Source organism: Dasypus novemcinctus, chromosome 8, assembly GCF_030445035.2.
Source record: "Dasypus novemcinctus isolate mDasNov1 chromosome 8, mDasNov1.1.hap2, whole genome shotgun sequence".
Taxonomy (NCBI): domain Eukaryota; kingdom Metazoa; phylum Chordata; class Mammalia; order Cingulata; family Dasypodidae; genus Dasypus; species Dasypus novemcinctus.
Window position 1 is genome coordinate 86,521,681 of NC_080680.1, and position 575,448 is coordinate 87,097,128.

General features: G+C 49.0%; 5 protein-coding genes, 1 long non-coding RNA gene and 1 pseudogene across 14 annotated transcripts in view; 1 reads left to right on the forward strand and 6 right to left on the reverse strand.

Moving 5' to 3' along the window:
• Window positions 1-25,057: 25,057 nt before the first annotated feature.
• Window positions 25,058-79,908, reverse strand: FUBP3 (far upstream element binding protein 3). 8 transcript variants are annotated; one of them, XM_071216927.1, is made up of 20 exons: window positions 79,740-79,892; window positions 78,039-78,881; window positions 67,384-67,489; window positions 53,519-53,552; window positions 50,466-50,515; window positions 49,973-50,044; window positions 48,641-48,698; window positions 46,455-46,617; window positions 44,944-45,042; window positions 42,320-42,424; window positions 41,785-41,887; window positions 40,927-41,027; window positions 38,294-38,435; window positions 34,007-34,167; window positions 33,167-33,240; window positions 32,758-32,838; window positions 32,432-32,508; window positions 29,391-29,462; window positions 27,424-27,551; window positions 25,058-26,409 (listed from the first exon to the last, which is right to left on the reverse strand). In XM_071216927.1, exons 5-20 carry the CDS (start codon window positions 50,476-50,478, stop codon window positions 26,401-26,403), a joined length of 1,458 nt encoding a protein of 485 aa, XP_071073028.1. In that variant the 5' UTR covers window positions 50,479-50,515; window positions 53,519-53,552; window positions 67,384-67,489; window positions 78,039-78,881; window positions 79,740-79,892; the 3' UTR covers window positions 25,058-26,400. The 8 variants fall into 8 exon arrangements, with proteins under 8 accessions (XP_071073028.1, XP_071073029.1, XP_058158198.1 ...); XM_071216928.1 differs by having other exon boundaries at window positions 53,519-53,549; window positions 79,740-79,882; XM_058302215.1 differs by lacking the exon at window positions 78,039-78,881 and having other exon boundaries at window positions 53,519-53,549; window positions 79,740-79,908.
• A 78,924-nt stretch (window positions 79,909-158,832) lies between these two features.
• Window positions 158,833-210,841, reverse strand: ASS1 (argininosuccinate synthase 1). The gene is made up of 16 exons (XM_058302218.2): window positions 210,719-210,841; window positions 205,650-205,711; window positions 203,685-203,794; window positions 201,676-201,744; window positions 198,672-198,860; window positions 192,964-193,020; window positions 190,692-190,766; window positions 187,312-187,382; window positions 186,644-186,674; window positions 180,765-180,855; window positions 177,876-177,960; window positions 177,189-177,253; window positions 169,414-169,545; window positions 164,747-164,903; window positions 160,780-160,845; window positions 158,833-159,124 (listed from the first exon to the last, which is right to left on the reverse strand). Exons 3-16 carry the CDS (start codon window positions 203,787-203,789, stop codon window positions 159,079-159,081), a joined length of 1,239 nt encoding a protein of 412 aa, XP_058158201.1. The 5' UTR covers window positions 203,790-203,794; window positions 205,650-205,711; window positions 210,719-210,841; the 3' UTR covers window positions 158,833-159,078.
• On the reverse strand, window positions 171,641-177,181 carry LOC139439511 (uncharacterized). Its single transcript, XR_011649445.1, has 3 exons — window positions 172,362-177,181; window positions 172,198-172,264; window positions 171,641-171,770 (listed from the first exon to the last, which is right to left on the reverse strand). It is a non-coding gene; the product is annotated as an uncharacterized lncRNA (long non-coding RNA).
• Window positions 210,842-217,236: 6,395 nt separating the features above from the next.
• On the reverse strand, window positions 217,237-368,628 carry HMCN2 (hemicentin 2). The gene is made up of 98 exons (XM_071216527.1): window positions 368,379-368,628; window positions 353,528-353,598; window positions 352,231-352,389; window positions 350,963-351,085; window positions 342,797-342,968; window positions 342,074-342,180; window positions 340,978-341,098; window positions 339,467-339,730; window positions 336,764-336,908; window positions 336,107-336,228; window positions 334,281-334,553; window positions 333,012-333,153; window positions 332,466-332,593; window positions 331,584-331,697; window positions 330,560-330,709; window positions 324,199-324,387; window positions 323,675-323,770; window positions 323,300-323,427; window positions 322,472-322,616; window positions 320,458-320,570; window positions 320,179-320,338; window positions 318,631-318,796; window positions 307,459-307,586; window positions 304,353-304,607; window positions 303,195-303,281; window positions 299,480-299,674; window positions 298,407-298,537; window positions 297,921-298,068; window positions 297,385-297,511; window positions 295,097-295,251; window positions 293,626-293,904; window positions 291,812-292,093; window positions 291,016-291,124; window positions 290,629-290,798; window positions 289,730-289,884; window positions 289,308-289,404; window positions 288,325-288,420; window positions 287,237-287,413; window positions 286,098-286,255; window positions 285,332-285,455; window positions 283,710-283,885; window positions 283,357-283,453; window positions 283,104-283,223; window positions 281,913-282,074; window positions 280,873-281,154; window positions 276,987-277,154; window positions 274,205-274,318; window positions 273,683-273,769; window positions 272,774-272,965; window positions 271,920-272,093; window positions 271,670-271,783; window positions 271,015-271,157; window positions 269,359-269,509; window positions 267,525-267,746; window positions 264,806-264,919; window positions 264,191-264,378; window positions 263,348-263,444; window positions 262,293-262,454; window positions 262,006-262,119; window positions 260,820-261,022; window positions 260,031-260,112; window positions 258,766-258,897; window positions 255,867-256,010; window positions 255,621-255,780; window positions 255,413-255,537; window positions 254,813-254,996; window positions 252,718-252,815; window positions 251,978-252,244; window positions 251,262-251,446; window positions 250,713-250,794; window positions 250,492-250,628; window positions 249,712-249,853; window positions 249,488-249,632; window positions 248,644-248,771; window positions 247,861-248,017; window positions 246,985-247,106; window positions 246,002-246,166; window positions 244,148-244,255; window positions 243,712-243,846; window positions 243,219-243,353; window positions 241,630-241,820; window positions 240,520-240,733; window positions 239,355-239,489; window positions 238,219-238,409; window positions 236,628-236,709; window positions 231,720-231,989; window positions 228,554-228,703; window positions 227,195-227,332; window positions 226,976-227,097; window positions 226,297-226,534; window positions 225,045-225,107; window positions 224,821-224,943; window positions 223,171-223,305; window positions 221,954-222,082; window positions 221,115-221,435; window positions 220,126-220,245; window positions 219,137-219,263; window positions 217,237-218,141 (listed from the first exon to the last, which is right to left on the reverse strand). Exons 1-98 carry the CDS (start codon window positions 368,626-368,628, stop codon window positions 217,796-217,798), a joined length of 15,219 nt encoding a protein of 5,072 aa, XP_071072628.1. The 3' UTR covers window positions 217,237-217,795.
• A 27,086-nt stretch (window positions 368,629-395,714) lies between these two features.
• Window positions 395,715-460,871, reverse strand: NCS1 (neuronal calcium sensor 1). Of its 2 annotated transcripts, none has more exons than XM_012526988.4 (8): window positions 460,702-460,871; window positions 433,271-433,295; window positions 420,426-420,564; window positions 418,986-419,064; window positions 417,336-417,424; window positions 416,949-417,026; window positions 415,099-415,216; window positions 395,715-400,182 (listed from the first exon to the last, which is right to left on the reverse strand). In XM_012526988.4, exons 1-7 carry the CDS (start codon window positions 460,703-460,705, stop codon window positions 415,118-415,120), a joined length of 513 nt encoding a protein of 170 aa, XP_012382442.1. In that variant the 5' UTR covers window positions 460,706-460,871; the 3' UTR covers window positions 395,715-400,182; window positions 415,099-415,117. The 2 variants fall into 2 exon arrangements, with proteins under 2 accessions (XP_012382442.1, XP_058158202.1); XM_058302219.2 differs by lacking the exon at window positions 460,702-460,871 and adding an exon at window positions 459,311-460,031.
• LOC111765287 (small nucleolar RNA SNORA73 family) lies at window positions 407,870-408,039 on the forward strand (annotated as a pseudogene).
• Window positions 460,872-487,506: 26,635 nt separating the features above from the next.
• GPR107 (G protein-coupled receptor 107) overlaps window positions 487,507-575,448 on the reverse strand; it is a 131,467-nt gene continuing 43,525 nt past the window's right edge. The window contains exons 2-18 of the mRNA XM_004463051.4: window positions 574,954-575,076; window positions 573,897-573,947; window positions 573,573-573,652; window positions 569,997-570,133; window positions 567,927-567,964; window positions 566,314-566,370; window positions 556,291-556,401; window positions 555,748-555,881; window positions 551,141-551,216; window positions 549,826-549,899; window positions 549,284-549,401; window positions 542,568-542,698; window positions 541,849-541,892; window positions 523,701-523,750; window positions 522,590-522,673; window positions 521,735-521,856; window positions 487,507-493,201 (exon numbers count right to left, since the gene is read on the reverse strand). Coding sequence (XP_004463108.1) covers window positions 493,105-493,201; window positions 521,735-521,856; window positions 522,590-522,673; window positions 523,701-523,750; window positions 541,849-541,892; window positions 542,568-542,698; window positions 549,284-549,401; window positions 549,826-549,899; window positions 551,141-551,216; window positions 555,748-555,881; window positions 556,291-556,401; window positions 566,314-566,370; window positions 567,927-567,964; window positions 569,997-570,133; window positions 573,573-573,652; window positions 573,897-573,947; window positions 574,954-575,076 — 1,527 coding nt within the window. The 3' untranslated portion in view covers window positions 487,507-493,104. The remainder of the gene's footprint in view (window positions 493,202-521,734; window positions 521,857-522,589; window positions 522,674-523,700; window positions 523,751-541,848; window positions 541,893-542,567; window positions 542,699-549,283; window positions 549,402-549,825; window positions 549,900-551,140; window positions 551,217-555,747; window positions 555,882-556,290; window positions 556,402-566,313; window positions 566,371-567,926; window positions 567,965-569,996; window positions 570,134-573,572; window positions 573,653-573,896; window positions 573,948-574,953; window positions 575,077-575,448) is intronic.

Below are 575,448 nucleotides of genomic sequence, written 5' to 3' on the forward strand. Positions count from 1 at the left end.
CATGATCCTATACACAGAAAGCCCTGAGAAGTCTACAACAAAGCTTCTAGAACTTATAAATGAGTTCAGTAAAGTCGCAGGGTATAAGATCAATGCACAAAAATGAGTAGCATTTCTATACACCAGGTGAAAAGGGAACCTACACAATGGGAGAAAATATTTGGTAACCATCTATCTGATAGGAGACTTATATCCTGCATATATAAAGAACTCCTGTATCTTGAAAGCAAAAAGACAAACAACCCATTTTAAAAATGGGAAAAAGATTTGAACAGATGCTTCTCCAAAGAAGAAATACAAATGGCCAAAAAGCACATGAAAAAATGCTCAAAATCACTAGTTATTAGGGAAATGCAAATCAAAACTACAATGAGATACCATCTTACTCCCATAAGACTGGCAGCTATCAAAAAAGCAGAAGACTACAAGTGCTGGAGAGGATGTGGAGGAATGGGAACACTCATTCACTTCTGGTGGGAATGCAGAAGGTTCCAGTCATTCTGGAGGACTGTTTGGAGGTTTCTCAAAAAGTTAGCTATAGATTTGCCATATGACCCAGCAATTCCACTGCTGGGTATACACCCATAAGATCTGAAAATAAGGACACAAACCAATATATGTACAGCAATGTTCATAGCAGCATTATACACTATTGCCAAAATTTGGAATCAACCTAAATGCCCATCAATGGGTGAATGGATAAATAAAATGTGGTACATACATACAATGGAATACTACTCAGCTATAAGAAGGAATACAGTACAAGCACATGTGATAACATGGATGAATCTTGAGGACCTTATGCTGAGTGAAGCAAGCCAGGCATTGAAGGACAAATACTACATGACCTCAATGATATGAAACAAGCAAACCGAGCTGTCTCAGAGAGCTAAAGACTGGAAGAGAGGCTTAAAGGAATCTGGGGGGGTGAGGAAGGTTGCGAGCTGACGCCAACATGGGTGAAGTCTATGACAAGGTGGAGATAAGTATTTGTACAGGGAAAGGATAAGATGGGGGCATAGGGATGCCTTTGGGTGGGGCTTTGTGGGCTTGAGGGGGGCTAGGGTTGGGAGGATGGGTCAGATGACCCAAGGAATTGGGGGGAGGGCTGGGGACAACCATTGAATATGGGAGAATGTCAGGTATATGTTTGAAACTATACTGTTGAGAAAACTTTTTAGAAATATAATAAGGAAGGCTCCCGTGTTTAAGGTGCTTAAGGGAGGGACATCTGGTACAGGGGCAAGCTTCTAGGGAGTATGTGAGTGCTCACTTTGTCATAGTGTGCTATATCATTGGGTGGAGACCCATATAATGAATGTGAAGGTGTACCCACATCCTGGGGAGACCCGATGTTCCCAAAGAGAGGGAATTGTATCGCTGGCACCCAATTAGTTAGGGCAGTCTAGTATGTCAAGCCTTCAGCAATTGTTGCAGTATCTGTAAATTTGGCTCCTCAAGTAGTGAAGATTGAGTGTCACGGTTGCCCTGAGAGGAGGGAGAGAGAGAAACTGCATGGATGGAAGCAGGGTACTGGGGGGCAATGGAAGTGCTCCACAAGATCATGCAATGATGGACATGTCAACTTACATCTAAAGTGTATAAAAGTCTATAAACTAAAATGTAAACTATAATGTAAAACATAAGGAAACTAAAAATTTAGAAATTTGTACAGTCTAAAATATAAACAATAATGTAAACCAAAATGGAACCATGTTTGATAGCTATGTTTCAAAATTTGTACATCACCTGCAACAAAAATAACATGAACATGTAAAGAGTTCATTGCTGGAGAAAGGGGAAAAGAGTTCGATGATGAATATCTGGGAGTCCCCTATATTGTGTATGTGGTTTACTATGATCCAAAACTTTTTTGAAGACAAAATTAAAAATTAGAAAAAAAAAAAGGACTTGGACACTGAGGAAGAAATGAAAGTGCCTTGCCAATGTATATACAGGGCAACACCTATTACAGTGATGAAAGGCAAAACATTAGAAACAAAGCTTTATAATATTTTTCATTTTATTAATACACTAATTTATTTTTACTTTATTTTAGTATTTCTAAATTACTATGCATTCTATTTCTAAACTTTAAGCGCATCCCTGTATTTCAATTTCCTATTAATGGAATTTGGCAATATGTTAGGAATCATTGTTGAAGAAGTTTTGGACCACAGAGAGATTAAACTATGGCAGGGGAGGAACTCTGGTGTGGGGTGTTTTTGATGGGGGGCACATGGCTGGGGGGGAGTTCTCCAGGGCATGTATATAGGGAACATAAATATGTTATGATATATGTTGGGTATTTTTATAGTAGTTACAGTTACAAACATCAACTGAGGGAGTGCTGAGTTCCCACCCAGGGGAGCTCTGTCACATTCCCCAATGGAACAACAATAATCCCCCAAGTGCAACAGCAAAGATCAACAAGGAAGGATGGTCCAATAATGAGCCCTTGATACTGATGACTATGCTTAGGAGCCTGTGTGCCTGAAATATGAAATAGATCTAGAGCTGCAGGGTGCCTAAGAGTTACCTCTTGAGAGCCTCCATATTGCTCAAATGTGGCCACTCTCTAAGCCAAACTCAGTATGTAAATGCATTACCTTCCCCCCCGCGTGGGACATGACTCCTGGGGATGAGCCTTCCTAGCGTTGAGGGATTACTACCAATCACTAACTGGAGAAGCAACTAGAAATAGACCTCAAGTAACAGGGCCAACTCAGACCAGCAGAACATCTCAGCCTACATGTTGGATCAAGTGTTAAAAACTGCTCTTTGACCTTGAATAAAAGGGGGAAGTGGCAAAGACAAATGAGTTGATATGGTTAAGACTCTTTCAGAAAGAGTTGGAAGGTCATCAGAGGGCTTGCGCTTACACACACCTCAGCAGGACCCCAGAAAAAGCCAAAGTCGATACAACGCTAGGTACAGGTTCTCCTGAAGGCTATGGAGATCCACAGGGTATATACTCATGGCAGATGGATTTGGAGCTCTGTGCCATGTCAGAGGGCCGTACTTTGGAATTTGTGCTCCTGAGTGTGATGGAGCTGGACTCAGATGTGACTTTTCTACACATGCCTCTTCTGTCATTTTTACTGAACCTGTGGTTGGCACTAGGGATAGTCCATACTCAGGAGACTTGAATCTCTGGACTGTGCATGTGCCAGCTGGGTGCTGAACCTCAACAGAGTGATGACTCCTACTCTCTGGTTCGTTGGTCTTACCCAGGTCAGTTAACAAGGAGGTGAAGATGGTCAACCACTACACCAGGGAATCAAGAGTTCCTACAACTGTAAGCAGAGGATTTGCATCCATCATCCATGTGGAATCTAAGCCCCCTATTGATCAAAAAGTGGAGGTGACATCGCCATCCCAGGGTCCACAGAACGGAGGAATAAAATATGGACTAGAGTGGACTTACTGATATTCTACTATAAAACTATTGTGACAAGTAATAGAAGAAATCTTAGCATCGAGTTGGAGAAAGTGGCCACAGTAGTTGCTGAGGGTAGGGAGCGGGTAGAAGAGATGTAATGTGGGGGAATTTTTGGGATTTTGAGTTGTCCTTAATGATATTGCAGGGTCAGATGCTAGGCCTTATATATCCTGCCATAACGTACTGAATGTACTGGGGGAGAGTGCAAACTAAAGGGTAAACTATTACCTGTGTAGTGCAGAAGTGCCCCAAAATGTGTTCACTGAGTGCAATGAGTGTGCCGCAATGATGAGGGAGGTTGTTGGTGTGGAAGGAGTGGGGTGGGAGAGTGGGGGCGTATACAGGAACCTCATATTTTTTTGTGTAGCATTTTTTTTGGTGATGTATATATCTTCAAAAAAATACAATTTACAAAAATGATGTGGTGGGGGATGGGGAGTGGGTTATATGGGAACCTCTTATGTTTTTTGTTTTTTTATGTTTTTTAATGTAACATTCCTTGTGATCTATTTAATTTTTTTAAAAAGTTAAAAAATATATATAGATATTTAAAAAAACAACAATAACAACAACAAAAGAAATAATGGCAGATATAGAATAAATAAATAAAGACCTCCAGTAAAGGTAACATGAAAAATTATACATGACACGAATATTGTAATGTACTTTTTGGCATGTAACTCCACTCTTTGCCTCTGTATTAGTCAGCCAAAGGGATGCTGATACAAAGTACCAGAAGTCTGTTGGATTTCATAAAGGATATTTATTTGGGGTAGAAGCTCACCATCACAAGGCCATAAAAGAGTAAGTTACTTCTCTCGCAAAGTTTGTTGCCACATGTTGGAGCAAGTTGGCTGGCAGTCTCTGTGAGGGTTCAGCCTTCCTTCTTCCTCCTAAGGCTCCATGGTCCCAGCTTCTTCCAGTCTCAGCTGGAGGCTGGTATAAGGCTCATTTCTTTCTGGGCTCAGCTGCTCAGCTCCCTTTACAAGGTCAGCTGAAAACTATCAATCTCATCTCTTTTCCTGGGGACTCTGCCATGTCTAATAAGCTGTCTTCCTCTGTGTTATTCTTCTCTGTGTATTTACTTCCCAGGGCTCCAGCATCAAAACTAAAACTCTCTCCTCTGTGGTGTCATTTTCTCTGTGAGTCCCCACCCACCAAGGGGGCAGGGATTCAGTGTCCTACTGATGTGGATGAATCAAAGCCCTAACCATAATTTAATCAAGTAAAAGTGAAACTCTCAATTTAATACAATCTAATATGCCCAAAGTAACAGACCAGTTTACAAAAACAACTCAATATCTATTTTTGGAGTTCATAAACAGTACCAAACTGCCACAACCTCTTATGGGTTCTAAAATGCAAATGAGAGAAGCGAATGTGGATCAAGTGATAGAGCTTCCACCTACCACACGGGAGGACCTGGGTTCGGTCCCTGGGGCCTCCTGGTGAAAAAGAATAAGAGAAAGTATGCCTGCATGGCAAGCCAGTGCCTGTGCGAGTGCCCATGTGGTGAGCGAGTGTCTACACAAGTGCCCGTGTGATGAGCCAGTGTCCCGTGCGAGTGAGTCATGCAGCAAGATGATGATGCATCAAAAGAGAGACAAGGGGAGAATCAAGGTGAAGCACAGCAGAAACCAGGAACTGAGGTTGTACAATTGACAAGGAATCTCTCTCCCATTAGAGGTCTCCAGGATTGAATCCCATGAATCCTAGAGGACAGAAAATGAGAAGAGAGGACAACACAGACAGCAAAAGCAGCAGAGTGGGAAGAGGGGATGGGGGGAGGGTGAAATAAATAAGTAAATATTTTTAAAAATGCAAATTTTAAACCTATGGTTTTGGAAATACAGTGTAAAAGATATAATTTGTATCAAGTACAACAAAAAGGTGGGGATGGAGGGATATAGGAACAATATTTGTTTATACTATTGAAATTAGGTTAGTATTGAATCAAATGTGATTGTTATAGTTTTAGGATGTTCAATTTAAGCCCCATAATAACCACAAAGAAAATATCTGAAATATGTATACAGGAAGAAATTGGAACAGACTCAATATGGTATACTACAAAAAAATAAAATAAATAAGAAAGTGGCATTAATGGAAGGACTGAGGGACAAAAAGTGTAGAAAACGTCAAAGACCAAATAGCAAAATATCAAAAGAAAGTCCTACAGTATTAGTAATTACTTTAAGGCAGCGGACTTGGCCCAGTGGTCTACCACATGGGAGATCCGCGGTTCAAACCCTGGGCCTCCTTGACCCGTGTGGAGCTGGCCCATGTGCAGTGCTGATGTGCCCTGCCACACAGTGGTGTCCCCCACGTAAGGGAGCCCCACGCGCAAGGAGTGCGCCCCATAAGGAGAGCTGCCCAGCGCGAAAGAAAGTGCAGCCTGTCCAGGAATGGCGCCACACACACGGAGAGCTGACACAACAAGATGACGTAATAAGAAGAAACACAGATTCCCATGCCGCTGACAACAGAAGCAGACAAAGAAAAATACGCAGCAAATAGACACAGAGAACAGACAACTGGGGTGGGGCAAGGGGAGAGAAATAAATAAATCTTTTTTTTAAAAAAAGTAATTACTTTAAATGTGAGTGAATTACATTCTTCCATCAAAAGGCAGAAATAAGTAGAATGGATAAAAAATATGGCCTAACTATATGCTGTTTATAAGAGATTCGCTTAAAATTCAAAGTCATAAGTAGGTTGAAAGTAAAAGGATGGAAAAATTTACTCCATGCAAATAGTAATTAAAAAAAAATGGGCACACAGACTCACAAGCATAGTCATTAGTATCAAGGGCTCATTGTTGGACCATCCTTCTTTATTGGTCTTAGCCATTGCACTTGGGGGATTGTTGCTGTTCCATTGGGGAATGTGATAGAGTTCCCCTGGCTCAGAGGTTGAAAGCAAAAGGATGGAAAAATTTAGTCCATGCAAATAGTAATAGTAAAAAAAACTGGGATAGCTATACTGATATTATTATAGATAAAATGAACTTTAAGTGAAGAACTGTTATGAGGGAAAAAGAAGGTCACTATATACTGATAAAGGAGTCAATTTAACAAGAAGACATAACAATTATAAGTATATATGCACCAAACATCAAAGTCCCAAAATACATGAAGCAAATATTGACAGAATTGAAAGGAGAAATAGATATTTCTTCATTAATAGTAGGAGACTTCAGTATACCACTTACAATAACAGGTAGAACATCTAGACAGATGATCAATAAGGAATGTTATTATAAACAAACTAAGCCTAACAGACAAATATAAAATATTTCACCAACAGCAGCAGAATACACATTCTTCTCTAGTGCACATGGATCATTCCCCAGGCTAGACCATATGTTAGGTCACAAAACAAGTCTCAATAAATTTAATAATATTGAAATCATACAATGTATCCTCTCCAACTACAATGGAATGAAGCTAGAAATCAATAACAAAGGAAGAACTGGAAAACTCACAAATATATGGAAATTAAACAATGCATTCTTAACCAATGGGTTAAGGAAGAAATCACCAGAGAAATTAGGAAATATCTTGAGGCAAATGAAAATAAAAGCACAACATACCAACACTTATGAGATGCAACAAAGGCAGTGCAGAGAGGGAAATGTATAGCTCTAAATTATTGAGAAACAAGAAAGATCTCAAATCAGAGACCTAACCTTCCAACAAGAGAATCTAGAAAAACAAGACCAAACTCAACTCAAAATGAGTAGAAAGAAGGAAATAACAAAGGTTAGAGTGGAGATAAATGAAATAGAGAACAACAAGATGATGCAACAAAAAGAAACAGATTCCCAGTGCCGCTGATAAGGATAGAAGCAGTCAGAGAAGAACACTCAGCGAATGGACAGAGAGAGCAGATAACTGGGGCGGGGAGGAGGGGAGAGAAATTAATAAAAAATAAATCTTAAAAAAAAATTGACAAACATTTAGTAAGAGTGACAAAAAAAAAGAAAGAGGATGCAAACAACTAAAATCAGAAATGAAAGGGGGGGCAGCACTATACACAGAAAAAAAGGATTTTAAGTGGTTGCTATGAACAATTGTATGCCAAGAAATTAGATAATTATGATAAAATAGATAAATTCCTAGAAGCACACAAACTACCACTCTTACTCAAGAAGAAATAGAATGTCTTCATAGACTAATAACAAGAGATTGAATCAGTAATCAGTAATCAAAAACCTCCTAACATAGTAAAGCCCAGGACCAGATGGCTTCACTGGTGAATTTTACCAAACATTCCAAGAAGAATTAATACCCATCCTGCTCAAAGTCTTCCAAAAACCTTTAGAGGAGGGGACACTCCCTAACTCATTCTATGAAGGCAGTATCACCCTAATAGCAAAGCCAGATAAAAATACCACAAGAAAAGAAAATTCCACATCAATATCCCTTGTGAATATAGATGCAAAAATCTTCAACAAAATCCTAGCAAACTGAACCCAGCAGCACATTAAAAGAATTATACACCATGATCAAGTGGGATTTATCCCAAGTATGCAAGGGTGGCTCCAACATAAGAAAATCAATGTAGTATACCTGATAGAACACAGGAAAAGAAACCTACCTGATCATCTCAATTGATGCAGAAAAGGCATTTGAAAAAAAATCCAGGCACCTCCTTGATAAAAACACTTGGAAAACTAGGAATAGAAAGAAACTTCCTCAACACAATAAAAAGCATACTTGAAAAATCCACAGCTAACATTGTATTCGAGGATGAAAGAGTGAAAGCTTTCCCTCTAAGATCGGGAGCAAGACAAGGATGGCCACTGTCATCACTGTTATTCTACATTGTACTGGCCATTCTAGCTGGAGCAACTATGCAAGAAAAAGAAATAAAAGGTATTCAAATTGGAAAGGAAGAGGTAAAACTTTTCCTATATGCAGATGATATCATCCTATACAGAGAAAAACCTGAAAAATCCACAACAAAGCTAATAGAGCTAATATACTCATTCAGTAAAGTGGCAGTGGACATGATCAACATGCAAAGATCAGTAGTATCTCTACACACTAGTAATGAACAATCTGAAGAGGAGATCAAGAAGAAAAAAATCCATTTACAATAGCAACTAAAAGAATCAAATATCTAGGAATAAATTTAACCAGTAATGAAAGGACCGGTACATGGAAAACTACAAAACATTGCTAAAAGATATCAAAGAAGACCTAAATAAATGGAAGAACATCCCATATTCATGGATTGGAAGACTAAATATTGTTAAGGTATCAGTTTTATCCAAAGTGATTTATAGATTCAATGCAATCCCAATCAAAATTTCAACAGCCTTCTTTGCTTAAATAGAAAAGGCAATCATCAAATTTATACAGAAGGGTAAGGGGCCCCAAATAGCCAAAACCACCATGAGAAAGAACAGATTTGAAGGACTTTCCTCCTCCGGCTTTGCCATGTTAAGGAGGGATCCTGGCTATTTGCTATCCCAATTGGTTGCCTTTCTACCTTCACCTGTCAGCTTTCAGGGAACCAATGGTGAGACCTTTCTGTTTGGAGTTATCCAGGGCTTCTTTTTTAAAAATTTATTTATTAATTAATTTTTTTGTCTTTATTTATTTTTAATGTTACATTAAAAAAATATGAGGTCCGCATATATCCCCCACCCCCCTCACCCCACTCCTGCCATAACAACAACCTCCTCCATCATCATGGGACATTCATTGCACTTGGTGAACACATCTCTGAGCACTGCTGCACCACAGGGTCAATGGTCCACATTATAGTTTACACTCTCCCCCAGTCCACCCAGTGGGCCATGGGAGGACATACAATGTCCAGTAACTGTCCCTGCAGTACCACCCAGGACACCTCCAAGTCCTGAAAATGCCTCCACATCACTTCTTTTGAGCCTGAGAGATTCAAATGGGACCTTGTGACACTTTGTTCTCCAGCAGCTGCCTCCTTTCAGGGGGCTTCCAGGCAGGGTCTCATGGTTATGTTCTGACCAGCAGGGTTCCTGCTGTTACAGCTTTATTCTGACCAGCTGCCTTCCCTCATTTCCTATACTAACCTGCCTCAACTATTCCCTCAGAGAGTTTACACCTTTATTTTTAAAAATAATTTTTATTTTATTTTATTTTATTCCCCCCCCGATACTCCCTCGTCTGTTTGCTTGTTGTTTTTGCTTGTTGTTTGTACTCATTCTCTGATTGTTGTTTTTTGCTCATTGTCTGTTTTTTTCTTGTTTTGTTTTGTTTTTCTTTAGAAGGCACTGGGAACCAAATCCAGGACCTCCCACGTGGGAGGCAGGCACCCAACTATTTGAGCCACATCTGCTCCCTGCTTGTTTTTTTGTTCATTTTTTGCTTGTTGTTTTTGCTCATGTTCTGATCATCTTCTTTAGAAGGCACTGGGTACCAAACCTGGACTTCTCATGTGGTAGGCAGGTGCCCGACTGCTTGAGCAATTCCCACTTCCCCACTCTGGTAATTATTGCTCCACTTGATATGTCCTTCACACAGTCAGAATGCTGCAGCACCATTGGTCCTGGAGGGAGGCTCTAAGGTTTCACTGGCCTGGTGCATAGCACCCTTCAACACTACAAAACAGAGCCAATCTGGAAGCAATGTTAAGGCCATTGATTTTTTTTTTTTTAAGGCCATTGATTTTTTACAAGGCTGCCAAGTCCACGGCAATGGGGAAAGAGTAGTCTCTTCAACAAATGGTCCTTGAAAAACTGGATATCCATATGCAAAAGAATGAAGGTGGAACCCTATCTCACACCATATACAAAAAATATCTCAAAATGGATCAAAGATCTAAATATAAGAACCAAAAAAATTTAAAACTCCTAGAAGAACACATGTGACTGCATCTTCAGGACCTTTTAAGTTAGGCGATGGTTTTTTAGACTTTTACACAAAAAACATGCGCAATAAAAAAAAAGGGGGAAGTGGATATGACTCAAGTGATTGGGCTTCTGCCTACCACATAGGAGGTCCTGGGTTTAGTTCCCCGAGCTGGCAGAACAGGCAGGCGTGTCGAATTGATGCAACAAGATGATGCAACAAAGAGACACAAAGAGGAAAGACAATGAGAGATACAACAAACCAGGGAGCTGAGGTGGCTCAAGTGATAGAGCACCTCTCCCCCACATGGGAGGTCCCAGTTTGGTTCCCTGTGCCTCCTAAAGAGAAGATGAGCACACACAGAAAGAAAACAGCGAATGGACGCAGAGAGCAGACAGCAACCTCAAACAACAAGGGGGTGGGGAGACTAAATAAATAAAATAAGTCTTTAAAAAAGAGAGAGAGAGAAAAATAAATGACTTAATCAAAACTGAAAAGTTTTGTACGTCAAAGGAGACTTCATCATGAAAGTAAAAGACAACTTGAAGAATGGGAGAAAATATTTGGAAACTACATATCTGATAAGGGTTTAATTTCTAGAATATATAAACAAATCCTACAACTCAACAACTGAAAGACAAACAGGCCAATTAAAAAATGGGCAAAAGCCTTGACTTCATATCTCCCCAAAGATGATGTACAAATGGCCAATAAGCACATGAAAAACTACTCAGCATCATTAGCTATTAGGGAAACTCAAATAAAACCCCAGTGAGATACCATTTTACATCCACTAGAATGGCTACTATTTTAAAAAAATGGAAAATAACAAATGTTGGAGAGGATGTAGAGAAATAGGAATACTTGTTCATTGTTGATTGGAATGTAAATTGGTATAGCCAATTTATAGCCTGGCAGTTCCTCAGAAAGTTAAGTGTAGAATTACCATATGACCTGGCAATCCCACTTCTAGATATACCAAAATAATCAAAGGGAGGGACTTGAACAGGTATTTGCCCACCATTGTTCATAGTCCCATTATTCACAAGAGCCAAAAAGTGGAATCAACACAAGTGTCCATCAGCAGATGAATGGGTAAACAAAATGTGGTTTATACATACAATGGAATATCATTCAGTCATAGAAAAGGAATGAAACTCTGGCACATGTGACAGCATAGATACCTTGAGGATAGCATGTTGTGTGCAATAAGTCAGACATAAAAGGACAATATGATAGGATCTCACCGATATGAAATAATTAGAATAAGCAAGCTTTTGGAGTCATAATCTAGAATACAGGTTACCAGGGGACAGGGCAGGAATAGGGAATGGGGAATTAATGCTTAATTAGTACAGAGACTCTGGGGTGGTGGAACAGTTTTGGTAATGGATGGTGATGATGGTAGCACAGCACTGTGGATGTGATCGGCTTCACTGAATCACATATCTGAATGTGGTCAAAAGGGGAAATTTTAGAGTGTATATATGTCACTAGAATAAAAAATTAAAAATAAAACAGAGCAGTGTACAACACAAGCAGTGACAACACAGAGTAGGGACAATAAATAATAGTAAAACTATAATAATATTTGTCATCCATTGTAACAAAGGTACCACTCTAAAGCAAGGCATTAATAGGGAAAACTGTGTGTGTGAAGGGGTATATGGGAATTTTGTATTTTCTGTATAATTTTTCTGTGAACCTACAACCTCTCTAATATAAATTTTTTTCTTTTTTTTGGTCTTTATTTTTTTAATATTACATTAAAAAAATATGAGGTCCCATATACCCCCCAACCCCCCTAATAAAAATTTTTAAAACAGTTTTTTAAGAAGGAAGAAGGGAGCATGAGGAAACTTTTGGGGGTAAAACATTTTCACTTTGTTAATTGTGGTGATGATGTCATGGACATACATCTATGTCAAAACTTATTAAATTTTACCTTTAAATATTGTTTTCTAATTATATGTCACTATAGCTGTTTAGGAAAAAAGTAACTCATGGCCATACTTAAAAATTTGGGAAATATAGAAAGTACAAAAGTGGGCACCAATTTTCACCTACAAAGGGACATTGACAAGCAGAATCATATGCCGAGAAAGTTGACCAGTAAGCCAAGAAGTGTGGAGTCTACGAAAGGGTGGCCGGAATGTTAATGTTGATAATGACAATGATGATAATAATAATAATAATAATAGTAGTGGTGGTGGTGGCAGTAAACGTTTGTCAAGCACTCACTAAATGCCAGGTGTTATTTTAAATACTACACATGGACCATCTTATTCCATTCTCACTCCAACACATTATAATATAGCTGCTATAATAATTCTCATTTCCCAGAAGGGGAAACTCAGCCCTAGATACGTTAAATCTCTCAGTTTGGAGCATCTGTGATCCCAAGAAATAAAGGACCCCACCTCAGGGGCTGCCAAAATGAGGGACTGATCTTCTTGAATAACAAAGGATGCAGAAGTGGATGGGCATTTGTAGGCCTTGGCACAGCAGCTCAAGGATGAGAAGCGGTGTTTCCAGTTCTCATAGTTGCAAGATGGCTGCTGTAACCCTGCCCTCAACTTTAAGAGAAGAAGGAGAAAGGGGCAGAGTTTCACTGACATGACTACAGTCACACACAGTGACCAAAGAGCAGAGTTGAGACTCAAACCCAGGCAGCCTGACTTCAGGTTAAGGCCTTGACCATTGCCTGGGACAGCCTCCTGGCTGGGGCTGCTGAGACCAGAACAGCTATGACTCAGGGAGACCCGTGCTCTGTCTGCCAACACCCAAGAAGCTGTTTCTGGGGACCAGGAAAGTTGCTTTCACTTCCTATGGAGGAACTAGGCATGAGGCATGCGGATGTGAGTTCTGAGGTCTCTTCCGACCCGTCTCGGTGGCCTAGTGATTAGACTGGGAGTGCCTCAAGGACAGGGACCTTGTTGGACTCTTCCTCAGTGTTCAGGGCCAGCCCTGGGGCACGGCAGCCCCTGCTTAGCCAGTGAATGACTGGGGCTTGGTGGCGGGGACAGACTCTGGAAGGGCAGTGAAGCCTCTGGCCTTGCCTACCGCCTCTGGGTGTCCTTAGGAAGTCTCCACCCCAGCAAGGTGTTGCCATGATTCTGGACAGTGCCACGCCTTTTGTTCGCTCTTGGGCTGGCGTAGCTAGCAGGCCAGGGCAGTCCAGCTCTTGCCAAACCCTGGGCTGAGTCAGGCTATGGGAAGAGATGCCATGGCCCAGGCCAAGTGCTCAGACCTGAGTAGATACAGACTGGGGAGCCAGAGACAAGTGCCCAGCTGCAGGGGGCTGGCTGTCCCAAGGCCCTTCCTTCCTCCTCACTGTCTCCCCCAGGGCCTCCGACTTGCCTAGGCCTCCCTCCCTTCTGCCTCTCTCTGGCCCATCCCTATTGCAAGAGGCCTGTCCCAGAAGCACCGTTTTTGTCATTGTTGCCCTAGGTGCACAACCATTGATGGCACCCAGGATAAGGTGACAATCGTTCCTTTTTGCCCCCCGGTACCAAGTGCTGACTCAAGCACATGCACATGTGACTTTATTGACAACTGTAAGTACTCCGCGAGACATGTCCCAATGCTCACCCCATCTTTCAGCCCAGGAAACGCAGCTCAGCGAGGGTAAGGGATGCCTTCTAAGCTCATGCCCTCTCTGCCGCCCTCTCTGCCTGCACAGGCTCTCTACACCCCAGAGAATAAAACCTCCATGTTTGTATCTTTATATCACTTTGCTCCCATGCCAAGCCCAACACTCAGAACTGTGCACGTGTCACAAATGTCTACTGAACTGGCCTGCAGGGAGATTTTGATTCTGGACTCACTTTCCCACTGCCACCTCTCCCTTAGCCTCTGTTTGGAGTCAGACCTCAGGAAATCGGGAAAGGCCTACTTACCTGAAGACGATGAGGTTAGTTGTAGTTGTAATAAATGGGAAATTTTCTACTCCGAATGTGGTCCAAGAAGTTACCAGGTATCTTTATTCTAGAGCCTTCTGGATGCTCCAGACTCTCAGGTCATCCATAACTCCTCTCCATCAGGGCCTGCAGGTGCCCCTGTTTGTCTCCTCTCTTGGCATAGGGTAAGAAGTCAACTACCATGACATCACCTTGACCATGAATGGAAAGGTCACATCCCTAGCTGGCTCCCTCAGAAATGAAGACCAGAAGGCCAGGAGGCTGCCAGCACTGTTCCCGGTGTAGAATAACTTTCTGGAGCTGGATGGCTGAACAAAGCATTTGAGCCTTTATCTCCCAGCCTGGGTCAGAGCCTGCAGCATGTAGAGAGCCTGGGATGTCACAGCTGGAGGAAACTGGGGTCATTTCAGAGAAATAGAATCTTCCTGGTCTCTCTCCTGTGGAGTTGTAACCCAGGGCTTTTGGTGTCCACAGAGATGACCCTGGAGGGCAGGTGGTAAAATAGGGAAAAAGATACACGTTTTTTCTGTGGAGTAAGACCCACCACCTCTGCTGCTCAAAAGTTCTGGTGTGATGAAAGTCTATGTGCAGCTCAAGAATTCTGAGAGTTGACTCAGGGTGAATGAGGGAGCCTCTGTATGTTGTAGGTCCCCTCTGCTCCCCGCCTTCTTCTAGCCATCGGAGTTCTTTTAGAACCCAGGGCAGGTGGAGCCAGCCCCACAGCTGTTTGCACAGATGATAAGAGGGTACCTGGAGGAGAAGAAAATGTGGCAAGGCCAAAACGGGATGCTTCTTCCATGCCTGAGGGCTCTGGAAGGGGCATAAATGAAGAGGACCACCTGAATTCAGATATCTTCTTCCACCCCATCCAACAAACACACCAGCTTTGATTTTTATTTTTGTGTTAATATCCTGGGGATCCATCCTAAGAAATGCATCCTAAATATGAAAAATAAAATGGTAGGTACAGAAAGATAGGCAAGAAAGGAATGTTAATGGGAATAGAAGAATCTGAGAGAGTCTGAATGTCCAACAATAGGAGACTGGCAAAACATTTTGATGGAAATAAATTCTCCCCTCTATTCAGCATGATAGCATTGTCTTGGTGAGATTTAGTGAGTCTTCAAAATGTGCAGAGCATGGGCCTGCTATATGTGTCATAAATATTCATCAACAGAAGTTCTTATAATTGTTTTTATCTTTTTATTTTTTTAAGATTTATTTTCTCTCCCCTTTCTCCACTCCCCCCGCCCCCCCCCCCCATTGTCTGCTCTCTTATGTCCATTCACTGTGTGTTCTTATGTGTCCACTTGCATTCTTGGCAGCACTGGGAATCTGTGTCTCTTTTTGTTGCCTCATTTTGCTGTGTCAGTTCTCCCTGTGCGTGGCACCACTCCTGGGTGGACTGTGCTTTTTCTCGCGTAGGGCAACTCTCCTTGTGGGGTGCACCCCTTGCGCTTGGAGCTCCCCTATGCGGGGACGCCCTTGCGTGGCATGGCACTCCTTGTGCACAGCAGCACTGCGCATGGGCCAGCTCACCGCGTGGGCCAGGAGGCCCTAGGTTTGAACCCTGGACCTCCTACATGGTAGGCAGACGCTTTATCAGTTGGGCCACATTCACTTCCCAATTGTCTTTATTTTAATTACATAAATATTTAATGCACACCTACAGTGTGCCAAGATATACTTGGAGCTTGGGGAAAGTGAGCAGAGAAGAGTCATGCCCCTGAAACATCAGCCCAGCTCTGGGAGCTTCCGGTCCTTGGAAACTATAGTTAGGTGAATTAATTCAGCTAGAACCTACTGAGACCTTACTCTGTGCCAGCACTCTCTGAGTATTGAGAAGCCAAAGAGGACCACCCTAGTCTCTGATCTGAAGATGCTGATGTTTCCTAAGTTGGCCATGTTCATAGGTGCCCAGGCCAAGGTGAAGGGTGTTTGCCAGTCTTGGAATCCTTCTGGGTGGGAATTTCAGGGAGAAAAGTCTTGCATCCTCATTCTCTAGCCTGCTGAATGCTCTCTTGTTTCCCACAGCTCTCTAGAAGGGGATGCTGTCAACCACCTACAAACCATGCCCAGTTTGTGTCTAATATACCCCACCATGAAAAGGGTAACTGCACTCTAACATCTTCAGATATGGAGTTTCAAATGAGTGTTGAGCTGTGAAACTCATTTTTTTTCCCCAAATGAAATCCTAGGAAGGAATCTAATTAAGAAAACAGATACAGTCTCAGTTCTAACATGTAAAGAACTTAGAAAAAGCTGGAGGAAAAAAAAAAGCTGAGGTTGCAAGGCAAACTGCTACTCCAAAATCTGGAGAGACAGGCACTTCCAGAAAGCCACATCAAGATCTGCTTACCTGGAGCAGAAGCCAAGCAGGAACCACAAACTGGTAGGAAAACTTAAATGGTACTTTTGATGAATTGCTGGAGGTTGAGTGTGGACTGGCATGAGCGTGAGAAACTCCTGGAGGCTGTGTTCTTAAGGGGGTGCTCGCACTTTCTGTTCTTTATGTTTTAGAAACCCCTCAAAGTTCTCAAGGAGAACACCTGAGGAAAACCCCCTTGTGTCTCTGCAGGGAGAGGGGAAGAGTAATCATTATGAAATATACTGGGAGCCTTCTCAGGAAAAGACTTTACCAGGGCTTTATCCCAGCAGGAGGAAGGGCATTCCTTCCGCTCCAGCCCCTCTAGCCTTCCAGTCACACCTAAGGAAGAAACAACAACAACAACAACAAAATGTAGTCAACAGGGCTCAGGGCTTCAAGGAATTGGATTGTGAACGCTGCTGCCAAGGAAGGGGCAGGGGAGAAAAAGCTGTACCACTAGTTCCACTAGGGAAGATCATAGGGCCAGGACATTTAAAGACTGACAGCTAATTAAAAGATTATAGGACGCGCGCTCCCCTCCCCACACCTTATCACCTGACCAACAGGGCTCCTGGGGTGATGACAGCAGATTATAGCTGAGAGAGCTGCAAGTCACAGCCGCTTTCTGAGGAGAAGTATTTAGGGAAGCCAAAAATGGAGGCTGGAGACAAAAACAAGGACACAAGAAGGATTTGAAGTCTCTGGTACATTTATTAGACCTCAAGGCAGGGTTTTTATGAATAACCAGAGGTGGCATGAAGAAAACTTCCATACAAGAGTTAGGCAAACACAGTTATTGTGTCTGCAGAGGTAAGGAGTCAAGGTCAGTCAAAGTGACTCAGACCCGACTCCCTGTCTGCAGTTTCACTCTTGCTTAAATATCCAAGTTGTTACTTAGCATTTGCTTTGATTATGCATTAGCTTTTATGCATATGATTGAACACACATAGCTGGTTATATAATTGTATGATTAGTATGTTCAGGAAATCACGCTTGCATATACATTGCATCATCAAAAAAGGGGTGGATAACTCCACCCCTGGGTGGGAATTTTACTATGTCGATTAAGCAAGTTGAAGTGAGGACAGGAAGGGGCTGCGTCTGCACAGGTCCAGCCAAGCAGTCAAGGCCAGTTTTCATACCTCATTGCTTCAATAGGATGTTCCTGAGCACCAAAAGTGGAATTTGGCACCAAGAGAGGGTTGCATCTCATTACCTTCTAATTTACATATAATTCTTTCCTTTGTATCCTAGCAACAGGGAAAGAAACAAGTTACACTCAGGTATTCTGTCATCCTACATCCATCACCTATAGCTATAAGCAAACAGTAAATACAGCTCAATGCCTCGCCAGATTAACACACATCTTCACAGTACTCAGTTCCTTTTACCTGATACAACATTTCTGACTTTCAACAAAAAATGAAAAGACATATCAAAAGGCTAGGAAAAACAAAATCTGAAGAGACAAACCGATTTTTAGAACCAGATCTAGATATGACACAGGTGTTAGAATGATCACACAGGGAATTTAACTACGATTAATATAAGAGCTCCAATAGAAAAAGTAGATGGATAAAAGAAAAAGAACAGATAGGTAATGTAAGCAGAGATGGGCACTCTAAGAAAGAATCCAAAGGAAATGCTAACAATTGAAAACCCAGTAACAGAAATCAAGAATGCCTTTAATGGACATATCAGCACACTGGACATGACAGAGAAAAGAATCAGTGAACTTAAAGATAGGTTAATAGGAACTTTCCAAATTGAAATACAAAAAGAAAAAAATGAATGGAAAAACAAACAAACAAAAACCCCAAAAACGGAATATCCAAGAACTATGGGACAATTTCAAAAGGTCTAACATAAGCATAATTGGACCATAAGCATAATTGGAATGGAGCAGAAGAAATATTTGAAGTAATACAGCTAAGAAAGTTCCAAAATTAGTGGCAGACATCAAGCAACAAATCCATGCAGTTCAGAGTACACCAAGCAGGATAAACACCAAAAAAGTTGAACAAACAACACTAACAACAAACCAATGCAAGAATAAGACACACCTAGGCATATTACACACAAACTATGGAAAACCAAAGAAAACAAATACAAGTGGCATGCAAATAGCAATAGATTTATAAGTTCACATTTACTTCTGTGTAATCAGACAATTGGTGGCAACAATGAGGCTTATTCAACAAGAATGGTTTTGGGGGAAGCAGATTTGGCTCAACTAGTGGAGTATCCACCTCCCATATGGGAGGTCCCGGGTGCAAACCCAGGGCCTCCTGGCCCGTGTAGTGAGCTGGCCCACACACAGTGCTCACAAGGAGTGCCGTGCCATGCAGGGGGTGTCCCCCATGTAGGGGAGCCCCACGCACAAGGAGTGCACCCCACAAGGACAGGTGCTCCGTGTGAAAAAAGTGCAGCCTGCCCAGGAGTGGTGCTGCACACAGGGAGAGCTGACGCAGCAAGATGACACAACAAAGACAGACACAGATTCCTGTGCTGCTGACAAGAATGCAAGTGGGCACAGAAGAACACACAGTGAATGGACACGGAGAGCAGACACCTGGGGATGGGGGGTGGGGAGAGAAATAAATAAGAAAAAAAAAGGGTTTTGGATAACAGTTTCATGTGAGCCTTAGCATTCAAGTTATTTTTTAAATTTGTTGCATATTATGGGTATGATCCTGATTCAGAAACATAAGTTGTCAATGACAACAGTTTTTGAAATGCTTACCTTTTTATCTTGGACTATTGGATACTTGGAAACAGATTCAGAAGATTCAAAGAGAAGGTGAAGGAGGAACTTTCTATCTCAAAGTTGAATTGTTAACTAACCACTACCAGACATAAACAAGCCCCTATCCTGGAAGGAAGCTCCCTGAGAGAGAAGTGCCTTTGCCTTCTCCCCCCAGGACTGAGCACAGTGCCTTGAATATAGTTGGTGCCCAAGTTGTGGGTTTTAACTGCACAATGACCACCAACTCAAGGTGAGACCATCTACTTGTTGGAGCCTCACTCAGTATCTAACAGCTTGGAAATCAGCTATACCGCTAGAATTACATTAGTCTCAGTAATGGACTTTGGGGTGCAGTTTTGCTGAAGCAGACATCCACAGGCCTCAACTCAAGAAAAGACGGGTGTAGAGTTAGGACACAGGGACACAGTTGCCTACAATGATGAGTTAAGCTAGTAGCACAAACTTATATGCTTCAGGTTTTCAATAGGCTAAAATATTGTACAGATAAATTACAGATCAGTTGTTCTCATGAATACAAATACAAAAATCTTAAACAAAAATATTAGCAAGCCAATCCTATGATATATATTTAACATTTGAAAATCAATCAATATAATTCACTATATTAAAGTTTAAAAGGAGAGAAATCATAAGATGTTCTCTAGAGACGCAGAAAAAGCATTTGAAAAAAATTCAACACCCATTCATAATGAAGACTTTTGGCAAACTAGAAATAGAAAGGTACTTATCTGATAAAAGTTACGTACAACAAACTTCCAGCAAGCATACTTAAGGGTGAATTATTGAAACACTCCCTTTGAGATTAGAAATAAGACAAGAATATCTACTCTAACCACTTCTATCAACATTGTACTGGAGGTCTTGACCAGTGCAATGAGGCAATAAAAAAGAAAGAAATGACATAAGGATTGAAAAGGAAAAAATAAAACTGTCATTATTCATAAATGCCAAGATTGTGAACATTGTAAATCCAAAAGAATATATAAACGATCTGAATTAACAAGTGAATTTAAACAAGATCACCGGAATCAAGGACAATATGAAAAATAAATTATATTTCTACAACCTGCAACAAAGAAAAAAAAATAAAACAAAACCCAGTAATATGTGGAAGGAAAAATATGCAAGACCCCATACTGAAAATTGCTATATAGAGAAAAATCAATGAACTAAACAAATCAAGGGATATACCACGTTCTTGAATTAGAAGGCTTAGTATTGTTATGTTGTCAATTTTTTTCAAATTGATATGGTAGATTCAGAGCAACTAAACATGCACATACACATACAAATCTCTGCAGTTAAAAAAAAGTTTTCATGTGTGGGGTGGAGGGTTGACAAGCTGATTCTAAAATCTGTATGAAAACGTGAGGGCTAAGACTAGCCAACGTAACCTTGAGGGATAAAAGTGAAGAACTTACACTCTCAATTCTCAAGACTTACTATAAAGGCACAGCACATAAGAGAGTGTTGTTTTTGCATAAGATTAATAACAAAATAAAAATGTAGCATATAACATACTTGAGTGCATGGTGTGTATTTTTAAAATTATAATTAAAATGTTTAAATATATTTAATGTTTTATTAAAATACAACATATTTTATTAAAATGTTTAATATGTCTTATTACAATATAATTAATATATTTTGTTGTGATTTGGAACCCTTGATTTCCAGCCTAATACAATTTGGAAACCACTGGTTAGGGCCAATCCCGAGGAAAGGAAACTGAGATCAAGAGAAGTGAGCCTTTCAGCCACATAACAAGTTAGCTGTCCAAATTGGGAATGAAAGCCAGGTCTCCAGACTCCCCAGTTGACTGTTCCTTCCCTTGGTTAAAGAGGACAGGGTTGGGGAAGAACCTTTCAAAACATATACTTTAAACCAGAGGTAGCTCTGGTCAGAGCAGCCTAGAGGTAGCTTACTGTATCCCAGTGAATGGTATGAACATGGATTTCTGGGGTTTGGTGTGAACTTGGCAGAGTGGCTGACAGTAAGTGACAGCTGGGACAACTGGAAGGCCCACATCTGTGCTCAGATGCTGAGGGAACTGCTGCTTCCCAGATAAGTCCAGATGAGAGAACCTGATACAAGAGGGAGGGACCCAGAGGATCAAAGACTCCTTTTCAATGTGTTTAAAACAGAATTTCTTTCAGTGCTGTCTTGTAGGACAGAATTGAGCAGATTTGACTCATAACAACTGCTGGCCAAAGCTGTCACCCACAGTGGTGTGTATATGGGGTCTTGGATTCCCCAAGTGGCCTCACCTGTCACTCACGACAATTCTTTCCCAACGGCTTAGGGGATGGACACACTAGGCCTGGGGTTATCGTATCCTGGAAAGCCCAAGAGAAGCCGAAGGGCATAATACTGAAGATTTTTTTTTCTTCTTCAGATTTTACAGTCTGTCCCTGGGGCTCAGAAAGAAGCAGAAAAGAAGCCACCAAAGCAGTCAGAAACCCTGGACACGATTATTACCATTAGCCACCATTTTCTCTTGAGTGCCCATTATGAGCCCTATATCAAGTGCTTACACACGCCACGGAATCCTACCTCAGCTCCCTGGTCAGGTAGGTAGTTGTTATCCCCGTATTGCAGACGAGGAAACCTAGGCAGACTGTTAAGTCAGTTGCCTCAGGACGTGTAGTTGTTGAGTAGTGGAGAGGATTCAGACTTAAGTTTGAGTCTGCACATTTACACCTTACACTGTTACCTCAGGTGGGCTGAACCCGTAGGCCCCTCTTGAACCAAGCTAGGTGCACCTTGCACAGGTGCCTGTTTCTGTCCACAGGAATGGGTAAGAGGGCGGGTTTTGTAGTCATACTGAGGTCTGAGCCCCAGCTCTGTTGACCAGATATCCAGGTATGATTCTGGTAAGAAACTATCCATACCTCAGTTTCTTCATTTCTAAAATGGGAGAATAGCATTTTGCTCAAAGGAAAAAGACAGGGCCTATCTCACATGGCGACTGCAGTGTGTCCCCCACTGGATTGTGAGCTCCCTGTGGGCAGCTGTCATGCTCTGCACCAAAGCCCCAGATGGAGGCACAGCGGAGAACTTGGCACATATCTCACCCCTATCTACCTGTGAATATGGGCAGGTCACTCTGTGTCTCCATCTGTAAAATGGGGAGGATAGTCCTGTATATCTCCCAGGGTATAGAGAAACCACAATCAAAAATGCTTGGAAATGCCTGACTCCCTTGATAGATGCTATGAAAAGGCCATCAAGACAAGGGACAACAAAATTACCATTGCTTCAAGTTTGATGAGGGCTTGTCCTCACTTCCCCTTCCACCTCATACAAGACATAGAACCGGGGCCAGGAGCCCCCTGCGGAAATGAGTGTCAAGTCACTTTCTGGCCATTAATCTCTAAGAGTCTATCAGGACCATTTGCATTAGCCCATTTAAAAGCCCTCCAGCTGGTCCCCAGTGGACTGGAGTGAGCCTTGGGAAACAGCACCATGATAGCCAGCTAGAAGCTGAGGTCCCATGTGTCCAAACACCCTCTTGGACGAGGCTCTGCAATGTGCCACTGTGCCCCAGCCAATCCTGCTGGGGCGGGTTATAGGACCTCATGAATAGTCACCACTTCAGAAGGACACTGGGAAGACAGCACAGAGACCTGATGAGGCCAGGGGTATTGATCTAGGCATGCTGGCTAGAGAACGCCCCACCCCCAGCCTAAACTCTTGGGTGGGCCTGGAAAGAGCCCAGCTGGGTCCTTGACGAATGCTTAACTTGGGTGGTTGGCAGAGAAGATGTATGCCAGGTGTGGAGGAGGGTGGGGGTGGGGAAGGAGTTCTGAAGACAGACTGGGCACCCACCCCACCCGCCCAAGCACACAGACTGTCCTTTCAGTGATGACCACGCAGCTTTCTTAATGGAACACAATCGCTGAACTTGGTACATTTCAAGCACTTTAGCCTTCCAGGACACCAGACTGCTGATGAAAAACCATCTTCTGTGGGCGCCATGTTAATGAGAGGCCAAATTTCATATGCTTGCAAACTTTCCCCCCAGCCTCCTGCTGTACTGCACCTCCCCGCCCCCCTTCCCCCCCCCCCCCCCCCAATAAAAGGTTGCATCAGAGCAAGGGAGAGAGATTTCCATAATTTATAGTATGGGCATTTCACTGGGGACAAGTGCTAATCTGTACTTACCGATACATTTAAGAAAATGCATCCTCCCACAAGCCTGCACCATTTATGACTCTTGGCACAAACCGCAATGCTCAGTCTTCAATTAAGGGACACCTTAGGGTTCATTATCACACAGTCGCTCCCTGTGAACCATGCCAAATGCTGTTTTGGCACAGAGCTTGGAAGATGAATTAGAAGGAAGTCTTCTCTGTAATGCCCTCTCCCTAATTCCCATTACCATCATCAGCGTTTATGCCCTCCTCTTGCTTGGCTCCCTCCCCTGCTTCATTCCAAGTGGCTTTTACTATTCAATTTCTCAACGTCAAATTCGATTCTCTAGAGGTGTAGTTAAAGATGCCACATCTCCTTTTTGTCTTCCGGCTCTCAACAGGCCTTGGAATGGCTGCAGATGGGCTGTTCTCCACACCCCTTTACAGCCTAGAGGAGCCACAGATGCTTTTTCTCCCCTCCTCTTATAGCTTGGGGTAGAGAAAAGGGGCCAGAATTGGGAAACACACACACACACACACACAAATGTGAGCCATAAGGAAGGTTCGAAACAGGCTCTAAAAAGAACTGTACATCTAAATTAAGATACAACTCCTACGTAAAGGCTAACAGCTAGGGCAGGGCATATTTAAATATTAAAGCAAGGAATGGTATTCAAGCCAGTTACTTCAGTTGATGGGAAAAGAAGAAAAAGGAGTCAAAAACGGGTATTTCTCAATATCCCTCCAGTACAGGGTCCATATTCTTTGTGGTAATGTGTTCTAAAACTACAGGACCCTCCATAATTTAAACCTATGGCTAAGGACACCCTCTCCCCGCTGTTGTTTCAAGGAAAACAACAAGAGTACCCTGGCTACTGCTTTCCAGCTCTCCCAGCAATCCAGTGCCCTACAGTGGGTATGAGGGCAAGAAAAACAAACGTACCCACACCCCACACCCCACCATGGTCACAGGTTGAAGTGCTGGGGGCAGGAAGGGAGTGGGGTGACAGGCAGTTGCAGCCAAAGAAACAAGTACCAGGCAACTCTGGAAGGAAGTGGCAGCCAAAAACGCAAGGCCAAGACCAGATGACGATGTTTAAGTCATAATTTCTTAGACAAGTGTGTGCCAGGGAGGGGTGGTGGGGAAGCATGTGGAGGGAAGGAGAGCAGTGCTGACTCAGTTACAGGCAAGTGTGCTCATCCTGCTATCGAGCTGATCACAGTCTCTTTATCATGACTCCCTTAAATGAATCTTCCAGTTCCACTTACAGTGACAGCACCTCTGTGTGAGGAAACTCTAGTTACTGACTTCTAGGTGTCATACCACTTCAAGAGATGCTTTGATGTGATAGGCAAGAGGGGTTATTGTAACCAATGCTCTCAAGTCGAACTGTCAAATTATACAAAGTCATTAAAATAAAATTAGCTTAACGAAGTAACTAGAAATCCAGGTTGTGCACCAACTAGGTCGGGCTAATGCAGTGTAAGACGATCAGCTAAGAGCTTTAAGAATCCTGTTTCTTTCCATTTCAGGTGGCAGTGGGCAGAGGCAGAGAGAAAAACAAGCAAATGGAAAGCAGACTAAAAATACTTCACCCACAAGATGTCTTGTGGAAATTTTATTATATAGAATGTAAAATGAATTGTCAGTCAAATAAAAAGAACACTTTTTTAAAACAACATGCATAACATTTTCCAATTGCCTTTTTTAATAGTTAGACATTTCAAGCATTATAAGGAAAATAAGGAGAAAAAAACAGAAACTGTAACTTCAGTACATTTCAAACGGAATGTCCCTCAGGTCAATTAAAAATGCAAGAAAAAATAGCTTCAATTCCGTTTTTTTTTTCCTTTAAAAATACATGTTATCTGTACAAGATACACTACAGTAAACATTGGAAATCATATTATCCCTTTTATTAAATCAAAATTATTTAATTCATACTGTGGTTAATACTAGATTTATTTATTCATCTAGTTAATTTGACAAATATTAAGAAAATATTTAAAAGAAAAAAAGCAAAAAACACCTTGGAATTAAAAAATAGTTACTGCATTTTATACGGTTTAATGTTCCACAGTGTTTGTTAAAAGTTATATCGAATTTCTTTTTAATATTAAAAATAAGAGTATTTATATTTCTGAGAGAATAGAGAAAGGTTTTTTGTTTTGTTTTTAAAACAAGCTTGGAGGTCTTAGACACACAATTGCAACTGGTAATGGAGACATGAAAAAAACATATGCTAAAAACATGAACACATTTTTATATTACCCCTTTAGAACTCTAAAAATTATACAAACCCTATAAAATGCCCCCTCCCAATCCCTGTTGGACAGCAATACAATTATGTCTCAATTTCAGAATTCACATAATTAATTACAATACATAATAGTTCAGTTTTTTAAAAAAATGCAATAAAACCAGACAGCCAAGATACAAGAAATTAGAAGTAAAACATTTAATGAATTTATACATTTAAGAATATTTAAATACTGTTTTAAATTTTTTAAAAAGGATGTTACATACCACCTAAGACTTCCAAGCCACTTTTCTGTTGCAACAGAAAAAACTGTAAATAAAAAGAAAGACAAGCAAACAAAAACAAAACAAAACAAAAAACACCACGTTGAAATGTCACTGCTCTGAGGTACATTCTGGTGCCTGAATTTGCAGGTATTGTTCCAAAAAGAATCCCAGAGCTCACACATTTGAAATAACAACAAAAATAATGAAACAAAAATTATCAGCAATTTTTTAGTAACTAATTTTTCCCGATTTTTAGAAAAATTCTGTTAATCTAAATATAGTGTTTCACAGAACAAAACAAAGGTTCTTCATCAAAAGGTCTGCAAATCTAAAAACCTCTGTTACAAATAGGTTTTCTTTCACAATGATTTCAAGGGGGAAAAAACAGCTGCAAGGACATTGTTCTACTGCTCCTGTGGAAAGAAGGGGGAAAGAAGTTAGTCTAGGATGGCAAATTCTCAAGTCCTTGTGTTGGTGGGGAGGTGACAGGTCACTGTCTCTCCCCTCTGGCTCCACAACAGGCGCCGACACACACAAACAAGCCAATGTCTAAGCATCTTCCCCCGGGTCTCACGTCATGGGATCTGTCCCAGACAAAACCTCTCTTGAACATGAAGTCCTGGGGCTTCTCTTTCCGCTGAGGATACTGGACGGGGGAGAGGGGAGTGAGCGAGTGTTACTTCTCCCCAGTTGCCCACCAACCCTGGGCTCCAGGCATAGCCAGCCAATTCTGCAGTGAGACGTCAACCAGTTTTGGAGCGAGGGCCTGAGAAAACCAGTATGCTGTTCATGAAAAATGGACCTTAAATATGCCCTTCAGGAGCATTTGGCCCTCCTCCCTACTTTAATAAGGAATCTGTTTTGGCCTCTAATTGGATACAGTGGTAGAGGGGGAAGCCCTCCAGGTTTATGTGGACTAAAAAGATCTAGTGTTTTGCTCCTCTGTCTAAACTTCCCAGGGTGTGGAATTGCCATCCCTCCTGCCTCTCACCACTGACTGAGGGCAAAGGTGACTGCTAGGCACTCCAGCCTCTTTAAAAAGTGCCATCCATAGCCCTACCCCCACCTAGCACTATGCAGTGACAGACTTGCCAGAGTCTAAACTTGGCACTTTTATTATCTGGAGAAACTGAGGCCCGGTGGGAGAAAAAGTGCCATTTAGGACTAAGGTATGTGTCCTGTTTTGAGAGAAGAAGGTACTTCCTTGTAGGAGGTGCCAAACCAATTCCCCTCCCTAGTCGGTTTTTCTCGGCGGCGAGAAGGAAAAACAGAATGGCTGCAGCTGGGTTCTCAGCAGCCCCAAAGCCCCTACTTTTCCTCCTTAGCCAAGTACTCTTCCCTTGATTGAACAAACACAGAACGTTTGGGAGAAGGGGTTTAGGGGTTGGTCTGGGAAGTGTCAGTAGTGTTGATGATTGGCTACAGACCTGGCTGTGGGCCTGAGCTTGCCCTAATGTCTGCCCGTAGAAAGCAACCTGCTGTCTGTAATATTCTGCCCAAGCCATTGTGTAATCCGGTGGGGAGCTGGCCTGAGGAGCAGCACTGGCAGCATGACCTGATTGACAAAGGAAGAAACATGGATTAATGCAAGTGGAGACACAACTGTGGGGGAGATGAGAACACTGCCAGCTTGGTGGGATCCCTTCCCAAAGGCTTTTCAGCATGGAGAACAAATGCTCGAAGCTCCTCCTCTGGACAACAGGAAGGTAATGATGCTGGTAAGGAGTGCTGTTGTAGCACTGTGCAGTTTGGCATGGTAGAAGTGATTGCTGCAAAAAGTGCTGTTATTTGTTGACTGGTCCCTGCTACATCATTATAAAAGTCTTCATTAGTCTTCTTCCTACAAAATCATATCCTCTATATCTGCCTGCCTTGCCCAAGTCAGCTCCCAACACCAGACGACAGACTGAGACAGATCAGGGAGTACCTAGGGGAGGGTGGGTGGGTGGGTGCGTGCGTGTGCGTGTGTGTGTAACTGTTTCCTCACATGAATGACATTTCTCAGCATCTTTCTGGCTCCCCAAAAGGATTACCTACCTGGTGATGATTCTGAATGCCCGAGTTCAAAGTTTTTTTGACAGCCTATGAACTTGGACTCTTCCAACTAGCAAGTAACAGCCTTTAGACTCAAAAGATGTGAAATAACTCTTCAAAGAATACCCGAATACCATGAGGTTCAGTAACTTTGGAAGTGAGAGGATTTAGTATTAATTTTAAATGAGTCACCAAATTTTTTGTTTTGTTATTCCTGTTTTTATTTCTGTTTTTTAAAGACTGGTTTATGGGAAACGGATGTGGCTCAGGAAACTGGGCTCCCGCCTACACATGAGAGGTCTCTAGTTTGGATCCTGGCATATCCTAAAGAAGACAGAGAGCTGTCATGACAGGCAGGCATGGCAAGCTGAGACAATAAGAGACACAAGAAGAAAAGAACATAATGGGAGATACAACAAAGCAGGGAGCAGAGAATTCTGGCGCCTCCTAAAAGAAGACAGCAAGCTGATGCGAGAGGCAGGCACAGCGAGCTGATGCAACAAGATGACGCAACAAGAGATGTGGGGAGAAAAAACAGAATGAGACACACAACAAAGCAGGGAGTGGAGGTGGCTCAAGCGATTAGACACCTCCCTCCCACATCAGAGGTCCGGGTTTGGCTCCCGGTGCCTCCTAAAGAAACAAAGATGATGAACAGACTTGGCAAGTGAAAAAATAACAAAGGGGTGGGGAGAAATAAGTAAATAAAAATCTAAAAAAAAGACCAGTTTGGCTTCTGGTACGTGAAGAAAAAAAGCAGGTTCACTGAAGAGGAATTAGAAGAGGAGGAAGAATAACCAGCACCTATTCCAATTTTAGGTTCCTTTCCCTGAGTTTTGTCATTTTGTTGTTCCTCTTCATTTGCCCTAAGTGCCCAAAAAGAGATGGCCCTGGCAGCTAGAAAAAGTCAGAGAACAAGACCCAGGTGACCTGAATCCTGACAAAGCAGTGTCCCACGGGCCTGGGGCTGAGTCCACAGGCCACCCAGGAATTGCTCAGTTCTAAAAGGAATTGCTCAGTTCTCAGCCAAGGCTGAGACACAAGACCATGTGTCTGGGGGTGTTACACCCACTTCTAGGCACTTTAGAACCCAGGAGTGGAGAGAGTAGAGAGGACTAGAGGGCAAGCTTCTGCCAGAGCAGAGACACAGTCCAGCCAGTGATCAGCAACTCCACTATGTCTCCTCTGACAGAGAGAGGGGGAGGAGAGGGGAACAATTAGGTATTGAGACCAAGTCACGCAGGTAAAAGGTTAAAGAAAAAAAAAGGATGACATCTAATCAATAACAATTAAAAATCTATGGGAACAAAGGAACTCCATTCCTGGGGACTTGCTTGTTAAGACGGCCCATTCCACTCACTCTGTTTTTTGTAATAGTCTTCCCAGGCCTTGCTGTAGTCAGGCTGGCTGCTCTGCGGCTGGCTCTGCTGGCCTGTGCGAAGAACACAAAAGCAGTCAGGCCTTCCTGGCCTCTTCACAGCCTTAGCCCCCAGCCCAGCCGACTTAAGGCCCTGCTCTCTACACTCACTCCATCTTGCCCCTGGGGCCACACAATGGTCCACAATCATGACCCAGGTCTTATGGTCTGGGATGTGGCAGTAGGCTGGCAGCAGAAGGGGTACACCTATGATCCAAGTGATGTGAATGGGAAAAGAGAGTTCCCTGTGAGGCTGACATTGGGCAGATTGGCTGCCCTTGACAGGGCAACCAGTGGCTCGAACCCAACCTTCTTCATATGGAGACTCAAACTGTGGGCCAGCAGGGAGCCCTGAGGGCCAGAGTGACTGCTGTTCCTAGGCCCCCTGGAGCTGGTCCTCAAGTGGGATGAAAAATCCAAAGGCATCTGGTCACTCTGTTCAAAGACTGATGGCTTTTCCGCTGGACAAGCAGAATAGTAAGAAACATGTAGGGAAACTCTCCAGAGATTGTCATAAAATGGTGAAAGAAAAACAACTTATACATAGTAGAAGGAACTGAAGAAGCAGGGTGTGTATCTGATTCTAATCTGATCCCATGTCTTTTTGGGGTAGGTGGAGAGAGAAAGTGGATATGTGTGTGGAGATTAGTCTAACCCTTCTCCTTCCATGCAGGATCATGAGTGCATTCTCTAGGCCTGGAAGCAGTAAAGAGTGGGATGGGGGGTGGAGGACAGATACACTCATGAGTGGTTGTACCCTGCCCAGGAATTATAAAAGTGGGAAGACCTGACCAAGTGACAAGTCAGGATCGTTCTTTCTGCAGGTCAGGGCTGGCTTGAGTGTCCACTTGCTAAGGCCCATGAAAGACCCCCTTCAATGTCTTTTCTTCTGTTACAGTTAGCAGCAGGTGGAAAGGATGTGCTACCAAATGCATTGCATAGAATAATGTTTTGCTCACTAGTTAATTTGCTGAAGACTGAGAAGAACATGAGGGAGAGGACTATCCATAAATTTAAATGCATGTGGGGATGGGGAAAGGAGCAAGATGGGAGCAAAGAAGGGCAGAAGACACCCTCCTCACATTCCCACTGTGTCAGGGACTCGGAAAAAGATGCCCAAACCAGAATGACCTGGTTTTTGGAGAATGCTAAGAGTGAGGGATCTGGGCAGAAAAAAGAGCAAAAACTTTTCCATCAGACATGGAGAATGTGGGCAAGCAGGACTTCCAAACAAGATTTCACTACCTAAAACCAATTCTCAATTCCCAAATCCCGTATAGCAAAGAAAGCCCAAATGCCTTTGCCAACTCCTCAGGGCCCGCCTGGAGCCTGAGACGGGCAGCGAGGGAGGGGCAGCACCTGTCCCCTTCCCAAGCCCCTTTCACCAAGGAACTTCTGCAGAACCATGTTCCTAAGGGTCCATTTTCACCTTAAGGAGAAGGACGTGTCCTCTCGGGCCTCAACATCAAGGCATGTATGTATTCCCCATAGTCTAAGACGTCTCAAGGGTCCTTCTCTGTCCTGGTACAATGGGGAAAATCTAAACTTGACCCTGGTCACATCACTTCCTGGAGGCTCTCACAAATCAGAACAGTATCTGACTACTCTGGGAATTGTAAGAATGTTGCCCATTCAGAAGTGAACAGACACTAGAGCAAAGTGAAGCAAAGTATGGAGGAAATAAAACATGATCATGCTATGACATAAAGCAAATACAGTAAAATATTAATGGTAGAATCTAGGTGGTATGTAAGGTTTGTAAAACTCTTTGAAATATTCTGTATGTTTTAAAAGTTACATGATAAAAAACAGAGGAAAAAAGGAAAAAACAAAAAACAAAACAACTGTGCAATTTCAGAGCTTGACACTACTTTAGAAATGAAACCAAACCCTTCATTTCATAGATGACAAATCTGGATTCCCAGGGAAGGGGAGAGGCAGGCCTAAGGCTGCAGAGCACTGGCCTCTAGACTCGGGCTCAGGGTGTTTATGTCCAGTTGTGAACTTCACTGGGAAATCCTGGAACTGGGATTTATAGCCAGCACTCTGCTTAGGAATTAAGCATTAGTGAGCAAAGGCAAAATGCTTCGTCCTACAGCCCGGCAAGATAGAAGCAGAATAATTTGCAGACACACTGAAGAATGTTTTCCAAACACAAACAAAAAATGAGTTGGAACTTCAGACAGGTGAAGACAACCTGAATTTTACTGACTAAAGTAAGGCTTTTTTTTTTTTTTTAAAAGCTTTGCAAGATGGGCCATACCAGCAATGACCCCTGAAGCTGTCAGGAGCAGGGGAGGTTGAGAGGGGGGGCGGTGTTTGATACCACACAAGGACTTGTGTTTTTATACTCAGCTTTCCTGGAGAGGCATCACTCAGCAGAGCTAATTCTCTAATTGTTTGCTTTCTGAAAAGTTCAGGAGATCAAGTCCCTTTCTAAATAGGTGCTGGAGAGAAAAGAGGGAGAGAATCACTGTAAGACCAAGGAAGGGGAGCAGGAAGGGTACCCAGCAAACAGGGAACCACTTGGGAGAATAGAGTGTGAAAGGACAGAACACTGGTCTGCAAGATGGCTTTTCCTCAGATGATGGAGAGAACAGGGGCAAGAGAGGCCCAGGTTAAACCACACTCATGGCATGGCCCATGGGTGGGAAACAAAAATGACAGAAGTTTGCAGTTCTGAGGAGGTGGGCCAGGAGAGAACCAGCCTCCTCTACCCATGCCTGTGCCAAAGGCTAGCACTGTTTCTTCTCTTGCCTTCCTCTACACACTTACAATACTCTAGTGCAGGGCTTGCTGGTGGTCCCCAACACACAGTGAGGCTCTCCTACAGCTCTGGGGAGAGGCATCCTGGACCTGGTGGCCAAGAGTTGCAACGAGTGCATTTCAGGTTTGCAAGTACCCTGGCATATTTGAGCCTCAGCCTCTGGCCACAACCTTTCTGTGGGGGTGTGCCTGTTCCCACCTCCACCCGAGTCACTTACCTGGGACCTGCTGTGTGGGCTGCTGCCACGCCTGGTAGGTGCTGCCCCAGCCTTGGGTCAGAAAGGCAGGAGGACCACTGTAAATGACAGAAGAGCCACTCATTCCAGCTGGGTCACCTCCCCTGCTCTTCATCACCCGGCTCACCTTCCCACCACTCCCACGGTCTCTCTAATCACTGTTCCCTTCTTCCATTCCATTCTGCCCACCCCCAGCCAACCACAATGGCTTCTTTGCCTGCTGACAGTTGCCATGACCAAGCGATGACCACAGTCTTGTCTGCCCAGTAATGAGAACAGAATGGATAGATTAACAGTAGGCCACCTACCTCACAGGGGTGTTGTGGGGGTTTCCATTCACTTTAGCAGCAATATTTGGGAAGCACCCTGAGCTCCTTGGAGGAAAAGTGCTATAAGAAGGTGAGAAATAAAAACAACTCAACAATGGAGAGGCATTTGCAAAAATTCACTCCCAGATTGAGAGGGACGTGCTCCCCTTGGGCATGCTGGAGGTAACTAGAAAACCCTGTGCCACCTGGGGAAGGTTCTCATCCTCTCTTCACTGGTCAGAGTGAGCTAAGGACAGGGCAGAGGGACAACTGGTGATAGATAAAGCCCATATCCAGAGATTTGGGCTTTTGGTTGGCTCCCTAGAATAGCCAGAAAGGGGGAAAAGAGGGGAAAGTAGGACCTCTTAGAAGTGAACTGTTCTAGTCGATACCAATGCAAAAGACTCACTTTTGATGAGGTGTCGCAGGTGGCTGGCTGAAGGGGCTCTGTCCAAAGGCTCCAGGTGCTCCCAGACTGGTACCCTGTCATGGATACAGAGGGAATTTTCACTTCCTGTTTGCTGTGCCTCTGCCCTTTGGCCAGGCCCACCCCAGGGCAAACCACAGCTTTTGGGGAGACAGCACCAAGTGAAATAAAGACACCCTACCACACTCATACTAGTCTGCCTTCCGCACAGTGAAATGTATTTGCAGAAATGGTTTCTGCCCAGTAAGTGACCAATACCACCACACAGTCAATACTGGTACCACCACAGTTGCCCTGGTGTGTCACCCTGGGGGTAGGGACCAACCTGCTTGACTCTCCGGTCAATTTAGGCTGGCCCAAGACTCTTTCTGCCATTCTACGTCCCCTTTGAGGTGAGCAGTGGCCAACATGTTCTCCATCAACACTCCCTTTCTTTATTTGCTTTGAGGTGCCTGAAACTAAAGCCAGAGTCAATGAAAACTGCCTGTAGGTCTGGCTGCCAGGGCAATGCCAGAAGGGGTCCAGGGGCAGTGCTGGGGGTAAGGCTGCTGGCCCAACTGCTCACCTAAGCCTGGCAGGGACATGGCTTTGGGGTCTGAGCCTTGTTCTGCCAGACCGCTTCCTTCAATGCTTCTGGGCCTGGCCCTGGTGGTCCCTGGGCCTCCGACCTTCCCCTCCGCAAAGTGGGAAGGACTGCTCTCATGATGTGAGGATATAAGGCACAAGAAGTACAAGGTTCTTGGGGAAAACAGGTACCTTGGGTATCCAAAAGAAAACTCAGCTACTATTAAGCCAGAGATGGGGAAAGGATCTTGTACGTACACCAACTTTCTCATCTATGAGATGTCTGGCCACCTCGATCTGTTGAGGAATTCCCCTGATGGTGAATATTCGCAGGTTGGGGTCAGTGTTCGGAGGGGGGTTACGCTGAAGTTCCACATGTGCTCCTGACTGCTGATTTATACTTTTGATATTCTCACCCCCTGCAGGCAGGGAAACACAAGACAGAAGAGTAAATGGTGACTGTGACAAACCCAAAGCCATGAGCCTATCCTTCTTTTGCAGTATTTTGTGCCAGCCAGGATGAAAGGGTTTGTTTTTGCATACCAACACATCAATTTACTTTAAAATAGTTCTAACAAAAACCGTGGCTTTCTCATTTGCAAAATATGCTGCCAGAGCAAAGCCCAGTCCTGCTTTGTAAACGAGGCTGAAGCCACAGACACCATGTATATTTGTGGCACCCGCACATTTCCAGCACGACTTTCTCTCCAGAGGCACCCAGTCACCCACTAACCAGGTTTGCACTGAGATCTGAGGACCAGAAGGCCACCTCCAGTGCCAGGCATGTCAATTTGCACACAATGGAGCCCACTGGAGCCAGCTTGCTGGTGTCTCTCATCCCAGTCAAGGGCCTCAGGCCAGGAAAGGCATTCCATTCTTCTCAGCACCAGAATGACTTCCTGATGGCCCTTCCAAGGCCATTCCCCACCCTCCACAGGTCAAATGGACAGACACAGGCCTGGGGTCAACATGGGTCTTTACTATCCCAAACTGTTACTTTTTAAGTCCCTGGCTTCTCTGGGGAGGGGACAGCTCTAGAGAGAGGCAGTCAGGATGGGAGGTCACAGAGGCCTGGGTAGAGCAGGGCTAATGAAAATTTAGTTGGGCCCTGAAAAACCTGTGAGAGTTCAGGCTCAATGAAATCTATAACAAAAGCTCCACCAGTGTAACAATGGTTTGATTCTTCTTTTGAAATTTCACAGAATTTAGGTATCAATTCTGCTAAATTGGGGTGGGGGTGGGGGTAGGGAAATGGGAGTACAAGGAAGACTTATAGCAGATTTTTGCAAAATTGGAAAAAGATAATCCGTGGCAAATCTGGTGTAGGGTAGCAGGGAGTCCCAAATGATCAAAAGCAAACACTGAAGGCCAGTCTCTCCATGCCACCCCTCCCCACCCAAAGTCAAAACAAACCAAATAATGGCACTTGCCATTTCACTGTTCATCCACAATCCTTCAAACACTCTGTCCCACTGCGGGGACAGGAAAGCCAAGTCTGAACAGTCGAGGAGGTAAGTGGGGGGGCACCAAGAGCATACACACATTGCTTCTTATATTCGCAATGCCTGTCCTGAAAAAACAACAGGATTTTTAACAGGGGTCACGAGGTAGAATTGGAGCCTTGGTTCAGAGGGCCTTCCTGAAGGCAGCATGAACAGCCATTACATTGTAGGAAGGAAACCAGGGCATTTGGACAAAGCTTTATCTCATATGGGCTTGGATTGCATGTCAGTTTAGTTTAGGCTGTTTTTAAATTTAATAGCTAAATAAACAAAACAGAACAAAATGAAACAAAACCTCAACAAAATAAAGTGTCTGCTTATGGTTTTCTTAAAGTACTGTCTGAGCTAAGAAAAGCATCTCTCTATTTTCTATCCCTGCCAAACATACTCTCCTGGAGGATACCACTGGCCAAATTTTCTGCATTTTCACTTGACCTCCAGGTAGACTACAGCTCCTTCCTATACTGTAACTACTGTGCTTGACTCAGAGATCAATGGATTTTAACTTTTTTGCACTATGAAAAGCAAGCTGTTTTGCTCCTAGGCAAAAGCGCTTGTGTGTGTGTACTTAAATTATTTCTATTTTAACAGGTACTGAAATAAGTACAAGTACAAATGAACAGCACTAGAAACCAGCTATAAAACCAAAACAAATTCTCAAAGAAAATACAAACACAATCACAAAACCAATAAAACTAAAATGAACAACATTAAACTAACATGACTAATGATATGTTCCTGAAACCATTAGGTTTTGAGGAGCAATGAAGAACAAAAGACTAAATGGAGACCATTTCTACACTCACCCAACACTTCCAGGAATCCTACCAGCCTCTGCCTAGATGCCACTTGGTTCCAAGGCAAAGATCTGGGGGCAGGAGCACAAAAGGGCGGTGTGTCTGTGACTGAGAACCCTGCAGGCCCAGACAGCCAAGGCCCTCACCCCTCCCCAGCAGGCACTTGCACTAGCAGCCCCAGAGCCCCTTCTTCTTGGAGGCCTTGGTAGCATGCTAATAAGGTGAAGCAGGCACCACAAAACTGCATGGGGCCGGAAGGAGTTTATTTAAGTTCATCTTCCTTCAAAATGAGGTCACTAGCTTGGCACATGGTGGCTGTCTATAGACTCATTCAGCAGCCTGTTTCATTCTTCCACCTGATGGGGGGCAGAAGCGACCCACCAGCGGTCCCTGGCTGGATGTGAAATCGTAAAGCAATTAATCAAACTTGCTAAAAGGCCTGCTGACAAGAGCAGGGCTGGCCACACTATCTGTCAATATTGCTGTGTTTATCATGGAAATCCAGCGGGGGCCCGGGGAGGCTGCAGTGTCTGTCCAAGGACTGGAGCTGGGATGGAGGAGGGGGGACGCCTGACTGCTTATGGCAACCCTCTCTTTCAACCTCACCCATGCGCCTTTCCCAAAAAGAAAAATAGCTTACACCTAAGTCCTGCAGGGAGGAGGGCACAGAAAGTGCCTCTCCCCTACCAACAAAATTATTACTGGGTTTTTCAAGCCTGCTCTTAGAGCACCGAACACACAATAAACAGTTACTTCTTCATTCTATTGTTACTTTCCTCTAAGGAATCACTTAGGACTATTCTGTGAGCACCAAGGTTTAACTATGGAACTCTTAACGGTGAAGGTAGCAAGGCTCTGTCAGTATCTAAAGGAGACACACACGCATCTCAAAAAAAAAAACCTCAATGACAAGATGGTTTTTAAAATGACAAAGAAACCTAGATCTGATTCTCAAACTATAGGCATTAACTGGATTTAATCTCATGGCAGTCAAGTGGATGGTCTGGGTAAAGAGTCTGAGTTATTGCAGCATTATGAGCAGTTAACAATATCCAGTGAATACTTATTGGTATGTATGCCCTGCTAGAAAATTAAAATAAACCCACATTGTTCCTACCACCCAAAGAGAGGTTAATAATCTAACAGACTGCAAAGATACAAGAGATAAACGTTTTGAAAGAGCATAAAACATGCACTGCACACAAGCAGAGATGACTGCAGAGTTTGGGTAGTGAATGAGAGGGAAGGTCAGGGGGAGTTTCTAACACTCCCCAGCTCGATAGTTTATGGTGCCACGTTTCTGTTGGTGAAGACACTCCCAACTCAAGTTCTGTGGAATACTAGCATCTTTCCAGCAGTTAAGACATTTCAGAAGGGGACAAGAATGTATACTTATGCCCTCCATATGTTGTCAAATACATAATGAAGGCAGACACAAAACCCAACACCAAATGTCAGTTTCCTGCTGGCAGTGAGGCTTGAGGCCTACTTGGGGCTCACAGAGAAACCAAGCCCAGGTGCCTCGGGAAGGGGCCCCCTAAGCCACAGCCCTACTCCCAGCAGCTTTTCCTATTCCCAAGGTCAGCTTAGATGAACCAGTAATGATGGCCTAGAAATTGGCCTGCTCTCTCGTTTCTCACTGAAAGATGGGAAAGACTAGCCATTAATGAGGGTTTTTACCGAATATTCTCTGAAATGCCTAAAAACTAACAAATCAATTTTTATTTTTCTCCACAGGGTGTCTGTTACTTGTGGCAAACGTGTTGAAAGGATAAGAACCATTTTCTCATGTTGTGTCAATAAAGACCAAATAGCCAAATCCAGTACAGGAAAGTAACACGTCATAAAACAATCTTCCCTTGGGGAAATTATCTTAACTGTTCTTCTAAGTTACCTAGAGGTAACTGGTAATGTTTGCCAATCAACAAACATTCAGAGGCACCAGGTGCAGGGTAGCTTTTCAACAACCTAACCTGGTTCAACAGGCAATGGGTTTTACTTAGTCTGTTCATATTCAACAATGAAAAACTCACTTTGCCTCTAATCATGACAGGCTGACTCAGGAACCTTAGAGAAAACCTGTGTAAGATATGGTTTCTGTAGAAGTCAGCTGATGCCACAGACATAATTATCTGATTCAACTGTAGCTAAGAGATTTAACTTTACGGTTTGGAAGTATACATGGCCTGTCATCTCTGGTAAAACAGCTGGAAAAGGAATGTAAAACCCCAGCAGCTGCCTCTTACCTTTGCCTATGACGAGGCCACACTTATCTGCTGGCACTGTGTATGTTATCTCCTGCATGCCACCAGGGGTTCCCATGCTCCAGTCACCTCGGCCACGACCTCTTCCTCTGGCTACTGCAAGGCCTCCAAAGCCATCTCTTTCCTGGGAAAGAAGCAAGGCTCTAGTGACTACTTCTGCCCCTACCACTAGCCCCACTTTTCATCTTTTCCTGGGAGGAGGTAAGTGACAGGATGTAATCAATGCCATACATTCGAATATGGGGAAACAGAGCACCTTTCCACAATTCAATTTCTGAAATGTTCTCTAAAATCAAAATTAACACAAATTACAGGTCCACTCAAAGAGGAAGTAAGCAGATAAATGCATATGGTTACATAAACAGCATAAATATACCCAACTAAAACAGGCAGTCATATATAAACTCAAAAGTCTGAAACCCAACTACCTTTCTCTTGAATTTTAATTACTGGGCCCTAATCCACAGGCATCAAGTCAGTTCATTTTTTTCCTTGAGGATGAAGCTGCTTGTTGTGGCTAACACATGCTGGGACTATCAGAAGCCAGATATTAGATGCTAAAGAGCTATGGGCAATTGAAAGCGACACGAGTGGCAATGTATTATTTTCGGATCCTCCCCCGACCAGGGTGCTATAAAGAACAATTGAGACACTACTATATAAGCCTGAATACCTTGCAATACAACCAGCAAAAATGATAAAACGATTTTTAAGGAAAGCTGGTTGTCCCAATCCCAGAAGGAAGCAGAAATATATATTCAAGTGACCACTCAAGGCTAGTTCAGAAAGGAGGGAGGAACATGCCAGGCTGTACTGCCCATGGTTTGAGGCTGAAGATGTTTTCTCTGAATCGTTCTCAAACCGGTCCATTAGTAGAGGGCAAAGCCCGAGTCTCACACCTAATTGAGGAAGATTACTTTTAGTCAAAAGGAACAAATCTCATTCCAGTCAAGAGACTCTAAGTCACTTTAGAGTTGTAGTATTTTAAAAAATTTTAAATGTTCAGGGCAAAACTGGTCAAGCTGAAGGTTCCTTTGCATATGGGAGGAGTTGAAGTTCAACACAGTGAAGAAATGTTTGGCAAAACCCACTAATGTCGATTAAGCATAAACTGAACATTTGCCCAGAATTTAAATTGGCAAAAGCTGAGATAATTGGAATGCTTTTTTCCTGTACTCTGTTTTTATGAGACAACTGACAAATAGAGAAGATAATTTTAGGAAGTTATGTTAAAACATACATACAAAGTCAACTTTCTGGGTATGTCACATATTCTCACCGACAAGACTCTTGCCCAAACATCTATTTCATATCCACCGCAGTTTCAGGGACCATAAAATCTTAATATTAAAAAGGATGTACGATCCAGTCATGTAGTGACTGTTTCTTAAACTTGTCTAACCCTAAGAACCATCTGGGACTCTCGATATTCTGAGTAGCAGATCTGGTTTGGGGTCTAAAAATATTTCATTTTATCAAGTACCCCAGACGATTCTTAGGAGATCAACTGGAGAACACTGCCCTGGTGCAAAGCCCCTGCTGATGAGAAAAGTAGACCCAGAGAGGTTCAAAGGCTCACCAAAGATCACATGGCTAATGGCAGAGTTAGGATTACAATTTGAGACTCCCAATTTCTAATCTACTGCTTTTTTTTTCCAGCTCCAATTGTTTTCAACCTTTTCCTCAGTCTTACATGCCTGAGGGACATGACAACCTACCCATCAGTTACAGTGGCTCTCTAGAGCAATTCTCAAGAGGTGGTAGAATTTTGGTGTTCAAAACAAAAGATGCAAACAATATCATAAAGTTCACAAAAACTTGCTCATATACAAAGACATGAATGAATTCAAGTGCATGAAGACAGCTTTAAGATTTGGGGGAATCTTAAGTGCTTACCAAGCAAAGATTAGAGTCATTTAGTATAGTTGTTTGAAATTTGGCAATCTGCATGGCTTTACCCTAAATAGTTTAGGTAGTCAGAAATTTATTGTGTAAAGAATATTCAGGTTCTAGGGTAATAAAGGCAGGACAGAAATAAACCACTAAAAACAAAACCAAAGGCAGGAAAGAGGCAGATGGAGAGCAGCTACTGGCTATAATCTGGAGGAAGATAACGGACAAGAGCATTGGTTTCTGGGAAGTGGACTTGGCCCAGTGGTTAGGGCGTCCATCTACCACATGGGAGGTCCGCAGTTCAAACCCTGGGCCTCCTTGACCGGTGTGGAGCTGGCCCACATGGAGTGCTGATGCATGCAAGGAGTGCATCCCGTAAGAAGAGTCGCCCAGCGTGAAAGAAAGTGCAGCCTGCCCAGGAATGGTGTCGCACACACAGGCTGCTGACACAACACGATGACGCAACAAAAAGAAACACAGATTTCCGTGCCACTGACAACAACAGAAGCGGACAAAGAAGAACACGCAGCAGATAGACACAGAACAGACAACTAGGGGTGGGGGGAGGAGGGGAAAGAGAGAGAGAGAAAAAAAGAGCACTGGTTTCTAATAAGTTGACTATAGTGGGGGGTGGCTGTTCTGTGACACTGTCCCCCAACAGCCCTGTGTGTCACTTTCCGCTTCTGCAGGTGAGACATTTGAATTCCAGAAAGTAGACTTACCTGGGCTGTAAGAATAAGCTCATTGATGACATGTGCTGCATGCTGACACCGATCTGGAGGACCCATAACCTGTGCAGCTCTTTCTGGGCTAATCCCATCGTCTGCAGAACAAGAGGATAGGTGGGATTTATGAAAGCCCTACTTTCAAAGGAAACAAAGAATCTGATTTGCAATGCCAAATCCTACCAATGCCAAAAGGACCAACAAGACTATTATAAGATTCAGGGAATATTTTGGAATAGTTTTGTTGATAGGGAAATATATATGATTATATCTTCGCACATCCCATGTCAATACTCATTTTTGATGCAATTACAGCCACTTTAAAAAGAAATCATTAAAGAAACAGAATACTCAAAAAAACAAACAAAAAACAAGAGTAACAGAGTTCAGCTATGGCAACAGCTTCCAAAAATTAGCCCATCAAGATGTTTTCCCATTTCAGAGAAATGAGGAAAATAAGGACAATGTAGAAAATTAGGTAAATTTACAGAATTTAAAAATTGTCCTTTATTCTAAGATTTTGCCCCTTTTACAGCTTTAAATTATCCTTAATTTTATGAAATCAAAATAATAAAAGATGGCATATTTTTAAAAGTGCTTACATGGCAAAATTAAAAGTTAGACATGCTGTTTTGGTTCTCCCAAATTATACTAGTCCAGGAAGAAACCCTTTAGTTAGAGAATTCTTGCAAGAAAAGGATGACCAAGTCAGTATATCCAAGGAAAGAAATGAGGGCCAGGTGAAGAAAATGAAATTGATAATTTTTGTGTGTGTATGAGAGAGAGAGAGACATGCGCGCACACACACAAAGATCTTGGTAATATTAAGGATTTTGTGAGACCATCAAAACTAACCTGGTTTAAACTGAATCCTCACACCAGCATCATTCTGGATCTTTTTGATCATTTCCCCATTTCTTCCTATTACAATCCCAACAGCAAACCTAGGCACAGACACCTAGGCACAGAGAAACAAAATCAGAGCTTTCTATAAATCTGTCTTTTCTTAAAGGATATATTTTGTTATCATTTCAACTTTACCAATAAAACAAGACTCCAAGTTTAATACAATCACAACACAGATCACCAGGAAAACCTGGACTTCAATTGGTCTTTACTGAATAGTCAGATAAGCTTTGAAGAAAACTTTAAACCCAGAAAGAACAGTTCCCATGCCCCGAGATGCTAAGGACTGACCCTAGGTACTAAATGATGCATGGACAGACACTGTACCAGCTTGTTCTCACACCCACTGTAGGAAGAGGCCATATTCTTATGGTTTTGTAGATAAGACAAAAGTCAAATAACTTGCTCAAATTTAAAAAGCTAACAGAAGTGTGACCTACTTCTTCAAACCTATTCTCATTTGCCTGTTATAATTTAAGCATACCTCTATACTGCCTCCTCCCATTCGGGAAATGAAATCACTGCGTACACCCCGAAAGTCAGCTTGGTCTTTTTCTCGGATGATCTCTAGTACCATTTCTCTTGCTTGCTGCATAAACACAAACAAAAGGCAGTATGAGGGAAAAATCCTTACAAAAGACGTAACACCAGGTAAAATTTCAAGATCAATCCCTTCCAAATTGGGACTTAAAGATTCAGAGGCACTCAGTTGTGCAATCTCATTATTTATGAGACAGGATAAACTAGTGATAAAAGGCGTCTGTATCTCTCAAATGAAATGTTCTTCACATTGCCTAAATTGTTTAGAGAGATAGAGTTTCATCCTCTTTAAAAAATTACAGTTGAGTTAAAATATCTGGGCATGGCCAGAATTTGAGATGTTACTTGTATGCCATTTCTTTGTAGTGTGGGGAGAGTTTTCTGAAAGCTCTGACTGTGTGGGCAGGGTCCACGAGAAAGACAACATTAGTAAGATATCATTAAGGAGCTCAGAAAGGTAAAAAGAAAAGCAAACCCAGAAAACCTGAAAAAATAACTTCTGGCATTCAGAATTCTTATTTCTTAAACTATTTCAAATGCTGCCTGGCAAAACTATCCCATCGCTTTGACTATATCAAAGAATGAGTCAACCATCTCCTCTCAAAAGAATGCACTTAGTAGGTATATCCTTTGCACATCTGCCTGCCAAAACCATTACTAGCCCCACAGTAATCTACACTAAGGATCTATTGTACAAAGCAACTCAAGATAATGTGGGAACCTAGATTGAGTCCTGGTTCTGGGAAAAAACAAAACAAAAAACAAAAAGAGCAATTAAACGAATAGTCCGAGGATCTTCAGAGAAATGTGAATATGGATTGGATATTAAATGATATTATGGAAATACTGTTAATTTCTTTGGCCTGGTTTTGTAGGAGAAAGACCTTATTCTTAGGAGAAGCATGCTCTTAGGATTTAGAGGTGAAGAGTCATAACAACTGCCACTTAGTTACAAATGCTAGCTATATGTGTGTGTGTATATATATATTAATAATGGAAAAATGTTAGGTGGAAGGAATACAGTGTTCACTGTATTATCTTTTCAACTTTTATGTACATCTGTATGTCCAAATTTTTCATTTTAAAAAGCTGTGGGAAAAAACAAAACAATTTATACCCTAAAGACAGGAAAAGTTTCTCCCAAATAAAAAGCTTGGAATACACTTAGTTTTAAAATAAAAATATACCCCAATCTTAAGTTATCATTATTTTCCTGTAGACTTGGCAAACAGCAACGAAATAAACTCTTTGCTTGGGTATTTTTCCTAAGAAAAGATAAAATCTAAGGTGGAAATATGGAAGGAAAGTAGGAACTACACTACACAGTGAACCCTATGTTAAACCATGGATTTTTACAATTATAAAAATGTGATCATAAATTTTAACTAATGTTCCACACCAGTGCAGGTGTTGGTGGCAGGGTGGTATATGGGAACCCGGTATTTTACACATGCTTGTCCTGTAAACCTACAACTTCTCTAATAAAGGGGGTGGGGGGTGGGGGAGAGACTAATTGTATTTGGATTTTTTAAAAAGCCCACCTGTTCAATTTGGAGGGATCTGGGGGAGGAAACCACTTGGGAGACAGGGCAGTTGTGACCTTGGTCTGCAGGAGGGAAGTTAAGGGCTGCATCAATGGAACTCCAAGGAAAGAAGCACTTTTAATCACTGGTCCTCAATCTATTTTAAAATCATCATTTTATGTATGTACCCTGACAAAACAAAACAAAACAAACCCTACCAATTCTATCAATTTGAGTTGAGCTGAATGATAGTGCTAATTGGGAGAAATATTTTGCCAGAGACAGGTAAACCTCACTGTATCAAAACCCCAATGCTCCTAAAAAGGAATAGCTACTGATGAATAGCCTGGCTTTCCAAGGTGCATCCCCTGGAACTGCTCTAAATGCAGCAAGGACAAGCAAGGCAGGCTACAGCTAGCAGAAAGCAAAAGCGAATTCATATTTCACTGGCAACAGGCACAATTCTATACCCATAGTCCACTTGTATTCTTGCTAATAACAGCAAAAACTGGAGGGATGGAGGCACTCCAGGTGGTTCTTAAGCCCCTTACTGCTTTCAGCAACTGAACTGGTGAGAGAGGAACACCAGCAAATAAAAGTCAAAAAGAGCCTTCATCTGAGCTCACCATAGGTCAGCAAATCAAAAACCGCATATGATCAGCGTTATCCAACAAAACCTGCTGCAATGATGGACATGTTCTGTATTTGCGCTAACATAGTAGCCACTATCTTCATATGGCTATTAAGCATTTGAAATGTGGCCAGTAAAGGAGGAACCGAATGTTCATTTTTTTAATTAGAGAAATTGTGAGTCTACAAACATTTAATTTTAATTAATTTAAAAAGGCACATGTGGCTAGTGGCTCCTGTATTGGGCAGCACAACTCTAGATTCTTTATATTGTCAAACTTGGTTTGGGAAATCAGTTTTCCTTAAATAAAGGAACAACTAGTTTTAGAATTACTTGATTGAGATAAAAGCTTTAGAGGTTACTACTGACACACCCACATCCAGAATCTAAATGAACGCAAATTTTCTTTCCTACCTGTACTTTAAATGGGTCTCCGGTGATGCGAAGAGGCTTGTCTGCCCCCGTAGGCAACGGGCCGTCTTGGATCATGACCATTTTCACACCTGTCCGTTCCTATGGGGAGAATACAAAGCAATATAGTCCTCACTGTCATGAATAAGAAAGCAGGATGGCACCAGAAGTTGGACTGGGACAGGTAACGTAAACCCTATGTCCTATCTCCCACAATGTACTATAACTCTGATTTGGACACTAAAGTTTGACCCATAAATGTGGACATACAGGGCATGCCAGAGAATGTCCAAGTTTGGTAAGTAAAGAAAAAAAACCTTCCAAAAATTCTTCTTTTTTTCCCGCTCTGGTTCCTAGAATATCTCAATATTAATGAGGTGTTTTTAAAAAAATTCAGGGTGGGTAGAATGGGGGGTATATGGAGACCTCATATTTTTTTAATTTAACATTTAAAAGAAAATAAAGAAGAGAAAAAAAAAATTCAATGCTAGGCACTGAGCTAAGGGCTTTCCTTAAGTTATCTGATTAGAACTCATCCACAACTATAAAACAGGTGCTACTATCTTCTCCATTTCATAGATAAAGAAGGCTCTGAGGGTAAGATGCTCAAGGTTACAGAGGTAGTGAGTGGTGGACCAAAATTTGGAATCTGGGATTCTAAATCCTATACTCTTAGAAATCTGAGGACTAGATTATGAGAGGGCATGCAAGGCAAGCCACATACCTTACCAGTAGTTTCAGAGCCCCCAAAGCTCTTAAGCTAAAAGTTTGGTCATAAACTAATATGGCAGCAAAACTAAACTGAACTCATGGAAGTATATTTCTAGTCTCTCTCATTGAGTATAACCATCATTATGTTTAGCTAAGGAATTTTTTATTTGATTACATGGTACTACCCCAGCTCTTGCTGGGGGGCTATTAAACTGACTCCCTAAGTATCTCAGATGAGGAATTTTGGAGCCTAATTGCAACTAATGTTTATGGAGTACTTATTTATTCAGTAAAAAGCTCTGTGTTAAGGGTCTTCCATTATTTCAGCCTCATTACAACACTGAGCCCAGTACTTCCCTCTTTTATAGACAAGGACCCAGGACCTTTGAAAGATAAATTAATACATTTAAGACCACATAATTAATGAGGGGGAGTGCTAAATCAGGGCATCTGACCCTGGACACCTCCTGAGAGGCTGGCACTTGATGGCAAATGCTCACATCATATCTAAGCAATCCTACAGAGCTTGCTGAAAGTTCACTGGTGCATCTGCCAAGGCACACTTACCCCAGTCCCTGGCATATCTGACCACAGTAAATGATAAGAAAAAAATCTGTAAAATGGAGGAAGGAAGGCTCTCACAGCCGACCACAGGACCACTGCAGGAAAGGTTTTGAAGGGAGCTTCTGCATCATGGTATACACAGGAAGCCCAGTCAGGGAAAGTCATGAAAAAAGCTCCAAACCAGGAAGATGAAGATGTGTTTAAGGGCAGCCACACTGCTCTGCTAAAGACTCACATACCTGCAGCTGCTTTATTGTTTCCCCTCCTTTGCCGATAACCAGGCCCACTTTAGATGCTGGGATAAGTATCTCCTGGATTGTGCTGTTGCCATCTATATCATTATGAAAGCCTGGTCCGTTTCGACAGCGGTCCACAATCTGTCCCAGTAGCCGTTTGGCTTGTCTTTGGGAGGGAAAAGAACCACAAGAGAACCAGCATTAAACTTATGCTCAAGGTATCCCAAGAAAGGGAATCAGCACTGGGGAAAAACATGAAGCAGTCAGGGAAGCCCTCCATTCAGCTTCAGCTTCTGCCCCACAACCCGGGAGGGTCTCTTTGCCATCCGCCACGCTACTAGGCTGGAACTTAAAAACAACACACACCACAATAGCAACATTCCAACAAAGAGCCTTGAAGAGTGGGTACTGCCAGACATTGCCCACTTTCAACAGTTTGCCCTCTGACCATGCTTAAGTCTTGTAGTCATTCCACAAACGTATGTCACCTTCTATTAGAATGTTAGCTCCTCAGGTGGCAGAGACCACCTTTTATTTCTTTGCATCTCTGTTCCCAAAATACAGCATAACCCTTCTCACAGAGTAAATACTCAATACACGTTTGTTAAATAAGGGCAAGAGATAGAGCAATGAGACAGATGGAAAGAAAGCAAGGGTTAGTAGTCATCATTAAACTCTAAAACTCCAAATTTCTTCTCTATAACCAACCAAATAGTTCTCTTTTAAACTAAGGCTAGGAACTACCAGTTTGGTTTAAAGAAGTGAGAAAAGGAGAAGGCAGTGCGCATATATACTGCTCTGTGCCTTCTGTATCAGCAAATTCAGGATGCTGCATTTCACATGTAAAACTTTTTCAAAAGCTTTTTTTGGTGTGTGTGTTGATTTATTTGGGGTAGAGGAGGAAAACTGCAATATTGAAACAGTACAACCCAGCCTACCAATATCATCTATTGGGCCAATTTCCTTTTCTGCACCAGAATCTCCCCTAGCTGTTATCTGCAGTTATTTTTTCCTTTAATTACCACACACAGTCAGTTTTTGTTATCCTCTAATAGGGAAGAATTTAGCCATTAAACAGGCTGGCTCTACTGCTCACTGAAAAAAATGGAACTGTTTCCTCCTAAAGTTATAATCCCATTGCCTCAACTCCCTGAGAGGAACATGAAACAGGAATGGTTAGTAGAAAGAAAGAAAAAGGCAGGTAACAAATGCTGCCTTTTGTAATCCTGAACCTTAGTGTACAGAATCAGCCTTGTGCGTCTCCTCAGTTACACCAGCTTTTTAATATTTCGCTTCTGTCCTAGATTAACCTGTGTTGGAAGAAAAATGCCTTGACTCCAGCAAAACCATCTAGCTTGCCCTATAATGCACACCTGCCAGCAATATCTCTTCTGGTTCACTGCTTTCAATGTTACAGCAGAACAAGAGAATTTAAACTCATCTAGACACACTGAGAAATGGAAACAATAAAACAGCCATACCTATTGAGCCAGACATAATCTTAGCACCCCTGTCTCCAAATGCAATGCTACTCAGTAGATTGAAAAAGGAAAGTGAGCAAACTCCAAGTTAGTATATCCCTTTTCCCCTTGGATTTACGAGGCCTGCATCTGGTACAAGACTAGGAAAGCAATGCTAGTCGTATGGCTGCTGCAAAGGCCCCAAAAGTAAAGACATCCTTCTGGCCAGTTCACATGGCCCTCTGGAGTGGAGCAACAGCCAGGCAGTCAAGTTCATCTGGTTCACAAATTATCAGAAGGGCAAATGGGATCAACCCCAGGCAGACCACCTGGTATTAAGATTCTCAAGGGTCTACAGAGTGATAGGCTTACTAATCCAGACCTGTTCAAGTAAAGGAGGTGTTAACAAGGAAGAAGGTAAGTTGATTAGAGGATTCAGGCAGGGTGAATGTGCACTCTTAAGAACCTGGTTTATGAAGTTGATGTTAGGACAGTGTGACAAAGTCTGTAGGACTTTAAAAAATGGTGATAAAAATGGTGATACCTTGTGTGTTTAATGTAACAGAAAAATTCCCCTCCCAGATCTTTTTATATATAAACATCTGCTTTTGTGGCCAGGACTGCAGCATAAATCAACAATGTTTAATAAACAGTTTTGCCCTTCCATTCTTCCCCATTTGGGGAAGGAGGAAAAAGAGTGAAAGGAAAAAGTAAATAAAATAAACTTACTCAATACTTTCTGGGGTTCCGGTAAGTACACAGGGCCTCTCTGGAATCCCAGAACTCTCTATAAGAAGAATCAAGAAGATGAGGTGTGTTGGTGGGCATCAGGCAACTGTGTACCTTTGCCTCTGGGTATAGACTCTCTGTGGCTGGTTCCTAAACCAGCCCCACAGTAGCCCAGTCTCCCAGAAAAAGACAGTTTGCTTCCATTTGTGGAGAGAATATTAGGCTGGTAGCTTTCCACCCTAGATTCTTAAAGAAGAAACAAGTCCACAGGGGAAATGGGGAGGACCCCACAGAGGTTTGTTAGTTGATCCTAATTACCAGTCTCACTTCATTTCTGACCCATTTTTTTCTGGTAAAAATTGCCTGAGTCACTTTATCATGCTATTCCTCTGTTTCTCCATTTGTAGAATAGTTAAGTGGTCACTTGTTTGCAAATATCTCTGATGCATACTAACAAAGAATTTAATATTATGCACATTAGGATTATCATCAGTTATTACATGAATACCCTAAGAGATCAGTGACATCCATATAGAACTGGTTCTGGGCCAGTTAAGAAGAGAGGGAAAAAAAATCTCACTTTCCAAAACCACACGATGTTTACATTTTTCTTAAAAACAAAACTGAAAAACAAAAAAAAAAACCCCACAAAACAATAATAAAACAAACCCTTCTTGAAATTCTTCCTCAAAAAAAATAAAAAATAAAAAAAAAAAGGGAAGAAATAGCCAATAGCCAGTAACAGTTATTGCCTTTAAGACACTGTAATAATGATCTCTTTAAATAACAAACATTCTTCTAGTCAAATATCCTCCAAATGCCTTCCTCCACTATGGAAAGAGGTCAAAACTTAAATTAGATAATAAAACTATATATCCTGAAACGTGCTTAGTATGTATGTGCTAATTCAGCCAGAACTCTCTTTTGTCCCTCTTCTAGGGAGGGTAGGGTTGGTCTCATCCAGGGTAGCCAGTGTGCAATCCCCAGAAGTACATAAAGGCCCCACTGTATCTGGCGTAATATTCTGGTGCAGAAAACAGAGGTCCTAGAGCGCAGGTGTTTGAGAAGGGGCCATGCCTGGCCTCAGAACTGTAGGAAGGTCTACCTGTGAAGCCAATTGGGAGGTCTTGTCCCTAGGCCTGCTTCTACTCTGGTTTTTCTGGTTCTCATCTGGGAGCCCAGCACCAGAAGTTCAAGAAAAACAGCAACTGCATATACTTACTTACCCACGTTCCTCAACTTTTATGCAATAAGCAAAGGTACTGAATCTGGAAAAACTTGCAAAATACAAATGTTCACCAAATTTCGATCTATGAAAAAAGAAGCCCTTACCTGAAGCAATTTGAATTTTGCAACCAGATTCTGCCTGAATCCTTGAAATCTGCTCACCTCCCCTGCCAATAACTGAAACAAATTGAACAGAGTCAGAATATGCTCCATATTTTACCATGTATGAATGAAGGAATGAATTCAACAAACATTTACACTTAAGTCACAACATTATAGTAAATCAAATTGGTCTTAATGACCCCATTGCAACTCTTGAGGCATAGCAGCAGACACATTACATGAAGCATAGCAGACAGATATATGGCACAATAGTTGAAGAGGGAAGGTGAAAGCATGGGTAGATCCTTAGCCCAATGTTCTGGTCTCTCCCTCAGGCTGGTGGCACTTCTGTAGCACTTCAGGGCTCTGGAGAACACAACTTGAAAGGAATTCTATCACAGGTGACACACACACACACACACACACACACACACAGAAGTTAAAACAAAAAGAACAGATAGGAATTAGGGGAAAAGGAGACAATGTGGATACTTACTAAATCCAACCATTTTATCAGGCACTTTGAATTCTTCTGTTATTACTGCCCTAAAAACAAAAAACATTTTTTGGGAAAAAATTAGAATAAAGAATTCTGCAGTCATTTTAGGTTCCCAAACATCCCACATTGGTAATGCTAGACAATAAACGCTTAAAATAAGTCATACCAATTTGGCTAACAAATACAAAACCATCTTAAAATGAGTGTCATATAATGAACTCTTTGGTCTATCATTCCTTGAAAAGATCCATGCTTTTCATATCCTTGTGGCAGAAGAAACCTCTGGTTTTTCATTAAACCATCAATTCTTTTAATAACTACCTTTTCTTCATATAGCTTATCTTAATATTCCTTAATTTATACCTTGTTAGCTCTTCTTTAACAAATGGGTATATAATCCCAGGATACTTAAAAGATTCTTTGAGGCTTTTCTTGCAGATGTTTATATTTTATTATGGTGTCCTCCCTAGATGAAGAAATGGTCAACTCTTCTTCAACATTCCTTGTTTCCTGCTTTTTGGCCTCCTTCTGGTTTATCTATATCTTTTAAAATTTTTCCTTCCCTCCCCCACACCCCTCCCTGCTGTTTTTTTCTGCCTGTGTCCATTTGCTGTATGATCTTCTGTGTCTTTCTTTTTTTTGCCTTCTCTTCTTGTGTTTTCCTTTAGGATTCACCAGGATTTGATCCTGGGGGCCTCTGAAGTGGAGAGGTTCCCCGTCACTTGCACTACCTCAGTTTTTGGTTTCTATTGCACCTCACCTTGACTTCCTTCCTCTCTCTTTTGTTGCATCATCATCTTGCCGCACGACTCACTTGTGCGGGTACTGGCTCGCACGTGGGCATGCTTTTTTTTTTTTTTTAACCAGGAGGTCCCAGGGTACCCAATGGAAGCCTAATCAGTGTCTGACCAGGACAGAGTAATTACCTCACCACTTCGCAAGGTATTTCTATTAAAATGTTATTTCACCCATTATGTGTGTGTTTTTAAAAACAACCATTGTGCTGGCTCTTTCAAACAAACCTTCAAATTTCCCACAGTGTATTGTGGACAATATCCAATTTGCCCAACACCCCAGAAAGCAATTAAATCTAAACATTTACCTTAGGAGGAAACTAAATGCAAGTAGTTAAAAAAAAAAAAAGACATTTTAAAACATCTTTCACACAGCTGGATTTTTACCCATCATGGAAGGGACTGAATAAAGTGCAGCACTTAGAAGAAAGGCAATAGAATAACTAGCATTTGCCACTATCATTTTGATGGGAACAGAGACTCTTCTCCTCAGGTTTACATATTTGTAGGGATTCTCTCTAACTCCTGGGCTATATACCTTTATCCTGAAGCCAGGCAATACCAGGTTTCCTAATTAGGAATACTGTGGACATAAATGCCAATGTCATTAAGGACATTAATGCCTAACACAGGGGAGCACATGTAGCTCAGTGGTTTGAGTGCTTACTTCCCATGTACAGAGTCCCAGGGTCAAATGCTGGTACTGCTGGGGGGGGGGCGGGTGGAGAATATATATATACAGACAGATAGAAGTACATGCCTAATATATCCTGAGACAGATGCTGGGTCCTTTTCAGGATGTCTCAGTACACTGTCGGGAAGGGTAATAGTGCTCCTGGGTAGCCATGAGGTTGCTGCTCACATCATATGTAGCCCAAACAGTCTACTCTCAGAAAATACTATGGGCAAATTTACTAGAAGGGGTTCAACAATTTTCAACAGCAAGAGAAAATGGCACGAAATTTGGGCAGTTTCGTAGCCCTCAGGAACAATTTTAATAGACTCTGGGGAAGAAATCTACCAAGATAAACTGCTTTGGGTTTCATGGAAGACCAGGCTCTATTCTAAATGCAAGGCAGAAACTTGCCTACTGCACAAAGTCTAAACCAGGTGTTCTTAACCTTTTTTGTTCCATGGACCCCTTTGCCAGTCAGGTGAAAACTACAGATTGCTTACTAAGTCCACACTATACTGTATATTATTTAATAGATATATCACACCTGCACCAACACACCCCACAAGAATAATGTTTCTCTTTGAATTTCAATTCAAGCTCATAGACACCTGGTGAAGAATCCCGGAACATTTTGGAAAGTAAAATTCTGAATAATTATGACTTTATAGACAGTTAACATTTTTTAATTTTAATAATCTCAAGGTGAAATTATTTTAATTCATTAAAAAAGGAAACGAAACAGAAAACATCAGGATCTTTATTTTGGTTAATTAATGTCTCATGATTTCTCAAAATCTCTAAACATTTATGTAGAATATAAGAGGACATAATTATATCATTGATGGTGAGGGTTAAGGATAATATGTTATAGTACAGAGATACATAGCACAGATTTCATTCATTACAGAATAGAAGCTGTGGCACAGAGGGTTTCTTGTATAGTTCATCCTTTTTGAAGGAAAACAATATGAGCAAAAATTTCATATCTTACAGACTGGCCTTTTTAAAGCTCAGAGTTATTTATATCACCCTAAATCCTCAATGTTTAATGGCAGGCTGGGAGGGGAAACAGACGGGAAACACTCAACTGGGCATTTACTCAAGGTTCTGGCATGTCCCTATCACTATAGTAAGGAGTGGAACAATGGCTTCTGGACTCTCAGGCCCATTCACTAGCCATCACAGGCATTCTCTGAATATCAAAAGTACTGTCTTGTAAAAGCCTAACTCAGACACTTCTTCAGGAAACCGTTTCTCAAGTAAAGAGGTTAAAGATTCATAAAACACAAGGAAATTCATAAAAATGATAAATTTGCATCAGTAGAAAGAGCAGTTCCAACATTCTAAAAGTTTTTTAAGATTACAAATAATAATGGCTGATTTTTAATACTCTGAATTAGTTTATCCCTTGAGCTAACACTGTCTTAGAAAGGGCTACCAAAAAAGTTGAGTTTTTAAGAAATCTAGCCCATGGTTTTTCACACTCTCAACCTTTGACTTTCTAACACTCTAGTACAGATGGTGGATCAATAAACAATTAGAAATGATCAATAAATAATAAAACATAACCCACTGCTTACCTTTGATGTACCAAGGCCCCTAACTGGTTACCTACTGTGGCAAAGAGAAAGAGAAAAGAAAAATCAAAGCATTAGCACGGATAAACTAACTTCATCCTTATACAAGTTCTTACAATTTCAGGGGGAAAGAAAAGAAAGAAAGCAAGCAAACAGTAATTTAGGCTCAGTGGCTGAAATGAATGAGTTATATGATATGAAACAGGAGGGGACGTCTTGATCAACACAGTCTCTAACCCAGTGTCCAGCTGAATGCAGGATAAGAAATTGATCTGTGTATCCACATGCTGAGAGGCCTGGGAGAAAATCCTGCTTGCCTAAATCCCTCAAACTTCCCACCTCCCTCCTGCTCTTGATCCAAACTCAATGTAAGGATAGAGAGGGTTCCTTCTTTCTCTTTTAAAAACAAATTAGAAGATTTAGCTTCCTTGGAAGCATTGTTAAGAGATACTCCACGGCAGCTGGAGTCACTAAAAACATGCACATATGTTCCTGCCAGACATAGGAAAAGGAACATCTCTCTGCCCTTCTACCCGCTCCCCTCCCCCACCTTCTCAAGACCATAAACCTTTCAAGGAGAGGATGTGGCCTCCTCCCTCCTTTGGGCCCCTCTGTTGATCCCACCATACCAGCCTGTATGCAATGGATATGAAGAATGAGCAACTGTCTTTCAAGCCTATTTCACAGAGAAAACTGCTCAACAGCTTCTTATTAAAACCAACTCTGTAATCACATTTCCACAAAGCCACTTTAGCTACACTTTTAGTTTCTCCTCTTGCAGCTATTGATGAGTGTCTCCTTCACCAGTCATCAGCAAAAAAGATTCTGTGGTGTTTCTCTTTTGGAAAATGCAACCCAGGAAATACAGTCAGCAGACAATGAAAAGGAATAAAACCTGAACATATTACACAGCAACTAAACAAACCTTACAATATGCTAAAAAGAGCATTAAAAAATGTGTCTTTGGAGAAAGCAGACAGATAAGAAGGACCAATTATTCAAACGTCAAGACAGAGTGAAATGATTGACACCTGAAATATAAGACCCCAGCTGCTAGTCATTCTGGCCAAACTTAACCCTGTCATTCTCTGACCAGACGGTAACTGGTCATGAAAGGACAAAGGAAAAGAAACCAGAACATGACACACACACCCTTTTTTTAAACTTTTTTTTTTTTTTATCTTGAAATACCTTCAAACTTATAGGACTATTACAAAAGTAATACAAGCCTCATACAGGCAACTTCAGATATGCCTATTCCCAAATACCCAGATCCACCAACAGTAACATTTTGCCACATTTGTCCTATCTCCCTCCTTCCTTCCTATCTGTCCATCTACTTGTTAATCCATTTTCTGAATGAGTGTACGTTGTATACATCATGTTCCTTGAACAATTAATATTGTCAGGTACATTTCCTAAGAACAAGGATAGTCACTTATATCACTTGTATCCACCTTAAGTGCAGTTATCAAGTTCAAGAAATTTAACACTGATATAAAGCATGCTGTCTAAATTCCATTTTCTTCCTATGTCCCAATAATGTTCTTCTTAAGCCTTTTTTCCTCCCTCATTAGATCCTGTCCGGGAGCATACATTGCATTTAATTGTCAGAACATGACATTTTAAAAGGAAAAGAAAAAGGACAGAGAAACAATGCTAGCAAAAAGTAAATGAAGCTACTGAGTCAATACCATATTTTTCCTTGATCAATGGCAAGATAATGGTTTGCTGCCAAAATATGGACACCATATACGATTAATCTGCTTATCTCAGTGAAAAGAGAACTGTTTTCTATTGACTCTTAAAATTTTTCTTTTACATCTCTAGTTTCAACATAACACTCTTGCTTGAGATAGGCAGTGATCATGATTCCCATTCCACATGAAAGCTGGACAATTAAGAGCTTAGGAAAGGAATCCTCATTACAGACTTAGCCCCTGAAAAATTAGAGAGAAATGTCTACTTCCTAAGGGATTAGGTATGAAAAAAACCTTACCAAAAGAGAATGCGAATGACACAGAGTATCCTCTAAGTTTGGTTAGATGTTCCTATTTAAGGGTCAGGCTTAGCTTTCCTGATTACTCTCAGAATCTTTCTTAGTGGGTAAAGAATCCACTTATGACAGAAAATAAAATATCTTGAAATGATGACACTACAAAGGAGAGGCACCTATTCCCCAAACAGGGCAATGTGGCTGGACCTTGGCTCCTGATCCACTGTGCTGTTTGGTAAGAGAAATCAAATGGCTGATGATCTTTGCATATTTCTGTCTCAGCCAAAAAAGTCACAGAAAGAGTCAATGGCAACTCCACCAAAAAGAATTTCATGAGAACATTTAGAAAGCTCCTGTCCAAAATCCATTAGAAAGTTTGTACTCATCACAAAAATGGAAATTCTTTTTGTTGACAAAGTGTATTCCACAAGTGTTGTGCATACAATATCATTTACAACAGCTAATGCTTTGCTGACAAGTGGAGGTACTTACAGGATTGAAAATAAAAGCATACACACACACCATCATCCCACAAACAGATGAACTACCGAGAGCCAAAGAATGAAATAAAATTCATATACAGATTCAACTCTTGAGTTGAATCTTATGAAGGACAAATTGTCTCCCTTCTCCATGCAAATGGATGTAGCTCAAGGCTGAAATGCATGTCTTTGGAAAAATTCTTATTTGGTGCTAAAAGAATGGAACCTAGCAGTTAGAAAAGGGGGCACTGGGAATTCATATAGTAAACTGCTAACAGGACTGCTCTTTAGTCTACAAGAAGGGTCAAACTAGGGAGGCATATAGGAACACCTATCAAGTTCAATTTAATGATAACTACAGTCATTTTACTGTAAAATAGGAAAAATGCTGAACACCACCAGTCCTATTTCCTGTTAATGGTACATGCTGGTCGACAATGCTTTGTATCTTGTTTCAAAAAGTTCACCGTAGCTGAATTCTAACACACATGCATGCACTTGCACACATGTGTAATTCTCATTTATCTTGAGCACTATATAATAAGTTACTTGGGCTATGGAAAAATGAACTTCCCATAGAAAACATCCACCCTACAATGTAAGAAATTCTTTCTGAACAGTTATATTCTGTCAATTTCAGTAAAGATCTTCTAAAAAATAACGAAGCCGGATATACTTTTTCCTATTAATGAGGAGAAAAAAACAGCCTTCAGTTTTCTTCCCCAAAAGAAATGCTAACAAAATATCACTGGAAAACATACCCAACTTTATAATATGCATCATTTTTAATAGTTAACCCTCTCAAAAGCCCAAGATACGAAAGTACTATTATTTCTCCTCACAATGGTGCATAAGCAGCATGTGCCAGCATTGCACTCACAACAGCAGACCTGAGACAGGTAAGTTAATCAGTCAGGTATGAAAATGCCAGCAGTTTTAATGACTGGCAAAAACAAACAAACCACAGCCTCTTCTTCAGATTTCCAACACAACCCCCCCCCCACCGCCTGCCCCCCGCCAAGCCCCTTCCTTGGATTCATGGTCTCTTCTGAATGACCTTTTTCAAACCCCAGTTAAGATTAGTAATACAGTTATCTGTAGGGATTTCTACAGTTTTCAAAGTTTTTAAAAAAGTGTTTTCCCAAGGACAATACAAAGGCTTGCTGTATTCTAAAGCAGCAATTTCACCCCAGGGCCACAAAACGCTGATACATAGAGTTCAGCTGAAAGGTCCCTTGGCAAGTACCATTAATAATTTTGCAAATGATTTTTTAAAAAGCGAGAGCAAATTTAAGTTTATCTCAATAACGTCATTCTCATTTGTAGTCTAATATTCTTTTGAGTGGAAAAGAGTAACAATACTAGTTAACACTAGGTGTTTTTCTAAGTGCCTTACCTATATTATCCTGCTTAGTCCCTAGGAGGAGGTGCTGTTATCAGCATGCCCATTTTCTGGATAAGCAGCAAAGGCATGTGAGCCCTAAGAATATCACACAGGCACCAGCCATGGAAGTGTCACGTGAACATGCACCCATTAAGTTTCCCTGCCCTTTATTTTAGGGGTTTTAGCACTATCATTAATTCTATGATATTCTTTTGGTTATTCATCCCACACGATCAGTGTTTTCTATATGCTGGGCACTATACCAAGTCCTAGGGACAAAATGGTAAGCAAAGTAGTCTTTGCCCTCAAGGATCCTGGAGTCTACCAGGGAATAGAGAAAGCTTCGTGATCAGGAGCCATCTAACATAGTCTCCAGGGATGAGGATGTGTTAAAGGGACCCTATCTCTACTCCCTTCCCAAGGCCTGAAGCAAGGAATACTGGAGTAACATTAAGAGTAAAAATAGGGGAAGAGGATGTGGCTCAAGTGATTGGGTTTCAGCCTACCATACGGGAGGACGCGGGTTTGATCTCTGGGGCTTCCTGCTAAAGGTGTGCCCACGTGGCAAGCCAGTGCCTCTGTGTCCAGCCAAGTCCCCATACAAGTGAGTCATGCAGCAAGATGATGATATAACAAAAGAGAGACAAAGGGGAGAGCCAAGGTGAAGCGCAACAGAAACCAGGAACTGAGGTGGCACAAGTGACAGGGAACCTCTCTCCACATCAGAGGTCCCCAGGATTGAATCTCAGTGAATCCTAGAGGATAAAAAGAGAAGACAAAAAGAGAAATAGACACAGAAGATATACAGCAAATGGACACAGACGGCAAGAAGAGTGGGGTGGAGGGGAGGGAGAGGGAGGGGAAAAAAAAGGAAAAATAATTTCATGATACTACACTTACCGCACTAAAGCACTTTACATGCATTACTTTCATTTAATTTAGTGGTCATGAAACCAATGTGGGGCTCATGACCAGAAATTAAAATGAAATAAAAAATATAATATATCATATATAGTAAAAGTATATATTTCATAAAACTTTTATTTCAGTTACATATATGCATACTAACTAGTTTCAATGGAAATATGAGTATTTCTCACAATATAAATGGTAGTTTTAAAAGTGTGAAAACATGATATAATCTTTACAATAATCTCATGCTATATATATATCATTATCTCTGTTTTACAAGCAAGAAAACTGTCAATGAGAGGGTAAGCAATCTACCCACAGTCTCATAGCTAAGAGCTAGTAGAACTGGGATTCAAACCCTAATCCCCTAGACTTTGAAGCCCACACATTTAACATATACACTATTTTGGTGAAAGAGACAGACACAGACTCCAGGCTTCCTTCTGCTACACTTACCAGGTACCTGGCCTTGGTGAAACCACTTCTTCAGACCTTAGTTTTCTTATCTATGATAAGAAATTTAGGCTGTAGGGTCCATTCTAGCTATGACATTCTTGTATTCTATAAGGGGTTCCCCAGTCTCCCATCCCATCTTGAACCCCTGGTAAACCATTCATCTGTTCTTCATTTCAAAGATTATTATATAAGTGGAATTATATAGTATGTAATCTTTTGGGACTAGCTTTTTCCATGCAACATAACTACTAAAGAGACTCATATAAGTTGCTGTGCGTAACCATAGTTTGTTCATTTTTATTGCTATGTTAGAGTAGTTCCTGATCAGAGGCTTTCTATTTTCTCTGCTAGTATTCCATGGTCTGGATTTAACAGTTTGTTTAACCAGTCACTTTTTGAAGGACATCTGGGCTCTTTCCGGTTTGGGCCTATTATGAATAAAGCTCTTATGAAGATTTGTGGACAGATTTTTGTGTGAACTTAAGTTTTCATTTCTCTGGTGGAATTTATCTCTGGGATAAATACCATACAACCCACAGTTATACGGTAAGTGTATGTTTAGTTTTATTACAAACTGCGCAACTGTTTTCTAGAGCGGAAGTACCATTAAGAGCCACTTTACTTCACGTATTCCCTAAAATAATTTTGGAAAACTATGACTACCCTTTTAACTTGACATCTAAAAATTTTTCATAGGTTTAACAGCTGCAAAAAAAATAAGATACAGTATATAAGCTTTAATTATATCTTTGTCAAAACATGCTGTAGATTTAGCATCCATTTTTGTGGAAAATGCCTACTATTTCAGCTATTTAGCTAAGCCAATTGTTAAACCAGTCAGTCAGATCATGCTTTACCAGGAAGAAATCTCACTTCCTTTTTTCAACTCACATGTACATGTTAATATATGTCCCATGACTACCATCTCATTTCTCAACTATAATTCCAAGATGGATGGATGGATGGATAGATGAAAGGGGATACTGAGCCTTTGCCATAAGCTATTAACTGGATAAAATTAAACCCTGCCCCCTTCAATATTTCTTACCAAAGCTCTCTAGGCTTTGCTACCTCGGAAATCTCTATTCAGAATTCTTGACTGGCCCCTTTGAGAATTTTACCATCCAGGTGATCCACCATTGTAAATCCAAGTAGGGATATGTGGAGAGCCGTGGAAAGGGGGAGGACTACATCTTCACCACAGACACAATTCTCAGAGATCTATTTTAGAGAAAAGGGTGTACAGAAGTTGAGCCGGACAATCTCTTTAAACCTATCTATGCCCACCTAGCTCATGGAAAATAATGTATCCCACTTTGAAGAAAACTGCCTGACAACATCTCTAATTCATTTTACATACTTTGTAAAAGGCACCCCACCCCTCATCCCACGCCACTGCCATATCTCAGCAACAGAGTTTTTGCCTTGGTTTTCCAAACCTGCAGCATCCTTCATTCAGGGAGAGTATTAACATCGCTGAGATTTATTTCCTTTTCTCTTTCCAAAATGGAGACTCTGGTGCTTGCAGGTTCCTGCCTGAGGTGGCGCAGGCCAAAGGCAGCAGTCCAGATACTTAGGCCACATGACAGCAAGACTCTTGGCACTCATCACTCTTGACTACTGGCACCTCTCATACCTTCTTAAATTTTTTCTCCTTGTAATTTTTAAAAAACGTTCTTCCTCACTCTTTTTATTCTCCTTCTCTTTGTACCATGCCTCAAGTGCTGAAACAAAACTTAGAAGGGACCATAAAATATTCTATTCCAATCTTTCCTGCAAATAATTCATTAGACAGTATATCCAACAAGAATATCAGCAAGATTTAGAATGTAAACTATAAAAAAAAGGTAATACATAAATAACAAATACTAGTCTTCACTAGAAAAGAAGAGGCAAGCGTATTGTTGAAGACTCTTTTGCTGTCAATCCCCTTGATTGATGTATTTACCCCAAGTTCTGATTTTGGTGCCATCCTTTACATAGGGAGAGCCTTCAAGAACAAGTGAGGCCTGTTTGGTTTAATTAAAAAAGCCCAAGGGGATAAGACTACCTAAAAATTTCCAGGGGCTAGGGATAGAAGACTGGAGAGGATACTCTCCTTACAGAGGGGGAAAACATAAATGACTTGTCAATTTGTCAACCAAGTCTAAGTTAAATACTAGAAGTTATGAAAAGCGAATGTGGCTCAAGCAATTGGGCTCCTATCTACCCTATGAGGGATCCTGGGTTTGGTTCCTGGAGCCTCCTGGTGAAGGTAAGCTGACCCACTTGGATAGGTCACACAACAAGATGATGCAACTAAAAAAGAGACACAGAGGAAAAAGACAATGAGAGAAACAACAAAAACACGGAGCTGAAGTGGTTCAAGCAATTGAGTGCCTCTCTCCTTGAGAGAAGGTCCCAGGATCGGTTCCTGCTGCCTCCTAAAGAGAAGGTGAGAAGAAAACAGAAGCAGGCACAGAACACGCAGCAAACTGACACAGAGGGCAGACAGTGAGCGCAAGTGGTGGTGGTGAATAAAAAAAAGTGTAGATACTTAAATAAAAAAGACATCACTTTTTTTTTTCAAACAGGCCAATTAAAGATGGGAACCTAAGATAGGGAGATATTTTAAAGGAAACTAGGAGTGTGGGGATATCCTCTGTATACCTCTCTAACTAAAGATTAAGAAAAGTGTTATAGTTAATCATTTGAAGAGAAAGATTTATATCAGGACTCCAGGCAAACTATACCCTGAGGACCATTCACCTATTTTTATAAATAAAGCCTTACTGGAGCACAGCCAAGCCTATACATTTATATATTGCCTATGGTTGCTCTTTTCCAAGCAGAGATGCATAGATGGGACAGAGATGATATGGCCTGCAAATCTAAAATATTTACTATCTCACCCTTTAAGAAAAAGCTTGCCAACCGGATTTAGATTAAATTTAAATTTCTAAATAACTTAAGATTCTCTTAAATTTGGAGCTTACTTTTCCCAAAATTTTCTAAATGCTAATTATAGGAGAAGCAAGCATCAAGAGTGTATTCAGGGAAGCGGATGTGGCTCAACTGATAGTGTCTGCCTACCATACAGGAGTTCCGGGTTCAATAATTGGGGCCTCCTGGCCCATGTGGTGAGATGGCCCAAGCGCAGTGCTGCCATGTGCAAGGAGTGCCATGCCACACAGGGGTGCCCCATGCGCAAGGAGTGTACCCCGCAAGGAGAGCCACCCTGTGCAAACAAAGCGCAGCCTACCCAGGAGTGGTGCCGCACACATGGAGAGCTGATGCAGCAAGATGATGCAACAAAAAGAGACAGATTCTGAGTGCTGCCTGACAAGAATAGAAGAGCAGACACAGAAGAACACACAGGAAATGGACACAGAGCAAACAATAGGGTGGAGGGGAAAGGGAAATAAATACAAATAAATCTTAAAAAAAAAAAAAGAGTGTATTCAATTGCTATATAAGGAATGAAGGGAAATAAAGAAACAGTCTCTATGATCACGACATGTAGACTCCTAGAGGATAGGTGTATGATGTATACTGTGAAGTGCAGAATAATGAAGATGTGATATGATGTGCCCTAAGAAGGGGTCAAATGACCCGTTTTAAAAGTTCAGAGGACAATGTTAATTTATTATTTGCTGGTGAGGTGAGTATGTGGGATGGAGAGAATGATGGGGATAAAAGGGAGGAAGAGAGAAGACAGAGAAGTTTTATGGCAGACTAGGCACTGAAGAAAGTCAAGAGATGAGGATGAGATGGGAAGCGGATTTGGCTCAACTGACAGAGCGTCGGCCTACCACATGGAGGGTCCAGGGTTCAAACCCAAGGAGCCCCATGTGCAAGGAGTGTGCCCTGTGAGGAGAGTCGCTTGCACAAAAAAACTGCAGCCTGCCCAGAAGTGATGTCGCACACTCAGAAAGTTGACGTAGCAAGATGACACAACAAAAAGAGACACAGATTCCCGGTGCTGCTAACAAGAATACAAGTGGACATAGAAGACCACACAGCGAATGGACAGAGAGAGCAGACAATGGGGGGAGGGAAGGGAAGAGAAATAAATAATAATAAATAATAATAATAAAAAAGATGAGGATGAGAATGAGAAAAGATTTGCAGAAGGAAGTCACATCAAATCTGAACCCTAAAGACTGAGTAGAAGTTAGCCAGGTAAAGAGCTGGAATGGGGGATGTATTTTGGGAAGACTGAAAAAAAGAAACAGATGACTAGGCTGCTGCATGAACTAGTAGGGTAGTAAGGTGACAACCCGGTTAGGAAGGTCCAGACCTCCTGGTTAGCAGGAAGGTGTCACAGATCTTATTCAGAAAGTACTGGATGGAAAAACTGCCAGGGGGATTCCTGAACTGATAGAGTGCCAAGGGTACACCTCAAAGTTGTTATATAGTGTATATATCAAGACTGAAGATGCTAACAGTTAAAATTTCCTGACTTAAACCTAGATGGCAGTGGAATGAACGCTCTTCCCAGATAAGGGCACCAATACAGGGTTTGAAAGCTGATCTCTAAATTCCTCTTGCTGTGTTCCAAATCAGGCTCATGAACTGAGAATCTAACATACAGCTCTTAAAACTGCCATTCCCTGGAACTACTAGCAAAATTCCCTTCTATACCAGAACACGTCTTTTTCCTTGTTTCACTGCTTGGCACACTTTTTAATCCTTCAGTTCATACACTGATTTGCAAATCCCAATGTCCGGAATAAACCTTATGTTAAGGTTCTTCTAATTGGCTTAAGGGTTGAAGTATTTTTTAATACATCCAAATAATGCCTCCAAAATGTTCTAATCAACTAAACTTTAACGTTCAAAAAGTTAAAGAACACTGATTTGCACTATAGTTATAAAGTTCATGTTGCTAAAGAAACAATCCAGTGAACTTCTGTAAAAAAACAAAAAACAAAACAAAACATACACACAAAACAAACACAAAACCCAAGACAAACTAAACAAATAAAAAAAACCCTCGTCTGACTGCAAAGCCTTTGTAAATCTTCACTGCTGAGAAAAACATGCTAGAACCTTGCTTGTTTTTCTGCCTCTGCTTTTCTAAGTTTTTATTACATAAAGAGCAAGACTGTGACTCTTAGAAAGCTGTCAGATAAACACAAACATCGATTTCCTTGACAGGACTATTTATTCACATACTTATTCAAGAGAACAGAACTAGCCCAGGGACCTTATCACCATCAGAAAACAACTGGCAGAAGGAGGTTGTGGCAGGCCTCAAACTCTTAGGCTTCTCAGTAAGTACAACTGAAAACCTCAAATACTAAATGTGGAGACCAATTTGAAGAAAAATAGACAATATGAATAATTCTGTTATTTCAACAGTCCTCAACAGAAGAGAGGATTAATTTTATCAAACTGAAATGCAGAATATAAAAAGTCTGAAGGAAATTTCTTGTTTTTCAAATACAATCTATTGTTATGTAAGACATCCTTGATGACAGGTGATCAGTTATGATACATAAAGGTTCTTTCTCAATTCTTTGCTACTATAAGCAGACTTAATATTTAGGAGAAATATGTTCATTTTCTGTTTCCAAGGACTTAGTCCCCCAAAGGCAGACATGCAAAATATTATGGTTTTCAAAAAAGAAGTAAAAGCGCCAACTAGTGATGCATTTCGAAAAAGACCTAGACCAAAACGGGGAAACATTCAATACAAATGAGTTTTATGGCTAAGAGATTTCAAAGTGAGTGGGGAAGTGATTCCAGAGGTAACCCTTATATATGTCTCAGGAGGATCTCACTGACTACCACAGTAAACAAAGCCTCAAGAAAGGGTGCTCCTGAGGGCTCTGGAGACATCTAAACACTATTAGCAGGGCAGGCAACCCCACTGGAGGGCCTTACCTCGTGATAACCCATCTGCTCAATGCATCAGAGTTAGACTAATTTATAATTTTCCTACACATGGTTCTTCTGCCCCATTTATTTGAACCTATAATTAGCACTATACCCATTAAATAAATGTCTCAGAGATAGAAATCTTCCAGCTGTTCATATGCTGGTTGAGCCCTGACTCTCAGCAGAGTTGCAACATCTACTCTACCATTCACCAGACTCAACCAGGCCAACTAACAAAAGGATGATGACAACAACGTCCATCCCAAAATAAGAGAGTATCTAAAACTGCAAGCAAGACAGTTTCATCCATCTGCCCCATAGAATCTAAACCCTCTCAAAGGGAAGCAGAGGGGGTATCACCACCCCCAAATCCTCAAGATTAAGGAATAAACAAATATAAAAGGGGGAGTGCAACTATGGGCTAAAGTAGACATTATTCTACTAATGGAAGAACTTGTAACATTGATTTAAAGACAGTGATCACCAGAGGTTCTGAGGGAAGGGAGAGGAAAGAATAGGTATAACACAGAGCATTTCTGGGACACTGGAATTGTTCTGTGTGATACTGCAATGATGGATACAAGCCTTTTATTTTGTCAAAACTATAAAATTGTGCAGTGCAGCATGTACCATCATAATCATAATATAAACTATAGACCATGCTTAGTAGGACTGCTTCAATATGTGGTTCCTCAATTGTAACAAACAAACCACACTAATGAAAGATGTTGTTAATGGAAGAAAATGTGGGAGGGGTAGGGGTGGGAAATAACGGAATCTTCTATATTTTCGGTGTAACTTTAATGTACGCTAAAGTTCCTTTAAAAATAATGAAAAAAAAAAAAAAAAGGTAAAAATACACACAGTATTATAATAAACTGGAGTTTCAGTTATTTCCGAGTGGGATTCTAGATTTATTGGCAACTATACTGTGTGATCCTAGCCAAGTCAGTTGTCTCCATCTGTTTCCCAGTTGTCTTTATCAATAAAGTCAAAGCCTTTTACTAATTTCCTTCAAATGGATATACAAAGGACTAATGGGAGAGAAGTCTGCAAAATGCCAGAGGGTTTCATTGCAAATATGCTGGGAGACCGTTATGCAAAGGACTACCCACTCAATGTATGCACAAGTTTTAACAATTCAACTATACAATGAATGAAATCAAAACCAAGAGTTGTGAAATGTATTCATCTGGATTTCTGGAAACAGAGGGCCAGAAATATATTTCCATTAACAAGATATATGCTCAAGAGACAGACAACTTATTTTTATTTTTATATTGATGCCCCATAAGAAGAAACAAAGCATGATTACCCTGAAAAGGTAAAAAGGTTACTTTACATTACAGCTTTTCACTAAGGCAAAAATGTAATCTGCATGTATTTGGCTGGTCAAATATAAGAAGATCAAAGGGTACCATTTTGGAGAGTAGTTTAAATTATCACCTTAGTTCCAATGGCCCTATGGTGGATTTTCTGTGTGTGATCTAGAAATGTTTTTTCAAATAGACAAGAAGTGCTGTTGCCTTAAAATCTACAAAGTGGGGGAGCAGATGTGGCTCAACAGTTGAATGCCCGCTTTCCACACAGGAGCTCCCAGATTCAGTTACCTGTGCCTCCTAAAAACAAAAACCAAAATGTAAACAAACAAAAAACACAACTCAGGGGAGCAGATGTGGCTCAGTAATTCAGCGCTGGCTCCCTAGTTATGAGGTCTGGGATTCAATCCCCACCCCCGATACCTCAAAAAAAAAAAACCATACCAAACTTCATAGTGAAAGTCTAGACATAATTATTCCAAGATGGGTCCCACACCTATAAACAACGGGGCTCTCCTCTTTTTGAATTCCCAAAGAGACCTGACTATCATAGACAAATCAAAATTATACTTTTCTATACGTATATGGGAAGATGTACTTTTTTTGGGAAAAGGAAATCATATTATACCTACTGTTCTGCACTTTATTTTCACGTAATCATGTATGGCATAAATATTTATATTCATACATACATACATACATAATACATGTTTGGGTGCATATGAAGAATGACAGAGAAGATATCTGCCCACTTGACTATGTGCATGTGCAAGTGTAATCTAGTATATTTCAGATTCCCTTTTATGTCACACTTTGCAGGAGACAAAGCATGATAAAAGAATTCTAAGCCCTCTTCGGATACACATCTAATATTCTTTGCCAAAGGAGGCTGGTAACAGGCACTTTCAAGAGGTCTCAATTCTATTTTGGGATGGGGTAGGTATATAAACCAACCAAAAAAAGAATGAATGAATGAAAGAAAATGGAAACTTCCAGGGAAACTGACATAAATGGGAATGATGAAAAAACCCAGCAGATGGACTATAGATAGTTCACTATCCCCCTTTCCTTTCTTTAAGGTCAGGATGTAGTCACAGCTTCCTCAGAGCTATGCTCCAAATCTCAGCTTTTCTTTGGAGTTTAATACATGCACTGAAAGAATAGAAGGTGAAATCAAACAAAACTATTGAATCTGTCAAATTACTTCAAAGCTAATACTGAGGGGCCAAATCTTTACGTTAGAGACCAAGTGAAAAGATTTCTGTTTTATCAAGGCAAATAGGAACTGGAATGCAGGAGAACTGCTGAGAAAAATCATCCTAAATACTTTCTCTCAACCATTTCTCTTATAAGTGTGAAGTTTGAGAAAGCCATTAAGGAAATGGCTGACACAGATTTAAACTTAACTGGCAAGTTCACTACTATCCAAAGGACAAAGATAATTTACAGCAACTTACCGCCATCATCCAAGGGACGTTTTTGCACTCCATATCCATACACTGAGGGGTCCACTAGAGGTGTGGAATTATTCAAGTGAGGAATTGAATCAATTTTAGCAGCAATCTACAGAGAGAATCAGATTTTAAAAATCAGGAACAAATCATGGCTCTATTCGAGGAAGAAAGAAAAGTCCTCTTTAAAAGGCCCTCATCCCATTTCTCCCCCTAACCTAGATTAAGGGGGGGTAATGTCATGATAGGAAACTTCATTTTCTTTTGGAGTTAATAATAATGTGTCTTTAGGAATAAAATACTTTAAAAAACTTGCCTTCTACAAGCAAATTAAGCCATTATTTAAAATATAGGAATGCTGCATATTAAGGAAAAAAGCAGGCCAACAGTGTGAAGAGAACTCTGATCAAAAGGTTTTATCATGGTGTTCTCTGAAGAAATTCCCTAAGAATATTTAAAAGGTTTTGTTTTGCTCAAATGTGATAACGCTTCAGTAATATATTAATTCTATTAACTTTAATATCTATAAACTAATGATACATTCTATACAAATATAAACAAAAAGCTGTTCTTCATTGGAAGTGTCCAAACAGCAGGGAGATGCCATCTGTCCCGACTATTTCAGGATTCCTGCACAGGAAAAAAGTTAGGTAACCTCTGAGAGCTTCTTCAACTTTTAATACTTATCAGTTAAAGAACAGGAAGAACATAGCTATTAAAAATTCTCCCAGAAACAAACGCTATGTATGTGAATTTAAAAGAACTTAATCTATTTTCTTCTCATTAGAAAATGAAATGTAGTTTTCATAATAAATGAACTCTTTCATTTAACCAAAGGAATATTTATAGCAACTCCTTTTTTTTTTAAAGATTTATTTTATTTATTTCTCTCCCCATCCCCCTCATTGTCTGCTCTCTCTGTCCATCCACTGTGTTCTTCTGTGTCCGCTTGCATTATCAGGCAGCACTGGGAATCTGCGTCTCTTTTTTGTTGCATTATCTCGCTGTGTCAGCTCTCCGTGTGTGCGGTGCCACTCCTGGGAGGGCTGTGCTTTTTTCACGCGGGCGCTCTCCTTGTGGTCCGCACACCTTGAGCGTGGGGCACCCCTAATTGGCATGGCACTCCTTGCACGGCAGCACTTTAATGGGCCAGCTTACCACATGGGTCAGGAGGCCCTGGGTTTGAACCCTGGACCTCCATATGGTAGACAGATGTTCTATCAGTTGAGCCATATCCGCTTCCCTATAGCAACTCTTCTTGATGTTAGTCCCTTAGATGAGTCTAACAAGCAGTGTTGGATTAAGGGGCAGCTAGTCCCATAAAGCAAAATCTTTAGTGGTAGTTCTGAGCTAGTCCAAATGTGCCCAGAAGTCTGAGACCTTTTGGGACCAAATAAAGGTAGGCTACTTTAAACAAATAAGAACAATTATGATACTGAAAAAGGAACATAAGATTTAAATGTCAGGCATCCTGGGGTCAAGTCTTATCCCTTCCACTTACTAGTTTTGTGATGTTGGACAAGTCTCTTTCTCCTTTGCAGAAGATCCCAGGGGGTATAATAACACTTGCTTTATAGTTTTTGAAAACATGATGCTCTGAATGAAAAAGACCTTTGTAGAAAGCACTACACATATATAAGAATTGTCAAACAAGGCAATTTGCCCAACAAATGTTGACTGCCTACTTATGTGCTAGGCACTGTTCTAGACCATGGGACAACTGCAGTAATCAAGAACAAGACCCTTACTCTCCTGGACCTTAACATTTGGTGAGGAGTCACAAAGCAAACAAGTTAATCAATAAATGTGTATTTCAGCTGGTGATAAGCACAATGACAATAAGACATGATGATGACATACAGACAGTCTTTAAATAGGGTAGTGAAGGAAAGTCTCTGAGGAGCTGACAAACGATCTAAGGTCTACATGGTGAGGAGTTGGCTATACAAAATTCTGAGAGAAGAGTGTTCCAGGCATAGGGAGACACAAAGACCTTGAGGCAGGGGCAGGAGTGGTAGGTTTGAGCTTGGAAAAAAGGAAGTTAACGTTGCTAGACTAGAAGGAATCAGATATGTCCCAAAAGGTGTGTAAGGGCCAGTTACAGGGCCTTATAAGTTCTGGGTAAGGGGCCTGGGTTTTATAGGCAGGGTGATAGGAAGTTGCTAGAAAGTTGTAATGAGGGAAATAACATGCTGATTTACATTTTTAAAAACATCCCCCTGGCTGCTATGAAGAAAACGGATTGTGAAAAGAAAAGAGTAGGAGAACGTTAGGAGATACTGATAGTGTAGGCCAGGGTTTAGGAAACTACAGTTGGAGAACCATTTGTTTTTGGAACACAGCCATGACCATTTGTTTGTACCTTCATGTTAAGAGGGCACAGTTATGGATTTGTGACTGAGACCTCTATATAACACTTACTGTCTGTCCCTTTTAAGAAAAAGTTTGCTGGTCCCAGTCTAAACTAGAGAAGATGGTAGCCTGGACAAAAAAGAGAAGGTAAATAATAATTAAAATATTAAGATACAAGGCTGATATAAATCCCATTTCCTATCTCTAAGTCTCAGGGCAAGCAGTCATTTGCTCTAAAACAAAATACTGTATAAATTTTGCCTAACAGCATTCTGCCACTGCCTGACAATCTTGTTCTCTAAGTTTGTTTTGGATAAGCACTGGCTAATACACTTAAGATGCAAACAACTACCTTTAAGGACTCAGAAGAAAAGGCAGGTAGATTTAAAGGGTGAGACCACTGAAGTGGCTTGTGCCTAATGGAGATTTTTTTCTTCCACAACAATAAACTGGGCAGTGAAAGACTCGTGTCAGGGTTTGCAAGATTATTGGTCCAGCTGTTTTCTAAAGACCGCTCAAAACGTTTCCAACAGGCAGTGAAGATGATCCTAAACCACAAAAGAAAGAGGTACAGGGGCTTCTGATGATCAGTGGGGTTTCTCAACAGGGTGTGTATCAAATCACCCTAGAGACAGGCTCCCCAACATAAGCTCTACACATTAGGGACTCTGCTTATTTCCTTCTGATGATGCCTCTTATCTTCCAGATCTTTTCCCTTTTTCCTATAGTGGGAAAAATGTTATTGCTGAGTCCTTGGTCTTTCCTATAATTTATATAGTATGTGTTTTATACTGCTGGAATATCTTTTTTTTCCAAAGCCCATATGTATGCTAGAAGTGTTATAATAGATTCCTGTTCCTAATTCTGATTAAATAAAGAAGCATCCTAAAATGTGACTGAAGTTTTCAGATTTGTTCATCCATGCTTATCTCAGTTGTCTATAATTTGGGAAATTTCCACTCAGAAAAAAGCAGTAGAGAATAACGGCTAAAAGTATAGCTCTGAAGTCAGATAGACTGCATTTGCATTCTGGCTCTGACACTTGCTGTGGGCAAATTATCCTGTAAGCTTCAGTCTCCCCGCTGTAAAATGGGTTGTTGGATGATTGAGATAATTCCTGAAAAGTGATCATCAGCACAGCACCAGCTTTATACTAAGCCAAACAAATATGAGACATGAATTTAAAATTACAATATACAAAGTAATTTACATTTATATATTTTAACTTCCAAATATTATATACTGTAAAGAAATAATATTCCTTTATTTATACAAATATCTTTTTCTAAGAAGTTATTTAAACATTAATAAAATGAGAGTTAAAATTTAGTGAATGTTTAGTATGTGCTAGGCATGCTAATGGTACTTTTCAACATGCTATTTATCTTCATGATGATTCTCTAGAAAGTAGGATTATTTCTGCTTTAAGACAAAGAAAACTGAAGCTGAGAGACGTGCCCAAAGTCACACATCTTCTAAGTGGCAGAAACAGTACTTAAACCTAGGTCAGCCTGACTCCAGAATCTGTGCTCTTAACCACCACACTAAGCTACCTCCCTTTCTTCTACCTAATACCTTCTTAAACATATTTCAATTCCCTAGGACTTAAAATCTAATGATTTCCAGTGCACAGAGCTCAAACAATTCCTCACATCATAAATGGTAATTCTAAACAGTAGCTGGCTTGAACGAAGTAAGCTAGGGTCCTCAGTTAATAATGGTGTAGGCCAGAGATGAGTCACTGTAGTCAGGATTTTCCAACAAAAGCAAGGTCACTCCAGTCCTTATCTGAATGCAAGACCTTGAGGGGACTCTGCTACTGATTTCTGCCATGAATAACTTTTTGCCCTTTTTTTTTGAACAGAGAAGGGGAGAAGAAGATGAATTACCATACTACCTGTGCTATTTTAAGCAATGATAAATGAAAAATAAATCAACGTCACAGACATTGATTTAGTGCCTTCACTGGCAATAATAAGTAGAAATGCAGGAAAGAGGAGCACTGAACTAGGAGTCATCAGTCAAGAGTTCTGGTTTTCCGGCCAGTTCTTCCACTGGGTGACCTTGTAACAAGACCTTCAACAGCCCTGCTCCCTGGTGTCCACACCAGCAAAATGTGGGGGCAAACTAAATTAGTGTTTTCCAAAGGAGTATATAAAGTGATTCTGGGAGGTGTATGGATGAACGTTTTTAAGTTCTAATTTTTGTTCTTATAGTTATCCTCTTTGTAACATTTTCCATTTACAACAGTGATTTAATTTCCTTTTTAGGAAAGTTTTAAATAAACCCAAATTCTAAAAATTGATTTTAAAATATTAAGTAAATCATATACTGAGGGTTCATTGATATGGCAAAACCATAAAGGTGGTATACAAATCACTGAAGTTGGAAAATGTTAATCCCAGTGCTGATTTTCAGGACTAGAATTCTTTGATGACAGGTTTCATAATCATAGTAGTGCACATTATTATTAAAATAGGAAGCTGTGAATATTTCTACAAGTTCATACTTACAGGAGCTTTACACTACATAGAAATAGGCAAAACCACTTGAATGCCAAGAAGTCATCCACAAACTATGTCTGAACTACTAAATTTAGCTATTGACATATCTCATGGATTCAGCTTTGCCAAGGTGAAAGTTCGTACCACCACCTAGGGAGAAGGAACCCAACTTGCTTCCTTGAAACTCTGTTTCACAGTCACCCAGATTGGCATGGCCTGGGTCCTTCAAAATAGATGGGTTGGACTGAAACAGTCTCTGGTCCCCACAGGAGAAAGTAATGTAAGGCCAGGGTAGATCCCAGTGGCTAAGAGCAAGTCCAAAGGGTCAGGCTCTGGAGTCACAGTACATGGGGAAAGTCCTAGTTTTACATCCTATGTTACAATAAAGATAGTAGTTTTATATACTTTTATATACTTATATACTTGTTGCAACAAGTTTTAAAACTTGTTGCACACTTACTAAGTATCTGATAGTGCCCTCATTTAGCATTCACAATGACTTCATGAAGGAGCTACAATTCTCATTCCTGTGGGATTTAGAGCCAATATGCTTGGAACGGTATCCATGGGAATAAATGAGGGAAAAATGTAAAATACCTAGACAATGCTGGGAACATAAAAAGGAGAGAGAAATGCATGCTACTTTTTAAACCTTTTACTGAAGTATAAGAGGACAGAAAAGTGCATGGATCATTAAGTTTATAGCTTGATAAATTTTCACATGCTAAACATACCTGTGTAACTAACACCCACATCAAGAAACAGATTACTAGCACCCAAAGAAGTCTGTCTGATGCTCCCTTCAGTCACTACCCCAACCTTAAGAGTAATTTTCTAACTTCTAATAGTAGCTATTATTTGAAAAACGATTGCTATCAACTATTTCCATTTTACAGATGAGGAAACTGAGGTTTAAAGAAGTCACTTACCCAAAGTCACCAACTTAGCAAGGAACAGACCCAGAACTTGAACTCATGCAGTCTGAATCCAAAGCTGGTAACCCCCTTAACCACTTTATTACCCTATCCCCTGGGGATTTTGTGACCATCAAAATGAGGGAACACATACGAGTGCTTGCCCAGCACTCAGAACAATATGGGCTCAATGAATGGTTACTATTGTTGTCATCAGCGATGGGGCCTGTCTGATCCTGCCCTATTTACTGGCATTTACCAAAACAAGGAATTCTTGTATGACACTCAAAGAAGATGTCAGCTCTTCTCAGTGGCCTTTCCTGATAACCGCATCCTACCCACACCTAGGCAGAACTAAATATGTCTATACCTATGTTTGCAAAGCACTTTATAAACTACTCTAAATAGCACTCACCTAAGGTAGTTTTTTGTTATATTATCTCCCTACTACAGGGATCTCTTTGAAAAGTAGTCCTGTATCAATCATCTTGGTACCTTCAGGACAAATATTCCTTAACTGGGAGATCTAGGGTTGAGCTTTAGAGAAATTCATGAATTTACTGGAATTACATACAAAATTACTGAAATATTTCTTGGGTGAAGTTCAGAGTTTTCAAGACTCTCAAAAGGTCCATGTCCCAAAAAGTTTAAAGAATTTCCCCAAAACATAGCAAAGTGCTTGGCACACAGAAGGTGCTCATTAAATATAAAGTGGCTGGGAAGCAGATGTTGCTCAAGTGATAAGGCCTCCACCTACCATATGGGAGGACCTGGTTCGATCCCTTTGGCCTCCTGGTGAAAAAGAAGAAGAGAAAGCATGCCTGAGCGGTGAGCCAGTGCCTGCATGATGAGCCCAGTGCCCACGCAGTGAGCCAAGTGTCCACACAGTCAGCCAGTGCCCAGGCAAGTGAGTCATGCAGCAAGATGATGACGCAACAAAAGAGAGATGAAGGGGAGAGTCAAGGTGAAGCACAGCAAAGACCAGGAACTGCGGTGGTACAATTGACAGGGAACCTCTTTCCACATCCGAGGTCCCCAGGATCGAATCCTGGTGAATCCTAGAGGAGAAAGATGAGAAGTGAAGACAAAAAGAGAAACAGATACAGAAGATCACAGAGTGAATGGATACAGACAGCAAAACAGCAGGAGGTAGGGGGAGAGGAAGAAAAAAAAAATAAAATGGAAATGGAACAGTCCATCTGTAGGAAAAACGTGAAGATGATCAGCTGTGGCTTGAAGCTGAAATACCGTTCTAGCTGAGATTCCCCACACCAGAGGCCCTACAGGTGACATGTCCATTAGTTTTCTTCCCTAGATTCCATCTAATTTCTATAGCACCCTGTCAATGATTGTTTCGAAGATTCTGTTGCAGTGAAGATAAGAGGCTGTCTCACTGAGATGGACCTCAAAACTACTAAACTAACTGCTTAGAAATCAAGAAGACTTGGGTCCCTAAACTACCCCACAGATTAACTCTTTGTGTGCCTCTGAAAAAATTGTTCTATCTCCCTTTGGCTCATATAAAACCAGCTGCAAACTTATCTTATTTGTCTTTGCACTGGGCCAAGCACCCAGCAAAAGGCCTTAGACTCAGCAGATCCTCAAATAATGTAGGTAAACGGAATCATAACATTATTTCCATTGCAAGTGATTTGTTACCATCTGGCATTAGAATAAAACTGTAGTTGATGCCTCCAAAAGAAATATTGGCTACTCTTTTCCAAGTGTCTTTATAACAAAACTCTGAATACAAAACTCTGAATGATGATTCTAAGATAAAGCTGTAGAGTAAAGGGACTGCACAGAAAAGCTGAGGGGTGGGAGTTTGAACAGACACACAATGTAACATATTAGAAAGCAAAAGAATCAAAAGAAAATGGTCAAAAAAAATTTTTTTTTCAGATCCAATTAGATGAACAATCTGAATGTTCACAGACTTGAAAGGACCATTGAAACTACACAGCTCAACATTTCCTGAAGTTCAAGCTACATAATACGATTTGGTTTCATGAAGAGGGTAAAGTGGCATAACTTCAGGATACTTATAATACACACCTTACACCCTTGTTGTAGTTGATGTACATAAGCATATTAAAGATTTTGAGAAGTCCTGAAGTAAGAAAGCCAATTCAACTTTAAGCCTGCATTCTCCAAACTTATTTGCTCATGATCCTTTTCCATGGAAGATTTACTAACAGCTTATGGATCAAATGTTGGGAAAGGCCAACATTTCCCAAGGTCGTGCAGCTATTTGCAAGAGACTTAGATTTCCTAACTCTCCATCCAGAGTTCTTTCCATTAAAAATCTTCAAACAAAAACTGGAGATGATAGGCTTACAGTATGGATAAAGATTTGGGAAAAAGCTATCAACTAGGCATGCCAACGGGCAAACAAATAGCCAGGTGGTGAGAATGAAGGCAAACCAGAATCAATGCTTTGTGCAAAGGGGCAGCTGCTGCTTACTTCTGGCTGCTTAATGCCAGGCAGAATATGAGAGCAGCATAGCCAGATTTTTACCTAGAGAAGCTGGAAATCTCAATGTTTATGTGAAATCACTCTCGTCTCCAAGTGTTAACTTGTATGGGTCGAACAAAGCATGCCTGCAGGCCCACTATGTACCTTCTCCAGCCCACAGGCCACCAGTTTAAGAACTCTTGTCTAGGCAAATTTGTATCTACAAAAGAAGACTTAAGAAACCAAAGTTTGATGATACATATCAGCCATCAGATTTAAAAACAAGGAAAGCAGTCTCAGTTGAAAATGAGAAAAGTCTTGCAGGCATACAGTAGAATGTATTGTTCATTTACTATATATTCCACAATATCAGGTATGAAACTCAGTACTTCCCCCTTAACATGTAGTTACCCAGATAGGCACACTGACATCACCAAAACCCTTTACTGAGACTCATTCTTTGTAGGAGACTCTACTGGGTCCCATCAAAGCAAAGCAAAGGGAAGCCCATGAACTTCCTGCAGACAATATTTTTCTTCAAGCAAAGGAGAAACTAAAATAATTGTGCATGTTGGCGCAATCCCTCATGAAATGCTATCTTGCGATTGTCAACCACTGGGCAAGTACAACATAGTCCTCGGTGAAGAGCAACTTAAAACTTGCACATTTTGCACACTTGCCCTTTTGCCATAAGTCAGAAACATCATATATTAAACTGGCAAAGGCATAATCTCTCAAAGAATATCCAATAACCAATGAATGAAGGCTTTTTCTTTTAATGGTAGATGTACAATGTTCTCTTAAAGGAAATTTAGTGCCTGGGTAAAAATGCACTGAAGTCACAAATCTGCCCAGAGTATATAGCACACACCCCAAAACATCTACTGCTCAGGTTCAAAATACGAAACAAAGGCATTAGGAGTCTGTAGGACAGTGGAACTCCTGAGGCCCACATCAATCAACAATTACAAAAAGATGCCAGTAAAGAATAGGTTCCAGGCCTAATAATCTCTCAAAAGGTTACTTTCTACTGATTATACAATAGCAAACAATCTCAGTCACAATCATCTAAGTGCAGGGCCACCATGATGCCCAATTCTACGACGTATCATTTACACTGCATTCTTTGTGATTAGAACTCTCTGGAGTTTTGCAATGCAGAAGGCTTGATTGCACCTGGATCAAAATAGGATCTTAAAGTCATAAAAGGCAGTAGTCGTTTGGCAAGAGAAGTTCTATTTAGGCAAAGACCAGCAGGCAGTTGGTCCAGCTCATGGAAGGTTGCTGGGAATCTATAATATACCATAGTCTTAGGCTATCCTGTTAACATGTGATTTGTTCGCCCTTGATAATGGATGCTACTAAACCACCAGCAGTGGATTCTTATGGCAACATTTAAAAAAAACTAAACAAAACAAATTTGCATCTCTACTCATTCATAATTTCCTTGTGGTCCCCTGGTAATCTAGACAGATGGTCAGGGTAGAGGTGCAGTATGTGGCCATGGAATAGATTGAGTGACTCTGGGTTTGAGTCCTTCAACAAGCTGAGTAACTAGTTGAAGAAATACTTTATTTTTGCTAACCAACCTATAACTTGGAAGAGCTGGACATAATGTTCTTTAATACCCAGCAGTTTTAAATCTTCACTAACAGGACTAATCAGTTCACAATTCTACACTTGTATACTTCTCTACAGAATATATGTAAATCACCTGCCTGGGTCAAACCTAAATAGTGCAATGGAATTTCACGTTGTTAGGGGAACTTTTACTTTATATGACATCTTCAGAGATTCCCTTTCAATCTAAGAATACCATGCTCAGAGTGAACTAACAGCAACAACTGGTTCACCTTGTTGGAAGAATGCAAAGGATAACATGAGTGGGCTTCAAGATGCCAGAAGGGAAGCTTAGTGGTCTGGGTGTTGGAATCTGCATACCAAACTTAAACTACAGATTCAAATCCCAGCAGGGTCAACTCAGACTCTTACTATGCTTTACTAGATAGGTGAGTATAAGACAGCTTACTGCTCTATGCCAAGTTTCTGAAGGCCTTGCAGATGAAGTCCCTAGTGTGTAATTAGGCACTTAGGGGAACAAGGCTTTGCAATCATTTTAAATAAAGAAATACACTTTTATTCCTACTTTTACAGTAGGCAAGGAGGGGATCACATCTACAAAACATACTATATACATACAACAGAGAAGTAGAACCATCACCATCCAGATGCCCAAATAATGAGATCCTTTGAGTTAAACTCTACTATAAGCATACAATATTATAGACTTGAACATTCCATTCTTGGCTGATGCAAATCTATAAAATAAACCTAAAATTACCCACAAAGTTGCTTTTTTATTAGTTTTAAAGGCCATCAAATTCTTGGAGACAATATTAACCTCCAGCTGTTAAAATTGAAAAGTAATACACTCACAGTACTGCCTCCATTGGGTTTATTATTGCTCCAGTCAGTGGTGCATTTCAGAGTTGGTTACATTTCCAATGAAGTTTTCACCGCTGGTAGTAAACACCACTGCTTCAAAATCCACATTATGTCAGCATTTAACAGAGGGTCTCCCTGCCTCTTGAGCAGGTTGTTCAAGAATACGAATTCAACCCCAGGCTCAAGAGAAACTGAAAGTCTTTGCAATGGTTCAAAATTCATTTTATGTTCAACTATAGGCTTTCTGCAAATTGAGGATCTGAGCTTTTTCTTTAGGGTAGTGACTATAATTCTTCCTGGACACAGAAGGCCAAAAAAGTGATTGTCACACACGAGCACAAAGCAAATGCCATTACCTATTAGTAGCCAGAGGAGAAACAAGGTTCAGGACCCTGTACTGTAGAGGAGAGCACTGCAATGCGCCGGCAAGCAGAGAGTGGTAGAAGGGGAGCTGGATGGCATGTTCATCCATTATAGCCACTGGTTGGCTCTGTAGACTAATTAAGATGGATACTCATTACTGTGCCGGACGGCACCTACGTAGTAAGTAACAAAGCACAAAGCATCAGATTAGATTTTAGGTGGAACCACAAGCTTGGAAAGTTCTGGGATCCAATATGATGTCTATAGGAGCATCAGTATTAAAATGAAAAGTCAATGTCTGGGAAACAGATAAGGTTCCTGCCCCTGGAATACTGGAAAGAGATGTAAAGACCATATCTTCAAGTGCCCGAGTGTAGACCTTCTTCTAATACAATGAGTCCTGCGGCCTTCCGTTGGGAGCCAAGCAGTAATTAGTTACAGCCCAACTTTTTAAAGTATCAGTTAGTGCACCTACAATTAAATAGGAAGAGGTAATGAATATGAGACTCAGCAGAGGACGTTTAAGTATTAAGACTAATTTGTAAGTAAGTTTTACACATGTAACATAAAGACAAGTTCTGTTTCAAGTACTATTCTAAACACTATGACAGAAGCCAAAGAGAATTTTTGGCAGGTCCCATTTTCATTCTCCAGAGAATCTTGCAACCTGTTAAAATCAGTTTAACTCTGACAAAATGCATGAAATTGTCAGATGGTAGAGTTACACGGTTGGAATGAGTCCAATCGCTTACATTTTCCTCATGTAGAGGGAAAACTATAGCAATACATCTTTCCTACCTCTTGGGGAGGGCCTACACCAATTTAATACTTTCTCCTCTCTCCCCCTCCAAGAAGGCCCCTCAAAAGTAAAATACCCTTAAATTCCTTCCACCCCACCCTCGAAACACTAAAAATCAAAGACGATGCTTTCCAAGTTTTAGGAAGCTCTTAGGCATGGGACCGCTACCTTTTGCTTACATTCAAGATCTCCGGAAGCTCCCTGGCCCCTTCCCCTCACGAACCTTAGAGCCCCAAGCTGGCTGTCCAGCCGGTGCAGCACAGGAGCAGGAATGCGAAGGGTGCGAGGAGCCCAGCGCAGACCTTGTCTCAGCTGCTTCAGGCACCTGGGAGATGAGCCCGACAACCTGGGCCTGGGCCTCGCCGTAGTGCCACATTCCCCGACTCCCACCGGCTGCAAGCGCCCCAGGAACTGCCCGGCCCAGCTGAGGCGTCGGCCCAGTCTGCCTCCCGCCCCCAGGCTCGACCCCCTCCTCCCCGCCCGGCCCCGCCTCGGCCTCTCGTGCTCCCGCCAGCCGGGAGCGCCCGTACCTGCCGGACCCGGTGCAAGGCATCCACGAAACCCTCGGCCTTCATTCCCACTGGAGCGTTTTGCCCCTGCACCAGCTCCGCCATTACCGACCCCGCCGCCTCCGCCGCCTCTCGGCTCCCCCGCCCGGCCTCCCGCTCCGTTTGGGGACCCGTAGCCGGAAAGGGAAAGTCGCCCTACTTCCGGCGGAAGGGAAGAAGGGACGCTCGACGCGAGAGGAGCCGTGTTTGAGGGGCGGGCCCAAGGCACGTGACCGCAATCTGGACGGAAGCTGGGGACCGGGCGTTGGACCTGAGAGGCAGGACTCCCGCGCGAAGCCGCAGTTGGATCCTCAGGGGCTGATCACGATCCGGCTCTTCACGGAAGCGATTTGATACCGGGGCAGCGATGATGTCCTGACAGACCCTTGAGACTCGCGTGTCGCCCTGAGGTGTCCGGCTGTGAGCCCTTTGGAATCTCAGGAATGACGTGGCTTTCTGCCCAAACAGCACGCCGAGCAGTCATGGCTCACTGCGAATCAGACTCCAACAAACCGTTCAGAAATGGCTATTGGCTTGGAATATTGGGATAGAACGCTTTGAAATGATACTGTGAGGCGTGGAGGGCAAGGGACAGCATCACAAAATGTTAGTGTGCTATGTCACAGGGAGTCCTGGACCGTGTCCTTGCACGAGTTCTTGCAACAGTTTGCACGAGGATGGGTTAACGCCATTTCTCCCTGTGGGTTCCTAGCGACACCGCTGCGGAAGGACGCTCCCACTGGAAAGCCAGCATGATTTCCTCTTACAAATTCCCATATGAACTCTGGGACTCTGGGGGAACAGGAAATACATAGGGCCCTCATCGCTTCTGTGCTTGCCGAATCAAAACCATATTGCAAGAGGATTTCTCGAAATGCTTAAGCAACTTTTTTTCCATGGTAGTAACTAGGTATTGATTTTTCAAAACAAAGGAAGAAATCTTAGTGCTGGAATACATTTGAATGTTTGAGGTGAATTTGCTTATTTATAAATAAGAAAACAAAAGCCCCTAGTAATGGGGCTTTAGGTTATGAGGTTTGGAGACTTCTACATATATGTTAGTGACAAGTCCAAATTGGGGTGCCCAGCTGTGGATTAACACAATAGCCCTCATGTTTAATATTTCTCAAGCCCTATGATGTCAAGGAACTGGAGCTTAATGGGGAGCCATTTAAGCCTTTTGTGTCTGTCTTGAAGTTTTGAAGAAAGATGGGCTCAAGGAGGGAAATAAATGATCCCCTGCCTCAGCAATCTAGGAGAGCTTTGGGTTTTGGAAAGAAATAGGAGAGTTAACTGGTCAATAATTAAAGAACTGTTGTTGATTTGTTAATAACTTCACTTCTAGTCTGTGGATATTTTTACAGCAGACGTTAGGTCTTTTTCCCTGGACCTCTAAAGCTTGGTAGCTTAGGAAACTCCTTTCGAAGGGAATGATGCCAAATTGGAATAATGCCTGAAGTACGGCAAAATCAAATTGACAAAATTCCAAAAGATTATTGCTTTCATCCAAAATGTTTCACCCTGTTTAGAAAGGAAAAACATAGTTGACTGTTGTTGTTGAAGTGCTGTTGTGAGACAGAACTATGTTAACACATCTACTTTATTATTATTTTTGCCCAGCTTTGGTGTCTTAAGTGTCTTAACTTTGCCAGGCTTATAAAAAATAAAAAATATTACATCAGCCTTCATGAACAGGAATAGTTCTACTGACCCAATATCAGTGATACTAGTGTTTTGAATATTTTTTCCATCTCTGAGGTATGTTGATTCATCCATATTCCCACTGGCTTTCCCCGTAAATATGAAGAGTGGAAACAAGATTTTTGGCCCAAATATAAGGCATATTCCAAGATCTGATCCAAAGACCATAAAATGCCTAGGCCAAAAGACAGGGTTGTGAAACCCTCCTCCTTTACTGGTTGAGTAGCTTTGGACAAGTTACTTATCTCTAGGGACTCAGAAGACGATGGAGACCCAGACTTAGTTGTGTCCACTGTTACATGTTCTGCCAATACCCTGGACATACCATCTTAGCACTAATAACAATTGCTTTTAATTAATTGTGTAATTGTTTATTGTCTATATTTTCCACTGGAATAAAACCTCTGTGAGACAAAGACAGTGTTTTGTTTTGTTCACTGCTCTCTCCACAACACCTAGAAAAATGCCTGGCTCTCAATACATGCGAAACAAATGAGAATGATTTTCAAAAAGGATAGGGAAAGATTCTAAGAGGTCAAAAATACACGTACTCTGGTTGTGAATAAATTTGTTTATGAGACTGTCACCTAAGTAAGCTGTCCAACACTGGGATTCAGGAGTAACATTACTGATGACATTGAAATGCCTCCTTCTTATACTACCAACTAAAATCCACACTAAAATTAAAGAATATTGGTAAGAAAAATATAGCTTATGCTGCAATAACAACCAACCTCAAAATCTCAGTGGCTACTTGGTTGCAAGATGGCAGTGTAATATGCTACAGGGTACCATTCCCCTACAGGATATTTGAACAACTAGAAAAAACTGATAAAGCCATCTTCCTCAAAATTCCAGAAAAAGGTTAGTGTTGAGAAACTGGGTGAATGCCAAATCAAGAAAACACAGCTTTAAAAACAGTAGGAGGGAAGCATATATGGCTTAAGCCATTGAATGCCTGCTTCCCATATGTGAGGCCCTGGGTTTGGTCCCAGTGCCTCCTAAAAACAAAATCAATTAGGAAACAATAAAAACAACTCAGGGGAGCCGGTGTGGCTCAGTGGTTGCTTCCCGCATACGAGTTCCTGGGTTCAATCTCTGGCCCCAGTACCTAGATTAAAAAAAAAAAGTGGAAGAAGTTCATGGCATCATTGGTGGCCCCTCCCCCACAGCCTCCTGGCACCTCCCATTTTGGGTCCCTGGCCCTGTTCCAGAGGTGCAGAGTAACCCCTATGTTCATATTGGAGTGCCTGCAGGTTGGTGCCAGTTTATCAAGTGAGAGCACGAAAGACTGAACCAGAAAACTCATCTCTGGCTCACCCTCCCAGAACTTGCCCAGAAGGAGCTTGTGGATAACTCAAGCAGTATAAGGAACAAATAATTTGAAGCTGCCTGGGGAAAGGGATTACCTACTTTTTTTCTTTTTTTAAGTCTTACAATAGAGCATCTGGGAGGAGAAGATGGTCTATTTAATAAGAATAGAGGGGTTTTTTGTATTCCTATAAATGGAGGAATTCCGAAGACCATGAGCAAGCAGAAGCCCAGGACAAGATTCAGGCTCAGAAAAGATGGTGAGAGCCCTACGCTTTACATTCATCTTGGGCTGATCTTGATAGGAGGGCTAAACTCTGAAGGAAATCCCTCTTCAGCCAATGCAGAGCAAATTTTCAGAGACAGTGAAAGATATTTTTCTCTGTGGGTGTGTTGGTTTGCTTTTGTTGGGTCCTGGTACTCAAGGAAATCTCCACCATATCACTAGCTTGATACAAATTTAAGAAATAACAGCTCAGAATTTAGGAGCTCTTTAGAGTTAGCATTAAAATATTAAAATGTACAGTGTGCAACAAAAGGTTACAACACAAAGAAACAGAAATGTGTGTTCCATCTAAAAGAACAAGATAAAAATCCAGAAACCATCAATGAAGAACAACAGACTTTGGATATACCAGACAAAGACTTAAAAAAGGAAAAAATCCTTAATATGCTCAAGGAGATAAAGGAAAACAGAGAAAGAACTAAAGGACATCAAGAAAACAATGAATTATGGGAAACAGACTTGGCCCAGTGGTTAGGGCATCTGTCTACCACATCGGAGGTCCGTGGTTCAAACCCTGGGCCTCCTTGACCCATGTGGAGCTGGCCCATGTGCAGTGCTGATGCATGCAAGGAGTGCCGCACCACACAGGAGTGTCCCCCACGTAGGGGAGCCCCACGCGCAAGGAGTGCACCCATAAGGAGAGCGGCCCAGTGCGAAAGAAAGTGTAGCCTGCCCAGGAATGGCGCCGCCCACACTTCCCGTGCCGCTGACAACAACAGAAGCGGACAAAGAAACAAGACGCAGCAAATAGACACAGAGAACAGACAACCGGGGGAGGGGTGTGTGTGAATTAAATAAATAAATCTTTAAAAAAAAAAAGAAAACAATGAATGAATATTGCAAGAATCTCAATAAAGAGATAGACATTTTTAAAAGGAACCAAACAGAAATCTGGGAGTTGAAGACAACAATAACTGAAATGAAAATTTCCCTGTAAGCTCAAAAGCTGATTGGTGCTTACGGGATAAAGAATCAGTGAACCTGAAGACAAGAAATTGAAATGATTCAGGTTGAGAAACAGAAAGAATGAAAGAAAGAAAAAATGAACAGAGCTTAAGAGACTCGTGAGACACCATCAAGCATATCAGTGTATGCATTATGGAAGTCCCAAAAGGAGAAGAAAGAGAGAAAGGGGCAGAAGGAATACTCAAAGAAATAATGGCAGAAAAATTCTCAAATTTAATGGGAGACTTGAATATACATATTCAAGAAGTACAATGAACCCCAAATAGAATTAACTTGTAAAGAACCACACCAAGACTCATAATAGTCAAACTGTGAAATACCCAGGATGAGAGGAGAATCCTGAAAGCTGCAAGATTTCTAATCATAACCATGGCAGTAGGAAGGCAGTGCAATGAAATAGCTATGGTACTGGAAGAAAAAAATTGCCAACCAAGAATTTTATATTCAGCAAGACTCTTTCAAAAAAGAGGGAGAGGAAGCATATGTGACTTGAGTGGCTGAGTTCCTGCCTCCCACATCAGAAGTCCTGGGTTTGATTCCTGGTGCTGCCTGAGAAAACAAAAGCAAACAACAAGCAAAAAAAAAAAAAAAAAAAAAAAAAAAAGAGGGCGAGATTAAGACATTCCCAGATAAACAAAATCTGAAGGAATTTGTCACCACTAGCTTGCCCTACAAGAAATGCTAAAGGTTGTTCTTCAGACTAAAAGGACTGAAGGTAGAGGACTGAGGTGGCATAAAGAAATAATGACCTCTGGTAAGGTTAACAAGATGGGTAATATAAATACCAGTACTATTGTCTATTTTTTTGTATGAAACTTCATTTTTTTATTTCTTAGAGGTTCTAAAGTGCAAATGCATAAAAGTAATGATAAATCTACGGTTTGGGGTATACAATGTATAAAGATATAATCTGTAACAAGTACAACAAAAAAGTGGGAAATGGAAGGGTATAGGAAAAGCATTTGTGTATGCTGTTGAAGTTAAGCTGATCTCAAATCAGATTTAGGATATTCAATTTAAGCCACATGTTAACCACAAAGAAAATATCTGAAAAATTTATACAGAAGGAAATGAGAAGGGGCTTAAAATAGTATACTCCAATGAAATAAGATATGTGAAAGTAGGCCTTAACAGAGGAATTGAGGGATAAAAGATTTATTATGTACAAAGACAAAATGGCAGAAGAAAGTCCTGTATTATCAATAGTTACTTTAATGTTAATGGATTAAACTCTCCAGTCAAAAGGCAGAGATTGGTGATATGGATGAAAGCATGACCTAGCTATATGCTGTTTACAAGTGACTCACCTTAAATTCAAAGGCTCAAGGAGATTGAAAGTGAAAGGATGGGGGGAAAGTCCATGCAAATAGTAACCAAAAGAGAACTGGGGTGGCCATACTAATATTAGATAAAATAGACTTAAAGTCAAACTGATACAAGGGCCAAAGAAGGATACTATATAATGTTAAAAGGGCTAATTCAACAAGAAGATATAACAACTATAAATAAATATGCACCTAACAGCAGAAACCCAAAGTGTATGAAGTAACTTAACAGATTTGAAGGGAGAAATAAATGGTTCTACAGTAGTAGTAGAACACTTCAATACACAGCTTTGAATAATGGATAGACATCTAGGCATAAGATTAATAAGGAATAGATGGCTTGAACAATATGGAATCAGAATAGCACCTATGTATGGCTAGGGAAGGATAGAGAGACTGAAAGGTGATTATTAAAGGACAGGGGTTTTTGGTATGTTTTTTCATTTGTGATTACTAGTAGTAGAATTATTGGTGGAGTAGAAAATGTTCTAATAATGAGTGAAGTGATGAATACACAACTTATGTGATTATACCAAATACACATTGTACACATTGGATGGATTGTATGCTTTATGAATATGTATCAATAAAATTGATTTTAAGAAGAAAAACCACACAATACTTTAAACCAACTAGACTTAGTTGATATGCATATTAGGCTTCATCCAACTACAGCAGGGTATACTTTTCTAGTGCACCATGGATATGTTCTAGGATAGACCATTCATTAGGTTACAAAAGAATTCTCTATAAATTAAAAAATAATGATCATACAATGTATCTTTACCAACAGCAATGAAATGAAGCTAGAAATGAATAACAGAGGGAGAACAGGAAAATCAACAAATATGTGGAAATTACACAATGGGTCAAAGAAGAAATCTCAATAGAAATTAGGATATGTCTTGAGGCAAATGAAACAGAAAACACAACATACCAACATTTGTAGGATGCAACATGGGCAGTGTTGAGAGGGAAATGTATAGCTCTAAATGCTTACATTAAAAAAGAAGAAAGATCTCAAAGTGGAGACCTAAGCTCCCAACAGGAAAATCCAGAAAAAGAAGAGCAAACTAAATCCAACGCAAGTTGAAGGAAGGAAATAACAAAGATTAGAGTGGAAATAGATGAAATTGAGAATAAGAAAAAATAGAGAGGGAAGCAGATGTGGCTCGAACAGTTGGGCACCCACCTACCACAATGGAAGGTCCTGGGTTCAGTTCCTGGTGCTTCCTAAAGAAGATGAGCAAGACAGAGAGCTGATATGATGGGCTAGTGCAGAGAGCTGATGCAACAAGATGACTCAATGAAGAGACACAATGAGGAAACACAATGAGAGACACAACAAGTGGGAGCAGAGATGGCTCAGATCCCAGGTTCAATCACCAGTGCCACCTAAAAAGAAGACAAGCACATAACAAACAGACACAGAACATACAGCAAGTGCAAATAATGAGGTGGGAGGAGAAATAAATAAATAAAAATTAATCAGATATGGCTCGAGCAATTGGGCTCCTGCCTACCACATAAGAGGTCTCTGGTTCAGTTCCTAGTACCTCCTAAGGAAGACAACAAGCTGGCATAATGAGCAGGTGTGGTGAGCTGATGCAACAAGATGATGCAACAAGAGGCACAAGAAGAAAAACATAATGAGAGGCACAACATAGCAGGGAACAGAAGTGTCTCAAGCAAATAGGCACCTCCCTCCCACATTGGAGGTCCTGGGTTTGATTCCCAATGCCTCCTAAAGAAACAAGGAAGAAGAACAGACACAGCAAGTGCAAACAATGAGGGGGTGGGGAGAAATAAATGAGTAAAGAAATCTTTCAAAAAATAAATCTTAAAAAAAATAGAGGAAATGATTGAAACAAAAAGTTGGTTCTTTGAGATCAATAAAATAAAACTTTTAGATAGACTGACAAAGAAAAAAAGAAAGAGGATGCAAATAACTAAAATCAGAAATGAGAGGGGAGACATTACTACCCACAGAACTAGGAGTATAAGAGGATGCTAGTAACAATTGTATGCAAGGAAATTAGATAACCTGGAGGAAATGGACAAATTCCTAAAAACACAAACTACCTACTGTGACTCAATAATAAATGGTGAAAAACTAGCTAGAGGACAGACTGAAACAGCCTTGAAAAAGATTTTCTGGGGTTTAGAACATCAGGCAAAGGCTGGCCACCATCTGGAGGAGAAAGACACAAAGGAGGGGAACCGCAGTGACAGAAATGTGAGTTGAAATCTACAACTGCTGCGGCCTGCACCTCCCCATGCTAAAGACACTTTAGGATTGTCGGGCGTCTGGGCCTGTGACTACAACAAAATGGGGCCCCGGGGATGTACCAACCCAGAAAAGGGGAGAGAGGGACAAAGACGAAGGCTGACTCAGTTTCTGACCCACAAATTTGGTCTGTTGTGTCCCACCAGCTCTTCAAGGCTGGGAACAGCACTGGACTGGAGAAATCCCATCCTTGCAATCTCCCTCTCTTCTAGACCGGAGGTGGAGGACCCACCTCCCTATGAAAGGAGAAAGAAAGGGATACAGCCTAAGGCGTGACTCAGCTTTTGACTCACAAATTTGGTCTGCTGTGTCCCAGGAGCCCTTCCAGGACAGGTGGCACACCACCATTGTTTGCCTTGGGAGCCTGCAAGGGGATAAAGATATATAACTCTCCCAATCTCCTTCTCTACTAACTGGGACTGATTGTTGAGGACTCAGTGAAGTGGAGGTGTTTCATTCCCGGGAAAGGGGAGGGGACTGCCAGAGAAGACTGGAGGACTGTCTCTGAGAAAGTTTGAATTACAAGGCTCTTAGCCTCCAGGTGGGAAGCTCTATCACATTGATCTGGTTTATTTTGCAACAAACACTAGGATTAGGCACTGAATTGAGAGCTGCCAAAGGAGCCATCTGCTGGCAGACCAAGGAAGTGCATTTGAGAAAATTAAAAATAAGTAAGAGGCTTTTTCTGGTCTCTATAGCCTCCCTCCCTAAAGCCCTAGGAAGTGGGTCTACAACCAATTATTGGGCCCAGAGCCCAGTTTTGGGCAACTAGCAGGGACAATCCTAACAATTCAGGTCAAGCCAAGAATCAATGAACAATGGTAACACACAGCCTCCTGCCACTAAATCCCTACAAAAGAGAAGAAAATTGAGCATCTGAGTAAACTACATCCTAATCATATGCTTAAACATCAGCAAAAAATTACAAGCCATACTAAGAAAATAGAAGACATGGTCCAAGAAAAGAAATATATCAGATCCCCAGAAGACACACAGGATTTGAGACATCTGATTAGTAAGATATGCACAAAATTTCAAAATCAAATTTAAGAGTTGAAAGACAATCTAGCTAAAGACATAAATGACATCATGAAGACATTGAGGGAAGTGGACTTGGCCCAATGGATAGGGTGTCCACCTATGACATGGAGGTCCATGGTTCAAACCTCGGGCCTCCTTGACCTGTGTGGAGCTGGCCCATGCACAGTGCTGATGCACACAAGGAGTGCTGTGCCATGCAGGGGTATCCCCCACGTAGGGGAGCCCCACGTGCAAGGAGTGTACCCCGTAAGGAGAGCCGCCCAGTGCAAAAGAAAGTGCAGCCAGCTCAAGAATGGCGCCGCACACATGGAGAGCTGACACAACAAGATGATGCAACAAAAAGAAACACAGACTCCTGGTGCCGCTGATGAGGATAGAAGCGGTCACAGAAGAACACACAGCAAATGGACACAGAGAGCAGACAACTAGGGTGGGGAGAAGGGGAGAGAAATAAAAAAAAAATGAAGACATTGAGTGAGCACAAAGAATTTGAAATACTGGACAGAAAAGTAACAGAGTTCATGGTAATGAAAGACACAATGGGTGAGGGGTGAGATAAAAAACACATTAGAGGCATACAACTGCAGACTTGAATTGATAAAAGAACAAGTGATACAGAAGACAGAACAGCTGAAATTGAAGAAAGAAAAGAACAGAGAGAGAAAAGAATTAAAAAAATTGAGCAGGGGCTCAGAGAGTTAAATGATAACATGAAACACAACAACATATGTGTCATGGGAGTTCCAGAAGAAGAGAAGAGAAAAAGGGCAGAAAGAGTATTTGAGGAAATAATAGCTGAAAATTTTCCAACTGTCATGAAAGAAATGAATTTACATGTCCAAAAAGTGCACTGTATCCCAATCGGAATAAATCTGAATAGACCTACTCCAAGACACATACTACTCAGAATGTCAAATGTCAAAGATAAAGAGAAAATTCTCAGAACAGCAAGGGAGAAGCAAACTATCACATACTAGGGATGCCCAGTAAGACTTAGTGTGAATTTCTCTTTAGAAACCATGGAGGCAAGAAGACAGTGGTATGATACAATTAGGATACTGGAAGAGAAAAACTGCCAGTTGAGAATTCTTTACCCAGCAAAACTGTCCTTCAAATATGAAGGTGAGTAAAATATATTCACAAACAAACAGAAACCAAGAGAGTTTGCAAAAAAGAATCCACCTTTGCGGGAAATATTAAAAGAAGCCTTAGAACCAGAAATAAAAAGACAGGAGAAAGAGGCCTGGGGGAGAGTATAGAAGAAAGAATAACAAAAAGGATAACCAAAAGAGTAAAAAGACGAAACTATGATATGACATATGAAAACCAAAGAATAAAATGTGGAAGTAAATAGTGCATTTACAGTAATATCATTGAATGTGAATGGATTGAACTCCTCAATCAAAAGATACAGGCTGACAGAATGGATAAAAAAGCATGAGCCATCCATATGCTGCTTAAAAGAGCCTCACTTTAGACCCAGGGATACAAACTGGCTAAAAGTGAAAGGTTAGAAAAAGATACTCAATGCAAATAGTAACCAAAAAAGAACAAGGGTAGCTTTACTAATATCAGATAAAACAGACTTTAAATGCAAAAAAGTTATAAGAGATACAGAAGGCCATTCATATTAATAAAAGGGACAATCAACCATGAAGATAGAACAATCATAAACATTTATGCACCTAACCAGGGTGCCCCAAAATACAAGAGAAAAACTCTGGTAAAACAGAATGGAGAAATAGACATCTGTACAATAATCATTGAAGACGTCAACACCCTACATACATCATTAGATAGAACAAATAGAAAATCAACAATGCAACAGAGAACTTGAACAATACGATAAATGATTTAGACCTAACAGACTTACACAGAATGCTGCATCCAAACTCAGTGGGTTATACATTCTTGTCAAGTGTCCATGGCTCTTTCTCCAGGATAGACCACATCTTAGGGCACAATGCAGCTCTCAATAAATATAAAAAGACTGAAATTATACAAAGCACCTTCTCAGATCATAATGGAATGAAACTAGAAATTAATAATAGACAGGAAAAAAGTAAATTCACAAATGTGTGGAGGCTAAACAACATACTTCCAAATAATCAGTGGGTCAAAGAAGAAATTGCAAGTGAAATCAGTAAGTCTTTTGAGACAAATGAAAATAAGAACACAACATATCTAAACTTATGGGATACAGTGAAGGCAGTCTTGAGATGGAAATTTATAGCCTTAAATGCCTATATTTAAAAAAGAAGAGCTAAAATCAGAGATTTAACTGAACAACTAGAGAAACCAGAAAAAGGACAGCAAACCAATCCCAAAGCAAGCAGAAGGAATGAAATAAAGATTAGAGCAGAAATAAGTGAAATTGAGAACAAAAAAAAAACCAATATAGAAAACCAAGTTGCTTCTTGGAGAAGATCAATAAAATTGACAACTCCCGAGATAGACTAACAAAGAAAAAAGAGAGAAAATGCTAATAAATACAATCAGAAATGAAAGGGAGGAAGTTACAACTGACCCCAATGAGATAAAAAGAATCATAAGAGGATATTATGAAAAACTGTACACCAACAAACTAGACAATCTAGATGAATGGACAAATTCCTAGAAATGCACAAACAACCTACACAGATGTCTCAAGAAATACAAGAACTTAACAAGCCAATCACAGTTAAAGAGATTGAATCCATCATCAAAAATCTCCCAGCAAAGTGAAATCCAGGATCAGATGGCTTCACAGGTGAGTTCTACCAAGCATTTTTGAAAATAATTAGCACCAATCCTGTTTAAACTCTTCTAAAAAATTAAAGAGGAGGGAAAATTATCCAACACATTTTATGAAGCCAACATAACCCTAATACCAAGACCAGATAAAGACGAAAATGAAGAATATCTCTCTAATGAACAATGATGCAAAAATTCTCAACAAAATACTTGCAAATCAAATCCAGCAGCATATCAAAAGACTTGTACATCACAACCAAGTGGGATTTATTCCTGGTATGCAAGGTTGGTTCAACATAAGAAAATCAATCAATGTAATACACCATGTTAAAAAATTGAAGGGAAAAAAACACACAATCATCTCAATCGATGCAGAAAAGACATTTGACAAAATCCAGCATTCTTTTTTGATAAAAACACTGCAAAAACAGGAACAGAAGGAAAATTCCTCAATATGATAAACTGCATTTATGAAAAACCCACAGCCAACATTGTACTCAATGGGGAGAGTTGAAAGCTTTCCCTCTAAGATCTAGAACAAGACAAAGATGCCCAATGTCACCATTGTTATTCAGTATTGTACTAGAAATTCTAGCTAGGGCAACTAGACAAGAAAAAAAAAAAAAAAAATTAAAGGCATCCTAACAGGAAAAAAGGAAGTAAACTCTCACTGTTTGTGGATGACAGGATCCTGTCATGTTAGCAATGAGTGATGCTTTATCCAATCAGTTAAATCTTATAAGAGGAAGTGATTTCAGCATTTGGAGAAAATTTCCCAGCTCATCTTTGGACAGCCAATAATGTCTCTCAGAAACTCATCAAGGACCTTTGTTAGACCTTGATCGAAGCCCCTGGTTTGCAGCCTCTCTGTGGAAACTGGATTTGTGCATCCCCAGAGACACGTGAGAGGATCTTATAGATCTCATACTATTTACATGTATCTCCTGTTGATTCTGTTTCCCAAAAGACCCCTGACTAATACAGGTATATATGAAAAACTTATAGCTAATATAATTCTCAAAGATGAAAGACTCAAAACTTTCTCTCTAGGATCAGTAACAAGGCAAGGATGTCCACTGTCATCTCTGTTATTCTACATTGTACTGGAATACAATGCAAGAAAAGGAAATGGGAAATGGATGTGGCTCAACCAGTTGGGCTCCCATCTACCATAAAGGAGGTCCAAGTTTTGATGTCCAGGGCATCCTGGTGAGGGCAAGCTGGCCCACTCAGAGTGCCAGCCCTCGTGGGAATCACGGCCCACACAGGGAGTGCTGCCCTGCATGGGAATGCTGCCCCACACAGGGAAACCACCCTGCGCAGGAGTGCCAGCTGACGTGGAGAGCTGGCACAGCAAGATGATGCAACAAGAGACACAGAGGAGATAAATTAGAAGAAGTAGCAAAACAGGGAGCTGAGGTGTCACAAGAGCATAATTGCCTCTCTCCCACTCTGGAAGGTCCTGGGATAGGTTACCAGAGCTGCCTAATGAGAATACAAGCAGACACAGAAGAACACACAGTGAATGGACACAGAGAGCAGACAATGGGGGAAGCTGGGGAGGGGAGAGGAGAAATTAAAAAAAAAAGAAAAAGAAATAAAAGGCATTCAAAATGACAAGGAAGAAGTAAAACTTCCCCTATTTGCAGATGAAATCATTCTATATATAGAAAATCCTGGAAAATCCACAACAAAACTAATAAACACATTCAGTAAAGAGGCAGGATATAAGATCAACATGCAAAACTTGGTAGTGTTTCTATGCATTAGCAATGAACAATCTAAGGAGGAAATAAAGAAGAAAAAATCCATTTACAATAGCAATTAAAATAATCAAGAATTTTAGGAATAAATATAACCAAGGATATAAAGGACTTATAAATGGAAAACTGTAAAATATTGATAAAAGAAGACCTAAATATGTGGAAGAACATTCTGTGTTCATGGATTGGAAGACTAAGCATTGTTAAGATGTCACTTTTACCTAAAGTGATTTACAAATTCAATGCAATCCCACTAAAAATTCACAGGTGTCTTTGGAGAAATGGAAAAGCCTATTATCAAATTTATATGCAATAGTTAATGGCACCAAATAGACAAAAACTGTCTTGAATAAGAACAACAAAGATGGAGGACTCACACTTGTTGATTTTAAAATGTTCATAAAGCTACAGTAATCAAAAATAGTATGGTATTGGCATAAGGACAGACATGTAGACCAATGGAAACAAATTAAGAATTCAGAAATAAACCCTCACATCTATGTACATTGATTTTTGACAAGGCTGCCAAATCCACCCACTGGGTAAAGAACAATCTCTTCAACAAATGATGCTGAGAAAGCTGTATATCCAAGTACAAAAGAATGAAGGTAAACCACTACCTCACACCTTATAGAAAAATTAACTCAAAATGAGTCAAAGATCTAAAGATAAGAACTAAAACTGTAATACTCCTAGAAGAAAACATAGGAAAGCATCCTCAGGACCTTGTGTTAGGCAACGGTTTCTTAGACTCTATACCAAAGGCATGAGCAACAATAGAATTCCTCCAAAGAAGATATACAAATGGCCAAAAAGTACATGAAAAGATGCTCAACACAATTAGCCTAACTTAGGTGTTAGAAAATGCAAATCAAAATCACAATGAGATATTTCACGCCCACTAGAATGTATACTATTAAAAAAAATCAGAAAATAACAAGTGTTGGAGAGGATATGGAGAACTAGGAACACTTGCTCGTCTGGTGGGAATGTAAAATGATGTAACTGCTGTGGAAAACAGTTTGGCACTTCCTCAGAAAGTTAAGTATAGAATTACCATGTGACTGGGCAATTCCATTTCTAGGTATACACCCAAAAGTATTGAAAGCAGGGACTTGAACAGATATTTGCACATGGGCGTTCATAGTGCCATTATTCACAATTGCCAAAACATGAAAGTATAGCAGTTTGATATTGTTTATGAATTCAAAAAATAGGTACTGGATTATGTTTGTAAACTGGTCTGTTTCTCTGGGTGTATTAGATTATATTAAGTTCAGAGGTTTCACTTTTACTTGATTAAATAATGATTAAGGCTTTGATTGAGCACTTCAGTGGGATATTGAGTCCCCATGGGGACTCACAAAGAAAACAACAGGATGGAGGAGTTAGAGTTTTTTGATGCTGGAACCCTGGGAAGTAAACACACAAGAGAAGAACACTGAGGAATTGAGATGGCTCCATAGAAACAGCAGAGGCCCTGGGGAGAGAGAGTGTGATAGTGTATAGCTGACCTTGTGGCAAAAACGGAGCAGCTGAGCCTGGAGAGAAACGAGCCCCAGGAAAGAGACAAGACTTATCCTAGCCTCCAACTGATATTGGAAGAAGCTGGGACCCCAGAACCTTGAGAGGAAAAAGGCAGGTTGAACCCTTGCAGACGTCAGCAGCCATCTTGCTCCAACACTTGGCAACAGACTTTAATGAGGAAAGTAACTTATACTTATGGCCTTGTGACTGTGAGCTTCTAGCCCAAATAAATAACTTTATAAATGCTAACAGATTTCTGATACTTTGCGTCAATACCCGTTTGGCTGACTAATACAGGAAGTAACCCCATGTTCATCAACAGATGAATGGATACACAAAATGTGGTATATACACACAATGGAATATTATTTAGCAGCAGAAAAGGAATGAAGTTCTGATACATGCAACAATTCGAATGACCCTTGAAGACATCATGTTGTGTGAAGGAAGCCAGACACATAAGGACAAATATTGTGGGATCTCACCAATATGAAATAATTAGAACATGTAAATTCACTGAGTCAGAAACTGCACTACAGTTTACTAGGGGCTTGGGTGGGGGTAGGGAATGGGGAGTTAATGTTGATACAGAGTTTCCATTTGGGGTGATGGAATAATTTTGATAATGAATAGTAGTGATGGTCACATAACATTATGAATGTAATGACACCACTGAATTATATATTTGAATATAGTTAAAAGGGATAATTTTAGGGTGTAAAAATTTATCATTTTTTTACCATAATTATTGTAAAAATATCAAATGAATGAAAAAATATCATAGTACTGTACAACACAAACTGACAATACAAAGTATCAACTATAGTTTAGATAATTTTAATAATATTGTTTTATCGGTTGCAACAAAGTACCACACTAAAGCAAAGTGTTAATAATAGGGAAAACCGCATGTGTAAGGGAGATATATGGGAACTTTATTTTTGGCATGATTTTTCTGTACATCTACAACTTCTCCAATAAAAAAAAATTTCAGTGGCCTCCGACAGTACACTCATGCTACATGAACATTGCTGGTAGGCTGTGGCTCTGCTCCTTGTCATCTTCACTCTTTAACCAAGGTAGATAAGCAGCCACTGTCTGGAATACTAGAGGTCATCAAGGCAAAAATGGCTTATAAAGCTTCTGCCTAAAAATGACACATGGCACTTTTACTATGTTTAACTGGCCAAAGTAGGCTAAGTAGCCAAGCATTGGTCAAAGGCTGAGAAATAAAAATCTCCAGGGAGAACAGCAAATGTTGTTTTTTTATTTTGTTTTTAACTTTTTAAAAAATTGAAATATATCACTCATACATAAACAATAAATGTATAATAGTTGTGAACTTAAAAAACAAACATATAACATCAAACATGTATAACATCTCACCCTACCACCAATAATTTGCATTGTTTTTAAAACTTTTTAACTGATTAAAGAACATTGTCAAAATATTACTACTAAACAATTTTTCCCCTAACTAATCCAATTATTATTATCTCTAAATCATTTATATATGAACATACACAAACAATTAAGTGTATAATAAAAGTTGTGAACTTACAAGGCAAACATGCATAACGTCATACAGGGGTCGCATATATCAACCCTCCACCAACACTTATATTGTAATGAGACATTTGTTGCAAACTATGAAAGAACACTGTCAAAATCTTACTACTAATCATAGTTCTTACATTTGGTGTGTTTTTTCCCCAACCCACCCTATTATTATTTTTTAAATATATATTTTTTATGACAGAAGTTGTAAACTTATAAAACAATCATGCACATGTGCAGAATTCTCAAACAAAACCCCTCCATCAACACACCACAAGTCATTTGCTACAGATAAAATAATATCATCTGATTATTGCCATGCCCATAGCGTACATTTGGCTCACTTTTTCCATACTGCCTCTGTATCAACATAGTACATCTTTTGCATAGCTGCAAGAATATTATATTATTACTACTAACCTCAGTCCATAGGTCACTCCAGCTATATTTTTCCAATGCTTCTCCACATTCCCAACACCCTGCAGTAGTGATATACATTTGTTGTAGTTCACAAAGGACACTCTTGCATACGTACCATCAACCACAATTCTCACCCACCTTTTAGTTTACTGTGCTATCCAGTTCCTAGATTATTCTCAACCATTCTGTCAATTGGCAGTTACATAACTAGACTACCATTTTCAGTCACATCCCCATTTATAAACTAGCTGTTACTCACTGTGTGTTACCATCCACTCTATACATTTCCCCAATTTTACAGTAAAGCTAATCAAAACTTCTACATACATTAAACATCAGTAGTCCACTCAGTCCTTCTCTTATCTCCTTTAAGAATCCACCACCTACCATCAGGTCTTGAAGATATTTTCAAATAACTTCTTCTAGAAGTTTTATGGCTCTTGCTTTTATTTTTAGTTTTTTGATACATTTTGAGTTAATTTTTGGATAAGGTGTGAGATAGGGGTCCTCTTTCCTTCTTTCAGCTATGGATGTCCAATCCTTTCAGCACCATTTGTTGAATGGATTGTTCTGTCTGAGCTGTGTGAGTTTGACAGGCTAGTCAAAAATCAATTGACCATACCTGTGAGGGTCTGTTTCTGAACCATAAATTTGGTTCCATTTGTCTATTGTGTCTATCTGTAGGCCAGTACCATGCTGTTTTTACCACTATAGGTAGGTATTATGATTTGAAGTCTGGATATGAGGGTTTATTTTTCCTTTTTATGACATTTCTGACTATTCAGGACTCCTTACGCTTCCAAATAAATTTAATGATTGTGTTTTCAATTTTTTCTTTAATGCTGGTGAAATTTTTATTGGGATTGCATTAAATCTGTATATCAATTTGAGTAGAACTGACATCTTAATGCTATTTAGTCTTCCTATCCATGAGCATGGAATGTTCTTCCAGTTATTTGGGGCTTTTTTGATTTGTTTTAACATTAAGTTGCAGTTTTCTGAATACTAGTTCTTTACATCATTGGTTAAGTTTATTCCTATTTGAGTTTTATCTGTCATATTTTATTTTCACCACTCTTTTGACACTTTTAATTACTTTTATTGATATAATCTTCATTTCTAGACTCTCTTTCAGGCCTCTCTCTTCTGTCTTTTCTTTTCAGGCTCTAGCACACCCTTTAGTATTCCCTGAAATTCTGGTCTCTTGCTTAGAAATTCTCTCAGTTTCTGTTTATCTGTGAATATTCTAATTTCGCCCTCATTTTTGAAAGACAGCCTTGCTGGATACAAGATTCTTGGCTGGAAGTTTTCTTCTTGTAGTATCTTAAATATATCAGACCACTGTCTTTTTGCCTCCATGGTTTCTGGTGAGAAATCAGTACGTAATCTTATTGGATATCTCTTATATGTTATGCATTGCTTTTCCCTTCCTGCTCTCAGAATTCTCTCTTTGTCTTTGGCCTTTGACATTCTGATGAGTATGTGTCTTGGAGTTGGTCTATTTGGATTTTTTCAGATGGGAGTATGTTGTGCTTCTTGGACAGGGATATCTATGTCCTCCAATAGGGTTGGGAAATTTTCTACCATTATTTCTTTAAATATTCCTTCTGCCCCTTTTCCCTTCTCTTCTCTTTCTGGAATACCCATGACATGTATGTTTGTATGCCTTTTGCTGTCATTTAGTTCCCTGAGACCTCGTTCAATTTTTTTCCATTCTTTTCTTCATCTCCTCTTTTGTATGTTCACTTTCAGAGGCCATTTCTTCAAGCTCACCAATCTTTTCTTCTGCCTCCTCAAATCTGCTATTATATGATTCCAATGTTTTTTAAATTTATTGACTGTACCTTTCATTCCCATAAGATCTGCTATTTTTCTATGTATGCTTTCAAATTCTTCTTTGTGCCCATCCAATGTCTTCTTAATATCCTTGATCTCTGTAGCCATCTCATTAAATTTATTAAGGAGATTTGTTTGAACATCTATAATTAGTTTTCTTAACTCCTTTATGTCATCTGGAGGTTTATCTTATTCCTTTAATTGGGCCATAGTTTCCTGTTTCTTGGTGTGGATTGTAATTTTTTGTTGGTGTCTTTGCATCTGGCTTACTAGAGTATTTATTCTGGGTGCAGTTTTTCTCTTTAGTTTAGGGCTTCCTATCCTTTCTCCCTTGCTGGTTGCACAGTAGGAGCCAACCATGTACTTGGTGCTGTAAGCTGTGGAGACTCAAGCTGCACTCATTGCATCAGGGACCAATGATGCTTCTTCCAACTACTCCTTTGCCAGGGGTAGGGAAAAAGTCACAGCTATGTGGAATAATCCACGTGCAGGCTTAGACTGTAGTTGCCCAGAGAGATTGATGAATCTTCACATCAGTTTCTTCCCTGCCTGGGGCAGGGATGGGGCTGCATGTGTGGGCAGCAATCTATGCAGTGTGGGTCCAAGATGACCGCAGTTGCCCTGGTAGACTTCTGATTTTCAGTCAATGCCAGCCAAAGTTCTCTGCAGTTATCTGTGCAGGCTGGTGCAGGGCTCCTCAGCCTCCTCCCTACCAGAGGCAGGGCTGAAGTTGGCTAGGGCTGCAGGTTGATCTGCATGAAAGAAACTGGTTCCTGCCGACACTGAGAGTTTCAGTCAACCGGATTTCCCCTCAGGCTGGGGGAAGAGTCAGAATGGCGGCTACTGGCCTCTTTCTGACTTGGGCTGGTTCTCACCCCAGGTGTTCCCAGGGTTATCTCTTAGCCAGCCAAGTCTCCCAATCTGTAGCGAAATCGGCAGCCAACCACCTCCTCCTCCCCAGAAACAGCAAATGTTTTTGAAGAATATTATGATTTTCCACAGAAATCAAGAGAAACTTATATGTACGGAAAAGTGGCACAGTAGGCCCTTACCCTAAAAATATAAAATATTTTTTTCTAATATTCACTATCTACCCTAAAAATCTTAGGCATCTGTTCACTTGTAATGTAGGGAAAGCTTGCATTCCCATACCAGGATCTGTTCTGTTTTTGTGTCTGAGGTTGCAATAGCCCATAGTGGTAAGTCTTTATGAGTGAGATGTTCTCCATTTAGAGATTTTCACAGGTAACATGACAAGTCCTTTTCCACTGTCCCATGTCCACTGGAATTTCAAGTGCAGACTAAAGAGCATGCAAATCTAAAAACAAAGGAGAATTATTAAGAGTTGCCAGCACTGATCAAGGGACATTGTCCTTGAAGCAATGTGAAGAGAGGTTTCTTTATCTTGCCATCAGAGTAACTATTAGAATCTACCTATAACAAGGGACATATTTATATCTGTGCTTCTACTCTTGCCTTCCTATCATCCTACTTTTTTATATATTATAGTATTACATCTTCAAGTAAATTCCTAAGAAAGAGTATATGGTAAGTAAACTTTCTGGGATCATACTTGCCCAAAAAGATCTATATTATGTCCTCAAACTTGATTAACTGTTTTGATAGTTTTGGAACTCTGGATTGTAAATGTCCTTTAGAATTTTTAGGCATTACACATCTTATGGCATCCATTAATTTTTTGGTAAATTTGATATACAATAAACTGCATATATTTCAGGTGTATGATTTTTTTTTAAATATATTTTTATTGAAGTATATCATTCATACATGAACATAGATAAATAATAATTGTATAGTAAAAGTTGTAAACTTACAAAATAAACATGTATTACATCATACAGGGGTCCCTTACATCATTCCTTCACCAGCAATGTTGTAAAATATTTGTTACATACTATGCAAGAGTATCATCAAAATATTACTAATAATTGTAATCCATATGTTAAATTTGGTGTATTTTCCCCCAATCCACCATGTATTTTTTTAATATATTTTTTGTTTATAAGGTATATAATTGGGTACCATTTTACATATGTGTTATATATACAGTAGGTAATAAGCATATCTGCCACCCCCAAAATTTCCTCATGCTTCCTTCTGTTCCCTCCATTCCAACCATCCCCAGATCCCAAACTTCCATACACCCCTCACTGTCTCCAGGTAACCACTGATCTGCTTTCTGTCACCATAGATTTGTTTGAGTTTTCTAGAATTTTATATAAATGGAAGCTTACGGTATGTACTCTTTTTGTCTGGGTTCTTTCGTACAGCATGATTATTTTGGGATTCATCCATGTTGTGGCATGTATTAATAGTTTGTTTCTTTTAGTTGCTGAGTGGCATACCATTGCACAGGTATACCACAATCCATTTGTTAATTTATGTGTTGATGGATTTAGGACAGTTCCAATCTTTGGCTATTACAAATAAAGCTGCTATGAATATTTGTGTACAATTCTTTGTATGGATGTGTGTTATTATTGCTCTTGAATAAATACCTAGGAGTGGAATGACTGCATCATATGATGATAAATATAAGAGTGTGTTTAACTTTTTAAGAAACTACAAACCTGCTCCCAAAGTGGTTGTACATTTTGCATTCCTACCAACAACGCATGAAAATTCCTGTTGTTCCACATACTTAACAACATTTGGTATGTTCAGTCTTTTTCGTTTAAGATATTCTAACAGTATCTCTGTGGTAGTTTGAGACTGTATGTACCCCAGAAAATCATGTTCTTAAAGCTGGCCCATTCCTATGGGGTAAACTTATTGTGGGTGGGACCTTTTGACTAGGTTATTTCAATTAAGGTGTGGCCCAGGGTGGGTCTTTCTTTTTAAATTTAAATTAAATTAAAAAATTTTTATATCAATGTTACAAGTTACCTCTTTAACAAAAGACAATAACTACAATAACAATCTGCTTTGGTCTTTGGTTATATCCCCCCCTTATTTTTTTAAGCAGTCAAATATGTTTATTTGAAATGGGGGCGCCAAGGTACTGAAAACAAGGGAAGCTGTGTAGTAAAGTGAGGGATGATGTGGTAGTGGTCAGAGAAATGGACACCTAAGCTAAAGTAATGTAAAATGGAACTTCTATTATTCAACTACACATAAGAAAAATGGCAAAACTGAACTTGAATGAAATTCTTCTAAGAATTTATTTTATGCTCCTGATACACAGATTTGTGGCACGCTTCTTGAAACAGTGACCTGGGATCCTTTCTTGAAACCATAGGCATGCAACTACTCTTTGCAGTCATTTTTAAAAATATGTATTTTATTATAGAAGTTGTGAACTTACAAAACAATCATGCAAGTGTGATCCCCCTTATTCATTCCTCAATCTTGAGGGATTGGGAATGATGTCTATTCTTCTTCAGGCTGAAAAGGGACATAGATTTTATAGGGCAGAGGAAAGGAAAGGTTTTGCTAACAGTTTAAGATACTCCTTGTTTTGGGAATGTGACTGGTCTGTCATCATGGTTTTATTCATTGTCCAGGGCAAGCCCAAAGAATTAGAGCATAGGAGTTGACCAAACTCTGCTGGGTTTGAGCACTCAATCGGCTTATGAACAATCCAAAGATTTAAGTCTCTGAGAAATGTACTTAGCAGGTACATTGAAAATTACAGGCTCAAATAAAATGAGTAGAAGAATCATGATTAGGGGAACTGTTAATGAGTATAACTATATTATATTGGGGAAATAGATTTTCATATATTTCCAGATAGGGCCTGCCAAAAAGATGTTGATTTCATGAGTCCATGTTTCTTGCCTATGGTATCTGGATGTCCCTAGAGCCCTTTGGAAAACTTTTGTTTGCGGCTTTGTTTACTGTGGCAGTTTGTAAACTGTCTGAGACCTGCATATAAGTATAGCCTCTGGAATGACCTCCTCATTCACTTTGAAATCCCTTGGCCATAAAAACTCTATTTTATTTGCTATTTCCCTCTTTTGGTCAAGGTCTTTTTCCAAACACATCACTAATTAATGCTTGGTAATAAGCCCTCAGTGCCAGGGAGGCTCATCCCTGGGAGTCATATCCCATGTCGGGAGGAAGATAATGAGCTTATTTGCAGAGTTTGGCTTAGAGAGAGTAACAAGGAGGTTTTCAGGACTTAGCTCTTGGGCATTAATTATAATTAGGCTTTGTTTCATTATTACAGGAATGAGGTGCATAAATGTAAGCATTATTTAAGGCTTGGCTTATTGGGCTGTTTTCTTTTATTAGGTGTAGCAGTTTGATATGGTTATGAATTCCAAAAATAGATATTGGATTATGTTTGTAATCTGGTCTGTAACTGGGCATGATTAAGTTATGATTAGGGCTTAGATTGGCCACATCATTAGCGTGTTGAGTCCCTACCCCTTGGTGGGGACTCACAGATAAAAGGCATGGAAAGGGACAGAGTTGGAGGGTTTTTGATGTTGGAGTTTGGTGTTGAAGCCTTAAGCTTGAGCCCCAGAAAGCAAGCTCACAGAGGAAAGAGAAGCAAGCCCCAGGAAGAGAGGAACCCTGAGCCCAGGAAGAAGTAAGCCCTGGGAAGAAAGGAACCTTGAACCCAGAAAGAAGCAAGACCCTAGAAGGGAGGAACCCAGGAAGCCTGAACTCTCATAGCCATCAGCAGCCCTCTTGCTTCAACATGTGAAAATAGACTTTGGTGAAGGAAGTAACTTATGCTTATGATCTGGTATCTGTAAGCTCCTATCCCAAATAAATACCCTTTATAAAAACCAACCAAGTTCTGGTATTTTGCATCAGCACCCCTTTGACTGACTAGTACATTCGGCAAGGCTTATATATTCCAGAATTTTTTGCCATCTTATTTGAGAAAGTAGTGGGACTTCCTTAGGAGGGAAGTTGAATATTTTGTTAGCTACTATGTGGGTCTCTATCCAATAAACATAACTTATGTTAATAAGGGTACATTTATATCCCATAGAAATAGGCTTTAGGTGCATTTTCCCCCATGTACCACCCTACTACCAACACTCTGTATTAGTGACATACCTTCGTTATAGATTCTGAAAGAACATTCTTACATTTGTATTAACCACAATCCTCAGCCACCTCAGAGTTCACTGTGTTACGAAGTCCCCTGTTTTATCCTCTTTCCCTTTCAAGCACATTCATATACACACTTCAGTGCTGTTAATTATACTCATATCTCTGTACCGCCATCATTAGTTTACTTCAGTTAAAGGCCCTTTGATTAGGTTACTTAAATTAACATGTGACCCAGGGTGGGTCTGAATCCTCTTATTGGACACTTTTATAAATGGATGAATACAGAGAGATAGAAAAGGCCACAGAATCAAGAAGCTGAAAGCAATGAAACCCAAGCCTGGAAGAGATAGGAGAGAACATCAGGCACTGTATGTGGCTTGCCATGTGACAGAGGAGTCCAGGATCACCTGCACCCTGCCTTCAGGATGAAGGTATCATCTTGATGGTACCTTGATTTGGACATTTTCATGGCCTCAGAATGTAAGCTTGTAAAGCAATAAATACCCATTGTTTTTACAAGCCAGCCTATTTCTGGTCTATTGCATTTCAGCAGTTTAGCTGAATAAAACAATCTCATTATAGTTTTTTTTAAAAAAGATTTATTTATTTATTTATTCTCTCCCCTTCCCTGCCGTCATTGTAGTTTTAATTTATATTTCTTTAATAACTACTGATGTTGAATAGCTTTTCATGTGCTTGTGTGATATTCACATATCTGCTTTTTTTTTTAAAGATTTATTTTTTATTTATTTTCTCTCCCCTTTCCCCCCCTCCCTTGTCTGCTCTTTGTGTCCATTTGCTGTGAGTTCATCTGTGTCCACTTGCATTTTTGTCAGCAGCACTGGGAATCCGTGTCTCTTTGTTGTGTCATCTTGCTATGTCAGGTCTCCCTGTGTGCGGCACCACTCCTGGGAAGGCTGCACTTTTTTTGACGTGGGGCAGCTCTCCTTATGGGATGTACTCCTTGCACGTGGGGTTCCCCTATGCGAGGGACACCCCTGTGTGGCAAGGCACTCCATAGCTCACCACAAGGGTCAGGAGGCCCTGGATTTGAACCCTGAACCTCCCATATGGTAGGTGGATGCTCTATCAGTTGAGCCAAATCCACTTCCCCACATATCTGCTTTTTGAAGTGACCAAAGTTTTGCTCAGGTTTTAAAATTGGGTTGTTTTACATGGGAGGTCCGCAGTTCAAGCCCCGGGCCTCCTTGACCCGTGTGGAGCTGGCCCATACGCAGTGCTGATGCGCGCAAGGAGTGCCCTGCCACACAGGGGTGTCCCCCGCGTAGGGGAGCCCCATGCGCAAGGAGTGCACCCATAAGGAGAGCCGCCCAGCTCGAAGGAGGGAGCAGCCTGCCGAGGAATGGCGCCGTCCACACTTCCCGTGCCACTGATGACAACAGAAGCGGACAAAGAAACAAGACGCAGCAAAAAGACACAGAAAACAGACAACCGGGGGAGGGGAATTAAATAAATAAATAAATAAATAAATCTTTTTTAAAAAATTGGGTTGTTTTCTTATTATTGAGTTTTGAAGATTCTTTGTATATTCTGGATATGAGCCTTTTATAAGATATGTGATTTGTGAATATTTTCTTTTGGTCTATGGCTTTAATTTTCATTCTTTTGCCTTTCAAAGAGCAGAAATTCTTAATTTTAAGGAAGACCAATTTATCAACTTTTTCTTTTATGGATTATACTTTTGATGTTATACCGAAGAAGCCCAAGCTCTGAAAGATTTTCTCCTATTTTCTTCTAGAATTATTTTTAATTTTAGGTTTTACATGTAGCTTATTGATTCATTTTGAGTAAACATTTACATATGGAGTGAGATATAGATTAAGTTTTTAAAAAAAATATGGATGTTCAATTGTTTCAGCAACATTTGTAGAAGAGATTATCCTTTTTCTATTGAATTGCTTTTGCATCTTTGTCAAAAACATTGTCTATTAAACATGTAGGTGTAGGTCTACTTCTGGACTCTGTACTATTCTACTGACAAGTGCTTATCATTTCACCAATACCGTATTTTTTGATAACTGTGACTTTATAAGTAAATCTTAAGATCAGATAGTGTGAACCCTCTGACTTTATTTTTATTTTTTCAAAATTATTTTGACTATTCTAGTTCCTTTGTCTTTCCATATAAATTTAAGAATTAGCTTGTTGGTATCTGCAAAAAACAATCCTGTTGGGAATTCGATTGGAAATGTGTTGAATCTTTAGTTCAGTTTGGGGAAAACTGACATCTTAGCAATATCAAGTCTTCCAATCCACTAGCAAGGTATATCTCTGTATTTATTTTTGTCTTTGATTTTCTCTCCAGTATCCTGTAGTATTCAGCAGGATATTTATGCATTGCTAGGTCTATACCAAAATATTTCATGTTTTAGGTGCTATAATAAATGGTACTGTTTTCAATTTTTAAAAAAGTTTAAATTGTTCATTACCATTAAATGGAATTATAATTGATTTCTTCACATTGAACTTTTATGTCTAAATCTTGCTAAACTCACTTATTAGTTCTAGTAGCCCTTTCCTTTGTAAATTCCTTGGGTTTTTCTATGTGGACAATCGTGTCATCTAAAGATAGTTCTATTTCTTACTTCCCAATATTTATGTCCTTTATTTATTTTTCTTGCTTTATTGCACTGGCTAGGATGTGTATTACAATGTTGTATAGGAGTGGTAAGGATAGACTCCTTGAAATGTTTCTGATCTTAGAAGGAAAATACTCATTATAGTACCACTATGTCTGATACTAGCCGTAGATTTTTAAAAAATAGATGTCCTTTATCCAGGTTGTATTAGTTAGCCAAAGGGGTGCTGATGCAAAATACCAGAAATTGGTTGGTTTTTAGAAAGGGTATTTATTTGGGGTAGGAGCTTACAGATACCAGGCCATAAAGAATAATTTACTCCCCTCATCAAAATCTATTTTCACATGTTGAGCAAGAAGGCTGCTGACATCTGCGTGGGTTCAGGCTTCCTGGGTTCCTCAGGGCTCAGCTACTCTGTTTTTCTCCACGAGGTCAGCTGTAGACTATGAGGCTCTCTAGGCTTTGCCTCTCTTCACAAGGTCAGCTCTAGACTATCGGGCGAATGGCTCTGTCTCTCTCCCTGGGGCTCCAGCTTTAGCATCAAACTCCAACTTCAAAACTCCAACATTAAAAGCCCTCCAACTCTGTCCTTTGCCATGCCTTTTATCTGTGAGTCCCCTCCCACCAAGGGTGGGGCCTCAATGTCCTACTAGTAACAAGAAGTTTACCTGACTACTTAATCAAGTAAATCGCTGAATCCAATATAATCTAATATGCCCAGAGGAAAAGATCAGTTTACAAATATAATCCAATATACCTTTTTGGAATTCATCAATAATATTAAACTGCTACACGGGTTAAGGACATTTCCTTCTATTGCTAGTTAGCTGAGGGTTTTTATCATAAATTAACGTTGAATTTATCAAAGGCTTTTTCTCATCTTTTGAAATGATGATATGTTCAAACTTTTTTTTTCAAGTTTGTTTATATGTTATTTTGTTGTTATTTTGTATTGTATTATTTTGTATTGAATTGTCTTCCCCAAAAGATATGCTTAAATCCTAACCCCCAGGACCTGAGAATGTGACCTTATTTAGACAGAAAGTCTTTGCAGATGTGATCAAGTTAAGATGAAGTCACACTCTATTATGGCAGGTCTCATACAATGACTGGTGTCCTTATACAAAGGAGGACACACAGATACACAGGGAGAGCGCCATATAAAGATGGAAGCACAGATTAGGGTAATGCATGCCAGAGACTGACAGCAGCCAACAGAAGCTGGGAGAAAGGCAGGGAACAGAGTCTGTCTTGGAACCTCCAGAAGGAAACAACCTTACCAACACATTGATTCCAGACTTCTAACCTCCAGAACTGAGAGAGAATAAATTTATGTTGTTTTAAGCCACCCAGTTTGTGGTACCTTGTTACGCCAGACCTAGAAATTAAAATGTGGTGAATTACAGTAATTGATCCTTGACCGATGAACCAGCCTTTCTTTCCCAGGATAAACCAACCCTACTTGGTCATGATGATTATCCTTTATATATATTTTTGGAGTCTAGTTGCTAACTGGTTGGACAATTTTGCATTTGTGTTCATGAGGGATATTGGCTTGTAGTTTTCTTGTAATGTCTATATCTGGTTGGTATGAGGGTAAGGCTGACCTTCATGAAATGAGTTTCTGGAAGAGTTTGTATGGAATTGATCTTATTTCTTCCTTAAATGTTAACCAGGGAAGTGACCTGGGCCTAGAGTTTAGTTTTAGTTTATAATTGCTATTGGAGGGTTTTAAACTATGATAAATATAGAACTATTCAGGTTTATCCATTTCTTCTTGTGTAAGTTTGGTTGTGTGTATCTTTCAAAGAATTGATCCTTTTTATCCAGGTTGTCAAATTAATGAACATAAAGTTTGGAGAGTTATTGCTAAATGGATGCAGAGTTTATGTTTGGCGTGATGGAAAAGATTTAGTAACGGATGGTGGTGATGGTAGCACAACATTGTGAATGTAATGAACCCCACTGAATTGTATACTTGGAAGTGGTTAAAATGGAAAATGTTATGTTGTATATGTGTTGCTACAATTTTTAAAAATTGAATGTATCAAGACTTGGTCATAAAATATCCTCATACCTTGCTCCATTGGAGACTGGCAGGTTGATCCCTGTCTGGTTTCCAAGACAGGATTGTTCACAGCAAGGAGGAATTTAATTCTCATAGTAACGCATTAGCTAGAATCCGTATCTATCTCCATTTCCAGGATGATAACACTAAAGCTTTGAGAGGTTTAGTGACTTACCCAGAACCACACAGTCAGCAAATGACCGATCTAGGATTTGAAAGCAAAGCCCATTCTTACATCCACAGTATTTGACTGCCTCCCTAAACGGTGCCTGGGGCCCCTGCCGGTGATCTGCCCAGCTGTGGACATGCATGCATGTGTGTTCAGGTGGGCTTGTGCATGGCCCCAGGTGTCTGTGTGGCAATGAACTGGGTTAAGGCTCAAAGTCTCTGCAATGGGTGAGAGGCAGGCAGGCTCTCCTCTCGCAGTCACAGAGGGTCCTGCGGCTGATCTAGTTTCCTCCCCCAAACACCAGTTCTCTGCTCTGCAGCTTGGCTGTTGTGTTTGGCTAAGCTCTGGGCCTGGAGACCAGGGAGAGAAACAATGACCAGTTCACTAGAACAAGGCTGTCGCAGAGCAGGAAAAATGTGAAGATTCCAAAGAAAATTCTACCCCCCCACCCCCACGTGGCAGCAGGAAGTAACCTGGCTATGCTGTCAACCAAATGCCTGCTCTGGGTAAGGGTATTTCATCTCTTGGACAAAGTCAGTGACTGGGATTGCCCCAAGGTTAAAATAAACAACCCCACAGTGGCTAGTCTGCAGCTTGTCCTCTATCACCCAGTGCCTAGGACAGTGTCTGCCTCCAGGGTGGACGTGCAGGCTACCTATGTTATGCTTGGGTGTGTAATCCACACCTCCCTGTAACGTCTGCTTTTGTTTTTGTTTTTTCTTGTTGATTATCAAAGCTTCCCAGGGACTTAGGACCCAAGAGGCCTTGGTAATGGGCCAAAACTGAAGACAGACCCTGGGCCCCACAACCCCTGAACTGTCTTTTCAAAATCTCTTGAAGAAGAAATAAATGCATCTTACAGAGATTCCTCCTTCCCCTCACTGGGGTTGATGGATGGTCTGTTACAGGTGAGTGGGAGAGAAGGATGTTTTCATATTTTAGAACCCGAGTCTTATTGGTGATTCAGACAAAGAACCAATTGTGGTTTGTTTGCAAAGGTAAAACATTTGAGCCAGAGGGAGAGCAAAGGCGAGTGGGCCCACGGGACAAGCGGATTAACAAGTAGTTCGTTAGTTGCTATTCTGACGTTTGTCCGCCAAGTGTCCAGACCCAAGGTCCCTTCCTCCTTCCACGTGCACTGACATTGGTAAATCTAAAGACACCTTATTGAGTAAAAAAAGCAAGTTGTAGATTAAGACAAGTATATCCCTTTATGTATAAACAAATCAAATGTGAGCACACACAAACCATACTGTATATTTTAGAGGATAAGTATGTATGTGTGCATAAGCATAGAAAAATGCCTGGATGCAGATGCAGCAAAAAGAGATTATCTCTGGAAAGTGGAAGAGATGGGGAGGTGAGGGAGAGTATAGGACAAGCAGTCAAAGAGACTTTAGCCTTCCCCATAACATTAACAAAGTTTTAAACAAGAAGAATGTGTTTTGCATTGCTTGCATGGTAAAAAATCTATTTTTAAAAAGAACTTATTCTTTAATCCATAGGGAAAACACCAGAGCTGGGTGAAATATATATTATAGGTCAGGTAAAGGAAGGGTACAAATGAACATTTGCTTTGTGTCCTCTAATTTGTCTCTCTTCGCTACAAATAATAATGGTGGTGGTGATGTTAGCTAATATTTATTGAACTATGGGTAGCATTGGGTTAGACCCTTTATCTCTATTATCTAATTTAAGCACCATGACTTTAAGAGCCAGGCATTAATTATTCCCATTTTACAGATGAGGAACCTGAGGCTCGGAGAGTTAAAGGGACTTGCCCAAGGCTAATAAATTGCAGAGCTGGATTTCAGGGTCATGCCTATCAAATTTCACAGCTTCAACTTTGAACTGTGATGTTATGCCATCTGGTAAAATTTTGCAGATCAGGGCAGAGAGGGTCCTGCTACCTGTAGATGCCTTTCTCTTCTGAGAATGTTAGGCAAGTGGCAGGAGTTGGGGAGAGTGGAAGGGAGGGAGAGGGGACTGTGGAGAAGAAGGGGAAGCAAAACAGAGGAAAGAGGTGCTGGGAGTGCTGTGGGGCGAGGCTTCAAGAACCCTGAGGGTCCCGATCTGGATGGGGAGACGGTGGCAGATGCCCCTGCCAGGCAGAGGCAGTCTTGCCCGGCTGGGAGCGCAGGCTCTGGAGCGAAGCACGGCCCCTTGGGCAAGTTCTTTTTTTTCTTCTTCTTATATAATGCCTATGTACAAGTCTTCTCTGTACAATGCCTATGTCCCAGGGATGCCCCTGGGAGCCCTTGAGGATGTACACAGAGCATGCAGGCAAATGGTACGGGATGCTCGCCTGCTTCCAGGATCGTCGCAACCAGGCTCCCGAGGGCTCGTTGACTGAGCTGCCAGGCTGTATTTTCCCAGTGTGGCAGAGATCAGGGTGAGGGCAGGCAACTTCTGCCCCCTCCCTTCTCCTCCCACAGGTTGCCCCAGTCAGTTCTGGCCGCCACCCCAGTGCCTGGGCACAGGGCCTGCCAGTGTGCAGCAGGAGGGTGCCCCCGTCTCGACCAGGCTGCCCTCTGCTGCCCGAGGGCTCTGAGAGTGTGTGGAGAAGCGCTGTGGGCAGATCAGTGTTGGCCGAGGCCCCGCTGACGGACAGCACCTTCCTTCACGAGAGACAAGGCGGATCCTGTGACTGCCCAGCTCCCCAGCGACTTGCGCATCCACCTCAGGGATGGCCAAGGGACAGAGGGGAGTTTGTCTGAAACGCTTGGTACAGGTTGCTGAGCCTGAAAGCCTGACTCCTACTGGGAAGTCACTGGGGTGTCAAATGAGCACAATTTAACCCTTTGAAGGCCATAAGGCCATGCTGCATGAGGTGCTAGGCTGGGTAAGGGTGGCATGTGAGGACTGGCCTCCCCCACGCTCCTACAGGCATGACTATCTCTGTGAGAGAGAGCAGCCAGCGAAGGGGGAAAAGATTTTAACGGGTTACCATGCGACACCATGGTTCCCCCATCTGTGCTCTGGGTACCCTTACACACTTCCGAACTAACAAATTGCTTAGCACCTAAAACCATTTTGTTTTGTTCACAATTTTGTGGGCCAGGGATGTGGGAAGGGCTCAGCTGGGCATTTCTGACTTGGGGGTCTCTCGTTCCCGTGGCTGCAGGCAAATGGTGGCTGGAGCCAGAACTGCAGGGATGGGAGATAAGCCTCTGTTGGGGGCTAACTGAGCCTCCCCCATTCTTCACGTGGTCTCAGGTCCTCTCCACGTGGTCTCCCCACGTGGTCTCTCCATGTGGGCTAGTTCTGGCTTCCTCACAACATGGTGAACCCAGGGTAGTTGGACTGCTCACCTGAAAAGCAGGTATGCCAGTGAGCAAGGTGTTCCAGTGAGATGCCGCCTCACCTTTTTTTTTTTGACTTTGCATGGGAAATCACATAGCACTACTTCTCTTCTCCTCTGTTGGTCCCAACAGTCACAAAATCCCACTCAGATTCAAGGGGAGGGGACAGAGAGGACAATTCTTGATGGGAGGACTCTTCAAGTCACACTGTTGTTGTTGCTCTTTTGAAAATGCAGCTGACCACACCCTGACATCTTCCTGAATGATGCCCCCTATGGAATGGCCACCTACTATTGTCCCAAGGAGATGCCCAGGACTGCTAATGGAGCATCACCAATTGCTTTTGGAGTGGTGATGGGCACTAAAAGGGCTGACTCTGGTCACAACTTTACAGAAATAGCTCATAAAAATAGTTCACTCCCAATGAGGTTCTCCATGTAATCCTCCACCGACTCTAAGAGGAGAGACCATTAGTATCCATATTTTACAGATGAGGAAAATGATGCTTGGAGAAGTGAGACACTTACACAGTTAGTCAGTAGCTGGGTTCCCCCAGAAACAGATCCTGAGACAAGGACCTGGGTACTTGCGTGGAGGGCAGCAGGGGTGAGACCAGGATGGGAGGACAGCCAATAGGGGATCCCTAACAAGCAGGTGGGTTGGGCGGTGTTGAAAATGACCATGGATCCCCATCAAGAGGTGAGGTCTCCGTCCTCTTCTCCGAACGTGGGTGAGCTTGTGACTGCTTCCATCAAGAGAGTACAGAGACGGTCCGTGACTTCTGAGGCTAGGGCACAAAAGGCCGCAGAAAAGGCAATGCGGCTGCACCCTGGTCCTCCAAGACACGGAGCCATGAGTGGCCACGTGGGAAGTTTGACCACCCCGAGGCCTCTGTGCAGTGAGGAAGTTTAGGCTACCTGGAGAGGAGACATGTAGGTGCTTCAGTCAATGGTCCCAGCTGAGCCATGCCTCCAAATCATCCCAGCTCAGTGCCATACACGTGAGTAAAGAAGCCTCCAGATGATTCCAATCCCTAGGCATCTGTTCCCCATTTGAGCATCTCCAGCTGGAATCCCAGACATCATGGGCAGAATCAAGCCTTCCCTTAAGTGTTCTGTCTGAATTTCTGATCTATAGAATCTACTGGTATAATGAGATGATTGTTTCACACCACTAAGTTTTGGGGTGGTTTGTTGTGCAACAACAGTAATTGGAATAGCGGGCAACCAGGCCCCAGTTTTTCTGGGGTTTCTCTGTAAGATTGCACTGGGCACACCTCAGAATTGCCCTACCTCCTGGCCCTCACTGGTTGAGGGGCACTTCTGGGGCATTAATTCCCTGGTAATTCAGGCCTGTTCCTTATGTGGGCCAAGGATGCTCCCCTGGCAGAGAGACGAAGGAAGTCCATGGGTAGCCATGGGCACAGTCTGCAGACAGCTTCTGGAAGAGGCCAAGGGGAAGGAGGGGCCCAGACAGTGGCTGCCCAGTAGTAGCGCCAGGCCCGGAACCCTGCCCTCCTGGCCTCCATGGAGTGCCCCGGAAACAGGTGGCAGAGAGCACTCCTGGGACTCAGACTGGGGTAGTTTTGTTATGTCTGTGCGCTGCATGTGTGGAGCCACGCATCAGGGTACAAGGAGCTGCAGTCCATTCCTGTCCCAGAACCTCTATTCCAATTTTGGATCTAGAGCAGGAAGGAGGCCGAGGTCATATATCCAGGATGTGGTTTTCTTATTCTCCTCAACCAAACCAGAGCCTCCCAGTGGGCCAGGAGTGGGGGCCTCAGTCCCTCAGGACCCTCCCGGTACCCAGCCCAGGGCCCTGCCTCCAGCACCCAGCTAGAAGCTCTGTCAGGGCAGGGACTCTGCCTGTCTCATTCTCTGCTGGAGCTGTGCACCTGGAGCCGTGCTTGGCTCACAGGAAGTGCTCTCAGTAATTCTTTTCAGCACATGAAGAAGAGTAAGTGCTCCATTATATGTCACATGTGAATAAATAACTGTATAAGTAAATAAATGAACTCTTCCCTGGGACAGTCTAGTTCATACAACCTCCCAGTTCTCTCTGAAGTTCTCACCATTTAATGCCTACAAAATAGCAAGTCTATTCTCTCCCTCATCTGGCAGTCTTGACTTTATTTTCTGACCAGTAAGGCACTTCAGTAGCATCAGGCTTGCCACCACACGAGATGAATTAGTAAAGAAACCTTACAGTTCTCATGTTTTTACCACTTTTATGCATTCTACCTCAAGGTCTTGTTTGACTTTTTAAAGATGAATTCCTGATTTACACCCCTGGCAAGTCATTAAGAAAAGTTAGAAGTGGCTGGTGACAAACCCTGACATTGAGAAAAAAATATGGATGTATTTAAATCGCCACAATTTAATTCGTGTGTCTTGTGTCTATATTCATAGGAGTGTAGCTAGTGCTTTTCTTTTTCTGAGCTATCTCTGTTGTGATTCGGCAGTAAGGTTATGCAAATTACATAAAATACAGTAGGGAGATTCCATTCTTTTCTCTGATTGGGAGAGTCTGAATATCTTGAGAATTGCCTGTTCCATGAATGTCTGAAATAACCTAGGCATAAAACTATCAGGCTTTCTTTGGAGAGGGAACTTGTGAAAATTTTCTATTTTTTCATAGTTAATGTTTTATTTGGTTTCCTACTTTTTAAAGTCAATTTTGGTAAATTTATCATTTCATCCAGATTTTCTTATTTTATTAGCCTAGATCTACCCATGGAATCATCTACTAATTTTTGAAATCTCCAGCATATTCCTGGTTCTATCCCCTTTCGCATTTCTTATGGGTCATAATTTTTGTTCTTCTGTTTTCTTTTTTATTAGGTTGTCTTTTTAGAAGTGGACTTTTGAAGCTGGCATTGTGGGCAGGTAACCAAGGCTCCTCCACTGGGGGCGTCAGGGTCGTGGGAGCCTTTGGTTGGCAAAGACCTCACCATCTTCTGCCCAGAGGAGGAAATGAGCCTCAGAGAGGACAAGCAAGACATCTGAAGTCACAGAGCCGGGGTGTGGAGGTGTCAGGGTTCAAAGCCAGACCTGCCCTCATGAGGCACTGCCTCCCGGCCGCTCAGCCACTCTGTCCCTCCATCTCTTCCTTTCAGGCCAGAAGGCAGAGGCCTCCAGGCCACACTGGTGACCGACCACTCAGTAACGGGCCTGTCCGGGGACCAGGGCAATCCTGGACAGGACTGCTCCTCAGAGCTGGGCAAGCTGGCTGTGGGAGTCTGAAACCCATTTTGTTCATTACAAGGGAAAAGCAGATGTGATTTTAAATGTTGTGCTTTGGCTGCCGGTGTTGGGCCAAGCAGGAGCCCTGAGAGCAGTCAGACCAAATAAAAGATATTATTTAGGAATGATTTGAAGGCAGACAAGCTGAAAACATTGTGCATAGAAGAGACATGAGCATCAAAACCACTTTCCCCAGTCTCGTGCGTGGATTCACATTTAGGGCAATTTCCCTCACGGTAGCACAGCTCCATGAGTGGGCTCGGGCTTGTGGACAAGCGATTTCCCAGACGAATGCCTGCCAGCCCTGGTGTCCTGGGCTCCCCTGAATGGGCTCCGATACAGCCGGTGGAGCCATTAGCCCGGCTTTGAGAAGATGGAGCAGACTGGAAGAAGGAGGAATAGGAGATCAGCTTGGACTCACGGCTTGATTGCCAATGAGAAAACGGATAGGAGCACAGGGAGGGGCAGGGTCTTAGCCAGGGCCACACAGTGAACCTGGGGCGAGGCCAGGACAAGGTCCTTGATAGGGCAGGCAGCCAGGTGCCCCAGACCCAGCCCTAGCACCAGCCTTTCTGCTAGGGCCAGGGAGGCATGGAAAGGCAGGGAGCTGCCACAGGGGTGAGCAGAGGGAGGAGGTTTGCCCTAACAGTGAGCACATAGGCTCCAGACCCGGGCCCCACAAGACCCAGCTCACGGCTCAGACGCCACGCCTCCGGTCAAGGAGGGTCTGGCTGAGGGATGGCCCCTCGAGGCAGGAGGTGGCCCTGCTCACAGTGGAACAAGCAAAGGGTAAACGCCTGGACTGGCAGCCTGGGTGGAGTGTCTCACATACTTTTCAAAAGCCCAGGAATGCTCTGGATCTCTCCCCAGAACCCACCCAGAGCAAGGCACGTGACTTAGGGGTTCTCTGACAGCAAGCCCTAGGAGGGCTCCTCGGACCCCTGGGGTATGAGCTCTGCCCCAGAGCCCTGAGGCATGGCCGCAGGCTGGGGGTCCCTGCAGCGGGTGCCAGCATACCTTTTTCACACCCTGCTCCAGGTCTGCTGTGCTGGGAGCAGGGAGGTACCAGAGGCCTGAGCTGCCAGACCAAGGCATCTCTTGGCCAGAGAACAACAGGGAGATGGGAACACTGACCCAAACGCCAGACACAGGAGCGCGAGGCGTCCAGCGTGGGTTCACTGAGCTCCCAGCATGTGCCATGCGGGGGGAGGCTCACACTCCCGCAGGAGACAGAACTGCATGACAATGACAATAAACCATTCCCTGAGGGCATCAAGCCTTGTACCGAGCACTTTGGAGATATGCCTTCTTTAATCCTCATGAGAGCCCAGTGGGTCATGCGTTCCTAAGAGAAGGCTAACCGCCTGAATGAACGGCCCCACAGTAGGAGCTCATTTCTGCTCAGAGCACAGTCTGATGAGAGGTAGAGGTGTGGGGTGGGGTGGGGGCGCTGCTCTGCACAGCCATTCATGGGCTCAGGCTCCATTCGTTGTGGGCTCTACTATTTCCTGGGCCTCCATTAGGTCCTCTGCAGAGGAGCAGAGAGCATGTGAAGGATGGGGCAGGAACTTTTAGGAGCCAGGATCAGAAGTGGTGACATCACTTCCTCCCACATCCCATTGGCCAGAACTCAGTCACGTGGCTCCACCGATTTGCAGAGGAAGCTGGGAAATGTCCAGTTGTGTGCCTGGGAGGAAGAGGGAATCTGTTGGGTGAACAACAGCCAGAATTTGCTGCTGATGGGAACTATTAGTATTCCTATATTGCAGGTGAGGAAACTGAGGCACAGAGTGGTCCAGTTGCCCAGCTGGGAGGGGTTGGAGCTGAGATTCAGCTGTAGAAAGTCTGACTCCAGAGAGTGTGTCCTTAAACACCAGGTTACACTCCCTCTCTGGAAGGGAGCGCTGAATTAAACGAGTAGGTATCGCGCATCTCCCTTGTGGACAGGATGTGGCCTGGGATCAGGAATCTGGTCCAAACTGCCTGGGTACAGTCCCTGATGCTGCCTCTTGCCAGCAATGTGGCTTTGGACAGATCATGTAACTACTCTATGCTGCTATAGAAGTTTCTCCTTCTGTAAAATGGGGATGATAATCGTATCCACTGTGCAAGGCTGTTGAGAGTTTCCAGTGAGTTAATCCATGCAGAGCACTGGGACAGGGCCTGGCAGAGGGCATGTCCTCGGGAAGAGCCGATCATTCTCATCTGTGTGACTCTATGCCAGGAACTGGGAGCACAATAGTGACCCAGCCTGACTCGAGCTCTGTCCTTGTGGGTGTACAGAAGGAAACTGGGGGAAACGGACTTTGGCCCAGTGGTTAGGGCGTCCGTCTACCACATGGGAGGTCCGCGGTTCAAGCCCCGGGCCTCCTTGATCCATGTGGAGCTGGCCCATGCGCAGTGCTGATGCGTGCAAGGAGTGCTGTGCTACACAGGAGTGTCCCCCGCGTAGGGGAGCCCCACGCGCAAGGAGTGCACCCATAAGGAGAGCCGCCCAGCGCGAAGGAGGGAGCAGCCTGCCGAGGAATGGCGCCGCCCACACTTCCCGTGCCGCTGACAACAACAGAAGCGGACAAAGAAACAAGACGCAGCAAAAAGACACAGAAAACAGACAACCGGGGGAGGGGAGGGGAATTAAATAAAAAAAAAAAAAAAGATTGAGTTTAAAAAAAAAAAAAAAGAAGGAAACTGGGTGACTTGAAACTCTGGTTCTCACACGAGCTGCCACTCCGGGGGATGTACTGCTCCGGTGCCCCCACTCATAGAGAGAATCCTGGTGTCCTCTAGGCCCCTTCCTGTTCTCTCCCAGTAACAGCAGGGGAGGAGGCGGGACCACGCAGGTGAAAATCAAGCAGCCCTCGCTGGGAGCCTGGGTGGGACCAAGGTGGAACCACCTTGTCCATGAGGGTCCTCCTCATTTGGTGACCCCGACCCCAAGTGCCCACTTCTCCTGCAGCCTCTGTCTCACCACCAATGTGCAGTAGGGGTGTCCCAGTTATTGACATACTGTCACTCACCTCCCTAACACAGTGTCACTCACCTCCTTCATTTAAGAAGTGCCTTTCGAGGGCCAGGCACTCATCGTCTCTGCCTCCTTTGGCCCACCCCCAGCTCTTCCTCTGGTCCTGATCTGGAGTTCTGTACTCCAGAGGGCTGGTTAACACAAGGGCATCAACGGGGGAAGGGGATGAGAACCCCAGAACTGGTGGGCCTGTTTATTCACTTAACAAACTCTGGTGGAGACCTGCGTGGGACAGACCCTGACCCAGACCCCAGACCCTACTGCTGAGTAAAGCAAGGCCCGGCCCTCTGGGCCCTCCCGGCCCTCCACTGGGGAGTGTGGAAGGAGAAGGGGAAGAAAGAGAATGAGAGGAGAGAAGCATCGCTCATCTTCCAGTGCTTTCCCCACCTGTAACTAGGATGGGCCTTTGACAAAGCAGCCTATTTCCTTCCTGCTTAAAATGCTCCCATTTCCCCTGGGTCCCGACTGCCCTCCAGACTAGGTCCCCAATTCCGCAGGATCTCGCCCTACTGTACCCCAGCCCCACCCCTCACCACTTGCAAGCTCCAGGGACCCACCTTGCTCAATTACATGCACTTCTCAGGACATGCTGTTTCATCTCCAGGTTTTTGCACATACTGTTCCCATCTGCCTGGAATTCCCTTCCCTGAGTCGCCCAGTAGGCAAGCACCCATTTGTTTGCAAAAGTCTGCTCAAGGGGAGCGGCTGTAGCTCAGTGGTTGAGTGCCTGCTTCCCATGAACGAGGTCCTGGGTTCAATCCCCAGTACCTGCAAAAAAAAAAAAAAAGTCTGCTCAAGCACCACTCCTTGGTGGAAGCTGCTGAGCAGCTCAGCTAGGAAGGACCCTCCCTCCCTTGTGCCCCACTGTCTTTGCACAGCCATTGGCCAGGCCATCAAACATTACTTTGCACCCACATGCCTGCCTTTTTGTCACCCTGACTCCACTAGGGGGTCATCTTCTTGAGGGAAAGCATTGTGCCCCCCGTGTCCTCCTTCCTGAGAACCCCAGGAGATGCATGTGGGTCCCTGCGGTTCTGATGGAAACTCAAAAATCGATCCTGTGTCTGAGCTCTGGATTTTCCCTGGTGGATGGTTGGGGTGCTGGGAGCTCAGGACTAAGAAGAGAGTGGTAGGAGTGTGGGAGCTCAAGTGGGGGCGGAGGTGTGCATGTGGGGGTGCAGTGGGGGGAGTGAGGCTAGAATGGCAGGGCCAGGCCCGTCCTTCCACACAAGCAAATCACAGCTCGAAGCACTCCCCACATTTACCATGTGAATCTGGTATTGAAATAATAGCAGGAATGATTAAAAGAGTGAGTGGATGCATAAGAGAGGGAAACGCGGCTCAGCAGACCCCTCCCTTGGTACATGAAGAGGGGAAAACCACATGGAAAAATTGAAATTAGTTGTGACAGCTGAAATTCTCTGCTCTACAGATGACATTTGACAGGGTACTTAAAAAAATAATAAGAAAAGGGAAAGTGGTTTGGGTCGCCCGTGGAAGGGGGAGGACGGGGGATTTCAAGTGACACAAGACGCATAATTCAAGCTTCTTAGATTGCAAAAGCTCTTCTTACCTAAGGGGCCTGCTGCCTTTATTTTTATCCAAATGGCTCAATTACCGCAAAGCCCCACAGAGAAAATTACGGATGTTTGCCTCTATTTTTCCCCTCTTGTCTCGACAACTGTAGATATTTTGTTTTCCTTCTTTCTCTCTCTCTCTCTTTTTTTTTTTTTATGGGGGGAGGCGTGAAGAGAGAAGGGGGGTGCCTGGATGGGCAGAGGGGCTGGAGGCTTTTGAATTGCTCCTCAAAGTCTACCCCTCTCTCTCTTTCTCTCTCTCTCTCTCACACACACACACCCTATCATACACTCTTATGCCACACACCCACAACCACTGATTTTGTGTGTGTGTCCAATTTGCTATTTTTCCTTTCCATCTTCCAAACCTGTCCTTGCTGTTTCTCCCCTCCCTTCCTCACCTCTCCCCTTCCCCTCCTCTCCCCTCCCCTCCCCTTCCCCTCCCCTGGGGTCTTCTCTCCTTCACCCTCCTGTCTCTCTCCTTCCCCACTTCCTGCTCCCTGCGCCAGAGGCTTCTCTGGGTCCAGCAGGCCCCCCCCCTCCTCGCTAGTCTCCTCTCATTTCAGCTATTTCCAAACCCTGCAATAGACACAGGGAGGCGCGGAGGTGCCCATTTTCCAACCTCCTGATTGGGTCTCTGTTGGTCATTTTCAGAATTGGCGCTCCGGGGAACTGGGCCTGGAAGCTGCTGTTCTCACACAAGGGACCCCTGCCTGGGAACTGCAGCAGCTTCCAGAAAGCTCTCCTCGGAGTCTCTGATGCCCCAGGGCAAGGGGTCTGAGCATATGTCTGGGACATGGAAGGGTGGGCACAGTGCACTTGCTCATGCCTAGGCACTGTCTCTCTCTCCATTCCCACTTCCTTGAACTTGGTCTGGATTATCCTCATGCGCTTCTGCCCTGGATGATGTCACAGATGCCCTCCCTGTGGTAGGTTGAACTGTGCCTCCCCAAAAAGCATGTCCTTAATTTTGGAGAGATGAAGGTGAGGGTAACTGCCCTGTGGGGTGTCCAGGCTCCAATGCTCCTTGTTGACACCTACAAGAAAGAGACAATTGCACCCACTCCCTAATGCCCCCAGATCCTCAGAGATCACCCTAAAATAGTCCCCACCCTCCCCAAGCCACTCTTGTCCCCAAGAGGGCCTTTCCTCAGATTTCCACAGGTCTAAGGCCTTCCTGTGTTCTTTTTGACCTCAGATGCCACCTTCTCCAGGAAGCCTTCCTGGGCTTCTCAGTCAGGAGCCATCTCTTTGTGCTGCTTTATGTGGCCCTCCTTGGGAATTGTGCTGTGGAAGTCAGTCTCCTGCATCAGGCTTTGAGACCTTGGAGGCAGAGATTAAGTTCCCCTCTTGAGATGAATAGGGATTTGGATGTAATTGGTGCTTTAACAATTCTATTCAATGAGAATTGCAGCTTCTTCTGCCTCTGGTGTTCAGGGTGGCTGCTCTTTGGGTCAGGGACCCTGCGTCTCCCTCTGATACGCTCTCCTCTTTTTCTCCGGTGCCCACACTGCCAATGACACCAGGCCTAACTTAGTGAACTGAGCATGATTGGTGGAAGAGAAGGGCAAGACAGGGCCTGCTCCCTGGATTAGCCCAGTTCCAATAAAGGGGCTTGGAGGGAACTGAGTACAGCAGATGAAACAGTTTCTAGGGGAGCAGATGTGACTCCTGTGGCTCAACTCAAGCAGTTGAGCACCTGCCTCCCACATGGGAGGTCCTGGGTTCAGTTTCTGGTACTCCTAAAAACAAAAGGACAAACAACAAGCAAATAAATGAAAAGAACCGGGAAACGGAGTTGGCCCAGTGGTTAGGGCGTCCGTCTACCACATGGGAGGTCCACGGTTCAAACCCCGGGCCTCCTTGACCTGTGTGAAGCTGGCCCATGCGCAGTGCTGATGCGCGCAAGGAGTGCCCTGCCACGCAGGGGTGTTCCCTGCGTAGGGGAGCCCCACGCGCAAGGAGTGCGCCCATAAGGAAAGCCGCCCAGCGCGAAAGAAAGTGCAGCCTGCCCAGGAATGGCGCCGCCCACACTTCCCGTGCCGCTGACGACAACAGAAGCGGACAGAGAAACAGGACGCAGCAAATAGACACAGAGAACAGACAACCGGGGGGAGGGGGGGGGGGGCGGAATTAAATAAATAAATAAATCTTAAAAAAAAAAAAGAAAAGAAAAGAACCAACTCAAGGCTCAGTGATTAAGCTCCAGCTTCTCACATACAAGATCCCAGGTTCAATCCCTGGTAGCTCAAAAAAAACCAAAAACCAAAAAAACAAAAAAACAACACACCAACCAACCAACCAACCAAACAAACAAACAAAAACAGCTTCTAAAGCTTCTCAGTGCTCCCATTTCACAGATGGTGCGGTCACCTGTTATGGTAGATTAAAGATGGCCACATTCTTTTCTGCTCTTCTCATCGAGGGAAGTGAATTGACCTCCTCTTGAATCCAGGCTGGGCTTGGTGATTTGCTTGACCAACAGAATATGGCAAAAGCAACATGTACTGGTCCCTCTGAGGCTTGGTCATAGGAAGCTTCACAGCAGCTTTGGCCCAGACCTCTTAGAACGCTTGCCCTGGGGGGGAGCCAGCTACCACGGAAGAAGTCTTACTACCCTGAGACCACCAAGCTGTGAGGAAGCCCAAGCTAATCACAAAGAAAGTCCATGGAAAAAGGAAAAGGAAGACGGACGGAAAGAGGGGAGGAGGAGGGTAGAAAGGGTGTGGGTTGGGGAGAGATGTGCAGCCAGCCCCTTCTGTCTCAGCCATCCAGTTGAGTTGTCCCAGCCAGCTCCAGCCATTTGATCCCATCTGTTTCAGGGGAGGTCCAGGTGTCATGGAGCAGAGATAAGACAATTCCCTTGTGCCCTGCCTGAATTCCTGACCCACGAAATCATGGGCACAATAAAATGGTTGTTTCATGCCACCAAGTTTTGGGGTTGTTTGTTATGTAGCCATAGATAAGTGGTGCACCACTCGGACATTTTATACACCCCTCCTGTAACCTGGAAGTCTTCCCAGCTCATCCCTCACATAGCCCCGTTGAGTCAATCTCCCTCAAATCTCTGGAATTGTCCACATCCTTCCATCCCTGCAGCTTGATCCCTGTTTGCCTCTCCAACCCACCATCCACTCACCAACCGAGTCTCTGTTATTTTCCAGGTGCTGGAGACACAGAAGTGAACAAGTCAGATGGAAAGCCTGCCCCTTCGTAGTCCCCATTTGTGGAGCGTTCACCTCTTGTGGGCACTTAGCTGATGGCGTCATGTAGTGTTTCACTGACTCCTCACATCCCTTTGTAGGAGATACTATGATTGTTCCCACTCATCTTTTTTATTTTAAGATTTATTTATTTATTTCTCTCCCCCTACCTTCCACCCCAGTTGTCTGTTTTCTGTGTCTATTTGCTGTGTCTTCTTTGTCCGCTTCTGTTGTCGTCAGCAGCATGCGAATCTGTGTTTCTTTTCGTTGCGTCATCTTGTTGTGTCAGCTCTCCATGTATGCAGCGCCATTCCTGGGCAGGCTGCACTTTTGCACTGGGCGGCTCTCCTTACGGGGCGCACTCCTTGTGCGTGGGGCTTCCCTATGTGGGAACACCCCTGCGTGGCAGGGCACTCCTTGTGCACATCAGCACTGCGCATGGGCCAGCTCCACACGGGTTAAGGAGGCCTGGGGTTTGAACCGCGGACCTCCCATGTGGTAGATGGACGCCCTAACCACTGGGCCAAGTCTGCTACCCCTCACTCATCTTATAGTTGGGGAAACTGAGGCTCAGAGAACTTGAGCAATTTGCCCAAGGTCAGTGGCAGAACCAGAACTTGAACTCAAGCCCTTTTAACACCAGATCCTGAACTTTCAACCACTAATCTATGCTTCTCCAGAGAGATTTTCTAGGTCTACATTGGACTGGGCCACTCCTCTGTACAATCATGTTCAGGGGCCTCCAAACTTGAACCCAGTCCATGGGGCCCTTCAAGGTCTGGCCCCTGCTGTATCTTCTGCCTCATCTCTCCTCTGTCCCCACTGAACGTCTTTCCCCTGCTTGGGTACCTCCCTCCAGTCACATGATCCTTGGTTCCCCAGCCCGGAATATCCTTCCCCTCCTCTTCTGTGACTAACATTCCTTCTCCTCCAGGACTCAGTCAGACTTACAAACTGTAGTGGTTTAAAGCTATATGTATTCCAGAAAAAACATTTTCTTAAATCTAATCCCTTCCTGTGGATATGGACCAATTGTAAGTAGGACCTTTTGATGAGGCTACTCAGTTAAGGTGTGGTCCACCTCAAGTAGGATGGGTCTTGAGCCTAATACTGGAGTCCTTTATAAGAGAATGAAATTCAGACACAGAGAGAAAGTCATGGAAGCAAGAAACTGAAATCAATGAAACCTGGAAGAGAAGGGAGAGGCCAGTCGATGCCGCCATGTGCCTTGCCATGTGCTAGAGGAGCCAAGGATCTCCAGCTGCTGGTCACCAGGAAGAAAGCATTGCCCTGAGGATGCCTTGATTTGGACATTTTCCCAGCCTCAAAACCATGAACGAATAAATTCCCACTGTTTAACCCGACTCATTTCATGGAATTTGTTTTGGGCAGCCTAGGAAATGGAAACATCCACTTTACCTCCTCAGGGACATTCTCCTTGTGTCCAGGAGGCTGTGAGGGCGCCCTCCCCCACCGCCCCGCCCGCTCTCCCTGTGCTGGACTCCCCCTGTCATGAAGCTCTTAGACTAACTGGGATTGACTAATCACACCTTGCTTCCCCACCAGCCTGCGCGTTCCCTGAGGCCCAGGCCCTCTGCCTCCTTTCCTAAAGTTCTCTCCTGAGCTCGCAGCACAAGGCCTGGCACGCAGCAGGAGCTCGCTCAGCAGACGTTTGTCGAGAACAAATTAGTGACAAATTGTAGAAGCCAGTCTCACTGGCACTCTCTTTTCAACCAAGCTGAGAAAGTGAGCTGTAGTCACAGAAACACAGTGGGTATTTTTCATGACAAAAATGGCAGCAAACAAATGTATTGACTTTATCTAAGCTTGCCATATCTGGGGGAAACTACTCAAAGCTAGTATTCCACTCTAAAAGGTTGTATTAGTCAGCCAAAGGGGTGCTGATGCAAAATACCAGAAATTGGTTGGTTTTTATGGAGGGTATTTATTTGGGGTAGGAGCTTACAGATACCAGGCCACAAAACATAAGTTCCGTTCCTCACCAAAGTCTATTTTCACGTGTTGGAGCAAGATGGCTGCCAAAGTCTGCCAGGGTTCAGGTTTCCTGGGTTCCTCTGAGCTCAGCTCCTCTGTTTCCTCCACAGGGTCAGCTGTAGACTATCAGGCGAATGGCTCTGTCTCTCTCCCTGGGGCTCCAGCTTCAGCATCAAACTCCAACATTAAAAGCCCTCAACTCTGTCCTTTGCCGTGCCTTTTAGCTGTGCCCTCCTGGCACAAGAGGCTTACCTGATTACTTAATCAAGCAAACCTCCGAATCCAATATAAATCTAATATGCCCCGAGGAAAAGATCAGTTTACAAACATAACCCAATATTTCTTTTTGGAATTCATCAATAATATCAAAGTGCTATAAAGGTGTTTGAAGAATTTGTTTACCCTTAAAAACAGAGATGTGAATGATTTGAGAAAGCTCAGTGAACTCCCAGTGCAGAGAGAATACTCCATAAAAGCACCAGATATCTCGAGCTTCCGAAGAAAAAGCAGAACCGTGAAGCGGCGGTACTCCTCGGGAGAGGACCGCGCTCCTGATCGTGGGGGCCCCGTGTGGGTTACTGCTCAGGTTAATTCAACGTCAGTGTTGTAGAATAACACAACCACTGTGTTAAATGTGCCGCAGGGTCAGACTCACCAGGCAGAACTGCTGTATCAAACTACAGCACTGCCCTTTCTTGCTCTGTTGACATGGTGATGGGACTGGACAAAAGGCGATGGGTCCCAGCAGCGGCCAAGGCCCATGCTTTCCAAGAGGTGGAGAGCAGGGATCAGGAGTCCTGGGGCCTGGGATGTCAGGGGGAGTCTGTCTCGGGGAGGCAGGGAAGGCAGGAGGAGATACTCTGCAGAGCAGAGGGAGAAGAGCATGAGGTCTGCTGGGGGATGGAGATGGGCAGACAGGGAGGGAAGGCAGGGCACAGTGACCTGTCTGCTACCCCACCCACCCACCCAACCATCTCCAGGAAGAGCCACAAACCAGGTGCGGGTGAGCGACTCTTTGTTGGGAGCTGCAGGAGGGACTGATGCATCCCCTGGAGTAGTCAGTGTACAGGAAGCCGGAGCCCAGAGGTAAAGCAGGAGGCCAGGAGCGAACCCCTCCCGCCCCCAGCCCAGGCATCCTGGGAAGTCCCCTGCATCACCCATGACTTGGGATTGGAAGCGATAGCCCAGAGTCAAGGACAGGGAGGGCCAGCAAGGGGGAATGGCAAAGCTGCCTGGACGTGGAGCCCCAACATCCGGTGCACCAGACTTCCCTGTGGAGACCAGGATGGGCCTGGGGTGGGTGGGCTTGACCGGTCTGTGAGTCTCAACCTGCAGGTCCTCTAGCCCTCATGGTGGCATCAGGAGAGATTCCCAAGGTGGCAGCCAGGTGGGATCGGACCCCAGCCTCGTGCCATCCAGTACTGCAAACACTTGCTCCTTCCTCTTCTCTCCAGCCCAACCTGCAACCTTCCCCTTCCTTAGAAACACTTCCTGGCCTACCTGATGACATAGTCCCCCTGAGATCACTGTAGCCTGGAGGGTCTTGGTGGTGATGGGGCCTTCACAGCTGCTGCAGGCAGAATGGCCCTGCCTCCCACTGGGAAGTACCCACTGTGAGGGGGTTTATAAAGGCAGGCTCCAGAACCAGAGGTAGTGGGTTCAAATTCCACCTCCGCCATTTACTTGTTGAATGTCTTTGGCAGGTGACCTCACTGCTGCCTCAGTAACCCCCACCTGTAAAATGGGATTAGATGGTGCTTCATGGCTGGTTGTGAAGATTCAACAAGATGCTGTATGTGCACGGTGCCAGGTGCCGAGGAAGTTTCCAGGTACTAGTGACAGCTGCTGTGGTTATCATGATTCTTTTTCTAGTCTGGTATCTGGGAGGCTCTGCCCAAGCCAGCCTCAGCCCCGTCAGGAGCTGGCACCTGCCCTTAAGAGAATGGCTGGGCTAAAGTTATCCTCAGTCTATGACCATGGGCCCAGATCAAATCCAAGGTTGGAGGTCAGAATCAAGAGACCAGGGACAGGCAGACTTGTGCAATGACACCCAGCAAATTATGGGTGGACCCGGGACAAGCACCCAAGCGTTCTGACCCCAGGCTGGGGACACAGAATCCCTGAAGTGGAAGCCACTGGATACACCCTCTGCAGGACCTGGGCTCAGCGGAGGTTTCTGAAGAACCAGCAGATTTGTAATAATCTGGTCATGTCACTCCTGGCTTAAAACTCTCTATGGCCCGCAGGAGCGACTTCAAACGTGTTTTATTGCAGAACCCTTCAAATGAAATCTCACGCCCAAAATCAAAACAGCCAACCAATGAAAGTACAGCTCCTCCGTCTGAGACCAGGTGTTGGAGGCAGTGCCTGGGCTGCTTCGGTCTCCCTTCTGGTTTACCTTCTTCCAGGGGTGGAAATGCCTCTGAGGAATCCCTAGGGTCCCAGGGAGCTCAGCCTGAAGTTTTGGCCCAAAGCCAAACCTAAACATCCGAACACAGTATATGAGGCACGTCACCATACAGCTGCTGACCACCCACCTGTCTTACCTCAGCCCTCCTCCACACACACCTGAGCTCTGGCCACTCAGAGGAGGCTCCCCCGCTACCGCCCACAGCCTCACACCCTGGCCTGCCTCCCAGGCTGCTCCTGCCTCTTTCAACGTTTTTCTGATTATTTTCTTTTTCTTTTTTTTTAAGATTTATTTTTTATTTATTTCTCTCCCCTTCCCCCGCCAGCTGTCTGCTCTCTGTGTCCATTCACTGTGTGCTCTTCTGTGTTCGCTTGTGTTCTTGTCAGTGGCACCTGGAATCTGTGTCTCTTTTTGTTGCATCATCTTGCTGTGTCAGCTCTCTGTGTGTGCAGCATCACTCCTGGGCAGCCGGTACTTTTTTCATGTGGGGCGGCTCTCCTTACCGGGCGCACTTCTTCCATGTGGGGCTCCCCCAAGTGGGAGACACCCCTGCGTGGCACGGCACTCCTTGCATGCATCAGCACTGCACATGGGCCAGCTCACCACATGGGTCAGAAGGCCCTGGGTTTGAACCCTGGACCTCTCATGTGGTAGGTGGGCGCTCTATCTGTTGAGCCAAATCTGCTTCCCTCTGATCATTTTCCACGTGGCCATCTCCAGCGCATACTTCAACATTCAGTTAGGCACTTCCTCCAGTGAATCTTCCTTCCAGGCACCCAGGGGGCATGGTCCTTTCTTTCCTTGGCATCCTTGATGAGGGCATTTATCACCTGTCCTGTACCATCGGGGAGTTGTGCAAGGAGATGGGGCAGTATGAGGAGCAAATTGCTTAGGCCTGGTCTTGGAGACTCGGGGCTAATTCTGGCTCTCAACTTAACCGCACGGCTCCCTGAGCAAGCTTCCTGACCTGTGAGGCCTCATCTGCAAGGTGGGAGTAACAACATGCCCCTTCCCACAATCGATGTGAGTATCAGACGAGGTCATGCAGGCAAGGGCCCGGCACGGCGTCCAGCACAGGCCAAGCACACACTCTGTGCCAACTGCTTTCCTGCAGGTATCCAGGAAGTTCCATTCTGGACAATAGATGCTGGGGTGGAGCTATAAAGAGGCAGGAACTGGGAGAGAAATCTTGCTGCAGGTCAGTGAATAACACACCAGTTAAATCTGGTAGAAGGGGGCAAATGGATGGATCGTGTGTCTTGGTTCAAAGTAGAAGCTCAATAAATGTTTGTTGAAATGAAAAGAATTGGGAAAACGGACTTGGCCCAGTGGTTAGGGTGTCCGTCTACCACATGGGAGGTCCGCAGTTCAAACCCCGGGCCTCCTTGACCCGTGTAGAGCTGGCCCACGCGCAGTGCTGATGCGCGCAAGGAGTGCCCTGCCACGCAGGGGTGTCCCCCACGTAGGGGAGCCCCACGCACAAGGAGTGCGCCCCGTAAGGAGAGCTGCCCAGCGCGAAAGAAAATGCAGCCTGCCCAGGAATGGCGCCGCCCACACTTCCCGTGCTGCGACAACAGAAGCGGACAAAGAAACAAGACGCAGCAAATAGACACCAAGAACAGACAACCAGGGGAGGGGGGGAATTAAATAAATAAATAAATCTTTTAAAAAAAAAAAAAGAAATGAAAAGAATTGAGCCCAGAGGCATGGAAGGAATGCCCTGGGTTGCCAGGGGTCTGGGGAGCCAGAACCCGAGCTGGAGTTTAAGAGGTGGGCAGGATTTGTGTGTAAGAAAAGGGCACTCCTGGGACGGGGGCAGCCAGAGCCAGGGAGTCACAGCAGGGCTGGCAGCAGGTGGGGAGGACCCCAGCTTTGTCAAGTGGGCCCCTTTTTTCCTCCTCTGCCACAAGATACTCGAGTCTGCTAGAAACACCTTGTTGTTTTCCCTCTTCTTTCTCCTTTTCTGCATCGTCTGGATGTTTTTTTAGAATGAGCACATGTAACTTTGAAAATCCGCAAAGGCAATTAAGCTATTTTCATTTGCAAGACTTCTGTGTATTTAAATCACACATACAAAGGACAGCCAAAATAAAGTTTAAAAAGAAAAATAGATGACACCAGAAGCAGCTATGAAGGGGGTGGTAATTATACCAGGAACCTGGGAAGAGTGAGTTATTTTGATGATCGCTTCACTTTGACTTTGAGCTTCCAAAGACAAGGCAAAAAGGGAAACTGACGGCCTGAAGAAGGGGGGATCTTGTAGGGAAGAAAGGAGGAATTAAGGCAGAGGGAAAACAGTGAGAGCAGCTCCCGTTTGTTGAGCGCTTACTGTCAGCCTCGCTGTCTTGCTGAAACCTCACAATGCCCTTCGCAGAGAAGCCCACATCGTCCTCGCTGGGTGATGCAGTGGCGCTCAGAGGTTTGAGCACAGCACCCAGGGTCAGGAAGCCGAGAAGTGGTCAAGGTGAGCGTCACACCCAGGCTGCTCCCAGCCCGGAAGCGGCACGTGCCCGCCCACCCTCCCTGCTCTCCGGCCTGGGAAGGGCAGGAGGAGGCCGCGTGCCGGCCAGCGGGCAGAGCTGGCCCTCCAGCGGGTCGGAGGAGGGGTGAGCGCTTGCAGCCTGACAGCTGTGGGCGCCGCTGGCCTCCCTAATGGAGTCCTGATGCAGTGCACTGCCGTGACAGGTGAGCCCAGAGATAGCAGGGTGCGTCCGCGCCTCCGTGACAGGAGGGACAGGCCGCTGGCAAACCTGTAATCCTCTGATTTCTGCAGGGCCGCGGGGCTTAACCCCTGCCTCTCCAGGATGCGTGGCGGCCACATCAGTGGGGCTGGTGCGAGCGGGGACCCGAGGAGGCCGAGCAGGGACACAGGCTCGTCCCTCTCTCCATCTGCGGGAGCACTGGGGGCTTCTGTTACCAGGCCAGCCACCTGCTTGGGCTATTGGAGCAGTGGAGGGAAGTTCCCCGCTTCTGCTCTTGATACCCCTCTCTCCCCCACTCCTCCTGGGAGCCAGGGGTCTTTGAAGAAGGAATCTGGTGAGGGCGCCTTGCTGTTCACATCCCTGCCGTGGCTCCCCATTGCCTTCGGGATGAAGCCAAGCTCCTCAGAGTGGCCCCGCTGACATGGCACTCATTACTTCTCCAGCCCTTCCCTCTGGGCTCCTGTGGAGGTCCTCCAATTCAGCCTGCCTCAGGGCCTTTGCACATACAGTTCCAGCACCTGTGATGTCACCCCCACCCCCTTCACACCCTGTGCTGGTTCCGAGACTAGATTAGGGTGCCCACGATAGGCCCCAGTCGCCCCCATCCCTGCCCTTAGCTCTCAATGCTTGCGTGTGTAGAGTTAGTTTATCTGGCTGTTCAGTGTCCCCCTGCCCCTTCAGATTGTGAACTCTGGAGGGGAGGGGAGGGCGTGTGGGGCTCCAACAGCAGCTCCACGGCCAGAGAGTGGCCCCTCTGCGATCTTCTTGTTCCGAGATCCAAACAGGTACCACCTCCATGAATTCTCACGGCATCTGAGACTACTATTATCTGGAAGAGGAAACCGACGCTGAGAGGGGGAGTCTCTGGCCACAGCTCACATGGCCAGTCTGTAATGGAGCCAGGATTTGAACCTAGATCTGTCCAGGCCTCCTGGCATACTGGACCATGCTGCCTTTGGGACCTGGAAGGGGCCGACAAGCCTCAGGCAAACAGCTCATTAGGTCGACACAGAAACCAAGGAAGCTGGCGTCTGGCGCTAGGGTCATATCCTGCCGTCCCAGCCCATGGTCTTCCAACCTTCTGCAGAGTGGGTGCCGCGGCCTCCTTTCTCCTTGCCTCTCGGTAGGAGGCAGGGGCTGGGCACCCTTTCCAGAAGCTGGTTCTGGGCTGGGGGAGCAGAGGAGCTCCTCCCAGCAGGACAGCCTAAAGGCCAAGCTGGAGCCCCCCTTCCCTCCCTCCCCCAGCCCTGCTGGCAGCTGCTTAGCACAATTAGCCAACAAGTGGCTGTTTTGTGCGTTACTGCTGATGTGTTTTAAGTGGCTTTCTGAGTGGGAAATGTTCGGTAGGAGAGTCAGACAGACAAAGGGGAGTGAGTGCATTAGGTTTTATCGGTCTGTTTTGCACACAACTGACATCACTCTTTTAAGCAAGTTCTGTTCAGCCCTGGGAGGATGATAAAGAGACAAGAGGGAGCAAGTGCAGCAGGCAGACATGCTCGCTCGCTCTCTTGCTCGCGTGCACACACACCATCCAGTCCTGCGAGGGGAGGCATAATGGCTGGAGGACTGGAGCAAACTGTCCGACAGATGGGGCCTGCCCTGCGCTGAAGGGGAGGCTCCGGCTGGAAATAAAGTCTTCAGGTGAAATAGAATAACTGAATTAGCTAACTATTGTGTGGTGAGAGGGTAATGCGTTTGCTGCTTCCTAATGGCTGCCCCTTGCCGGAGACTGAAGACTCTTTTGATCACGCAGACTCTCCAAGGACAAAAGTGACCCAGGGAGATGGCAGAGGGAGCGTGGAGGCGGGGGACCCCTGCCCCCTGGGCCCAGGCTTGGACAAAGGGCCCACCTCCTCGCTGTCCTTATGCCCGGCGCTTTGCCCTGGCTTTGGCACAACATAGTTAGCGAGGCAGTAGCTACCTGTGGAGGGGAGCCCTGGCAGGGGTATGGGGCTGGGCAGGAGCGCTGGGAGCAGGGACGAGAGCGGCAGAGCGGCAATGGAGACGCACGTGTAGAGTGGGAGGTGGTCTGGAGGTAAAACAGCTCTGCTTTTGCCTCAGTTCAATGCAACCATCTTGATCAGTCCTCTTTTCTCCTGCGGCTTCCTTAAAAGGAGAAGATTTGATTTAGTCTGCCTGTCTATCCAGATAGTCATTTATTCCATTAATGATTTTTGTTTCTGTTTTTGTTTTTGATATACTGGAGGCCAGGGATTGAACCCGGGACCTCATAGATGGGAGGCATGGTGCTCAACCCCTGAGCCACATCGGTTTCCCTGAGTTGGTTTTTTTCATTTGTTTTATTTGTTGTTTGCTTTTTGTTTATTCAGGAGGCACCGGGAACCAAACACGGGACCTCCTGTGTGAGAGGCAGGCACTCAACTGCTTGAGCCACATTCTCTCCCCATAAAGGATTTTTGGGCACTGCTTATGGGCCAAGCATCCTGTTAGGTATGAGTATACTGAGGTGAATGAGATGTTCACAAGCTAATAGACAGGCAAGTGATAAATTGAAAATCCCAGAAATAGCCATTGATTATCGCCATGACGCATGCCCTGAGGGAGAAAAAGCTTGAGCCTATAACAGCCCCCCGAGCTGGCTGGAGAGGCTGGAAGGTGATGTGGGGGAAGAGGCACGGGCTGGGGATGCGGGGCAGGCGGGCACGGGGTACTGGGAAGACTGAGGCCAGCGGAGGGGGCCTCGGCGGGCCGAGAAGGAAGGAAAGGGAGAAGTGGGCTGGAAGAAGAGTAGTGAGAAGGTTCTAAAGAGGGAAGGAGCTCCCGGGGGGCAGGAGGGTGGGCATGGAGGGTCAGTAGGCCAGGTGAGGCTGGGCCCTGTGGCGAGACCAGGAGGGGTCTCTGGAAGTCACTGTGGTGGAGAGAAATCCAAATCATTCATCTCCCCAAGCCTTCCTTCCTTCCCACCCAATGCCTTGCACTGGCCTTGTCCTCCCGTCAGGGGCTGGGCAGGGAAAGCTTATGCAACGCAGCGGAAGGGTGAGCTGGAAGAAGGAGGCACTGACCAAGGCCCACCCGCGGGGACCCTCCTCCTGAGGATCTCCTGGGGAAGACCGTGTGCCTCCCGAACTTTGCTCCACCTCGGGGAAGCTTTCCACAGATACTGCGCTTTTTTGCCTTCAGGCAAAGTTTAATGTCTTCTCTTGTTAGGCCTCAAAGCAGGGCCTTTATGGATAACCAGAGATGGCATAAAGAAAACCTCAACACGAGAGTTAGACAAACTCACATTTATTACGTCTGCAGAGGTAAGGAGCCAAGGCCAGTCCAAGGTGACTCAAACCCAACTTCCTGTGCTGCAGTTTCACTCTTGCTTAAATACCCAAGTTACTACTTAGCGTTAGCTTTGATTATGCATTAGTTTTTATGCATATGGATGAACACATAGCTGGTTATATAATCGTATGATTAGTATGTTCAGGAAATCACGCTTGCACATACATTGCATGATCAAGAAAGGGGCGGATAACTCTACCCCGGGGTGGGAATTTTACTATGTTAATTAAGCAAGTTGAAATGAGGAGAGCAAGGGGCTGCTTCTGTGCAGGTCCGGTCAGCTGGTTGAAGCTGGTTTTCATACTTCATTGCTTCAGCAGGATATTCTTGACCACCAAAAGCGGAATTTGGCCCAAGAGAGGGTTGCATTTCATTACCTTCTGATTTACATACAATTCTTTTCTTTGTATCCTAGCAAGAGGGAGAGAAACAAGTTACTTTCAGGTATTCGGTCATCCTACATCCATCACTCTCACAACACTCATTACACGTATTTACTGTGAAGAAATGTCAGTCACCACAGAACTTGGCAGGCCTGGAACCTTCATGAACCTTCTGGACCTTGGTAATCGCGGCATCGGTTCTGCACTGTGCCCTCTCCTCAGGCTCTTCTCCACTCAGCCGCCAGTGGGATCCCTTCAAAATGTGAGAGACCATGGCGTGCCTCTGCCTCAAACCCTCTGAGGCCCCTCCCCTCCACCCAGCCCCTCCCTGCCCCTCCCCTCTACCCCGTTCTCTATTAATCCATGCCGGCCACACCGGGCTCCTAGCTGCTCCCCGAACCTGTTGACCACGCCCTCACCTCCGGGCCTTTGCGCCTGCTGCTTTGACGGCTTCTCCCTCACCACATCTGCCGTCCTGCTCAGGTCTCCCCGGACAGGTCACCTTTCAGGATGGCTTCCACCCCGTTAAAATAGCCCTCCCCTCCTTCTGTTTCCCTTTATTCTGCTGATGTTTTACCGGTCCTCGTCACAACTGACCTCTTATATCCTTACTTGTGCCCATGCCTCTAATGTGCTCCTCTGCCTGCCTGCTCCTGAGTGACCCCCAGCCCCAGCCCTCAAACCCAGCCCCCACCTTCCTCTTCTCAGAAGTGGGCTCAGATGAACCTGAGCTCCTGTTCTGCTTCTGGCACTTGCTGTGCGCGATCCTGGGCAAGCCCTGTCACCTCTCAAGCCTCATGTTCCTGGGAGACAGGGAAATACCCGCCTCCTGAGGGCTGCTGCAAGGACACAGACCACACGTGCCACGCCTTGGTCAGAGGGGTCCAAGTTCTTGAATGTTGATGGGTGTTGTTAACAGGGTCTTAGATAGCTCACACCCCAGCCTCTGCCACGGGCCACACTTGTTCCATTGTACAGAGTAGTTGGCGAAGGCCTACATGAATGGTGACCTTCTCAAGGACAAAGAATGGCTGGGACTAGACCATGCACTGGCCTTCCACCACCGCCCTTTCTTTTCCTTCTCTCTCCATCCCAGCAGCAAGGACAGGGAATGGATGGCTCCTCCAGGCTCTCTCCTTTCTTCCTTCAGTGACTATTACTAAGCACCTGCTCTGGACCAGAGGGTCTCCCCTTTAGGGTCAGCCAAACTCTGTCCTTTGTTTCCTGTCATCCTGGCTGCTGGGATGACCCTGACTGACAAGCTTTTCTTTTAACACCTGGCTCTAATTGCCGGCTCCAGTGTGGAGAGATGGGGAGAGGGGCAGGAAAGGGGCACTCACTTGCAAAGCCTGTGAGGAAATGATAGTTTTCTGGGGTTTTTTTGAGGGTGATTTGTCCAAATGAATGAGGTATGTTTTTCTTTTCCTTCTACCTGGCCTGACTTTGTTGATACAGGAGAGGGGGAAGAGGAGAAGAAAGAGAGGGAGAGAGAGAGAGGAGAGAGGAGAGAGGAGAGAAGGAAGAAACGGAGAGGCAAAGACAGAGATTTGCCCTCATCTCAGAGGTGCCATCTGTAGCCCACATCCAAGAGCCTACAAGAGATGTTAAAGAGTTGGAGGTCCCTTCTGGGCCCTGCTCAGCTGCTGCCTGGTTGGAAACCCCCAGGCCAGAGAATCCCAAGTTACTTTAAGTGTTGGATATTGATTTCCCCATGAACCAGCATTAAATGGTCTGAAGGGTGGGAAACCAGCTGTATTTTGGGGCCTGCATTAGTCAGCCAAAGGGGTGCTGATGTAAAATACCAGAACGTGGTTGTTTTTTCATGAAGGATATTTATTTGGAGTAGGAGCTTACAGATATCAGGCCATAAGCATAAGTTACTTCCCTCACCAAAGTCTATTTTCACATGTTGGAGCAAGAGGGCTGCTGACAGCTGCAAGAGTTCAGGCTGCCTGGGTTCCTCCCTTCTAGGGTCTTGCTTCTCTCTGGGTTCAAGGTTCCTTTCTTCCAAGGGCTTGCTTCTTCCTGGGCTCAGGGTTCCTCTCTTCCTGGGGCTGGCTTCTCTTTCCTCTGTGAGCTTGCTTCCCAGAGCTCCAGCTTAAGGCTTCAGCATCAAACTCCAACATCAACAACCCTCAACTCTGTCCTTTGCCACGCCTTTTATCTGTGAGTCCCCACCCCTTGGTGGGTAGGGATTCAACGCCCTAATGACGTGGCTCAATCAAAGCCCTAATCATAACTTAATCACGTCCAGGTACAGACCAGATTACAAACATAATCCAGTATCTATTTTTGGAATTCATACCATGTCAAACTGCTACTGGCTCCTTCCTCTTCATGTCCCAGGAAGATGAATGAATGCTTTTAGTAAAACAACAGTGAGACCCAGAAATTCCACTCCTAGTGCATGTCCAATAGACACAAATGCCCAGGTCCACTGGAAGTCATGTACAAGAGTGTCCACAGCAGCTTTACTCCTGCTTTCTTTTTTTTAATGCTTCCCATCACTGTTTTTTAAAGATTTATTTTTTATTTATTTCTCTTCCCTTCCCCACCCCACCCCCAGTTTTCTGCTCTCTGTGTCCATTCGCTGTGTGTTCTTCTTGTGTCCGCTTGTATTCCTGTCAGTGGCACCCAGAATCCGTGTCTCGTTTTTGCTGCATCATCTTGCTGTGTCAGCTCTCCGCGTGTGTGGCGCCATTCCTGGGCAGGCTGCACTTTCTTTTGCACTGGGCGGCTCTCTTTAAGGGGCGCACTCCTTGCGCATGGGACTCCCCTACGTGGGGGACAGCCTTGTGTGGCACAGCACTCCTTGCGCGCATCAGCTCTGCGCATGGGCCAGCTCCACACGGGTCAAGGAGGCCTGGGGTTTGAACCTTGGACTTCCCGTGTGGTAGGTGGATGCCCTATCCATTGGGCCAAGTCCGCTTCCTGCCATGTTCTATTTTAAAGTAACTTCAAATACTTTTTGGACCTAGGCTGGGTATGATTTTTTTTCCTTCCTTCCTTCCCTCCTTCTGTCCCTTCCTTCCTTTTTTCCTTCCTTCCTTCCTTGTTCTCTCTATAAGGTACAGATCTTAAAACATGCACACACACACACACATTCCTTTAGGAATCCCAGATACTGTCACTTCTTAGTTCTTGTTTTTTTTTTTTTATTTCTCTCCCCTTCCCCCCGCCCCCACCCCGGTTGTCTGTTCTCTGTGTCTATTTGCCACGTCTTCTTTGTCCGCTTCTGTTGTGGTCAGCGGCATGGGAATCTGTGTTTCTTTTTTTGGTTGTGTCATCTTGTCATGTCAGCTCTCCGTGTGGGTGGCGCCATTCCTGGGAAGGCTGCACTTTCTTTTGCGCTGGGCGGCTCTCCTTATGGGGCACACTCTTTGCGCGTGGGGTTTCCCTACATGGGGGACACCCCTGCGTGGCACGGCACTCCTTGCGCACATCAGCACTGCACGTGGGCCAGCTCCACACGGGTCAAGGAGGCCCAGGGTTTGAACCGCGGACCTCCCATGTGGTAGACGGACGCCCTAACCACTGGGCCAAGTCCGCCGCCACTTCTCAGTTCTTAATGTGCTTGTGAATCAGCTGAGGATGTTGTTAAAATGCAGATTCTGACTCGGTAGGTCTGTGGGGAATGGACAGAGACTCTGCCCCTCTAACCAGATCCCAGGCGACACTTCGCTCTAGGGAACACACTTGGAGTAGGGGGCTGTAGCTCTAACTGCCTGCTGTTGCTGCCGGCCGAGGGTGGGTGGAGGGGGTGGGCAGGGGTGGGATGGAATGACAGTGGAACATTTGCCCCTCCAGCCCTTGTTACCCCTCCTCCCTAAAGGAGGGCTGCGGTTTCTTCTGGGGGTCTGAGCACAGGGTGGCTCCGGGCCCTCTGGCTCTGCCCTCAGTGACGTGGAGACCTCGGGGCTCTGGACTGAGCTGGAGGACCCTTCCGAAGTTCTGATTTCAGCTACACGTGGGATCTAGGGCAGGAACCTCCACCCTGGCTGCACGTTGGGTTCACTGTGGTCCTTCTGAAGGCTGTGGGAGGGGCATGACCGTTGGCCAAACACATCCCAGTACGCCACACCCCAGCTTCCACTCCTGTTCTTCTGCTACCTGGCCTCTGCCACCTTAGTCCCCAGGAGAGGCCAGAAATGCTGAGCAGGGAGAGTGCCCTAGGGGGAATGCGGCCTCCTCCATGAACTTGCTCTGTGACCTTGGGGAGCCTGCTAAACCTCAGTTTCCCTAACGGCAACTTAGGCAGCTGGATTCAGGAGTGCCAGCTCTTGCGGCTCATGCTTTAGACTTTTCTGGGGGATGGTCATCTAGCCCAGCAGTGTCTCCAAGCCCGTGTGTGCACACACCCCGGCGCAGTGGCTTTCTTGGGGTAGGGGGTGGGGAGGGACTCTCCTCTGCTGTCCTAACTGGCCCACATGGGGCTGCTTTTCACAGCCACATTGATCCAGCTAAACCAGGGAGAGGCATTACATCTCCTCCTGAGGTCAGGGGTTCGGCAGTCCAGCTGGTAAATCGCCCGGTGGCTGTGTTTTAAAGTCCTGCCCTGTGTTTTGGCTCCTTGGGGCCCAGCGAGGGAGCAGTAAAGCTGGGGGGAAGTTGCTGAAGTTTGATACGGCTCTGGGGGCTGCCAGGGGCAAAGGGCTTCAGCCAAGGGAGGGACAAATAGATCGATAGCAAACTGTCATGACCCAGTGACCTCAGAGATGGCTTCAAACCACGTTCTTAACATGTCCTAGTAAATCTGGGGGTGGATCTGCCTCCCTGGGGGGCAGGGTGGAAGAGGGGAGAAGGGGATGGCAGGGAGGCAAAAATCCATGGCCCAAGTAGCTAGATGCCCAGCATTCCCGGCCAGCCTGGATTTGGTCTGATTTTCTTTGTCTTCATGTAATGGGGGGCACAGCACTTTACAGTTTGCAAAACACTCTCCACTCCCCTTGCAAAGCAGACTCTGAGGTGGTAGGGTTCATTGCTCCACTGGGCAGTGGGGGAGACTAGACTTAGCCTTGTTGGCAGAGCTTTTGAGGAACTGCAAATGGGCCAGTGTGCCTGAGGCCGAAATGCAAGGGGGTCTGGATAGGTGGAGCTGAGGCCTCTGGCGTGGCAATGGCCAGCTGTACATCTTAAGGGGTATGGACTTTCCTGGGGACCCACAGGAGAGTTTTAGCTCAGGGGAGGGGTGGGGATGCCACAATATACTTTGTGTTCCAAACGCTCATCTGGCTTCAGTGTTGGGGATGGCTGGTGGGGTACCAGAGGCGAGGCCGGTGTGATCGGTGATGGGGCTTGAGCCTTCTCTGCTAGCATGCCTCCCTGGCCCCCACCATCCTCCCAGGCATTTACCCACAGGCCCCTGGAGTCTAGCAGACCTGGTTCAAATCCGATCTCTGCCACTCACTTGCTGTGTGGATGTAGGCAGGTGACTTTTTCCCTTTTGAGCTTCAGTTTCCCCATCTGTTCTTTCGGTTGCTAAAGGCTTAAAGAGATGGCTCAGGTGAGGCCCTGGCACAGGGCGTGGAGCCCAGCATTCAGTCGTGGCTCCCGTTTTTGTCCTGATTCCCCTTGGATCAGGTGGCCCCTCCGTCCGGCTGCCTCAGCTCTCCGGCCTCAGGGGCCTCTCCAGGCTGCCCTCTGAAGGGGGGCTGCAAACTAAAGCCAACATGCCTGCCACCTCTCTGGTTCCCAACACAGAGGGATCAGAGGGCACAGAACAGCGCAGAGCCTGGGGAGGGGGTACCTGGCCATTTTTCCCTGGCCCTTTGTCCTCTTTCCCTGGAGGTCCAAGTTCAGGGGATGGGGCACTCTGCTCACCTGGCAGCATTAACTGTCCTTGCTTGACCCTGCACAGCCTCCCAGGGGCGGCCGTCCCGGCTTTCAGCCTGGGTTTGCTCTGACCAGCTCTGCCATCTGGGGCTTGCCTCGTCCCTCTGGGCCTCAGTCTCCCATTTGTAGCAGATCTGAGTTTCCCAAATGTGGACAGGCCCACAAAATGGTTCAGATGTTTGCATGTAATAACATTGGCTCCTGTGGCGATGAACGTGTTGTCGTGTGATTCTCTTCCATTCCTTCTCATGGTGTGAGACTTAGGCTGATGTCTTTAAAACTCCTTAAAACTAGCTAGACTTGCTTCTTAACAAATAGAGCAGAGACCATTAAAGGAAAAATAGTAAGTAAATGTTCGTTGGTCCCTGAAGGTGGCAGATGGATGCCTGGTTTTGGGGACCTCAGGGGGTCTTTTAATTCTTACATTCTGAGATGCCCGAAGTCCTGGACTGAGCTGAAGTGGGGCTGCTCTGGGCCGGCAGCCGGACTCGGCTGTGCTGCGAGGGACAGCGACAGCCTGGGCTCTGCGGTCAGGTGTTCCTGGGTTTGAGTCCCGGCTCTGCCGCTCATCAGCTGTGTGGCCTTAGGTACGCGGTTTAACCTCTGTGGCCTCCGCATCTTTACCTGTAAGACGGGGCTAATGCCACCTGCCCAGAGGAGCAGTGTGGACATCAAAGGAGGTAATTCTCGTGGAGACCCTTCGCAGACAGGCTGATCGCCGTTACCAGCCTTACCCAGGCCGCCCCTCCCAGGCACCCGGGAAGAGGCTGTGCAGCGGACATCAACTGTTCTGAAGCTGCTCCTCTCAGGCTGTCATTTCCCCCCGTGTCTGTCCAGTGGTGGCTTAAGGCATACATCTTCCTTGGCGCTCCTTTCCATTTAGGAAAGCATCCTCCTTGACAAATCTCTCCCCACTTGCTGCCGCTTCCCAGGATCAGTGAGGAGTCGCGGGGTCTGGTTCCAGGCGGTTGGGCCTTACCTGCCTCCTTCTCCCACGGGCCAGGGGCTGCACAAAGGGCCATGTCACTGACCACTGTGATTGAGCGGCCAGATTGCCGGCGGGCGGAGCGGGCGCCTGTGTAGTCTTCTTGTCCTCTGAGGGGGAGCTTTGACCGGCTGCTCCCCCAGGGCACCCTTTTGTCCCCGGCCTCCCTCTGTCTGTAGCCCGAGGAATCAAGGCTGCGGCTGCCTGGCCTTGTGTGCCAGCGCCGGCCTCCTGCTTCCCAGCAATCTGGCGTGGGACACAGATAATGCCTCCTTTCAGAGCTCCTCGCAGGCCGCTGCAGGAGGCCTGGGGAGGAGTGCTGGGGTCCTCGGGAAACGGCCGGACAAAGCCGCCTTGTTGTGAGGGCTCCCTGGTGAGACCCTTCCCTGTAGTACTCTCCAAGGTACAGGGGCCAGCTGCTTCCAGAAGCAGGGCCCTCAGCCTCCCTGAGCCCTGGGCACATGTGCACATGGAGTGTGGCTTGGTGGGTGCCTGGCATCACTGGGAGCAGGACTCCTGGGTTCTGGGGAGCCCTGGTTGCCTCTTGACTTGGCTCTTCTCAACCATGAGACTTCTTGATGCTCTTAGAATAAACCCAGGTCTCATGAGGCCTGGGGGACCTGGCCCCACTCACCTCCCCAGTCTCATTCTGCCTCTGTCACCGAGACCATTCAACTTTTGGTTCCTTGAATCTCAGACTTTTGACTATGCTGTTCCCTGTGCTACAATACCTTTCCCTGCATTTTTCTCATGGCTGCCCCCCCTTATTCTCTTAGAGACCTCCCTGAACACCCTATCCAAACACCTTATCCACCCAGGGACCCCCCATCTCATACCCTCTTTACTCCCCCCCAGCCACCGTCATCCCCCCTAGTACTTCGGGTGCTTGCTTGTTTCATTCTCCTCCACATCCCCAGCACCCACAACAGTGTGGGGTGCACAGGCCGTGTGCAGCCAGTCATTGCTGGATGGGGAAGGGTCCCCACTTCCCAGAGGAGGGGTCAAGCTCTTCCCTAGCCACACAGAGCGTGAAGGGCACAGCCGGAGCCTGAACCCGCGTCTGTTCATTCCAGAGTTTTTCCAGAAATCCGTCAGGTCTCACCCACAACCTCGGAGTAGTGCCTTTGGGTCAGCTCCCACCCACAGAAAGGGGAGAGGGGGCCAAGCCTCTCTCCTCCCCACCCCCCCTTCATCCCATCACACCCCCGCCTGCCCACCCATGCATCTGGAGGCCCAGGGAGCCGCCTCTGTTGGCCGTCACCTGGAGCACGTGTCTTCGTGGAAGGGACCTGGTGGGAGCAAGGTGAGGCCCAGGGGAAGGGCTGAGAAGACAAACGGGAGGCGGGAGCAGGGCCGAGTGCCTGCAGCGCGTGTAACCCTGGCGTGGATGAATGAGCGGCACCAGGGACAGAGCGCCGGTGGGGGAGGGCAGGCCCCCACCGCGATATCGCAAACCTCAGGCGGGAGTCGGGCGCCCAGCCCAGGCCCCCAGGTGGGAAGTCCTCCCCTTTCACAGCCGCTTCATTAGGGTCCTAACTGAGCGCCCGGCTCGGTCCCTGCCAGCCTCGATGGGGGCGGCTAATGTCACGATCTGTCACAATTGGTGCCTGACCCGACCCCAGGGTCAAGGTGTGGGGCAGGGGCCTGGAAGGAAGCCGGGGCCTGGGGTGCTGGCAGAAGAGTGATAACCAGCAACGACAGGAGAGTTTTCCAGGGCTAGCTCTGTTGTGAGCTCTTTATGTGCAGCATTTATTCCCCAGGACAGCCCCACAGGAGTACTGCTGTTGGCCCCATTTTACAGATGAGGAAACTGAGATTCAGAGGGGTGAGGGGACTGGCGTAAGATCACGCAGCTGCAGCTTGAAATCTGGGTCTGCCTGAGTTCTAAACAGGGCGCCTTTCCTGCTGTGCTCCCCACTGGTTACCTGTGGCTCGGGGGAGGGCATTGACAGGCCTTGGCACCTCTGGTTGGATGACCCAGAGAGGGTGGTGAACGTGGCTGACAGAAGGGGGAGGCGTCAGCGGTCCTGGCTAAATATGCAGGTACCTGAGCCGCACCCAGGTCCTGGGGAAGAGGTAAGGAAGAGCCGCCATTGCACCTGCTCTTTAGGCCTCCCCTGGGTGAATGCACCCAGGCCTGCCGGTTTTCAAACTTCAGCAGGCGTCAGAATCACCTGGTAACTTGCTAAATAGGCAAATTTCTGGGACTCAGCCTCAGAGTCTGCGTGGCCCCCGCTCCCAGTATCTGCCCAGTCAACAGGGAACACTTCACTCCCAGGGCTGCTTGGACCAGCTTTGGCAAACATGATCAGTCCTGTCAAAAGCCGTAAAGGAGGGAAACGGACTTTGGCCCAGTGGTTAGGGCGTCCATCTACCATATGGGAGGTCCGCGGTTCAAACCCCGGGCCTCCTTGACCCGTGTGGAGCTGGCCATGCGCAGCGCTGATGCGCGCAAGGAGTGCCGTGCCACGCAGGGGTGTCCCCCGCGTAGGGGAGCCCCACGCGCAAGGAGTGCGCCCCGTAAGGAGAGCCGCCCAGCGCGAAGGAGGGAGCAGCCTGCCCAGGAATGGCGCCGCCCACACTTTCCGTGCCGCTGACGACAACAGAAGCGGACAAAGAAACAAGACGCAGCAAATAGACACCAAGAACAGACAACCAGGGGAGGGGGGGAAATTAAATAAATAAATAAATCTTTTTAAAAAAAAGCCGTAAAGGAAATCAACCGGGCCCTTTCATCCTGAGCTCTTCCAGGGCTCAGACAAGCGGGCTGGGACCGCATCTGAAGCCTGGAGCGGGCCCCCCCACCGGGCTCTCCAGGGTCGTGTCAGCAGGGAGCCCTGGCTCCTCAGGAGGGAACGCTGGAGGGGCTTTCGCAGCCACCCAGGCTGGTAGGAGGACACTCAACACAGAAGGGCAAATATTGTGTGATCTCACAGATATGAAATAATTAGAATAAGCATCTTCATAGAGTCAGGAATTAGAACACAGTTTACCAGGGGTCAGAGTGGGTGTGGGTAAAGGAGAGTTAATGCTTAATTTGTATAGAGTTTCTGTTTTGGGTGATAGAAAAGTTTTGATAATGGGTGGTAGTGATAGCACAACATTGTATATGTAATTTAATTCCACTGAGTTGTATATTTGGAAGTGGATACGATTGGCAATTTAAGGTTTTATATATTACCAGAATAAAAATTTAAATAAAACATAGGACTGAACAATACAGAGTGAGCCCTAATGTAAACCGTAGTAGATGAAAGGTAATAATGTAATTATAATAACGTTTCATCAATTGTAACAAAGGTACCACACCAATGCAAAGTGATAATAGGAAAAATTGCCTGTGTGTGAGGTGGGGTATATGGGAACTATATATTTCTGCATGATTTTTCTGTGAACCTACAACTTTCTAAAAACATAAAATAATTTTAAAAAGAAAAAGGATATTTGGAAAGAAAGGGAGCCAAGGGGGTCATCACGTCCAAGCCCTTCATTTTAAATTTGGGAAACTTTGTCTAAGGTCATACAACAAGTTAGTGGCAGAGTCAGTTCTGCAGCTTTCCAAGGCATCAAGCTGCTTGGGGTAACAGTGTCTAGAATTCCACAACTAGAGAGTCACAACCTCTGCCAAGTTTCTGGAGGGCTCTGTGGAAGAGCAACAAATGAAGGCATTAAAACAAAGGGCTTTATGTTAGCTGGGCCGATGTGTCCCCAGGGCCTGGCATAGTGCAGCTGCTCAGTTAATATTTGCCGAAATGTGCACTGAGCATCATCAATAGCTGTGGGCAAAATGGAGGCAGCCCCGGCTCTCATTGGGTTCACAGCTTGTCAGGCCTCCCTGGCCTAGGAACCAGGATAAGGAAGGTGGAGCAAGGGCTGATTCCTTTCCTCCTTGCACCACTATGCCAAGACGTGTTTTACTGAGTCCTTGTTGGGGTTGGGAACCTGAGACAGACTTCCATTAGGGGTGGCCAACCCAGATGCTTCCAAGGGCAAACAGGGGATGAAATGAGTGAAGCTGGCTGAGTGTGAGACATTAGGGAGTGGTAGGGACTGTGGCCAACATTCTGTGGTATTTGAATTCTAGTCTTTTCAAGAAGCACTGAGCCTGCCAATAGAAAACCTTGACATGTCCAAGGGTCACGTCTGACCCATGGTCATGGGTTCACTACTGCCAGCATTCTGTGTGGTACTGGATGGGGAGCCCAGAGACCAGCATTTAATTTTGATCCTTCCTCTCCTCGGACAAATCAATCGCCTCAGTCTTCCCATCTGTCCTCTGAGGCACTGGGTTGGGATCACCTCTGAGACCTTGTGCCAGGAAGAGGCCAAGAAGCCTGGGGCGGACACCAGCATGCAGCAAGGCCGCTGCAGCTTTAAAAGTGCCCGACAGCCCCAGAAGCAGCGGGACTGCAGCTGCAACAGCAGTGGTGGGGTGAGTGCACCGGCGGAGCAGAGCCTGCTGGTGCGTGGGCCACCTGCGGAGCCCTCCACAGCTGGGGAGATTAGTCTCTTCCACTAGACAACACCCATTACCTTGTTCCAATAGCCATCACTTCCGCTAGGAGAGCTGCAGATGAGATATCGATTGCACTGACCCCAGCGAGCCCTTTCCCCAACCTGAGAGGCGTGCAGATCAGCCAGGGCCCAGCCGCAGCCCGGGGCTGCCAAGCCCTCCAGCTCCTCCCGTCCTGAGCCCAGCAGCCAGGTGAAGGCAGGCCCACCAGGTGGGCTGCTTTGAGCTGGCCTTCCAAGGCTTTGCAGCAGGCCTGAACTCTTCGATTTCAGGATGGGGAGATGTGGGTGTTCCAAGGAGCATGAGTGAAGGAGTCAAGTGGGAAAGGACAGGATGTGTCAAACGTGGAGGGATGAGGTTGGGCTAAGCAGCAAGGTGTGGGGGGTGGAGGGAAGTGGGAGGCGAGGCTGTGGGGGGGGGGGTAGACTGACGCCAGTATTGGGATGGGGCCAGGCGGTGACACGATTGCCACTCCACCTTTGCCTGGAGTCTGCGGCCTTCTCCCCGGGCACCCGGCCTGCTGGCAGCTCTAAGACCTGCTCGTTGTCCCTTCACTCCAGCACCTGGAGCCCTCAGACTTGGGGCTCTGCAAGGGCAGAAGCTATGTCCTCCCTCCCTCCCTCCCACCTTCACTTGTTCACAGACTTGCCTGGGTCACAGGGCAGGAACAAGCCAGCCCAGAGCTCTCACCCGACGTGAGGGCCTCTCTGGTCCCTGCGCTCAGGGCTATGATGGGGCCCTCCAGGGGGCTCTGAGCTTTGTCCAGTTTCTCATGTGCCCCACATGCCCCTAAAACTTTTGGGAAGAAGGAAGACATTCTCTTTTTAACCCTGTGACTTTGAGCGTCGTCTCACCCTGGCACCGGGGATCCCCCTGGGGTTCTGCAATGTTCCCTCTCTTTATCTGGGTGACGGTTTCACAGGTGGATACACCCGGGAACATTCATTAAGCTGTCCACCTGAGACAGGCACCTCGCCGTACGTACGTCGTGTGTGGAACCTCAACAGAAGAACGACCCCGTGTCCTGCTTTTGGACGGCAGTGTTCTGGCTCTTCACAGGAGGCAAGACAGGAGCCTGGCTCGCTGGCAGCGTGGGCCCCTCCCGGGGTCTCCAGCCTCAGCCTCCGGAAGGTGAGGGGGGCCGGAGGTCCTGGCGTGGCCCGGCCTGACCTCTCAGATCAGCCCGCAGGAGTGGGGAGCAGCCTCATGGCCCAGCCAGGAGCTTGGGGGACGAAGGAGGGTGGGAGGCCGGGAAACAGTTATAAAATGACAACCAAGGAAGGGGCAACCGACACACTCACTCACTCCCTGGCTCACTCGCTCATTCGTTCAGGACACTCATTGAGAACCTCTTACCTGCGGAGGTCTGTGCCCAGCGCCAGGTAACGCAGCGGCGGGCAAAGCAGACACGGTCAGTGTCCCAGGGTGCCCGGAGCCTGCTAGGGCCAGGGGCGTAGAGCAAGGACGGGGTCTGCGATCTTGGCCACGATACCATCGGGCTCCTTAAAAATTAGCTGTAATTCCTTAACAGCATCGACTTCTCCAGTCAGTTTTCTTATTTCTAGTATCTTACAAATGTCTCTCCGCCCCCCCCACTCCGCCACCCCCAAGTTTTGGACGGGGAGCCAAGTGAGAAGCACACATTGTGATTAGCTGATATGTCTCAAGTCTCTTTTAATCTTTAAGTGCCTGTCCATCTCTTCTTTCTTGCTCTTTATTTGAAAGAAACAAAGGTCGTTTTCTGGAGAGTTCTCCGCAGCCTGGGGTTTGCTGACTGCCTCTCCGTGGAGGCGTTTACCACGTTCAGTGTCTTCATTTTTAGAAACAGTGTTGCTGAGGCTTACGGTATCCCAGGTGCTTGATAGCTGTGTCCCTTCCTTCCGTCCCCATCTCCATCCCGTTGCGCAGATGAGAAAGCAGGTGGTGAGCGGATGGACCCAGATTCTCAGACCCAGAGCCCAGGGCTGCCTTTCAGTCCTGCGCAGGGAACAATCCCGCCCGCCTGACCAGGCTCCCGGCAGGCTCCGGGAGATCATGGGAAGTGGTAAAGTCTGGCGCACCCAAGGAGCTCTTTTTCCGGGGCTTTCTGGCAGGAGTGGGAAGAGGTAGGATGGCTGCTATTTTCTAGGTGGGGAGGCCTGGTCAGGGGGAGGGGCCGGGGCTTCGGCAAGGGCGGTGATCCCAGGACTCCCAAGCCGGGAGAGTGAGCCCAGAAGGGAGAAAAGCCAAGAAGACGTGTGTCAAGGAGTCCTTACCACTTGGTCAGCTGGCGTGAGCCCCGCGGGGCCTTTTGAGAAACCGCGGCACACACTGGGAGGGCAGGAAGCCCGGGACGGTGACCCACCAACGCCCACCACCTGTGGTCAAGGAAGGCAGGTTCCTCTTGGCAGAAAACCAGGGTCTGGCCCCTGAGTTCTCCTCCCTCGGTGAAGAGAATCCCTTCACCCTGCTGGGTGGCCTGGACCTCAGAGCGAGCTCCTTGGGTGCCGAGACAAAGCGAGATTAGGGGCTCGAATAAGGAGGCTGTCAGCGCCCCGGACACTGTTTTCTGCAGCTGCTGGGGAACTCGGGGGCGGACGGGCTGGGTGAGGGCACAGCAGCGCCTGAACGTGCCCGGACTCTGGCCGTAGGTGCCGCGCTTCCCCGGCCACGAGGCGTGACGAGCCCTGCCCACATGCTTGCCTTTCCTGACGTTACACAAAGCGGTTACTTCCCCACCACGCCCAGCAGATCCATGCTCTTGTCCTGGCTTTAGAGCTGAGGCCAGAGGCCAGGCGGAGACGGGCCGGCAGTCACCCGGCCACCCGGTAAGGAGTGCCAGGGCCAAGACTGGAGCCCAGTTCTGCACCGCCTCACCCGCCAGACGTGGGTGCTCGTACCCCTTCCTTCCCTCGCCACGACGGCTGTGAGGCTCCCGCGGCACCGATGAGGAGAAGAAGGTGCCTTTGGAACTGCCAGCCCGGGCACGTGTGAAGGGCGTTCTTCTTGGCCTTGGCCAGCTTCCAGCACGGCCGCAGCGACGACCGGGCTCCGCTCTTGACCGCCTGCCCTGTGCCACGCACCCAAGGAGCACAGTCTCGCCGGGTCCCCCAACGTGCCTGTGAGGAAGGGCCCGTTAGGAGCCCACCCTACAGAGGCTCAGGGAGGTGAAGGCCTTGCCACGCACGTCCTCACGAGTGTGCGGGATCTAGCACTGACCACCTGCGCTGGGCCCCGCGCTATCCCCACACCCCCCGCGCCGCCGGCTTCAAAGGCGAACATTCTGGGCGCCCGCAGTCCCGTCTGCCTCGCCCATGGCTGCCCTGTAAGGAGGGTTCACTCTGTTCTCAAACACCTTCCCTGCTCTTCCCAGGAGCTTGCTCCAGCCCAGCGCTTTCCCAGCCCATGCTCTTCTCTCCGCCTTTCTTTAACGCTGGTCCTTCTTTTCTTTTCTCCTTCTCCTTACGTGTAGAAAAAGCTTGTGGGAACGGATGTGGCTCAAGTGGTTGAGCGCCTGCTTCCCACATGGGAGGTCCCGGGTTTGGTTCCCAGTGCCTCCTGAATTAAAAAAAAAAAAAAAAACAAGGAGCAAAACAAATAAAGAGACCGGCTCAGGGGAGCCCATGTGGCTCAGTGGTTGAGCACCGGCTTCCCACATACGAGGTCCCAGGCTCAAAAGTTTGTGACAGCTTTATTGAGATGTAATTTACATATCACACAAAATTTGCCAGTTGTAACTGGACATTTCAGTGGGTTTTCCTTGTGCAGTCATCACTACAATCTAATCTTAGAGCATTTCCACCACCCTCAAAAGAAACCCAAATGTGCCCATTTGCAGAAACTCCCCCATTCCCATCTCCTGCCCAAGGCAACCACTGATCTACTTTCTGTCTCTATGGATTTGCCTATTCTGGACTTTTCAGATGAAAGGAATCACACAATATAAATTTTTTTCACTGACCATAAAGTCTTTGCGGTTCATCCATGTTGTTGTAGCATGTATCAGTAGATTCTTCCTTTTACTAGATAAATAGTATTCCAACTTATGGATATACCACATTTCATTTATTCCATCCCTTATACTTTTTTATGGTGAATTATCATTAAAAAATGCTTAAAATGTATTAAATATCTGACAGTGTTGATAACTCAAGTCTCTGTGTACCAGTAAGAAATGAAACATTACACTAGCTGGAGGCTGCCTGGTGCTCTTTCCCCATCACCCTACCTGACCCAAATGCCTGACCTTGGTGTTCTCCCTTCAGTGGCCTTCCCTGATCAGCTCCCACAAGGATTTAGGAATCAAGTGGGTCTGGATTCAAATCCCAGCTTTCTTGCTGTGTGCCCTTGGGTAAGTGAATTTACCTCTCTGAGTTTGTTTCCTAATCTATAAAATGGGGATAATAACGAAATTTCCTCAATGTCTGACACGTAGTAGGTGCTCAAAATATGTCATTTTCTCTCTCTCCTTTCTGCTTTCCTAGGAGAGTACTTTGATTAAGCCTTAAATTCAATGGTTCTTAACCAGGGGTCCACAGACCCCTTAGGGGCCCATGGAAAGATTTCAGGGGGCCCATGAGCTTGAATTGAAAATATAAAAAAACATTATTCTGTGGGGACATGTTGGTGCGGGCGTGGGTGTGATATATTTATTAAATAATACACAGTACAGTGTGGACTTAGTAAGGGGTCCGTGGTTTTCACCTGACTGGCAAAGGGGTCTGTGGAGCAAAAAGATTAAGAGCCCCTGGATTAAGGTCTGTCTCCTCCCTGAAGTTTTCTCTCCGCCCCCACCTCTGTGATCATCTCTTCTCAGAAATCTCCAGGTCTTTCAGTGTGTGCTGTATAGTTTCATAATTAACAGTATTAATTATTACTATCACGAATTATGCGCTCGTTCCCTTTTGTGTATAAGTCTTGTCTATTGAACTTGGGTGTAAGTTTCTTGAGAGCCAGGACTGAGTTTTTGTTTTTTTTATCCTGCCAGCTAAAATTTCTGTGAATTGGGCAATGAAGCCTATCAACAATGTGGAAAGTTAATTATGCTATTATGTCAGGTGAAAAAGTGAAACAAATGTACAGGCATAATGTAAGCGAATTACATCACACACATGAAAACAAAGGTGCATATGGGAAAATGACTAGCAGGAACCATGTGAAATTAACATTTTGATTATGATGTGCTCAGAAATGAATTTTACCCTATCTTCCATTCTTCGATTTTCAGTATTACTTTATTAGGACACTCTTGCTGAGCCCTGATAAACAATGGGTGTGAGGTGCCAACCCCTCCTCCATCGGCACCCCAGTTTCTATTTGCATTTCCTGATTGACTGGAGGGCTAAGAACACTCCTGGAAAGAGATCTCTAATTACGCCAGTGCCCTGGATTCAGGCATCTCCAGCCCGTGGAGGCAACTGCACGGCAGCCTCATGGGCAGGGTGGGGGGGATCTAGGGTCTTGTAAGGACAGAATCTACCCTGAAAGAAGGCAGAGCCAGCCGCAGTGAACTAACCCCTGCCGGGGTCTGAGAGCTGGAAGGCAAGGGGGTTGCAGGGGCTGGGAGCTGCTGCTTGAAGCCTTTGACAGCCCAGCCAGTCGGCAGCAGCACTCACGCCCAGGTGGAGAGGCACTGTGTTCCTGAAAAGCTAAGGGTTTTGACAACTTGGTGCCTAACCAGCTCCTCTATGGAGCCCCTAAGGTGCCAGTTTCCTACCCACTTCCTGGTAGAGCCGGGGCCAGTGGTTCTGAGAAGGGCAGCGGCATGTCAGTGGTGCGGGCAGTGGCTGGAGGGAAGGGGCAGGGGGGACACGGAGGTGCGCGAGGGCGGGTCTGGGCTGTGGCACGAGGATTGAGTTGGAGGGGTTCTTGACACCACTGTGGACTACTTGGCTTCTAGAGCAGGGAAGGGCCTTGCAACGGGCATTTCTGAAGTTCCCCAGGTGGGGCATCTGAGCCAGTGAGGACTGGAGAGTCAGTCATTGAACAAATACTGGGCACTTACTGTGGGCCAGGCATGGTTTTGGCATCTGGACAGAGCTGTGACCATGGCAGACACAGTCTCTGTCTACATGAAGCTCCCTGTCTAGAGGGGAAGAGACTCAATATAAAATTCACCATGCCCAACATCAAAGCAAACCAAGGCATTGTACGTCAGATGGTGAAGAGTGCTACAGAGAAGAGAAAGGTGGGGCAAAGGTGATAAAGAGTGCCAGGTTGAACTTGGCGGTTATCTGGGGAGAAAGTATTCCAGAGTTAGGCCTGTATGAGGAACAGCAAGTAAGTTAGCGGGGCTAGAGCAGAGTGAGAGGGAGAGTAGAGGGAGGTAGCAGTGAGCCAGAGCGTGAAGGGCTTGTAGGCCATAGTAAATGTATCAGTTATCTGTTGCTGCATAACAAACAACCCCCCAAATTTAGTGCATTTAAACAAAACTTCATTTATTCTTTCTCATGTGCCTATAGATTGGCAGTCTGAGTGGTTCCTCTGCTGTTCTCACCTGGATCATCTGTAAATATATGTTATGGCTTGACTAGCTCTGGAGGGTGCCATGTGCTCTGACTTCCATGTCTGGCAGTTGGTATTGGCTCTAGTAAGGACTTTGAATTTTATGCTGAGTGAGATGGAATCATTGTGGGGGTGAGGGGATAGGAGATGATGGGAATTTCAGCAGAAATGAGAAACTATGTGACTTATGTTAATAATATGTTGAGTGTTATTACAGGTCAGTGTGGCCTAGGGGTATTTGGGTTATATTATATCTACAATTGGAAAAATCAACTTTCACTTCTGTGCACGAAAGACTAAGATGGCCCAGAATTATCCTCCCACTATAAATAAGAGAAAACTGTACAAACTATAGGGAACAACTATTTTCAGACAATCAACAACAGGCAGCATGGGCCAAGGTAAGCCCTATCATCACCTAGCTTTCTACCGGAAGATAATCCCCCAACTACAGAATAGGAGGGAGAGGGATCTCTAAGAATCCAGTGATCTTGCTGTGCTCAGGAGATGGAGATGAGGTTTGGGGAGTCAACGCAGCTGAAATTTGTGGGACTGGTTACCAGAGAGGAGGGAGGTACTAAGAGAAAGTACTCCAGCAATATGCATTTGGCTGGCTGCCAATCTCCTGAAGCACAGAGTGAAACCCTACGAGGTTGAACTTTTTTTTTCCCAGTTATCTCCTCCACCATCATGAGCACTTGGCACATAGAAAACACATAGTATCTATTCACAGATGCCATAAACATACATATTTAAGAGACAACTTTTGAGGAAAGGCAGGTCACATGGGACTGCATATTATTAAAGTTTCCTCCAGCTAGAGTGGAGAGATCTCACTGAATTCAAGAGGCATTAAGTCCCTGAGCCTCAACAGACTCCAGCACCTACAATCTGATCTATTGGACTTACCACACTCAGCTAAGATGGAGTTGAAGAAGGACAACCACCACACCATGGAGCCTAGAGTGATTACAACTGAAAATGGGAGGATTGCATCCAGCATCCAGGTGGAATCTGAGCCTCCTCTTGACATAGAGGTGCAATGGACACAACCAATCCAATGTCCACATAGAAGAGGTGGCATTGGATTGGGAAAAGTGGACATGGTGGACGATGGGTATGGGGAAAGGCAGGAAGAGATGAGAGGTGGAGGCGTCTTTGGGACATGGAGCTGCCCTGGATGGTGCTTCAGAGGTAATCACCGGACATTGTAAATCCTCACAGGGCCCACTGGATGGAATGGAGGAGAGTATGGGCCATGATGTGAACCATTGTCTATGAGGTGCAGAGGTGCCCAAAGATGTACTTATCAAATCCAATGGATGTATCATGATGATGGGAACGAGTGTTGTTGGGGGGGGGGGGGGAGAGGGGGGGTGGGGGGGTGGGGTTGAATGGGACCTCACATATATATTTTTAATGTAATATTATTACAAAGTCAATAAAAAAAAAAAAAAAGAGGCATTAAGTGAAAACCTGATAAGGGTCATACCTTAGAAGTAGAGCTAAATTAGCCCTTGAATAAAGGCTACCCTAGAAGAGCTTAAAAAATAAAACTGGAAAAGATCAAACTAATCCACAGGTAACTGAACTGTCTTCCAAGTAAAATCAGTACTCGTTAAAGCAAATATAATAAAATTCAGCACTTAACAAAGTAAAATTTAAATGCCCAGCATCCAACAAAAAATAACCAGATAGGGAAGTGGCTGTGGATCAGTCAGTGGGGCTTTCATCTGCCATATGGGAGGCCCTGGGTTTGCTTCCTGGGGCCTCCTTGTGAAGGCAGGCTCACCTGCATGCTGCAGAGAACCGCCCGGCCCGCAAGTGCTGTGGAGTGCTGCCCAGCCTGCAAGTGCCATGGAGAGCCGACTCAGCAAGGTGACCGCAACAGAAAGGGAGACAAGCTGGGAAGTGGATTTGGCTCAACAGAGAGAACGTCTGCCTACCACATGGGAGGTTCAGGGTTCAAACTCAGGGCTTCCTGATCCGTGTGATGAGCTGGCCCACGCGCAGTGCTGAAATGTGCAAGGAGTACCCTGCCACACAGGGGTGTCCCCTGCGTAGGGGAGCCCCATGTGCAAGGAATGTGCCCCGTAAGGAGAGCCACCCTGTGCAAAGAAAGCGCAGCCTGCCCAAGTGTGGTGCTGCACACACAGAGAACTGACGCAGCAAGATGATGCAACAAAAAGAGACACATAAAAGTGGACTTGGCCCAATGGATAGGGCGTCCGCCTACCACATGGGAGGTCCGCGGTTCAAACCCCGGGCCTCCTTGACCTGTGTGAAGCTAGCCCACATGCAGTGCTGATGCGCGCAAGGAGTGCCATGCCATGCAAGGGTATCCTCAATGTAGGGGAGCTCCACATGCAAGGAGTGTGCCCCATAAGGAGAGCCACCCAGTGTGAAAGGAAGTGCAGCCTACCCAAGAATGGCGCCGCACACATGGAGAATTGACATAACAAGATAACACAACAAAGAGAAACACAGATTCCTGGTGCCACTGATAAGGATAGAAGCGGTCACAGAAGAACACACAGCGAATGGACACAGAGAGCAGACAACTGGGGTGGGGGGGAAGGGGAGAGAAACAAATAAATAAATAAATCTTTAAAAAAAAAAAAAAGACACAGATTCCCGGTGCCATTGACAAGAATCCAAGCCGACACAGAAGAACACATAGGGAATGGACACAGAGAGCAGACAATGGGGTGAGGGGAGAGAAATAAATAACTAAATCTTTAAAAAAATAAGGGAGACAAGCAAAAAATGCAGAAGAGTGTAGCAATGGACACAGAGAGCAGACAGCAAGCAAGCTGCAAGGTGGGGAGGGGAAATAAATAAAATAAATACATTCACAGAAGAATGCACAGTGAATGGACACAGAGAGCTGACAGCATGAAAAAAACGTCAAGGTGGAGGGGGATTAAAAATGGTAATAACCAGATACACAAAGAAGCAGAAAATGAAACCCATAATCAGGAAAAAATTTTAGCTGAAGAAACAGACCCAGACATGACAGAGATGAACAGGACATTAAAGTAACCATTATAAATATGCTCCATATGCTCAAGGATGCACAGGAAAGCATGAAGATGGTGAGAAGAGAAATAGGGTATATAAAAATGACTCACCTAGAGATGAAAAAAAAGATGACTGAAATGAAAAATATACTTGCTGAGATTAACAGCAGATGAGACTGTACAGAAAAGATCAGTGAACTTAAAGACAAAGCAATAGATACAATCCAAAATGAAGCCAAGAGTGAAAACAGACTAAAGGAGGAGGGGGAAGAGGAGAGGCTGAGCCTCATGGCCAACGCAGCAATATCAAGTGGTCTATGGTACATATCATCAGAGGATCAGAGAGGGGAAGGGGGGGTGGGGGTGGGACAAATAAATTTGAATAGGATGGCCAGAAGTGTTTCAAAGGTGATAAAAACCATAAATCCACAGGCCCAGCCTCAACGAACTGCAAGGAGAATAAACAGGAAAACCATGTCCAGGCACATTATAATCAAATGCTGAAAACTAGCAAAAGAGAAAGTCTTAAAAGCAGACATCAAAAAAGGCACATTACATACAGAGGAACAAACATGATAAGCTTTTAGCTATATTGATCCAGAAAGAGAGGACCCAAACTACCAAGATAAGTAATGAAAAAGGGACATCATTATCAATTCTGCAGACATTAAAAGGATAATGAGATATTATGAAAACTTTTTTACCAATAAAATTGACAACTTAATTGCTTGAAAGACACAAATTACCTAAAGTTGACCCAAAAAGAAATAGACAACTTGAATAACCATGTAAATCAAAGACATTGGAATACATTTTAAAAGCATTCCACAAAGAAAATTCCAGGCCCAGATGGCTTTACTGGTGAATTCTATCAAACATTTATGAAAGAAATATTATCAGTCCTATACAGGCTATTTCTGAAAATAGAGGAGGACTCTTCTGGATGCATTTTTTTACTTTGAGGCCACTATTATGCTGAAACAAAAACTAGATAAAGATATTGCAAGAGAATTGCAGACTGATATCTCTCATGAACATAGCCATAAAACTCTTTAATAACATTTTAGCAAATCAAATCCAACAATACATAAGAAAGATAATATATCATGACCAAGTGGGGTTTGTCTGAGGAACACAGGCTTGCCTAACATTAAAAAATCAATTAATGCATTTCATCATATTCACAGCATAAATGAGAAAAATCATATGTGAATTTCAAAACATGCTGAAAAAGCATTTCACAAAATTCAGCACCCAGTTATGATAAAAACAACAACAGCAACAACGACAACAACAACACACAACCTCTCAGTTAACTAGGACTGGTAGGGAAACTTCTTCGACCTCAACCTCATACACCTAACATTGAAACTCAATGGCGAAAGGCATAATGTTTTCTATTGAAGATCAGAAGAAGGCAAAATGTTTATTCTGGGCACTTCTTTATAACATTTCACCGTTGGTCTTAGCTAGCACAACAAGGCAAGAAAAAGAAATAGAAAGCATAAAGATTGTAAAGGAAAAAGTAAAACTGGTTTTATTTGCATATGACATGATCATGTACATAGATAACCCTAAGGAACCTACAAAATAGTTACGGGAACTAATAAGTGAATTTAGCAAGACTGCATAATACAAGTTCATTATATAAAAATCAGTTGAATTGTTAAGTACTAGCAATATAAAAATAGAAAATCAAATTTTAAAAAATTCACAAAATGCTTAGCAATGAATTTATCAAAAGTTGGGAGACCTGTCTTTTGAAACTATAAAACATTGCAAAGGAAAATTAAATAAAACCTAAATAAATGAAGCTATATACCATGTTTATGGATTGGAAGAATTAATGTGAAGATGGAAATTCTCCTTAAATTGATCTATAGATTCAATGCAATTCCAATCAAACTCATAGCAGATTTTTTTGAAGAAAATGACAAGCTGACTTTAAAATTTATATGGAAAGGCAAATGATCTAGAATAACGAAAACAATATTGAAAAAGAGCAAGGTTGGAATACTTATGCTACCTTATTTCAAGACTTAATAAAACTACAACAATTGAGACAGTGTTTTGGTATGAGGATAGACATACAGATCAATGAAACAGAATAGAGTCCAGAAAGAGAGCCATTCTCATACGGTCAATTGAAATTTGACAAAAAAGCTAAGGTAATTTAATAGGGAAAAGATAGCCTTTTCAACAATATGTCAGAACAGTTAAACATCAGTATGAAAAAAAAATGAGGGTACTAGTTTCTGTTTGGGATGATGAAAATGTTCTGGAAATAGTGGTAAAGGTTACACAGTATTGTCAATGTACTTAATGTCACAGAACGGTACACTTAAAAATGGTTAAAATGATTTTTATGTTATGTATATTTTGTCCCAACAAAAAATTAAAAAAAAAAACCTCTTTCCAATTCTGTACAATGATTCTGTGAACAATCTCATATCCTTTAAAAAAATTCTTTTTTTTTGCTTAAAAAAATGAACCTTGACCGTTAATCACCCCCTACACAAATATGAACTTGGAGTGGATCAAGGACTTGATTCTAAGTGTAATGAGGAAAAAAATGAAGGGCAGACTGAAAAGAATGTATTTGTAATATACAAATATCTGATAAAAGGGCTTATATCTAAATATATAAAGAACACTTATAACTCAATAAAAAGACAAATGACCCAAATTTTAAAAATGTACAAAATATTTGAAGATACCTTACAGATGGCAAATAAGCACAGGAAAATCTATTTAACATCACTACTCATCAGGGAAATAAAAATTAAAACCACTAAGAGATACTGCTACAATATCCACCAGAATGGCTAAAATTGAAAAGCATGACCATACCAAATGTTGGCAAGGATGTGAAGCACCTGGGGCTCTCACATGCTGCTGTGTTCACGGGAATGAAATACGGTTCAGCCACATTGGAGTCCAGTTTAGCAGTATCTTAATAAGTATACATTTACCACACTAACCCAGCAATTCTATTTCTAGATATTTATCCCAAAGAAATGAAAGCATATATGTACACAAAGAATTGTAAGCAAACATTCACAGTAGCATTAGTCACAACAACCCCAATTCCCATCAACTGGTGGGTGGATAAAAAATGGTGATGTAGCCATCCTACGGACTATACTCAGCAATAAAAAGGAACAAAATATTAATCCAAACAATAGCATGGAAGAATTAATCATTCCATTATGGAAAGTGAAGGAAATTAATCACAAAAGATGATATGAAATTCTGGAAAGTAAAAAACTATAATAAGAGAAAACAGATCAGTGGTGGTGGTAGTGGTGGGAGGATTGGAAGAGGGAGACTGCATGCAAATGGGCATCCACTCTAAGTGATGGAATTGATCTCTATCTTTTAGATTGATTTATTTATCCCTCCCCACCCCCATGCTTCCATTGTTTGTGCTTGTTGTTGGCTCTCCGGTGTCTGCTTGTCTTCTTTTTTAGGAGGCACTGGGAACTGAACCTGGGACTTCCCATGTGGGAAGGAGGCACCCAATTGCTTAAGCTACATTCACTCCCTGCTTATTGTTGTCTCGTTGTGTCTCGTTGTGTTATTGTGTCAGCTCGCTGCACCAGCCCTTCACATCAACTCACTGTCTTGTCTTCTTTTAAGAGGCACTGGGAACCAAACCCGGGACCTCCCAGGTGGGAGACAGGTGCCCAGCTCCTTGAACCACATCCTTTCCCCTGACTTCTATCTTGATTGTGTTGGAGGTCATAAGTTTGTGTACAATTACAGAAATTCACCAATCCTACTAAAATGAGCAATTGTAACTTTATGCTCATTCCTTCTTGCTCTCTGCAGAGTCTCCAGGTACATGGCATCCCACCATACTTAAGTTTACTTGTCCTCAGTTCTGGCCATTTGCTGAAGCCCAACTCCAAATCCTTGGGGGTGAGAGTCTGAGTGGCTCAACTCAGGCCAGGTGTCCAGCATGGTCCAGTCGGATATGACCAGGGGTGGGGTCACAGAACAATATGGCTGCCCCGGGCCCTGGTAGACAGTGGTACGGGGAACCCTGTAAAACCGGGCAAACACCCTCAAAAATGACAACTGAATCCTCTCAACTGAAGTTCTTCCTCCTCTAAAATGAAGGCTGCCCTTAGACTACTCCTGGCTCTCGCCTGTGGTGGGGGAATCCTGGCCACCACTTCCAAGAGTTCCTAGTGGCCTATGGGTAAACGCAATTTCTGGAGAAAGAGCTATGGGCAGGGCATGCTCCCCAAGCATATCAGCCACGTCCTCCCCGGCTTCCCTGGTGCAGGCCACATGTTGGTGACCACATCTCCGACTGCTGGGACTCGGGTCTGCTGGAGGAGAGCAGCAGATAACACAGGTTCTCTGTCAAGGGGTGGCCTTCAGCAGCACTTACACCAGAGAGCACAAAGGTTAGACTAAGAAAAGCAGGATTGACTACACACATGCTCACCCTTCTCTCTGCAGAAATAAAGAAACAAAAGACTAATGTATCTTTTTTTTTTTAATTGTCATTTTACAGCTCCCCCTGCAGGCACCCCACCACACACCTTTCCCCTCACTGACCACTTTTGCAGGCTAGGGGGAACCGGGAACAAAGCTGGGGTCTGGCGCCCCCACTATGCTGCCAGCCAGCCCCGGAGAACAAGCCACAATTACAAATTATCACAACAATTAGCGCCTGTACTTGAGAGATGGGCAAAGTGAGGAGGCCCCAGCTCCTCATTGTCAGTTGGTCTATTTAGCGGTGACCTTGCTCTGGAGACGATGATATTCCTTCAGCCTGTAAACCAGATTCAAAACAAAGGAAAATGTAAATTAACAATAACAACATGCACTCGGTTCAATTAATTCAGGCAGAACCGGGGTGGTTGGGGAGGGGGGGGCAGCTGTTTGTTAAGATGTGTGTGAAGTTGTCTTTTTTCTTCCTCTATCCCTCTCCCGCCCTGGCCCCTGCTGCCCTCCAATCAGGATAATGTAATTAATTTATCTTAGGGAGAAAACATTGCTTGTCATTGTTGAAGACAAAGCCGCTAACTGGCAATGGGAAAAATGAAGAGGCTATTATGAAAACGGTGTGTTCTGAGCCATTTAAAAGGGTTTACAGAGTCATAAAAGACAAACAGTGGGTGCGGGAAGGGGGGTGGGGGGAGCTGGAGGTTGAGGGGAAGAGTGCCCCAGGCCTTCTGGCTGGAGCCAGTGTCCCTCCTGGTCTGAGAATGGCTCTGGGAGAAAAATGGTGGCTCTGTGCTCGGGGATGTTGACAGGGCGAGGGAGCGGCTGCTGCCCTTTTCCCAACCTCAAGCCCGCAGGGCAGGAGGTTGGTGATCGAAAGCCTAGAGCAGCCACCCAGGCCTCGGGACTCAGTCCCACCACTTCCGAGCTGGGGACCACAGGCAGGTGACCCACCTACTCTGGGTCTGCTTCCACAGCTGCAAACTTGTGCAAGCATTAAACGGGACACTTCAGGAGAGCGCCTGGAGGCGGCTGGTCCACAGGAGCCACCGGTAGTGACCCCATTCGCCCTTGTACTTGCCACCCCCAGGGCCGCCCAGCCAGACTTGTGCTACCAGGGACTGTTCTCCTCCCGCGTGCCAGGTTCTGGGCCATGGGCATCTGTGAGGCAGGCACTGCTCACATCCCCACTTGGGACTGCCAGAGGTTCAGAGGGGATCTGAGGTCAAAGCCGGGATTTGAACCCCGGAGATCCCGTGGCCAGACTTGTGCTACCAGGGACTGTTCTCCTCCCGCGTGCCAGGTTCTGGGCCATAGGCATCTGTGAGGCAGGCACTGCTCACATCCCCACTTGGGACTGCCAGAGGTTCAGAGGGGATCTGAGGTCAAAGCCGGGATTTGAACCCCGGAGATCCCGTGGCTAGACTGGTGCTACCAGGGACTGTTCTCCTCCCGCGTGCCAGGTTCTGGGCCATGGGCATCTGTGAGGCAGGCACTGCTCACATCCCCACTTGGGACTGCCAGAGGTTCAGAGGGGATCTGAGGTCAAAGCCGGGATTTGAACCCCGGAGATCCCATGGCTAGACCGGTGTCCATCTAGGCCCGCAGCTCTCCTTTGGTTCTAGGATGGCAGGAACTGGACAAGGAGACCTCCTGAGGTTCCTTTTTGCCTCCTGGTCACTCTACTCCTAACCTGCCCAGGCAAGAGAATCCTACGTGGGGTCCCTGTGGCTCTGGAGAAGTGGGGGTGAGTGTGAGAGGCGAAGGCAAGACCCTCTCTTTGCTTTGGCTGCCATAAGGCCCCACCGAGCCTTCGGAGCACTGAGCTCGGGAGCAGGCTGGGTCCAAGCAGGCTCTGAGGAGGTTGTGGTGGATGGACAGGAGGGGCTTGTCTGGGTAGGGCAGGGGTTGGGCCAAGGTCCCATCAACGTCTGCTCCCCGTATCTAGGGTTGGAGGACCCATCAAGGCCCAGCGTGCCTCACCTGAGGGAGTTGATGTTGATGAACCCGGTGGCATCGCTCGGCTCATAATCGCCCTGCACGTTCATGCTGCCGGGAGAGAGCAGAAGGTGGTCAGCACAGGCCCCTGCCCAGCCCCGACTCTGGGCCGGCCCCTGCCCCTACCCGTGGTGCCCACCACAGCCTCTTTCCCACCACACAAAGCTGGAGGAGGTGGGAGCAGCCACCCCAGGCTCAGGTCTGGTTCAGCTGGGTGAAATCTTCCTACAAGTCAGAGTGTCCCATCTGTAAACGGAGGACCCAGATGAGAGCAGCTCTGCGCTGGGGGCTGTGGGAGGCCCAGAGAGGACTTCCAGGAATGGCTGAGGAGGTCAGGGCAGTGTGCGTCGACAGCCTCGGCTTCCCCAGGCATCCTGTGCTCACAGCAGGAGTTGACCACCCAGTCCCCTTCCCCCTTGACTGTCTAACCATGCGGACCCTGTCTAATCCATCCTCAGACCCCGACACCCACCTACACCTGCGGTCATGAAAACTGCCTGGCCAATGCCTGCTGGAGTAGTGGAACAGGGTTCCTTGTTTGTTTGCTTTCCTTCACAGTGTCTGTATTTCTAGATTCCACAGGCTCTTCCCATTTAGCTGCTCTTTCAAACCCTTCCCAACCACAGCAGAGTCCTTCAAGCAGGTCAGACTTGGGTGTGAATCCCAGCTCTGCCACACTACCGATCACCACAAAGCTTGGGGCAAGTTCTCCCTGCTTGGGCTTCAGTCTCTTCACCTGTGAAAGGGGCCATTGCTAGCTAGTTGATAGGCTTCACGTGAAATCACTTATCCAGCTCCGGGCACACGGTAAGCACTCAGTGTTACTAATATTATTCATTCATTCGCACATCGTTTATTTAGACATTTATTAAGCACCTACAACCTGCCAGGCTCTGAGGAAACAAGACCGGAGCCCACGGGGTGCCTGCCATGAGCAATCACCCATAAGCGTCCCTTAGCCACAACCATGGTCAGCGCCGTGAGGACAAGTCCAGGGCACCGCGGTCCCAGGGGCCCCGACTCCAGCAGGCCACCCTCTGAGCCACCAGAGCCGGCCTGTTTCTCATGGGGCCCCTCATGGGGTCCTGGCCTGAATCAGCCCCTTGTCTTCCCGCCTGAAAGGGGTGGCGATACAAAACTCCAGCCTCGGGACAAAGCAGCCCCAAGGTTCTGAAGGACAAGGAGGTGGCCTGTCCCCTCAGGAACTTTCTCCACAGGTGAGACGGGGGAGGCAGGGGGGAGGCACGGCTCTCTCGGGATCTGCCGCTTTCTGCCACCCCGAGGCCTGTGCCTCTGACCGGTGGTCTTTGTGTGTGGAATTTTTACAAGGGGTCTCTGCCTCCACCTGACCTGGCAACTGGCAACTCGCTCAGGACTTGGGCCCGGCACCCCCTTGCTCACCCCTCACATCACCCTCACGCCCTCACCCTGACCTTCATCAGGCCTTGAAGCTGGCACCCGGAACTCTGTAAAGTACCCCACGCTCCCACTCCCCTGTCTCTCTACCTCCCATACCTCCTTCCTCTCCACCTCTAGCAGCCCCTCCAGGGGCTGCCCGGTGCCACCCGGCATGTCCGCTGTGACGGGAGAAGAGATCAGACGTCAGAGATGCCTGCCACGGCACCCCTCGCAGCGCACAGAGGAGGTGCTGAGGAGAGGCTGGGCCCAACCCCTCGCTCGCCTCAGATCCCTTTCACAGACCTTTCTCATGGGCGATGAGCGCAACACAGAGCTCCCCACAGACGTCACAGGCTGTCAGACAGGCTTTCAGGACCTGAGCCTCTCCCCGACCTTCTAAACCTCCCTGTCCCGTTCTGAATGGTGCTTGTACCCAACCCGAGGAGAGGGCAGGGCACAGAAGCCCCTCGCCTGTCCCGAGGCCCCCAGGCACAGCCGTCCTTTCACCTGCATCTCTCCTAAGCCAAAACAAACTCTCCCACCCTCTTCCCCCAGATGGGCCCTTCCAGACCGCCACAGCAGCCCCTGCCAAGAGGGCCCACGTCCAGGGACAGACCTGTGCCCTGAGGCTGCCGGAGAGTTCCGAGAGGTCTTTTTCAGGAACTGAAAAACCTCTTTTTAAAACTGTGGCTGGGGTGGGGGGGGGGAGGTGGAGGTGGAAAGAGTTTACAATGATTTTTTTTTTTTTTACCTCCCTTGACGGTCTACAGAAAACCTCTGTGCTTTTATTTTTGCTCATTCGAGTGGCTCTGACCTGCTCTATAATTACGTTACTTTCTACCTACTGTGCCGCGGCATTTCCAGTTCTGCTACCTCTCGCGGCTTCCTCGCTGGTCCCTGTGACGCTGTCACTCAAGGGCTTTCAAGTCAGCGATGTAGAAATCAAAAAGAAAAGGGAAATGGTCGGAGACACAGTGAGAATAAATGCTCCTGCTTTTCTCTCTTTTTTTCCCCTTTCCCTTTTTACTTTATTCATTTAATCTCCCTGAGTGAGACTGTAAGGCTTAATGAAGGGTTGGACAGATTATTAGAGGCTGTTGATTTGGAGGGGGAGGGAAGAAAGAGCCAGAGAGAGAAAGAGAGAAGATAATTTGACATTTACCCCGACTGATCTAAACTGATTCGGTTATATTTATGGCTTATAAAGTGTTTAGAAAGATTGAAGTGGGGAGAAACTCAACACAGCAAAGAGAAGGGAAAGAAAAAATAATATTGACTGCCAAACAAAACTCGTACTTTAATTCTCAACGGGCCTCCAGGAGGGAAGACCCGGGCTCAGCCTGGGCTAACCTGGGCCTGGAACCTGCGTCAGGCAGGGCTGTCCCACAGTGGTCTGGCCCGTCTCTGGTTTGGCCAGGTGACCTCCAGAGGAGGTGCCTTGCCCCTTGGAGGCTAACAGTTAACTGCTCCCGCTGACCTGCCCAGCAGGATGGTCTCCCACCTCTCCAGGGTTCCTTCTCAGCTGCTCACTGCCTGGGCCATGACTGCGGAAGCTCCTCAGGGGTCTCGCCTTGGTTTCTTTCCTGCCTCACTCCCTGCTTTCCCCTTGACTCGTGACTTAAAGAACCTTGAAATGCCTGTGGCTCCCCAATGCCTTCAGTTCAGGTTTCTCCTCAACTCCAGACTCACTGGCCCCAGGTCTGACTAGACGGTTCTGGGCTATCTCAAAGGAAGCCCACACTCAAGATGCCCAAATCCAAAGGCAAGCTCATCCCCAGGAACACTCCCTTCCCTCAGCGATGGCCGCCAACACGCTCCCGGGCACTCACGCCAAAATACAGGCACTCTGGAGCTCTCCCATCTCCCTCCGCTACGAGCCCTTTTGACGCTGCCTCCTAAATACTTGTCAAACCCATCTGCTTTTCTCTATTCCCAGAACCATCAGCCTGGTCCAAGCCACCAGTATTTCCCACAGATGGTCTTGCTTCCACATTTGCCAGTTTCTGCCCCATGCGAATCCCTTCCCCAGACCAGTCAGAAGGACCCTCTAAAAACCCAGATCTGATCATGTCCTTCCATTGCTGAGTGCTTTGAGATCCAGCTCTGGGCCCCCCCACCCTGGCCCTTCACCCCCACGGTCTTGCAGTACCTGGGAGGTACTTGGCTCTTCTAAGGCCCCAGGACACTTGCACATGACACATTCACTCTGGAACTCTCCCTCTTCGTCTGGTTAACTCCTTTCATTCAGAGATCAGCTCAAAGATGACCTCCTCAGGGAAGCTTTTTCACAACCCCAGCTATCACATCCTCCCAGTGTGTCCTGTACTTCTTCACAGCATGTTGCCCTCTCTCCTAAGTCTACTTTTGTGTGATCATTTGATTGGCGCCTTTCTCTCTAGCTAGTTCCACCAGGGCATAGAGGGCATAGGCGCTCTTCACCGCCATCTCCGCCGGGCCCTGCGCAGCACCTGCGGGGCTCAGGCAAGTATTGGTTGAGTGAAGCCAGGCGTGGACGTGAGGGCCCATGGACAGGAAGAGGTGTGGGGGCACCTACCTCACCAGCTCCTCATTGTAGAGCGACAGTGGGGACTCCCGGCTGAGGATGTACACCTGGCCCTTGAAGACAGACACCTGCACCTTCCCTTCCACCCGCTCCTGCGACTTGGCGATGCAGTGGCGGACAAACTCACACTCGGGGCTGTGCCAGAAACCTGCGGGGAAGAGAAGGGCGCTAGGGGGGCCCAGGGCACTCTCTGCCTTGGCCAGGGTACCGGGAGGGACTGGGGTAGAGGAAGGGCAGGCCGTGCTCTGCCCTGTCACGGCACAGGCCCGGGGACCCTGGGAGGGAAGCCTGGGCCTGCCTTGGGCTCTGCTGAGTTCCGTAACAGGATGCACTTGTAAGTGACTGTGTCAAGGAGCAAGCCCCCAGGACCCCTTTCCTGTAACCTTGCCAGGGCCCTGTGGGGAAGGGGGTGTCCTCTCTGCCCTGCAATAGTCACCTTCCAAGGACCAGGCGGAGGGGAGCTAACCCACTGCTTCATTCCAGACATTCTGGGCTAGGTGCTGGGGACACAGGGGAAGGGACCCCTGTCCCTTGCCCACAAGGAGCTCCAATCTTGTGAAGGAAGCACAGTTATGAGGCAGGAGACCTCAGATAAAGCTCAGAGGCATATGCTGAGTGATGGGTGTGCCCAGGACCGGCAGCTGGGTGGTGGGTCAGAGCCAGCCAAGACTCTGTGCATGGGGCATCCACCTCTTTGAGCCTCTGACTCTTAGTCTGTTCAGTGGGGAGAACACCATATCTCCCCCCACTGGACCAGAGGGCTTATTGCATGCGGAGCCCTGGAGATCCAAGTGCTGGACCTAGGGGCTGCTGCAAACATTGGCAACCTCAGAATGGGCAGGCCCCTTGGAAATCAGTGAATGGGTTTCTAGATAATCCTAATATTTTTATATGCAAATATAATATCTTTACACATATAAGCAGCGATACCAAGCTAAGTTCTTTATTTGGAATTGGCCCTTTGAGTCCTTATAAAACAACACTTAAGAGAAAATCTCTCTAAGCCTCTCTCAGGAAGTTGAGAAATTTTTCCGAGATCACACAGGTGGGGGATAAGTGTGAGAGCTGGGGTTTGACCTTGGTGAGCCCAAGGTACGACAACACTGCTTCATGTAATAATCCTTGGGCTTCTCTGTGGATGAAATATTCCTCAGTTTGTAGGCCAGGGACAGGAGAGTCCTAAGGGCCTGTCCCCAGGCTGGAGCCCCCCTAGTCTCAGACCATAGATAGCCGGCTCCTCCTCTCGGCTCTGCCCCAGCCGGGGTTGGGGGAGGGGCAGCACAGGGCGTAGGGTTTCTTTGAAACGGAGCTGGGAAGGTGAGCCCACCTGGGCAGCTGTGGAGCCAGATGGCCAGCGATCTCCTGTCCTGATAAAGGACGGGGTCAGCCCAGGGTCTGTGGCTATTGTTGGAGGCCCAGGCCTCCAGGGGTACCTGCCGAGGCTCTCTGTGGGAAAGGGGAGCAGGCCTTCTCAGGGATGGGGTCTGGGGCCTTGCAGAAGTGGGGGAGTGCTGGGAGGGGCCCAGCAGCTGGATAAAAGGTTGGCTCCTGCTCTCTAGTCTCCTACCCCTTGAGTTCACAGTCCAGCCCTACCTTGTCAAGCAATACCTTCCCTGTGCCTCAGTTTCCTCATTTGCACAAGGAGCTAGTCCTACTAACCACTTTTCAGGGAGTCCTGTGGATTCAATGATCAGGTAGAGCACCGAGCTCAGGGCTTTGAAGAAAATCGCTAGCAGCTTGAAAATGACTGACCTATGCCAGCCCTCAAAGAGACAGATGCCCAGAGAAGGAACCCGATCTGCCCAAGGCCACACGGGGAGACAACGAAAGGGTTCAGGTCCAAATTGAGGGCTCCGAACTCTAGCCCAGGGTTTTATCCAACGCGGCATGGAGACCCCTGAGGGAGGGGACACTGATGTCCCCCACCCCACCACCTCTATGCCCCTGTGCCCCGGCCCTGGCCATCTCGCTAAGAGAACAATCAGCCCATTAAGTTCCCAGGCTGGAAGAAAGGCGGGAGCTGGAGCTGGAGACTAGGAGGACAGGATTTCTGTGGGAGCTGCCCCCAGGCCTGGCTTTATCCTGGGGCTTTCCCGCCTTCCCTCGTGGGGCTCTTCTGTTCAGGTTTCCTTTCCCATGGGACCAGTAAGTGTGGCGTGCACTAAATGGGGGAGGGATCCCTCTGCAGGTCCTGGGCCTGCAGATGTGCCATGGGAGAGCCGGTGGGGCCAGGGTGGGGCCTGAGAGGGTGCCTCGCCCTCCGCCACCAGACCTGGCAAGTGCGTGCTACACGCTGCCCTTCCCAACCTGGCGCGGCCCCTGCGGAGGCCTGTGTTCTGCTGCGCTTATCAGGTGGGGTGGGGCAAGGGTCTCTCACGCCTCCGCACCCCGAAACCATGCCAGGTGATTTCAGTGATTTAACATGCACGCACTGGAATAGCACTCCGTGCCAGGCGTGGCTCCAGATGCTTTGCAAATACGAGGCCAGCAGAATAATTAACCCCCACGCTTCAGATGAGGAAACCGAGGCTTGGGAGGTCAAGTAACCTGTTCGAGCTAACCTCTGCTCTATACATATTGCTACCTCCAGGAATATCAAGCAGCCTCTCTGAGCTGTAGGGACTGCACAGCAGGGGACTTGGGTAAAGTTAATATTGCTAACAACCACGTGGGACCAGCCTCCACTCCCCTCCCTTTCTGTTTCCTTTGACACACAATCACTATAGCTCACCTGGGGCTTTAGGGCCCGCTGGATGACAGCGGAGATCAACCCAGGGAGTCCCACCTAGACTGACCGGGCCCGCAGCAGGGCCCAGCGATGCCCCAGATGCTCGGGCTCCCTTGTCCACACTGCATCCCCTTGACCATCCTGTCTAAGGGCCAGCGCACCTTCACACCCCTCTGGGATCTGCTGGAGTGGCTGAGGATTCGGCCTCTGACGCCAGCCTGCTAAGCCGCTGTTCATCAGTTGTGGAACCTGAGACGCGTGCCCTCACCACCCTGTGCCTCAGTTCCCTCTTCTCTGGGCAGCTAGGATTTGGGAGTTCACGTAGCCAGGGCCCAATCCAGCGTCCGGCAGCCGTGCTTCAGGGATGCCTCCTGCAGCCCGTGCCAGGTGCGTGCACCTCCACTGGATCCTGCCACGTTTTAATGACTCTCCCGCTTTGTAACCAAAAGCTACCTTTCAGCATTTAAATCCCACCGAGCAAGAAAGCCGAGCAAGAAAGCCCGCGGGAGACAATGGTATTTAAACACCTGCCTGTACCTGGGGGTGGGGGGTGGGGGCGCACTCGGCTTCAAAGCTGCTGGGAACAATGGGAGGGAGAAATAACGCCAGCCAATAACCACTCTAAATCCCAAGATGAGTTACAGTGATTAGGAGGCTTAAAAGGAAACAAAATCTCAGAGTGGAGGGGAAGGGGGGGAAGGGGAGGGGCGTGGAGGCTGGCCCCAGGTATTCATTGTTAATATTTAACTCGATCCAAGTCAGTCCCCTGATGTCCAGTCCCCGTAGAGGCCGACCTCTGCCTCAGACAGCAGCCTGTCCCCGCAACAGCTCAGAGAGGCTCCTTGATATGATTTCTCGAATTAGCAATACGTGAATGTTACAGAGCAGAGCTTAGCAGACTTTTCCTGGAAGGGCCAGAGAGTAACTGCTTTAGGCTCAGTGGGTCACCGGGTCTCTCACTGCTGTAGCACAAAAGCAGCCACAGATAAGACACAAACGAATGTGGCTGCATTCCAATAAAACAATTTAAGGGCAATGAAGTTTGAATTTCACATAATTTTCAATCGTCATGAAATCTTCTTTTGACTTTTTTTCTAGCCATACAAAAATGTAAAAACCACACTCAGCAGGCTGAACAGAAACAGGCAACAGGCCGGATTTTGCCCAGGGACTATCGTTTTCTGGCCCTTGTTATCCAGGATTAGGGGTGGGTGTGGAGGTAGAAGGCCGGGATTCCAACCTGTGACAAAAGGCAAGTCACGGAAACTTGGTCCCTCCGAACCACCGTAGAAGGGGACCCCCCACACCAGGCTGTGGGAACGCAAATCCTAATGGCCTGCCTGGGCGTGCTGTGGGGGCTCAGGGCCACCCTGGGGCTTTGCTGATGTGACGCTCAGGCTCGGGGCTGAGTTCTTCTCCCCTGCGGCAGGTCGTGCAGTAGCTCCAGGTTCTGCCTGGGGACAGCCTGGCCACTTTGGTTGTATAACTTTCACAAGCCACGTCCCCCTCTAGGCCTCAGTTTTCTCACCTGTGACATGAGCTACAGATCGTCTAGGAAAGCTGTCAGGACTCTCTGGGCTGGCGCCCGGATGCCGGATAAAGGGGGGGCTGTGGGAGTGGTGATGCCAGGGGGTTTTCCTGGCGTGCTTGACTCACACAAGTCCCCGGTGGCAGAGGGCACCCTGGGAAGTCCCTCGACACTGGGGAGCAAGGCCGCTCGTGCCCTCCCCGCTCACTCCCTTGCCCCTGCCTCCACTCTACCCCACTCAGCCTGCCCGTCTGGGGTCCTCACCCGGGGGGCGGCAGTGGGAGGGGTGGGACTGCGAGGAGGCTGCTGTTTTGTTGGAGAGGGGAGGGCAGGGCCAGAGAGCCAGGTCGGGCGGCTGGAGGCCGGGAGGGGCGAGGGTGGCGGACGCAGGGGCGTACCCACCCGTGTACACCAGCTCGGCGAATTTCAAGCCCAGGCCTTGTTTGATTTTGCGTACTTCCCGATCCATCGTGAAGGCCTCGATGTCTAAATGAGCGTGGTAAAGGATCGTTCCCGCTGGGGTCTCGTAGATACCTAGCCATTTTTCCAGGCAGGGGGAAAAGGAGAAAAAAGAGAGAAAGGCATGAAACCCAAACTGTCAGCAAATGACAAAAAAAAAAAAAAAAGAAGAAGAAAAAGAAAAAGAAATAATGACTCGTCTGACAGCAGACAAGCCGGTTGGACCCATTCACTCCCAGCTTGCTGCAAAATGCATCTGTCATTATGTTCATGCTGGGGCCACGACAGTCCACTCTGCGGCTTGTGGAGAAAATGTCTAGATGCCCCTCTTTGAAGAGGCCCTCAGACGTTGGAAAATGACAGGGTTTCGGCGCAGCTTCCCCCTCCTTCCCAATGCATGCCCACCGGCCCGCAGCTGAAAACCTGTAATTAAACCAACTACGGCGAAGCCCAGGGCCCCAGATACCTCTTCCGCCCTTCCACCAGGGGGCCAGGGGCGGGGGGCGACTGTGCACACACACGCACACGCGTGTCCACATGTGTGACATACGCTGTCTTCAGAGGGTGGCCCTCCTGCAGCCTTGTCTCTCCAGAGAAATTCTGGGGTGGAGAGCTTGAGAATCACCTGCACTGGACCCGCCACACAGCTGGGCAAACAGTCCACGAGAAGAAGGGACTCGCCCCTGGTGGAGCTGGGACCCGAGTCCCTGACCAGGACTGTCTGCTGCCCAGGGGGCCCTGTGCCTGGGGGGGGGGGCGCCTTGCGCAGGCCCTGGGGCCCCTCTCCACCTCAGGCTCAATTCCTCCATTTGCCAAATATCCTGCTTAGACCAGATGGTCACCCAAGTGACCTGGAGGTGGCTGGCCCTGGGCTGAGGGTGGTCCAATCAGTAAGGCCACGCTGCACTTGAAGAAACTGAGGTGCCAAGAAGCAGGCCTGACCCAGCGCACGCGGCTGCGGGCTCCTCACCCCTCCACCACCCCCAGCAGTCAGGCCTCTTGACAAGGGTCAGAGCTGGCCTTGGGAAAAGCGCCTGCAGTCCTGAGGAACGAGGGGCAAGGACTGCTCCCGTCCCCACTGCTTCCTTTCTTCCCACCACACCACACTGCCACGTGGAAGGGACAAGTTCAGCTCCCCTGGAACTTGACCACCAGTGTTTTTCTTCACTGGCTGCTTTAAAAAACTAGAGAGGGGGTCATTTCAACCCCGGAATGCGACGGGGATACTGCGAAGGCTGAGTCTGATGAAGCCTCCGTGGGCTTCACCCGGAGTTTCTTCCCCCAAGAACTACCCCAGTCTTTGGTCTTTAAATCTGGGAATCACAGGCATGTCAGAGCTTGCAGGAAGGGCTCTTTGGCTTCAACTGATATAGCGTTTCCTTCCTAACTTTAAGCTGCAAAGCCATTATTCAAACTCAGTTTTCATCAGAAGTGCAGCTTACGGAAGAGGGAATCAAGGCCCTGCCGGAGGAGCAGAAGCTGTTCTGGGAACCGTGGGCCCTGCTGAGTGGGCCATTAATGCCTGTCTGGTCCAACCCCATCTTACAGATGAGAAGACTGAGGCCCAGCGAGGGAAGAGAATTGCCCAGGGTCACCCAGCTGACCGGAGGGGCCAGAGCCAGCTTCTGGGCCTCCGACACCAAAGCCGGAAGAGGAGCGCACGAGGCTGACGTGCTGCGGTAGGAGCGGAGGAGAAGCTGGGTTCCGTCAAGGCTCCAGGGTGTTTCCACATGGATAGGGACCTGGCTGGAGCCTGGTTTTTTCACCTCTAAACCTCTGCTCTCCGGGCCTTGGGGGACTTACGTGTCAAAGCCCCGCTCAGAGCAGGTGTTAACAGAAGGACCCTGAGCCACCCAGGCGCCCACCCCACCTGGCTTCTGGGGGGTGCAGAAAACGCCCCCTGCTGTCCCGAATCCCGTTGTGACCCCTGAGTGGAAAATAGCCCCCCCAGAAGCAAAGCCATCAACGTTCCCAGCCCTCCCAGAGCGCTCGCGCCTTGACCCAGCCTCACGGCTCTGGTAAATACAGTCCAAACAGGCACCGCCGTCCAGCTGTCCATTCCACAGAGCCGCAAGTGAGAAAGGGGCAGAAGGGCCGACAGAGGCCGAGACAGACGGAGGCTGAGAAAAGCCAGCGCTGGCAGCAAGAGGACAGGGGGGAACAGAAAACCTACAAAAAGCAGACACAAGAACTCAGCAGAGAAGTTGGGGCCACGCTGTGCAGGGCAGTGGGTTCCACCAAACGTGTCACTCCTGAGGACTCCAAGCCATGGAGATGGGCCTGATGGTCCAGCAGCCTGTCTGCAAAGACGGACGTGGGCAGAAAAGGTAGAAATATCAGCCCCCAGTACTGTTAAAGGGGCAAGTTATCAGTTATACTAGAAACTCTGCTGCCAAGAATAACCTAATTTCCCAAGAGCCAGCAAAAACAAGATACTGACAAAGGCCTATTGGTTTTCTCATCCTGGCACACACGAGGAATTCAGTATTTACTGGGTTCGAATCCAGACTTCTATATTTGCTTTGCCAGCTTTTGGAAAAACTCCTTATAATGGCTGCAGATTGCCGCAATGGCACCCAGGCAGGCCCGTAACAGGGGTCGCCCGCGTTTCCAGCTCCTGTGAGAAACCAGGCCGCCTCCCGGCTTTTTTGACTGCAGCCGGACCAGCTGCAAGGCATGTTTCAAGTGGTATTGGTCCTGGAGCAACAAGTCCACAGCAACTTATACCTTCAAGGAGAGTGTCTGGCTTGGCTTTGCAGTGTGACTTTAGCCTCTCAGAGCCCCAGAAACCTGTCTGGAAAACAAGATTGCAGTTGCTCTTACATGTTAACGTCAACCTGCCTGGAAAGTAAGTATCCAGGAACACTACTGCCCTGGCGTGTCATACCTACCAATGGCTTTGGCTCGCAAACACTTTAGGCCAGCTCTGCAGCCGTGTCCCAACAGTCCAGAGAGGGGAGAGTGCCAGCGGGGCGGAGGGGCAGGAGGGCAGCTACACTTTCCAGGGGAGAGGACATGTGCCTTTCCCAGAGTCCCCCAGCTCCTGGCCTGTCACAGCTGTTCTCCAGGAAGCGAGGCCAGCGCAGGGAGCAGGGAACAGGGAACGCCCGGCGGGCAGAGGGCTGGGCATGTCCTCCCGAGCCTGCGGGGCCAGCCCCGAAGGCTGTCAAACCAGGAGGGTCACGGGCGGGAAGGCGAGTCGGCAGCCACACACACTCCAGCACAGTTGGCGCTCCTGCTCCTTAGGAGGTGTTAAAGTTAATTGGGACTGATCAAAAGGCTTGTGTTGGGGCTGCTGCTTTCATGTATGAGCATTTTAAAGATCTTCCCTCTCCGCTCCACAGGGGTGGGGGGACTGATGATTTCTATGTATTTCTTCTGGGGGAAAAATGATTTAAAAAAAAAAAATCAGTGACAGAAACCTGATGCTAAAAGACTATGGATTTGGGGCTTTTGACAGTCAGCATACAAACCACTGCGCAGAGAGGAGGAAATGACAGCTGAATCTCCGTGCTGTGGGAGAGACAACAGACATCTTCAGAGTGACACGCACAGCGGCTCCAAGTGTCTATTTTCATCTCCCCGTGTTTACAGGAAAAAGACAGAGGTGTCAGCAGTTCTCAGCGGAGCAGCTTCAATCACACCATAATTACTGCCACAAAGGAGGGGAGTGGGAGCGGCCAGGGTGGGGGTGGGAGAGTGGACCAAGCAGGAAGAGGTGGGGACCAAAACAGCTGCTGTAGCTTGAATTCTTCTCATCTGTTCCCGGGGCTACCAGGTTGGCCCCAACTGAGCAATTTGACAGGATGGAGCAGGATCCGACCACTCGGCAGGGAAGCAGGGAGTTAGGCACCTGGGCCAGCTCTGTGGAAGCTCCCACCCCACCTCCCCAGTGCTCTAAGAGGCTCGAGGCTTTGGGGAAAGCAGTCTCCAGAGGGTGGGACTCAGAAGGGTCGTCGGGGAAGGGAGACTGGCTGGATCCCAAGGGCTCCCCTCACGAGCACCAGGGCCAAGGACGGAGGCAGTCGCCATGGTGATGGGGAGGCAGAGTGGGACTTGACCGTCCTCCGTGTTCTCCTTGTCTCATGAGCCCCACCCTGAGAATCAGGGTGCACCTCTGGGGCTGCTCACCCCCAGCCTATGGGACTGTGAACCCCTTTGCTCCTCAGGCTTCCCTCTATTCCCCATCTGGAATGTTCTAAGCTAAGCTCTGGTAGAATCGGGCAGGTGGGTAAGTGGGCAGGCACCCTTATCCCTTCTTAGCTAATGGGAGGTCAAGGAGGAAGTGAGAGAGGAGGGGAGCGTAGGTGGGAGGTGGGGGGGGGCAGATGAAGGGCACTGGAGGTAGAGGAAAGAAAGGACGAGAACAGAAGGGAACGCTGGAGAAGGAAGAGGAGAAAGCAGGTAATGAGACAGGAGGGAGGAGAGGGGGGAGAGGAAAGCAGGGAGGCGGCAGAGGAAGGAGGAAAGGAAGGAAAGCCTGGGGGAGGAGGTGCCCAGAGAAAACCAGCAGCCGGCAGAGGGAAGCCAGGTAGGCAGGGCCGGGCAGAGAGGAGCAGCGCCGGCTGGAAGGACGGCGGAGCCTGGGACCAGAAGGGGAGCGAGAAGGGGAGCGGAAGGACACGCGCCGGCTCCTGCCCGCCTCGCCTAGCCCCCGCCCCCACTTCTCCTCCCCACTGATTTCATTTACTTCACTTAATTAGCCCCCCTCCAGAGTTAAAAAGATAATGTGATAATGACGATGAGAACGGCAACAATACCAGCTAATCCATATGCAACTCCGCTGGCCCCCTGCCCTTCTGACCCCATGGCCCCCTGTACCGCTGACCAGGCCACCCCAGACCGAGGACATTAGTGCTACCCAACTCCCTAACCGCCGCCCCCCCCCAAATAAAAAAACAAGCCCTTAGCGAATTTCAATTACAAGCTTTGTAAAATCAATACAAATGACATTTTCCCTGGTACACTGAGATATGGACAATAGCATCCTCCTAGCTCTGCCCGCAGTATAAATGACGATTAACAGCTTCTCCCATTACCGTACACTTAATAAAAAACTTGTCGTGGGGCAAGTCTGCAAGGCCTCCGACAGAAATCCTAATTTATTGTTTCCCCTCTCTCTCTCTCACCAACTAATTATTTGGGGTGGAGAAATAAAAACAAGACACCACCCTAAAATCACCAAGCCACTTTCTTCTTTTATCCCCCAAACCAAGCAAGCAAATAGGCAAGTTAGACCCAGCCCAGGAGTGAGGTAGAGCGCGCTTGCCCTGTCACAGGGAAGGGACACAACTTGCCGAAGGTGGCACAGCATTCTTGGACTCAGCATCCTGATTTCCTTCCCCCAAAACTATCCATGTCTCAGAGCAAATTCTACACCTTTATCCCTAATAAATGCGCGCACACTCTCCAGGCAAAGGGAAGACTGATCCGGGAACCTTCTCCTTGTGTGGGTGTGAAGGAGTCCTTCCAGGTGATGATGTCCCCAGTTCTGGGGAAAAGATAGTACATCAACCATTCAGGCACAACTGCCCATTTCACAGATGAAGAAGGTGAGGCTCAAGGAGGCTCAAGTTGCTTTCCCATGGGTGGTGGAGCCGAGATTGGGATCCAGGTCTGACACCAAAACCTTGGCCCTCTCCACCAGCTCTTCAGTGCACCTCTCCCACCTCTCCAGGCTCAGCCCCTGTCAGAACCAACCTGGCCCCAGCAGGCCACGCCAGGTGCCTCCGACCTTGCTCCCTCACACTCTCCCTGCGGGCGTCCGTCCCACCCTCTCTACTCCGTGTTCTACCTGTTGAAGCCTCCTCTGCTGCCTCCCCCAGGATGCCTGCCCAGAACAGGCAGCACAGTCCAGGCCTTCATCACTAGGTCCTCTGCCATCACGTATTCACATCAGTTTAGCTTGACTCTCCCCCATCCTACAGGAGGCCATTTCACAGGAACCCAAGGCCAGTCTTCGTATTTCCAATAAAGAAAGGCAGATAATCCCGATCAGTTGGCAGTGGCTGTCTGCAGCACCGAGGCCACATCTAGATTCAACAGGGCAGTGCCACAATCGATTGGTGATGTCTGCCATGGGCTGGGGAGAAACATGGCAACAGGGGCTACTATTGGCCACACCCCCAACCCCCCCCCCCCATCCCTGACAGTTCCCAGAAGGCCTTGGTTGCCTTTGCTTTTTCCAGACCTCCCCCACGGGCATCCACCTTTGCACCAGTTCTCAGCTACTATGTGCATATTTGAACCTGGGGCTGTCTCACTCCAGTCACAGGCACATGGGGGGCAGGGCCGGGCCTGACCCTGAGTCAACTGTCTCCCCTCCTGGAGCCTTGGTTTCCCCATCTGTAAAATGAGGGTGCTGGTCTCCCTCAAGGTCCCTCCCAGCTCCACCAAGGAGAACTCACATTGTGCCGGCTCCCAAGGGCAGGTTTAGACAAAGAGACACTTAATCAGATGGTAATATGGGCAAGAGACAAAGGAAGGTGAGGATAAAAGGAAGCAGCTAATTAGTAATATTGTTCTCGACAAGGCCTTCCAGGGAGAGTTCCAGTTAGGTTGCTTTTCTTGGCTAAAAGCTGTGGTGAGGAAGACAAAAACCAGGGAGAGACAAAGCTGCAGCCCCTTCTCCTCCCTAGACTTTTTTTTTTAGGAGGCACAGGGGATTGAACCTGGGACCTTGAACGTGGGAAGCGGCAGGTGCTCAAACACTGAGCTACACCTACCCCCTCTCCCTACACCTTTTAAAATAAATCCTAAACAGGTCAAAGTCAGAATGACCCAACTCCACTACCACCCTGACCACACTGTGCTTGGGGAAACTCAGGCCCAGAGATAACAAGTCACTAGTGCAAGGTCATTTGGCAAGGCAGGGCAAACCTGGGGGGAGAACCCTGCTTCCTAGACCAGGTGCTTTTATAACAGCTACATCTGGGGGTCTGCTTTCTTTGGACTTTAGAATCTCAGTGAAAATACCCCGGAGGACAGAGGGCTATAACTATACCTTGGCCTGGTTTTATTTGGTTGTATTATCTTTAAATAGGGGTCCCCAACACCACCGGTAATATTTGAGAATTCAGGTACCCTATCCCCTTCCTTCTAAGGGTCCTGGAAGGATGCAGAACCACTTTATCACAGAGCTGCAAGGACCTGAGCTCTCCTGAGGATGGGGTGGGGAAACTGAGGCTCAGAGAGGAGGGTGGATGTGGTCACGATGACAAGGAGAAACTGAGGGCTCAGACATTCTACTGACCAACAGAGAGTTTGGTCACCGAGGAGACACCCAGCTGCTTGGGGTCCAGTCAGAGGTGGACACGGGGCCGGCCAGCCTAAGGGCCACTCCACACAGAGGCACTCCTGTCCCAGGGACAGGCCGGGAGGCCCCAGCAGCAACCCCCCTGGCCGGCCTGCCGCCATGCACAGCCTTAATGACCACGAAATCAGCCTTGCACGGTCCGCCTCCAAACCTAGAAGACCCGCCTGGGACACGAGAGTGCCTGCCCTCTCAGTCTCTCCCAGCTCCCCGCAGAAATGCCTCCTGCCCAGAGCTCGCAGTCACTGGGCAAAGGCCTCGGGGCCCCCCCGAGACAGGAGGGAAGCTGAAGCCTGGAGAGGGGAAAGGATCTGCCCCCAAGTCACCCAGGTGGGCTGGGTCTTGGGGGCTCTCCTGAGTTGCTGAGCGCCGAGGCATGCCCCCAGGGGCAGGGGAGCAGACTCACCTCGGGACTTCATTCCGATGAAGCGGTTTTCCACGATGTCAATGCGGCCCACGCCGTGCTTGCCCCTGGGGGGGAGAATGGGCTGCTGGGATCCGGGTGCTGGGCTCTCGGCCTCCCGGGCCGCGGGCTGCCACGGGGTGCAATGCCCCAAGGGAGCCTGGCTGTGCCTGCCCCAGAGCCACGTGCAGGGACCAGGCTCGAGCCTCAGGAGCTACGGCTGCGAGGACAGCAGCGCCAGCTCAATGGGTCCAACTCCCACAGCACAGGCGGAGAAACAGACTCCCAGAGGGAGGAGCTCGCCCGGGGGGCCCAGTGAGTTTAATTTGCCCCCTCCTTTACCTTTGCCCCAGGGCCTTGCGCGGCACCAGCCCTAACCACTGCTCTCCTTTCCTTCCATCCTGGTCCCTCAGGTCTAAGTTTGGGCCTGAAAGCCCCAGCCTGACTGTCCTAGCCCCAGGCACTAGACTTCCTGGGGGTGTTGCCTTCCAAGGCTAAGGAATTTAAACAAGGGCTGCCCGGGACTCTCCTGCCAAACCTTTCCTTTGGTCTGGGGTCCCATGTGGGGCAATGGCCAAGGCCACCTTGTCCTCCTAGGCCCCTGTGACCATCAGCTGTCCTGGTCCAGGCCTGCGCTTGCCCAAGACCGCACAGTGTCCCAGGAGGTCAGCTCGGGCTGCGGGCACTCACGCGACTTCATTCAGGTACATGAAGAGCTCCAAGGACGTGGAGCGGGTGGTGCCATCCTTGACGTTGGTCACCTGCACGGGAACCCCTAGGGCAGGAGGACAGGGCAGTGGGCCCGCGGGCCGGAGCTGGCGGAGGAGCGCCGCGCCCCCCACCCCGCCCTCTCCCCTCCACCCGCAACGCCTTAAATGAATGTGACAGATATGGACTCCAAATGACTCCTTGAAAAGCCCTGTGCAGGTTGAGGCCTGCTGCGGGGAGAGAAGGGGCGAGAAAGCCCCCCGGAATGAAAGGGAAAATGCAATAAAAAATGCTCTCCCCCACCCTCCCCATTCTCTTTGCCCCTTTTGCATTTAGGGGCTGTGAAATTGGAACCAGGCCCTGAACTAATTGAATTTCACGCTCCACCATTGTCTTACGCCGGGAGCACCTTCTGTCCCACCAGTTACGGGGGCCCGGCCGAGGTGCAGGGAGCTCGCGGGTGTGCACGCACACTCACACACAGACTCACACACACAGACCCTGCCGCGTCTGTCAGCCAGACCCCCGCGCCCCCGACCCTGTACCCCGGACCCTCTCGCAGCCATCTGATTGATGGGGGTGAAACGGTGCCCGCTCCAGCAGGCGAGGCCCGCGGATTCTGAGAAGCCGGGGCTGGGGTGGCAGGAGGGCAGTGGCCACGGCTAGGGAAGGGAAGCGCCGTGTCAGGGGGGCGGGCGGGCTGGGTTCGGGGTTGACTTTGAATAGCAAGGGGCACTTTCTCGAGCGGTGTGAAATGAGCAATAAATGTATTAGGGGGCTAACAAGAGAGCTGTAACAGTGACAAAGAAAAGCTGTTCAAAGTTGGCGGCTAATCCCCCACCCATCTGCCCGGCTCATTACCATGTCGCCAGCGATCGGGTGCCAATCAGGGCTCAATAGCGGCTTTCGAGTCTTTATTAGCCAGGCGCCGCTTGGAGGGGCTTCGCTCAAGGCGCTGTCAGCCTCGCCATTCTTAACCCCCATTTCCAGGGGTTTTATAACTTGGTTGTAAATTGCTATTAAATGTAAGTCTGCCCAATAATGAACCTTAAGCCCCTCTCACCACCCCCCCTCCCCCCCCCCCCCCCCGCCTCTCCCCTCGCCCTTTCTTTCCCTCCCCGTTCCTATTATGGGCCTGCGCCGGGCCTTGGATGGGGCCTGCCTGGGAGGGGAGGCGACATTGTTGGTGCTGCTGCCAGAGAAAGCCTCTTAGCCTTTAAAATAGTTAATAATTAGATTAAAACTTCAAATAAATTAACTAGAAGATGAATGGGGCGTAGGCAGGAGAGGGCTCCTCCCTTCTATTTTTTTTTTTTTCCAGACAGTCCCCAAATCATTAAAATGGATCACGATGCTTCTCCGGCGCAGTCCAGAGCGCAGCCCTGCTCCTCGAGGAGGGGCTGCCGGAGACTTGTGCCCGGGACCCCGCATGGCCTCGGGTCTGGCGCCCAGCCCCGCTGCTCTCCAGGGTCCTGGGCACCGGCACAGGAAGCCGGGAGGCATCACCCAGCTCTGCCCCATCACCTGCTCAGAGACGACGCCCTGAGGCTCCATCCCGCCAAGGGCGCCTGGGTCAGACCTGGTGGCACGACGGGGAGAAGGCTTTGGCTGTCTTTAGGGCCCTCAGGCCAAGGCCGCTTTGGCCCCTGAGGCGTGTGAAATCCCAGGGATTGAACAGATGAGGGGAGCAAGGAAGATGCCCCTGGCTTGGGGAAACTGAGCTGCTTTGGCCAGGCTCTTGGGAGAAGCCTGGAAGAGGCAGATTGTTCAGGTACAAATGGCCTCTCTCTCCTCCACCCTCACTTAGCACCTGTGAGCCTCACCAGCAGGGCCCAGTTTATAGGTGAGTGAGCCTGGGGCCCAGGAAGTCAGCTGTCAAGGCCACACCAATGTGGGGGAGAGCTGGTCGCCCCCCTCCTCCCCCCGTCGGCCTGGTGCTGCCCCCTCCCCGATCCTCGGTCTCTGAGGTGCCCTGGCCGCTCAGTGGAGTCTGTCCTTCGGCCCCCGCTCCACTTTATGGATGGACAGCCAGTCTCCTGGCCTGGGCTGGGGACGCCCTCTCGCCTCCTTTCGGCTCCTCCAGCTCCTGGCCAGCCTCTGAAGCCAGGATCCAGCACCACCTCCTTCAGGAAGCCTTCCTGATCTCTGCAGCCTCCTGGGAAGGTCCTCTCCCTGGAGCCCCTGAATCCTCAATCTGAACTTGGTCCTGCCCCTCCTTTTACCAGGCACTAGTTGCCTCTTCCTCCTGGGCCAAAGATGCCACCTCGGGCAGTCCTCTGTGCCTGGCTCGGGGCTGGGCACTCAGGCCAGGCCAGCAAACACTTCCTGTTCATGGCAGTGAAGATGGGCACAGGAGGACACTCCACCCACTGCCACCGCACGTCAGGGCAGCAGCCTTGAACCCAGAGCGGGGGTGCCGTGAGAGGACCAGCTAAGGCTTTAGCTGCGGGCTCCAAGGGGCTCCTGAGGCCACCCAGGGGACCCTTTAAAAGTCAACATCTATCAGGCACCTCCTCAGCACCAGGGCCCTCCCCATACAGGCTCCACCCATGAAAACACAAGGCACCCTGACCCCCAGTTTCAGATGAGGAAGGCTGAGTGACTCCAGGCCTGGAGCATGCTCTCTGGGTCTGGCGCCCATAAACGAGCATGGCGAGCCCCCAGGGCCCCTCAACCCCCCTCTCCAGCATGCTGCTATGGATCCCAGGCCAGGGAAGGGGGTGGCTGGGAAGCCTTGAAGACGCTGCCAGAACTGTTGCAGGAAAGCAGCAGATGTGCAGACGGCTTGTGCCCAGACTCCCAGGCGGGGAGGGGAAAGGAGCTGGGGCCCCAAGAGTGGGCACCTTTGAGTCCTGGTGGGTGGGGACATACCTTTCTTGAACTGGATCTCAAGGATGTCGGGGCTGTTGGGAGCTTTGGCTGGGTCCTGGGTCTTTGTGTAGAGACCTGGAGGGGCTTGGCTCTGACAAAAGAAAGAAAGAGTTTGGGGATGGGGTGTCCAGAGCCAAGCTGTCCCACACCAGCCCCTGGTCTCCCAGGCCTGCCCCCGCCTCCTGCAGGGATCTGTGCCACCTCCCCACCCGGAACCCGCCAGCTGGCGTGGACCAGCGGGTCCCCAGCCCCCAGCCCCCAGCCAGCCCTACTTGCCAGGGGCCTGGGAAACAAAGGGCTCAAGAAATCAGACAAATTTTCCCCTCAACTTGATCTCATCTTTTTCTTCGACGCCCCCACAGCTGGAGGTAGAATAGCAGGAGAGGAACAAGTCAGGCAGGAAAAAGTGTGACTTTGGAGGGGTGAGGTGGCGTTCCCCAAGCCTCCCGGGAGCGGGCACGCACGCTCTTGCCGGCGCCGGGAATTGGGGTTTATTCTGCACTGACCGCAAAGCTAATGACTACGCGTGACCCCAGCAGGTGCTCTGGCGAGCCGAGCCATCCTCGGGGTCCCCGAGGTTAATACTCACAGGGAGAAAAGAGAAGAGGAAAGCAAAAACCCATTTGAAAACACATCAACCTTTATGTATATTTTTTCTTGGGCGTGCTGGAAAACGGGCCCCCTCGTCTCACGGCGGTGGCGGAGGGGCTGCTCGCTGCCTGGGACTCTTAAAATTCCCTCCAGTCTCCGGAGGCCCCAGCTTCCCCGGGCTCAGGCTTGGACACTTGCCACTGTGGGGACGGGGGCCCACCTGTGGGCGTCCGCGGCCCAGCTCTTCTCGTTCACCCGCTGACACCCCGGGCACGGCAGCCCCTTACCTCTTTGGTTTTAAAAACCTTGCAAACATAAAGGGGGCAGGCTTTTTCTTTGGGCCGAAGGGCAAGTTTTGGCAAAGGATGGTGGTGATGATAGCGCAACACCGTGAATGTGATTAATCCACAGAATGGTACCTTTGGATATGGTTGAGGTGGGGAAGAGAGAGAGACTAAAGAGCGGGTGGCATGCACGACAATTAAATGCAATGCATGATCCTGGACTGGGTCTAATAACAGAGGAGAAAAGGCCCAGAAGGATATTACTGGGACAGATGAAATGACTGTAAGCTCGATATCAACGTTAAATTTCTTGACCTTGATAACTGTACTTAAGGTGATTACATAAGTGAGCGCCCTTGCTCTCAGGAAATGTACCTAGAAGTATGTTAAAGAAGGATGTATGCAGTCTACTCAAATGTTTAGAAGAGAGAGAGAGAGGAGAGATACATAGGGAGGATAACAAATACGGGAAATGCTAAGAGCTGGTAAATCTGGGTAAATGAGTAGGGGATAAGTTGGAAACCTACATAGTGTTCGTATATTATTTTTGCAACTCTCTTGTCAGTTTGAAGTTATTTCAAAATAAAAAGTCAAAAAATAAAATAAATAAATAAAAACCTTGCAAACATTCACTCCACTTTCCGTCTGCAGCTTCTTTTGTGCTCTCAGCAGCCCAGGAGGATAAGAAGGGCAAGCAAGCCCTGTTACCCGCTACAGATGGTGGCACTGAGGCCGGGCGGAAGTGAATGGACCTTGGCTGACTTGCTCCCCGTTGAGTCCCAGCAAGGGGCAGGGAACCCGGGAGGCCGCTGAGAAATCCAAGCCGATTTTATAGCGGTAGAATATATCCCCCAAGACAGGAGGCAAGACCCCAGGCCGCAAAGCCCTGGGCAAATTGTTTCACCTCCTTGATCCTCAGTTTCCTCATCTGTAAAATGGGGAAAATAGAAACTGTCCTTGATAATCTTACTATTGAAGTGAATAGGTTTTATATTGTTCATTGTGTTTTTTGGTTTTTTTTTACTGTACATGAAAATCACCCAGGAAAATGCAAACGAAAGGCCTGGTGCAAACTGTAGTGTGCTCCGCAGATGGGGAAGATGGCTGATGTGCACTGAGACTCCCGCTGAGAAAATTCCTTCCAGGAGGAGCACCTCCTGGCTGCACGGGTGGGGGTCATGGGGAGGGACCTGTGGTCACTCGCCCGCTGGCCTATGCTAGGGGGTCTAGCCATCCTGGAGAGCCCACGGAAGGTCCTGTGTGCTGAGAAATCCCTCAGTCCTGGGCAAACGGGGCTGCTTGGTTCTTTTAGCTCTACCTCTGCCCTGAGCTCAGACAGGGGTCTATGATGTACCCCAACCCCCAAAGTGCTGTGCGCCTTGGGGCCAGCTATATCCCTCCATCAGTTTCCACTGGGGAGGAGGGAACGAGAGCCCTGAGCCAAGCTCAAAGGCAGAGACCCAGGGGGGTCAAAGGGTTCTGAAGGACTCTCCAGCCTGATGTCTCCACCAGGGCCCAGAGAAATGGCTGGTCCAATCGTGCCCCACTTGACCACCAGTGTGGAAGCCAGCCTGGGGCTGTGGGACTCCTGGCTCGGTGCTCCTCCCTTCACCCCTGTTATTTCCCAGCAACTTTAAGTTACCTGAGGGCTGTAGCCAGGGAGGGCCAGAGCCATCAGCCACAGGGACAGAGCATCAGGCTTGCACTTCTGGGCTGCCAAGAAGACTCCATAGCCCCTGCCCTGCCTGCCTGGGGCTCCCCACTAGCCACCGAACCTGGGCTTAACTCAAACCAGGGTCTCTGGCAGGATTCTGAGAGCCCCCACCCCTCCACCCACTCCGGCCTCCCTCCCACCTTCACCTGCTCTGCTCCTGCCCCTCCGTTTTCAATTTTGTGCTTGTCAGTTTCTCCTGCCACACTTCTTAATTGAGCCCAAAACAAAAGTCAAAGGATGAGAACCTCTGCATTTGGAAGGAAAGGAGGTAGGAAGGCTCCCAAGGAATCAAGTCCAGACTCGGGGAAGTCAGAGGCAGCTGGCGGATGGCTTCCGACACCCCAGAGGGAACCTGACAGCGCCGATTAAATAAAATAACTAAATAGAAATAAAATGACATTTGCTTTGCATTCCAAGGTGGCTCGGGCGCCTGCCTTTTTTACTCTCCCTCCTAAAAGCCCAGTTCAAATGACAAATAGTTTGTTGCTGAGTATCAATGCCATCTATTTATCCATCCCAGCGGGAGGGCTCACTTCCAATGTCATCTTTGGGGGAGGGGGCTTGGGGGAGGGAAGAAGTGAAGAAAAAGAGAGAGAGAGGGAACTGGGGGGTGGGGGGAGAGGGCGAAAGAAAGCATGAAACAGGGCCCAAGAAGAAGAAATTGGAAGCAAATGGCCCATGAACTAAACCATGATGTAGAGGCATGATCGATGCTGCAAATGGTTTATTCATCCATCAGATATGGCGGGGCCGGCCAGTGAATGAACTCTTTCACTGTGGGCCGTATGAAGTTAAAGCAAGTAAATTTCTATCTTTCTTCGCATTAGCTGCCTCATTGCCCTTCAATCAGCCCTCATGGAGGCAGAAAATGGCTCAGCCATCTGCCTTCAAACCCTCCCTTCGGCAGGTCTCAGGGCTTTTTTTTGGAGAGGGGGAGGGGGCACTGGTTCCCTTAAGCTCTCTCTCCGAGCTTCTCCCAGGGGGGCTGGGCCCGCTCAGGGTGCACTGTGGAGAGCGGCACCCTGTTCTCCTAGCGACTGCCTCCCCCTGCCTGGGATGCTAGAAGAGGTGGGAGTCAGAGGACAGCTGTCCTCACACGCACGGGCCCCAGAGGAGCAAGGGTGGGGCCCGGGGTCCAGCCCCCAGCACAGAACTTCACGGGAGCCCCCTGGCTGGGCCGGCACAGAAGCCAGCATGCTTCTCCCTGCCTCCCCCAGTACCCCCATGCTGCACCAGGGCAGGCTGTGCCCAGGGGCCTGGCCCCGTGCTTCTCAGGAGGACTGATGTCCCCAGTCCCTGGGGAGATAAGAGCTGTCCCTGAGAGGATCGTGGCCTCTTCCCACCCCCCACAAAGGATCCTAGCTTCTTAGGTGGCCTCAGGAGGGAGCCCAGGATGCCTAGCTCCCCTGCCCTGTGCCGGGGCAAGCAGAGCACTGTAGACACGCATTTGTTTTGTCCTCAACTGCCAGAGGAAGGCACTGAGACTTCCCATTTTGTGGTTGAAGGCACAGAGGCTCAGAGAGATGGGGAAATTTACCCAAGGTTGACAGCAACAAGAAGCAGAGCTGGGATTCAGAGCCAAGTTTCCTGTCTCTTGGGCATGAGTATTAACCACTATACCTCCTGCATCCCCAGTCTCAGGTTTGTTTGGGGGCAGAATCTAAAGACAAACTCTTTAGCCCCATCTACTCAGTACCCTCATTAGACAGGAAGAGCCCTAGAGAGGGGACAGGACTGGCCCAAGGCCCCACGGCGAGCCTGTGCCAGGCCTTGAGGCCACAGCAGCACTGTCCTGGGTGGCTTCCTCGCTGGCCTCGTCCTGGTCCCGAGGCGGTCTGTTCTTGGGGCCCCTCCTCGCTGGTGAGCAGAGGGGCCGCAGGCTGCTGAGAGAGGGGTGGGGAGTGGTTTCCCAGCGGTTTGGGGCCCGCTGGGGCCTGGAGGACGCCCCGCCACGCAGCCGCTCAGCCTTCCCGCCCCCCTGGGCGCTGACTGACTGGCTAATTAGGGGTGGCTGGCCTGAGTGTCGTGGGGTCAGCAGAGCATGAACTGGAAAAACCTGTGGCCAGCAGGCGGCAGCCCCGTGGGGCCCATCAGCCCCCAGGGACAAGGGTGTGGGGCTCTTCTGAGTGACAAGTCTTGGGCTGAGCAGGGTGAGTGGCCAGGGAGGGGGGGCAGCCTGTCTCCTCTGGGGTGGTGGGAGCAGGGCAATCAAAAGCAGGAGTGCCAGCTCCTGTGATGGGGTGACTGGGAGACACCCCACTCCCTTGCTGAGCAGCAGGGGTCCTGGGGTGGGTCACTGCACTCCTCTGGGCCTCGGGTTCCTCACCCATAAGACGATGGGTGGTATGTGCTACATTATGGCCATCACTGGCCGAGCGGACGGGCTGGGCACTGCCCAGCCAAGAGCTTGGTGGGGGAGTCAGAGGTGCCTGTTTCCTGGAGGAAGCCATCCTGGGACCTCCAGTGGGGCCGCAGCCATCCCCATCCTCACCCCAAACCACCCAGGCACCCCCTCCTCCAGCTGCTCTTCTTGCAGGCCCAGCTGCCTGCTCCCCCTCCCCGCACACTTCTTCCCTAACAAAAAGCAGTCCCCCACTCCCAAACCAGCCGCCAGGGGTGTGGGGCTGAGCCAGGGAATGGAGACGCATTCCCTCGGGGACAAAGAGATTTCTCTCTTCCCATGATAGACTTCACCCTGCCTCCCCCACCTCCCATGGTGGGCAGGGGGACATACAAAGAGAAACCCCCCAGGGACAGAAACCCTAAACTTCAAACAGGGCCACGCCGCCAGGCCTGGCCAGCCTGGGAGGCTGGGGACAGAGGATCAGGGCAGCCTGCCGGCGGGTGTGGGACGGGTGCACAGACAAATGGGCCCCGAGGCTCTAATCTGTGCCACCCCCCATCATAATCAGGCAGCACGGCCTGAGAGCTGGTGGGCACAGGCTGGGCACCTCCCACAAGTGTCTCATCTGCCTAATTGCCTCTTTATTGTCTCACAATGACACTCTCTCCCTCTATGCTGCCCTGAAATATTTCCTGCCCCTATTCATCCCATCGGCAATTAGAAAAAGAGCACAAGGGGGGGGGGGTGGGTAGAGTATCTTAAAACGCAGTGTGGAGAGGGCAGGCGGAGGGGGGCTGGGTTGGGGAACACAGGCAGGGCTCAGGCCCAGCCCCACACCTGGCCCCCGTGAAATTTCAAATTAGGCTACAAACACATCAGACAGCATCGGCACGGAGCAGCCTACCACCCAAAGAGAGCAGACGCAGAGGACAGGACAGGGAATTACCTTAGGGTTCTCCAGGATTCCAGCCTCGTAGCTGCGGGAGGAAGAGGGCAAAGAGGGGATCAGCAGGGAGGTCACAGCAGCCCTAGCGCCACCCCGTTCCCCCAATCCCTGAGTGCATGGACAAGTCCAGCCTGCCCTGTTCTCTCTGCCAAAGCCACTGCTGGCCCTGCTTGGAACATTCTGGGCTCATCACAGTCAGTGGTGGGAGTTGCAGGTTCCAAGGAAATGCCCAGGACACATCCCTCAGTCTCCTGGGGCACAGCTCAGGGGATCCACAGCGGGGGGCCTCTGCGCTCCATGCCGTGGGACCTTTGGCTGTGAAGGCGCTTCCCCGTACCCTGGCTGGCCCTCATCGTCCTTGTGGTTTTAGCTCAAAAGTCACTTCCACGGAGAAGCCGTCCCTGCTACCTGGGCCCGGCAGGTCCCCACGATCTCCCCGCCAGCATGCCGTGCCCCTGCCCCACACAGGGAGTGAACTGGGTGGGTGGTGGTTGGGTATCTGTCTTCGTGAGGCCTGTTGGTTCTACGAGGGATGTTGGGGGGTGTTGGGGTTCCCACCACGCCCCAGCACCAGCAAAGCACCAGGCTTAGGCAGGCGCTCACCCACTTGGTTCTGCTGGACGAGCAGAGGAAGGACGGCGAGACGGATGGGTGGACGGGCATCTTACCTGATGTGCATGAGGTTCTCGTCCATGCTCCACGGGTTCTTGGGGGTGACTGGGACAGGAATTCCGTGTTGCTGCAGGGAAAAGAATGCAGGGCTGACGGGAGGCAGTTCATCATGAGGGTCGGGCCCAGCTGCCTCCCTCCCCCAAGGTCACGGCCCCAAACTCTGGTACCCACTCAGGCGAGACCATGGGCCACTCCTGGTCTCCTGCCCTCTCCCGGGCTGCCTGGTGAGGGAGTGGTGTACCCAGGAGGAAACACCAGAGCGTGTGTTCTGAGATGTCAGAGTGGACAGTGGCCTTCCTTCCACTAGAGTCCACGAGCCTCCATTCCACAGCTAACTGAGGGTCCCCAAAGCACTTCCTGTGTACCAGACACTGCCCTGGGGGTCCCCGGCACAGCTCACTGACCCTCCAACAAGTTGGGGGCTGAAACGGTCCCAACTCCCACCCGTGGAGCCAGGATGTGAACCAAGGTGTCTGCCACCAGAGCCCACGGGTGCTTAGTTCACCGAATGGAAGAATGAACACCCGAGAGCTTCTAGCTCATGGTGCTGGTCAACTATCCCGCAAGTGGCCTGGAACCTTCTGGGAGCCACCCCTCTCCCCTGGACCTAGCACAACAGCAACACACACCATTCCCCAGACCCTAAAATGGAACAACCCATTTGGGTCTCCCCTTCCCCCCATCTTTATTGTACTGGGTTCTGATTACGTTTTTTGTTTTATTTTTAGGAGGTACCAGGGATTGAACCCAGGACCTCGTATATGGGAAGCAGGTGCTCAACCACGGACCCATATCCGCTCCTCAACACGCGTTGGTTTTTTCATTTGTTTTTGTTTTTTAGGAGGTCCTGGAAATCAAACCCAGGATATTGTCCCTGGGAAGCAGGCACTCAGCACCTGAGCTACATGCACTCTCTGATTATGTTTTTGCTTCCCAAAAGATCCAATCTGTTGTCAAAGGAGAACACGGCCATTCTCACAGAGCTGGGCTCAGTAGGTCACTGGCGACCACTGTGAAGGTCCACTTTACTCAGCCCTTCGCTCCTTAGAGAACGGTGCCACCCTCTGACACCGGACTGGAGTCAAGGACACGCATCACAGGCTCCTCCCACGCCAGGTATACGCCTGGCACTGTCTCCCACTCCCTGTGTTTCCTGGAGACATATCAGAGTTAGTTGACCCAGCCAGGCACCTTTAAAGCAGAAGAAGGGAAGCTCTGCCAGCCCAGCCCCTTTCAGCTTTTTTCCTTTCTTCTTCTTTTTTTTTTAAACTTTAGCAGGAGACTTGCTTAATAAAAATAGTCATCCACAACCTCCTCTAGAATTTGCATACTTTTCAATTTAATTGAATTCATGGGTAAACGAGGAGACCTCATAGGGCTGCTTCAAGGGGCAAAAACTTGCCCAGCATAAAACCCAGACAGAGTGTTCTGGGTGTGTGGACGAGGGCTCAGTGCAGGGGGCGCTGGAATCAAGCGCCCGACAGCGCGAGCACGGCCTTCCATCCTCGCCGCACAGCCGCCTGGGAGCTGCGCCGTCGGTGGGGCCCAGAAGCTTGTGTTCAGGAGTTCGGGAGGGGGGGGAAAGACTCTTGCCTTCTCTCTTTCCTGATAGGCCTCCATCAAGGAACAAGAAAAGGAGAAAGAGAGGGAAGGAAGAGGACAAACAGCCCTCCTCAGGAAGGCGACACACACAAATGCCGAAAAGAGTGACAATCGCCAGGACCACAGATATTTTTGTGCTCCAGCCTCTGTCCTGAGCGCCTCCCTAAACTCTCATTGTAATTGAGGGCAGAAAACAAAAGCATCCTTGCTATTGAGACACGAGACCATGCTTGTATTTCAGCTCTCACTTGGTATACCAGCTTTTTTATTTTATTTTAAATTAACTATGGCAACAGCAAAGGATGGGGGTATTCTGAGTGCTTTTCCCCTGGACAATGGATTTGGGGAGAGCTGGAGAGTGAAGCAAATGTATGTTTTTATGGGTTTCCTACAGCACCTTTTGGCCTTGGTTACTTACAGGTCTTGAAAGCAGAGATTTTTAAAGCCCCATTGATTTTTGTCTCAGTTGTCTCCGATCCTGCCTGGCTCTAAATTGGGACAAAGCCTCGAAGCTGCTCAGTGACGCTGGTCATTTCCTGGGTGCAGAAACACTGCCTGCCCTTAGGCTGTGCTCACACCTCCCAGCGCCCAGTCCTGAGATCTGCTTCTGGGAGACAAGAGAGCCAGACAGCGGAAGGGGCCAGACCACACTTCCCTGGCAAACTTCCCTGTCCAAAAGGTTATTGAGGATTCGAGCTAATGTTTGGGGGCCTACCAGACCCGGAGGCCACGACTCGAGGTATGAGGGCGGAGGGGGCGGGGGCTCCCATTCACCATTCTTAAAGATGAAACATGCTTCATACTCGGTATCTCAAGGAGATGAGAAGGAAAAAACAACAACAACAAACCTTCGCCAACCCCAGCTCTCTTAATAGCTCTGCTATTTGACAATTTGTTTGGCAACATATGGGCTTGCTCTTGTAAACTCCCCTCTTAATAATAAAACAACAGATGGCAGAGAAGATCTCTCTCCCCCACTCTCCAGGCCTTAATGGGATGCTGGCGGCAGGGGCAGGGCTGCGTCCCTGCCGCGTCCCCTGCCACGCGGCACCTTGGCTGCGGCAAGAGCTCACAGCCAGTCCCGGTGACTGCTATTTAAAAACCTGAGCAATTTTCTGGTGTGTGCACCGAGTTGCTTTTTCCCCGTCTGATTGATTGAGGCTGTTTGTCAAGAGCTGCCATTGAGTCGCTAAAAAGAAAGGTACCCTGGAGAGCAGCTAAGGATCTTGATGCAAAACTTCTAATATGTTTTATTGCAACTTGTACTTCAAAAGGGCTGGTGCGACAAAAGCTTTTGTCTGCCGCGGCCCCTCGGAGAGACTACCTGTTCCTGGGAAAGCAGTGGGGACAATTAGTGGCCAGGTAATTGAGGTTCTGAGCTGAGAACGACTCTCACGCACCTTCCCCCCACCTCGGGCATCCCGAGTGACATGCACGTTGCAAATGGCAAGCAGGGCTTCGCGCAGTTTCCCCAGGAATAGGAGGGGGAGTGAGTCCAGCATCCTATGGCACGGGGGACTGGGGCCTGCCCTGGAGGATGCCCAGTCCAGGCAAAGGACCATGCAGATGACCACCCGTCTGTGGGGCCGGCCCAGCAGACACATGCCTCGTGGGTAGCTGGGGCAGAGGTCCAATCGGCCGTCCCTTGGGGATCAGCCATGGCCTTGTGCTATGGGGCCAGGTGACCCCTGCACAGTGACATCAGGAGGGCAGAAGGTGGAGGCTGGGGGGGGAGGCTGGGAGGCGAGAAGGCGGTGGGGTCAACTCAGCATACCTTAGCATACTCCATCAGGTCACTGCGTCCCTTGAACCGGTTGTAGAACTCAGGCATCCTCCAGGGCGCGATGACCTGGACACAGGGAAGGAAGCAGCAGGGCAGGGCTGAGCAGCTGGCTTTTCCAGGTCCTGTAGCTGCAGAGATGGCCTCCCTGGCACCCAGCTCCTATGGTCACTCAGGGGTATCCCTGGAAGGATGAAGTCCATGGGGGGGCTGGGTGGGGGACCCCATTAGATGGGGAAGGCCGCAGTCTGCCCTACTGGAGGGTGACTCTGGAGAGGCCCAGGCCCCATGGCCCAACGGCTGTGTGTCTCTGAGTGGTCCCTGCTCTTCTGGGCCTCAGTCTCCCCAAGAGGGATGTGAAGGTTCGAACGAGATGGGACTCAAGGTCCTTACCAGCATCCCTTGTCAAAGGGCCAGGAGGAACCCCCCCCCCCCGCAGCCGGGGACATAGGGAGGGTCCATGGAGCTGCCCTCTCCCAGCCTGGCCCTGGCTCCTGGACGCGGGGCCCGGATGCAACAGATACCGCCCCCCAACCTGCTTCTCTTTCTTCCTGTCCCCCACTGCTCTGGGAGTGAAGGGATAGGACACCGGGAGGAGCCTGGGCCCTGACCATCCTCCTTCCTCTAGACCTCACGCCCTGAGGGGTCAGGGACAGGGGTCAGGGACAGGTCCCCGAGAGGAGCCCCTCCTAGTCCCCGAAGCCAGCCAGGCCCTGCCCTCTGCGTGCAGCAAACTGAACGGGGTGGAGTGTGCGTCACCGACGGGGAGAAGCGGGTTTGATTTCCGGGCCGTGGAGCTGACGATTGCAAAGGGTATGGGAGAAGGGCCTGCCCCTGGACGCCACCCTCCAAGCCCCAGCCCGAGCAGCCCCTGCACCAGGGCTGAGCCTGGGAATGGCCGTGCCCTCCTGCCGGCTCCCTGGGCTTGGCCTCCTCAGACAAAGGCCCAGAAATCAGACACCCTGGCTGCCCCCAGCTGCCGTGGGAACACGGAGAAGTGGGGCTCAGGGGAAGGACCCTTGGTGCTGCCTGCAGCAAGTCAACAAGCAGCTACTGTCCAGCAGCCGGGGTTTGGGGTCAGAACAGCTCATTAGGGCTCATTACTGCTCACCTCCAGGCTGTGCCCATCCCCCAGGCAGCTGGCTGGGTAAAGGGACAGAGAAAGATGTTCTACTTAAAAGAAATAGTTAAACCCTTTAGAACTCCTGGAGGAGTTTGGGAGGGGGCACATCTTTCTTAGCTTTAGCCCAAAGTGGCCTTGTATCTTAAAGAAGCCCCATCCTAGGCTTACACTGCCCAATTCAGCAGCCACAAGCCACACGTGGCTACGGAGTGCTGGAAATGTGGTGAGTGCTGATTGAGGGGTGCTCCAAGGACGAGACACAAAGACTCACCGGGTTGCCAAGACTCACTATGAAAAGAAGAACACAAAACTTCTCATTTATAATTTTTTTACAGCGATTGTGTGGTGAATGTTAATGTTATGTTTTAGATATACTGGGTTAAATAAAATCTTCTATTAAGATTGTTACCTGTTACTTTTCCCGTAGCTCTTTAAAACGTGGTTACTAGACACTTTAAAATTAAACACGGGGCTCCCATTCGGGGCTCCCATTATATTTCCATTGCTCAGAGCTGCTCTGGAGCAGGAGCCGCTGGAGCGGGGCCTGAGGCCTGCACTGAACGGGTGCTCCGAGATCGCTGAATGAATGAGGTGGGGGAGGGTGGCTGGTGACAGACCCAGGTCCCGGGGCAGGCCAGAAGGGCAGAGGACAGTTACACAGGGTCTCCTGGGCCTTGGTGAGAGAGGCCACGGGCAAGGGTGGTCGTTTCCGAGATCCTGGTGGCTCCCATCCCAGGAAAGGGTCAGAGCTGCCAGCGGGAAGGGCACAGGCAGTGCTGGAGGAACGGGCCATTCAGACCAGGGCTGGGAGGGGTAGGAGTGACCCAGGAATCAGCGATCACATCCTGCAACTGTTTCGCCTGCACCCAGGAGCCTGGACCCAGGAAAGCCGAGGACACCCACTTAAGGGCAGCACACCTGGGCAGCCAAGATGAAGCTGGTGTGAGTGAAGGGAGGCCCCCGTGAACTGACCACCCCGGGTACTTTCTGCTCCGGTTTCTGTGGGAGAAGATTGGTGTGTGCACTGTCCTTGCCCCGTGGAACCTCTCAGAACCTCATTGTGCCCCCAATCCCCACCCTCTACCTGCCAGGGGCCTCAGCCCTCAGCACCCACCCACCCCGAAGGGAGAAGCAAGATCTTACCTTAATCTGGGGGGCCAGCGAGTAGCAGGTGAGCTCAAACCGGACTTGATCATTCCCCTGAAATGCAGAAGAGAGGCGCGTCAGGAGCGGCAGCCCGGGAGGAGGCTGGGGGCATGACTGTAGGGGGGGCAGCGTGGGATGCTTTGCCGCCGGCTCGCGCCCAACCTCACCCCCTTCTGAGGCAGGTACCACGGTTAGCCCTTTCTATAAAGAGGCTCAGCAACTAGCTCCTGCCCACACGTGGAGTCAGGACTTGAACCCAGGACTTTCTGAGTCAAGGCCTGTGTGCACGGTGTAAGCAGCCGAGATGCCTCTGTGTCCAGCGTGGGTGCTGAGTTGTGCACACCTTGGCTGTGAATATCAGTCTTGGTGTGTGCTTCTGGCAGGCAGTAAGGAGTCCATGCGTGTCATGCATGTGCACATGCAGGAGGTGCACACGTGTGCACGTGGGAGCAGGCAGGGGATGTGCCCACACCCTCTTTTCACCTGGGAGCAGGAGGCCTGGGCACAGCTGAGGCTCCGGGGGTAAGAACCCCTTCAGACAAGCCCCAAGGCGCCCACAGCCCCAGCCTCCTCCCGAAGGGAGCCCACCTGCCCGGCCTGGCCCAGCCTTGAGACCGAGCTTGTGTCAGGTCCTGGGACCTCTCTGAGCCTCAGTTTCCCCATCTATACAATGGCTGGTCGGGGAGAGGAGTGGCCACAAAGAGCCTTTGCTCCTCCGCTCTTCTCTCCAAAGACAAGGAAACTGAGGCTCCAGAGAGGGAAAGGGATTAGCCCAAAGGCACACAGCAGGGGCATGGCCAGGGCCAGAGCCCAGGTAGCCTAGCCCCCTCCCCACCCTCCAGTGCCCCCCCCCCACTGTCCCCACAGCCCCTGCGTGGGGCACCCTGCCTCTCTGCGTGTTCTCTGCTGTAAACTGGAGACCAATCCCTACGCCGCTGAGGTGTGAGTGCTATGTACCACGGCCCACGACCAGCTCCCACTCCACAGACACACCAATGCCCGGAAGGGGGCTGGGCAGGGAGCCGGGCACCCGCGCACGGACTCAGCTGCCCGCTCTGGCCTGGGAGAGAAAATGGCCGCCAGCGCCCTGCCTGCTTCCCCATCAGCTCGGCAGCCCAGAGGGAGACGTAAGCGCTGTGGAAATAACAGAGGGACTTTTCGCCTACTGTGAAAACTGCACGGGCGCAGCGAGGCAGCGGCGGGAATAACATGTTATTTTCCAGAGTCTTGTCAGGCGACGCAGAAACACAGGTTTCAGCCTCTCTCCATAGAGCCAGGAGCGCTGGGATGGAGGCTGCGCCTCTGAATTCCTCCAGGGCCCAGAGCCAGCCGCCCCAGACCAGCCCCTCCCTGCTGAACCCCCACACACGTCCAGCCCAACCCCTTTAGTGAGCACCTACTATGCGCAGTCACGCAAAGGAGCTACCTGAGGCCAGTAGGATTTATGGATGGGGAAGGTGAGGCTCAGAGAGGCAAAGCCGCTTGCCTGGGGTCACAGAGCCAGCAGGCATGCTACCATCCTAAGAGCTCACACACCCTACATAATCAACTTGCTGAATCCTCAGAGCAGCCCCACGAAGTATGTTCTGTCACTACCCACATCTTACAGAAGGGGAAACAGAGGCAGAGGGTGGTACACCTGCCCAAGGACTCAGCCGGCGCAGTTCCCCATGCAGCGGCTGCTCTTCTAAACAGGAGACTCGTTTAAGATTTGTGAAGTACGCGGTCAAGTGGGGCACGTCCTCGCTGGATCCCCCCCACCGAACGTCTCCTTTCCATCCCCTCCCCCGACGGCTTCATGTTTCCCCAACACAAAGGCAGCTTGTGCCTCCCCGGGCCCTGCCAGGCACAGGGGGCTGCTGTCTGCCCACCCGGTCGCCGCCACGGGGACACCCATCTGTTCGGGAGCCAGAGACCTTTGCAGAAGTCAAACACACAGGTTTCTCTGGTTCAAACTCCGCTGTGAGCAAGAGCCCAAGGCCCCGCCCAGCCCCTCCCCTCCCTAACCCCAGCACCCCCAGCACCAGGGATGTAGTGTTCCACACGCCTAACCTGGCGTCCACACGTTGGTACACGTGCAGGTGTGTGCAAAGGCGGGTGCAGCACCCACTGGGACTGGAGGGACTGGGGGGTCTCCCATCTGCTCCTCGGACCTCGTACAGATGGTGCCCATTTACAAAACTGCCGCCCCACACTCCCTTGCAGCCTCAGGCTCATATTTCCAGGCCCCTCTTCCAAAACGGGAGGAGGGAGGAGGCCCTGGAGGGCCACACCCGCTTCTGTGCGACTTTCTGAGTGGGGCAGGATCAGGGTGGCAGCAGAGTGAGTAGGGGTATAACATGGCCTGCTCTCTGCTCCAAGCCACGCTCCTGGCACCAGGCTGCACCCAAATGCTGCAAATGGGCTGGGGGAGCCTGGGAAGGCGCTGCCTCTTGCCTCCAGGCCTTTGCATGTGCTATTCCTGCACCCTGGCATGCTCTTCCCCTTAGCATCATTGGCTCCTTCTTACTCTTCCTGGGTGTTTCAGCTTCACCCTCCTCCCTGACCCCTGCTGGGTGAGGGCTCCTAATTTGCCAAGCGCCTCCCCCGAGCCTGTCTTGCCGCGGCAGTGCTCAGAGGGCACGGCTTCCCAGGGTGGGGCGGAGAGCCGGTCCCTGGTAGGTACTTGCGCAGTGAGTGAAAAAATGAACGCAGGCTGTGGCTGCCCTTCTATTGAAATCTGTCCAAATCCAGGGGCCAGGCCGGACTCTCCAGCATGCGAGGAGGGAGCCTCGCCAGCCCAGTGAGGGGCCGCGCTGCGCCACGGCGACGAACCTCCTGAGGAAAGCTCTGTAGTGTGTGCTGGAAGACCCGTCTCTGCAGGCCTGGCCCCGCGGGACCCTGGTGCCACCTCCTGGGGCCACACACTCCTTTCCCTCTCACTCCAGACACCCACCCCTGTTAGGGGAAGTCACCGACGCCCTGGGCCAGCCCCCCGCCACCTCCCTGCCTCAGACCTATCCTTTCTTTGGCCCTCACCCGAGGTCTTCCTTGACTCCCCCCTCCCACCCCCCAGTCCGAGGAAACAGTCTCCAGAGACTGCTGGGGGCTTCCCAGGAATTGTAAAGAAGGGGAAACTGAGGCACAGGTGCATGCCTTGCTCTTCAACCCCCAGAAAAGAGACGGCAGAACCAGGAACCAGGTAGCACCGGGTTCCCCCGGCATTCGCCGTCTTCCCACCACAGGCCTCGGCGGTCCAGCCGATGTGTCCATGTCTGGTCTGTCCCTCCTGTGGCCCCTGCGAACTGCAGGGACGCCCCCAAGTGTCAAGCAGCCACAACCGCCCACAGAAGGCGTTTCTCCCAGAGCCAAAGTCCTGCAGGGCCAGCGTGCAGGAGAGAGGCCCCTGGGTGGGGGCTGCTGCTGCCCCAGCCTGCCCCCAACCCCTCCTATGCCTTTGGGATAGGCCCTGCAGGCCTCACACCCAAGCCTCTGGTGCCCTCTGGTGGCCACAGGGAGGAGCAACACACAGCTACGCAGCCGCGCCCAGCTCTGTGCGGCAGTCAAGGGTGGGGGTGGAGGGCTTTCCCTGGACCCACTTACACGCCCACCCACTCGCTGCACCAGCCCTTAATGCCACTGAACCCCAGCCCTGACAGTACCACAGGACCACTGTCTAGGGTCAGTAAGCCTTTCCAGAATCCTGACTCCCTGGACTTGGCTTCAGTGCCTCCTGGGATGGGGCGCTCACTGCTCGCTCACTCCATTGCGGGCAGATGAGGCGACTTAGCTTTTTTAAAATTCGGTGCTGATATTTGCCTCCCACCGACCTTCCTCTGCCTGCCGGAGCCCCCAGAACAAGTCTGATACGTGTTCAATTAGGGCAGTTCCCTTCCATTGAGCATTCAGAACGTGCCAGGCCTGTGCCCACTAATTTATTGGAGTTATCCTACTCACCACTCCTGACCTCTCCTGAGCTAGCTTCTCTTTTATCCCCACTTTGTAGACAAAGAAAGAGACATGCACGGAGTCACTTGCCCAAAGTCCTACAGCTTGAAAGCAGGAGAGTCAGGATTCAAACCCAGCTCGAGGAGCTTCTAAGCCCCCGGGCCTCAGCCTCTGGACTCGCCTGCACCCTCTTCCACTGCCACGTGGGCTGGAAGGCAGCGCTCACATCCCTGCTCGCACAGCACAGATCTGTCAGCCCCTCCTTGTCTGGTCTCCCGTCATCCTGCTCTAAACGTGCTCACAACTGCTGTGTTCATGAAAAACAGGGCCATGCGTCTGTGTGAGAAACACTGAGCAGTTTTCTCCTTCCACAAGAAGCCTGACCATTTCAGTCCAGAACATTTCTCAAATACCCACTGGGGAAGTCACCAGCTGTCCCCTATCCTGCCTGAGACCCTCCCATAGCCCATAATCAATTGCCCTGAGCCTGACCACGGCCCAGCCCAACGACCCCTGCTTTTCCCATGGCCACCTCCCGCTCTGTGCTCTGGGCTGGAATGGTGTTAAGGGTCTCTTGTCTCCAGGCTTTTGCACAAGCTGTTCCCTCTGCCTGGCACGCTCTTCCATACCCCCATTCACTTACCCTCTACTCAGCCCTCAAGACCATGCCCAGAACCGCCTTCCCCCAGCCCCCTGCCCATGCCAGTGGCTCCCCTGGCCCTGGCCCTACAGCCCCGCCTTATCGTGGATTTTCCTCTTCCTTGTTAGCCACGGGCTCCCTGAGGGCAGGCACTAGGTCTGCGAAGTTCCACACCACACCCAGCACGGCACCCGACCCAACAGGCGCCCAGTACACACTTGTTGGGCTAGTCACGAGCGAATAACTGAACACGTGCAGCACGAAGCAGTGCATCTGCTGCTGTGGCTGCTTGCAAGACCTCTCTCAAAACACATCTCCCTCATCATAATCTTACACCACAGTGAGCCAGGGCCTCCTCCCTGCGCCGCCTCGACTAGCCCAGGGCAGGGGGCCTGGGGCAGGCTAGCACATGTGTGCTGGTGAGGCAGGGAGCACGCGTCACTCAGGAGGCTCAGAGCCTGCTGACCGTGGGTTAAGCAGCAGTCCTGTCCCCCAAGGCCACTGGTGTGGTACCCACTAATTTCAAGAGCTCCTAACTCCAGAGTCCTTCTAATAACACCTCCTAACCTTTGCCCGAGGGCAGGGTGCTAAGGGCCATTCTGACATACCTCACGGGGTCCTGCTTCCATGTACACTGAAACACACGGGCTGGAGGTTGGGGGTGTTATCCCCATTTTCCAGATGAAGAAACTGAGACTCAGGGAGGGGAAGGGCACACAGCAATCTGATCGCAGATTCAAATCCCGCTTGGCTCAGGGAGTCCCACCCTTTCCACTATGCCCATGGCTACTCGTGCTCTGTAACCTTGGCCAGGGACCATGTCCCCAAGCCTCAGTGTCAAGTGTACATCACTCCCACCACACCAGGCAGTTGTGCGGCCCCAGGACACACACATAGAGCATGCAGTGCTCACCCAGAGCTCAGGGACCAGCTGTTACCATTACTCCTACAGGATGCTGGCAATCGCCAGTCTGTTCAATGTGCAGATTCTATTCTGGAGGCAAAACCTAGAACTGCCCGAGGTTTATTCATTATCCTGGTTGTCCGTGTTCTCCTTTGCAGATTCTTCTATGCAGGGCAGAGCTGCCTCCTCCCTCCAGCCTCCCCATTCTGGTGCCACGTAGATTCTTTGCCTCACCTTTCCTGTGGCGCCGTGAGACACGTACTTGGCTCCCTCCCGCTGGGCGATTTCCACTTGTTTGCGGGCGATGCAGGGCCTGGCAAGAGAGGTGCCCAGGAGGTAGCGGTCCTCGTACAGCGCGCTGGACTGGACGGCAGGCCAGATGAACTCCTCCACAAACTCCTTGCTGACATCCTCAATGAACACCTGTGAAGGGAGGCATCCATGAGAGGGACCCTGGAAAAGGACTGGGTGTCTGGTCAGAATAACAGAGCCCCGGGGGGCTCACATGGCTTACACTTAAGGCAGACACCACTAATCAGCTAATCAATCACAGCTAACTGTGCCTCCACTTTTCCTTCTGCACATGTGGCAGACATAACTAATCAATCTCAGCATACCATACCGATGCTCTCCCTCCTGCACTCATAGCAGACATTGCTGTCAATTCTGACATATCATCCAGGTAAAACCAGATGTGGTCTCCAAATCCCTCTCAACAAAGCATTCTGGGCATGAGATAAAACTTAGCTGCCACCCCTGATTGAGAGCAGTGGCGCTTAATGAGGGGGTGATTTTGTCCCCAAAGGGGTATTTGTCAAGGTGTAGAGATATTTGTGCTTGCCACGACTGGCGGTGGTGGTAGTGGTGGTGCTTTGGGCATCTAGTGGGTAGAAGCCAGGGAGGCTGCCGAACATCCTACAACACACAGGATAACCAACCATAGAGCTCCAAAGCTGAGAAGCCCTGAGCTAGAGAAACAGTTCTCAAACTGTGGCCCACAGAACCCTGGGGTTCTCCACGACTCTTTCAGAGAGACTAAGTGGAACCATTTTTTATGATACTAAGATGTTATTTGCCTTTTCTACCCTGTTGACTTTAGCACTGACAGTGCAGAAGCTAAGCTGGGTGAAATGCTGGCACCTTAGCACCCGATAGACTCACAGCCATTTTATTCTTCACGTTGTCCTCTCACGGTGCCAAGTTCACTTAAGAATGGCCTTGAGGAAGCAGTAAAAGTTATTACTTTCATTAACTCTCAGCACTTGAGTATGAAATGTCAAGTGCACATAAAGCACCTCTGCTTACTGGTGGTCACTCAAGGAAAAGCACGTTGGCAGTGTTTGCAGTGCAAGCTGGGCTAGCCACTTTTTTCATGGAACACAGTTTTTTCTTGAAAGGATGACTGGCAGACAAAGTGTGGTCACTCAGACTTGGGTTTCTGACAGACCTTTTCGCAAAAAAATGAAGTGAGCCTGTCACTGCAAGGAAAACTGACCGTATCTGTTGCCAATGATGAAACTCAAACATTCAGGTGAAAATTAAAATTTTGGAAAACTTGTGTCGGTCACTGTGAACCTGAGAGCTTCCCAGTACTTCTGCTGTGAGTGGTGGAGCTATTAATGAATGCAGTGTTTCGATGTTTTGTAATGAAATGTGTCAACACTTGGGAGATTTATAAATATTAGCAAAATGATATCTTCCAAATGACGAACACATGAGGTTTCATCCTTCACGTGAAGCAACCGAGTATGAAAAGTTCTTTGATAAGGTTTCAGAGTCTATATCACACTAGGTTTTAGAAACTATCCTTGTTGGATTTTGGTACAGTATCAAAGAATGTCCCCAATTATCTGAGAAGGCAATTAAAATACTCCTTTCTTTCCTCAAAGCCCATCTGTGAGTCCATATTTTCTTCATATACTTCAATGAAAACAGTGCATCACAGACTGAATGAAGCAGCAGCTAGGAGAACCCAGCTATCTTCTGTTAAGCCAGACATTAAAAGATTTGCGAAAATGCCATTCTTACTAAATTATTTTTTGTTTTGGAAAATAGTTTTTATAAGTAAATATGTTACTTCTGTTAACGTGTTTATTGTTGCTCTTTTAAGATGAATAAATACATTAAATTTTTTTCAGTTTTTATTTTCAATGTGATAAACATCAACAGATGTAATCCACAAAAGCTCACTTGGATCCTGCATAATTTGTAAACATGTAAAGGCTCATGGAACTCTTGGTACTATTTCTGCAATTTCCTGTGAGTCTATAATTATTTCAGATTAAAAAGTTTCTTTTAAATGGAAAAAAAGAGAAAAGAATGGAGACTATATTTCATTATTATATGCAAGAAAATAAATATTTAAAAATTCCAAATAAATAAAGCATGTCAAGGGGTCCTGAGACCAAAAGGTTTGCAAGTGGCTTATGTAGAGTAAAAGACTCAATCCAGGCGGGAGCGAAGAGCCCCGACTTCACTGGCTGAGGATGCGTTCTCAGTCCACCTAATGGGCTCCTGATCAGGCCGCTCCTCTCTGGTCAGGGACTTGGAGAGGTACCAGGCCCGGGAGGGATATTCTGGTGTCAGGCCCGTGGCTGGTGCTGACAGGGGCCTGTGGGCACTTACTCCCTCCCGCTGTGCTAACACGCTGACTGAGCCTGCGCCCTGTGCCGGGCACACGCTTGGGTTCTGCAGGCAGCATGCTGCAGAAGGGACTGGTTCCCACGAGGCAGGGGGGCTGGCGGCCTCCCACGCCACGCCCGCCGGGTCCCAGCGCACTCCCCCCAAGTGAGGGCCGGGTGCGGCAGGATGCTTGCACTTAAGGACAGTGCACAAGAATGCTTTGCATTGTGAGTGCCACCCCCACACCCCCACACAGCCCGGGGCCTGCTCGCCACCCGATGAGATGCCCAGCCGGCGCACCCAACTCGCTGGAGTTTTCTGAGTCTGCTGAACAGGTGGAAGGATGGGTGGACAGACGGAGAGTTCAAAGGGGAGCGGGTGGGAGGTTGGGTGGATGAGGGGCGGATAGGTGGGTAGCTGGGTTGAAAGGCGGCTAAGGGGGGCAGCATGGCAGTGTTCACGCACTTGGCAGCAGAAGGACACGATCTCTTACTCTTGGGGGCAGGAGACAAGCAGGGAGGGCCGCAGGTGGCGAGGGGCCGAGGAGGGAACACTCACTGCTGCCCCACCGTGTCAACCCCCCCCACTGCCCCGAATCCTGCCTCCCGCCGCGTACCTTTTTGGCCCCGAGCTTCAGTGCCTTCTTCCTGGCTTCCTCAAAGTCTTCCTTCTGGCCGATGTTGGCCTGAGAAGTAGAGACAGAGAGGCCCGGTCACCCAGGGGAGGGGAGGCGACGAGAGGACGCCCACTCCCCGGGAATGAGCCGAGCACCCGCCCGGCACAAGGCTCCGAGGGGGCGGCGTCCATTCGACGGGCCTGGGGTCATGGTTAGGGGGAGAAGGGCACACACCAGGGTGTCGAGAAGCTGAAATCCTCCCAGGAGCAAACAATACTTGGGGCTGGACTGCCCAAGCGAGCCAGGAGGCGGCTTCTAAGGAGTGAAGGGTGGTGAGGCCTCTGTGCATAGGCCGCTGTGCCGGGAGGCGCCCGTTCCTGGCGACCCCCTAGGAAGGCCTAAGATTTCCCCGAAACACTTCTGTCTCCTCCCGCAAGCTTCCAAGGCCGGTGCAAAGTCGGCGTGTCAGAACTGCCCAGCCGCCAGCTCGCTCGCCTCCCCAGCCAGGGCAGTGGCTTGATGGTCCCGGGGGTCTGGCCAGCCAGGAGGCCTGTGCCCGGAAGCTCCCGGCTCCGTGCCAGCAGCTGGAGCCCTGGTCTCGGGTCCCTCGGGGTCCAGCAGCCCCCTCTCTAGACACTAGCATGCTTTCTGCTGGCCCGACTCTGGCTGCTGCCCATTCCCTGATCTAAAGTGATCTGAACCTTCACTTCTGCATTCCACGCTGGAATCTTCCCCGAGCCCAGCGGCAAGCGCTTGCCAGGTGGTAGCCCAGGAGCCTGGACCGGCAGATCCCAGCTCTGACTGCCCCACTGAGCTGCCAGCGGCAAGACGAAGGCCCCCCTTGGAGCTGGGGCCCCCCTCGGAGCTGGGGCTCTCCCTCGTCAGCTGACTGTGAGCCAGCGGCCTCCGCTCTCAGGGCCTCCCTCTCCTCCACCTGAGCGATGACGGGCTTGAGCACGTTAGGCACAGCGTCTGGCCTTCAAATGCAAACCCACCGCTCTTGGCCACACCTGAGCTTTTGTCCGTCCAGAGCAGCAGACCCACTTTCTCTGGGAGCGGCACGTTCTATTCTTTCTACATGGATGGAGTAGGGGGAGCCAAGCAGAGCCCATGCCAGGCTGTGGGGAGCACAGAGGGCAGTGAGTCAGGCCAATGAGAGACCCCTGGGCCCTGCCGCCAGAGCGGCTGGGGAAGCCTCTGCTCTCTGGGACAGCCGGCTTCAAGGGTGTGAGTGTGGGCCTGCTGGCAGCCACCTTGCCCGCCATGTGGCAAGGCCAGGAAGGAAGCAAGCAGAGATGGAGACGGAACCTGGATGAGCACCTGGCTCCAGCTTTGCCTGAAGTCAGATGCACCCCTGGACTTCTCAGTTACATGAGCCAAGAACTGCCTGTTTTCTGCTTGGTTTGAGCTGAATGTCTAGAACTCGCAACCAAGAGCACTGAATAGTGTAGGAAGGATTTGAAGACGGTGTCCAGGTTCGTCAGTGCAGCTGGTTTGATTAATGATGTCTGCTCTGCACCCTGGATGGGGGGCAACATCATGCCAACCCAGAACCAGATGAGCTCCAAGGGCCCTTCCAGCTCAGCCTGTCTTTGCTGAATAACTGGGGGCTGTTGGGGGGCTCTGGGAAGGGGAAGACTGTGTGCCTTCCGCACAGCCTTCAGGTTGCCATGGCAGCAGGCTAAGCCCACCGTCCTTCTCCAGCCTGGCTGGCCCGGCAGCACTGCCGAGGTCCCTTCTTATGGTCCCCCTCCAGTCACCCGCATGAGAGCCGGGCTTTCTCCCTGCTCTGGGGGGCATCCCAGACCTGGGGGGCACTGAGGACGTCCATTTTACCAACAAAGTGGGGCAGTACAATGAGAAACTAGTCCAAGACAGGCTTAGAGGAAAGCTTGGACAAGGGACAAAGAGTAGACAGGCAGAAACCCAGCGAGAGACTGGCCGAGGGCTGGCTGGATGGGCAGCGGGACAAGCAGGTCGAAAGGCAGACATGCAGGGCGTCTGCTCACCAGGTAGGCAATGACATCGTAGCCCTGCTCCTTCAGCCACACGAGGATGCAGGAGGTGTCCAGGCCACCGCTGTAGGCCAGAACCACAGAGCCTTTGCTGGACATTTTAGCTGGAGGGAGACAAAGGAAACCATGAGTGACCCACAGCTGGCCAGCCCTGCAAGCCGCTCCACCCGGCCTGGCCCCCGGGCCCCACGAGCCTGCCAGGAAGGGGGCGGCAGGCCCAGGCTCCCCAACCCCCTGCCTCTGCCTTGGGCAGCCTCATTCCCTGGACAGGCTGCCACTGGTGGGCTGGAAACAGGACGTTCACTCGTAATCAGGGCCAGCCAAGGAGACGTCCCTTCTTCCAGGCACGGCCCCTCCCCCGGGGACCCTGACCCTGCACATACACACAAACCACGCTGGGGCCTGGGAATGCTGACAGCGGAGTTTGGGGCTGGCAGGGGGCAGGCATCTTTTTGAGGCAATCCTCCACCAGCCAGAGAAGGCCCCTGAGGCTGAGCCGTTTGGATGGCGGCCAGGACGGGTGGAGGAGGCACAGCAGCTGGGAAACTTGGGAGGGGTCTTGGCTGGGAGCAGCATACCTGTCCCCAGTCAGAGCTGCTCTGTGATAAACACAGACAGTGCCAGGCAGGGCTTTGGGGGCCTCGTGTGGACCCCCTGACCCCATGAAGTAACTGTCCATCCCATATCAGAGGCAGAAACGGGGGCTCAGAACGGCCGGCAGCTGCTCCAGGCCATAGACTGTATCTGTCTCCAGGACTGGGCTCTTACCCAGCATGCCGTGCTGCGCTCCCCTGAAGGCAGAGCAAGAACCTCCACCCCCTGGGATTAAGCATCGCCGCTGTCTTCAAGTGTAAATACCTCTGAAAGGCGAAACACAATGCACCCTGAGTGCCGCACTGAATTCAGCTCTGAAAGTGCCCAGGTGGGAAGGGCGTGGAGAATCCGAGGGAAGGAGACAGGCAGAGGCAAAGTGCCTCTTTAGCTCCCAGGGGCCTCTCCCAGGAGGCACAGGTGGGCTCTGGGGCAGGGGCAGACGAGTTATTTCCCACACTATCCTGCTCCTCAGCTCCTGTCAAGCTTCCCGAACGCGCCACAATCTCCTGTCTCCTTTGCAGTCACTGTTCCTTCTGTCCAGAAGGCTCTACCTGACCCCTCAAGCAGCGTTAGGGATTCCTCATTCTCCCTTAGAACTTGCGCGTGGCCCTGAGAGTAGCTGCTATTACCGGGCCCACTTTGCTGAAGAAGAAACTGAGGGTCAGAGAGGTGAAATCACCTGCCCAAGGTCACACGATCAGCCAGCCAGTGGTAGGGCCAGATTCAGACCCAGGCCATCTGGCCCTATGGCCCCACAATTAGAGGGGCATATTTGAGTCTGGGGCAGGGGGGAGCACTTCCCCTGGAGTCTGACCAAGGTCTGGCCAACTAGGGGATCTTATTAGACACTAGTAGGAAAAGCTGTGGACGTCCCTCCACAGGTCTACAGGGGCCCAGAAGGACCGGTCACCCCACTGTCACCACTGTCACCATACAGGAGGCTCCTGTGTATGGAGTACTTCCTGAGGTTTGGAAAGGTAGAAGCATCTGTCCCAGCTGACCTTGGAACCCAGCAGTGCAGAGAGGACACGCGTCCTATGCGGTCCCTAACGTATCTCCCAGGCCCACCTGATAGCTGCCCTTAGAACTCGGAAAGGAAAGCACCTCATGGAACAGCAAAGCTGGCTGGGGCAGGGGTTTCTGACTGATGCCCACGGCTCTCCCCTCTCCTGGGCGTTCAGCTGCCTGCCAGGCCCTGTCCTCGAGGCTGGGCCTGCTCGCCCAGGGCCTGGGATGACTCAGCAGCCCTTGACCCTGCAGTGGGGCAGACGGTGACTATGGCAACCGCAGCCGGGCAACAGGCTGTCAAGGATGGAGGGAAGGAGGGGAAAGGGTGGCAGGAAAGACTCAAGGTAGTTTAAGTACCTGGGATTGGAGGTGTGGGTTCTTGGCTTCCGGAATCTGTCTTCACGGGTCAGTGAACCACTCTGCAGAAACAAAAGCTGCTCAGGTGCCTGGCATGGCATTCTGGGGGACGCCAGAGGCCATGAACCTGACCTTCCCAGGCCCCTGCACCCCCTTTGAGCAGCTTCACTGGGCAGAGAGGTTTTTTGAGGCTCTGGAGCCTCGGAGGCACCAGCTCGGCTTTCTGCCCTCTTATACCAGGAAGCACTCAGGGAGTGCGTGTATTGTGTGTGTGTGAAGACGATGGTGCGGTGGGGGTGGGGGGGTGGATCCTGTTGCATATTTTTAAAACAGTTCTATTGAGGTATAACTGACGTACAGCAAACTGTACATATTTAAAGAGTGCAATTTAGTAAGTTTCAGCATTTGTATACGCCCATGAAACCACTGCCAGGATCAAGAAAATGAACACATCCATCACATGCCAAGCCATCAATGCAGGTTACCCCCATTCTGCAGACAGAGAAACTGAGGCTTGGCTTCGGGAACTTGCCCAAGGCCTTGCCTTAGCTGGCAAGTGGCAGAAACAGGACTCAAAGAGATGCCCTTCCCTGGGAAGGCTCAGCAAGGGGGGATTTGGGGCAAGATGTGGTCTGGAGACCCTCAGAGGGATCTAACACCATGCGTGGCTGGGGCCGGCTTGAGGCAGGCAGAGATGCTGCTGGCCCAAGATTTTCCCAGGTCTTAGAGTCACCCCTTCTCTGCCCCCTCTGAAAAGCATCTAGAGGCAAGACCACGGGCCCAGAGGTGGGGGGGGAGCTCATCGGAGACAGAGAGACCACCTGTGCCGATGCCTGCTCTGCCTCAGTGATCCCACTGTGCCTTGTTTGGCTTCCATCATAGCACGTGTCATATTCTAATTGTCTCCCCTCACCCCATTGTGACCATCTCCCAGACAGCACCTGACATGTGGCAGACACTCAGAATAACCCTGCTGATTCTACTTTCCAGAGGTCCATCCTCATCTATGAAAAGATGGATCAGTCTCCTCGAAGTCTGGAATTTCTCTGCAGGCTCTCATCCAGAAACGGAGTCCCTCCTGTGTGCCTGGGTAGGCACGGAGGACCTGCACAGGTGGGTCCTCTGGATCTGAGCAATGTGTGCCTGGGAAGGATGGGCACGTGTTCTGAGAGTGCCTGTGTGTGCATGCCTGTGCATGTGTGTGCCTGCTCTAGAGAGCCTGTACGCATGCATGGGTGTGTGCCTGCCTGTATTTGGGCCTGTGTGTGCAAGCAGAGATTCGCTGGGCAAATACTCCCATCCCCCAGCACTTGAGAAAGTGCCACCAGGGCTGTGTGATGAAGCCTCCAGTTGGGGTGAAGGAGAGACAGGGAGGGGAGAAGGAAAAACATCTACGCTCCAGGAAATGAGTTCTCACTCCGGGTAAAGCCTAGCGGCTGAGTCAGCCAGACCTGGGTCCAGTTCTAAGTTCTAAGCGTGGCTGCTCACGCACAGAGCGGGGTGAGAGCAGCCCTCACAGGGCAGCCGGGAGGATGCCGAGAGGTGCTGGGGGAAGGAGCCCAGGGCTGTGCGCCAAGCGCGTCCCCACAAACACAGCCACGGCTGCTCGTGAGCAAGTCCCTGGCTCTGGTGCCTCAATCTCACGATCTGCACTCCTAGTTCTGGCACACCAGGATGCTGGCCTTCCTCCTAAGGTGCCACCTGGCAGACCTGGCTGAAAGCCTGTCCCTCTCCCAGCCCTGGCCCCACCCCATCCCCAGGAAGGGCCTGGGCAGATTTCCTCAGCTCCTGGGCACGGGACCATGGCCAAGACTATCAGTGCCTCCGGGTCACAGAGCCAGAAGAGAGACACCTGGGAGGAGGGCAGGGCCTCAGGCATGATGCCTCGGCAGAGCCACCCCGCCAGCTTCCAGTGCACCTGCAGGCAGCCTGGACACTCAGTCCACACTAAGGCAAGTGTCAGCACTGGAAGGATTACAAAAGGCCCACAGGTGCCATCTCAGAGTAGGGACTATTATTACTGTCTATTTACAGGTGAAGGATCAGAGGCTCAGAAAGGTTAAGTGACTTGTCCCAGGTCACAAAGAGCAAATGGCTGTGCTGGGAAACAAACCTAGGCTGACTACAGACCCCTGCTCTGTACGGCCTTATCCCCTATATTCTCTGGCCTTCAGGAGGTCACAGACCTTCTCCCCTTCACCTGACACATCTTCCAAAAACCAAAATTCTCGAGTCATCACCAGCATTCTTATCTCTCTGTGTGCTCCACATACTGTTAACTCAGGACTCCAGCCTTCTGGAACATTCCTCTGCAACCCCTCCTTCATATCTGCACTTGGCTGAGCTAGATTCATTGTCATTTTTTAAAACCCTGGATCCACCTGGGTCATAAGAATTCCCCCCAACTTATAGGACTCCTCAGTTTAGGATCTCAGCTCCCATCAATCTGCTGCCCTTGTCTGAGCCTGACAGAGCTGGGCTGACACCTGCGCTGGGGGTGCTGCTGTGCTCCTCAGGACCCAGACTGAACATTCACCTGTGAATCTCAACTCCTACCATCCTCACACTCATGGTGAGGCAGACAGGGAAGGGATTTTCTTCCCGAGTGACAAGATGAGAAAGCTGAGGTCACAATGAGCTGGTGAAGCTCTCAGCTGCAGGGTTCCTGGTGCCAGTAAACATCAGGCTCTCAGGGACCCCAATACTCCAGCCACCTCCCTCCATTCAGCTTGGGGGGCATCTGGGAGTCTGCTTTGGCTGAGGAAGGTTTGCTCTCCAGTCGCTCTGACAACACCCCCAGGTGGGAGGTAGCGAGACTAAGGAGCCTCACAGATGCCTCCCCTAAGAGCATTTGGTTATGGGAGAAAGAGCACGTTCATTCGGTTTATCCTAAGGATAGTGTTAATATCAAAGTGGGGGTGGGCGGGGGTTGGCATCTGGCCTCGCCCAGGTCTGGGGAGGAGCCTGCCCCACCAGAGGGAGCCAGGACCTTGCAGATCAACTTTGGTCAAAGTGTTGCAGCAGAAGTCAAGGCCTTGGAACCTGGATTCCCCCAGGGCTACGTGGGTGCCCACAGGCAAGCCACTCGCTTCAGAGGCTTGTGCTCAGCGCGCAAAGAGGGGCCTCCAGCCAGAGGGCTTGCCTCCCTGGACCCGTGGGGCGAAGACGAGGGGGAGCATGGGAAAGTGCTGGGACAGCAGGGCTCTGGCGTGGCTACCCTTGACTACCACTACACAAATCCTGGCTTCCTCCCAAGGCTCCTGCGGCCTGATGCCAGGGAGAAACGACTACCAGAGCCGGCTCGCCTTGCAAACCCTTTGCCCAGGGCAGTGAATGGAGGCAAGTGTGAATAGTCAGGGGTGCTCAGACTGTGCCGAGGGAGAGTCTCTTCTGCCGCCACACCCCCGGCCTGGCTGCAGGTCTAGGCACTGCTCAGCAGGCACGAGCCACATTCATTCACTTGGCAGGCCCATCGACTCCCAGCAGAGCCGGAAGGAGCTCTCAGCATCACGCAGAGATGGCTCCACCTCTGCCAGACCCTCCACCCCTGGGCTCCCCTGCCCCCGCTGGGCTGGGGAAGGGGACACTGGGGAAAGGGACATGGGAGGGGAAGAGGGGAGTTTGGAATGGGAACTCTTGCAGTTCCTGTCTTTGCCAAAGTGGCAACCCCCCACCCCCATGCCCCGTGGGGCTGCTTCTACTGTCTCCCTCCCCCTTCAGAACCTAACTTAAGAGGTCTGATCCCGTCTTCTTCCCGGCAGGGTCCCCAGTGTGGCATGGGAAGGCGAGCTGCTCCCCGAGACACTCCTTGGAGTGAATGGACCTGGGCACAGCTCTCAACTGCCTAAGGGGCCCTTTAAGGGCCTCTTATCCTTGTAAATATAAGAGCCCTAAGTCTTTGCCAGCTCCGGCAGATGAAGAACCCCGGGTGTGGGAAGCTGGGCCGGCCGGCAGCAAGGTTTCACCGAGCTGCGCTGCCTGTGGGGCTTGGGTCCGCTGCCTCCCTCCCGAGATCGTGCCAGCTCCGGGGTAAGACCAGGGCAGGTCCGCTCCTGCCTGGAGGAGACCGGCAGCCAGATGGGAACGCCAGGGAGCAGATGCCCCCACTCCACTGGGAGGAGCCTGAGGTGGCTGGGTCACTGGACCTCCGCTGGAAAAACCCTGGCAAGGTGGGCGGAGTTTCCTCCATTTCAAAATGACCCTCCCTCCCTGGAGGGTGAAGGCGCCAACAGGGGCCAAAGGCGACAGAAACCCAGACTGCTGGCATTTCCTGCTAACCTGACCCTCCCACAGCCCAGTGCCAGCGGGAAAGCCCGCACCGCCTGTCGAGGGCTGTGCCACCTAGACGGCGCACAAAGCCCTCCAGGAGGCAGAGCGGGGCGTCTGCCGCCGCCTGCAGGGGAGCGAGCCCAGTCACACCCACGGGCTGCAGCAGGAAGAGGCGCCCGACTGCCCGGGGTAAACTGAGGCTCGGGGGGAAGCGATACCACCAAGCCCCAGTGGGCGAGGGGCTGAGGTGGGGTGGGAACTCAGGTCTCACGCATTGAAAAAGACGGGGAGACAGAGGCAGTGGGTGAGAGACGGGCTGGAAGAGCCAGGAGCCCCCACCTCCTCGGGCCTCCCCAAGGTCTCCTTTGGCGATTTCACGGCAGAGGAAGCGGGATCCAGGACGGGAAATCCAGAAAGGACCTGCATTCCCCAGCCCCGGGGCCACGCAGCAGATACCTAACCTGACCTGCGCGCTCCTCGGACCTCACACCTGTGCCCGGGTCCCCCACATCAGCCGGGGGAATTCAGGACACCTGTCTCCAGTTGGAGCGATAGAAGCCCCGGAGTCGGCCGTTCTCCCTCCCGCCCGGGTCCGAGCAGGAGCGGCGCAACGGGGCGCAGTGATTCGGGGTGCGTCTCCTGACCCCGCCCGCGAGGGCGGCCGGAGCGCGCGGCTTGCCTCAGTCTTCTCGGTCGCTCTCAATCCGCGCCGGGCGGGGGACACCCGGGGAGAGGGCAACCGCAGCTGGGGGGTGGGAAGGGGACCCTGGGCTCCTCTCCGGTGGTCGGGGACTCCTTACCGAGGCCCTGGCGGCGGTGGCAGGCGACGAAGCAGGGCCGGCCGTAGCGCACAGCCCGGGTTTTAAGCCCAGGGCCGGGGGCAGGGCTGGGGACCCGGGACACGTGGAGGGACGCGCGCGGCAGGCCCCGCCCCCAGGACGGCCCCCACGCGCGGCCCTGCACTCCCCGCCACTCGGCCGGCGGGACCCAGCCTCTCCCGGCCGTCTCCCTTCCACTCCTTCCCCCTCCTCTCTCTTCCCCCCTTGGGGCAGGGCGCGGCCATCGCCAGGGCTGGCGCCAGCGCGGCCTCTTAAGGGCGGGGGCGAGGTGCGGGGGGCGCGCGCCTCGCGGGGGCTGGGCCTGGAGCCCGCGCTGCCCGCTGGAACCCTGCCGCCCGGCCCTCGGCGAGCCTTCCAAGCTTTCCAGGTGGGAGGGGGAGTAATAAGTTCATTGTGCCCACTCCCCGGCCTCTGCGAAGAGCTCAGAGTCCCTCCCTTCCCCCACCCTAGCCCGGGCGAGCGGGGCCCCCGGGGTTCAGAGGAGAAACCTGGGGCTGAGCTGGAGCTAGAACGGTGCAGGTCCATCCGTCTGCCCACGGTTGGTTCCCCGCTGGCTCCCTAGAGCCTGGCAAACTCCCAGTAAAGAGTGATTAAGTGACTGGCCTGCCGCTAGCCCTTTGGACAGCAGGGTAGATGGAGGTTCACAGGGATGAAAAAGCCTTTTGTTTGGAAAAGAAACCAGGAGTAGTGACCCCAGTCTGCCCTTGAGAAAGTTCGCTGCCTCAGAGATTTCCCAACCTGGTTTACAGGCCTCAAAGCACCAGTCACTGTAACCACAACCCCAGTTAAACAGCAGGTCCCAGGACCTGTCCAAGGCAACGACCCTGTCCAAGGCAACCATCCTAGAGTTGGGATGGATCCCATCAGGGGAGCTTCCCCAGTCCTTACCCCAGACTTGAGCCCCAGGGAGGGGGGAACCCCAAGCTGGGAGCGGCAGGTCCAGGGCTGCACTGCTGGCTTTACCATTTAGCCATCTTGGAAAATGGGAGGCGGGGAGGGTGATAGGTGATGTTAAGGTGGCCAGCTGCAGGCCCCTTCCTGCAACCAAGGAACACCTGGAGAAAGGGACCCTCAGCGGAGAGGGAAAAAGGCTGACTGCTTAGGCCCTGAGCCTCTGGGTCGAGTTGCCACCCTGTTCCAGTTTGCTAGGCTGCCGAAATGCAGACACCATGAAATGGATTCCCTTTTAACAATGGGAATTTATTAACTTACAAGTTTACAGTTCTGCAGCTGAGAAAAGGGTCTAAGTCATCATTAAGGTGATGCTTTTGTTCTGAAGACATGCTGCTGGCGATCCTGGCAAGACACATGGTGGCATCTGCTGGTTTTCTCTCTTCTCTTCCTGATTTCCTTGCTTTCAGCTTTTGCTTCCATGGCTTTCTGTCTGAATTTTATTCTCTTATAAAGGACTCCAGTAAGAAGATTAAGACACACCCTCAATGAGGTGGGTCATCTCACCATCTTAAGATCCTACTTACAATGGATCCATACCCACAGCAATGGATTAATTTAAAGAACATACTTTCCTGAGGTCCATGCAGCTTCACACCATCCTACACCCTGACATCTTAGTCCCCTCACGGGGTCAGTTCTGGGCCTCATGGGTCCTCTGGGCTTCCCACACTAGCAGGGAGCAAATAAGGAACACCTATAGCAGCTGTGCAACCTTGGACAAGTCACTTTCCACTCCGGCCTCAGTTTCCTCATTTGTAGAGTTGTCCCAGGGCATGGGAGGGTTTGTATAAAATCTTCTCTGAGTCTATGACTTTTTGCTTTGCCTTCATTTCTTTCTTTACAATGCCATTGACCTTCAAGAAAGTTGGGGGTGAGTGAGTGGATAGGACCCATCCCCTTGGAGGTATTACGGAGAGAGTGGAGAGGGGAACTGAGGCAGTGAAGCCTTAAGTTCCCCACGGGCTCTTCAAAGTCAGTGGTGGGGCCCAGGGAAAAGACCCTCAGAAAGAAGGCGGGATGAGCCCCTGCCTGTCAGCAGAGGCGGGGTGAGGTCGGCACTCCCTGGGTCATCTGGGCAGACCTTGGCCCTAACCACTAGTCTCATGGTTATCATCAGGTGTGGTTTTCATTCCTTACATTCACTTAATCGTCACAACTAGTCTATATGAAGTAGCTATTACTATGATCTATTTTACAAATAGGAAACTACGGCAGAGCAAATGGGTGTGTTTTCCCCAAAGCTACACAACACGTCAGGGGCAGAGCAAGACTAGAGCTCCGAGAGCCCCGGCTCCCACCCTCTGGTCTACTCAGGCTTGAGCCGATCTGGTAGAGGAGCTGAGGTTCCAGTCCCAGGGACACAGGTGGTGGGGACCTTTACTCCCTGTAGCAAAAATGGCTCTGGCCCAGGGGACTGACCCTTCCTGACGCACAGACACTGGTAAATGAGGTCACAGCTCTCCTGATAGGAAAACAGAGACCCAGGCTGCCAGGGCCCTGTACTGAGCACCAGGGCAGAGCTGGACTGGCTGGCTCCTGGATGAGCCACTTTCATGTCCTCCACAAAGACATATTCAGGTCTTAACCCCTGGTCCTGCAGATGTGAACCCATTTGTAAATAGGATCTTAGGAGATCCTGTTAAGAAGAGGCCAGACGGAATCAGGGTAGTCTTAATCCAATATGACTAGAGAACTTCTAAGCAAAGGAAATTTGGACATGGCATAAGTAGGAGTGGGAGACACATCACCATGTCTCCTTCAAAGATTAAGTTATGGAAGCCACCACCAGAACACAGCAGACTTCAGAGAGAGCATGGCCTGCCAATACCTTGATCTGGGACTTCTGGTCTCCAAAACTGTGCGACAATAAATTTCTGTTGTGTAAGTTGACCAGTCTGTGGTATGTGTCACAGCAGCCCTGAGAAACTAAGGCAGTTCCTTGTTTCTTGCCTTGTTCCTGATCTTAGGGAAAAACATTTATTCGATTTACCATTACATACGATGTTAGCTGTAGGTTTTTCAAAGCTGCTCTTTATCAGATTGAAGAAGTTTCCTTTTATTCTAGTTGAGTTTTTATCATGAGTAGATGCTGAAATTTGTCAATGTTTTTCCTACATCTCTTGAGATATCATGTGACTTTCTTCTTTATTCTATAAATCTGGTAGATTTCATTAATTTCAAGTATTGAACTAATTTTGCATGCCTGGAATAATTATATCTCAATAAACCTGATTTTTAAATTTTTAAGGGAAAAAAAAAGATGGAGGGGGAGTTTGGGGTTAAAGGAGATTTAAAGGACATTACCAATCACAGTATGTAGACCTTATTTGTATCCTGATTTTTAAAAAAACATGTAAGAGAAACATCTTTATGAGGAATTGGAAATTGTAACATTGACAGGATATTTGACCATAGCAAGGCAATTACTGTTTTTTTTTTTCTTTCTACTGTTGATATTTAAGGTGTGACAATGGTATTGTAGTTCTGTTTTGAAAAGATTTACTAACTTGTAGAGATATATATGGAAATGTTAATGAATGATTAATAAAAAAGACTTTGATGGCCCCCCATAGCTCAGGATCACTCCTGGAGCTGGCACCTCTCTCTCCTCTGCCTTCCCCACTATACTCCAGCTTCACTGGCCTGCTTATGGCTTCTCCATTGGGTCAAGCTCTTTCTTGTCTTATGGTATTTGCACATACTGTCCCCATTGCCCGGAATGCTGTCCCTAGCCCCCACCCCAATTTTTCCTTGTTAATTCCTAGGTCTTGGCTTAAGTATCTGTCCCTTGGGAAAGCCTTCTCTGGCCTCTCCCTCTCCTCCAACCAAATCAGGCCCATCTTTTTTTTTTAGGTACCAGGGGATTGAACTTGGGACCTCATATGTGGGTATGTGGGAAGCCAGTGCTCAACCACTGAGCCACATTGACTCGCCGAGTTGGTTTTTTCATTTTTTTCATTTGTTGTCGTTGTTGTTTAGGAGGCATCAGGGATTGAACCCGGGACCTCCCATGTGGGAAGCAGGCACTCAATTGCTTGAGCCACATCTACTCCCTGGGGTCCTTTCTCTATGAACTCATTCTGTCACATACTAGACGCCTAAGTCTCCATAAACAAAATGGAGAAACATGAGGTCTCTGGCCCCTTCTCCCTTTTCTCACTGCTGTTGTCTGAACATAGACCACCATCACTTCTCACGGGTCCCTCCAAGTAGACACTTGACTTTCTGCCTGTGCATATCTGCTCCTCTCATCTATGTTCCACATTGTAGCCAGGGTGGCCTTTCTAAGGGGTCAGTCTGGACTTCATGGACACGTATCTGGCCTGCAAACAAGTTCAATGGATGTGATTCATTAAATCCTCCCTGCAACTCATAGACCTAGATAGAGCCTGTGCACATAGCCATGGAGTGAGCCCCCTCCTGCCCTCCGTCTCTCTCTTCTGCCAACCAAGGTCTCTGCACCTGCCCATCATGGATGTGTAGATACTGCAAGGATCTTGTCCTGTTGCCTTCTGGTGGTTGGCACCAGAAGCCCTTTTTCTGCTGGTCAGGCCCAGACACCCCAGGAACAGAGAGTATCCTGCAGGCTGGGCCCCAGGTTGCCAGTCCCTATCTAGAGGAACACAGAGTCCAGTTATTGGTTCTTGGAAAAGCTGCATCAGAGAGTTTAATGAGTGACCTGTGGAGCTGTTTTCCACCCCAGATGGTGCAGAACAGCCCTGGAGGTCAGGTGGTGCCAGGGGGCCGGGCCGGCATGCAGGGCCCTGGCCAATGGCAGGTGGCAGCTGGAAAAGCAGAAGTGGAAAGCAGCCCTCTCTGAATTGGCTTCAGCTGCAGCTCCCTTGAGAGGCACCTCCTCTGCTTGGTGACCATCCCTGTGGGTGTGGGCGATGGGCGAGGGGTAAGCACAGGGCTGGCAGTCAGAGCCTGGGTTCACAGTTGGTTCTGCCACTAGCTTGTTGCATGACCTTGGGCAAGTCACTTCTCTTCTGACCTCTGTTTTGTCATCTCAAATGGGAAAAGGAGAAGATGGAAGAGGAGGGGGGCTGGACTGAATGGATTCATCCTTTGCAGCTTCTCGGGTCTCAGAGCACCATGGTCCCTCGTCTTGGTCCGTTCCTGGTCCTCCCTCTCCTCCCACATCCTCCTTCCTCCATAAAGGATCAGGGCAGGGGAGCGTGATGGTTACAGCCCTGGGCTCTGAAGTCAGGTCTGAGCTGAGTCCTTCTTTTCACCTCTAGGTGACCTTGGACAAATGGCTCATTTCTGAGCCCCCATTTCCTCATCTGTGAAATAAGGGTGTTATTTCCTGCCTCTAGAGTTCCTGGAAGGAGTAAATAAACTCGGGCCCATAAGGCACAAGACAGGGACTCAAAAAACAGTAGTTTAATGAACACAGAGGTGCTCCAGTGAGCCTGGGGCTCCGCGGGCAGGAGGGAGCAGGGGTGAGAGGAATCAGCAGTCCCTCTCCGCAGGTATCAGCCTCCGCAATGCTCTGGCTCAGGGCTGACCCTATCTCTCTTCCTGGGCAGCAAACGCCCCATCTCTATAAAAGATTAACAGCCCAGCAAAGGACAGGGCTCAAGTTCTGACCCATGAATCCAAGGTTGCACAAAGCAAGGGAGGCACTCCCAGGTGGGCCCTGGACCAACAGGGTACGGAGCGGCCCCAGCTTTTTCCTCCAAACCCCCGCCGGAAATTCTTTCTTTAGTGCTTTCTTTGGTTTAAAGCAGAGGTGAGCAAGCTATGGTCCAGTGTATTTTTATAAAACCTGCAAGGTAAGAATAGTTTTTACATAGTGGTTGAAAAAGTAATCAAAAAGGAGACTATTTTGCAACAAATTATATAAAACTCAAATTAAGCATCCATACATAGTTTCATTGGAACCCAGCCACACCCGCTTGTTTGCCTGCAGTCTATGGCTTTTTAGGCTGCAATGGCAAAGGTGAGCAGCTCCAACAGAGGCTTCACATTCTGCAGAGCACAAAATATTTACTATCTAGCCCTTTACAGAAAAAGATTGCAGACTCTTGGTTTAAAGGAAGCCAGCTATGAAAGTGGAGGTGACCCTGGGGAAGATAAAGATGGAGGGCTATTAGGCAGGGAGTTGGGGTGTCAGTTAGCTGGGAGTCCCAACTCTAGCCATTGACCAGAATGTAAGGTCACGAGCCTCAGGATTTCTGTTCACTGCCTGGCACATAGGTAGGGTTCAGTGAATCTTGGTGAATAAAGAATGAATGAATGGATTTACTTAATTCAACCTCTGAAAATTAAGCATTTGTTTTTCACTACTATGTATTGCTATGTGTGCTTGTTTTAGTGTAGATGGGGAGGCCCTATTGTCAGATTCATATTTTATGGAAAGGAAACAGCCCAGAAGGGATGAACGACTTGCCTGAGGCCACCCTACTCGTAGGGAGCCAGGGGTCCTGGACTCCGACTCCAGTGCTCTTGGACCAGAAGGGTGGTGCTCTCCCTCCCAGCCAAAGACCCTCCGTATCAAAGCAAATAATTGGACACAGAAATCAAGTTGGTTAAAAATAACTGCATTTATATTATACACACACACATACACACGCACAACTGGTTTGGATGACAGTGCCAGGAGTGGGTGGGTGCCACCCCTGGGGTTTTTAGGGACGCTGTGTCCCAGCCCACCTCCCCCTGGGATCTGGGGAAAGCAGGGAGGGGTCGATTCAGACCCGGAGGCTTCACCCAAGCCCTCCCCGCAGGCCTGACGCTAGAAGTCACAGCCTTTGACATCTGCCGGGGGTGTCTCCACCCTGGGGGAAGGGGAGAGCAGGAACGGAGGGAGGGGCAGTCCTCACTGCCCTGGGGTCAAGGCTGTGAACAGGGTCATGTTTGCTGAAGATCTGGCTGATGCACGGGTGGGGGTCGGGGGCAGATGATGATTCTCTTGCCACAGCAGGTGGTGTGGCAAGGGCCACATGGTGGGGGCTGGGCCAGCTCCTCCTGGCCTGCCCCGCCCCCCGTCCCTGGCACCCCTCTCCCCACCCCCGCCTCTGCCACCCCCAGAGGTTGCTGACCCAGGAACCGCTGCCAGTGACCCCTTCCCCCCTGCCCTTAGTAGGGGTAGGGAGAGACGGCGATGAGCAGGACAAAGACGCTTTGGTGGCGGGGCGCCAGGGCGCTCACCGTGAGCCGGTAGAGGCCGGCGCGGGTGAGCGCGCGGCGGGTGTAGACGGCGCCAAGGCCCGCGCGCAGCGGTCGCAGCGCGAACGGGCTGTGCGGGTCGGGCTCGAGCACGCTGAGCTCGGTGCGGTTCACCGGGACGCCGGCCTCAGAGAAGGCGGCGAGACGCGCCACGTCGTGGTGGGCGCGCACGCCCAGGGGCAGCGGCAGCAGCTTGTACTGCAGCGTGGAGGGCCCGACGGTGCTGCAGTCCTGTGAGCAGCGGCGGAAGCACGTCCTGCGGCCCGACAGACCGACGAACGCACGGTTACCCTCGGAGCGTGACCGGGCCGCAGGAATTTGGTCTCAAGCCCCTGCCCCCGGCCCCCACCGCGAGATCTCTCCGTGCGCTGCCCCTGCTCCTGCACCCCAAATACCTTCTCTACTAGTGCCACTGTTAACTTATTTTAGACGTCAATAAACTGGGGCTCAAAGAAGCCAGAGACATGCCCTTAACTGGTGTCCCCAGTGGACTTCCCAGCCCGTGCCCCAGGGCAGCCCAGCGAGCACAGGGTGTCCTCCAGCTGTGGTGCAGAGGGGCCAGCAGGGCTCAGGACTGGCTGGGGGTTAGGGGTTGGGGGTTCTCAAAAACACATGCTCAGCCTTGCCAAGGACGCCCTCTCCAGCCCCAGCCCAGACTTCCCGATTTGTCAGATCCAGGGCAAGCCACCCGGGAAACCTTCCCTTGTGCAGCAGGTCCTGTTGCCAAGGTCCTTGAGTCCTTCTGGGTCTTTATGAGTGTTGTTAGTGTGTGTGGTGTGGAAATGAGTTTTGTGTTTGTCTGTGTACGTCCGTCTTCTCAGTTTTGTGTGCCTCTGGGTGGTGGTTGTGTGTATGTGTCCCTGTGTCTTGTGGTGGTGTGTGTGTGTGTCACTGGGTAGCCCCAGGTCTCTGTGTGTCCATCCCCCAGCTTTCCCATTCTCTCCCAACTCCTGTCTTTCCAGGCCCCAGTGCATGCTCCCTGCTGAGGATGACATCCTGCAGAGGGGCTGCAGGAAGCTGCTTTCCCCAGGGCTCACTGCCCTGCCCTGTGGGCACAGGGGTCCTGGCAAAGCAGGGAGTCCTGACAGGTTGCCTCCACTGGCCCCAGGACACACTTCCACCAAGCTTGGTGGGCGGCCTTCCTGGAGGAGGGCGTCTGGCCACATAGAAGCCAGAGTGGGAGGACCTGGTACCTGGTAGATAATGTACCGCCCCGCCGCCCCACCTCCACCCAGCCAGCTCAGCCCTTACCCCGGGCTGGAGCCCTGCCGGTATGTGGCGGGACACGGCGTGTCCACACACTGGTAGCTGCCGCGGGTGTTGAAGCACATCTGGCCGGGCCTGCACTCGATGTCATCCTCCTCGCACTCATTGATGTCTGGGTGGGTGGGGGGAGGTTGGTGAAGGGAGGCGGGTGGTGCAAAATGATGGAGCAAAGACAAAGGGACCGAAGGTGACCAGGGACAGCAGGAAAGGGGTAGTAGGGGGAGAGGTAGTGAGAGAAAATTGCTGCAGAGGCCCCTCATACCCCCCCCCCCCCCGGGGAATGGGGCTTACCAGGGCCCTGCTGGGCACCCTGAGGACCTACTGAAGTTCAGAGCGGGGGTGGACAGCTAGGGCAGAGGAGGGCTGCCCCAGGAGGCCAACTTCACTCTTGGCCCCTGACCCTCATGGGCCCCAGTCGGAGCATGGCCCTTCTCCAAGGATGGTCACTTATCCCCAAGACAGACAGGGAGGGGTGGAGACAGGTGAGGCCGGTGTGCTTCCCCTTTTACAGGGGGAAGCAGCCTGACTGGCCCCAGCGGGGGGGGGGGGGGGGGGGGGGCGGAGCTGGACTCAGAGGAGAGTGCTCTGTATTGGCTGTGCTTGCTCTTGACATGTCTCATCTCAGCTACTTGAGGTGGGGACTGCGTTTGCCCCATCTTGCCCAGGAGGCTGAAGCTCAGAGAGTTGAAGTAAGTTGCCGGGGGACACATCGGAGAGCTGGGGTTTAGCCCCAGGGCTGATGTCAGAGGCTGCCCACTTAATCTCTTAGGGCTCCCACTGGCTGTGGGAGCTTGGGGTGGCCACTTAACCCCTCTGAGCGTTCTCACAGGAGGATGACTGTGGAGAGGCTTGAAGAACTAACCACGAAGGGATGGGAGGCCGAGAGCATGAGTTCCTGACAGCCCCTCCCACGATGCCCTGCCCTGTCCTCTCTGGTGACTGGGAAGATGGCTCCGCCCCGGGCACCTGCTCACCCTGGCAATTCTTTCCGCTGGGGAGGAGGCGGTAGCCAGCAGGGCAGAGGCACTGGTAGCTGCCCTCGGTGTTCTGGCAGGCATGCTGGCACCGGTTCCTCACCTGACACTCGTCGAGGTCTGGCACGGGTGGTGGGTTCGGGGTGGGGGGAAAGCAGGCGGTGGAAAGACACTGAGTCACCATGGGCCATATGGACAGCTGCCAGGCTCTGGGCAGGCCGGGGAGACTTCCTGCCTTGGGCAGTCTACACCTTGCCCCACCCAATGCCTACCCGACTTCGGGGCTTGCAGGAGTCCCTGGGCTTGACAAATGTTGGGAACCCTGCCCAGTCCCACCCGCGCTCACCAAAGCACTGAGGGCAGCACTCCTCCTGCAGACGCCCCTGCCCAGGCAGGAAAGCCCTCAGGCTGGCTGCTTCCCCTTGCCCCCTCTTGGCAGCCCGGGGCCAACCTCCCCCACCTCTGCACCCACCAGTCCCTGTTCACACTCTCACCTCTGCCTGGAATATTCTCTTTTACTCCTGAAAATCTCCCTCCCTGACTGCTTCACTTCTGAGGTCCAAGAACATTTGCCCAGGAAACCCTCTCTCTGAGTAAAGTGTCCTGAAGTCAGATGGTTTGGAAAATACTCCATCTCTTTCTTGGAGGCCATTTGCCCATCAGCACAGCCCAACTCTGAGATGCCTTGCAGCAAGGAGCCGCCTCCACTTTGCCTGGCTTTACTTTTCTCAAACCCATTGAACATGGAATCCCTTGTTTTACCAACCGTCTATCATACCCCTTGGGATAGATATTCCATGGAAAAGATCTATGCTCCATGGAGTATATTGCGGGAAACATCCAGATGCCCAACTGCCTAGAGCCCCTGCCCACTTGCTCATGAGTCCAGGGTTTCTGAACAGTGTGGGTGGTGGCCATATGCCCAGGCTAGGAGTCCAAGGTAATCTAGCAGGGTATGTCCCTGGTGAGATGGTGGGGACCAGCCTTACCTGTGCAGACACCATTCTCCCTGATGAAGCCAGGGGGGCACCAGGCCCGGCCCACAGTGCTCAGGGCCCTGGGACCTGGCTGGAGGGAGACCCAGGCATGGTAGGCGCCTCCAGGGATGGTGCTGCGGGGCCTCAGCCAGGGTGCAAAGGCGCCCCGGTGGCTGACGGTGGTCACATTTTTCCCACTTTGCTCCAGTGGGGCGCAGGCCTTGCCGTCACGGAGGAGGGTCTGGCCTGGTGGGCACAGGCAGCGGTAGCCACCCTGGAGGTTGTGGCACTGGTAGGTGCAGGCTCTGGGTAGCTGCAGGCACTCGTTGATATCTGGAAAGGGGCAGGGGCCAGGCAGGGGTGCTGAGGGTGGTTCAGGGCTCGCCTGGCCTGAAACCACATGATCTGGCTAGCTACCTCTCTTGCTCACACCTCCTGCGACTCAGAATCCAGCTGCCTCACAGCTTCACGCAGGCCTGCCTCCAGGCCTTCCCTCCCTTGGACCACGCCAGCCTCCTCGCCAGCTCCAGCCTCCTCGAGGCTCATAGAGGCCAAACCTTCCCTGGTCCCAAGCATCATTCTAGACTCCAGCTCACCCTCCGCTCCTCATCCCTTCAGTCTCCTATTTAAGTCGATTCTACCTCCTAAACCTCCCTGAGATCCACCCACTTCTCTCTACTCTCCTTCTCCCAGGGAAGATGACCTCCCAGGGATGGTCATGAGGTTTTGGTGCAATAAAGCAGATATGGATCCAGGCACATGTCCACTGCTTTTTCGGCGAGCCACAGAACTTGCCACCACGTGGTCACACTCACTGCCCGCGGGCCAGCAAGGGGTGGGTGTGTCCATACCTAGGCAGGGCAGGCCAGGGCCCTGGCTCCGAAACCCCCTGGGGCAGCCACAGCGGTGGCCACCTAGGGTATTCTCACAGATCTGGGTGTAGTGACACTCGTCCAACTGCTCCAGGCACTCGTCGACATCTGGGGAGGCAGGGGCAAGTTCAGCGGCAGGGGCTGAGCTCAAAGCCCCCTCCCCAGGGGGACATACCACCCCTCCACACCTGGGCCTTATGCCCTGTCCCCTTCTCCAGGTGTCACGAGGCTGAGTGCCAACTCTTGCAACCCCTTCCCAGTTACCCTGGGTTTGGAGGTTAAGAGAATTCTGGGCCCAGGTCTGAAAGAGTGGGGTTAGAGGCAGAGTGCCAGGTTCAGGCTGAGCTCTGCCTTATTCTCTGCCTTATTTTCTGTCTTACTCTAGTAGTCCTTGGGCAAGTAACTCCCCCTCTGTGAACCTGCTTCCTCGTGTATAAAGAGGGAAAACACATGACCTGGTCATGGGGCCCTGTAAGGGGAGAATTGGATATCCATGTAAAGGGCTCAGGGTACATGGGGGGAGCTCAAAAGAACAGTAAGAAAGAAGGGAGGGAGGAAAGAAAAGGAGAGTGGAACACAGGCAGGCAGAAGAGCCCTGTAAATAGGAAGGGAAATCTTAGGGCTCCAAGGTCCACCGAGATTTAACTGTTGCCTCTCAGGTCAAGTTCCCCCGTGCCTTCCCCGCTCACTGGACGACCACTCTTGGAGGAGCCAGGAGATCCCAGATCGAGGGCCCATAGAAGGCTAGTGTGGGAAGGACCCTGGAGGTCACCGCAGCCAGGGCAGCACCTCTGTTTTATCTCAAATGCCAGTTGCAATCGAGAATCTGTATTGAGAAGGATTCAGAGGTCTTCTCTAGGTTGGGCCATGGTGCAGTAGAAGAAACAGGGGAAATAGCAGCAGACGTACGTATATTTGCAATCCCTGCCTGGGTCTCGCCATTGAACAGATGAGAAACTAGAGCCCAGAAAGGGAAAGTCACTTGTCTGAAGATGCTCAAGTTGCCGGTAGCCAAGCTGGGCTAGAACCCAGACCTCCTGAGCCCCAGCCCAGGACCTGCTAGCTCCCTCTGCCAAGAGGGGTTTGGACCGCCCCAAAGCCCAGCGTCCCAGTGACACACGGGCCCGCTCCAGCTAAAGCCTGGCAACTGCAGAGTTCCCTGGAATGAGGACGGGCCTCAAACTGTGTCCTGTCACCTTCACAGTCGGCCCCCTCGGCAGCCACCCGGAAGCCTGGCCTGCAGCGCGGGAGGCAGCGGTAGGACCCGAGCAGGTTCACACAGCGCTGGCCCTCCTGGCAGAGGTGGGCACCCCGTGCACATTCGTCCACATCTGGGGTGGGGAGGGAGCAGATGGCTGTGTGAACGTCCTTCCCTCCTTCTTCCCTTCCTCCCTCCCTCCCCCCCATCCTTCCTTTCCTTCCTTCTCGCCTTCCTTCACTGTCAGTCATAGAATGGTTTATTTGAAATCTGCTGTTCAAAATTTCAAATACAACACATGGCAAATAAACAGCAGTGAACACATGGCCCTGCCCACCACCCCCACTTTGGCCTTACCAGCCCCAAAGGCCCCTGGCGAGCGCGTTTCTACCTGTTCCGTTATCTCTCTCCATCCCTCCTCCCCTCACCTTGCACTGGGAACACAGAGACCACCCCAAGTGCCCCAAGGGCCCAAGGGCCTGCAACTTGAGATGGGGCTGCAGACAAAGGCCCCTCCAAGTCAATGGAGATGTGGGTCTAGAAGCTAGCACCAGGACCCATGGGTGGAGGGGGACGCACGCAGATTTATGGTCAGCATGAGGGTAGATTCTCCCACAGTCAGATTTGTCATCTGGCAACTTCTACAAGGGGGTCAAATAGAGAAAGCTGGGCAAATTGGGTGTCAGCTCACTGATCAATGGAAAGTGGCCATTGAGTGTTGAGAAAGCTTCTGAGGCCGTGCCCAGGCTCAGCGGATATAAATGCCAAGATCAACTGCTCGTCTGCCATGGGCATATGGGAAAAAAGCATCATGGCACAAGCACCCAACTTTTGCCTTCCTAAAGGAGAGGCTGACATCTATTTGAAGTACCGGGTAAGGATTTAAGCCTCATGTAGGGATTTGGCCAAGAAGATGCCCAAAGCTCTGCAGCACAGGCACCATGCTACGCGCTTTACAAGTATCACCCAGAGGTGGGTTTATTTCCATTCTCATTTCACAGGTGGGTGCACCCAGGGTGACATGGGTGGTAAGGGTCAGAGTCAAGATTCAAACCCAGGTCTATCTAACGCCCAAGTTCGGGGCTCTGGCTCCAGCCGTGCTGCTGCCACCTCCCTGCCGCCGAGGAAATAAAGGACACACGAAAAACAATGTCAAGAGAGCTGGGAGCAGAGAGAGCAAAGGCGGAGGAAAAGAGCAGTGAGTGCTCAGGAAGTGCTGCTGTTCCGTTTGCTGGCCCAGCACTGCCTCCTCGGCATTTCCAGGCACAAGGCTTCAGGAGTTCCAGTCGCAGGCCCCTCTCACCCTCCTCCCAGGCCCCCTCACTCTTCTTAATCTGCCCGACAGCCCCTCGCATTCCCAGGACAGGCCCCATGGAGGGGCTGCTTCAAGTGAGCATCTCTTCCATGGGGACCACTGTGCATATGACCTTGGGGAATTTCCAACGCTGGATTCCTTCCCACCTGTGGCTGTCACAGCACAAAGGGAGGCCCAGCGGGGACGGGCACTGGAAACCCCAGACTGCCATTCTGTGTCCTCAGAGTCAGCCCATCCCCCAAAGCATGTGTCTTGGACAAGGGACTCCCCAGCACAGGCCTTCTCGTTGGGCCAGCAAGTTCTGAGGAGACCCCCCCCACGGGGTCTGCGCACCTCGGCAGTTCCTTTTGTCCCAGGCCAGGGTGAAGCCTGCCGGGCAGGAGCAGGAGAAGCGGCCGGGTGCGTTGTGGCAGGAGTGGGAGCAGGGGCTGGGGCCGCTGGAACACTTGTCCCTGTCTGGGGTGGAGAAGAAGGCCCGTGGTCTGTGCAGGCCCCTGCCTGCCTGCCGGGGCGAATCAGGGCAAAGCGTTCCTGCCAGGGTGGGGGAGGGTGCTCACCCACACAAAACGCTCCCTGGGCGTCCAGATCAAAGCCCTCGGGGCAGCCGGCTCTGTTCTCCTCTGCAAGGCAAAGCGATCACAAGGACACCCTTGCCCCGGGCGGCCCATGGGTGGAGAGGAGCCGGCCACAGCCCAGGCTCACACTGCCCTCCCATCTGCCTGGCCAGGGCATGGCCCTCTGAGCCGGGAGCTCAGGCTGTGGGTCAGCCCCTGTCCTGAGCCAGCCAGGTACCTGGCAAGTCAGCGGGCCCGCTCCTGGCCCAGGCCTGTTCAAAGTGCTGGCCATGGGGCATGCTGCGTCGTGTAATGTGCCCTTGAGGGGCTCGCGGTGGAGCTGGGGCAATGAGTCAGGCCTTCGGGAGAAATCATTAACGAAAAAAAGTACCCAGTGGGCGCTCACACGTGCACAACTACTCATGAGGCTTGGGGAGGAGGGGTGGTGGGTTCTGGCCAGGAAGGGGGTGGCTTGAAGAACAGGTACATGAGCACATCTGATAAGGACAGCAAGAACAAAGGCATGGGCAGGGAAGGGGACAATGTGTGCTCTGGAACCAGGAGGAAGACCAGGCTATGTGCTTAATTGTAATGACAGCCACTGTTTCTGCAGTGCTCCACTGGTGCTGGGCTGGGGTTTTAGAGATGGCATCTCTGCTCCTTGCACCACCCTGATGTGACATCCATTGTGCAGAAGGCACACTGAGGCTCCAGGAGGGCCAGGACACTGCCCCAAGGTCACACAGCAGGGAAGCGGTGCAGCTGCCAATTGAAACAAAGTCTGCCTGACTTCAAAGTGTGTGCTCCTACCACTGTCACTTATTTGCTGTAAAAAAATGTAGGGACTTCAAATAAGATAACATTTATATCTATAGCCCCCACTGGCTGAGAAAATGAGGCATGTTCTAGTGGGTGTCCCGGAGTTCAAGCAGTGGCTTCCACCCCCTGGGAGGGACCCTCTGGTGCAGGCACTCTTGGGAGAAGAGGGTGGGCTGTGGGTTGAGTCTTGAACATAAGCAGGGGTGTTGGGCCTTCACCCTGGGGTCTGGGAAAGCTCCCGGAGGGCTAGAACAGGAGGGGCCTAAAAAGCTGTGTCCCTGTCACAGGGGGACTGACAGGAGCAGGGAGGGGTTGGAGGTGGGCAGACCAGGAAGGGTGGGGAATGTCATCTTGACTTTCAACCAGGAGTGTCCAGGGCCTCTGGCAGGTTTTAAGCTGGGGGAGAAGGTGGTGGAGACAAATGATGGGGCCTCACCGGCTTGTAGGGCAGTGGCCAGCTGGAAGCGCAGGGCCCCGGCCTCAGGATCAAAGGCCGCACTGACAGCTGAGGCCCGCAGGTGCTGCACCAGCTGCGGCTGGGGGCCCTGTGCCGCGTCGTACTGGATGCTGCGGTTGCAGCGCAGGAACGTGGGCTGGCCGCCTTGCAGGAAGCGCTGCGTGGAGCCCACGAACAGCCGGCCGGGCCCCGTCTGCACGTAGAGCTCTTGGAAGTCCTAGAGGAGGAGGCAGAAGTACGAGAATGCCTGGGATTTCGACTCTCAAGCAGCTTGAGACCCTCGGTCCCCCTACTCAGTGGGTTGGGAGACTGCGGTAGGAGACCTGGCTGTGCCTCTCAGCTCCTCCTCCAATCCGCCGGGTGACCTTGAACAAGCCACTTCCCTTCAGTGTTCTTGTTGTGGAAAGGGGAGAACATTCCATCCCTGGGCTCAGAGCATCTTCCCACTCTGAGTTGGGCCCTGGTACAAGCTGTCAATCCTCCCCCAAGGCCAAGGCCAAGCCATGACTCAGCCCCTGCTGGGACCTCAGGAAGGAAAGTGAGCTCAGCTGCTAGGGGGATAGATGGGGGCAGGATACCCCATTCTCCCTCACTCACCCTGTCTGCACACCCCCAGGGCTGGCCCTCTGAGGGGTATGGAACAGGCTCAACTCCGCACCTGCATTTGAAGATCTGCATCAGCCAGGCTCTTGGGGACGATGCCCTTGACCACCACGTCGAGGAGCAGAAGGCCATCGGGATCCAGGCCCCGAGCCACCTGGGTCATCGTCAGCAGCTCCCCTGCAGTCCCCGCCCAGCTTGGAGTCACCACGGGGGAGAGGCCCTTGGCTCGGGCCTCAGCCCCACCTGGCTCCACCTGGGTAAAGACCTTGCTCACCTGTAGCAAACTCCACGTGTGACTCCTGCCGGAAGCTGCCACCCGTCAGGGAGTGGCCATTCAGGGCCTGTCCGCTCTCCCCGGCCAGGGCCCAGTAGATGGGGGCGATGGCAACCACAAGCACGCGCATCAGCGGCCCTGGGTGGGGCGGGGCGGTGAGGCCAGGTTAGGCCCTGAGCCCGAGGGGCTCTCTACTGCTCAAGGTCCCTCCGTGACTCCCCACTGCCCCCAAGAAAGCACGAACCCTTCCCTCCCAGCCCACACTCAGCCCTGGGACCCAGGACCTGGCTATTTAGCCCAGGATCAGGAAAATGGCAAAGGGGAATAGCTACTGCATGGGGTTTTCCTGAAAATTGGTAGTCAGGTACCGTCAAGCTCCTAAGCTGAGCTGCCACCGTTGACTCACAGGGGATGTACTGGGAAGACTGGTATTAAGGGGAGCCAGCTGGGCCACAGGAGGCGGGGAGCAGAGCCTTCTGGACCACTGCTCTGTGCCTCTGTTTCCACTAAACAGAGCCTGGCCCACCTGGCTTTGGGCTCCTGCTCTGCCAACCAGAACAACCAGTCCTGTCTAGGAAGCATGTTCCTTCAATCGCTCTCTGATGATAGCCAGCCCCAGGCGACCCCCCGCCAAAGTCCCCTGACCCCACACTGTTCACACCGGTTTATGGTTAAGACCAACTTCAGAGGACCTGGTTTTAGCAAAGACCCTGTCAGCATGGCCCTCTCTCCTGTTCTGGACTTCCACGAGGGGCCATGAGGTCCCGAAAAGTCCATTAAGGCAAGGTTGCTGTAACATCCCAGGAAGATGCTGAAATGGTGAACTTCTCTCCAGCACATTCCATTTGCTTAGGACACAAACGAAATTTTATGAATCTGTCCCAAAGTGGACATTTCATGATTCTAGCTGATTTTATTCTCCCCCTCGCCCCACTTCTGTTCCCTCCAGCTCACAATCTCTTAATCATTTCTGGCAATTCTTTGCTTTTCTACCATCCTTTGCCTTGAACAGCAAGAAGAAACTCACACGGCCATCAGTGGCTTCAAAAATCACCGGCCCTCCTGCATCCACATAACCCTATTTCAGACTTGCTCTTTGTCTGATTTTAAATCTAGTTTTTGTGTCTTATTGAGGGGATTATGGGGGGGGGGCGGAGAGGAAGCTGCCTGCCCCTAAATCCACTCTGGCTTGGACTCAGCCTCTACTAGAGGCTGGAATACCTGCACTTCCTTTGGGAATCCACCCCTGAACAAACCCTGGAGCCCAGAACGTGCCTCCTCCCGGGCCCAGTATGTGGCAGAGGGGCCCCGTGGGGAGTAATGGGCCCAGATGCAGGTGGCACTCTGGCCCCCACTTACCCACATCTGCAGGGATGGGGCCGAGGCTGCTCCAGATGGTGGTGGCCCTGGAACGCGCCTCTTGTTGCATGCTGGTGTTGAGCGAGGCCACGCCAAATTCCCGGCCATTGATCACCCCGGTCATGCTGCCCCGGCTCCCCCGGGGCTCCCCTGTGAGCAAGGGAGAGAATAACAGTGATGCTCATCAACCACCCCGTACCCTCGTTTGAAGCAGGTACTTTAGTCATTCCCATTTCATGAAGAAGTAAACTGAGGCTTGGAGAGGTGTAGTCACTCGTCCCAGGGCATGTAGCGAATGGGCAGTGGATTCAAAGCCAGGGGATGCTGGTTCCAAGAGAGAAGAGGTGGCTATTGGGAGGAGCCCTGCCCTGGCAGTGTGGGCATTGACTTCCAATGCTGACTCTGCTATCACCTGCCTTGAACCTGGGCAAGTCTCATGCTCAAGTCAGAGCTTAGTTTGCTTATCTGTAAAATCAGAAGGTGGAACCACAGGCATGCCAAGACCTGTGGGATTCTAAAGTGCCAAGAGTCCATGACAGTGGTGGTGGGCACATGGCAGGAGCCAGCGAGGCCACCTGAACTTCTTCCATTCCATCAGTGGCCTGGCTCCAGCTTGGGTGGATGGAATTTTTAGAGGCCACCAGACAGTCTAAAAACAGATGCTCTTCAGGGCTAATCAATTGGTGGCATGGGCACAGGGTATGCTTCCTCTGGCTAATGGACCAGCTGTCTCGTTTGGGCAGATGGCATTCCAGGGGGCAAGAGACAGAAGCTAGCCTGCCTCTCCGTTCATCAGCTCTCGGGGGAAATTAACAACAAATTGCCCATGATCTGTCGAAAAAATAACATAAAACATTCATCCGCCAGGATCCCAAGTGGGTAAACCAGGGGGCTGGCTAAGTTTGGATTCCAGGAAACAGAACCAAAAGCAGGGGTTTAATAAGATTTGATGCCATCTGGGAGATCTCTCGTCAATATCCATTGCCCTGGAGTTTATAAGAAGTACAAGGAGACGTGAACCTACCCCTGGCCTTTTAATAAAGGAATTTAATAAGGGGAGAGGAAGGAGCTGGGGGAGCAGCGGCATTGCCCAGGCAGCTTTGGGAAGGGCCAGGAAATTGGAGCCCAGGAATGACAAAACACTGTCAACTTTCCCCTACACGGGGTGGCTCAGTAGCCTTTTGTCTCCCATCCATTGGGGAATGCTCCCACCTCCTCACTCCCCAGGCTGACCGAAAGGAAGGAAGAAACAGGCAGGGGGGATGACACATTTATAGTTAGGGGGCCTCAGAACTTTGGACACCCTTTCCTTAGCAATGCTCTTTGAAGGAATTTATCCTATAGAAATATTCAGGCCAGCACACAAAGATGGGTACAGTGTGGTTTGTGGAGGGGAAACTGGGAAAATAAACTATGTGGTTTAATCCACAAAGTCTAAAAAACGTTCTCATGGAATGATAGGAAACCATTAAAGAAGACGTGGACCTACATTTGTTATCACAGAACGTTGTCCAAGATAGAATAAGCATGGGAAACGGACTTGGCCCAGTGGTTAGGGCGTCCGTCTACCACATGGGAGGTCCGCGGTTCAAACCCTGGGCCTCCTTGACCCGTGTGGAGCTGGCCCATGGGCAGTGCTGATGCGTGCAGGGAGTGCCTGCGCCACGCAGGGGTGTCCCCTGCGTAGGGGAGCCCCCACGCACAAGGAGTGCACCCATAGGGAGAGCCGCCCAGAGCGAAGGAGAGTGCAGCCTGCCCAGGAATGGCGCCGCCCACACTTCCCGTGCTGCTGATGACAACAGAAGCGGACAAAGAAACAAGACGCAGCGAACAGACAACCGGAGGAGGGGGGGAAATAAATAAATAAATAAATCTTTAAAAAAAAAAAGATAGAATAAGCAAAAGGGGCAGGCTATAAAGACAACTTAAATTTGACCTCATTTGTAAAAAAAAGTATATCTATTTGCATTCAGAGAAAAAAGTTTGGAAAGATATACACCCAAGTAATTGCTTACACTACTTCTATAATTGAATTATGGGAGATAATTGATAAGTATTTTTCCCCAGATTTCTGTATCTCCTGACCAGTCTGCAATTAACATACATGAGGAAGAAAATAGTTGTTTCCATTAAGAAAATAAGAAGAGCATGTGCAGCGCTCTGGGATGTGGGTCAGGGACTTCTCAACAGGAGAGGGTCAGAATTGGGGCCAAGATCTGAAATAAAGGGAGAATCTGCTCAGCCTAAAACTGCCCTAGTTACAGCATCACAGCCCAGGGGCTGAAAACCACTGAATTTTCAGAGCTGTGTTTACTGGCATGCCATGAAGGAGATAAGGACACCAGAGGCCAGAAAGGGTCCTACAGTTGGCTCGCAGTTTGTTTCAAGTGGGTCTGCAGGTAGCAGAGAGTCAAGTCCCAATTCCAAGAGGAGCTACCTAGGGAGGGGCTCTATGGAGAAAGACTTCAATACCGTGTGCAGTGATAGATTAGTGATGTCTGTCATGGGCAGGGTGGGAGACAGGAAGTCACAAATATGGAGTATTTACTATAGAGGCACAGACATTAAGAAATAATATTCTGTGACTTTCCTTTATGAAGGTCTGAATCATTGTACTGTGGATTCTCAGGATAGTCCTTTTCTCCGTTTTACATTTTGGTCTGGCCCAAGGGAGAAAGGAGCTGATGGTGGAGTCATGAAGGCAGGGACTAGTAACTCCAGTAAGCAATATCCTTTACTGACCACCCACCATGGTTTGGCAAGTGTGTGATGCTCGAGTGAGCATGAATTCATAGACTTGTGGCAGCAACCCCTCAGGGAGGCACCACTGATGCCCTTGTTTTACCCTGTCTATTTTATAGGGCTGTAGAGTTCCCAAAGAGGACACATGTCTATGCCAACCAAGCTGGAGTAATCAGGGTTCCCTGACTAAGATGAGCAGCAAACATTTATCATCTCTGAGACTTGGTTTCTCCAACTATAAACGGGCAGAATAAATAAGATGGCCCATAAGGCCCTCCCAGCTGGTCCATTCTGCGTTTGTGACTCTAAGCAAAGAAACGAATTGGGGAACTGGCAGGGCAGTGGGCCAGGTCCCCTACAAGAAACACACAAATCCTCATCATGCAGCAGATCCACAAAAGTTCTGGGCAGGGACACCATGTACCTCTCACGGCCAAGAACGCCCGGGCTGTGGCAGAGCCCAAGAGGTTGTGAGCAATGCACTCATACACGCCTGCGTCCCCAGCCTCCACTTTCTCCAGCCACAGGCTCCCGTCTGGCAGGGTCCGGAGCCGCTGACTGGCCCGCAAGGGCTGGCCCGACCGCAACCATTCCACCGTGGGCACCGGTTCTCCAGTGGCCTGGCACTGTAGGGCCACGTCATCCCCAGACCTCACTGTCACATCCTGGGGCTCCACCTGGAATACTGGGGCACCTGTGGGAGGCCCAGGAAGCTTTTTAGGAACATTTCGTTACTTTGTAGATTCAAGTGATACATACTCATTTAGACAGATTAGAAAATGCCGAGATGCAAAGAGGAGAACTACTAGCCAGTTGCTGTTCTTAGGTATTTCCTTCTGGACATTGCTTCTTTATGAAAATAGGATCATATTGCACATACCTGCTTTTTTTTTTTTTTTTCACTCCACAATAGATCATAAATACCTTTCCAAGCCATTAAATAAATACTCATTTTTAGCACTGACTTGGCATTCCATTGTTCCAATCTACTGTGATGGTTTGCTTAACCAAACCCTATTATTAGATATTTAGGTTGCTTCCAATGAGGAGGTGACAGTCAGGATTGCCCCTGCTTGCTGCTGGAGGAAATGAGCAGACCAGGCTCTGACACTCACTGGTGAGGGACTCTTGCCAAGTCACTCCCTGACCCTCAGTTTTCTCATCAGAAAGAGCCTTCCCAAGGGCTAAACTGAAAAAGATGGAGAAAGTTTGGGGTTGGAGAGGCTGTCGAGCATGGTGGTATAACCACCATGGAAAACTATTTGCCAGTGCATTAGTTTCATCCACAGACTTAGTGGCTTAAAACAACAGAAGCTTATTCTCTCACAATTGTGGAGGCCAGAAGTCTGAAGTCAGTTCCCCAGGGCTGAAATCCAGGTGTCAGCAGGCCGCCCTCCAGAGGCGATCCTTGCCTCTTCCAGCCGGTGGCTGCCAGCACCAACTGCCGCCATCTTCACATCACCTCTTCTACGTGTGTCTGCCTGACTCCCTCTGCTGCTTTTTTATAAGGATACTCATGACGGCATTTAGGGCCAACTGGAAAACTCAAGATGACTTCCTCGTCTCAAGATCCTTTCCGTAATCACGTCTGCAAAGGCCCTCTTTTCTAATAAGATCACATTCACAAGTTCTGGGAATTAGGAAGCGGACATCACTTTGGGAGCCATTATCAGTCCACCATAGCCAGTATCTTCCAAAGCTGAACATACGTGTACTGTATGACCCAGGAATTCCATTTCTGAACAAATACTCTAACAGAAATGTGCATGCATGTTCATCAGAAGACATGTATAAGAATGTCATAGTAGCATGACTCTAAATTGCCCCAAACTAGAAAATACCCTATAGCAGAATACATAAATAAATTGTGATATACCCATATAGTGGAAAACTATATAGCAATGACAATGAATAAAATAATTCCATATGCAACAATGTGGAAGGATCTCACAAACAATGTTGCACAAAAGAAGCCTGACACAAAGGCACCTGTGATATTATTTCATCTAAATAAAGGTCAAAATCAAGCAAGAGCAAGACTTCTCTGGCTATGGAGCCCCATAAAACGAGTATAAAACTTGATAAATTGTCAAAAACCACCATGCTGGAAGTCAACCAAAGACAGGCAACAAGTTGAGAATCATTTTTCCATTAAAAGCTGCTAGGGAAACGGACTTTGGCCCAGTGGTTAGGGCGTCCGTCTACCATATGGGAGGTCTGCGGTTCAAACCCCGGGCCTCCTTGACCCGTGTGGAGCTGGCCATGCGCAGTGCTGATGCGCGCAAGGAGTGCCGTGCCACGCAAGGGTGTCCCCCGCGTGGGGGAGCCCCACGCGCAAGGAGTGCGCCGTGAGGAAAGCCGCCCAGCGTGAAAAGAAAGAGCAGCCTGCCCAGGAATGGCGCCGCCCACACTTCCCGTGCCGCTGACGACAACAGAAGCGGACAAAGAAACAAGACGCAGCAAATAGACACCAAGAACAGACAACCGGGGGAGGGGGGGAATTAAATAAATAAATAAATCTTTAAAAAAAAAAAAAAAAAGCTGCTAGAACTTCAGTAAGAACGATGGAAATCTGTGGCTTCCTAGCTGGGGCTGCTCCCACATCTACCCTCGCTCCATGTTGGTTATGACACCAATTTTATTAGGGTGGGGTTGGCTGTGAAACCAGCAGCTTTTGCTACTAGAAGGGGCTGACTTTATTTACGGCAGAAGATGACAGTGTATTCTGGCCAGCCAGCAGCACTGTCAGACAAAGTTACAAAATTGGTAAGAAACAAACCGGGAAATCTGCCTCTGAGGTTGTGGGTTGGGTTGAGTGGAGCAGTGCAACCAGAAATTTAATGAGCCCTGCCATGGCCCACTGGCTGGATTGGATGAGAGTGTAAACTACAATGTAAACCACTACCCATGTGGTGCAGCAGTGCTCCAAAATGTATTCACTAAATGCAATGAATGTGCCATGTTGATGAAAGAGGTTGTTGATGTGGGAGGAGTGGGGTGAGGGGGGTGGGGGCTATATGGGGACCTCATATTTTTTTAATGTAACATTAAAATAAATAAATAAATTTTTAAAAATGAAAAAATAAAAGAAATTTAATGAGGAGTGTGGAAATGAGAAGTCCATAGAGATTCTAGATCAGCTCTCCCCAATCCTGGCATATTTATATCTGTTCAGTAGGAACCTGAGAGAGCAGAGAGGGAAGGCAAAGTGGAGGCAGACTTGAAAGATGCCTGAATTTTGAATGCACCCCTAATCACACACAGATTCATCGGCAGAGAATGGGACCCCTGTAGGCTTGAGATGTTTGAATACAACTTCTGATTAGTCGTCAACCGACCATTAAACTGTAGAGATATGGAGCAATCCCTAGATTGCTGGCTATAGATTCTGGCTATAAAAGAAAAAGAATAGGAAACTGAGCAGGGACGTTGGCAACTGCGCATCATGGAGGAGACAGATTCCACAGCTTAAAGTGAAGCAATACTTTTACTGCTTCTACGACTACTAATAACAGGAACAATGATCCTCAAGGGGAAAAATCAGAATCCAGAGTTACTACAACATGTTATCAAAAATGCTCAGTTTTCAACAAAATATTACAAGAAATAAAGAAAAAGGAAAGTGTAACCCTTATATAGGAAAAAAAAAGCAGGCAGAATAAATTTCCATTGGGTTTAGATGTTGGACTTAGCTGGCAGAGACTTCAAAGCAGCTATTATACCCGTTAGAAGAATGAAAGGCAACCATGACAATGACTTTACAAGGAGGGAATGTCAAGAAAGCAACAGAAACTGGAGAAAAATAGCCAAATGGAAATTCTAGAATTGAAATGAAAATAACCAAAATGAAAAATATACTAGAGGGAACTCAACAGCAGATTTCAGAGGGCAGAAGAAATAATCAGTAAACTTTGGACTTCATCAAATGTTAACACTCTTGCTCTTCAAAGACACCATTAAGAAAATGCAAAAATTACCAACTAGGAGAAAATATTTCCAAATCATGTATCTGATAAAGGACTTATTTCCAGAATATATGAAGAACTCTTACAAGTCATTAATAAGACAGACAATCCAATTAAAAATGGGCATTTAACCAAAGAAGGTGTGTGAATGGCTGATAAGTACATGAAACAATACTCAATATCATTAGCCATTGCAAAAGTGTAAGTTAAAACACAGTAAAATGCTCTAATATTGATTGCAGTGATGATGATACAACCCAGCAATTATATTCCTAGAAATCTACCCAAGAGAAATGAGAATATATGTCCACAAAAAGATTCGTACATGAATATTCATAGCAGCATTATTCATAATAGCTCCAAATCGTAAACAATCCAAATGTCCAGTTACTGGTGAATGGATTAACAAAATGTGGTATATTCACACAATGGATTATTATTCAGGAATAAGAAAGAATGAAGTACTGATACATGACATTACATGGATGAACCTCAAAAACATTGATTAGTAAAAGAAGCCAGAAGCAAAAGACTACACATGGTATGATTCCATTTATATGAAATTCCCAAAACTGGCGTTTTCTGTAGAGACAGAAAGTAGGTGAGTGGTTGGCTGGGGATGGGGAGGGGAGCAGGATTTGATTACAAATGGGCACAAGGAAATTTTCGGGGTGATAGAAATGTTCTAAAAATGAACTGTAGTGATAATTACACAAATCTATAAATTTACTAAGAATCTTTAGAGAGTATATTATAATGGGTGAATTTTGTGTTATGTAAATTATACTTCAACAAAACTATTTAAAAGGGGGTGGCAAGATGGGGGTTACTAGGAGCTGAAACTCTTTTACTTTTTTATCCAGGGATAGGCTAAATGGTTGGGTTCATTTTACAAAAATTCATTGAGCCACACACTTGTATGTGTCCTTCTCTTTGAATATCTATCTTCTACAAAAGAGTTTTTTTAAAATTCCTCTCTAGACTATTTCACAGGGCTGATTTGATGTTCCAAGATTGCTTTGTAAACTATTTGCTTGGTGAAGACAAGAGCTGTCACTATGAGCTCTTGAGTTTTGTATGACTGGTTCCCCCCAGGTCGACCTGGCTGCCAGGTCCCTGGGTTTCATCAGCCCCAAACCCGAATCTTACCCCACATTTGAAAAACATTCTGTAGGATATCAATTGTGTTTTCTGAATAAATACTTGTAAAAGAATTCTGAGTCCCGGGCCCTGCCTCTCTCCCTCCATATTATCGGACAGCCTAGGGCATGTGGACACAGCCTTGGCACAGCCGTTCTCTGAGCGCCCACGGCACAACACCCCTGCCCTGCTGAGCAGAGCCCAGGGCCAGGGAGGCCGAGACTCACTCTGTAGTACGAGGAGGACCTCTTTCTCCACCATCCCCATCTCGTTCTCTGCCAGGCATCGGTACTGTCCCGCGTCGTCCATCTGCAGGAGGGCATGGGGGTGGGTGGAGGTGTGATGCTCAGGAGAGAAGGACGGCAGGGAGGGAAGCAGCCTGGGGCAGCTGGTCATGGAGGGGGTGATGGGCTCTGGCCCATCTACCCAGGAAGGAGCTTAGAGCACATGCAGCCAGGCCGGCAGATTTCCCACAATGTATCAGGAGGGCCTCCCTTAGCCACTTGGCAATAGAGATTCAAGAGCATCCAGCCCCATTTCACTCCCTGGCGGTGACTATGGGTATGGATTTGTTGCCACATGCTGGAAAACGCTTGCTTTACTGTGTGCTTTGAAATATTATCGTTCTGTGGCATGTTATTGGGGACTCCTTGAAGAAAGGGTTCCATGGTGGAATAAGTTTGGGAAACACTGGTTTAACATCAATGTGTTTCTGCACTGCAGGACTAGCCAGGCCTTTCACTGGGCCAGTGTGCATCGTGCGTCTTTTGGAGTGGAGGCACTTCTCTATCTTGGGTGACCAGGAATCCTTGTCTCCAGGGTATCTGTGAATGTGGATATATTATGGAACTCAGGGAAAACCCAGGTTCAGATTTACTTTTGGGCGGCAGGCCAAGGACACTGTCTGCATCAAGAAGATGTCCTGGTGACCGCGCCCAAGGGACCATCAGGCAGCAGCACGGCACACAGGTAAGAGTACAGATGGGGTCAGAGCAGCATGGGACCAAACCCCAGCCCCACCATCTACCATACTGAACCCACTATTAGGCCATTACCATGTTTCTAGAGCCTCACTTCCCCGCTTCTAACATGGAGTAATGACCACTAGGATTGTGAGCACTAAATGAAATGACACTTGTGACGGGCGAGGCACGGTGCCTGGCCACAGTCAGCACTCAGGTAACAGTAGTTACAGCTGCTGCTGCTGCTGCTATTATTGTTGCCCTACTAATGTTCCTGACCAGGCGAGGTCAAGATGAGCTTGAGTCAGGACCGACCTGTGGATTTCTGCGTGGTCACTGGGACTTGGGACACAGAAGAGGAGGCGGGAGGGGGCTGGCCAGTGCCTAAGAAGGAGTCGGGAGACCTGGGGTGGGGCCTGCCTCTGGCACTTAGTGGTTGTGGGGCCTGAACAAGTTGCTTTGCGTCTTGGAGCCTCAATGCCTTCATCTGTAAAATGGGAGAACTATTTGCTTACCTACCCCATGGGGTTGTCAGAAAACATTTATTGGCCACTATCTATAGACCAATCACACTTAAATACCGGGTATGGGTCTTTTCACTGATTTCTCATCATAAGCCTATGAGGTGGAAATGCTATTCCCCTGCTGAATGGGTGGAGTAACTGGGGCACAGAAAAGTTAAGGCAGTGGCTGGAGGTCACACTAGTTAGTGGTGGGAGGATGCTGTGCAATGGACAGGAGAGTGCTTTATGGACTACAGAGTGCAGTGCCAATCTGAAGAACCCTCCTGTGCAATCAGGAAGAGCCTAGGGTTGTCCCAGAAGGCCCCACCCCAAGGCACCAGGCCCCACCTCACCTGAGTCCTGGGGATGGTCAGCGAGCCGTTCTGCAGCCGGTGCCGGAGACGGCTGTCCCACAGTGGAAGGCCATCTTTGATCCAGCGGATAACAGGCGATGGGTCCCCATGGACCACGCAGTCCAGCCGGACACTGCCCCCCACAGGTTCCACCAGGTAGGAGAAGGCCTCCCCTTGCAGAACAGGAGCCTCTGTTCAGGGTGACATTGGAGAAGGAGTTCTGAAAAAGGTTGCCTGAAGGCTCGACCACCCAGAAACCTGTCCCTAAAGGCCTGTTCAACCCCTGTCCCCAGTGGCTGACTGAGGCCCCTGCCAGCACAGTCAGTACATCAAGGATATCAAACAGCTTCTATGTCATGGGCCAAATCTAAGTGACTGGCAGTGGCTGCCAGGAACACTGTACTGAGATGGTTTTAAGGCTATGTGGGAATAGTGATGTGATCGATTAATGATGCCTGAGACAGGCACAGCCAGGAGCGCAGGGCTCTGTATGTCTCATACCCACCTGCTCTCTGACATGCACTTTGGAAAATGCCTCTGATCATTAGGACTTGTCAGTTGTACCCAGCAACACTAAGACTTCCCTGATCCTCCTTTCCTGTGATTTGTAAAACCCTCTTGGATGCCCTGTGCCGGTTCCCATCCTGAGTTCCTAAGGTTGAACCCACCAAAAGCTAAGGCTGTCTTCTTGGGCTGCGCATTGCCCTCCATCAAACTCCACACCCCCTGATGTTGAGCAATCTAAGCCGTGTGTCACTGAGGGTTACTGTGCTGCTCCTCAAGGAGCAGGCTGTCAGGGACACTGGCAGGCTGACAAGCATCACGCGCTTTCCTGCAAGGGTACGCTGGCCCCCAGGCCCCCTCCCACACTGCCCAGCCATGGGTCATGCTGCAGGCCCAGGAGTCAGAGCTCCAGTTCCGCCTCTGGGAAGTGTGAAAAATGCTGCTGCTTGGGCCCCACCTGAGCAATTCTAATTTAATTTGGGCTGGAACTTTATAAAGTTCCCCAGGGGATTCTGACATGCAGCCAGCGTGGAAACCCACTAGTGAGCAGGCCAGGGGGCCAGTTTCTTAAAACACCAGCAGAGTGGGCTCCACAAGGATCCAGAGTAAGGACACGCAGGCACACGCCCTACCCTTCACGTGGACGAAGCTGACGGCCTGCACGCGGCCCACTCTGTTCTCGGCCCAGCAGACGTAGGTCCCGCTGTCCTCTCTGGTCACCACCTCCCGCTGCAGCGTGCTTCCACCGTCCTGTTCCAACACCCCCTCTGTGGGGGAGGAAGAGATGCCCCAGGGGGACTCTGAGCCTGGGGGACAGGGACTTCCTGCCCTAAATGTTTAACTCAGGTCTGGGTACGCAGCAGGTGCTTAATAAAGACACAGAAGACAGATGTCCCTTCTCCCAGGGTGGAAGCCTAACTAAGTCAGACCCCTTCAAGGGAGGCACAGGTCATATCAGGGGATGTGGTTCAAGGACCCGCCTTTGTCATGTTCTGGTATGCATGGTGCATCTGCTAAGTGGTCAAGGGCAGGTGTCTGGGGACCTGGGAACAAAGGGCATTTAGAGTAAACACCGCCGCAGTTTAGCTTATATTGTGCCCTCAGACGGGCGTTACAACAGTTTCCCTGTGTTGTGGGTCCCACACTGCCCTGACAACGGGAAGGAGCACGAGTGCTACCACTGATGGGCACTTGCTCCGGTGAGGCCCAGGGCCAGGACGAATGTTCCCGGGAGGGGCGGGGCCGAGCACCCGGGCTCCGGGCTCCCGTTTCAGCGGGTCCGATTCAGGAATTCCTGATGTCGTACTCTAATGAAGAAAAACAGCGCTTTGCAGTGGACGGGCCACAGTGAGTCGTCAATTCAGCAGACATTGATTGAGCACCTGCTATGTACCCTGAGGGTGCTGTGCCTTCCTAAACATCACCTGGGTCCCAGATGGGAAGACAGAGCCCCCGGGGAAAGGGGTGTGCTGAGGGTCCCTCAGAGGGGAGCAGCAGGACTGGCTACAACGCAGGCCCCCCCTTCCCAGCCCTGAGGTCTTGGGGTGGCCTCTTTGAAGGCGGCTTCTTGCCTGCCCTGATACGTGGCTGGGTCAGAGTGGCCACACACGGGTTTGTCCCACCTCCCCTCTACCCCCACTCTGAGTGCCAAGTTTGTAGACCTGGAAACCACAGGGCTGACAAAGACCCTCTCCCTTTCCACTAGGTCAGGGGTCCACCGCCCACCCCTTCCTGGCACCCCTCCTTGGGCTGCCAGGGTCCGGGCTACCCAGCTCCCAGCCCCCAGCAGGCCCAGACCTGTGACAGGCTGGTCATTGATGGTCCAGCCAATGCGGGGGGCAGGGCTGCCCCGGGCGGCGCAGCGAAGCCACAGCCTCTCCCCTGGGCGCAGGCTGCGGTCCCCGGGCAGGGTGCTGAACACGGGCAGTGCCAAGATGGTGAGGTGCATGCGGCGACGGGCACGGCCCACAGCGTTCTCAGCCGTGCAGGTGTAGGTGCCAGCGTCCCGGCTCTGTAGGTGGGGGAGAGGTCAGCCTGAGCACTGGGCCTCCCACAGGCTCCCGCGGGGCCTTCAGGCCAGAGAGGTGATGTGATTTGCCCAAGGTCACACAGCTTGGTGTCACCATTGCACCTCCCTGCAGCTTTCACATGGCTCCAGGCCTTCATAAGCCAAGGCCTGGCAGCATGAGTGTGACAGCATTTACTGAGCACCTACTATGTGCCTGGCCCTGTGCTCTGACCTTGACCAGCATCAGTTCATTTCATGCTTGCATCCTCCCTGAGGGAGGGCCTACTCTGGGTGTCTTTTTGTAGAGCGCCCAGTCAAGGCTCAGGAAGGAGAAGTGACACAGTGCATTTGAAGAGAGCTGTGCACTCACCACTGCACCATCTGGCCTCAAGGCGTGCCTTTCACCTGAGCGGCCACCCACCCATCTGGAGAGCTGCTCATTTTGTAATTACAGAGTCTGATGAATGCTGATGGAAGAAGGGAGCTGGGGGATCCACCCACCTCACGCTCAGCTCCGTGCCCGGACCATGCAGGACACCCAACATCATCACTGCCGGAAACGGTGGTTTAGAACAACCACATCTGGGGACACGACGATGTCATCCGTCCCCCGCCCCCTGGACCCGGGCTTCCTCCCCCTGCCCAGGAGCCTCCCAGGAGCCTCGGGTTTAAATCTTGCGTTTGCCTCTTAGCAGTGGCATGTCTTGAGGAAATGAGGCCCACTCTGAGCCTCGGTTTCCCCTCTGCAGATGGGGATGGTCCCGCCCATTTCACGCGGCCCTGGGACTGAAAGACCGCACGGGGCTCAGCACAGAGCACGACAGACCGGGTGCTCAGCAGAGGTTTGCTGCCCCTGCCGTTACCCGACTCCTCGCCTGCGCCGCGGGCCGGGCCCTCACCTCCAAGTTCTTCACTAGCAGCTCCCCAGAGGCCTGGATGGTGAACTTCCCCGCAGCTCCCGACACAGGCTGCCCATCTTTCTCCCAGGTGATGTCGGGCTCGGGACTGCCCCTGGCCGTGCAGGGCAGGAGGGCCTGGGAGCCCTGCGCGGTGGACAGGTCGGAGGGGCCAGGCTCGATCACGGGTGGGACTGGAGGGAGAGGGATGTCCACTTGGGGCTGGACTCCAGGCTGGGTGGGGCAAGCTGCCCTGCCCCGGTGCTCTTGGCACTTCCTCCACCCCTTCTGCCGCCCCCACCAACCTCCCTAGTCACCTGGGGTCTGGACAATCTGGGGACTCTCTCAAGCTCAGTGAAGCAGTGACGGGGTGACCCCACCGTGCACATGTAGCACGCATGGTGACTAAAAGCTCCAGGAGAGAGGCCTCCCCAGTCAGGCCACCCGGGCACGGGCCTCTGGCAGCCTCCAGGGCCAGACGCAGAGCAGCTGCTGCAAAGCCCACACAGGAAAGCAGACGTGGCTCAACCGATAGAGTGTCCACCTATTACATGGACGGTCCAGGGTTCAAACCCAGGGCCTCCTGGCCTGTGTATGAGCTGGCCCACATGCAGAGCTGCCGCACGCAAGGAGGGCTGTGCCACGCAGGGGCGCCCCAGCATGGGGGTACCCCATGCGCAAGGAGTGTGCCCTGCAAGGAGAGCCCCCTTGGGCGAAAAAAGCGCAGCCTACCCAGGCGTGGCGCCACACACACGGAGAGATAATGCAACAAAAAAAAGACGCAGTTTCCCGATACCGCCAAGGGTGCAAGCAGACACAGAACACACAGCAAATGGACACAGAGAGCAGACAACAGGGGAGGGGGGGAAGGGGAGAGAAAAATAAGTAAAAATAAATCTTTAAAAAAAAAAGCCCACGCAGGTTCCTGTGCTGGGGGCAGAGTGAAGACCCGGCTGGAGGGGCTGGGCATCCGGGGCCTCTGCTGGCCAGCAGCAGGGAAAGGCGCCCCTTGGGCAACGAGGCCCGGGGCGGAGGCGTGGAATGGGGGGGCCAAGCCCAGGTGGTGCTGGGGTCCCACCCCAGCCACACACAGCCAGGCTTGAGACACCGCAGCAAAGCAGAGCACGTGGATCGCAGCATGAATTGCTCCACATTGAGTATTCCCAGAAGATTTTTGCAAATTGGGGGCCAATGATGTCTCCTTTATTTCTAGAGACAATGACTGATCAAGCGAAGGGAACAGCACAATTTCAATTGCATGTTTGTCATAAAAGGGGCAGAAATATCTATCGTTACTGGGCAACCAAAATTAATGAGGGGTGACGAGACTCGGGTCCCAGGAGGGCCCAGACAGAAGGCACTGGGGGTGGGAGTTTGTTTGCAGAAACCAGACCCTGGGGCAAGAGATGAGCAGACGTTTCCCCTCAATTCCTTCTGAACCCACCAGCAGGGCTGCGGTCGGGGGTGCTGGGTCTGCCCACTCGGGCTCGGAGCCAGGCAGCCTAACCCCTCTCCAACGAGGAGGGAAGCTCCCAGGAGCGCCAAAGCCCCTCGGTCACCAGGGACCACCTCAGTCTCTCCCGCCGGCCCACCTTGCACCACCAGCCGCGTTCTCGCCATGGCGCTGCCTGCGCTGTTCTGGGCGATGCAAAAATAGTTCCCGGCATCCTTTGCACTGGCATGGATAATCCGCAGCTGTCCGCTGGGTAGCACCTGGGTACTCACTCCTGGGGGAAGTGGGAGAAAATCAGGGGCTGGTGGCGGGGGCAAGGGGACCCAGAGGAGGACAGGCTTGGACAGTTCTGCCTGGGACTGTTGTGGCCAAAGGGCTTGTAAGCCGGGCTGCCCCTCCCTGATCTCCCAATCGGCCGCCCTGCTCAGATAGGCTCTCAGGCTCTGGGGTGGTAAAAGGAGAAGGGAAGAGGGCAGGGGTGAAGCTGGGTGGGCACAGCGCAGCATGCATCTGGGCAGGTCAGGGGCTTTCCAGGAGCCTCTAGGCAGGTCTGCAGAACCTCCCAGCAGGAAGGGGGATCCCAGCCCACCCTGTTCTCTCCCCTCTCCGTGCTGGCTGCTGCGGAGGCTCACCTGCAGGCACGCTGAGTCCCTCCTTCTGCCAGGTGACGGTTGGCCGGGGGAAGCCCGAGGCCTCGCAAGGCAGCACCACCTCCTCGTGTGCCAGCACCTGGACGACGCTGGGCAGGGGCTTCACCACGGGGGAGGCTGCGAAAGAACAGGGGTGCAGAGGTCCCTGCAGACGCCTTTAGCCAGGTGGGCTCTGAGCACTGGAGAGAGGTGCCTCTAAAGGGAAGAGGGCTTCTGGAAAGCTCGGCAAGGAGGACGTAGGTGGCTTGATTCTTTTCTCCCAAGGAACGCCATCGGGTGGTCTGAGCAGGGGCAGGTCTGGTCCCCACGGCCCTCACCTCCATCCTCAACTTCCCAGACACCAGCTCCTCCCGTCTCTAGCTCTCCATCCATTCTCCTGCCCCAAGGGCCACGGGCTGTCTGGCTCGAGGACCCTTACCCTGTACAGTGAGGATCACGTGCTTGTGGGCCACGCCGGCAGAGTTGCGGGCTGTGCAGGTGTAGCGGCCAGCGTGGACAGGGAGGGCCTGCCCGATCTCAAGGGCGCCTGTGGGTGGGAATGGAGCAGGGCCAGGGGTGAGCCTGGAGCACATGTCCTCAGTGACGGTGCTGGCCAGGCTCAGACACGCCGCCTACCCAGGGGTTCTGTGCCAGCCCACTCCCCCTGCCTTCCCTGCCCGTTTGCAAACAGCACAGGGAATCAGAGAGTGGCGCGAGCATGGGTCCCAGGCCTGCCCCTGCTCCCTGCCTGCAGCGTAACTGTAGGCAAGCTCCATTCACCTTCTGGGCCTCAGTTTCCCCACTCACACTGTGAGGAATTAGATAAGATGGTCTCTAGACTTTTCTGGTTGTGATGTTCCAGGATCTGCCCCTGCCCTGCCTGCAATCCCCAGCTCACCTACATTTCCAAAAAGCCCCACCCTGCTGTCCTTGCCGTGCTGTGCTCAAAACTCACCTCCTGGGAAGCGGACTTGGCCCAGTGGTTAGGGCGTCTGCCTCCACATGGGAGGTCCGCGGTTCAAACCCCGGGCCTCCTTGACCCGTGTGGAGCTGGCCAACATGCAGTGTTGATGCGCGCAAGGAGTGCCGTGCCACGCAAGGGTGTCCCTTGCATAGGGGAACCTCACGCACAAGGAGTGCGCCCCGCAAGGAGAGCCACGCAGGGCGAAAGAAAGTGCAGCCTGCCCAGGAGTGGCATCACACACACGGAGAGCTGACACAACAAGATGACGCAACAACAAAAAACACAGATTCCCGGTGTCGCTGATAAGGATAGAAGTGGTCACAGAAGAACATACAGCAAATGGACAGAGAGAGCAGAAAACTGGGGGGGGAGAATAAATTTAAAAATACATACATATATGTATATATATATTTATATATATATAAATAATATATATAATATAAATATAAAATATATAATAATATATAATAATATATATATAATATATATATAAATATATATATATTTATATATATATAAATAAAACACCTCACCTCCTACAGGAAGCCTCCTGAGATTACCGCCACCTCTCACCCTCCCCTTAGCCTGGGGTGCTCAAAGAACACTATTTTAACCTTCCCGGATTGCAGGCCGCACCGCAACTATCGAGGGAAGGGGTTCTAAACTGAGCTCCACGGGCTCCTGCGGGCCTGCTGGGTGGGCTGGGAAGTGAGGGCTCCTATAGCCAGAACCATGGCTCGTTGACACATCGGGCTTCCCCGCGACCGCTTGTTGGAAGGAAGGATTCTACTGCTTTAGGAGCGTTTGAAAACCACAGATCAAGCCAGTAGTTTGCAAATTTGAATTTCACTAACTAACCAATAAACACAAAAAGCTGCCAACTTTTATTTTGACCAGCAAAAACATTTTTTAAAAATTACCATTTACTATCACCCCAATTTCACAAAAGAAAGGAACCTGCAATACCAAAAGATTACCATGAGCATAATTTCCAAATAGAGTACAATGCTTCCAACTGGATAAAATTAGCTTTATGAAAAATCTCTCTGTAGTTATCTTTCTCATTTTGATACAAAACAGCACCGATTTGCCAACTAGCCTCAGGGAACCAGTGATGGACCGCAAAACTCAAGCAAGTGCATGGAAGGATATACTGAGGGCAGAGAGGGCAAGGGGATTTCCCCGGGTCACACAGCAAGTGACTAGCAGAGCCAGGCCAGAACTTTCTATCTTGCCCTACATCATGGCCCCAAGCAACCCCTTCCCCCCTCGCTGCCCAGTTCCCCCGGTCTCCCCTCTGGCATCTTTCTGCCGCTCACCCTCACTTACCTGCAGGTGAGACTCGATAGCCACTCCCCCGCGCCCCCAGCGGGGCGCCTGCCTTGCTCCAGGACACAACCGGAGGCGGCTGGCCCGTGCTGTGGCACGTGAGGACCACAGGCGCCATCTTGGTCACGGTCAAGTCCGTCTGGTCGTCGGCAATGGTGGGAGGCACTGAAAGGCACGGCACATCTGGAGGCCCAGCCGAGGCGCCCCGGGCACACGCAGCCACACGGCTGGCACACAAGGGCACCTTTATAACGCAGGGCCAGAGAGGGAGTGCCACGCAAACGAGACTCATGCGCTCACTCGCAAAATTTATTTTCCAGAGGTCCTGGGGTTTGAGCCCGGGACCTCGTAAATGGGAAGCAGGCACTCAGCCCACTGAGCCGCACCCGTGGAGGGGGACACAGTCATCAAGAGCTTTCGTGGCGACACTGGCTAACGTCACAGAGCGTGTCACAGGAGAAGGGTGCTTCATGGGACAATCCAGCTTGGAACAGGGGAGGCAAAGAAGGCCTCCAGGGGAAATGGCGTTTAGCTGAGATCTAAAGGAAGGGCAGGCGCTGGGCCCGCAAAGAGCAAAGGGATACGTGCTCCCGGCCTCGGAACGGCGGGGGTGGAGGCTGCAAGCTGAGCCACATAACCGGATCCCGGGGGGAGGGCCATGGTGTGAACTGAAGCTGTGGGTCCGGACCTCACGGATCAAGGTGAAACTCTGGATTTGACCCTGAGATCAACGGGCAGTCGTGGAGGGAGTGATTTTAACCGGGGTGATGACAAGGTCAGGTTTGGGTTGAGAAAGTTCTGGATGGGGGAGGAGCCTCGCTTGTGAGCTCCCACAAGAGCCGGGAACTGGGCTGGAGCCGGGATTAGGTCAGTGTGGGTGGGGTGGGGTCGGAGAGGGCCTCCTGGAGGAGGGGGCTTAAGAGGAAAGCAGCGCAAGGCCCTGCCAGCAAGAGAGCGCACGCCAGGCAGGCCCTGCCACTCACCGTGGACAGTGACGCGGTAGAGCCTGCGGGCCTCGCCCACCTCATTGCTCGCCACACACTCAAACTGGGCGGCCTCCTGAGGGCCGGGGTCTGCAAGGAGCAGGGCGTTGGAGGGCAGGAGCCTGGGAGGGACGGACGGAGAGGTGGCTGCTAAGAAACTAGCGGGCCACCTTGAGATGAGTCAGCCACGGCCTCCCTGCCCGGGCGAGGGGGATGTGGGGGTCTCACAGCTGTTCCCGCCCCCCTTACCTCTGACCCCTGGCCCTGATTCTAGAAGTTGCTTCTAGACCCAAAGGTCAATAGGGGTTCACTCTGGCCATAGGGTTTGTGGCGATTTTAATTTCCTTCCCTGCATTCCCATAAATCCTGTATGTTCTCTAAGTAACTACCTAAGAAAATTCCATAATAATAACTACATTCAAATGCCTAATCGTGTTCACTGAGCACCTGCTTTAGATGTAAAACTCCTCAGGGCCCAGCTCCTAGCACAAGATGTATTTGGTAAATCAACTTCTTTAATGCACTAATGACATTTAATGATCATCTGCATTTGAGAAATGGGGAGACTGAGGCTCCAGGAGAAGCCAGCTGTCCAGGCTCACCCAGCACCAACTCAGGCCTCCACGTATTATCTTTTAAACGTGTAATGATTTCAATTGTTGAAAAGGTCATACATTGCTCTGCTTGGCAGTCTGTCCCACAAGCCCCCACCCCGTGCCTGCTAGCCCATCTGCCTTAGTATGAGGGCCCTCCTGGCTCCAAGGTTCTGGCCCTGGCCTTGCTGAGGTTCTGCCCCGACCCAGCTCCTCTTTGATGAGATGGATGCAGCCTTGCCCGCCCCATGCATCTCCTGGCCTGGAAGGCCCGGCTGATTACCGATAGGCGTCCTGTTGCATGCGGAAGTCCAGCTTCTGTCCATCTTTCCACCAGACCACGAGGGGCTTGGGGGAGCCACTGGCCTCACAGGGCAGTGAGGCCTGGGTGTGGGCGGTCAGGGTCAGGTTGGAGGGGCTGGGGGCGATGGCTGGAGGCTCTGGGGAGAGGGCAGTCATCAGGAGACAGGGTGCAGGGGTGGGGCAGGCCAGGGGGCTCTCCGAGGCCGTGCCCAGGGTCAGGCAGCACTGCTACCACCTCCAACCCATCCCCAAGCACCCAGGAGGGGAGAGGGCAGGAGGCCCTCCCCCCGGGACCAGGAGAAACCACCTGCATTGGGGCATTGCCTCGTCTCTGAGGCTGGCATCCCCCAAACCTCCGCCTCTCCTTGAAAGAGGCCTCCAGGGCTCGACTGACATCAACCCCGAGGGAGGGCCCCCCAGAGAAGCCTCAGGGAGAAGGTGTCCATCGCAGTGGGAAGAGATTAGAGCACCTCATTACAGTGATTTTTAATCCTATTCTTTCAAAGTTTCATTTGTTCTATATGCTTTATCACACACTACCAGTATAGCAGTAAGTGCATGTAATTTATGCTTAAAAATAAACATGCACACTTTGACTATGCATCCTCAAAATCTTTACTAACGGGCTTAAGATAAAAAGTATTTGAAGACCACTGTCCTTGGCTCCTGACTGCCGGGGTGACTCAGAAACCTGGCAGGACCCAGCCCCAAAAGGGGGCTGGAGGCCAAGGGCAGGGAACAGAGCCTCTCCTCGTCTACCTACCGAGGACCTGGAGGTCACGGCCTTGCCGATCGGAGCCAGCGGAGCTGGACGCCAGGCAGAGGTAGTGGCCGGCGTCCTGGGCGAGGACTGGCTGGATTCTCAGGGAACCCTCGGGCAGAACCTCCAACCTGGGACGGAGGGAGGGGTTGCCAAGGAGACCGGCAGGTGCAGCTGGGCCCTGCCAGGCGCCCGGACCCTGCTCGTGTTTCCAGCAAGACCCTTCCCCATCCACAGCTTTCTAGCAAGAAGGCTGCATCCAAGAGGCCAAGGTCAGGGGGTCACAGCCATGGGGCACTTCCCCACACCCCAAGCCAGCCTCATAGAAGGCAAGAGGAGCTGCTTGGGGCTTCCCACGCTCACGCCTGCGCCCAGGCTCTCCCAGAGAGTCAGCAGGGAGAGGCCTTTCCGCTGTTCTGGAGAATGGCCTTAGGAGTGAGAGCTTCCGCTCCCAAGGGCCGGCTCCAGCCACGCCTCTGCAGGGCAGCCCTGCCCCGAGCCACGTCGACACACTGGGGCTGAACGCTGGCCCTCAGGATCCACCCTGGGAGTCACGGACTGCTCTAGGCTCTGCAGGTTGCGTGAACTGAGGAACCGTAAGCAGAGGGGCCGTGGGGTGGCCAACTCTGCCGTGTGCACAGAGAAAACTGCTCTGGGAGAGGCAGGAGCCCGGGCACACACAGAAGCAGAGACCAGCGGAGAGCTCCTAGGTTTTGGCACGCCTTTGCTTGGGTTGGAGGAGACACCCCATGTCCTGATAAAAAGCTCGTTTCTGCTCCAGCCTGCCCAAGCGTTTTTCGTTTACGACCTGCAAATCCACCACCCCCCTTGCCCTTCCAGTTCCCACCTGGGGCTCCCGGGATCCACGGGGACCCCGTCCTTCTGCCAGCTCACGAGGGGCTGGGGGACACCGTCAGCCTGGCAGGGCAGCAGGGCCGTGTGGTTCGTCGAGGCGTTCACCGCGGGTGGGCCTGGCTGGATGGTGGGCGCCCCTGGAGGAGGAGCAGAGAGGGCGCTGGTGCGGGGAGCCCGCGGCTGGAAGGGGGCGGGGCGGGCAGGCGGCGCACTCACTGTGGATCTCCACGTGGAAGGCCACGCTGCTGCTGCCTGCTGCGTTGCGGGCTGTGCAGCTGTAGTTGCCGCCGTCGGCCGTGCTCAGGGCCTGCAGCTGGAGGAACCTGCCCTGCTCAGGAAACCGGGTGTGGGCGTCTGCCTGTAGAGCCGCACAGGGGCAGAGAGGCCCACGTCAGCGCTGGGCTAGGCACCAGGCCACCCGCCACCATCGACGGACAAGGGGGACCAAAGAACAGTGAGGCCAAGCAGTGGCCTCCGACCCATTCTGAGCTGCACTGCAGCGCCTGGCCTGATGCTCAGCCGAGGACCCTCTGGGGAACTGGGCTGCACTGGGAGGGAGGGAGGGTGCACCCTGTCCCTGGAGCTCTGTTTGTCCTAGATATTGCAAAATGGGCTCATGGAGGGAAGGATTTTAACTGGAGCCCCTGCCACGAGACCCAGCAATCCTGGGGTCCACGTCAGGAAATGACCCCATTGGAGGGACGAGCACAGAGAAGAACTTCAGTAACTGGTCCAAGGTCACACAGCCACTAAGTATAAATGGAAGGTGCAATGGGAAGTAGCCTTGGGTGCAAATCCCAGCCTTGCCTCAGTGTCCCCATCCATAAAATGGGATGGTAATAATAATAGGGGCAGAGAGAAGGCAAGTCAGAGAGAGCAGGTATGCAAAGTGCTGGCACAGAGTGGGCCCTCAGCACATGGCATCCAGCCTGGCCAGGGTCTGGGGCCTGAGAGAGATAGAAGGCAGGGCCCCCGGGTCTCCGGCCTGGTACCCACCTGCAGCAGGATGCCATCTCGGTGCCACTCGATCTCAGGCACTGGCTCTGCCTCCACTGAACACTCCAGGACCAGCTGCCCAGGGGCCAGGCCAACCACTGAGCGGGGGCCTTGGGGCCCAACAACATCTGGGGGGGCTGGGAGAGGACAGACTGGGCATGAGAAGCGGACCCTCTCCTGCAGGCCCCGTCCTCTCTCCCAGGCTACCCCAGGAGCCCTACCTTGAACCCTGACCCGGAAGCTCTTCTCAACTTCACCGGCGGGGCTCTTGGCCAGGCACGTGTACAGCCCAGCATCGCCCACCTGGGGAGGGAGCAGAGTGGGCACTGCCTCCGGCCCCAGCCTCCCACCGCCGGATCTCATGTCCTTCCTGCACGCAGCTGCTGGCTCACTCCGCCATACGCCTTCCCAACCAACCCATTCCTCTCCAGAATGTTTCTTCCATTCCAGCCTTGTGTTGGGGCTAGCACCCCAACTTCTGGCACTTCTCTTCCAAGAAGACCTGGCTGCGCCAGCTTTCATCTGCTCTGAGAACTCCCCGGATGGGGAGTTATATGGTTTCTACATCACCCCTGGCCCTGACCTGGCTGGATGTGCCCAAGGGCAGGGCCTGTGGGGCATCTCCATGTCCTCATGTTCTGCAGAGTCCTTGGCACAAAGAAGGAGCTGGGCCAAACCTTGCTGACTGCCTAACAGGTCCGGGGAAGTTGGGGTCCCTCCTCTCCCCTCCTCCAGCTTCACCCCACAGGTCTGGGGACAGGGACAAGTACCTGTACACCCTCGACCCGGAGCACCCAGCCGTTGCTGTTCTCCGGCGGGCTCAGGGCCTGTCCATCCTTATGCCAGGTGATGTTGGGCGGGGGGGTGCCCCGGGCATCACAGAGGAGCTCCAAGGGGACGCCCGGGGTCAGTAACAGCTCTGCAGGCTGGCCTGCGCCCTCAATGTGGGGGGGATCTGCAAGACAACCCACCTGGGGTCAGTCGTGGGGGCCACACCCAGAGTGCTGACAGCTCACCCCGCACCCCCCAACCAGGAGCTGACAGGAGACAGAGCTACGAGCAGGTTAGGGAGGAAGTGTATTGGAGAGACCCTGGGCCCGTCTTCCCGGAGCAGCACAACACTGGAGGGTGAGTAACAACTCTCGGTGCTTTAAAACCAGCAGAAACCAGTAGGGCAAGGAATGCCCAATTTACATGAGTTTTTCCGATAAAACACAACACTGGCAAATTTTGTACTGGAGACTCAGGGCTCTGCCCCCAGATTTCTGTGGCTCTTGTCCTTGCTCTGCCATCAAGGTTGGGTGGACAAGGCAGAGGGAACAGCCCCGGGTGAATCAAACCTCCCAGTCAAGGTCAAGGCCCGTTCCCTACGGCCCACTCGCAGGCAGCGGCTCCGAGCCTCCAGGGGCTCTCTGCCCTCGCGGCCTTCTCCATCTCACCCACGGCCCACCTTCTCCTCCCCGGCCCCCAGAAGCCCAGGACCCACCCATCACTGTCAGCTGGAAATGCCTCCTTGCTTCCCCTGCCTCGTTCACGGCCACGCATGAGTAGGTCCCCGAGTCGCCAGTCCCCGCTCTCTCCAGCTGCAGGCCGGGCCCCTGATCGAGGCTCTGGAGCAGCAAGGGCTCCCCGTCCTTTATCCACGACACGAGGGGCAGGGGGTGGCCCCGGGCCTCGCAGGGGAGGACCACTGGGGAGCCACGCACCACTGCCACGTCATTCTGGAACTCGACCGGCTCCAGGACAGGGGGCACTGTGGAGGGGAAAGAGGCGGGCAGGAGTCATTCTATTCCATGCCAGGTGGCCCTCACCTCTGGGCCTTTGCACAGGCTCCTCCTACTGGCCAGAATGCCCTTCTCCTGGACAATTCCTTCTTCAGTGCTTGGCTTAGACCTCCCCTCCTCCAGGAAGCCTTCCCTGAACCCCCACCTGGAAATGCAATTGTCTCTTTACAGAGCTCTTTCCCTCACTGACCACCAGGTGGCAGGGCCGCCTCTGCTCACTGCTGGATCCTGGTGCCTGGCAAGTCCTGGCACAACAGTGTCCAACAATTACTCCGTGAGATGCACAGAGGAGCAACCGAGTGCATCGAAGACTGTCACGGAGTTTGCACTGCTCTGAGAGCCCCGCCCCCTGGCGCCACCTAGGTAGGCAGAGGGGGCAACAGTTTTGAGTCTCACTTGCCCAGGCCAAAGGACCCGCTTGCCCCCACCCCCTGCTCCATACCGTGCACCTGTAAGGTGAAGTTCCTGGTAGCCACACCAGCAGGGCTCGCGGCCACACAGGTGAAGATGCCCGAGTCCGCCAACTGCACCTGGGAAATCCTAGACACCGCGAGGGAGTGAGGGAGAGAGGCAGGCTCAGTGGCCACACCTGGGCAAGTTCAGCCTCTGCTTCAGCCCCTTTCCTGTAGGCCGGTGCTCCCAGGATAAAGCCCCAAACTCCCACCACCCTCCCGCTTTGCCATCTCTGGCCATCTCGCTCCACAGCCAGACTTCCTGCTTCCCAACTTCTGGAAGCTCCACTGGTCCCCCAGGAGGGCAGCCTGCCTCCCCCCAGCCCTCCTCAAACTATTGCTCTTTGCCTCCGTGGCTCCACAGTGCCACTCCTCCCACTTTCCGGCCCCCCGATTTCTCTTGCACACCCTTAATCAGGCCATCGCCCTGACCTCTCCTCCTAAAATGTTCCTGTCAAGCTCCCCCATATCCCCTGCACTGCCAGAGCCAGTGGCCAGCTCCGGGGCCGCGTCGCCCTCCCTGAGATGCTGCCTTCTTGGGGTCCCCACGATGGCCCCCTCTCCTGCTCTCCTCGCCCTCCCTGGCTGCTCCTTCTCGCCCTCTTTCATTTGTGCTCCTTGTCCACAGCCCCATCTGACACTGGCGGAGGGGGAGCGTCCCGCTCGCTCTGTGGGGACTGCAGGCCGCCCTGGCTTCCAGTGCCCCCGGTTTGCTGACCGTTCCCTGACGCCTACCTCCCTGAATTCCAGAGTGGAACGGCCAGCTGCCCGCTTGCCGCCTTCCCCGGACGTCTCAGGGCCTCACATCAACATGCTCGAAAAGAACCCCAGGTCTTGCCCCGTCAACCTGCCCCCCCCTCAGAGGTCCCATCTCAGAAAACCAGAACCCCTACCTGCCAGATGCCAGGATCAAAACCTTGCCAAGGCCAACCCTTCTCTTCCTCTCTTACCTTCACGAATCCTGCCAGCTCTACCTTCCCTGGCCCAGGCCACCTGGAGTCCCACCTGGAGTGTTGTGACAGCCCCCTAACGCCCCCCTTCTGCGCTTGCCCCCACATTTGGAGTCCCCACAGCAGCCAGAGAATCCTTTAAAAACCTCAGCCAAAAAGACGGACTCTAGTTAATAGTACGATCACAGAAACGTTCCTTCATGACCTGGAACGAAGGGGCCACACCAGCGCAAGCCGCCACTAACAGGGTGGTGGATGGGAACTCTGCGCTTTATGCATGATTTCTCTGTAAACCTACACCTCTCTAATTCAAAACAAAACGAACAAAAGAACCTAAGCCAGAGCAGGATGACACTCCACCGGGCTTCCCACTGTAAAATCCAGAAGTCTTCCAAGGGCTTAGGAGTCCTGCATCACCTGACCCCCCACGCTGCTTGAACCCTCCGGGCTGGGCACACTCCCTCAGGGGCTTTGAACTTGCTGTGCCTTCTGTCTGGGTGCTCTTCCCCCACGGCATCCACCTGACGCCCTCTCACCCTCTTCAGGTTTCTGCTCAAATGTGCCCTTACCCAAGATCCTATCCCAGACCACCGTAAATGGCCGCCTCCACTGCCACCTTCCACCCCCTCACCCTGCTTTGCCGTCAGAGTCACTTACCCTCCTGACATTTCATATCTTATATCTGTGTGTTTTCTACCCCTTATGGCCACAGGAGCAGAGCACACTTCGTCCTGCTTATTGTTGCATCCCAGTGCCCGGACCTGGGCCTGGAATAGCCTTCCAGACTGACTGCGTGAAGACTTCGCTCAGGCACCTTCTTCCAGGAAGCCTTTCCTGATTTCCTCCACCCCGGGCCAGGCTGAGCTGGGTGCACCCAGGGATCATCACCTGGTTTTGTGCCTGCCTCCTCCACTGGACTGGGAGAGTGCCTGAGGGCAGAGGCCCCTTTCATCTCTGCAGCCCTGCTGGAGTTGCATTTGGGAGCGAGATCCCTCCTCCTCCCCGTCATGCGCCTCTATATGTTTGTGTTATTTTTATTCCATAAAACCACTCAGATGTGTTTCAAACCCCAGCTGCCTGAAGAGTGTCTGGGGCCTGCTCTCGGCCGCTGGCCAGGAGGGGAGGCACCGCCTACCTGAGGGTGCGGCCAGAGCCGTGCAGGTGAGTGCGCTGGGACAGCGGGAGGGGCAGGCCGTCCTTGAGCCAGCTCACGTGGATGGGCGGGGAGCCCCGGACGGGGCACGCCATGGTCACCAGCTCCCCAGCAGGGCTCGCCAGGGCCCCCGCCCCGTCTGCTCCCTGCTCGATGGTGGGAGGCACTGGGGGTGGGCAGCGACAAGAAGAGAGGGACGGTGAAGGGCCCGGCGGGGCGGCGGCTCCTCCCAGGGAAGTTCCTGCTGATGGTGCCAGTACCTGGATTTTTGCCACAGGCCACCATCGCGGCTGGGCTTCTTAGAGCCACGGTCACCCCACGCGAGGGATGAGGCCCACTGAGTGCGGGTGGCAGTCTCACCCTGTGGCTCCTTTCATCTCCATTCATCCCCCAGCTCTCCCCCTGCATCCGCTAGTTTGTAAATGAGGGAGGAGGCCCAGAGAGGTTGCACCATGGGCCTGGGTCACACAGCACGTAAGAGCTGGGGCTCTGGCAACCCCCCTCCCCATGTAGGCACCCATGGCAGCTGGAGTCCCGGTCAGTGGGGCCCCCCTCCCCGCCTCGGGCCCCGGGCTCCCTCACCCAGCACGTTCACGGTGTGCAGCCTGGCGTCCTCCCCGGCGGGGTTGTGGGCCACGCAGGTGTAGGCACCCGAGTCGGAGGCCCTCAGGCCCTTCAGCACCAGCGAGCTGCCGTCCAGGTAGAACCTGCCGCGGGGAGCGGGAGCGAGCGCAGGTGTGTGAGCGTCCGCAGGCCCTGCGCCTGGGGTGGGGAGCGGGCCTGGCCTTACCGGAGCCGGGCGCCCGCGCTCTGGTCCAGCGGGCCGCCGTCCTTCAGCCAGGCCACCTCCGGCGGTGGCTGCCCGTCGGCCGCGCAGTCCAGCCGCACCTGCTGCCCCTCCAGGACGCTGTGCTCCTGCGCGGCGCCCGAGCTCCGGATGCGGGGGGCCTCTGCGGCGGGGCTGTGGGTGAGGCCCGGGGCGGCGGCAGGGGAGGGCACAGGGGCAGGGCGCGGGGGGCACGGGGCGCGGGCCTACCCAGCACGGCCACCACGAAGTCCTTGCGGGCCTCGGCCTCGGCGTTCTTGGCCACGCACGTGTAAGTGCCGCCCTGGGCAGGCTGCAGGCGGCTCAGCTGGAGGCGGCCTCCGCGGGAGACCACGCCCGGCGCCACGCCGCTCTCTGTGGACAGAGGAGCATGCCAGGCTTTTGCCTGCACGAGGCCACCGTCCCAGGTGCCACCACTGGGCCGACATGAAGTCACGCGCCTTCCCGCGAGGGTCCCCATCCTCCGTACTCTCAAAGCTGGAAAGACCCCCGGGGACCCTTAACTCACCCACCCCTCCTAGTGCTCCTCGGGAAACGGGGGCCTCCTTCCTGGGCACAGCACCACCTCCTGCAGCCTGCTCTGCTTTGTTTACTCTCTTCCTTACCATCCCGTCCTATTTCCTTTCACTGAGGGCATTTCTTCCCAAGGGACCCCATTTCCTTTAGTGTCCAAGGACCTAAAGACTTGCTCCTCTTCCTGGTGACTCTCAGGCCCAGCCCCCGCCGTCCCCCTCCAGTTCCACCCGTGCCTCTGCCCCATCCCATCCCTCCCCTTGGGCCTCTGCTCAGGCTGAACCCCACGCCCAGTCTGGAATGCTTCCCCCTCATTCTCTCCGGCCCCACCTTCCCCACCCCCCCCCAAAGCCTTCTCTAACTGGTCTGCCCTCTTCCACATCCTCATTTGTCCAGCCAGCCTTTCCATACATTTACTATGTGTCCAACCTTGAGCTTGGGAATCAAAGATGGTAAGACCTGTCCCTGCCCTCAAAGAGTTCACAATGAATCCTAGAAGGAAGTCAGTCAAAGAAGCATAACCCACTGGGACAAGCCCCATGAAGCCTCTAACGAGTCAGGGAGCAATAGAGTGTGGGAGCAATCAGGCAGGGCTTTTGGAGGAGGCGAGTCTCAGCTGAGACAGGACAGTGAGTAGGAGATTAGCCAAGTAAAGTGGAGGTGGTCAGGGGAGTCCAGGGTGGGTGTTCTGGGCAGGGAACAGCATGTACAAGGATCTGGAGGAAAAAGAGAGCAGGGCACCCAGCAATTCCACACCCAGGTGTGTGCCCAAGAGAAATGAAAATGTATGTCCATGCAAACACTTGTGCATGAACTTTCATAGCATTTTCATAATAGTCCCAAGGTGGAAATAACCCAAATGCCCATCAACCGGCAGATGGATCAACAAAATGTGGTATAGCCCTGTAACAGTGTAGCAGGTTGATATATAGTTATGAATTCTAAAAATAGATATTGGATTATGTTTGTAAGCTGGTCTGTACCTGAGTGTGATTAAATTATGATTAGGGCTTTGATTGGGCTATGTCATTAGGGCATTGAGTCTCCACCCCTTGGTGGGTGGGGACTCACAGATAAAAGGCATGGCAAAGGATAGAGTTGGAGGTTTTGGATGTTGGAGTTTTGATGTGGAGTTTGATGGTGAAGTCTTAAGCTGGAGCCCCGGGAAATAATCACACAGAGGAAACAGAAGTAAGCCCCAGGAAGAAAGGAATCCTGAGCCCAGAGAGAAGCAAGACCCGGGAAGAGAGGAACCCAGGAAGCCTGATATCAGCAGATATCAGCAGCCCACTTGTTCCAACCTGTGGAAATAGACTTTGGTGAGGGAACTAACTTATATTTCATGGCCTGGTATCCGTAAGCTCCCACTCCAAACAATCCCCTTTATAAAAACCAACCAATTTCTGGTATTTTGCATCAGCACCCCTTTGACTGGCTAATGTAAACGAAATGTTATCTAGTCCTGAAAAGGAATGAAGTACTGATTCATGCTACAACATGGAGAAACCTAGAAAATTCTGCTGGGTGAAAGAAGCCAGATACCAAAGGTCACATAGTGTATGGTTCCATTTATATGTAATGTCCAGTGTAGGCAAACCTCTAGAGAGAGAACGTGGATTTTTGGTTGCCTAGGACCGGAGCACTGGGGAGAAGTGGGGCATGACTGCTAATGGGTATGCGGTTTTCCTTTGGAGCAATAAAAATATTCTAAGTTTGATTGTGATGATGGTTACACAACTGTGAATAGACTAAAAATACTTTGGATCGTGTGGTATATGAGTTACATCTCAATAGAGCTGTTGTGCGAGAGAGAACAGGGAGCACGTGAGGAGCAGAGAGCAGCCGGGGCTGGCTGGAGCCCCCTGGAGCTCGGGGGCGGAGGGCTGGGCTGGCCCCGCAGGCCTCCTGGGCTGCAGGGAGGAGTCTGGACTTTATTCTGAGGGACTCCGAGCCGTGAAAGGATTTTCAACAGGCAAATGACCCGCTCAGAGCTGCTTTGAAAGAGCTCTTTACCACAGAGTGGAGGGCCCAGCATGGGCTCAGGAGACCGGGGGGGGGGGGGGGGGGGGGGGGGGGGGGGGGGCGCTGCTGGCCCTGCCCAGGGAGGGGGGAACAGGAGGAGGCCACGGGATGGAAAGTGTGCCGGCACCAGAGGCGGCTATCAGCTGCCAGGATCACAGCGGGAGAGAAAGGGGGGGAGCGGGACCAAGGCTGGATAGGGGTGACCCACAGCGGGGCCAGGACAGAGCGGAGCCCCTGGAGCAGCAGCAGCGTTGGGGCCAGGGAAGCCAGCGCGGGGCCAGCGCCACGCTGCACAGCGTACAGCCACGTCCTCTGTCTCGAGGGGGCTGACTGAGGGCCCAAACGTGGGGAGGCTCAGGCCCCAACATGAGTGGTTCCCAGTCGGACATTTGGATTTCAAGGGTCAATAATGTTGCAAAAAGTGAAGAAGGGGGTGGCAACGACATTGCACTGTCAGTCTTTCATTTTCCAACTAAGAACACTTAATACCCAACAACTTTCTTCTGCATTCACTGCCATTTTAATAAATAAAGGAACACTGAGCACTAAAAAGAGAAGGATGTGATGTACTCACCAACAGGCATCCTGTCCTTCAGCCAAGTGACAGTGGGTGCAGGGACCCCAGTCACATCACAGGTCAGGACCAGGGGGCTCCCAGACACCTGGCTCACGGTCTCTGTCTTGGGGTTCTCAAACGTTGGGGGCACTGCGGGAAAGAAGCCAGATTTCCAGAATCCTGGGGATCTTCCCCTCCAGCACGTGCATTTCCTTCCTCTCACACAGATCCGGGATGCCTGAGAAACCTTTTCCTGTATTCAGGGGTTCACTTTTTATGCTTTTCCATTGATGAAGACATGGATTGTTTTATTCACAAATTTAAATAGCAGTTGCTGTTATGAAACGTTTGCAAAACAGAGCTTGAGAAGGCTCCCCTTAGACCAAGGATAGTAAAGCTGGTGTCCCCGCCCTCCCCCAGCCCGTTCTTCCCATATGTCTCCCACAGCAGAGTGTTAGCTGAGCACATGGTCGCTCACATAGACAATTTTTTCCCACTCTCCTTACAGGCTGCTGTGGCAGCTAAGTTCTTGCCAAAAGAATGTAAACTGAAGGAATGGCTATGACTTCTGCATTGCTTACTTAAAATAAAAATGCTTGCCCTCCACGGTTGCTCTTTTCGGTTTTCAGTGGGCTGGGGCAGGCTGGGATGTGTCCCAGCTTCAACCACACGGACACATCCCTAGAGGATGGGGGATCAACAAGCCAGAAGGATCCTAGGCCCCTAAATCACCACAGACACCTCTGGGATTTTAGATGAGAGGTAAACTTCTCATTTAGTCCACTGTATTTTGGGGTCTCTTTGTTACACAGCTTAGTCTAAATCCTAACTGACACAATATCTGACCCCAAGTAAATGGCCAAGCCTCTCCCTCCTTCCCACCTGAGCCACACATCTAATCAAATGCCATCCATGTTCTGTTCTTGGGTTGATGGACTTGGGCACCCCCAAGTCTCAAGATGAAGTTGGCTCAGCTTCCCGAGCATCTGATCTCTGAGGGCTCCTTACCATGCCAAGCTCTGTGTCCAACACGTTATAGACACGATAATGGCAGTCCCACCCACTCGAGCACTTCCTACGTGCCTAGCAGGCAGGTACTGCTTTTAGTTCCATTTTACTGAAGATAACCTGAGGGCCAGGGGGGCAAAGTGACTCTACTAAGCCCTACAAAGAAGTCGGGAACAGAGCTATATTTGGATCTGATCCTTTTACTTCTAGATCCCACCCGGCGACACCACTGCTTGCCAGCCAGGTTGGGTTCCTTATACCAAACGCCATCTTACCCTGGACGCTGAGGAGGAAGGTCCGCCTGGCCTCTCCAGCCGCAGTAGTGACTTTACAGGTGTACAAACCTGTATCTGACGCCTGAGGCAGAGAGAGCACAGGGTGGGGGTGTGCGTGGTTCTAGGGAGAGGGCCTAGGCCTCCCCTGAACAGCCAGGCCCCCGACGCCTGGGGAGAGCAGAGACTTCCCAACACACTGGCCCTGCCTAGGGGAGATAGCACCTTCTGGTCTTTCCCAAGGACCTCGAGGCACAGGGGGATGCATTGGAGGTGGGTGTGCAGGCTCTGGACCCCGACCCTCCCCTGGGCATGCACTTCAGCCAAGCTTGGAGGAAAAATCCCTTCGCTGTGGGGGTGGAGTTGAATCAGCAAAGAAAGGCCCAGAAGGGATTCCCAGAGGACCCAAAAAATATTCATCCAACAAACACTCGGGAGTATCTAATCCAGACAGGGGAGGGAGGGCAGAACAGCCTCCCAGAGAGCTGCAGATCCAGAAGGGCCTAGAAAGGAGCTACTGCACTTTTTATTTTTTTTTAACATATGGGGAAACAGAGGCAGAGAGTGGCGAAGGCACCTGCTCCAGGTCCCGCTGTGAGTTGGTGCAGAGCCGGGCCTAGGACCCCCTTCTCTAGAGTCCCGTATTCTCCCCATGTCTCTGGCCTTGGAGGCCAATTTGGTCAGGGTCCCCCAGGCCGAGGTGGCAGCAGCCCCCACACCTGCCCAGCACCTGCCCATCCCGCCCCAGCCTGGGAGGTGAGACTCTCAGGCGCTCACTGCCCTGCTGCTCACCTGGGTGCCCAGCACCTCCAGCCTCTGCCCGCCCAGGAGAGCCTGGGTCTGCTGTGCCAGGACGAGGGGCTGCCCGTCCTTGTACCAGGTCACGGTCGGCTCAGGGAGTGCGTCTGTCTCACAGCTCAGGATGGCCTTGTCCCCAGCCCGCACCAGGACCGTTTCCTGGGGGCCTCTGGGAGCCTGCCTAAAGGTGGGGGGCACTGAGGGCAGGAGACAAGCAGAGTGAGGTGCCACAGTGAGCACAGGCAAGCCGCCTGGAGCCAGCAGCCTAAGGAGACCCACCGGGTCAGGCAGAGGACCCAGACCCCAGGGGTCAGCACTGACCCAAGTAGGTGGAGGAAGAGCGCCCTGGCCAACCTTGCCAAAGACCTGCTGGGCGTCCTGGGGAAAGCCTCCTGCCCTCTCGGGCCTCAGCCCCCTAGACGAGTGAGATGCTCTGACAGTCCTCCTTGGCACCTTCCTGCACAGAGCAGGCCCCAACTGGGTTAGAGCCCTCCAGGGAGGGCCACTCTGGACCCCTGTCCCTCCAGCAGGCAGGCTCATCCCACTTACAGAAAATAGCAATGTAGAAGCCCCCCACTTCCAGCACTGTGTGCCTGGCACAGCACCTGGCACACAGTGGGTGAACGTGCACCCATGAAGGAACCTTCCCAGTGAGGCCTGCTCATGACCTTGGGTCAGCTTTTCCCAAGAGGATTCTGAAGACCAAGAACTCTGCAAAAAGTTCCAGGCCAAGAGTCTTGGGACTAAACAGGCTTGGGAAAGGCCCCTTCCTGGGCTAAGCTCTCGGGGGTTCATCACACTGCTCCCCCTCCCCAACCTCCCCATCATCAGAGCTCGTCACCCACCAGGCACTGGGCTAAGCATCATGCACATGGCCATTTAACCCTTATACCAACCACCACCTTAGAAGGAGAAATCCAAGTCTCAGAGAGGGGGAAGTGGCTTGTCCAAGGTCACAGAGCACGTACGTGCACAGCTGAGTTTCACACCCAAGTGTGCCTCACTCTAGATGCTCTTAACGAGACCACGCTGCTGGGCACTGTCCCTGCCTGGGGGATGCGCCTCCTGTCTCAGGCTCGGCTGGTGCTGCTGCCCCTCTTCTGGCTGTGCAGCCCAGGGGAGGCGGGGCTGAGGGCTGCCTGGGACACAGCGGGTCGGTGCAGGCAGGGGACAGACGTACCCAAAACGCTAAGCTGCACCAGTTTCTGGTCTTGGCCAGCAGCATTGAGGGCTTCACACACGTAGGTCCCGGAGTCCGAGGGCTGTGCTCGTGCCAGCTGCAGCGTGTGGGTGCCTGTGGTGGGTGGGGGGGAGCTCAGCCCCTCACATTGCAAACTGGTCCCAGCCCCCAGGCCCACCTCCCAATCTAAAGCCCTCCCTGACTCACAGCCCTGTCCTAGGTTTGGGGAAAGGACTCTGGTTCCCCACACAGCCTCTGAGCTGGGCCCGAAGCCTCAGTTTACCCACCAGGCAGGAGGAAGGCCTCTTCGCCCAGGGAGAGGGCCCGGCTGTCCTTGTACCACGTGACCTCGGGGCTCGGGTGGGCGTGGACGTCACAGGGGAGGGAGACGCTGCTATTGAGGACAGTGGTGACCTGCTCCGAGGTCCAGCCTGCGATTTTTGGTGGGACTGTCCCCATGGCCACCAGGATAAGAAAGACACGTGAGAATGCATACCAGCTGGGAGCAGAGAGCCAGAGCCAAACACAAAGAACCCTTACTGAGCTTCTGGAGTGTCACTGTGGCCCATCTTCAAACAACCCTGTGCAGAGGCTTCTATATGTCATAGCTGGCTTACAAATGAGAGCACTGAGGCTCAGAGACCAGAGAGGGGCAGTCACTTTTCCAAGGCCACACTGCTGGTCAGTGGCAGAGCCAAAATGTGAGTTCAGATTTGTGTCCAAGACTGTGAGTCCTCAACACTGTCACTCTCCCTTCCTGAGGCCACAGCTGCCACTGCATCTGGAGGCAGAGCTCATGGCCACCAAGATGCAATGTGTGTCATGAGAGGGCAGAGGTCATGGGCACAGACTCTCCACCGTGTGACCTCTCTGAGTCTGATCCACAGATGTAAAATTGAGCTAGCTCTATAGCTCTCCTGGAAGGAGTCAGCACAGGGATTGTGTTCAGCCCGTACCAGGTATGTAGTAGGTGCTCAGTAATGGTGCTCTAAGGCCTCAGGAGAGCTGCTCCCTGAGCTGCCTCCAAAGTTGCTTAAAGTCATCTGGGGTTGTCCCACTAGAGATCAGGGCCCCCAAATACTCTGACGTGAGATGTGGCTGGTGCTAGGCTGGGATGCCTGAACTCCAGTGGCAGGTCCCAGAGCCCAGGACATTGGAAGCACCAAGGAGGTGGGTGCCCTGGGGCTGGGACCCAATGCTGTGTCTGCACCTTGCTGGTCCCCAGCCTGGCCTGGCTAATCCGCAGTGCTGGCCAGTGGCAGAGCAGAGGCCCAGCAGGCATGCAGCACCAGCCCCTTCGTCAGCTGGGGCTCACGGGGGCTGCCTGCTCAGCCCAGCTCACCTTGGACCCTGAGGGTAAAGAGTTTCTCTGCAAAGCCCGCCTGGTTCTCGGCCACACACATGTAGCTGGCAGCATCAGCCGCTTCTGCAGTAGAAACCTGTAAGGGAGGTGGTGTGGGGAGATGCCACAGGCTGGGAGATGCCACGTGCTGGATGGCTCTGGGCAGGGCCGGGGCCTCTCCAGGCTCCCGATGCCTGCCATCCCCACAGAACCACTGCGAGGGCTCCCAGCCTCCCAGCCAGGCACGGTGGGCACCAGGCAGCTCCTGGAGACCCGGAGGAGGCTGGTTACAGGGAGCAGGACTTACGAGGCACCATCGATGGGCACAGCACATGCCACAGCCTTCTAGGGCTTTGAGTGACATTTGGGGGTGGGAGGGTTGTGTGCGAGGTGGGGTGTTGGGTGCATCCCAGTAGCAAACTAGATGCAACTACGGTCCCCCCATGCCTGTGGAGGGCTGCTGTGGGCTGGGCTGGGTCACAGGGCTCCCATGCAGCTCTGTGCTCTGAACCCTGGCTGGCTGAGGGTGCAGGCACAGCCTGGAGTCGAAGCCCTGTCAGTGTCAGATGGCATTCCCACAGAAGGTCACCATGCCATGCTGGACCCTTGGTGTGGCACGAATGCGTGGGCGTCCCTTTCTGGGCCACCTGAACTTCCAGTTGCTCTGGGCTTGCCCAGTGAGGCGCCTCACATGTAGTTACATGACGATTTGATGGGCTGAATAGAATCCCAGGTGTGACAACACTTCAGGCAAGAAGTCCCATTTGGCACAGAAAGTGACATCCTCAGGGCCGAGGCGGCAGCAGCCGCTGCTACTGCAGCCCGCCCAGGGGGGCTCCTGACCTGTAGGACCTGCCCGTCCTCCAGGACCTGCAGCCGCGGGCTCGGGGAGAAAGGCAGCCCATTCTGCAGCCACGAGACGGTGGGCGTGGGGTTGCCCAGGGCGCGGCACTGTAGGCCGACCGTGCTGCTGGCGTTGACCGTCACCTCCTCCACCAGCTCCTCCGTGTCGCCCAGGATCACAGGTGGGGCTGGGGGCAGTGGAGAGGAGGGGGAGGGGCCAGAAGCCCAACTTGGGTAAAGGTCCCCGGGGTGGGTGGGGGCGAGGGGAGTGGAGGCCAGAGCAACGTGGCCTTCGGGGTTAAGCCCTGGCTGAGGCTGTTTGTGACCTGCTCACCAAACCCTCCCAAGCCCTGATGCAGTTAAAGAACCCGAGGCACAGAGAGGGTTGGTGGTTTGCCCACGGCCACACAGCTTAGCTAGGATGCAGCTAACTTGGAATTTGAGTCCAGTTCTGCCTGGTTTTGGAACCCAAGCTTGTCATCCCTAAATTATCTGCCTCCTCATCACCACCACACATGCACTCTACCTGGACCCCCTTCTAGAGGGCAGCCCTTGTGGGGCTGGCAGCCCTGAGACCTGACCCCCACCCCTCACTCCCAGGCCTGGGGCACTCACTCAGTACCAGCAGCTCGTAGTGCAGCCAGTCCTCGCCCACCTCGTTGGAGGCCTTGCACGAATACCTCCCGGCATCCTCTGCGCGTACCAGGGGGATCTGAAGGACCCGGCCTCCTGCAGGGACCCGGCACAGAGGCCTGAGCTCAGGGCAAGACCTCCTTTGAACAGGGCAGCCACTTTTCCCTCTGGAGGACCTGGGACACCTCACTCTCTCCCACCTCCTGGCTCAATTGTGAGAACGAAAGAAAAAACCCGCCCTGTCAGGTCACAGGTCCAGGTGAGGATTAAAAGTCCAACAGCTAGGGAAGCAGACTTGGCCCAATGGATAGGGCGTCCGCCTACCACATGGGAGGTCCGCGGTTCAAACCCCGGGCCTCCGTGACCCGTGTGGAGCTGGCCCATGCGCAGCACTGATGCGGGCAAGAAGTGCCCTGCCATGCAGGGGTGTCCCCCGCGTAGGGGAACCCCATGCGCAAGGAGTGCACCCCGTGAGGAGAGCCGCCCAGAGCGAAATAAAGTGCAGCCTGCCCAGGAATGGTGCCACACACACGGAGAGCTGACACAACAAGATGACGCAACAAAAAGAGACACAGATTCCCGGTACTGTTGACAAGGATAGAAGCGGTCACAGAAGAACACACAGTGAGTGGACAGAGAGAGCAGACAACTGGGGTGGGGGGGAAGGAGAGAGGAAAAAAAAAAAAGTCCAACAGCTGCTTCCTGTGTGCCAGGCCCTGAGCTGAGTGGTCTCCCTGATTAGCCCACAGCAACTCTGTGGGGCACGTGCTGTGATCATTCCCATGTTTCTGATGGAAAAACTGAGGCTGACCGAGAGTGCCCAGTGAGATGGTAGCAGGCAGGTGGGGGCTGGGCTACCAAGAGGGAGGAGGGTGCTGGGAAGGGCAGAAGGTGGACAAAGCCCTGGCAGGTGCTCAGGTGAGGCTTTCAGGAGACAAAGGGGGGAGCGCCTGGTCTGGGGTGGGAGGGATGGGAGGTATCCCCAGGACCCTCTTCAGTCAAGGGCCAGGAAGGCCCTGGGACAGGTCAGGGGCTGGAGTTGGTCTGGATGGCTGCAGGGCTAGGGGGTCACTGTGTGCTCAGGACTCTGGGTTGGGGGGGTCTCTGGCCCAGGTTATGACAGGGTTACAGGCAGAGCCCTAAGACAACGGCCAGCACTGGGGAGGTCGTGGCCATGGTTGGGGGTCGGTTGATGGATGGGGTAGGCAGGGTCAGAATTAGGGTCAGCATGTGACCACAATCACTGGGTGCCCAGGACTAGGTCAGTGGCCAGGGTCAGAGGTCAGTGGTGGGGTTGGAGGCCTATGACTAGGTCGAGGGGAGTTGGGGGTCAGTGACAGTGGTCAGCCTTGCTTGATAGTTGGGATTAATCTGTCTGGGGTCGGAGTCATGGGTCAGCATGTGAGCGAGCTCATCGTGTACCCAGCATTTAGGAAGAGTCCAGGTCAGAAGTCCCTGGCCAGGTTAAGGGATCAGTCCAGGGGGTTCCGGTGGGCATGGACAGCCTGCACTGAGCACTGTCTCCCTCCAAGAGGCCGCCTTCTTCCCAGCGGCCAGGCACAAGCCCTGCTATGACCCTGCTTGTCTGAAGCCTCGTCTTCCCCCAACCAGCCCCGCCACTGGACCGACCCCAGCAGGACATGGTGTGACTCGAATGGGGAGACCAGCTAGTCTCCCCTCATCAGGCTTTTCACAAGGTCCTGTGCCCCAATTCCCCCCGAGGAGGCTGGGTGAGCCAGGCAGGGAAGCTGGGCATTGCTGAGCTTCCCTGAAGACGTTTAATTCAAGAACATCCACTAAAAAAACTATTCTAGGGAAACGGATTTGGCCCAACGGATAGAGCATCTGCCTACCATATGGGAGGTCCAGAGTTCAAACCCCGGGCCACCTTGACCCATGTGGAGCTGGCCCATGCGCAGCACTGATGCATGCAAGGAGTGCCATGTCACGCAGGGGTGTCCCCCGCATAGGGGAGCCCCACGCGCAAGGTGTGCACCCTGCAAGGAGAGCCGCCCAGCACGAAAAAAGTGCACCCTGCCCAGGAATGGCGCCGCACACACGGAGAGCTGACACAGCAAGATGACACAACAAAAGAGACACAGATTCCCGTGCCGCTACCAAGAATGCAAGCGGACACAGAAGAACACACAGTGAATGGACACAGAGAGCAGACAATGGCGGGAGAGGGGGCCGGAGGGAAAGGGGAGAGAAATAAATAAATAATAAATCTTTAAAAATATATATTCTAAACTAAAAATTCATTTAAAAAAATAACCTTAAACAAATATTCAAGGTGTTTAAAAAAAAAAAAAAGTCTACACGAGCATGAGCTCATGGTCCACAGAGCCAGTGGGAGCATCTTCAGTGTTTTGAGTCATGAGACTTTTTAAGGATCTTAATAAAGGAACCAAATCCCTCTCCAGAGAAAGATGCCAACTCTCGCTCATGTTTTCAAGCCAGTGCAGATCCTGAAGCCCCAGGGTGAGCAGGCCCCAGGGTGAGAACCTCTGTTCTAAAATCAAGGGGCAGAAGGGGTCCCAGTTCTTGCCTGCAGAGAGAGAAGAGCATCTAGCCTCAGTTTACCAAGGGCAGCTGATGTCCAAAGAGACCACATGTTGGCACTCGGCAGGGGGGCATCGCTCGTGGGATTTGCAAGCTAAGGGGACGGCACTAATGTGGGTTTGCAAATGCCCTGACCTACCTTGCAGCACAGACACCCCATCTGTGGCCGCCAGGGGCTGGTCCTCCCTGAACCAGGTGAGCTCCGGGGGTGGGACAGCATTGGTGTCGCAGTACAGGTAGGCGGGGTTGTTCTCCACGATCTCCCGGTACTCAGTCACCCCGCCCCGGGCCTCCTCCTCCTCCTGGGACAGGATCTCAAAGGCTGCGCTGGCATCACCCACCTTCTGGAACATGGGGGGCACTGGATGGGAGCCGGGATGGGAGAGACAAAGTGGTCAGGACACACAGCTGAGGCACGGGGAATGGCACTTCTGCTCAGAGACTCCCCTCCCAGCAGCCCCAGGCACAGAAATCCCACTGGGAGAGCCCTTCCCCTAGATCGAGGCATTTTAAAAATTCACTCGCTCCTTCATCTGGTGGTTACTGAGCACCTGCTATGTGCTGGGCTCTAGGAGAAGGTGCCTGTCCTCCGGAGCACATATCAAATGGACTCTGAAAGACTCCTCATAACACAGAAATAATTTTTAGAGGAGGAAGGCAGAAACTAAGATTTAGCCAGAGTTTATCATTGTTTCGTGCACTGAGGCACAAAATCATTGACTTTTAGAGCTGGAAGGGACCTATAGTTCACCTTATTTGATCACCCAAATCTTACAAATGGTAAAACTAAGGCACAGAGGGACAGGGATTTCTCAAGGTCATGCAGCCCATTAATGATAGGCTAGAGTACAAAGCGTCCCTGATTCCCCTCTTAGAGTACTGGTCTGGGAGCAAGATGCCCCAGGCAGCACTGAGCAGGCACGAGCAGCCTGGAGCAGCTCTTCTACCTGCTAGGACCCTCCAGAAGCATCACGTACAAAATCCTGGCTCTGAACTCACAGCTGTGGTGCTGGGCTAGGCTGTCAGCCTGCCTGCCTCCCTGCCTGTTTTCCTGCCTCCCTCCCTCCTTCCTTCCCATTTCTCCTTTTTATTTTTCCTTTTTATTAGAGCAGTGATGAGCCTACAAAACAATCATGCATGGCGTGCAGAATTCTCATATACACCCCTCCACCAAAACCATACATTGCTGTGGAACATTTGTTATGGATTATGAAAGAACATAATCAGACTATTCTAAATTCCTTGTCAAAAAAGAAGACATTGTGAAACATATGCAAAAGCAGAGAGAATAACATGATGAGCCCCACGTCCCCACGACCAGCTTTGACAACTGTCAGCTCACGGTCGCTCTTCCTCTCGCCCTGCGTTACTTGAAGCAAATCCGCACGTCTCCTAATGAAGTAACAGGCGCCGGCAGAGGGCTTAAGGTTTAGGCTTAACCAGACCCGGTTCAAATGCAGGCTCTGCCATTTAATTCCAGGACTTGGGGGAAAGTAGGTTCATCTCTTGGTGCCCGCTTTCCTCGGCGGTTTAGGGAGAAGGGCTCGTGTGAGGCCCGGGGTCGGCAGCTGACCACAGCCGTCCCTGGGGGGAAGGTTCTCTTGCAAAGTGCAGGTCTCCTTTCAGGGGCACGGAGGGGAAAGGACTGCTGTTTCAGTTCAGTGAAGCAGGGACCCTGTCAGGGCACCCTAAGAGCACCCCTGAAAGTCGCTAGCCTGTTAAAGGAGGTTTTTCGGAAGGAAAGGCCTTCAGCACAGGGACTGGCTCTAATGGTGGAATCCAGAGGCAGCGGGAAGGGTGGGAGCTGGGGGTCCTGGGCAAGGCAGCCTGGTGGAACCCGCTGGGACAAAGTGTGCCGAGAGCCCCACCCCAGCGGGCCACTGGCCAGCACCCCCCATCCACCCTCTTGGGGCTGCTGACGCTCCCCACGCCCGGCCACGCTGGCCGACACCCCCCTGCTGGCCCACACACACCCTGGATGAGCACGTGGAAGTCCTGGTCGTCCTCGCCAGCCACGTTGGCGGCCACACACAGGTATCGCCCTGAGTCCGAGAGCCGCGTGGGCTGGATCTGCAGCAGCCGCCCTTCGCCCAGGACGTGGAGCCGCTGGTTGGGGGTCACGGGCTGGGGTGGGGGTAGGGGCACAAGAGGGAGAGCAGAGATCAGAAATGAGGGGGCAGAAAGTGTGACAACCGGTGTACTTTATTGCAAATATGTTATATTTTAACAAACTTTAAAAAGCACAACAGGGAAACGGACTTTGGCCCAGTGGTTAGGGCGTCCGTCTACCATATGGGAGGTCCGCGGTTCAAACCCTGGTCCTCCTTGACCCATGTGGAGCTGGCCATGCACAGCGCTGATGCGCGCAAGGAGTGCCGTGCCACGCAGGGGTGTCCCCCGCGTGGGGAAGCCCCACGCGCAAGGAGTGCGCCCGTGAGGAGAGCCACCCAGCGTGAAAAGAAAGAGCAGCCTGCCCAGGAATGGCGCCGCCCACACTTCCCGAGCCGCTGACGACAACAGAAGCGGACAAAGAAACAAGACGCAGCAAATAGACACCAAGAACAGACAACCAGGGGAGGGGAGGGGGATTAAATAAATAAATAAATCTTAAAAAAAAAAAAAAAAAAAGCACAACATATTTGGATGTGTACATCCAAATGACAACTTTGTAAAATTAGTTGCTCTAAATAATATTGCAGGGACAGATGCCGGACATTATATATCCTACCATAACCCACTGAATGGACTGGGGGAGAGTGTAAACTACAATGCAAACTATAATCCAGCAGTGTAGCAGTGCTCCAAGATGTATTTACCAAATGCAATGAATGTACCACAATGATGAAAGAAGTTGTTGATGTGGGAGGAGTGGGGGGGTGGGGTATATGGGAACCTCTTATAGTTCTTTTTTTTTTTTCCCTGAAGATTTATTTATTTCTCTTCCTTCCCCCCACCCCACTCCAGTTGTGTGTTCTCTGTGTCTATTTGCTGCGACTTTTTCTTTGTCTGCTTCTGTTGTTGTCAGCGGCATGGGAATCTGTGTTTCTTTTTGTTGTGTCATCTTGTGTCAACTCTCCATGTGTGTGGCACCATTCTTAGGCAGGCTGCCCTTCCTTTTGCTCTGGGTGGTTCTCCTTACGGGGCGTGCTCCTTGTGTGTGGGGCTCCCCAACGCGGGGGACACCCCTGCGTGGCAGGGCACTCCTTGCGCGCATCAGCACTGTGCATGGGCCAGCTCCACACGGGTCAAGGAGGCCCGGGGTTTGAACTGCGGACCTCCCATGTGGTAGATAGACGCCCTAACCACTGTGCCAAGTCCGCGTCCCTCTTATATTTCTTAATGTAACATTTTTTGTGATCTATGTATCTTTTAAAAAAAAAAGACAATTTAAAAATTTAAAAACATTTGAAAAAAAATCTAAATTAAATGGTGAAATGGCCAGAGGTTAACGCTTATGAGACTTGCTCCCTATGAACGTAGCTGAATTTCCTACAAGAATAAAGGGTGAGGCAGGGCCCAGGCCAGCTCTGGTGCCAGGTGCTCTAAGAGCTGCCTTTTCTGGAAGGCTCTAGGAAGAACCACGGGGACCCCGCCAGAGCCTGGGGCTGCCCAGGAGACCCTGCACTCACCTGTCCGTCCTTATACCAGCTGATGGTGGGCGGGGGCACAGCCCGGCACTCGCACTCCAGGGTCAACGTGCTGTTGACCTTGGTCTTGACTTCCTTCACTCCCAACTCCCCCGAGGGGTCGTCTTTGGAGATGGAAGGGGGGACTGAAAACCACAAGGGGGTCTGAGGAGCAGGCCTGGAGCAGGGGGTGCTGAGACCCCACGCTCACCATGGGGTTCCACACAGGGTCCCGGAGCAGCCCCAGAGTGAGGGGCTGGCTCAGGAGAGCAGGGACCAGCGACTCTGGAAACCGACCCGCTCCTGCGTTCAAACGCAGCCTTTCTGTCTGCAATGGTTACGGGACAGGGCAGGTCTGAGGCAGGAGAATTCCTGGGGTGACCCCTGGAGGCCCTTCCTGGGGCTCCTGAGGTCTCGGGTGAAGCCCCCGGCTGCACCACATCAGAAGCGGCATGTCTGGGGGGCTGACGTGGCCCAGGTCCTAACCCGCTGCCCCCCTCCTCTTAGGAGCTCTGGAACCGGAAGAGCCGGCCAGCCCCAGCCGCCTCGCCAACACCACGGGAGACCAGCCACCCGGAGGCGGCCTGGGGTGTCACGTGCGGCCCCGCTGCCGGGACCCAGCGGCTCCCCCCGGGGGCTCACGGGTGCCGGCACTCACTGAGGACTTCCACGTGGTAGTTCTTCACGGCCTCGCCCAGCTCGTTGGTGACCACACAGGTGTACTGGCCTGCGTCTTCCTCCTGGGCATTCAGGATCTGCAGCCCGCGGGTACCTGCTGGGGGGCGCGCCAGGGTCACCCGCAGCTGCAGCCGCACGCCAGGCGTGACGCGCGGGCTCACGGGTCCCCGTGCTGACGGCCTGATGGCGTGACCCCTGCCCCCCACTCCTCCCGCCCCAGAGGGCTTCACCTGGGAGCAGCTGGATGTTCCTCGAGGCCTCAAAGGGGGCCCCGTCCTTCATCCAGGTGATGGTGGGGGAGGGGAAGGCCAGCGTCTCGCAGATCAGAGAAATGGGGTTGTTGACGGTCACGGTCACCTCCTCGTCCGCGATGTCCTCGGTCACTCCCAGGATGGTGGGGACCACTGGGGCAGGGGCGGGGGCAGGGCGCACGTGAACAGGGATCCCCGACCCTGGGCCTGGGGACGTGGGAAAGCCTCGGACTGGAGGCTTAGCCTTGGCGCTACGACCTGACCATACAGGGGAGGAAACGGGCTCAGAGGAGCCCCCAGTGACCCCAAGCCCAGGCTCTCCATCGCTGAGCAGTGCTACAGGGAGAGCTGGGTAACTTCTGCCTCAGTTTCCCCACCAGCCTCTGAACATCTAGATTATCTCTGGACTTAACCAGAGCCTTCTTGGTTCTGTTTGCGTTTTCCATCCGCGTACCCCCTGCACTAGGGAGCCACCGTTTTGTTCCCTGCCGAGTAGAGGAGCTTTTCCTTCACTCGTCCTAAAATTTCCCCTTTCAGCCCCTACAGGGGAAACTCCCTTTTCCCACCAGCATTTTCAGAAGTAGATTTTACTCAAACCTGCCTGGGCCCTTCTTGTTTTTAGAAAGGCGCTGTTTCTTCAGCCTGGCAAGGCAGTATTGTCCTCGGGAAATGGGTAGCCTGGGGCAAACCCCTCACCCTCTGGCCTGGACAGATGTCTGCCCACGATAAACAAACAGCAGAGAACTTTGTGGGAAGATGACCCGCAGGAGCCGATCCCCTTGACTCTGCCTCCCGCCGGCACCCAAGGTGGCCAGGAGGTGCCTGGCACTCACCCAGGACGCTAAGCTGCACGTGCTTGGCGCTCTCCCCCACAGCGTTGGTGGCAACGCAGGAGTAGTGGCCAGCGCTCGACAGGTTGGCCTGGAGGACTCGCAGGAGGGCTCCATCTGGGGAGACGTGGTGGGAGTCTCCACCAGCCAGGGGCCGCCCATCTTTGAACCACGTGACCTTGGGCTGCGGGTGGCCTGTCCACACAGGAAAGGGGGTGAGTGAGACAGTTCAGCAGGCTCTGACCAGGTCGGCCTGGGGCTTGGAGGCTGCTCCAGGATGGGGCAAGGGAAGTAGGTTCTCCATCCAGGTCTAGAGGCCTGCGCAGTGGGGCAAGACTCAGAAGCAGCCACCAGGCCTGGCCTGGGCCCCTTTCCTATGTGTTCTGGTTGCCTTTTCCTCACAGAGGAGTGGGCAGAAATAGCTTGGTACAGACAGGCAAGGCATCCATCCATCCATCCATCCATCCATCCATCCATCCATGCTTCAGCCCACAAGCCTTAATGAGAAACCACGGCGACGAGGCAGCGCCTTAGTCCTCAAGAATTTCAAAGCCCGGCTGGGGTACACAGACATCACAAGACCGTGATGGTCGAGTGTGGTCAGTGCTGGGATAAGGCAATGCGGGGGGCCGTGGGAGCCCATGGGAAGGAGCCCACTAGGCCTGCGGGGTCAGCTGGGGCTCCCTGGGGAGGGTCCTGGAAGCTGTGAGCTGTAGTCGGGTGAGGAGTGAGAAGTGTTTGGTGCAGAGGAGATGGCAAGTGCAAAGAGGAGCAGGGATGCAGAGTGAGTCTAAGATAGAAAACCTCACTGGGGAGCGGTGGGACGGGGCAGACAGGCCAGGCCAGGGGCTGCCCTCCTCCACAGCTGCCTGCCCAGCCTTCTCCAGCCCGCCAGGCGGGTGTGGCCCTTACCTGTGGCATTGCATGTCAGGTGGGCAGTCTGTCCCTCAGGGACCTTCATCACCTCCCCCAGGTCCTCGTTCTCAATTCTGGGAGGAACTGAGAGAAACAGGGAGACAGTCAGCCAGCAGCCAGGTGGGCCCACTCGTGCTGAACAACTGGCGCAGGACGCCAAGGCCCACACCTCCCCTCCTCACTTTCTGTGCCTCGCTTTCCCCATTCCCTCGTGCCTGCTTCCATGGGGTGTGGTGAGTGAGAACCAGTGCCTCTGGGAGAAGGCCCTGGCATAGGACAGCAGTTTTGGTGGAGTTTGCCCCTTCAATTTTGGGTTAGTATCTGCCATTTCTGGTAAGTTCCATGGCAGCCTCAGAGCGAGGTTTCTGACAAGGCAAAGAACACAGGTCTTGGCCTCTCCCTCTTTTCCTGCACTGGGTCTTCTGCAACAACATGAGCCGTTCGTTCTGGATCCTGCCCCAGGAAGCCCCAGAGCCAGAGGGCAGGATCTGTGAGGCCCGAGAGGGGGCCGCAGCATACCCAGGACCTCCACGCTGAAGCGCCTGCGCGCCTGCCCCGCCTCGCTGCTTGCCAGGCATGAGTAGAGGCCCCTGTCTGGCTCCTGCACCCGAGGCATCTTCAGCATCCAGCCACCTGCAGAGGGAGACGAGGGGGTTCCAGGCACAGCAGCGAGCAGCCTTCAGGCCCAGGCTGATCCAGGCCTCCCATCAGGAAGGCAAGAGCACCAGGAGTTACAATTCAATACAAACATGTCTGCTTCCCTCAGGGTTACATTCCTCAGCTGGGGAAACTGAGGCTCAAGGAGAATAAATGGATAGAGCCACCTGGCCATTAGAGAGCTTCAATATTTGTACATCAATTGTAATAAATGTACCATCCACATGTAAAATGTTATTAATAGGGGAAAGGGGGGAAGGGGAGGATGTTGGGTATATGGGAATCCCCTATATTCTGTACATGACTTTTCTGTAACCTAAAGCCTTTTTGAAGATAAAATGAAAAAAAAAAAAAGACACTGGGGGAATAAATGGAAGAAAATGTCACTGTACATACAAGACAACAGATCTTACACTGATGAAAGACATAATGCCACATTTTATTTTATATTTTTTTAATTTTGTATTTTGTTTGTTATGTTTAAAACTATCATTATTATTTCATTTTCTTATTAATTTTAGTTGGTTATTTTGTTGGCTTCAGTTTTGAAGAAGTTTTGGATCACAGAAAGGTTCACAACTGTGGCAGGTGAGGATCATTAGTGTGGGGTGTCAGAGATGGGGGATGCATGGGAGGAGGTTCATCTGGGGCACTCCTATAAGGTGTGCCCGTGGGCATTGTCACAGTGGGTGGAGATCCATACAATACCTGAAAGAATATTGAATTCTCATCCTGGGGGGTTCTGCCACATTCTCTAATGGGACAGCAAGAATCATCTGAGAACAGGAGCAGTGACTAGTGAAGAAGGATGGACCATTGACAGGGCACTTGATTGTGATGACTGTATTTATGAAACTTTTCTTTTGAAATTTTGAAACTTAGCCTTGTATTATAGGTTGCCTAAGAGTTACCTCCAGAGAGCCTCCTTGTTTCTCAAATGTGGCCTCTCTCTAAACCAAACTCAGCATATTAATGCACTACCTTCCCCCCTGAATGGGACATGACTCCTAGGGATGAGCCTCCCTGGCACTGAGGGATTATTACTAAGCACCAACTAGCAATGCAACTGAAAAAAGACCTTGACCAAAAGGGGGAAAGGGTAAAGACAAATAATTTTATATGGTTAAGAGACTTCGAAGGGAGTTGGGAGGTCATTCCAGAGTTATGCTTATGCATGTCTCCTCAGTAGTCAATGAGTTGACTGTCACAATAAATATTGCCTCAAATAGTGGGGCTCCTGAGGGCTCTGGAGATATCCAGATACTATAGGCAGGGCAGACAGCTGAGGAGTCTGGTGCCCTGCCAGTGGGCCCTACTTTGGAATTTATGCTCCCCAGTGTGACAGAGTTGGACTCAGTTGTGGTTTCCCTACACGTGGCTCTTCTGCCCTTTCTATTTGAACCTATAGTTAGTACTAGAGTTGATATGTTTATGTCCAAGAGACTTAAATCGTTGGGCTTTCCATGTGCCAGCTGGGCCCTGCTGAATCTTAATAGAATTGCAGCATCTACTCTTCAGTTCATTGGACTCACCCAGGACAACTAACAAGGAGATGATGATGGACAACAACCATCCCAAGGAAGAGAGAGAGTCTACAACTGCAAGCAAGATAGTCCCACCATCTGCCCCATGGGATCTAAGCCCCCTCTCAATTAGAGGTGGAGTGGGCATCACCATCCCAGAGTCCTCAGGACTGAGGAATGAATGATGGACTAGAGCAGACTTACTGTTATTTTACTACAGACTTATTGTTATTCTAGCAATGGAAGAACTTTATCAGTGATGTGGAGGCAGTGGCTGCCAAAGGTTCTGAGGGGAGGGAGAGGGAAAAATAGATGTAATATGGAGACATTTTTGGGACATTGGAATTGTCCTGAATGACATTGCAATGACAGATACAGGCCATTCTATATCTTGTCAAAACTGACAAAATAGTACAGGCGAGAGTTTAAACTATAATGTAAACTGTAATCCACACTTAGCAGCGATGCTCCAATATGTGTTCATCAGTCGTAAGAAATGTACCACACTAATAAAGGATGTTATTAATGTGGGAGAGTGCGGGAGAGGTAGGGAGTGGGGCATATGGGAATCTTATACATTTTTTATGTAACATTTATATAATCCAAGTATCTTTAAAAACTAAAACTAAGTATATTTTAAAAAAAGAAAAATCCTGGGTCTCAAAGTCCCTGTGAGATCTGAATGGGACACTGCTTCTCAGGCCTCAGTTTCCCCATTTGCATATCAGGAAGAATTATTATAAACCAAATTTGTAAGGAGGATGAATATTTAGAGGAGAAGGTGCTTAGGTCAGCATTTCCAAAAATGTGTTTCTGTTCTGTGGGATAAGTGCCACAAGAATTTTTGTTGCTGGACTTAATCAGAATCCTTACTGTACAAAAATTTGCTGGGGATCTCCAGGAGGGGAGCAGAGTAGGACGCCTTTTTCAAACTTGTTAAAATCCAAATGCGCTTTTTTGTCCCTTCAGCAACTCATCTGACCAGGGTTTTGGGGCATGCTCTTTGGAGAATAATGGCCACAATAGTTAGCCCACTCAGACCTGGCAGCTCAGGGTCCAAGGTCTTGGGCATGTACTGCATAGACCCGATTCCCAGGACACTCCCCTGGCTGGCACTTTACCTGCCAAAATGTAGATGTTCTCCCCAGGGCTGATGGGCTCCTCCCCTCGGAACCAGCGGACCGTTGGCGGAGGGAGGCCTGTGGCTTCACAGAGCAGTGTCAAGGGGCTGTGCACGGCAACGGTGACATTGGTCAGCGGGTTCAAGTTTCCGGTGATCTCTGGGGGCACTGGGCAGAGAATAGTCTGCGATCAGGACGCAGACAGGGGGCTGTATACACCTTACCCCTCTCTCCCCAAGGGTCTACCTGCCCTGCCCCAAACCGGGAGGGTCTGAGGAACAGAAGGACAAGATCAGACTTGCTCCCATTGAAGCTGTGGTGTTAGTGGTGGCCACAGGCTGGGCTATGCAGTCAGACAGACATTTGGGGCCTCGGTTTCCCCAATCCCCCAGAGGGATGCTGGCAGGAATCCACAAGGACATGGGAAAAGCTCTTAGCCCAGTGCCTGGCAGGGAGCAAGTCCTGGGAGAACGAGACCAGTATCAGACCAAGGAGGACACTGATGCATTCCCTAAATCACAGGGCCCAGTGAAAGTTCTGGAAGGATCCCAAGGAAGAGGAAGCTTTTCTCCTCCCCACAACCTGCCTGCAGGAATTAGCACATGGTAGGTGCTTAAGAAGGGCCCACGTAATCAGGAGGGGTGAAAGGAGGGAGGAGAAACGTCAGCCAGGCACATCCAGAGTCCAGGCTCCCCTCGGTGGCAGGACGTGTGCGGGGCCCAGGCAGGGGTCCTCGGAGGCACCTGGCTGGACCACTCCCCGCAGTAAAGGATTTCAGCCCAAGCATTTCACCAGGCTAAGTATTTACTCACAACTGGGCTAAAGCTCTGATCTGCATCTGACCTAACACCAAGACCACGCCACCTGTATCTTCATTTGTCAAATGGGAATGAAAACACCAGTATCTGGGGTTGTGTTTAGCTCAAATGGGACAATGCGTAACTATGAAATTATATAAAACTGGAGTTGATTATATTATTCTTGTTTAATTTTTAAAATTTCTTTACAAACACTCATTCTTTTCTTGTGGTAGTATGTAAAGGTTTTGTGTGCATTTTAAAAATAATTAGTACTTTTCCCTTTAATGGGTGGGTGGGGGGGGCAATTATAACACTTTTGCAAATCTACATGGTTGGAAAGTTATCCAAAGTGGCTAATTAGACCCTCTACTAATGTAAATTCAATATAATGAGATTTTACTAAAAGACCCATTAAGGAAAGCGGATGTGACTCAAGCGATTGCACTCCTACATACCACATGGGAGGTCCCAGGTTCAGTTCCTGGTGCCTCCGGGAGAAGAAAAGCAACACAGAGAGATGGTGCAATGGGCTGGCATGGCTGACACAACAAGGGGACACAAAAGAGGAAACACAATGAGAGACACAACAAAGCAGGGAGCTGAGGTCACTCAAGTGATTGAGTGCCTCTCTCCCACGTGAGAGGTCCCAGGTTCAGTTCCTGGTGCCTCCAAAAGAGAAGACAAGCAGACACAGAGAGCACACAGCACAATAGACACAGAGAACAGACAGTGACTGCAAACAACAAGGGGTGGGGGGACTAAACAAATAAAATCTTTAAAAAAAAGACCCATTAATTTAAATCTTTTCATAAGGATGAAATAGAAACTCTTCTTCATAATGTAACTATCTATTTAGTTTCTCAAAGTGAACGACTCAACTTGAAAGTATTGTCATGTGATGCTTCTGAAAATCATTTAATATTAGAAACATCAATGACTGTTTAATATACTTAGTTGTGGTCTTTTAAAAAAGGAGCTTTTCTCACAGAGCAGGGATAACTGAGTGAGGCGCCGATCCAAGTGAGGCTGGGGGCCAGGATGAGAGCCCCCTCCCTCCCCTTGAACCCTGCCCACCTCTCCCACCCTATGTCTCACCCTCCCTGCCTCCACCCTGAATGACACTCCGGGAAGTATACAGAGGAGCTCAATAATGGTTGGGCTGAACAAAGCTGCTCCAGCCATCCAGAACAGCTACGTCACTCCCGCAGGCACAGAGTGTTCTGCACAGTCTGCACAGACTGTTCCCTCTGCCTGGCACACCCTTCCCCTCACCCCAGCACCTGGGTAACTCCTACTCAGCCTGTAAGTTCAGCTTCTAGCTCGCCTCCTCCAGGCGGCTGCCCTGACTTCCCACGACTGTGTTCAGGGTCTTCCTGGTCTCTCATAGACCCCTGGCCCCCCTCACAGGCCAATCAGGCAGGGTAGAGCCTGCTTATCTCCCCAGAGCCCAGACCAGAGAGGGGAACAGGAAATAAGGGAGAGCAGGAGAGAGGGAGGGAGGGAGGGGAAACTGGAGGGAGGGGGAATTGGAGAAACGAGGGCAACTTGAGGCCGGGCCTGACTTTGAGAGCAGAGTTGGCTGCTTCCCCCAGCACCAGCCTCCCCTGACTCCCGAGGGTGAGCCCAGAAGCAGGAGGACGGGGGCTGGGGACCAGCGGGCCTCGCGCCTGAGCCCAGGAGCAGGAGGACGGGGGCTGGGGACCAGCGGGCCTCGCGCCCTGAGCCCAGGAGCAGGAGGACGGGGGCTGGGGACAGCGGGCCTCGCGCCTGAGCCCAGGAGCAGGAGGACGGGGGCTGGGGACAGCGGGCCTCGCGCCTGAGCCCAGGAGCAGGAGGACGGGGGCTGGGGACAGCGGGCCTCGCGCCTGAGCCCAGGAGCAGGAGGACGGGGGCTGGGGACCAGCGGGCCTCGCGCCTGAGCCCAGGAGCAGGAGGACGGGGGCTGGGGACAGCGGGCCTCGCGCCTGAGCCCAGGAGCAGGAGGACGGGGGCTGGGGACAGCGGGCCTCGCACCCTGAGCCCAGGAGCAGGAGGACGGGGGCTGGGGACAGCGGGCCTCGCGCCCTGAGCAGGAGGACGGGGCTGGAGACAGCGGGCCTCGCGCCTGAGCCCAGGAGCAGGAGGACGGGGGCTGGGGACAGCGGGCCTCACGCCCTGAGCCCAGGAGCAGGAGGACGGGGGCTGGGGACAGCGGGCCTCGCACCCTGAGCCCAGGAGCAGGAGGACGGGGGCTGGGGACAGCGGGCCTCGCGCCTGAGCCCAGGAGCAGGAGGACGGGGGCTGGGGACAGCGGGCCTCGCACCCTGAGCCCAGGAGCAGGAGGACGGGGGCTGGGGACCAGCGGGCCTCGCGCCTGAGCCCAGGAGCAGGAGGACGGGGGCTGGGGACAGCGGGCCTCGCACCCTGAGCCCAGGAGCAGGAGGACGGGGGCTGGGGACAGCGGGCCTCGCGCCCTGAGCAGGAGGACGGGGCTGGAGACAGCGGGCCTCGCGCCTGAGCCCAGGAGCAGGAGGACGGGGGCTGGGGACAGCGGGCCTCGCACCCTGAGCCCAGGAGCAGGAGGACGGGGGCTGGGGACCAGCGGGCCTCGCGCCTGAGCCCAGGAGCAGGAGGACAGGGGCTGGGGACAGCGGGCCTCGCGCCTGAGCCCAGGAGCAGGAGGACGGGGGCTGGGGACCAGCGGGCCTCGCGCCTGAGCCCAGGAGCAGGAGGACGGGGGCTGGGGACAGCGGGCCTCGCGCCTGAGCCCAGGAGCAGGAGGACGGGGGCTGGGGACAGCGGGCCTCGCGCCTGAGCCCAGGAGCAGGAGGACGGGGGCTGGGGACCAGCGGGCCTCACGCCCTGAGCCCAGGAGCAGGAGGACGGGGGCTGGGGACCAGCGGGCCTCGCGCCCTGAGCCCAGGAGCAGGAGGACGGGGGCTGGGGACAGCGGGCCTCGCGCCTGAGCCCAGGAGCAGGAGGATGGGGGCTGGGGACAGCGGGCCTCGCGCCCTGAGCCCAGGAGCAGGAGGACGGGGACTGGGGACAGCGGGCCTCGCGCCCACCCAGCCCCTCCCTGCCCTGCCCCAGCAGGCGCCGGGCCTCACCCAGCACGGACAGCTCGAACCTCCTCGTGGCCCTGCCCGCCGCGTTGCGGGCCACGCAGCCGTAGTGCCCGGCGTGAGCAGCCCGGGCCCGCTCCACGCGCAGGCTCCGGCCCCCGGGCTGCAGGCGCAGGCCGGGCTCGTCCCCCACGGGCCGGTCGTCGCGCTCCCACGTCACCGTCGGCGGGGGTTTCCCCGTCACGTTGCATTCCAGGGCGGCCTCCCCATCCTGGACCACCGAGACCCGCGTGAGGGGCTCTCGGGGCTCGACGATGCGAGGGGGCACTGGGGGCAGGGGGCGGCGCGTCAGGGCAAGCTGCTGTGGCCGGGCACGGAGCGCGCACCCCGCGCCAGGCCTCTTAGGCGCAGCCTGTGTAGGACCATGTCCCGCCCTCTGCGTTCCCCGCCCTATGGCCAGTGCCGTGTGACCTTGGCCAGGTGACCTGCGGCCTCCCCTTTCTGGGCCTCCATTTTCCATCTCTGTGATGGGGCGGGAACTGGGCCGCGCCGTCCCCTGCCCTGGGAGTCAGGGTGACTCCCCTCTTCCCCCAGGACCCGCCCCCCCTCCAGCTGCAGGCAGGTGGTGGCAGAGCGGGCAGCACCTCGGCCCTCAGGGGCTGCCTGGCACTGCGCCCGCGCCAAAGCCTTTTAGGGGTGGGCAGGGGGTGGGGATTATTCCACAAGATGCTGATCGGTGCTTTTCTCAGGCTCGTTTCCTATCGTGAATCTTACAGGGCAAAGGCCTTACTCTCAATACGGGAGGACAAACGGACAGAGGCTCAGGTTTCCCAACGTGGGTGGAGGCGTCATAGAACGGTAGAGTTCCTTCCTGTCTCCACAGGTGGGTTTTCCCCTCTGGGGGCATTTAGGGAGCAGTCAGCGCGCCCCCAAGCTCAGGTCAGGAGCCGCAGCGTCAATAATGCAGGCGAGTGCCAGGACGCAGCCCCATCATCGCCCATCCTGTCTTGTCTTCGCTAGGGATCTGGTGGGTGGGCCCTGCCAGGGGCCCCTTCCCCGCCCCTGGGGCCGCCGGACCCACTCACCGTGCACCTCCAGCTGCTGGTCCTGGCTGCTGTTCCCCGCCACGTTGCTGCACTCACAGGTATAGGTTCCTTCCTGGGCCGGCTGGACCTGCCCCAGGTACAGCAGCCGCCCCACAGGTGACGCCTGCTCAAGGCTGGCCCCCTCCCCAGGCAGCGGCTGACCTGGAAGCAGTGGGAAAGAAGCCCCCGGTCCTTCTACCTGGAGCGCTTGTCCTCCCCCATCCTTGCCAAGTCCTGCTCATCCTCAGCCCTCCACTTTGATGTCACCTCCTCCAGGAAGCCTTCCCTCAGTGCCAGATCTGGTCCCGGCAGCCCTGCTGAGCTCCCCAACCTCAGAGTTTTCCCTGATCACAGATCTGCCTGCAGGTGTCCCGTCTGAATGCTGCACTGGCCTGAGTCCTCCAGGAGGACAGGTACTGCTTGACTTTCCCCTGGGGATCCTTAGAGGCTCCCCAGTACCTGGCACACGGCAGGGCTCCGTGACCCAGCCAGCCAGCCACGGTGACCTGAGGAGGGAAGCCCAGGCAGCCGCAGCACACCTGGCTGGTTTTTGTAAAACCTTGAAGCACAGGAGTAAATGTTCATTTCTGTCATCCTGCGCCTAAGATACCAAGTCACTTAGGATCTTTTTGTTTATTATCTGACTGTCCCCAATTTGAGAGCAGAAATTCATCTGTCCTGTCCACTGCTGTATTTCCAGTCTCTAGAACAGGGCCTGGCACAGAAAGACTCTCAGTAAACCCTGGTTCGGTGAATGAATCCCAGACATTTACTGAGCATCTATCTTGTACCAGGGATTGAGCCTGGAGTTCAGTGGTGGCCAAAACAGTGCCTCGTGGGGATCCCGGGCTCAGGGGGACGCAGACCTCGCAGGACCAAGGCGGGTGGTGTAACGCAGAGCTGCGTTAAGGAGGCCTCCCCCAGCCTGGGGGTGGGGGCTGGGGAGGGCTTCCTGGAGGAAGGGACATCTGGAGAGGCTTGGCAGTGACTCTCACCGGCTGGGGGGCTCAGGGCTCTGCAGGCCGCGGGACCCGAGAGACAGGGGTCAGGGGGATTATTACTTCTGTAACCAGTGTCCCCACCCCTAGGGCCGTAACCACCCACCTCAGCTAGGTCCTGGGTGGTGGGAAGCGGGCAGAGCCTCCTCGTGCTGGGCAGCGAGGCGGCGCTGGGCGAGGGCAGCAAGCCTACCATCCTTCCTCCAGGAGATCTTGGGGAAGGGGACGCCGCGGCACTCGCAGGACAGCCTGGCAGGGTGCCCCTCCGTGACGGTCAGCGTCGGGGGCGCTCGCGAGGGAAACACTGGAGGGACTGAGCCGGAGGAGGACAGGGTGAGGCTGGGATAGGGAGGACCGGGAGGAAGGCTGCATGCTGGGACCCGGCCAAGGCGCCAGCCCCTGCCAGGGCGTGAGGAGCAGCCGTGGGGGTGGGGGGAGACGCTCACCCCAGACGCTCAGGCTGTAGCGCTGCTCCGAGCGGCCGGCCTGGCTCAGCGCCTCGCAGGTGTAGCGGCCTGCGTCCCACACCTCCGCCCGCTCCAGCTGGACGAGGGTACAAGCGGCTCATCAGTGGGCGGCACAGATGGGGTTACCCCTCCAACATGACCCGTGCCCCGTGGGCGCTGGGACCAGAGAGGCTGCAGGTCACATCGAGCTGAACTGACGCTCCTGGGGGAGCTGCAGGAGCTGGCGCTGAGATCACTGGGCTTGGTGGCGGCACCTACCCAGCCCCACCCACAGCCCCTCGCCCTGCCCAGGGCCTGTCCCTGCCCTAGGCGGGTCCGGGGGGGCTGCGCACCTCCAGCAAGGCCTTGTCTGCCGAGAGGCGGAGCCCCGGCCGCGGCGCTAGGGGGCGCCCGTCCTTCCACCAGCGCAGCATGGGCGGGGGCGCCGCGGGGCTCCTGCACTCCAGGGCCACCGAATCGTTGGCCACGACAGACACGTTCAGCTCTTCTCCCAGGCTGCTCAGGGGCACTGCGGGGAGGGGGAGCAGATGAGCTTTGTGGTTGACCAGGGTCCTGGCTGACCGCCTTTCACTCTACTTCCAGCAAAGACCAGGGAACGGGGGCATCAGCTTGAAGTTGGGGACCCACCTCCCGACCACAATCTGTCTCCACCCAACCTCCCCACCCCACCCCTCTGCCCCCTTCCCAGGCCACTTCAAAAGGAGACCCCCAAATCTGAATAAGATAGGGGACTGCATCAATGTGATCTTGAATTCTAGCTCTGCAAGTCGTTAACACTGGGGAAACCAAGGAAAGGCTTCGTGGGGTCTCTACTATTCACTTACAACTGCATGTGAATCTACAATTAGCTCAAAAGGCTTAATAAATAGTAATGTTTTAGAAAGCAGGCTCCAGAGCCACCTTTTCCCTGGAGACCAGGTTAATCAGTGCAGCAGAGTGGTTAAGAATGCGGGGCTCTTGGCATGATTTTGCTGTAAACCTACAACTTGTCTTAAAAAGGGGCGGGGGGGTAGTTTCCAGAGCCAGAACTCGTGTTTGAACTCTGCTTTCTACCACTCCCTTGCTGTGGACGGCCTGGAGACCTTACTCAGTCTCTCTGGTCCTCAGTTTCCTCCTCTGTAAAATAGGTATATAAGGACAGTCCCCACCTCGTGAGGTAGCTGTGAGGATTCGAGATGCCCCAGGGAGCACCTGGGCACACACACCCATTACTGTTACCCCATTCCAGCCACGGGCGAGAGCTCGGGCTAAGGCTTCCTCACTCCTCACGCCCAAGTCTCTGCGTTGCCCAGTACCTCAGCAGATCCCCACAAAATTCCATACGAGGGAATTAAGAAACAGCAGCAACTTAGCCGTGTGCATGGACTTAATGAATCCCCAAGGCCACCTCTGAGATGGGTGAGATACTTTCCCCCACTTTACAGCTGAAGAAATGGAGGCACAGAGAAGCTAAGTGACTTGCCCAAAGTCACAGAGCTAGAAAGTGGCGGAGGCAGGGTTTGAACCTCACGCTCAAGAGCCTGTGTTCCCCACCACCAATGCACGCTGCCTTTCCAGGGTGGACGGTTATGCCCATTTGACCCACAATGGTGGGCCCATTAGGCCTCTTGACTCCTGGCCTGTGCTTCTCCTGCTATTTCCTGCTCCTTCCCTGAACACGGAGCTCCTATCCTTGCAGGGCCACCTACCTGCCCACCCACCCACCCACGGGGAAGCTCACGCACAAGCAGGGCAGGGAGTCCAGGACAGGCCTCCAGGGGCCAACCGACCCCATGTGAAAGCAGCCAGTCTCAGGCCATCAGCAGTGGAGAGGCCCGTTACGGCCCAGGGCCTGCTGCATCCACGCCCCCTCCCACAGCCCTCCAGCTCTCTGCACGTGGCTGGGGACGAGCCCAGCCCCACCTCCTCAGCGCTGCTGGCCTGGACCGCGTGGGCCTCCCAAGCCTCAACTCACCGTGGACTTGCAGGATGACGTCACGGCGGTCCTCACCCACCGCACTCACAGCCACACAGGAGTAGCTGCCGGAGTCGGAGGCCCGGGCACTGGCCAGGGCGAGCACCCGGCCCCCGGGGAAGACCTGGCCCAGAAGGAAGCCCGTGGTAGACAAACACCCCGTTGCTGTACCCCCCAGGGGCAGCACCCACACAGCTGTGGCTGCCCGAGATCCCGAGAGAGACCCCAGGAGCTTATGAGACTGCTGCTGCCACTGGCAGGCTATTCCAGCAGCCTCTGAAAGAGCTCCCTAGAGCGGCACTGTCTACGATGGCGGCCGTGTGCCATGCACAGGGAGTGAGTCCTTCAAACGTGGCCAGCCTGAGTGAGATGGGCCACAGAGCAAAATCCACAGCAGAGTTCAGAGTTAGTGCGAAAAGAATGTAAAATGCTTCATTAATCATTTTTACATTGGGTACAGGATGAAAGGAGAATACTTTGGATATATTGGATTACATAAAATGTATTATTAAGATTGGTTTCACCTGGTTCATTTTTCTTAAACGTGGCAGCTAGATACCTTTCAATTACCTACATGGCTCACGTTTGTGGCTCGCAGTTGTGGCACTTGGTATGTTTCTGTGGGCAGTACAGCTCTTGATGTCCCCGTGCCACTCAAGCAGCCCTCCCTCCCTCCAGCTCATGCTTCTGGGCTGTCACTGCTTCTCCCTCACCACTAAGCTTCTGGCACCAGGGACGTGAGTCAGGGCCCCCGAACCTGACTCACCTGGAGGCCAGGGGTCCCTGTGGCAGGCACGGGGTTCCCGTCCTTCAGCCACATCAGCATGGGGGTGGGGGCTCCAGTGGCGTTGCAGGTCAGCCGAACAGGGGCATTGAGCAGCACAGGGCCGGGCAGGCTGGGTGGCAGTGTGATGTGCGGAGGCACTGCAGGACAGGGCAGCACAGGGCACAGGCTGAGCCCCACCAGGCAAAGTGGCAGCTCCAGCCTGGTTCTAGCCCCATCCACGCACCCACAGAACACTGCGAGGCTTCCTCAGGTGGGAAAGTGATGCTCAGAGAGGGGAAGTCATCTGCCCAAGGTCAACCAGCTAGGAAGTGGCAGAAGTAGAGCTTGAACTCATTCTGGTCAGCATGAGGTCATTTATCATGGGGGTGGGGTCTGGTGACAAGGGGCTGAGGGCTCCTGGACAGGTTTCTCATCTCAGAGGCACCAGATGAAAAGCTTGCTCATAGGAATGGCTACAAGATTCCATTGAATCTGGGAGGCACAAGCCCTGATGCCCAGAGTCCCAGCCACTTTGCCTAGCTACCCACTGCTCTTAGGATACAGACCCGACTGCCCCACAGGGCCAAGAGGCCCCTGTGGTCCAGCCCCCTCCTGGACTTGTTTTGTGAGCCCCAGGTCTCCTTTTGGGCCATGGTGGGAGGTCTCAGTCCAGGCACCCAGGTCTGGAGGACACTTCCCCAGGCCAGTTGTGCCCGTTGCAGGCACTCAGAGCAGCCTGTCCCTCAGCTTTCTAGCTCGCATCACAACTGGCATGAAACAATACTTTAGGGTAATTATCTAATGACTTGCTCCTCCACTGGACTGAAAGCTCTAGGTCTGCCTTGTTCAGGATTCAGAACTACAGCCCAGGGTCTGCCCCAGAGCGTGTACTCAACTAGTATGTTTGGATGGATGATGGGTAGATGGACGAATGGATGGTTGGATGGATGGATGTGTGGGCAGATAGAGAGATGGTTAGATGGGTAGATGGATGGGTGGATGGGTGGAGGGATGGGTGGATGGATGGGTGGGTGGGTGGATGGATGTGTGGGTGAGTGGATGGATGGACTGATGTTCAGACAAATGGATGGAGAGCCAACTTTTTGGACAAAGATCCCTGCAGTCCCAAGGCAGCTCACCGTTGACCCGTAGGCTGTATCGCAGCTCTGTGCTGCCTGCCACATTGGATGCCACGCAGTGGTAACTCCCAGAGTCAGAAAGCCGGGCTCGCTCAATGCTGAGAACTCTCCCATCAGCTGACACCGTCACTCCCACCCGGGCAGAAACAGGCTGGCGGTCCTTGAACCAGGAGATATCTGGGGGAGAAGAGATGGGGGACACGAGGGGTCCTGCCAGCCCTTCAGGACCAGCCTATAATGGATATTCAGGAGAAGCTTCCAGGGTAGCCACATGGTGTGCCTCTATCCCAGACACTCAAGTCAGCTCCAGGAAGAGGGCAGTGGCTGCTGAGCAGGGCAGTATTGCCTGAGACAAGGCCAAGGGCAGAGAGGAAGCCCATGGGACAGAGATCAGAGTGACCAGGAGCAGGGAGAATTACACCCAGCAGGGAGCCCTCACTCCTCCCCCTGCCAGGAGATATCTCATAGAGGAGAGCTTGGGGGGAGACTATGGCCCACCCCAGGACAGCAGCCTCTCAACTTGGGAATGGGCCCCTGGTATCTTCAATTCCTTACAGCCTACCGAGGAGACCCCAATAGGGCTCCCCGAAAGGAGGAGGCAAATACTCCTGGGGTTCATCCACTCCAGGCCAAGCAGCGTGGACTGTATTCGCCCCACTCCCAGTTCAGCTGGGGGGACAGGAGATGGCTCTCCTCCTGGCCCATGATAAGCCCAAGCCCACCCTGTACCCCTAGCCCCAAGCTCCGTGCCCTTTCCTCCACTGCTGGTCTAAAGAGGCCCAGCTGGATGGTGACACAGAGGGTCAGGTCCCCAATCCCTGGGGCCGCCCTGTGAGGTTGCCACCTCAGAGCAGAAGGCCTGCAGGTTTGCTTCAGACTCCAGGGCAGAGGCTTCTGGGGCTGCAGTGACTGGACCTAACGGGCTTTGGATAAATATTGTTGAGAAGGGAGCACAGGAAGTAGGAGAAGCAGGCGGAGGACCTGCGAGCCCTCTCACTACACTCTGCCGCCCGGGGCCCTCATGTCCTCCCTGGGTGGGGACTTGGGGTGGACTGGAGGGGACTTTCAGTCACGAGAAGTGGTCTTACCAGGAGGGGGCACGCCTGAAGCCAGGCACTCCAGGGCCACCGAGGCGTTCTCCAGCACTGCCCTGTTCACTGGGCCTGGCTCAATGTTGGGGGGCACTAGAGGGAGACAAGGGGAGACCCGACCGGGCTGGGGCTGGGCTCTGGACAGCTCAAATCTCAGCTGTCCCCAGTGCCTCCCACCTGTCTCCCCGAAGAGCCCTGGGCAACAAGAGCTCTAAACCTGCCAAAGGTACCCACTCCTGGAACCAAGAGCCATCACTGCAACCTTTATTACAATTACATGCGAACAACCCCACTTCCCAGCCCCCAAGGCACAGCTGATTGTGAGGTACAGTGGGGAGAGGGAATCCTGCTAAGCCACGGAAAGCAGAAAGTGCCAGGATTTGCCCATACCTGCAAGGATGCAAAGGGCCCCCAAATGCACACAAAGAGCAAAGGTAAAGAGGAACGAGGTTGGGGACTTGGCGTTGTCCTGAATGATATTGCAGGGACAGATGCAGGACATTATATATCCGGTCATAACCCACTGAATGGACTGGGAGAGAGTATAAATTGCAATGTAAACTATAATCCATGCTGTGTAGCAGTGCTCCAAAATGCTTCATCAGATGCAGTGACTGTAGCACACTAATGAAAGAAGTTGGTGATGTGGGAGGAGTGGGGGGTGTGGGGCATATGGGAACCTCCTATATTTTTTAACGTAACATTTTGTGTCATCTATGTAGCTTTAAAAATAAATAAGTAAATAAATACATAAATAAAAGGGGGATGGGAAGAGGAACGAGGGCCAAGGACTGCAATCAAAACCCCCACAGAAAACAAAGGGGCCACATGGTTTGACTTTATGACTTTCTATTTCTTCTAAAGTTAAGGACACAGCCATGATTTAAAATCTCCTCCCCCTCCCTGACGACCCACCCTGCCCGAGGGCCCTCAAGGATCACCTGTCACCCTAGGCCCTGGGTCCCCACCTGTTTCCTCACCCAAAACCTTTAGCACCACGTCCCTCTTGCTCTCCCCAGCCAGGTTCGTGGCGACACAAGTGTAGACGCCTTCGTCCCTCAGGTCCACCTTCTCCATCTGGAGGGGAGAATGGGGGAGCCGCAGGGTCCCGTGGTCAGGGCACGGTGGGACCTGGCCAGCGTCCTGCCGACACCCGGGGCAGGACGAGCGAGGCCCGGGGACAGGTGAGGGCTCAGGGAGTTGTGAGGGGAGCACTCAGGGCTCGCGGGGACGCCTCCGGCCCTTGGGCATGCCCACTCCCGCCCTTTCTCTGCAGGCCCAGCATAGGGGCTTGAGTGGTACCGAGGGCTGACTGGGTGCCCCCTGCGGTCTCCAGAACCCCTGAGAAGCAGCCCCTCCTCCTGTGCCCAGCTGCCCCCCAGCCCTGGGGCCCCAGCGCTACCTGCAAATTGCCCCCTGAGGCTGCCAGGGCCACCCCATCCTTCCACCAGCGGAGGCTCGGGGTCGGCACGCCCAGCCCTACGCACTGGAGGGCCACCGGCCGCAGGAAAGGGGCCGTGATGTTCTCATCCCCGACAATGACGACCGATGGGAGCTCTGGCCGGGGGAGAGGCGGGAGGGCCCGGGCCCGGATCAGTAGGGGTGCAGTGGGCACCCCGCAATTCCCTCCATGTCTGAGGCAGGGGGGAGCTGAGGATGTGGCCTGGCTAGGCTGGGCCCAGGGCTGGCCTCTAGTCTCCCTCCACCATACCCCCCGACACCGGACTTAGGAGAAAGAGCCCAAACTCGGAGCCAGGAGAGCAGGTCTCTTTCTTGAGAAGTTCTCTTCTCCACCCGTGCATCCATCCATGTACTCCTATGTGCACGAGCCTCCACTCTGTCTCGCACACTGGACCAGGCACAGGGACACCACAGAGAAAAGCAGCCACTGCGCTGCCCTCTTGAAGCTCAGAGCTGGGCAGTGGAGCTGGACAATTACGCAAACAATCCCAACAGAGTGTGTGGAGGACCATGGCCATGAGAGACTAGGCTGTGCAGATTAGCAATGCAGTGCAATCAAGGAAGGCTTCCTGGAGGAAAGAGTGTTTTAGCACAGACCTGAACAATAAGGAGGAGCGAGGCAGGCAGAAAGGAAGAGGGAGAATGTTCCGGGGAGATGAAACAGCATATGCACGGTTTAGAGGTGAGAGAGAGAGCTTCCCCTTTGGGGAAGTGGGAAGTCTAGCCCAGAAATGCCATCCAGAGAGGCAGTCTATTGGGGTGCCGAGGTCACAGAGTGGGTTCTCCCCAGGCCTGGCATCTTGGGCTGCCCACAGCCCGAAGCCCCAGGCACCTGCTCACCATGCACGGACACCTCCACCTCGGCGCCGGCAGTGCCCGCCTCGTTGGTGGCCTGGCAAGCAAAGAGGCCCGCGTGGCCCAGCTCCACATGGTCGATGTGCAGGGTGGCCCCCTGGGAGGACACATGCACCCCCGCCAGCTCCTCGGCCGGGCGGCCATTCTGCAGCCACCTGAGGCGGGTGGGGGGGTGGGTGGGGGGAAATGGGTCAGCCTGAGGTTGGGGAGGGCTGGGCCAGGCAGGGCAAGCCCAGGCGGCCTCCCAGCAGCCCCCCACCTCTCTCACCACCCCTGGCTCAAGGGTCTCTTTCTTACTTTTGGGAATGGGGACCTCTCCCTTCCCCACGTACCTCTAAAGCATGCACTCTCCGTCCCCCACACCATACACACCGGACCGAGGGCCCCGGGGAGCCTGAGGCCTGGCACGGAAGGTCCAGGGGCTGTCCCACGATGGCGTTCACCTGGCCCAAGCCTTCGGCCACCAGAAGCTGAGGGGGCACTGCAGGCAGGACCCACCGTCAGTTTTGGAGCTAAGCAAATTCCAGCCTAAAGCCCTCCGCAGCCCCCACTGTCCTCAGGGCTCTGGGGCTCTCCATAAATGCTCCTTTTTCCAGGAGGCCTTACAGGACCACCTCTGAGGCCCGTTAGGGACCCCTGGCTCCCCCAAGGGCTTGGGCCAGCTGGTCTAAAGTCTGTCTCCCCACCAGACCGAGGGCTCCCCGAGGGCAGGGGTTCCGTCTGTCCTGTGCTCTGCTTTATGATGGCACAGAAGAAATGCTTGGGCAGAGTCTGTCTGGCGGGGCCAGCAACCACAACCCAGCTTTGGGCCTCAAGAGGTTCTCACTAAACGGCCATTCCATCAGCCAGAAGCCTCTGGGAGGCCATTCCATCAGCCAGAGATGGCATCTTCTGTGCTGGGTGATTTGGCACCGAGATCTGTGCAGGAGCAGGGCCCTTGATTCCAGGTCTCTGGACGCAACCCTGTCACCCCCCAGCTCAAGTCCCAGCGTCCTCATCTGTCTCATACAATGGGCCTGGGCATGGCCTGGGCAGGGGGCACTGGCTAGTTCTTTACCCTCCAACCCCTCCAGGAACCGTGAAGGACAGGCATATCGTCAGTGTCTAATTAATGCTGGGAGGAGGGGTCCAGAAGCCCAGGCGGCTCAGTCCCCGCGGAGCGACTCACCCTGCACCTCCACAGCGTACTGCAGCACGGCCTCCCCCGCGGGGCTGCTGGCCACGCAGCCGTACAGGCCGCCGGACGCCTCGCCTGGGCTCTCCAGCCTCAGCACACGGCCTCCCGCCTCCAGCCACGTCCTGTTGCTCTCCGCCACAGGCAGCCCCTCGTGGTGCCAGGAGAGGGTGGGCGGTGGGCGGCCTCTGGCCACACACTCCAGCGCCAAGGACCTCCCGGCCACGGCCTTCACCACATGTGGCACTCCACCAGCGCCCTCGATGGTGGGTGGAACTAGGAAAGAGGCGTGGGGGCTGCTCAGGGGCCAGAAGCAGATGCCCACCCAGCCTAACAGGCCTGAACGAGCCCCTTGCTGTCCCCACTCCGTGTGAAGTGCTGCCCTCCCTCACCTCCACTAGCTGCAATCCCGTTCCGACATCACCTCCTCCAGGAAGCCTACTCCCAGGGCTCCTGGTTGGAAGCAATCTCGCCTTCCTTCGCCCCTTGGTGCACTCCCAGGGCACTGCTTGCCATCTGCCTGGCACTGACTGTGATCCACCCTCCATCCCCACTGCTACCCCTGCGAGCTCATCATGAGTAGCAGGATGGCTTGTCTACGTGAGGGTCTCCAATTCCTACACATAGGAGATCCCAACATCTGCTGAACTCACTGTGGTGGGCTCCTCAGGGTCCCAGAGCAGAGCTACTGCTCCTAGAAGCCCCTCCCTGGTCCGAGGAAGCAGTGCCTGGAGCGAACCCAAACCCAGAAGGCCTGGCCTTTTGGGGCTGCTAACTCAGCCAGTGCTGGTGGAGGACAGGATTTTAATGGTGCCCTTTTGTCTCCATAGCTCAGAGCCAGGCCAGGGGAGAGATTTCTCTTCTGCTTGGAGAGGGTCCCCAAATTGCTGAGCTGACAGACACATTATCAGGGTACACAGGGCAATAATAGACTATGCTGGTGTTCCTCGACTTGTGTCACAAGCACCTTTGAAAATCTGATGAAAAACATACATATACACTTTTCACTCCTCTTGCATGGGGTCCTCAGATTCCAAACTAAGGGCCCTGGGCTGGCAGCTGGGCCCGTCCTCAGCTCCTGCAGGGTCTGCAGGGCTCCAGCAGCCAAGCCCTTCACTTCTTTGGGGAGTTCCAGAGCTGGCGAGGAGCCAGGCTGACTCCATCGGCCTGCACTCTGCCCTTTGAAGCCTCCTAAGACCCTGCCCAGACCCCATCCAAGCCCACCCACACCCCGGTCCTCCTTACCACGTCCTCAGAGCCAAAGCCCCAGAGAGTGGGGGCAACGCTGAGGCCAACAGAGATCTTAAGACTCAAGACCCCCAGCCCACCACCTCCCAGCAGCCGCTTCACACCTGAGCCTCCCTGCACTCATCTGAAAGTGGGGAGCCTAGCACCCAAGTCCCTACACAGCATTAGGGTGCAGTAAATGGGCTAGTACTATAACCTGCCCATAGGGTCCACCTTGTGGTGACTAACAGCAGCTCAGCAGCAGCAGTCCTGGGGGCCTGGGTATGGTTTAGTGGAAAAGCCCCAAACCATGAGTGGATGAGACCTGGGTTCTGGAGTCTTCCGGGGGCTCTTAGACAAGCCCCTTCCGCTCTTGCTTCCTTGCCTGTGTGAGGGAACTGGGCAAGCTGCCCGAGATGACTAACGATTCTGTAGTTCCATTATCCCATCTGCCTCCAGGCACCCCAAGGGGCCACCCCTCACTGGCCCTGATAACATGAAGACGCCACCACAGCCCAGAGTCCCTGCCACGGGTTACCTCGACTACCTGCGCTTGCTGGCACAGCCTCTGGCCCACTCACCGTAGACCTCCAGCCTCGTGGCCTTCTCCGCTGCCCCTACAGGGTTGCTGGCCTTGCAGGTATAGACGCCAGCGTCTGAGCCCCGGGCCTGCCCCAGCTGCAGCTGCCGGCCGCCCCTGGTGTAGACGGCCTCGGCGCTGGGGGGGAGCGGGGCGCCGTCCTTGAGCCAGATGATGTCAGGAGCAGGCACGCCGCGTGCCTCACACAGGACCCGCGCCGGGTGGCCCTCCATGACGACCACTTCACCCGTCTCATTGGCACCCCAGATGGTGGGGGTTGCTGAGAAGGAAATGGGGGCCCGGTCACAGGGAGCCTCCCATGGCAGCTGGCATCCTCCCCAGAGCAGCATGCACATGCTGGTGGGCAGAGAGCTCCCGCTCTGCCTGGGTTAGGGAAGGAGCAGGGGGTGGGGGAGCAGGGGGTGGGGAAGCACGGGGTGGGGGGAGCAGGGGATGGGGGAGCAGGGGTGGGGAGCAGGGGGTGGGGGGAGCAGGGAGTGGGGGGAGCAGGGGATGGGGGAGCAGGGGTGGGGAGCAGGGGGTGGGGGGAGCAGGGGGTGGGGGGAGCAGGGGGCTGGGGGCAGAAGGGAACGGCCAGCTCAGGGACACACACGCTGACTTGGGAAACATGTCCAGTCATTACAGGATGTGCAAAAAAGGCGGGGGTGGGGGTGGGGGTCACAGGTTCCGGCTCTGGACCCTGCTCTGCCTCTAACTCACTGAACGGCCAGGGAGAGGTCACGTCCGCTCTCTGGGTCTCAGTCTCCCTATCTGTAAAATGAGGGGCTGGTCTAGATCGGGGTTTCCCAAAGGGCAGGTCACATACCACTCACAGGTGGTACCCACGACGATTTTAGGTGGTATATGGGCACAGCATGAAGTAACACTGAATCTCGTTATGGAAAAACTGTGCCTTTCCAAATCTCCTTCCATCCAGATTATGACACACAAAAACGCTTGGTTTGGTGCTATTGTGTCCTTAACCTTTCTAGCACTTTCTACTCTTTTTTTAAGCTGAAGGAACCACACGCGGGCTCAGCGCCCCCTGCAGGCAGCTCATGTGGTAAGAATTTACGACATGGCTTTTCCAGATGCATGTTTTTTTAGAGTGTCCTTCCATTAGTGCCAAGAGGTGCCCTGATTTTCTACTTACAGCAGAGATATTAAATATCCTTCACTCTTCAAAATAAAAAGGAGCAACTTGATTTTTCTTTAAAAGTTAAAGAAAGAATCATATCAAATAGTTCAGAAATAGTCAAGATAGTGACACTGGGAGGGGAGCAACCGGGATTTGGGAAATGCTGGGCCAGCTTGCCTCTCATCCCTCCAGCCCCGGCTTTCGTGGAGTGGGCTGCCCCCTCCCCCCCCCCCCCCCACAAAGGGCCTCCTTTTCTGCGGTCACCTCCCTCCAAGGCAGCAAATGCAGGGCAAGGGGAGGAGGAAGTTGGGGAGGGGCCTGGGGCGGGGCTCACAGTGGACTCTGAGCTGGAAGTCCCGGGCCTGCTGGCCGGCCGGGCTGAAGGCCACGCACTGGTACCGCCCCTCGTCCCCCAGGTGGCTGCTGGCAATTCTGAGAACCTGGCCGTCCTCCCGGAGCTGGAGGCGAGGGTCTCCTGGAAGAACAAGCCTGCGGGGGTGGCCCAGAGAAAACCATCTGTAAGGCCAAGGCCGTGCCAGGGGCAGGCTGCGCAGAGGGGAGCCTGCAGCGGGAGCCCCGGCAAACCTGGGCAAGGGCGCACGCTCTGCTGCCCCTCAAGGCCAGAGATGGGATAACATGGAGGGGTCCCCGGGGAGGAGCAGGAGAAGCTGGTGCCAGCCCACCTGTGGCCTCAGCGGGGCCAGGGCTAACAGGAGGAGGCTCGTTGGATGCGGCATTGGAAGAGGGGCTTGCCCCGAGGCTTGGGCAAATGCCGACCCTGCACTCGAGCTCCCCTGAGAGCGAGAGCCTCCTTAAATGTCGTGCCCTAAGCGCCTGGACCCACTCCCCGCCCGGGCCTCAAATGAGCAGGTCCTAAGTCCCGGCTAAATCGATCCAGAAAGTACGTCCTGGGCTGGGGCTGGGGGTGGGAGTGAGCAACGGCTGCAAATTGTCACAAGAGAACTTTTGGGGGTGATAGAAATGCTATAAAATTGATAGGTGGTGATGGTTGTACAACTCTGCAAATTTACTAAAAATCACTGAACTGGACATTTACAATGGATGAAATTGATGTGCATAAATTATACATCAATAAAGCTAAAACAAAAACCCTGCCACATGACCCTGCTTGTAGGCCAAGGTGTCCTGGTCCCCTCTGGTCTGAGATCTCTGGGGAAGGTAGAGTCGAGGGTTCACAAAGAGGCTGTTCAGAGATGGGAGCACATCCCAGGGGCGAGGGCCAATCGTGCGCGGCCTGGCAGTCAAGCAGGCAGCTGGCCGAATCACACAGATGAGAAAACCGAGAGGTTACAGTCCTGCCCCTGTACTCCTGGGCTCACGTGGGCCCCACACTTATCTCCCCCAGCTCCCAGTCACGATGCGTGGACATGCACCTTTACGCCTTTACCCATGCTGTCCCCCACCCCCACTGCCGTCCTTGACTTTATCCTCTCCAAGACCTACCTGGCTCGCAAGGTCTAGTTCAAATCCCATTTCCTCCTAGTGGCTTCTGAATAGCGTAAGGGGCAAAAGGCCTGGGCCGTGGAGCCAGACACCCGGGGTTTGAATTCTGCCTTCACCACTAGCTACCTGGGTGACCATGGGCAGCTCACGTAACCTTTCTATGCCTCAGTTTCCTCCTCTGGATCGTGAGGACCAGCCCACTGCTAGCCGCCACCACCGTCCCCATCCCAGTCTGATAGGATGCAGACGTGTGCTCTGTAATGGCTTATTGGGGTCCGTGCCCCCATGGGCTCTGAGCTCCACAAGGGAAGAAGAGGGACGGCGTCGTTCCCTGTGCCCGCCCCAGTGCGCACAGCAACATTTGGGCGGACGTGTCTTTTCATGCCATTGCACGGTTGCTTTAATAATAAAGGAAACGCTTGGGGAAAGGAAGGCTGAACTAGTCACAGGAGCCAAAAGGTGGAAACAACCCAAATGTCTGCCAGAAGGTGAATGGGTAAACAAAACGGGGCACATCCATACAATGGAATATTACTCAGCCACAAAAAGGAACGGTGTTCTGATGCATGCTACAGACCCTTAGAAAACATGCTAAGTGAAAGGAATCAGACATAAAAGGTCACATATGGCCCGATTCCATTTACAGGAAATGTCCAGAACAGGTAGGTTCTTGAGACAGAGCACAAATTGGTGATTGCCTAGGGCTAGGAGGAGGGTCAACGGGAAGTGACTGCTCATGGGCACAGGGCTTCTGGGGTGATGAAAATGTTCTGGAACTAGACAGAGGTGGCGACCGCACGGCACTGTGAATGTACCCAACGCCACCGACATATTTTTAAATGGCTCATTTTATGTTATGTGACTTTTAGCTCAATTAAAAACAAAACCAAACAAACAAAAGAGAAAGAGAGAGCGAGAGAAGGCAGGCTCAGCGAGCAGGCTCATCCAGCGTGAGGAAAAGCCCGTGGAGCCAGCGCAGGGGTGTCTCCCCAGGGTGGTCTCAGGCCTGGGGGGAAGGCGCCTGCGTTGCCCCTGCCAAAGGGCGGCACGGCTCTACCTGGGTGCTGTCGGGCTCCCACGCAGAGCCCAGCGTCCCCGGGGTCCCCCGTCTACCCTGCCCGGGCACCACCCTCACGCCACCCACTAGGGGTCACTCACTGCCTGTCCTTGGTCCACTCCACCTGGGGCATGGGAACCCCAGAGGTCCGGCACTCCAGCTCCACCTCGTCACCAGCCAGGCCCAGCACCTCCTGGGCGGCCCCGGCTCCGAGCATGGAAGGCGGGACTAGGGGGCGAGAAGGAGGAGGGGCTGAAGGAGTTCCCTACCGCAGGGCCTGTGCATGGGCAGCGCTGGCTGGATGGCGCCTGCTCTGGGCTTTCTTAGCAGCCTGCGCTACTCTCGTAGCATTAACACCGTGGTAATGGCTTGCTAACGGTGATGGTCTGAAGCCCCCCTCCCCGACTGACCATGACGGTGACAACAGTGTCTGTCCCCTCTGTGCCCCCTACTCTCAGCACAGGCCTGGCACACAGTAGGTAGTCAATATAGAAAGGTTGGACACGCACGGGCAAAGGGGGCAGGGCCTCTGGCCTTCCCGCTGTCCCCAAGCAGCCCCAGCAAGGACTCCGGCCTAAAGGAGCAGGGGTGGGGGGTGTCCCGGCACACCGGAGCTGCGGGGCTCGGGGCCACTCACTGAGCACGAGGACAGCAAAGTCCCTCCAGGCCGTCCCGGCCCGGTTCTCGGCCCGGCAGGTGTAGAGGCCCGAATCGCCCTCCTGGATCGCGGGGAAGTGGAGGGCCCGGGCCCCGTCCAGGAGGCGGTGACTGCCGGTCTCGGGGATCTGGGTGAACGAGGCCAGAGGCAGCCCATGAGCCACTGACTTCAGCAGTGAGGACACTGAGGCCCAAGCAAGACAAGCGACTTGCCCAGGCTCCCACGGCTGGTTGGTGACCAGAACACGGGGCTCTGACTCCCAGAGCAGCCCCCTGCCCTCTCCTTCCAGGCTTCCACCAGGACCACCGTCCTCCACTGCCCCAACCGCACCCCCTGCCACCCTCAAAGGCACCTGTCCCTGTCCCGCCACCACAACTGGGCGCACGTTGGAACACCCAGCCCGAAGGTCCTTCCCCTACACAAATCCCACTGCACAGACCGCCTCTGCCCCAGGGGGACACCCACCGGCTGCCCATCCTTGAGCCACACCATCTGGGGGGCTGGAAAGCCACTGGCGTCACACTCCAGCATCAGGGACTGCCCGGCCATGCCCGACACGTTGGCCCTGCGCCCCTCCTCCCGGACGCTGGGGGGCACTTGGGAGCAAGAAGAAACAAAGGAGCTGCCTGTGCAGAGGGCCAGGCCCCTGGAACCAGCCTGGGGCACCCCTCCCCTCCCCCAGAGTCTCTGGGCTGCCATTCCACCCAGCCCAGGCTGGGGTCCCGGGATGCCCACCCGCCCTTGCCCACCCCAGCCCCGGACTGGCTAGTGATGGCCCGTTCCCTGCGGCCCTGGCAATGGTCCCATGGCATAGCCTGGGGGAGGCTGCTGGTGCTGGCTCGCAGATGCTGGATCCATCTGGCTCCAGTACCCAGCCAGTTACAATCATCTGGAAGGGCCCCATCTGGTCCCCCGAATTCAAGCCTCTGAACGGGGAGCTCGGGCATGTCTTTGCAACAAACTCTCCAGGCGGCAAACCAGATGGGAGCCCAGGTGGGGGCCCCTTAGGGGTCGGCAAGCCCACCCAAGGCTCATCGTGCCCTTCCCATTGGCACATGGACCACCCCCAAGGCCAACGCCCCAGCGTTAAGGCAAAGGGGGAGCGCTCCCGCTCTTGGCACACCCGGAGGTGGGTGTTGGGACCCCTCTCCTCCCTCTGTTGGTGCTCTGTTTTCTTTTCGTTCTTTCTTCTTTTAATTCTTTTTAATTTTGAGATTTGGTGCTCATTTTTAAATGAACTCACCTATAGACCCGTTTAAAGCCAGTCAAGCACCCAGCTGCTTCTGGGTCCACAGCCTCCCTGGGGTGTCTCTGGGAAGGGGGGCACCTCACACTCCTCCAACATCCCCAGGCTGGGGTCGGGGACCTGCAGCCTCCCCTGCAGTGAGCTCTCGGGCCCCGGGGAGCTGGCAGTGCCATGCCTGCCTGGCGTCACTATGGCCTCTGGACAGACCGGGGCCATGGGAGGTGGGTGGGAGCCAGTCTCCAGGTCCCCGCCGCCCTCCTCGCCCGCCCCCTGGCCCGGGGTCCCCCCTCACCATAGACCACCAGCTTGGCTCTCCTGGACGCGGAGCCCGCCTCGTTGGTGGCCTGGCACTCGTAGTCTCCGCTGTCAGTGGGCGAGACCGAGGCCAGGAACAGGGAGCCGTCGTCCAGCACCGCCACGGCTGGCCGGCCATGCAGGGGCTCCGAGGACGGGCCCTTCCGCCACGTCACCTGTGGCTTAGGTGTCCCTAGAAGGCACTTGGGATCATCAGTCGCGAATACCCTGATGCCTTCCCAGCTCGCACTCCTTCCCGCGTGTCTTCGGGGCCCTTCCGTGGGCACCTCCCTCCCCCCCCAGCCTGGAGCAGCTGCTGCCCGCAGGCTCTGCCACCCCCACTCCTCCCGCCCCCCACCGAAAGCTGCACCTCCACACGTCTTCCCAGTTCCCCTGAGGGCCCAGAGGCAAGGGGGCCACGGCCCCAAACGGGCCACCATGTTTAGAATCGCAGCCCCACCTGGCATGACACACAGTAGGTGCACGGGAAACCTCCCTTGAATGAACAAGCCCAGTGTGCTCAGCACCCTGCGTCACGCTGTCACTTAGCAAGTGACTCGTGTGCACCGTCCCTTCTCCCACACTCCTCAGCCGGCCCGTCTCTGCCAGGACACCGTCAGCTCCACAGGGCCTGGCACCCCGTGGGTGGGCGACCAGCGCCCGCCCGCTCTGCCAGGAGTGGTGCCGTCTCCATCACCCCAGCCCCCACAAGGGGACCTGGCACAGAGTAGGTTCCCCAAGCAGCACTGAGGGACTGATCCGAACACCCAAGCAGCAGCCGCCCGGGAGAGGCAGCGCGGCCCAGCAGCCCAGGGCCACCAGACCCGGCTTTGAGCCGCAGCTCAGCCCTGACCCACTGCACGGCCTCGGGACGACACTGGCACCCACACCCAGCCCTCCCCCTCCTCATCTCCATGGACAAACGCTGTGTAGGAGGGAGAGGCGCGGAGGCCGCCCAGCGCCAGGGCCACTTCCCCAAACTCACAGCCGGCACCCTGCGTCCCCCGCCCCCCACCGCCGACTGTCATCACTAGTCATCGCACCTCACAATAATTACCTGGAGAACACCCCACACTATCTACCGCCTCCCGGGCAGCACGGAGCACCCTCTGTAGATTCACACCCTCACTCTCTCTTTCATCCTCTCAGCTGGGGGGCGGGGGCGGGAAGAAGGGGTCCTGGGACCCAGGGGTGAGCCAGCAGCTTTGGGTGGGCAGGGGGGGCAAAAATCAAGATGTGGCACCCGAAAGCACCCCGCCACCTCTTTCAGGAGGTTCTCCTGCCCCACCGCACCCTGCACTAGCTGCTCCCATCTTAAAGTGCCAGAAACGTTCCTGTCCTGCTTGTTACTTGCCTCTGGTGGGAAGGAAAGGGCCCAGGGGGCAGGGACCAGTGTCCATGTCCACCCACTCCCTGTGTGTCTTTGGGCAACCTACTTAACCTCTCTGTGTTCCATTTTCTCATGGGATCCTCTGCCATTTTCCTTTGTGCCTACCCGGAATGCTGGCTAGAGTGGCCAGCTTTCCACATTACCCATGCACACACACGGACACACCCCCCTACGTGCACACGCATGCACACTTGCACACACCCCAATATGCACACACACACCCACACAAGTGTCTGCACACGCTCTGAGGTTTGCACCCCTCCCGGCTCCTTCGGCTTCACGCTGAAAGCCCTGCCCTACCCCCATCCTTCCCGCCTCCCAGGGGGACCGGGCTTCAGAGCTGGGGGGGCTGGAGGGGCTAGAGCAGGGGTTCTTAACCAGGGGCCCAGGAGCAGGAACTGAAATTCAATAAAACATTGTTCCCGTGGGGACATGGTAGTGCGGGCGTGATATATTTATTACACAGTACACAGCACAGTGTGGGCTTAGTAAGGGGTCCGTGCCTTTCACCTGACTGATAAAGGGGTCCGTGGAACAAAAAAGGTTGAGAACCCCTGGGCTAGACAGAACAGCTGTTGGCTTGGAACTTTTTTTATAATGCAAAAATTCTAACGTAGCCTGGCTGCAGACCTGCCCTGAAGCACTGTGATGGGAAGGTTCCAGGGTGCACAGAGATGCAAGTGAAAATCCCTCCTCTCCCAGCCCCCCTTACCCAGAGGACCAAAGAGGAGCGATGACATGTCCAAAGTCATCAGCAGTCGGTGGCTGGGCTACAGGCCTTTCCATGCCACCCCACGAGGAGAAAGCAGATGTGGCTGCGTTTGGCAGGGGCGCCCCACATGCAGGCACTGTGCTCGACGTGCCCTCGTTTAGCTCCCACCGCCCCTGCAAGCCCAAGGCCACGCCGCTGGGGAGTGCCAGATGTGAACCCACCCCCACCAGGCACAGTCTACCTGCTTGAAAAGGAAGGGCAAGGAGAGCCTGGGGGGCAGTTCCTGGGCTGGGCGTATGCTGATGAGGCCGAAGGACAGGCCCCTGACAGGCCAGGGGTGAGTGTGGGCGTCTGTGAAGGACAGGAGGCCTGGGCTGGGTGGGTCCTGGTCCCACCTCCCACCTCGGGAGAAAGCAGAACAGCTGCTGGGTGTTACTGGAGATGGCCACAAGGTGGCGCCATGGTCAAGTGCTTGGGAACTTGGGGTGGGCCACTCCAGGGAGGGTGGCTCTGTGGACAGCAGAACCTGGGGGGCCCCCAGAGCGCCCACCTGGGGTGGCTGCCTCCTGCCCAGGATGCAGTGGGCAGCTGCACCCCCTCTGAAGTGCCTCTCCCTTTCCTTCCAGGGCCTTTCTGGGGCCCGGTGGCAGAGGAAGCAGAGCTGGGCTTAGACCCAGCTCTCCTGGCTCGTGCCAGGGCTTTTCCTAGCCTGCCACTTGCTACCCGGACCCCCATCCTTCCACACTTCTGGAGGGAGCAAGAGGCTCAAAAGCCAGTTGGGGAGACAGAAAACAGCCAGATAAAAAAGCCCAAAGACAAAAGCTGCAGCTCCTGCTGGGAGAGCAACCGGCGGGGTGGGACAGAGCTTTTACAGAAAAGCAGCACCCATCCATTCCGCACATTTCCTCGGGCGCCCGGCGTGGGGCCGGGACCTAGACCACCCGTGCTGTCCCTGCGACTTCTCGCAGTGGCCCGACGCAGGAGAGACTGGAATTACCCCACGTACAGACGCATAAGCAGGCTCAGAACGGAGGCGAAACTGCCCCGAGTCACCCAGCCAGGAAGGGCCGAAGCAGGCTCGACGCTGGGTGGCTGGCCACAGCGGGGGGCTCGGCCCCCCATGGCGGCCCCACAGGGAGCCGCAGAAGGGCGGTTTGCCCAGGACCGTGTGACTCCACCCTGCATGAACAAGTCTGGGGCTTGAGGGGAACGGGGAGCACTGATCCCAAAGAAAACAAGGATCCCTGCCCTTCCTCGGCCTTGGCTGTCACAGTCTCCAGGTGCCCTCCTATGGCAGACTCCGAGAGGCGAGGGGCTGAAGGGGCGAGCAGGGCTGGAGTGAAACCAGACCACTCTCGTCAGCCACCCCCTGGCTGTGTGACCTCAGGTACGTCACTTAACTCCTCTGGGCTTGAATTGTCCCTAACAGAAAGGGGCTAATACTAATACCCATTCTCCAGGGATGAAACTCCTGGCACAGCCCTGGCAAGGAGTCAGGACCCCCCAAATCCTCCAAATCCCAGGGCACTGCCCACAGGGTACAGTCCCAGGGCTCTGGACCGTGGGCCGAGGCTCCTCCCCCGCCCAGCCCACCCCTGGGCCCAGCCTCACCTCGGGCAGGGCACGGCAGGCTGGCGTTCTCCCCTGCCACGCGCTCCAGCAGGCCGCTGGTCTCGTCGGCCCCCCAGTGTGGTGGCTCTGGTGGGAAGGGACATGGCCATGCTCACACGCCGGAGCCCAAGGCGTGGCACTGCCCCCAGGGACCCAGGGCCAGCAGGGAGGGCACCCCCGAGAACCCCGCAGGACCCAAGGAGGGAACGCAAGCCCCGTGCTCCAGCCCTCAGCCGGGGCAGTGGACTCGGGGCCCAGCGGGCAGCCGGCAGGCCGCGCCCCACAGGCTCGGGCGGCGGAGCGTAGCGCGCCCCCAGCAGCGGCTGTCTAACTTTGCTTTAAATTGGGTAGATTATGTATATTAATTTAAAGCCAAGTTTTGGTGTGTTTAATAATCTACCCATGTATATTATAGTAATTAATTCATTTAGACTTTCTATGTCTGCATCACTTTTTAGTATTTTCATTGTCCAAGGCAAACAATCACATCGTGTCAAATTATTTGCATAAGCTTGAGCCAAGTAATCCTTATGCCTATTTAAATTTTCTTCTAGTGAATTTGCTATTTTTTCACCATTAAAATATTAAATTACCTGAGATCTTTAAAAAATTTTTTTAATAAAATAAATTAATAAACATTCACATTCATAATAGTGAAAATGCTAGCACCATTGCTCCAGAACTTTCTAAGCTCCAGGGGCTTCCCTCATGCTCTCTGACCTGTTATTGGACCCAGTTAGGGCATGTTATTGCACCCGGTTTGCCGAGGAGAAAACTGGGTGTCGGAGAGTGTGCGTGACCGGAGCTCATGGCTGCCCAGCTGGTCCGGGGAAGGGCTGGACTTCAGCCACGGCCACGGGCCTCCTGTCTACCAGGTCCATCAGGTACTCCAAGCCCCACTTACCAGGTCAAGGGCAAGGCAAGCAGGGAGCCCCCTGGTGGTGGCTCTGAAGACCTGCACGTCAGGACCCACCCGGAAAATGGGGTTCCAGGACCCGGATGCCCACGGCTGCTGCGGCCTGGGGGCTGGGCCAGGGAGGTCCCAGAGGAGGAGGGAGCTCTGTACCAGCAAGGAAGGTGACAGAGGGGCCTGAGCCCAGCACCGCAGGCACACCGCCCGGGGAGGTGGAAGAAGGTTGTGGGGTGGGAGGGCCTCACCCAGCACCCTGAGCTCCAGTTCCCACGCATCCACGCCTGCGCTGTTGGAGGCCTCGCAGCGGTACGTCCCCGCATCGGAGGCCCTGACGGCTGTGAAGTGGACGGAGCCCTGGGGCCCCCCGCTCTGCAGGGCTGCTCCGTCCTTGGACCAGCTTAGCAGGGGCTCCGGGGCGCCCTCAGCCACGCAGTTCAGATCCAGCGCTTCACCCGCCAGCACCTTCAGCACCCGCGGGCCTGGCTGCACCTGAGGGGGGGCTGACAGGGCCACGAGGGGCGTCAAGGGAGAGGGAGCTCCAGGAGGGGGGCGCAGACCCCAGGCGGGCGGAGGGCCTCGCCTGTCACACCTCTGACACCACCGACCCTCACCGTGGGGCGATCTAAGGCTGCCGTGCCTTGCTGTGCCAGGAGAGGGCATCAGGACCCCTGTTTGGACCCCCAGAAGGGAGTGGAGTCCGCCTCTCGCCTGCATGGGACACTCACTCCTTGGTAGTTAGCTTGTTCATTCCACAACCCTGCCCCAGACCCGCCCCCACCCAGGCACCCCTTGAGAACCTCCACCTGGAAACGCCCAGCTCAGTGCTCACAGGGGGAATTTGAAGCCCAGAGGGGCAGAGAGACTGCCTCAGAGTCACACAGCAAGGTTGGGAGGCAGCACATGCAAAGGAGCCTCAAAGGCATGCCCCAGGTAAGTCAGCTGAGGTTGGAATCCCAGCTCGGCCCCTCAGAGGCCATGGGACCCTGTGTGAGCCCCACGCTGGCCAGCACCTCAGTTTCCCCTCATAACAAAGCCGCCCAAAGATGAAGCGAGATGCTGCTCAGTAACAAAGCAGCCAGGGCAGTGCCTGGCCCACAGGGGCCAGAATGCGTCCTGCTATTTCTGCGTCACTCCTTCCCTGCCCTCCCGTGGTTAATGGTGAAGATGGGGGCTTCCGCTCCTTCTGGCATCTGTGTTTTCAAGGTCCCTTCTCATTCTCCGTTTTCAGTCTTCCCTAGGAAACAGGCCCTGGAAAGCGGCGTGCTTTAGCCTGAGTCCCCCACTTGCTCAGCTACAGGAGCTAGAGCTGGCACAGCCCCTGGGTCTGTGTGGCCAGGAGTCCAGGAGGCCTCACGTGGGGCGAGACCGGAATGGCCCAGGTGAATTCTCAGAGCCCCGGGGCCTCCCCTCGCTGGGTGCTGTACAGGGCGCTGGAACGAGTGGAGTGGGCCCTCAGGAGAAGCTGGGAAACACCCACCCTGTTTCCCAGAAAATGAGCCTGGCTGCCCAGGAGGGCTCTCTTCCCAGGAGCACAGGGTGCACCTGCTCTGCCTGCCCGTCCGTCACTCTCTCTCCAAAGACACTTGCTGAAAACAATATCTTCCACTTGCCAAGTGCATTGTCTATACCCTCTGACAATGATGGGATCAGAATTATTGGGGCCCCCACTTTACAGAGGGGAAGCCAAGCCACTGGCCTAAGGTCACACAGCCAGTCAGTGGCGGAGCCAGGATGCAAACCCAGCTCCGCCCACTCCGAGTCTCTGTTCTTTATTTTTCCTGCTTCTGTGTCTTTCTTACAACTTGAACAAACCCACGGCAAACCTCTGAGCCTCCCTCTTTCTCTGGGCCTCAGTCTGTTCCCCTGCAAAATGGGGCATTAGGGTAGAGGAGGGGTCAGCAAACGTCTTCTGTAAAAGGCCACATAGTAAATATTGTCATCTTTGTAGGCCACATAGTGTCGCTCAGCTACTCGACTTTGCTGTTGCCTCGGCTATACACGATGTGCAAAGGGATGGCTGTCGCTGCGCTCAACTACACCTTACCTACGAAGGCTGAAATTTAAGTTCATATGATTTCTTGTCATGAAATTTTCTTTTTTCCCCAATCATTTAAAAATGTAGAAACCATTCTTCACTCACAGGTCACACAAAAACAGGTGGGACCACTTTCAGCCGCAGGCCATAGTTAGCTGAGCCGTCTTTGGAGTCTCCCCGGGGCCCTCTGAGATGACAGATTCCCTGCCTCTGACATAGTGGTTTGCGCTGACTGGATACCCTGGTGAACGCTCACCCCTGGCGCCCCGGTTGGGCCGAGAACCAGAACCTTGATGGTGTGATTAGGAACCACCAAATCACAGCCCGGCGAGGGGCAACACGTGCGAGCTTAGCCCGGTGCCTGGCACAGCAGGTGCTCACTAAAGGGCAAGGACGACTGTTTTCGGGGTACAAAGCACCACATTGGCTGCGTGCAGGCAGGGGCTTGGAAAGGGCCTCACAGGGGCAGGAGGGGGCCAGAGAGGCATCCCATGAGCCTCTGCCTCTTAACGCCACCAAACCCCGGCTCCCGGCGCGGGGCAGACGCTCGCAGACCCTCCCTGCCCCTTCCCGCGTCCTCACCGGCCCCTCGGGCCCCACCACCGAGCTCCCTCTGGGCCCCCCATCTCAGGGGTTCTCTGAACAGCCCCTTTGAGCCAACCAAGGAGGAGAGGTGGAGAAGGGGGGTTGTGGTGGTGTGAAACTGAATGTGCCCCAGAAAAACGCATTCTTAAACCTAGTCCGACCCGTGGCGTGAACCCGTTGGGAGGAGGCTCTTCTGAGGCGACCTCAATCACGGTGTACCCGCCTCCTTCAGGACGGGTCTTAATTCTGTTACTGGAGTCCTTTATAAACGAGATGCACAGAGAGAGAGAGAAGCCGAGAGCAACGAAACCCAGAAAAGCCAGGAGAGACGGCAGATGCCGCCCTGCGCCTTGCCCCGTGGCAGGGGCGCCCAGGGGTGCCCCGGTAGCTGGTCTCTGGGAAGAAAGCATGGCCTCTCAGCTTCAGCCTGGAAGCTAATAATTCCCCATTGATTAAAGCTGAACCATTTCGTGGTATTGGCTTTAAGCAGGCTCAGAAACTAAGACGGGGCGGCGGAGGAGGAGAGAGGGGACGTGAGCAGCACGGAAGCTGCGGGGGCAGGAGAAAGAGAGCTGGAGGGCGGGGCGGGGGCCTGGCGAGTTGAGGCTCAGAGCGGGCTGGGGGAGCGGAGCCCGCAGGGAGCTGGCAGGGGGCACAGAGGAGGCCTGGGAAGGAGACGGAGGGCAGGGCAATGGGGGTAGGGGGAGACGGGCCACCGGCCCGGGCTCTACCTTGGACCCCGAGGATGTAGCGACGGGAGGCAGCCCCCGCAGGGTTACTGGCTGTGCACTCGTAGCGGCCGCTGTCACTGACCTGCACCTGGGCCAGGCGCAGGGAGCCCGATGGAAGAAGGCCATGCCTGCAGGAATGAGGGGACGCTGGTGAGGCCCTAACCGGCTCTGGTCCCGCTGGGAAGGTCTCAAAGCCCAACTCAAACCAGCCACCTGTGCCAGGAAGCCTTCCGTGATTGAGGCAGGGCCCGCTGCCCAGCCACCCGGCCCCTTCAGCCTCAGCCCGCGCTGGTGTAACAGAGAAAGCGCACTGGACTAGGAACCCATGGGCTTGAGTTTGAGTCCAAACTCTGAACCCTTCCTAGCTGTGTGATCGTGGGCAAGTGGCTTCCCCTCTTACAGCCTCCACTTCCCCATCTGGAAGCGGGAGTAATAAGAGGGCCTGCCTCTGGGATGGCTTCCACTGTGGCCTGCCAGGGCTGGACCCGGTCACCGCTTGATGCCGGCTGGCTGCTGGCAGGGACTCGCCCGCCTCCAACGCATAGGCCAGCCCACCCTCGACCCCGAGCCCCCGCGGGGGCTCCTGCAGTCCTGCGGGGTCGGGGGGAGGCCCCCACACTTGGTGGGAGCAGCCCGAGGACCCCGGCGTCTAAATGCTTTTCGGCATTCTGCTGCCCAGCACTGTGCTGGGCGCCCTCCAGGAGGAAGCTGCTGAGTCCTGCCCTTCTGACAGCCCACCTGGCTGAAGGCACCTGGCCCCCATCCCATGAGGATGCACCGCCAGCCAGGCCCCTGCAGCTGGGCCGGCCGTCACGTGGCCCCTGCAGACATGACATCACTGGCCCATAAGCGCCGGCTCCCCACACGCCTGCCTCTGAGGGCGGGAGGGCAGCTGCGGCCACGGCCCCGGCTGGCCCAAAGAGCCAGCAGCCGGCACGGGGGCGGGAAACTCCACCGCCGCTCCTCCAGGCCTCCGAGGAGCCGCCAGGCCTGGGCCCTTTTCTGCTGAGCCTCGGTTTTCAACTCTGCAAAATGGGGATCAGGGAAGCTCCCACCTCCCAGGGAAGCTACGAGAATCACGTAAGAGGCTGCAGGCAAAATGCTGGGCACACGGATATGAAACAGGTCAACGTCCCTAGCAATTCACTCTGGGGGACTTGCTTCGCTCTCCTGGGCCTCAGGTCCCCCGTCTTTAAAGGGAGTAAGAACTCCCCCTGCCCGGCGACACCCTCCATCAGTTTGCCCCAATCATCCAGCAGGTGCGTGGCGCAAGTCTTCTCAGGACTGTTGTGAACGACTCGCTTGGCCGGGACCGCGGGAGTCCAGGCTGCGGGCCAGACCACCTGGGTTCCAGCCCTGCTCTGCCACGTGCCTGCCGTGTAAAGCCGAGCAAGTCACGTAGGCTTTCTGGGTCCCAGTGGTCGCACTTTGGAAAACAGAGGAAATAATCAAACTTATCCCCCATAGGACTGTCAAGAGGATTGGATGACTTCATTCTAAGAACAGTGCCTGGAACAGAGCAGCACTCAACAGAGGTTAGCTGTTACGATGGTGATGGCTGCACCTCCATAGACAACACATGATGCTGTTTTGTCTGCTTTAAAGCATTTATATAAATGGCATCATGCAGATGTGTGTAGGTCAGGCTCATTCATTTTCATTATTGTATAGCATTCCTTTGTATCACCATACAGCAATGTATTACTTTATTCCCCTTTAGGTAAACATTTGGGCCCTTCCCTTCCTTCTCTCTCCCTCTCCCTCGCTTCCTCCTTCCCTCCCCCCTATCCCTTCTCTTCTTCCCTTTCTTCCTTCACGGAACTCCTGGGCCACAGGCTCACCCACCGCCCTCTAATGGGTGGGGCCAACTGCTCACACCTTGCAGAGTGTGGTTCTCATCAGAATCCCCCAGGAACCTGTGAAACATACAGAGTCCCAGGCTCACCCCCAAAGACTCTAATTCAGCAGTGCGGGGCAGGGACTGGGGGTTTAACAAGTTCCAGTGGCTCTGACACCCCTGGGAACACGACCCGGGATGCAAGGAGGTGCCCCTACCCCGAGAAGCAGTGTGGCGAGGAGATGGAAGCAGGGCTGGGACAGCAAATGGCCCCAGCGCGACCTTACAGGATGACCATGGCCAAGGAGTCCATCTCCCTGAGCCTCCGTTTCCTCATCTGGAACATGGGAATGCTAAGCCTCTCCATCTCACAGGAGGTGGTGAGGATAAATGATAGGAAGCACGAAAGCCCACGGGCCTGGGGCATAGTGAGTGCTCAATAAACATGAGCCCCACCAGTGTCTAGGTTCTAGCTCCCTGTCTCCAGCCAGCTGGGCAACACTGAGCAAGTCACTTAATCTTTAAAGTGAGGAGGAAAAGAGGAAAAACACCACCCAGGTGTTTATTTATTCCGGCAATAGATATTTCACCTACATGGCTTTGCTTCTCCAGCTTGGCTTTTCTTTTTTTTAAGGAAGTACTGGGGATTGAACCCAGGACCTTAGACATGGGAAGCAGGTGCTCAACCACTGAGCTCCACCCACTGCCCCATCACTTCTTTTAAGTTAAATAATGTTGACATGTCAACACCCATCAAACCAGCGCTGAAACATATATACCCAACCACAGTCAGCACTGGGATGCGGTGCGCTCCCCAGACTTTGCTGCAACACCTTGGCTGGCAAAACAGCTTGATGTGGGTCAGTGGAAAGAGGTTTGGACTGGGGATCTGAAGTCCTGGATTCAAGGTCCAGTGCTGCTACAAACATGCTGAGCAATTTCAGGTACAGCAGTTGACATCTCTGAGCCTTGCTTTCTTCATATTTGAAAAGGCCACTCTAGGCTCCAGCTATCTCAGAGGTTGCCTTCTAGTTCTTCTGAAAACTTTAAGGCCCATAGAATCCCCACACCCCCTTTCCCTCACCAACCCCTTAAAAGGATAAGAAGCAGGAGTTCAGAGCAGATGTGGCTCAAGCAGTTAAGCGCCTCCCTCCCACATGGGAGGCCCCGGTTCGGTTCCCAGTGCCTCCTAAAGAAACAAACAACAAGCAGACAACAAGCAAAAACAACAAGCAATGAACAAAAAATGAGCACAAACAACAAGAAGACAAAAAGCACAAAACAACAAGCAGAGAAGGGAGCCACCTGGGGGAGGGGGGAGCAGGGGGAGTGGCAAAAAAAGAAGTGAGAGTTCTGGGGAGAAAATACAAGCAACTTCCAAAAATGGAAACAACTCTCCACAATAAGGGCAGACATCTTGTTTTTCTTATGACCAGCACCTAGATCACTTCCAACAAAGGGGATGCTACTTGCTGTATCACAAAAGAAGAAAAGAGAAAAGGGAGAATCCATTTTACAGATGGACACACTGTGGCCTCCAGAGGCCAAAGGACCCAGTGCCTGCCCAGAGCCTGTGCCTGCTCAACATGGCATGTCAGTGTTCTGCTCTAAACCCCTCAGTGGCCACCCACTACTCCCCGGACAAAACCCAAGTACAATATCGTGGCCTGTGTGGAACCTGCTCAGTCCAGCCCCTCCCCCCCCAACCTCACCACATGAACCCCACATGGCAGACCTGGACCCCTTGTTCTTCCTCAGACAGGCCAGGTCTGTCTCACCTCCACACCTTTGAACATGCTTTCTCTTCCACCTCCTGTGAATTACCTGTTTACCCGGATAACTCTTGCTCATCCTTCAATAATTAGACATCACCTCTTCCAGGGAGGCTGCCAGGATGCCCCAAGCCAGAGATGCCTCCTACGGGCTCCTGCAACTCTCTGTACTTCTCCCATCATAGCCCTTACCACACTGGCTTATAATTGCTTATTACCTGCCTGCCTCCCTTCTTACACTGTGGGCTAAGGCACACCCCATCTGTCTAATTTGCCTTTTGATTCCCAGAACCTAGCCCAGATCTGGCACAGAGCCCTGTGCAAGTTCCACTGTCCCTTGGCAAAAGGGCAAAGTAGCAGCTGTTGGGCCACTGGAGACAGCCTGGGGTCAGAGGGTTTCTGGGAATGCCTCTGTCCATCCACCCGTGCCTGGAAGCTCAGCGGGGGGTCTGGGAAGGAAGCCGGTGGCAGGGGAGAGGTGAGTGGAAATAGGAGGACACCGAGCCCCCAGAACAGGCTGCTGTGGAGCGTGCCGTGTCGCTAACTGGAGCAGAATTCACAGCACGTGCAGCCAGATGGCTCTGTACAGCGCCTGATGAGAACATGCGGAGACATTCGCGGGGAATTTCCTGTTTATGACATCCCCTAGAGCTGAGCCTCTGCTGTCGGCAGCGAGGCTCACCCAGCCAGCCCAGGGCAAGCTGATGTCAGGTGGTGAGGAATCTGAGGGTCCAGCGACCTGCCAGGAGCTCCCACCCCGGGGCAGAGTGCCGTCCCAAACTCTAAGGAGGCCCTACCTGCCCACAGAGACCCAAGGCCATCCAATAGAAAGTGCTCCGAACAATGCAGGTCTCCAGGTGACACCGTCTGCCTCCTTGCCAACACACGCCTTCGACGCTCTGGCATGCTTCTCCAACTCCTGCTCATCCTTTGTGGCTCAGCTTAAAAGTCACCTCCTCAGAGCAGCCCTCCCAGATGCCTCAGACAAGGCCCGGCTCCCCCTCACGTGTGCCTGAAGCCCTCGGGGGCATTTATCACACCCGTGCTTACCTGTCACTGTCTGATGGCTCCATGGAGGAAGAGCCAGGTGTGCCTTGGCCGCTGGCATATCCCCAGGCCTAAACACCTGCCCTGGCCTAGAGTAGATGCCCAATAATTATTCGATGTCCAATTCCAGCTGCCCCTGGCCATGCCCTCCTTACACTCACTCCCCATCCTACCTTGGAGGCAGGGGACCGATACATCAGGTGAGTGCAGTAAGAAGGGGAGGCAGGAAAACATGGGGACATCTAACTTGTGTACCGGGGTAGGCTATCGTTTCTGCTAGTGAGATGGAGAGGACTGGGGGAGAGGCAGCCGACCTTGGCTCCCACCGTCTCCCACCTCTCTCCTGCCTCCCAGACACCCCTCGAGGCAGCACAGGCTCTGGCTCTTCCAGGGAGCCTTCCCCGATGGCCCCAGGCCTTGTTAACCTTGCCCTGCTCTGAGTGGCCTAGGGTCCAGCCCAGCCAATCGCTCATTCATTCATTCACTGAGCAGGGCCACGGGCTGGCGCTGGGCCAGCTGCTGCGGAGGAGGCACAGGAAGTGGGTCTGCGTCAGGGGCTCTCGCCGCAGGGGTGGTCAGCTGGGCCCGCCCCTCCGGCTACCTCTCATGCAGTTTGCGGCGCCACGTCCACCCCTGACCGCTCCGTTCTGCAGACCTCCACCCTCCTCGGGTGAGCACAGAGCCCTCAGGAGCAGCTGCCCCGTGAGCAGCACAGGCCTCCATCTACCCAGACCTCCAGCGGGCCGAGCCTCACCCGCAGAGCCCACGGGCAGCCGCCTCACGAGGCCCGCCGCGCCACCTTCACGCAGGGCTGCCGGGGCTGGCGGTGGGCCTGACGGGCCTTCATCTCCTCACTGGCCTCACCTCCACCACGCGCTCTTGCAAGGAACCCACAGATGCTCCCAAGCGGAGGCTCTGGAAAGAGGGGCCTGAGGCTGACCTTTGAGAACCACAGGGCAAGTGCAGGATGAGAGACAGAGCAAGAGAACCCGGACAACCAGCTCTCCAGCGACGCTGGACGGTGCAGATGCTGGCGGCAGCTGGTAACTATTGAGCACTTCCTGAATGCCACTGCCAGGCTAAGCACCCTCCACGTGCATTCTCACCAACAACTTCCAACAGCCAAACCTGGCGGGCAGCAGAGCTCTGGATAACAGGCACCAGCCCCCTCCCAGGACGGGGGTGGGTGTGCTTTGTGACCTGCAGCGTCCTCAAGGGTGGGACACGGGAAGGTGGTGGGAGTCGAAAAATAAGAAAGCCAGGAGCAGCCTTTCAGAAGCAGCTCCAGCTTCTCACCGCTCCCCTCCCCGCGGCCCCCCCCTTCTCTCAATGTGGCTGGACTTGGCCGTGTGTGGGACCCTGGCTGGCTGCCCCCCAGAGCCAGAGCTGGAGCCAGGAGGGCTCACAGCTGTCCCGGCCCCACATGAGAACCACAAACAAACACTGTTGCCTAGAAACACCGCCTCACCCCAGCATCCCCAGGCTGAATCATGGGACCAGGAGGCGAGATGCTCAGACAACCATCGCCGGCTCCAGCCCTTTCATTTCTCAGATGGGAAAACTGAGGTCCAGGGAGGGGCAGGGGCTTGTTCGAGTTCATGCAGCAAGCTGGGGCAAAGCTTAGCTGGGGCCCCAGGTCTGCTGCCACCTGATCTCACACACAGGCAGAGCCTGTGTCGCCTCCCTCCGGTGCTGCTCAGCACAGTCCTGGGCACAGGGTATTGCTCAATAAATACTGTTGACTTGGATTTTGAATTCACAACTCTGATGCTCTTTTCAAAAACAACAAGCGTCCAGTGAACACTCCCATCCTTGGACTCAGTCATTTGCTTTCAGGACCATACCCAGGAGATGACCCAGAAGATAAAAGAGGAGCATTTGGGCAAAGATGTTCCAGTTGCCCATTTATTACTGCCTAAAATGCAATTAAGCACAAGCCCCAAACAGCAACTTAGCAACCGTGAGAGCCGAGTGCCCTGGAATGTTATTTTGCCCTTTAAAATGAAAAGCGAGTGACATGGGCCAGGATGAATCAAGAAAAATGGTAAATTAGGGGGGAAAAAAATCAAAGATAGCAGAATAGAAGATGCTCGAAGCTTAACCCTATAAACACATCTACATGCACTAATGAATCCAAGGGGATTGTGGACGCAGGCGGGAGGTTTCCAATTTGCTAGCTCCTCGAGCTCCTGGCGTGTTCTCTCTTTATTATGACTTTCTGACTCAGTGGTCGTGGAGGGTGGTCTAGGATGCCGAAGAGTTTAGAATATTATCCAGAGGAAGCAGTTGCCCGTCTGACCTTGGCCCAGAAGCCCACAAGCCCACTGCATATATGTCAGGGTATGTCCATGTCTGAGACCATGTCTGCTGTGCTTGTGGCTGTGTGCTGTACACACGTCCACGTGCTGCATCTGGGTGTGCTCATGGCTGTGTGCTGCATGTATGCTTATGGCTGTCTTGTGGCTGTGTGCTGTGTGTACCCTCACAGCTGTTTCATGGCTGTGTGTACCCTCGGAGCTGTCCTGAGGCTCTGTGCTGTGTGTACCCTCACGGCTGTCTCATGGCTGTGTGCTGTGTGTACCCTCGGGGCTGCCCCGTGGCTCTGTGCTGTATGCACCCTCACGGCTGTCTCGTGGCTGTGTGTACTCTCATGGCTCTCTCGTGGCTATGTGTACCCTCACAGCTGTTTCATGGCTGTGTGTACCCTCGGGGCTGTCCTGAGGCTCTGTGCTGTGTGCACCCTCACAGCTGTCTTGTGGCTGTGTGCTGTGTATACCCTCGGGGCTGTCTCGTGGTTGTGTGTACCCTCACGGCTGCCTCGTGGCTCTGTGTTGTGTGTACCTTCAGGGCTGTTTCATGGCTGTGTGTACCCTCAGGACTGTCCTGAGGCTCTATGCTGTGTGTACCCTCACGGCTGTCTCATGGCTGTGTGCTGTGTGTACCCTCGGGGCTGCCCTGTGGCTCTGTGCTGTATGCACCCTCACGGCTGTCTCGTGGCTGTGTGTACTCTCATGACTCTCTCGTGGCTATGTGTACCCTCGGGGCTGCCTCGTGGCTCTGTGCCATGTGTACCCTCGGGGCTGTTCCGTGGCTGTGTGTACCCTCGGGGCTGCCTCGTGGCTCTGTGCTATGTGTATCCTCAAGGCTGTTCTGTGGCTGTGTATACCCTCGGGGCTGTTCCGTGGCTGTGTGTACCATCGGGGCTGCCTCGTGGCTCTGTGCTGTGTGTACCCTCGGGGCTGTTCCGTGGCTGTGTGTACCCTCGGGGCTGCCTAGTGGCTCTGTGCTGTGTGTACCCTCGGGGCTGCCTCGTGGCTCTGTGCTGTGTGTACCCTCGGGGCTGTTCCGTGGCTGTGTGTACCCTCGGGGCTGTTCCGTGGCTGTGTGTACCCTCGGGGCTGCCTCGTGGCTCTGTGCTATGTGTACCCTCGGGGCTGTTCCGTGGCTGTGTGTACCCTCCCGGCTGTTCCGTGGCTGTGTGTACCCTCGGGGCTGCCTCGTGGCTCTGTGCTGTGTGTACCCTCGGGGCTGTTCCATGGCTGTGTATACCCTCAGGGCTGTTCTGTGGCTGTGTGTACCCTCGGGGCTGTTCCGTGGCTATGTGTACCCTCAGGGCTGTTCCGTGGCTGTGTGTACCCTCGGGGCTGCCTCGTGGCTCTGTGCTGTGTGTACCCTCGGGGCTGTTCAGTGGCTATGTGTACCCTCGGGGCGGTTCTGTGGCTGTGTGTACCCTCGGGGCGGTTCTGTGGCTGTGTGTACCCTCGGGGCAGCCTCGTGGCTCTGTGCTGTGTGTACCCTCGGGGCTACGTCTGCATCTGGTGTGCTCCTCGCTGTCTGCACGCCAAGGCCCAGGGCCAGGCAGTGGAAGGTCGCGACCCCGTTTCTCCATGCTCCGTGGGCTTCCGGGCCCCCTGGCGGCCTGGGGATGAGGCCCCTCAGCCCTGCCCCTCCAGGGTGGCTGGCAGGGGAGGAGGAGGAGCCTGACCCAACAGCAGGGTCTCAGCCCCGACTACACCACAGAATTACCCCGAAGCTTTGAGGTCCCTGGCAGTCCTAACTGTAGCCCGGGCCGAGAACCCCAGCCGAGGTGGGCACAGAGCCGAGGAAAGACACCTGCACGAGCGGGCGCATGCGCGCCCCTGGGGACAAGGGCGGGCCGCGGAGGCAGCACCGCCGAGAGCAAGGAGCACACGCCGCCCGCGAGGGAAGGAGGAGCGCGCGTGGGGACGTGCGTGGCGGGCGGCGCCTCTTCCAGTAGCGGGAGCGGGCTGGGTCCTGGGTTCTGAAGGGGCTGAGCACCCGCCGCGTCCGCTCGTTCTCTCGTGCGGAGCTTGCAGGCCGGCGGCGGAGAAGCCGAGCTGCAGGCCTCTCTCGGGGAGGCGGGACGGCCGGGCCCAGGCCCTCCGCTCAGTGTGGTGCCCCCAGGAGTCTAAACTCGCCAGTCCCGGCTGAATTACTGTGGGATTAAAGGGGGGCTGTGTCTATCTGAGCACCTGGCCTTCCTTCTGTGTGGGAAAGTTGTCGGTGAGCCTCAGGGCAATGAATTTTAAAATACAATAAAAACCACCGAGGCTACTCATAATAGCCCCAAAGTGGAAACAATCCCAAGGTCCATCAACCTGTGAAGGATACACCAAATGTGGTATATCCATACAATGGAATATTACCCAGTGAGAAAAAGAAATGAAGTTGTGGTACAGGCTACCATCTAGATGGACCTTGGAGACAGTGTGCTAGGTGAAGGAAGCCAGGCACAGAAGGCCACATGCGTATGCACGATTCCACTTGTAGGAAATGTCCAGAAGAGGAAGTGGCTGCCTCCGGCTGGGGTGGGGAGTGGGGGCGGGAATGCACGAGATTGCTGTTGGGTTCAGGGTGTTTTGGGAGGGTGATGAAAGTGTTTTAAAATTGATTATGGCGATGGTTGCTCCACTCTGAAGTACACTAAAAACCACTGCAAACAGATTTATTGTATGGTATGTGAATTATATCTCAATAAAGCCGTTTTATGTATTTTTAAATGTCCATGAGGATTAAATGAGATAATGGATGTGATAAGATGATGACGATGAGTTTTTAAAAGCTGGAAATGCTGCCTTCGGTTGTGAATAGCAACAGCAGGAAAATAATATCAAAACGAGCATCTTTTGGGCACTTAACAACATATAAACATTGCATATCCGTCCTCCTATCACGAGAGCAGCATTGTAATAAAGTTCATTTTACAGAGGGAGAAGCCGGCTAAGAGGAGCTCGTGGCTGCCTGCGGTCACACGACTTGTAAGAAACCAGCCAGGACTCACACTCGGGTCTGATGAGCTCAGGTCTGAGCCGGTCCCCCCACCCCCCAGCCCCCATCCCAGGCATATTTTACTCCTCATTTGGTTAAACTCTGGGAATCTCACAAGTCTCAAGAGAAAAATGTAAGCCAGAAAGAAGTGGAGAGGGCAAGGGAGAAAGAACAGAACAAAATTCTAGGATTGCAAAAGTGGTTCTCGCAGATTTATGGCTCCCGGTTGATCTATTAACACATCACAACAAGGAGGGGTGAACAAATAGGAATGTGGTTCCCCGTTTCAGTAACAAGTCGTAAATAAACCATCACCCAGCCAAGGAGCCAGGACAGGCTTTCCCGGGACAGACACAGGCTTCCAGAGCCTTAGAGCGCGGAGCCCGTCACCCCCCCTGGCAGGGGGCCGCAGCGGCACCCCCTGCAGACACAGCCCCACGCGGCTCCCAGTCCCCCAGCTGGCACACGACCCCCCCAACATACTCAGGGGTGCATGGATATCAGCTTCAGGGTTCAGGAAGAACCCCGCAGATGTTCCAAGACCCAGACACGTGTGTGGGTGTCAGGGGCAGGGGCCTGCAGAGCTAGGGTTCCAGAACCTGTCTGGAAGCTCTCAAAGACCTGGCCGGGGCTGACGTCACCGCCACGCTCCCTAGGGCCGAGAGTGCCCGGAGCTGCCGAGGCCTGGTGGGTCGGGCTCGGTTTTGGAGGATGCCCAAAGCCAGCCCAGCTTTCCCTCACTGCCTACTCCCAGGTGGGGCGTGCAAAGACCCCAGAAGGGGGAGAAGCTCTGAGTCAAAGCCTGGCAGCTGGACACCTGGGTGGGGGCAACAGGTGCGGAGGTGACATGTGTAGTGGTCAGGATGCCGTCCCCACCCTGCCACTGATCATTTTTAGTTGGGTGACCGTGAGCAGCTCACCCCAACTCTCTGGGCCTCAGTTTCCTCCATTCAGTTGAGGTAACAGGGGCTGTGTGTCCAGTGGCCAGGGCATTGTAAGTGCTCAGGGTACATTATTTTAGAGAGGGGCCTCACCCTGGGAGCCCTGCACCCTCATGAGGTCCACGGAGGCTTCAGGGAGGCCATGGGCCCCTGCGGTGACCCCAAACCTGTGTGCAGAAGTGAATGAGCCTCCCCACAGGAGCATCCACAGGGCTCGTTTCACACCCCTTTACTCGAAAGCCCAAGCTCTGCCTCTGACCCAACCCGAGGCCACGTGGTCGGTTACCTTTCGGCGAAGGGCGGCATCGGGCGGGAGTCCTTCGTCCAGGTGACCAGCGGGGGTGGGGAGCCCTGGGCCTCACAGTCCAGGGTCACCTCGTCCCCGGCCTTGGCGGAGACTCTCACCGGCCCGTCTGCACCATGTGACCCGTTCACCTTAAGCCTGGGCTTGGCTGTGGGTGGAGGCAAACAGGACTGTGAGCAGGACAGGCAAGGAGGTCGGGGACCAGAGGCAGACGGGGAGGGCTCCCCAGGAAGGGCCGGAGGGCTGAGGCTCTGATAACAGGGAGATGCGGGTGCCTGCCTCCCCGCTAACAGCCACCCTCCCTGGCACCTTCTCTCCTGCCACAACGTCTATGCGTCCTCTGGCTTCTCTTCGTCCTGGCGTCCTTCCCCAGGGACATTCTGGCAGATTCTATGCTTTTCTTCTCCACCTTCTTCCCCTTGATTATCCCATTATTCCCAGGACATCAACCACCAGATAATTCACAAACTCTCTCTCTGGCCCTCTCAAACCCTGGTCAAACGTACCTTGCACGCCACCTCTCTCTCGTCTTCAACTGGAACTCCTGGAGAGCAGGGATACCAGCACAGCCCACCCTCCCCAGCTCTCCCCCATCTCTAGCCGGGCGCTCAGACAGTGAAGGCACCTGACACGTGTCTGTGCAACAACTAAACGTGCCAGGCAGCTGAGGACGTCAAACCCCATCTCCTCTCATGTGTTCCCCTGCCCTGTCAACCATAGTTCAGAGAGGAAATCCATCCCCCCTTTAAAAAAAAGATTTCCTCCAGAGAAATATTGGCTCTAAGAATATATGAGAGAGAAAGATGGGCCTGTGCATTTGTTCACTCATCCCAGACAGATTTCCTGAGTGCCCAGCCTGGGGCTGGATGCTGGGAAACAGCAAGGCAGGGGGGCCAGGCCCTGCCCTCAGGGCACTTGCACTCCACGGGGACACCTGAGCAGCTCCAGTGCAGTCAGTGACTTAGTCACGGGTGTGATGAGGGCTCAAAGCGGAAGTGCAGAGCGTGTGCAGCAAGGTGCCTTGACCTGACCAGGAACTGCTGAGAGCAGATGAAAGGAGGAGCTGTCTGGGCGGAGGCAGGGAACCAAGGCGGGGAAGGGCATTCCAACCAGAAGGAACTGCACTGCCAAGGCCCTGAGGCAGGAAGAGGCGTCCAAGACAAGGAAAGGAGGATAGAAGGTCTGGGGCGCAGAGAGCGGGGAGGGAGGCTAGAGAGGGAGCTGCCGGGAGAGAGGGCGGGCCGACAGGGCCTTGTGGTCTTTCCAAGGCTTGTTGATGTGACCACTTCCTCCCCGTGTGGTTACAAAGCGCTGGGTTGGGGCTGCTGGGGACAGTGTTTAGAGAGAGAGGAGCTGGGGTCCACGAGCTTTCAGGAGGAAGAACTGAGAAGCAGGGTTAGCTGGAGTTTAGGCAAAGCCTGGAGGCTCAAGAGTCCTCCGGGAGCAAGGAAGACACAGGTAAGGTGGGCTCGCCCACGCCCGGCCTCCAGGCCCACTGGGCTAGCCCAGGACCAGGCTGCCAGCACTCACTGTTCACGGAGAGCCGCATCTCCTGGCTGGAGAAGCCCACCGTGTTGGTGGCCGTGCAGACATAGGCCCCTGCATCCCGGGCGGCCGGGCGGGCGATGAGCAGAGTGCCGTCCTTACTCACGTTGTAGTGGGGACCCCCGGGGGTCAGGGCGACCGTTTCCTGGGGGCAGAGCAGCATCAGCAGGGCCATCCCCCGCCCTGGTGATTTGCGTAAGTCTCCTCCCATAGTGCACTAGGGCCTGCCCACCTGGTCGCCCTCTGGTAGCAGGCTCTGCCTACCTTGGTCCAGGTGATGGTGGGGGTGGGAACCCCTGAGGCCATGCAGGGAAGAGAGGCCGGAACACCCTCATTGGTGACATGGCGAGTGGCAGTTGGCTGGATTCTGGGCGGCACTTTTAAAAACAAACCGATTTCGACAGGAGAATAAGATGGTCACAGCACCTAGAGCCACTGCCGTCCGAGTTCATCCTCCTGCGTGTGGCGTGGTCAGGCGTGAGCCCTGCAGCTCATCTGCTCTGGGACTTTGGGTGAACCATTTAATCTTTTTATCTCCATATTCCCTGATCAGCGAAAGAGCTGTATTAACCCCAATCCCCTGCCCCCTTCCTTGGAGACGAACAGATGGGAAATGGAAGAAAATCGTGTTTGTGGAACACAGCGAGCTTTGGAAAAAGGTGTCAGGTCCATTTCTGGGCACCCTCCAGGTTGCAGGCAGGAAACTGCTGGCCTCTAAGGGAAGCGGGAAGGGAGAAACTGGACATGGACAAGTCGGTGGGGAAGTGAGGAGCCAACGGCTCTGACAGGCTGAGGGAAATGCCCTTCGCAGCCTCCCAGCACGTCTATAAAACTGCTGAATGGAAATGAACTGAGCCAAGAGGGGCCGTGCCGGCTGGCGGCAGCACCGGGAGAGGCCTGCGCCGCGCCCGGGGAGAAGGGAGGCGGCGGGGACAGCCCGGGCCCATCGCGCTCTGCCGCTTCCTGGCATGGGGTGGCGAGGCACGTCGCCTCTGAGGTTCGGCTCCTTAACCTCAGATCGTGGGGTCTAGTAAAAGCTGTCCCGGGGTAGTTACGGAAACTAAGCGAAAGCAGAGGCAGAGCCTGGCAGAGGGCTGGCACGGGGCGGGCTCAGCCACGGATGGCTGCTGGGCATTGGCCGAGGAGAGCCTAGCAGAGGGCTGGCACGGGGCGGGCTCAGCCACGGATGGCTGCTGGGCATTGGCCGAGGAGAGCCTGGCAGAGGGCTGGCACGGGGCGGGCTCAGCCACGGATGGCTGCTGGGCATTGGCCGAGGAGAGCCTAGCAGAGGGCTGGCACGGGGCGGGCTCAGCCACGGATGGCTGCTGGCATTGGCCGAGGAGACAGGACGGGCCCTTCTCTGAACTCTGGGTCTTCCCACATGGGGGAGTGGGGATGATGCGTTCTCTCTGCCCAGCCCTCCGGGGCTTATAAAGCAAATGAAACAAACAAACAGAGTATTAACAGACTTGTAAAATCACAAAATAGAACCAAACTTATACAATTTTAGTTTTTGTTTTACAATTCTCACCTTACATGAAAAAGAACATGCCTGGTTGGATGAGTATAGGAAACCCTGCCGGCAGGAGGACAAGTGACAAAATACTCGAAAAGTCCGAAAACCATCTACTCTCCGTGATGCAGAGATTAATTCCCCATGAATGAATTTTTCCCAAGGAGAGAATTAGTCACGTGGACAGAAGTGTAACTCAAGGATGGTCATCCCCTGGTGTTCACGCAAGTGAAATACTGGACACAGGGTGAGTTAAATGAGCAGGGCACGTCCCAACGGGGATGCTGCTTCAAAGGATGCTTTTAAATATTTATTGACATAGAAAAGTCACAATAAATTGTCAAGCAAAAAATCCAGGTTGCAAGAGAGTAATAGAGTGTGATCCCAGTTTTGTCTTAAAATATTTATACGTATAATGTACATAAGAAATTTATGAATAGATATATATAGAGAGAGAGAGATAAAAATATATCTAGAGAATATATCTAAATAATTTACATTATATACAGAGGGTGTGGGGGTGTACTCGTGTGTGTATAAAGTATTAACAGATACAAATCAAAATCTAAAAACTAGTTTTTCTTAGCAGTTTTATGTAAGTTTGTGGGGTTTTTTTTACTTCCCAAATTCCTAATTTTCCTGCAGTGAAAATGTATTATTTGTGTGATTTTTAAAAAGGTTTTCAAGATCAAGATCCCCCATGCTTCTTTTCCATCCTTTCCCATCTCCCACCCCACTCCCACCCCCTCGGGCCCCAGGCCTCACCCTGGACAAACAGCTCCACATTCCGATGCTGAGAGCCAGCGGTGTTGGTGACCACACAGCTGTAGCTGCCCGCATCCTCCTGCAGCACCTGGTCAAGGTGGAGGCTGCCGTCTGCTCGGACAGAAGGCCGGCCGCCAGGTGGGAGCTGGTGAGGGTAAGGAAGCAGCAGCTAGGACGGCGGCCCCTCTCAGAGCCAGCTAAGAGGGAACCTCAGGAAACTGCACTGTCTGCCAGGCCAGCAGGTGCCCAAGAGGCCAGGGGCTCAGGGAAGGTTGAGGGTCTGGGGTGTGCTGTCTGCTGGGGCTCCCTCAGGTAGGGGCCCTTCCTGCCCAGCTCACGTCTTCTCTGAGACTCGTCCACCCCCCACAGACCCCGCAAGGCTAGGTGACCTGCACACCTCTGACGCTGACCAACTGACCCAAGCTGAGCCTACTGGAGTCTCTAATGGGAGTGTGGAGTTGGGGCCAGAGCCTTTAGTCAGTAGGAGCCCCAAGGCATGCAGAGCAGGGCTTTCCTGTCCACTCTGTGGCCACAGAACAGAGGGGACAACCCGTCTGCAGGGAGAGAACGGAGCAGCGCAGAGAGGAGCAGAGGAGCGGTCACTAATGAGCTCCAAGGCACCAACAGCCACGACCAAGCCATCCATTGGCAGGATGGTAGAGGGCAACGGGTGCTATCCGTGCATTATCAGAGAAGGTTCTTGAAAGAGGCAGGAAAGTGAGAGTGGAAGGAAGAGGACACTCTGAAAAAGAGGAGCAGCAAAGCAGAGGCTGAGGCCACCTGGCCGCAGATACACTGCCCGCCACCCCCAGAGGAGCCCACACTCACGGGCCGGCCATCCTTCAGCCAGCGCCTCTCCGGGAGGGGCCTCCCAGCCAGGATGATACAAGGCAGGGACACGGGCTGCCCCTCCAAGACCCGGGCCATGGGGGCACCGCTGGCGATCTGCGGGGAGACTGTGGGAGGAGACTTGTCGGCCACACTGGGCTCCCTGAACGCACTCACCCAGGGGACAGGCTCCACGGCGCAGGGGGACCGGCAGGAGCGTCAGGACTGGGGAGCCCACAGAACTGGCCATGGACCCAACTGTCCCAAAGAATGGGGTGGCCCAGGGGTGCTCCTCAGGGAAGCCCATGCCTGGCTGCTCCCCCAAAAGGTCCCTGCCTCCCTCTACCCGCCTCTTCTCCAGATCCACCAGCAAACCGTGTCCAGTGACGACGAGCTGGGCCTCTGCCTGCACCTTCCCAAAGATGTTGCGAGCTTCACAGACATACAGGGCCTGGTCTTCAGGTGCCGCGCCTGAGGGGCAGGAAAGAGGCCACCACCTCTGGCTCCCCATCCAGGTCCCCCATCCACCCCATCCCAGGCTTCAGGGAGAGCCCTGGGCACAGGAGGAGCCCTGGGGGAGCCCCGTGCCCCGGGGCAGAGGCCAGGCCAGCCAGCCTCGCCCTGCAGAGAGAAGGATCAGGGGACTCAGTCGGGCCTGGGAAGGGTGAGAAGGCCTCCACCTGCTCATCTGGAGAATGGGGGTAATTTATCAGTACCCTGACTTGCAGGGTGGGGGCCAAGAAAACGATGCAAATAAAGCGCCCTGCTTCAGGCCCTGGCACACGGTGAGGGGAGCGGTGGTAGCAGGATGCAGAAGGCCCTGCCCAGGCTCACCCGCTGATGCATGACCTTCCATCAGAAGCAGTTCCCACCTCTTACCCCTAGCCCTAAGCTCTTACTTTCAAAGAACAGCACCCCCGAATCCAGCTGTCCAGTCCTGCTGCCTCGCCCAGGCCCCAGCAGCCGGCCATCTCCCCGGCGCCAGGTGACCACCGGCGGCGGGCGGCCCGCGGCCCGGCACGCCAGGAGAGCGCTCCTCCCCAGGTCCACAGCGGCATCCCGAGGCGGCTCCGTCAGCCAGGGTGCGTCTGCAGGGAGGTGACCGGTCAGACAGGCCCGGGGGCTGGACCACCTGGCCGCCAGGGGCCTGCTCCCGCCGCCTTCCGCCCCTCTCCTCCCCTTCCATCCCTGGGAGGCTCCCCAATTCCACTCGCTGTCCTGGGCCTGGGGGCTGGCACCTGCCCAGGGCTCCAGGTCCAACCTCAGCTCGGCCGGGTCGCCTGCTGGAGAGCTCTTGGGGACCAGCACAGAGGGGCTGGCCCTGGCAGGAGGAAGGCCCACCAGCGTGGAGTCGCGGGGCCTCGCTCTGCCCCCTAGCTGGGCAGGGAACAGCAGGCCTGCTCCCGGCTGCGACGCCTCCCGAGGAGCCCTCCTCCAAGGGGATGCGTGTGCTGCTGAGTTTGACCATGACCGTGGCCGGCAGGGCGAGGCCCACGCGGGGGCTGGGTGAGCCCCACTGCCCCTCGCACCCCCCGCCTCCTCCCGTCTCCCAGGCACAGGGACTTCCTTTCAGACATCTCCTGGACACATCTGGTATGTTGAACCCCCAGGTCCGGGCTGGGTCGTCCTCCGTGGATGGAGAGCAGGCCAGGGAGACCTGACTGGGCTTGGGCACCCACTCCCATGGCCCCTGCCCTTCGAGCCTCAGGGCCAGCCTTGTGAGGGGCTGCAGGTCATCTTTGCTCTCTTCTCCACACCTTTCCATGGTCACTGAACTTCTTTGTAATGAGCACGTCAAACTATCCCAAAATTAAAACATGCTTGGCATAAAACTTATGATCCAAAGTGGGGCAGCTGACACCAAAAAGGGGGCTGTAGTAGTAATTGCATCCAGGTAACAGGCCTAAACTACCCTGGCCACCTGAGTTATCAGCAATTCCAACAATCCACAAGAGGTGGAAATTTCCAATTCTTGCACACGTACCGTGAGTCCCGCACCCTTCCCCAAAGGTAATCACAGATGATTGTTTGCGGTGCTTCTTCCAGACTTTTCTCTAAGCTTTGTGCTACTTTTATAATCAGAGGGTGGGGAAAAGGAAGCAAGTTGTTTTCCAAAACAGAAACCCAGTCCTCTGTGTCCTTCAGCAGACCGAGAGCAGGTCCAAGCCCAGATGAGCCCAGGCCCCAGCCTGCGGCCGCCCAGCGCTGTCCACGGCTCCCTGGGCTGAGACCCACCCCAGGGAGGGCCCCTGCCCTACTTTTCCCCCACTGAGGCCAGCAGCATGGAACGGCCCCCACCTCTTGCTTCTTTCCGTCCCTCTTCAGAAATCTCCCCCATTCATCCAAACCATGACATCAAAATCCCCTCCCGGCCTCGGGGATTAGGGAAGTTCCAGGGCGATAGAAACATGACTTGGAAAATGACTGCAGAGAGGAAAAGAGACTTGGACCCGGCCTCAGACACCACCCGCACGCCTCTTCGTTTCTCACTGGGGCCTGGCAGCTGCCGCAGCTCGGGATCCAGCAAGCCCGAGCTCCAGGCTCACCCCAGGCAGGGTCACTAGTCCTGCAGAGCCCTGGCCACGGGGTGTCTGGGTCCTGCCACCCCTCTCGCCACCCTGGGCCCAGCCCCCTGGCCGGGTACCCAGGAAGCCTGCCTTCCCAGCTCAAACCTACCCTCCTCCACGAAGCTGCTGACCTGCTCCGTCTCGCTCAGATGGGCTCTCTTCGCTCCCTTCCTCGGCCCCCCAAAGTCCACTCTCCTCCCCATTCCCCTCCCAAGGCTCTCTCTGAACTCCCCACCTTGGAAAGGGCACTAATTCATCATCCGCAACAAACAGGAAGTATGAAGGATACCGTGTGGATTACCTGCTAAGGGACAGGCATTGCGACAAGCGCTTTTAGCAACGTGATTTCATGAACCGTTTCCACAAACTCCAAAGTAGCTATTATCCTAATCCCCATGAGGAAACCGAGGATCACAGAGATTAAGGAACCTGCTGGAAACTGAGCCCCAGGATGGTCCACGCGAAATCCCAGGCTCTCATCCACTGTCCCCCCTGCCTCTGCCCAGGCGCAGGGGACAAACTGCCCCCAGCCAGAGCCACACACCCCTCTTCCTTCCTCTTGCAGGGGTGAGTCCCAAAGCAGCCCAAATCCCAGATGCAGCTGCCCCACCCCGGGCCTGGCCAGAAACCAATGTGAGGCTTCTCTGTGCAGCCGTACCCGCCTCCCCTCCTCACCTGGAGTCCCCCAAATAAGGCAGGACCCCAGAAGCTTCACATGCCAGGGCTGGAGGGTCCTCTGGCCTAGTCCTCTTGCTGTGTAGTCGGGAGACTGTGGCCCAGGTGAGGGCAGGGCTGGCCTTCCCAGCGCCCCATCTACAAGGCCCAGCCACCCCTGCCTCCAGGCCTTGCAGATGGACGAGGCGGCCTGCAGGGAGAGGCTCGGCCTCAGCCCCACCCTGAGTTTAGAGGGACACCGCTCTCCCTCCACCGTCACCCCCCCAAGGGCTCATAGAATCCTGCCCCCATTTAAAGGTCCTGCACCTGGGCCCTAAGCTGCAGCCACCTGGGCCCTAAGCTGCAGCCACCCGGGCCCTAAGCTGCAGCCACCCGGGCCAGGGGCGCAGGGTGAATGCAGGCCCCCTCTTCTAAAAAGAAAGATTAGAAATTATATTTCATGGCAGCATTGGTACAAAGATGAAAATACGACCCAGGCTGGATTCATTTGATCTATTCATTATTATTATATTCCTTTTTTTAGGAGGTACCGGGGATTGAACCCAGGACCTCGTATGTGCAAAGCAGGTGCTCAACCACTGAGCTACACCTGCTTCACATATTATAATCATTTTTTATTCTGATTTTAAAAGAAATTGAAATTAGAACATTTTCCTGGGCCCCTAGAAGTACGGTAGGCCCTCGGCCCCATGCCCGCAGCTTCTGATGGAGAAGTTGGCCCCAGACTTCTCACAGCCTTCGCAGAGCCCAGCGTTGCCACTCTCCCGACCCTCCAGGCTGGCCGGAGGGCCCTCAGCACCCACAAAAGCACATGCCCTCCTCCCCTGCTCATCCACCCAGCAACTTGTCCAGGCTGGGAATTAGAAGCAGGGACTGAAATGAGAAGACAGAAAGAGGGGTGGGTGACAATCTATCTAGAGAGAAAGGGAGCCAAGGCAAGATAATATAGCTCAGGGCAGTTTTTTAAAATAATAGAAAGGGCACTGAACTTGGGGTGCCTGGGACGGAGCCCTGGTCACCAGTTGTGGGGAATCTCTCCATGGCGCCGAGCCCTTGCCAGCCCAGTCCAGCCGACAGCACCGGAGGTAGGGTGGGGGGAGGGTGCCCGGGCAAGCCTGAGGACCCTATAGGGTAGGCTCTGCTGTTAGCATTCCCATTTTGCAGATGAGGTAAGCGAGGCTCAGAAAGGTAGATGTAAATAACTTGGCCGAATAAGCCATAAGACCTAGATTCTCACCCAGGACCCTCGTCTGACAAACTCAAGACCCAGAAGATCAGGAACTAGTGCTTTGCAGCCTGGTCCACAAACATAGGTCCTCCTTCCCATGCCAGGAGGCCAGCTCCCAGCCATACAGCCGGAAGTGGGCACCGTGCCCACCGGTTCCCTGCCCTGGAAAGCTCTGCCAGCCTGGCCAGGGAGGCTGGACCACAGCTGCCACCCAGATGGGCAGGAAATTTGATTTCCCATCACCACTGCCAGGCCAGCTCGCTGGACAATTCTCTACCCCTTCCCTGAACTAGGGGTGAGAGGCTGCCAGGGGTCCCGTGCCCCAGAAGCCCTGCCTCTGGGGTGCTCGCTGCCTCCTCTCTCTGATGTGGGGAAACGACTTCAAGGCCAATGGCTGACAGGCAAGGGAGCAGGACCAGGCAGGCATGCCAGCCCCAAAGAAATAAAGCTTGGCTGAAAAGAAATCAGACATGGAGCAGGGGGTGGCTGCTCGTAAGGATGACAAGCAAAGCCCTCCCCGGAGCCCCCGTACCTCTCTGCTCATTCAGACCTCCTGGCTAAGAACAGCGGCAGCGGCACTGACCAGAGGCATTGGTATGCCAGGCCTTCTTACCTCTAACTCACACAACGTCCCTACGACGTTTACAGCTGACGAGCACAAGCCCAAGCTCACCCGGCCGGTCAGCAGCAGGAGGGGTCCAAGCCTGTCCCTGGAAGCTGCAGAGTGTGGCGGTTCAAGGCATAAACTCTAGGGTTCAGGTCCCGGCTCTGTTGCTTTCCAGTTGCATGACCTTGGGCAAACCCCCATTGATAAAGGGGATAAGGCCAGCACCCACTTCAAAGGGGTGTTGTGAGCGTGACATGAGTCAGTGCACGGAAGGTGTGTAGTGCTAGTCCTGGCTCACGGCACATACCACAGAAGTGTTGGCTATTACGGGATTATACCCACGACTTTCTAGAGTCACCCAGCCCTCCAGAGAGCCCGGCCACACAGTGTGCTTCTCAGCACGTCGTCTCCTCCTGAAGGCCTCTCACCACTGCCGTAATCCCAAGTTCAAAAGAGTATGCACAGCTCCCGAGGCCCAGAGAGACCCATTTTGGCCTGCCTTGGCCTCATCTCCCTTCACCCTCTCAGCCCCCCTCCCTTCCTCGTTTCTCTTGCTATCAGGAGATTTGCACAGGCTGTTCCCTCCGCCTGGAACACTGCTCCCCAGCTCTTCACCTGACGGATTCCTTCTGTCCCCAGCTTAGACATCACCTCCTTCCAAAAGCCTTCCCAGCCCCCAGTGTTGAGTTAGCCCCTTCCCTGGGTTCCCACAGACCCCCAAGGCTCCGACCTCCACATCCTCGGTACACTGAGTATTCTCATCTCCTCTTCACTCTTCTCCCTGTTCTACTCCAAGAGCAACACGCAGGCAGAAGCTGTGTTTGCCTGCTCTTGTATCTGCAACACAGGGCCTGGCACTTGGGCACCTGTGACCATGTGATGCAGGAGGGAACGAAGGAAGGAGCAAATGAAGGGGGGCTGAGGGCGCTCTAGGCCTGGAAGGATCCCAACCTGAGATGGCACCATCTCGCCCAGGCGCCGGAGCCTCTGAACAGCCTACTGAGGAAAGAAGCCCCGGCCTGCACTCCTCGGACAGCCCGCGGTCACCCCAGCCAGCCCCAGCCCAGCCCACTCAGCCTGAGCTCATTCTCGATTCTCTGCACTTGCCCGGAACTCCCAGCACCTGTCTCACTCGGGTGCAGCAGACCCTGAAAGCCGCATCCGTTCTGGCGCACCACGACGAGGGGCTGGGCCCAGGGCTTCCCAGCAATTCCCAGTGCCCGGGATCCAGGCCTAGAGCTTAGACACCATGGAAACCACGGCCCTGAGCCAGCCACATCTGTGCAGTCTTTTTACAGATTCCCCATCTGTAAAAAGGGGATAACTCATTTGTTAAGTACTCGCAAGGGCCAGGCCCTGTCCTGAGCATATGCCCTACCTCCTTTTACCCTCAGAGCAACCCAGTGATGGAGGCAGTATGAGCAGCCCCATTTTACAGGTGAGGAAAGTGAGGCTCAATGACTTGACCAAAGCACACAGATGATCAGTGACGGAGTCAGCTTGAACCAAACTGTCACTGTGTAGGCAGCCCCCAAGTTGCCCCCCACAACCACCACCTCCTGCTATTCTACCCTGTGGAGCCCCCTCCCACACTTGCCAGGGTTGGTCTCTGTGACCTTTGGCAGAATATGGCAGAAATAATGGCATGTCACTTCTGAGATGCAACTGGTTATAAAAAGACCACAGCTTTCATCTTGGACTCTCTCTCTTGCTCGGAGGAAACTATGTCATGAGCAGCCTATGGAAGAGTCCACATGGCAAAGAACTGAACTCTCCTGCCAACAGCCAAGTTAGTGAGACTGGAGCGGCTCCTCCAGCCCCAGGCAAGCCTGAGGCATCTGCACCCCCGCCACTATATTGGTTGCAATCTCATAAGAGACCCTGGGCCAGAACCACCCAGCTAAGCCACTTTTCAGATTCCAGGCCCTCAGAAACTGGGAGATAACAAATGTTTGTTGTTTGGACCCAGAGAATGTGGGGGCAATTTGTTACACAGCAAGAGATAACGCATACACTGTCTCCTTTCCAATCATCCCTTATATCTCAGGCTCTGGATTCATGTAAAACAAATTCCATGTGGGTAGTCTAGGTTGAGTAATTCTCTCCTCTCTGCTCAGAGGCAGAGCAAAGGTCTGGGGAGAGGTGCGAGGGTGGAAGAAGGTAGGAGCACAGTGCACACTCACGTCCAACCTCCAGCCGGATTTCCGCAGAAGCGTCGCCCAACTCATTGACGGCTCGGCAGGTGTAGATGCCGGCGTCCCTCTCCTGAGCTGCCGGGATCCTCAGGGTCCCAGAGCTGGAGGCCTCAGGGGCCAGAATCATTTCGAGAGCCCCTAGAGCAAGCAAAGACGAGAAGGCATTGGGCCGGTGCCCGGGGCCGCTGCGGTAGGCCGGGTTATCTGGGTGCTTGAGCCTGTGGACCCTGGGCTCCCGTGACGCCACAAGGCTGAGGCCTCGGAGGGGAGCTGGGTGTAGACGGGCCCTTCATCACCAAAGTCAGGACCCTTGGGTCCAGCCCTGCTGCGGGTTCGGGTCCTTCCTGAGCCACTCCGTGCTAGGGCCTCCCTCCTTGTTTCCCATTCTGCTCTGCGTTCAGACTGCAGTTGGGTCAGCTCTGGGAGAGGCCTAGGGAGGCCCGAGGTGACTGCACCCCACCATGCCTGCACCCCTGATACTTGATAAGGAAGCTGGGATCCTGCTGCTGGGAAGACGGGGGCAGGAGCCCCAGAGGCCAGGTCCCCCTGTGTTGAAGAGCAGCTCCTGTCACTCAAACGCCAGCTCAGGGCCGGGCACCATGACACAGGGTCGTTAACATAACCCGTACACAGTACTCTCACTCTCATTTTTCAGATTATCATCACCATCACTGAGAACACGGAGCACAGACCACTGCTCGAAGGAACGTACACCTAGGAATGTGTTTAATCCCCACACAAACCAACCTCTACTTTCCAGATAAGGAAACTGAGGCTCAAGGTGCCAAGTCACTTGTCCAAGGTCACCAGGGGAGCTGTAATTCAGACCTGCGTCTGGCTCTGAATCTTGCTAACTACTGAGCAGCCCCACGTCAGCCGCGTCGAGACCCGGCTGCGGGTGAGGCTGGGGGGCTGCTGGGACCGGCCGCTCTTTCCAGACTCCCCGTTCAATGTCTCCTTTCCGGAGTGCTGATGCTCCGGGGCCCCAGAGCCTTCTCTGCACCCAGCCTACCTCGATACCAGATGATTCGGGGTGGGGGCACCCCAGATGCCTCGCACGCCAGCACGGCCTCCTCCCCGACAGCGGCCAAGACCACAGCACTGATGACAGAGATCGACGGCGGGTCTGTGCAGGGAGGAGTCGGGGAATTTGGGGTCACAGCTCGGGGGCGTGGGGGGCATAGGGGTTGGGACAGAGACCTGAGGGGACAGTGGCGGAGCTCCAAAACGCTGCGTGCCCCCCCCCCCTCAGGGACAATCACACCTGGAAGATCTAGCCACCGCTGGTTTCGTAAAAGCCTCCCACCCAGGACCTCAAATTAACATCAGCCACTCCCTGACCAAACCTCCCCCACCCCCCACTGCTCCTCATTTAACCTGGAATAAAAGCCCCAAACCCACCAGTTCATAAACGCCCTCCATGAGCTGCCCACCTCTCCCCATCTCGTCCCCCACCTCGCCTCCTCCTCTCCCCACTCTCCCTACCCTTACTCCACCCCACCCCAGCCTCCCGGCAGCCCCTAGAGTGCACCAGGCTCATTCCCACCTCAGGGCTTTTGCCCTGCCCACTCCCTCTTCCTGGAATGCTCTGGCAAGGGTGGCCTCAGAGAGGCTTTGCTGGGTAGCATGGGCAACGGCCCTTTCCCTCTGCCCCTACCCGCACATCACTCCATGGCATCACTGTCTCATCCAGAGCACCTGCACTGTCAGAAGGTTTCTTATTCATTTATCTAGGTGCATGTTGGTTTTCTGTCTCCCGCAGTGGAAGATAAGCTCCACCTGGACAAGGGCCATGTGTTCACGGCTATATCCCCAGTGCCTGCGCACAGTAGATGCTCAATAAACATTGGTGGGAGGGCGGTCCCCGCCCCACACACATCCATGGCCCACATACCTGCATAGTAGAGGGTGACAGTCTCCTCATCTGTGCCAACCTCATTAGCGGCCTGGCAGCTGTAATTCCCAGCATCCTCTGGGGCTACGCCCTGAATGACCAGGGTTCCCTGGGCATCCACAAGGATTCTGGAATCATGCCATAAAAAGAACAAGGTCAACAGCAGAGGGTCAGCGAGCTCAGGCCACAGGGTCATCAACAACAGATTAATTCACATCACTAGCGACCGCCATGCTACACTGCACAATGCCTGTGTACATTCATGAGGCTCTACCAAGGGAGACGACCTGCCCAGACTCACACCCCAACCCTGGGGAGGCAGGATTCAGCCCAGGTCTGTCGGATCCGGAGCCTCGGCGCCTAAGCACTGGGCCCACACGGTTGCATTTTTATGTTTCCAGTGCTCTCGCCCCTGAGTCTTAAGTAGTCCCAGGAGGACGGCAGGCGAGTGCTACTCCACTTACAGGTAAGAAGGCTGAGGCCCAGGAAGGTGACGTGGGCATCCATGTCCACCTGCTCCCAGTCCCAGAGCCCCAGGCCCCTCACCTGCTATCCTCTTGCAGGGCGTGGCCCTCCCGGCTCCAGGAGAGGTGGGGTTTGGGGTATCCAGAGGCCGAGCAGCTGATCCTCACCTCCATGCCCTGCGAGAAGCGCTGAGACCTGGTGTGGATGCTGACCTGTGGGGCCTCTGGGGCCCAAACGTGGACAGGTGCAAGAGGGAAGAGAGGGTCAGAGCAGCCACGCTCTTCCAGGCACCCAGGCCCGGGCCCCCGCCCCTCCCAGCAGCCACAGATGGGCAAGGCAGAGGAAACAAAGGCCCTAAAAGGCCTAAATCCCTGGCCTGGGGTAGACTAGGCAGCCACCCAGAGCACTTCCCCAGGCCACACAGAGCCCAGGTTTCTCAATGCCCCCTGGCCCGGGGACATCCTGGCCTTCTGCTCTGGACCGAGTGCCTTGGAAAGACTTAAGCATTCCAAGGCTGGAGATGGCTCTGGTCCTCCAGAAATCTTGAGGTGGGCCCCCTCCTGCCTTAGAATTGGCCCTAAGTGTAGGTTCTACCTGGCCCTCTGAGAGCGCACAGTACAACAGACGCGTCTGGCTCAAGCAGACCCCACGGGCCAGCTCATCCAGAAACACACGCATGCCCTTCCCACACCCACGGCAGACAGAGCCAACAGGCCTCCTTCCTGCAGAGCCTGGATCTGGCCTCAGAATCCTTCTCAACACACTCCAGGCAGCGACTGCCACTCAAGAGTAGCTGGCACAGAAAAAGCTTGTTCCAACACCCTCAAGTTGGAAAAAGTACCCCAGGGAGAAGGGTCTGTCTAAATCCTGAAGAGACCTGAGGTGACAACTCAGCTCTCAAAATACCCAGCCCGGTGCTGCTTCCACCGCCTTCTAAACCTGCATCTGGTCTCTCCTCCCCAACCCCTGCCATGAACATCTGATCTCTGTGCTTTTACAAACTTCCAGTATCCTGATCCCTGCCCTACAGGAGAGGGAGCATGGACAATGGAGGTACTCAATAGCATGGGAAAAGGACAGGACAAGATGAAATGAGCCTAGCCTACAGCAGTAGAAACTTAGGTTAGATATTAGATGAACCATCCAACATCGAGGGCCATTAGACTCTGGCATAGGTAGTCACAGGAGGCTACAGACTCCTCTTTCCCTAAAGATGCAAAAACCATGGAAAGGGTTGGCACTGCCTGCCGGGGATGATGTCTAGGGCGGAGGGATGGGCCATGGGCTCTTGAGAGGAACATGAGGTCGCGGGTTGACCTGGGGGGACAGCATTGGTAGGAAGAGCCTCACCTCGCACCAGGAGCCAGACAGAAGCCCTCGTGGCCCCATTGGCGTTGCTGGCCACGCACTGGTACCGCCCCCCGTCACTGGGGATGACGCCGCGGACCTCCAGGGACTGATCGGCCAGCTGGGAGGCTCGGCCCCCCGAGGCCGGCAGGGCTCGCCAGTCCCGGATCCACGTCAGGTTGTAGGGGGCCTCGCCCAGCACCCGGCAGGTGAGGACGGCCGTCTCCCCCGGGGACACGGTCACGTTGGGGGTGGGGCCCAGCTGCGGCGGGGGGTCTGCGGGACACGAGCACAGGGTGAGCGAGGCAGCCCCGGCAGCGCCCAGCCCCGGGAGCCCTGCCCCAGCCCCGCCCCGGGCCGCCGCCGGGCCACATCCTCGCCTCGGGGACGCGCTGACCCGGCGCTGCTCGCCATCCCCGGGCCGGGCGACGGCATGAGCGCGCCTTCCCCACCAGAGCCCCCACAGTATCTACCAAGGCCACGCCACTCTTCACACCTCGAGCAATAAATCCCTCCCTGGAGAACGAAGCCTTGGAAATAACGCACGGTGGGGGGAGCGTGTGCGTGCAAAACTATTCCCTGTGCAAATAGCAGGGCTATCATGGTCAAAATTCAGAAATAAGGCCACTCTCCCCCAGTGAGGGAAGAGCTAAGAAAAGGAAAAAAGCCAACGGACGTGACGTCTCCGAGACCCTCTGACACGGACAGAGAGCTGGCAGGGAAGAGCTGGGCCCACACAGGCTGCCGTGTCATGTCCAAACACGGGGGGCTCAAGAAGGCCACTCAAACTCTGCGGTCACTCCAGATGTCATTGTAGAAACCACCCAGAAATGGCATTCTGAGCGCGAGTGGGGAAATGTGACTATGGGCAAAATTAAACAGTACTGCTAATTACTGTTAATTTTGTTAGCTATGACAATAGAATCATTATACAGAAAAATCTACTTGATTTTTCTGAGATACATACTGAAATGTCAGGATGCCTATGATTTATTTTAAAATATTTCAGTGAAAAAAAGAGGAAAAGCAAATATGGCAAAATAGTAACAGGTGTTAAAGCTAAGTAGTGGCACACAAATTTTCTTATGCAATTCTTTCTACTCTTCTGTACTCATAATAAAAGGGGAAGTTCCGTTAGCTGATGCCATGAAGCATGTTTGTTGATCCGCTATATTTTGGGGTGGTAAAAATACAGGTTGTAAATCAGGTCCCATAATACTCTCCCAACCTTTGTTAAAATGCACACATAGAAAAAGATCTGGGAGGAAGTAAATCGAACTGCTCTCAAGGTTATGTCTGGAGTGAAGGTATTACAGGTCGTTTGATCTTTTTTCTGTTTGTTTATATTTTTCAACCTTCCTGCAAAGAATGTGTGTGTGCAGTTCTTTTTTTGGATTGAAGAATGCAGAATGGCTAATCTTTCCATGTTTGTTAGGTTCCTTTTCTTCTCTCTAGGATAGCTTAGGTTCGTAATTTAAAAAAAAAAATTAAAGTCAACTTCATTTCCAGACATTTGGCAGAATTTCCAACCTTTCCTGAGCTGGACGGGGCCGTCCTGGGCAGGACACCAGGACTGGGAGGTGGGTGGTGGTCTGTGAAAGGGCCTGGGGGTCCGCCAAGCCAGCACGTCAGCAGGGGGCTGAAGGCATGCCCCCAGCCAGCCTCTCAGCCTCCTTCCAGCTGAGACCCTCAGCCCGTTCCCAGCTGAGACGGCCCCAAACGGGGGCAGCAGGCAGGCGGCAGCGTGGGCAGCTCCCCCGCGTTTGGAGACACCCCAGGAGGAAATCCTAGAGGGGAGAATCTGGGGAGCGGGGCACGAAGGGACAAACCTGTGATGACAACCTGGGCCTCGGCGCGTCCGGCCCCTGCCCTGCTGACCGCCACGCACTCGTACGTGCCTTCCTCTGCCGCGGAGGCCCGGGGGATCTCCCAGCTGCTGTTTCCTGACGCCCTGGGAACAGAACAGCAGGGGACACACCATCACACTGACCCCAGCCAGGGGTCCCCAGCCTCATCTGACCCTCTGGGGCCTCGGGCCCCTGAATCTTGCCCAGAAGGGGGGCCTTGCCCCCTTTGTGAGGCTTGGAAAAGAGGCAGGCAGCCAGGAACGTGCAAATTCCATGATATGCTGTGTGTCTTGAGCAAGCCCCTTCCTCTGCGCCGTGGGCTCCCATCCATAAGGAAGAGGCTCTCTAGGGGTGCTTCCTGCCCTGACCCCCACGGAGCTCTCGGCAGCCCAGCCCTGCAAGGGGTGAGTTTTCCAGAGGCTGAGGGAGGCCCACGGCTCGTTCAGGGGGTGATGGCCCAGCAGTGGCATGAGTCTCGGGCGGCCACTCTCACCCACCCCCAGCCAGGCTGTGCCCAGGCGATGCTATCACTGAGACCACGTCCCCCTCCTGCCGCCCACTCCCCTCAGACCTCGCCGGGGCATGAGGCTCCTGGGAGCCCCGTGGCGGGGACAAAAGGGTTGGCCGCCTGCCACTCACTGGAAGTGCCTCTGCTCGCCCAGCTTGGCTCCGTCACGCCGCAGCTGCAGCCGGAAGGGGAGGGTGCTGTGTACCGAGCAGGAGACCAGCAGGGGCTGGTGCCGGTAGCCGTGAATCCTGGGGGGCATGCTGACCAGGGGGGCGCCTGCAGGCAAGCAGTGGGACTCAGGATTCCTCCTCCTTCCCCCACACCCTGCCCGCCCCACACCTAGCGACCCAGAGATCCACAGCGCGGGTCTGGAGCCAGAAGATTCAAGCCCTGCCCCGCTGTCCTGAGGGTCACCTTACTTCTCTAAGCGTCTGTTTCCACCTCTGTAAAATGAGGGTAATCACGGTACTGACCTCACTGTGTCGTTGGGAGGGGTCGGTGAGAAAGAGTGCATGGAAAGCTTTTAGCATAAAGCACGTAACCCCGAAAGCTCCATCAGTTCAAGATAAGGTTACTTTAATGGTTTCTGAAAAGTCTACTGAACACAGCACCGGCCAGGATGGACAAGCCCCTTCTCAACTCTGTGCCACCATCTTCTCAGTTGTACTGGCGAGAGGAGTTAGACCAGTTCTGAAATCTGATGAAATGCTACCCAAACTGGGATCAGGCACCCCAGGGTGTGGGTGCAGCTACACAAGCGCTCATCAGCCTGGAGGGTCACTTTTTTCTCAACGATGTTGGAGGGAACATTTAAAAAATAAAATAAACATAGATGGAGCATGGCTGTGAATTCACATGCATTTTTGAGATAAAACAAGAGACTTCAGTGAAATCTCACAGCTCATGATCAGCCCCTGGGGACCCTCATCAGACGCCACTGCCCCCTCCAGACCCTGGCCTTGGGTGACACAATCTCTTTCCTTGGCTATTGGAGTTACTTCAACGGGAGAGTGTGAGAAATGGCGCTGAAGGGTCAGTTCTTGCTGAGCCCCCAGGCCCGCGCTCACCCTCTGCTGCTGCCCTCTCCCCCGCCCCCATCAGAATGGAGAGGAGCGCTCCTGCCTGTAGAGCTGCTCCAAGGGGGAGACACTGCCAGATCTCAGAGCGCAGACCTGGGGGTGGGAGGGCGGTGGGTGACATCATGCTGCAGGCTTCCCGCCACATCCCGGGGGAGAGGGATGTCGGACCATCCAGTCACGTCCTCAGCTGTGTGCAAAGCAGCCATCACTCACCCACATGCTGGCAGCCTCTGTGAGGCCAGCTCAGGCTCCCCCTCCCATAAGCCAAAAGATGCCTAGGCACTGAGGACCCAGGGCCAGCCTTCACCATTCCCATATCTCCAAACACAGAGCCTCCTGCTCTCAGCCAAACTCCCAGCTCACCCACCCCCAGCCCTCCCAGACCTGGAGAAGTAGAGAAGCAAAACCCCAAACCTCTCTCTCCCTCTCTCCCTCTCTCATCTCTAATCTAGAGCAGAGATGGAGACCAAAAGCCAGAACTGATTTCCAAGCTCTTGGATCCATCTGAAAGAACATAGAGAGCAAACAGAGGCTGTTACTCCCCCTGCTGAAATTCCTTCCTGGAAAGCCCTCCTCCAAGCTGTGCAGGCCAAGGGAGAGGAGGCCCAGCGGCCACAGCAGGAGAGTGGAAGCTGTAAAGAGGGGAATCCCAGCCTCCGCACACAGCCCAGCCCTGCCCGGCCCCACCCAGATCAACAAGCCCCGCCCCTGCCACCAAGGGCATCTTGGCCAGCCTCAGGAGCTGCAGAGGAGAAGGAGGGTATCTTCCCTTCCCTGCATTCCTGTTTGAGGTGGATGGAGGACACTGCCCCTCACTGAGATCCACAGCCAAGAAGATGCCAGAATGTCAATGACATCGACCTCTGTAAGCTCCTGCCAGGCCACCTGCAGGGACAGGGAGGAGTGGGCAGGAGGAAGGCAATGGAGCTCAGTAAGGACGGCCAGTGAACTCAGACCAGAGGCAGACCAAAGACTCAACCCTACCCCCTGGGAGCTCCCAGCCTAGATCATGAAACCACAGGAACATACAGAAAGCCAGAAAAAAGCCACGCATGTGGGAACAAACACAGTATGACCAAAGACGGGATGACAGAACAATCTGTGACTACAGCGATGTGACAGTAAGAGCAGCCAGCATGTATAGAGTGCTTTCTTCTGCAACCTCCAGTCTCTGAGCACCCCATGCACTCTTTATGGGGAACCCTCATAAAGTGGCCCTGTAAGTGGGTGGCCTTAGTTTCCTCATCTATAAAATGGGGTCACATCTCAGAATTTTGTAAGCATGCAATGCATGGCAAGTGCTTGGCCCAGAGCTGGCCCATGGGAGATGCTCAAAATGGTGGATAAAATTAATATTACTATGATTATTATAATGAGTATGATTATGGAAGAGCAACTACCCATGTCTGCCCTGCCATGCTGTGTCCAAATGCCTAATACTGTAACTGACACATGATAGATTCTCAAAATGAATGTTGGATGGATGGATGGATGGATGGATGGATGGATGGATGGATGGACAGATGGGTGGGTGGGTAGGTAGGTGGGTGAATGGATAACGTTGTACTAAATTTTTGAGCAGAAGGTCACATATGAAACATCTCCAGTATTTACCATAATAACTTGCAGGGAAGAGCTGCCCAACAGAAGTTTAAGGAACAAACATTTCCCAATCTACTCTAATCAGGGAAGGCTTCCAGGAAGAAACAGAACTTAGAGTGAGCCAGAGCAGCCGAGAGACAAGAGACCACTCACCTGGGGCCACCCTGCTGTAGGCAACTCCAGAGACTCGGAGAAGGGGGTTCCCTTCATGGTCCTTGCCCTTCACCTTGAGGTAGAAGCGGTCCTGGGGGGCCCAGAAAGGCGGCCCGCCCCACAGCTGATGACTGGAGCCACTGGATAGGGGTTCAGTGGGCAGAGTCAGGAGGGGCCGCCCTGAGCTGTGTGACAGCTCCACTGAGTCCAGGCGGCCAGGTGCCTGCAGGCCTGTGGAGTTGATCACCAGGGAGATGGGCACCCCTGCAGAGGGAAAGGCGGGTAAGCAGGTGCTGCATGATCCTCTGCTCTTGATCCTCCCCTAGCAGGGGGCCTGGAACCACATCTCAGGGACCCAGGCTTCCTGGCCCTCCTTCACCCACTCCCCCACCTTCTCTACCTACCCGTGTCAACTAATGCTGGGGGTAAGATGAGGAGAGGGATCTTGCCCCTGTCCATGGTCCTGAAACATCGTTGTCAGTCCAGGTCTCGTTTCCCCAATAACGCGATGCCTGCCCCTCCCCGTTCCTGCAGACTCCACCCCTCACGGCGTAGAACCGGGAAGGGGCATTTCTCTCCACCACCACCACTGCCAGTAACTCTGGTGACCAATCTTGCCACCTGCTTGGACTTTCTTTGACTTTCCTTTTCTATCTTAATGGGAATGTGGTACTTTTCACATCATCTCGGGACAGGACTGCACTCAGATTTCATAATTTCCTTAGTTGATTTTGAAATTTTTTGTCAAGCCTTTCACTTTTTGGACAGTTATTAATTTTTTCTCTCTCAAAGATCATAAACCGGGGCCTATGGATGTGGTCGGTTTGGTCCACAAGAGACCTTAAAATGTATTAAGAAACACTGAATAATCTGGAAAGTGTACATGAAAATCTAGATGCCCAGTTTCTTTGGGGAAAAAAAATGAGTGTGTCAACCCTGGGCGCCCATTCCCACGTGGCCAATCAGCTCATGGTATGCAGTAGTTTTCCCTGTGGCTGGGGTATCCAGTGCCCTGGGTGCCCAGGTTCTTTCAGGAGGGAGAGTGCTGGGGCTTGCAGGCACCCTCAGATCCAAGTGGGTCTGAGGATCATTTGGGAAACTCTCACCTTGTGCTTCCAAACTCAACATCCCTCCCAGGCCACCCCCAACCTCATCAACCTCTGGGGCATCTAAACATTCACCAGACAAGTTTTGAGGAAAACAAAGGGAAAGATATGAACTCGATAACAAGGGGAAAGCATAAAGGTGGGTCCTGGAAGTCTTTGGTGATAGGGAGAATGTCATCAAGGTAAGTTATCACCATGTTACCTTGGCTGGGGCTGATGGAGATGATACTGGGCTGGGACCTCAGTTTACCTCCCTGTGATATGGGAGCATGGCTAGACTTAAGCCTCTGCAGGGTGTGTTCCAGAGTTACACAGAGTCAGCCAGCCAAGCCTGCCCCCCAGAACTCCCTCCGCTTCCCAAAGCCAGGGCCCATCTCTTCAGAAGGTGACTCAGCACCACAGTACCTTGCAAGGGCCACTCGATGGTGTGGTTGAGATCCACAGAGGGCTGAGTGGAGAAGCCAGCGTGGAAGTCAATGTTGCTGATGCCCGTAATTCTCACTGAGTGGCGGCCGCTGCTGTAAATCTAGCACAGGCCCGGGCCTCACTTCACTGGAGCACCAACCCCAGCACCCAGCTCCCGGAGAGGAGGCAGCCAACCTGACCAAACTCTGGACCGGCGAAGGCTGCCAGGCCCTGGGCCAGCAGTGGGAATTCTCCAGCCTTTGCGGACAAGTAGGCAACTTACCAGCAACCGTGCCCCAACATGACACTCCCCCAATGAAGAGGAAGGAGCCCCAGCTTACCACACTGACCTGACCAAGACTCTTGAAGCTGCTCTGCCTTTTCAGCTCTCCCAATTTCTGCAGGCGCAACTGTCTACCTGCGTATCTAACCTGTTTTGCCTTCTCCATCAGCATTAATACTCTTGGCTCAGAGAAGCCCAGGGTTTGCAAAGCAGGTGGTCAATGCTGCCACCTCACCCACAGCACCTAGCATAGGCACCCAGCAAGTGCTCAATAAACATTTTTCCAATCAGCAGGAGCTCACACATCCTCCCAAGGCAGCAGCCAACCCCATCCCAGGATGCTCTGTCAGAGAATTCTTGCTTACAAAAGAGCTGAGCCACGCCCCACCCCCCCTCAAGTCTTTAGTTTCCAGATCTGTGCAGATTAGAGCAGGCCTTGCTTCCCCTGACAGCCCTGGACCTGAGTCATCCCTCCAGGGTCATCCTTGCTTCTTTTGCACAACCTTCACAGGACATGGTTCTGTGTCACAAACCAGACTGATCTCCCACTTCTCAAATCATTTCTCCAAGTCCTTCTTTTAAGTACTAATCCCAAACCACACTACATGGGTTCCTCTCATTGGTGCAAAACAGAATGTTCCTCCTTTGTTCTTGACCCTTTCCTTCTACTGATTTGCCCTAGACATCACCATCCAGGCCCTAGCCCTAAGCTTCCCTGGGCCCTAGACCTCCCCCCCCAAAGCAAATTTTGGGGAGAAAGATGGTGCTCCAGCTCAGTGGAACTGATTACCCCCCCAACCCAGTGCCTCCTACCTTGATGGACCATAGCCCAGGATGCTCCGGCTTGAAGGCCACGACCTTGGCTGAGTCAGGGATGTTGAGGAGCACGTTGAGGCCCTCATCCTTCTGCAGAATCCTCCCTGCAGAGCCCCAAGAACTGTTGAGTCCCCCAACACTTTCCTGAAGGTGATGGGGGACCCACCCTACCCTTAGGAACCTATGGCCCACTAAACATCAGCTTCAGGCTTCCCAGAGGATCGGACAAGAGGGTCCTCAGACTGCCACCTCATTCTGCACTCCACCACATCTCTCCCCAGGTGCTGGCTAGACACCTGGTCCCTAGACCTGGGTAATCATGACATCCTCAGAACACAGTTGGGCAGGTGGCCAGGGCACTGACTCTGCCTCATTCTGTGGCCTTGGAGCTCCAGCTTCCCGTCTGTAAAAGGTGTTACTAATTCCTGCCCTGATCAATGCACAAGGCTAGAGTGGGAATGCAAAGAACTAGCATGTGGAAAGCTCTGTGTGAGCCTCACTTTCTAGAGAATTCTCACTGCGTGGCTGCCACCAGCCAACTGCTTCCTGTCCCACCACAGGCATCACCTCTGCCCTTCCCTCGGTCTCCACCCCATTCTCCCTGTTCCTGGAACCTTGTCTCCAAACCCTTGCCACCCTGGTTCTCTTTCTTGGTCCCACCCTGGGCTCCCAGCTCAGTCTCAGAGAGGAGGCAGGACGACAGCCACGGGCGGCACGTACCCAGCGGGTCACGGACTTCGATCTCGGGCCCCGGCCCACTCAAAGAGATGGTGACCTCCTTCAGGCTAGGGTCGAAGGGGATCCGCCACGTGTGCTCCCCCTCCTGCTCGTGGTCTGTGGACAGCAGGTGCACCTTGGAGGTCTGGATTGCTGACTCCACCCACTTCAGCACCTGGGGAGGCAGGTGTGAGAGGCTGAGACAAGCAGAGGCCCCTACCTGAGGCAGGGTCTTTAACTGGCTGCCAACAGGAGGCAGAAACGGGACCTCCCGTGGGTTTTGATGCCATGAGGCTCCATACAGGCTCTCCAGGTCACCCGAGGCCACGCCATTCCTTGTTGTCCTACCCCAGGGCCTGGTCCATGTATCGTTACCCACCTGGTTGCTGGGGGCTCTGAACTGTGCTGTCCGAATTGAGGCAGCCAGAGGACTCAGCTCAGAGGGGAGAAGCAAGAGGGTGTCCCTCTGCTGGGAAGACTGCCCCACTTGGTTCACCTGGCCAGCTTCAACTGCACCCACCACTTCTTCCTCCAGGAAGACCTCCTGATGCTGCTCAGGCATGGAGCTAAACTGGAGATATGGAATCTCCCCCAGGCCAATATGGTTCACCAGCACCTCCCAAGGGGTCTCAGACTGTGCTTGCACAAGGGTGCTGAGTTGCCTAAGCAGGACCGACAGGACTGCAGCAGAGGCGCACAGAGTCCCTTCCTGATTCATGGAAGTTGAAGGAATAGTGAGATGACTACGATGTTGAGGAATCTGAAACCCTTCATTTTTAGAATTGTTTATCCAAGCTAAAATCACATGGCCCCACTGAAAATCAGACAACAAGCAAGGACCGCACCCTAGAATATCATATTACCTCGGAACACACTTAGTGTAGGATTTCAGGGGCTCTCAAACTCCCTCAAAGATCCCCCATGAGCCCAGGAAGAAATCATGAATCCATGGACCCCATGTGAACATCCCTTGGTTCAGTCTAAGATGGCATCGAGCACAAAATTATTTAGTTTCTCCAAATCCTTACCATGGCCTTTAAGACCCTATGTTCTATGACCCTGTCCACCTGTCCAGCCTGACCTGGGGCCCTGACTCTCCCCAAGCTTGCTATGCTCTGCCCCCAGGCAGCCCCACCCAAAATGCCCTTTGCTTTGCCTGGAATGCCCTGCCCCCTCTTCAAGGTCCAACCTCTGCTTCTTCTTCACCTCTTAGCTAGAAGAGGCCTTTCCAACCTGGGCAGATCCTGCTCCCTGGCATACACTGAGGTCTATGCTTTCCTTGCAGCACATTGCACCTAATTATTCCTATTTACTGGTTCCATGCCTCTTTTCATGCTGGCCTAGAACCTCACAAGGGCAGAGACCTTCTGCCATGCCCGTGAGTATCTTAGCCCCGAGCCCAGGGCAGGCCATGGAGTGGAGCACTGTAGGACTTGGGGACTGGCAGGTGTGTGTGAGTACAGCAGCACGTACCTCCTGAACAGAGTCATCACATCACCCCCAGGACATATCACTCAATTCCCCTCCCTTCCCCCAGCTCATTCCCCCTCCAATGTGCAATAGGCAAGTCTCCCAGGTTCCTTGCCAGGAAACCAGGAGAGAGGGAGAGATAGGAGGTCCCTCAAGCCTGGGCTCTCTTTCCAGGCCAAGGGGAGGCTGTATGTCAAAAAAAAAAAAAAAAAAAGCCCAATGGGTCAGATAGCTTCCTGTGCAAGCCCTAAATGTAAAACAAAATGAAGCAAATGAGTTTAACTTTACATCAGATTGGTACCATAACCACAGAGAGAAAAGAACGACTCAAATCCCTTTAGAACTCAACGGTTCAAGAATATTTTCTCAGTGGAAGGTACCCTGAGGATAAAAAGAACTGAAAATAAATCTTAAACTTCATTCAGTAATTTTAAGTTAGAATAACTACCAGCGTTGTGATTTTGAAACTGTTTTATGTAATTTGTAGGATAAAGCAAATAAGTCAAGGTGCTAATATTTTCTGAAACAAGAATTCCAGTGTAAAAGATACAAGTATAAAATTAAATAAGCTAAGAAAGACATTGGAAATGTTAAATTTGAATTGGAAATATCAGTATAATCTCTCTCTCTCTCTCTCTCTCTCTCTCTCCTCCTGCAGGCATACACACACACAGAGAGAAGTAATGATACCCAATATTCCAATATCAATGATCGCCCCTGGTACACATTTTGATTGCTAAATACCATTCCTACTAAAAGGAACTAGGGTTCCTTGGGGAAAAATGGCTGATTCCAGGTCTGGGGCAAGGAATTTACAAGGTAAGCCTGGGACACAGCAGGCCATTCCATAAAAGAAGATTACACTCAAAGACTAATGGGGCATGTCAAAAGGACATAGGATCCAGCTTGAAGGAGTTCCCGCTGGCTAAATTTGCAGCAATTTGAGCCTGAAAAATAATAATGCCTGTAATTGGTTGAAATACATTGAATTATATAATCCATGTGTCCATAAAGATACTCAAAAAAGAGAAAACAAAATACAAAACAAAATCAAAACAATAAAACCTCATTTTCTACCATTGCAGGTGACTTCCTAATTAAAGAGAAAGGATTAGTGTGATTCCTGACTTCCTGGCGTTTCAATAGGAATTGTATCTCAGAGACATCAAACCATCACTCTTGATGAGCAAAAGCTCTTCTTCATGGAAGAATGCCAGCTAATAAATGTGGAAGGAATGATGCAATTAGGAAATCATCATACTGCAACCCCAAATGAAATAATTGTTTCAGGCAAGGTTCCTCAGTGGATAGTAAAACTGTCAGATGAAAGGTTGATGGGGAAATGGACATCCACAGAGAGCCAAGGCACTACTCCACGGACCATGGGAGTGACAACAGGAAAACTTTGCTTTCAGATACAGAGAGCTGGCTGTCACCACCCTAACCCAATAATCTAACTTATCATCATTAATAGGGGACAGACATTATTTGCCTCCTGATGTGATGCAACAGAAAGTGCACACAGCACCAACAATGAAATACTCCTGCCACAAATGTTAGCCTCCCTCCAATCAGGCTATCAGAACTAACTCCAAATTTAAGGAAAATATAGGGAATAGAGGAACAAGTTAAGACACCACAAGGAAACAATTGGATAAACCTGGAACAAGAGACATTGTATAATCCAATGCCTCTTCAACAAGTTAGTGTCATGGAAAAAAATGGGTGGGCTGCTCCAGATTTGGGAGAACTTAATAGATATCACAACCAAAGGAAACATACAGTCCTTGATTGAATCCTGGTTTGACAAAAACTTCTATCAAACATACTTTGAGGACAGTTAGGACATTTGAATAGGGAGTGGGTATTAGATGATATTGGGAAACTATTAATAATTTTATTAGATGATATTGTGGTTGTGTTGGTGACTATCTTTTTAAAAAGTAGATTCATGCTGAATCACTTCCATAAGCTGCCATGATTTGGCAAAAAGGTGCAGCGATAGATGAAGTAAGTAGAGCAAAAATGGTAACAATTGCTGACTCTATTGGTAGGTATATTCTTTTTACTTTTTTGTATCTTTAAACTTTTTAATAAGTTTGTTTTAAGTAAAAATAATTTTAAAAGAACAATATGGTATGACTTTAATATATACCTAGGCAAAAAAAGTGCCTATTGTTTGCCAACTCCAATCAACTGGGAACGGCTTCCTGAGTATAAATTTTAGAAGAAATGGGAGGTCATATTCAACCTTAATCAAAAAAGCTCTGATTGATTAGCAATATCTGCAATGGGTGTGGGAAAAGTGAGTGGTATCTTGAATGCTCCACATTTGCCATCCGTGCTATAATTCATAGTCTTTCATGTCTGCCTACCGCGTGATCTTCCACGGGAGGAAAGGTGAAAAGAAGGGAATTGGAAGAATTGCCCAGGATTTAGAAAATGTGTATTTTTTGGTTCAGCTTGAGCTAGAGCATGTGCATCCAGAAGTTTAGACCTAGACTTTAGTTATCACAGGATAAGAATTCTGTTCTGGAAACTCATCTGTTACTATACCTGGAGCTACTTCATTCTTCTGTTCAGCCTAGTTTCTAAGTAATGTTTCTTTTGAAAAGGTTCTGCCTGTCTTCCCTGAGGAATGGGGGGGAAAGTATTTCGTCCATGCGGGGGTGGACTGGAAAGCAGCAGCAGCCAAGGAGTCCCAGCTGGAGGACAGACAGCTGCTGGCAAAGTGAGGGAGGCAACTCCCCCGGCAGCAAGGCCACAGCTATGACCACTGTCGTCTTTCCCCAGGCCAGGCCTTGATGGGGTCAAGAGGAAATTGTAACTGAACAAAGCTGCAGGGGGGTGGTGGTAGCGCCTCTTAACAAGTCCCCAGATAAGCCATGCCTGCTACTGTGTTGCAACTGTCATTACAAGCTTGTCCTAGGATATTCTGCCAGAGGAAAGGTGCCCAGGCGGTCAGGCTACCAAAACATACTGGGGTCTGGGACACAGGACAGAATGCCAGTGACCCCACCAGGAGGTGGCCTGGCCGTGGGGCCTGCGACGTGAGCACACCACTGCTCGGGAGCTGGGGTGGGGGAAGGCGCCCTGACCTCTTGCCCACAGCAAGGCCAGGAGCCCCGTAGGACCAGGCCTGGGGCAGGGCCTTCTGGGCCCTGAGATTTCCCCAGGGCTCTGGGGCAGAATCTGGGGAGGCCTCCGAGCAGAGGGCCTTCATTAAGCAATCTCGGTGTTTATTTGGCGAAGGCAATGGCTCCCAGATGTTAGCAGGGTGAGGGGGGCCTGCATTTGGGTTTGTCTCTCTGTCGCTGATGGAGAAGGAATGAAAAAGTCTGGCACTGCTATCCCAGCCAGACGGCTGCTGCTCGGCCCTTCACGGCAGATAAATCATTCCCCTGAGGCTCCTCCCAGGACACTTGACTGCCAGGGCGACTGAAGAAGCAGAAGAGGGAAGCCAGGAGGCCAGATGGGCTTCAGAACCACAGATCATTCAACTGAGGGGCCAGGGTCCCAGAGCCCCGCGTCATGGAGCAATGGAGGGAGATGGAGCTAGAAATGGGTAAGAGAGAGAGAGACCCAGGGTCTCTACCCCCCACCATCTGGGCACACCAGGGCATGCATCCCAGGTTCAACCTTTCTGAGAACATTTTCTAGAGAGAGCTCCTACTCTTTGGGAAATTTCTGCTAACTCTTGCCAAGGGCCTCCTGGATGCCTAGTGAGTACCAAGCACTGTTACTTTTCATCCTTGCCAGCTGCTATCTCAGGAGGCTGGAGGTCTTGATGATCCCAGCTATGCACATGGGGAAACTGAGGCCCAGAGAGGTTAAGTCCTATGCTCAAGGTCACAGTGCAGGTGGTGGCGGAGCTGGGGTTGGAAGGCAGGCATCTTGCCAGGAAGCCGCAGCCTTCATCGTTCCACCGCACCGCCTCCCTCTGGGGTCAGTCCAGGATGAAATCATCTCTGGGGCTGGGCCGCCTTATCCACTAATCGGAACCACCTGGTCAGCATGTCCCACGAGGGGCTGGGGGGTCCTTCCTGTCTTAGAAGGCAGTTCCCCATTTCCCTACTTGATATGAGGATTATCTGGACAAACTGCAGTTCTGAACCCCCAAAACTGGCTGTGCAGGTATGTGTGTTGGGGCGTGTGTATATGAAGAGGTACGATGAGACTCCCAGTGCCCTCCTCTCAAGGAGATGGAGGGGGCTTCCCAGAACCCAGAGAAAGTTGCAGGGTGATCAGGTTGGCCCAGCTCCTCTGACTCACCCCCACCCACGGCCTGGTGACAGCTGGGTCTGAGCTGGGGGGAAGCCTGTGAGCTGCTACACTGGGGCAAGGGCGGTCTTGGGCCCAAGTCTTGATCAAAGCTGCATTTGGGACAGGCTCAAGAGGCTACATTGCCTTCCTCTGACATGGTTCCCTGTCTGTTCAAGGATGGTAAAAGCTCCAAATTATCCCTATCAGCAAGGAGAAGGGTCTTTGCCTTCCTTTAATTACCCTGAAACCTCAAAGGGGATTCCTGGTAACAGAGGGGCCAACTCCACAATTGGAAAAAACTACATGCTCAAAATCATTGGGACCTAAGCTTCAGTTGATGCCCTGCTCCACGTGAAGCATCTCTAGCTGCACTTGGCACCTAGCAGGTGCTCAATAAATGGATAGAAGAGATAATGCAGAATGTGTCACTCCTGCCACACTGGACGTATACTGAAAAGGTAAAAAGGAATGTACTTGGGGGACATTTTGCAACTTCCAAAGAGTCCTTCTCCCAGCTGGGCCCCTTTGGCTTGGGTGAAAGCTCCGTTTGCCTCTCCTAGGGGGATGACCAGAGCCCTGGCTGCTCCAGCAGCTTTCCCAGCCTTGAAAAGTGTCCGGGAACATCTGGAAGGGGCCGGGCCCAAGGCATGAAGTTAATGAACGACAGAGCACTGTGTCCAGGAAGGAGAAGGCCCAGGCTCCTACCCAGAGGCAGCAGATCCCGGCCATCAGGGTTCCACCGAGGCAGGAGCCGGTTGGGCATCACGGCCATGAGTCAGTGGATGCGGCCCAGGGGCCCTGCCTCCAGGTACAGGCCCCACACCTGGGCACGCGTTCCTCTGCCACCCTGCTGGGCTGCCCTGCCATCTGATTCGCCCTGGCAGGGACCCATGCAAGTTGCCCAGACAGGTCTCCCCCAAAGCCAGGACCAGGCCACCCCTCCACCCTGAAATGCCTCCCACCCTCGTCTGGGCGGCTCGGTGCCCGGCTAGGCTGACGTGCTGAAGAATAAAGTCTATTACATTGCAGAGAACTATAAACGCCATCTGTCAGCAGGGAGTTGAGGCGCACTAATCCAAACATGGCCCTGGAGACAATTCTCCTCAGTTCATAGACAACACAAAAAACCCTTGCATGAGGCAAAGGCAGGGCCAGCTGGAGGCCAGGGCTGGCCTTGGAGATGTGGCCGCTCCCGCCTTCCTTTCCCCAGGGCCTCAGGTGCGAGGCCCTGCACACACTCACTTGCCGCAGTTCCTGTCCTGAGCACCTGCGGTGAGCTGGTGGCTGTGCTGGAAGATACAACGTTCCTGCCCTCACGGAGCTCTCGGCTTAGTGACATTAAACAATTGCACAATTGTCAAATTACGAGTCTATAAAGCAGCGCCGGGAGCTGGGAAAGGGTATGAAAGGGACTTAATCCGGGCATTTCAGCTAACACTGGGAGGACGAGAAGCTGCCAGGGGAAGAGGGGCAGAAGAACAAGCCACGTGAGCAGAGGCCCTGCGGTGGAAGAGCGCGGGGCTGGCATGTGGCGTCTAGGGGCAAGGGGGAGAACGCAGGCAACACAGCAGCCGTCCAGGTCAGGGTCAGGGTCCGGACGCTCTCCGGGGGCCGAAGGGAGGGGCTTGGTGGGATTTGTTTCAGAAGGATCCGGGGGCCTGCAGGAGCCGCTCATTCCAGGGCCTGGAAGCCGCCCTGAGCCTTGCTCCCAGCTCCACACTCAGGGACTTCAAGACGACAGCTTGAAACCAGCAAACAGGCATTTTGTTCTTTCCAGAGAGATGACCGTCAAACATTTACCAGCACACAACCAAAAGGATGCCTCTGGGTGCTTGGAAGGAGTGGCAGTGAGGGACAGAGAGCAGGCCAGGAGAGCCTGAGCAGGCAGATGGAGCCCGGGAGGGAGGAAGGGCAGGCACCTGCTCCAGGAGCAAGACCAGGACACAGACACCTGGTCAGCCCGGAGGGAAGCCAGGCCACCTGCAGCCCTGCACCTCAGGGCACAGAGCCAAGCAAGCCCCTCCCCAAGTCCCCAAGCAGGGGTTTCCGTCCCAGCAACACAACCGGAATCTGGAATCCAGTGGCTCCCCCACCTGTCCTCAGGTTCCCTGACTCTAGGGAGAAACTTGGAAGAAACCACACCAAGCTTTGCTAGATCCATCCTGCCAGGCTGAACCAGCCATGCTTTGTCAAGCCTTGGCCTCTTCACATGTGAAGTGGGAAAACCTGTAGTAGCTGCCTTTGGGGTGGGGTGGGAGGGTCCTAGATGCAGCAGTAGAGCTTCCTGCACCTGCCCTGGGAAAGCTCTCAGCATTGAGCAGCTATCACTGCTCTTCGGCAATCCGGCAAAGACCCCCAGAAACTCAGGGAGGTCCTCACCATCCCTGGAGACCAGCCTCAGGAGGTCAGGGGAAGTGACCCCCACCCAGGGCTCACCTCGGCCACTTGCTGCTTGTCCAGGTGGAACACCTGCCCAGAGCTGGTGGCAGCGATCTCTTCATAGGCCAGGTAGCCTGGATGAGTGCGGTTACCACAGTCCCCTGTCAGCACAAAGACAACCTGGAAGACAGACACACAGCCTGGCTCACGGCTCCCCAGGCACCTCCTTCAGGTGGAGGTGGCAGGGCCCTGGCCAGCCTAGCCCTTTCCTCCCCCTGGGTCCGGGTGACCCATGGATGCAGGGAGAACAATGAGGGAGCAGGCACCAATGCAGGTCAAGCGCTCAGCACAGGGCCAGGGATACAGTAGGTGCTCAATAAATGGGAGCTGTTATTAAATGCACAAGGAAGGGAATGGGAGCTGGCTCATCGCTGAGTGGCTGCTGGAGGCTGCAGAGTTAGAACGTCAGAGAACGCCGGTTTGTTCTAGAGGCAAGAGCAGGGAAGCTACCCCAGCCCTTGAGGACTTCACCCAAGGAAGTCAGATCCGCTGTTCCCGCTCCCTTCCCGGCTCCCATCCCTTCCTCCACCCCTGGATGCAAAAACAAAAAGCCTGGAAATGCCTCCCAAAACTGTGAGATGAGGGGAAAGGGGCGACATGAACCTCAGAGACAACAAGCAGAGGCTGCGCCAGGAGGAAGATGGATTGCGCAGCCTTTGACAGGGTGTAAAAGAAGTAGGGTGGCGTGGTCTTCATCAAGAAAGAACCTCGCCAGAGAAGCCTTGAGCTCCAGCCCCGGCGGGCAGGGGGCCCGGAGGATGAGAACACGCTTGGAATTCGCCAGACCCACTTGTGTCTGAAAGCTGAGAGACTTGGAATTGACCTGGATGACACTGCAATGACAGATCCAGGCCATCATATTTCCTGCCATAACCTACAGAATTGTGTGGGAGAGTGTAAACTACAATGTAAACTGTAATCCATGCTGTGTGGCCAGGCTCCAAAGTGTGTTCATCAATTGCAATGAAAGTTGTTCATGCAGGGAAGGGAGGGAGGTGGGGGGAGTGGGGCATATGGGAAACCCTTGTTTTTTTATGTAACATTTTATGTAGTCTAAGTATCTTTTAAAAATAAATTTAAAATACATATATTTTAAAAGCTGACGGCCAGTGGCTGAAGGAGGCTGGAGCAGTGGCTGTGGAAGAAAAGCACCCAGCCTCCCCTCTCAGATGGGCGCTCAGGGCTGCCCGAGCTGGAGACCCCAGCTTCCTCAGGACCTGCTTGTGACCCCCACAGGCAAACCTCCCCCAAGGTGGGTTGCTCACCTGCGACTGTTTAAGCTGCAGGAGACGCAGCACCTCCTCCTTTTTGTGATAGTCCTTGGCACTCGCGTCAGAGAAGACGTAGATGAAGGAGCCGGGGTTGGAGACCTCCACAGCAGCCTTGACGGCCCCCACACTCATCTCTGGGCAGTCACCACCTCCCTGCAGGCCAGTGTGTCTCAGCAGCTGCCGCCCATCTCCTCCAGGTGGGCCCGCCCAGACACGCTTCCTCCGAAACCCACAGGAGCTCCCGAGTTCAGGAGTCACCTTAACCTGCCCCCGCCCCGCCCATCCCACGACCAGGCCCCGCCCAGCCATGCCCTTCCCAGAGACAATGGAGAAACGATGGGCTTGAACTTCAGACAAGACTGCATCATTCATTCACTCGCCCATGCAAGGCTGGCACGTCCCCACCCACCCGGAATCTGGCGTGGGAAGCAGACTTTACATCAGTAATCACAGCACGGTTATTTAATTACCATGGTGATGAGCGTGACAACAGGAGTTGGTGGGGACACAGAGGACCCACTAAGGGAAGGCCCAAAGAAGCCTGCTAAAGACTAGGAGGGCCCCTCAGGAGAAGGGAGAGCCGAGCACGCAAGAAGAAGGCACTCAGCGCGCCTCCCAAATCCTCTTTATAGCCTGCCCTGATATTGATCCCAGATCAATATTGATCCCAGATCAATATACACTTGGCCCCCTCCTGCCCACCAGCGAGGAGTCCTCTTGGGAAGGAAGCACACCCTCCTCTCACCCTCATGTGCACACCCAGCTCCCAGCAGCAGATTTCATGAGGTAACTGCTAGGAAAATGCTGCTTTCCTTGATTCACTCACTCATCCCACTTACTGAGCCCCCGAATGCGAGGGGCCCTGTCCAACAGTGGACTGATGGATGGTGCAGCCCATGCCTTTAGGACACCCATGGTCCCTGTGAGGGAGGGGGGACAGATACTGAACAAAGGACTCAGTGTGGCTAAGTCATCACACACACCCTTCCTGCCCTCTTCATTCACTCACTCTAATAAAGAAGCACCTACTGTGTGCCAAGCACAAGGGCTACTGTGGCACTGGTTTCACTGAATGAAGGAAGAAATCCCACTAAGTAAAGAGTCACTAGGACTCCCATGGTGTGCGGGGCACGCACAGCTTGGAGGCAGGTCTCGGCAGGTGGAGGAAGCTGCCGTCTCGGCCTCTAGGTGGGGCAAAGACCTTGGCTCTTGGTGTGGGCTGCAAGGACTACACTGGGGCAAGCAGCTTCAGAAAAGAGCACAGCCATCAGCCAGGGCGGGGGCAGCGCACCTGCACGTAGAGTTCTCTCAGCTCCCTCTGAAACACTGCTGGGTCGGCCGTGAGGGTCACTGGACCGATATCTGCAGAAAAGAGAGAGAGGCCTAGGTAGACTGGGACTCCCGGATGCAAGGCCCAGTGGGCAGGGACAGGCACTGCACAATTTGTACCAGAGGAAAGAGGAGCTGAGGCCTGAGTTCCACAAAACCAGAAGACCAAGGAAGAGCTTCTAGTGCCGCCTTCCCAAGGACCAGGTCTGGAGAGGGAAGGCAGACGGCTCAGCCCCCAGCCCACTCCAAACCAGGGCGCCAAGTTCCAGGGAAGGGGCCAAGAGCGGACCTCCACTCCCTCCCTGGGAGTGGAAAAAGAGTCTTGGGAAGACGAAGAAATAGAGACGTGAACAAATAATGAAAGTGGACCACACAGCACAGCAACTATCCAACTCCAGACTGATCCATAAGTGTAAAACCTTCTAGAAACTTCACCCATATAGTAGTCAACTTTAAAAGCACAGCAATCAAAATGACAAAGATTGCCAACACCAAATGTGGGTGTGGATGTAAACCACTTCAGAAGACAGCTGAAGTTTCTTTAAAAGGTAAACCTACACCCGCCATATGATCCAGTCATTCCATGCCTAGATATCTACCCAAGAGAAATAAAAACATATGTTTGCTGAGTGGTTCAAGGCCTTGAACAAGAATGTTTAGAGCAGCTTTCTTTTTAAGACCCCAAAACTGGAAACTGTCCATCAGTAAGTAAAAGGATAAACAAACTGTGGTATATTCATATAATCAAATACTACTCAGCAGTAAAACAGAACAAACTACTGAGACAAGCAACAACAAGGATGGAGCTCACAGACATAATGCTGAACGAAAGAAGCCAGACACAAAGAGTACATATAATATGATTCCGTTTATAGAAGTTCTGTAACAGTCAAAATTAATCTAAGATGAAAAAAATCGAAACAGAGGTTGCCTGGGGGATAGAGGAAATTTACTTGGAAGAGATACAAAGGAAACTTCTGAGGCGACAGAAATGTTCTATATTGTCACATGGGTGTGGGTTCCACGGATGTACCCGTTTGTCAAAACTGTACAACTAAGATCTGTGCATTTCAATGTATGTAAATTTTTCCTCACAAAAATGAACTATAAAAAGGATAATAATTGAGGGGGTGGGGAGTGGGAAGATGTATAGATAAAAGAAGAATGGCAGCATTTTTTTTGATAATTTTTTGATAGGTACATGGGGATTCGTTGTACTATTCTGCTTACTTAGTATATATATGAAAAGTTTTATACTAAACCTTTTTTTTAAAAAGCTGTAATTGAAAGTCTCAGCCTATGTAAGACAATGCAGCCAGTGTATCGAAAACAGAGCTAGAATTCCAACTAGCCATGTGGATACATGCACAATAGTGATTCTGCAAGCTTATGTGGACATGAGATTTCTCAGGAATATATTTAATTTGAGTCTTTGGTGAACTCTAGTAATGAACTATTTTTAGCCCAGGAATTCTAAATTCCCATCATCCTAAAAAACTTCCATCCTCGGTAACTAAGAGCAGACTTGAGTCCTTCTTAGAAAGAGAAGCCCATGGAATTTTCCAGCATACTCCCCAGCCTGTCAAGCGTCTGGACACCATCTCTTCACCAGCACTTTAAAAATCACTGCCCTGGAGCACCCTGCCCCTCTGTTCTGTAATTATCACGTCCTATGCCCTCTTTCTCATTTGTTCTGGTTTTATCAAGCCCTCCCCACTGCTTTCTTTTCTCTGAACCCTACAGCAGTGAATCAACCTGTATACAACCGCTGAGCTCTCAGCCTTTGACTTCAGACAGATCTGTTTGGAATCTTTGCTCATCCTTCACCAGCTACAGAGCCTGGCAGAGCTCATTTTGCTGTCCTAAGCCTCAGTTTTCTTGTCTGTAAAATGTGAGGCACATAACATCACCACCTTCCCCTACCGAGTCGTTGTGGTGAAAATTCAGTGAAGACAGGTAGGTAAACACTTAGCAGGAGCTTGGCGCAGGGTAAAGGAACAATGAATGGGAGACAGCACAGCTGAGCTGTCTCTAATTGTCCACACTTGAGCCGGCAGTCTTATGTGAAATAGCTGAAGAATGTTTCTTGCTTAAACCAGAGGTCCTCAAATTCTAGTCTGACTAAGAAAAGCAGTAATTTTACTCAACCTTGGTTATTCCTTTACTACATAATAATATGTATTCCTTGTAAAAAAATAATTTCCATTAATGATATTGACATGTGCTAAGCTGCTTCCCATGTATTAGCTCACTGAATCCTCCCTGGTCCTTGGTAGACTCCAGTCTTATCCACATTTTATAGAGGAGAAAAATGGAAACCCAGAGAGGTTAAGTACTTTGCCCAATGACACACAGCTGGTAAGTGGCAGAGCTGGGATATGAGCCAAGGTCTGTACAATTCCAGTAGCCAAGTTCCTGACTATTGCACCCTGGGAGCTGTACATAGAAAGTCCTGACAAGCCGAAAACAGAAGGAAGTAGGGTAGAATTACCTGTAATTCTGCCAACCAGAGATAGTCATTTTTATATTTGTATATAACCTTCAAAAATTTTATTCATATATGTAAGCGTATATATATCTTACATAAACACATACTACTTTAAGCAGAATTTTTATTGAAGTATAAATAGCATATTATTTTTAACTTGATTTTTCTCACTGACAGCATTTTGTGAGCAACTTTCCCGAAGGTTAAATACTCAGTTTAACGTCATTTTAATGGTTGCAATGCATTTCCTTTTTATAAATGTCTAATAATGAACTTGCCTACTCCCCTATTTTTTTGTTTCCAGTTTTCATTGTAATGAACCATGTTGTGAAGCATATCTTTGTACCCATAGCTTTTAGGCATTAAGGGAGTTGCTTTCTTAGGATAAATTCCCATAAGTAGAATTGCTGGATGGATGGCAAGGACATTTACAAAGCTTTTTTATGAAAACTGCCCTCCCATCCCCAGACACCCCTACCTGCCAATTCCTGAGAGCTCACCCTCACCGAGGGATTTGCTTACATCACCTGCTCAAGAACCAACAGTGACTGCTCATCCCCTGCAAACCAAGCGGTGCCTCTGCAGTGCCCCGTTCTGAAGCCAGGTCAGCCCCATCCTCCCCAGCCGGGGCAGCCAGTGATGTCTGCGCACCCTGCGTGCTCCCAGCGGCGGCCCAGACCTAAACCGACCGCGTTCTCCCCAGTCACGGCAACGTGAGAAAAATGAAGCTGCTCCAACTGGCACAGCCGCCCTTCCTGTCACAGGCTATGTCTTCCTACCCGGGGGGTCGGGAGTTATTCTTTTGTCTCATGGAAGGACCATAAGAGCAAAGGGAGTAAATGGTGTTCATGGTTCAACTTGGAAAGATAAAAATGTTAGCTTTCTATACCAGTTCTGTTTTGTTTTTTCATTTCTTTTAGTTTTTTGGTTTTTTAAAACAGTTTTACTGGATTGAGAAACCCAAAGTCTGCGGTTGGAAGGCAAGGAGGTTGCCAGACCCACCGTCTAAACTCTGGTCTTCCACGGCCACGGTTGTTCTGGGAGGTTCCGCGCCCTGGGAGAGAGGAAGGCTCTTCTGGGAAATCACCCTGTCCTCACTTTCCCATGTTCCCTGGTAAGGCTCCATCCTCCCCAAACAGTGACCCCTTCTTCTGACCTTGTCATCTGACCTCCTCATGCCCAAAGTCCTCAGCTGGCACATGCCAGGTGCCAGAGACTGTACAGCTATCCCAAGTCCCAGGAAATCTCAGGAGCTGGAAGGGATCCTCTTCAGCTGGGAAGCCCTTACATGGATTTTTAAGGTTGGTTTCTGTATTCATTTTCTACTGCTACTGCAACAAATTGTCACAAAACTGAACAGCTTAAAACAAAAAATGTATCTCTGAAGGTCAAAAGTCCTAAAATCAAGGTGTTAGCAAGGCTGTATTCCTTTCTGGAAGCTCTGGTGGAGAAATTCCAGGCCTTTTCCAGCTTCTAGAAGCTGCCCGCATTCCCTGGCTCGTGGCCCCTTCCTCCATTTTCAACATCAGCAGCTTAGTATCTTCAAATCTCTCTCTGACTGCTGTTTCCACCATCACATCTCCTTCTCTGAGTCTGATCCTCTGACCTCCCTTTTATAAGGACCCTTGTGCTTAGATTGGGCCCATCTGGCTAATCCAAAACAATCTATGCATCTCAAGAGTCTTAGTCACATTAGCAAATTCTCATTTGCCATATAAAGTAACAGATTTGCAGGTTCTGGGAATTAGACGTGAACCTCTGTGAAGAGGCATTATTCTGCCTTCTACAACCTCCACCATCCTGTCCCCAGCCAGAATGGACTTGGGAAAAACCAATTTGACTACAGATCTAGGTGCCACACATCACAATGTTGAGGAAGAAGAGATCCAAGGCAACTCCCTTTCCCTGCTTTTTACAGATGAGGAAACAAAGACCTGGAGCAGAGAAGAGAGCCCCTCAGGGGCACATGGGACAATGTGGCACAAGAGGTGATCGGATACATCATGGGGGCAGCAACCCCATCTCTCTTGTTCACCATCGAAGTCTTCATGTTAAGCTCAGTGCCTGGCACATGGCAAGTGCTCAATATTGTTCAGATGAATGAATGAACACATCAATGAATTCCCTACTGTTTAAGCAGCTCCAAATCATATATCCTCTGCCCAGTACAATGCCAGACACTCAGTCACCACTCAGCACCCTGTCCAGATAGGGCCGACTCTAGACAAAAACTTAGTCTTAACATGCTGCCCTTCCTAGAGCAGGGCATGATGACTAGGGCATTGGCGAGGAGGAGAGGTTGGTTATGGTGGTGTGGCTGTGGTATCAACAGCTTCTAAGCACTGAGCACTTATTATTTTACAGGCTGTGGCTCACTGAATCCTTCCAACAGCTCAGAAAGTCAGTCTTATTAATGACTACCTATTACAATTGAGGCTGTCAAGACTTAGAGAAGTTAGTTGCCCTGGTGAAAGTCACTCAGCTACTAAGTGGTAGTTAATACCCAAACCCACATCGGTTTAATAGGTAACCCTATCCCTTGCCACTGGCCATACTGCCTCCAAAAATGATGATGATGATGATGATGATAACTACCATTATTCCCTTCTATGTAGTTAATGCCCTTGACACACATTTACTCTCAAAAACCTTACCACAACTTATAAAGTCTACCATTTATTATCCCTCTTTTATAGATGAGAAAATTGAGGCCCAGAGAGGGAGAGTGGACTCCCCAAGGCCTCACAACCAGGGAGCAGCAGAGATGAGATGCAAATCTGGGTCCAGTCTAATCCCAGATCTCAGTTCTTAGCCATGTGTGAAACTAGAGGGACTCTAAACTTCCTCCCCAGTACTTCATTTCTGCTCCCAGAGTGGCGGGCTTCATCACGGAAAGTGGGCCCTTGCCAAGCAGCTGGGCAGATGTGGCACACAGCCCTTCAGAGCAGGGCTCACTGATACAGGAATGATTAAATGGATCCTAGGCTCCAGTAGTGCCACCCTCAAGCACATGCACTCCAGAAGCCTGGCCCAGAACCATCTCACCATTGGCAGTTTTTTCCACTCCGAAAGGGGGCTGTGGAGCCAGCCCCGAGGACCCGCTCTGACACGTGAGGAGCACGCATGGGTGGAATGGCCCCGCCCCTGGCCCACGCGGTGCTCCGGCTGTTGGCCAACCCCTGCCCAGCCTCCTGCACTGGTGAGGTGGTCACTTACTGGCCAGTGGAAATGGTCAAGGCTGCAGCCAGGCACTTGGAGTCCAGCTGTCAGAAAAACCCCATGTGGCCCTTCCCAAGGTCTGCCCTTCTCCCTCCTCCCTGAAAGTGGCGCTCAAATCCCAGGGCCAACTGTGTATGCACACGCCCCCTCCTCCAGCTAGAGTGACCCCAGCAGGGTGTGTGGAGTTCATGGAATCTTGAGTCCCACATCCTGCCACCGTTATGCAATCATTGCTCCCGTCTCTGGGACTCAGTTCTCCTATCTCCAAAAGGCAGGGACTGGAGAAAATGACCTTCTAGAATCCCGAGAGTTCCTGAGCCCAAGTCTGGGCTGTGTCCCTTGAAGACACCCCAAAACAGACATGGTGAGACAGGAGCCAGTCGGGCAAGTGATTCTGCCCCAAAGAGCCAAAATGACCCCAGAACCTTCCTTTGCCCCCTCCTCGGTGTCCAGGGGTCCAGAGCCTGAGTCTCCTGGGGCCTCCTCCTGAGGGCCAACGCTCTTTCCCTGAACACCAGGTTGATTCTGAAACCAGGTCTGTCCTGAGCAGCCTCATCAGTCTTCCCCTACCCATCCATCTTCAAGGAGCTGTTCTGATCCACGTTCCTGCCAGCCTCAGAGCCATTGCTCAGCTGTTCCCCCTGCCTGATACACTCTTCCCAGTCCTGTACTGATGCTCCCCCACCCACCCAGCTCCTCTCCACTACAACTCAAATAGCACTCCCCCAGGGCCATCTTCCCATCCTCTCCCACTTCTCAGAGCAGCCCGCACCTCCTTGTGTGGGGACCACAACCGGGATTAAGTAAGCATGAGCGTGGCCGTTCACTGGGGGCCTGGCTGGCTGAAGGTGCCACGGCGAGCTGGCTCAGCGGCCCTAGGGATGGCACCCGCCTGGCCCAGAGTGAGGCCCCAGGAACTGCATACTCAGGAAGCCCAGAACCAGACCAGGTCACATTGTAAAGGTCGACCTGTCGCACCCAGCCCGCGCCAGCCTCTTCGGGAAGCCTCCCCGCCACTTGCTGCCTTGCCCTGCTCCTCCGCTCTTGAGCGTGCCCCGTCCTGTCTCTCTCCTCACACCCCCGCACAGATTGGAAAGCTGGGGCAGGAGCTCTGCCCTTTGGCAAGGCGTTATCTGGCCCAGCCAGGCAGCTCCTGCCGTCAGGCTGCCTGGGAATGCCGGGCCAGGCCTAAACTGGCACCCACTTCACAGGCTGCTCAGACCTCCCAGCCTCTGTGGAAGCAGGTCCTGGGCTGGGCCCAGGGAGTGGGCTTCTTACAGTGAGCACGGCCGTTTCTACTTGAGGAGAGGCTGGTTAAGAGCAAGGTCACTCAGGGGTGGCAGCAAAGAGCTCTAAACGCACACACGTAAGGATGCAGTCACAGCCGAGCCGGCCCTGCAGCCGTGCAGTTCCAGGGACTGCACACTCACTCTCTGCCCACCGGCATCCACATCTCCAAGGGAACCAAAGCGACCTCTTCCCCAAGGAAAGCTGACAGTGCACCTGGCAGCCCAGAGGCAAGAGGAGAGAAGCCCTAGAAAATGCTCAAACTCAACAGCGATCATGTCTAGGCAAATTAAATGAGGTGCCATTTCTCACCTATCAAATTAGCAAAAAATGGAAAAGGGTGATGTCCCAGACGCTGGCAAGCGTGTGGACAAAGCGCCTTCTCCTAGGTTCGTAGGCAGGGAGCATAGAGACCAGAATGACAGGATCTATCAAAATCAAAAATGCCCATCCAAGGGAAGCGGACTTGGCCCAATGGCTAGGGCATCCGCCTACCACATGGATGGTTCAAACCCCAGGCCTCCTGGATCCATGTGGAGCTGGCCCATGTGCAGTGCTGATGCGTGCAAGGAGTGCCCTGCCACGCAGGAGTGTCCCCCACATAGGGGCGCCCCACACGGAAGGACCGCGCCCCGTAAGATGAGCCACCCAGCGCAAAAGAAAGTGCAGCCTGCCCAGGAATGGTGCCGCACACACGGAGAGCTGACACAACAAGATGACGCAACAAAAAGAAACAGATTCCCAGTGCCACTGATAAGGATAGAAGCGGTCACAGAAGAACACACAGCGAATAGACACAAAGAGCAGACAACTGGAGGCAGGGGGTGGGGAGGGAGGGGAGAGAAATAGATAAAAAATAAGTCTTAAAAAAAAAAAAAAAGTCCATCCTCTTTAACAAGGCAATTCCATTTCTGGAAATCTGTCCCATAGACATATTTGCAAATGTGGGTGTTCATTGTAAAGATGCTGAAAGCAACCGATTTCCACACAAGAGGGATGGTTGGATAAATTAAGATAATCCCTCTCATAGCACTGTTAAGAATGATGGGGTGGATCTATATTTTCTGACGTGGGAAAATATCCATGATAAGTTATGTGAGGAAAAAAGTTGCAAAACGGTATGCATAGCATAATCCCATTCCTTCTATAATAAAAAATTAGATGTGTATATATATATAAGTGACTGGACACATACACAAACTGAAGGACACCAAATTATTTAATGAGAGTAGTATTATTAGTATATTATTAGAATATTTCACAAGCACGTATTAATTTTTCAGTTTTTGAAGGAAAAAGTTATTCACTGAAAGAACTAATAAAATGATGCCAAAACTTGATGAAGAACACAAAGAAAGAACACCACTTTATGATCACACCTATTGGAATGAAATAGAAAAGTCTTAAACAAAATACTGGCAGATAGAATCTAGCTAAATATTAAAAGAATAAACCTCCATGACCAAGCAGGGCTTATGCAAGGAATGTGGAGATAGCTAAAAATTAAGGAATCACATCAATAGGACAAGAGAACAAAGACCTTACAAACACCTCAACAAAAGCCAGAAAGTCCCTTGGCAGAACTCAGCACTCGTTCCGGTTTTTCTTTCTCTTCCTTAGAAAGTCAGGAATGGAAACATCTTCCTTTACCTAGTGAAGAATACCGCAAACCAAAAGCCAGCATCATTTGGACTATATAAAAGGAGAAGCAAGACAAGAATGACTACTGACACTATTATTTAATGTTTTTCTGAATGTTCTAACTGATAAATAATACAAGTCATTTAAAATAAGACAATTGCTTGGAAAAATAATTTGAGGAGGTCATGATTATCAACCTAGAAAATTTTAAAAAGAGTCTACCAAAAAAACGATAACTAGCTTGGGGAAAAAAAAAACACACTTCAGTTAAAATTTTTTTTTAAAGTTAGAAAGAAAAAAAGTCAAATACAAATTGCTTTCCAACATACCAGGAATACTCATTTGCAAAAAAAATGTAATGGAAAAAAATCGTGGTCGAAAAAGCAGAAAAAGAAACAAACCACAAAATATTTAGAAATGATCTTTAAAAGAATGGGTGGAACCTATAGGAAGAAAACTATTAATCTTCACACAAGGAAATAAATCCATGAACACACAAAGAGGCATGCCATACTCCTGGATAAGCACAATTTTTAAAAAATAAAAATTCTTCCACAAATCAAGATTTAACACAATTTCCAAGCAAAATCACAGCAGGAAAAAAATTTTGATATTGACTAAGGTTACCTAGATTTCATCTGAAAGAATAAATGGTCAAGAATATTGAAGAATATTTTGAAAAATAAGAATATAAATAAAATGAATAATATGAATAGGGTGCTGACTTATGTAACTTTGGAAATGAACAGTCTCTAAAACTAAAGGCACAGGAACTCTCCATTAGCTACTAAAGTTGTTTTTATTTGGAGTACAGGTTGACAATTCTAAAACCACTATATATATGTGGAATTGAACAATTACGTAAATGGATCGTGGATGGCGGTAGTCAGGTTTGTTACTTTTAGAGTGGGAGTTTAGAGACAAGCAAGGGGTAGAGGTTAGTGGAGGTTAGAATGATCCATGTAGTAATGGGTTAGCGTTCATCAGTATGAACTCAGCTTAGCTTAATATAGATACAGATGATTACATGTAGAAATATTTATAAGTGTATACAGCATTTATCTCCCTGTTCTGTCAGCTTAGAGGGCCTAGAAGCAATGATATCCCAGAAGCAGCCAATGCACCCAGACCTTGGTTTGTAATACCATTTTCTAATTAAAGGAGACAGTGCTCCTTGGAAAAATGTCTGATTCTAGGTCTGGGGCAGGAAATTTACAAGATAAGCCTGGAGCATCTTGTAGTGTCAGAAAGTAAGTAAAGGCTAAAAAAAAAAAAAACAAAACAAAAAAAACCACTCTACAACAATGGGGGTAAGTCAAAAGGGACACAGGAGCCAAGTGAAAGAATGAAAGAATACCCAATGGCCGAAGTTGGAACAAAATTAATAAAGTAGCCTTGGATTATAATCCAAAGTATAAAATAAGTATCCATGAGTCCATATTGATATAAATAAGTGAATAAATTAATAAATAAATGGGGGAAGCAGACTTGGCCCAGTGGTTAGGGCATCCATCTACCACATGGGAGGTCCGCGGTTCAAACCCTGGGCCTCCTTGACCCGTGTGGAGCTGGCCATGCGCAGTGCTGATGCATGCAAGGAGTGCCCTGCCATGCAGGAGTGTGCCCGTGTAGGGGAGCCCCATGCACAAGGAGTGCACTCCGTAAAAAGTTCAGCCTGCCCAGGAGTGGCGCCACACACACGGAGAGCTGACACAACAAGATGACGCAACAAAAAAAAGAAGCACAGATTCCCATGCCACTGACAACAGAAGCGGACAAAGAAGAACACACAGCAAATAGACACAGAGAACAGACAACTGGGGCAGGGTGGAGGGGGGAAGGGGAGAGAAATAAATAAATCTTTAAAAAATAAATAAATAGATAGATAAATAAATAAATGGGGCAGAAGAGGCAAATCTCCCATGCAAAAGAATTCCAAATAATTTATGTAGATACTCTACCCTCAAGGAGGTGGAGTATACCTCCCCACTCCTTAAGTGTGGGCCAAGCATAGGAGTTTCTTCCAAAGAATACAGTATGGAAAGGGAAGGAAATAAGAGCAGCTTTACAGTGGAGAAAGCCGACAAACACTAGCCCAGCCAGGTGACCAAGGTCAACATCAACAGAAAGCCATATGGACAGTATGCACCCCGAAATGGTTTGATGAGAATGGAAGTTTACTTCTGTGTTTTCCTCCCAAAAACACAGGAGGAAAACATTAGCAAACCCAAATTGACTAATACTCCTGAAAACTGTCAAGGTCATCAAAAGCAAAGTCTGAGAAACTATCACAGCCAACAGGAGCCTAAGGAGACATGACGACTGTAATGTGGAATCCCGGCTGGGATATAAGACGCTAAGAATAGAGGAAACTGGGGTGGGTATATGGGAACTTCCTGTCCTATCTTCTCAACAATTCTATAAATCTAAAACTGTTCTAAAATGAAGTTTAAAAAAGAATCAAAAAGACAAAAAGAATATGAGGAAGGATTTTCCCTATTAGTACTTATTATTAAGCCAAATTAATAGATTGTATTCCTGGTGTAAGAATTGTCATACAGTGAGATGGAATGGAAAGGTGATATAAATTCTTAATAAATCAAGTAATTTGGGATAAAGGCAAGACCCAAATGAATGAAAAGGAAAGGACCATTTGATAAAACGGACCTGGACAATTAACTATCCCATTCTTCAAGAATTGTACTAGATTCTTGTTTGCAACACGCACTATTTTTTAAATTACAGGTTTTAAAATATATAGAGAGAAAGAGAGAAAATATAAATTTTATCTTTCAAATATAAAAAGAGAGAGAGAAAACATAATTTTTTTAAAAGCCAAAACAACTGATTTTATGATAGAAAAAAACTTTCTAAGTACACAAGTGAAGTAATCACAAAGAAAAATTCAACAGATTTCTCTATATAAACGTTTAAAACTTCAGAACATCAGGAATCACAAATAATATTAAAAGGCAAGCAAACCAGGAAAAGTAGCAATTGCATACCAAAAAAACAGTTAACACCATCAATATAAAGTCCTCACACCAATTGATAAGAAAACCACTAAAACCTCATTGGAGAAACTAGGAAAGAAACTGACAATATACAAAAGAAGAAACACACAAAAATCTAGTGAACATTTGAAAATCTATTGAACCTCACTAACAACTAAAACAATAAGAAACCATTTTCCACTTTTCAAATTAGAAAAAAATGTTTTTATCCTAATTCCCAACATTGGGGGCAGCTGCACTGAAACAGGCCCCTCAGTGCTTCCAGAGGAAGTTTAAACTCCTGAAGCATTCTGGGAAACAATGTGCAGAGTCATCCCCTGCTCAGTGCCTTCAAAAGTTCAAGGAACGTAATCCTAAGGGGGGAAAAAAAATCAAGGATGCAAAAATTTACACAGGACATTTGTTTTGTTTTTTTTGTTTTTGTTTTTGTTTTTGCAACATTTTAACAGAGAAAAACTTAAAACAACCTAAATTTGCAGCAGAAATAAAATGGTTAGCCAAATTATAACTTTTATATTATGGGAACACATCAATTTTATCATTAAAAATGGCTTTAAAAATTTTTTTTGAAGCACAGACATAAGGTTTATCCCCAAGTATGTATAGCCCAGAAGCACTGATTGTTTGCCCTGGACACCCCAGTCCAGGTTGATTCCCACCCATCTCTCGGGGCTTCTTTAAGTAGGCCCTCTTGGTGTGCAGCCCGGAGGAGCCAGAACAGTCCGCTAAAATCCCAATTTATCAAACCCTTCTTCCACTAACAGAATTCATTTGCTGGTTCAAAAAGCATAGCTAAACCTAAACCACAGCTCCAATCCCTGCTTGGAAAGCTTCAGCGGCTGCTCACAGCCCATAGAAGGAAATCTAAATACTCCAAATCCTCAGCCTGGCCCAATCTCTCCTCCCCACTTTTCCCATTTCATTCCTCCTATGCCTTGCCTCCCACATACATCTGTCCCTATATGTCAGCCACCCAGACCATCCTCCAGCAACCACCCAATGAGCATCTTGGGCCAAGTATCTCAAGCACCTGGCATGGGCCAGGCACACGGGCAGAACGTGGCAAATATTTATTCATGTTCTTCAAGCCTTGCTCCAATGCTTCTTCCCCAGAGAGGCTTTCCCTTGCTGACCGATGACGGCCAGGAGCTGGTACCCGAGAGAGCACATGACTCTTTCTGGCCTGTCCCAGCAGACTGCCAGCTTCTGGATACAAACTCTGCACACACCAGGCGCTCAGTAATTGCTGAAGCCCATCCCACTCCACCCCCTCCATGCCTGGACCTGGGAGTATCTGTCGGGAGGGTGGTTTGGGGAACAGGGGGGAGAGTGGTTTTTTAATTTTGTAGAGAATGGATTGATGGGATGAGCCTGAATAGGACTGGAGAGTTGAACATGCTTAGTGCTCGGAGAGAAAGCCCGGGGGATGGAAGGAGGGCTTTTGAGGCTGCTGGCCAGAGGCAGGATGGCAGGGACAGCCCTCAAGTGCCCTGGTCTGGGTCACAGATACTATATCTTGCTTTGAAAGGCTGCTATCAGCTCTATAACTACAGCCAAGCATTTTAGAGACAATTATAGATTCCAAAGCAGAATGGCAAGTGGCCCTAGGGAATTGTCATCTGTCCTGAGCCTCCATTTCCCCAAATGTGAGATAAAGGTGTGGTCTAGAAATGACTGCTAAGCTCCCTCAATGTGATGTCTTTGGAAGCCCAAGAACAGTCCAGAAAGGGGGTGAGAAAGCTGGGAGGAGGAGCGTGTCTGTGTCCTAACCAAAGCCCCAGGACACACCACACACTCCACCTCCTCACAAACCCCTCAGCCTTGCTGCCCCTGACCCTGAGGTCAAGGCTGTCCTTTTGATGTTCCTAGAAACCTTGTCCAGACCCCTGGCTTCTGGGCTGAGAGAGTCCAAGGGACCCTGGAACTTCCGGAAGCAGGGGGCCTGGAAGCCCCGAGGCGGCAAACCACCTAAAGCCGGCCTGGAATTCTCCGTCCCCTACTGTTGCCTATTTTTCAGTGTGTGTAATGAGGTCATGTTTAATAAATGCAATTTCTTCTAAAAGGGCATACTAACCATACAGCCTTTCGTCATGTATTTTCTCAGCACAGGAGTACTTAGTACAATTTTGCCAAAGATCTGCAATTTTTTTTTTACTTTATAAAGCCATCCTTCTGGATGGAAGGGTAATAGATGGAGGGATGCAATAAAGCAAACACAATGAAATGTTCAACATAAAATCTAGGGGGTGAACACACAGGGTTAGGGTTAGGGTTAGGGAATGTACTTTTTTCCTCAACATTTCTGTAAGTTGGAAATTTTTCATGATAAATTGTTGGGGGGGGGAAGCAGTCCTAGTCAAGAAGGGCGAGAGCCTCAGGCATACTCTGAAGCCTTTTTCCCTGTAATTCCTCACTCCTTTCAAAGGCGAGCCCTAACACTGCGCTGGAAAGAAGGGCGCTCCAGGGGACGCAGCGCGGCTGCCTGCTGGGGAGAAAGTGAGCGTGGGAGAGCCGGCCACGGGAGCAGGTAGGGCGGAGGCGGGGCGCACCGCGGCCGGTGAGGGGCGCTGCTGTTATTTTTGGGAGAACAGGGGAGGGGGGCAAGACCCGGTAAGGATGAGTTCACTCTTGCCATGAATTAGATGGTGGACCCCATTTTGCCCCAAGTCCTACCTTTGGGGGCGTTTCTGAACTCCGAAGCCCGGTTTGGAAGAGAATTTTAAGAACTGACGAGAGTAAAAACATGAAACCTGCAAACGTTCATCCCGCGCCAGACCCTGGACGCAAATATTTCTTTTCAGCGTCTCAGCAAGTTTCAGAGAGTTCTCAACCCCATCAGGAATGGGAAAAGAGAAGCTGGCTCCAGGAGGTGGCTGCGCGGGATTTGAACGCAAAGCGCCCCAGCTCTCGACCGACAGCGCGAAGCCAGGAGGCTCGGGAAAGTGGGGAGGGTAGATCCCCGGGGGAGGGAAGGGACGGCTGCAGGGCCTGCCCCCCGTGCCCGAGGTCCAGGCAGCGCAAACGTGCGGGAGCCGGCACCCCCGCCCAGTTACCGAGCCGTCCGCGGACGTCCAGGTGCGTCCCGGGCGCAACCGCGCGCTCGCAGGAGGCGGGTGTGCGCGTCTCGGCCCCGCGCGCGCCCGGGGAGGTCGCGGGGGCGCTACCTGGGTCGTGAAAGGGCACCAGCGCGTAGTTGGCGATGGCCTGGCTGCGGTGGCTCAGGCTGCGCTCCAGAATACGGGAGGCGCCGTCGATCACCTGCATCAGGTCGTCCCACATAGAACCGGTGACGTCGAAGACGAAGGCCAGGGTGACGTCCCGCGTGGCCGGAGACAGCGCGGTCCCGGGCGCGCGGGCCACCACCGCTGTCGCGGAGACCGCCAGCAGCACCCGCAGGAGCGGCGCCGCCGACATGGTGCCGAGCGCGCCCGACAGGCTGCGGCTGCTGCGGGCGGAGGCACGCAGTCGGGGAGCGCGCCGCGGCCGCTGCGGGACACCCAGCCGCAGCCGACGCGCGTCTGCAGCGCGGCGCCTCACTGCCTCACTGCCGTCGGCGCGGCCGGTGCGCGGGGCTGGGGCTCACCGCGCTGGGGCTCGCGGCGGGGTTCCCCTGCAGGGAGCCGGAGGCGGGTCCTAGAGCCCACCCCGTGCTGGGTCACAGGCCCGCCTCCTCCTCTCCCCACCCCCACAATGTGACTCAAACTTTCCCGGCTCGCCGGTCCAGAACCGAGGTTAGAGGAGGACGCGGGGCGGACAGCCGACGGGAGCTGGGGCCGCGGCCAGGACGGCGAGGGATGGGGACGCACAGGATGGAGCGGACACCTGCACCTCCCACGGACAGCTCCCCGGGCTCGCCCGCTGCGGGGGCGGGAGAGGGCAGGAGGGCGCAACCGCCCCCACCTGCAGCTTGGGGGGCGGGGCTGGTCAAAGCGAGTCCTGGCTTTTGAGCTCCCCGCTTCTAGGCCACCAAAAGTCCTAATACACACACACACACACACACACACACGAAGCCTACAACCCCTTGCCTTTAGCAAGATTCTTTGTTTCCCAAGATATTGTAACTATTACTGTTATTACAACCAACCTCCCTAAGTTTAACACCTACCCAGTGCTAAGCATTTTCACATAGCTGTTACTTCCTTGAACTCTCCCTACAATCCTCTAAGGGTGGCACTAACATTAAATCCAATGTACAGATGAACGAACCGGCTCAGAGACGAGACGTCATGTATTTGCCCACACTCACCCAGTTTATCAAGGAGTGGAGACAGGATTAGAGTCCAGATTTGGTTGGTTGGATTCAAAGCTCTTCGGCTCTGCTGCTTCCCTAAAACTCACAGTCACAGGTCATTTGGCAGATCCAGGTTACTGATGAGACCCCCTGTCCTCCTACCTCACTGGACCCATGGATTGCGTGTGAAGGTTCCCGCACCGTGTGAGGTGCCATCAGCGCTGGCTGCGCTGGGTTTAGCCCTCTCCTCCCTGGCTGTGCTTCTTCCCATTGCCCCCACCGGGTCCAGCGCCTGCCATCGTTCATCCCAGGTGTGTTCTCGTGGTTGTCTTTGTGTCTCTCTCCTACAGACTATGAGCCCCTTGAGAGCAGGGCTGTGTCCCCAACAGATTGACCCCCAGTTCCAAGCCCAGGCCTGGCACGTGGTGGGGACTCACTAAACGTTAGCTGAATAAATAAACAAATGATAGCTTTTGTGGGCATGCCTAGTTTTGAAAGCCATGTAAGAGAAGGCAGCTCTGCCACCTCTTACCCTCAATCCCTCCTCCAAAATGACTGCTCCCAGGACAGGGACGCAGACAAGCCTGAGGGCTCTGGGTCTGGAGGGAGGGGTGCTTTCTTCAGCCCCTACCCTTCCAGAGCCTTCAGCCAGGAGCCCCATCCCCACCCCTCCCTCATCCTTCTCCCTTCAATCTCAGTGCAGATCTCCCCTCTGGAGCTGCTTTGGCACCCATGCACTGAGACCCCCAGCCCCTTTTCAGACCCCTTGTCCTAGCTCTGACCACACTGTACCATCAGTGCCACTCTGTGGCTCTCCCCCACCCCGATTGTGAACTCTATAGCAGCAGAGACCCAGTGCCTAGCAAATACATGGTAGGTGTCCAATGAAGATCTGTGACCTGAATGGGGCAGCAGGCATCAGAGAGGCCTGGGAGCTGGAGCTGGGAGCTGGTGATGGTGGGGGGTGGGCATGCTAGACCAGGGCAAGACCCTTGGGTGAGAAGGGCTGGGGTCTCAGGGAAATGGTCTCATGCCGCCTGTCTCATGGGACATGACAGAAACTGGTCCCCAAACCCAGGGCAGGAGTAGAACCCACAGCCAAGGCTCATGGGAGGTTGAGTCACCTGCACTTCTGAACACGGGCTCTTTAAATCTCCCTGGGCTAAGGCCGTGATTGGTTCCAGAGTCTGGGCAGGGCCAGGCCAGCTGTTGGAGAGAGAAGTGAGGCCCCAGCTGTGGGAAGGCAAAGGCAAACAGGGCCAGGAACCAGGCAGGCCTCACAAGTGGTGACATTTCAGGCCCAGGGCAGGGGGTCTTTGGGGACTAACAGATCCTTTGGTCATTCGTCCCATGAACATATACTGAGCCAAAACTGTGTTTCAGGCTCTCTCTAGGCACTGATGGGGAAGGAAGATTTAAAGATGTGTGAGACCCTGGGGAGAACAGACACAAACAAATAATTCTAAGTCAATGAGATAAGTTCTAATAGAGGAGCTCTGGGAGCTCAGAGGAAGGAGTGGCTGGGCCTAAAGGGTCAGAAGAGGCCACAGAGTTAGCTTGAGCAACTTAAAGGAAGAGCATTCGAGCAGTGGGAACAGCATGTGCAAAAGCAGGGAGTCACAAGAGACCCACCAGTAGTCCTATGTAACTGGTGGATGTTGACAGAAGAGAGGCCAGATCATGAAGGAACTTAATATCTTGTGAATGGTCTTGGGTTCAAGAATGTCAGTCAGGGAAGTGGCCGGATCTGATTTACATTTCAGTCAGGTTACAGTGGCAGAAGTTCAAGAGGTAGACCTTATAGACTTCAAGAAGCGATAAGCCTAGTGTGGAAGTAAGAACAGAGCTGGCCCCAAAGAAAGCAAGATATCTTGTCCTTGGGCTGGTCATGAGGGGCAAATGGGATCATGAATTTGGGTTCAGAAATAGCCTTGTGACCTTGAGCAAGTCCCCCCCATCCAGGGCCTTGGTTTCCCCATTTTGTAAAATAATTTGAGATGGAAGAGGGCTTACAAGATGCCCTCCAATGTTTCTTGCAGCCCCACCGCTCTAGAACTACCAGCAGCAGCCCCTTGGAGATTCAGGGAGAATGTGGGAGAACTCTGGCCCTGAGCTCATGTTGGTGGGGCCTCCTCAAGTCTTGGGCAGCTACTTGTTATCCCACACAATATGGCTCCCTCAAAGGGTGATGTCTGGCCCAGTTCAGTGTGGCCATGGGGGCTGCACCAAGCACAGGTCTCTCCAGAAACTCAAGATACCCCAAGAACGTAAGCGTGGTCATGCCAAGGGAGCAAGGCCTGAGGTGCTGGACACAAGTGCAGAAGCCAGGAGAAAACACAACCAAACCTTATCAATCAACTTCTGTCCCACCACCTCAATTTCTTTAGGCCACCTGGGAGCCCCCCATTTTTGAACTCAAGATAATCCATATTTCACCCCTATTTCCAGAAGGAATAGTCTCAGTGGAGTTTTTTCTTTTTTTTTTTTTAAGATTTTTTAAAATTTTATTTCTCTCCCCTTCTCCCCCTCCCCCAGTTGTTTGCTCTGTGTGTCCATTTGCTGTGTGTTCTTCTGTGACCGCTTCTATCCTTATCAGTGGCAACGGGAATCTCTGTTTCTTTTTGTTGCATCATCTTGTGTCAGTTCTCCATGTGTGCGGCGCCATTCCTGGGCAGGCTGCACTTTCTTTTGCGCTGGGTGGCTCTCTTTACGGGGCACACTCCTTGTGCGTGGGGCTCTCCTACACGGGGGACACCCCTGAGTGGCACAGCACTCCTTGCGTGCATCAGCACTGCGCGTGGGCCAGCTCCACACAGGTCGAGGAGGCCGGGGGTTTGAACTGCAGACCTCCCATGTGGTAGGCGGACGTCCTATCCACTGGGCCAAGTCCGCTTTCCTGATTTTTGTTTCTTAACATGCCACATGTTTGCCACAGAAAGCATGGTGGGCCAGACCCACCCACTTAAAGGAAGCATGCACTATCATCACTCACACCACTGCCTTCACCCTTGGCTCAGAAATCCATCCCTGTCCACTGTGTCTCCACTGGAGCTCCAAGACCAGCTGAGGGGCTGGGGCAGAACCCAAGAAAAATGGCCTCTCCCTACCAATGGCCATTCCTTATGCTACTCTATGTCCCACTTCATACATGTGTCCTAGTCTCAGCCATATTAGGTCCCCTGTGATTCTAACTGTCAGTACTCACCCTGTCCCCTCCAGCCCTCTTCCTGATGGAATCAGTTCTGTTCCACTGAAAGAGTAAAGATACAAATGGTGAAAAGCATTTCTGAGTGTCAGGCACTGTGCTAAACACATCCTCATTTGACCCTCACAACAGCCCTAACATCAGTATTTACTCTTGAGAGCAAATGAGGAAACTGAGGTTCAGAGAGATGAAGTCCTGTGTGCAGACTTTGCACGCTCGTCCTTCCTCCAAAGCCTGCCATCTGCAGCACCACTCCAGGCTGCCTAAGAAACATTGGAGAATGATTGCACAGGGATCCCAGCGAGTCGAGCTTCTCCCAGAGCTCACACAGACACCACGTCTTCCTTGGACATGCACAGTCCTCTCTAACGACTCCTCAGGCAGAACTCAGAGTTTCAGGCAGTTAGCACACTTGAAATGCTATAACATCCCATCCTACTCATACATAACCAAACTGCCTGGGCAGAAAGAGAGGAGAGAGAAATAACCTTGTAAGTTAAGCAAGAGATTCTGCCCACCAACTGTGGACACACACCCAGGGCCAGAGAGAGAAATAAAAACAGTTTCAAAGCTTTGTTTCTATCTTCAAGGAAGGAATTAAAGAAGTGGGGACCATGGCATCCAGGACTGACAGGGAGTTGGAGGAAATGACACACAAACCAAGACAATGGAGATGCTGAGGACAGGCAGGAGGAGCCAGGGAGTTAGAAGCTACAGAAATTTGCTGAGTGTTCCAGGCTGTCAGATTCTTGAATGGCTTATTGATGAATCCAATCCGTCTATGGGGCCAGGCCTCCAAATCACACATACCATAAGGAATGGTTTGAGACCATTCCGAGAAATTTTTGAGCTGCTCAAGAGATGTCGGAATTGTTGCCCATCCCATGTTATCAAGAATAAGCAGTTAAATAAGCTAAAACAGAGCCAACTGCCCCAAGACTAGCTTCCCACCACCCAGACATGGCCCATAATCCCCTGGATGAAACTAAAGTAATGCTGAGCTCCAGAAACTGTCATCAGGGGAGAAGGAGCATGCCTCATTGACAGGGTCGTTGATCACTGTTCAGGCTGCATACTAAACCTTGTTGCTATTTATGGCCAACATGTCCCCTTTATCATTGACATCAGCAGCTAAAGATATGCAGAATGAGTTGAGCTTTACTCTATGCCCCTTTTATTCTTTGGTTCTCTTTCTCTCTCTCATAATTAAAAATCCCATTTAACTGTATTGTATTTTTAGCAGGCACTGTTGGCTTCCTACCCTAAAGTCTTTCTCCCCCTCTTCCTTGAAAGTCTGGTTTTCCCCCTGGCTCCCTGATGCAGGCGTCTACTTCTCTTCATGGGGCTTAAGGGTGGGTCACCTTTTCCCTCGCCAAGGGATATCCTGATGGGTTAGGTCACCCTGTGTTCCCCTTCCCCTTGCCAGTGATTGGGTTGGGAGTGGGCATTTGCTGCAATTCTGGCCAGTGGAACATGAAGGGACATATTCTCGAGGGCCTTGGGAAAGATTTCTTTACTCCAAAAGCGACACTAAATAGCAAGATCAGAGCATGCACACCACCTGATTTCAAGCCTGATTCTAATGCTACCATAATCAAGACACTGTGATATAGGCAAAAGGATACACAAACAAATCAGTAGAATGGAATAGAGCCTGGAGATAGACCCACGCATATAAGGTCAATTAATTTTTTATGGTGCCAATGTAATTCAATGGAGAAAGAAAAGTCTTCTTCAATTAATGGTGTTATAACTGGTTATCCATATGGAAAAACAACAAACTGATCCCTACCTCACACCATACATAAAAATTAATTCAAGATGATTTATGGACCTACATGTAAAACTTAAACTATGAAGGTCCTGGGAAAAAAGACACAAGGAAGGAAAGGCGCTTCTTCTTCCACTGAATGTTGTCATGTCTGTCCTGGACCCCTGGAACTGTGGCAGCCATCTTGAAAGCATGGGGATAGCCAGTCTGAAGGCAGAGTGCAAAGACTGAATCTTGGAGCTGCCCTACATATGGTTTTCTAGCTATATGTGATATTGCAATTTCCTTTATAGTTAAACTAATTCGATTGCATTCTCTGTTACTTGCAGCTGAAATGTTCACACTAAGACATGACTGTCCTTTTGTTTTCACCTGTTTTACCTGTTATGGTATACAGTTTTACATAAATATTCCTACTTGAGCTTAAATGCAAAACCATGTACACTGCCTTTCACATGCAGTTAATGGACTGTAAAATAATTTTTTCTACACCTAAATTCCTCTTTATGTCCTAATTTTGGATCCCAATCCCCAGGGCAGGTGCTGCTCCTCTGAGGTGCTGCAGGGTCCCTGAGGAAGGAACTGTGATTGGCCATTGCACAATGTGACCCAGGAGGCACAAAGAACCAAAGAACAGCGACCACATTTGACTCATTCTCAGGCATGTCCTCAAGCTCTACACAGCAGCTGGCACATCATTGGAGCTCAATAAGTAAGTGTTGTATGAATGGATGGATAGAACAAGTCCAGACCCTTTCATTCATTGTGTCATAAATTTACAAACTTGATCAATACAATTAGAGAACAATAAGCAGTCTTTCACAATAATCAATTCAACATGGATCATAGACCTAAATATAAAATGCAAAACGATAACATTTCTAGAAGGTGGCTAGGTGACTTGGGTTTGCCACAATTCATGAAACAAAAAATTGATAAGTTGGATTTTTTTTTAAGTTAAAAATGTCTGCTCTATGTTTTAGTAAATCACTAAATAGCTTAGGTATGAATATCTAAGTTACAAATAAGTCTTAGGAGAGTTTTAAATAATTAATTTTTCTCACCCTTTTGAAAAATAACTACAAAAGTAATTCTTGTTGCTGAGTGAGAAATAACTATTTTATATACAATTTTTATTTTCTATTTACAAATACAATTGTATTACACACAAAAAAAGTATTTTTATGCTTGTAAAGTGGAATTTTTAGGTTCACTTCAAATATACTTTATTTAATAAGTTAACATTCTTTTGGCACATTATTAAATGCAGAAACTCTTTTTAAAAAATTGGGGAGTGGATGCAGCTCAAAGGGTTGAGCACCTGCCTCTGACATGGGAGGTCCCTGGTTTGGTTCCCAGTGCCTCCTGAAAAAACTAAAGCAAACAACAAGGAAAAAAAAACAAAACCAATGTAGCACCAGCTTCACACATACGAGGTCCCAGGTTCAATCCCTGGCCCCTGGTACCTCAAAAAACAAATGAACAGGGAAGCAGCTGTGGCTCAGTCAATTTGGCTCTTGTCTACCATATGGGAGGCCCTGGGTTCGCGTCCCAGGGCCTCCTTGTGAAGGAAGCTGGCCTGCACCTGCAGAGAGCTGATGGCCTGTGCCTGTGGAGAGCTGGCGCAGCAAGATGACGCAACAAAGGAGACAGTCACAGAAGAACACACAGGGAATGACACAGAGAGCAGACAGCAAGCAAGCTGCAAGGGGGCAGAAATAAATGAAAAGTAAATCTTAAAAAAAAATGACCTTCTATCAGACATCTAATGTTCTTTGTCTATGCTTTTATGTCTCCACAATACACTGAAATCAAATGGTGTCCAAGAGTGCCCCATGTAAATAGCCATTTTGCTGTCCTTTCCAGAGCAGTGGTTGATTCCTGACTCTGGATGCCTATTATTAGTTAGGCTTCTGAATTCGCAATCCTACATAATGTATGATGAATGAAATAAAATCAAAATTTTATTTCTGAAATTTCTACGTAGGCGTGACCACCTCCCCAGCCATGTGGAGCACTGTACAGTGTGTAAATCTGCCTCTGCCTTGGACTGATTGCTACAGTATTTTTGCATCTGTGGAGCCTGCTTTTTTGTTCAGTAGTTTGGACTATATCTGTACAATCTGTAAAGCTTTTACAGAATTAAATATTCAGCTGCGAAAACTGGTTAAATAAAACCAATATTTCTTAACATACACACACACAAATGTCTGCTCTATGAAGGACACTGTTAAGAGAATGAAAAGACAAACCACAGGCTGGGAGAAATAGTTGCAAAACACACATCCGACAAAGAACTTGTGTCTAAAATATACAATGAACTCTTGAAACACGACAATAAAGAAAAAGTTTTTTAATGGGCAAAAAAAGCTGAATAGACATCTCACCAAAGAAGATACGCAGATGGCAAATAAACATATGAAGAGATGCTCGCCATCATATCACTAGGGAATTGCACATTAAAATAACCAGATTCTACTGCACTCCTACTAGAATGATGCAAGGAAGTGGAGCCGGAAGAACTCTCATTCATTGCTGGTGGGAATAGTGTATGATCCAACTATATGAGGTTCTGGAAAAGGCAAAAATATAAAGACAGTAAAGCAAACCAGTGATTGCCAGGGGTTCCGGGAGAGGAAAGGAAAAATGACTAGAGGGAGCCCACGGCCTTTGGGTGATACCGTAAGGGAGGACACATGACAGTACTCATTTGTCAAGTCCCATGTAACCCTACAACACAAAGAGTGGACCCTAGCTGAAACTACAGACTTCAGTCACTCTTAATATATCAATATGGATTCATCAATTATAACAAATGTACCACATTAATGCAAGATGTTAAGAAGAGAAGAAATTCGGTGCATGTGCAGGGGTATATGGGAATTCTCTGTACTTTCCATGCAATTTCTCAGCATACTTAAAACTGCTCTAATAATGAAGTTTATTATTTAAAAAATACAATAAACAGTATCCTAGTTCCTTCAATAATTTCCATTAATTTTCATACACTGTCCCATAGTGTATGTGTTCAAAATTGGACAGTCCCTGTGATGGGGACAGGACCATTAAGTGGGCCATTCCACGAGGCCTCGCCTCCCTAACCAGGACCTTTCTATCACAGCCACGGGGTCCCCTCCTCCCAGGCCTAAATATCCACCATCGGCTCCACTCTCTCTGAGTTAAATGGCAAAGACAGCTTCACATCAGGCGCCCCCTGTGAAACTGCACTTTGCTCAAAAAAGATGTCCCTAGCTCTCCCAACAGCATATTATCTTGGACTGTTCAGTCAGCCAGGCTCTTGATACACAGAAGATTCTGAAAGCCTATCTCCAGGGGAATGGAAAGGAAGCTTGGCAGCCAAGAAAAAAATCACACCAAGGTACTTAAAGATTCCAGGTCAAGAACAGCAGGGCGTGGGTGCCTGGGGAGAGTGAGTGGGAAACCAGAGCGAGGCGCTCCTGCCCAGCCGGGGCACCTGGGAGCGCAGCTGGCGCCTCCCTCTGTCTCCAAGTGAGGTCGCGCCCAGCCACCGCTTTCCGAGGGGATGGATTCTGGCACAGGGCGTGGACTCTCTTAACCCCGGACCACTCCTCCCTAGTCTTTAACTACCCTCCAACTCAATTTACTCTCAGAAAATCTCCACCAAAGAATCCACAGCATCATCGAGGTGATGCCAATTAAGGAAACAGATCAATCCTAACAACTGAGCTTTGTCAGCTGACCTTTGATTAAAGCAGAGAATAGCAAAAGGAATCAGGTTAAAGACATTTAAATTAATGGTGTCTGGAGCTGCTTCTCAAGAAACCCCATTTGGAAAATTTGAAGAAGAACAATATTCCCCAGCCCAGACATCAAGCCATGACCTTCTTATACAAAAAGGAGTTGCTTGCCAAGATTTAGAGGGTGGAATCTGTTACACAAGGATATCTAATTATCTCTCATTTGACATTTAGTAGAAACAGGCTTACGTCTCAGGAACAAAGTTAGTGGCTGTTGCACAGACATGCAATATGTACCCTGTAGTATATATTTGTCATGAATTTTGACCATCCAAAAGAGTGGGAATTCCCTTCCTTATGAGACTGAAGCACTTGTCTCCCACTACAGATGTTAAATATACCATTACTGGCTTTCCTGTCCTGTGCAGCCTTTGGGTCCAAGCCAAGGATGCAAAGAAAATGACCCAGTGGCAAATTCCCCTTCGTGGCCATGACAAAATCAAGTCCTTAGCATGGCAGGCCAAGTAGTGTCAGCCAGCGCCTCTAGCCATCAGACCAGGGCCATGGTAGCTTTGGGGCTTGTTTCTGCCTGAGTACCACAAAATGTGATTCTCTAGCTTTCATGTGAGTACCCCCAGAGCACTGCTAAAATTCACATTGCTTATATCTGCCAAAGTTAGTTTCTTTTCTCTACAATTAAGGATCACTACTTCAAAACGTGTTGGTAAAGAAGCCCAAGACCCATACCTCCAACCAAGGCCTGGTCATGTGACCTGGGTTGAGCCAATCATATTGTTCCATCCCTCAGGCTACAGATGGTCTAGAGATGGCGTGTGATCCAAGCTCTGCCAATCAGCATCCTTGTCTGGGGTATTCCTACTGGGCAAGAGTCTCTCTTGTCCCTGGGGTTTTTCGAAGGATATGAATCTGAGGATGCCAAAAGCCATGTTCCTCACCCTTAGGGAAGAGAGCATCCACAGTAGGAGAGGATGAAGCTAGCAGACAAGAAGCAGAGAGAGAAAGGCAGCGAAGTCGGAATCTTTGGAGTCCCTGCCCCCACCATACTTTCAGTATCTGTTGACATGAATCAATAAATCCCCTTTTCTTGTCTAGGCTGATTCAGGTTGGGTTTCTGCCATTTATAACAAAATTCCTAAACAATGAAGGTAGAGAAATGTTTTATTCAGAAGATAGTCTCATGGACTGGTCATTCTCTTGCAACGGTAACTGACTTATGGTGAACAGATGAGAAATACCTGACCATTGAAATGCCATTGTGGGAAGCGGGCTTGGCCCAGTGGTTAGGGCGTCTGTCTATCACATGGGAGGTCCGCGGTTCAAACCCCAGGCCTCCTTGACCCATGTGGAGCTGGCCCATGTGCAGTGCTGATGCGCGCCAGGAGTGCTGTGCCACGCAGGGGTGTCCCCCGTGTAGGGGAGCCCCACGTGCAAGGAGTGCGCCCCATAAGGAGAGCCACCCAGCATGAAAGAAAGTTCAGCCTGCCTAAGAATGGTGCTGCACACACGGAGAGCTGACACAACAAGATGATGCAACAAAAAGAAACACAGATTCCTGTGCCGCTGACAACAACAGAAGCGGACAAAGAAGAAGACGCAGCAAATAGACACAGAGAACAGACAACGGGGGGGTGGGGGGAGAAATAAATAAAAATAAATAAATAAATAAATGAAATGCCATTGGCAGAACAGGTCAATATCAACCAGTCAGCAAATATTCACCGAGCATCTTCTTTATACCAGGTCCTGGTCTAGGCACTTTCACTGCATCCAGCAAGTACTCAATGATTGCTCAGGCTATTATTATCATTACCCTAATAGCTCCTTCCTATTTGCATATCAGAGAACTCAGAAGGACAGGATTTAGGAGCAGAGAGGCTAGGGCAGTGTAGCAGTTTGATATTATTGATGAATTCCAAAAAGAAATTTTAGATTATGTTTGTAAACTGATCTTTTCCTCTGGCCATATTAGAGTGTATTGGATTCAGAGGTTTTACTTTTACTTGATTAAATAATGATGAAGGCTTTGATTGGACCACGTCAGTTAGGACATTGAGTCCCTGCCCCTTGGTGGGTGGGGACTCAAAGAAGCCACACCACAGAGAAGGGGAGTTGGAGTTTTTGAGCTGGAGCCAGGGAAATGAGCACATAGAAGAAGAACACAGAGGAGTAGAGATGGCTCCTTAGACAGGGCAGAAGCCCCGAGGAGAGACACAGAGCTGTTCGCCTGATAGTCTAGAGCTGGCCTTGTGGAGAGAGCATAGCAGTTGAGTCTGGAGAGAAACAGAGTCCCGGGAAGAGAGGAACCCAGGAAGCCTGAACTCTTGGCAGACGTTGGCAGCCATCTTGTTTTAACACATGGCAATAGGCTTTGATGAGGGAAGTAAATTATGCTTTATGGCCTGGTAACTGTAAGCTTCTACCCCAAATAAATATCCGTTATAAAAACCAAGAGGTTTCTGGTATTTTACATCAGCACCCCTTTGGCTGACTAAAACAGGCAGGTAGAGGATTTGGGATTTTTTTTTACCTTTTTCTTTCCAAGTACCTCTGATTAAGGTCCTACCACCAAATGGTTCCTCCTAGCTTTGTGAACTTGAAAAAGGGAAAAACCAGAAAACCATGCTCACCTGGACTTGGAGGAAGTGGTCCATTTTAAATATTGTTCTTTAATAAAATTAAAGAGTTTCCTGAATTCCATTTTGTATTTTGGCCAAGTCTCTTCCTGTGCAGATAACACAATTCTATGCCTCCTGAGACTGGGATGAGAGAAAACCTGCCCACACACTCAAGCTTTCACAGGGTCCCCAAATCAACGGCTGGAACATGGGGAGCTTGGCCTTTCTGACCTTCAGGTTCATCAAGGCCTTGTAGCCAAAAGAAACGTAAGTGTGACTCAAAAGCATCAAAGAGAAGAGTTGGTCTTTCCTGATGATTCTTGGAGTATCAGCACAGGGAAATGCACACAACACCCTACTCAACTTCTCAAAAGCCCCCTTTCAACAAGTCTCCCTCAGAGCCTTCTCATCTCTTTGTGGCTCCTTTAAATTTTTCTTCTCCTTGTCTCTCTTCACTCGAGCCCTCTTCTCCCTTGCATATCTATTATCATCCCCTTCCAATAGCCATGAGCTCTTTGTTAAATACAAGTTAATTTAGCCACTTTAGATTTGTCCCAACTTCTCCATCAATTACTCTTCCTTGGCCCACAGAATTCCAGAGAACCCAATCAAGCACACATTAGGATGGTAGGGAAAGGGAAAAGCAGTGAGCATTCAGAAGGCAATCAACTTTCCCTCCTCCAAAATATCATAGAAAAACAATGAGGGAAGCAGACTTGGCCCAATGGATAGGGCATCCACCTACCATATGGGAGGCCCACGGTTCAAACCCTGGGCCTCCTTGACCCATGTGGAGCTGGCCCACGTGCAGTGCTGATGCGTGCAAGGAGTGCCATGCCATGTAGGGGTGTCCCCCACATAGGGGAGTCCCACGCACAAGGAGTGTGCCCCATAAGGATAGCCACCCAGCATGAAAGTGCAGCCTACCCAAGAATGGCGCCGCACACACGGAGAGCTGACACAGCAAGATGATGCAAGAAAAAGAAACACAGATTCCCGGTGCCCAGATATCTTATCTGATAAGGATAAAAGTTGTCACAGAAGAACACGCAATGAATGGACACAGAGAACAGACAGCTGGGGGTGGGGGGGAAGGGGAGGGAAATTAATAAAAAATCTTTAAAAAATAAAATAAAATATAAGAAGTACTTTCTCTGACTATAATGAAATTAAACTTAAAATCTACAAGGAACATGAAAATACAACATATCAAAATATTGGGATGCAGCTAAAGCAGTGCTTAGGAGGCAAATTGAAGTTTATAGCATGAATCGCTCATATTAGACAAGAATAAAGGTCTGAAATCAATAATCTGAGATTCCACTTTAAGAAACTAGAAAAAGGGGAAACAGATGTGGCTCAAGCAATTGGGTGCCCACCTACCACATGGGAAGTCTGGGTTCAGTTCCTAGTACCTCCTAAAGAAGATGAGCAGGACAGTGAGCTGACATGATGGGCTGGCATGGCAAGCTGATGCAAAAAGATGACTCAACGAGGAAACACAATGAGAGACACAACAAGCAGGGAGCAGAAGTGGCTCAAGCAATTGGGTGCCTCCCTCCCACATGAGAGGTCCCAGGTTCAGTTTCTGGTGCCTCCTAAAAAGAAGACAAGCTCACAACGAATGGACACAGAGAGCAGACAGCGAGGGCAAACAACAGAGGGGGGGGAAATAAATAAATCTTTAAAAAAAAGAAACTAGAAAAAGATGCACAAAATAAATACAAAGCATAAGGAAAGAAATAATAGAGCTGAAATCAAAGAAACTGAAATCAGAAAAATCAATACAGAAAATAAGTGGAGGGAGTGGATGTGGCTCAGGCTCTTGGGCACTCACCTCCCATGTGGGAGGTCCTAGTTTCGATGCCAGTGCCTCCTGGAGAAGGTGAGCAAACAAGGAGCAGACAGACAAGAGAACCATCTGGAGTGGGGGCGGGGAGGGCAGTAAATAAAAATAAATCTTTAAAAAGAAAAGAAAAGAAAAGAAGTACAACAAAAAACTTGTTCTTTGAAAAGATCCTTAAAATGGATAAATCTCCAGCAAGGCTGATAAAGAGAGAAAGAGAAAAATTAACAATATCAGGAATGAAAGAATGGATATTGCTACAGTCTCCACAGACATTAAAAGGATAACTGTAAAGTAAATCCAGTTTATTTATAAAGTAAATAATAAAAGAAACTGTATGCACATAAATTCAACAATTGCAGTGAGATGAACCAGTTCCTCAAAATCCAAAAGCTACCAGAAGTCACCCAAGATGAAATAGATAACCTGAATGGACCAATAACTATTAAAGAAATTGAATTTGTAGTTAAACTGTCTGAAAAAGGACAGCTGGATTACTGGTGAATTCTATCAAACATTTAAAGAAGAAAAACAACACACAAATTCTACCAATGTCTTGGAGAAAATACAAAAGAAGGAAATACTTTCTAACTAATTTTATGAGACCAGCATTATCCTGATACCAAAACTAGACATAGACAATTAATAAAAGGAAACTACAGACTAATATTTCTCATGAGCGTGAGTGCAAAATTCCTTAACAAAATGCTAGCAAATCAAATCCAAAAGTATATGAAAAGAATAATACACCAAGACTAAGTAGGGTTTATCCCAGGAATGCAATACTGGTCCAAACTTTTTTTAAAAATCAATGTAATTCATCATGTAAACAGTCTAAAAAAGAAAAACAGCATGATCCTATCAATGGATGCAGAAAAAGCAGTTGACAAAATTCAATATCCATTCATGAAAAAATTCTCAGCAAGCTAAGAATGGAAGGGAATTTACTCAACCTGATAAATGGCTTCTACAAAAAAAACTGTAGTTAACATCATACTTAATGGCGAGAGACTGACCGCTTTCTTCCTTAGCTTGGGAACAAGGCAAGGAGGTCCACTATGAAACATCATACTGGAAGTCCTGGTCAGGGCAGCAAGTTAAGGGGAAAAAAAGGGCATACAAATTTGAAAGGAAGAAATAAAATTGTCCTTCTTTATAGAGGAAGTGATTGTCTAAAACAAAAATCTAATAAATCCACCAAAAAACTCCCTAGAACTAATATATGAGTTTAATAAGGCATCTGGATACAATCTCAATACACAAAATTCCACTATATTTCTATATGCTAGTTATGAACAATTGAAAACCAAAATGTGTTTTGAAATACCATTTACAATAGCTCCCCAAAATGAGATACTTGGGTATGAATCTAACAAAACATATATGGGAGCCATCTGCTGAAAACTAGAAAATGATGATGAAAGAATCAAGGAATACCTAAAGAAATGGGAAAGCATACTGTGTTTAAGGATTGTGAGACTCAGCATGGTACAAATGTCAATATTCCCCAAATTGGTTTGTAATTTTCATGCAATTCTGATAAAAATCCCAGGGGGCTATTATTTTAAAACATAGACAAACTGATTCTAAAGTTTATATTGAAAGGCAAAGGAACTAGAATAGCCAAAACGATTTGAAAAAGAAGAATAAAGTTGGAGGAATCACACTTCCCAATTTTAAGATTTATTCTACAGCGACAGTAATCAAAATAGCATTGTATTGGAGACGGGATAGACACTTAGAACAATGGAACAGAATAGGGAATCCAGAAATAGGTCCACACAATTACAGCCAATTGATTTTTTTAAAGATTTATTTTATTTACTTTATTTATCCCCCCTCCCCCAGATGGTTCTCTTGTTTGTCTGCTCATTGTTTGCTTGCCTTCTCCAGGAGGTACCAGGAACTGAACCTGGGACCTCCCACATGAGAGGTGAGTGCCCAACAGCCTGAGCCACACCTGCCACCCATAGGCTGTGGCATCTGCTTGTTGTGGTGGGGACAGAGTCTAGCTCATGATGGCAGGCAACATCTGCTCATCTTCTTTTAGGAGGCACTGGGACCCAAACCCAGGCCCTCCTATGTGATAGGTGCACCCAAGGGATTGGGCCACATCCACTTCCTGCCAATTGACTTTTTTTAAAGATTTTTTTTCTCTCTCCCCCCACCCCCGTTGTCTGCTCTGTGTCCTTTCGCTTTGTGTTCTTCTGTGTCTGCTTGCATTCTTGTCAGCAGCGCCCGGAATCTGTGTCTCTTTTTGTTGCGTCATCTTGCTGCAACAGCTCTCCATGTGTGTGGTGCCATTCCTGGGCAGCTGTGCTTTTTTCACATGCGGCGGCTCTCCTTGTGCGTGGGGCTCCCCTGTGTGGGGGACACCCCTGCGTGGCACGGCTCTCCTTGTGCACATCAGCACTGCACGTGGGCCAGCTCACCACATGGGTCAGGAGGCCTTGGGTTTGAACACTGGACCTCCCATGTGGTAGGCGGTTGAGCCAAATCTGCTTCCCCCACCAAATGATTTTTGACAAAGGTGAAAAGTCTTTTCAACAAATGGTTTTGGAACAACTGGACATCTATGTGCAAAAAAAAAAAAAAGCCTTAAGAGAAATAAACCTTGACCTAAACCTCACACCTTATATATAAATTGATTTTAAGAAATCAATTCAAAATGGATTATAAATTTAAATAAAAAACTTTTAGAAGAAAATGTTGGAGAAAATGTTAGTGACCTGGGGATGGGCAGAGTTTTCAGACTGGCCATCGAAAGCACAAATCATAAAAGAAAAAAACTGATAAATTGGACTTCATCAAATTACAAATGTTTGCTCTGCAATAGATGCTAAGAGAATGAAAAGGCAAGGCACAGACTGGGATTTGCAAATCCCATATCTGACAAAGGACTTGTATCCAGAGCACATTTTTAAAAAGGGAAAAGAAAAACCTCTCAAAACTCAACAGTAAGAAAACAAACAACCCAAAGAGGACATACAGAAAGCAAATGTCGAATATGTTCAATATCATTAGCCATCATGGAAATGCAAATTAAAGCCATGATGAGATACCACCACACATTTAGTAGAATGGCTAAGATAAAAAGTACTGACAATACTAGGTGCTGGTGAGGATGCAAGGGAACTGGGACTCTCATCCACTGCTGGTGGAAATGCACAATGTTATAGTCACTCTGGAACATAGTTTGGCCTCTGTTTGGCCTTTTCTTGCAAGTTAAACATACACGTATCATATGATCCCGCAATCTCAAGCCTGGAGAAATTGAATTTGGATTCACAAAAAAGCCTGCCCATGAATGCTGAGAGCTGCACTGTTCATAATCGACCACATCTGGAAATAGCCTGTGTCCTTCAATAGGTGAATAGATTAGCAAACTGGGCACATCCACACCATTCAGCAACAAAGAAGAGCAAGCTATTGATAAAAGCAACTCCTTGGATGACTCTTAAAAGCCTTAGGCTGAATGAAAGAAGCCAGTCTCAAAAGGTTACATAGTGTATGCTTCCATTTATATGATAAAAAAAAAAGATAAAACTATCATGATGGAGACTAGCTCAGCGGTTGCCAAGAGCGAGGTGAGAGCGTGATTGCAAAGGGATAGCAGGGGGGTGTTTTGAGATGATGGAACTGTGCTATATCCCAATTGTGATTTTGGTCACACAAATTTACACATGTGGTAAAATATGTAGAACTTCACAACAAAAAGTAAAGTCAATTTTACTATGTTTTTATTTAAAACATTTTAAAAATAGGAGATGAGGGTTAGCAGGTGATAGCAAGGGCTGTGGAGTTTCAGTGGTAATGAAAATGTTCTAAAATTGATTGTGGTGGGAAACGGACTTGGCCCAGTGGTTAGGGCGTCCATCTACCACATGGGAGGTCCGCGGTTCAAACCCCGGGCCTCCTTGACCCGTGTGGAGCTGGTCCATGCGCAGCGCTGATGCGTGCAAGGAGTGCCCTGCCACGCAGGGGTGTCCCCTGCGTAGGGGAGCCCCACGCGCAAGGAGTGCGCCCGTGAGGAAAGCCGCCCAACGTGAAAAGAAAGAGCAGCCTGCCCAGGAATGGCGCCGCCCACACTTCCCGTGCCGCTGACGACAACAGAAGCGGACAAAGAAACAAGACGCAGCAAATAGACACCAAGAACAGACAACCAGGGGAGGGGGAGAAATTAAATAAATAAAGAAATCTTTTAAAAAAATAAAATAAAATAAAATAAAATTGATTGTGGTGATGGATGTGCAACTCTACAAACAGACTAAAAGACATTGATTGTACACTTAAAATGGCTGAATGGTACTGTACATGAATTATATCTAAATAAAACTGCTAAAAAATATACAGACTGACATTGTATGTCCTCCCATGGCCCACTGGGTGGACTGTGGGAGAGTGTGGGCTATGGCGTGGACCATTGACCATGAGGTGCAGTGGTGCTCATAGATATATTCACCAAATGCAATGAATGTCTCATGATGATGGAGGAGATTGTTGTTATGGACAGAGGAGTGGGGTGAGGGGGGTGGGGGGGTATATGGGGACCTCATATTTTTTTAATGTAACATTAAAAAAATAAAGACAAAAAAATACAAAAACACACAAATTTAAAAATTGAAATAAAATAAAAATTTTTTATTAAAAAAAAAATATATATATATACACAGACGCCCAAAAGAATTAGTGTAGAACAGTACGGGCTAGCAATATACAGTTTTGAAAAGAATTTTATATATATGAAAAATGTATAAATATATTTTTCTTATTATAAAAGTAATGTTCATTACAGCAAAATTATAAAAATAATATTCATTATGGAAAAATTGGAGAAACCAAGGACACATAAAGAAGAAAATAAAAAACATCCCTTAAACCAACTTCCTAGGAATATTCCCTATTATCATTTTGGTGACTGTACCTTCAAACCTCTTTCCTTGCCTTCTTTTTAACAAGATTGACATCTCGTGCCTAGAGTTTTGGAATCTGCTTTTTTGCTTTATGATATGCCATTAGTCTTCTACAGTCTGGTTTTTAATGGCGGCATTATAATCCATTGTGCCATGGATATTAGCCAATTCCTCATCATCTATATTCATTTAAGTTTTGAATTATTTAGAAGCACACTTGTGAAAGCATAAGTTTCAGAATATTAAAACTATAACTCTCATACAGAGAAATAAACTTGTTCAAGGTTTATTTAGCTCTTTAAGGAATGAATCAGCAGAATGACAAAGTCAAAGAGGAAATGAGAGCCTGGGCTTGTATACAATCAATGAATGAAGGAATTGTTACCATAAGCAAGGCTATTTCCAATAGAGGGGCTCACTCGATCCGGCGCCACAGAGGGGAAACGCGTCTCTCAGTGAGAAGGTGATTTATTGCAAGTGCACAAGCGAGGACCTGGGGGAATCTTCCCCAAACCAGCTCAAAGTGAGAATGGGAGCTAGGGTTTTTATAGGCAAAGGAGAGGAGCAGGGGAGAAGAAAAGCAAGTAAGAAACAAACAAACAAGTGATGATGTCAGATCTTCCAGGTGTCTTGTGAGGAGGGTTGTCCTTGGTTTCAGTGGTTAATACACGGCAGTTCAGATATTGTTGTGACTCCTTTCTCAGTGGACCACTTAAGGATGAGAAGCTTTTTGTCTCTGAGAAAAGCTACAGCTTTACTGGGTCATGAGGTACTTCTGACACCATTCTGCTGGTTTTGCTTTGAGACGTTAACTTATTCCTGTAAGCAAAACTGAAGTTCTGGTTAATATCCTTCAGGGAAATAAGTGCAAAGAGTAAACTTCTAAAATTAGATTAATAGAAAACCAGCTTAATTAGTTTTAGAACTTTCAGAGTTGCTGAAGTGAAGAAATTTTAATAAGCACATTTTTCCAGCGATGAGAATGAAAGAATGCCAGCAAAAGATTACTAAATACCATACAATACCAGGTTGTCATTGAAGTTATCTTTTCCACTGACAACAAAGAAAACCTTGGCATTTTCTGATTCACTTCTAACTTCACAGAGTTGTAGATCTAACCCCTAATGAGGACAATTAGAAAGTCAAACAAATCTACGACTCCTGAGGTAGTCTGTCCATTCTCAGCTGGGCAAGTTAGAAAATGCCCTAGTATAGCATTACGAGCATGCCCATATTTCCACTTTCCTAATTATTTTCCAAAATCCAAACAAGGCAATGGTAATTATTTGTTATTTTTCAGAAATACTCAGTGATCACCCTGCAGCTGAATTTTTGGGCATATTCTTAGTTATTTTCAATATTTTCTGTAAGTCAATTTCCGAGTTGAAGAATGTACACTTAGCAATGACTTTTGATACATATCTCAGATTTCCCCTCAAAAAAATCTGTACCAATATATTTTTCTGTCTTCTGCCTGTAGTGTGCCAAAGTCTTTATTCTCCTATACCCTCCCCAATAATGAATATTATTTTTAAATCCTTACCAATATGACAGATGAAAATGTCTTATACTTCTTTCCATGTATATCCCTTTTTTAAATTATGAGTTTAAGCATTTTCCAAATGCTGACTGGCCATCAAAATAGAGTTTGGGGAAAAAAAAAAAGTATAAGAAGTCCAAGTGTAATGTTTTTTGTTTGTTTGTTTATTTTTTGGAAGTACTGGGGATTGAACCCAGGACCTCATACGTGGAAAGCAGGTGCTCAGTCACTGAGCGACATCCACGCCCCCAAGTGTAACGTCAGTCCCCATTTACTCAGCCTCTCTGGGCCTCTATTTTCTTACCTGTGAAATGGGGTAATAACACTCACCGTCTTGGTCACTGCACTCATTTTCCCGGGATCACTCCCAAATCCACACCTGTCCTGGAATCTTTGACTCAGGACCAGCTTCTGGACTGGGGATGGAGGGCTGAAAGTAGGAGAAGGACTGCAGGGACCACCAGCACAGTCCGGGGAAAGAAATCCTGGGCCTGCAGACTAGCAGGCCACAGGCCCGGGGGTAGAACTTGAGCCTCACACCGTCAGTTTCTGCAGTCAAGGGCCCTTCTGACGACAGTGGGAAAAGAGAACAGCAACGACGGTCCCCGAGTCATCTGTTGAGTGCCTCCTGTGTGCAAAAGGCTCACATGACCCTGTGTGGGTCTCACGCTGGCCCCAGGAGGTGTGAGAGCCCCACTGTGCAGACGGGCACCCGGGCAGCGCGCTGACCCTCCGACCAGGCGCTCTGTGTGTGTGGCAGGGACGCAGCTTGGCGGTCTGGTGTAAGCCTCAATCCCAGCTGCACCCTCCTGGTCGTCCTGGATGCTGATGGGAGCCACTAGGGAGCCTGTCCTGAGTCAAACCTGCTGTGCTGAGGCACTTCCTCCCTTCCCACCAGCTCCAAAGGGGCTTGGCCATCCCCGTGTTGGAACAGAAGCTGCCCAGAGCTACCTGCTGACACTTCAGCAGGATTGGGAGCTGCTCTGGTTGACTCTGAGGCCGGGGTTCCGTTGGTGACGCGCTGCTGTGGACGGCAGGGGCAGCGCCAGGGCCAGGGCCTCTCGCAGCGGCTGGCCGTGAACCACCCTGTGTCCTCTGGAAGGCGCTCCCAGGAGAAGCCACCATTTCCTCTTGTGAGGAAATAGACACATACAGATCACTCCATCTCATTTGGTGGGAAACATCGTTTTATCGTCCTTCTTGGTCCCCTGCATCTTTCCAACCTCTCCATTTTTCTCTAGCACTGGGCGTTGTGCTGGCTATTGATCAGAGGAGTTTCCAAGTATCAGTTCTGGGAACGGAGACTGACACCTGCAGGGGTGTCTTTGACACAAACTCATCCCAGGCCCTGGGGGTCCAGCCTCCCTCGTCACCTTGCTGTGTGAGTCCTCCAGGCTGCAAACACCGTGGAAACAGAGGGGGCAGGGATGGAGGCCAGGGGACGAAGAGGGAAGCAGCAAGGGCAGGGTCACTTCCGACCTTGAACGTGCTTAGCCACAAATACCCTGGACCATGCCTGAGCTGAGAGGCAGGTGTCTTCTCCCTATAGTTTGCACAAAGTGCCCTTTCTGCACCTTGAGGATTTAGGGGTTTGGGATGCCCAGCAGTTGCAGGGGCATCTGGTGACTGGCAGGCAGCAGCCACATCAGCACAGAGGGAGGCTCCCTCAGCTGACCGCCGACTCAGGACGGGCTCCTGGCTCAGTGGGTTCTCCACTCCAGAATTTTGGACTCAGACCAGTACCTTGAATGCAGGTTCACCAGTGGCAGAAGCGGTGAGAAATAAAAGCTGAGAGCCATATGGCTGCTCTAAAATTGGGCCAAAGGAAGGGCAGCATCTTTTGGGACTGGAGACTTGGATAATAACGATAAGATTAATCGCTTCCATTTCTGAAAGGCCTCATCCTTACACTAATTTTCACCTATAAGAAATCCTCTAAAAAATGCACTTCTCTCTCCACTTTGCCGATGAAGAAATTGAGGCTCAGTGAAGTTCATATTCAGTGTTACCTTAGATACACAGCTGGTGGGGGTGGGGCCGGGCCTGGAAAGGGCTTTATCTCCTGGCTATGCTGGTGAGATGCTAAGCTTTGGGAACTCTTTTTCCCCCACAGCTGTTTCATTTACAGCCAGATGGTATAGCAAGTGGGGTGGCTTTGAGACATCTTGAAATCAGCCAAGAAAGCTGAAGAGAGCTGGCTTTCCCAGGCCCCACCCTGCCCCTGGAATCCCAGGCCTCCCCCAGCCCCCCGGTATTTGATCAGATTCCCTCCTTGGAGGAGAAACCCCTTCTCCTGCCCCCTTCCAAGACTGGCCAGGAAGGTGAGGATGGAGGTTGAGCTCCCATGGGTGACGAGAGGTGTGGACTTGAAGGCTCCCATTACTTCCTAGAGAGACCAGGGCAGGGAGGGGCCAGGAGCCTGCCACGGATGCCCTTTCACACTGGGCAGCTGAGAATCTGGCTTGTCTTGGTACCAAGAAAGTGGCATTTCCTCACATGAGGGCTTAACCCAGTGGCTCAAAAGAAAATTCCACTCTGGGAAGTACTGGTTTGGGTGGCCCAAGAGAGAGGACACCAAGCCAAAAGTTATGGATCAAGGTGGTGGTTGGGGCTTTGTGTCCAGTAGACCTGGAATTCAACTCCCAGCTGTGTGACTCCAGGTAATGTCTCTGGGACCCAGTTTCCTCATCTAAAAATGTTAACAGTGACAGTAGCTGTCCTGGTGGACATAAGAGGATGGCACACAAGTGCAGGGGTGGTAGAGCCACAGGGCAAGGAGGGACTGAGAGTCCATCTGAGCACAAGCAAGAGTCCCAGCGGCCCCAGCAGTAGCAGCGCTAGGCACAGGGGCACTTCCGGAGAGCCCAGTGCCAGCAGAGAGCACACTGCCCTGTGTCCATAAGGGAGGGGAGTCCCAGGACCAACCCCATAGTACAGCCCTGGGTGTGCACCCAAGTGGGGCCCTGGGACCCTGCCCAGACCCACTGCCTCCATTCCTATGCCCTGGCACATTCTCTCCCGCCCCCCGTGCAGGAACCTCGGCCCCACTTCTTCCCTTCTCCACCAGCCCCCTTTATACCTTACTGGCTACGGGGCGGAATGGGGACCTGGGGCCTGGACTCTCTTGGGGTCCAGTGCTCCCAGCGCCCAGTGGGTTGTGAGTGGGGCCCTCCTCCCTGCCTCGGTCCATTCGCCTCCCCCAGCCTGTCTTTGAGCTTCTCCCCTCTTGGCCAACCATGCCTGCCCATGTGATGGAAGAGACCAGAGGCCACTGGCCGTGGCCTAGTTCTGGACTTAACAGAAGCTGCTTCTCTGACCCTCTGCTTCTGGCCAAAGACAGTTTGATCTGAGTCTGCCAGAGCCCCTTTCAGGTTGTGAGACTGGACAAACCACTTCCCCTCTGGACCTCAGAGGCCTTATCTTTAAAATACAGCTATTAATACCAGTGTAGACCTCTAGGGGGCACTGTTGAAAGGATTAAACGAGAGAACGCACGTGGACCTAGCACACAATAAACCCTCAAGGTTAGCTGTTCTTATGATCATCCTCATTATTGGTATTATTGGGTTTGTAATAGTTAGACTGGGGAGAGTATCAAAGAAGAGCCATCCTGCTGGGCTTCCCAAGAAGCACAGGGTTATAGACTCGAGAGCACCCAGGCCTACACTGGTGCCAGCTCCTGGAAGGTAGCCTTGTGTCTCTTCTATCTAGATTCATCCCCAAGGAAACCATGATGCTTCGTCGCCACAGAGGCACCTGCCGTTAGGTCCTCTGCATTCCTCTCTCCCCCAGTTTATTTCCTAGAATCCCACCTCTGCACCTTTGCTTCTGCTGTTCTCTGCCCAGCACGATGCCCTTCCCTTCCCCCTTCCCCCATCCAGACCCTGCCATCCATAAGATCAGCTCGGGCCTCTCCTCAGCCAGGAGACTCTTGGCAACGGCAGCTGGGAGAGCAGTGAGCCACTGGGCTGGCATTGCCCATCTTGGCTGGTGTTCACAGCCTCTCTAGGTCTGTATCCTGTTTCTTGAACCGGACTGCATGTTCTTCAAAGGCTGTGCCCACAACTTGGCCTTGCGACTGCCCAGTGCACATGTTCCAGACTGGTTCATGGATGTGGAAGGCGCTGAAGGACTCTGGTTAGCTATAGGCTGCTACCTGAAAATCACTTAGAAAGCATGCGGCAATTGACTAGCTATTTGATCTATGAACTTTGGTAGAGAATCTGAGCTCTGGAGAATAAGATTTAGCGAGGTACTAACATGCAGACTTGAGTTGGGGGTTTGGGAGGGCCAGGGAGGAACAAGGCAGCAGATGCGCGGAGGGGGAGAAGCAGAGCCAACCCGGGGCCTTCCCCCGTGCTGTCCACCCTGGGAAAGGCAGCCAGTCTGAGCCTTTCAGGTAAAGCAGGTGGCCCAGAGGGAGGGGAGCCCCAGTAAGCCCCCAGGTAGCTGGGCCTCAACCCCAGTAAGCCACCCAGGGCAGCTGCGCCAGGGGCGGTCAGTGCAGGCCTCAGCCTGCCCCAGAGCAAGGGACTGTGACTATATATGCCTCAGTGGCATGGACTCTATAAACTGTTGTCCCTGAAGACAGCTCCCAAGGACATCTGGAAAAGACACCCTTACCTCCAATAACAGCTAACCCCCGCTGTGCGCTCACAGCTTGCCGGATACGTACTGGCAGTGTTGCCCGGCCACCCTCACCGGGCCCCTGGAGCCTGGTATTCCCAGAACAGCTGCGATCTACTTAGAACAATCAGTGGAAATGGAGTGCTGTGTGTGCGCATAAATTACCTCCAGCCTCCACCTCAGGGGCAGCAGCTTAGTGTTTTAAATACATCGGTCAGGAATCTGCTCCCCAGAAGAGTGATATTAGCATTTTAAATATGTACTGCTATTAAAATCTACACCATAGAGTTTAACTGGCACAAAGAATACTAGAAATCAGCTTTTATTGGGGAAGTGTGAGGTCACCAAGATAAATGTTTGGCTAGAAAGATACCCAACAGAGAAGAGAGCTCAGCAGCCTGCTGCCTTCAGAGCTGTGCTCTGGGGCAGGGTGCCCTGGGGTGCCGGGTCCCCCAGCATCATGGACTAACATGTGTATGATTGCATTTGCACCTGCTTGCCAATCAGCACTTGGACATTTGGCAGAATTTGGTCTAGGACCTGCTTTCATGGTAGCATCCCCCCGGTAGCGAGGTAGGTGGAGGGGAGGAGTTGTTGAGCCAGTGCCTGCCTCTAATTGGAGGGTCCCTATCTTATCAGAGGAACCTCCCGGTTTGGACGAATGTCCAGTGGCAGAGCCTGGCTGGGAAGCAGATCTGATTCCGAAACGTGTGCTCCTGACCACTGTCCCATACTGCCTGTCCCTGTGCGCCCCCTTTGATGCCACCCCCATGTGTATGGGGTAGTTCTCGTGCCTTCACTGCAGACCCGGCCAGAGCAAGGCAGGATGCCGGGTGCCTGGTGTGGCCACAGAGGGTATCATCGTTGTATCCACCTTTTCAGTGTTGGCTTCAAGCCCAAGTGGAAGTGATGTTAGACCCTCCAGGTGCTCCTCACAGGCAGTGTCAGTCTGCTGATTCCTTGTACAAAACCAACTCTGAAACGCTACCTGTTTTTGCAGGTGGTGGCTCATTCTAATGTTGACTGCTTGATCTTATCATCCTATGGACTAAACGTGTCCTCCGAGAGCCTTTGGCCCAGAGCAATGTATTTCTAACTGGCAGTTATGCTCCTGAGTCAACATAGCCTTTTGTGCTCTGAATTGATCTCAGTTTCCCTAAGTTCCTGAAAGGAGCATGGATTGTCACCTCCTCTGATCCCCCCACGCAGACACATGGCAGGGCCTGCACATATTCAGCAAATTGGTTACTTGAGTAGGGAGAGTCAAGGAGGCCTCCTTTGAGAGGCGGAGGAGAGACTAAGTGGGGTGCAGCCACGGCAACTGCCCGAGTCTCGGGGTGCCTTTCTGGGAGCTCCCGCAGGGAGGACTCATCTACTGACGCCGCTCCTTACGCAGCTCCCTACCCAATGAGCAACTCGTCTCTGGGTCCTCAGTTTCGGGCACATCGCCAGTGCAAAAGCCCCAGGGAAATGGAGGAGGACTCGTCTTCAGGACCCAGCTGGACGTCCTGCCCAGCAAACATCTCACCAGGGGTTCCAAGTTGTGGTCCCAGACCAGCAGCACCCTGGTGGCCTGGGCACCTGTTAGAAATGCAAAACCGCAGGACCCCACCCAGACCTCCTGGATCTGAAACTCTGGGGGTGGGGCCCTGTCATCTGGCCTGGATTTTAACAAGTTTCCAGGTGATTCTGACGCACCTTCAACTTTGAGAACCACTGCTTTAGGCCAGTTGTTTTCAACCGCTTTCAAAGCCGCAGAACCCCTTTCCAGTCCCCTCTCCCCTGACACACGAGGCAGGCAGGAGTGGAGACGCTGTGGGTGACACGTGGGGTGGGGGTGCTACTATATCTTCTGGTTTAATCGCTGTGCCCAAGGTGGTTCTTTGCACATTCTTCTCTTGGGGAAATTGGGCAGACAGCACCCAAAGCAAAGGGTGTCACAGGAGGAAGGAGAAACCTAAAACAAAATGAAAGAGAACAGAAACAGACAAAGCAACAGGTCCACACGAGGGAGGCGAGGACAAGTCCAGCAAGCGTATTTAATTGGCATGACACGGACGACATACAGCGGGAGCCCAGGAGGAGGCCTGGGCGGGCTCCGGATTTGGCCCCTGTCCATCCCCGGGCCTCACCCCTGACCCCGGCCATCCCCTGCCAGGCGAGGGCCTGCCCCTTCCCCAGAGACACACGCTAGCAGATTCAGACAGGACAGCACCCCAAAAGGGAATCCTAGGGGGCTGGGAAGGCAAGCAGGAAAGAAAACACATGGCTACAGCTGGGAAACATTGCCTTTTTTTTTCCCCCCAAGTTGTCCAAATTTCTTTCCAAAGTAGCAGGCTCGGGTGGGGTCCCATGACAGTTGAGACCGCTGCCCTCTGGCACTGGTCTATGGCCCCTGCAAGGGGCTTTGTTTACACACACGTTTGGTCCTCACAGCACTCCTGTGAGACGCGCAGGGCTGGAACTCTTGCCCCCATCTGATGGACACAGAAACTGAGGCCCAATGAGTGGAAGCGGCTTGCCCAAGGTCACAGAGAAAGCGGGTCACTGAGTCAGGCTAGGACCTAAGTGGCCCTCCTTGGGGCCACGGGCCATTGCGAAGACAGAGGGAGATGCACAGGCTGTGGACAGGTAGGCAGGGCCTGAGCCCAAGATGCCCAGACAGAAGATGGGACAAGCTGTTTATTCAACAAAAGCCTTTTATTCATTCAAAAATCAATCATTGGGTTTATTCTGCAGATATTTTTAAAAAAACGGGGTGGGGGATGGGCAAGGCTTCCCATCACAGTGCCCTTCCACTAATTAACTTGCTATCTCCGGGGAAGACCTAGAAGAGGAGCATTTGGGGGATGCACTGCCAGTAAAATGAAGCTGGAGGCCCAGGACCTTCGGGAAATCACAGCCCTTTCCCCGCCTCCCTGCTTCCAACCTCCCTCTTGAACTTGCTTGGCAGGGTTGGACCTCCCGGATGCCTTTTGCTCAGCACCACCAGGGGCGCTCCCCACTCCAGGAAACGGACACTGCCCATGCAGTTTCTGCTTGGTTGGCAGTGGAGGCCTTCTCCAGCCAGAGGCGGTCTCTCCCCAGGGGGCTCCCCAGGGGGCTCGAGACACCCTCTTCTCCACCCCCACCCCAGAGAAGAGACAATGCCCTCCAAAGCTCAGGGGCACCTGTCCTCTAGAAAGTTGGTGTCAAACTTAAAAGCTATCAAGGGGAAGAGATGTCAGTGTAAAGGATGACACGTACGTTTGCCTTAACATTATTTAAACGTTGCCTGGTTAAATATTTAATCAATGGAAAACCGTGGAATTCCTCTAAGTCACCATCACCACAAAAAGAGAGCAGATGCTGAGAGGAAGCAGCCAGGGCTGCCTGCGGCTGGTCCCTACCCTTCTAGAAGGGGGCTGGGATCTACAGGGGAACAAGAGCCTGGCTTCTGGTCTGGAATCCTAAAAAAGCAGTGTCTAATGGGGTTGGACCTCGTGTGGGCAATACTGTTGGGAATAGAGGCCCACAGGCTGCTCAGGAGGGGCCTTGCTTAGGATTCCAAGGCCTGGTGAGAGGAGAGGGGCAGAAAGCTGTCCTTGCCTGGCAACCTCAAACAGAAGTGACCAGGGCCTGGCGCCCCACCAGGAAGAGCAGCCCTTCCAACGGCTCTGGGCTGTCCCAGGGCCTGAGCCAAAGGTGTGCCTGAGGCATGGGACCCACTGGCACACTGGTCCTGTGACCCTAAGGAGACCACCTGCGAAGGCCAAAGCCATAGCCGAGGCTCAGATCAAAAAGGCCAGAGGGCAAAGAGGGCGGGAGGAAGGCCTCCCACACAGAAACTCGATAGATGGCTGGGAATTGATGCCTGAGCTCGAAGGATCCGTGTGCTCAACCCTGGAAAATCCTCAGTCACGAACTCCGTTCCGTGACACCTCCAAAGCAAGCTGTGAAACGGCTTCATTCCTATTTGACCAGAGAGGCAAAACGAGGCTCGGGCAGAGGCCAAAGAGAGCTCATTTGTCCTGCGGCAAGGCCCACTCTCATCTCTTCCAGTCCCAGGTCACCGAGTTCATCCCCTGTCCTATGGTCCCAGGTCAGAGCCAGGCCAAGGGACTGCAGCGAGTGGAGGCAAGTCCTGGGCCTCCTGGATCACTAGGCAGAGCAGGAGGCTGCCCCACAGGGCCTCAAGGAGTCTAACCCTCAAAGTCACATATGAAGATGGAACTACAATTTCCATCCCTGCGGGAACTGGGAGCTGACAAGAGGAACAGGGTGCAGCGGAAAGGTCTGCTAATGCAGCAGGGTATTTCTGGAGTTGGCTGAGAGTTTTCAACCAACAGGAGTGGCCATGCAACCAACAGGAGTGGCCCACTTTGGCTAAAGCCACTCTCCTTAGCAGCGGCTTCTGGCTGAAGATCTGTGTGCTGAGGGTTAATTAGCAGGAGAGATGCCAGCCTCCTGAGAAAAGTCGAAGTGGAGCCCGAAGACAACCCAAAGCAGGAGCCGAGAGCCAACTTGTCCCCTCTCGGGGATGGGATAAGCAGGGGAGTGACAGGCTACTGACCCTGCAAAGAAGAAACCAGAATTCTAGACCCAGGTCTGCCCCTCACAGTTTAGGATGTTGCTTCTCACCCCAGAAATCTTCCCTTGGCGAGGACTAATCCTGGTCCAAAAGCAGCTGAGTTGGCTCCTGTGGAATCCAGGAAGGAGCAGGAAGTGCCGCAGGGAGGGATAAGGTGCATCCTCCGGCACGTTCTGGTCACTGGGACCAGCCCCGCACACCAGCAAGCAGTGGCTGCTGTTTCTCTGAGGGCTTGTGCCAGGAGTCCGAGCAGGAGCTGTGCTGTCAGTTAGAGAGTCCTCGTGTCTACCAGGATCTTGCAAACAAAACCAGAGACTGCAGAATCCTAGACTTTAGGAGACTGACTCCCGGGCTCTTAGAATTATAGGACATTAGCATGGAAAGGGACCTTCAAGACCAACCAACCCAATCTCCTGGTTCTACAGATGTGGTAACTGAGGCCCAGAGCAGGCGGTCATGGAGCAAGGGCCAGAACGTGGACATCTTGCTTTCGGGTTCAAGGTCATCTAACACTCCTGGAGGCTGTGCTGGGGCCACAGCTGTGTCAGCGGCGGGCCGAGCACAAGGCCTCCAGAGAGGGCGAGCGGGCTGCAGCCCCATACAGCAAGGCCTCGTGGGTGGGACTGCCCACAGTCGTCCCCGGCCTCTGGCTGAGGAAAGGGAAGAAAGATGCCATGTGGTCGACTGGGAAAAGCAGATAGGAAGGCAGGAAAGCAGAGCAGAAGAGAGCTCATGGAATATTTGAAACAAACAAACAAACAAAACCAAAGAGGTGGAGGCATCCTTTAGTTACTTCTGCTAGCTTGCTTGCAAACGACACCCACCCTTACCCTCTGCCTGTGTATCCTCCCAATCTTAGGACAAGCCTCTCCCTTTTCCATGCTATTGGAAACAACAAAGCAAAAGCTGAGAAACCAAAAGATGTCCCCTCAAAAAGGATGTTAGGGATCCCCAAGGAAGACACAGGATGGACCGGAACATGGAAAGTGATCAGGGAAAAGGAAGGAGGCATTCAGGCTAGAGAGAACAGTACATTAGCCATTTAAGAAGTCTATCTTTCCCCTCTCCAAACATCAAACACAGTATCTGAAAAAAAAATTTTTTTGGCTTCTTGGCCGCTGCAGGCCACCATCCTCCCAAGTGAGTGTGGGGCAAGTGGATGAGGATGTGCACATGTAAACCGTAGGCCCCGCAGCCCTTGGAGCTTTGGACACACGAGGCAGCAGCAACAGTTAACAACCAATAAATAAAAGATATCAATTATATATGTATAAAAAAACTCACTTTTCCCACAAAAAGCACAATACTGTTATCACAAAATAATCATCGTAAGTAATCATCCTAGTCACGCAGGTGGTTTTGCTGCTGCTAAAGGATGGAATGACAAATAATGTTAATCAGGCAGGCACCCCAAACACTCCGCGCCCCGCAGCAGAGGCCCGGGCTTCCCAGCAGCCTCTCTGGCTGCCCAGAGGCTGAAGTGCAGGCAGAGTTCTCTGAGGTCCCCAAGGCCTTTTCCTCATCTGTCAGTCTGTGTCTTCTAGGACAGAAGGTAGTTATTTTTTAAATGTCTGTTTGAAATAAAAAACAAAAGCACACACGCAAGAGAGCAGGAGGAACCGAGAGGCTGCCTGTGAAGCAGCCGAGTCCTTGGTTTTGCAGAGGGCTATAGCCTTTTCCTTTTTGTTTTGTTTTGTTTTGTTTTGTTTCCCCAGGACAAGCAGAGGTGGTTGGCAATTGGGCCAGTGGCTTCAGGCATCGAAGAGGTACAGGGAAGGTGGGCGGAGAGCTGGGGCCTCACATTTCGAGTGCAGCCCTGCTGTGAGTAGATGTGGAGAAAGGCTGGGTGGACACATGAGGGTGCTGGTCGGGGCTGAGGTGGCATGGAGAGCGCAAGTGGTTCCCGGGCATCTGGAAGACACAAGGAAGCGAGAAAGGTTAAGAGCTCTGCCGGTGGGAGGGCAGAGGGCAGTGAGACACTGTGGGTCAGGAGTCGCCCAAAGGTGCATACCCTCTCACTATACAGTGATTCTTTTTCTTTTTTCTTTTATGATTTATTTTATTTATTTATCTCTCCCCACCCCCTCGTTTGCACTTGCTGTGTCTGTTCATCTTTGTTTCTTTAGGAGACACCAGGATCCGAACCAGAAACCTCCAATGTGGGAGGAAGGTGCCTAATTGCTTAAGCCACTTCCATTTCCTGCTTTGTTGTGTCTCTTGTTATGTTTTTCATCTTGTGTCTCTTGTTGCATCATCTCTTTGTGTCAGCTCGCTGCTCCTACCCATTGTGCCAGCTCACCATCCTGCTTATCCTCTTTAGAAGGCACTGGGAACCTCTGCTCCCTGCTTTGTTGTGTCTCTCATTATGTTTTTCTTCTTGTGTCTCTTGTTGTGTCATTTTGTGTTGGCTTGCACACCTACCCATTGTGCCAGCTCACTGTCTTCCTTAGGAGGCACTGGGAACTGAACCATGGACCTCCGTGTGATAAGTGGGAGCCCAATTGTTTGAGCCACAACCGCTTCCCTACATTGATTCTTAGTATTTATCCTCAAGAAATAAAGATATTCACTATGGTATCATCTACAATAGCAAAATAGGGGTGGAGGGACAACCTAAATGTCCAATGTCAGGGGACTGGTAGAATAAATTAGTACATACCCATAGAATAAAATGGGTTGCAACCCCATTAAAAATAATGCAGAGGTTTTGTTTGAACTATGTATCTTTAAAAAATAATAATAACCCACATGGTGGAGTAGGGAGCAGCAGGGCTCACTTGTCCTCCAGAAGCAGCAAGAAGACAGGCAGGCTTGCCAGGCATAGGGGAAGGGGCAGGCGTGCAATGAGAGCAGAATTGGTAGCCCATGAGGGGGGCCTTGTCAGGTACTGGGGAAGAGACAGGGGCACATGGGGAGCAGTGCAGGTGGCTAGCAAGGGGGACCTTGCCAAGCAGAGGGGGAAGCAGAATGGGTGGCCTGGGAGGGAGGCCTCACTGACAAAGGCAGGCACTGGGTGGTACAGGGGGAAGTGAGATGGCAGTGTTTGGACTCCAGAGGCCAGGGAACCATGGTACAACATCCAGAAGGGAGCTGGATGGGGAGACTGAGAGAGGTCATCACAGAGGAACTGGCTCTTTGAAACTTGTCTACACCCCCTTCATGGGTCCCTGGCCCAGTTTCGAGCAGTTAAACACAGGCAATTATATAGTTGGAATAAGCTGAACCAAGTGTCAAGGAAGAGCCTTAAAACAAAGCCAAATAACAATAAAACCCTAGGTAAGAGAGAGAAACCGACCAACAGAGTAAACTCCTCAAGATAAACAGATGCTGGCGGCAGACTTGGCCCAGTGGTTAGGGCATCCGTCTACCACATGGGAGGTCCATGGTTCAAACCCCGGGCCTCCTTGACCCGTGTGGAGCTGGCCCATGTGCAGTGCTGATGCGCGCAAGGAGTGCCCTGCCATGCAGGGGAGTCCCCAGCATAGGGGAGCCCCACGCGCAAGGAGTGTGCCCCATAAGGAGAGTTGCCCAGCACGAAAGAAAGTGCAGCCTGCCTAAGAATGGCGCCACCCACACGGAGAGCTGACACAAGATGACGCAACAAAAAGAAACACAGATTCCCGTGCTGCTGACAACAACAGAAGCAGACAAAGAAAAAGATGCAGCAAATAGACACAGAGAACAGACAACCAGGGCGGGGGATGGAGGGGAAGGGAAGAGAAAGAAAGAAAGAAATCTTTAAAAAAAAAAAAAAAAAAGATAAACAGATGCCTAGAAATCAGGAAAATTACAAGCCATACTAAGAAAGATATGGCCCAGTCAAAGGAACAAACTAAAATGTCAGAGGAGATGCAGAATTTGGAACAACTAATTAAAGACATCCAAACAAATCTCCTAAATCAACCCAAGGAGATGAAGGAAGAGAGAAAAGATATTAAGAAGACACTGGGTGACATACAGAAGAAATTGAAAACATACATAGAAAAACAACAGAACTTATGAAATTAAAGGCACAATAGAAGAGATTAAAAATACCCTACAGTCACACAACAGCAGAGGAAAGAATTAGTGAATTAAAAGATAGGTCATCTGAAATGGCACGGAGAGAAGAGATAGAGAAAAAAATGGAAAAAATTGAGCAGGGTCTCAGGGAATTGAATGACAGCACGAAGTGCACAAACATACACATTATGGGTATCCCAGAGGGAGAAGAGAAGGGAAAAGGGGTACCAGGAGTGTTTGAGGATATTATGACCAAAAATTCCCCAACTCTTAGGAGGGACATAGATGTACATGTCCAGGAAGCACAACATACGCTACACAAAATAAACTTTAAAAGAACTACTCTGAGACACGTACTAATAAGATTGTCAAATGCCAGAATAAAGAGAGAATCCTGAACGCACCAAGAGAAAAGTGATTCATCACATACAAGAGATACGCAATAAGATTAAGTGCTGATTTCCCAATGGAAACCATGGAGGTGGGAAGGTAGTGGCATGACATATTTAAGGTACCGGAAAAGAAAAACTGCCAGCCAAGAATTCTGTATCCAGCAAAATGTCCTTCAAAAATGAGGGAGACTACAACTGAAAGCAGGAGGATTAGATGTGGAATCTAAGCCCCCTCTTGACATAGATGTGGAATGGACACAACCAAGCCAAGGTCCACAGGAAGGAGGAATACAGTAAGGATCAGAGTGGACTTAATGATATTCTATTCATGAACTATTGTGGTTAATAATCGAGAAAATGTGGCATTGATGTGGAAAAAGTGGCCATGGTGGCTGCTGAGTGCGGGGAATGGGAGGAAGAGAAGAGATGTGGAGGCATTCTCGGGACTTGGAGTTGTCCTGGGTGGTGCCCCAGGGACAATTGCCGGATGTTGTATGTTCTCCCATGGCCCACTGGATGGAACGTGGGAAAGTGTGGGCTATGGTATGGAACACGGGACATGGGGTGCAGCGATGCCCAGAGATGTACTCACCAGACGCAATGGATGTGACATGATGATGGGGAAGAGTGTTGTTGTGGGAGGAGTGGTGGGGTGGGGGCGGTGGGGGCAAATGGGGACCTCATATTTTTTTAATGTAATATCTTCTTTAAAAAATGAATAAATTGAGTAGAATTCGGGAAAAAAAATGAGGGAGAGATTAAAAATATTCACAGATAAACAGGAATATCTTGAGGCAAATGAAAATGAGAACACAACATATCAAAATTTGGGGGATGCAGCAAAGGCAGGCTGAGAGGGAAATTTACAGCCCTAAGTGCCTACATCAAAAAAGAAGAAAGAGAGAAGCAGATATGGCTCAATGGATAGAGCTTCTGCCTACCGTATAGAGATCCAGGGTTCAGTACCCAGGGCCTCCTGGCCCGTGTGGGGAGCTGGCCCACATGGAGTGCTGCCGTGTGGAAGGAGAATCGCTCCACACAGGGATGCCCCCATGCAAGGAGTGGCCTCCACACAAGGAGTGCAGCCCCACGCAGGAGGGCAGACCGCCCAGGAGTGGAGCCGCCCACATGGAGAGCTGACACAGCAAGATGATGCAACAAAAAGAAAGAGACAGAGAAGAGACAATATGTGATGCTAACTAGGGAGGTGAGGTGGAGAGGATAATCACTTCTCTCCCACTCCGGAAGTCCCAGGACGGGTTCCTGGAGCTGCCTAATGAGAACACAACAGACACAGAAGAACACACAGCAAATGGACACAGAGAGAAGACAATGGGGGATGGGGGGGCAGAGGGAGAAATAAGGAAAAAAATAAAACTAATACTTAAAAAAAAAGAAGAAAGAGCTAAAATAAAGACCTAACTGTATACCTGGAGGAACTAGAAAAAGAATGGCAAACTAATCCCAAAGCAAGCAGAAGGAAAGAAATAACAATGATTAGAGCAGAAATAAATGAAATTGAGAATAAAAAGCAATGGAGAGAAATAACAAAACCAAAAGCTGGTTCTTTGAGAAGATTAATAAAATTGACAAACCCTTAGCAAGACTAACAAAGGGAAAAAAGAGAGAAGATGCACATAAATAAAATCAGCAACAAGAGAGGGGAGCAGCTGTGGAGGACAGTTTGGCAGTTCCTCAGGAAGCTAAGTAGAGGATTGCCATATGATCCGACAATCCTGCTAAGATACACACTCAGAAGAACTGAAAGCAGGGACATGAACAGATATATGCACACCAATGTTTATAGCAGCATCACGCACAGCTGCTAAAAGATGGAAACCACCAAGTGTCCATCAACAGATAAATGGGTAAACAAAATGTGGTATATACATACGATAGGATATTATTCTGCTGTAAGAATGAAGTACTGACACATGTGACAACATGGGTGAACCTCGAGGACCTCATGTTGGGTGAAATAAGCCAGATGCAAAAGGACAAATTTGTATGTTCTCACTAAGATGAACTATTTATAATAAGCAAACTCAAAGAAGTAGAATCGAGGAGGATAGGTTACCAGGAGATAGAATGGGGGTAAAGAATGGGGAGCTGAGGCTTAATCTGTGCAGAATTTATAATTAGGTTGATTGTAATGGTTTGGAAATAGACAGAGGTGATGGGATTGCAACATTGTAAGTGTAATTAACAGCGCTGAAGTATGTGTGTGAATGTGGTTGAAAGGAGAAGTTTTGGGTCTCATATGTTACTAGAAGGAAAGCTAGAGGATAAAAGGTGGGATTGTATAATGCAGTGAACCTTGTAGTGGCCGAGAATTGTGGTTAATAATACAAATATACAAATGTTCTTTCAGCATCTATAACAAAGGTACATCCCTAGTACATGTTATTGATAGTGGGGTGGTATATGGGGGAAAATGCACCAACTAAAGCAAAATATGGACTATAGTTAACAGTAATGTTTTAACATTCTTGCATCAATTGTAACAGGGGAGGTTGTGGGAATGTTGCATTTTTTATTCCTAGAAAAATATTATATGCCATAGAAACAACCAAATTTCCTTGTCAGTTACACTGTTTTACACTGAAGCTTCTCTGAAAGTACAAGCAACAGCTGCAGGTCAAAGCTTCATCTTCAGAAAAAAAAGAGAAAAAGAAGAACTTTACACAAGAAGCAAAGCAGGTATATAAATTATGTTCTACCTGTCAATTAACATAGCCCTGGTAAGAAGGTAAAGGTGGGACACAGTCAGGTGTCTCAATAGAGCCTTTTGAATATCTTGAACATTATATAGTTACATACTTCTATGGGATATAAAAGTGTCCTTGTTGTGATAGGTATGTTTTCTGGATAGGCAGAGGCCCACACAGTAGCTAACAAAATATTAAGCTTCCTTCCTGAGGAAGTGCCACTACTTTCTCAAATAAGATGGCCTAAAGCTCTGGAATATATAAGCCTTGCCTAATAAAAGAAAACAGGTTTATAAGCCAAGTCCTCAATCTTAACACTTGTGTTTATGAATCTTATTCCTGTCATAATGAAACTAAGCCTATTTATAATTAATGCCTAAGAGTTGCCTCCTGAAAACCTTCTTGTGACTCAAGTGTGGCCTCTCTCTAAGCCAAACTCTGCAAATAAACTCACTACCTACCCCTGATGTGGGACATGACTCCCAGGGATGAGCTTCCCTGGCACCAAGGGATTATTACCAAGCATTAATCAGCAATGTATTGGGAGAAAGACCATTGAACAAAAGGGGAAAATATTAAATAAAATAGAGTTTTTATGGCTACGAGATTTCAAAGTGAGTTGGGAGGTCATTCTGGAGGTTATCCTTATGCAGGTCTCAGCCAGACTTCACAAACTGCCACAGTAAACAAAACCTCAAACAAAAGTGCTCCAGAGGGCCCTAGGGATGCCCAGAAACTATAGGAAGCACGCAGCTACATGAAATCAACCCCTCTCAGTAGGCTGCATCTAGGAATATATAAAAATCTATTTCCCCAATATAACATAGTTATACTCATTTATAAATTCCCTAATCATGATTCTCCTAATCCTTTTATTTGAACCTATAATTTTCACTTTACCTGTTAAGTATATTTCTAAGAGACTTAAAGTTTTGTATTGTTCCTGTGCTGGTGAAGCCCTGAAACTCAGCAGAGTTGTAGCCAACTCCTACTCTCCAGTTCTTTGGGCCTGCCCTGGACAACTAACAAAACAACAATGATGGACCAGCCCCATCCCCAAAGCAAGAACTATCATCAGCTGCAAGCAAAACAATTCCATTCCTCTTCCCTGTAATGTCTACATCCCTTCTCAGCCTGAAGCAATCCGAGTGGACATAGCTCCAAATCCCTCAAGATTGAGGAATGAGGGAGTTCTGGTAAGATGGCATCAGCTTAGGAAGGCACTCCCCAGCTCTCTTGCAAAAAATGGCTGAGAAGGGGTAAAATCCTACCCAAATGAGCTGTTTTGGGAACCCACAGAGCAAGAGGCTTCAGGGCATCGATCTGGAGAGAAATGGACAAAAGGCTAAAAAGTCCAAGGGAAAACCTTGCTGTTCTCTTGTTTCTTCTTTGTTGTGTTTCCCCTTCCTTTGTTTCCGTTTTTGTTTGTTTGTTTACCAATTTTGTCTACCTATGCTATTTCTTTTCCTTCCTTCATCTTTCTATCTTCTGCTTTCTGTTGTTCTTACATTCCACCTTTTTTTTTTTTTTTTGGTCTTCAATTTTTCTTGTTTTTATTTCTCTCTCCTTTCTTCTCTGTTTTCTTTCTTTTTTTACTTTTTTTTCTATTGTTTGTTCTTTCCCTCTCTTCTCATCATTCTGGCCTTTTAATTCATCTTACATATTTTTCTCTATTCGTTTTTCTTTTTCTTTTTTTAAAGATTTATTTATTTATTTATTTATTTATTTATTTATTTATTTCTCTCCCCTTTCCCCCACACCCCGCCCCACCCCACCCCACCCCACCTCACCCTGGTTGTCTGTTCACTGTGTCTATTTGCTGCATCTTCTTCTTTGTCCACTTTTGTTGTTGTCAGCGGCAAGGGAATCTGTGTTTCTTTTTGTTGCGTCATCTTGTGTCAGTCCTCCTTGTGGGTGGCGCCGTTCTTAGGCAGGCTGCACTTTCTTTCGTGCTGGGTGGCTCTCCTTACAGGGTGCACTCCTTGCATGTGGGGCTCCCCTATTCAGGGGACACCCCTGCGTGGCACAGCACTCCTTGCACACATCAGCACTGCACATGGGCCAGCTCCACACGGGTCAAGGAGGCCCAGGGTTTGAACTGCAGACCTCCCATGTGGTAGATGGATGCCCTAACCACTGGGCCAAGTCCGCTTCCCTCTGTTCAGGTTTTCATCTCATTGCTTATACTCCACCTTTTAATTCTTATTCCTCTACACTTCTTACTTGAGTTAAATATTCATTTTCCTAGGTCTTATATAGTTTCTCTTCTACCTGTTACTATTATTATTACTATTATTCTTTTTCTCTTCTTACTGCTCTCCTTCTCTGTGGCCCTAATTTTTTTTCCCCATGGGAACATAGACAACAGCAAGGAATTAGAATAAGAGGAACAAAGTGTCAAAGTGAAAATTTACCACACACACAAAAGCAACAACAAAATAAAACCCTAGATTAGAAAGAGAAGCTAATCAAGATTGAGGAATGAGCAAAAATAAGTGGATACCCCAGGAGGTCACTTGCCCCAGGCTCTGTCCAGGTGGCCTAAGGGAACACAGGGCTCTGCTCCATGATGCACAGTCCCTTCCCACAATGCACCCGCATATTCCTATATCTTCTCAGAGTCCTGAGGGCAATGAGTGAGGAGACAAACCATGCAGGAAACAGCTCTCTCTAGAGCATCCCAATCTGGATCTATGTTCAGAATCACACTTACACTTTCTACCTTTGTTTTACAGAATTCTCACAGAATTCCAAAATAGCTCAGATTTGAGGAGAGAAGAGGAGCAAAGCCTTGACATTGAAATATGAGGTGGGAAGGTAGATGCTAACTCTCTTGAAGATGATCATGGAGGGTTTGAAAATTGGCACACATCTGTCTCCATGTTTGCCTTTTTAAAAAACTTTCCTTTATGGGGAACGGATGTGGCTTAAGCAGTTGAGTACCTTCTTCCCACAGGAGAGGTCCCAGGTTCAATTCCTGGTGCTTCCTGAAAAAAACAAACAAGCAAAACAAACAAACAAACAAAAACTCAGGGAAGCCAATGTGGTTCAGTGGTTGAGTGCTGGCTTCCCACCATACAAGGTCCCAGGTTCAATCCCCAGCCCCTGGTACCTCAAAAAAATAAAATAAAATAAAACACTATCCTTTAGAGTAAATCAAATAATTCCAGCCTTAAAGACAGAATCATGGGGATTGGCTAAAAATGCAGATTTTCAGGTCACCCCAAAACTATATACCAGTTTTAATTTTTAACATACTAAATATTATAACCCATATAGTCTGAGAACAGAAGAACAAAGTAGATTAGCATATTAAATGAATGTATTTATGAAATCAAATAAAGATGGTTTTGAAAAAATAAATAAAAAACAAGGGGGGAGAGTAACCACTGACTAAAGCAGATTTATTGTTATTGTAGTTATTATCTTGTGTTAACTGAGTAACTTGTAATATTGATATAAAAAATAATTTTTTAAATAAAAAAACACATGCCTACTAGAATGGCTGCTATTAATAAAAACAGAAAAGTATGTTTAAAAAAATAGTAACATGGGGGTACAATCATGTTCATTACTGTCTGTGTCATCTACAGATCCTTCCTGGTACCAACTCAATAGCCATGTTTTAAATCACATGTCTCTGCTCCCCTCTGATTGGACAGGCATAGGCACCTGATCCAAAGGCAGCATATTTCTGATTTGTGTGGGATGACTTGAAAAAATTATCTGGGCCAATCAGATTCCTCTCTTAGGAAGGAGAACTAGAGCAACTGGATGAAGCTATTTGGTGGCGGCTCTGAAGGAGAAGGAAGGCCCCAGGACCACAGCTGGGCGGGCCATTGAGGACCAGGTGTCAAAGGAGTCAGCAGAGGGGCTCATAGATGAGGAGAGATTATAGCAGCCACCAGAGGGAGGCCAGAGCGCCCCAAGGGAGAGGCCCGTCCTCCTGGAGAGAATGGCTGGGTCCTCAGCTTCGCGGTTCCCTGTGCCAGAGCTGGGAAGTTGGCTGCACTGCTCACTGTGTTCGTGGCCTTCCAAAGTGAACTACTGTGAATGCTTATGATTTGCCCTGTTCTTACAATAACTTGAGTAGGGTCAAGGGAGCTGTGACTAAGACAGGATGGAAGGCTCAGGTGGGAGAATGTTCAATGCAATCTTGCTTCTGCTAGCTAAAAGGCACAAACATGAAATTCATCAAATACTTTTAAATCCATGAATTCATAACAATATTTTTTTAAAAAACACTCTATCGGTCATCTCTAAAGGACATTAGAAACCAACGCATCATTTTGAAAAGTGGTAAATAAAGAGAAAAGACTCAAGCATCTATCCTGCCTTACCTATAAAAATTTGGCCTCAGGGTGGCCAAATAATTGATGAGGGGAAATTTCCTTTTGTAGAAGGAATCCAGCTAACAAATGAAGAAGGAAAGAGCAGTCGAACATCACTATTTTGCAAGATAACAGGAAATTGGAAAACCAACCGGAGATCTGATGGTACTAAGGAATTAATTTTGTTTGGTATTGTGGATTATTTTGAAGAATCCTTATTTTTTAGAAATGCATTTTGAAATATGTATATATGAAATTATATATCTTGAATTTGTTTCAAGATAACCTAGTTTGGGTCTATGTGTGTATGGGAGGGAGATAGAAATGGTACAAGATTAGCCACGAATTGGTAATGCTGAAGCTGAGTGATGAGAACATGGAGTTTGCTTATACTCTTCTCTCTACCATTGGGTGTGAATGTTTCCATAGGAAGTTTTTTTTTAAATCCCTCGCCCAAATTTCCAACAACCCATGTGTCCAACACCACAAGACTAGTAATGGTGTTGGCATATATAATGGAATACTTTGCAATTATTAAAAATTATGATCTCCAGCAACATTTAATGATACAGAAAATATTCACTACCATAGTCCTGAATAATTCAACAAATTATAAAATTGAAATTTATTTAAAATTACAATACATCAGGAATCTAAACAAATAAATACATCACAAAAATGACAGAACACATATATTGGATATAATTATTGAGTAGGCTCTAGGAAAACCTTAGAGAAGGAGGATGGCAATTTAGGACAGAGCTATAGAAAGGTGGGTCATGTCATATAGGGCCCTTAATCCTCTCTGAAAAGCTTGTCATGAAAACAAAGTTAAAACCTACTTGTCCAACACGTAGCTGGTGAAGGGAAGGTGTATGTCCACACAAATCATGTGAAAGAAAGTCAGTGTAGACACAACAGGATATGAATTTTAACCCAAGTAAGGCAACACACATTAAAAATCTATTTTCTTAGCATATCATTTTGTTTGTAACTAAGTGTTAATATACGGGTATGAGAGTAGTTGAAAGGGAAAATTTAAGGTCATGCATATCATTAAAATAAAACATGGGACCAAATAGCATAGCAAACTCTAATGTGAAAATTAGTACGGGTATTATTGCATATATAAGACTCTTTCTTTGAAAAAGAACAAATATACATTAACGTTACAAAATGTTAATATCAGGGTAATATTTGGGCAAAAATACAACCAAAGCAAACTATGGACAGTAGCATATAATAGTATATTAAAAATCTTCCATCAATGGTAAAAAAAAAATTTGAAAAAAAGGAAATATGCCAAGTGAGAGAAACTGGACAACAGGTTTTACATATTGTTTGAATCCATCTACACAAAATATAAATACAAATAAATTAGAGAGCTGGAAATAGAATAGCAATTAGGTATGGCAGGGAAAGGATAGAGAGTTTGAGAGGTTACTACTAAGGGGTAGTTTTGTTTTTGTTTTTTTTATTGTTAGCGTTATTTTTGGAATAATGAAAATGCTCTAATATTGACTGAAGTGATGAATGCACAACGTGATTATACCAAATACCATTGATTGTACACTTTGGATGGATTGTACGCCTTATGAATACATTTCAATAAAATTGATTTTTAAAAGTCTATTTTCTTAGTGTTGGATCTCCAAAAGGAAAAATTTTTTTATAACTTGTCCGTTAAAAAAAGCATGTAACAACATATGGTATGAACTCATTGTTGCTGGGGAAATATATATACATATATATATTCATAGAAAACTGCAAAACAAAAGCAAATAGCAATTTAAAAATAATTGCATACTTTAAAAAAATTAATTAAAATGTGTGACTTGTTCTTCTGTAGAAAACCCATGTTTATATCATTCTTTCCCACAGCTTTGAGGAAACAAAGCAATGTGTCACGTGACAGCTGCCACCAAAGCTACGGATGGTGATTCATAAAAGGGGACTAGAAGAATCAGACAACAGATCAATGTGCGCTGGGGGCCAGGGCAGTACATTGAACGTTTATAAGGTTATAGAAATAACCATGATGGTTCCTTTACAAATTGGTTTTGATTACATGTTCATCTGTGACCTAGTTACCTAGTATGAAGTTTTTATAAATGTTGAATTCTTTTTGAATCACTCTGTACCCTAAAATGTTCACAGAGGTTGTACTTGGGTTCTATATGAGGGTGTTTTAAAAAAATTTTTTTTAATTGAGGTTTTATTTTTAAATATATTTTCTAAGGTCTCTTCAATGAAAAAGAATTTATGTTCAAAAAAAATAAATAATAGAAGCTTCAAAACAGGGTAGGCCTCTGAAGCAGTTTGATATGGTTATAAATTCCAAAACTAGACATTGGATTATGTTTGTAATCTGATCTGACCCTGGACATGATTGAGTTATGATTAGGTGTTGAGTTCCTGCCGCTCGGTGGGTGAGAACTCACAGATAAAAGGCATGGCAAAGAACAGAGTTGAGGATTTCTGATGTTAGAGTTCTGACGTTGGAGTTTGATGCTGAAGACTTAAACTGGGGCCCCGGGAAGTAAGCTCACAGAGGAAAGAGAAGCAAGCCCCAGGAAGAAAGGAACCTTGAACCCAGAGAGAAGCAAGACCCTGGAAGGGAGGAACCCAGGAAGCCTGAACCTTCATAGACGTCGGCAGCCATCTTGCTTCAACACATGAAAATAGACTTCGGTGAGGGAAGTAACTTATACTTTATGGCCTGGTATCCGTAGGCTCCTACTCCAAATAAATACCCTTTATAAAAACCAACCAATTTCTGGTATTTTGCATCAGCACCCCTTTGGCTGACTAATACAGCCTCCTAAATAAAATATCAATAAATGAAATCTGATGATACATTAAAAGGAGTTTATCCTAAGAATACAAGGATGACTTAGCACCCAAAACTCAATCAGTGCAATTCATCATATTAACAAAAAAAAGAAGAAAAATCACACACTCATATTCATAATAAAGGCAGAAAAACAAATTAAATACCATTCATGATTTTTTAAACAAATAGTTCATAGCAAACTAGAAAACAAGGGAACTTCCTAAATCTGAAAAAGCCTATCCACAAAATACCTCCAACAAATATCATAGCTAATGGTAAATTACTGAAAGCTTTCCCTAGAGATAGAGAATGAGATATGCATGCTCACCATCGCTCTTAGGCAACCCTGCACTGGAGGCCTGAGCTAGTACCAGAAAAAGAAATGAAGACATAAGGATAGGACAGGATAGAAAAATGTAGACAATCCAAAAGATTGTAAGGGGGGAGTGGATGTGGCTCAACTGATAGTGTGTCCGCCTACCATATAGGATGTCCAAGGTTCGAACCCAGGGCCTCCTGGCCTGTGTGGTGAGCTGGCCCAAGCGCAGTGCTGCTGTGCACAGGGAGTGTCATGCCACGCAGAAAGTGTCCCCTGCATAGGGGAGCCCCAAATGCAAGGAGCACGCCCCGTAAGGAGAGCCACCCAGCGCAAAAAGTACAGCCTGCCCAGGAGTGACACCGCACACACGAAGAGCTGATACAGCAAGATAACACAACAAAAAGAGACACAGATTTCCGATGCCGCTGACAAGAATGCAAGCAGACACAGAAGAACACACAGTGAATAGACACAGAGAGCAGACAATAGTGGGGGGGGGGGGGAGAGAAATAAATAAAAATAAAACCTTCAAAAAAAGAAAAGATTCTAAGGTAGACTCTTTGATTTAGTAAACAAATTTATCAGGATCATGGATGTATAATCAATAAACAAAAACCAATTGAATTTCTATAACCAGAAACAAACAGAAAATACAATTTTAAAATTGTTTTTTATAATAGCATCAAAGCCATCAAATATTTAGTAGTAAATATATCAATAGATGTGAAAGACCTTTTAACTGAAAACAATAAAATGTTATAGGGTATATACCATTTTCATGGATTGGAAAACAACATTATAAAGATGCCAATTCTCCCCAGATTGAACTTTTTCTCAATCAGGATACCACCTTGTGTGTGTGTGTGGAAATTTACAAGCTGATTATGAAATTCATAGAGAAATGCAAATAGCCAAAAACAGCCTAGGCATTCTTGATTGTGAATTTCATAGAGAAATGTAAATAGCCAAAAACAGCCTAGACATTCTTGGGGTGTCACCTTCAAGATGAGATTATAAAAAGACTGCGGTTTTCATCACAGGCTCTCGCTTTCCTGGATTTCTCTCCCTGAGGGAAGCCATGCTGGGAGGCAGCCCCATGCAGAGGCCCTCTTGGTCAGAGATCCAGGCCTGCCAAACTACACGAGCGAGCTGGCAAGTGGCTCTCCCCTAGGCCAGCCTTCAATTGTGACCACAGCCCTGTCCAACAGCTGGGGTGGCCAACCATTCCCATTTGCCTGGGACTCAGGAGTTACCATGTTAAATCCAGACATGTCCCTGGCAAACCGGGATGGCTGGTCCCCCTACTGACTACTGACTGCAACCTCAGGAGAGGCCTTGAGCCAGAGGCACCCCGCTAAGCTGTGCCTGAATTCCTTCCATTTGTTCTTTTAAGCAGCCGTTTTGTAAATGTGGCAGCAACTACAGTAATGTATTATGCAACTGAGACAGCCCTTCACAAAAGATGACATTAAGTGGATAATACACATATGATAAGGTGCTCAGCTTCACTGCTCATCAGATAAATGCAAATTAAAGCTACAGCAAGCAAACACTACACATCCACCAGACAGCTAAAATTAAAAAGAAAATCCTCAGTGTTGGCAAGGACGCAGCATAACTGAAATGCTCCTGCACTACTCAGAGTGTAACATGGTACCTCCACCTCGGAAGACTGATAGTACCTACTAAAGCTACATAGACACATAGCCTATGTATACATTTGTTCACCAAAAGACATATACAAGACTGTTTTTCACTGGACATTCAGCCAAGGTGGCAGGCATAACAGAGAAGAGGCAGAAAGGCCAGAGAGGCTGGGGAAGAAGAAAAAGGACAGTTTTCTACAGCAACAAGGGTCTCTGCTGTCATTCTGCACTTAGGTCAAATCCAACTGGAGAAACAGGAAACCATGTTTGACCTAATGATCAAAAAAGCCAGGGGCTTAGATCTTCAACTGCCCACTCAGAGAAGGGACGGCAACCTGTGTTCTCCCAGGGCCTGCCCCTGCCAGAGAATTGTGGTTTTCAAGCCAGGGAAACGTCTATTCAAGCAAACTCCCAGGCTGAATCTGCATATATAAAATGACAAAACCCGGAGGGGCTTAGCTGAGTGAAAGCCCTGCCTCCCAGGTCTCCCCTTGCTGGCTCTGCCCCCCGCCCCAGTTTGCCAGCCAAGTGTAGGTATCCAGGGACTGGGTTCCCACATGCCCTTCCTCATGGGCCCCAAGTTCCCCCCCACTCACCCGGGTTCCGGGCCCTGGACTATACCAGCCCGTCATAGAGGGACAGCGCCTGCACAATGGACGGGTCTGCCTTGGAGCCTTCCTGGAACTCCTGCAGCGTCAGCTTCCCATCGGCGTTCTGTAGGCAGAGAGCAGCGGCTGAAGGTGGAGAGACAACCCACCTCCTGGGACGGGACCCGCGGGCCAGGACCCCAGGCGCTCCCTTCCCCAAGTCCAGCCTAGGGATGTTTCCAAGAGAGTTTCTAAAATCAGGCCAAGAGGACGGCATTGACCCTCGCTAGATGGGAAGAGTGGACATCAGACCTGGGCACTCACTGGCTGGGTGACCTTGGGCAAGGGGCTCCCCTCCCTGGGCCTCTGTTTCCTCATCTGTGATTGTCCCCATGTTCGCAGTTTCCTCCGACACTGGGGTGAGGGCTCTGTGAGCTTAAGCCGCATAAAGTGCTTGGTAAACAGGAGGCACCCTGGTTTTCCTTATCACTATTATTAATTCCCAGAAAACCTGAAAGGGCATTTCTCTGGGAGTATTTACGCCACTCCTGGCGCAGTCCACGCTGGACTGGGCAGATGCCAGGACGCGGAGGGACTTTGACAGGTCTCCTGAGGGAAGGGATGGTTGGGCCAGAATCCCTTCCCTGGAACATTCTCCAGGAAACCCGAGACAGAAAGAAAAAGGCCCAGAGAGGGAGAACAATGACCATGGTCCTAGTCACGCCGGCCAGGCCAGATGGCCTGTTCCAGGCCCAAAACACACTCAGCACAGGACAGATGGCCCCGCGGAGCCCTCACAAGAGGCTGCTACTCTCACTCTCATTTGCCCAGGAGAAAACGAGGCATAGTCACCTACCCAGGGTCCCACAGCTGGCAAGGGGAAAAGCCGGAATTCACACCCAAGTCAGTCTGACTTCAGGGTCTACACCAGTTCCTAAAATTAGGGAGGTGTGGACAGGGCAGGCTTGAGGTCATTAAGCACCATTGACTCACACTGGGACAAAGTTAGCATCTTTTGTTCCATACTCTGACAATAAACCTTTTGATAATTACGGGCTCCCTCTGAGGCTAGCTGTCTTTGACACCTCTCTAACACGTGCCAATTTCTCCTTTTTAACTAAGAATGTACAGACCTCAGGCTCAAAGCTTTCAGGGCAAGCAACTGCACTGAGCTAGAATGTATGAATAAACTCCCATCTCACTGTAATTATTTGTTTTATTTTATGTTAGACAAGCAATTCTGGGTTTCTTTATTACGATGATCACAGATTTCCATTTAAAATAGAGTTACCTCCATTTAAAAAAAAAAGTCTGATTCAAAGAAGTTTCTTAACCTGGGGTTAATGAAAAGAATCCAGCCGGTCCGTGAACTTAGATGGGGAAAAAAGTAGGTCTTTCTATTCACTATCCTCTAAATGAAAATTTAGCTTCTCCTTCAATGAAGGAGGTAGGGGACAACCCCCAGCAGAACCACCATGGGGACCACAGGTATTTTCATAACACAGCAAGGGGACTCTGACGGCCCCCAGAATACTAGATCACAAATTATTTTCTGAAAATATTTTTACATCTGTATTGCAAAATCATAAGCTTTTGGAAAAAAGGAAAAAAAATCTGGTGGGGTGGGGCTAAGAACCCTCGATTAAAGAGAAAATATTAGGTAAACTCACTTAAAAGGCAGGGGATGGTTACCACTACACGGGTCTCATCGCCGACCTTGAGCCAGTCCCACAGGCAGTCAGTGGCAAGGCCGGGCCCAGGCCCGAGGGTCTCTGCTCCCTGTCCACCGGGGCCCAGGGCCACCCCCCACCCTGGACCTTAATTCCCCAGTCCAGGACCAGCCCCACCCCAGCCCTCACCTTGTCCATCATGGCAAAGATCCGGTCCACCCTCTTCTCCGGGGTGTTCTCCTCCTCGGGAAGCTCCACAGTGTTCCCCTGCCAGGGGCGGATAAGGCAGCAGGCTGGGCTCCTGGCAGCCCATCCGGGGCTCTTGGCCAAACATTTGCCCCCTGGCTGGAGCCTGATGAGGACCGCACACCCCACGCCCCCACCGTGCCCCACCTTCTCTGCCACTCTTGTCTGGAGCGTCCACCACCCAGCCCCACTCTCTGCCCCACGGTGGAGATGCACAGAGTGACCTCAGGCAGGAGAGCAGCTGCCCAGGGGGCTCCTCTGGGCCAGGCCCAGTCCCTGCCCTCGATGCCCCCCTGCCACCCCCCACTCCGCAGAGCCCGAGCCTCTCACCACCATCTGGTAAATGGCATCCACAATATCCAGCATCTCGTTCCTGGTGATGTAGCCATCGTTATCCAAGTCATAGAGCTTGAAGGCCCCTACAAGCAACCAGCCATGGCCGAGTTAGTCCTGGACCCAGGGCAGGGCAAAAGGCTCCTCAACAGTCCCTCTCCTCTCTGCACCCCAATACACAGTCAGGGACCAGATGGCCCCATTACTCACCCGGTCAACTAACATGGACAAATAGACACACAGACATACCCATTTCAACCAGGGAGAAGGGGAGGGGAGGGGAGAGGCTTCTCCTCGCCAGTGGAGCAAACGGTCAATGTCTTATGAGCAATGACTTCTGGTCCAAACTGTTTTCATCTTCTCTCCTTCAGACTCCCCTTCCTGCACCTCCATTCCAGCCCTTCTCACCTCTGCCTCTTTCTGCCGCCCCTCCCTCCACAGGCCTTGCACGTGCTGTTCCCCAGCCTGAAGCCTCTTCCTCCTTCCTTCCCTGGCCAGCTATTCAGAGCTCAGCCCAGGAAAGCTCCTCCTGACTCAGGAGTTTACCTGTGGTCAGTTCCTCGACCACGGGCTCCCATCCTCCTCTTCCTGCCTCACCTGCAGTTTTATGAGATTATTTGAATGTCTCCTTTCGAGACTGACTGAGCCCAAGAGCAGGGGCCCGTCTCATTGGCTAGTAGATTCCCAGTCTCCTGCCAGTGCTCACCCATGATGGTGCTCAGTCAATACTTGCTGAGTGAATGAGTGAAGGGAGGGAAAAATGAATGAATGAAACCAGTCATCATAATATTAGCCAGGAAGCAGATCTGGCCCAATAGATAGGGCATCTGCCTACCACATGGGAGGTCCAAGGTTCAAACCCAGGGCTTCCTGACCCGTGTGATGAGCTGGCCCGTGCACAGTGCTGATGCACACAAGGAGTGCTGTGCCATTCAAGGGTGTCCCCTGCATAGGGGAGCCCCAAACGCAAGGAATGAGCCCCATAAAGAGAACCACCGAGTGCAAAAGAAGTACAGCCTGCCCAGGGTGGCGCCACACACACAGAGAGCTGACGCAGCAAGATGACGCAACAAAAATGAGACACAGATTCCGAGTACTGCTGTCAAGAATGCAAGCGGACACAGAAGAATACACAGCAAATGGACACAGAGAGCAGACAACGGGGGGGAAGAGGAGAGAAATAAATTTTAAAAAATAAAATCTTTTAAAAAAAATAATATTAGCCACTTACATGGTGGATCCAGCATGGAAACTTGGGTCTTTGTCTCCAGGTCATACTGCCTGCTGCCCCGGGGTCTCCACCAGCTGAATCTCACCTTTGTTCCTGCCAGTCCCCACCCCACCTGTCCACCTGACCTCATTCCTCCAAAGGAGAGCTCTGACCTGGCCTGTGCCACTCTCTTAGTCCTGAACAGACGGCCTTGGCCTGGTTATTTTGTCATGTGAGGAAAACTGGCCAGACTGTGAGGCCGCGGTGGGGCTGAATCCTGCATACCTAGACCCGCTGCAGAGCCCGCCAGCCCGGAGCCCACTGCCGGGACCTCCCCACAGAGCCCTTGGGGACGGCTGCCATGTGGTCTGGCTGCCTCCCTTCTGGCCCAGGACCTCCCAGTGGCTACCCAGCCACTGCCAAAGGGCGGGACTTACACCGCAGCTTCTCGTCCAGGGTTCCCCTCGAGGTCACTGACAGCGCCTGGATGAACTCAGAGAACTCAATCCGCCCATCCTGACAGGAGAGAGAAGGGGAGGGAGAGGGGTGGTCTTGGTCAGTGCTGGGCCACCTGGCCAGGCCAGACCTCGGGCGGGCAGTGAGGGGCAGCAGCAGGTACCAGAAACCCATGGCCGACGGACACCCAAGAGAAGAGAGCAGAAACAAAGGGTTGAGGTGACAAGAGAAGGGAGGGGGAGAGGAAAGGAGAAACTGAGGCTGGGGGATGGCAAGGTGGAGGGAGAAGGAATTAGAAAGGGGACAGGCTGAGCAGGAAGAACAAGAAATAGGGGTGAGGCTAGGGGGAGAGCCTGGCTCCACTTCTGATGCAACAACATGCTTTGGAACTTCTGCCACTGGAGCCCAAGCCAGAAGGCACCCCACACAAACTCACCCTCTCCTGACGAGACCTGCCCAGAAACATCCTCCGCCTTTAACAATGGGCTCAGATGCTTTGGTGCAGGGAAGAGCCCTAAAGATCACTTAAGCCTGCCTATGTGTTTTGCAGAGGAGAAACCTGAGGTCTGGAAAGGGAAAGAGCCCTTCCCAAGGATCCACAGCGTGTCAGAGCAGGGCCAGGGCACATGATTCCCAGCCCAGGGCACTGGGGAGAAAGCTGAGACATGTTAGAATGGAAACAACCTGAGTGCCCAACAGCAGGGGAGCACAGAAACAAATTGCAGTAAATCCACCCATGACTATGACATAGCCAGGGAAAATGCCTTCATGGGACAGAATCTGGAAGACTTGTGGAGACACTGAAAGTGGAGGCACCAACTCTCTGGAGGGTGAATCATGCTACAACATGGAAAACCTTGCAAACATCACACTAAGTCAAAGAAGGTCACCACAAAGACCCCATATTGTTATGACCCTCAGAGCCTGCAGAATTGGGGTATTAAAAGTAAGTACGCAGCAGATCCTTTTAAGACCTCAAAAAAACCAATCCACATAAAGGTTTAACAACACATAGTAAATGTCAGTTATGATTACTAATCTTGCTAGTATCCCTGGAGGTATCTGCATTTTGTGCTTATCAGAGAAAATTTAGGGGTACCTGCATTGCATGTGTGCACATGCATTTGTGTGCCCATGGTACACATGTGCATGTGTGCATATGTATCTGTACATGCAAGTGTGGTGCATGTGAGTGTGCATGCGTGGGTGTGCACATATGTTCATGTGCATGTATCTGTGCGTGGCTGTGTATGTGTGTAAACCTGTGCGTGTGAGTGTGCACGTGTGTATTCCTTCTCCAAAAGGGAACAGCAGCAGGAGAGAGTGGGTGTGGAGCTGCTGCGGGTGCTTCAGGAGCCGAGCAGCTGCTGCAGGAGGGAGGGACTCCAGGCTGGTGCAGGCCCCGTCGATCCCCGGCTCACCTTGTTTTCATCAAAGACGTTGAAAACAAACGTGGCAAACTTGGTGGGGTCTCCGAACGGGAAGAACTGCTTGTAGATCTTCTGGAAGCCCGCCGCATCTAGCTGCCCACTGGGACAGTCCTTGATGAAGCCTTTATACCTGGAGGCAACACACCAGGCAAGAGAGAGTCAAAAGAGATGTCAACACCCCGGGGTGCAGGAGGCTGTGAACCCCTGTTCAAGGAGACACTGCCATATGGGGGTCCTGGGCACCCCCTTGGACATCATAGGCCTGGGTTCAGCCTCACCTCTGCCTCTCACTAGCTGTGTGACCTTGGACAAGTGGCTTCGCCTCTCGAGCCTCATCTGAATAAGGAGGCCAAGAAAACCCATTTTATAGATTCAACATGAGAATTAACCCAGATACTGAGCACAGAGCACTTGGCCACTCAACCCTACTCTCAGCACAGGGGCTAAAACAAAACTCACACAAATAACCTCTCCAAAGCCACACTCTTGCACAAGCCACCCTGCCTTCCCATCTTCTCCACGGAGCCCCCTTCGCCCCAGCACACAGACCTGGGCGGGTTGGCAGCGCGAGTGGGTACAGCTGTACGGGGCCGGCAGCTGGCTCTTCCCACATGCCTACCCTCTACCCTGCCCCCATAAGCACACACACGTGCACACACTCACACACACTCACACTCACATGCCTCGGTTCCCAGGGTTCTGTGTAAACAGCCTCTGGCGCAGCCCAGCGAGCACAGAGGGGACCCTGGCTGCATCTAGCTGCCTGCCGGCACAGTCCTTGACGAAGCCTTCACACCTGGAGCCTTGAGAAACTGGATCTGTCCATTCCTGAACCCCCAGGGCCCAGCACAGGACCTGCCATATACCTGGCCCGCGGGCGGCAGCATGGCTTTGCGGTCTGACTCCTGGCTTCGCCGTCCACTAGCTGTGTAACAACGGGCGAGTGCCCTCACTTCTCTGAACCTCAGTTTCCCCATCTGTGAAGAAGGGACAGTTATCACACCCACTTTGTAGGAATGTAGCAACTTGATAACAGGGCTGGCACGTAGAAAGTAACCAATAGCGTGATCTTAATTCCTGTGTACTAAAATACAGGTTGCTTTAAATGAATTCACAAATTGGCTCCTGTGCACAGCTGAGTGCCCCCACCTAGAACGGCCATTCCTCTGGGGACAACCCCTAGCACAATGGGAGCTAGAGGGAGGGGTCAGCTATTATCAGTCCCCTCCACTGGGCCAGCCTCTGCTGGGAACTGTGAGCACCTTATTCTATTGGAATGCCCATAACAGCCCTATGGGCAAGGGATTACGGGGATGCCCATTTTTAAAAGGAGGAAACTGAGGCTCAGAGATGCAAAGTCATTCGTCCAAGCCCTCAAAGCCCAATACTCAGAGAAACTGGGCCCCTGAAGACCTGCACACCTGCTCCCCCCGACCCTCTACCCTAACAGGGACTCTGCAGGAAGAGCCCACTCTCCCCTCTCACGTCGAAGGAGGTGGTCTCGGGGGTCTTGGGCTTGAACTGGCTTGTGACCCTGTGGTTAGGTGTGTGGAGGGAGGGAAGGTGTGGAGAAGCCACTGCTTCCCCCTCCATCAGAGAACAATCGAAGGGCGCAGGAGGCACAAGGACCTAAAGGGACACCAAGGCACCCCAGGGCGGTGGCCTCGGAAATTCTGTAGCCTAAGTGACTGGAGATCAGATGGCAAAAAGAAAACAAGACTTGCTAATGATGCCAGCTGTCCCTCACGGGGCGCAGGTTGCTGTGGTGCCCGGAGGGTGCAGGGCGAGGCTGGGAGACCAGAGAACAGGGGTGTGTCGTGGGTGGGGCGCTTCCGTCCTGAGCGCACTGGAGCTCCGGCTACCAGCCCGCCTGGGCCCCAGCAGCATGGAGGCCAAAAGGGCCAGGTACCTTGGGCTGGGCGGGTGCAGCGCCTCTCTGCCCCACACCAAGGGCACCTTGAGGGGTGAGGTGGGTCTCACTCTCAGCCCAGACCACCCCATGGCAACAGGCCCCACGCCGGGCCCCACGCCAGGCCCCAGCTCAGCCCTCCTCGCTCAGGAGCCTCATGAGCGCTTTGTGGGAGGTTTAATTAGCCCCATTTCAGGTAAAGGCACAGAGGCACAGCAGGCTCAGGCCATCGGTCCCAGGTCCCACGGCAGTAAAGGGGCCTGGGAGCCTGTGCTCTAACGTCAGCCGGCCGCGCCTCGCCTGGCCTCCACCCCGCCTGTCAGCCTGGGATGCGGGGTCACCCCCTCCTCAGGCCCACCCCAAACCCGTGCACCCTGCCCTGGCAGGACCCTCTGGCTCTCCTGGCCTCTGCTCAGGCACCTGTCTGCTCTGGTCAAGCCAGAAGGAAGCATAGCGGGCCGGGGAGTCAGGCACCCCGACACCAAGCAGGCAGCGGCGCGCCCTTGCCCAAAGCAGGAGCCGGGCAGAGGGAAGGGACAAGGCCCTCTCCAACTCCCTCCCCACAAAGCCACCTTCTCCCGGATTCTTTCCCAGCTGGGTGTTTCAACATGTTTCCAGCTCCAGTCTTCACACGGGGGTCTGGAACTCAGAGCCAGAAGGAAGGACAAGAACTAGTGCACGATCCCAGGCCCAAGGGGAGGGGACAGGCCTGGCGCCGCTGAGAAGACAACAACACATGCAGGGCACAGCCCGTTGTTACAGACCTCGCTGGAGGCTGGGGTGGCAGGGATTATTTCCCTCTGTACTTCTCCTTACCTTCTAATTTCGCCACGATGCTATTTGGTGATTCCAAAACGTTACTAAAAGCAATAATGATCAAAGAAAATGCGCACAAAGGTCTCTCCTGGACTAGCTCCTGCAGGTGGCTCATGCCAGCTCAGGAAGACGGAGTGCATGGCTGCCCTGCGAGCAGCTGGGGGCAGGCCAGGAGTGGGGGGCCCAGGAGGTCCAGCCTCGATGGGGAGCACTCAGGGGCCCTGTCCAGATGCCCTGAGCAGGTTGTCGTTACAGGTCTCCACCCACCATTAGCAGGTGCTCCAAGCAGCTCACCCCCACGAGGCACGGCCTGATGCCACAGCACTGCCCATTAGGGGTTCACCCCAGCCCTCTGCTCCAACTCCTCTCGCCACCTCCCTCATTCCCAAACTCCACATCCAGCCACATTCTCTGGAACTTGCCATGTCATCTAGGGCCTGGAGGCCTGTGCATCTGCAGGTCCCGCTGCCTGCAAAACACTTCCTCCTTCTCTTCATCTGGCTAATCCATTCATCCTCCAGGTCCCAGCTTAGACGTCACCCCCTCCAGGAAGTCTGCCCAGGCTCCCCGGGTCTGAGGCCGCGGGGTCTCCCCTGCTCCCCTTGTACTTTCCCACATAGCACGCACCACACCATATCAAATATGCCTCATTTCATACGTGAACTCCCGATGCCTGCTCAAGGCCGGGCCCACAGCACAGGCTCAGGAAACGTTTGCTCAGTGAAATGAATGAATGAACACATGAACTGCCAAGCAGGTGTCAAGAGAGCAAGAGCCCAGGATTCTGGCTCAAAGCCGTCTTCTTCCTGCGTCCCAAGCACAGGAAAGGGCCACCAGAGACCCTGGCCAGGACACCAGAGCTTCATGGGGATGGTTTGAAAACCACTGATCTGCTCTGACTTCTCCATGTATTAATGGGAAATTGGGGGCCCAGAGGAGGTAAGAGACTGGCCCAAGATCACACGGCAAGTGAGCAGCAGAAACAGGGTGCAGGCCCGGAACCGGGGCCTCCCGGACTCCCACCTCACCCAACCCTCCCACGAGCCACAGCCTCTGCATAAGTCTGCAGGTGAGTGCCTCCCTACCTGAATGTCACGTCACCACGCGGCTCCCCATCAGAAGGTGGAGGGGGCACCAGACAAATGGGGTCAATCTGAGCTGTCCCAGCTACCGCATCGGCCCCCAGCCCCTCTGTCCCCTGCAATTCGCCTCCTGCCTGCCCCCTTCCACCCTCTACTGGCACGTACCAAACCAGGCCCATACCCTCCCCACCCCACTGCAGGCCTCCGATAGAGCCTCTGCACCACGTCAAGGCCACGCCCAGGACAACTAAGAGAAGTGATTCCATGCCCCACCCCCACCCCGCACCCCTGGCCCAGGGCTCAGGTTCCAACAAGCCTCCTCTGTCTCCTCCCTTTCTCCAGAACCGCTGCTGGCAAGGATACCTGCACCAGGGGTCCCCGGGAGACGTGGCCCTCTGCTGTCGCACTGTGGGGGATGAGGGGCCAGGGGACCCTGAGCAAACACTGTCCCCACGCTACCTCCGTTTCTCTGCTGGTGGAACAGAGGCTTAGACCAGATCAGGTGTCTCCCCCTCGGTGCTACTGACGCCCTGCACCAGATCCTTCTTTTTAGGGGGCGGTCTCGTGCCTCACAGGCTGTTGAGCAGCACCCCTGGTCTTTACCCCCCAGTGCGAGCAGCACACGCCCTCCCAGTTGTGACAGCCAAAACTGTCTCCAGACATTGTCAAATGTCCCCTGGGGGACAAAACCGCCCCAGGTGAGAACCACTGGGCGGATGGTCTCTGGGCACCCCACGAGCACAGGGCGTTGTGCCCGACTCTCTCAGCGCCCCGAGAGCCTACGCCCCTGAACATCAGCACCTGCTGGGAGCCAGACGCCGGGACGCACACCTCCCGCGCATGACTCCACCAACGTGCCCCACAAGACTCACACACAGGGAAACTGAGGCTGAGGAAGGGTAAGTCCCCTACTGGCTCGGCACCTTCACCTGGCTAATTCTGTTCAGCCCACTCCTCCCTTCCTTCTCACCTGCCTAACTCCTGCTCCCCCTTCAGTCTCAGCTTCCATGCACCTTCCTCAGAGATGGCCCCCCCGACCAGCCAGCCCGACCCCACGCACTGCAGCCCCAGCTCCCAGGCTGGGCCTTGGTAGCCCCTTGCACAGCTGGACCTTGAGAATGACTATCTGCCTCCCCTAGTGCATCTTCTGGCCCACTGAGGCAGGAAGCATATCTTCTAGTTCAGCTCTGAATCTACAGGCCTCACCACTGTGCCTAGCACATAGTAGGTGCTCGATAAATGCTGAATGGAATCACACAGCTAGCAGATAGCGTGGCCAGAACTGGAGCCCAGACTGTGCCACCACCTCTGTGCTCAGTGCCCTGGTGGGGGGAGAGGGGGCCAGGCCTCCGCGTCCTGCCCAGCTCTCCCACAGCCCAGGGTCAAGTGCAGGCCCGAAGCCTCAGTGGACCTGCTTTCCGAGCATCACCTGCTAGGTTCTGACGCAAGGTGGGGGGCAACAGCAGTTCCGGGTGGGCAACAAGGTCGCTGGGACAGGCCAGGCAGGGTGCGGGGGTAAGCAGCACGAGGAGCAGGCTATCGCCACGATGCTCACCGCGCACTGGCCATCCGGGCAGACCTTAATGGTCAGGACCTCAGGGCTGGATCTCGGGGCCCAGTTCCAGAATCTGCAGGTAACGCAGCAGACAGCCAGCCCTTGGCACAGTCGACCACATCGGCCCCTCTGAGGAAAGCCGCCCAGGTGTGCAAGCCCTGCCCGACCTCCGGAGGGCGCCCGCTCCAGCCAAGTGCGCCAAGCACACGGCGGTGATAAGTGGAGGCAGAGGTGTTATTACATTATCATTATGAATCTCTGTGCTTATTGAAGTTTGTAAAAGGAAAGCCTGAGTGTTAATGTTTAAAAGTTGAAAGAACTGAAAAGGAAGGACTCTGGCTTCTGAATCAGACCGAGGTTTGATGCCGGCTGCACGGCTGCCGGTGAGCCCGGCAGGCCGCCTCCTCTCTCTCAGCCTCAGCTTCCTCACCTGGGGCTGGGGGCCCACAGGGCACCTGCCTTTAGGAAGGCGCCTCGGTAAACAGGTCCTTGTTGTTCACGTGCTCTGGCCAAGCCCCAGACCCAGGACCTCCCTCCCCTGACCAGAGTCGGGGCCCCAGGCTCGGCTCAGCCCCGGGGATGGACGGTGCCAACCCGGCTGCCCAAGGAGGAGGCTCCAGCACTCTCTCGGGAGGCCCTAACTCCGCCTTCCTAACACCTGACCTCCTGGTACATGGGAGGGTCTTTCAGGGAAGTACCAAGACCCCCCCATGCCCCCTCCCCATTCAATGACTCAACCTGAGGCATTTATAGAGAAGTAGCACCTCACACACTCTCGATCAAGAATGGGGTTCTTAAATTTTGGGGGGTCCATAGACCCCTTGGGGAATCAGATAAAAACTGTGGAACCAAGCCTCAGAAACTGGCAGAGTGCAAGAAATCTCTTGCACACAACTTCCAGCCATGGGAAGTGGCAGTTTTTTTAATAGGGTTGATTGTGTTTAGGAACCAGCTCCTTGCTATAGGGTGGAGATGGGAAGAGGCCAGCTCAGATTCAACAATTGCAATCTTATACTTCTGTAAAAGGGGCTGGGGGCAGAGAAATCTGTCATTTCATAAGAATACCAAAGGCTGAATGCCATTTGCCAAACATTCCCTGACTCGACGCTGTGCCTCCTCTCTGCACACCTCCCACCCTTTCTCCCACCCCCCAGCAGCACCAGCCTGGGTGAGCGCCTGCACCCTCAGGAGACTCCAAGTACCTCACCTCCCTCAGCACTGGGTCTGGCACATAGTAGGTGCTCAGTAAAGATTCGGTGAATGAATGAATGAACCAACGCAGGCATACCATGACAGATGGGTCAAATTCTAGTTTGGCCTCTAATTCTCTGAGGGTGCTGAGTAAGCCCTGATGCTGTCAGGCCTTGGTTGCCCAAAGGTCCAACCTAGAACTTTCGGGAATTCATTGGCTCTATAAATAGATAGATAAAAAATAAAGCGTGACCCCAACGCTGCGGCAAGAGCCTAAGCGGATTGTTCTCCCATTATCTTTTCAAACAACTCCTTCCCGACACCCTCCCCTCCCAGAGCTGCCTGGAGACCCAACTTCCTTCCAAGGAGGGGGTGCCCAGCACGATCTTGAGGATGAAGCCTCTGCCTCCCCCATCCCCACCCCCACCTCGGATTTTGTGGAGTTTCCCAGAGCAAGACCCAGCACGTCTGAGCCCAACGCCCAGGCTAGGGGCTCGGAGAGGGCTCACCCTACACACACACAGCCGTGTGTCCTGGGCGGTGTCTCCTCCCCTCCAAGCCTCAGTTTCTTCATCTGCAAAATGGGGCTACCCCTAGCGCTCACCTCATGGCACGGTTCTAGGCGTCAGTGTGGCGCCCCGCCACGGGAAACGCCGGTGAACGCTAAGACGTGGCTGTTGAGCGGAGGCTGGCCTCCTTAGCCACGTCGTGAAGGATGGTCCGGGATTGCCAGCTGAGCCTGTTTAGGTGGCAGCAGAGTCCCTCCTGCTTCTACCCATGGTTTTTGATACAATATTGTCAGGTTATTTGGTTATTATAAAAGTAATACAGGAGCAGATGTAGCTCAAATGGTTGAGTGTCTGCGTCCCATGCACGAGGTCCTGGGTTCGATCCCCATTACCTCCTAAAAATGAAGCAAACAAAAAACTGAACTGTCACTGGGGAGCAGGTATAGCTCAGAGGCTGAGCACCTGGGTTCAATCCCCAGTACCTCATTTAAAAAAAAAAAAAAGTAATACAACCATCACATTAAATTTGGAAAATGGAAAATATAAGAGAAAAGAAGTACCTGTAATCCACAGTCTCACCCACCCCTAAAACCACCACCACCGGTCTCTGCCTGCTTCCTTCTCATCTTTTCTCCCCCTTCTTACTCTCACCATCAGAGAATCGTGTTGGACGTGCTATTTGTGCCCTGCTATTTCCACTCAGCACTAGGTCACCTTCCTTTTCCAGGTGGTGATTTTCACAGACGTCGCCTTTCAGGGCCTGGGATCTGCTGCACTTTCTTAATCAGGCCCTGTTGTTTCTGACCTTCCATACAATGGATCAGGCTCAAGTGAGCGGGGATGGAGATGGCCAAGAGCAGGGCGCCTGGGGGCAGGGGCGGAGGTGGAGGGTGCCAGGCTGGCTGCAGACCCCAGTGCTGGCGCCTCCTCTCCAACCCCCCAACCTCCTCCCTTTGCAAACAAGACAACCCCACTGGCATCCCAGAGCTGGAAGGAGGCAAGGACAGAGGCTGCAGGGCACCCAGCGCAGAGCCTGGGGCAGGTGAGCGCCCCGTCGGGACGGCTTCCTGTTGCTGGTACCTGGACTGTGCTCCGACAACCTGGGGGCCCCGGCTCTCGTGTCTACTCGCTGCGTGGCCTGGGACAAACCTCAGAACTGTGTAAGAGCACTAGGCCTTGATTTCTCCTTCTGCACAGAGGCTACCAAAAGTCAGCACAAGACAAGATGATCCTGTACCGCACTGGAGAGACGGGGACAGGGTGGCCAGCGCAGACCTCTCCGAGGAGGCATCTGCCTAAGGAGCCAACCAAGATCTGGGGGCAGAGGGCACAGCAAGGATGGAGGCTCAAAGGGGGGAACGAGCTTGACATGGGTGAGGGGCAGCAAGTGCGGCTGGTGTCTCAGGAGCCAGGGAGAGCAGAGGGTGAGGTCGGAGAGGTCTCGGGGAGTCCGGAGGGCCAGGCCCTTCATTTCCCACTTTATTCACAGTGCAGTGGGGCTCCACGAAGGGGCTTTAAGCAGGAGCGTAACCCGACCTGATTTCATTTTGAAAAGCTCCTCCTGGGTGCCATGCAGAGAGTGGATGGCAGCAGGGCAAGCGGATGAGCAGGAGCCCGGGGAAGGAGCAGGAGAGAGGGAGAGAAAAACAGGAGGAAGCAGACGCGGCTTCCCGGCCCAGTCTACCCAGGCACTGCTCAGGGAAGGCAAACCACGACTCCTGTGGCCAGGGCTGGATTCACTCCCGCAGCCCCTGCTCTGCCGCACCCCCGCTCTTGTTTACCCACTCCCGCCCTGGACAGCTTTGGCCCTAACGTGATGGCTGACCAGTAGGCTAGACTCCAGAACCCTGAGATTTCCCAAGGGAAAGGAGGGCATGGGAGCACTCCCCCGCTGTTGGGTACCCTGAGAGCTGTTTAGAACTTGAAAGGTGATCGACTGGAGGATTGCGCCGGCTCTGGGGTCCCCTAAAAATGGGCCAGTGAATCTGGGATGTAGGATATTCTATTTGTCTCCTATGCAAAGGACAGCAAAGACATGGGCCTCATTAGTCCGGGCTTAGCCAATGAGTTTTAGGCCAATGGAGGGATAGTAAAAGTTCCATTTTTAAAGTGGTAACAACAGCTGCACCAGTGCACCCGAGCACTAGTGGACGCTGATCCAGAGAACCGCAGCCCATAACCAGTGACTGACACTGCTTGGGCATGGGAGGGGAGAACGTGGCATGAGCACACCGTGAACCATGCCCGGTCCAGACGCACCCCTTCTGGAACACAACAGCCAGTGGGTGGTGGGTTGGCCCTCCAGGGCCTCAAAGATAAAACCACAATGAACCAAAGGACATGTGCCTGAGGTCCACAGAACTCTCTGGCAAAGAAAAGAGCATTCATTTTCTTGATAAGCTCTTTAGAGAAAGTTCCACTACAGTAAGGACAAGGATCAAGGCGTCACAAAGCAGAGGGTCCCAGTTTTGTTGTGGGAGCCTCAGAAATTGGGCCCTCCAGTCCAGGCTCCTGGACCTCCCCGTTGTTCTTCAAACACATCAGGCATGCCACCGCCTTCAAGTCTTCCTTTACCGTCCCCTGTCCCAGGAACACTCTTTCTTCTGTTGGCTGGGTCCTTCTCATCGTCTCGGTTGTAGCTCAAATGTTGCACCTATGTGTATGTGCGAGGGCAGGGGCTCCGTCTTGTTCAGGGACGTGTCCCCCGTACCTGGGACAATACCTGGCACAGAGTGGGCACTTGACCAAAGCTGAATGAATGAAAGGCACTGCCCTTCTCTGGGCCTCAATTTCCCCAGCTACCTAACGAGGAAGGAGACCTCCATCTCAGGATTGCCCTACGGGTTGTACTAATGAGGGTATCAGTGATACGGTTATGGCTACCAACCACACTGACAGAGAGAGCACTTACTACGTGCCAGGCTCTGTTCTAAACATTTTCTACGAATAAGCTCGTTTATTTACCACAATATTCCCATAATGTATGGCTATTATGACCGTCATGTTCCAGATGGGGAAACTGAGGCACGGAAAAGTTCAATAACTGGTCAACTTGTCCGAGATCGCACAACTAGCATGTGGATACAAAGGGGTCTGAGCCCAGCACACCTGGCTCAGGAGCCCATGCTCCTGACCACTTTGCCACCCGCCTTTCCAGGAAGGCCCTGGGGGAGCCAGGGATGGGGTGTCTGCAGGACCTGGGGTGGAGTGACCAAAGGGACCTGGTCATGAGTCACAGACCTGGGGCTTGAAAGCCACCTCCCCTGCCATGGCCGCTGGGGGTAGCTCAGGCAGGGCCTGCATCCCCTGAGGCTTAGTGCCCTTATCTACAAAATGGTGCAATGGGCCATTTTCCTCTGGGTGAAGGTGAGGCTGGACAGAGGCCATATCCCAAATCTTGGCAGAGAGCAAGCCTGGCCCACAGCTGTGCTCAGGAGGTGCCTGTGCCATCCCTCCAGGACAAACCTCTTTCCCGCCCCAGGTCAGGCCCAGATTGACTCAGCTCTGGGCACCCCCTCCCCAGCCCCCAAGGTCCCGAGTTCCCCAGGGAGGTGCTGTCCTGTGAGCAGCCACTGTCGTGGCCCTGGGCACAGGGGGTAGGGACATCCGTTCACATCTGTCTCTTGCCTCCCACCCAGTGACTCTATCTATGGCCCTACCCTGCCCCTCCTCGGGAGCTGGGTTTGCCCACGGCCCCAGGTAACCTCTGCACTATGTGTTCACTCCTTGCTCGTTCAAATATTCACCCACCAGAGGCGAGAGTTCAGGTCCCGGAGTCTCGCTGCCTGCATTTCAGTTCCAGGCCTGCTGACTCCCAGCCATGGACCAGAGACCTTCCCTGAGCCTCAGTTTCCTCTTCCACCACGAGGATGATAAACCACACCTACCCCGAGGACAGCTCCCAGGAGTCACCAGCTGCATGTATTTAAAACCACCTAGGATGGCGCCTGTCGGATGAGGAGCACCCACTACGGCCGGGCCCTGCAATCCAGCAATGAACAAGGCAAGGACGGTCCTCAGGGCCAGGGGTAGGGCCAGAGAGGGGCGTGAGCATTTAACTGCAACCCATGGGCATCGTGTTGGGGTACCAACCTGTGGGTCCAGCAAGGATTCTGGGAGGGAGGGCTGAAGTGTGAGGAGGGGTCAGCCAAGCAGAGAAGAGGAAGGGGGTCCCAAGCAGGGGGAACGGCCCGGGCAAAGATCAGGAACCCCCGGAGCGTAAGGTGAGTTCAAGAAAGGGGCAGCACTCAGGCTGGCCGGAGGGTTGAGAGCAAAGAGTGGAGGGAGAGAGCGGTGGGACTGGGCAGGTCAGCAGGGCTGGAGCAAACTGGACCTTGGACCCAGGCCAAGGGTGAGGACTTGACCCCGAGGGCCAGGGAGGGTGTAAGCAGGAGCCTGGCATCATCAGGGTTTTGTTCAACAAAGACCCTTCCAGCTGCTGTGTGGAAAGGAGAAAAAATACGCACAGGTGGGGGACCCAGAAAGGTTTCATGGAGAAGGTAACTGAGGCTGAGGCTTGGAGCGGGTAGAGCTCAGATGGCCCAAGAGGAAAGATGGGTGCATTCCAAAAGAGAGAGCTTGGTGGACACAGGCCAAGGAAGGAAGGGTGGGGCATTCTAGGAAGGCCAGTGTGAGCTGGAGCTCCCTCCGCATAGTACACGCCCTGCTGGGATGCTGCCGGCTCACCACCAAGCCCTGCCTGCCTGGCTGGGGTGTCCACAGAGGGGCGGCAGGGCCAGGTAGGCCAGCCATAGCTCAGCACCTTCTGCAGCTTGGACTCAGAGCACGGAGGCATAGGGAGTGGTCCCTAGGGCCTGACCCTGCCCCACCTCCCAAAAGAGAGGCACTAACCCAGCAGGCCTGTGCCTGGGTGCTGGCCGTGGGCCCCCGCAGCCTGGCTGTGTGGTGGAGGGTGAGTCCTTCCCCTTTCTAGACCTCTGTTTCCCAGCTGAAGTAGGGATGGGGAGACCATCCGCAATGGCTGCCATATCCTGGGCACTGTGCTACGCCCTTTTCATTTGGATAGAAAGAGTCAAACGCAAGATTCCAGAGTCCATGTCTAAACTACTTGATTGTAAGGTCTCCCAGCTCTCTTCCTTGGGAGCCCCATTTCCCCAATTCCCCATTTTGGGTGCACTCTACAGTATGAGCCTCCCAGGTCTGCTCCACACTCTGCTATGACAGATATTAAGCCACTCTCCTCCCCCCTCCCCGCCCACGGCAGGCATCACTAATCCATTACACATCTCACTGCAGTAGTTTCCATGGACTCCAGGGTACACAGCCTCAGGATCCTCCTTAACACAGCACTCCAGGTAGTAACGTTGAGCGATTAGAGCTGGCATCTGAGAGGAAGCCTATTTGGCAGTCTTGATCCAGTCTAATCAGTCAGTTTATACAAGGGCCGGTTGAGTTCCAAAGAAAGGAAGAGCTTCTCTAGTGACAAAACCAGGCCTGGAAATCAATTTCCTGGCTTTGTGTGTGTGTATTCTGAATCCCTCCCTCTCATGAACAGGACCTGGCATGAACTCTTCAGGGCCTGGTGGTCCTTAAAGATGCCACACAAGGCAAGAAATCACCAACACCCCAATATTACCCCTTACCCCAGTTCAGCTGAAACTACACCAGTGCCGTGCAAACAAAGGCAGCCGGGGGCTGCCTGAATTGGTGTGTGGATGAGCCACTCAGGGGCTCCTCCACACGCCGCTGTTTCCAGCAGCACAAAGCCCACATCCACAGCCCTCCCACCGCTTGGGAAAAAAGCAGCTACTCACCACTGCTGGACTTCCTTTTCGGTAACTGCAAGAGAAAACAGAAAAGCAACCTTTTAGCTCAGAGAAGGAGCCATAGGGAATGGGCAGACATCCCTTGGTGAGCCTCCCTTCCTGCCCTCCCCACCTGGTGGCTGGCCTGCCCACATGGGGGGCATCAGCTCCCCGGTGAACAGGGCCAGTCAGCGCTTCTGTGTCCAGCTCCCCCAGCAGAGGGCAGCACTGGCCCCGTCCCCTCCTAATGCCTGCGGCTGCTGCTGCTTTAAGGACTACCCCCACTCTTAGATTTGGGGATCCGCTCCTTCCTATGGTCCCAGGCCCACTGAGGAGGCCAACATCTAAGATAAATTATTTCCCATTGCTCAGTCCCTGGGGACAGGTTGGTCAGAGAAGGTGTTGGCTTCCCCAGGCACTCGGCTGACCCGCCTGCATGGGGGAGTCTGGTTGAGTGGGGGCAGCTCCCAGGAGAGGGGTAACACCCCCTCCCCAACCCCAGTAGCACCCTAGAATTCACTCTCCTCGGCACATCCCTTCGGCAGCTTTCAGTGGTCAGCCTCAGGTTCATTTATTGGCAAGACATGAACCAAGTTGTGAACCAAAAGCTGGAACAGCTGTGTAAAATGGCTGAACTTCCAGCCAAGCCCAAATAGTCATCCTTTACTGAACCATGAAACAAACAGCAAAAAAAAGTTTTTTCTGAAAAGTACTGAATTGGCTTGAGCTGGAACCAAGTCAATGCTCTCTCTAAAATCACTGAACAAGAACATCAAACTACCTTCAAAACCATACACATACCCTGCCTGTGTGATCTCAGGAGAGTTGCACAAGCTCCCTGTGCCTCAGTTTCTTTGCCTGTAAAGTGGGGAAAACAGTAACAGCGCCTGCCGGGAATTCAGTGATAACTGATGTGAATGCTCCTGAGTGCCACGTGGGGGCTGGCGTTCACATGTGCTCGTACAGGCCATGGAATGAATGAATGAGTGAATGGGCGGGCAGATGTGAGGTTGATGTCAGGTGAGCAAAGGACTTGGAATTCCTTCCCAGGGAAGTGGGAAGGGAGGCCCAAGGGGGTGTCTTGAGTTGTTTGTGCCTGATCAGACTTGGAGAGGCAACTTTTCAAAAACCGCTCAAAGCAAGCTCGTAGCAACTGCCAAAACCTGAGTGCCGGCTGCATGCCCAGATCTGTGCCCAGGGTGGGCCTCCGTGCTTTGGCTCAGCTACTCTCACAACAGCCCTCTCAGAGGAGACATGACTCTGCCCTGGCTCCATACGGGGAAACCAAGAGACCGGTACGTGGTAGGTTCAGGGTTTCAACAAAAGTCTGTGCCGCCAGCCTCCCCCACCCACAGCTTGGAACCCACTTGTCAGACTCGGGGTGGGATGAAGGCCCCTGCCAGGACCCTCCCCCTTAGCACTCTCCTCCCTACAAGCCCCGCCCAAGACTGAGGAGGAGGCCTGGCCCTGAGCAGGCCGCAGAGAAGATCCAGAGGGAGGCGACAGCTGGAGGTGTGGGTTTCCTAGGACAGGCAGGCCTGGTACGAAGGAGCGCAATTTGCCAAGGGCAAGTTTTAGCAAAGGATAGGGGGCTGGGAGGGGCCAGGCATGGGGTAGAGAGGGAAGGTGTCCTGGTCTAAGCCAGGCTGGGCTAGTGGATCTGCCACCCACACTCAGCTGTGAAGGGCAGCAGGGGCTGAGGGCCTGAGGCTTAAGTCCTGAACCTGGGACCTAGGACACCCCTCCGGGCACAGCCGGAAGCCTACGAGCATATACTCGAGCCAGACTGGACCGTGTGGGTCCAAACCCCAGCTCCACAGCCTACTAGCTGTGTGTCCTCAGACAAATTACTTCCCTCTCTGAGTCTCAGTTTCCTCATCTGTAAAACGGGCTTGTTGGGAAGATTAAAGCATTTGCTCCTCTCACCTTCACAAGCCTCCCATAAGCAGGTATGATTCTGTTTTCCTGAGGAGAAGACAGGTTCAGCCAGGTCTGCTTACCTGCATGAGATGACCTGCCAGGAAATGGACTCCAGAACCCAGGATGGACACCCAATTGGGTGACCTTCCACCCCCTCCCATCACTAAGACTGCCAGTGAACTACACGGCCTTGTATGACCTTGGTAAGAGGTGGCATCATGTGACACAAGCAGCAGGACCTGGGTGATGGGGACTGGGTGTCAGTTCCATTGCTGATCTTAGACGGGGCCGCACAGAGCCAAAGAGAGGGTTCCCTGGGATCCCCCAGCTCAGACACCCCAATCCTGCCCAGATCCTCCCTCACAGTCTCAGAGCAGCCGTTCCCAAGTCCCCTTCTGCGCCCAGCCTCCCCGTGCCTGGGCCAAGCACCAGGATGCAGCAGCCACGGGAGGTGGGGGAGGGACACCTCCTCTTCCTGCCCTTCCTCCCTCCCTCCCCGTTAGGACTGTCCCCACACAGAATGCTGGGGGAGCACAGGCAGCCAAGCCCCAGGGGACGTGAGTTGGGCTGGAGAAACGAGCCAGGAAGGCTGCTTTAAGCAGCTAATTAACCTTTAGGAAACAGATGAGGCCTTCAGGTGTCCCCTGGCACCACACTAGGGCCGGCAGCTCTTAACTGCTTCACTGCCCAGAGCCGAGGAGGGCCTTGGAGGGCAACCAGCAGCTCTCTGGGGGCCTGGCTATTGGCCGCCCAGCCCCTCTGCCAGGAGAGCTCTGGGAGTGGCCAGGCAGGCCTGCGTCCAAATCCCAGCCCCCTTAGCCAGCTACCTGGAGGAGAGCTTCACTGAACAGGTGAGGAGGCTGAGGCCCAAGGAGGTGACCTCAGGCACAGACCTAAGGTCACTGACAAAAAAAGGCAGAGCAGGACTCCAGGCCAGGTCTACCCAACATCAAAGCCTTAATGTTTGAGAACTAAGTATCTTTAACCACTCCGTCTGGGTTTCCAGAAGCTCAGCCATTCTCACACCACCTTTGCAACTTTTCTCAGGAATTTTTCCTTAAATCAACTCACTTTGCTCTTATTTATTGCTCAGTCTAGCTTCAGTCTAAGCAATAATACCCATAAAATTACCAATGACATGTGCTGGCCATACTTTTCCTATAACAATAAAAATAAAACTGTTAAAATTAAAAAACGATTTTCCCAATCAAACCTGGCATGCCCCATCATGATGCAGTCGGAGGGACACATTATCCATGGAGTCCTCCTGCCTAACGTACTTAACCTGAATCTAATCACAAGGACAGGATCAGACAAATCCAGAAGGTGGACATTTTACAAGACAATTAGCCAGGACACCTCAACAAGTCAGTGCTGTGAAAGAGAAAGCAAGGCAAGGACTGCCCTGGAGAAAGAGAAGAGACAAGGCAACCAAACTGCAAAGAACAATCCAGGAGTGGCTATTATTTGAACAGCTGGGGAAACTCGACGGTGGACTGGCCATGAGCTGCTGTAGTGGCATCACTGCTCATTTTCTTGTATGTGGTAAGAATATTGAGCTTATGCAGGAGAATGTCCTTATTCTTTGGAGATGCACACCAAAGAATTTAGGGGTGAAGGGTCGGGATGTCTGCAGCTTCTTGTGAAATGGCTCAGAAATATACACACGTGTTTAGAAAGAATGAGGAGACAAACACAACAAAATGTCAACAGCTGGGAAACCCAGACCAAGAGTGTACGGGTGCTCATTGCACTGTTATTTCACTGTCTCCCTTGGTTTTTCAAAATAAAAAGTTGGGGGGAAATCTTTGTCCTCCCCATCCCACAGCCACCTGAGGCTCCACTAGCAGGATTTATCTGTGTGTGTGGCCCCACCCGCTCACCCCGCACTGGGAGCCAGGGGGGCTGGGGTTTCTTGCACAGACAGGCCCCCCCGAGCCCTGGGAGGAAGCGGCGCCCGTGGGGGACCCTCACTGGGTTGGGCCTCCCTCCTCCTCTGCCCTCCGTGCAGATACCAAGGGGCATTCCGAGGCCCCGGCTCCTGGGCGGGAGGTGCGGGGGGGCGTGCTCACTTCTCCCAGAGCCTCCAGGCAAGAAAGTATCAACAGGGCTGCAAGGACCCACTCAGCGCCCAGAGCCAGCAGGAATGGAGGCCGTCCTCGGTGCAAGCAGCCCCTGGGGCCCTGCCCACACCCCAGCCTGGTGCCCCCTTCATTCTCCTCTGACTCCCGCCTCCGAGCCTTCCTGCCTGCTCCTCCTGCGCGGAACAGCCCTCCGCGTCTCTTCTTCCTGAGTCACCCCTGCTCGCCTTCAAGTCCCAGCTGACGCGGCCCTGTTCTCGGCAGCCCTTCTGACCCGCCATGTCCCCTTTTGGAACCCGCCTCACATGAGGGATTCACTGCTTCACATGAGGTCTGTTTCCCTACAAGCTCCACAACAGGGTCCAGCAGGGCTCTGCCAGGCCCAAGCGGGGGGTGGACAGTGGTGAAGCTGAGTGGTCCAGAGAAGAGCTCTGGGATGGGCCCAGCAGAACTCCAGGCCAGGGCTCCCTGACCCTTCTGGTGTAGCCTTGGGCAAGTGACCCTACATCTCCGAGGGCTCATCTGTAAAATGGGACAAATAGCAGCCTCTGTCTTGCAGGCTGGTTGGGAGATTTCACTAAGAAGGTGAAACTTCAAGGGCCTGGCACAAAGTCCGGCACCTGGCAAGGGCTCAATAGTGAGAGGTTCTGAGTGATCATCCTGTTTGGGCCACTTGTAGGCTGGGTTACTTTGAGCAAGTTACTTAACCTTTCTGAGCCTCAAAGTCTTCATCTGAAAGATGGGGTATAAACTGCTACCAGGCAGAAACACTGGCAGAGTGTGGCTTGTCCACCTTGAAGACTGCCCACGGGAGGTTTTAAATCCTGGCTTCTGAACTTCTTGCCTGGAGGTCGGAGTGTGCTGGAGAAAGGCTGCTTGTCTTGCAAACTAGCCAAAGCCAGATGTAACTGTGAAGGTAAGCGTGTCGTGAGGAACACATTTTGGGATGCGTTCCCAACCCAGCCGGGTGGCTTGGTGATGATGGGGGAATCGACAAAGATTTCTTCTCTCTTCCTGTGTGTAGGACACAGGGCCAGGTTCCAGGGGTGATGCTAGGACGAGCCAGGAGAAGACCTTGTCCTCTGAGTGCTCAGCATCCATTTCCCCTTTCACAGACAGGGAAACTGAGGCCAGAGAGGGGCCAAGATCACACAGCAGAACCATTGGGAGGAATTCTTGAGAGGTGGGTAGAAAATTCACTGGGAGAGTTGGGCTGGACACCTACTACTCTCCTCCCTCTTGCATCCATGGAACAGGGGATGCCGGGCGGAGGAAGGGGCCTGCTGGTGCCTGGGCGCGGGGAGGGGCCCTGCGCCTGCCTGCTGCCAGCCTCCACCCCCAGCTGCCTCACCACCACCAGGCCCGCATCCACCCCCACGACGGGGGCACCCACAGTGCCTGCAGCCTCCTCCTCCCCCCAGAGCTGCGCCTCTGAGGCTGCTCCCCGCTCCCACTCCTCCTCTTTCCACGCAGCTCTTGTCTGCCAGGAACGAACACGAGAGCCGGTCCCAGGAGCCCAGGGTAAATGTTGAGTCTGATTTTGATTTCCCTAAAGCAAAATACCTCTCTCCTGATTGAAGCTCAGCTCAAACATGGTGGGAACAGAAAGCAGGGGCTGGCAGCCCCCACAAGGTGCTGGCTGCAGCAGGAAGGAGCACGGGAGACGAAGGGCTGGTCCTGGCCTATCAGCCACCCTCTCCCGTCGCTAACGCTAACGGGGCCCTGTTTCCATCTCCGGGGACAGAGGCTACGTGGGCCAGCGTCCTCTACACCTCGCTCGTCCCTTAGGCACACCCCTCCAGATGAAGGAAAACCCGTCAGCAAGGGGGCCCTGGAGTGCGGGGGATGTCTGGGCCTGGCCCCCGAGGCTCCTCGTCACTCCCTGGCCCTCCCTTTAGCCCCTGACTGCAGCCGGGGTTCCTCCCAGCTCCGGGCAGCTCTTCCCACTCCCACTCCGCAGGCTCTTCTCGCCCAAGCACGGGACGGGGACCCTCTGAACTCCCTCCTCATGCGCTGTCCTCATGCGCTGTCTGCAGAGGCAGCAGCACCCTGGGCTCGATCGCCATCCCTACAGCCTGATGCCCAGGCGCCTCTCCTGCCGGGAGCCCTGGTTTCAGTCCCAGGAGCTCCTCTCAGGTGACCAGGGACCCTTTGGGCTCCCAGGTCCGTGTTCCCTGAGCTCCTCCTCCTGCGCGACCGCAGCCCCACACCAACTGCCAGCAAGTCCCACCCAGGCGGGAACACGGCGGGCCGGCGCGGAGGCGCCCCTGCTCCCCCACTGCACCAGCCTCCCCCTGTCCATCCCTCGCTCTCCTCTCTTCCCCACCCAGCAGCTGTCATCCCTCATTTGTTCCTGTCCGTCCCATCTTAGAACCAGCCTCATTTGCAGTCAGGTTAAAGTTCAGGGATCAGCACAAATCTAAATTTTCCAGCCTGGTCCCTGCCCCTCCAGCCACTCCCCCACAGCCAACCTCCTGCCTGCAGTACCCTGCAAAGCCTTGCTACACGCTGTTCCCTCGGAATGGAACGCACTTCCTCTTCTCCTCTGGGCGCGACCGCAAAGCTATGTCAGAGAAGGGAGGGATATTCCAGGGAATCACGGGCCAGGATGTGCCCTCCTGCCCCAAAGCCTGACCTGTCCCCTGCCTCACAAGAAGCAGCAATTTCCCCATAGGGAAGGCAGCCGTGGTCTCATGAGACCTGGATTCCAAAGGTCTGCCACTACCTTGCTGTGTGATCTTGTCCCCTCTCTGGGCCTCGGTTTCCCTGTCTGTGAAAGGGGAAACGGATCCTGCTCCTCCTGTCCACTGGCTGTGCCAACTGAAAGTGCTGGACCCAGGAGGTAGGAGGAAGGCAAGAAAGCGGGTTAGACGCCTTGCAGGGTTTTCCTGTCACAGGCACGGCTGGGTCGGCAGCCACCTGCACTCTACTACCTTCCGGGTGCCACCAGTCCTCCCCTGCCCCACAGCACCCCCCACCCCCCAGCTGGCTCCTGCAGTGCAGACTGCCCATCTCAGCCCCTCCTTGCGATCAGTCGGCACCTGTGGGCCTCTGTTTCCAGAAGCCCCGCAGGGATGCCCTGGGGTTGCCGGGAGGCTGAGGGGTCTCCAGGCTGCCCACCTTGGCTTCTGCCCCTGTGCGCTTGCCACGCCCCTTCCCCCTCTGGGCCTCACGTCTCCATCTGTGGGATGACGAAGCTCTGAGAGCTCCAGGTCCCCCAGCTCCCACACTCCACAAAGTGACCGAAGGGCAGCGGTAAGGGAGGGGCAGAGCCAGGGCGGGGCCCCACAGCCTGGGACTCCCAGGAAGAGCAGCCCGTGGGCACCAGGGCCAGTGTGGAAACGGACAGGGCTCAGGCCTACGCCAGACGACCTGGGTCGAGTCCCAGATACACTAACATGCCGGGCGACTGTGGACGAGGGTCACCACCTCATCTGTGACACGGAGCCCTGGGGGAGGACTGCCTCGAAGAGCAGAGGTAATGTGATAACGTGCATAAAGGAGGCGCCTAATAAATGGTGGTTGGTGTTATTGTCGCTGCTCTTGATACTCGATGCCTCTGCTAGGGTGAGAAGAGAGACAGGCGCCCCCACCCCCGCCCCGCCCCCCTCCTGTTTTCCATAAATGCCCAGCTGGAGGGGAGGTGGGCCCCAGTGCCAGGCCTGGCCTTCATCGAGAGGAGCTGGCCTCCTGCCCAGAATTCCCAGACTCTCTTTGCTGAGCTGAGGTGCTGTGGGAGCCCCTCGCCCTGACCCAGAGGGAGTGAGTTCCCAGAGCCCACCCCCATCGCCCACTCCCCTCTACCCGCTCCACACGCCTCCTCAGCCTCCTCTCCCAGCACCGGGCCCCCCTCTTCCCTCTTCCCACCATGGGGGTGGCAGGCGGCTCAGCCCCCTTGGCGTGCGCGCTTTCCACCCACATCCGCAGCTCTGGGCCAGCCCTGAGCTGGAAAGACAGGCACGGCCCTGCGGGCTTCGCTCCCACGCTACCCCCTCTGTGCAGGCTTGCCCGCTGGGAGCCAGCATCGCCATCCAGCCATGCACAGACCCATGAGGAGAGCTGCCTGTGACCGACAGGGCTGCCGCTGTCAGTGAGCACCAGCTGCACGTCCGCCTGCACTAAGCACTTGGTGCTCACTGTTTCCCTACAGCCTCTGAAGCTCCAGGGCTCACGGGCTGTTGCTATGGCTACGCCAGTGTCACCAGGAGGTACTGAGGGTCAGGGCAGGGCAAGGGCAGCCACATGCCCAAGTGGACCTCACACACACAGGCTCCCCACATCCTCTCTTTGCATGCTCACAGTGGCCTTGCCCCTGCACTGAGAGGGAGCAGGGGTGCAGGAGGATGACTGGGCAGTCCTGGGGTGAATTCAGCTGCAGAAGAGCCAAATTTGAGGCAAGGGGGAACTCTTCACAGCCATTAGGCCTGGCTTCAGGGATAGGGAGTAATGGGCGATCCTTGACCCCAGAGGGTAGACTGGAGTCAGGACTGGGAGAGAGGGGCCACCAGCTGGCTCCAGGGGCCTGCCTTTCTCCACCCTGAGCTCCCGCCTGGCTGACCTGCCTGTGGCCCTTGAAGTCAGGCTCTCTCCCACCTCAGGCTTCTGCACACACCAGTCCATCTGCCTTTCGGTCGCTGCGTGACCTTGGTCAATGCATTCCCCTCTCTGAGCCTCGGTTTCCCCTTCCTTCACAGGGGCCGCTGCCAGGAGTCGACAAGAGAATGTGGGTGTCACAAGTTGGGCCCTGAGCGCACAGTACAGAAATGGTGCTGTTGTTACCATTATGATGAGTCGTGGTATTATAATAAAATGCCAGGGGTCTCCATGCCATCAGGGGCAGCAGCTGACAGGGCTGGACCGCAGGACAGATGTCAAGATGGGAAACTGCCTGCCACAGTCGGGGAGAAGAGCTGGGCCCTGGCCCAAGAACAGATGCAAGAGCTGCTCAGAGCCGCTCAAATCCTCTCGCCCCGACCACCAGGCCTCTGCTTGGCCCAATAGGGCCCTCCGCTCACTGTGCACTCACAATGCACCAGGCCCTGTGCTGAGAGGTTGGTCCCCACCAGCCTGCTTCACTAATGCAGAAACAGAGCCTCCGCAGGGAGGGGAAGGTGCTCATCTGAGGTCACATGATCAGTGGCAAAGGAGTGGAGACTAGAACCCAGTTCCATTTGACTCCAGAGCCTGAGCTCAGAAAGGCTTGAGCTGGAGATGGTGATTTCCAAGGTGGGGGTGTGACAGTTTGAATTCTGTGAATCCCAGAAAAGATCATGTTCTTAAACTAATCCATTCCTGTGGGTGTGGGGTACTTTGATTGCATTAAATCCAGTTAAGGGACCTTTGATTAGATCATGTGATTAGATCACTTTAGAACTTTTGATTGGACTGTCAGTGAGGCGTGATCCAGGTTGGGTCTCCACCCTTTTCCTGGGTCTTATATAAACTGAGAACACATGGAGAGAAAGGAGAAACAGAAAAAAGGAGCTCTGCCGTTTTGACCCTGCCATGTGAGAGAGAGGACTCGAGCCTTGCTTACAGCTGCCGAAAGACAGAGAGGCTCAAGGAGCCCACAGCTGAGCTCAAAGAGGAAGTACAGAGGGACCATCTTGCCTCGTCAAGTGGCAAGACTCCAGGATCTGCCAGCAGCCGACCTTTGGTGAGAAAGCATCTCTGATGGTGCCTTGATTTGGACATTTCATGGCCTCAGAAATGAAAGCTTTTGCCCCAAATAAAATTCCCATTATAAAAGCCAACCCATGGGGAAACAGACATGGCTCAACTGATAGAGCGTCCATCTACCATATGGCAGGTCCAGCGTTCAATCCCGAGGGCCTCCTGACCCATGTGGGAAGCTGGCCCACACAGTGCTGCTGTGCACTAGGAGTGCCGTGCCATGCAGGGACGCCCCTGCATAAGGGAGCCCCCTGCGCAAGGAGTGCGCCCCACAAGGAGAGCCACCCCGCGTGAAAAAAGCTCAGCCCGCCCAGGAGTGAGGCCGCACACACAGAGAACTGACACAGCAAGATGCATAATTACATCTTTGTATGTAAGATGCAAAATCACATCTTTGTAATTTTGATGATGCAACAAAAAAGAGATGCAGTTTCCCAGTGCCGCCAGATAATGCAAGCGGATGCCGAAGAACACACAGCGAAATGACACAGAGAACAAACAACAGGAGGGAAGGGGAGAGAAATAAAAAAAATAAATCTTAAAAACAAAAAGAAAAGCCAACCCATTTCTGGTTTATTACATTGGCAGCCTTTGGCCAACTAAGACAGGGGGCTACCAGCTGAACACCCCACTCCCTGCAGACCACAGCAAGCACTTGCTGAATACCTTCTGTGCCACAGAGAGAGGTGGATAAGACTCAGACACCTAGCCTCAGGGGCACACAGTCTAGCAGGGGACCCCTCCCTTCTCAGTGCCTCCCCTGGAGAGTCAGGTCTCCAGGCTCTGTGTTTCCCTAGACGCCTTGTGCCCTTCTTGCTCTTAGAATTACGAAAATAAGATGTGAATCTTTGCAATTTATTTTTTCATGCTGAGCCTCAATTTTCTCATCTGACAAATGGGTATGAATGTTCACTCTGATTAGCTTGCAGGCAGGTGAACATGCTTCATCCCTGGAGTAGGACCATGTAAACAGAGGGAGTCCAAGGGCTCTTCAAAGGTTCCCTCCACAGAGACCCCAAGGGGTGGGGCTGGTGGTCCTGGGACCAGGCAGCCCCGCAAAGTTGAGTTCAAATCTTGTGTTCTAGCTCAAATATTTCCGTAAATTATGCATTCTAGTTCATCATACACTGGTGTTTGTTTTACTCTAAAAACAAAGTTATGGGAAACGGACTTGGCCCAGTGGTTAGGGCGTCCGTCTACCACATGGGAGGCCCGCGGTTCAAACCCCGGGGGCCGGTGTGGAGCTGGCCCATGTGCAGTGCTGATGCGCACAAGGAGTGCCCTGCCACGCAGGGGTGTCCCTGGTGCAGAGGAGCCCCACGCACAAGGAGTGCCCCCCTAAGGAGAGCCGCCCAGCGCGAAAGAAAGTGCAGCCTGCCCAGGAATGGCACCGCACATACTTCCTGTGCCGCTGACAACAACAGAAGCGGACAAAGAAACAAGACACAGCAAATAGACACAGAAAACAGACAACCGGGGGAGGGGAGAATTAAATAAATAAATAAATCTTTAAAAATAAATAAATAAATAAAATAAAACAAAGTTATTAATTACATTGATTTTAATTTCTATATAAATAAAATAGCTTTCTCCAAAAAAGAAAGTGTAAGTATAACTGCAGGAAGAGGTACTTTGTCTTCCAGGAATGATAAGAGAAAGCTGCCATTTATTGGGCACTTACTGCACACCGGATTCTAGGCTAAGCACCTTGGCAGGCATTCATCTCATTCATGCCCGGATGATGCTTTGAGGCAAGGACTTTGATTGTCCCATCATAGAGACGAAGACGCTGAGGCTCTGAGAGGAGAAGCCACTTGCCCAATGGCCAAAGCTAGTCTGAGTAGAGCTGGGACAGACCAGGGTCTGGGTGACTCCAGAACTTGTGGGGAAAGTGCAGCATTTAAAACATCACACAAATACACTCTGGGAGTTGAGCTCCTTCATGCCTGGCTCCTGGGCCGGGGCGTGTGGTCTCTTCAAAGAGGTACAGAGCCTTCAGCTCTTCTGAACACAAACAACAAAGCACCACTGGTGCTGAGAAGCAAAGGCCCTCGATATTTGCTGATCTATTAACGACTTGCTTGACTGAGTGACACAGACTGAGTCACATTGATAGAGGCTCAGATTCCAGTTCTACCACATTTCTGCTGTGGGACATTGGACTAGCCAGGTAACCTCTCTGAGCCTTGGTTTCCTCATCAGTAAACTGAGGATGAAATAGCTACTACACACATAGAAAAAAGTCTGGAAGGAAATACGTCAAAATATTAACAGCGGTGGCCTCAGAGAAGTGGGATGAGGAACATTTTTGTTCTCATCTTTGTAATTGCCTGTGTTTTCCACACTCTGTCCTTCCCCAGTGACTGTGAGCTCCCCAGGATCAGTATCTGTATTGGCTGAAGTTGCAGCCATATCCCCAAAATCTGGCACATAGTAGGTGCTCAGTGTGTTTTGTTCTTGAAGTGTGCATTGTGATTGTGTTAGGTATGTAGGATGTAGGGTAGACATGACTACTTTTATTTTCTAAAACTCTAACTCATTTCTGGCTAATAAATGGACTTGGCCCCACCTCACTGTCTCTCTCTCTTTCTCTCTCTCACTCACACACTCAAACACACACACACATACACAAAGACAAAATAAGATCTCAAGAACCCTGCTGGCTCAAGCCATCTCTACTGCCAGGCTCTAAATCCTCCTTAGGAGCGAGTCCTGAAGGGGTGAGCCACATCTTCTGCCTCCTGCAAGATCTTGGGGGAGGTTGGCATGCAAGGTTTTCTCCAAGACCCCTGGTGGAGAGCCTCTCAGATATTTCATACATCAGGGATTCGGTTCAGCCCAATTTCCCAAGCATCTTCTGTGCACCTGCCAAGGTCAGATGCTGTGAGAGGCAGAGGCTCCAAGGCAACTCATTTGATCAACAAGAGTCTTTCTCGTACCCCACATACCTTGGGCAACTGAACTAACCTCTCTGAGCCTCTCTGGCAATACCTTCCTCACAGGGTGGTTAGAAGGAACAAATGGGATTTTTTCCCCTGTCATTTATCCAGCAATTGATTACTGAGCATTCCCAAAGGGCTAGACCTGAGCTAGGCTCTGGGAATACGGCACACAAGTCCCTGTGCTCCAGGGGTCCTGATGGGAGGGCAGATGGACATTCCACAAACAACCGTCTAATCTGTTGTGCTAAGTGCTAAGGCGGGAAAGTTCAGGGTGCGAAACAAGTGAGAAGTGGGGGCTCGACCTAGCCTGAGCGGCCAGGGAGTTCAGCCCAGGGAAAAGTCAGGAACGCTGGCATATAAAAGATGAGGACCTAAGCCAGGCAACGGCAAGGGAGAGGAGGGGGCCTTATGTCCAAAGTTCAGGGACAATACAGAGCCCAGCAGGTTCAAGGCACCAAAGAAACCACATCTTGCTAGAACAAAGCGTTAGCCGGAGGAACTGTGGTTGGGGCAGAGGAGCACACGAGTGCCCCCAAATATTAACAATTGTTAATGCTGCTAGTGCCACTGCACCCAAAGACAAGGCGGGGTGAGCAGTGCCAATCCTCGGGCTCCAGGAAGGGAGGGCACTGCAGCATCGGCCAAGAAGCCGTGGACGGCCGCCTCCCTCCTTCCACCCCGTCTGGAGCAGGTGGCATCTGCTTTTCTCCCTCCCCTCTCCCCTTCCCCCCTCCACACCTCCTGGAGGGGGTGGGAGACGCTGGGCTGGTTTCCATCACATCTCAGGCAGAGGCCAGAACGGTCACAGCCCCTAATGTCATGACCAATAGGGCAAGGAAACCTCCAAATGGGAGCAGAGAGGGGCCACGGAGAGACCCCCAAGATGAGGCAGAGAAGAGAGGGGAACAGAGGGACACCCCCGCCCCAGGAAAGCATTTTGGAAAGCCTCCTACCCAGGAGCAACTAGATGACACTGACAGACCCAGGCCTAGCAGGGGCTGTACCTGGGGAAGGGCCAGGACACAGCCTCCCACCCACCCCTCACGCCTCGGGCAGCCATGGCATCACCAGGAAGCCCCCCTTCCTGCCCAGGATGCGGCGAGTCCTCTCCTCAGGCCAAATGGCTGCACAATGCTGAGAGCCTGTCCCTGAGCCGCACTGGGGCAGGACTCCAGCAGGGCTCTGGAGGATTCTGGGGCTCAAATTCTAGGGCATCTGGCCGGGTGAGGGTGGAGTGGGCGCTGGAGCCCCCCACGGCTCCAGGGCCAGTAGCAGGCAGCAATCTCGCCTCTGGCCCTGGCCCTTTAAGAGCCGATGGCAGAGGCACAGAAGTGACTCATCAAGGTCCTTGTCATGGTCCTCAGGGAGGAAGAGGACCCTGGCATTGGTGCGGGGGGCGGGGGTGCTGCCAGGGGCTTGGAGGAGTAATGGGGCGTGGAGAGGCACAGCCGCGTGCCCATCGCACCCTCCCTGGAGGCCGGTGACCTTGACCGCAACGCCTGCTGGTGCCTCTGTGCGCCGAAGCGGAGCGCCCCCATCTTCCCTGAGCGTGCCCTGCGGCCTCACGTCACTCACCTGTTTCCCAAGAGCAGCCCTCAACGGGGCCGCCCCTTCAGGTGGGCTCCCCTGCCCTGCCCGGTTCCCGGGCCCCGAGGAGCAAACCCAGTGCGCTGCCGCTCACCACACAGCCCACAAAGCAGGGACTAGAAGTACTCCACGTTGCAGATGAGGAAACCGCAGCGTAGGGAGAGGGGCCAAGGGCCTTGCCCAGGGCCACACGGAGACGAGATTCAGACTGGATCTGTTTCCGGTCACCAAGTTCACCTCCAGGCTGGCCAGCTGCACGCAGCCTCCAGGGCTCATCTCCTTCCTCAGCGCCCCTCGCCCTTGAGGCTGGAGGCGGGGCACGGCACAGGACAACCCACCAGGCACGCCCACCTTGCCTCTCCCTCTTGTCGCACAGGCCCCTCTACCCTCCGGCCACCACATCCAGGTGCTCAGAGTTGCCACACTCGGATGCCGCTAGACCCAGAACATGCAGTTCTTTCTGCCTGGAACACTGTCAACATCCCACACACAAATCCCTCCAAACCTCTTTGTGCTTTCTCGACTCCTACTCCTCCCTCAGGTAGGGCTGCCAAATTTGGCAAATAAAAATATGGGATATCCAGTTAAATGTGAATTTCAGATAAACAACGAATAATTTTTAAGTATAGTATGTCTGGGCAACCCTACCCTCAGGTCTCAACTGAAATATCACTTCCTCCAAGAAGTCCTCCCAGATACACCCCAAGCTGAGCTGACCCCCACCCCCAACCATGTACTCCCATTGCATCTTGGAATGCCCTGTCCTGAAGCTTATTCTGGTCCAACAGCTGTTCCCTATCAAATTGAATGCCAAGAGAGCCAGAAATCTATCCATCCAGGCTCCCCATGGCCCCAGTGTCCACAGGACCCGGCAGGGCCTCCCAGCTGTTCCATAAATGCTTTGGGAATGAGGGAGTAGGGGACAGAAGGCAACCAAGAGGGCCCCACAGCCAGCCTGGCCTCATGCAGGCACCCTGGGCCTCCAGCCCTTCTTCCCCCGCTGGCTGGGTCTCCTTCTCCAAGAGTCTTGCCAGAACACTTCACAAAGCCACCCCCAGTTCCACAGAGCAGCCGCGAGGAAATGCGAATTGAGGCAAGGGCAGCAAAGCAGGTTCTTCTCGTTTATTTTGACGGCGGCCGTTAGTTTTAATTAAGATCATGTTCCGCTCGGGCCCTGCAAAGGCCTCGTCGCAGGCAGTCTGGAAACAATAATCGCCTGGCGTGACAGCGTGGGCAGCGGAGCCACGGAAGGAGAAGGCAGGACCGTGGGGGCTGAGGGGCAGGAGAGCAGCGAGCACAGGCTTTGAGCTCTGTGAAGGTCCTCGTTTGCCCAGCACAACCCCCCCCCATATACTTTTGAACAGAAGGAAAGCATTCACTTTTTCCCCCACAGTGCCCAAAATAGCCCCATCTCCTGCCTTTGAACAGGAATCTCTTGGTTCCTACAAAGAGGTACGAGGGGCCTGAAAGGAGGGGCTGCTGGCTGGCTGGCTGGCAGGTGGCGTGGGGCCTCCTGGTCGCCCTAGCCCCAGCCTCCCAGGGTCAATCCCAGATGCAGGCAAATCCCCCAGCCCAGGAGGGAGGAGGGGGCCACACAGAAGCAGAAGGAACAGAGCGTGATGACCAAAACATACACGAAGAGACTCTGATGCTTTGTTACTTCATTCCTTTGTTTTTTTCTTTGTTCATTCATTCCAGCAATACTTCCTCAGCCCCTATTATGCACCGGTCTGTTCTAGAAGTTGGGGTTCAGCAGTGACAAGACATCCTTGTGGGATCCACAGATGAACAGGGAGAGGGAAAATTAAACAAAACGAGTCATCACCACCAGGTCTGAGAAGCAGCGCTCTCCTGGCTGGGCCTGGAGACATCTGGGCAAGCGGCCTTTAGACTTTGGGAAAAGCAGAGTTGAGGGTGAGGGTGGGTCTAGGGTCAGAGGCAGGAGGCACACTGAAGGTCAGGCGTGAAGCTGCCTCTAGGCTGCTCCGAAGCACACAGTACATGCATCAGTCCTACTACCTTGGAGCAAGCCCGCAAGAAGCCATTATTTTCCCATTTAGGGGCTCAGGAGGTGAGATTCAAGAGCCTGGGATATGCCAGGCCCTTTCACGACATTTTTGCATTAATTCCATTCACAATCCTGGGATGCAGGCTTCTCATCATCCGCCTATTTTACAGATGAAATTAGGAGGCGCAGATGGAAAGAGTTTGGCCAAGATCCCAGAGCTGATAAGAGGTGGAGCTGAGATTTGAACCCAGGCCTGGTTGGCCCCTGAGCAGGCGCTCCTGGTACTACGCCACCCAGAAAAGCTGTGTCAGCTCAACACCCACATTCTGTAGATGAGAAAGCAGAGGCTCAGAGCAGGAAGCCACTGCAGGGCTGGGAAGTGGAGCAGGAGGGCTCTGAACCCAGCTGTGTGCCTCCATCCAGGGCCCCTTCCGTTCCCCAGAGCAGCTACTTGGTCCAAAAAAAAAAAAGGAGGCCACTTCCTGGCCCCAAAAGGGCAGAGCTGTGGGAAGCCAGCAAAGCCGTGGGCCCTGAGGCTGGACAGAGAGAGAGACTGGCAGTGAAGCACACTTCCCTGCTGAAAACCCAAGCCTGAAATAAAAAAGCAGAGCGCTATTTCTGCCTTGGGTTAAATATTCCCCAAAGCCACATTCCTCCCTCCCTCCCTTCCCCCCCGCTGCCCCCTCCACGGCCGGAATCCAGAGCATGGTGGCCCGGATGCCCCGCCAGCTGCCTGGGGGCCGTATCGCGAGACCAGGACCGTCAGAGCCAGCAGCTGCCCTGAACCCCTTCCTGGGCACCCCCCAACCAGGCTCCCTCAGCAAGGAGCAACCCCTCACCCTACCCTGCGGCACTGTCGGCACACCTGGGGCTGAGGAAAGGCGAATCCCACGTCACAGAGAGCAGGACAGAAGGGGGGAAATGAGACAGAGAGAAGCAGCCAGGGGCCACAGTAAACTGGACCTGGAACCTGGACCCCAGACTCCCAACTCCCTGGCAATGCCCCCCTCCCTCAGGCGACCAGTCAGAAGCACTGACGGGTCCCGCCCCAGGCCAGTGGGAGGAGGCAAGCCGAAGCAAGAGACGGAAAGGCCCTTTGCACAGCTCCAGGCCTTGCTCAGAGGCCCCTCTCACAGGGCCTGCTCTGTGCCCTGGGCTGGGCCCTGAACTGGAAGGCCAAAGACTCCCCGACAGCCCCCAAGGAGCTCACAGTCACCCGAGGTGCTGCTACTAGACCTCCAGACCCCAAGGGCTGACCTGCCACCACGCCCCCGAGCGCCAGCCACATTACGGCCTCAGAACTCCCTCCCTTCCCTCCTCCTACAGACACTTCCCAAGGCGCCATCGCCTCTTCCTTGGGCTGCAGCTGCATTTCCACAGACGCCCTGCTGCATCCTGCAGCTTCCCTGAGAGCCAAGATAGTGCCGCCGCTGTGAAAAAGGCTTCCTGGAGGAAGCTAAGTCTGATCCACCCCGGATTCCCTGCGGGAGGAGAACACCTGGAACCAGCAGGGGCGTGCGTGCACAGGTGCATGCACCCCCGCCCCACCTCACATCCGGCCCGGGAACCCCAGCTGCCTGGCCAGTGACAGGTGCTCAGCGCCTTCCCTCGGCAGGCAGCTCTAAGGGTCACGAGGCTCAGGATGACGGCGGGGGTGTGGTGGGCAAGAGTATAGCATGGCTGTGGCAACACAGGGACGTGAGGCTGAGCCCCAGCATGGCTGCTGACCGGCTGTGAGGCCCTCAGCGTGTCCCTGAGCCTGCCTAAGCCTCCTCTCCTTCATCTGTAAAATGGGCATGCTAGTCCCTTCCTCTCGGGGCTGTGGCAAGAACTCAAGGCCATAAAATCTGTGCCGGCATGGACGTAAACAGGAGTCGTGGTTACAGTTACTCCCCCCGCCTGATACCCGCCCCCCGCCCCTACTGTCTGAGAACAGCTGGACTCCTGGGAACCACCATGGCCAGGGCAAGGAGACTGAGAAGTGGCAGCCACATCCTTGGAGCCAGGGAGTCTGTCCAATTCTGCTCGGTCCCAGAGCCAGCAGCTGAGCTCTCACGTCGGAGGCAGGTTCCCAGGCCTGTCTGTGCCTCCCTCCCCAGCGCCCCTGCCCCCCACACACTTGCATTTACAACCTGCACAGAGCTGCCCTCACACGCGCCAGCGCGCACCTGTGCACACACCCGTACTTGCGCACCCACTCCTGACACACACCACGACCCCGTCGCTCACACGCAGAGCGTGCACACGTGAAGCGGGCTGGCACACGTGATCCACAGCACTCATCCCGCCCACGCACCGACACCAGGCACCCACGCTTGCTCACGCTCACCCACACGCCTCCATGGCGGCTCCCCCCCCCCCCCGACACACACACACACACACACACACGGGGCTCCTCACTACGGCCCAGGAGTTAAGAGTGTGGACTCCAGGTTCAGACAGGAGGGGGCTAAAGCCCAGCTCCGCCATGCACCAGCTGAGTGGGCTTGGGCCGCCAGCCTCAGTTTCCTCATCTGTACAACGAGGACCACACAGAATTCCTGTGAGGAATGCAGGTGAACATAGGGCCTGGATCTCACAGAAGGTGCTAAGTCCACACTCTCACCGCGGGCTGCTCGGCACTGGCATGTATGGAGCCTTCATTACCACTGATAAGCTAAGAAAGCCACCAAACGCAGTGTCTCTATTATTTCTAACCTCACACACCCTTTGTTGTAGCAGTATTATTATCCCCACTCACAGGTGAGAAAACTGAGGCATGGAGAAACTAGGAACGATGCCTGGGACCAAAATGGCCCAAAAGCCCAGGTGTCAAGACACCAGGGTGCAAGCACACTCCGTCCCTCGGGACCTCACGTCCTTACTGTGCTTCTCCATGGACTCGCACCATCTGGCAATCTGCACCTTGCACAGAAGGGGACAGGGTCCCACAGAAAAGCAGTGACTCCAAAGTTACTGTCCGGGCTTCTGTCTTCCTGGGACTGAGGCCTAGGAAACTGCTCTGCAGCCCTGCAAGCCCATGTCGACCCAGGATCCTGAAACCCCACATTCCAGAGTGGCCCCTCTCTCCCCAAGGGGGCAAGCAGGGAGCCTGATGCAGAATGACCCAGCCACCAATCCAGCCAGGCCAAACGCAGAGACCATCCATGTTTGCCAGCCCACTTCCAACGTGAGCCGGGAGCCTGTGATGAGAGCCCAGTGACAGCTCAGGGCAGTGCCGAGGTTGGCTGACCCCAGACACCAACAACGGACAGCTTCCTTCCTGTAAGGCATTTACTGACCACTTACTATGTGCCAGTCCCTGGGCGGGGAGGAGCTTCCCAACACCTCCCTATGGGAAAGGCCTGCTGTCCATCCCCATCTCACAGGAGGCCCCCAGAGCTTTTGGCAGGTGAGGGACTTGTCTAGGGTCACACAGCCAGAAAAAGGAGCTAGCCTTTAAAGCCAGGCCTGGCTAACTTCACGCTCTCAACACTGCGTCCTACCCTCAGTCACGAATCTGGCCCCAATTGCAAGCTAACTGGAAATTCTGCACATTAATTTATGATGTTCTCTGCTTGGTAAATAGACCACACACAAGATGTGCAAATGGTTTCATCCTGTAATGACAGTAACAAGGCTGTGCTTTTTAATTTATACTGTTGTGGGGTCTTTTTCCCATATCACAGAGCTGGAGATATTTAAGACAAGATGAACCATGTCAGAAGAAACTTCAGTGAAGAAAGCAACACATCCCCATCCTCGCCCTGATGGCCAGTACGCGGGACAGTGTGGCAAAGAGGGGTGCCTTGATCAGGAAAACTGGAGTCCTAGGCTCCTGCCATATATCTGCTGTGTGAGCTTAGGAGAGATATTTCACTTCTCAGCCTCTCTAAGTCCATTTGAAAATGAGGGCAATGGACTACATGACCCCAAAAGTCTTCTCCAACTAGAATATTCTAGGATTCTTTTTAATAGTAATCAAATAAATGAACATTGAAACAGCGAGCTGCCTTTTTTCTTCCCCATAAAATTGGCAATGATTAAGAAAAACAATAATACCTAGTGCTGGCAAGAATGCAGTGAAATAGGTACTCCCATCCACTTATGCTGAAAATGTATATTGGAACATACTTTCTGGAGAGCAATTTTGTAATTTTTACTCAAAAACCTTTTAAAATATCCCCACCTTGAACTCCATAACCCCGTTATTGGGAATGTATCTTTAAGAAGAGATATGAGCAAAGATATGTGCTTATCACACCACTGCTTATATGGGAGGGGAGGGGACACAGAAGGAGCGTAACTGCCCAACGGCAAGGAATTAAATAAAATGCATTGCATTCATATGATGCAGCCATTAAAAATTCATGTTTTGGAAGAATAGTTAATAATATGGACAAACATTCACAATTGTTAGCTTTGAAAAAAATTAGAAAATAAAAAGTATATAATCCCAACTTCATAAGATAATGATACTGATGTACCAAGTCCCGCTGAGTCTTCTTCCTAAATACATCTGGGATCTATGCCATTCCCACGGATGCTCCAGTTCGTCACCATGATCATTCCTGGCTTCGACTACCATCCCTTCCTCCAATCCATTCTTCCAACTGTAGCCAAGAATGATCTATCCAAACCCAAATCTAATGTGTCTCAGGCACCACCCTTTCATGACAAACCACTGATGGTGGAAAATGTTAATTTCTTCCCATGGCCTCCATGGCCCTTGGTGAGGGTGGTGACCCGAGCGGGTCCCCCGCCAGTAGCATCTCCCACTGCCGCCATCCCCACCCTGCCCTAAGGCTCAGGCCTGGCCTCGGGAGCAGAGGAAGCTGGGTCCAATCCCAAGGTCCCCACTGGGAGAACTGGCCTTCACCTGACACGGCAAGATGCGAGAACGATGCGAGAACCCTCTGGGATGGGGTGGGGAGCAGGAGGAGCACAGGCCCATATAATGTGAGGCCCAAGGAAACAGAAAGAGCTGGAACAGACCGGTGAGGAAGAGGCCTGGGTTCTGCCCCCTCCACCCTTCATCTCTCCCTCTGCACGACCATACGGCAGGCTGCAGACCAGCTCTGTCCGTCCTGCTCGGGAAGATGGAGGAGCTGTGTCCTCAGGACCAGTCACTGCCATGGAGGTTTAAAGGGCCCTGCCAACCAAGCACTGTGCTAAGCCCCCACCTGCCCTGAATCCTCGCCAACTCTGGGGCATCCTATGATGCCCATTTTCTAGAGGGGTTAAGCGAAGCTCGGTGAGAAGAGGCCTGCCCAAGGAAAGGGCCAGGACCAGGATGCTTGCCCCGGCACCTCTGAACCCCACTTCCATCCTGGAGGCTCTGCTGCCAAACGACCCCCATTCCCTTTCGGGCCAGCTCTCTAGACCTCCTAGCACTCTCCCATTTGGTCCATGGAGTTGCGGGGGCAAATGTCACAGATGAGCAAACTGACGCTCAGAGATATTAAGCAACTTGCCCAAGGTCACAGAGTCTGAGTGAGAACCCAGTCCCACTCTCCCGGGACGCTGAGTTCCTTCCTAATAACAGAGTTGACATTTCTCACCCAGATGCCCCACCCTGGTGCTAAAAATCTAACCTCTGGCCCTTCCTTCTCCTTGGGGGTTTATTCCTTGCTTAGCTGGGGGTCCTCGCCCTCACGAAGTGGCCACCTGACTCCTGCATTCGTCCCAAGATGGTTGATGGATAGAGCCTCCCGTCCCCAAGGTACTGTCTTGTGCTGTGTGGTCAAGCAGAGATGGTAGGGGGAGCAGTGATCAGAGAATATCCTTATCCTATAGGAAGGGACTGCCCCCCACCATGGTTCCAGGACCAGCCCAAAACCAGAGACCCAAGAGCCCAGATGTTGACACCCAGCATCCCTCAACGCCAGGACTCTGACCCTGAGCTAGAGACCCATTCTCTTGTCTGGATCACGGAGGTGTTAGCTGCCCGCTGCCTAGACCTCCCACCCGCTCCTTCCCTCCACAAGCCTGCTGCGTGCCAGGCACCATGTGGGCACTAGAAAAAAAGAGGAAGAGCCCAAGGTTGACGAGCAAGGTCAAAGCAGAGCCTGGGCTGACCAAGAGCAACAAGGAGAAAGTGATGGACGGAGGGTCCCTGGGGAGCACCTCTGAGTGTCACGGGGAGGAGATAAGGAGAAGGAGGGAGGGTAGAGGCTGCTGCCTCTTGGGCCAGCATCATGACAAATGAATTGAGTTCTATAAGCTTGGTTTTCTGGAATACCTGGCTAGTTTCCATCTGAGGGCAAGAATTATCTCTTTTGTGTACTGCTTTATCTCAGTGCCTGGCACAGAGTGAGCACTCACTTAACAAGCAGGGATGGGGGAGAGTGCTGCAGGTAAAAACACAACCCAGCTAAGCTTCGGGCAAACCAGTTAGAAATTCAACTTTCCAATGCCTACAGTGTGCTAGGCACAAAGGTCAGGGCAGTAGGAAGGTTCTCCATGGGGAGATGAAATTTGCCCACAACATATGTCAGACCAGTTCAACACGGAGCTGAATTTTGTAGTCAAAACCAGCAATGTTAACAGTGATTGGCTGCCAGGTGTTAGGCTCAATGCTGTATGTGAATTATTCTGTGGATTCCTCACATCCCCTCGTAGTCAGGTACCATGATCATACCAATTTTGCAGATGAGTAAATTGAGGTTCATTTAGGTGAGGGGCCTGGCATATTCAATGGGCTGCCCACAGCATGGGCACATGGGGATGCCAACAGCCTCGCCAACAAGCTGGGAGAAAGTGGGCCAAACTTAAAGAAACCAGACTGCTGGCAACACTTATCACTGCTCTGTGCATCTCGGCTGAGCAGGGGCCGCCTCCACCTTGCACTAACCTCCTGCTGCTCCCAGACGTGAACTGTGCCAGGAAGGGTGAGGACTGGGATATGAAGCACTGACAGTTTCAAATATCTTATCTGCAGAGGAAGAAAAACACCAGCTCTGCAGTCTTAAGCCTGAAATATGAAGGCTTTTCTCCAGACGTTTCTGGCAAGGGCCACACAGCTAGAACTTTCAGACCCTCTGCTTCCTCACACACAGACCACCAGGACCGTCCTTTCCACGGAGCAGAAGAATTGCCACCAAGGATGGTACCCAGCACCGACTCAGATGGGAACATCTGGGGCTTCCATCTGGGCCGCGCTCCAAGTTGTGGGCGGCTGTGCACAGGGTGCTCTGGGACACGAGAGGATGCTTACTCCAGGACCCTCTGACAACGATGGTTCTCAACTGGGCTCCCTGGAGCCACCATCTGCACAACAAACCCTTGTCAAGGAAGCCAGTTGCTCGGCCCCAGCCCAGACCTAATGCATCTGAACTCTGGGAGCATCCTCATAGGCAACAAGCTCTCCAGAAGGTTCTGACTTTGAGAGTCCTTCCTAAGGAGTCCTTCTCTTGAGCCCACATCTCCCGGAACAAAGAACAGGTGGATCCACTAAAAGGAAGCCCATCTAGGGGTCTGAGAACCAAGCCAGAGGCTTTCTCTACTTTTCTTATTGGGGGACTTTTCATTCAGTAAATATCTGTAGACTTGCTAAGTGCCAACAGGTGGCAGGTACAGCCAGCTGTTAACCAAACAGACAAGGCCCTGCCCAAGGGAGCGAGCCTCAGCAAAAGAGACGGACCGGAGGCAAATGAACCCACCACGACAGCTGCCTGTCCAACCCTAATAAGGGTTTCTACAGAGGAAAAGTGCCCAAGCTCTCCCTGAGCAAAACTGTTCCATGTCTCTGAAGGCCTTTAAAAATAGTCCAGCACAGCACGCGGGCCCATTCCTAACAAAGACTTGTTGACTCAACTATTCTCACAGTTGAAAGACCTGTCCAGGGAGAGGGGGACGGATGAAAGGAGTGCCCCAAGCCCTTCCCCTGCAGAATCCACCTTCATGGGCTCACAGCAGAAACCCGTAAGTGACACTCAGGAAAGGCCCCTCCTGACCTCTAGGCATGTGCTCCGAGGTCTCTGACTGGGCATAGCCGGGGAGCCAGCCAGACCTGCGCTCAAATGCTGGCACCGCCTCATGACGGGCCGTGGGATCTTGGGCACGCCACTTTGCCCCCCTGAGCCTTGGTTTCCTCGTCTGTAAAGGAGGATAGTAACTGTACCCGCCATACAGCCATTCATAGGCCTGTTGAGAGGGTTCACTGCGCTAAAACATGCAAAGAGCTCAGCACGTGACGTTCTCCGCCAGCAGGACGCTGGCTTCCCCCGGCTCTCGGGGCTACTCCCCGCTCCAATCCAGGATGCCTCCTGGTGAAGCCCACGGTACCCTCTGCCTTCCTGGGCACAGGGCCCATCTGCTGCCTGCCTGACGGCTGCCCGCCACATCTGGCCCGAGCCTGAAAGTGACCCCAGCACATGTCACGAAACAGCAGACTGGAAAAGATCACCCCCAAACTGGGGGAAAAGGGTAAGAGCAAAATGAACAAAGTCCCTGGTTCTCAGAGCCTCACCCCTTCACAGATTAGCTACTGGGAGGTGAACTGGCTGCAGAATTCAAATGGGGAAGACCAGTTCCTCTCCCTCAGCAGATAAGCACCCACTCAGGAAAGACCCCTTTGTTCTAAGCACATGGATTGAGGGGCACAGAGATGAAGCGTGGGCATGGATAGACCTGCAAACGCGCCCAGAAGACCAATAGGGGGAAAGTGTGTGTGGCGGGGGGGAGCAGAGGTTGTGCAATGCACCATCAGAAGCTACCTCCCCTGCCTCCATCAACACCCTGGTTTGGCGGTCAATCTGCTGCCTCCCGGGAGAGTGCTAGGGAGCTGGGCCCACACAGCTGCCCAGGGAAGGGACTCTGAATTCCAGCATGAACCCTGGGGCACTGTCTCCCTCCCAAATCAAACACCCAAGTGGAGGTCCTGGAAGACACAAGGTCCAGCCCCAAAAAAGACAACATGGTTGGGACCCAGTACCATTAACCCCTAACGTACCAGGGCATCTCCAGAGAGGCTGCAAGGAAGGAAGAAGCCAGAGAAATTGGAGATGCAGGGGAACTGGAGAGTTGGGGAGTTGGGCAAGTGGTGGAGAGAGGCACCCTAGGTCTAGTCCAGAAAAGTCTGAGATTTTACAGACCCTCCTCTTCTGGGTGCCCTAATGGTTAAATGATCAGCTTGACTAGATCACCTATGGCTGTGTAAACTCATTTTGCAGTTGGACATATAGAGATAGAAAAGGGGGAGGTGAAATTTGGGCCAGAGGAGAATTTAGCCTGTAAATCCTGCAGCCAGCACAGTGCCCAGGACCCCTCCCCACCCAGCCGCCACCGCCCAGAGCTCTGACAAATCTCACCACCCCCCACACACGATCTGGGGCCAGGGAGGGGGCGACAGGCCAACCCAGCAGCAGCAGCAGCAGCATCGTGATGCATGAATCACCCACCCAGCCTGGCTCGTGCCAGTCGACTCCGCACAGCTGGAGCCACATCGCAACCGAGCGCCCCCTCCCCGGACCACCGCCCCTGCCCTAGAGCAACCCCTGCCTCTTCCCACAGTTCTGCAGAGAGGGGGACACAGGTGGGCTGGGGGTCTCCCGCCCGACCTGGGGGTGGCCCTGCGCACGCTGACAGGCAGCACACGTCCCGAGCTGGGGAGGGCGGGGGGCTAGAACAATAGGGCCAGGTATGGGGCTGGGGGCGCGGCCCCTGAACCTCGGGGGTGTGTGGAGGCAGGGTAGGGAGTGACAGGGGGAGGGATGCGTGGTTGAGAGGGGTGTAGAGTGGGCTCGGACGAGCGATGAGGGTTTGGGGGTGACGAGGCGTTGGGGGAAGGGCGCGAGGGGGAGGAGAAAGCGCGGGGGCGGGGGGCCACTGGGCTGGGGTCCCGCGCACCGACACTCACAGTAGGTTTTCCTGGTCAGCTCCTCCACAACTTCAGGCTTCAACTTGCTGTTGGATTTCCCCATCCTCGGCGGCCGCGGCCCCCGCCCCCCGGGCCGGACCCCGTCGGGGCGCCCAGCGGTAGCGTCTCGGCCGGCGCGGGCCGGGTCCGGCCGCGGGCGGGGCGCGCGGAGGGCTCGGCGGGCCGGGCCGGGTCGGGCCGCGGCCGAGCCTTTGTCTGCGCCGTGCCCGCGCGGCCCGGGCGCGGGGCTCCGGCGCGCTGCGCTGCTCACCGCTCCTCGGCCGCCCGGGGCTTAGCGCGGGGGCCCGGGACGAGGGGCAGCCGCTCGGCAGGCCCGGGCGAGGGCGCCGGCCCTCCCGCCGCCGCCCTTGGCCGCCGCTCCCGCCCTCTCCGGGCGCCGCGGCGCGGAGCTGCGCTGGGCTCGGCGCCGACCCGGCCCGCCGCTCCGTTCCCGCGGTCGTCCCTGGTTACTGGGCTCGGCGGCACATGCTCGCTGCTGCGCCGCCGCTCGCCGCCGCCCCTGTGCTCCCCGCCTCCCGCCCGCACCCGCGCGCCGAGAGGTGGACGCGGAGCCGCCACTCAGCGCCCGGCGCCTCCTCCCGCCCCGCACCCGCTCCGCCAGGCCCTCGGCGCGCAGAACCCGGGGCTCCGCGAGGACTGAGCCGGGGCCGGCAGAGGGGCATCCCCTCTCCTCGCCGCGCCCTGGGCGGGGGTGTCACACTCGCCACCCCCACTCCTCGACAGGCTCTCCCGCTCTTCAGCCCCCTCTAAGGTGGAGTGAGGCGGAGAAGGATCCCGAGCGAGGCCAAGTCCCAGCCCGCTGCAGTTCATTCATTCCACACGCTGGGCGCCAGGCCCGGGCGGTAAACAGCACGGACCCCCGGGTGCCCACGGCACGGCTGTGCACATGGCGCTAACATGGTGGGGACACCTACCCGCGGCCTGGGGAAAGGTGACCTCCAAGCGCAGGGTGAGGAGGGGAGCGCGGTGGGGAGAGTGTTCTGTCTCAGAAAACCTGGAGGAGGGAAGTGAGGCCTGAGAGCCAGAGGCACAGGGCTCCCGGGGAAAGGCCTGACAGAGGCCAGAGAGAGGGGCAGGGCCTGGAAAGCCCCTCTCTCCCCGAGAAGGTGGGCCTCTGTCCCCCGGTCACTCAGGGGCTGACGCAGGGCGTGACGGCGCAGGTCTGGTCCCTGGGTTGGAGGGACGCTCAGAGGACAGGAGTTGAAGGAGAGGTGGTGAGTGAGGCTGGCAAGGCGGCCCCACATGGCCTTCCCTGGCCACCCCACCTAAGATGTCTACACATTGAGACCTTTCCTATCCCTTTCCCCTGCTTTGTTTTATTTTTTTCTCTCCTTGGCAGCTAGCACAAACTGAACACATATTTTACTTACTCATTGTGTCACTGCCGTCCCCTCCACTAGGATCTGAGCTCGGTGAGGGCCTCCGTAGGCATTCTGGTCCTATCTGTAGTTGTCCCTCCAGGGCCCAGCAGACCACCTGATCGGCAGAAGCCACTCAGCACGCCTCTGTGAACGAAGAACCGAGAAGGAGTCACGCGGGTGCAGGCGTTAGGGAGACCCCCCTCTGCTCTGGACAGGTGTGGAGACCAGCTAGGGATGAGGCAATGGGCACGGTCTCTTCCCCGAGCCCCACAGTGTTCAGGCCTGGAGGGCGGGTTCCAGGAAGCTCAGAGGAACTGGGGAGACAGAGACCCTAAGCAGGGTCTCCGGTGCTTTTGGCCTTCAACACCCATCCTACCTCCAAACAGGCTTTGCTCCAGCTTTTCCCCTGAAGGCCTGGTCTGGGCTGAGGCCCGGCCTTCTAGACTGAGGAGGCCCAAGCTGCCACTCCAGGAAGGCTTCAGGTGGGGACAGACTCACAGACTTGTGCCAGCTCATTTTGAAGAGGAAGCTGTGCCCCCAGCTGAGGGATCTGGTTTATACTCGCAAGCAGGTGTCTCAGCTGTGAGGACCAGCTCACCCATGAAGGGCCCGTAGTGGGCCAACCAGCCTGAGCCTGCTGCCTGGGAGGAGGGGGAGCCAGCACCGGACCCAGGTCTGCTGGGGAGACAGTGATAACAGGAGGACGTGAAGACCTATAGAACTCCAGATATCCATCCTGTATTTCTTGCCCACTCCCCATGTCCCAGGTGCTCTCTGTGCTGGGCATCAGGGGCAAAAACTCTGGGAGCTCACACTCTAGGGGAGATGGACCTGTCAGAGCCTGCCCACAAGTAAGCACCCAATTACACCAGTGGTAAATGCCACCAGGAGAACAAAGAGGGCGCTGGGAGAACATTCACAGGGAAACATTTGTCAGGGGAAGGCAAGCAGGCTTCCTAGAGACATGACAGATTCTTTTGTTTGTTCAGCAAATATTCACTGAGCACCTACCATGTGCCAAGCTGGGTCCAAGTTCTGGGGATTCTTATCATGAATCATGGAACTTACAATTTAGTGAAGGGAGACAATGTAAACAAGAAATAAAACGCATGAGTAAAATATATAATATGCCAGAGGTGAAAAAAAAAAGCAGGGACGGGGGATGGGAGTGCCAAAGTAGAGGCAGGTGTGTGATTTTAAACTGGGAAGACACTAGTTCAACAATGACCTGAAGAAGGTGGAGGAGAGCTGAGAGAGACGCATGTCCAGGCCTTGCAGTGGAGCCCAGCTGGCCATTTATGGTCTTGAAGGATATGCAATGAGGCTGGGGTTTAAAGCAGGGGTTCTTTACCTTTTGTGTTCCATGGACCCCTTCGCCAGTCAGGTGAAAACCACAGACCCCTTTCTAAGTCCACGCTATACTTTGTACTATTTAATAAATGTATCACACCTTCACCAACACATCCCCAAAAGAATAATGTTTTCTTTCTTTTATTTCAATTCAAGCTCATGGACCTCTGGTTAAGAACCTCTGGTTTAAAGGGCAAAGCAGAGAGTGAGGAGAATTAGGTCAGACTCTAGGGATCTGACTTGTATTTAGACAGATAACTTAGGCTATTGCATGGACTACTGACTCCAGCCAGGCCTAGATAGAAACAGGGACCTTCTGGAGGCCATTATATCATGCAGGGAGGAGAGGGTGGTGGCCAGGACCAAGGTGGCAGCAGAGGACATGGAGAGAACAGGTTAGAGTCAGGTTCTCTTTGGAGGGTAGAGTCTAATGGACTGGATGGAGTGTGTGATGATGAAGAAAGATGGGAATCCAGGACAACACCAAGGTTTTTGTCCTAAACAACTAGAGAAATGGAGTTTGCACTGTTAAAATGGGGGGTGGACAGGACTGAGACAGGAAGAACAGAATGTCTTGCTTTGGACATATGAAATATGAGATGCTTGTGAGATATCCAAATGCAGATAGAGAAGAAGCAGTGATAAAGGGCTCTGGAGTTCAGGGAGAAGTCCAGGCTGCAGGAATGGAACTGGAGCGTTGTTCTGGTATAGATGGAATTTAAACTCAAAAGACAGGATGTGACCACCAAGGAAGCGAGTGTAGACCAGGAAGAGAAGAGGACCGAGGCCTGAGCCCTAGAGCACACAGATCAGTAAGACTGAGAAGGGGGCCAGCCATGAGGCAGGAAGAACACCAGGAGGGTGTTCCTGGAAGTCAGAGGAAGAAAGTGCTTTAGAGAAGAGGGAGCTGTATGGGAGCTGGCCAGGCCAGGGTGGGCAGAGTGTACCAGGCCACGGGGACAGCGTGTGGGAAGGTGCTGAGTCTCAGGGCCAGCCTTACCCTCTTTCCTAACCTGGTTTTGAGCCCGAAGGATCCCAGCCTGAGCTGCCCTCCACAAAGGGCTCAGGTGGACTCTCTGATGCCCTGGTCACTGCCCTAAGAGTGGTTTCAGTTCTTTCTGCCACAGAAGTTTGGTTTTCAAGCAAAAAAAAAAAAAAATGAATAGTCAGTCTTCAACCAGGGATGGCATGGCCAGATTAGCACTTGAAGAGGCTCCCTCTGGCTGCTGTGTGGAATGGAGGGGGCAAGGTGAAGGCAGAGAGGCCAGGTGAAGGCTGTTCCCAAACATGTCGGAGGCTTGGGCAGGAGTGACCTCGGTGAAGACTGGAGACGGGAAAGTGGTGGAGCCAAGGAACGTGAGGGGCAATTGACTAGATGGGAGGGAAGGGTGTAAGGAAGGAGGAGTCAAGGGCAATTCCATAGTGGGGAAGATCAAGGATGGTTTCCTGGGGAGGGGGAGGATGTCAAGGATAGCTCCCTGGTGGCTGCCACTCTCACCTGGGGGAGGGATGCATTTCTTGAGATAGGGCCACCTGAGGAGGGGTTGAAAGTCATAAACACAAATGTTGGATTTGACGTGTCTGTGGACACCCAAGTAAGGATTATTGAGGTTTACGTTTAAAAACCAAAAGTGTGTTATAAATTAGTGTGTATAGAATAATCAAATGAAATATATACATATGTAGACAACAGCCTGAAGGATATACCTCCAAGGTGTTAGTCATTATCAATATGGCTGGATGAAGAAGCAACTATAAAATGACCTTGAATTAAAGATTCAATGCGGAACAGCAGAATATACCTGTCTACATATAATAACATGACTTCGGGAAGCTGTTTGACCTAATGCAAGGGGGAAATGGAAAGGAGAAATGAGATTATAAGGCTGTGAGTCTCTAAAAAAGAGTCTGGAGGTTGTCAGAAGGAATACCCCTATGTACAACTGAACAGAGTCTAAGAGACAGATAAGGTAGATACAACCCCAGGTATTGGTTCTTTTGAGGGATAAAGAGACCCACGGGTTCTATGGTCATGGCAGAAGGGGTTCACTGCCATGACAGATAGCCCTTCTTTGGAGCTGGTGTTTCTGCGTGATGGAATTGGACTCAGAGGGGATCTCTTTTCACAAGACTTGCATGCTACTTTATTGGAATTGTAGTTGGTGCTGGGTTTAAGATATATGTAGGGGATTTGAATCTCTGGACTGATAATATGACACCCAGGCCCAGAGCCTCAACAGACTTCAGCTCCTACACTTTGATTTATTGGACTTACTCCACTCAGCTAACATGGAGTTGAAGAAGGCTCCACAACATGGAGCCTAGAGTGTCTACAACTGGAAGCGGGAAGAGTGCATCCAGTACCCATGTGGAATCTAAGCCCTCACTTGACATAGATGTGCAATGGACACAACCAATCCAATGTCCACAGATAAAATGTGGAATGGGTGTGGGAACTGTAGCCATGGTGGCTGCTGGGTGTGGGGAACGGGAGGAAGAGATGAGATGTGGAGGCGTTTTCGGGACGTGGAGTTGTCCTGGATAGTGCTTCACGGACAATTACGGGACATTATAGATCCCCCCAGGGCCCACTGGATGGAACGTGAGAGAGTCTGGGCTATGATGTGGACCATTGACTATGGGGTGCAGTGATGCTCAGAGATGAACTTACCAGGTGCAATGGATGTGTCATGATGATGGGAGAGAGTGTTGCTGTGGGGGGAGTGGGGGGCGGGGGCGGTGGGGTTGAATGGGACCTCATATTTTTCATAATGTAATTTAAAAAAATAAATAATTAAAAAAATATATGGCTGGGATTACCAATAATTCTTATTTTCTTTTCTCATTGCATTTTATTTTATTTTTTTAAAAAGATTTATTTATTTTATTTCTCTCCCCTTCCCTCCCTACCCCAGTTGTCTGTTCTCTGTGTCTATTTGCTGCATCTTCTTTGTCCGCTTCTGTTTTTGTCAGCGGCATGGGAATCTGTGTTTCTTTTTGTTGCGTCATCTTGCTAGGTCAGCTCTCCGTGTGTGCAGCACCATTCCTGGGCAGGCTGCACTTTCCTTCACGCTGGGCGGCTCTCCTTACGGGGTGCACTCCTTGCGCGTGGGGCTCCCCTACACGGGGGACACCCCTGCGTGGCAGGGCACTCCTTGCGCGCATCAGCACTGCACATGGGCCAGCTCCACACGGGTCAAGGAGGCCACGGACCTCCCGTGTGATAGACGGATGCCCTAACCACTGGGCCAAGTCCACTGCCCTCTCATTGCATTTTATAAAGATTGTTTTCTATAATTAGATACTTTGCTTTTGTAATAAGAAAAATAATTTACCACATCATTTTGCTCATCTGCAGATAGCCTAAGCAAGAGCCTTTCTGAGTCACCAGCCATGACCCTCCAGAGAGCTTGTTGAATACCCAGATTCCCAGGCCCCATGCCAGACGTGATGAATCTGAATGAGGTGGGGGTATGACCTGGGAATCTGCTTTTAACCCAGCCTCTAGTCCTTCCCCTTGTCTTTCAGTAAAGAAGGTCTCAATTCCTTTTGTTTAAGCGCGTCTGAGAGAGTGACCCCTGAAACAATCACCCTTCTCACAGGGGAAAAACATCACACATGTGGTGCGCAAAGCCCTGGATTGAATCTTCCCCTAGGTCATTGCATCCTGGGCTTCAGTGGCTGCCCCTACCAGATGAACAGCCCTAACCTGGATCTCTCTTGCCATGTCTTAGTCTCTGTATCCACAATTCAAGTGCCCCATAAACACCTCAAACTCATCAGGCCTGAAACATTGCTCATTGTCTCCCATAAAGAACCCTTCTCTTCCTGGGCAAATGGTCCCTGGACCCTCTCATACCCAATGGGTCCAGCCAGAAATCCCAAACAAACATCCTTAGTCCCACCCTCTTCCCAGACATACCACCCCCTATATCCAATCAGTCATACCTAGTCCATTGGATTTCTCTCTCTAAATAGCCCTCAAGGCTGAACACGTTTTTCTTCATTCCCGCTACAATCATCCTAATCCAGGCACCTTTCAGAGCCTGATCACCATGTAGCCTGACCACCACGTAGGGGTCTCCCCATAGCCTTGCTTGGCTCCTCTCAAATACTATGTTCTTACAGACAGAATGAGCTTTTCTTAACACAAATCTAACCCCGTCTATTCCCGTGGTTAAGATTCTCATTGCCTTTAGGAGAAAGTCTTGCCTCTGTCTAAGGCCCAGTGTGACCTGACAGGGGCCACCTTCTCTCCTGCCTCCTCTCTTGATTCCTCTATGAAGCCAAACTCTCAGCCTCCAGGCCTTTGCAGAGGCTGTTTCCCTCTGCCTGACCTGCTCTCCCTGCTTCCTGCCTCTCCTAGCTAACTCCTGGACCTATACTGTCCAACAGGGTGGCCACGCAATACATATGGCTCTTGAGCACAAGAATTGTGAGGAGTCTGGATTGAGACGTGCTGTCAGTGTAAAACAAACACTGGATTTCAAAGATTAATATTAAAGAAAAAATAGAAAATATCAATATTTTAAATTTCAATTACATTAAAATGATTATATTTTGTATATAGTGATTAAATAAAACAGATTTAGATGACCTTCGGCTGTTTCTTTTTACTGGTTTTAATGCAACTACCAGAAACTTTAAAATTACAAATGTGCCTTGCATTATATTTCTACTGGACAGCACTGTCCTGGATATCCCTTCAAGTTGCCATTTAAACATCACCTCCTCCAAGGAGCCTTCCTGGATCCCCCAGGTGAACTCAAGGTCTACCGGTTACATACCTGTCAACAGCATCTTTCTGTTCCGCAGGTCTAGGTGGGAACAGGGATGCAAATGGAGGATGCCCAGGATAGAGTCTGCTGTTAAGGCTGGGGTGGGGGTTGCTGAAACTTGGCCCCAGAAGAAAAGGAGTGGCAAGAGGCATCCTCTGAACCCCAGCACGGAGCACAGTGTCCTAGGCTGGGGTTCTCGTACACTAGGGCCTTCACGTGGCTCTTGGCAGATTTTCCATCTCATAAACTAACTGATCTTCTAATGCAGGAGGATTTATAAAGATAAAAAATGCTTTGCACAAGCACATGACAAGAAGTTAGATATCATTAATCTTTTAAGAGCTTCCTAAACCAGTAAGAAAAAGATGAGCTCCTCAGTAGAAAGTTGGGGGAGGACCTTAATAAGCAATACAACAAGAATAAATGCAAATGGCAAGGTCCACATGAGAATTATTCCTTCCTTACACATCTTCAAAGAAGCTCAAAACAAACTGGCAAAAATGAAATGTGTTTAATAAATATACCCAGTGTTACCAAAGGAGTGGGAAAATGGGCATTCAGACACTGCCCAGCAAGGTGTAAATTGGTACAACCTTTCCGAAGAGCAGTTTGGCAATAAATATCCACACTCTCTGACTCAGCAATTCTACATCTAGGAATTTATCCTAAGGCAACAATCAGAGATTCATACAAATGTTTAGCCTCAAAGATGTCGCAGCAGCAGCATTTATAACAACAACAAAATGGAAACAAACTACATATTAAAAAACTATAGATAGGTCTATCTATATCGTGGAATCCTGTGCAATAATGTTAAAGTATGGCCTGGAAAACCAGATGTTTATAACACAAGTTAGAAAAAAAAAAAGATTTCATTAATGAAACCAAAAGCTGTTTTTTTAAAAAGACACATAAAGATCAATAAAACTGATAAACATCTAGCCATATTAACCAAGAAAAAAAGTGAGAAGACACAAATTACTAACATCAGAAATGAAAGAGAAATTATCACTACTGACCCTATGGACATTAAAAGGATAATAAAGGAATATTATGAACAAATTATGAACTATGCCCACAAATTTGATAATTTAGATGAAAGGCACGTGAAAGATACAAACTACCAAAACTCACACAAGAAGAAATAGATAATCTGAATAGGCCTATAACTATTAAGAAACTGAATCATTCAATCAACAATTAATAACCTTCCAAAAACTAAAACATCAGGCCCAGATGGTTTCACTGGTGAATTCTACCAAACATTAAAAAAAAAAAAAAAAAAAAAGATAAAGAAAAAGAAGAGAAGAGAAGAGAAAAGAAAAGAAAAAGACACCAATTCTCTACAATCTCTTCCAGAAAATAGAGTTGGAATACTCTCCTTCTATGAGGTCAGCATTACCCTAATACCAAAACCAGATAAAGACATTACAAGGAAGGAAAACTACAGACCAACATCTCTCATGAACATAGATGTGAAAACCTACAACAAAATATTGACAAATTGAATCCAACAATGTATAAAAAGAATTATACACTGTGACCAAGTGGGATTTAATTCCAGGTATGCAAGCCTGGTTCAATACTTAAAATTCAATTAATGGGGGGAAGCAACTGTGGCTCAACCGGTTGGGCTCCCATCTACCATATGGAAGGTCCTGGGTTTGCATCCCCGGGCCTCCTTGTGAAGGCAGTTTGCCCACATGCTGTGGGGAGCCGCTGGCCTGGGTGCCACAGAGCATCGCTGGTCTGCAAGCGCCGTGAAGAGCCAACTCAGCAAGGTGACACAACAAAAAGGGGAGACAAGTGAAAACACAGAAGAGAGCACAGCGAATGGACAGAGAGCAGACAACAAGCAAGCCTCAAGGAGAGGATGGGAAATAAATAAAAATAAATACAGACACAGAAGAATACACAGCAAATGGACACAGAGAGCAGACAGCAAGCAAACCACAAAGGGAGGGAATGAAAAAAAATCATTTAATGGGGAAGCAGGCGGCGGACTTGGCCCGGTGGTTAGGGCGTCCGTCTACCACATGGGAGGTCCGTGGTTCAAACCCCGGGCCTCCTTGACCCATGTGGAACTGGCCCATGCGCAGTGCTGATGCACACAAGGAGTGCCCTGCTACGCAGGGGTTTCCCCCGTGTAGGGGAGCCCCACGCGCAAGGAGTGCACCCCGTAAGGAGCCGCCCAGCATGAAAGAAAGTGCAGCCTGCCCAGGAATGGTGCCGCTCACACGGAAAGCTGACACACCAAGATGATGCAACAAAAAGAAACACAGATTCCCATGCCGCTGACAACAACAGAGGCGGACAAAGAAGATGCAGCAAATAGACACAGAGAACAGACAACCAGGGTGGGGGGGGGGGGGAGGGAGAGAAATAAAGAAATAAATAAATCTTTAAAAAAAAAAATGGGGAAGCAGTTGTGGCTCAACTGATAGAGCATCCACCTACCATATGGAGGGTCGATACCCAGGGCCTCGATACCCAGGGCCTTGATACCCAGGGTTCGATACCCAGGACCCCCTGACTCATGTGGTAAACTGGCCCACACACAGTGCTGCCGTGCACAAGGAATGTCGTGCCATGCAGGGGTGTCCCCTGCATAGGGGTGCCCCATGCACAAGGAGTGTGCCCTGCAAGGAGAGCCACCCCACATGAAAAAAAAACGCAGCCCACCCAGGAGTGGTGCTGCACACATGGAGAGCTGACGCAGCAAGATGGTGCAACAAAAAATGCAACAGTTTCCTGGTGCCGCATGACAAGAATGCAAGTGAACACAAAAGAACACACAGTGAACGGACACAGAGAGCAGACAATGGAGGGGGGAAGGGGAGAGAAATAAAAATCTTTTTTAAAAAATCATATCAATAGGTTAAAGAAAATAATCATATAATCATAGCAATAGATGCAGCAAAATCATTTCACAAAGCTGACACCATTCATGATAAAAAACCCTGAGCCAGCTAGGAATAGAGGAGAACTTCCTCAATTAGGTAAAGAACATCTACAGAAAAAACTGGAGTTGGGAAGAAGATGTGGCTCAAGCAGTTGGGTGCCTGCCTACCACATGGGAGGTCCCAGGTTCGGTTCCTGGTGCCTCCTAAAGAAGACGAGCAAGACAGTGAGCTGGCGTAATGGGCTGGTATGACGAGATGACAACAAGATGATGCAACAAATGATACAATGAGGAAACACAACAAGAGACACAATAAGCAGGGAGCAGATGTGGTTCAAGCAATTGGGCACCTCCTTCCCATGTGAGAGGTTCTGGGTTTGGTTCCTGGTGCCTTCTAAAAAAAAAAAGATGACTAGACATAGAGAGCACACAATGACCAGACACAGGGAGCAGATAGAGAGCTCAAACAACAAAGAGGAGAGGGAAATAAATAAATAAATAATCTTAAAAAACAAACAAACCTACAGCCAACATCACTATGAGGAAAAACTAGATGTTTTATATCTAAGATTGAGAACAAGACAAGGATGTCCCCTCTCACCCCTTCTATTCAACAACATCCTGGAAGTCCTACCTATTATAGTAAGACAAGAAAAGGAAATAAAATCTGTACAGATTTGAAAGGAAGAAATAAAATGGTCTTTATTAGCAGATGACATAATTATCTCAGTAGAAGAATTATTTTTAAAAATTATGGCAAAGTTGCAGGATATAAGGGTAATATACAGAAATCAATTGCTTACCTATATACCAGCAATGATCAACTGGAATTTGAAATTAAAAATACAAGGCCATTTATATTAGCACACACACAGAAAAAAAGAGAAAGATTTAGGCATAAATCTAACAAAATAGTTATGGGATCTATATGAGGAAAACGACAAAAATCTGATGAAGGAAATCAAACCAAAGAAGTTCTAAATAAAAAAGATAGTCCATGTTCATAGATAGGAAGACTCAGTATTGTTAAGATGTCAATTCTCCCCAATTTGATCTGCAAATTAAATGCAATCTCAATCAAAATTCCAGCAAGTTATTTTGTGGGTGCCAACATATACTTTGCAGGCTGCCAACTCCTGCTCATGGGTAGTGGTTGCCAGAACACTGGGTCAGGAGGAATCCCAAAGCAATCACAGGCTCGGTTGGGAAGAGCGGCATGAACCATTGTGCAATCTATCATGGGCACTGTACTTAAAGCTAGTCCATTCCAGTGCACATAAAGCCATTGTAGGTGGGACCTTTTGATTCAATTACTTCAGTTACAGGCTTTTGACTAGATTGTGTGACCCAGGGTGTGTCTTAATCCTCTTACTGAAGTCCTTTATAAACAGAGGAATAAAAAGCTGCAGAGACAGAAAGAAGCCTCCAGAAGTTTATTTTTTTAAATAAATTTATTGAAATATATAACCCACACACAGACATACATAAACAGTAAGTGTATAGTAATAGTTGTGAACTTAACAACAAAACAAACATATATAACATCATACAGGACTCTCATAACTCACCCTACCACCAACACCTTACATTGTTGTTAAATCTTTTAACTAATGATTAAAGACCATTTTCAAAATATTACTACTAAGCAAAGTATTTTCCCCCAACCCTCCCTATTATTATCTTTATATCATTTATATGTAAACATACATAAACAATTAAGTGTATAGTAAAAGTTGTGAACTTACAAAGCACACATACATAGCATCATAAGGGGTCCCATACATCAACCCTCTCCCAACACCTTGCACTGTCATGAGATGTTTGTTACAAATTATGAAAGAATATTGTTAAAATCTTATTATTAATCATAGTCCTTATCTTACATTTGGTGTGTTTTTACCCCAACCCACCTTATTTTTTTTTAATATATTTTTTTATGACAGAATTTGTAAACTTATAAAACAATCATGCACATATGCAGAATTCCCAAACAACACCCCTCTATCAACACACCACACTGTGGTGGAACATCTGTTACAGATAATATCATCTGATTGTTACCATGTCCATAGTATACATTTGGCGCACATTTTCCATACTGCCCCATTATCAACACAGTACTACATCTTTGGCATAGATGCAAGAATATTATATTATTACTGCTAAACACAGACCATAGGTCATTCCAGTTTATTTGTCCCATACATTCCCAACACCCTGCAGTAGTGATATACATTTGATCTAGCTCACAAAGGACACTCTTGCATCTGTACCATCAACCACAATTCTTATCCACCTCCTGGTTTACTGTGCTATTCAGTTCCTAGATTATTCTCTAACATTCTGTCAATTGGCATTTACATACCTAGACTACCATTTTCAGCCACGTCCCTATTTATAAACTAGCTATTACTCACTATTTGTTAGCATCCATTCTATACATTTCCACACTTTTACAGTAAAGCTAATTAAAACTTCTACATACATTAAACCTTATTAGTTCATCTCAGTCCTCCTCTTATCTCCGTTAATAATCCACCACCTACCACCAGGTCTTGAAGATATTTTCCTACAATTTCTTCTAGAAGTTTTATGGTTCTTGCTTTTATTTTTAGGTTTTTGATTCATTTTGAGTGAGTTTTTGGATAAAGTGTGAGATAGAGGTCCTCTTTCCTTCTTTCGGCTATGGATATCCCATTCATTCAGCACCATTTTGCTGAATGGACTGTTCTGCCCAAGCTGTGTGGGTTTGACAGGCTAATCAAAAATCACTTGACCATACATGTGAGGGTCTGTTTCTGAGCCATTGATCTGGTTCCACTGGTCTATGTATTTGTCTTTATGCCAGTACCACTCTGTTTTTACCACTACAGCTTGGTAGTATGATTTAAAGTCCAGAGATGAGGGTTCGCTTTTCCTTTTATGATGCTTCTGGCTATTCAGGACCCCTTACCCTTCCAAATAAATATGCTAATTGTGTTTTCAATTTTTTTTTAATGCTGGTGGAATTTTTATCAGGGTTGCATTGAATCTTATGTCAGTTTGAGTAGAATTGACATCTTAATAATATTTAGTTTTCCAATCCATGAGCATGGACTGTTTTTTCAGTTATTTAGGACTTTTTTATTTCTTTTAACATTGGGTTGCAGTTTTCTGAATACAAATGCTTAACATCTTTGGTTAAGTTTATTTCTATTTGAGTTTTATCTGTCATATTTTATTTTCACCACTCTTTTAACACTTTCAGTTACTTTTATAGATATAATCTTCATTTCTAGACTCTATTCCAGGCCTCTCTCTCCTGTTTTTTCTTTTCAGGGTCCAGCACACCCTTTAGTATTTCCTGAAAATCTGGTCTCTTGCTAAGAAATTCTCTCAGTTTCTGTTTATCTGTAAATATTCTAATCTTGCCTTCATTTTTAAAAGATAGTCTTGTTGGATATAAAATTCTTGGCTGGAAGTTTTTCTCTTGTAATATCTTAACTATATCAGACCACTGTCTTCTTGCCTCCATGGTTTCTGGTGAGAAATCAGCACTTAATCTTATTGGGTATGCATTATATGTTATGCATTGTTTTTCTCTTGCTATTCTCCAGAATTTTCTCCTCTTCTTTGGCATTTTACATTCTGATGAGTATGTGTCTCAGAGTTGGTCTATTCAGATTTTTTCGGATGGGAGTACGTTGTGCTTCTTGGACATGGATATCTATGTCCTTCAATAGGGTTGGGAAATTTTCTACCATTATTTCTTTAAATATTCCTTCTGCCCCTTTTCCCTTCTCTTCTCCTTCTGGGACACCCATGACACATATATTTGAACCTCTTGTTGTCATTTAGTTACCCAAGACCTTGTTCAATTTTTTCCATTCTTTTCTTCATCTGTTCTTTTGTATGGTCACTTTCAGAGTGACCATTTCTTCAAGCTCACTAATCCTTTCTTCTGCCTCCTCAAATCTGCTATGATTACAATGTTTTTTAAATTTCATTTATTGCGCCTTTCATTCACATAAGATCTGCTATTTTTCTATGCATGCTTTCAAATTCTTCTTTGTGCTCATCCAATGTCTTCTTATTATCCTTAATCTCTTTAGCCATCTCATTGAATTTATTAAGGAGATTTGTTTGACTATCTATAATTAGTTGTCTCAATCCTTTATGTCATCTGGAGGCTTATCTTGTTCCTTTAACTGGGCCATAGCTTCCTGTTTCTTGGTGTGGATTATAATTTTTGGTTGGTGTCTTGGCATCTGGTTTACTAGAGTATTTATTCTGGGTGCAGTTTTTCTTAGTTTAGGGCTTCTTGCCCTTTTTTCCTTGCTGGTTGTGCAGTATGAGCCAGGGATGTAATTGGTGCTATGAACTGTGGAGACTCAAGATGTCCTCATTGCCCCAGGGACAGATGAAGCTTCTCCCAACTTTCTCCTTTCCCAGAGGTAGGGACAGAGTCACAGTTGTGTGAAATAATCCAAGTTGTGCAGGCCTAGACTGTGGTTGCCCAGAGAGATTGATGAAGATTCACACCCCTTTCTCCCCTGCCTGGGGCAGGGATGGAGCTGCAGGTGTGGGCAGCAGTTTATGCAGTGCGTCCAAGATGACTGCAGTTGCCCAGTAGACTTCAAATTATTCAGTTTGTGACAGCCAAAGGTACCCAACGTTACCTGGATAGGCTGGTGCAGAGCTAGCCAGCCTCCTCCCTGCCAAAGGAGGGGCTGAAGCCTAGGCTAGGGCTGCAGGTTGATCTGGGTGAAAGAAACCGGTTCCTATTGTCACTGTGCTGTTTGGTCAGCCAGGCTTCCCCTCAAGCTGGGGGTGGAGTCAAAATAGCAGCCACTGGCCTCTTTCCTTTCCAATTTGGACAGATTCACACCCCAGGTGTTCCTTGGGTTATTCCTTAGCCATCTGAGTCTACCAATCAATAGCTGAATTCGGCAGCCAACTGTCTCCTCCTCCCCTGTTTTTGGGAAATGGAGCTTCCAATTCCAATCACAGAACAGCTCCTGGGGCAGCTTGTGCCATCAGAGTAGGAAAATTAGCAGTCTCTGCAGCTTGGCCGGCAATTTCCCAGAGAGGCTGTCGCAGGTCCCTGCAGCTTCCTCCCTGTTGGAGGTGGCCCCGGGTCTTAGGTTATACCTGCAATCTGACCGGGATGAAAAGAAGCCGGTTCCCACCAGCACTGGGATTTTCAGTCCGCCCCGCTTCCCCTTGTGGCAGGCATGGAGTTAAGATGGCAGCTCCCAGCCTCTTTCTACTTGGACAGGCTCAAACTTCAGCTGTTCTCAGGATTATACTTTAGCCAGCTGAATTTACTCATCAGTTGCTGAAGTTGGTGCCAACCGTCTCTTCCTCTTCCGTTTTTGGGAGGTGGAGCTTTCAATTCCAGCAGCAGAACAGCTCCCGAGGCAGCTTGTGCCTCCAGTGGAGGATGGGTACCAGCCTACGGGGAGTGGAGCACTCTACTTACGAGTCTTCTCTGCAGATGGGCAGGCTTCTCCTTCCACTCCTTTAAGGACATTGCAGGATGCCCTTCCGGCCTCCTGGAGCCCCCAAACAGGTGCTTCAGCTAGCTCCACAGAGCTCTGGGTGTTTACTAACTGCCCTGTAGCAGGAGCTGCCTCTAGGAGCTCCTGACTCTACCACCATCTTGCTGGTTGTCCTCCAGAAGTTTAAATCAATGAACCTGAAGTGAGAAAAGCCACAGATGGAGCCACCTGAAGCTGAAAGCAGAGTCCCAGAGCAGAGGGGAGAGGTGAGCAGATGCCATCATGTACCTGATGGCCCGCAGCTGCGGTTTGGGAAGACAGCATCTCCTGATGATGCTTTTATTTGGACACTAACAGCCTCAGAACTGTGAGCTTTTAACCTAATAAATCCCCACTGTAAAAGCCAACCCATTTCTGGTATATTGCTCCCAGAAGCTCTTAGCAAACCCAAACAGGATCATCAGGATAATTAAAATACAATTTCTCCTCGGGGCCTTCATGAGAATTAAGTGAGGTGAGGTATGCAAAACACCACTACTTAGTAAACCTTGGCTATTATTATTACTGTAGAAAAACCTCAGGAATAAGGAAAAAGGAACTCACTTAAATAGGCTTTCTGCCAAAAAGGCCCTGAACTAGGAGTATGAGCTAGTCCTGGTTGAGGGACCTGGGGCCAGGTATACATGGCCTCTCTAAGTCTAGGTTTCCTAAATTTGCAAGTTGGAATCACAATGCCCTGGGATACCTGCCTACCTCACAAGGCTTTCGTGGGGCTTTGAAACTGGGGCTCCTTCTGTTGCAGAGAGCTTAGTTGTGACACAGAACAGCTGAGCCAAGTGGATTTGTGAATGAACATACAACCTGCTCGTTTGAGAAACAGATGCAGAGCCCATCTGGTCTGGGGACAAAGGCCTCCCTCAGTCCTCTCCAGTACCCTGGAAGTGAGAAGGGATCACTTCACTCACTTTTCTAGACATCCATGACCAACCATGAACAGGTGAGGTCTTCGGGTCCTCAGAGTCTCTCAGTGACCTGTGAGCTTGGGCAAGACATGTACCCTCGGGTGGATTCCACGGCTCAAGTGAGGCTTTTCCAGATTCAGTGCCAGCCACCAGCCTCCTTGTGTCCCAGCATGGATGCAATGGTGAGCCCTCTGTGTTCCCTAGCACTTGCCTGTCATTTCCAAAGGCACAAATGGTTATTATCTGTGTCGAAGGGAAGGTCAGGAAATCCTTGGTTGCAAGACTAGATTCCCCCGCAGAGCCAGCTGAGGTCAATAGGGGAACATACTAGAAGGACAGGAGAGCAAGCCAGGGAACCTGAGGGCAAGGAGAGCCACTGGGCCAGGAGCTGGTTCTTTTCTACAACCACCCAGGTTCTGGGGTTGTCCGCAACAGAGATCAGAATTTGCAAATAGTAGCAGAATTGGCAAAGCAAAGAACTCATAAGACTGAAGCAGCAGCTGGAGAATCGACTGAGGAGGGGCAGGACCCAGGAATCTCTGGGACCTGGGATCTATGCAGCAGGAACAAGGATACAGATCCAAGAAACAGTTCCTATAGGAGACAAATTCTTCCAGACAAATTCTTCCAGAGTCCTGGCTCCCATACCTCAGTTATCTCTGAACCCAAGGCGCCCCACAAGGGCAGGGATGCATGTGTCTTGCCCACTACCTAACCTAGAACAGAAGCCACAGAACACAAGTGAATGTTGACTCTTCAAGCCTTTTGGCCATGACATTAAGTCCATCTTCTTGAGGTCAGCCACACACTGAATCCTAATTCCCAGGCCACAGTCCTGGGCTCCAGGTCCACTAACTTCCTGTGCAGACTCAGATAATCACTCATTCTTTGGGGCTTAGTTTTCCCATCTGAACAATGAAGGGGTTCAAGGTTCCTTCCAGCTGAGACACTCTATGCCATAGCAGGTCTAAGTTGGGAGGAAGGGGTGTGTAGTCCAGTCTTGAGGCTTCAGAGCTTACCAGGATAAATACAGGATGCATTCATTGCTCTTTCTGGAGTACTTGGGTTTCTCTTGGCTTGAACTTGATAAAGCCTTGGTAGACAGCAAATCCAGTGGTAATAATAGCAGCTACTACTTTATCGTGCATCTGCTGTGTACCAGGCAGTGCACTAAGTGCTTCCCATGCATCAGCTCGTTGAGCCTTCACAGAATCCTGTGAGTTAGGAAGTAAAGACCAGAGGATGAGAGCTGGGCTTGGGTCACCTAGCTGCTGAATGGCCCATAAAGGATTCGAGGAAGGTTTGTCTGATTACCCTCTTCCCCCCATAAATACAACCTATATGCTCTTTTGCCACTTGCTAGGCTTCATATGAGGTGCAAAAACATCCCCAAATCTAGCTATGTAGAAACGCGTGCCCTGCTGAGACTCACATGTGTGTTAACTCTGCCTGAGTTTCACTGCTTACCAGCACTGGCTGAAGGCAGGATTCCCAGCCACAGAGCCCTCAAAGCCCTCAAGGCTGCTTGGATAAGTGAGCGTCACCCCCTCCACTTGAACCACTCCCCCACCCTCGCTCTTCTGCCCCCCCACCCTCACCCCCCAGCCCTTTTGTCTGAGCAGCCCTGGGAGAGGTCTGGGAGACTGCTCCATATTGTGAAGGTTCAAGTTTTGCAGATGGAGCCTGACAGCCCCCTTCCTGGGCAGTGCCGTGGAGTTTTAAAGCCCTTTTGAAAATCCTCTCCAGGGCTGCATTAATATGCAGATTGCCCATGGTGGTTTCCTGCTCCTCCCCGCCCTGGCTGGGGATGTCCTTGCTCTCGGTCAAGTCTGCCTGGCCGGGGACTCGGTGCCCAGCACTGAATTCCTGCTGGGGCCTCAAGAACAACCCACTGCAGGCACTTAGACTTTGGCTGCAACCAGGCTTCGTGTGGATTCTGGGGGAACAGAGAGGCGGAATATTTTAAATTAGGATATAGGAAAAACTCCTCTGGTATTTGGGTAGGTGGGGGCTCCGGGCTGAGAGTTCAGAGGCGGAGTTCTAGATGCTCCTCTCGCAGACTCTGCGGCCCAGGGCAGCGCCACCTCTGTGGGAACTCATTTGTAAGAAAACGGCGCTCCGCTCCACGCTCGCCAGCTCTGAAAGGCATCCTGAACTAGCAGCAGCCTGCCAGCCTGAGCAAAGGGAGTGAGTGCCCTCTGCCAGTTAAACGTGGGGTAGGGGCTGGGGAGGGAGTAGCCCTCGGCTCCACTCGGCCCTGGTCCAGCAATGGCAGCAATACCCAGTCATTGCTTCCAAGAGCTGGCTCCTGGGCAGGGGCAGGAAGGTACAGAAATGACCTGGGGAGATCCAAAATCTCTGCGCCAGCTTTTTGCAGTGCTCTACCCAGCTCCATTTGACGGCCACCAGCCAACATTAGGCTAATTGCAGGGCCCACTCTGCTAGTCACTGGGCGGTCCTCGGCAGGGCCTGGACAGAGAATGAAAATAACCTATTAGAGAGAAGAGGAGGTGTAGCTGTCAGCTAATTTCAGGGCGGGTCACTACCAACTTGTCCCTGACGGTCTACAGGCCTGAGGGTGAGATTTGGTCCTGGGCCTGGAATGCTGTGGGAGCCAGCTCAGGCTGCTGCAGGAGGCCCTGCACGGACTAGGCTCTTCACCTCCTGAGCAAGCCCTAGATTCTCCCCCACTTTGCTATGTGGACAGAGCTCACAGCAAGCCCCTTCAGAGGAGCAAATACAGCCTTCTTAACAATTCTGTCTGATTTCTATGTTAAGAATGGTTCAGTAGGGCCTGGAAAGACTCATCACATGGAGGTAAAACCTTATTAAAAATCAATGTAGCCACCTGCTGGTGGATTTTATGAGGCCTGGACAGAGAAAAGGCAGGAGACAAATCTGAAACCCACTGAAAAGCAGGGAGGGCCAAGTAACCCAAATGTGAATTCTAGATGGGGTAAATGAGGGATTTCTCAAAAACACCAAAATGGGCTCTAGCCCCAGGCTCAGCCCTGGAAGGTTTGTTGCTTCCAGTCAAACGCCAGAGCAGTATGTGGAAAAGCCTCGGCCTCAGACACAGCACACCTGGCTTCAGGTCCAGAACTGGCTGTGTGGCTGTGGGTAAGTCAGTTGCCCCTCTGCTGGGAAAAAGGCAGGAGGTGACAGTGCCAATCCATGCTTTCTGTGCTGGGTTAGGGGTCAGAGCTCCACCCTGTCAGGCTGTGGAAGTCCCAACAGGCTGCTTGCCCTCAAGGCATTCTGCAACCACTGATGATGAATGTCATCGCTGAATCCTTAGAAAGGACACTTGGTATAAATCATTTCCCTTTGACAGCCCTTCCTCCTCCTCTGCTGATTAATCCCTACTCATCTTTCAGAATTCTGCTCCAGCACTTTCTGGTGAGTTTTCTGCGACCCTCTAGAGAGACTGGGAGGGCCCCTTGGGACTCCCTGTTATCCTGTTCATTCCTTCCCTCAGAGTGTTTATCTGCTGAAGCACTTTATAGTAACAGAAAACTTCATCCAAACTGGCTAAAGCAAATAGGGAACTTTATTGGCTCACATAACTAGAGTCCAGTGGTATCTGCCTTCAGGCAAAGGCTTGATCTAGGGCTCACAGGCTATGATAGGATCTGGTTTTCCTCTAATTCCGGCTCTGCTTCCTCAATGTTAGGTCATTTCTCAGGAAGACTCTTTAACTTGGGTCTCTCACTGCTGGCCTTAGCACATGCTGATTCCCCAGCCAGGAGCACCTTCCTGCCACTACCCATATAGAGCAGTTTGGATGGCACTTCCTCCATGAAGCCCTTCCTGATCCAGTCTGGGTTGGGCACACCAGCTCATCAGCACTGTGCTCCCAGACACTTCTCAGCTCTGATCTCTACATATTTTATCCTTTTACTAGTCTATATCCCTCTAGACAGTGCTTTGCAAACTTTGGCACAAAGTATCACCAAGGGAGCTTTTAAGACAATTACTGATGCCCAGGCCCCACCCCCAGAAAACCTGATTTAGTTGGTCTTGGGATGAGTATTTGAAATGCACAGACAAATGAGAACCCACTACACTACAAGTTCTTTGCTCACTTTATTTTTTTTCTAAAAGCTTTATTGAGTTACAATTTATATACCATAAAATTCAGAGTTGTATAACCGTCACGTTAGAACGTTTTCATCTCCCCCCTTCAAAAAAACTCATACTCTTTAGCAGTCATCCTCCGTTTTCCCTATCCTCCCCTCCTGACCTAAGCTACTTCTTATCTCTATAGTTTTGCCTATTCTAGACTTACTGTATAAATTACAAAATGTGTCCTTTTGTGACTGGCTTATTTCGCTTGGCATGTTTTCAGAGTTCATTCATGTTGTAGTACGTAACAGTACACATTCCTTTTTTATTGCAAAATATTCTATTTTTTTATTTATTTCTCTGCCCCCCGCCCCCCCGGCCCACATTTTGTTGTCTGCTCTCTGTCCATTTGCTGTGTTCTTTGCTTACATCCTTGTCAGTGGCACCGGGAATCTGTCTCTTTTTGTTACGTCATCTTGCTACGCCAGCTCTCCATGTGTGCAGTGCCACTTCTGGGCAGGCTGTGCTTTTTTCACGTGGGGTGGCTCTCCTTGAGGGACACATTCTTTTTGCGTGGGGCTCCCCTACAAGGGGGATACCTCTGCATGGCATGGCACTCCTTGTGTGCATCAGCATTGTGTGTGGGTCAGCTCACCACATAGGGCAGGAGGCCCTGGGTTTGAACCCTGGACCTCTATGTGGTAGGCGGACGTTCTATCAGTTAAGCCAAATCCACTTCCCAAACTATTCTATTGTATGGATATACCATGTTTATCTGTTTGTCAACTGATAGACATTTGGGTTGTTTCCACATTGCATTTTGACTGATATAAACCATGAAAGCATTTGTATACAAATCTTTGGGTATGTTCTCATTTCTTTGGGATAATACCTAGGAGTGGAATTGCTGGAGCATATGGTAACTTTATGTTTAAACTTTTGCAAAATTGCCAAACTGTTTTCCAAAATGGCAACACCATTTTTTCCCCACCTGGAGTATATGAGGGTTCTCATTTCTCCACATCCTTACCAACAATTTTTTTAAAATAGGCATCTTGACTTTGACTTGCATCTTTTCATCTGCTTATTGTCCATCTGTATATCTTCTTTGGAGAAAGGCCTATTCAGATTCTTTGCCCAATTTAAAATTGAATGATTTTTGTCTTATTATTGCTTTAAGAGTTCTTTATATGTCCTGGATACTAGACCCTTATCTGGTATGTGAATTACAAACATTTTCTCCCATCCCATGGAGTCTTTTCACTTTCTCGATGGTGTCCTTTGAAGTACAAGTGTTTAATTTTGATGAAGCCCAGTTTACCTATTTTTTCTTTTGTTGCTTATGCATTTTTGGTGTCATAGTTAAGAAATCATTGCCTAATCCAAGGTCACAAAGGTTTACCTCTATGTTTTCTTCTAAGAGAAGGAAAAAAATAGGTTTAGCACTTACATACAGACCTGTGATGCATTTTGAAGAAACTTTGGTGTATGGTGTGTGGGTGGGGTACAAATTAATTTTTTGTGAGTGTCCTGTTGTCTCAGCACTATTTCTTGAAAAGACTATTCCTTCCCCATTATCTTGGTACCCTTGCCAAAAAGGAACAAAAAATTAACTGTATGGGTTTAGTTCTGGACTCTCAAATGTAGTCTATTGATCTCTATGTCTATCTTTATGCTAGTACCGTGCAGTCTTGATTACACAGTGCTGTATAAGTTTTGAAATCAGGAAGTGTGAGTCCATCAATTTTGTTCTTTTTCAAGATTGTTTTGGGTATTCTGGGTTCCTTGCATTTCCATGTGAATTTTAGGATCAGTTTGTTAATTTCAGCAAAGAAGCCAGCTGGGATTTTGATAGGGATTGTGCTGAATCTGTATGTCAATTTGAGTAGTGTTAACTCTTAACAGTGTTCACTCTTCCAATCCATGAATACAGGATGTCTTTCCATTTGTTTAGGTCTTAATTTCTTTCATGTTTTATAATTTTCAGAGCATAAGTTTTACACTTTTTTTCTTAAATTTATTCCCAAGTATTTTAATTTTTGGTGCTATTATAAATGGAATTGGTTTCATTTCCTTTTCAGATTGTATAGAAATACAATTGATTTTATCTGTTGATCTTGTATCCTCCTTGCTTTTGTTTCTCTGTGCTTACAATGGGCAGGCACTTTTGAAAGGTCATATTGGCCTAAGTGTGGCAAATAAACTGGAAGTAGGGGGACGACTGGAGGCCAGGTCAGTGGCAGTGAATGGGTGGACTGAAACCACAGGACTGGAGGAGGGATGGAGGAAAGGATGACATCGAGAACAAGTCCCAGGGAAGCGGACTTGGCCCAGTGGTTAGGGCGTCCATCTACCACATGGGAGGTCCATGGTTCAAACCCCGGGCCTCCTTGACCCATGTGGAGCTGGCCCATGCGCAGTGCTGGTGCACACAATGAGTGCTGTGCCACGCAGGGCTGTCCCCCGTGTAGGGGGGCCCCACGCACAAGGAGTGCGTCCCATGAGGAGAGCCACCCAGTGTGAAAGTGCAGCCTGCCCAGGAATGGCGCCGCACACACGGAGAGCTGGCACAGCAAGATGTCGCAACAAAAAGAAACACAGATTCCTGTGCCGCTGACAGCAACAGAAGCAGACAAAGAACACACAGCAAAATGGGCACAGAGAACAGACAACTGGGGAGGGGGGGGGAGGGGGCGGGGAAAGGGACAGAAAAATAAATAAATCTTAAAAAATAAAAAAAAAAACAAGTCCCAGGATTTTGGCCTGGATCACATTTACCAGGATTGGGAGGGGAGCATGGTAATTTCATTTTGGAAGTATGATCTTAAGGTTCAATTAAGACAGCTCAGTAGGCAGCTGAATAAACTATCAGGAGCTCAGGACAGGAAATAAAAACGTGGGTGCCAGCCTGAGCAGGAGAATGGAGGAGACTATTCAGAGCAAGGACTGGGACAGAACCCTAAGGAACCCAACCCCAAAGGGATGGTGACAGGAAGCCAAGACTATGGCTAAGCAGCCAGAGATGGGTGGCAGTGGGTTTATTGTTATGGAGACAACTATCTCCAGAGAAGAACCACCCACTGCGTCACAAGGTGCTAGTCAAGGAAGAAGATAATCCAGCCCCAAAAGGTTGTAGATGACTTTGGCCAGAATTCCAGCAGGGTGAAAAACAGAGGTAGCTGGAAGGTAAAGAAGTAGACCTGAGGGTGGGTTGGCCTGAGAAGGGGGTTGCTGCTGTTTAAGGGGTTCTGCTTTCATTGTGTTTGTGTATGTGCACTTTAGTGGGAAAAACTTGAACAAGCTCAAATGCTGACAACAGCTAAAACAGAAAAGGTGAAGACACACAGGGTTAGGGGGATCAAATGATAGCAAAATCCCTGAAATGTGGAAAGGAAGTCAGGTACAATCAGCTATAAGGGGGAAGTTGAGGAAATGCATGGCCAACTGTTTCCCACAGCCTTCTCTTCTCTCCTCAGTGCATCCCAAATACTGCTCCCCCATCACATGGCTTAAGCCAGACTTTTTACTTATTTTTTGTTGTGATCCTATGAATACTGGCCTGTTGAGAACTATTCTCAATCCTCAGTGATGTGCACTGACTGGAGCGATGGCTCTGACTGAGAGGGAGAGATTCTCTGTTATCTCTAAGTGCATCAACTAGAACGACTGAAGTAAAGGACCCCAAGCTCAGTTCCCAATTCCTCATTTTATTAAAGTCAGCATTGCCTTGCAAGCTGTCTGGGAAAGAGCAGTATAAGGTACAACTCTTAAAGGTTCAAATAGGCCCCCTAAAATAAGCAAACTTCTCTTCAAGGGGTGGTGGTGACAGTGGTGGTGGAGGGATCAGTGTTGTGGGCTCAGAAATGCCCCCTCATGTGTGCAGTCTGACAGTAAGAAATGGGAGCTGACCACCAGCCCTCCCACAGGAGAGCCTAGACAGCCACCGTGTAAAGGAAATCGGCACTTTTTTTTCTTACACCACTTACCCAGTCCAATTGTCACTTATCCTGAGGGAATGCAGTTACCAATCTGCAGACCTGGCAGGTTCCTGGTTGCAGGGCAGGGTACCCAAAGGCAGCAGTTCATAGTAGATTTGGGGAGGTCTTAACTGGGTCTTGGGTCCTGGGAGATGGTCAGCTATTCTCTCCCCAAGCAAGCAGCAAGGCATATTTGGTTGGCATACATTCCTGACTTGTCCCTTAGCTTGCACTGTGTTAGAACAGAGAAACCAGAAGGCCCCCAGCCTCTCACTACCTGTGACCTTGTTGGTTACTTCTCCATGTGGCTCCCAGACTTCAAAAGATTTTGCCCAGTAAATTGTGTTTGTTGACAATTATGATATTCTATTTTTCACCAATGACGGCTGTCAATCAGTGGACCAGCTGCACCCTAGATGACCAAAGTTATGACAGGACTCCTGCAAAATAAAAGAGTGCTATAGCAGACCAGTGCAGTCTGAGGGAAGCAAAGGGGAAGCTATATGGTGCCTGTGTAATCAACACCCTTGTGAAGGAAAACTTGGCAAGAGAAGGCAGAGGAAACATTCTAAACTACCTAGCCCCCTCAGAAGTGGTTTTACTGAATGAAGCCCAACCCAAAGGAGCACGGCAGCATGCATCAAGGAGTCTCACTTGCTGAGCTAGTACTAAGTGTGCTAAGCAGCTCTTCATATGACCCTACTGAACAAAGAAGGACATTGAGGCGCAGGTGAAGCTGTGATTACACTCACAGGCACAGGCCTTTCCAACTCAAAGCCCAGGTTTAGACAGGTAGGACGACTGAATTTCCATTAGGAAAGTTCTACACTGGCTGTGGGGGAGGGAGGGAAAGACAATGAAATCTGGAAACAGCAAGGGGCCCCATTAAAGTGACGGCCAAGGAGAGCAGTAGGTCTCCTAGGCCCCTGCCAACTCACCTGCCTATATTCTCTCACCCAGGCACCACTGCAACTCCAACAGGCAGGTGTGGGGCCAGGACACACCCTTGCTGCTGACTGTGGGTCCAGCAGAAACTCTGTGCAAGGTGGTCATTCACAAATGGCATCTGAACGACTGACTTCAGTCTGAAAATGGGGAGTTGGATTAGATCAGTGATTCTTAAAGTGTGGTCCCTCAATCGGCGGCATCAGCACCACCAGGGAGTTTGTTAGGAATGCAAATTCTCAGGCCCCACATGAGACTTACTGTATCAGAAACTATGGATCTATGGACTCTGGTGCTCTGCTCACTAAAGCTGAAGAACCACTGGATTAGATGATCCCTAAAGTCCCTTCCAAGTCTTGTCTCAGCTGTCCTCTTCCTGAATGGCCTCTCAGTTTCTCTCATCCTTGAGAGTTTCACCTGATGCTTAGGCTCCCTCTTCTCAGTGGTTTCAGTAGAAAGGACTTGGCCTTGTGCCTGGCACAGTACGGAGACTAAGAAAATAGCTCTGTTGGTTGCTACTGTATATAATAATGTTAGAATGATCCTTAATTTACCATATCATGGAAGTTCAGGGATGAAACTAAGAATCCACATCACTGGGCCCGGGTCTTCTAGTTAGTGGTGATGCTTTACACATAGCTTTCATATCCCAATTCACCAGAGGCCTTGAATTATCCTCAATGTCTTTGGAATCAAGCTTGAGAAATAGGATCCACTTAAATCACCACTACACAGGCCCTAAAAGAGATGCTAAAGGGAGTTCTACAAATTGTAAGGGAATGATACAAGATAATTGACTTAAGTCACATGAAAAAATAAAGATCTCCAGTAAAGATACTGGCATGGGTAAGTATAAATATCAGTACTATTTTATTTTCTATTTTTCACTTACTACAGGGTCTAAAAGGGAAAGATAAATGAGAAATCAATGGTTTGGGACTCATAATAATGTATAAATATGTAATATGTGACGATTACATATTTAGGTGGGGAAAAGAGAGGTAGAAGAACATAGTTTATGTATGCTATTAAGTTATCAAAGCAAACAAGATTGTTATAGATTTATAGTGTTAAATTTAAGCCCCATGGTAACCACAAAGAAAAGAGAATATGTAAACTCATAAAGAGATAGAGTACAGATGACCAGGCATGGGGAGCTGGGGCAATGGGGAGTTAAAGCAATATGAGTATAGGGTTTCTGTCTGGGGTGAAGGGAAAATTCTAGTACTAGATGGTGGGAAGATGATTAATCCTACTTAGTGGTATGCTTGGTGGGTTTAGGATAGAAATAAAACTCTAACATTATTATTTCCACAATTTTAGAAAAAGAGAAACTAAAGAGATAGAGGCAATTAAGTGCAGTACATGATATTAGAAGGGATCTAAGAATGGTGGGGAAAAGGCTCAAAAGGGCATTATTAGGACAGAAGAAAAAATTAGACTATAGAATGGAAGTTTTATATCAATGTTAAACTTCTTGAACTTGATAACTGCACTTAAGGTGATTACATAAGTGAATATCCTTGGTCATAAGAAATGTACATGTTCAAGAAGTATGATATGTACAACTTGCTCTCAAATGTTCAGAAAATAGACAACAGAAAGAAAAGGAGGGAGGAAGGAAGAAAAGAATGGCAAATGTAGCAAAATGTTAAAATTGGGAATCAATGTAACTTGGGGTTGGAGGTATGTTAAGAGTTTGCTGTATGGGGTTTGGATTATTATTATAAATATTCTGTAGGTTTAAAATTATTTCAAAATAAAAACTGAAAAAAAAATTTAATTAAAAAAAAAGTGAGTTTTACTCTATCTACATTATACTTCAACTTAAAACATTCATAGTAAAACGGGCTTTGAGATTGGATGATTTCTAAAAATGCTCTGAGTCTAAAATCCTATATTTTTATTATTCCAATGTGGGATAACTCACACCCAAGAGGTTAATAGCCTTTTTGATAACCAAGGTCAGAAAGACGTACGGTGAAGCCTGTCATTGTCTAAGGCTTTGTCCCAAGTTTCCACTGTCATCTCCCCTAGGTCCTGATTCAGAAAAGAGCCTCCTCACTTCCGTCTCCCTGTCATGTGGGCAGGACATCAGTAAACTACAAATTATTTTTAGTCTGTTCCAAAACATAGCCTCTGGAGTTGAAATCAAGTTTGAGCTTCAAGAGCAGCTGCCACAGATCTGCTAAGATACCTGGAAGTTCTCTAGTAGGTGTCACTATTGTCAGTGTTAGCAGGTGGGAGGCAGTTAACTAATTTAATGAACAAAAATCACAAAGAAAAAAATTATGAGAGGGAGGTAGGAGAGAAAGCACCAAGGAGTCAGTGACTCCCTAGGATTACAAACATACATTTCTGTCATCGAATCTTTATTTTATACATTTGCATCACAGCAAGAGAATCCATCCCATACATCATTCTGATCTGAAACCCCGACCCATTACATTTACATAAATACTTTTCAATGATTGTTAGTGTTAAAAAAATACTGACAAATCCTTCTGCATCCCAATCTAACCTGGAAAGCAAAATATTTACAGATCTGTAAGCCCTACCCCAAATAAAACTTATTTCTGGATTAAATATATCAGATTTCTTTTGAGGTCAAATATCTAGGCAAATCCAGTTCACAATCTGCAAAAGTTGCTTAAGGAGTCAAGAAATTTCCTTGTGTGTCCAGGATTTTTGGATCCTTCTATAATAGTGAAATGCTAAGAAGGCCAACCCATCTGGCCCTCCTGTGTGATTTGGCTGCCCACTAGCAAACCTCAAACCTGGCCTTAAAATAAACTCACTGTTCTGAGGGTGAGTTAATTTTTGTTTCATTTTGACCTTTGCCCACTTAATCTAGAAATCTTCGTTCCCAAATGGCCTGCCTGCAAACTTGCTGCCATCAGAATTCTAACAGGTTCCTAATTGAATTCGAACAAATCCTACTTGTCCTACGCCTTCACTGTGTTTTCTACTCTCAGTATCTCAGGGGATATGCCCACCCCGTGTCCTAGAATGAGTCATCTAAAAACATTATCTATTTTTCAAGCTTAAATCATGTAGAGAGGGCACAGATGTATCACTGGACTACAAGAGGTCCCCAGGGGACCTGGAGAATGTTCAGCTTGCCTGCTGTTCAATAACTACATTCAAGGTGGTGACAAAATATTAGCGTCAACTCAGGTGGATGGCTTTTAAAGACTCCCTGCCAAAAGCACCATAGGAAAAAGATTACTAAAGAGATCTTTCCAGAACATTTGTTATATTTCAGATGAGCATCTTTCTTGATACTGAGGGGTATCAAGTCAAAGTCCAAATTCTTTAGTGAGAAGCCATTAACTTATTGAATCCAAACTGGGGGTGGGGGGTGGGTAGGCAGTAAAGGCAAGGAGCAGGAGGCCATTAGCATCCTGGACTTGGCATATTCTGAATCTGTTAAAAGGGTAGGAATAGGGCAAACATTAGCAAAGGAGTATGGGAAGCGGATTTGGCTCAACTGATAGAGCGCCCACCTACCACATGGGTGGCCCATGGTTCAAACCAAGGGCCTCCTGACCCATGTGGTGAACTGGCCCATGCGCAGTGCTGATGCACACAAGGAGTGCCATGCCACGCAGGGGTGTTCCCCATGTAGGGGAGCCCCATGCGCAAGGAGTGTGCCCCCGCAAGGAGAGCTGTTCTGCGTGAAAAAAAAGTGCAGCCTGCCCAGGAGTGGCACCGTGCACATGGAGAGCTGACTCAGCGAGATGATGCAACAAAAAGAGACAAAGATTCCCGGTGCCACTGAAAAGAATGCAAGTGGATACAGAACACACAGCGAACGGACAGAGCGCAGACAACTGGGGGGGAGGGGGCAGGGGGCGGAGAGGGAGAAGGGAGAGAAATAAAAATAAATAAATCTTAAAAAAAAAAAAAAAGGCAAAGGAGTAAGACATGGACTGTAGAAATGGGTGGAGGAGTGGGCCAGGATCTGTTTCTTTTGAAATTCAGCAGCTTGGCAGTGTGAAGCAGGAACAATTCTGCTAATGCTACTGGGTGTATGGAACAGGGCCAACAACTTCATCAGACTGTCTAATGTTCTAAGTGGCTTCCTTGAAGAAAATGCTTTCGGATGGGGGAGATGGCCAGCATGCTATCCGCAGTTAAAACAGGCATCTTTTATACTCTTCCTTGGTCCATGAGGACTATTTTCTTGTGGCAGACACTTTTAAGTACTACAATAATACATACCTTTTAATGTTGGGGAAGAACATCATATATAGTCCAAAGCAATAATATATGGCATTAGAAAGTACTTTCATGATTAAATTCCCCTTAGCTTAGAAATAAATCCTTCACAAAGCTGCTGGGAGAAAATGCTGCAATGCACCGAAGACTTTTTAGCCTACATTCCCAGACTGAGCCTATGCGGAACTCAGCAATCAATAGGCGAGGATAGAAGGGGAGTGGAGGAGGGATGGAGGAAGGGGGTAGGAGGGAGAGCAGATTGTGGAACAAGAGAGAGCACAGATCCTGATGGGATCATAATGCAGGAATGGAAATCTCACCGTAACAACATGTGAAGTAGACTCAAAATTAGACCCTGTGCTGCCTTGTGGATGGACGGACATGTCCCAGGGGATTAAAATAACTGGAAATTTCACTCTAAAGTAATTTCTTGAAAGAAATCTTAACTGACTGAGGCCATAGTCTGAAAACCCATCTTTCACACTGGAGCAAGCTTTTCCTTACAGAATAATGAACCGCCAATTTACCAGAGTCATATTCAGCAGTATAAAATGCACTGCTACTAAAAATTTAAAGCATTGTGGGATCAAGAAACAGGATGATTGAGTCCTTGGCCACTGTTAAAAGTCAGGATTAAAATACCACTTATTGTCCAAGAAATAATTTTCTAGTAAAATATACACTTTACTAAAGGAAAACAAGACCTTTTACTTCCTAAAATTTCACAGCCAGCAGCACTTTTTGTCCACAACCGATTTCTCAAAGGAAACAGATATTTTGTGTAGGCAGAAACAGGGAGTAGGAGTATAAAGTGAAGCTATAAATATCACCAATCTCTTGGCGATGTGCACCCAGTAGTTTTTTTTGCCCAATCCCTGAAATACTGAAGGGGCTTAACCATTCAGATACTTTATTACAAGGAGCCCAAGTGTACTGCTAAAATCAGGCTGCAGGAAAGGGGCTTGTTAGTTGGAGAAACTACGTGGCCCTGGACGACAGTCATTTTTTCTCAAGAACAGAGCTTAACACTGGGTCACAGCTATCAAGTGATGGAGAGAGAGAAGAAAAATCTACATAAAAGGATGGAAAGCTTAATTGTTTTTTCTTCAAACCTGAACCACTACCTGTTTTTGCAATCTTGTACTGTTTTTTTGAGTTTTCTTAATTACTGACTTAACTTCAAACCTTCTACCACTTACTCCAGGGTATAAGCAAATGACCTGCTTTACAGGAAGGCTATGGTCACCCCTTGTTACTAAAATGCTACTGTACCTCACCTGCTCCAGAAAGGTCAGGATTATAAAACTGCAGCAACTCAGCAATTCTGTGAGTGATCCTGGAGGTATGCATGGGATTTAAAATTGCCCTGTCCCACAGAGGCCTAAGACTCAGGTATGCATGCTAATACAGCTGCTGAGGCTCTGCTATCTGCCAGTGGAGGGGTGGTGGCAGCCGCCAGGCTCCTGGGATGAAGTAGTCAGGCTGAAATGACAGTGCTTGTCTGCACACATGTTTTTGTTCTTTTACTCCTTTGCTCAGTCACTTCTTTGCTTTAAAAACCAAGTACATGAATACAGGACCCTCCATGTAGACCCTTTTGTCCTTACCAAGAAGTCTATCACTTAGTCAACATCTGCTTGCAAGAGAAAAGCAAATGCATCCCTCTGCAGAAAGTGCTTAGGAAGGATTCTGGTGGACACAGCATGAGACACATTTCTAAGTGCTAGTATCACATTTATGCACAGGAAAATGAAACATTAAAAATATTCCCGTTCTCCTTCCAACTTCCCTATCCTGTCACACCTGCAAGTTAATATATTTTTTTAAATCCCTTAAATTAATACCTAGGGCATATTTACCTTTGTCCTGCAGATGAAAAGATACATGAATGCTTCCTAAAACACCTATCCAGAAGTGAACAGCAACAGCATTTGGAAGATGCTTTTTGACTCTATGCTTAGTCAGAACCAAGCATTCGTGAAGGTTGGGCTGTGCAGAATACAGAGAGCTGATCAAAGTGTGTAAAAAGAAACCTGCTTCCTCACTGGTTTTTTAGGAAGTAGAAATGATTCAGGAGAGGGAAAATAACTGTTTTCTGAGAAGAGACTTTTCAGGTGCCCAAAATGAGGATAGTGATCATCACCCACAAATCCCATTGTTTCTGACTGACCCTTCTAAATTGGAGGTAAGAAAACAAATTCCAGAGACTTTCGCTGTCCACTCCCAAGAAGGCCCCTGTCTCTTACAGGTACAACTCACTGATAAGCCCAGGCAAGGGTGGGCTCTTGCTTCTGACACACCTGGGCACTAAAAGCAACCCTTCCCTACAGATGCCCTAAGCACTGAAGGAACTTTCCTGACTCAGGCCTGGGCCATCAAAAATATAATGGGAAACTATCACCAAGCACTTGTAAGGTTTTAGCCACAACAGCCCTTCTGAGCTTGCGCCATTATTCAAATAACTATCTACCAGTTGCCTTACTGCTCACTTTAGGCAGTTATCCAAGTTCATCTCCAAGATTTGAAAGTTTAGAAGGGAATCTAACTGAGTTTCTGTGAAATATTTCACTATCCAAAAATTCCTGAGAGTAAAACTCTGTTTAATGCACTCATTTTCTTCATTCACTTATTCTTGGACTATAGGGACCAGGTCTGTTTAATTCCTCTACTAGAAATCCTATCTAGTCTATAGGAAAAAATTTTTTAATAATGATGATTTGCTGTACTTAAAAATATTTGCTTAAACACTATCTTTTCTTCACCAGCTACTCCTTAGGCAAAATTTCTTTTCATTTTTCCATATTCCGACCACAAAAAACACATACAAGCCACAAGAAAAGAGTGAAACAAGAGATGGTGCTGCTCTGGACAATCAGGGAAGCCAGATGTTTGGGGAAATATTACAGGAGAATGTTTCTGAGCTTAAAAATACATTTCTTTACATCCATTAGGCAAAAGAGAACATATCTCAATCCAAAAACCATTTTCCACCAGCCAGGCTGTGTCCCTGATAGTTACATTATGGCCCTTTCTGTAAAGAAGACCACTGGGCTTCTAAAGCTGTTGGTTCCTAGTCACTTCCACAAAGTAGAATAAAGGTCTGGGGCAACATCCAGGGCTAGGAATCCTCAGAGCAGACCTGTCATATTAAACTCGATTTTGACCAAGGTGATTCCTACTTTGCTTTCTCAAATAACCTAATTTCATTATTTATGTCCTCAAAAGATGCAATAATATTCCTCTTTTCACTGACTCCTAATTCCTTGTATCTTCACTCAACATTTGCTCATTTCCCCAGGCCCTGCTCCTGTACTGACTGGCATGAGAACACACACTTCCTGCCCTTCTTTTCCCATGCCCTGTAATCACCAATATTCATTTGAATACTGCAACATACTTGGGGTCACAACTGCATATACTTTAAGAGGTCCTAATTAAAAAATAATAATAATAAAATAAAAATTAAAATAAAAAACAAATTCTTTTATCCTCCTCTTCTCTTCACTCCCTCTCCACTATTCCCAACTGAAAGAGAATTCTAGCTGCCTATCACCAGCCACAGATCCAGTTTTCATAAAAGAGAGGAAAAAATTAGGTTTCCATGGCACTTTGCTCCCAGCCACGCGCTCTGTGGTGTCACTGTCAGGAGGTGCCAATTGCTCTTGCTCACCAATAGGACTATTAATAAATTAAAAGTTTTCTTTGACAGTGCCATTCTCAAAGTTGGCTCCATCATGCAGTGCCTTCCCAATCACCCTGGGGCTCCAGAGAGCCATTGGTCACCTTCTTGACTTTCTTCATATTCTCCATCACACCTGATGTTGTTACTCTGAAAAGGGGAAAAAAAACAAACACAAAAAGCAATTAAAAGAAAATCTCACAGACTTATAGTATAATAAGTAATACCCACTTCCCAGAACTGTCATGGGGGGGAATGAGATTCTTCAATGTGCCTAGTCAATAAATATTGGCTCTGATTATTATAATCATCATTCTCTCTCTCTCCCTTTTTCTCATGGTCTCCGGAAATCTTATGTTGCAAATATTTGACGTTAAAATTTTGAGATTTCTGTATCACAAGATATCTGTATTATAACTAGCATTCAGGAAAGAAAGCTAATCAGCTGTATAGACATTTATAATAACTAGCTACAATGGATCACTTACGAGTCATAGGACAAATCCATATGGCTTTGGAGGAACCTTCTGGGGCCAAAGGTTCTTTAGCCATTATAGACAGAAAACTAGGGCTTTCTGCAAATGCAGGTCCTAGTGCATGCAGGCTGGGGACCAGGCCAAGCAGCTGTCAGTTAGCATGTGACCTTCACCTCCACTCTGTGAGCTCTAGAGACCTATTCTCTTTCTGCTGGAGGCTGGCACTGAGGAGGTACCATGGAGACATTCATTAAATGGGTGTTTTACAAACAGAAGAGAGCTGCCCTCAGACAGCATCAGGAACTAAAAAAGGTGGTTCTTTCCAAAAGCGCGAATGACAACATCCCCTGAGAAGGGGGGATCTATGAGAAGACAATCTCTTGGTTCACACAATGTGAGCTGGACAGATTCTAAGGACTGCTGCATCTATGAAGGAACTGTGTGGTTTGATGGCAGGAGAACCCAAGCGGAGATATTAACTAGAGTGTCAAAAACCACCTGGGGCGCAGTATTCCCCTTAGGAACTCTAGGAAATAATGAGGCAATTATGTTCCCCCATCATGCACCATGGGAATTTCCTCATGTGTAAAACAAATTCAGTCAAAATCAACTCGAGTACCTATGTCTGGCCCAGTCTCTCTGGGGGCAGCCAGAGGTACTGAACTAGGTTTGCCTTCCCAGAACTTGCTCTGCATGTGGAAGGCAGCTCACAGAGCTCTTCTATAGAATTGTGTAGGAGAGCAATCAAGTTGTGGATACCCAAAGCTGGGACTGTTGGATATAGGACATACAGTGTGGTACCTGGGACAGTAATTAAACTCTTTCTGAGAGAAGAGGGGACATTCATATCTATGAAAATGGGGAAATTCCTAGGACCACACACGTATACCAAAAAGGATCAGGAGGCCTCTTGTGCTTTGGTCTCAAGCTATTCTCTAAATACATTGTATAAATAAGTTCTGGGGAACTGGATTTGGCCCAATGGATAGGGCATCCGCCTACCACATGGGAGGTCCAAGGTTCAAACCCAGGGCCTCCTGACCTGTGTGGTGAGCTAGCCCATGTGCAGTGCTGATGTGCGCAAAGAGTGCTGTGCCAGGCAGGGGTGTCCCCTGCGTAGGGGAGCCCCATGTGTAAGGAGTGCACCCCATAAAGAGAGCCACCCAGAATGAAAAAAGTGCCTGCCCAGGAATGGCGCCGCAGACACAGACAGCTGACGCAGCAAGATGATGCAACAAAAACGAGACACAGATTACGTGTGCCGCTGACAAGAATACAAGTGGACACAGACGAACACACAGCGAATGGACACAGAGCAGACAACTGGGGAGAGGGGGTGGGGAAGGGGAGAGAAAAAAATAAATAAATAAAACAAATCTTTAAAAAAGAAAAAAATTTCTGAAGGAAAGAACTCTCATAGTCAATCTGGAAAGAATGGGAAAGGTGTTTTCTCTTTTCCTTCCTTCTTTCTTTGGTAAATCATGGCATTCAAGGAAGGCTCTGTCATAACACTATCTGCATATAAGCTTTAGGAACAGATACCTCTGCATCTAAAAATCCAGCAATAACACATTGTAATATCAAAATTCACAGGTTTCAATAAAAGATTACAAAACACAAGGAAACAGGAAGCGATGGCCCTGGCTAAGGAGAAGATTAAAGCATTAGAAAACATCAATGAGTAGGATCATACCTGGCAAATACATGACAAAGACCTTAGAAAAATGGTCTTAAATAAGCCTAAAGAGCTAAAGGAAAACATGGATAAGAAACTAAAGTTAATCAGAAATATGAGTGATGAAACCCTAGGAGAATATCAAGAGAGAGGTGAAAATTATGAAAAGAACCAACTAGAGCAGAAGACCAGAGTAATACATACTAAAAATTTCCCAGAGGGGTTAATAGCAGATTGGAACTGGCAGGAAAAAGAATCAGTTCAACTTGAAAAGATAATTGATACAATCCAATCTGAGGAGTAGAAAGAAAAAAGAATGAAGAAAAGTGAGCAGAGCCTGAGGAACCTGTGGGACACCATCAAATGTACCAATATATGCATTGTAGGAGTCCCAGAAGGAAGAGAAAGATAGAAAGGAGCAGAGAGAATATTCAAAGAATTAACGTCTGAAAACTTCCCAAAGTTAATGAAAGGTGGGAATATACATATCCAAGATGCTTTCCAAACAGGATAAACCTATATAGGCCAATACTGCAACATATTATAATCAAACAATCATGTTAATGATAAAGAGAGGATTCTGAAAGCTGCAAGAGGGAAACAACATGTCATACAAGGGAGCCTCAATAATATTAAGTGCTGAATTTTCAACAGAAAGCATGTTGGCAAGAAGACAGGATGAAGACTTGTTTAAAGCACCAAAAGCAAAACATTGCCAATCAAGAATTCTGTATCTGGCAAAACTGTCTTTCAAAATTGAGGAAGAATTAAGACATTCCCAGATAAAAGCTGAGGGAGATTGTCACCACTAGACTGGCCCTATGAAAAATGCTAAAAGGAGTTCTGTAGGTTGAAAGGAAAAGACAACAGATAATTTACTCAAGTGCGATGAAGAAATAAAGATCTCTAGCGAGAGTAAGGACATGGGTATATATAAATGCCAGAATTACTGTATTTTTGTTTTTTCCCCACAGTACCTAAAAGGCAAATGCAGAAATGTCATGATAAATCATCTGCTGGCAGACCAAGGAAGTGCACGTGAGAAAATTAAAAGTAAATCTCATCATGACACATCCATTGGATTTGGAAAAAAAAAAAAAAAAAGTAAATCAGAGAGACTTTTTCCAGCCTTTAAAGCCTCTCTCCCCAAGGCCCTAGGAAATGAGTCTGCAACCCATTACCGGGTTCAGAGCCCAATTCTGAACAACTAACAGAGATAATATAAACGATCCAGGTTGAACCAAGGATCAAAGAGCAACAGTAACACACAGCCTCCCATCACTGAATTCCCACAAAAGAGAAAGAAATTGAGCATCTGAGTAAACTACCATCCTAATTAAATGCCTAGATATCAGCAAAAAATTATGAGCCATTCTAAGAAAATGGAAGACATGGACCAAAAAAAGGAATACATCAAAGTCTCTGAAGAAATACAGGATTTGAGACAATTAATTAATGAGATGCACACAAATTTCCAAAATCAAATTAATGAGTTGAAAGATAATATGGCTAAAGAGAAAAATGACATTAAGATGACATTGAGCAAGTAAAAAAAAAAAAAGAAATCCTGAATATAAAAGTAACAGAGCTCATGGGAATAAAAGACACAGTAAGTGAGATAAAAAACACATTAAAGGCATACAACAGCAGAGTCAAAATGAGAGAAGAAAGAAAAAGCGATACTGAAGACTGAACAGCTGAAATTGAAGAGAAAAGAATGGAGAGAAAAAAAAAGAATAGAAAAAATTGAGCAGGGGCTCAGGGAGTTGAGTGACAACACAAAAGGCAACAACACTTGTGCCATGAGAGTTCCAGAAGGAGACAAGAAGGGAAAAGGAGCAGAAAGAGTATTTGAGCTGAAAATTTCCCAACTCTCATGAAAGAAATGAACTTACATGTCCAAGAAGTGCACCATACCCCAATCAGAATAAATCCAAATAGACCCACTCCAAGACACATACTACTCAGAATGTCAAATGTCAAAGATAAAGAGAAAATTCTCAGAGAAGCAAACCATCACATAAAGGGACGTCCAGTAAGACTTAGTGTGGATTTCTCATCAGAAACCATGGAGGCGAGAAGACAGTGGTATAATACAATTAGGATACTGAAAAAGAAAAACTGCCAGCCAAGAATTCTTTACTGCAAAACTGTCCTTCACATATGAAGGTAAGGATAAAATATTCACAAACAGAAACAAAGACAGTTCGCAAAAAAGAATCCACCTTTGCAGGAAATATTAAAGGAAGCCTTAGAGCCTGAAAGAAAGAGACAGGAGAGACTTGGAGGAGAGTATAGAAGAAAGAATAGCAGAAAAGATAATCAAAAGAATGAAAAAGAGACAAAACTAAGATAAGACACATAAAAACCAAAGGATAAAATGGTGGAAGCAAATAATGCATTTATAGTAATGTCACTGAATGTGAATGAATTAAACTTGCCAATCAATAAGATATAGACTAGAGACAACCAGCAAAATGGCAGCAGAGTAAGAAGATCCTAGAGTCAGCTTGTGCTATAAGGCAATTAGTAATCACCCAGAGCTACCTAAAACACCTGTTTGGGGGCTCCAGGAGACTAGAAGAACATTCTGCAACATCCTTAAAAGAACGGAAGGAGGAGAATGCCTATCTACAGAGAAGATTTGTGAGTAGAGCCATAAGGTCAGTGCCCATCCTCCACTGGCCACACAAGCTACCTCAGGAACTATTTCAGGGATAGAATTGGAAGGTCCACTTCCCAGAAATAGGGGAAGAGGAGACAGTTGGGCACCAGCAGGTTAAAGTATAATCCTAAGAACAGCTAAAGCTTGAACCTGTCCAACTCAGAAGGAGGCCGGTAGCTGCCATTAAAAAAAAAAAAAAAAAAAAGATGTATTTATTTATTTACTTACTTACTTATTTATCTCCCTTCCCCCCCCCACCCCGGTTGTCTGTTCTCTGTGTCTATTTGCTGCGTCTTCTTTGTCTGCTTCTGTTGTCGTCAGCAGCATGGGAATCTGTGTTTCTTTTCATTGAATCATCTTGTTGTGTCAGCTCTCTGTGTGTGTGGCGCCATTCCTGGGCAGGCTGCACTTTCTTTCGCGCTAGGCGGCTCTCCTTACAGGACGCACTCCTTGTGCGTGGGCCAGCTCCACACAGGTCAAGGAGGCCCAGGGTTTGAACCGCGGACCTCCCATGTGGTAGACGGATGCCCTAACCACTGGGCCAAGTCCGCCACCTGTAGCTGTCATTTTATCTCTGCTGCTGGCACTGAGGGGAAGCAAGGCAGACTGAAAATCAGAGTGACAGCAGGGACTGGCTTCTTTCCATCCAGATCGGACTGTAGCTCCAGCCTAAGCCCCAGTCCCACCTCTGGCATGGAGGAACCTGGGGGGACTTACACCTGCCTCTCCAGGAAAACAAAGGCCATGCCATAGAGGTTGGTGATCATTCTACTCTGGTGGCACAAGCTGCTTCAGGAGCTGTTCTGTGGCTGGTGTTAGAAGCTCTGTTTCCCAAAAATGGCAAGGGAGAGAGAGTCGGCCACCAACTTCACTTACTGATTGGTGGGCTCAGCTGGCTGGGGTACAACCCTAGAAAAAGCTGGGGTTTAGGCCTGTTTGGGTTGGAGCGGGTCTGGTAGCCACCATTTTGACCCCACCCCTGGCATGACAGTAGGGACTGGCTTCTTTCACCCAGACTGGACTGTAGCCCTAGCCTAGGCTTCAGCCCCACCTATAGCAGGGAAGAGGCTGGAAGTCCCTGCACCAGCTTCTCTGGGTAAATGCAGGTACATTTGACTGGCACAGACTGAATAGTCAGAAGTCTACCAGGGTAACTGCAGTCATTTTGGACCCACATGGCATAGACTGCTGCCCACACCTGCAGCTCCATCCCTGTCCCTCCACTATCCTGGCAGTGGAGAAAGGGATGTGAAGCTTCATCATTTTCTCTGGGCAACTTGAGTCTAGGACTGCACAACTTGGATTACCACACATGGTTGTGACTCTGTCCCTACCCCTGGCAAAGGAGAAAGTTGGGAGAAGCTTCATCTGTCCCTTGGGCAATGTGGGCACTTTGAGCCTCCACAGCTTACAGCACCAGCTACATCCTTGGCTCCTACTATACAACCAGCAAGGGAGAAAAGGAGAAAAACTGCACCCCGAATAAATACATCTAGAAAGCCAGATGTCAAGATGCCAACAAAAAATTACAATCCACACCAAGAAACAGCAAGATATGGCCCAGTTAAAGGAAAAACATATGCCTCCAGATGACATAAAGGAATTGAGACAATGAATCACAGATGTTCAAACAAATCTCCTTAATAAATTCAATGAAATGGCTAAAGGGATTAAGGATATTAAGAAGACACTGGATGAGCACAAAGAAGAATTTGAAACCACACATAGAAAAATAGCAGATCTTACAAGAAGGAAAGGCACAGTAAGTGAAATAAACCATACACTGGAATCATAAAATAGCAGATCTGAGGAAGTAGAAGAAAGGATTGGAAAGTTTGAAGAAATGGCCTCCGAAAGTGATCATCAAAAGAAGAGATGAAGAATGGAAAGAATTGAACAAGGTCTCAGTGAACTAAACAATAGCAAGAAATGTGCAACCATATGTGTCATGGGTGAACCAGAAGGAGAAGAGAAGGAAAAGGGGGCAGAAGGAATATTTGAAGAAATAATGGTGGAAAATTTTCCAACCCCATTGAAGGGCACAACATACTCCCATCTAAATAAATTCAAACAGACCAACTCTGAGATATATATGCCAACTGAAAGAAAACCAGAGAATAATCTAGGAACTGAATAACACAGTAAACCCAGAGGTGAGTGAGAATTGTGGTGGAGCAAGAGTGTCTTTTGTGAGCTAGAGCAGATGTATATCACAATTGCAGGGCGGTGGAAATATGGAAAAACATGGGAAAAATAAAACTGGAGTGATCTATGGACTGTGGTTAACAGTAATAATGTAATATCCCTGCATCAAAGCCAAAGATGTACTGTGTTGATAATGGTGGAGTATGAAAAAAGTGTGCCAAATGTATGCTACAAACCTGGTAATAGTCTGATGATATTATCTCATAGTCTGTAATAAATGTTCCACCACAGTGTGGTGTATTGATAGAGGGTTGGTATATGGGAATCCTGCACATGTGCATGATTGTTTTGTAAGTTTACAACTTCTGTCATAAAAATATATTAAAAAAAAAACTAATAGGGTGAGTTGGGGGAAAATACATCAAATCTAAGATAAGAACTATAGTAGGGAAGTGGATAGGGCGTCCATCTACCACATGGGAGGTTCACGGTTCAAACCCCGGGCCTCCTTGACCCATGCGGAGCTGGCCCATGCGCAGTGCTGATGCACGCAAGGAGTGCTGTGCCACGCAGGGGCATCCCCCGCATAGGGGAGCCCCATGCGCAAGGAGTGCGCCCCTTAAGGAGAGCGGCCCAGCGTGAAGGAGGGTGCAGCCTGCCCAGGAACTGCACTGCACACACGGAGAGCTGACAAAACAAGATGATGCAACAAAAAGAAACACAGATTCCCATGCCCCTGACAATAACAGAAGCGGACAAAGAAGTGCAGCAAATAGACACAGAGAACAGACAACTGGGGTGGGGGTGGGGGTGGGGAAGGGAGAGAAATAAATAAATAAATCTTAAAAAAAAAAAAACTATAGTAGTAGTAAGATTTTGACGATATTCTTTCATCATTTGTAATATGACTAACAACAATGCAAGGTGTTGATAGTGGATTGACGTATGGAACCTCTGCAGGATGTTATGTTTGCTTTGTAAATTCACAACTTTTATTTATACTTATTGTTTATGTATGTTTATATATAAATGATATAAAAGTAAAAATTAAAAAATAATAAAAATAATAATAATGGGAGGGTTGGGGAAAAATACACATAATGTAAGATACTTTGGTGGGTAGTAATATTTTGAGGATGCTCTTTAATCATTAGTTTAAAATGTTCCACAACAATGCAAGGTATTGTTGGTAGGGTGAAGTATGATGTCCCTGTATGATGTTATATATGTTTGTTTTTTAGGTTCACAACTATTACTATACACTTATTGTTTATGTATGCTTACGTATGTGTGGTATACTTCAGTAAATTTTTTAAAATGCCAAAAAAAAAAAAAAAAAGATATAGGCTAACAAAATGGATAAAAAACATAAACCATTCATATGCTGCTTACAAGAGACTCACCTTAGACTCAGGGATATAAACCAGCTGAACGTGTAAGGCTGGAAAGAGATAGTCCCTGCAAATAGTAACCAAAAAAGAGCAAGGGCAGTCATACTAATATTGGATTAAGTTTAAATGCAAAAAAATTTTAAGAGATAGAGAAGGCCATTATATATTAATAAAAGGGACAATCCACCAGGAAGAAATAACAGTGATAAATGTCTTCAAAAGATAGCAACAGAGGGAAGCAGACATGGCTCAACTGACAGAGCGTCCATCTACGATATGGAGAGTCCAGGGTTCGATTCCCAGGGCCTGTGTGATGAGCTGGCCTACGCTCAGTGCTGCCACATGCAAGGAGTGCCGTGCCACACAGGGGTACCCCCGCATAGGGGTGCCCATGCACAAGGAGTGCGCCCTGCAAGGAGAGCCACCCCACATGAAAAAAGTGCAGCCCGCCCAGGAGTGGCACCACACACATGGAGAGCTGACGCAGCAAGATGACGCAACAAAAATAGATGTAGTTTGCCAGTGCTGCCTGATGATGCAAGTGGCGCAGAAGAACACACAGTGAATGGACACAGAGAGCAGACAATGGGGGGGAAGGGGAGAGAAATAAAATAAAATAAATCATTTAAAAAAAAAAAGATAGGAACAGAGGAAAAATTTCTCAGTATGATAAAAGGCATACATGAAACACCCAGAGCCAACATTGTGCTCAATGGGGAGAGAGTGAAAGCTTTCCCTCTAAGATTAGAAACAAGACAAGGATGCCCACTTTTATCACTGTTACTCAACATTGTATTAGGAAGTTCTAGCTAGAGCAATTAGACAAATATAGAAAATTAAAGGCATCCGAACAGGAAAAGAGGAAGTAAAATTCTATTTGCAGATGATATGATACTATATTTAGAAAATTCTTAAACGTCTACAACAAACAAAGCTACCTGAGCTAATAAATGAGTTCAGCAAAGTGGCAGGATACGAGATCAACATGCAAAAATTGAAAATGTGAGGAGGAAATCAGGGGAAAAATTCCATTTACAATAGCAAGAAAAAGACTCAAATACCTAGGAATCAATTAAATCAAAGAAGTACAGGACCTATATGCAGAAAACTACAAAACAATGCTAAGAGAAATCAATGAAGACCTAAACAAATGGAAAGACATTCTGTGTTCATGGATTGGAAGACTGTCATGAAGATGTCAGTCCATGGGAAGGGGAAGTGGTTCAAGTATTGGGCTCCCATCTATCATATAGGAGGTCCAGGGTTCGATACCCAGGGTCTCCTGGTGAAGGCAAGCTGGCCGTGTAGTGAGCTGGCCCATGCGGAGTGCTGGCTTGTGGAGTGCTGGCCCGTGCAGGAGTGCTGGCCCATGCAGAGAGCTGACACAGCAAGATGACACAAGAAAGAGAGACAGAGAAGAGATAATAAGAGATGCAACTGACCAGGGACTTGAGGTGGCACAAGAGAATGATCGCCTCTCTCCCAATCCGGAAGTCCCAGGATCAGTTCCCAGAGCTGCCCAATGAGAATACAGACACAGAAGAACACACAGCAAATGGACACAGAGAGCTGACAATGGAGGGAGTGGGAGAAATAAATAAATAAATCTTAAAAAAAAAAAAGTCAATCCTACCCAAACTATTTTATAGACTCAATGCAATACCAATCAAAATTCCAACTTTAGGGAAGCAGACTTGACTCAATGGTTAGAGCATCCACCTACCACATGGGAGGTCCAAGGTTCTTACCCAGGGCCTCCTTGACCTGTATGGAGCTGGCCCACATGCAGTGTTGATGCGCGCAAGGAGTGCCCTGCCACGCAGGGGTGTCCCCCATGTAGGGAATCCCCACATGCAAGGAGTGTGCCCTGTAAGGAGAGCTGCCCCACATGAAAGAAAGTTCAGCCTGCCCAGGAGTGGCGCTGCACACATGGAGAGCTGACGCAGCAAGATGAGGCATCAAAAATAGACACAGATTCCCGGTACTGCAGACAAAAATAGAAGCAAGCACAGAAGAACACACAGCGAATGGACACAAAGAGCAGACAATGGGGCGGGGGAGAGGGGACGGGAAGGGGAGAGAAATAAATAAAAATAAATCTTTTTAAAAAAAATTCCAACTTTAGAGAAATAGAAAATGAAATTGCCACATTCTTTTGGAAAGAAAGTGCACATGAACAGACAAAAGCATTCTGAAAACGAACAGCGACATGGGAGGAATTTCACTGACTCACCTTGAAACATATTAGAATGTGTCAGTGGTCAAAACAGCATTGTACTAGCATAAAGATATAGACATGTCGATCAGTGGAATAGATTTGAAAGTCCAGAAATAAACTCTCACCTCTATGGTCAACTAGTTTTTGACAAACCTACCAAGTCCATGTTGATGGGACAAAATAGTCTCTTCAAAAAACAGTGCTAGGAGAACTGGATAGCTATAACCAAAAGAATGAGAGAGGACCACTATCTCACTCACTATGTGAGAATTAACTCAAAATGGATCTTAGACCTAAATACAAAAGCCAGGACCATAAAACTACTAGAAGAAAATATAGGGAAACATCTTAAAGGTCTTGTGGAAGGTGGTGGTTTCTTGGACCTTACTTCCAAAGATGCTCAACAAAAGAAAAAAATTCGTAAGTGGGACCTCCTCAAAATTCAACACTTTCGCACCTTACAGGACTTTGTCAGAAGGGTGAAAGGGCAGCCAACTCAATGGGAGAAAATATTTGTCAATCCCATGTCTGATAAGGGTTTAATATCCATGATACATGAAGCGATGCTATAACGCAACAATAAAGACAATGACCAATTTAAAAATGGGCAAAAGACTTGGATAGACATTTATCCGAAGAAGATATACAAAAGGCAAAAAAAATACATTATAAAAATGTTCAACATCACCAATTATTAGGGAAATGCAAATCAAAACTACAATGAGTTATCATTTCATACCTATCAGAAAAGCCGCTATCAAAAAGACAGAGAACTCCAAGTGTAGGAGAGAATGTGGAGAGGTAAGAACACTTACTCACTGTTGTTGGGAATGCAGAATGGTACAGCCACTAGGGAAGACTGGCAGTTCTTAAAGAAGTTGAATATAGGTTTGACACATGACCCTGCAATACTACTACTGGGTATATACCCAGAAGAATTGAGAACAGTGACAAGAATAGATCCTGAGCTCCTATGTTTACTCTAGCATTATTCATGATTGCTAAAAGCTGGAAACAACCCAGGTGTCCATTAACCAAGGAATGGTTAAACAAACTCTGTTTTATTCACATGATGGAATATTATGTAGCTGTGAGAAGAATGAAGTTGTAAAGCATATGACAACATGGATGAACTTGGAAGACATTTTATCGAGTGAAGCAAGCCAGACACAAAAGGACAAATATGGGATGAATGTGTTACTATGAACTAAATATATTGTGTAACATATTATATGATTCTATTTATATAAAATATAAATAGAAATCAATTTATAAAGATTAAAAAATTTACATTAATGAGCATATAATGTATAAAGATGTAATCTGAAAGAGTACCAATATAAAGTAGAAGGGACAGTGATATATAGGAGTAAAGAGTTTGTGTGCTACTCAAGGCTGTACTAGTTGAACTAGGTTGTTATTAAGATGGTGACAATTTGATGCTGGATGGATCCCAGCATGTCCTTAGGCCTAATCCATTTCAGTGGGTGTAAACCTATTTTAGGTGGGACCTTTCGATTAGGTTACTTCAGTAGGGTGTGACCCTGAGTGGGTGCTAATCCTCTTAGTGAAGTCCTTTATAAATGGGATTTATACAGAGAGAGAACCCACAGAAGCTGAGAAAGAAAGCCATAGACACAGCAGTGTGAAGCTGAAATGAACAGAGCCTGGAGGAGAAGGCAGAGACTGGCAAACACGGCCATGTGCCTTCCCGTGTAACAGGAGCCCAGGACTGCCTGCTGCCAGTCTTCAGGGAGAGAGCATTACCTGATGATAGCCTGATTTGGACACTTTTCTCAGCCTTGGAACTGTAAACTTGGAAGGTAATAAAGCCCCATTGAAAAAGCCAACCCATTTCTGGTATATTGCTTTTGGTAGCTTTTAGCAAACAAAAACAGATGTTAATTATAATTACAAAGGTAACCAGTAAGAAAATAACTAAAAAATACAGAGTAAAGGAAAGAAGAAGGTAACCAGAATGGTACACTACAAAAAAGCAACTAAATACAAAAAAGGAAGTATTGGAGTAACTGAAGAACAAAAACATACAAGAATATGAAAGTAAACAGCTAAATGGCAAATTCCTTCTCAGTTATTACCTTAAATGTCAATGGATTAAACTTCTCTATTAAAAGGCAGAGATTGGCTGACTGAATGAAAAAGATGAACCATCTATATGTGGTCTACAAGAGACTTACTTTAGGTACAAAGAGACAAAGAAGTTGAAAGTAAAAGGGTGGGAAAAGATATTTCATGCAAACAGTAATCAAAAAGTGTTGGAGGGAAATGGATGTGGCTCAAGTGATTGGGTCCCCATCTACCATATGGGAGGTCCCAGGTTTGGTTCCTGGGGACTCCTGGTGAAGGCAAGCTGGCCCACATGGAGAGCTGGCCCATGCAAAGAGCTGATGCAACAAAAAAAGAGACACAGAGGAAAGACAATGAGAGACACAACAAACCAGGGAGCTGAGGTAGCGCAAGCAAATTGAGTGCCTCTTTCCCGCACCAGAAGGTCCCAGGAACAGTTCCGGTGCCTCCCAAAGAGGAGATAAGTAGACAAGAAGACATAGAAGAATGCGCAGTGAATGGACACAGAGAGCAGACAGCGCAAGTGGCAGGGCAGGGATGGGGGATGAATTTTTTTGAAAGCATTGGAGTGGCTATATTATTGTCAGAAAAATATACTCTAAGTCAAAGATAAGAAGAGACAGAGAGAATATTATATATTGATAAAAGGCTCAATCCAACAAGAAAATATAACATTTATAAACATATATGCACCTCACAACAGAGCTCAAAAATATATGAAAAACTGACAGAATTGAAGGAAAAAACAGTTCCTTAATAATAGAGACTTCACTTTTAATATTGATGGAATATCTAAAAAGATCAAAAAGGAAATAAAGGACTTGAACAACGCTAATAACCAATTAGACCTAAGGGTCATAAAACACTCTACCCAACAACAGCAGAATATAATTTTTTTCTCAAGTACACATGGAACATTTCATTTTCCAGGACAGACCAAATGTTAGGTCACAAATCAAATCTTTAATTAAAAAATACTGAAATCATACAAAGTATCTTCTTGAACCTCAATGGAATAAAGTTATAAATTAATAACAGAAGGAAAACTGGAAAATTTACAAATATTTGGAAATTAAAAACAACTCACTATTGACCAATGGGTCAGAAAAAAAAATCACAAGGGAAATTAGGAAATATCTAAGGTGATGAAACAAAAACATAACATGCCAAAACTTAAGGAATGCAGTGAAAGCAGTGCTCAGAGAGAAATTTATAGCTCTAAATGCTTATATGAAAAAATAGGAACTAAAATTGATGATCTAACTGTACACCTGGAAGAAATAGAAAAAGAAAGGCAAGCTAATCCCAAGCCAAAGGAAAGAAACAGTAAAGATCAGAGCAGAAACAAATGAAATCGAGAAGGAAAAAAAAAAAGAGAATCAACAAAACCAAAAGTTGGTTCTTTGAGAAGATCAACAAAATCGACAAACCCTTAGCTAGACTGACAAAGAAAAAAAGACACAAGTAAAATAAAAAATGAGAGGGGGGACATTACCACTAAACCCATAGAAATAAGAGCAATCATAAGAGGATACCATGAACAAATATACGGCAAAAAACTAAAAAATGTAGACAAGATGGACAAATTCCTAGAAACACATGAACCTCCCCCTACACTGACTTTAGAAGAAATACAACACCTCAACAAACAATTCACAAGTGAAGAGACTAAAACAGTCATTAAAAACCTCCCAAAGATGAAAAGCCTGGAACCAGATGGCTTCATAGACCAATTCTATCAATCACTCAAAGATGAACTAATACCGACCTTGCTCAAATTGGGCAGGAAAGAATACTACCAAACTCATTCCATGAAGCCAATGTCACCCTAACACCAAAACCTGACAAAGATATTAAGATAAAAGAAAATTAATGTTTAATATCTCTAAAGAATATAGATGCAAAAATCCTCAACAAAATTCTCTCAAACAGAATCCAAAAGCACATTAAAAGAAGTATGAACCACAATCAAGTGAATTTTGTCCTAGGTATTCAAGGGCAGTTCAACACAAGCAAATCAATTAGTGTACTAAACCACACTGATAAATTGAAGAAGAAAAATCACATGATCCTCTAGAATGATGTAGAAAAGGCATTTGACAAAATACAGCACCCTTTCTTGATAAAAACACTCCAAAAGATAGAAATAGAAGGAAGCTTTCTCAATATGGTAAAGTGCATATATGAAACACCTAGAGCTAGCATTATTGTATTCAATGGTGAATGAAAGACTGAAAGCTTACCCGCTGAAATCAGGAGCAAGACAAGGAGGCCCACTGTCACCATTATTATTCAATATGGTGCTAGAAGTTCTAGCTAGAGCAATTAGGCTAGACAAAGAAATAAAAGGCAACCCAATAGGAAAGGAAGAAGTAAAACTTTCACTATTCACTGGACATGATCCTTTATCTAGAAAATCCTGAAAAATCCACAACAAAGCTACTAGAATGAGTTCAACAAAGTAGCAGAACACAAATATGCAAAAATCTATGTTTTTTTAAAAGCATTAAATTTCTTACTTTACTTTTTTTTATTTCTCTTCCCTTTCTCTCCCCCCACCCCCCCAGTAGTCTGCTTTCCGTGTTCATTCACTGTGTGATCTTCTGTGTCCACTTGTATTCTTGTCAGCGGCACCTGGAATCTGTGCCTTGTTTTGTTGCATCATCTTGCTGCATCAGCTCTCCACGTGTGTGGCGCCATTCCTGGGCAGGCTGCACTTTTTCGCGCTGGGTGGCTCTCCTTACAGGGCACACGCCTTACACGTGGGGTTCCCCTACGTAGGGGACACGCCTGCATGGCATGGCACTCCTTGTGCGCATCAGCACTGAGCGTGGACCAGCTCATCATATGGGTCAGGAGGCCCTGGGTTTGAACCTTGGACCTCCCATGCGGTAGGTGGATGCCCTATCCATTGGACCAAATCCACTTCTCTACAAAGTTTCTATACACTACTGATGTGCAATCTGAGGAGTATATCAGAAAAAAAAAATCCATTTATAGTAGCAATGAAAACAATCAAATATTTAGGAGTAAACGTAACCAAGGACATAAAAGATCTGTATTCAGAAAACTATAAATCAATGCTGAAAGAAACTGAAGATGACTTACATAAATGGGAGGGCATTCTGTGTTCATGGATTGAAGACTAAATAGTGTTAAGATGTCAATTCTACCCAAATTATTTTCAGATTCAATGCAATTCCAAGAAAAATCCCAACGGCCTTTTTTGCAGAAATTGAAAAGCCAATAATCAAATTTACTTGGAAGGATAAGCCCTGGATAGCCAGAGGTGTCTTTAAAAAGAAGAATAAAGTTGGAAGACTCTCACTTCCTAACTTTAAAGCATATTACTTAGCTACAGAGGTAAAAACAGAGTGGTGCTGGCATAAGGACAGACAGATTGACAAATGGAACCAAACTGAGAACTCACAATTGACCCTCACATCTACAGTCAAGTGATTTTTGACAAGGCTGGTAAAGCCCACCCAGCTGGGCCAGAACAGTCTATTTAACAAATGGTGCTGGGAAAACTGGATAGCCGTATCTAAAAGAAAGAAAGAAGATCCCTATCTCACACCTTATACAAAAATTAACTCAAAATGGTTCAAAGACATAAATATAAAAACAACAGAGAAGCAGATTTGGCCCAACAGATAGGGTGTCCACCTACCACATGGAAGGTCCAAGGTTCAAACCCAGGGCTTCCTGACCCATGTGATGATCTGGCCCACATGCAGTGCTGATGCACGCAGAGTGCCGTGCCATGCAGGGGAGCCCCAAGTGCAAGGAGTGCACCCTATAAGGAGAGCCACCCAGCGCAAAGGAAAGTGCAGCCTGCCCAAGAATGGTGCCACATAATCAGAGCTGACACAAGATGATGCAATAAAAAGAAACAGAGATTCCTGGAGCCACTGATAAGGATAGTAGCAGTCACGAAGAACACACAGCGAATGGACACAGAGAACAGACAACTGGTGGGGGGGGGGGGGGAAGGGAAGATAAATAAATAAAAAATAAATCTTTAAAAAAAAATCATAACTCCTAGAAGAAAATGTAGGAAAACATCTTCAAGATCTTGTGATAGGCAGTAGTTTCTTAAACCTTATGCCCAAAGCACAAGCAATAAAAGAAAATAACAGATAAATGGGAACTCCCCAAAATTTAACACTTTTGCAACTCAAAGGACTTTGTCAAAAGGGTGTAAAAGCAGCTGACTCAATGGGAGAAAATATTTGGCAATCACATATCTGATAAGGATTTAATATACATGACATATAGGGAGACCATACAACTGAACAACAAAAAGACAAAGTAACCGATTAAAACATGGGCAAAAAAACTTGAAAAGACAACTGTCCAAAGAAGAAATACAAATAGAGAAGAAACACATGAAAAAATGTTCAACATCACTAGTGATTAGGGAAATGGGAATTGTCCTGAATGACATTGCAATGACAGCTAAAGGCCATTATATATCTTGTCATAACTTACAAAATTTTGCAGGAGAAAGTGTAATCTACAATCTAAACTATAATCCACACTTAGTGGCAGTGCTCCAAAATGTGTTCATCAATGTAACAAACGTACCACATTTGAAGGATGTTGTTAATGTGTGAAAATGAGAGAGGGGTAGGGAGAGGGGCATATGGGAATCCCATACACACACACACACACACACATATCATTTTCTCCCCTTCCCCTCATCCCCCCAGTTGTCTGCTGTCTGTCCATTTGCTGTGTGTTCTTCTGTGTCCCTTTGTATTCTTGTCAGCGGCATGGGGAATGTGTCTCTTTTTGTTGCGTCATCTTGCTGCATCAGCTTTCCGTGTGTGCAGCACCACTGCTGGGCAGGCTGCACTTTTTTTTTCATACGGGCGGCTCTCCTTACGGGGCGCACTCCTTGCACGTGGGGCTCCCCTACACGAGGGACACCCCTGTGTGGCATGGCACTCCTTGCATGCATCAGCACCGCGCATGGACCAACTCAACACATGGGTCAGGAGGCCCTGCGTTTGAATCCTGGACCTCCCATATGGTAGGCAGACACTTCATCAGTTGAGTCAAATCCGCTTCCCTCCCCTATACTTTTATATAACATTTATGTAAACTAAGTATCTTTTTAAAAAAAAAATGTATATATATATAAAACTACAGTGAGATATCACTTCACATCTATTAAAATGGCCACTATTAAAAAGTTGGAAAACTATAAATGCTGGTGAGGATGTGAAGAGATAGGAATGTTTATTCACTGTTGATGGGAATGTAGAATGGTACAGCCACTGTGGAGGACTGTTTGGCAATTCCTAAGGAAGCTGAATATAGACTTGCCATGGAACTCAGCAATAGCATTGCTACGTATATACCCAGAAGAACTAACAGTAGTGACACGAATAGCTATCTGCACACCAATGTAATTGGCAGCATTATTCATGATAGCCAAAAGTTGGAAACAACCCAGGTGTCCATCAACTGATGAAAAGATAAACAAATTGTGGAGTATACATAGTATGGAATATTAGGCAGCGGTAAGAAGAAATGAAATTGTGAAACATGATAACATGGATCAACCTGTAGGACAGTATGTGGAGTGAAACAGGCCAGAAACAAAAGGACAAATACTGTATGATTGCCCTATTTTGAACTAAATGTATTACGTGAAATATATTATGTGAAACGTGAATATGGGTAGAATTGCATAAATAAGACCATTTTTCTTTAAAGCTAAACAAATTAATACTATAAAATGTTAATATCAGACAAAAAACAAAAACAACACAAACATACTAAGTGACAGAGACTAGACACAGAGTACTACATATTGTATGATTCCATTTATATGAAATGTAAATACAAATCAATATACAAAGATGAAAAGAGATTAGTGGTTATGTAGGTCTGAGGAAGGAATGTGAAGGGGTATAGAGTCTTTTTGGAGTAAAGAAATTCTTCTAAATTTGTGAACTGATTAATGTACAACATTGTGATTATACTAAAAACCACTGATTATGCACTTTGGATAGAATAGCCAGAAACAGCAGCTATGTACAGTGTGGGAAGCTAGAGAGATTGAGAGGTGAGGAATTTTCTTGTTTGTCTGTTTTTTGTTTATTATTGAAATAATGAAAATGTTCTAATAATGACCAAAGTGATGAATGTACAATTATGTGATTATACCAAATACCACTGATTTTACACTTTGGATGAACTATATGCTTTATTAATATGTATCAATAAAATTTATTTGTTTAAAAAAAACAAAACAAGCAAAAAAAAAAAAAAACTACTACAAAGCTACAGTAATTAAAACAGGGTGGCGGTGGCAGACTTGGCCCAGTGGTTAGGGCGTCCACCTACCACATGGGAGGTCCACGGTTCAAACGCCGGGCCTCCTTGACCCATGTGGAGCTGGCCCATGCACAGTGCTGATGTGCGCAAGGAGTGCCCTGCCACGCAGGGGTGTCCCCCGTGTAGGGGAGCCCCACACACAAGGAATGCGCCCCATAAGGAGTGCCGCCCAGTGTGAAAGAAAGTGCAGCCTGCCCAGGAATGGCGCCACCCACACAGGGAGCTGACACAGCAAGATAACACAACAAAAAGAGACACAGATTCCTGTGCCGTTGACAACAACAGAAGTGGACAAAGACTCAGCAAATAGACACAGAGAACTGACAACCGGGGGGGGGGGGGGCAGAGAAATAAATAAATAAACCTAAAAAAACACCCCAAAAAACAGGGTGGTACCAGTATAAGGATATATATACATAGACAAATGGATTAAAATTTTAAGTCTAGAGATAAATACACATATCTATGGCCAGTTGATTTTCAACAAGGGTGTCAATTCCTTTCCATGGGAAAATAACATTCTCTTCAACAAATGGTGCTGAGATAACTGGAAATCTACATGCAAAAGAATGGTCATCCCAGAGATAATGCTTACACACCTCAGAAGGATCTCAAAGACTGCCAAAGTAGATACTACCCCAAATAGTGGGGCATCTGAGGGCTCTGGAGACACCAAGGTCCTTCTGGTCAGGGCAGATAGCTCCAGAGTTCAGTGCCTTGCCAGTGGGCCCTACTCTGGAGTTTGTGCGCCTAAGAGTGAAAGTTGGACTCGGTTGTGGCTTCCCTGCACATGGCTCATCTGTCCCTTCTATTTGAGCCATAACTGGTGCTGGGGTTGGAAGGTATACATCCAAGAGACTTAAATCTTTGGGCTGCCCATGTGCAGGCTGGGCCCTGAGCCTCAGCAGGGTTGCAACACCTACCCTCCAGTTCGTTGGACACACCCAGAACAACTAACAAGGAGAAGAGCATGGACAACCACCATGCCAAGGAGATGAGGTAGCCTGCAGCTACAAGCAAAAGAGTCCCATCCATCAACTGTATGAAATTGAAGCCTCCTCTCAATTAGAGGTGGAGTAGACATCACCATCCCAGAATCCTCAGGACTGGGGACTGAACTATGGACGAGAGTAGACTTACTGGCATTCTATTGTAGACTTATTGGGATTCTAGCAATGGAAGAAATCACAACATTGATGTGGAAGCAATGGCCACTGAAGGTTCTGAGGACAAGGAGAGGGAAAAACAGGGGCATTTTTGGGACTTGGGAATCGTCTTGAATGACACTGCTACAACAGAAATAGGCCATTATATATCTTCCCAAAACCTAGAGAATTGTGTGAGAGAGAGGGTAAACTACAATGCAAACTATAATCCATGCTCAGTGGCAATGCCCCAAATGTGTTTATCAATTGCAATGAATGTACTACACTATGAAGGATGTAGTTTATGTGGGAAGATGTGGGAGGTATGGGAAGCAGGACATATGAGAATCCCTATATTTTTTGTGTAACATTTTATGTAATCTAAGTATCTTTAAAATATTTTTAAAATATATATTAAAAAAAAGAATGAATGTGGATCCCTACTTCTCACCACATACAAAAATTAATTCAGAATGGACCAATGACCTAATATAAGAGCTAATATACTAAAACTCTCACAAGAAGACATAGGGAAATATCTTCAGGACCTTGTGGAGTTTTAGACTTTACACCAAAGCACAAGCAACAAAAGAAAAACAGATAAAATGGATTTTACCAAAATTACAAACTTTACTGCATCAAAGGAAATTATCAAGAAAGTGAAAAGACAACCTATAGAATGGGAGAAAATACTTGGAAACCATATATCTAAAAAGGGTTTAATGTCCAGAATATATAATGAACTTGTACAACTTAACAACTCAAATACAAACAACTCAGTTAAAAAATGGGCCAAGGATCTGAAGAGACACTTCTCTAAAGATGATATTCAAACGGCCACTAATTGTAAGAAAAGATGTTTAACATCATTAGATAATAGCAAAATGCAAATTAAAACCACAATGAGGTTCCACTTCAAACAAACTAGGATGGCTATTATTTAAAAAACTGAAAATAGCAAGTGTTGACAAGGATGCAGAGAAATAGGAACCCTTGAACATTACTGATGGGAATGTAAAACGGTGCAGATCAGAAAGTTAAACCTAGAATTACCATGTGACCTAGCAATTCCACTCCTAGCTAGATACTCCAGAGAAGTGAAAGCAGGAATTTGGACAGATATTTGTACACCAATGTTCACTACAGCATTATACATAATAACCAAAAGATGGAAGCAACCAAGTGTCCATTAACAGAAGAATGGAGAAACAAAATATGGTATATTCATGTAACAGAATATTCTTCAGCATAAAATGAAATGAAGTGCTGGTACATCCTACCACATGGACAAAACTTGAAGAGATCATGTTGAGTGCAACAAGTCAGACACAAAAAGACAAATATTGTATGATTTTGCTTATATGAAATACACAGAGTAAGCAAATTCATAGAGACAGAAAGCAAAATAGTGGTTAGTAGAGGTGAGGAGAGGGAAGCATAGGGAGTTATTTCTAAATAAGTATGAGTTTTGGTTTGGGCTGATAAAAAATAGTCTGGAAATATTTAGTGGTGAAAATCACACAGTATTGTCAATGTATTTAATGTTAAAGAATTGTCTGCTTAAAATGGTTAAAAATAATTTTTATATTTTACCAAAATTTAAAATAAATATTTAAAAAGACATTATTAGGACATATGAAAATAAATTGAAATAAAGACTGTAAGCTTTATATCAATGTTAAATATATTGAACTTGATAATTGCACTTAAGGCAGTTACATAAATAAATACCTTTGTTCTCAGGAAATGTACATGGCACTATTAAGTGTTCAAGGAGGATGATATATTGGCGGCGGACTTGGCCCAGTGGTTAGGGCATCCGTCTACCACATGGGAGGTCCGCAGTTTAAACTCCGGGCCTCCTTGACCCTGTGCAGCTGGTCCATGCACAGTGCTGATGCGCGCAAGGAGTGTCCCCCGGTGTAGGGGAGCCCCACACGCAAGGAGTGCGCCCCGTAGGGAGAGCTGCCCAGCGCGAAAGAAAGTGCAGCCTGCCTAGGAGTGGTGCTGCCCACACGGAGAGCTGACACAACAAGATGATGCAACAATAAGAAATACAAATTCCCATGCCGCTGACAACAACAGAAGCGGACAAAGACGATGCAGCAAACAGACACAGAGAACAGACAACCAGGGTGGGGGGGGGGGAGGGGAGAGAAATAAGTAAATAAATAAATCTTAAAAAAAAAAAGGAGGATGATATATATAATACATACACTCAAGTGTTCAGAAAATGGATTGATAAATAGCTAGCTAGCTAAATAGAAGGATACGGCAAATATGGCAAAATGTTAATAGTGGTGGATCTAGGTGTCTGGGGGATAGGGGTACATTGGAGTTCTCTGTATGAGGTTTGCATTTATTTTAACTGTCCTAAAATTTTGAAAGTACTTAAAAATTAAAAAAAAAAAAAGCATATTTGGGCCCTTGGCATCTGAAATGACTCTCCAGGGGAGGGGCCACAGGGTCTATATTTAAAAGATTCCTCAAGTGGTTCTGGAAGCCATGGAGAATGAACAGGAGGGAATAAGATCAGAGGAGAGAACATCAGCTAAGAGAGCTGTCTAAGTCCAGCCATAACAAAAGCAGAACTGAGCTAAAGAGGGGAGAGAGATGTGAGATATACAAAGTCAGAACTACACAATGTTCAAGGAGGATGACATATATAATCTATACTCAAGTGTTCAGAAAATGGGTTGATAAATAGACAGACAGACAGTCAGCTAGCTAACTAGAATGATATGGCAATCACTCATTCCACGTGAGCAGCAGAAGGAGACTTAGGCCAATACCTTGATCCTGGTGTTGGCAACTGGGTGGATGGCAGTGCAGTTTCAAGTCTGAGGCAATGGTGGGCAGGTAGATACATGGATCTGAAGTTCAGGAAGAGTGGAGTGGTCAGCAAGTAGATTGTAGAGGCAGCCTTGTGCTTGGATGAGTAGCCAGAATGAGAAGAGGGAGAATGGAAGTCTCCAAAAGGCTTAGGGTCAAGGATAGAGGGATTAAGAGCATGTGTGACTTCAGGAGGATTTCAGATGTTGAACAGGTGATGATGAATAAAGTTCAGTGTGTGACAAGGAGAGTGAAGAGCAGAAGTGAATTTAAGGAGATCAAGAAATATGGCAGTGATGATACTGAGTGTGCCACTATATCCTGTTACTCCAGCAAACCGTTTGGGAAGTTAAAGGGATGCCTGATGCCCAAGTGCAGCAGTTCAGCCTGCCTACACCCCGCAGACTTTGTTGGTGATTATCCTTGCGGGAGAAGCTTCAAACAATGCAGCAGTGAGAAAGAACAAGACCTAGGTTAGATTAACACCCTAAACTCTCTCTGGCAGGGACACAAAGAGGTGGTGCTTCAGCAATTTCACAGCTTCCCATGCATCTCCCTGGGTGTCCTAGTTTTGGTGCAAACACCGAAGGGGGCTAAATAGCTCAAGAGGCCATATCCAAATGACAATCTGTACCACAGATAACCATTCTCAATGTCCTATATGCAGCATGGAAAGGTACTCTACAAAGCTGAGGTTAAGTAATGAGCAGCGGTGATTTTTAGTCTAACCTCAAACTCTAAAGATTCAGTCACAGATTCCGACAGAGCTGCACAGATCACTTTAATCCCCACTCATTTTATAGATGGGAAAAGTGAGGTCTGGAAAAGGGCAAGTCCTGTTGTTAAAGTGAGGTCTGAGGAAGTGTGATACCTGCTGCTCTTGAAGGTGCTTACTCCTTTTTCTAGTTCCTGTGTACCTTGAGGAAGCCCCTTCCCTGACTGCCCCAAGCTGTTGAGATATCCTTCCTCTTGACTCCAGTTGCACACCTCTATCACAGCATGTCTACACTCTGTCATACTTGTCCCTGCACTAGATCATGAGCTCCCTCAGGGCAGGGGTACTGTACAAACTGGTGCTTCACAACTTCCCATAGGGATGATGGAGTCACTCTCAGTGCATGGAAAGGCTGACCTCACTGCCTGATAAGCCCAAGGCCCATTACAACAGAAGCTGTCCTGCCTCCAATATCTGCTAAGGGAAGCAGTTCTTTGAGGCAGCTGGCCCTCTTGCCTCAAGGGCAGCAGCCCTGGAGCTGATCTGAGCTGAGGGGGAAGCAGTGGTAAGCCAAGGAGTGGTGCTCCATGGGATCTGTACAGGAGAGTGTGCAGAGGACAGAGAGGAGAATGGAATGTAGAGATACCCAAAAGAAGCAGAAGTACTTGAGAGAAGGATTAGAGGGCTTTAACAGATATGGAGAGAGCAGCTGGACCCAGGACCACTACCCACTTCCCTTCTACATCTAAATGGTGATCTTCTTCTCTTTGCAGAGGCCTGAGTCTCTATACTTGCAACCAGAGGGCCCAATGAGCTCAGGGAAGATAAGAAAAGGGGCCTTAGGTACCCACTGTTTCTTCTTATATATTAAACTGCCATCAAATGTGGCTTGGGCCTCTATGATCTATTAACCAGTCTGTTTCTATACTAAAAAATGTCTGTTTTTCTGGACTTGAAAATTAGTGAGGGGAAAAGATGTGCCTCAAGTTGTTGAGCATTTGCTTTCCACATGGGAGGTCCCAGGTTCGGTCCCTGGCGCCTCCTAAAAACAAAACCAACCAACTCAGGGGAGCCAGTGTGGCTCAGTGGTTGAGCACTGGCTTCCTGAATATGAGGTGCCAGGTTCAATCCTCCATCCCCATACCTGAAAATGCATGTGAGGCCTGGTTAAGATACTATTCTATTAGTCTCGAGTTCCCTTGTTTCCACTTTTTTTTCTGTACTCACTTAAATGCTGTAAGCACTTACTGAAAGGGTAATGGCAACTTTGAGGACCGCATCTTAGAAGAGGAACCCCAAAGAGACAACTTCCAGCCTTGGAACCAACACCAAATACCTCTTCCCCATTTCCACTTCTCAAAATGGCAAAAAAAATTCAGGTTACTGAGGATACGCATACCATATAAGGAGGTTACCAAGTAAATGTGTTAATTAAAATTGCATCCAATACTTTTTTTCTCCAATACTTTTTAACTTGCTGACTTTATGATAAATTCCATTACCAACATTTCTAAAGCCTCTTTGAGCTTCAACCCAGAGAGATGTTGAAAAATAGAAGGGGAAAAAAGAAAGACAGTGCAACTTATAATTATACCCTTATTACACAAGTTGGGAAGATGAAGCTGTGTTAGGCCTGGTGGGGTAACGGCAATGCAGAAGGCAACTGACTGCTCCTCCTCTCACTGCACTGAGGTGCAGAGGTCCTGGAGACCTAGGCTGGAGGAAGGATGGAAGCAACTCACATGGAAGCACTTTACCACCAAAAGGAGCATGACTCAGTCCTGGGATGAACTGGCAAGACTCACCTCCCAAATGCACAGCATTCACACAGCTTCAATTAAAGGAGGACAGATAACAAAGAAACTATCCAAAATCTCAATCAAGAAGGTCAATCAGTGACCCAGATCAGAGTTCATGTGCTCCCAATGAATAAGACTTGTTAAGAAGAGTCTGGGGGAAGCGGATATGGCTCAACTGATGAGTGTCTGCCTACCACATAGGAGGTCCAGGGTTCAAACCTAGGGCCTCTGGGACTGTGTGGTGAGCTGGCCCACGCACAGTGCTGCCACGTGCAAGGAGTGCCATGCCACACAGGGATGTCCCCCACATAGGGGAGCCCCATGTGCAAGGAATGCACCCTGCAGAGAGCCGCCCTGCGTGAACAAAGTGCAGCTCGCTGCACACATGGTGCGCTGACACAGCAAGATGACATAGCAAAAAGAGACACAGATTCCTGGTGCTACCGAGAATACAAGTGGATGCAGAAGAACTTGTGTGAATGGACACAAGAGAAAAGACAACGGGGAGGGGGGGAAAGGGGAGAGAAAAAAAGAAGTCTGGATTACAAAGTACTGTGAATTGTTTGACTCCATTTATATAAAATGTAAATATAAATAAATGTATAGAGATGGAATTAGATTAGCAGATATGTATGGTAGGGGATGGACAGAGGGATTGAAAGATAACTGCTAAGGGGTAGGGGGGTTTTCTTTTTGGAGTAATCAAAATGCTCTAATATTAATTATGGTGATGAAGACACTGTGATTATACCAAAATCCACTGAATAAACACTTTGGATGGACTGTATTGTATACGAATACATCACAATAAAATTGCTTAAAAAAAAAAAAAGAGTCTGGATTTGTTTTGGGGTGTGTATCAGGTGAAGGAGCAGAAGGCAAAAGGAATATTACTTCCTGTAAAGTGGTGCTTTGCTCTGGGCAGGGCTCAGACCTAGCTCCCTTCTTCAGGAAACACCCACCAATGTATACACTATAAAGTTATAACACTTTACAGGGAGCTAATGACCTTCTAGTCAACAGAGACAAGGGCTCTGCTTGCTTCTGGCTTGGGTTATTTCTGGAGGATTGAAGAGATGCCATCCAGGAACAACACTTCCCCAAGCAGAAGTGGGAGATGAGAGCCCTGGGCACCTATGTCATCACTGAGACGCTAAATTAGCCTTGATGCTCAGCAGCAGATGAATACGGATGACAGGCCGATAGCTGGAGGCTCTATATCAGGCCTGTTATGCTAGTTCACAACTGATACATTCATAGAACTTTTTCAATAGTAGAATTCTCAGCCAAAGAGAAATCCCAGAAGAACTACCCCAAGACAATTTCCTTGCTGATTTAAAGGCACTTTACCTCAATCAGCTCCTAAACTTCATTTGTCCTCCTGTGCACCTAGCATACTTCACAGGTTAAAATCAGGCTACAGCACACTAGAAATACCACTGCCCTGAATAAAACCCTCATTTAGTTGATAGTTAAAATATGATTGACTCTCTCACTATATATATATATGTAATACATGGAACCTTTCTGCTATTGAAGAAAAAATCACTTCACTATTACAAACTGGTTCATACTAAGGCACTGAAAGATATTCAATGTAATCAGAATACTCTTCTCCTTGCAAAAGGTATGTAAACTGAGGCAACCAGATAAGCCTTGATCCAACACTCCAAAATTCCTCACTTAGGAACCTTTCCCAAATCTTACCAGAATAAAGAACACACTCCTAGTTCCTACAACTACAGTGGTCTACTCCCTCTTGTCTTCCTTCTCCTGATTTTAACAAAGATACATATTAATAGATCTCTTGCTACAAGAGTTACCACAATATCACAAGTATTGTCAGAGAGAAACAGAAAATCAAAACCCAAACTGAAACAAAAAAGATTTTGCCATGATACAGAAATATCATGTATCCATGTTTTGAGATGTAATAGCTGATGGAAAGCATATGAGGAAACAGAAATGCCTACACTGCTTGCAGGAATATCATCTCATACAACTATTTTGGAGTCCAATTCAGTAATGTGGAAGATGCTCATGTGTTATGATGCTGCCATTTTGCTTCTCGCTGCCTACTCCAGAGAAACTCTGTAGTAACATTTATGGAAACAAGCTGAAGGTCTCTCAGAAGGAAAATGATAAAATACACAATGTTTAAGGATAATTTCAGATGTTGCTTATTAGATTGACTCTCACTTATGCCTCCTTGATCAATGGTCACTCAGATTCTGCTAATTCTGGAAAAGGCATAGCTGATGGTTCTCCTGCTTTCCACTCCACTATCTAAAAAGGTTATTTATTCCTTTGTACCGAGAGATGCCATTTTGGCCCATCAGTAGGACGTGCCTTCCATTTACTGTTCCAATAATGGAGCTAACACAAAGTTGTCTCATGCTGCCTGACCTGTCCCAACAGCCAAGCACAGCCCAGCATGGGCTGCATCTCAAGTCTTTGAATTGCAAAAAGTCAAAAGGCTGCCAGCACAATTGATACAAGTGAAATAAGAAGGGAAAAACTCAGTCTTAGGCTAATGGTCAAACACAATAATTAATCTGGCTCATCATATTTCACAAGTTAAGAAGCAAATATGCTAGGTCTCTTTCTTAGATAATGACTGTCTTTTCCCAGAAAATGGGACCCTAGAGTCACTTACCTTGTGAATCAGAAAAGCTCGTAGTAGCACTCAGATATAGATCAAAGTCAATGTGCTAGCTGTGAAAATCCATTTAGTTATCTGATGATAAATGATATCTCCAAATAATTAGAAGACTTACAAATGACTCAGATGATTACATTTTTGGGCATAAGCTCCCAATGGCAGGGACCCAAGAGCAAGTGGGGCTGCCCATTCTCAGTAGTTTTGACCTGGCCAAGTATATTCCCAAGTTCTTGCCACTGATTTATTGGAAGTAGGCTCCAATGATACTTAATAGGATGGCAAGTTCTATTTTCCCTGAAGAGACCGAGCAGTGAATGGCAGATACTGTACTTCAAAATAAATAAGAGGGCCTGGGGGTTTGAGTGTCCACTTCCTTCCACTAAAAATAAAGGAACTACCTCTGAAGCATCAAAGTACTGAGAGCAGCTGGTCTAATTCACTGTGCTGCTTTTAGTTAGGTACAGGGGTCATGGTTAAAAAAAAGAGAGAGAAAGAGAGACAGAGAAAAGTAAGAGATTTCTTACACAGATTCCATTTCCAAGTCATCTTCTTCCTGAGAAAGCTGTAGATAGGGGTTATCCGAAGCTGGGCGGAATTTATACCCAGTTAGAACAAAGAATATCAGCGTGGCCATTTCATCCAGGAGCTGCAAATTTGAAAACCACCCCCCAAAAAAGGTATTAGCAACACTGTTCTTTAGATAGCAGTGGAACTTAAACAAACTGACACATTCCCCCTCCAATACACCACTTGACTCGAGGGCCAGAATCACTGCTAGAAAGCATTTTCCTTAGAAGATATGCTGAAGCCTCACTAGTAGCATCATGCCTAGAGATGACATTGAAGAGTCCTTGCCTTAACCAGAGTCTTCATTGCTATCTTTTAAAAGCTCAATATATACCCACACATTCACAAAGTGAGTTCTTCAAGAAAAAATAATTCTCTAAATTATTTGTGGGTTTATTCTGGTAGTAAAGCAGTCTAGAATATTGCAAAGATACTTTATCACTGAAATAATAATGGGCCAAGAAGAAGGGTGGTCTGTATTCAAAGCTATTCTGAGCCCTGCAGTGGAAGAAAAAGACCAAATCTTACCTAGCTTTTAATTATAAAGGACAAACCTTACTTTCTCTGCCTGAGGCTTTTCTGTTCAAAGACTTCTAAAACTGAAAACTAAAATCAATAATACAAATACTTCCAGACTTCTCAAGTAACCTAGCAGCTTTCCTAGACAAAGAGATCATTTTAATTGCAGACCACAAGAGGTGGAAGATCTTACTGATCACTCTCAGATAAATTATAAGAACCTTAAGTTACACGTGTAACTTTAGTCTCAGAAAAAACATGCTCTCTGGCACTGTTCCCTCCCAGCAGCATACCTGGTAGAGCCACTTCCACTGGAATGGTACAGCAAGTTTGAGGAGAAATGCAATGATCCTTGTGAAGTATATGTAACATACAATCTACATGAAGAGGAAAAAAACAAGATATAATATCAACACAGAAATCATGGCATCACTTTCTTCCAACAAGTTGTTTTATTTTACAAATCCTGTTTTTAAAGATTTTACAAAAACTCCTGCATGTTTTCTGTTCTTAAGGAAATTATTTTTACCATAACATGAAACTTGTTTTCTGCAAGAAAATTTGAAGGAAAAGGGGCAAAAAGTATATGTTATATTCTAATAATGTTTTCTTAAGAAGGGAATTCTCATTTCTTACATACTGTTCTTATGCCATGCAGGCACTGTGCTAAGTAATTCACTTATATTATTACTTTAAATCCTCATACCTATCCTGTGAGGGCAATACTCTTATTTCCTTTTTATATATGAGGAAACTGTATACCCTTAAATAAATATTAGTAAGGCATATGCCTAGGAAAAAAATCTAAAAGAATCACTAAGCTGTTAACAGTAATTACCTTGGGGGGGAGGGAGCAAGGAAGGTAGAACACCAGGATCATAAAAGGCTTTTGCTGTGTTTATATAATCCACACATTTTTTAAAAAAACATGTATTACACTTCTAAGTATTTAAAACCAAATTTAAACTAATTGAAAAGTAACTGAGATACCAAATTTAGATTCCCATTTTAAAAAACACAATTTGTTTTTAAATCACTGCATTACTTATAATAAAATTGAAAGCCACAGTGAGATAGTTAAGCAAAATATGATCTAGTTAGTCTATGAAATATATAAACATTAAAAATAATAATAATAAAAAAGTTTTAATGACTTGGGAAAAAATTTATAATATGAATTATTCTCCTGATTCTTCTTGACTCCCTGATCTCTAAGCCCATGGTACTCAAAATATGGCCCTCTGGCCAGCAGCATTCCCTACAAGCACAATTTGGTTTTATAAAATGAAATTCACAGGTCCCCAGGTAGCATAACATCTTAGGCTTTTATCAATGCTTTGGAAGTTCAGTTGTTTTTACTCCTTGAATTGATCTTATTTACAGCTTTAAGATTTTTTTACTCACCAAGACGTAATAATGTCTGAAAAGTTTCAGCTTTGCTAAGTTAATAGCAGCTAGGGAGAAGAAAGGACAAAATACAAGGCTCATTAACTTCTTTTCTCATTTTTAAAAGCAATTCATTTTCAGGAACCTTTCCAGTCCAGAGGCCAAGTCAAATGTATATGAATACTGCCCAGGGACATGTCTATATTTCTGGAATTGCAACCACTTGGCAGGATCTCCCCCAATCACCAGGAAGAAATGGGGAGTCTTGCAAACCAAGGCTGGGTTCCAACGTCAGTGGTGAGCTAAAGTTGACTCATAATGTCACACTGGCAAATCAGCACATCTCCCAACTCTAGATTTCAGCAGCTTGAAATTGGCCATGATGGGAGGATACTAACACTAAGAAACTAGCAAACACTACAAATCAGGACTTTTTTTTCCTCCGAAGAGCCAATGTTAAACATTTTCCAGCACACAACTACAGCTGACATAGCTGCACTTGCAAGCTTCCACCAGGACGAGTTGCTCAGGTTAGTCCCAGAGCACTATCTGGGGGAGCCTATCATCCATCTGTGCATTTTGCAAATTTCATTTAGGTTTTCACTGTCTTGCAATAAGCTCTTCAAATATGACCTCCCTGGCTATGTGCTGTCTTCATAATTGTTCAAGGTCAGCTGAGCCAGAACAGCTAACTTCCTGCCACCACCTACGGCTATGAAAAATTGATGACCCACAGAGGGTATCCTGGCTCTCTCCCCAATTAGCAATACTTTCATTCATCATAAATCTTCCTGCAGGAGGCAAATTAATTTTGCTTAATAGCACTTAATTACTGATTCAGTTAAGAATGGGACTGTGGGCAGTGAGGGTAAGAATTTTCTCTTCCGCCCCCCTCTGGCTCATGATTAGTGGAGGACCACCAAATTAGAATTCCAAGAGAAATTCCTGGAACCCTAAATTAGCCTCAGTGTGATTATCGACTAATAGTATCTATGAGAACTTCCTCTGAGAAACTGAATGCAATGATGAAAGGAGATTAAGAAAAATTTTCAGAGCAATTCTAAGTTCCAAAACTAAGAGGATAGAACACCTGCATCTTGAACTGCAACGGCTTCACACACGTATACATACACAACGTATGAGTAAGGTAAATTAAGTAGGCAGGTCAACAAAGGCTTTCTTATTTAGCAACTATTCTGGTAGTCTTGTTATTATTTTATTAAATTAAATCTCTCTGGCTCTCATCCAATTGTTTTATTCAGTCAACAAAAATTTACTGATCCCATACTCTGTGCCAGGTGGCACAGCAGTGAATAAGATGTATGTAGTCTCTGCTCTAGTGGAGGCTGCAGTCCTGTGGGGAAAGAGAGGTATTACACCTCTAATTACTAAACACTCATTTAATGATATGTGTATATAGAATACTGGCCGACATGAGCCATGTAATTGGGGCACTGCTCGTAGTCTAGAGGGATGGGGAAGGCTTCACTGAAGACAAGCTATTAAAAATGAGAAGTATCAGATAATTAAGTTAACCAAGAATTTAAAACTTGGCATACTTCTATGAACCAGTATTTCTTTTGTGCTGCAGAGCAGACCATGCACATTTTCTGCTCATATTGACAGTGGCCAATGAAGTTGCCAGATCATAGTACGCTCTGCCCCACAAAACCAGTTACTCTATGGGAACAGAGGCTCTCCCCAACAAGCTAAATATTTCTTGAATATGAACAATCGGTTCTCTCTTTTGTAAATATGTGGGGGGAAAACAACACAATCAGACCACGTATATAATAAAGGTGCTTTAAAAATCTCTTCTGAATTTTACTTGTTAAAATAAAACCTAACAAATGAAGCTTTCATCTTCATCAAGAAACATGAACAAAATACAGAAGTGCTAAGACAAAGACAAGCATGACTGCTATAGGCATGCTCAAGAAAGGGCTCCCAACCCAGATGGCAATGGAAGAGTAGAAAGAGAGGATTTCTCAAAGGAAATGGTGTCTAAGCAGAGGCCCTGATGGAGGCCAAGTAGAAAGAATGTTCGTGAACAGCAGGAATAAAAGCTTAGGGGCGAGATAGTACCACATGTCAGAGACAGGAAAGCAGCTTAAGACAGGTAGATCATGGAGAGGCTAGGGAATAGAGCTGAGCTAGGAATAACGCTGAAAACTAAGTACAACACAGATGGCCATGAGCTTGTCCACCATGTTAAGGAATTTGGACTTGATCTGAGGGCCCAGGGAGCCTTTATAGGGCTTTTATTTTTTAACTATGGTAACAAATACACAAATGACAAAATTCTCCATTTTAACCATTTTCATTTATGTAATTCAGTGGTACTAATTATATTCACAGTATTATGCTACCATCACTACCATCCATTACCAAAACTTTTTCATCACCCCCCAAAATAAACTCTGTATTCATTAAGCAATAACTCTCCATTTCTGCCCCCCCCACCCTCAACCTCCAGCTTCTGGTAACCTTGAATCTACTTTTTCTCTCCATGAATTTGCTTATTCTAGATATTTCATGGAGTTATACAATATCTGTCCTTTCATATCTGGCTTATTTCACTTAGCATAATGTATTCAAGGTTCATCCATGTATAAGAACTTCATTCATTTTTTGCAGCTGAATTATATTCCACTGTATATACATACCACATTTTAAGTTGCACAGTGCCATGATCTGTTCTACAATTTAGAACTATCTTTCTGGTGGAGAGAGGATGTAGAATAAGAGTAGAGTAAGAGCTCAAATGAAATCATAGGCTTTGAATTTGTGGAGGTCCCTGCCTTGCGTTGAATTGTATCCCCCAAAAAAGGTATGCTGAAATCCTAATCCCAGTACCTGTGAATTTGACCTTATATGGAACTAGGGTCTTTGCAAATATAATTAAGATAAGGTCATACTGGATTAGGGTGAGTCCTAAATCCAATGAAGGATGACTTTATAAGCAAAGAAATTTGGAGACACACAGACACAGAGGAGCAGCAGCTTAGGACAGCTGGAAGACGTGAAGACAGAGACAAAAATTGGAGTGATGCAGGTAAGAGTCAAGGGACACCAAGGATGGCAGGCAACCACCAGAAGCTATAAAGAAGCAAAGAAGGATTCTTCTCTAGAGCTTTCATGGGGAACATGGCTCCACCAATGCCTTGATTTTGGACCTGTGGAACCGAGAGAGAACAAATTTCTGTTGTATTAAGCTACCCACTTTTGTGATCATTTGTTACAGCAGCCCTAGGAAACTAATACAGCCCCTCTAAAAGGTGGTGAGATTTTTCTTTATCAATACAGAGTAACTAAGGTGTGTGGAAAGGGGAAGTGAACACAAAGATCCTGCTTGGTTTTTGAGGGGTGAGAGGGAAGAACTATAAGGTGAGGATAGCAGGAAGAATTCTTAAAGTGAAATAAAATGGGTTCCCTTCCTTTCATAGGAAAAGAAATGATGGTGGCAGGAGTTAACTGAATGAAAGCAGAGGAATTAAGGCACCATAGGCATTAATGGGGTACAGAACAAGTATGTAGCATGTTGAGCAAGGGAGTTTGAGGAGCTATGCCTGGTGTTACCCTAATATCATGCACCGTCTGTCTCAACTGTTCGATTTTTTTTTTGAAGATTTACTTTTCATTTATTTCTCTCCCTCGCCCCCCCCACCCAGTTGTCTGCTCTCTGTGTCCATTTGCTGTGTATTCTTCTGTGGGAATCTGCCTCTTTTTGTGGCATCATCTTGCTGCGTCAGCTCTCCATGTGTGTGGCGCCATTCCTGGGCAGGCTGCACTTTTTTCACACTGGGCGGCTCTCCTTATGGGGCACACTCATTGCGCGTGGGGCTCCTCTACGCGAGGAACACCCCTGCGTGGCATGGCATTCCTTGTGTGTATCAGCACTGCACGTGGGCCAGCTCATCACACGGGTCAGGACGCCCTGTGTTTGAACCTTGGAACTCCCATGCGGTAGGCGGATGCCCTATCCATTGGGCCAAATCCGATTCCCTGTCCAAGTTGATTTTTTTTTTTAAGATTTATTTTTTATTTATCCCTCCCCTTCACCCCTCCCCCGCCAGTTGTGTGCACTCTATGTCCATTCGCTGTGTGTTCTTCTCTGACCATTTCTATCCTTATCAGCGGCACCGGGAATCTGTGTTTCTTTTTGTTGCGTCATCTTGCTGTGCCAGGTCTCCGTGTGTATGGCGCCATTCTTGGGCAGGCTGCACTTTCTTTTGCGCTGGGTGGCTCTCCTTATGGGGCATACTCCTTGCGTGTGGAGGCCCAGGGTTTGAACCGCGGACCTCCCATGTGGTAGGCAGACACCCTATCCATTGGGCCAAGTCTGCTTCCCTGTCCAAGTTAATTTTGAAGACACTCCTTGAAATGAGACTGTACAGTCCATATGTAGGCATCGATAAAGGAAATTCACCAGACACAGGTGCCATGCCATTCCAGGACATGTGTTATGACTAGCAGAAGGACCTTGTGAACAACGAGAGGTGTGCCTCTAAGAAATGCAGCCACAATCAAGAAGAGCTCGATTTTTTCCAAAACCTATCAATTATGACAGGCATCATTTCCAGTCATATGTAAGACATTTGTTTACGAGACTGGTGTTTGCAGGGTTCCAGGCTGCCAAGTTCCACATGTAATAGTGTCTGTCCTCGCTTTACCAAGGGGTATCCCTTGTTCTAGTTCTTGCCACAACCCAGGTAGTGACAGCAGGACGCTAGCTCACTTATTGTAGTAAGAACTAGAATAGCATAGTGGTTAAGAGTGAAGGTCAGGGAAGCAGACTTGGCCCAACGGATAGGGCGTCCGCCTACGACATGGGAGGTCTGCGGTTCAAACCCCGGGCCTCCTTGACCTGTGTGGAGCTGGCCCATGCGCAGTGCTGATGTGCACAAGGAGTGCTCTGCCATGCAGGGGTGTCCTCTGCGTAGGGGAGCCCCATGCACAAGGAGTACGCCCCGTAAGGAGAGCCGCTCAGTGTGAAAAAAGTGCAGCCTGCCCTAGAATGGCATTGCACACATGGAGAGCTGACACAGCAAGATGACGCAACAAAAAGAAACAGATTTCTGATGCCACCAATACAGATAGAAGCGGTCACAGAACATACAGTGAATGGACACAGAGAGCAGACAACTGGGGGGAGGGAAAGGGGAGAGAAAAAATAAAAAATAAAAAATAAATCTTTAAAAAAAAGAGTGAAGGCCATGCACATCTGAACATCTGGGGACCAAATTCCAACTCTGTTGCTTACTGACCTCAGATAAGTTACCAAACCTCTCTGTAAGACAAGAAAAAGCCAACAGCACACAATAAGCACAGTAAGCATTGATGATGGACAGTATTAATAATCAATAGGTAGGCCTAATACCAAATGTGGCATATACTGTCACATGGCTGCCACATTTGGCAGGAATCCAGACTCTAGTAAATAAAACTGGAACAAAGATTTACCTGGGGACTGATTGCCAGAGAACCCTGGGCCTCCTTGGAAGCAGTGTTGCCATATGCACATGATGAGTCAGGATGCTAAGCAGGAGATGAACGAGCTCTGGGCAGTGTGAAACTTCCCCAGCATTATGCAACGATCAGTGATGCAGCAGGTACAAGCCTGGAATCCCAAGCTTTGCTTTTCTTCCAAAGATTTTCCTGGAGTTGAGAATGCTGGACAAAAAGGGAGCTAGGCTCCTAGAGGTATGAAGGCTCACGAAGCCTAGTAACCCCACCACAAGGAAGAGCAAATATGGTAAAAGAATAAGCTGGTCTCTGCACCATCGTAACTCAGTATGCCTGACCCTCGCCTACCATTTCCTTTTCTGGGCACTGGTCTCCTCATCTGGAGACTAAATGTGGATGTGTGGTTGGGAGGGATGAGAAAGTGAATTAGAATTCTTTATGGCAATGCTTCTTAATTGGGGAGAGCACCAGAATTACCTGGACAGCTTTCTTTAAGTATAGATGTCCCGGCTCTTGCCCAGACTTATGGAGTCAAGCCTAGGTATAAGGAGTTTGAGAAACCTCCCAGGGAGTGGAAAGGGAGTGTTCTCTTATACACAATAGTTTTAGGATCACTCACAGTACTGATCTCTTCTACTGTGGGATTACTCTTCCTCCTACTCACTCTCAAGAAAATGACCATGACTCCCAATTTTGGCAAGTACTTCTTACTGAAGAAAACAGAACAAGTGCCCACTGAGGCAGAAAGTGCCACGGCCCTTCCAAATGCTTAACAAGTCTCTCACCCAAGAGAAAAAGATCAATTCATATGATCTAAAAGAGATGCTGTCCCTTTCCTAGATTTTCACCTCCCCTCTTTAAAGTGAAAGAGTAACTACACAGGCTGGCAAGAAGATGGACTGTCCCCTTCTTTCCCAGCTGACTTCCCTGGATGGTCTTGCAGCCATGACAATGATAGAAACAAAAGGACTAATAGCCACTGTCTACCACCTTGCACCAGGCAGGCCCCCTTCAGGCTTCATCTTATGTGATCCTCACAATAACCTCTATGAGGGAAAGGGTATTGGTACTACTGTCTCACAGAAGAACTGAAGCCTGGAGAAGTTAAGTAAATAACCAAAGTCACAGAGCTTCTAAATAGGGAAGTCAGTACTCAAACCCAAGCCTGACTCCCTCCAAGGACCAATCTCAAAAAGCCTACACTTTGCTATAAGACAAAGGCAATTCATAGCTTTACAATGCACTGGTAATTCAGGTGATGCAATCATGGTTCAAAATATCAGGCAATGCCCAAGAGTTGCCAACAATTCATTTTAAGGAGTTAATACTGTCATGATTTATGTGGCATACAGAAGCAAAAGCCTGAGACAGCCACTTAGAGAGTGATAAATTTTCAAAACAACCTTTCCCTGGGTATAAGGAAAGCCTCAAGACTTAAAAACATTTCTGCCTAACCATCATCCTTTTCTCCTGCTACCTTCCTAACAAGCTTCAGGTGGAATTTTGATTCAAACATAAATATTAAAGAAATAAGGATGATGGCAAAGCCTGGTTGGCATTAGATTCACTCATAATTTTAGCATTTCCACAATCACTTTAAACTAGGTGCTCAAGTTCACTCTGCATGGGGGGAAAAAGGAGCTTGCTCCATATACAGTCAAACACAGTACTGAAAAACCAGGCTGTACAGCCTCTCTCAATAACCAGAAAAAGACACCAAAGGCTGCAGGCCACAAGTTGAACTGAATTGGGAACACACTGTCCTGAAAGCATTCATTCTGGGGAGTGGTTAGCTAATGTGGTGCCCTCCAATCACCAACTAGAAGGAGATCCTACTAATACATCTCACAAAGACAGCATCAGGATCAAATACTGAGAAAGGCTGAGATAAGACAAGACCACATATTTATGATTCTATTCATATGAAATGTCCAGAAGAAGGAAATCTATAGATAAAAAGTCAATTGGTGGGTGTGGATTTGGCGCAAGTGGTTGAGTGCCTGTTTCCATGTACTTCCCAGGTTCCATCCCAGTACTTCCTAAAAACAAACAAATGAAAAGAACAACTCTCACTAGGGAGTGGATGTAGCTCAGTGGTTCAGTGCCTGCTTCCATGTGTGGGGTGCTGGGTTCAATCCCTAATACCTCCTTTAAAAAAAAAGTCAATTAGTGCTTGTTTAGGGCTGGTATGGGAACATGGGAGAGTGGGAGGGTGATAGTTAAAAAGGCTGGGGTTTATTTTTGAGCTGACAAAATGTTCTAAAATTGACTGTGGTGATGGTTGTACAACTCTGAATATACCAAAAAACAATGACTGGTACACATTAAATGGGAGAATAGTATGACATGAATTATATCTCAATAAAACTACAGTTTTTTTTTTTTAAATGGCCCAAGAGTGGTCAAAAGTCCTCAGATTGAACAGACAGCTGTACCTCTTATTGTAAGCAAATGATATCTTAAATAAATAAAAAGCATAAAAGAAACAAAAATGGCTCAATCAATTGGGCTCCCATCTACCATATGGGAGGCCCTGGGTTCACTTCCCAGGGCCTCCTTGTGAAGGCAAGCTGGCCTGCGCCCTCGGAGAGCTGGTGCGGCAAGATGACTCAACAAAGGGAGACAAGCAGACACAGAAAAACGCACAGCAAATGGACACAGAGAGCAGACAGCAAGCAAGTGGCAAGGGGGGAGGGGTAAATTTAAAAATAAAAAATAAATTAAAAATGACTCGAGAGTGGCTAAAGAACACACCACACTAGGAAAGACTAACTCTGTAAAAGCCATCTGCTGTCAATTCTAGTCAGTTTTTCACTTTCCTCTTTCCTTGCACTTTAGAACCACACTAAAGGTACCTCTAGAGAAAGCTGTCCTAAGGGCTCACAGTCTAAGGCCCTGCTCCTGTCAGCCCTCTCTGGCTCTTGGCCAGTCTGCAGTATGCTGCCGCAGTGCTGTGAGCTGAGTCAAGCAGACATTACACCCGAGGCTGCAGCTGAGCTGAGGAGCATACTGCTCCCCCTGGTCGTGTGCTGCATGGACTCAGCCAGCAATGAGCTAGATGAGGAAGAAGGTCTGATGTCCCATTGCTTGATGACACAAGCAAGTCAAGAGCAAACAAAACCTTCTCAATAAGGGAATATGGGAAACAGATGCGGCTCAAGAAATTGAGCTCCTGTCTACCATATAGGAGATCAAGGTGTGATTACTGGGGCCTCCTGGTGAAAGGCAAACTGGTCTGTGCAGTAAGCTGGCCCACATGGTGTGCTGGCCTGCGCAGGAGTGCTGCCCCATGCAGGAGAGCTGTTCCGCGCAGACAGCTGGTGCAGCAAGATGATGCAACAAAAAGAGACACAGAGGAGAGACAGTAAGAGTAGACCAGGGAGCTTAGGTCACAGAAGAGATTGAGTGCCTTTCTTCCACTCTGGATTGGTGCCACCTAAAAAGAAGATAATCAGACACAGAAGAACACACAGCAAATGGACACAAAGAGCAGACAGCAAACGCAAAATGAGGGGGAGCGGTAAATAAATAAAATAAATATTTTTTTAAAAAGGGGAATATGATCTACCCCCCCCCAATACTGCCATAATCGCATGGAAAGAGTTGGTTTCAATAGTGTTCACAAAGGTGGCAGACTTGGCCCAGTGGTTAGGGCGTCTGTCTACCACAGGGAGGTTTGCGGTTCATACCCCGGGCCTCCTTCACCCATGTGGAGCACGGGCAAGGAATGCACCCCGTAAGGAGAGCCGCCCAGCGCGAAAGAAAGTGCAGCCTGCCCAGGAATGGTGCCGCACACACGGAGAGCTGACACAGCAAGATGACGCAACAAAAAAGAAACAGATTCCTGTGCCACTGACAACAACAGAAGTGGACAAAGAAGATGCATCAAATCGACACAGAGAACAGACAACCAGGGTGAGGGGGGAAGGGAAGATAAATAAATAAATAAATAAATCTTAAAAAAAAAATAGTGTTCACAAGACAAGGAAATCAAATGCATACTAATGCCACCACCAAGTAGTCCAGGCAGACCCAGGGAGGGCACACCATCAGGGATCACTTACCAGGCCCATTGGGTAGCCGAGGGTCCCCCAAGGTGTTTAGATACCCAATAAAGGTGTAATAAAAAACTAGCAATGTATCTATGACAAGACTGCTTCTTAGGCAGGTGATATGGGAGACCTCAGGGTGGTATCAATGGTTAGTGGATTATTTCAAAAAGTTGATTAGAAGCCGTGACTAGGTTGATGACATTACAGGATTTTGGGGGGATCTGTTGAGGCAAAGTAATAAAAACAGGTTTTCGGTGATCAAAAGAAAATTTAAAACCACTGCATTAAGTCAGCCTATTCTCTCTAGCAGTAGTTTTTAACCTTTCTAGTTTTGACATACTCCTTTGAGAATTTACTAAAAGCCACAAACCCTCCCCCCAGAGAACAAAATCTTGCCTTGTTTCGGGGGCCCAGAGACCTCCCTGCATAATGCATTCATGGATGCCATATGAAGAACACTTAAAGCAGAGGATCAGCCACAAACTTATGTGAGATGGGCCGGAGTGCAGGACAGAATCCTTTGAGATCCACTTCACCTCATGTCATACGAGACGTACTTCATAAGTATATCCATTAATTTGCCTGAAGAGAAAGGACTCTGCCTGCCTATACTCTGCCTTTCCATAGCGGTAGACCATTTAGAGTCCTCTAATGGTAGGACTTTGGGCTTCTGGGACAGGCATGGATTTACATGCATATGCTATAGCCATATGGGGAAAAATTTTTCTGAGTAACCAGATAAAGGGAGTTTCATCTCTTCTAAACCATGAAACAGTGCTCCAAAGGGTGTGATCCCAACTGGCCATCCTCAATAGCAGTGCAGACAATGGCATACTGCCATGTTGGAGGAAACCAACTAATCACTCTTGACCAGACTCCACCCAGTAATAGAGTCTTCCCCACATGCTGGAGAGGCAGAATCATAACAAGATGTTTTGGGTAGGAGGTACTCTTCATTCTCCTGTTCCTCTTCTTTCTGCTAAAGCTTCTGACCTGAAGTCTCTCGATTTAACTTTATAATTCTCAATGCCTATAGCACCAGAAGCTCTGTGACTAGCTTATTTTCTATTTGGAAGTGAAAACAAAGGTTGAGAAAACTTATAATTTTAACTAGGAGCCCAGTCCAAGAAATCAGGGTATAGTGTGCTCATAAATATCAGCCCAGATAGGAATTTAAAGTCCAAAGTTTTCTCCTGATAAACTGAGGATAATCTATATTAAAAGCTATCTTGTTACTCAGCAAAAAACAAGGATTCCCACCAGATTAACAGTGAGGTAAAATATCAGAGCAGAGCTGCTCTTTGCAGTGGAAGTGGTAGAAAAGCAAAAGCAAGACAAAATTGAAAGGATATATGCTACAGAGTTCTATAACGGAATAACAATGTATTAGCTCTGGCTTCTCTTGAGAATCAGTTCTTATGGGAGAATCGCAAACTATAATTATGCTGGTGCATTTCTATTCAAATCATTGTATTTGAGTAATACGATATTATTTAAATTAATCCTAGAAATAGGTTATTAAAGGGGGGGGAGTACATATTTGATGGCTATGGAGTATATATAAATAAAATTAATAAAGAAGAAAAGGGAGCAGATGTAGCTCAAGTGATTGAGTATCTGCTATCCATGTCCGAGGACTTAGGTTCGATCCCTGGTACCTCCTAAAAACAAAACAAAACAAAACAAAACAAGGAAGGAAGGAAGAAAGGAAGAAAATGAAGGAGAAAAAAAAGGTTATTTAATCTGAGGTCCATGAATCCCATGAAATTGCATATTAAACTTAAGGCAGATATAGGGAGGTCTATCTTTTTTATTAAGTTCCCAAATAGCTCTATTATTACCCCCCCAAAGAAAAAAAAAGTTTAAGAACTACAAGTCTAAAGAAACCAAGAATGGAAAATAACAATTAAATACATAAACATGAGTTGCAGCCAGGATGAGCACATGATTACTTCTTTTCCTTTCTCACTTGTAGGTTTTCCATTAGGCTTGTTTATATGAACACACTCAAATAAAACATAGTTATTTGGCATGAGAGGCCCAGGACTAATGGACATCTTAAACAGCCATAAGTATCTGGCCAAGTAAGTATGAAATGAATTTAAGAGGCAAGGGAAAAAAGAAGCAGGCAGCCTTTTCACTGTTCTTATACTGTCATCACGACTACAAGGACTAAAGATGCTTATTTCCTAACACGATGGTTCTCAAACTTTTGGTCTCAGCACCCTTTTAATACTCTTAAAATTATTAAGGACCGCAAGAAACTTTTGTCCTTGTGGACTATATCTATCAATATTTATCATATGAGAAATTAAAATAGAGAAACTTCAAAAATATTTATGAATTCATTTAAAAATAACAAAAATAAACCTATTACATATTGACATCATTTTTTTAAAATTAAATAACTCAAAATTTAATGAGAGGAGTGGAATAGTTTTAAATGTGCTTTTGTTTTTTTAGGAGGAAATGGGGATTGAACCCAGGACCTCTTACATGAGAAGCAGGTGCTCAACCACTGAGCTACATCCGCTCCCAGGAATAGTTTTATATTTTTGTAAATCTCTTCAATGTCTGGCTTGATAGAACACAGCTGGGTTCTCATATCTGCATTCAATTTGTTGCAAAAGATTGCTCTGATTGAAGTATACAAAGAAAATAAGGTTTTATACCAGTGTAGGCCTTTTCAGATAATTATGGATATTCGCCAATTCTATGCTAAAACTCAACAAATGATAGTTTCTTAAAGATTATTGCAGTGGGGAAACTAAAAGAGTATCAGTGAACATTCTGTACTCTGATACATTAAAATCCAGTGGTCCATCTTGCACTTCGAGTGGATCTTTTACCCATGCATGAATGTTTAACATCTGCATTGGTCATTTAGAAAATGTTGTTTCACTGAGTTAGGCAGCTCTTCCAAGTACTGAAACATTTTATCATAAAATATTTTAAAAATAAAAAATTTTAATATTACTTCAGCTTTATTCAGAAGTTTTTTAAGTATTGGGAAACTGTCAAACTTAAATGGAGGACACAAGTTTTCCTAAATTCTAATTTTTGCTTAAAAGGAACAAATTGAAAATACTGTCAGTTATTTCCCTTGAAGTGACAGTCTGAATTCATTCATTTTCAAGAAAATGTCTCCCAAAAACCCAGGTATAAGTAACCATAGTTTGTCAGTCATTCTTTCAAGTAAAAACAAAATTCCACAGAAAAAAAGCAGATAGTTCAGCTTGCAACTCAGTTGCAGTAGTACTTTTCCTCAAAACAACTGTGGTATGTCAGTACACATAAGTATGCCTTATGCATACTTCCCATTTCATCACACAAAATATTAAAAGGCATGTACTCATGGGTTAAGATTTAGGAATATTAATAGTTCTTACTATTTCATCAAGGCCACTGTTAAGTGAAATGAGCTTTCCACCCTCTCTGCAAACAAGTTAGCAGTGAAGAATGCAATAGCTATTACTACAGTTTAGTGCCACTGCCTTGATGCCATTTCATTGCTTTTGCACCACCAGTGCTAATGTCCATAGTAAAAAGACTAGTAATATATTCTTTTTTTTTTTTTTTTGGCTTTTATAAAGGGCATTTATTTTGGGATAGAAGCTTATAGTTATAAGCCCTAAAGAGTCCAGCTCAAGGTACCATAAGAGGTACTTCCTCACCTAAGTCAGTTGCCACATGTAATGTATTTTTATAAAAAATAGTTTTGACCCTAAGGACTCCCTTGGAAACTGTTGCACTGACAAATACCTTTCATGGCCATAGTTACTTTCAGGGCCACAGCTCAGAATGAAGCCATTACTCTATAAATCCTGCTAAACAGCCAAACAACATTTGCTTAAGTGCTTTTGAAGCTCCCATAAAACCTAAGATTCCTCAGAATACCTGCCTGAATTTTCCTGAGAAATACAAAGAAAAAATGGATGATCAGAAGCAGAGACTGTTAATTAAATTTATGGTTTATATTGCCAAGCCAGTCCTACAAGGTAACAACACTGGAGAAAGGAAAGGAAACAGGAGATGCAGGTTCAACGGCAACAGCAGCCAATAAATCTTGGCAGTAGAACCAGAGGTAGATGCGTCTGTGACAAGATTAAATTAAGTCTCCTCTTAGAAGATGAAGCAAAGCAGTGAATCTAAATGACAGAGGACCCAAGAGAGGCAGACACCAACATGGCTTAAGGACAGTAGACAGCTTCACCCTTAGTGTTTTCCTTTATTCTCTCAGGTTCAGTCAAAAGGAATTCCAGGACAAAAAAAGGAAACAAAATCTATTCTCTGAAAGTTATATTCAACTGTGTATCAAGGACAAGCAACCACAAATAGCAGTTCTCCTCACTGGCAATTAGTCAGCCTCCTTAGGACTGTAGCTAAACTAAAATGATATTCTTCAGTCCAAGTCATTGTCCAAGGTCATACAATGAGTCGGTGGAACAATGAGCCTAAGAACAGGAACCAGAATGTCAGGCTACATGCAGCAAAACACTTCCAAATCCAATAGAGGACATTATTGCCCATGGCCTTTACTTTCCCAGTTGCCAATAATATGGGCCAGATTTCAGGAAGGGTGAATTGAGAAGCACAGATGGTCAACCACAATGATCCAGGAAAGCTGGCAGGGTGCTCACTCCAGCTTTTCTGCATTGCCTTGCATCCATCCTGGTATGGATGAGCAGCACACTTTCACACTGCAGTCACGTCCAAGGTCAGCTTGCCAGCACGGAGTGCTATTCCTGAGACCTCTCCACAGAGAAGACTTCAACTGTGAGAACATGGCTGCCTTGACTCTCAAGTGTCACAAGCATACTCATTTTTCAAAGTATAGCATGAAATACGTATTTGCCAATTAGCTCAAAAGATCCCAGAGCAGGTGACTGTCCTTCCCGCAGCGGCAGCAGTGTGCAGGGTACTTGGGTTAGTGGCATGGTGGGTGATACGGACAGTCAAGCCAGGCACCCGCTTCCGCCACCATGGTTATCAACACAGATGAGTGCAGGCCAGTGGTAAGGGGTGGCCCAGCACGGCTGGTGAGTAGGTCCAGAGACAGCAGGTGGGAGACCGGAGCAGATGGATGGGCACGGGACTGCCACCTTCTCACCACGCCAGGCCCACTGCATCTCACTGGGTCCTTCACCAGGTGGACCCCAGCGTGAAGGTCACCTCACTGCCACCCCCAGCAGCAGCCCCGGCTTGGCACATGGGGTTCCAGGGAGGGCAGCAGCAGTGGGTAAACGTGTGCCAGGTCATGGGTTCACGTGCGTGCCCACGCGGCTTTGGGGTGCACCTTCACCACAGATGGATGGAACCGGTGGCCCTCCAGGCCTCGGCATAGGGAGCCCTCTGGGCTGGAGTCTTTCTGACACTTGCAGGCCATCGTGTGTCAGGTACCCCTTAGTGTCAGGGTCCCAGTCGTTCCTTGTGTTCAGGACCTCAGCCCTGCGAGGGAGGCTTAGCTCTGGACCTCCCGGGCTTGGTCTGTGGGAAAAGCGCAAGTTGGGATGTGTGTATCAGGAGGGGGCTTCTCTGGTTCATTCCTTGGAGTCAAGGCTTTAATCTCAGGTCTCAGGCTCTGATCTCTGCCCTTTTAGGTGTTGACATGGTTGGCTGACCTAGGGGTCAGCCTGTACATGGGCAAAGCCAAGTTCGTTGACAGGATAGGTGTTTGTGCCAGAACTTGATCATTAATCTGCCTTATTGAGAAAAGTGGGTCAGCCCAGAGTTGCTGTTTTTTAAGGCAAAGGTCATCAGTGTGGAGTTGGCTCTCAGCACTACTCCATGGGGGTTATGCATAGACGGCTCTGGGAGTGGCTACAGTTTGTTTTGGTGACGCCTGCTTCTCTCCATTTGTCCCAGGCCACTTTTCTTCCCCTTGTTCCTTCCATCCTACCTCAGACTCAGGCCCTGGGCATGGAAGCCTCTTCCTAGCCTCAGAGATGTCATCTCCACAGAACTTCCTCAGAGACCCAGGGCTGGACTGTGGCCCTCTCTACTCTGGGTGGCAGTGGGAGTACAAAACTACCCCTATTCCCACTGTTCTCAATCCTCCTCAGTGAGGACATGCTATCTTAGCTCATCATCTCTCTGGTAGGCAGGACTGAGACTGGCTGGGGGTCAAGTGTTAGGTAGCCTTCTGATCCTGGATCAGCTTGTTGTCACCCAGTCACAGTTAGGGTTACCTTGGGGTAAGGATATGGAATGTGGCAGCTTTGCTGATTGCCTAAGTAAGGCGATGGTTCCTGCCGAACAATAAACATTGATAACACCAAAAAAAAAAAAGATCCCAGAACCTAAACTCAATTTAGGGAAAGTTAAGAACATGAATCAAAAAGATACCCCCATTCTAATCTACTCTGTCCCACTTTCAAAGGGTTTGTGAAATTCACTGGTGAGAAGTGGGTGCTTTCTTAACAATATGTCATCCTGAGAATGGTTAATGTGAGCCCTGGTGTGCCCATGTGACTTCCTGCTTTCAGATTCACTCACTGCTGAAAAGGCCCATGCTGCCACCTGGTGAGAAAAAAGGAGAAGCTGCCTAGTGTGCCCTGGGCCAGGACAAAAGCATTCCTATTCCATAATTTCTCTTTACTGCAGATACTGAGGGACAATCTTGGGCTTCATCTGCTGCACTATCTGCCCAAGGCAGAATACTAGACTAAGATCCTCAGCTAACTACTAACTGCTTCAGGAGTAAAGAAATAGTCACACACACTGTTAACAAATACCAGTCACCTCCAAGTCTCTAAAAGCAAGAGTTGAGAAAGCAGAGAAGCAGTCAGAAGGATTAGAATGATAGAGGCATTGGTGGGAAAGGGCCAGGAGAATCCACAAAGGGAGAAGGATGACACCAAGAACAACACAGGTAAAACTTATCAACTGAAAAACATTACCCCTAAGGATTTTTTATATTTTCAGCCAAATAGTCAGAAAAACTATCTCAAACACAGAAGTTTATAAAGATGAGAAATTCAAAATGTCTCATCACAATATGTTAATGTAAGAAAAAGACCTATTTATAAGTTACAAAAATAATAAAATCATCTCTTTATAATGTACACAGAAAGAGACAAGAATATCCCCAAACATCAGTTATTCCCAGAGGGTGGGTTTTTATTTTTCTACTTTCGGATTTTGTTTGTGGTGGGGTGTGTTTCTTAAGTGCTAATTTGTTTGTCTGTTTGTAGTTTTCCTTTGACTCCAAGAAGGTAGGAGGGCCCTCTGTGCCCCCTGGCTTAGAGGAAACTGCTTAGCCAGGCTAAAAGCAAAAACTTTCTGAAGATAAGCATTTTAGCTTAAACTCACTGAAAAAGAGTTTTTCCAAAAGGTTATTCCAAAGGGAGAAAAAGGGAATCCAAGGTCTTTGAAGGAAAAGAGGAGAAAAAAATAGAGAGGGGCTATTCCCACAACAAGAAAGGAAACAATGGCCAATGTATTCTGCAGTAGGGCCAGTGGTCACTCAAGAAGTCTGATGGGCCTTGAGAGGCTGGACTCTGAGGGCTAATCAGGGCTCCAGGCAAGATCCTCAGGCCCAAGGTTACCTAGAAACAAGAGAGCTACTGGACCTCAAAAGACCACATGTCTCGACAACAGGAATCTTGGAGGTAACTACTGTGGGCCCAAACTGGGGATACTCCCCTGAATAATGTCCTCTAAATAAGAAGCCTTCAACTTAGCCTGACCCTGATATAAAGACTGGAAATAAGGTTTAATTCAATATAAAGAAAATAACGTGGTATTTATTGTATACCAAGTTTGTGAAATAAGATTCATACTACATATTCTCCAAATTTTCTAAAATGAACCCACACTACTTCTAGAATCAGAAAAAATGGTCAGCTACAAAATTTTAACAAAAAAGCTTGTTTCTTTTTATTACTGGTAATTAATAATCTGCCTTAAAGAAAAGAACATTAATATTAGCACTAGATGTATGATTTCATGGATCCAGAAGCAGTTTGTTATCTGAGAGAGCACTGCTCCATGATCCCTTGTGGTATGAAATTCCCTTTATGCGATAGCATTCTATGGTCATGAACATAATTCAAACAACCTCAGAAACATAAACATACAAAAGATTTTCTTTGTGGCCTCTTTTCTGATGTAAGAGGCATGGTTGGAAAATTGAGATGCAGAAGGCTTATAATGGCACAACCATTTAAAAATCAGAGTTATAAAGATTCTTTCAGGCATCAGTCTTGTTTTAAATTAATACCAACACATCTATTTTGAAAGTGTGTTAAATCAGCAGGAAGGGATGCTTTACACATATCCATCTCCAATCCATAATACCTCCTGTTCTCACAATGAAGTGTTATCTTTCCCTGTTCCTTCCAAGACAAGATTTTCTCTTCTTGACTCAATTTTGAGAAGGTGAAAATCACGCTCATAAGTGGAGATGAAATAAAACATTTTAATAAACTGCAAACACCCCCAAACTTCTTGTATAAATGGTCTATGTAACATTCAACATTTGCTTCTCCACTAAACAACCCCTAGTGCTCTTGCCAGTAAGCCCCAAGGACTCCCCTGGCCTGCCTCCCTAAAACACAGCAGTCCTTCTTCTTCCAACTCATAGCAGCACTCAAGCATGTGGGTTCAGAGAAAGCTAAGCAGCACGAAAAGAACACAAGAGAACTTGCCTTTTCCATCTGTTGCTGATGCTTCCTGTAAGTGTCTGATTGACCTAAAAACAAACATGTAAAGAACAAAAGATTAGCTAGTAAATTTGCATTCCTCTCTATTTTCTAGCTCTAGTAACTAAGTATGATCCTGGGCAAAGACAAATATTTTGGGGACCTGAATTCCTAAATAATAAACTGAAAGAGTTGGACTAGGTGATTTTAGAACACTCTCCCTAACTTAAAAATTAAAAAAGTGATTTTTGATAATCAACATTTAACCAACCAAGTATGGTGCTCAAGCTTGAGAGTGAAAGATGCCCTCTGCTGGCCAAGTATGTGGCAAAAAGTAGCAGGAGCCAGTGTGTGAGAAGAAAACCACCAACCAATTAAAACTCCTGATTTCCATCCAATTTCTCATTCTTACCCAACCCCACAACCCTCCAACACTACTAAGACAAAGGGCTTCATTGGCCCTACCTACTTTCTGGAAGAAAATGACTCTATAAGGAGGATACCAGGCTGACTCCTAAAAGTCTAAATCTAGACACTGTGAGCATATGACTCCATGAAAACTGGTATTTCACTGACTAGAGATTTAAAACTTTGCTGAATAATGTCAGCCTTCAGCAGATGCCCCCAGTGCTTTGAATCAATCTGGGTATGTCTGGTTCAGCTGTCAAGTTAGATAGGCAAGCCACGTGGTACATATGTGACCTCCCTACCTGCAGGTTACTCACCACACCACTGGGAAAAGTATGGCTCCACAGCACAGCAGGTCAACCAGAAACAGAGAATCCTTCCACAAGCCATACTCAGTCGTCCCTTCCTCTGTGGACTCTATGATAATGTAGGCCACGTTTGCCAGGACCTATAGGGCACAAGAAGATGCTGAGGCCCCAAAGCATGGGTGGTTCATTACAAGAACAGCAGCCCCAAAGTGTGTGGATACCTGGGCCTACAGGCTCCCAACCTTTGACCACAGTATTATTTCTGGTCCCACATGTTCTTGCAAAACTTTGCCACTTTCCTACCAAGTAGTCTCTGTGCCCTCCCTTTGAACTTGGACAGGCTTATAAATACTTTGACCAATAGAATACGGTAGAAGTAATGCCACGTGATTTCCAAGGCTAGGTTTTAAGAAGCATGCAGCTTTCACCTGTTCTCTCTTGGGCAGACCCCTTTGGAGCTGTAAGCCTCCTTGATGAAGTCTGATTACCCTGAAGCTGCTATGCTAGAGAGATCATGTAGAGATACAAATGCCCAAGGAGCCTCAGTCATTCCAGTCCCCACTGACCAAGTCTTCCCAGCCGAGGACACGGACACAAGTGACCCCAGCCCCAGTCATTGTCTCATTGTATCTTCATGAGATCCCAAGCCAGACATACCCAGTTCAGCTACTCCCAAATTCCTGACCCAGAGAAACAGAGGATAAATGGCTTTTGTCGTTGTTTTAAACTTTTTATTTTGAAATACTTTCATCTTACAGGACAGTTACAAAAATAATGCAAACCCCATACAGAAAACTCCAACATATCCCTATTCCCTCAAATACCCAACCAACCAATTTGAACATTTTGCCACATTCCATCTATCTGTCTACCTGCATGGCTATCTATTTACCAATCCGTTTTCTGAACAATTGAGTGTGGCTTTATATATCGTGCTCCTAGAACATTTCCAAAGAAAAGACTTTTCACCTAGGTAACCATGTTAAGTGCAATTATCAAGTTCAAGAAATTTAACAATGATAATAAAGTTTACAGTCTATATTCCAATTTTTTTTCACAGTTCCCAAAAATGTCCCTTGGAGTCTTTTCTCCTGTGTACCACCCAGGATCATGTACTGAATTTAATTGTCATTGTGTATCTTTAGTTGCTTTTTTTTGTTTAATTGTGGGAACATATATACAACATAATAAACTTTCCCATCTCACCACTCCCAAAAATACCATTCAATGTAATGAAATACATTCTCGATATTTTAGTACCCTCACCACGTTCCATTACTAAAACTTTCCCATCTCCCCAAACAGAAACCCTACACCCATTACGCATTAACTCCCCATGTCCCTGGCAACCTGTACTCTATAATTTCTTTCTCTATGACCTTGCATATTTTCTGATATTTTCTTTGTAGTTACTCTGGCTCAAATTCAACATTCTAAATCATAACAATCTTGTCTACTTTGATACCAACTTAAAATCAATAATATACTCAGACTTTGTCCCTATACCCCTTACCCCCCCCCACCTTTACGTAGTTTTTGTCATAAATTACCTATTTATACATTATGATCCTAAAACCATTGATTTATCATTACATTTTCTGCATTTGCCTTTTAGATCCAGTAGAAGGTAAAAAGTGGACTTTACAAACCAAAAATACAGTAGTATTAGCATTTATATTTACATCATGTTGTTACCCTCACTGGAGATCTTTGTATCTTCACCTGGCTTCAGTCTATTATCTAGCGTCCTTTCAACCTGCAGAACTCTCTTGATCATCTCTTGCAGGGCCAGTCTAATTGTGGACGAAGCCCCTTAACTTTTGTTTATCTGGGAATGTTTTAATCTCTACTTAATTTTTCTTTTAACAAATCAATTTTATTGATACATTATTAAAGCATACAATTCATCCAAAGTGTACAATCAATGATACCTGGTATAATCACATAGTAATGAATTCTCCCTCATTTTTGAAAGACAGTTTTGTCAGCCAAAGAATTCTTATCTGGCAATGTTTTGCTTTCATCACTTTAAATGTTACCCCACTGTCTTCTCACCTCCACGGTTTCTAATGAAAAATCGGCACTTAATCTTATGAGGCTCCCTTTTACGTTGACATTTTGCTTCTCACTTGTAGTTTTCAAAATGCTCTATCTTTGACAGTCAACAGTTTGATAATAATTTGCCAGGGTGTGGGCATATTGGATTTATCACGGTTGGAGTTCATTGAGCATCTTGGATGTGTATATTCACACCTTTCATTAAATTTGAGAGTTTTCAGCCATTATTTCTTGGAATATTCTCTCTATCCCTTTCTCTTTTCCTTCTGGGACTCCCACCACATGTGTATTGGTGTACTTGAGGGATGCCCCACAGGTTCTTCAGACTCTGTTCACTTCTCTTCCTTCTTTGCTCTGCTACTCAGACTAAATGATTTCAATTGTTTTATCTTCAAGTTCACTGACACTTTCTTCTGCCAGCTACTATGGTCTTCAGCTCTGCTTGGTTCCTTTTCATAATTTCTCTCTATTGATATTCTCTTTGTGTTGGCCTATCATTTCCCCAATTTCCTTTAGTTCCTTGTCTATATCTTCCTTTATCTCTATGGGCATATTTAGGTCTCTCTTTTTTTTATAAGTTTTTTTTTTAAAAGATTTATTTTATTTATTTATAAATAAATATACAAAGAATAAATAAAGACAGCGCTTGCGGTCTGCTCTCTGTGTCCATTTGCTGTGTGCTCTCTGTGTCTGCTCGTCTTCTCTTTAGGAGGCACTGAGAACTGAACCTAGGAACTTCCATGTGGGAGAGAGGCACTGAATCACTTGAGCTACCTCAGCTCCCTGCTCTGCTGTGTCTCTCATTGTCTTTTCTGTGTTTCCTTGTTGCATCATCTTGTTGTGTCAGCTTGTCGCACCTGCCCATCGCACTAGCTCACTGTCGTGCTCAGCTTCTCCAGGAAGCACCAGGAACTGAACCCGAGACCTCCCATATGGTAGGCAGGAGCTCAATCACTGCAGCCACATCCACTTCCTTTAGGTCTCTTTTTTAAAAATTTGTCTATTATGTTCCAGGTCTGGCCCTCTTCATTGATGGTTTCTAATAATTTAATCTCCTTTGTTTGGGCTGTCACTTTCTGTTTCCTTCTGTGTTTGGTGACCTTTTGTTGAAATGTGAACATTCTGATACCTTAATATATTATTGTTGAATATAGATGTTGAGGCATCTATTCCTTAAGCTTGCATCCAGCCACTACTTACTTGATTACCAGTAGCTAACAAAAACAGAAGGAAAAAGAAAACACCTGTGGGAGGGTGTGGACGGTGTGGGGAGTGGGGCATATGGGAATCCCTGCATTTTCTGTGTAACATTTATGTAATCTAAGTAACTTTATTTTTTAATTTTTATTCTTTTTAAATTCATGTAACCCTGATAGCTTTTTTATTTATTTATTTTTTATTAATTTCTCTCTCCTTCCCTGCCCCCTCTCCCCCCAGTTGTCTGTTCTCTGTGTTCATTCACTGTGTGTTCTTCTGTGTCTGCTTATATTCTTGTCAGTGGCACCGAGGATCTGTGTCTCTCTTTTTTTTTTTTGGTTGCATCATCTTGCTACATCAGCTCTCCGTGTGTGTGGCGCCACTCCTGGGCAGGCTGCACTTTTTTCGCGGTAGGTGGCTCTTCTTATGGGGTGCACTCTTTGTGTGTGAGGCTCCCCTACGCGGGGGATGCCCCTGCGTGGTATGGCACTCCGTGCACACATCAGCAATGAGCATGGGCCAGCTCATCACACAGGTCAGGAGGTCCTGGGTTTGAATTCTGGACCTCCCATGTGGTAGGCAGATGCTCTATCCATTGAGCCAAATCCGCTTCCCAGTAACTTTAAAATATATATATATTATTTTTTTTTAAAGTTCCATACCCAAAGAGAGTACAGAACAATTTTCCATGGAGGTACAAATTAAAAACATTTGAAGACTTAGAGCTTCATTGTGTAATACACATACTAATGGTCATATGTTGATACTGAGCATTTGAAATGTGGCTACTCTGAATGCAGATGTGCTATAAATGTAAAATATATACTCAATTTAAAAAATTTAATACAAAAAATCCAAGAAAATATAAGCATATTTGTTGATATGTTTAAATAATATTTTGAATATACTGGATTGAATAAAATATATTATTGAAAAAAGAAAAACACTTTTCCCAGTCTTTGCAGACTGACCTCATCAGCGCTCTCCTTCAGGGCTTAGCCATACAATCAGTTAAGAGAAAAGCTCTAGGCCAAAGGGCAAGAGCCTCCCTGATCCCTTCTGCACATGCATCTTGTCTTGGACATGTACTTGTGACCCTAGGAATTCCCCCCTTTTACACAGTTCTGAATGTCTCTTCTTCCTTAGGTAACAGTTTCCTTAATGTCCTGGGCACTGCGCTGTATATCAAATAGCCTGCAATCCCTTGCTCCTAGTAGCATGACCTGACTGCTCTCCCACAGCATTCTCTACGAGAGTTCCTTGAGCGATCTTCTACATGCAGGGTAAGTTCTAGGATGGCAAGTCACTCAGGCCACTGCCAGACATACATGTTCCCAGTATGTCTGCAAGGTTACTCTGTTCCCCCTGGAACCAGGACCACGTATCCATACTGGGAGCATGGACGTCTCTGCTCCAAGCCAGTGAGGGGTGGGGGTTGGGTCAGCCAGGGCACCTGGAGATCCTACTGCTTAATTTTAAGTAGCCTTTTTCCTGATTTGGTGTTTGCCCTGTTACTGTAGTTCTTTAACTGGTTTTGTTGTTTTTGTTCTTGTTGTTCTGAGCTTTGAGAAAGAGGTTTCTGCCAGTTATGCTGGTTGTTCAAAGCCTCTGTAAGGGAACATTCCGCCATTTTAAGCCAGTGATCATAATTAAGTCTCTAAATTTTGAAGGGATTTATAATGCAGTAATAGATAACTAGAACACTGTATGTTGCTTTTTTAGGTGCCCTGAGCCTCAGGGGAGTCACTCAAGTGCTAGGCAGGTAGGACTTCACACCCCACTTAGCCACAATGTCCATAAAAAAGGAATAAACTGGCAAGACTGTGTCCCATTACACCACAGTTCATGTCAAAAGGAAGAAGATTCAAAATAGAATGGATGGCAGTAGCTATGAAAAGAAAACAGACATAGGAAGGTATTATGGCACTCAGATTCCATCACTTATAAGTTCTGACACCTTGGCAGGCTGTAGGAATTTGGCCTGGGCCTGAGAAGTGGCCCTGGTAGCTCAACAGTCAAAAGACCCATATAGCATCATTTTTCACCAGACCAAAGTATTACATGTTTCTGTTGCTACTCCTTTGCCTCTGTCATATTCACTTCCTTAAGCATCCAGTCAAGGCCCATCTCTGTCATAAAACCTTTTCAGATTGATCTAACTTAGGGTGATTTGTCACTTCTTGGAAACCTACAGCAATTGATCTGCAGCATTCATTTGGTGCTAACATATGTTCCTTTTTTTTTTTTTAAAGATTTCTTTCTTTCTTTCTTTCTCTCCCCTTCCCCCCCACCCCGGTTGTCTATTCTGTGTGTCTATTTACTGAGTCTTCTTTGTCTGCTTCTGTTGACAGTGGCACAGGAATCTGTGTTTCTTTTTTGTTGCATCATCTTGTTGTGTCAGCTCTCCGTGTGGGCAGCTCCATTCCTGGGCAGGCTGCACTTTCTTTTGCGCTGGGCGGCTCTACTTATGGGGCACACTCCTTGTGTGTGGGGCTGCCCCACGGGGGGACACCCCTGCGTGGCATGGCACTCCTTACATGCATCAGCACTGCGCATGGGCGAGCTCCACACGGGTCAAGGAGGCCCGGGGTTTGAACCGCGGACCTCCCATGTGGTAGACGGATGCCCTAACCACTGGGCCAAGTCTGCCGCCCATATGTTCCTTATTACTGAATGTAAGGGTAGCTTTGCTGCAGACTTTGCCAAACCACCAATTACCAACCTACCAATTGCCAGTTGACTGGACTGATCTGGGTGCCTAAAAGTTGTCCCCTTCCCTCTCACTTGTCAAATTTACATTGCACTCCAAAATCAGTCAATAAGCATGACTTTATCAAACAGATGTTCTGTGGTCAGCAGATCACAGTAGTTGTGCATCCCTGCTAAAATCTCTATTTAGCCTAAGTTTTTAATGTCCAGGTTCTGTTTTGACTAAGACAGATACATGTAAGATATGAAAGAAAACAAACACCAACAAAAGATATGACAAGGAATTCCTCTTCTGAGGAATTTAGAACCAAGTAAGGCAGGCCTCAGCCTAGGTCCTCAAATACAGGAAGGGTTTAATATGTTTGCCCCAATTCCTACTACAATATTCTTTCTTGAGGTAACTCACTGGTGTCATTAGCAGGTTTAAAGTAATTTGTTAATAAAATTGTAATGTACCTGAGCTTCTTTACTAAGAATGACATTTTGTTATAGCACAAACTGATGCAGAGTTGAGAAAGCAATAATTGCCCTAACTTTTCAACAGCACTCTATTCAAAGTCTAGGTATCCACATGGTGGTTTTAAAGATGACTGATAGTCAAGCATTTCCCAGTACAATGACCAGAAGTAGAGATTTTAATCAGAATTCCAGAAAGAGAGCTTCGCAGTCTTAAATTCCCAAAGGCAGATTCAGCCTGGAGCTAAGCCCTGCTGAGGGCTAAGAGAGGGACTAGGATGAAAGCAGGATTAGAGTTCCTTTACCTGGAGTGGAATGACAATCATGAAGATCTTTTTGTCCTTATCAGAAAGGATGTGCTTAATGAATGCCCAGCCAGTGCCAATAAGTGCAATGGTGATGAAGAGTAGTGCACCTTTCAATCTGGGGAAGAAAAAAAATTTAACAGACATCAAGAGATCTCTTCAGACTCTCACTCTGAGAGTTAGATTGCACAGTTCATTCCATGATTTCATATGCTTCTGACAAGACAGGCAGCCAAATTCAGAAAATTCAACTTATGTGAACATAGTTGACTATGCACCCTACTACCTACCACACAAATATTTAGCTTTGTACCCCACTATCTGAGCAGCCAAAAGCTACAGACAGGCAGGCAGGTAGGCAGCCTCCTCCTAGCAATAAACCAGCAATCACACCTTTAGCACAGCAGAGACCCAGACGGGCTGCCACTAGAGGGTAGTACTGGTCAACCTGGGACACGTCTTTCCCTCCCATGGCTCTTTCCAACTTTTTTTGTATGTCATTTCATGGTATGAGTATTTCACAAGTCATTCTGCATACTTACAAGTGAGTGATGTAGTACACAACAGCCCAACCCTCAATTGGAAAGCCCTGGGAAGAGATGTAGTGATAGTCGATCTGAAATCAAACAAATGCATTTCAGAAAGGTCGATCTACCACGTGCCTTAGTGCACTCTGAAACAGCAAATCACACCAGTGGACCTCATGATAGGTAAAGTCTGCCCTCACCTAATTCCTAATTCCTAACTTGTCAGTTCACAATTAAGTATGTGAGTGTACTAACAAAACATCAGGTAGTTTAATAAACCTGATGCAAGGTTTCAATGTGACTAACACCCAGCCCAGATCCCTCCCTTGAGAAAAATGGCTACCTATTCTGTTCTTTAAAATCTTCAAGGTTGAAATGTCACAGATCTTTTCAGTGTCCAAGCCTAGAACTTTATCTTTCATACTACTGCTACTTATATAATAAATCAGTCAGCCAGTCAGCAAGTAGAGAATGTATGCAGAATCACCCCCAGTGTGGCTCTGGAAAAAACAATAAATTTAGAACTAAACCTGAGGTAAACAAAGCAAGTCTCTGAATGCCAAAATGTTTCCTGGCAGAATCCAAAATTCTTATATTAATTTCATTTATCAGAAATGGCTACCTAGATATTAAAGTTAGTCAAAGATCCTCTCTTCATTATCTACATGATTCCAGAATGTTTTAACTTGGATCCAAGTAGGAAATTATCCCAATAACTGCCATTTCTTGACATCGTAACTGGATATATTATTGTGTTCTCCAATGACAGCACTTTTAAATGCAGGAGAATACATGTTTGAAGACGTCTACCCTCACAAGTGTGGCCGATGGGTAGGTCCACTAATTGGGAAAGTTGTGATCTTGGCCCCACAGGATACTCAGTTCTAACAGTCAAAGCTAAGCTTGAGTCTTGTGTTTCAATCTTTGAAGCATCAATTTGCTCTCAAATAAGTATAACACTGAACTTCAAACCATGGGAATGTGAGGGAATATAAGGAAAAATAAAGGAAGTAGTGGAAACAATTCAGCAAGTGTCACTCTAATTTCAAGAAATAACAAAACACAAAGAAATAAAAACAAAAGGGTGTTCCTGGAAAATTCTGTTTGTAGGTAATATCAGAAGATTTCGTAAGTCTAGTTTTAAGGGAAGTTGTGATCATTGAGCCCCTATGACTATTCCCCTCCCCAGATAAAAGAAGACTTCATAAGAAAGATATTCTTTCATCTTTTGTTTCCCACTGATCTAACACCTTTCTTCTAACTTATTTTTCCTGCTCATATAGTCATTGTACACCATTTCACAAATAATCTGCAAAATGCTAATACATACTGCGTGGAACACCAAGGAAAGAGACTTGGTGAAAGGAAGAGCTGCCATCAACCAGTGAATTTTAAACACATCATTCCTATAAAAAAAAGAATAAAAAAAATAAAAATAATTAAAAGAACATTCTATTATCCCAAAGGACAGAGAAGCTCCAGGCATCAGGTATCTTTTCAAGGAGCATACATGCATAAAATAAGCAAACCTCACAAATGTGAAGGCTTTTTAAACAAGTATTTTCTGCAGGTAGATATAAGGCTTCAAATAAAGCCCTAAAAACATCTCTAATACATGATTTGATGTTGTGAATGGAACCAAGAGTTATACACTAAAGCCAAATACGATGGGTTCTGAGTCTGACAGGACAGAAATCTAAAACAGGCTGCTGGCTTCCTCTCCAGAAACCACCCTGGAAATGCCAGAGGTGAGAGTAAGGTGGATTGATCTGAGGAAACTGAATGAAATTCCCAGGGAAGCAGAAGGTGATGAGTGTGTAAGGGAAGTCAGCAGCCTGGAGTAGAGCAATGCTAGGAGTCAGGCATTAGGAATGAGGTAGAAGAAAGTGTCTATACTGTGCAATTTTCTCTTACCCTCATGGCTGTTGCTGGCCAACAATGGAGTAAAACACCTATTCCCACCCCCACCTCCCAACAGGGAGGATTAACACTGGTACCAGTCTACCTTTGGGCTTCTACACATTAAATTCCTCTCCTACCTAGGAATTAACCTATTAGAGGACAAAGAAGAACATTATGAAGAAAAATTTTAATCTCTATTAAAGTACACGTAGTGAAGACTTGAGTAAGAGCCACAAAGGGAACTCATACTCTCAAATATTAAAATATTCTGCAAAGTCACATGAGTAAAAACTGGAACAGGTGCAGATCAAAGAGACCAGACTAGAGAGCTCAGAAAAAGATTCATGCCTGTATAGAAGCTTGCTATATGACAAAAGTGGCACCAAACCAGTGGTAAAGGATAGACCGTTTAATAGTTGGCACCAGGAATGACTGGCTCAAACCTGTATATAGGAAAAAAAAAATAAGTTAGAACTCTACTTCATATATACATAAAGGGGAACTCCAGATGGATTCAAGCTCTAAAATGTAAAATAAATAGTATGAAAGAGCTTCTTAAGATACAAAAGGTACTATCCAAAAGACTGAAATTAGGTAAGCTTTGGTGCCACTGAAATGAAAGGCTTTCATTCAACATTGAATACCACAGACAAATCTAACAGATTGGAAGAAGAAATCTGCAGTGTCCAAAAGAGACAAGGGATTGATATCCAGAATAGTCAGGAAACTCATGCAAACCAATAAGAACAAGACAGAAAACCCAGCATAAAATACGCAAGCAATGTGAAAAGGCAGTCACAAGAGGGGAAAAACCCAAACAGTTAACAAGTCCCTGAAAATATACTTCACATCACTAATACTCAGAGAAATGCAAAATAAAATGAGGTACCAGTTTATACCCATCAGACTGGCAAAAATAAAGATGTCAATGTTGATAAGCATGTGGGGAAACAGGATGCCTTATGCACTGCTGGTGGAAATATAAACTGGTACAGCCTTACTGATATGCAATTTGGAGGCATTTAATAAAATTAGAGTACTCCCCATGACCCAGTGTGCCTCCTTCTGGGAATGTACCTAAGAGACTGGACCAATCCACAAATAGGCAGGAGGGAAGTTCATGGTGTCACTGTTTGGGATAGTAGGGAGATGGAGGCAACTTAGGAGTCCATCAACTAAAGGAATGAATAAGGAAAATGTGGAGATGATCACTATGGAATGTTATGGATGAGTTAAAAATCAATGAACCAGAGAACAGATGCGGCTCAAGCAGTTGAGGGCCTGCTTCCCATGTGAGAGGTACTAGGTTTGGTTCCCAGTGCCTCCTAAAAAAAAAAAAAAAAAAGAAACAAACAATAAGCAAAACAGGTGAAGGAAACAACTCAGGGTAGTTGATGTAGCTCAGTGGTTGATCACCAGCTTTCCACATGCAAGTTCCTGGGTTCAATCCCCAGCCTCAGTACCTCAAAACAAACAAACAAAAACCCCACAATGAACTAAGATGTATATACATCAATGTGGAGAGATGTTTAAAAAGGGTATTACTGAGTGCAAAATGCATAAGAACAATATTTACAGAAGTATAGTTTATGTAATTTAAAAGTACATGCAACACCAATAATCATTATCTATTTAATAAGCAGACTACATAACTATTCAAAAACACAAACACATCTGAGTGCCTATCTATGATTGGAGGGAATGGGAGAAAAGACAGAAAATGCAGGGGAAAAACAAAACAGGAGAGGTTGATGATAATGAGTAGGTACTATGAACTGAGGCTTTTAAGGTCCAAGCACAACCCAGATGACTTGCTCCCTGGGACTTTCCTGTTCTAGTGCACACCTACCTAAAGGTAAAAGAGGAAGTCAAGGCCAGAGTAATCTCTCACTACTGAATAGCAATGAGATTTACACACAGTGCAAAAATGCCAGTCATAAATAGTTGTGCTCACTCACACACTCTGGCAACCTTGACTTGCAATCCAAGTTAAAACTTTGACAGCTGGGACAGTGATATGATGGAAAGAACACAGGCTCTGAAGCCACACCAATCTGGGCTTGAACACTGCTTCTATCCTTATGAATTTACTCTAAGTCTCAGTAACCTCTTCTGAAAATGGGGCAATAACTACCAAAAAAAAGCTGTTGGAAAATTAACTAAATTAACCAACCTAAGTGACTGACTGGGCACAGAGCAGATACTTGAAAAATTACCACCTGTCCATTTTCTCTTACAACTTTCCCAGGATTCCACCCCCCCCAACCTCTGGGACCCAAGACAGAACTCATAGTGTTGAAATAAGCCAAATATGCACTAGCAAGCAGATCTCAGTTCCAATCCCAGCACTATCATGTGATGCTGGCCATCACTTCCCCTCCCTGGGACTCAATAAGATGAGGCCACTGAGATCTCTCTTCTAGCTCTAAAGAGCTAAAAACCTCTGAAAAGCCTGGCAACCTTGGAGTCACATACCTTTACATCACTCAAATCTCTAAACTAATGGAACTGGCTATAAGACTCCCAGAAAAAGATGGGATGGGTCAGGAAGCCCATCCCATAAATAAAAATATTTATGGATTTCTGTACATATATGTATACTATACATTGAAAAAAAAGTTAAAAACATGACTTGTTTAAAATAGGTCAGCCTCATTTAACCACAGATTTAAAGTGTTACCATAATTTTATATAAGCCAGGAACAAGGACTATTAGATCATGAAATAAATGCCTGATCAGTAAAAATATTTCACATGTACTTCGTATTTGTGTAGCAACCTGATTTTCAAGGCACTTTCATAGAGATTATTTTTTGGAGGAAGGCAGAACAATTATTACTGTCCCAATTTTGAGCCAAGGGAAAAAGAAACTTAAAGTGAAACAAAGCACACAGGTAGTAAGAGAGCATTTACATTTGAAATCAGATCTTCTGGCTCCTAGTTCTTACCTGGAAAAGCAGAACTTTTACTCTTAAAACAAACAAACAAAAACAAACAAGTAAACAAAAAAACCTTTATGGCCTAAATTTGTAGGATTCTTTCTTAGTAAAGACTACCTGATAATTTAGCCTACACATGATTATGCAGGTTCTTCACAAGTAAAAAGCTCTTTCCATCTGGTGAGTGTAAAAAATATAACAAATTGGAATCAGAAACTTTACCCAGCCACCAGCCAGAGCCCAATATTCCAGACTCTGAGCATGACCACTAGAAGACAATCATGCTTAAAGAAGTCTCTCAATTTCGTACCAACACTCTATAGAAAAAGGTATTTGGTATTTGTGGATGCTTAATTATTTCACAAATTTAAAAAATTTTTTTTAATGAATTTCAATTAATCCACATTACAACTATATTAACATACCATCATTTACCCACTTTTTGGCCTTATAATATCATAAATATTTTACAATATTCTCTGACTGAAAATTAGTATTTTCTCCTCAGTTTTCTCAGAATGGAGACAGAGATTTAAATATTAGTCCCATGCATATGCTGCTTCCCTCTCAAAAACCAAGTAGAGTAAGTTAAAAAGCCTCAGGAGTTTGAGGAAGAAGACCAAGCACCAGACAAATGGGATTTGAAGACGTTTTCTCCAGGACAAGCATTTGGATGTCAATAAAGAGGATCTATCCCAGCCAGGCTTTCAGCTAATGCTCCACACTCTCACTGAGGCAGTGGGTCCTTTTCATGAATCTCCTCTTTAGAATGAATAGCCACTGAATGGGACCAATGTGCTAGTTCTGAGTCCTGGACTGTGTTACATCTGCTTAGGAAATACTTTCTTTATACATTTTATTTTGCTTGTACATTATTTAAATGTGTGGACTGCTTTTTAAACAAAGCAATGGGAAAAGAACAAACACCAAGGAATCAAAAAGTCCTGTACATACTCCTAGTGTTATGGAGAAGACAAGCCCTTTGAAAAGAACAAGACTGCTAGTGCCAATTCCTCCCAGCTTTGGAAGCCAGCAAAAGGTGAAATTTAAAAATCTCAAGACACTCTAAGTTGAAAGTCTCAAGGAAATAATTTACCGTCTTTTTCGAAGGATGTGAATCCAGATGGTTCCAGAAAAAAAGAAGAAGAAGGCCATAGAAATGTATAATTTGGGGAGAGGAATTTCTCCTGCTGAAAGATAACTGTCAGGATTCTTCTCTGTGACCTCAATCTGAAATCAATACGAAATTAGTTTTATTTTTAAAGAAAGGATCATCCCTTATTCAGCAACTTGGAATCTCAATTGCTTCACTTAAGCTTAAGAAAATAAGTATCAGTAGATAAGAGCCACTTTCTTACAGCATTGGTTAAAGTAGAAACACATTCTAAAATGCGTTAATTTTATCTTATTTATGGGTCCCCTGCTAAAGTACCCCATGAGCAATGATTTTAAAGTTGCTACATTTTTCTCTGCTTTATAGAGAAATAAGTGTTTTTCATTTTATACTACTGACAAAATCCTCAGGCCTCCCCACATGGAACAGTCTCCTTAAGATACTTACATCACATATATTTTTTTTAATGTAATTAAAAATAATAATAATAAATAAATATTTAAAAAAAAAAAAAAAGATACTTACATCAAGGCTGAATGAAAACTTGTCACTAGACTGTATTTCATTTCCAAGGCATTTATGAAAATAAAGGCTGTAGAGGCCTTCTTGGTCATCAGTGCTGATGTTAAAGAAAAACTGAAAATGAAGAAGAAAAGAATTTAAGGGTATCCAAATCTTCAGCTAAATTTTTAAATCTTAGAAATAAATCATGAATATTATGGACAGAAAAAAAATTAGACAACTCAAATTAATCAATCCTTCCAAAGCAGAGTTTAAACAACGTTTTCTTGTTCTATGATTCCCCTTCCCAACATTTTGTCCTGACAATTTTCAAGCATACAGAAAAGATGAAAAAACTGTAACTTCAAACATCTATATACCACTTCCTATATTCTACAATTAACATTTTATAGAGTTGCTTTATCACATATCTATCCATCTATGAAGGTATGCAGAGAAAATCTAAGATGCAGTTATCTAGTTTTCAAACCAACATGTTCTTCTCCCCTTTAAATAAAGAAAAAAAAAAAAAACTCTTTAAAAAGAAAGGAGATTGGGAGCAGATGTGGCTCAAGCTGTTGGGAACCTCCCTCCCACACAGGAGGGCCCAGGTTTGGCTCCCATTGCCTCCTAAAAAAAAGAAGACAAGCACACAACAAACAGGCACAAAAAAGCACACAGCGAGAGCAAAACAATGAGAGGAGGTGGGAGAAATAAAACAAAATAAATCTTAAAAAAAAAGAAAAGGAGGTTGGGGAGTAGATGTGGCTCAAAGCAGTTGAGTGCCCACTTCCCACATGGGAGGTCCAGGTTCAGTCCCCAGTGCCTCCTAACAACAACAACAACAACAATAACAACAACAAAACAGACAAGCAAACAAATGGAAAAAAAAAAAACTCAGGAGAGCTGGAGTGGCTCAGTGGTTGAGTGCCTGCTTCCCACATGGGAGGTCCTATGTTCAATCCCCAGTCCCTGGGGTACATCAAAAAAAAAAACCCGGCCCATTTTATAGTATCTGTTTTTGGCAGTTTAGTAAACTTAAATAAGTACAATACATTCTTCTGTATGTATACTATACCTCATAACTTAAAAAGAAGAGAAAAAAGGAGACATCTGAACAAGAGGATGAGAATAACAGACCAAGAACACTAAAGCTGAAATTATTAATCTTTCAAACCATGTTACAAAGTCATCATTATAAACATGAGAGCTTGTATTGTAGCCTTTGCAGGATAGTCAGAAAAAGAAAACTTCTAAACATACTAATAACTTTCAGTTCCAAAAGCAAAATTCACATGAAGTTTCTAAAAAAAAATAAAGAAAATTAATACTGATGATACAAAAAGCATGAGTAACAGAAGAAAAATAAAGAAAAATTGGACTTCATCAAAATTAAGAACTTTTATGTAGAAAAAGACATCAAGAAAATAAAAAGACAAATTAGAGAAGTGGACGTGGCTAAAGTGATTGGGCTCCCGCCTACCACAAGGGAGGTCCTGCTTTGGGCCCCACTATCTCCTGGAGAAGATGAGCAAGACAGCAAGCTGGCACAATGGGCAAGTGCAGTGAGCTGACACAACAAGATGATGCAACAAGGAGACACAAACAGGAAAGATAATGAGAGACACAACAAAGCAGGGAGCAGAGGCGGCTCAAGCAACTGAGTGCCTCTCTCCCATAAAGATGGTCCCCAGTTCAGTTCCCAATGCCTCCCAAAGAGAAGATAAGCAGACACAGAGAGCAGACAATGAATGGACACAGCGAGCAGACAGTGAGTGAAAAACAACAAGGGGTGGAAGATAGATAAATAAATCTTTAAAAAAAAAAAGACAAATTATAGAATGGGAGGAAATATTTAGATACCATATATATCTCATAAGAGTTTAACACTGAGAAATTACAAAAAACTTCTACAACTCAACAACAAAAAGCCAAATACCCCAATTTAAAAGAAAATGGGAACTTCTGGAGTGGGACAGTAGAGCCACCTAAAAAGAACACAAGTAGACACAGAAGAATACACAGCAAATGGACACAGAGAGCAGACACCAGGGGGAAAGGGAGTGGTGGAAATAAATTTCAAAAAATAAATCTTTAAAAAAAAAAAAAGGTGGTTCAATTCTTAAAAAAAAAAAAAAAAGAAAATGGGCAAAGCAATTAACAAATTTATTTGGAAGGGTAATCAGTCTTGAAGAGCCAAAAATATCTTAAAAAGGAAAAATGAAGTTAGAGGATTTTTACTCCCTGACTTTAAAGCATATTACTTAGCTACAATGGTAAAAACAGCATAGTACTGGCATAAAGATAGACCAATGGAATATAATTGAGTGTTCAGAAATAGATCCTCAAATTTATGGTAAAATGATTTTTGATAAGGCTGTAATAGCAGTTTGGCATTGTTTATGAATTCCAAAAATAGATACTGGATTATGTTTGTAAACTGGTCTGTTCCTCCAGGCATGATTCAATCATGATTAGGGCTTTGATAGGGCCATGTCAGTAGGATGTTGAGTTCCTGCCCCCTTGCTTGGTGGGGACTCAGAGAAACCCCACAGCAGAGAAGGGAGGTTGGAGTTTTTGAGCTGAAGCCTGGGAAGTAAACACATGGGGGAAACCAGAGCCTGGAGAGAAACAAGCCCCCGGGAGAGAGACAAGACTTATCCCAGTCTACTGCTAATATTGGAAGAACCTAGGACCATGGAGCCTTAAGAGGAAGAGAAAGGTTGAACAGTGGCAGCCATCTTGCTCCAACACATGGCAATAGACTGGTGAGGGAAGTAACCTATGTTTCAGGACCTGGTAACAGTAAGCTTCTACCCCAAATAAATAACCTTATAAAAACCAAGAGATTTCTGGTATTTTGCATCAGCACCCCTTTGGCTGACTAATACAGCTGTAAAGCCCACTCAGCTGAGCCAGAACAGTCTATTCAACAAATGGTGCTGGGAGAACTGGATATCCATATACAAAAGAAAGGAGGACTCTTATCTCACACCCTATACCAAAATTAACTCAAAATGGATCAAAGACCTAAATATAAAAGCTTCAACCATAAAACTCCTAGAAGAAAATACAGGGAAACGTCTTCAAGATCTTGCGGTAGGCAGTGGTATCTTAAACCTATACCCAAAGCACAAGCAATAAAAGGAAAAAAAGGTAAGTGGGAACTTCTCAAACTTAAACACATTTGTGCTTCAAAGGACTTTGTCAAGAAAGTGAAAAGGCAGTCTACTCAATGGGAGAAAATATAAGGATTTGATACCCACGTTATATAAAGAGATCATACCACCCAATGATAAAAAGACAAGCAACCCAATTAAAAAATGGGCCAAAGACTTCAACAGACATTTCTACAAAGGAGAAAAACAAATGGACAAAAAGCACAGGTAGAAATGTTCAACACCGTTAATTATTAAGGAAATGCAGATCAAAACTACACTGAGATGTCATTTCTCACCTCAAAGAATAATCGTTACTAGGGAAAAAAGAAAACTCTAAGTGCTAGAAAGGCTTAGGAGGAATAAGAACACTCCTTCACTGTTGGTGGGAATGTAGAATGCTACTGCCTTTGTGGAAGACAGTTTCGCAGTTCCTCAGGAAACTAAACACAGAACTGCCGTATGATCCAGCAATGCCATTACTAGGAACATATACAGAAGAACTGAAAGCAAGGACATGAACTGACATTTTCACACTGATGTTCATAGCAGCATTATTCACAATTGTGAAAATATGGAAACAACCCAAGTGTCCATCAACCAATGAACTAATACACAAATGTTGTACATATATACAACAGAATACTATTCAGCTGTAAGAAGAAATAAAATCAAGATGGATATGACAACATGGATGAAGTTTGAGAACATTGTGTTGTGTGAAATAAGTCAGGTACAAAATGACAAATATTATATGGTATCACTAATATGACATAAAAAGATGAGTAAACTCATGGAGGTAAACTCTAGAGTACAGGTTACTGAGAAACAATGTGGGTTGAGAATAGAAGCTGATGCTTAATGTACATAGAATTTTTAATAAGATTTATTGTAAATGTATGGAAATGAATAGAGTTGATGGCAATACATGATATTGTACTGCCATATAATGGCACTGCTGATTTATAAACATGATTGTGGGTGAAAAGTATATATAAAATTTCAATTGAGGCGGCAGACTTGGCCCAGTGGTTAAGGCGTCCATCTACCACATGGGAGGTCCGCGATTCAAACCCTGGGCCTCCTAAACCCATGTGGAGCTGGCCCATGTGCAGTCCTGATGCACGCAAGGAGTGTCCTGCCACGCAGGGGTGTCCCTCGCGTAGGGGAGCGCCACGTGCAAGGAGTGCGCCCCGTAAGGAGAGCCGCCCAGCCAAAAGAAAGTGCAGCCTGCCTAAAAATGGCGCCGCCCACAGGGAGAGCTGACACAAGATCACGCAACCAAAAGAAACAGAGATTCCAGTGCTACTGACAACAACAGAAGCGGACAAAGACGACGCAGCAAATAGACACAGAGAACAGACAACCGGGGTGGGGGAGGAAGGGGAGAAAAATAAATAAATAAATAAATAATTTCAATTGAAAGGAAGCTAGAGAATAATGTAGGAACTATATAACAGTGATTTTGGTGGTGGATGAAGATTGTGGTTAATAGGATAAGAATGTTCTTCCCTTACAAAGTGTTTAGTACATGGTGATACATGGGAAAATCACAACCAATGAAACTTATGGATTACAGTTAAGAAAAATATTGCAATATTTTTGCTGCAATAGCAAAGAAGATATATCAATTCTAAGGCACTACAGTAGGGGAGTAATAGGGGTATGTGATTTTTCCTTTTAGAGGAATGAAAATGTTCTAAAATTGACTGAAGTGATGACAGCACAGCTCTGTGATTAATATGAGAGCCAGTGATTGTATACTTTGTACAATGGATTGTACAAAGCATGGGATAACACAATGAATCTTGGGGTGGAAGATGGACTGTGATTAACAGAACAAATATGAGAACAATCTCTCATGAACTACAATACGTAATATTAATACGGGGTGTCATTAACCAGGTAAGTTGGGGGACAAATACACCAAATGTAAGATATTGTCTATAGTTAGTAGCAATGTTTTGGCGATGCTCTTTCATAGTTTGTGACAATTGTTTCACAACAATGCAAGGTGCTGATGGTGTGGTAATGTATGGAGCCTTGTATGATGATGTGCATGTTTATTTTGTAAGTTCACAACTTAAACTGTATACTTATTGCTTATGGATGTTCATACATGACTGATAAACGTCAATTTAAAAAAGTAAAAAAAAAAAAAAAATGGGCAAAGGATTTGAATAGACATTTCTCCAAAGATATCCAAATGGTCAATAAGCCCATGAAAACATGTTCAACATCATTAGCAATTACAGAAAAGCAAATCAAACCCACAATAATTAGGGAAAACTGCTTGGGGAGTAGGATTATATGGGAGCTCTATTTTCTGCATGATTTTTCTGTAAACCTACAAATTCTCTAATAAATAAATAAAAAGCAAACAACAGAAAAAAAAGCCCACAATGAGATACTACTTTGCACCCTCCCTCTAGGATGGCTATTATCAAAAAAATAAGGAAAATAAAAAGTCTTGGAACCCTCGTGCATTGCTGGTGCGACATAAAGTAGAGCAGCCACTTTGGAAAACAGTGTGGTAGTTCCTCAAATGGTTGAATATGGAGTTACCAAATGACCCAGCAATTTTACACCTAGGTATATACCCAAAAGAATTAAAAACAGGAACTCAAACATATACTTGCATACCAATGTTCATAGCAACATTTTCACAATAGCAAAAAGGTAAAAACAATCCAAGTGTTCATCAACAAATGAATGGATAAATAAAACGTGATATATCCATGCAATGGAATATTAATCAGCCACAAAAAGAAATGAAGTTTCATATATGCTACAACACAGACAAACCTAGAAAACATTATGCTAAATGAAACAAGCCAGATACAATAGGAAAATATTGTGTGATTCTACTTGTGCAAAATATCTAGAATATGATAATTCACAGAGACAAAAGTAGATTACAAGTTACCAGAGGCCAGGGGAAAGGGAGAATGGGAACTACTGCTTAACTGGCACAGAGTTTCTGTTTGGGGTAATGAAAACATTTTGGAAATAGATAGTGGTGATGGCCACACAACACTGTGTACAATATTAATACCAACAAATCGTGCACTTAAAAATGGTTAAAATGATCAATTTTATGCTATATATATATTTTTTACCACAATAAAATTTATAAACACACACAAAAACCAAGAGAATAGCCATAGTTTATCAGAGTAGGCAACTGACCCTTAAAAGAAAAACAAAAAACAAAAAGATAAAATGAAACAAAAATGCAAATTTTAGAACTGAAATAAGGTCTGACTGTCCCCTTCCTCCCTTTGGGCAGATAAACTATCATCCCTATGGCCCAGATGAAATGGCAAAGCACAGACTATCTGCACAGTTCAAAACTGGGAAAACCATAAGGAATCACTTACTAATTTCTTTACATGGATGGGGAAAAGTCAGAGAAAAAGCAAACTGTCTGCCCACTGCCTGTTCTATGCATCACAAGAAGTCTATGAACTGACTACTTTAGCCAATACTCTCAATCATCACATATGCTGTTTACTTCAACAATCATCATGACACAAAGCGTTGGTAACTAACAAATGTGTACATATCCTCTAACACTTTCCTTTTGAGATTAAAAAAAACAAAGGCTAATATACCTTATTAACAAGCATTTTAAAGAGGAAAGAAGGAGAAAAAGTACTTTTTGTATTTTCTCAAGGCACATTATTTAACCTTACCCTCTCTGGGCCTCCCTTTCCTCATTTGTAAAAAGGGAATAATAACAGTACCTACTTCATAGAGTTTTGAGGAGGATGAACTGAGATAATACACAAATAAGTACTTAGCACAATGCCTGGCATTTGTTCAATTGTCCCCTTAATTATTGATCAAGGGCCTATTATGGGCCAGGTCCAAGCCAAGGAGTTTCAAGTAATAAAACTTAAAAATCCCTGCCCTTATGATTACCTTCTAGAGGGAGAGACAGACAATAAACATAGTAAGTAAGTAGAGTATACAGTATGTTAGAATGGGTAAGTGCTAAGGAAAAATATAGAACAAGGTAAGAGCAAGTAGGAGTGGGTTATTTTTAAAATAGGGCGTTCAGGTAAACTTCATTGAGAAAGTGACATTTGAGCAAAGAAATTAGTCATGAGGATTGTGAGGGAAGAACATTCCTGCCAGTGGGCACAGATAGAGCAGAGCCCAGGGCCTGATATTTTTGAGAAACCGCTAGATGACCCATGTGGCTCTATCAGAGGAAGCAAGGGGGAGAATAACAGGAGATGAGGTCAGAGTTTATAGACCATACAGGGCCTAGAAAGCCACTGAAAGGACTTGGGCTTTGGTGTGAGATGGATGGGAATCTGTTGGGAGTATTCTGAGCAGATGAGCATCCTGCAAGCTCTCGAGAAAGGTTAGCTATTAATACCAATGGTGATATGAAAATGATGCTTCCTAAACTTAAAAAAACACAAATATTACTAGACAAAATAACTGATGATTAAAGAAGTCAGAGGAGTGGTTGTGGGGGTACTTTCTGAAGTGATAAAAATATTCTCTAACTTACGAGAGTGTGGGTTACAGGTGTACATGCATTTACCAAAAACTGATCAAACTGTACACTTAAGACCTGTGCATTTCTCTGTGAGTAAATTATACCTCAATGAATGAAAACTGGTTCAAAAACAGGCAGTGATTTTCACAAATTAATATTTAAAAATTTGTACACTGTTTTTAAAGCACTTTCACATACTCAAAATTGATAACCAAAATAACCTTATGAGGGAAGTGGACTTGGCACAATGGATAGGGCGTCTGTCTACCACATGGGAGGTCCGTGGTTCAGACCCAGGCATCCTTGACCCATGTGGAGCTGGCCCATGCGCAGTGCTGATGCGCACAAGGAGTGCCGTGCCACACAGGGGTGTCCCCCACATAGGGGAGCCCCACGTGCAAGGAGTGCGCCCCATAAGGAGAGCCGCCCAGCGTGAAAGAAAGCGCAGCCTGCCCAAGAATGGCACCGCACACACAGAGAGCTGACACAACAAGACGACACAACAAAAAGAAACACAGATTCCCGGTGCCACTGATAAGGATAGAAGCGGTCACAGAAGAACACACAGCGAATGGACACAGAGAGCAGACAACTGGGGGGGGGGAAGGGGAGAGAAATTAAAAAAAAAAAAAATCTCTAAAAAAAAATCTTATGAAACAGGTATCTTGTTTTATTTTTAGATGATTAAACAGTGAGGCTCAGGAGTCGTCCAACATTATCCAGCAAGTAAACAGGTTCTGAGACCAGTCTATTGTCATCCCCTACATATGCTGTGATGCTGTCATAAAAGATTCACCATGTGTGGCAGTTTGAAGCTCTTTTTGAACCCCAAAATGAAAAGGATTATGTTTTTTAATTAATCCATTCCTGAGAGGGTGGGGCTCTTTTGATTGGACTATGTCAGAGAGGCATGACTCAAGTTGGGTCTCCACCCTCTTATTGGAGCTTTATATAAACAGAGACACAGAGAGACACACACAGGAAAAAGGAAGGCACTATTTTTGACCCTGCCATGTGAGAGAGGACTCGAGGACCACTAGCAGCCAAAGGTTAAGCACAAAGCTTCCAAGTGGCTGGACCCAAGGAGCAGCTCAAAGCTGAAGAGATGAGCCATATGACTGATAGGTCACAGCTGAACTCAGGACAAAAGCTAAGCAACTGAGACTGAGAGAGGGGTCCCGGAAAAAGAGAAGCCCTATGTCTTATCATCCACAGCTGAGCCCCAAGAGATGGGTGAGCCCAAGGTAGGGACCTTGGCAGAGATCAGCTGCCATATCTGCCATGTCGCAGGATACAAGGATCACCAGTAGCTGACTTTGGTGAGAAAGCATCTCTGATGATGCCTTGATTTGGACATTTCACAACCTCAGAAGTGTAAGCTTTTACCCTAATACAATTTCCATTATAATAGCCAATCCATTTCTAGTGCTTTGTACCAGGAGACCTGTGGCAAACTATGACACCATGCAATTAATAACTGTGAAAGCTGGGCAGGTCACTAAGGGTCACTGAGTTTCAGTTAACTCATCTCTAAAATTATGACATCACCCTAAATGATCACCAACAGTCCTTTCAGGTGCAGAATTCTATGATTCTGGCTCATGGTGTCTTCTGAATGGAAATAGCATGGTTTTATAGAGACAGAGGAATCAGAGGGACAGTCAAGCAGAACGGGGTTGGGATCTGGGCCTTGTCACTTACATTGGAGTTCATGAAGTTATGCATTCTCAGAGACTTAAGCTTTAATACCGGAAATAATAATATCCACTGTGATGGTTAGGCTAATGTGTCAACTCGGCCAGGTAATTGTGCCCAGTTGTTTGGTCAAGCAAGCACTGGGCTAAATGTAATACAAGGACATTTATGGACTTTAGTCACCACTGACTTTACTGCATAGATAGCTAATTGCATTTACATCAATCAAGGAGATTGCCGTCAGCAATGAGTGATGCTTTACACAATCAGTTGAATGCTTAAAAGGGGAAGTAGTTTCAGCAGTCAGAGAGAATTTCCCAGCTTGTCTTTGGACAGCCAATGTCTCGCAGAAACTCATCAAGGACCTTCATTGGACTTTCATCAGAGACCCTATTTGTAGCCTGCCTGCGGAACCTGGACTTGTGCATTCCCATGGTCACATCAGAGACTCTGGTAAAATCTCTTACTATTGACAGTTATCTCTTATTGATTCTGTTTCCCTAGAGAACCCTAACTAATACATCCACCTTATGAATTTGTCACGGAGAGATCTACTGTATTTAAATGATTGACAAATAGGATGCCTAAATTACTACTTCTAAGTTCAATTTTCTTAAAAAATTCATCCTTTTGCATGATAGAATTATATTCAATGAAGCTTTACTCAAAGAGAATACATACCTGAAATGAAATTGCCCCATCATTATTATGAACAGAAAAGGATTTCTCTCCCATTGCCTAAAAAGACATAACCTGTTTTAGGATAATATTAACAGATAAGAATGCTAATTAAAATTTTTAAAATGTTAAGCATGTTTTTGTATCCTAAATTTGCTAACCTTCAAAACCTATCTGAGAATAAAATTCATTATTCCTATCAAGAAATGTTTGAAATCTCGTTTACCAGAGAATGATTACTCTTCTTCACCTATTTCCTTTTTTCAGTTGCCTCTTCTGCCTTTCTATGGCCCCCTCCCATCCAGCCCCCCCAATCTTCCTGAGTGCCTCTCTACGCTAAAAGCATCAGCTAGTACTTATAAATTAAGGAGGCCGACCCAGGTCCACCCTGACACATCACCCAGATTCTCATTTCTAGTTTGTAAATGATCAAAACATTACCATTTGTACAATGGAACATAATACTAAGAAATGATAAGGAATGAACCCTTGACCACTCCAACAACATGGATGCATCTCAAAATAATTATGCAGAATGAAAATAAGACAAAAAAGAGTTATATACTATATAACTTATTTATATAAAATTTTATAAAATGCAAACTAATCTATAAGGACAGGTTAGTGGTTATTTAAGGACAGTAATTATAAAAGGGAAGGAGAAACTTTTGGGGGTGATGGATATGTTTACTATCTTGACTGTGGTGATGATTTCACAAGTGAATATATATGTCAAAACTTGCCTAATTGTACATTCAGATATGTACAGTTTGTTATATGTCAATTACACCCCAATAAAATTATTTTTTTTTAAATTGCTGTTTTGATGCCCCCACACTGAAAAATCAAGATATACCAAACTAAAACCTTCCCAATTTTTACACCTCTGGTATAACTAGGAAATTATACACTGCCAAGCCCTCTGCAAAAATATCTACCTCTTCTCTCACATCCTCATCCTCCTAACTGGTCACCCAGACTGATCCTTTACTTTACATCCCAAGGCTCTATTCTAATCTAGATCCTCATCCCCCTAAACCTTCCTAATTTCACTCTATCCCTCTCCAAGGCTACCCTGCACATTACTTTCATAATGATCTTCCTTAAATGCCATTTGCATCATATTCTTTCCTGATCAAGAACTCACAATGACTTCCTATTGCCTGCATACCAAACCTTCTATTATCTGGCCCTTTCTAAGATCTCCTTCTCTGTTCCCAAACATGTACCTTTTATGTCAAGTAGGCCAGTGCCCAGTACCTATTATGCTCATTATCACTTTCAGGTTTTTGCTTATAATATTATTCATCCACTGCTTTCTCTTCCTCTTCCCCAAACAAATCCATCAAACTCCAAACTCAGTCCTGGTGACATCATCTCCCAGAAGGCTCTCCAAATGTCTCAGCTTCCCTCTTGCCTCACTAGCTGACCATCTATCAAATAAGTACTATACAATTTGGCACTCAAACTTGACTTTGAAATTGTTTCAATGAGTCAAGCCTATCTTCCCAAACAGATGGCACTCCCCTGTAGACAAGGCATGTATATGTGAATGTATGCATGTGTTTGCTTATAAATACATACACACACTTTTGGGCACAAAAGTTAGCTCTTACCTTTGAATCCACTGTACTTCTTATAGGCTTTTCACTGTCTAGAAATGGAAACATTTAAAAGATATTGCATGATTCTGCTCATATATATAATACAGTATCATTTTATGAGTTCCCAGCTTGTCTAATATCAAATAATTAAAACAAAGCCAAAAATAAAGGTGAGATCATAAGGTATCTTTGACTCCATGTCCTCAGGTCCCAAAATAGAATTCCTGAGCCACAGGAGTGGCAAATTAGAAATTGTTATATTATAAATACTATCAAATAAATGACAACAGTTAGAACCAACAGAGAAATTCATCTCTAAATAATCTAGTGTATGTTACTGCCAGATATGTCACATGGAATGGTGTTTCTTATATTTTCCAAGTAATTACGCTTGAAAACATAATTATTTTTAAAAACCATTTAAGAGGTTTATTTACACAAATGGAAAAATTAATAGCAAATAATATTAGCATAATGCATACTTTTTTTTTCCACAGCAAGGAGTGTTAAGATTGCTAATGGCTTCTTTCATGGAACAGAGGGCATCTGTGCCTTATTTTTACTTAAGATACTCTTCATGGGGAAGACAGGATTTCAAGCTCCCTGCAGGAAGGGAGAGAGTTTCAGAATAAAGAGAAGGAAAAGAACATTCTTTGGCCAGGGATTGGTTATGTGAGCATGAGGAACCTGGACAAGAAGGAGATGGTGCACAGACATTAAGGCTACACCATCACACAAATTTAATATTTCTATATGTCCTTCAGTTTGGGTTAAGTTTTGACAAACTTAGAAAAAATTTTATAAACAATACAATAAATAGCAAATTACCTGAAGAGTTCATATAAATCATTAGAATTGACAATTAATAAAAGAGGAAATGAATATAAACTTGTTAATCAACATATGGGGAAAAAGTACAGTCTCAGTAAGAAGAGTGAATACCAAAACAAGAATATCTTTTTTGTCTTTCAATTTAAAAAACAATTTTTTTTTTCAAGAAAACACCCAACAGTGTCTAAGACATGAAGATGTGGGCACCAGTCCTATATTTTTCCACAGTTCATTTGGAAAGGAATTTGAAAACATGCATCTAAATTCTCAATTCATACCTTTGTATATGAAATTCCAATCTGGGAACCCTTCCTAAAGAGAGTTCTATATATGAAAAAAGCTCCATGAATAAGGAAATCCAATATTATGCAATATTTATAATGGCATAAGAAAGGAAATGTCTTTCCTTAAGGGGAACAGCTTAACCAATTATAGTATACATTTGCAGTGGGTTGAATAGTTGCCCTCCCCTCCCCAAATTCAGGACCACATGGAACCTCAGAATGTGACCTTATTTAGAAATAGGGTCATTGCAGTTAAGATGAGGTCATACTGGACTAGGACAGATCCTACATACAATGACTAATGTCCTTCTAACAAGAGAGGATACACAGAGACACAGACACATAAAGAAGAAGGCCCTGCAAAGATGAGACAGAGACTGGAGTGATGCAGCTACAAGCCAATGAATGCCATGGACCGCCGGGAGCAACCTGAAGCTAGGGAGAGGTAAGGAAGGACTCTTCCCTAGAGCCTTCAGAGGGAGCATGACCACGCCAGTAAACTGCGTTTGGAAAGACTTCTAGCCTCTAGAACTGTGAGAGAAAAATTTGTGATGTTTTAAGCCATAGTTTGTGGAAATTTGGTATGGTAGCCCTGGAAAACTAACATTATTTAATGGAATATTATATAGGCAGGAAATATGTTAAAAGTTAAGTGAAGAGGGATGCATATAAAATTATAAACATGACTATGAATTTTAAGTATCAAATTCTCTGAATTTAGGAAAACAGGACTGCAAGGAAACATATATTACCAAAATTCTTGCATTGGACTAAGGAGAAATGACTGTTCTTTTTCCTTCTTCCATATTTTCTACATTTTTCTTTAATGATGTATATTTTTTGTATAACCCCCAAAATAAAATAAAGCTGAGATTGCAATGGATTACATTTGTTTTTATTTAGAAACAGAAAAGGATCTACAAAGCAGGGTAGTGGAAAAAATGCTAATTTCAATTTTACAGTTCACCTTGTTTTTTCTGAGTCTGGCTGCCTTCTGAAACAGGTTTAACAAGGTCCTGGCTGTGTCCAAGGACTTTCTCATCCTTGCTGAAGATGATCTGTGGTAACTGGATACCAGCTTCAGGTGGAGACTTTATTCGTATTCTACATTCAAACAAAATAGAAGGAAAAAAGTTCAGCACAGTGCTGATGGTCATTTATTAGGTGCTGTGTGCTAGGTATTACGTCAAACTCTAAATACATCGTCTTATGTAGTCCTTACAATATTATCAAGTAGATTCTATTAATTACATTTTACAGATGCTGAAATTGAAGCTCTGAAAGGTTAAATAACTTGCCCAAAGACACTAAAGTAGTAAGTAGCAGGGCTAGGACCCCGGCAGTTTCATTCTAAAACCTAACCTCTTAGTGACCACACTATTCTGCTGTATATCTTTTCCCCTACATATCCTTAATATGTTCAACATGTTACACAAGAGAAAAGGAACAAGAAGTAAAAAAAACAAAAAAACCCTCTATTACTTGCCTGCTTAATATCCATTTCTACTCTTCTCCTTTCTTAGTGGACTCAAATGTTGTTCATGTATCCAACCTGCCTGCAGAGGGGCCAGTGACAGTTTTCATCTGTGTGGATATGTGAGCTAAGCTGGCACATTCAACCTGAAGAGAAGCATTTCTAGTCCTGGACTAGAGAGGCTTTCCTCTTTTTCCCTTGGCTTGGATATGAACAATTAAGCAGAGCCACATGGTAAGACTAGGGAAACCAGGATCACAGAGCAGAGAGATGAAATGGACCTGAGTTCCTAATATCAAGCACTGCAGATATGCCTCTCACCTGGAGCCTACCTGCCTTAACTCTGGAATTTCAGTTAGGTGAGACAGTCAATGTCTTTACTGTTTAAGCCAGCCTCAGTGAAGTCTTTTGTTGCCTGCTTCCCAAAGCATCCAAACTCATAGAAGAGACTGTCATTAATTTTCTTGAATGAAAACAGAAGTTATCATGGAGAATATTTACAGAGTTATGGTCTGCAATGATTTTGTGAAAACATACTCTAAAAAATATATATTTAGAAATTTCCTAATTAGTCTTCCTACTTCCAATCTTATTCATTTCATATCTATTTACTCCTGTGCTGCTAGTGGTTTAATCTGAAGAGCAAGCCTGAGTATGCCATCTCTGGCATAAAATCTTTTAAAGGCTTCTAAAAAAAACAACTACACACAGGGAACCTGTGAAATTTCTAGGTGGAAATATGCTAAACTTGAAATAAGTCATTTAAGTTCAAATGTTTTGAAAAGACTGAATTATTCGAAATCCTCACAACACTCAAGAGGGTGCTGAGGCTGAAAGTCATATAGCCGGTGTGTGGCAGAAGGAGTCTTCAAATGCAGTCTGGCACTAGATATTATGTTCTTAATATCCTAGATCTGAGGGCCAGGCTCACACCAGAGCCATCAGGTTCCTGAACTACCAAACAAGCCCAAACTCCTTGGACTGGCATATGAGATTGCCCCATTATTTGGGCTCCATCTTGTTTCCTACCATGTTCCCCTCCAACTTTATTCTCTATCAGTTAACACACTGTGCTATTTCATGCCTCTCTGCCTTTGTACACACTCTTCCCTCTGCCTGGGAGGCTCTTACTTTTCTTCTCATCTGATAAAAGCCTGATCATTAGAGACTGCCTGGGCTAACACTTATCTGAACCTTTCTCGTTTCTTCTATCTATCTATCTATCTACTTTTAAATTTCTCTCCCCTTACATTACGAAACTCCCCCCCCCCCGCCCCGTTGTCTGCTCTTTGTGTTCATTTGCTGTGTTTTCTTCTGCATCTGCTTGCATTCTTGTCAGCAGCATGGAAACTGTGTCTCTTTTGTTGCATCATCTTGCTGTGTCAGTTCTGTGCGTGTACAGCACTACTCCTGGGCAGGCTGCACTTTGTTTGTACAGAGTGGCTCTCCTTGTAGGGTGCACTCCTTGTGTGTGGGACTCCCCTATGCGGGGGACACCCCTGCATGGGCATGGCACTTCCTGTGCGCATCAGCACTGCATGTGGGCCAGCTCACCACACGGGTCAGGAGTCCTTGGCTTGAAACTGAACCCTGACATGACACCCAGGGATGAGCCTCCCTGGCACCGAGGGTTCACTACCAAATACCAGCTGAAGATGGAACTAGAAAATGACCTTGAATTAAAGGTTCAATGCGGATCAGCAGAATATCCCTGTCTACATATAATAACATGACTTTAAAATGCTGTTTGACCTAATGTAAGGGGGAAATGGAAAGCAGAAATGAGTTTATATGGCTACGAGTCTCTAAAAAATTTAGAGTCTGGAGGCTGTCAGAAGGATTGCCCTTATGCACAACTGAGCAGAGTCTAAGAGACAGATAAAGTAGATACAATCCCCAGGTACTGGTTCCTTTGAGGGCTAAAGAGACCCACAGGTTCTATGGTCATGGCAGACGGGGTTCACTGCCATGTCAGATGGCCCTTCTTTGGAGCTGGTGTTTCTGCGTGATGGAACTGGACTCAGACGGGATCTCTTTTCATAAGACTTTCATCCTACCTTACTGGAATTGTAGTTGGTGTTGGGGTTCAAGATACATTTAGGGGATTTGAATCTCTGGACTGACAATAGGATAGCCAGGCCCTGAGCGTCAACAGACTCCAGATCCTACAATCTGATTTATTGGACTCACCTCACTCAGCTAAGATGGAGTTGAAGAAGGACAACCACCACACCATAGAGCCTAGAGTGCCTACAACTGAAAGCAGGAGGATTGCATCCAGTATCCATGTGGAATCTGAGCCTCCTCCTGACATAGAGGTGCAACGGACACAACCAATCCAAGGCCCACAGAGAATAGGTGGCATTGGAGTGGGAAAAGTGGACATGGTGGCTGATGGATATGGGGAGTGGCAGGAAGAGATGAGATGTGGAGGCGCCTTTGGGACTTGGAGTTGCCCTGGATGGTGCTTCAGGGGCAATCACCGGACATTGTAAATCCTCCCAGGGCCCACTGGATGGAATGTGGGAGAGTATGGGCCATGATGTGGACCACTGACCATGAGGTGCAGGGATGCCCAGAGATGTACTTGCAGGGTGCAATGGATGTGTCATGATGAGGGGAGTGAGTGGTGCTGGGGGGGGAGTGGTGAGGTGGGGGTGGTGGGGCTGAATGGGACCTCATATATATATATATATATTTTTTTAATGTAACATTTTTACAAAATCAATTTAAAAAAATAAAAAATAAAAATAAAGAAAGAAAGAAAGAAACTGAACCCTGGACCTCCCATATGGTAGGCGGATGTTCTATCAGTTAAGCCAAATCTGCTTCCCTCTTTTCTTCTACAATTAACCAATTTCTCTTCCCTACTAACTTTATACTTTGCTGTGCTCATCTCTACTGGTGGTCTGTCTCCCCTACTAATCTGTAAGTTCTTAAAGGACAGGACCTGTTTCCCTCATCTTGTTATTCATCTCCAGTCCTCAGCACAATAAATATTAGCTTAACTAATAAATTCTTCCTAACTTCACTCTAGGTTTGAACTGAAGAAACATGAAAATTACTTACTCACTTCTGGAGATGTCTAGGATTAGAACAGTGACAGAAACAGGCTGTTTCTTTAAAATACAGTAATTAGCATCTTCATCCTGAGAAGAATCAATTATACGTGGCCTTATTCATCCACATTAGAACAAGATCAAAATGTTTTCAAGAACAAGACAAGTGGTGCAATCTCCACTCCCAAACAGTAAATGCAACTATGGGTACTCAGAAATGCTTAGAAGTCAAAGCAGTCACCACCCCAAGAAAATGGCACTGAAAAAAGCAGGGTGTTCCTACTCAGTATTTTGGATTAAAATGAAGAGACCGTGTTAGGCACATAATACTTACCAGATAAGAAGGAAATCCATCATTCTTTGTACGGTCTAGGCTGAATCCAATCTAAGAGGGAGTAAAAAGAATATAGGTAAATATTTTCACAATGCCCTGGTACCATCCCTTTCTTACTTAAAGAGCAGAAAAAGTGATTCTTTTGGCCTAGCTTCCTCTCAGTTTTTTTTAGCATTCATTTTTCAAGAAGGCAATACCTGTTCAAGTAAAACCACTAAATACTAGAATTATTCAAGAATTACAAGTTAGGCATTAAAAATAAAACTATTCGATGCCTTAAATCAGGGTTTCTTAACCGTTTTTGTTGCATGGCCCCTTGCCAGTCAAATGAAATGAATACTACTGTAATTTATTTATTGCATATACTCACAAGTGAAAGAAATGCTAGATTTCACTTAAAGGTCAGAGAAAATAAAGATAAGTTAATTTTTTTCAATTCAAGCTCACGGACCCCCTAAAATCTTTCTTAACCCCAGGTTAAGAACCCCTGCCTTTAAATATACAAATTGGGACTTAAGTTTAATTTTCTCCATGTTCTGATACTTTATATTTAAGTTAATATGGGTGAGCTTTCACCCAACCAATGGAAAAGGGTAAGGCTGTTGATTTCATTAAAAGATACGTACAGGGAAGCGGACTTGGCCCAGTGGTTAGGGCGTCCGTCTACCACATGGGAGGTCCACGGTTCAAACCCCAGGCCTCCTTGACCCATGTGGAGCTGGCCCATGCGCAGTGCTGATGCGCGCAAGGAGTGCCATGCCACGCAGGGGTGTCCCCCGCATAGGGGAGCCCCACGCACAAGGAGTGCGCCCCGTAAGGAGAGCCGCCTGGCGCAAAAGAAAGTGCAGCCTGCCCAGAAATGGCGCACACACAGAGAACTGACACAACAAGATGACACAACAAAAAGAAACACAGATTCCCGTGCCGCTGACAACAACAGAAGCAGACAAAGAAGACGCAGCAAATAGACACAGAGAACAGACAACTGGGGTGGGGGGAAGGGGAGAGAAATAAATACATCTTTAAAAAAAATAAATAAAAAATAAAAGATACGTACAGTTACATCTTTGTCTGTGGCTCCTTCAGGCTCATTTACTGAGAGGCTACTGACATTAACCACCATGTATCCATCCTTGAAGAATCCAAAGGTGTTCAAATGAACCTTATGCCTCACATCATCCTAAAAAGATTTGTAGTGGAATAATTAGTAATAAGCAGAAGCTAAGTTTTGATTATTTAACCTATTCATTTGTTTGAAAAATTATGGTACCTAGTTTCCTGCTAAACAGACCAACGTTTCCATATGTTCAATAATATACGTAACTGTGGTACTTTATCTTTCACCAAAAGCTGAAGACGCATCAGAAATTCTTAAGATATAAACAGTTTTGCAGGAGGAAACACAAAATGGATTTGACTGATTCCATTGCATTGGTATGGGTCCTGGAATCAAACTCAAATTCAGTGGTCAGCTGGAATGTGAGTTCCAGAAGGAGGAATCATGTTTTAATCATCCTTGCAGCCTTTGTGCTCAGTATAATGAGTGGCAAAC

Excerpts from the sequence above, each read along its gene's own strand:
- FUBP3 (XM_058302214.2), bottom strand. The coding sequence starts at position 79,823 with ATGGCGGAGCTGGTGCAGGGGCAAAACGCTCCAGTGGGAATGAAGGCC. Across the intron at positions 48,699-49,972 it reads CAAAATTCAAATTGCTTCAG|AGAGTTCTGGGATTCCAGAG; the intron begins GTAAGGGCTTCT and ends TTCTTCTTATAG. Across the intron at positions 27,552-29,390 it reads AGACTATTACAAAAAACAGA|GTCATGCTGCCAGTGCTGCT; the intron begins GTGAGTGGAATG and ends TTTGTCAATCAG.
- ASS1 (XM_058302218.2), bottom strand. The coding sequence starts at position 203,789 with ATGTCCAGCAAAGGCTCTGTGGTTCTGGCCTACAGCGGTGGCCTGGAC. Across the intron at positions 201,745-203,684 it reads ACGATGTCATTGCCTACCTG|GCCAACATCGGCCAGAAGGA; the intron begins GTGAGCAGACGC and ends TCTACTTCTCAG. Across the intron at positions 177,254-177,875 it reads ATGTACCTGAATGAAGTCGC|GGGCAAGCACGGCGTGGGCC; the intron begins GTGAGTGCCCGC and ends TCTCCCCCCCAG.
- HMCN2 (XM_071216527.1), bottom strand. The coding sequence starts at position 368,628 with ATGTCGGCGGCGCCGCTCCTGCGGGTGCTGCTGGCGGTCTCCGCGACA. Across the intron at positions 334,554-336,106 it reads GGCCCAGGTTGTCATCACAG|ACCCCCCGCCGCAGCTGGGC; the intron begins GTTTGTCCCTTC and ends CGTGTCCCGCAG. Across the intron at positions 298,538-299,479 it reads AGCCAAGCTGGTGGTCTATG|TGCCCCCCAGCGTCCGGGAG; the intron begins GTGAGGGGGGAC and ends CTTGCTCCCAAG.
- NCS1 (XM_058302219.2), bottom strand. The coding sequence starts at position 459,374 with ATGGGGAAATCCAACAGCAAGTTGAAGCCTGAAGTTGTGGAGGAGCTG. Across the intron at positions 433,296-459,310 it reads GCTGACCAGGAAAACCTACT|TTACCGAAAAGGAAGTCCAG; the intron begins GTGAGTGTCGGT and ends TTTCTCTTGCAG. Across the intron at positions 420,565-433,270 it reads GAAAAGGAAGTCCAGCAGTG|GTATAAAGGCTTCATCAAGG; the intron begins GTGAGTAGCTGC and ends TGTTGCCTCCAG.